This window comes from Ostrinia nubilalis, chromosome 1 (assembly GCF_963855985.1).
Source record: "Ostrinia nubilalis chromosome 1, ilOstNubi1.1, whole genome shotgun sequence".
Taxonomy (NCBI): Eukaryota; Metazoa; Arthropoda; class Insecta; order Lepidoptera; family Crambidae; genus Ostrinia; species Ostrinia nubilalis.
In genome coordinates, this window is record NC_087088.1 from 17,112,998 (window position 1) to 17,689,713 (window position 576,716).

Consider the following 576,716-nt stretch of genomic DNA (forward strand, 5'->3'; position numbering starts at 1 on the left):
AATACGCTACATCGAGTTATCATCGCTTAAGTGATTAATCTGGCTAATTAAGAAATATTGCTTTTGGGATGAGTAACTTTATGACATAGATACGTGTGGAGGTTTACGGTCACATGGATGGAGCAAATGAATTAGTGAATTAAACAATAAATACATTTATACATAAAAAAATGCAAATCTATTACAAGTTATTATAAGGTCTTATCATTTCATATCACGAATACTATTATTTTTTTATACATAACCAGTCAGGTATTTGACCACAATCGCACCTGGTGTTATCTTAATCAAGACTTCTATTGAACTTTGAAATACGCCATAATTATTTTCATTTCATAGAAAACAAAGCATAAAATTATTGACTGTAAGAACTAAAGTTCTGTGAACAGCTCTTATAATACTTTTAGCTACATAAAGAGAGCCAAGTTTCTCGAACCTCAAATTGATTTCTCATTAACTGGCGCACATAATTGTCCCTATAAAGATCTGCACTCCAGTTTATTTCAGTTTCAGTTCAGGAGTCCACCGATTCAAAGCCCAGCTGGCTTGCCAACTTTAGCTTGGCCACGCTTAGCAAGATGAAAGAGATACCTAACAAATGAATGAAACCCTTTTAGTAAATGCGGGCGAAATGCTAATTCGCAGAATTCTTTTGACGATATGCGAGTTGCCGTTGGCACTCGTAGAGATCCGAAAATATGACGTCATTTATACCTAACTGCTTTAAACTATAAAGTTATTATATGGGTTCTTTTGTGAATTAGACCCCCTTCAAAAATATGTACCTACAGTGTGATATTAAAGAAAAGAGATGAGTCCATAAATGACGCAAGTAAGATCTGTGTGCTTATCATGAGTTTACGCTAGGTGTTCTTGCTAGCGACTGCGTAAAAAGTGACATTTAATGTATGACATATTGTGCAGCGCCTCTAACGGATACTTTCAAGAAATAAAATCTTCATAGATTTCTTTGACGTATTCGCTAGCGATCGCGCCTAACGTAAACTCATGGTAAACACACTGATGCGTTCACTGAACCTAAGATTATTACAAACAAACACTCGATGTCATTCAGACGAACTAAGCATTCAACGTTACGTTCCAGCCATTTACTTCTAAGTAGGTACTCGTAATGGCTCTATCCAAAACTAAAAGCTTTGTATCAAGATCGGATCGAGCACAGCTCATTAAAATGTACCGGTCATAAAAGTCGACATAAAGAAGAAAGAACCACGACCGATGTCTGTACAGATTACAGCAGAAGTACATTCTCCTTTCATCCTAAACATACATATATACAGTGTGTCCGGGCATGTAGTGATCAAACTTTAAGGGCGTAATCTATAGACAATTTTATCGATGAAAATACTTCAAATTTGGGTCTTGACCCATTTCTCGCAAAATTACAAGGATTTAAGTTTTTAATTTTTAGTTTTCACCTCTTCCTTCAAAAACAAGTGAAAACGTGGGTAACTTAACATTAATAAGCAAATATTTTATATCATGCGATAGCCAATAAAATTATCTACTAGTAGAAGTAGAAAACAGACACAAGTTTCATACATTTTAGGGAGTAAGAATGTATTTAATTAGAAAAAAACATGACTTTTTTCACTTCATTTTCAGTTATTTTCCAACACAAGAAAAACCAGGTCGTTAAGGTATGTTTTATTTGCATTGTATTATTAGTATTTGAGCTATTCTACAAAACGAATGTAAATTTATTAGTCTACGTCTATTAGTTTCGACGTAATTGTTGAACAATGATACCCATTCTCAGCGGTTTCCATAGTAATCGGAATAGGTTGTGTGATTCTTTCAGGCAGTGCATTTTCGCATGTCGCGTGCGCTATGGAAACCGCTGGGAAGGGGTATCTTTGTTCAACAATTACGTCGAAACTAATAGACGTAGACTAATAAATTTACATTCGTTTTGTATGCGCGACATCGACAGCATGTAAAATGCTACGACAGCAGAAATTTAGGCAATAAAATAATGAATAAATAAATAAAATAAATAATAATAAATAAATCTTTGGACAATTTCACACAGCGCCAGCTAGCCCCAAAGTAAGCAACTTAATTTTTGTGTTATGGGTGCTAGATTAACGGATATACTACTTATATACTTTTTTTTAAATACATAAATATTATACATAGTCACACCCAGACCCGTATAGATATCTCTAAAAATTACAAAACCGATTTTCATCTAGCGGCAATGCCAAATGATCATAATAATGTATCAGCTACTTCAAATATTGTACCCGCCGCTTGACGGAAGATTACATTTAATTTTTATTATGACTGCTTTGTGAAACAAATCTTTGCAAGTATAGGTTTTCCTTCCCACGTTTATTTCCCCCAAAGGCTTGAGCCGTTTCAAACATACTATTCCATTATTACAGTTGTAACACAGACCGGTCTGTTAATCTGGAATCCGAGCACAAAGGCCGCCAACAATGCGAATGTTTGTTCACGCGGCAGCTCGTAAACTTATTCACTTTGTAAGTGAACAAAAAAGCAGCGACTTTGTAAGACGTACCGCGGCTATTACTCAACGGTTTGCAGCGGACGGTTGCGATTTTTCAGAAGCCGGTATGTATTAGTTTCGAAGTAATATAGGACAGGGCGGGCAGAACGGACAAGCTCTCTTCGAGTAGCACATTTTTAACGCAAGTGATAAAGTTTTGTAAAAACATCGTACGTTTGTGAAAAATTTTATCGTATTTTCGTTTTCAATCGATTCGGTTGTATGTAATAAATGAGGTCACAGTTTGGTCAGAGTTTATGAGTCAACATAGACCTGTGACATAACTCAAATGGATCGTGCCCTCAAATTACGGAGCCATGAGTTTTTTGGATAGTCAAGTTAATTCAACTGGGAACAAATACACAAAGTGATTTTGAAATTATCTGTCAATTTATCTTTTTGGAGATTGTATTTGTAAGTAGGTACCTACATTACATTGTGTAATCTTGAGATAGAGAAGAACTGATATTCGCAGTGTAAATGCATTAGAATATTCATAAAGTCGTTTATATCAAAATGAATTACTAGTTTTACGACCACTTTTGTATCATAAATCAATTAGCCTTATCTACCATTACTACTCACCCTGTATATGAGTACTTTATGCGTTGTAGCCGTTCTCTCCGCCCGGGCGCCCTGCGGTAACATATCGACACTCATAAGTTCCAGTAACGAAACTGTTAGATGGAATGCGATGGAAATGGCAGAATAAAACATGATGCCACCGCCACGTTCAATTTTCATCACTCATAGGGATTGGCCGGTGGATAAATGAAGCCAGTTTTTCTATTTCTATGAATGAAATAACGTTTTCGTTCCAGGCGACGAATGCTTCGAAATTCAGCTGGGTTTCGAGGAAGTTTTGGAGTAAAACTACTTTATAGTCAATGCATCTGCAGACGACAAATGGAAAACCTCGAAAAGTAATTTTTGAGGAATTATTCTTATCTTCTTCTTATTTCCTCGATTTTAAAAATAAGTCTTCTTAAGATTTCCGTCATCGTGAACTTTTCAAATTAGGAACTTACCAACTTCCAAATTAAAATGTTCCATAGTCTGAGTTCCTTCCATGTTTGGAGCTTAATTTGGAAGTGATTTAAAAAGTAATAATCTATGATCAGTGTGCTTACCATGAGTTTACGTTAGGTGTGCTCGCTAGCGACTTCGTAAAAAAATGACATTAATTAGTATGACATATTGTGCAGCGCCCCTAGCGGCTACTTTCAAGAAACAAAATCTTCATAGAGATTTTTGACGTAATCGCTAGCGAGTACACCTAACGTAAACTCATGGTAGGTACACTGAGTTGTTTCAATGCAAATTTTAGTTTCAGTGCAGTGTCTAATCAGGATTACTGAAATCCCTACGAGCTCCCATTCCCAGTAATCATTAAAGGCGAATGCTGTTTGTGCATTCTGTATAATTCTGGCACACAACAATTTCAACTACCGCCAGAATGTTTGGTGCGTAAACATTACCGCGAGCGTGTGATGCATGCAGTGTATAGGATTTTAGTTTGGTTTAAATATTGGAATTTCTGTATACAGAGGTAACGGATTATATTTTTGAATAACAATTTCACTTCTGTTTTTGGGTTTAAAGCCCAAAAACAGAAGTGAAATTGTTATTCACAAGGATATGTCCTAGGTTCAAAACAATGCAATGCAAACATCATAGAATTAAAATGAGGATTAACTGTGAAATCCATACAATGCCATAATTTCTACTCGTATTGTTTGATTCGTAGTAATAATCCTGGCTGCCATTTAACTAACTTCTAAAATGGCTTAATTGTAGCGAGCTCTTCAGAATAATTTTCAGAAAACGAGGTTAGTTCAAACATGCTACATGTCTAGATATCACACCGAGTACGTCAGTATAAACCGACTGAAGTCAACACTCTACATTTGTACTCTTTGGTAGTAGATAAAAAGAGTTCCAATAAGTTTTTTTCGAAGAATATCGTCTAGCTAGCGTCGTCAAAATGTAGTACTCGTAGTAGGTAGTATAAACTACAAACATGTCAAAATTTCAAACACACCTACCCTTCCAACACAAAAGATACAAAAACTCGTAGTTATATCTACTTTTAGGGCTGTCTCTACAGTTTCTGCGAATATTATGCATATTTTTTCCAATAATTTTAAATATCCGAATCCCCAGGACCTGGCAACTTAGCAGTACCCAGAAGGCCAGTGGCATTTCCCTTTACTACCAAGGACGAATATTAACCGGCCTTCTAGTTGCCGGTAACCTCAATAATGCGGGTGGATAGCTCAGATATCATCATACTCTTGAAATTACTAATAATTAACCCTTGAAAAAGAGGCTGACAAAAGATGACTGAGTTTCTTGCACTGCTTCTTCCCAACACTTTTATTGTCCCGAGGCAGTGGTAGAGTTAAAGTTAAAAGAGCTTAAAAAAGCATATTGGCTTTTATGACTATTTATAAAGCGCAAAATAATGTTACGGTAATATAAAAACTTCAATGATGCACCCCTACCTTCGCTCGCGCGTCAGATTTGCACGCTACGTTCAGCAAGAAGTGTGTTCGCGGCCAAATTGACAGCCAGATATGCCGGCTGTGTATAACAAGCTTTAGTTAACTCCGTTGTTTTGTGTGCTACGAGCTAGTTCATTGAACTTTCAAACTATTCTTCCACCATTTAGCTTGCAAACATTATAATAATTAGGTCTATTTATTTGTAGATTCTGACTTTTGCAATCTTAGAGCGCTCTCACATTTAGGCGATTTAGCAGCGCGACAAACGTATAAAAACAATATACACTCGGCATCAAATAAATCGCACCTCCCGCAACAAGCACTGCTCAAACGTATGCATCCCCACATCCCACCAACATTGGTTCCATTTGAAAGCCTAGTTCTAAACTTCATTTCATTAAAAGAAAGGTTTTTACCCCAAAAATGTGTTTTTAGAAGGATCCAGAGTCACTTCTTCAAAAAATGGGTAGTTACGCTTGAGCCAACTTTTATGGCTATAAAACTGTTAAATTGGGATTAATCGCTATCCATCTGTTAAAAGGACACGTAAGATCATTATTTGGTTTTATAACCATAAAAATTGGTCTAATTGATCCCACAAGTGAGCCCCAAGTGAGGCCTTTTTTCAAGTCACATTGATGGTACCTGTTAATTGTTTAAAAACAAATTAATGTGTATTTCTTTAAGTTTATTTATTGGGCTTTCAAATAACACCAATATTGTTGGGGCACCATGATTGTGTCAGAAGAAAATCTCTAAAGTTCGCGTCGCGGAAGGTGCGGTTTATTTGATATTGAGTATAGTATAAAACAAAGTCCCTTTCCGCTGTCTGTCCCTATGTATACTTAGATCTTTAAAACTACGCAACGGATTGTGATGCGGTTGTTTTTAATAGATAGACTGATTCAAGAGAAAAGTTTATATGTATACTTAGCACTCGTGTGATGCCGGGACGGTCAATAATATACAATATACGAGTATTGTATGTGTGTGCGTTGTGTTTCTTTACATTGACAACGTTACTACCGACAGTGCCAAAGAGAATACATGAATAAACTCTTTCATCGTTCTTCCAAAACGCGTTAGCTCGACAGTTTCTTTAAAATTAACCCTTAAAGCTTCCAAATTAGCGTGTTAATAATTTAACCGAGTACGGTACGTTGACAAAAGCGGGTCATAATGCTAAATATTTTACAGGTAGGCGTTAGTTCCCACTCGACCCGGTTCGGACGGGTCGCGACCCGAGGCTCAGAACTGCGCTTATGATTTGCTAGTGCCCATTTAGTTATGACTTTCTGCCTAGTCTTTTGCGACGTTTAGAAACCAAAGTTCCAAATATCGTTATTCATTCTTTATCACTGAAGACTATAAAACAAATTGTGCATGTTCCCCACTAAAAAAATAGTAAGTACCTATGTCACAAAAACAAAAACAAAATTGGTTCAGTTGGTGATGGAACGTATTATTGGTATTTGATGCTCCCACTGCATTTAATTTTGTTAGCGCAATTGTCTTGTTTCTATTTTTTCAGTTAATTTATTAAATGACCATTTTTCAATTTTTACGAGGTCGGGTTTTTGTTTTTACCGGTTAAAAAAGAAGGAGATTCTCTATGCGGTTGCTATGTTTTTTACATTATTTCTTTTATTAAAGATACGCCAGCAGTTAACGTACATGTTTGGAATAAGAACTTTGATACACCCTTCAGATAAAACTATCAAAGGCGCCAAGTACACACTGAGTAACAAAAAGATCTCTTTCAAAGAGACTTGCCCTGGGCAATAATATGTCTACTTTACTCGCAAATACCAGCTCCGTGGCTGAAGCCGCTGTGTTATTGAATCCAGTGCATTATCGCGACTACGTGGCCCGACTGCGGATGGCTGGCACGTGCATTTTATAGTTTTGTCAGGCTGCTAATCTGTGGGCTGGCGCCAGATGTGTTCATGCACGGATTACCAACCGTACGAAATACTCGAGAAAGTAATGTAGAAGAAAGATTACATTAGATCTTAGCCAAAGGCCGAGAAGCGACAGAAGAAAGGTTGAGTAAAATGTTAGTTTACTACAAAATAATATGAGCTTAATACTTTCTGGATGCGGGCAGCGCAGGACCGTTCATTGTGGAAAACCTTGGTGGTGGCTTTTTTGCAGCAGTGGACGTCATTTGGCTGAAACGAACGAACAAACGAATACTTTCTATGTCAATCTATTTCATTTAAATATTTTATTCGCATAATAAATCTGACTGCCGTCAGATCTTTAGCACTCACAGCATAGTAGGCAGAATAGATACTTTGATCGGGACAATCTCTCTTAATTAATTAATATTGCTGATTCTTCCTCAGTTAATTGATTCTTCGGCCGCATGGTTTTGTATAAATCTTTGTGTGTAAATTGGCTAACTATACAAAGAACTGACACACAGTACCTACTCGTAATGGCCGCGATCTTCTTTCGTTAACTATCCAAATTCGAAACTAACAATGCAACAAGCGACTTGCAAAACTTCAGCATACTTACAGGAATCCAACTAGGATGTCAGTGGAACTTCACAAAGCCCCTACAGGAATATAAATGCAAGAAAATGCAGTAACGTGAGTGTTAAGGCTCTCCCCACAAGTTTATATTGTTGAGTTCTCTTCGGAATAAGGGTGAAACAACACTACAAGTTCGCAAACTATGAGTTTAACTGCGCTATGAATGAGGTACGATAACTTTCACTTAATCGGTCTCTTAGTGGTATATGAAACAATTTTAGTTACCTATGTTTCCAGTTTTTTACAAGAGCATTGCGTTTCGCAGGTGGGTGTAATACACTGCCGTCCCAAGGAACTAAAAAAAACAAATTACGATATCACACTTTTTTCGTTCAGTCACTGACAGCTATCTTCTAGTAGTCATTAGTCTACAAGGGAGTACCTACACTATGTTTGCTTATGTACCCTAATATTTTTAAACGATTAAGTAACCAACCGGAAAACGCAGCGTGGGACGTCCACCCACGACAACATCATAAAGGTAGCAGGAAGGCGCTGGACGCAGGCCGCTACTAACCGGTTAACATGGAAATCATTGGGGGAGGCCTATGGACGTCCTATGGCTGAAATGATGATGATGATGAAATAACAAACTAGTACTCTTGCTAGTATTTACCACCTACCCTCACAACTTTGTCGCGGACCGGTCTTGACGCACGGGAGGAGACGTGCGGGAGGAATCCCACCACCACGAGCAGCGCGCCGTCCGCCGAGCGCGCCACACACTCGCTTGGGCCCCCAGCCATACATAGCACGTACTACTCGTACGGACCTCCAATTCGCGATCGCAATTTTGTACTACCACGTTGTATAGTCTAGTTATTTCCAAATTGTAAACGGCTATTAAACCAGCCCTATCGAAATACAGTCCACTCTTTTATTTAAGTTCCCAGTAGGACCCTTTTCAACTTTCTTTAAGTAGAAAGTGCGACCTCGCCCTAAAAGTACGTCTGGCCTGCATTCTCGTGCTAGTAAGGACAATGCCAGACATATCTTACATTGGAGTTGCTATATAAAAGTTGCGGGAACATAACACTTCTATGCGGTAGTCGCTTGGGGCAAATGCGACTACGGGAGCATTTTTTAAAAGAAACGCAGCATTACACGCCACAGTGTAATGCTCGTTTCTTTTCGTTATATATAGTTTTTATTTTGTTTTTAGAGATAAAATATAGTTCAAAATAATTTAAATAAATATCTTTGGACATTTTACACTACGCAGTCGCAAACTAAGCAAAGCTTGTACTATGGGTACTAGATATTTTATTTGGTATATTAAATTACTTAATACATAATATTAAGTATGTGATAATATAAACACTGACACTAACTTTAATACTTTATTATTATTTTCTATATCTTGTAAACGTTTTAATTCCTACAAATGTAAAACAGTTTACAATACTGTACCTATGATACTTAATAGTGTAACTGTAAACTTTCTTCATAAAAAAAATCGCGAATCCCTTTGTTATCTATTTTAAAATTTATTAATGAATTTGAAGCTATAAAAATTCAGATACATACAATGTGTACTCGTATAAGTAGGTAAGTAAGGAATAATTACAGAATTGTATTCGTGAAATTGGATTACACAATTCCAATCCCAAATCGAGCCGTTGCTGAACGTTGGAAATATAACGAACAGCTCAATGCGACTGGCGCCCTAAACACCTCTGATAACGACAAATCCGGCTGTAAGCGAATTCGGGAGAAACGCTGTGTCATTTTGGAGCAGTGTTTGCCAAACTTTGTCTCCCCTTCAACATTTTATAGAGTGATATTCTCTAATGATAACGTGATTTAGGATGTTACTCGTAAGTAAATATTCGGTGATCGAGTGTACAACAATTCGGTAAGTATTAAGAAGTTTAAATTAACAGTTAAAAATTTCTGTTTTCATTATCTGAAGAAAATTAAAGTGATTTTGAAGGTGTATCAATTTTGAAAATATGTTAAGGTGTTATAACAGTAAACGGGACTATTTCCACCTCTCGTTCCCAGCACCGCTGCAACTTCTGTGTAACCAGGATCTGCAGCTTGACCGCCAATAAAAACCCTTTCATTTAATAACTTCCACTCTTTTCATTTAATAACTTCCACTACACTCACTATCAAAGTAACACACACCCATTCGACTAATTAAGGTGCCACTGTGGTTACTCTGGGTTAATGTCGTTTGTACAACAATCTCGAGAGTACTAACTTAAGGGTACCATGACCTTCACTTTGACAACCACAGCCCCAAAGGGCCGCGGGATCGATACCCCTCCGGCAGATAAGCAATATCTCCGCACCTGCCGCCCGTCGCATCAAAACTTGGCGTGATAAAATCTAAAGGTGAAGTGGCGGGATGAACACTTTAAAGGGCTACACTCGTATTGTGATACAATGTATGTTTGGGGCATTTGTGAATGTTAGGTTTTGTTTTGTAAAACGATTTTATAGGTTCTCTTTTATTGTACTAAAATAACAAAGTACATACATTTTTGTTGCTAAATAGCGAATACATGCCACAGTATTTAGCTGGACGTATATACCTAATTCATTTATCGATTTCATCAAACCTCGCACTTAAGAAAAGGTATTGGAAATTATTAGCAACTAGCTTTCCGCCCGCGGCTTCACCCGCGTGGAATTTTGTCTGTCACAGAAAAAAATTTATCCCGCGTCCCTGTTTCAAAAACCGGGATAAAAACGTCCTTTCCCGGGATTCAAACTAACTTTATGTCAAATTTCGTCAAAATCGGTTCAGTGGTTTAGGCGTGAAAGCAAGACAGACAGAGTTACTTTCGCATTTTTAATATTAGTATAGATAGTTTCCTCATTTAAGTCCGTATCACCGTTTAGATTTTGGTCTAAATATTGGAAAACCACTAAAAGTATCACCTATGCCTGAGATTTTGCTTTGTTCTGTAATACAGCTTACGGCCCTTACGAATCTTAATGGGATATTTTTATGTCATATCTTAGCTGTGGCCCGGTGAGTCGTGAATTCGTATCCTACCAGAAACATTCAATTTTTTGTTCTTTTTTTTTTTCATTTCTACTCTTTTATACCAACAAACATTTTTATATTAAAAATAAATCAATAAGTATGATGGAAACTTTTATTTTTCCCATTGACAAAAAGAAATCGAGACCATTCTGCTGGAATGACCACATCTCGCGTCGGGGAGGGTGATTTCTCACCATGATAACACATCGCTGGAAAAAATTGCATCTACCCACATAGTATATTTTGTTTGACATTATTTCGAAGAGATGTTAAAACCGTCATTACAAAATACTATAAATGACTGTTTTTAACCCTCGCTGTACGAGGTGGGGTGTGACACACCCCAGTCCTTTAAAAATAGCCACAATTTTAAAAATTTGCAAGTGCTGAATTTGAAATTCTCAGTAGCTGGAATTATGACACTGCTGCTTCGATCAGCGTTGCAAAATCAGTCCAGCGGTGACTACCAACTGAGTGACATGCCTTTAAAGTGCGTGTGGGTGTCACACACCCCACCTGGTACGGGACGTTGTTAAAAAGTTAAAAAAAAAATCTAACAGTTTTGGTGTAATTTATATATTTTTAGCTTTGTCAATTGAATAAAATTCAAAACAAATATTATTTTTCGTGATTTTTACGGTATCTGAAATTTTCAAGCACTTTTAGTCAAATGAAATGACTTTTAGTGCGAATCTGGTAGTTTAGTACTGAGATCCGAAGATGTATGTGAACATACACTTATGGGCTACAATTTATACTTGGTGATACAATTTATGGGCTACTGAAATGGAATAACATATTTTATAAATAAATAAAATTGTTACGCTCCCATTTTATGCATTGAGCATACTCATTTTCTTTCATCAGAATTGTGGTAAATTGAAAACCGATGATCAAAACAAATTTATACCCTTCCAGTTTTTAATTTACTTTTAAATTATAAGTAAATACTTGTACTTTGTTAAATAAAAACGGTTGTCATAATTAAAGGCACTAATTAAAAATTATACATAGGAAACTGATTCCTAAATTACAAGAACAACGGAAATTGTGTCTTTTTGTTTTTTTATGATAAAAATGTTATCTATACTTATAATAAATCTGTAGAGAGGTCAATTCTGTACATGAAATATATTTTCAAAATAACTATCAGGGGGTGATTAGTGATCGATACTGATGCCAAAAATGCAATCAGTAAAATTTTTGTCTGTCTGTCTGTCTGTCTGTCTGTCTGTCTGTCTGTCTGTCTGTATGTTCCTTATAGAAACAAAAACTACTGGACGGATTTTAACGAAACTTGGTACAATTATTTTTCATACTCCTGGGCAGGTTATAGGCTACTTAGGAATTCCCACGGGAATGGGAATTGGCGGGAAAATCCTTTTGTATGAAAAATCTAAACCGCTTAAGTTAGACGCTTGAAATTTGGCATGCAGGTACCTTAGTAAACTTAAAGCTTAGTTACAACAGGATATTGCAAAATTCCCACGGGAATGGGAGTTAGTGGTAAAAAACATTTGTATGAAAAAATCTACACCGCTTAAGTTAGACGCTTGAAATTTGGCATGCAGGTACCTTAGTAAACTTAAAGCTGAGTTACAACAGGATATTGCAAAATTCCCACGGGAACGGGAGTTAGCGGGAAAAAACATTTGTATGAAAAAATCTGAACCGCGTTAGATAGATGAATGGGGGGTAAAACGAGATCCACGCGTACGAAGTCGCGGGCGGCCGCTAGTAATACATATTTTCAGCTCAGAGCATTTCTTAAACCTAATTAGCATACGTAAATAATCAATATTAAATATTAAATTCCACCTAAAAAAATGTTGAATGAAAATTTTATCACTTTGTATATTGGGGTGTGTCATACCCCACCTGGTACGGGACGTAACTTTTAGTCACCTCGTACACGGAGGGTTAATGATATTGAAATGTAGACCATATTGTCTTGTGTCACATTTTTGAGCTGTGTTCAGACTGAAAACTATGCACAACTATGAAAAACTGCGTCAGAAACGCTTGCGAAATTAAACTAACTAAGGCTGAGTTGCACCACCTAACTTTGATCGTAACTATGACGATAACCGGTGTTTTTTGTGTGGAGTTTGAGAGATTTTTGACGTAATGGTGTAATCCAGCTTTCGCTTAGCTCTTGGTTTGTAACCCGCATTAGTCTTTACTAATAATGAGCACAGACCTCTAAAGAAAATTCAAGATGTTACGAACTCGTTTAATAATTCAAACCTGCATTTATTATCAACCGGAGATACGGCGCGATATTGCGAAGATAAATTGGTAGTCGATAGAAATAAAAGGGTCAGAATTCATTTCCCGGCGATTTGAACGGACCGGTCGATTCGACGTCGATTGTCAGAAAAACTTTTTATAATTTCCTTTTTCAGCAAGTTCAGCTCAATATAAATTAGGATAAAAAATAATCTGAACCCGCCCAGTTCGCAAAAGGCTGCCCACGACTTTGTTTTAGAATTTTCCTGGAAGTTATAATCAACTATTCCAGCTGCAAGTTTAATATTGTGATGGTAAACGAGTACATATTTAATGCTTCAAACATTAAGGCCTGATTTGACCAAACTTTTATCCAAGAATAACTCCCGGTAAGTATAACTGGCACATTGACAGTTTCAGTATGGGAAATATGTCAAAATTACATGTTTATTCTGAGATTAATATTTACTCTTGTTTGGTCGAATTCGCCCTAAGTCGGATGATTTTGACTGAAACTTTTTTCTAATTTGAAACTGTTTGTAACCGTAGATAGCAGTGACTGTAATATTATTGTAAATACATACGAGTAGGCACAAAATACACCTGTAACTAAACTAAAACTACAACCTATGCTACAACGGTCAAGGTAGTCCTTTAACTAAAATAATATTTATTTAAACTTTTGCACTTCTTGGTGGAAAGAAAAGTTACTTAATATCATCAGTGTGGGAACCTTAAAAAACCATTTTTATTATGCACCCGTTTAAAACATAAGAAAAGTCCTTACATGAAATGTATGAAACGATAAAATTAATAGTATATCCGTAACGACGCATATTATAATTTATTTGTAGTACCTATACTGAAAACATTTTGTTTCAAACATTTTCTAACATCTTCTAGTACTATAAAGTTTTCCACTTACCTTTGCAAATGTCTGCATAACCTCAGCTGCGAACTGCACCCATCAGCATTCACGATGCACTTAAAAACCACACCACACACTCTTAAACATAATACACTACACTTTATTCAAGTAAAATCTTTGTAAAAACATATTTTCCGAGTCTTTTTTAATTATTTTTGACAGCTGTACCGACAGCCGCCATTGTCGAACACAGACTGACAAAATTATTGTTCATTGGTGCGTGAACGCAGCTCTGAGCTATTTGACCAATCAGAATGCTGGAAAATTCTAAGGTGCCTGGCGGCAGGGGCGTTGAAATTATACATCCTACTTCTTCCGAAGCATATGAAAAGTTATTGTGTAGGTATTATTCTGAGTTTTTTTTTCAGCTGAACTCTAAAATAAAGATTATTTTATACTTACTTCTGAACCTTTATCAATCGTTTGATGTATTCAACAAATTGTCCCGTTTATTTTCATTTATGAATAATAAAATGCTTGTGTAAGGAGGTATTTATCTGCTTCCGAGTTTTTGGAAAAGAAAAGCATATTTAATAAAGGTTTTCCTGCCCAATTTCGCCTTAATGAAATGCGATCAAAGCAAATTCGGCAAACATCTTTATAAGCGAGAATCTGTTACACCACTTCTTTCGGAATTCTAATCATTCGGATTTCTTTACACGTTTCACCAATAGAAGCAATTCTACGGAATCCCTCTTGTTTTTCTTTCGGAAATGTCTTGAATCGTTTTAATTAAAATAAACTTTAGAATATTTCTGAATTGAGTAAGTATTTCTTTAAAAATAAAACCGAAATCTAGTCTGTTCTTGGTAATGTAGTGAAATAGAGATCAAATAGTTTTTAAAGAGGTTAAAGAAAACAACATCGTAGTATAAATCAGATTGCTTTAATTTATTTTAGTTTTATACAAATCGAATACTACTTACGATAGTCAATTTAACGAATAATCATTTTATCCGTTGAGTTTTATTTTTACAAATTTACCTTTGTATTTAAATCGTCATCTATTACAAAAACCTCCATAGGGGCTTTACATTATAAACTTACATTACACACAGTTGTAATTCATTCCATTTTCCCTGTTCCATTATTTTCACCATAAGCAAGAGTATGCCTACAGTGAAATACGTTTCACAGAGTTTCACTGACAGTGGTGAAACGTGCAAGGCCTGTAAAACACTGAAATTCTCCCCCTGTACCACGCAAACAACTCAAAAATTTCACATCACTGACAAAACCACTGGCAGTGAAATGCTAGCAGTGAAACAGGGACAAGGGATATCAACTTACTGCAGTCGTATATTTTTAATTTAATTTTAATTAATTATCTCGACTATGGTTAAGCCACAGGAACACAACGTGGATTATTTTATACGAGATTTAAGAAAATTAGTTGGAAAATGGCGATAAGTGCGTAAAAAATATTGGTCGTTTGTGAGTACACTGAAAATAAAAACAAGATAGTGTCTTCGATATTTGGTGGAAGTTTAAAATAATTTTAAACTATCTTTATGCGATCGAAATGCAATATAAAATAATATAGTCAGTTTTCAAAGAAATTTTAACTTTATCTAACACAATTCAAAGCATAAAATCTTTTTCAGATGCAGTGGAAACTCACATTATGGTAATGAAATAAGGATCATTATTCTCATCTCTTGAAACTCCGTGCATCCTGCATTTCAAATAAGTTTTCATTTCATATCTATTCCGCTTTGAATAACCTACGTATTCCATTCTAGATTCACAAAGGAAATACTAATAAAATTAAACATGATAATATCAAACCTTGAAGAAAAGACAAGAATAAAGTTCCTTCCAAATATCGAAGCACAGAATAATCTAGAATACAATTTCTACTTTATAGATGACAGAAGCGACAAGTAAGCGAGCAACAACAGGTGTAATGTGTTTCTAGTTCTACCCTACTGTCGGTGAAATAGGTGACTACCGATTTTGTCGGACAATACCGACTATGTCGGTAACAGTTGCAAACTACGATTATGTCAATGATGTTGAAAACTTGTCTAAACAACATCACTGTTAAATGAACTTCACTTAACGGAAACTTTTCTTTTCAGGTGACCTTTAGATGGAAAGTGGGAAGGTGGACTCGGTGGACTGATGACCTAGTTAAGTTGTAGAGAACGATAGATGCAAGCGGTCTAGAGCCAGCCTTTGCTATTGATGAGAGAGACTTATGTAAACTTTAAAAGTTAGATGATGATATTAATTTATAAGGTCAAAATTACTTTTATTCATGTGCCTCTCTTTTGTTTTCAGAAATTTGTAATCGTTTTAACACTTTATTACTGAGCTGAGTAAAGTAAATAACAAGTGATGTTGTTAAGGTAATTTATAAAATAGATACATGGAAACCTTCAATTTCAAATCAATAAAAGAAGATGCCTATGACTTAACGTTCGAAACTTTCATATCAAAATAAAATTAATTTAATGAAATGCGTTTTTCAAGTACATTAGTTGTAAAGTAATAAATACTGGACCTTTTATAAAAGTCCCACACGGGCCAATATACCTACAAAAAATAAATGGCTTTAATTGAGTGAGTAGGTATTTCTCAATGTATATTTTTGTGGGTATACAATACAAATATTTTTGTGTTTAAAAAATATGCGTGTCGCTGTAGTGGTCGAGCTTAATATTAGGAGACTGGACACACGATACGTTTGGTATTGACGATTTAATAAATAAACAAGTAATTAAATGATTTATACATTAAAAGAACCGCTGAATGGCGTTTGTTATGAAATGATAACACAGTAACAAAGGAAATTAAAAAACAAATGAACATGGCATTTGATTACTTGATTTTTCTCACTTCCTTCTCTTTTATATTTTTGCCTTTGTCTTAGCTGATCATGTTTACACTTGTTTTGCTTTTTTTGCTATAGACAAAATACAAAGTGACAGATTGACCAAGTTGATTTGAACTTTTTAATATTGCAAATCATCAAAACCAAAGGTATTCAGCATGTACGAGTCTATAAGTTGTAAAATTATAAAAGACTACGATCCGAAAGTGTAATAAAATGGAAATCTTAGACTACAGCGTCCAGAAAAGTGTTAAGATGTACATGGACTTCCAAAATACCTGTTTTACGATTAAAGCATTTTGTTACTGTGTGCAGTATGCAGTGTTGTGTGTATGTGGCGTGGGGTTACTTATCAAAATAAAGAAAACCCCTGTAAATTACAAAAAAACTTAGCAGTTACACTTAGAACGTGAAACTTATCGTGAAATAAGAAGGAAATATAAGTAATTAAGGACAAATAAGTTAACAAGTATTGAATTACATAACTTTGAGCTCAATTTAAATTCTAATTACTAATCAAAGTAAATGGGAAAAGTTATCGTTAAAATCAATAGGTACTTATGGCACCCACTGAGTGTTGCCAATGATGTGTTATTAATTCGTTCCCCGAAACTGACAACAAACATTTTAAAGTCGGATTTTTTTTAACATTAGGTACGCTTTTGAACCTACAGTAAAAATCTTTTATTTTATACTTTTTGCAAAATTATTATTTCCACCAACCTTCACCATTCGTTCTGCAATTAAAAATATAATAGAACAACAAATAATAAAGTTACAAGGAATGTAATGAAAAGCCGTCATGTTCACGATTTGCATTCAGCGACCTTACGCCGGCGCCATCTTGAATTTCAATTACGCGCTAACCCCACGCCGCGTTGACTCACGAAATTATAGATATATTAGTATAGAAATATTCGACAGTGTGTATAAATGGTTCTTTGTGTAGAAAGTGAAATTCGGAAAGAGTTATTTGAAGTTGAGTCTAAGTTAAAGTGAAGAATGCTGATAGTATCAATTTCTGGAATAATTACTTTAAGTTAGTCAAATATGGTCAAGTTATTATCAAAGATAAAATGTCTTTCTTCTATAACACGTTTGAAATATGGTAGGCAATATCCATAGAATTAATAATAATAGCAAACGCAATAATTAATCAGTTATAAAGAAAATTACCCAGAGTAAATTCAGAATGGAAAGAACGCTGTTTCTTGACACAAATTTCGTCACAGCTCTCTGAAATAAAGCAAATTAAATTGAGTTAGAATACAAAATTACTGCCTGCACCTGTTTTAGACTCATTAGCATCTAAATGAGGCTCACTTTCAACTTAGACTCAGACTTCCACGTAAAAAGTTTATCAAAATTAAACCTTTAGTGTAGGAGAAGACGTATAGAAAAAATAATGAGTGATTTCATAATGCGTTGTAAAAACCTGAAGGAGGCAAACTGTTGCGACTGTGCACAAAAATGTATACACGTAGCCCAAACAAACGACTGTATACGAGTACAGTTAAATCAATGGTGATGTCAAAAACATGTAAAATACAAACCGATTATTGTCCATTAAATTAAACAGAAACACTATCAAAAACCAAATAAACGTAAACGAGCATTTAACCAAATGAAATTGCACCAAAACGAGTTGTCCGCTAAAATTAATGCTGTTTAAAGAGCAAAGTTTGACAAATTCCGCAACAGTTTGCCTCCCGGTCGTATGAACAATAAATGCACTAGCGCGAGAAGTGTAGATGCTTCAGTTCATTTGTATGTTTATAACTAACCCGGTCCCATGCAGGCATTCTGTTAACTTCCATTTAAATTGTAGATCATTCTACGCATTTTAAGTGTATATTTTAAACGAGCGCCGGGACCCCGCCGCGGCCGCTACTAACGTGTCACAACCTCTCTTTTATTTTTTTAAAACAAATAAGATTTAAAATTGGCTGATATGGCCGCCGCAGAGCCCCGACACCCCCCTCAACATTATCATTAAATTACAAGTTAACAAACACCCTAGTTCGTTTTAATTTTTTACAATAAAATTCTCAACTTTATCCATTATTTATACCCCTATATTCCAACTTATAATCAATATTTATAAACCCTATTTTTGGCACTAACAAATCTAATTAAATATAATTATTAATTAATTTTACAATTTCCATTTTCACATATCGTTACTCCAGGGTAAATATACATAAATATATGATCAAAACTTTTAATATAATAGTTAAAAGAGGATCCAATGTTAACTTATTAAACACTCTAACACAATAACGGGTATTAAAATTTTTATAGCGAACTAATAATATAATATGTTGAAGAAACATGATATCTCTTAGAGCACCATACGTACAGAATTATTACAAGGTACAATAAACGAACTTCATTTAAATATACAGTAATACAACTTAAGAATACGTGCCGTTATTAGAGAAAACATTATAAATACAAATACATGATCGGAGTCATTCAAAAAGTTCAATCCGAAATTAGATTCACATTTCACGTACAAATCATTTCGATGATGAACAAAACGTCTATTCAAAAATGTTAGAAAGAACACACCGAGACGTAATATTATTATTATTATTCTATTATTAGTGAGCTTTCTTATAATAATTCCATTATAACGTAATCTATCGGGACACGACATTGACTAATCTAGTATACGACATCTACGGTAGCGAAAGACGAACGGACATAGATTTAAGACGTGAAAAAATTGTAAATCTGATTAAATAATACGTCTATATTACAATATTCTAAGTGCTAAGGGGAATTAGAAATATACCACAAACACTTACTGTAAATTTCACAAAGCGAGGAGCCATTATATGGGATTACATTGTCATAATAACCATTCACCAAAGAGTATTCTTGTGTCTGATTAAGTAAACCTTAAGGATGTGACACCATACGAAAACAAAAATACCAGGGCACAAATATTAAAAAAAAATAAAACGTAAAAACCACTAAATAAAATTTACAGTAAGTATCGCAAAGTACTGAACATCTTTTTGAGCATTTTTGAGTAATTACTTTATTAAATGTCATTTTAAAATTCAAATAAGTATACGTTCAAGTGCCATACGCATATCTGACATAGTATCCAGCTCAAAAAATTACTTCTACCGATTGTTTCGGCGATTTTTATCACGCTTAGTCGTAAAACTTTTAGTAAATTACTTTATTTGGATTTTAAAGACACAAATGTTCTTAGCCGTAAGAATTGAGCTCAAAAAGACTTGTCCGCAGTTGTCTAGTCAAGAATTACATTAGTCTTTTTTCCGCATTTTCTAATTTATATACAAATACACATCGCGATAATTCCTGTATATACATTTATTGTAACACTATGTGATGAGTAGTGACATTTGCAAATTCATACAATGTATATGCGCGCTCTAGAATTTAGCGTAAATTAATCATGTTCAAATTATACGTTAAGTCCTATTTCGTGTGACGCTAGAGAAATGTTATTTGAATTACTCGAATACGTACAGTCGCTGGCACATCAGACATTACAACTTTGTTCCAAAATCACACCTGTTACGATTAAATAAGGTGCTACAAGGTAAGCTTGATGTGCCACCGACCTACAATGCCAACTACTTGCTCGTTATCCCAATCTACATCTGATACTTGGAGAACGACTACGTTAACCAATTTGATACATATTTTAGTCATTTAATGTAATTCGTTTAGTCATCGCGTTCTAATTAATAATTCACTTTAATCTCTGACCTTATTCTACCGTTGGTTCTTTTAATTGTTGTTTATCAATTCCAAATCTGTAGGCAATTCCTCACTTCAATTGATTTATTCCGAAACACTTTACTCCGTCGCAAACTTTAGTCATGCTATTTTTCATCTTACGTTACTAAAGTAGTAAGCTATTTGTCTTGACTCTACCAATATTTCATCCTTTATGTTATATACACGATACTTAACGCCCTAGGGTAATGTCAATGTCTGTGATCCCTCATTTTCAAGTAGAAAGGATAGTATTTGGATTATTCTATCTCAGGAGCGATTGCTCCTAGAAGTCGTATTTTAATTATGCACTAGTTAATAGAAAAGTGCTCTCCGGATCAAACACTGTCTTGAACAAAATCTTTCGTCTTGAGACCGTCACGAATCACTTCAAACCAAGCATTGTCCCACTCACGTTAAACCACTCCTTTAACACAATTATTAATAACCTCTTTAACCGTATCAATTAGAAATATAATTATATTTTTAACAAATTATACTCATCAACATTTATCTGTATAACATCCTAGTCAACATCACAATCTTTTTATAATATGTTGGACTTAACTAAGCTATTTAACGTATGTCATTTATATTTACCGTCTTTCGACTTAGTTAAAAGAGACGTGTGCGTTTCAACCGCTTTAGATATAGTTTATACATTTTATAATTACATCGGCGAAGACTAAGATTAGTTCTCTCATGGTAGGGCCTACACGAACCCTGGTACCTAATGCTACTGCACGATGATGTGCGGAGCTGACAGCAGCACCGCGACGGTCGCGATGATCGTGAAGAGAGTGAACACGAACAAGCAAAACCTGCGGGCAAAGTTGTATTTCAGGAGCGACATTGGGGCTGATGTAACAACTAAGAAACAAAGAGACAGACACACATAAGCAGCAAACAGATTAATGATGTTTATCTGTCATTTGTTTACCGTAGTACTCGTACAAGTAGGTACTGCTTAGTTTGAGCTAGGCTATGTATGTATAGTATAGTGTGATTATTTGATGAAAAGAGAATAAAACCTATTGACAATAGAATCGCAATGTAAAAATGCTCTTTAAAAGCCAACTTGCAGAAAACGAATCAATGTTGTTAATTTTAGGACAGCTAAAAAGTGTATTGTTTCAGTCTGATCGTCAACACTGTGTAGCGGAACTTAATATGATATTGAGATATTTGGTAAGGAAAATTTGCTAAAAAGTACGGATGATGATGAGGACATTAAGCGAAACACTATAGTATAAGTAGTGCAATATTTTTGCTTCTGAAATGAAATAGTTTATTCAGTACATAGGCCCTTTCCAGGGCACTTAAACACGTCCCAAATATAGCTTGCCCTACCACCACTTCGGGACACATATGGGCTGGGCTGAGAAGAAGTGGCGGAAGAAACTCAGTCACCTTTGTCAGCCTGTTTTTCATTCATTTCATTTTGTATCAACAATATTTCAACAAAATGTAGAGCCCGATGTGCTAGACTGTACTTCCAGCCACTACAAACAAATATGGCGTCAATTCCCGCAACTGTCACCGCAGCTTTTAAGTAAAGCAATTAATAATCATCAAGGCTCATTAAAGTTGGCAAGGCAGCCACATTGATTGATTGGTTTTAATGAAAAGCTGCTAATTATGAAAGATATTTCGCTTAGTGCGGTTACTTCGGCTGTTTCTTGAGAGTTTTGTATTGAAGTTTAGCTGACGTCAATTAATTATAAGTTACATTGTTTGGGTGACCAAATTGTGAAGTTTTTATTTGAAATTGTTACTAAGAAATAAGAGAATTGTTTCTAAATAAAGGCAGTAACTGAATTAGTTCTGTAGTAATGATTTAATTTATCGGATCGGTTGCTAAAAAGCAAGTCATTTAACGACATTAATTAAGACCTATGCTGATTGAACTGGTATTTAAAAAATATTTTTCTTGAAAGTAGCCAAATCACTCAAACAGAACTCCAACTATCACACCTAGCCTCAAACTCAGCACAGCTTGTAATTTCTCTAAATATCTCATACTTAAATACATGAATAAAAAATGAACATCTAACAAAAAAGACTGTGAACGTACCTATCTTATCGTGTTCGTCTCGCACTATAATTGGCATCAGTCAGGGGTTGAACACTGTAGATGGCGTTATTATAACTCATTGAAATCTCATCAGTCTACTTTTTTTGTTGCATTTAAAACATTTAATGTATTACAGCATTCCTTCGCTTGATGTGCTGTCATCCTTAAAAACCACGATAGCTAACGGTAAAGGGGTCGGAGGTCGACTCGTGATCCGGGGAACGCGGGTTCGAATCCCGCCGCCTCTTGACTATTATGGTGAGTACACCCTACACACACTAATAATCTTTAAAAAAACACCATACCTCGAAAAAACAAACAAATATTAATCCTCTTACCTATCAACAACCATCGCCGCGAACTTCCAGTCGCTGATCAGCTCGGCCTCCTCATCCGCCTTCTTCATCCTGGCCGTGATGAACTGTAGTTCCCTCAGGATGAGGTGAAGCTCGCGGTGATGGCTGCCGAGCCCTCCTCCCACATCCTCCATGGTGGAGGGCCGAACGAACGACCGCCTGAAGTCCGTCCGGAAAATTGAGCACCTGTATTGGGGATAACTATTGTACTGTATAGAAGGCACCGTCAAGGCAGCTTAGGTTAGGTTGAAAAGGTAAAAGCAGAGTAAACACAAATGAGTAAGTTACTGGACCGGACAGATCGCCAAAACTTCAGATGAACTGTTGGTACATCTAAATTAACGAACATAAAAACAATTATTTCTGTATTTTTTTTTATGCATAACAAGGCAGGTATTTGACCACAATCGCACCTGATGTCTAGTGGGATGCAGTCTAAGATGGTACAGTTACATTCAAAACTTTGGATTTACAGTTTTACCAATAAATAACAGATATCGGGCACTCAGGTAGGGTATAATGATAAAAATAATGGGGAGATAAAGCGAAATTGTAGAAGCTATTTTAAGCATAATGACTACTTGGAGAGGTTATGATTTTCAGAAAGTGATTGGACTCTGACGGGGTAAAATTTACATACATTTATTATACGCAGCTCCATGTAGAAGATATCCAATAAACGTCCGCAGAGAATTAACTATCGTGTACCAGTATCTAAATATCTGGGAATTGAAATAATAAAAACATATGCGGACACACCTCTTCTCGCTTAAATAAATGCATCCTCAAAGGACAAAAAGCAGTCGAAGATTCTTCATTATAATGTATTAATTGTCTCTTATGGGTCGTCATCTATTGTAATGTAGATAACATTGCATCGTCATTGATAACATTGCCCAAAAACAGAATGACGATACGCTACGATTCAAATCAAACTACTGAAATGAAAGTCAAATGTTAATAAAGTTCAAAGATTCTCGCAGGTAGATTTTACGAGGCCTTATTACATGTTTTCTCATCTCATCTTTTTGTACAGCACTTGTTGACGGAATGTGTCAAGAACCAAAGTGAGCGGCTGTCATGGGTGAGTCAACGAAATCTTAAAACGCTTGATGTATGAGTATTTCAAAGCATTTTAGCCAACCCTTCATTAGATGCTGCTAAACTTATATCTGCGACATGGTTTCCGTGATTCACCAGTACCAATTACTCGTTATTTTTTTATTATATTTTTAATTTTTTGGTTATTGAGATAATTTACGATCAGGTTATGATGGGACTGACATACTGTATAAAAGTTCCTAAATTAATAAATAGAAAATAAACTCATCTTTTGGACCCTACCAGTTTAAAAACGTCACAATCGAACTGAACTCACCCTGGTCCTAAATTCCCCGTCGACGCGGTGCTATTGGGCGGCGGCGGGGCGTGTCGGAAGTCGTCATCGATGTCCAACACGTTGGCCAGCAGCGACTTGGACGAGCGCTCCTTGAGCTCCAGCTCGCGCATCCGCGTGTTCATCATGATCGTCTTGCGCGTGATCTTCTTGCCTGGCCGCGACATGCGCAGGATCCACGGCAGCCATTGCAGGAACACGGATTTTATCTGGTCAACAAGAACAGCTTAGTAATATACGGATTTTAAAGCCTGGTCCGTGAGCACGTAGAATCCCGTCCAATGACCCCAAGCTGCCCATCCTTGTCGCTTGCACGTAATTATGTTGCTGTCGCGCTCGCACACTCACTGCGGGCGCGCGTCGCACAGTCGCGACAGCAATATAATTACGCGCGAGCGATAAGGATGGGTAGCTTGGGGTCATTGGACGGGATTCTACGTGCTCACGGACCAGGCTTTATATGTTTTTCATGGGACAGGAATAGCACATGGCAAACAACAAGCGGGATCACCTGATGATAAGTACTGCCGCCCACAGACACCCACAGTCCTAGGGGGAGTAGTTATGTAGTATCTGGTATACAATAGTATGAGGAAGAATAGTATGAGGTTTGGATTTTGCCAACGTTTGGAGTGTAGGCCAAATCCTTTATTTGCCTCTGGTAAATTAGTAGGTAAGGGTCATCTAACTAAAATATGATCTGACGATGATAATATGTTGGTTTTGGGTTTTTTTAGTTTAATCAAGTTCGTAAACTACATATGTAATTGACGTCCACAAAATGATTGTTTTATCATATAAGGGCTGATTTTTCAACTGAAGAATAAACTTGTTATTTTCACATATTTCCCATACCGAAAATGTCAATGTGCAAACTTATTCTTCAGTTAAAAGTTATCCGACGATTGAAAAATCAGCCCTAAATCTACACCTAAGATTATAATCAAGAAGATTTTTGTTCTTATTAAGCGGCAATGGTTTAGAGCTTTTTCTACATAAATGTAGGTAGGTACATTAAAATGCAAAAAATATTAACTACTTACCCATTGCGGCATTTCATGTATGTCTGCTGTCCTGTGGTGGTAGTTCAATACTACCACCGTCAGCACCACCGAAGAGGCCACCATGAACATGATGCAATTGAAGTACGTCCCTGTCACCCAGAACACCATGCTTTACTAACGCATTAGAAAATTTAAACATTCGAAAAAAGTATAAAGAAATCTCAAAAAGTTTTATTACGTGCATTCTTTTTTTATTTAAATATTTAATCGTTTAAAAAATCGGGAATCAAAAAGAAGTTTTAAGGAGAAAATTAAGTACAGTATTATTTTTTAATTTAAATTGATATCAAAACGAACCTTTAAGCTTTTAATTTAGAACAATTCATTGCATTGACATCGAAAGCGGTTCATGCATTTTAACAAGCATGCAGTATGAATGGTCTACTTTATTTATTTAATTTAATGATTTTGGGTGAAATTAGGAATAGGTTTAATTGTATTCATTTACTGCGCTTATTATATCATTTTACTGATTTATTTTTATTATGTTAATGCAATAAATAAATACAAATGTTATTTTATGAATGTTATTTGAAATAAAGGATCTTTCTTTCTTTAGTCAGAAAAAAGAACCTTTAAGTATTTTACCTCTCCAAGCATAAGATTCAAGTGCTCGAATCCTCTGCAAAACTGACAAAAGGCTTCGTACGAATTCCGCCGGTATTATCTATTTGTCAGTCTCGCAGCGAGTTTATTAGTAAGTTGATTACAATGACAGAAACAGACCAGACTAAGTTGCATAGACGATTTCCACTTGGAGGGTGGTCCCTCACTACCCGCATCCACTTTGTTGCTTTAATCCGCCATTAACTTTATATCCTGCTTTTAAACTACAAGCAAACCAAACCTACATATTTATAAGCTCATTTACATTTAGTTAATCAGGAGAGTTGTGCGTTAGATTGCTTTTTAGCATAACATGCCAAGTCCGACGACCGCAAACTGGATCTCTACTCGTTCAGGCCAATTATGAAAGAAAGAAGGAAATCAAAATGAGAAAAGTAAAGAATTTCTTTCAACATTATGCAATCGAAGTCAAATTATTTTAATACATTACAAGAAGACAGAGTTCTGGTTTGATTAAAAATGTACATGGTATCATTAGAAAACGTTCTCACGGTTCAGTACAACTACATCTTGAACTAACGCGAACGAAAAGTGCAATAACTCTATTTGAAGTGTCGAGAGCAAGACGCTGTAAAGCATAGACAAGTCTCCAGAGACCTAATGCGAGTCGGAAACAGGGAAGAGTAAGGATGCTATGCTCTCCTTAAAGTTTAGTTTCAAGCAAAAAATCTGCTGTCTATTTAGATCTTTGTTAAGTTGGTGTTCCAAGAATGAGCTGAGGAATATCTTTTACAAAAAATATTAACATATAATTCAAATTTTAAAATTTCAACTAAATATTCCTCTTCGCCCATTCTTTGGTGTTTTAAAAAGGATCTAATCAAGATCAAATTCATGTTTTATTTTATTGTCATTTAGGTTATTTATCAGAGATTTTGATAGCAAACGCGTGGAATTTTCTCACCTATTAGGGGGATCGCCTCTGAGGTTTTTGTGATTACGTGTCCCACCAATAGAGAGAAAACTGTTTGCGACAGAAGAATTGTAACACCTGCAAAGATCAATATAATATTCTATAAAAAACAAAACGTTCTATTTACAAAGTTACGGGTAAAACCTATAGGAATAGTATGTGTCCCATCCAGTTAGGGCTTATCTCTCAGATAAGTCTTCCTGTGTGTGCTGAGTCGGTATCGGGAGCTCAAGTGAAATCATAAACAAAACAAAACAAAGTAGTCATGCAACACTATTTAGAGAGGGTTTAATTTCTTGTGTTATCGTTGTTTTTAAGTCAATTTTAATTATATTTATCAGGGGTTTCTGCGATTTACATTTAAACCAAGGTTGACAGCACCACCCTCCAAGTATCTATGAAGTGGCTAACGGCATACACAGCGTCGATGTTTTTTCATGTAGCAACATACAAACAAAACACCCAAGTTTAACACAACATGGAATCGATTACGCGTAAATCCACACAACAGATTCAAGAATAAAGATGAACGTGAACACTGAAATTTAATTAAACACTGAGTAATCGAAAACGCAACTTACCTTCAAGCTCCAAAACATACGGAAACAATCTCGTTTAAGTTAGGTAGAGTTACATGCCATGCTACTGATATTGAAATCCAATATGAAGTTTACTCAAACAAAGGAAATAATGTAGTTGATAAAGCTGAAGCAGAGAGAATCACGAAATCGATTCCAAGATACGTTACGTAAAATAATACGAAACAAAAATACCGGCGAGAATCTACTTTCAATTTACTTTCGACTGCCAATGAAACGGGTTCACAATTCTCAAAAACAACATAAATATTATTCGAAAAAGTGAAGTATGATTCTTTCTCAATAAATATCCAGATTTGTAGAATCATACAACATTTTGATTACTGATAACAAAACTAAAGCTCGCACAGCACCGAGCAATAAGCTTACAACGATTTAACATAAAATTATTTAACGTACATTAATTTACTCCTTGTAATGTTTTAAAATAACTTTAGTTTAAAAATTGCTTTTAAAAATACAAAATTATAAATAGAGCTTAATAAAATAAACGAGAGAGATAGAGAGAGAAAAGAAACGTGAAATGAAAGATGGAGATTATGGTAGTGAAGAGTAAAGTAAAACGGGAGTAGAGGATGGAATCAAAACTTAGGATAGGTTTGGGCAGTGTACCTAACAGGGGGATTGCATCGGAGACCTGCGGCAGGGTCTCGGCTACCAGGTTGAGAAACACCGTCAGCGAGAGAAGTATAGTCACTCCTGTAATCAAAAACAATGTTAACACCCCCACAGTCTCGCCCGGAGCCCCAATCGAGCGAATCACACTCGAAGTAATAGAACACAACTCTCCAATTCCGTTTTTTCCGTTTTCACAGACCGCAATCAAAGTAATGCCTTCCTGGTCCCATAATACGATAACAATGATGATGGTGCTGAAAACGAATGGCGCTTAATGAGGTCTACACCGAAACATACTTACCGACCGGGTCGCGCTGGGGTACTAACACAAACACAAACAGTCATACCACATTCTAGAGATGATCTAATATTTACGTTAAGCGCACGTTGCTTCCGACCTCCTCTAAAAGTTTTATAGCGCCACGGGCTCGCTCAACAAGCTACGCCGGCTCTTTATTTTATAATATGAGCATGGGGCATGATACTTTGGTTACATTAAACTTCGGAACTACCGTTCATTATAAATTTAGACGCGATAAATGTTTTACAAAAACCTTTTTAACCAATTGGGACTTTATCATTCAGCAGAGGAGGTATTATTTAATTTTGTTTGGAACTTTTAAACACAGGGCCTACAATACATCCTTGGAGGACTCCTTAAGGCGAAGGAAGCATCGTGCGTGGAGTGTGCAGTCCTACAGTGCGGTACCTATGAGGGGCACAGCGTCCGATGTAGAAGGCATCTTTTCAGCCACCAGGTTCAGAAACACGGTCAACGACAACAATATCGTCACACCTGTAGACACCAGCCAATATCTGCTTAAGCTGGTATGTGATTTCAATACATACTAACTTATTGTTGAAAAATAAATCATTTTATTTAATTATCTCTTAACAAAAGAACTTGTCCTTTAGTCACATAGATGATGACAAACTACGTAATTTTGATGGACTGCAATTAGAAGCCGAAGTTTTGTTCAATACTCCCGTCCGTTTTTGTTTATTCTACTATTTCAATTCAAAATGTTCTCAATTCAGTAAAATCACATATTCAAATACCAATTTAAATCGACACCAAATTCTATTATAGGTATTTAAAACTATAAACTTTTGTGGGAACACATTCTAGTAATTGAATTTCGTCCTTTTAAGCATTTACTCGTAAGTACCTTTGCTGAAAATTATATGAAGTCATTGTCCCGTTGAGACATACATGGACTATCATTATCAGGAACAATCCATATCACATAAAGTCGCATTGCCCTATTTAATAGTTTACATCCAATACATTTTAAGTGCTTACAATTAAACTTAAAAACAATAGAATAAAACTGACCGAGTGTCAACTTCTCCCCCGAGTCGGGAGGCAGCGTGAACCCGAGGAGGGCCATAGAAGAGATCAGCACGCACGGCACGATGAGGTTGAAGAAATAGTACAGCGTCCGTCTCCTGATCATGATCGTGAACGTTACGTCCACGTACGGCTCGGGGCAGCACGCGTATGTTATCGTGTTCTTTTTGCCTGGCATTCCTGCAAAATTAACGGGATTTAGTCATCATGTAGGAAAATTTGGTCAAGTGATCTGTCTTTTGGACAAAAAGCACCCTTAGCATAATTCGGGCAAAGGCTATGGGCTAAGGATATTGACGAGTGCTATGTTTTGACGATCTAGTGAAGGTCATATAATGCACCTGGATGCAGGCAATGCATCAATCAATTCATCATCAATTTCAGGACCGGTCTTTGTGGTAATTCTTGAGAAGACCATGGTCCAGTGAACGTCCTTTTGTTTGAACTGTGAGTGAGTGGTGGATGGATTTTACATTATCTTATGAGGATCTAAAGGCTATCAATACTTTGAAAGAAATCCCACTTTATGTGGATTGAAATATAATAAAATTATGCAGATCTTACCTATTAAATACCACTCGCCGTTTGTGATAAAATCTGACAAGTCTCCGCCGGCTTCATCCTTGAGCACCAGATCCAACTGTCAGGGCAAAACACCATGAAACTTCCAAATATTGGATACATACAACTAAATACAGGGAGCAAACCATGCAAGAATCGTCTTTAGTCCATCTTCGTGCGTCAAGGATAGTAAATTACAGTAGAAGAAAATAAATAAGAAGAAGAAGGGTAGTTCATTAAATAATAAGAAGGGAAAATGTGAGAACCTGAAAGAGTGCTACGGCTAAAGGGATGCAAGTGCATGCTAAAGAAGTTTTGAAAGACACCGCCATACGGATTACAGTTACTTATACAAATACATATAAAATTTCAAAAAATCATTATAATTATGGAGATATGCAATTTAAAATATGCAAGTATATTATAAGGCTTATGTTTGCTAACTATGATTATGAATGTAGTAGGTAGATACATCACAATAGAAATCAAATGGCATTCTTAAAATCATCACACTACTTCTGTATATTTTGTGTAGAGTCAGTTAGTATCTTCATTCAAAGCCAACTAACAATATTACAAGGCATCAAGTACATTTTGAATGTGAACCAGTCTATTTTTATAGATAGAGTTCTAAAATTAGTTCTAAAGGTTATCACGAACACCTGTTTATACTCTACCAAGCGAATCTCCCCCCATTAGCAAGGAATAGAAAAACTCATGTGTAAAATAATGTACGAGTAAAACTACATTGTTCTCTTAATAAAGCTACAAACAAATCCCAGGTTTAGTAAGCACTTAGCTCAGCAAGCACTAATGCCAAAATCAAATAACGGTTAAGCAACTGAACACAATTTACTGCTCCACTTTAATCTCACAAAATGCGCCCCAAAACCAAATTGAATCTTACGAACTTTGACGGCGACAACACTTAGACTATACGTGACTAAGGCAGAAGTGGGGCAGAGATTAAGACAAAATAGGGACGCAATAAAGTGGTGGGGATGTTGCGGGATCAAGATTTATCACAACCACAACCAAGGTTTAAAACGAAATAAATTGGTTTGCTAAAAAGAAATAAAGAGCTACACTCAAACTTTTGGAAACAAATCAATAACGTGCAAATTGACATCATAGCATAAAACTCAATTCCTTTAACAGCTTTTTTACCGATTTTTATTGGGCATAATAATTTTGTCACAATCTTTGGATTGATTTTTGTGCTTTGATTGAATTGATTCAGAATTACAAATTAATAATTTATTACGTGCATCATCCGTATGGCAGTGGTAAGAGTGTATTTTTACAAATACTTAATATTCCGGTGCTTCGTGTACAGAAGACGTTTTGTTTGCTCCATGCAAAATAGTACATACAAAACTTTTGGGACTTTCATCCTGTTGGTTCCTCACATGGTTCCCTTGACGTCCCTAACGGTCCCTAACTTTCATTTTGTCAAACAGTAGCTGCTTTTACAGGTAACATCTAAAAATGGAATTTTACCTAAAAGTGCAGTGAAGCATAACCATTATTTACCATGTCTCCATTTTTTATTCGAAATAGTCCCTTAAAAAGAACCCAGAGGTGAATATCTGTGCACCTGAACGTCAGTACTGGCTAACGACCTGTCATTATTATCAGGAAGGATACCACATTTCGGCAGATAGCGCAACCTGGCAAAACTCCAAAAACAAAAGGTTTTGGTATTTTGTGGAGAACTAGGACAAACATTTGAAAGTTGTGGCCAACATTGCGGCCAAGTATAAGATGATTATGGTGCAAAATTGTTTTCTACGCGACTCCAATAAATCCAAGTAAAACACATAAAATTGATATTGACGATCCAAATTTGTATTTACTACATGTAGAAGCAGCCACTTGCCTAATTTAGACATAAAACTTGCGTAATGTGTAGAAACAAATTCATTCTTATTATTAGGGCATCGTAAATAATACATATTTGAGGAAAAAACGATAGGTACGATTTGTAATGGATATAATGAGGATTCACACAAGAGCCTCGCGTTAGAAATTGTATGACAACTAATGTGGATATCGTGAATTAGAGCAACAAAAAATAATAAGGTCATAATTATATTATGGGTATATCAAAAGCGTGAATTTGTTTACCCACGCAAAGTTTACGTCCTAGTGTATACCTGATTGCCATCGTAGGTCCAGCTACCGAACTTCATGTCACAATGCTGATCATCGAAGGGAAACCACGTGATGTCTATCTTGCATGTGCTCTTGAAAATGCCCGGGGGCACGTACAGGCAACTGCCGTTGTTTCTGACCACCACGTTGGTCTGGTATGTCCCGTCAAAACCCTCGTCAGCACTAAGAAATTCCACATTCTATCAGTTGCCATCGATAAAAAAACAAGTGAACGTCAGAATAGAACTATTTTTTAAAATTTGAAAAATAAATGAGCATCACATTCGAACTCGAAAAAAATCAAAATTGAATTAAAACTTTCGTTGCAATAGCACAAGATTACAAATTAGACCTTAAAGTTATCTTAAATGCTATTTATTAGACAACAGACTTCACAGTGGAACAAACGGTCTAGCAAATTCACAGAATTACGCAGAGCCTGTGACCCTCATCAACTGGCTACTTTATCAAACAAATGTTATATAAAAGTAGCTACGACAATAGGCTTCTAAAATTTCATTAAAAAGTTAATCTGAAAGTCGGCAACGATCGGCTTGTGTTTAATCAAAAAACTGATTCAAAAGTATTTCAAAGTAAATTGGCGATCGGTAAAGCATTGTTTCTTTTAATTTAAGAAAAAGCCAGAATAAGTGCCAGTAAACATAAAATACGTGTTCCTTTCTCATTTATAATTTAAACGGAAAAGTATTTTAATGGAAAAGCAATATTAAAAGCTTTAGAGAGTTTAAGGTGGCGTTATGATTTAATTTAATTTATTTTACAAGTTTTATGATCGTTTTATAGTGCTTCGGATTCATCTGGGACTTTTATTACTGTACAGTCGATGATTAAATTAATACGGATTTTATGGATAATTTAATCATTTACGATACAGAGGTCATCCTCTCGCTTTGGCAGACTTCATTTATCAATCAATTTGGTACTAAATTTTTGGACTTAATGAATTTTTGCAAGGAGTTTATAAAGTTTTGTAACTTCTTTTTTCAAAAACTACAACCTCCTTGATATTGTTTTTGTAAACAGTCTGACTAGCGGGACGATGCACGTGGTATATCAAATCAGCGACTAGAGTGCCATGTACTTTTATTCTGTTTTTAGCTGCGGCAGCACTGAGTAGGAGGCTCAATTTTCCACGCGAACGATTGTTACTTTTTATAAAAAAATAAAATGGTTTTGAAATATTGAAGTACCAATCGTCACATTCGGGAGATACCTCCTACTGTGCTGTCACATTTATGAAGAAAAGTTTAGTTAGATGATGATGATTTAAAAATTAATAATGAAATGAAAATGTTAGATAAATGTTTAATGATTTAAAATGTTTAATGGTTATGTTTTATTACGCCAATAGCATTATTTCAGTTTACGCGTTTAATATCAGCGGTTATAAATCAAAAGCGTAAAATAATAATGAAATGAAATGAAATCAATATATAACACATGTATTGCATGAAACCTGACCTAATTATGTTACAAACTCGTAACATATTCAGGTTTGAAATTATATTTTGATAATGTTGTTTTAGTGACATCATTGAACAGTATTTAAGTTGATAATCTGCGCAATAAAATTACTGGAACATAAAAATATAAAAACGTCGGACATAGATCTTAACGTGTCTAATCAAAAATCAAACTTAAGACAATTGGCATTAGAGAGACTCTGTTTATTTAATCTAAACTTCTAATTCCTGCACAGATTTTAAAGCTTAAGTAAAGTTTCTCAATTTCACACAATTGAAATTTTTTAAATTCCAATATTTTCTGTCCATGAAATTAAAATTTACAACATTATTACTGTATTGTTATTAATCAATACCTAGTTTGGTTTTATGAGAAACAACTGAAAAAAAACAGATAAGTTTGTACACTACTGCCCGGTTACTAACAAGTCATATCTTTGTACTCAAGTTAACTTATAAATCTTTGATGAAAAGCAACAAATAAAAAAGTAGTATGATACAACTTATCAGCAACTGGCCGTTACGTTACGTCTACGTTAATATTATTTTACATTTACTTGTAAAATACACCTTTTTATACAACAAAGAATGCTTTCAATACAAAGAACTGGAGGATCCGACTAAACATCTCTTTGAACGCCCCAAACAAAACTTTGGCGCTAGAAACTCGGCTTTTATACGCTTTATATTGTTATGTTAAAATAGCCTCAAAAACGAGAGTCATAAAGTCAATTCCGCCAGTTTTATGATACGTTTGTAATGCCATGGTAACGTCACGGTAATACTATCTATATTAATACCGTGGTAACTTTTAGCATTTAACTGCGCAAATCATCGCTAACTTTACGGAGCTGTAAAATAGTAGCAACTACACATTTGAGTTACTGCTACTTGAAGTCTTCTGTCTGCATATTAGGGCTGCGATCTTAAATTTTAGACCCGTATTATAAAAGCGACACTTGACTACAAATCTACAGTTATGAATAGATTGAGGTGATCTTGAGGTAGTTCAACATCATAAATATTATGTTACTTGAAATATTACAATATTTGAGTTGTGAGCATCTTTTCATAGTACGGGCCTTTGAGTCTCTTATATGTAATTATGTAATTAGTAAAATGTGCATCGATTGGTAGCAGTAAATACAGCTTATACAACAATCTAATCGACGCAAGTTTGTAGAAATAAATTAAGTTAGGTACCTACGTAATAAGATTAATTAAGATATTAAAAACTAAATGAGTCATTTACCAGTAAAATATTAACTTTAAAATTATAACTCAGCTAATTCAATCGATTCACACTATTTTATGGTATTTATCAATAAATTAAAATAATAATATTCTTATCACTATTATGAAATTAATATATTCTTTAATACTATACAGTATATAATATACAGTCGTCAGCCCTGTGCAGTCATAAACTGGAATACAAGAAAGTGCAGTAAACTGCAATTTGTCTGCTGCAGCCGGGACGCGAATCCGGAACTGTGCACCTAAATTACATTGTGAATACACTTTTATTGAGTCACTGGAGAAAATATTTAAAATTAAGTAATACGGTAACTGTTTGAATTCAGATGGAAGAATAGTTTAGACGTTTTGCACTCCGATAATTTCTTGTAACTAATTAAAAAAAACAATTACTACCCGTTCGCGCTAAGTTTGCCGGTCCGTGGAATGCGCGTCCCCTCCCCCAACCGCGATTAAAGGCAATTAGTTAGTGATTAAACGCAATTAATGTGTCTTATTTTACACAAATATACAATTCTTATCAATATTAATAAATAAAAAATATTTTAAATATAGCTTATTATAGTTATAGACGTTTCCCTTTGAGTCACGTCATATCGCCAGCCGCAAACTTGAAGCGAACGGATAGTAGTAATATATAGGTATTTTATCAGTAAGTTTCCGAATAAAATGCACTTGCTACTTAAACTAAGACCTCTAACTTGTTTGCACCCACTTTGCAGTGTGCCTGTTTCTTTCTGTAGATAATTATATTTATGTTGTTTCTTAATTACATTTACGTGGTTGTTATCTTGTTAAATATCTTATTAACAAATTAACAGATAAAGTTACACTGACATTGCTATCCATAGTCTAGCCACGACATAATTTAATAAACTGTTGATATATCGCCCCATATCGTATATACTACGAGGTCGCCGTTGCTACGGCATACTACGAACTTTTTGCTCGTAGCCGTCGTAGCGGCTATGTGCCATAGTATGCTACGAAAGCAAGATTATTATTTTTCTTAACTAGCCACGACATAAACGAGTAATAACTGATAACACACCGCCACATTATTGTAAACTCCGACGTCGCCGTTGCTACGGCATACTACGAACTTTTTGCTCGTAGCCGTCGTAGCGGCGATGTGCCGTAGTATGCTACGAAAACATAATTATTTCATGTTTTCGTAGCTTAGGTACTAAAGCTTTCGCTCAGCAACCGTTTTTTTCTTCGCATAAGCCATGTATTCATTAGGCAACATTTGTTGATAAACACTGTTTATAAACTGTTCATAAACAATGTTTCATAATGTTTCATCATCTCTATAAACAGTTTATAAACAGTCCATAAACATAGGTGATGAAACATTGTTTATGATACATGTTGCCGTGCTCCCCGCTATGAGTGGAGAGCAAGTGTGGACGGCCAAGTTTCAGAAACCTGTGTTTATGGTAAACTTGTTTCACACTAGTCAGTCATAAACAGTTTATCAACAAATGTTGCCTAATGAATACATGGCTTTATAAGAACTGACTCACAACCCTAGTGTAAGATATTTATGAGCCACTTAGGTTCAAAAACCGTGAAATGTATGGAACAATTTGAATATAATGCATCGTAGTAACATCATATCACATTTATGCGCTACGTGTTCAGTGCACGAAGCTCCTGAAAAGTGTGTAACCACGCTGGCTTGGCACGCGGCCAGCGATACGTGTTTCGGTAGGCCGCATTTACACCGAGGCAGGTTATGCCTCGCGAGGCATAACCTGCCTGCTAAAGTATGAAAAGTTTTTGTATTCTACATACTTATTTATTTATTTATTTTTGGGAAACATACAGTTACAATATAACTTAACTTACGTGCAGTAAGACAACACATAAACCAATTAAGTTTCCACAGCTAAATATACACATAAAGTTGGGCAAACCACTCAGAATACAGAACAAACCAGAAGGAGTGTTCGATAACATTTCTACGCGGCAACTTGTGTCCAAAATACTTCCCCTCCCGCGCCCCTCTACCCCCTTTAGTGTTACTAGCGCCGTGTGACACCCCCATTTTTGGGGTAAAATTATGTAATTTTTTAAAGAGATGTTAAACAAGTAAAAAATAAGTAAGTGAAATAAGTACACACGGCCAGTGTTAACTATCCATTTCCGTTTTTGCTCTCGCTCTTATCAAATGGTGATTCTTTGCGATAGAACGAGACGACATGACTGGCCATAGGCATAGATAGTACCTACCTACCTATGAATTTAATTTTTACTCCGAAGTAACTAAGTGTAAGATGATTATTTATTTCTATTAAATAGTGTAATATATGTACTATATTTTATGTAGGTATAATATGTTATTTAAAAGTCAATTACAAAAGTCGAATATAAATTTTAGAATGCCAAGTAAAACAAAAAAGAAACTTAAGGTTCTTTATTATGTAAACATATCGACAACAAAACATTTGTTTACGGCGCAGTAGTGCTTTTAGTTTAACTTTTCTTGGAGTCAAAAACAGAATCCAAATCAAAAACATCACCAATACTTAAATTTGATTGCGAGGCAACTCTGGCTGTGTATCCTGAAAAAAAATCAGAGTAAGTATGTAAGCAATAATTAATTACTTAAAATTATTATTAAATATACAAATATTGCTGCTGCTGATCTGTTGATACCAATGCCTTACTTTTGAATAAATGGGAAAGTATGAAATTCACGATAGTAATTTATTATCTCCTCATTATTAGGGAGTAATATTATAAATTAATTCAATATATTGAAATCAAATCAAAATCAAAAATATTTATTCAGTTTAGACCACAAATGGCACTTATAATTTAATTAATCAGGTTGTCATGTCATGGATGAAATTACACTAAAAACTAATTAAAACAAAAAGGATGGGGAAAATATTCCATTATTCTGTGGTAACGCTAACAAAATTAACGCGTGAATTTTTTATAAGTAGACAAATGTAATTCAATATAAAAAAGTAGGGTAAAATATTCCGTTGACCTGTGGCAACACTTACAAAATACAACCGTGATTTTTTTTGAAAATTATTATTTAATTAAAATGAATTGGAAATGTGCTACTTACGGATAAAACATGATCCCATGCACTTTCTTCGTAATTCCAGTAGCATTCTTACATGTTGGAACGGCACAAGACGGCATAATTTAATTATAAAGTGTCAATCTGACGGATATGTAAACAATGCGCGCGCCGGCCATTGACTGATTGCTCTAAAGTCAAAGTAGTGCGATTTGGAGTACTTTATATGAATACACATTTACGCCCGTTGACGGTTTCTGGTTTGTTCCGTATTCTGAGGCAAACCATTATTTTGTTGCGAAAAATATAAATTTACATAAAAAAAGTAAACAAAGTGACAAAAGAAAAATTATCGACTAATTAATAAAGGAGCGAACTGCAACTGTATATACTTAACTATAAAGTAGCTAACTATGTTGGTATTTTACATACAGCTAGGCTAACCGATTATGGAAAATAAAACTTATTTATAAGAGAATAGATGTAAATTACTATGCTAAACTTCATAATAATATTATGTGATCATTCAGTATATTTAGTTTAATCCAAAATTAACAAGCAATAAAATAATATTAACTGAAAAATATTATTTAAGTATTCAATAGCACTGTTGTCTTGATTCGTGAATTATATTATGATCCTTGTTTCTTAAATTATTCTAATTGAATGCAAATGCACTGACGTTAGGATTTTTGAATTGTGATATGATCCCTATTTCATAAATTGTTTATCAAAAAATATTGCATGCCCACGTAGATTAAATAATTATAAAAAATTGTTAGACATTTTACACAGCTGCTCCCAAACTACATAAAGCTTCGAGTCATCGAGTTTATTTTTTTACGTTAAACCATGTTATTGTAATGTAATAACTTCGGTATGAACTTCTATTTTACGTTGAACCATGATTTTATTCGGGTCCAACGTTAAATCCGTTCTGCTCTATGGATGTGAAACGTGGAAGGTCACCAAGGTTATCTCACACCAGCTGCAGGTCTTCATCAACCGCTGCCTTCGCCGAATTCTCGGCATATACTGGCCCGAGAAAATCTCCAACGTCGAGCTATTGGAACGCTGCCACGAAATTCCGATCGACCAGCAGATCAAGCGCCGCAAGTGAAACTGGATTGGCCACACTCTCCGAAGGGACCCCGATCACATCCCTAAGCAGGCTCTGGATTGGAATCCCCAAGGAAAACGCAAACGTGGTCGACCCAGGCAAATTTGGCGGCGCACTGTAGCGGACGAGGCGAAGAAGATCGGCAAGACCTGGAGCGAGATCAAGCGAGAAGCTCAAGACCGAACGAGATGGAGGACTGTTGTGGACGCCCTCTACCCCATCCAGGGGACATAGGACCATAAGTCAAGTAATTCATGATTTTAATCGCTAGCTTCGGTGTGAGTTTCAACCTGACCCACATACGCGTAATAAATCCAAACATTCACTTCGGTGTCACGTCATCCGAGCCCACCGGCTAAACGCTGCGAATACAGCAAACAACGTACCATTATACAGCCTGTAAGTGATTTAAAAGCTTTCATAATCGAATGTTCGCGGCCCGCGCTGGCGGCGAGCCAACGTTCGGCGGCGAACCCAATATTGGCAGAGATGCCCAATGTTGGCCAAAGATGCAACAGCTTATTAATGTATTGAATACTCCTGATATTATAAAATATGATACTCGTACTTGAATATGCAATAAGATGACCCTGATTATTGCTTTTTTTAATCAATCGCTTTCATTTATTACATGAATATAAAAAGTATTCTTAGTTTCTAAAATAATAACTAACAATAATCTTAAAAACTTATAGACGTAGCGTAGGCAGGCCTTTACTAGGTAGACCGACGATTTGGTGAAGGTCGCGGGAAGAACCTGAATGCGGGCATCGCAGGTCCGGTCGTTATGGAAAGCCTTGGGGGAGGCCTTTGTCCAGCAGTGGACGTCATTTGGCTGAAACGAAAGAATCTTAAAAACTAAATCAGTCTTTTTTCTCTCTCCAGAAGTCCGAATCAATAACGTTTTTATAAGATTACACGCGTGTATAGGTAAGTTTACTGTACCTTCTCCAAAAACATCTCCCATACTTGGCCGTGATAGACAAACATTGGCCCAACCGTCCAATATGACTGGCCATTCATGCCATTTCCCAATTTCCTAAATGGATGTAAACAATTTCGTGGAGGGTTATGCGTTACAAGGGATCGATTGTCCCGGTACCGTAATGGGAAATGGAGGCTAAGGTGACTTGTTTAGACCAGCTGCATACATTAAGGTTGGTGATTTGCCCCGATTAATGGGTAAAGTTGGACGACTCGGTATGGGAAACTACCCGTTGTTTATTGCGAAATCTAACTGGAATGGTAAATGGGAAGCAAAATTTAATTAAAACCATTAACTAAACAATCATGTTAATGGAATATATTAATGAAACGTAAATTGAAATACGTCTGACTGTAACTTATTTATGAAGTTAAAAAAGTTAATAAAATGGGTTGATTTGAGAATAAAGTAAAATTATACTGGAAATGTGCCAAAAAGCGCAGAATGTTTGATAAATATATTCCTATCGATCTATCTTTTTTTGGTTTCGAAGATAGATTTGTATATACAAACCCTTTCTCGAAATATTGTGAATGAAACTTAGACGTACCTACCTACTAGAGAAAATATGTGGTTACTTTTACATCGACGCAACGCCCGTTGACATGTTTTTGCCCCTCACAGTGTGGCTTATGACAATATCACATTATTTGGTCCTTTCTGATAACAAACCCAGCTAAGTGTAAAATCGACGTCCATTGGCCTATTTTCCTAACGTTTGCCCTAATTTTTCACGGGGAAAATCTCAAAATAAAACCCGTTTAATCAATGAAGGGTTATTTTAAGGGCTTTTGAACAGCGAAAATAAAATGCTATGCGAAAATGAAACCTTTTCTACAAGGCTTTAGGATAATATTTTGTTTTCTAAATTGTTTTATACGGAATATTTGCATAACAGTTTAATATAAAAAGTAAGAAGAAGAACAAATAACAACTAATTATTTTAGATTTTTTATTACCACATAATAATATAGGTAATGTCTAAGTGGGTGATTTATAAGCTTTACAGTTGAAATTCAAACAAAATCACAAAAAATATCCCCAGTTTAAATCTAATAAGTCAGCTTTAACCCATTTAGCCCTACCGTACCCTATGTGGTACTGTGTGCTACTGAAATGATAATTTTATTATTGTGCTATATTTTTTAGATCACAAAATCGAAGTAGGTACAGAGACTACACAATCTTCACCTTGACAAAGATCTCATTTCAGATTCTCGAAAATTTACAGAGGCACAATTTTCCGTATCGATCATGGAAGCGATATATGAAACGAAAACAGAACAAAAAATGTTTTACCTTTTCCCATATATTTTATGTGTTTACGTTTAATTTTCTCATATATTCCCGAAGGTACTCTGCCAAATATTCTGAGCACCATTTGCCGATAATATTGTTTTGTGATGAATTTATACCTCCTTTTAACGGTATTGGTTTTTGTTTTTTATGTGACAAGTACCGAAATTTATTATTTTGGGAAATGAGAAATCGATTTAATAGTTTTAGTTTGTTTATTTTTATGTAATTCTAGGCTAATCTTTCTCTATTTATTTTGAGATCAAGCTGAAATCTAGAAAATATTGAGTTGACAGTTTATTTCATAATCTTATTGCCTTTTTAATCTTTTTAAATCATCGTTTATCCTGACCATGAACGTACAACTAAAGCTACATTTTTCATACTCAGATATTTTCAGTTGACTCTCGATTCGACTAGACTATCTAATCGTAATATTTTTTTATGGATTCGATTGTAGGTAATTTAACTGGAAGAAAACTTTGGCAGATATATTTTCTACCCCTTCTCCCACTTATTTATTTAGATGTAATACGAAAGCCTTAATCCGAATAATGTCCGAAAATGTACAGTCATGCCAATAAAACGGGCATTTAAAAACATTTTTCGGAACTTAGCGTTGAAAACAAGCGCACTGGCCGCGAGCCAGTGATCAAGGTGCACCATAAATAAACCTTTTAGCTACGATTTGTAGCACATATAACTTGTTTGCTGCTTAACACGTTGACTGCCAAAGTAAATTTACTAATTCGCCAAAATTGAATTTTTTGCTAATCGATGTGTAATGGCTTGAAATGAATAGTTATTGTTAAAAAATATTTTTTTACTATTTATATTGACATATTATACCCATAAAAAAAACTGTCAGCCACCCGTGCCTGACGCGGCCCGAATGGTATAAATTTCAGTCACAGCGCCATGTCAAGCATTTTGTCAGGCACAACAAAATCACGTTTCTGCGTTTTGGCGGGAACTACCGTGTCGCATCGCTTTCCTCGCTTTAGCCCTCGTGAATACTATCGCTCTGTCCGGTTGCTGTCGGTCAACTGTCAAATTTCGGTCGTGTAAAGTCGAGAAAGACAGCAAGTTATAACTTACTCTCTTCAAAGCCCTAATCAGCCTAATTTTTGTCTGTAATGTTTCAATTTTTTACACAAATAATAATTTTAATAATTATGCTTAATAATTTATTCCGAAATATATCGTAAACTTGTGATTTTATTAAGAATTTCAAATATTTGTCGTGTTTTTACTAAAATTTTCATTCAAACCTGTGTTAATTTTTATTTAGGTACAAGAGTTGCAGGCCATGCTGAACATACTTTGTTGGGGGCCACGTCAGTCATTTAAAATAGGAAGTAACGCATTAAACGTGCCAGGCGGCCTACTGCGGTCGTTTGATTTAGATGCTTCAGTGTCAGGCTCCAGTGACTGACATGGCCCGAATAGGTTGCATGTTTGTCAGTCACCGGTGACTGTCATGGCAGCCTACGTGTTAAATTTAAGTTTTTTGATACAATAAATCCTGAGAAAGATTTATCGAAAGAAATAGTATGTGTTTGTGCCAAATCTTTTTCATTTTATAATAACACTTGTCTTAATTATGAATGTTAAATGGCAACAATGATCATGTTACTTCTTTGCGTCTATCGCCTCATTCACATACAAACGACGGATCACACTTTAATCAAATTGGACATTTATAACCTGTCCAGGCATTTATATTTATAAAATAGCTTTCAGTTTTGTTAATGTGTGGTTAATGGTAAACCTAGTTTAATATTGTAAAATAACCTGAAATTTTCCCGATACACGCCTCAGAATAAACTGCAAGAATTACAATTGAAATCTATACCATAATTTATTATAAATAACTCGAAAGTAACTCTGTGTCTCGATTTTGATGAAATTTGACATATAGATAGTTTGAGTCTCGGGAAAGGACATAGGATAGTTTTTATCCCGGTTTTTGAAACAGGGACGCACGCGATAAGGTTTTTCTGTGACAGACAAAATTCCACGCGGGCGAAGCCGCGGGCGGAAAAGTAACTGAATAAACCACGAGATCACCGAACCTACAATTGATACTGAATCCTATCAATACCCGACAGGGCCCTAAACCTATCAGAACTTCTTCAACCGACTGGCGGTCAGCCAGAAGGTAAAGACCGATAAGGCATTAAACTATTTAAGCTCACCCAATCGTTACCTGCGCGTCCGATGTACAATTTGATGAATAAGAAAGAGCGTTTGGCCCGGAGCCAGAGATATCATTGCTTGGCAGGGATATCAAAGTAGAACAGACAGATCACACACAAGTAAGTGAATTAAATCCAGATAGCCAAAATGCTGTTTAGTTCTACATAATTACGGAAAGATTCTCATTGTGATTTAAAACTAAGGGCTTCAGCGGGATATTTTTAAAAAATGTTTAAGATGTGTTGATTAATGGCTGTGTAGCCATACCTCAATAAGTATTTTGCAGGTTGTGTGGTGATTTACTATAATTTGAATAATTAAAAACCATTTTTGAAAATGAAAATGATAAAATATTCATTCAGTTTTGACTAATATTTTGGCATATAATAACGTCAAAATTTTGAATTCTAATGAAAAGTGTTGAATTTTACAAATCTCGTCTCTACTTTGCACAATATGAACTGGTTTATTTTACATGAGCTGTGCTATTTTCACCCTCAGTTAGCGGGGAAATTTGTTTAGCAACAGAATGAGGTGACAGGCGCTAAACTGCAGCCACATTAAGGTGATGCTGGCAGAATTGGGTGCTTTTTCATGTCATCATTAGCTGAGATAATAAGGGAAATGGAGGTGGAAATGATCGCCCAATTTACCTGTGAAATTGTCGTATTCTTTTGACTTAAAATATTTATGCTAAGAAGCTTTGGAATTGGATTATTTATTTGAACCTTGACTAAGATTTTTTGAGACTTGTGACTTGGTTTGCCGATGATACGAAAAGGGTAACTTTACCCGACTAAGTACGCGACACAAAGAAGTAATGTGTTTATGAACAAAGTTGGCAGACTTCATACATATTACTCTGCGAATAAATAGAGAAATAAAGGGGTTATTGCCCTTATATAAATTACCGCAAACATGTTGTTTATGACCATAACGAGAGGGTTTATGGGGTTCAAACCCCCCTGAGGGCAAATGCAGGTCATATGATTAGTCTCACAAAGAGTTATAACATCTATGACTCTTTGTATGACATAAACATTTATGTAAACTCATATTTTATCTGTTTATGTATCTTACCCATTATCAGTATGCCATAATTCAAGCTATGTTTAGTTTGGCACACAATTGCAGTCACACAGTCGAACAATGTATTACATATTATAATGATTTATCACCACTATCAAATCCTCAGCATGTAAAATAAGAACAGCGGCTCTAAATCTCTCCGAGATTAAACAACCAAAGTATTATTTCAAGACAGTCGGGGTTTTCAAGCCAAAATACATTCTGGAGTAGTTTTATTTTTCTAGCTAAAAGATACTGGACTAATTTGTACCCTAATCCTTTAGCTGTCCATCAGACTGCAGCAGATTTTAATTTATGCTGTACGAGTCAAGGCACATCGAGATAAAACTACAGTACCTTATGCTGTTGTACTAGGTACGACTTTGCTACAAAATGTAGAGTCGGATGAGCGGCTGACTGTACCTCATCCTGCACTTGTTGTTGTTAGCCGGGATTTCTTGGTGTAGCAAAATTTTGAGTTATTTTATACCGGGTTATGTTTTAATAGCAAGAAATTCTCCCAAAATGTCTTAAGTTTTTAGTAGTATATTCTTGCGATGGCTGCTCTAGATTTTATAAACTTTTGATTTTACACATAAATATTTAAGGTCATTTGGTTACACTACTAAATGTTTTTTTACAGTCTCGATATTTTAACAGGATGTTTTTACAGAATATAAACAACTTTTTCACTAGCGGACTAACTCTGAAATCACAAAAAAAACTTTCTGTTTCTTTCATTTTGGTCCCATAGCAAAGAGGTTCTGTAAAGATATCGAGACCGGAAAAAAACGTCCAGTATAAATCAACAAAATCATAATCAAAAATAGTAAAATAAAAACAACGTTCAATACCGACGTCCAATATAACGGACGGTGGAATAAAATCCATAAAAAATATTTCAGAACGCCAATTCCTGGAATGCACTCAATATTTACTACAATTTATTTGCCTTAATAATATTTTAAAATGCAAACATGGCATTCGCAAACCGTTTTACATTGTCAAGTGGATAGTATTGGCAACGTTTCACACATAATTCTTGATAAAAACGTACTCTACATAACTTGAATTGAACTTTATTGTGACTGGTGTGAATATTTATAGCTTATTTTCGTTGTATAACAGAATAAAACTAGTTTTACTTTACAGTACATCTTAGTAAGAGTCTAAGTTCTTATTGCTTTTTTCATTTTAAAACAAATATCAAAATATTTGAAATCAAGTTTTTATAAAGTTTCTTTTTCTTATTTTAGTAACAGAGAAGAGACTCGTATTTGTAAATAACGTCAACACTAAATTTCTTCCATCTGAATTACAAAATGACCAACTTTAACTTAGTATCCTATTTCACACATTACCTACCTACTTTTATGCTAAGATTAGAACACATCAATAAAATCAATATTATTACTAATACATACTTTACACAATTTCGAGCATTTCGATAGATTTAAACTTAAAACAATTATTAGAATTCAATATTGATCACATTGCAAAAAAAAATCAAATCTTATCCTGCAGTTCTGGAATTAATATTACTCGTAAATCATAACCCAATGTGAAAAAATATTAGAAAATATCACGATTTTTTTGCAATGCTGTCTTCAGAATCTTCTCGTTGCTTTATTACGCAGTTTTTTTCTCATTTCTCCTGTAATTGCAAAGATTATTCCCACCGTTCTCCCCTCACTAGTTGCTATTCTCACCTATTATACATGAGTACGTCTGGTTTCCACAGTTTGTTCGGAGTGATTCGGAGGTCCTTGACGCCCCCGTACTCTGTGTCGTTCCACCTCAAGTTGTAGTCATTCCATTCCTGTCGCACATACAAAAATAATTAGCGAGAGAAAGAGAGGTGACGAGTTAATCTGTGCGTATGCGAGACTATTTCCAACTGCAGTAAAATATGGCTCGGGCTCCAAGACTATAAGACCGCCACAGAGATGCGGGTGCGATAAACAGATGCGCGACAATTCGCCAAGTGGATTCAGTTATTGCTATTGCGACTACGCCACAAGTTCTAGACTGCTGCAGCTCCTACTTTAATATTTTGAAGCGAAAAATTTTGTGCGGTTTGTAACTATATCTACGTGTTATTGCGGTTTTTACGTAGTATCTACTTACAGTGAACAAAACACATTTTCTTTTTAAATATTACAAGTCGTGACCATATTAATTCTACCCGTACTTTATACAATACTTATCTTCATTTCTGAACAATCGGTATTAAAGCTGTGAAAGCTGTGCTTCGAATTAAAAAAAAATACTTTCTCATAAATTAATTATTTGTCTGTATAAGTCGCATCTCTGTGGCATTATCTCTTCACTGGCAGTAATATCCCTTGTCATAATTCCATGTAGCCCTAGTCCTTAGGTTAATGGCGGTCGTGAATTAAACCAAGATGGCGGATGCGTCTTGCGTTACTTTAATGGCCATCTGCTTGGGCACGATCATTGTTTATTAAAAGGTAGCATTGTATTTAGTATTTCAATGAGGAAGGGTTTAATGAGTGAATTAAATATTAATCTGATAATGGTTTGAATAAATTAAGATACTTATATTTTGTAGCCGAGGAAGTTGATATAAAGATACTTGAAGAGGACGTAGACAATGGAAAATTCTTAGAAAACAAAACGTGCCCTCCAAATGAAATTAATCTATAAAACCGATAATAACGGGAAACATTAATTTCAAAATGATTGAGTGTTTTGGCTTTGTGTTAAAGCCAACAGAAAAATAATTTATGAATTGTTTAAACAAGTTGGAAATGGGAATGTCTTTGTATATTCTGATTGTTTATTTGGAGCCCTTACCATATTTAAAGTAGCTGATAGTGTGGAAAATAAAAATATCAGTAAAGAAAAAATATTGTGTGTTGACTGAAAATTAAGAAAACAACATTTGTATTTGAGACGTGATATTAAATTATACTCGGATTTTGGGCTAAATGTTGTTTTCCATTAAACATTTTAAGGCATCAAAAGTTTGATAGTAATTCCACACACTGACTTTGGGCTAACTTAGAGTACGTAACCTCTGGGCAACATTAAAAGTTATAAATTATAAAGCTCTATACCCGAACCAATCTGAGGTGGAATTGTGTAAAGCAATCGTAATCATTTGACAGTTCATAACGTACGATAAAGTCAGGTAAACAAAGTGTTTGACAGAATAATCGTGCGTTATGAACTGTCAAATGATTACGATTGCTTTACACAATTCCACCTCTGATGTAGCGAAACGAAATTCATCACTATCATCTACAGACTAAACATAGAGTAATATTCTCATATTTGATTAAGTTGCTAAGCCGTAAGTACCTCAGCAGACGGCACATATCTCTCGTATTATTTAGATAAGAAAGACAAAGGCGAAGCCTCACAGACCAACTTGCTGGGTACTCGCTAATATTGCCCAAGTTTGCCTCAATATCTGTTGGGTGTCTTAAGCCGGGACACAAGTGCGTGTAGACGCATTACGACAAGGGTAAAACTTTGTAAGAACAGAGAGCTGGAGGCAATGTAGACGTCTCTTTTGCAATTTTCTTTTATCACAAACAACTTATATTACTGCTGCAAGAATTTTTGATGTGAGATTTGAGATATTCAGACACGATGTAGATGAAATTGCTATCTAGAATATACCTACGTCAGAACATATTTCGTCTCGGCCATATTTCTTTTATGTGAGGACTTTCACCTGCATCCGCAAGGTACCTACATTTCATGTGAGTTGAGTGGCATACTCGGTGAAAAATGTCTACGCCCTAGGGAACACAATGTCCGCAAAAATATACGTTTCAAAAACGTGAACTTTACTTATGGTTTTTATTCCTTAGCGAACACAAATTACGATATTATACGTGAACTCTACACTCTACATATTATTTTTTTAATCTAAACATTCGACCATATTCTTCCCTTCTTATCGTGTCAGCAACAAACCTACACAGTGTCAGCCCAAAACTCTGCTGCAAGAGTGGACCATATTGTAAAGTTAATTTAAAAAACAATATTCCCTCACTAATAAAAAAAATACACATTTGTTGCTAGCTTTGAATGACATAATATTTATACACGTCATTATAAGCATTTGCTGTACTAACTATTCATTAAATAATGAGGTTTTAATTACTTTTTCTCTCTATTTACAAATTCCCATTGTACAGTAGTGTGTCCCAAGCTTTACCTTCCAGCCGAAATCCCAGAGCCAGTGTGTGCCAAATTACAGGCAAACCCCGCCATGTTCTCCCTTGAAGGAACTTGTCAATCGGACATATTTAATGAGTTTCCAACTAAAACGCGTTCAAAAGGATAAAGGATTTAATGGAATATCATAGAAATCGGACTTTACTTGGAAATCGTCACTAAGATAATCCTGTGAAAGATATTGTCTTCGGTAGTCATAACTTTAGGATTTGGAAATTTCAAACAACAATGAAGACAGGATTATGTGTCGACAAGTTGAAGGAAAAGCATCAATCATTAACGGTTTTGTTACTTATAATACTATTTTTAAATTTCAAATTGGCTATTAAGTGATAGAAAATCACAAAAACTAAAATCTACATGGCTTGTCACTGCCGTTTTCAACGTATATTTTAATCTATTAGTATTACTGTAAATTGTACATGAATGAGCGTATATTCACCGATAATATCACTGAAATCCTTCAAAAGAGAACACAAATTACAAATCGACAAAGCGTGAGTGTTTCAATGAGTTAATTTCCAACATTTCACGCGTTATACAGAACAGGGAATCGAATCCATATCCTTTCAGTTTCAATTGCGTTTCATATGCGCAGTTGATCACGGCTGAATATAGATTATTTCGGTCCAATTCAGTAATTTTAAACAAAACCTCCGTGATTAACCGGCATGGAAATTGAGTGTCAACGAAATTGAAAATTAACAGTCAGTTGCGGAAATATGCACCAATTTTGTATTGAAAACATACATAATTTTGCACCTGACTGAATAGACGCGAAACAAGTTTATAAATACAGCTAGAATACAGACATAGTTAAGCCATAAGTAATAAGACATAGACAATAAAATTAAGCTTAGATATAAAATAGTACAGAATACAGAAGCGGGTTCGCATGCAGAAATGTAAAACTCATGCACATAATACAATATTCCAAGATTTAATCAGACAATCACAGGGGATAAACAAAAGCATCAAATCCAGTATCTGCGAAGGGTACGCTCTTCAAATAGCATTCGGTTTCATCTCACAAGACCAGGACTCTTGGGGTACTACCATTTCGAAACTAAGCTGCCGTATTGGTAAATGCTAAATAATTATCTTTTAAATCGCTTAACAAACATACCTTTGGTGCTGGAAACAAGACACAAATCAAAATATTATACAAGGCACAGATTTACAGCCAACATGAAAAGTATGTGCATTAAGCCGTCTTGTTTATTCTTGTTCCTTTTATCGAAAAACAAAATCAAACGTAACTTTTACTATGATTGTAAATAAACCATAAAACAAAACGAAACAAACGATCGTAACTTTCTAAATGGATTGAGTAACAAAACAATTAAAATTATGTTGTGTACGCTCGCAACCCCAGTACACAAGAACTGATACGAATTATCACAAAAAATCAAAACCTGACCTACTGGCACCACAGAAAAAAATCTAAATAATAGACAAAGGATTTAAATAATACTTTTAGTGTTTTTTGTTTTATTTCAATTACATCCCAATGAGGTTTCAAGTCCGCAGGCAAACTAAGCAAACCATGGTAGCGGGTCCTACACCCGCCCTCGGCGGACCCAAAAAGAGTATTCACATTCCATGGCCATGCAGAGTCAAAAAACTACCTCGTTTGTAGCCAAACAAAACAAAATGTAGCAGGTACCCGGGGTGTGCATAATCAATGTACAGTGTCCATATACACGTTTCGGTAACAACGTCAGTGCATAACAGGTACATACAATATATCCACCAATATGTTACTTTCAATTGACGTCCTAACACTGCGAAACCCACATCGAGAATTAGACCACGCTGTTAATATTTATTACTTATTTGCCGCGATCGGGCAATTTATCATTTATTTATATCTTTGTTTAGCGTTTAGTGTTCATTGTCAACCATTAGTACATATTGTTAAACGCGTTGTGGCGTACACGGCAGTTGAGTCGAGCACTTCGGCAATACTACATATCTCGACACTTGAAAATACGGCTTTTAGAGCTAGGCACTTACCTGAGTCACCGATCAGGCGGACTGAGCCGGTCTCCGAATAAGGACGGCCGTTCTAAAGGTTTGAAGGGCTAATCTAACGGATGACAGGTCGTGGAGGGATGCATGAGGGTCTACCGGCTATCTACAGCTGCGACGAGTCAGCAATATCAGGAAAAACTAATCCAACAGAAATCCAAAACTGCCGCATACTCCACAACGCTATGCAATTTTCAATAATAACAGTCAGAGAAGAAGAACGTAACAAGACAGAAAAAGTAAAAGATGGAAGATCGTACAACTCAAAACGGAAAGTAAACAGTAACGAAATGAAACATCAGAAGTTTTATTATGTGTTAATTTAGTTCGTCATTTTAATCACACTTACCAATGACAGCCATATATTGGTTATAAGTAGCTGATTCTTCTCGTCCTATTGGGTTAGACGATGTCAACAAAAACAGAAAGAAAGGGCGCAGTCAGTATTTGTCTAGACAACTGTCGAGACCTGGACACACAAGACGGGGGCCGGGCGGCGCGTGCGCCCGCATTCCGTGGCGCGCGCGCCGCCTACACACAATCTAAAGATATGCGCTGTGACAACACTTTAACACCGACTCTCCATGCGACACTTGTGCCGCTAGGGCGACGCCCCACGCCGCGCCCGCCTCTGGCTTCACTGCGATATGTACATCCACTTTAGTCTGACTTGCGATCGGCGCGGAGGCGGAACGGCAGGGGCGCCCTGCCCGGCTCCTACCACTTACCAAATTAAGCCAGACGTTCGTAGTCAGGATTTGATTTTTCTCATCCTTATTCGATAAATGAACGCACGGCGTCGCAAGAAAGGAACGGAAAAACATAATGAACATCAGAACGTACTCTGTTAAGTGACACTCGAGGTTCATCGGGCGTTGGCCGTCCATGGCTACTTTAGCCCTCATTAAGGCGCTGGCTAAATTTGCCGTCCATTCGAGGATCTTAAGGGTTTCTGGGGATCGAACCCATCGAACTTTAATTAAGCTTAGGACACATGGAAGCGGTACCAGCTTGCGGGAAGCGAGTGTGTTAGTGTAACTGCAAAAGAAACCTTAAATAATTAAATTAGGTACAGCTTAAAATCTGTTTATCTTAAAAGCTGCATAAATTTCCGGTCTGCAACCTTGTGTGTTGACTACAACAGGCTGTACCTGCGGCTGTTTGTCACAACTTTCAAGCCAGTACAGAGCGATACTATATCTATGTATGCACACAAGCACTGCATCCGTTACAAACCTAGTACCGCTTCTGTGTGGCCCCAGCTTTACCCTCAAGTAAAGATATAAAAACATTATAAAGGCAGAAATGTAATTTGGTTAATGTAGAGCGGCCTCAAAGTAATTTTAATCTTGCTCGATAATTTAAATGACGAAGCAATAGTCGCTTTATGGGCGTCGTTAAGGGGAACAATTAAACAGATATTCGGCGAGTAACAGAGCTTTTGGGATGACTAATGTGTTTTACAGCGAGTCCGAAAAGTTTCGTTTGGTGATTTATAATTGCCTCGCTTCGCGTAGTCATAGTAGTTATGTTCTGATTATTATTTAAACAAATGAATATGTTTTATCACGTGTTTTTTTCTAAAATAACACCTAATTGGGTCGTGTAACGAGAATTTATCATAGCTTTAGTTAGATTTCATTTTCGGCTGGCTTGATTCTAAACATAGAAACCCATATGGATTACGCTATTCATTTGTTTTTAACGGACTTAAAAAAAGGAGGAGGTTCTATATTCGGCTGTATGTATTTTTTTTATTTAGTTTATTTATTAAAAGATCGTTATCACGAAGAAAGATATACATTAATAAATATTTTCCCTCTTCTTTGTGAAGTTCTCGGTTTTTTCTCTTAATAAGTAGTCGCTAATAGCTACCCAATAATAAACTGTTTTTACAAAATGTATCCGCTAAAAGAATACTTCAAAGGCCCAGTTTCTTAGCTCGCAGATAATTAGCGAAGAATGTAATTAAAAGGTGCCCCGAGACAGGCCGCCCTAATCCTGGCTCTGATTAAAAATCAGGTTTTATAAACATCTATAAATAAGAGTAACTTTTAAAGTGAGTATAATCTTATTTTTCACACAATTCTGTATTCCTAATACAAAACGTTTAATACAGCCCCTAATAAGTTCTAATTTTCGTAATGAATACTTTCAAAATCTACTCTACTAATAAAATATTTGATTGTTTGTCTGTATTGAATAGTTTAAGAAAAATATTTTACCTATATTCCTACATTATTTTAAATAGATGGTTCGAAGTTCGCCGGGTCCGCTATGTCTATCTGTATAATACCTTATACAATACATTTATCAGTATGTATTACGAGTAGGAACGACGAGTAAGATGAAGTTTTTCATAACACAAAAATTAATATGGTTTGCCTGAAGGAATGCTGCCTAAAATTATATTAATCATCATTTCAGCCATAGGACGTCCACTGATGAACAAGGCCTCCCCCAATGATTTCCACAAAGGCCGGTTGATAGCAGCCTGCATCCAGCGCCTTCCCGTACCTTTATGAGGTTGACTGACCACCCTGTGAGTGGACGTCCTACGCTGCGATTTCGGCACGTACACACGCCCACACTGTTAACTATTCATTTCCGTTTTTGCTCTCGCTCTAATCAAATGGCGGTTCTTTGCGATAGAACGAGATGACATGACTTTCAATGGGCATTTAACACTGTTGGCGATAGTACCTATATAGCGGTAAAATGATATTGAGACAAGTCAAATTTAGTTCGTTTACGGATTTCCTCATTTCTGATTCGATCTCGCAAAGAAACACCAAGCATAGCCCTCTCCATAGCACGCTGAGCAACTTTGAGCTTCTGTATAAGGCCTATAGTGAGAGGCCACGTTTCGTGAAATTGTTTTGTCAATGCCCGATTCTAAAATACTATATCTTACAAAGTTTGGACATCTGAACAAAACTGTTACGTGGCACATTTATATCACTCCGGTGCCTCGACACGGCCCCAAACGTAAAATGGCTATACATTTTAGCGAACAAAACAGCAATTCATTCGTCTTCTGTCTGCCCGTCTGCGAGATATGTCGCGACGGTTTCAATTTTAGGTGAGAATCGACGGCTGAGATGTAGAAACGGCTATCTACATTGACTTGTTATTTTGTAGTTTAAAAATTAATAAAAAAACAATATGTTGTTTTAAACTTTCACGGTCACTAATATAATAATTATTATTAACGGGATTGCTAAGTACCATGTGTACCTTAATTTTGAGTTTCCGATATTTCGGCACTGTTATTATTATGTAAATAAAACGTTTATTAGTTTTATAATGAGATTTCTTATGTTTATATTTTGTGAGAGATTTTTAAATTTAGATAAAAGATAGTGGTCGTAAAGTAAAAACGGCCATTTGCGTTTTATCGTAAAAAAAGTATAGAAAATAATAAAAAAAACTGCAAAATCTTCGCTTTTCTTAAATATTTCCCTAGAGCCTGAAAAATAAGGTACCAAGATTAATGAGTCAATGAGAATCTCTAGTAGTACTATTTTATCACTCCAAAGAATCACGGCTGTCATAATCAGTCGTTCTAGATTTATTATTTAACTAGCTTTTGCCCAATTTAGTTTGTCACAGATCGTCATAAATTATAGCCTATATGTTATTCCGGGTTACAAACAGTTATACTGTTATACTGTTAAGTTTCATCAAATTCCGTTCAGTAATTTTTGCGTGATAGATTGCGTCTTGCAATGGGTCGCAAAATATAAGAGGTTACCTCCACTGCAACGAAACAACACGTGAAACGAAACACATTTCCCGTGCAAATACCTACTAGCTCAGTGACGTTTCAACCACAGAAATTGCAAACGTACAATATTTAAGTGAGCAACATACATTCGGGCTGACACGTTGTCACGCGGCATTTGCATGTACATCGTTACTCGCACGAAGTGACATCCTCTTTTGTTTTATTTTAACTGTGTGATAAATTCCAGTTTTGCATTAGTTTTTTCCAGAATTGAATATGTATTTACAAATGCAATTTTGGGCTGCATGCGTTGGTTTGGCCGAACCTTTATTTATTTTTGGCAGCACGATCAGTGACGTTACAATTCAGTTATTTAATAAAGTGTTAATTTATTATTGAAGCCCAAATAGGCATTACTAGTAACTAGTAGCATTTAGAGAGTAATCTAATAACAATTATTCCTTGATAAGGCAACGATTTTCACATTTTAGGATCTAAGTATTTCAGCTAATGGCTAGTGATATCATCAGAAAAAATAATTTAAGAGCTTTTTCACAGATTTTCCCTCGTTGAACTATTTTTATTTAACTCACTTAAGTAAGCGACAACAATTTGCCCATTGTTTCATCCTCCAAAGCGTATATTATAATACTATATTTATTCACAACACACGATATAATTTCCTCACACGTTACATTCATCCCTCTCCCGTCTGTCAAGTCGGGTTACATCCCACCCGCGTTTCAATTTCAGCAGGGATGATAATAAACCTGCGATTATGGACCCCTCTGGTGTGCACCTGACGAACTAACACGGGGTTAGGCGAGCTAGACAAGTTATGATTGTGGTTTAAGTTGGAGATAAAGCTGGAAATTGTATGACGATTGTCACTAGGTAGAGATGTTATGAAACATATTACTGGCAGTTAGCAGATCAGTTGATAGTAAAGAAAAACATACAGTCTGCGCTATTATATTATCTATATACTCTATACTAATATTATAAATGCGAAATTACCTACACGTAATACACAATTTCAGAGAATTTCCTACAAAACAGAATTTGAATTGAGGAATTAATAATTCTGCGAACACGCTTTGATTAAGTTCTGCAGGTTTCTAGAATTCTAGGGGCTACGGGATATTCCTAGAATACAGTAGTCTGGCTTGGCAACAGAAATCGCTGGAAATGATGTCAACTTTTTAAAAGATTTCAAGCAGAGTAGTAAAAAATAAGTCCGAAAAATCGTGCCAATTAGATGACACCTCATCTTCAATATTAGGGGTTAACTGAGTCCGTTTTACGCTAACTTTCATTTCAGAAATGTAATAACCATGTTGTAAATCCCGAGCTTTATTGATTAAATTCGAAAATGAAAAAATAACTGAAGTGAGCAGCGGTAGGTGAAATATTCACGTGGGAGGCGCCAGCAAATTCCTCCATTTAGCCATAGGCAAGATGTAACAGCCAACCGGTTTTTGATTGAAAGGAAGAAACTTTTTATTCAGTGAAAGACGTGTCGAGATGCCAAAAAACGCCCTGATGCTGGTCTTCTGTAAGTAGGTGTCTGTATAAGTGGAAGTGCTACTAGAGCTAGCACCAATACAACTATTAATAACACCACTTTAAATACTTTAAGAGTTAATAACCCCAGGTCATAAAACTAGAATCTCTCTTGTCACCCCTAGTATGTACATTAATATGCAAGGTGCATTTAACTTCTGATTGATTTTTTTTTATAACGAAGCTGAATTGGACTACTTTGGAGCTGGTCTGAAGCTAAAAAGTGTTTAATAGACGACTTTGTTTTAAAAATCTTTTTCAATTTCATTCAGTTTCCCGCCAATATGGCCGGCCTGCCTCCACCCAGGCCGGTGGTTCGTCCGTTCAATTACCAAAATGGATAATTTGCAGCGTGCCCGCTATGACGAGCGCGCGCTATCAGATCGGCGTTCACCGAAAAATATTACAGGCGTCGCCATATTTCGGAACATTGCCACCTTTTTGCGAAATGGCAGGCAAAAGTTTGCACCTGGTGAATATTGTGAAGAAAAAATGTAACGTAGAGAGAAGCAAAGCATAAGAGGAATGAGAAAATGTAATAAAATACAGCATTCAGAAAAAGTAGAAGAAATAAATGAGCATAATCACATACAACTTTTTACCGCCTTTCCTTTATTTTAGTTTATTTTAGACTGAGAAAAATATTGCTTCCTTGCGATAAGACAGACTTTTTAGTATAACTTTTGTGTTTCTTGTAATTTTCAGTTTCTTGTGGTGCAATAAAAAATATCTTTTTGAAAAAAAAACACTTGTAAGCTTTCAAATCAGTTTGGTTGGATGTAGGTATTTCAAACACAGAAAAGCCAAATCACTACAAATGTTTCACCATTAATTCTACTCCTATCCATACGTAATGTACGAGTATGATACCATTCCGCGCCCTAATTTTCAGCGGATAGCTCATTTAATGACCATTCAAATATCTCGTATGTCGTATACGTCCATTCAAACAGATACAGCGCTATAAATCCGCGCAGTTGCAATTCGCAAAGTTTAATCATTACCGGTCTCATTCGGCGAACATTCGCAACGCTTGTTTCGTATAGATCGATGGCTCGCTCGCTTTAAATGGTCAAACTTAGCCCGGGTTCGAGTCCGGATTAATGTTACGGGCGCGGAATTCAGGACCCTTGACAAATGTGACAACTTGTTTGCCAACATATTTGTTGGATTGTTGAGACAGGTATTGGGTTCGGTACTCGAGCCATAAATATAGTGCCTTGGATTCGGTTGTGCTGTTGAATAACCATTTATCTTGTATTGTTGGGATAGCAAATAAATGGACAAATAGGTGACCAATATACTATACAGTTTAAATATAAATTTTTGTTGCAAAATTGCGGCTATTTGTAAGTACACAATGCCAAAGTATTTAGCTTAATTAACGTACGTGTACCTACTAAACTACTAAGTCCATTAACCATCTACGAGTATTTGCTATTGTTCTTGCTGAAAGGGTTTCCTTGATTAGCCCTTACTTTCACGACGCTGTTCTCTTAATGACATTATTACATTTTGCCTTTAAAATATAGCAAATATTGCTATTGTCAGTTACTTACGTTACATTCATCAGTTATAAAAAAATATCTGCCTGGATATTTCTGACCTCTATGCATATCGCGATATGCAATCCCGTGGGATTTAGAACATTCAACTACAGATTGTAAAAACCGGTTGTTTTTCGTCACATACAAATAACGAGCAAACATCGAAATAAAAAGTTTATGTCACAAACGGAATTCGGAGTTGGTGGAACATTACGGCACGTGTGCAAAACAAACAACCGCATGTCCGTGTCGAATATTGATATGTACCTAACGTTACCGTTACGTTACGTTACACGTCACGCGCACGTCTCGCTTCGATATTGGGTAACGTGGAATAACGTTTCCCGTTTGCAGAGTAATATACAGGCTGTATTGGACAGGTTGGCAAAGACTCAGGTAATCAATTTTAGATTTGAGCCATTGATTGAATTCCGATCTATTCGTGGGTGGATATAATGGCATGGTTTGGTTTTCATTCACGACATTACTTTCAAAATTTTAAATAATAACCAAATGAATATTCATTCTTATTTTATTTATTTTTTGAAGGGACGCGAGCTGGTAGCTTGTAGTTTTTCCAGCTTCACCGGGCAGAGTGGCGAGTATAGAAGGTACTCTAGCCGTTTGGCGATCGTCGGTGCGCGTGCCGACATTAGTGTGGGCTTCACTAATGCAGCAATTAGAAGTAGGTATATTACATATCAAGTTACGTGACCTGTGCCATTTCACTTTTCCGCAAACCTTATTTCGGATCAAGTATAATTTGACGTACGACATCCAGAATCAATCCCGACACCTCGCGACGTCGCCGCGACGTCGTAACGTGAAATGACGACGTCCCCGCTCAATATATCAATTTGAGGTTATTGTCCTCGAGTGAAGTTGTCGCCGGGAAAATAAAGGAAAATAACGCGTCGCCAAAAAAATTGTGGGAACTTTTTAAACGGAAGGCTTGACCGACGTGGGATAGCGGGTAATGTGGCGGGAAATTACGTATCAATAGTTTTGTAACGTAGAGAAATATTAACGAAATTCGAAAATAAAATACCTCATCGCTATTACGTCGTTTGCATCGTCCAGATTCTAGACTCATGGATATGTTACTATAGAAAACTTGATAAGAAGCCACTTAATAAAAAGACGGTTGTAAAGACCCGAAAAGGTGTAGTCACCCTGAAAAAAAAAGGGAAAGCTAGAAGACTAAAGTTCAAAAATGTTTAAATATTCTTTTCCAGAATACCCTTTTTTCGACAGCAGAAACAAAATGCGTTCAGCTAAATAGTAGTCGACATTTTCCCTTCGGCTGGCAGATAAAACAATTTAAAGTAAAGGTCACAGGTAAATTTTGTTAGTTTCGAACAAAATATCGGGACCAACTCCGTTTTCCGTTCACGCTTCCAAAATTAAATTAAAATGTAGTATCTGTAGGTTCAGCTTTGCACATGGTGGCTGAAATAGTGGGAAATATATTACATACTTAATTGAAATTAACCTGCTCAGTTTGAATGTCATTTGCAACGCTATGTTTTCATTTTTCATTCAAAAAGAGAAACTGACTGTTTTACTTTAATTGATGATTGTGGTTTCCTTAGTTAATATGAAATCATATAACTCGTATGAGGTCATAAGCTTAGAGTCAAAAAATCTACTTTAATAAAAGTTAGGTCGTAGTTCGCTTTTTCTTATAAAATGTTATATTTTATGACGAAGAAAAAGATTGCATGGAAAAGTTAGTTGAGAAAGTATAATGGAAATATTTCAAGCTTGAAATATTGACATGAGGTGTAAATTATACCAAAATACCTACATTTTTTTCTTACAAACTCAAGCCACCCAGTGCCCCAGTATACGTTTCAAAAATAAGCGTTAATATATCGACGGAAATAATTTCCGGGTGGCAACTGAATTTAGCAATTAGGACGAGAACTTTCCCCGGGGAAACTTGTTAAATTGTAGCAAATTGTTATTTTGTTACGTATCAAGTTTTCACGTCCAATTAGCAAGCCAAGAAAAAGGTCTAAACGTTCGTTTTATGATGATTTAAATGTATATGTTACAGGAAATGTATGAAATCCGTCATTGTATACAATTCCTAGGAATTGTGTATAAGTCCTAAAATCACCCGGAAATGTGTGATGTAAATTATATTAGACACATTTCCTAGGAAAATTACACATTTCCTAAACAGCAATCGGAAATGTAATTAAGATTTTTTTTTTTACATAAAATTATTTTTATTACGCCTTTTTTTGTTCTCCGAAACTTAAATGGCGCTACCGCGCCGCGGCAGCTGTGTATGTGTAAGGTCGCAAGTCTAACCTAACCTAACCGAGACTTTGTTATCCAGCTACAGGAGTACTAAAACCTTCATGTCAATAATAGTTTAATAAAAGAGATGTTAAAATTAGGGATTTTCAATACTTCAGCGTAATATGCGTGATGCCGAAAGAAAGGTATAATAGTGCGAAAACAACTGTCAGGCTAAACAATAATAATTGTGAGTTAAAAGTACCTATCGGCCAATGTGGTTTGGCTAAATGAAATTTTAGGCGTACCGAGGGACACCCGATCACGCGACCGCGCTTGTGCCGCTTAGTTTTATACATTTCCTAATACAATATTGGAATTCTATAAAATTCCTAGGAAAAGTATACATTTCCTAGGATATGTGCGTATTAAAAAATCTCTGAAGCAATATTTTATACATTTCCTAAATAGCTTCGGAATTGTATACATTTCCTAGAATTCATACATTTCCTGTAACATATACAACTTGATAAATATACATGTAATTATGTTTTGTATTTTACTTAGTAGGTATGCAATACTTATCCTACTTATCCTACTAGTCCTACTAATAAAATGCGAAAGTTTGTATGGATGTTTGTTACTCTTTCACGCAAAAACTACTGAACGAATTTTGATGAAAATATTATAATTTATCGTTGTCTTCGTCGTAGTGATGGACAGTAGTGTTATCTACCAACATAATTCACAGTAAATTATTAATTAACAAAGATTTAATACCTAGAAAGTCTCTCAGCAGACAAAAGTCCACAAACAAAAGTTTAGCTAAATTGTCCTCACCGGGATTCTAACACAGGACCTCCCTTTTTGCTCCCTTTTGGGTACTTATGACCAGAAAGAACTGTCCATAATTTTTGTCCAAACATTTTTAATTTATTCATTCAATAAAATACTTCTAGAGTAAAAAAACGTCGAGCCAACATGCATATTAATATTTACCCTGGCTTGGCCAAATATAGCAATTCAAATACACCCCACGTATTTTTTTGTTGGTGAAATGACACAGTAACGTTATACGTACAATTAAGCATACCAATGTGAACTTACAGCAAAAGGTACATACGTTAAATTACTCGTGGCAGTTTAATCAACATCGTATGTTGATATGAACATTAAGGAACGTATAGGTTTCATTATTTAAATGGAACATTAATCGTTTAGAACAGTGTTTTTCAACCTGTGGGTCGCGACCCCCTGGGGGGTCGCGAAGCCTCTATAGAGGGATCGCGAGAGGTCGTAAAAACTACTTCAGTAAAGGAAAATTCTTATAAAGACAGATTAATCCGAAATCTAATTATGCAAATGTTGTATGGATTAAAGTATTCGGTCCCTACAAACATCTTTGCAACATTATAAAAGTCATGGAAAAAAAACTGGAACGGTAGGGGGGTCGCCAAAATTTTTTTCATACTAGGGGGGTCGTGTCATGAAAAAGGTTGAAAAACACTGGTTTAGAATATGTACCTATTTGAATATCAGATGTGGCATTATGGACACTACACACTAAACGCGCCGACAGCTGGCAGTTTTGTGTCGGCGGCTTTATTTTAAAAGGAACATGTCGATGACTTGTATTTTATATGATTTTCGACAACATGTCAAAAGTCGACGACTGTATTAAGTTGCAAACTAATAAGATCGAAAATTAGACCATATTATTATTAGGTACGTAGTATCTGTAAATCGTACGCACAAAGAAAAACAGATTGTTCTTACCATAACGGGTTTATCCGCTCACAAAGTCATAGCCATGTCGCAGTCCAAATCATCAAAAACTAGCGAAAATAACTAAAACCCTTACGTGGCAGTGCGTAAGCTTAAAAAATCACTCCAACATGGAGGCTCCAACTATTTTCCGGGAGCTCTGAATACAGCAATTTACGGTATTGTCCAGTCCGTGCTACCACAGTATCTACACGAGCAGTATTTACTTTCTATATAGTACTGTATGTTTTATTTAGTCGGTTGTTTTGGGCTGTGGCAGATATTGTATCAGCGATTTTTATTAGATTAAGGTAAGTAAGTGTTATGTTACGCTCATGTTAATGCTATAAATTATGAAATCTATCAATTAAGCTTCTTCTGTATAGTGTCTATGCAATATTATCTTATTCATTGCTTTTGTTACACATACTCGTAGGTATTTAGTTAAACTTTAAATTAAGTACGACTTAATTATTCTTCTTCTTGTCGTGTCGACAACAAACCTACACAGTGTCAGCCCAAAACTCCGCCACAAGAGTGACTGAAGAATGACTTAATTATTGGTTAAAATGAACTGTAGCCAATTGTTATGATTTTCATTAAAGCTACACAAACTTGGACTACGTCCTCGTTAGAACTTGGAACAGATAGAGCCTTGATTTCCTTTAGAATGTCATACTGTGCACAATTTTACTGTGGTGCGGGCGAGTTGTCGACACGTTGATTGACGAGTGTGGAGGGACAACAACTTGTATTAATACCGCCAAGTTTCGGAGGAGTCTGATGACGTGCCCCAATTCCAAATATCTTCGGAGTCGTGATCGAATTTAACCGGTAAAAATTGGCACATTGTGGTGGAAAAATAACCTAATTCTGTGTGATTTAAAGTTTTTATTGAATCATAGGAGTTTACGCTTGCATATACCGAATGCTTTATAACTGATTTTGCGTGTTAGAACTTTTGTGGCCTAATAAAATATGCTATATTATGACATTATTAAAAGGGGTTTATTCAATATCGCTTGATAGATTTTATGTATATTTTAACTATACAACTTTTTAATTTATGTAAACATTTCTACAGGCGAAATCTTTTCCAAAAAACAGATTTATTCTCTTCTATAAATCTGTAACTATAGAAATTGGTAATTTAAATTGAATCTCGTAAAAGCAATATTCTGCTTTAACGTAGGTCACGTATCACAATGTAGGTCACTTGTCAAAAGTATTATTCAATACGGCACTCAAGCAACGTGTCGAAGTACGACGCGCTTTCCGCCCAAAGCGGTGCGCGCCCCATTTTTGTTCCGTCCGCCCAAACTTTGTTCCGCCCCTATCCCACTTATGTTCCGCTAACTGAATTCAGTGAGACACTGCATTTTCTATTCTGCACGTCTAGACCTTTACTTCCTTTGTGATAAAAAGTATTGTGAAGTTTTCTTCGTAGTTTTTCTCGACCATTTGCGGAGTTTGCTCTTGAAAGTTTAATAAAATCTTGCAAACTTCGTGTTCATTATTGAAGTGGTCTCGTAAATAAAATAACAGGGATCAGTTTGCTACAGTTTGTCGATAAAAGATAAAGAACTTTAAATTTAACTACTAAGTTACCATTATTTATAGCCTAATTTTAGGCTTGAATCAATTCTTAAGAGAACTTGTGTCCTTTTGTAAAACGGTTTTAAAATTCGGTCTCAGGAATCGAACCAATCAGATTTTTTGTTTTTAAGAAATGCTAATGTTTATTGACAAATACCTATAGGTACATAGAATTAGTAGCCAACTAGTTCGTTCCTTGTAACATTGTTACCTGAACAGTAAATTAGACTTAAGCCATCGGAGTCCTAATTTAAATGCCCCCATTTAAATCATAGTGGTTGAACATCTTGGGAAGAGCCCTACAAGCCATTAGGGGGATTTATTGGAATATTTGTCCCGTTGAACCCGGGACAAAGTCGGTAAATTATCTGGAACAAGGTTGCTACTGAAAGAAGATGCATGGCTTTTAATATGGGAATTATATGGTATGTATAAAACGATATTTTTGTATGGTAACTAAATTATAAACTATGTATAATTTTGTCTGAGATATTTAGTGCTTATTCTGGCTATCCACAAGCAGATGAATCAATTAAAAGACTAAGTATCAATTATCTACTGAATATTATCATTTCCTTTAAATACTAAGGATTCGACAACCCAGGACAGAATGTCCTGGTGCCACAGAACGAGGAGAGCTGACCCCAAGTAATGCAAATGGCGGCTAGGGCAAAGAAAAGGAAGAAAATTGCTAAAACCTTTATATGAGTTGCAAAATTATAGTCCAAACTGTCTATACATTTGTATTTGCCGTTCATAGCTCACCCAAATAGTTAAATAATAAATAAAAGGAGGCATTGACATCATTGACATCAAACTTAACCCTCCGTTTACGAGGTCCTTATTACGCGTAAACACAAAAATCATAACAACGAATGAAATCAAACATGGCGGTTTCATAGCTCGTAAATATCCTCGCGATCGAACGCGACCGGAGTGGAACGAACGTGACGTTTATGTTAGATTTTAAAGAAATATACAATGTTTATCGATATTTAACTGCAGAAATAATCGAAAATGATTGCCACATGACTTCAAATAAAGATGTTCTACATACGACGCTACATATTGCAAATTACTCGAGCTAAATCAAATAATTTAAATTACATTTTCAATTAACTAATGGTACGTGTGATCCATTTACCAATATTAAATTTAATTTCAAAACGTTATCTCTTATTTTCGTAATTAACTGTTCAAATTATTTTCATGTAGGTTACGCAATGAGTATTATTTATCACGGTTGGTTTGGTATTTATCAATTTGGTTGTATTTACCAGTTCACATATTTAATTATAAAAATTCATTGGACGCTATATTTAAAACTTAACATGTTTATTACTAGCATCGAAAAATCCTGACAGAACGATTGAAGATTTTAAACTTTTGCGTGCCATTTCACTGGTTTGAGATTGTTTCTTTATTTTAATAAAAGATTTTTTATCACGTTTATTTTAAAAGGCTTGTTATTTTAATCTCCTAAGCTGAGTTGTACCAACTAACGTTGACCGTAACTATAACGATAACCGGTGATTTTTGTATGGAGATTTTTGACGTTTTTCAAAGTTAAAGTGAGATGGTGCATCCCAGCCTAAATGTTCGAGTAGGTACTAAATCTACACTTATCTATGCCAAAACCGTCTTCCAGCTACACCGTACTAACTACAGGAAGGCAGTGGCGTTTTCATTGGCCATAAATATTCAGTCGCGCGCGCACCCGAACGCAGCCGAACGCAGCCGTCCGTGCGGAACCGGCGGAACGTGCCGTGTTTATTTTGAGAAACAGAATCGGGGACTATTTATTTCGAAAAATGAAATGGGATGACAGATTGCCGGGAGAAATTAATAGACGCGCAAATATTGATTGAGGTGACAGATTTTGGTTGGTTGTAATATTTCGAGTACTAGCGAATCGCCCAGCAATGAAAAATATTTTTAGTATAAAAAGTATAGTTTATTCCAAATCCTTTCTTCAGCTAAAGCTTTGAAATATTACCTAATTTATCCGCTACCATGCAACAAGTTTTCAACATGTTGCTTGCATAGTAGATTATCACGAGTCGTATCGAGCATTACAACATTTCCATCATGTTAATCCATGTCATACATTATGGGAAAGTGTTCTATTACCTCTTCACGCCAAAACCGCTAAAACGATTAAGGTGTTTGGTATACCTAAAGACAGTCCCAGGAGATGAGAGGATAGTTTTATACCGGTTTTTCAAACGTCTCTGTGCACATGATAAAGTTTTTCTGTGACAGACGAGGGCGGAGAAAATTGACTCAAGATCTATCACTAGCGTTTGCAATAATTCTGAATATCATACTACTCCTACTACCTACTAATTTTAGTACCACTCAGAATAAAAAACGTTAAAGTCTGCAAATAAAGATGTGACCGAAACCGGTTCGAGCCAGCTCAATCTGGCCGCGTCTCGTTCACTCTGGTCCGTGCCGCTCGCAAATTAAACCGCGGCACGTGCGTTTCAGTGTACACGAAAAATGCCGGCGAATAACGAGTGTTTCAACCTTTAAATTGTTTTCGGCCTCTGCCTAAGTAGAGAGGCTGTGGGGCGAGAAATCGTCTTTGATTTTATTAGCTTTTGAGAAAAGTGACGGGAAGTTTTATGAATTTTTGACTTTATTTCATAACAAGAAGGTAAAAAAGATGATTTTTTATAATGGTTACGTGTTTTTTTCTCTGGCAAGTTCACAATAAGCATTTTTTTAACCACACCGAGGATACTGTTGGCCTTTAATTATTTTAGCATTTAACGTATTTTTATTACAACCAATACAAAAGTAATACATGGTATTTTATAAAACCAGAAACTCTACACTTTGTTATAATGCCACGGTATAAGTAGTAGGTACTCTATGTTTTGAATTGAATTAAAATGCCTAACTGGCCAACCAATAAATTTATAACTAGAGTCAATCAACTTAAAATTAGTCCAGCAAAATTGATTTGATTCCCGCGCGGCATATTAACGAATTTACCTAACAACGAATTAGTGGTGGGCATCATTTTTGATGTCCACTCAAATTCGATGCTTTGGTTTATCATTTAGCTGCCTATTATGTTAAATCACTGGTGAATTCCATTTTCCACATGCCAATTAATTGGACAAATTGTTAAAACAAAACAATTATTCTCTCTGACTTTATTTGTTTATGCAAAACTTTTGATGTTTACAAAAGCTGGAATAATAAATTCACATTTATTAACACACACTTACTACTCAAGTAACTCTCGCAGCAATGTTTAAAATAAATTCTTTATGCAAAGAACTTTTATTTTTCAAAAATACCTATCAAATTTTTAATTAATAAACAAACTGTGATAACATCTACGAAAGATTAAGACGCATTGAACAACACAGAAATTGATGAACGTTTATTTACTTGTACTACATTAGTCATCGTTTGAAGTCTTTAAGTAAATAGCTCTGTTATTCGCCTATAAATATTTTAATAGGGCCAATTATAATTAATTTGTGAAGAAAATACGATACAATAAAAATAAAGTCCCCTCAACGACGATCACAGATACACAGAACCTCAAGAAATACAACCCTGGAGTAAAACAACAATTAGACACAACAACTGGCGTCTAAACTGCCGAGTGCGTCCAAAAACTAAGCAGATTTACTTACATTAGCTCCAGCTGGCAGAGCGCCAAGCCAAGTTGCTCTTTATTAAAGAGAAAGGAATTACAACAACTAAAAGTGCAATTTCCATGACTACACATTGTATTTTTTGAAACTTATAAGTGTACTTCACTCGACAATTTAGAACACATTTCAATACAACTTTGTTACTAATGGTTGGAATATCATTTTAATATTAAAACCAGTAATAACTTCATTTCAGATAACACTTTATTACTTTGTTTTTCGGTATCCGGCAAAACGTTCACATTGTAAAAGTTATTATTATGCTCGGAATTTAATTTTCATAATTTCGTAGTCCGAAGCCAGGTCTAAAGCTCCTCTATTATTAGAAATCATCTTTTGACATGTAGGTCTACATTTCCACGGCTAAAATACATGTCAAAAAAATATTTCCCATAAATCAATAGGCGCTGTGGACCCAGCTTAACGATTTTCTGTCAGAGTTTTGTATCACTGATTGAAAAATTACAAAGCACCAAAACTGTCTTACATATTGCTTAAATAATTATTTTAACGCGTAATCTACAACAAAACACTGACAGACATCGCTATCTTCTCAGTTCAATTCTCGGAACAACTCACAAGGAGATATTATTACTAGAGCAGACATATCAGATGGAATCTGTACGCTGACCTTAATTGATTATGAAATTATTAAAGTAACATTATGTAAAATAAATGTATGAAAACCACGCGAGAAACTTGTCTTATCGCAAAACAGGGTTTTAGTAAATTCTAAAAATAGCTATATGAAACGTTTCATACGAGTACATGATGATGATGTCAGATGTCAAATGTGTGACATAAGGATTGTTAGGAAGTTGCTGAGAGAGGACGACAAAAAACGGTTACACGGTGTAATTTCAAAGATTACTGAAGAAAATAAACCTTTTTCACTGGAAAACTTTGTCCCTTTCTCAGTCCCAAATACAGACATTTTTATGGTTTAGATGCGACTAATCAAGCGCTCACTTGTGCGAGAATTAAACTAACGTTATCAAACATTTCATTTCCCTTTTGTAGTAGTGACAGTACCGCACTTCTTCCTAATGGTAACTTGCGTTTTCGCCACTGTGGGGCCAAGTAGACACTAATCAAATGGGTGAAACAAAATCAATTCCCAGTCAGCGCACAAACCACCTGACATATCCATCCTACCCTCATCTAAAGGTCAATGAACTCACCACGTCGATGATTTGCTGCAGCGTCAAGCCGAACTTGACCTCCAAGGGCTCGCTCTCGTTGGCCACAGGCCGCTCAAGCGTGTTGTACGACGCGAGCAGCGCGTTCAGTAGCCGCTTCTCGTGAGGACCTTGCTCCGATACTGTGACAGAAAAAGATACGTTAGATAGGGCACAGAAGGTCGATATTTGCCTACTTTGCTGGTATCGTTAAAAGTCAGTCATCAAGTTACTGATTAAGGATGGATTCGACCAAACAAGAGTAAATATTAATCTAAGAATATTTTGGTCAGTAATTCGACACTTTAACATATTTCCTATACTGAAACTGTCAATGTGCCAGTTATACCAGGAGTTATTCTCGGATAAAAGTTTGATAGAATTGGGCCTTAGTTATAAAGAGAAAAACAAATAAGAAGGGATCTCTCGACGTGAACAGTTAAATTCGTTAAAATAACAAACAATGCATCAGAAGTTTAAATACAATTGGATAGTTTTACTTTATCATGACATTATTGTAAATCACTGATCATTGCTAGTTTAGTAAATAAGTTTATCTGCTCTGAGAATAATAATAAAAATAAAATAGAATAGCCTTACTGGTAAGTAATGGGGGGTAAATACTAATAAATCAAAGTCTTATAACAATACCAGCACTAGAGAATAAATTGTTCGAATACAATATTTTATTTCTTAGACGTAAGAGCTGAGGTGTTCCATTCCATTCATCATAGCAAACAATCCACGATTTATTTGTATTGTCGCCAACAATTTCTACTTCTAACATTCTTATAGAATTATTCCAGTTTCTTCAGTTATAACACACATATTCCACAAGCATACAAATCTCTCAAATACCCAACAGTCATACATTTCAATCGGAATTCGGAAATATATTAATTTCCCAAGTTCAGTTCGGATTACCCATAGTTCACTACCTCTAAGCACACCTGGAGTTAGCACTGGATAACACTATAACACCTCCATCCCACACCTGGGACCCTTACTCACGTTATAGTTCTTAAACTGAAGTAGTAAAGTCCGTATTTGCGGTACATTATCGGATCCGGCTCGAAGGACCAGCAATAAACACTCATTTCGGGAGCTTATTCAGCTCTCGCGAATGTGATATAGTGGATTTCGGTGACGGATATAATTTACAGTTGCCCGCACATCAGAGTATAGAAATTTTGTTGCAAAATGGACCCTATTACCATTGCCTAAGATTCAACAGTTAAACAACTGTCTGTAAATAAGAAATATATCAAAAAAATTACTTTTTTTGCAGTTTTAGCTTAATAATCTTAATTATATTTAGGTAAGGCATATCAAAAGATTGAATTCCTTTGCAGTTCTTAATAACCTTAATTACTTTAAGGTAAGGGCGTGTTTCTTCTGAAACATCTCGTTTTTTGCAGGACTGTTTTTGCAGGATCCCGTTTAGTAGTATACTATTTTAATAGTAACGTTTACACGAACATCCCGTTAGAAGCGTCCTGCAAAAAACCGATCCACTCGAATTTGTACTTCAAATGTCAAACACACATAAGGCTGAGTTCCACCACGTAACTTTAACGGTAACTATGACGATAACCGGTGCTTTTAGTACGAAGTTTGACAGATTTTTGACGTTTGTTGAAGTTAAAGTAAGATGGTGTGACCCAGCCTATGTGCAAACTAGACAGTTTTGCGGGATACTGCATCACTGGATCCCGCAACTGGATTGCCGTGAGAACAAACCCTAATTTGTACAAGAAGCATTAATATTAATGTTGGCATTGTTAACGACGTTACGTTACTCAGGTGGCGGTTGTTCCGCACATCAAAGGGATTTGCTAATTATTACGTGACTACTTAACAATATTACTAAGATCATTAGTATAGTCATAGCGGATTAAATTGATTGCATAGTTGATGATAATGTCTTAAGTAGAGCGTCCTTTAGTATACTCGTAGTACCAAAGGCCTCAGCAGACAGAAAGCGCATACAAATCTTAAACGTTTGAATGTCATTTTACATGCAATGTTGTAGTAATTCTCACGCAAAGAACACTCTATGTATTACTATGGCACGCCACACCATGCCTTAAAAACATGCATCCAACCAGAATGAAACTGATGCAATACTGCTGTATTTACTATTATTTAGCGAAGCTAAAAATAATCAGCATATACAAATACAGAGGTTCTATTTTCACAATAATATATCAAGAAGAATTTCCCAAGTGGTTCACTTCAGCACTTTTTTTGCCTACACATACATAATTTGCCTCTATTCACCGCATGTTAGAAATTTCTCTATACCAACTGCTTAAATCTGTAGATCCTGGGTTTCTTAATTCATAAATAATGAGCAAGCACCTTCGAGATTTCCGTTTCAAGGCAAGGGAGTGTTTGCAAATAAAGATTTATGAAGTTCACCTGTTGCACGTTTATGTGCCACAAAAAAGTCGTTACGCCAAAGCACCTATTAGAAAGAGGTGCAATATGGGGCCGTCCATATATTACGTCATTCTAAATTAGGGGGGGGGGGGGGGGGGGGGGGTTGGTCTGCGGATGACGGTAAATGATAGATAGGGGGGGGGGGTGTTTCGAAATTGACGTCATTCTTATTTATTTATAGTTTATTGTTCACCTACAAAAAGATTATTTCTAAAAAGAAATTTCTTCCAGCACACCTAGTAAGTGAGACTGCAAATGTGAGAGGCGGCTGAGGCGCGTACAATACTAAAAAAAACTCATAATAAACATACATACCTAATGCAACATAGATGTACACAAATAATAACTACAGATAAAATACTCTAACAATAATATTACATATGGCACCCCCTGGTACCCCCCAGGATTTTTGGGGTTTCCTACCGATTGAAAGACAATCGCACCCCCCACCCCCCCGTATCATGACATAGACCGCAGATTTGCCATGCAGATGTGCCAGGGAGTACTAATCTGCGCGACTTGTGTCACCTCCTGATGCTTGGCACCCGGGGCGGACCGCCCCCACCGCCCCCCCCCCCCCCCTTCCGCCGCTACTGATTACATATAATACTAGCTGCCCGCCCCGGCTTCGCCCGTGGTACTTACGTGTATTATACATATAAACCTTCTTTAAGAATCACTCTATCTATTAAAAAAAAAAAAAAAGGTGATTCTACAAGTGTTTTAATTTTGTCAAACTGGTAATGACGTCAATTTTGGGAGAAGGGGGGGGGGGGGTCATTAAGAAATGACGCTAGGATGATTGTAGGGGGGGGGGGTCTAAAATCGGAAAAAATCGATGACGTAATTTATGGACGGCCCCTATGCTACGTAATTTCAGTTGAGATATTTGGATTGTGATTATGCTGATCCTGCTAGTTTCACTTTAGGTAGCATTTAACTATCTGCCACGTTAAATGTTTAGAAATCTTGGGTTTAAATAACGCTTAATAACTCATTACCATCATAACCATAGGTCCGTAACTTTCATGAGAATTGTATAAAATATGCCTAATGTAATCATCCTAGACTAGGTACATCACACTTAACACCGCACCGGTCAAATACCTGCCTTGTATTACAAAAAATAAAGATTGTTAGAGCTACTTTAAGGGTAACTAGTTAACAAATTTTACTTCATTTCAATTAAGGTCTTCACATCGGTTTCTTTGGTAGAGCCCGCTTCTTTGCTTCCAATCCAATTGTGCAAATCCAACTTTTTTTTAAATTATTTTTGTCCTTTTAGATATATTTATCTTCATAGCTATACGTAAGAAACTTTTCCCAACAGTGGGATATGGCAGCTGGATTAGATTATAAGCCACCCAAGTTAAAATGATTAAGGATACGAGATCAAAAGCCGATAAAGAGGTCAGTAACTAACGCAGTTACGGTCGCTCAAGCCGGCTAACTTAGTTTCAGACTGGAACTACTTATGTGAGCTGAGAGAATTGCAATTCCTTGAAGCTCTTGAACCATATTAGAACTTATAATTAAATAATTATTCGATAGAGAACACATTGTTCAAATAGTTATTACAAAAATTGAACCCTGGCAAATTCTTAGGCCCAGAACAGACGGTGAAACGCAACTGAAACGAACTGCAACTTTCTGATGATTCTGATGAATGAAACTGAAACTGAAAGTTTCAAACTAGTCGCGTCATGTGTGGTCTCTCAACGGACGCTATGGCAGAAACTTAAATGCAACTCAAAAGTAACAAGAAGTTGCACTTTCGTTGCAGTTGCGTTTCACCGTCTGTTTTGGGCCTTAGTCTGTAGATCTAGCGTTTAACTCAGTCTGACAGTCAAAATATATGCGATGGTATAATAATAAAGTTCCTAACTTTATCTCGTACAAGATCAGTCAGACCAAAACACACAATGATGTTTGACTCTCCGGTTTTTACGTCAAGTGAATAAAACGAAACCTGAAGGGTTAATTAGGTCCGTAATTCATTTAACCCGCCAACTGTCGGCCAGCCGTGTGGCCCTTTGATCCGCCCTCGTAATCACATCAGCAGGGTAACCTACGTCCTAGTGTTTTCTTAACTTGATAAATGGAAACTGGAGGGCAAGTAATTAGGAGGACATAAAAGCTTAAAAGATGGCGCTGATTGAGGTCCTTTATGCTGTCAAAATGGTCGAAGTTGAGTAAGATTTTGTACAGACATACAAATCTTTGAAATTAAATCCACGTCCACAGGACAAATATGGGTTTCAAAGAAATGAAAATATACATAAAATTACCTTTTAATTGGAATTAGTAATGTGCGTAAATTACTACATGAACAGCAAATATTTCTAACTCATATTTCCCAGTTTGAGTTTAGATTATTTCATACCGATTTGACCACAATATCTGCTATGTATTCTGTGGTCAATTGGCCTGGCTCTAACGCTAATATCAAGTACGAAACACTGGTAATAGATATGTACCCAATACAATGTACATACGAGTATTTAGTAGGTATTCTGTGTGAGTTGTATAAAGTCGCGAGTTCCAAGTCACATCTACCTATCTCCGGGATAAGTTGTAGATCCTGTATTTTTTATGTGACAGGAGGCAAACGAGCGGACGGATCACCTTATGGTAAGTGGTTGGTTAAGATGGTTGTACAGGTGTTTCAAAAGTGGAAACGAGAGGTGTTAATAGTCCCATTCCTATAACGGAAGTAATAATTTTGCTCGACTTGGAGCGGGCACTGCCGTGCCCCCAGATTACAAAGATTTGCTTCTATTTACAATCTTCTTACAATTACCTAACTAGGTACTTAGGTAGTGTAGATAGGTACCTTATTAAAAAAATCTACTTGATTCGATGAAATCTTTTTTTTTTCTTTATTAGAATAAATAAATAGTAATGGATAAATTTTGTTGCGCATTCGAAACCCGATACATTATCTCCATTGTATGATTGCACGTGATCGAATGAAAAGTCTTTAAAAGCTATATTTCGGAGTGTATTTGTGTGTTTGTTCATCCTCCTGTCTCAGGCCGGCTGCAACGGAACGGATCGGTTTTTTGCAAAGCCGCGGAGTGACGGGTGCCTTTGTGCTCCCAAAAATACTGTTCACTGCGGAAACGTGATAAAGTCTTCGTTTGGCGTTGAATTTCACGTGGACAGTCGTGAGTTTAGTTTGTACCTTTAAATGACATTATAGTTTTTATTTGTTTACGTGACTCGTCGATGATTTTACGCATGTTGATGTTGTGCTTATGGCAGTAGAACAACGCCGTAATGTGGCTTCCTTGAGGGTGTTCTATAGGCTACTCTTCGGGGAATATTTCAAGGATTATATAGCCCTATTCCCTATTAAAAAACTTGATAATCTTAACTTTTGTATCAGCATGAAGACATAATAATGCAGTTTATTCCACAGTAACTACACATGCAACATCTAATCGTCAAAATCCGTTTCTAATCGATCATCCAGTCAACCACGAACTATATATACTCATATCATATGTATAGAAGTCTATAAATAATAGAGGTGAAGCCACATACCAGGAAACCAGGATACTATATTTTAGGTTCGAATTTTGAGTTACGTTATGAGTTGAGTTACGCTATCATGTACAACGTGAATTAAATAAATCCGCTCAAAAGTCCATATTTATAATAACAACAAGTTAAAAAGCACATCGAATTGTAGAGCTAAAGAAATTCAAGTGTGAAATTAATCCTTTGGCACTGGTTCGCAGAAATGATGGCATAATTATGAAATAAAGCACAAGAGCTGTTTAATGGAACAACCAAATTACGTGTTGTTTCCCAGCAACGTGGAGGAAATAATGTGAAATGTTTTCATTATAAATATTCATCACTCACATTGTGCGTTTATTAAAATGGGACGAAACGTACGGGCTGAATACTGATTTGCGGTGAGTTTAACTTGCGGCTACTACTCGTGTAGGCTGTGATATCATATCACGTATCTAATTATGTTTATTTAATTCTCAACTATTATCAAAATCAAAATTATCTTTATTTGTTTAGACTAATTAAATTAGTACTTACAAATCGTCAAATGCTCTTAAGGAGCCTATACCAGTCTCATTCTTTTTTGCCCTACCAGCGCTTCGAGACAAATATTTGGCAAGTGCTGAGAAGAAGCGCCGCAACAAACTCAGTCACCACTGTCTGCCGGTTTAAAAATATAAAAAAGTAGGAAGTTACAGTACATTCAGAAGTATTTACTTACCACGCGTTCCCGTTTATAGAAGGTGGCCTTTAAGATAATGATCTAGTTATTAGAAGACGGGAATCTAGCACGAGACCGCGTGGCAGTTTTGAATATATTTCTTTAGTGCCGTGCTAATTTCTAGGTTAATAGTTGCGTTTTGATACATATATATTTTATGTCATGTATATCTTTCCTTGACCATATATTAAAAACAAAACAAGATTGTTTCATCTTTGATCAATGAACATACTTGCTACAAATTTCATGAATTTAAAACATGCAAGTAAAGTCAAAGTCAAGTAAGTCAAATCATGCAAGTATGAATCAAAAACAATAAGATTTTGAAATAAACTATTTCCAACTTGGTAACTTTCAGTGGGGGAAAATTTGACTATTTAATTGGCAGAAATCATTATGATTAAAATGCAAAGTATAGTTTACGACTAACCTGCAATTATGAAACTTTAAAAAACACCGGACTTTTCTATGAGCATTTAAACATCGCAATACTTTTCAAATTGAAAAGATTTTGCTTACAACTAATTATTTTCCTGCTAGAACACATCTCGTTTGTAATAAGAGGTACTTAGAAGTAGTGAATAAATGACCAAGCAACTTGTAATTATAGTGTGTGAATGGGTACGTTCACGTTTGCTTTGCGGTTAATGGCTGAAACTCTACAGCAGCATTTAACGTGTTAACGTTGTACGAGAACTAGTGTGCAACAAATAACGACATGGCTTCATTAATTAGTTTAAAATCAAATTGAAATAAACCGACGATTGCTGGAATACGAATTGTAAATTGCAGTGCTTGAAAGCTGTATAATTTAATTAAAATTTGTTTTATAATGATAGCAATGGTATTAAAACTTCATCAATTAGAGTTTGGGTTTAATTGTATTACCTGTACCTACAGTAATACATAACTATTTCATGTTATTCATATGTAGGTAGTACTTATACTGTGCTTATACATATAATAATATAATAAGTATAAGTGTTCTGAAAGGGCCTTTTTTATGCAGAAAGTAGTAGAAAGTGTGTTAGAAAGATTTTTGTATCCTATTTATAAACGCAAAGGTGAGAATGAACAAATAAATAAAGACTCTTTCATGTAAATACTATTGCTACAGTAGTACTGAAAATTTTCAGTTAAGTGTGATCCGAGTAGAACCTATGAATCTCTACATATGATCATCATCATCATCAGTTCTACTACTACTTACTATGGGCCTCATAAGAAGGCTCAAGGTCACCCAAAGGGCGATGGAGCGGGCCATGCTTGGAGTTTCCCTGCGTGATCGAATCAGGAATTGGGAGATCCGCAGGAGAACCAAAGTGACCGACATAGCTCGCAGAATTGCTAAAATCAAGTGGCAGTGGGCGGGGCACATAGCTCGTAGAGACGATGGCCGTTGGGGCAGAAAAGTTCTCGAGTGGCGACCACGGGCTGGAAGACGTAGCGTGGGCAAGCCTCCTACTAGGTGGACCGACGATCTGGTAAAGGTCGCGGGAAGAGCCTGGATGCGGGCAGCGCAGGACCCTGCATTGTGGAAAACCTTGGAGGAGGCCTTTGTCCAGCAGTGGACGTCATTTGGCTGAAACGAACGAACATCATCAGTTCATTTAGTCTCCACTGCAGGAGCACGACTCTCTCTAATTTACCAGAGGCAAATGGCGGATTTGGCCTACACTCCCCACGCTGGCTAGACAGTTTGGGGAGGGCCTCTACATGACCATAACATGATAGAGAATAATATAACTTTAAAAAAAAATAAAACCGACTTCAAATGCGTGAACACAAATAATACCTATTCAACAAAAAAATAATCGTTCAAATTGGTTCATAATCGGCGGAGATATTGCGTATAAAAAAGTTCATCCCCAATTTTCCACCCTTGGGGGTGAAATATTTTCTTCAAATTCGCATGAAACCACCCTTTTGATAATACCTATTCAACAAAAAAATAATCGTTCAAATTGGTTTATAATCGGCGGAGATATTACGTATAAAAAAGTTCATCCCCAATTTTCCACCCTTGGGGGTTGTTTTTTTTATTATTAAATTTAAATGGGACCACCCTTGAGGTATTACCTATACGCCGAAAAAAGATTTGTTCAAATCGGTTCATAATTGGCGGAGTTATCGCGTAACAAACATAGAAAAAAAAAACATACGGGTCGAATTGAGAACCTCCTCCTTTTTTTGAAGTCGGTTGAAAAAGTACTTTATTTTTTCTTCTATTTATTTTCCAGCGCCGTAAAAGATTTATTTCTTTTTGTAGTGTATTTAATTCCCTTTTATTCGCTGATCAGGGCAGGACAGTAAACATAATGAGGCGAATGGCTCTAATTAACGCGTGTTCGGCGTGCCAATTACGGCACTCGCTTTGTTTTTCATTACAAGACTAATCTTACGTTTATTATTGCGGATAAACTTCTTAAATGAGAAGGAAAGGACCTGGTCCCAAATATTTTTAATTTATTTGTATAGTCAATGAGTCAACAGCACATCAATCTACACATTTTTGTTGTGACGTAACCCTATTACAACTAAGTACAGTCACGGAATGAAAAGGTTCGTCAGTTTTCAAATTGATTCCTTCAACGAATCGAATCGCGAGCACATATTACCTTTTGAAACTATGTTACAGAATCATCTCAAGTTAGAGAAAATAATCTTTAACTATTCGTCAGTAAAGTTCAAAATTATTCAGATCAAAGTTGCTTGACGATTTAACTTGTCAAGAAGATTATTATGATTGATAAACTAAAACCTTCTTGTTGGTTCAACCTGCCATTATCTATTAAATAAAAAAAAACTACATTTTGTAACATTGCACTGATGGGATAGAAAAATAAACAAGCAAAACCTTATTCGTTAGCAAACGTCATATTTATTTAAATGTTAGCAGCACTGTTTCTTGCACGGTTATGTTGGCAGGTTTGACTCTTACAGTACCTAGTGCAAGCGAAAACCGACACTAAGGTGACGAACCTTTTCATTCCGCGACTGTACATAAAATACCACTGTGTTTAGCTTGCTTGATGCGCTATCGTGTGTATATATTCAATTTGTCTTATTTCATACTACCTAAATTTGGAGGATGATCTAGTAATACCGCTCAGTGGACCGCCTATCTATTGAAGGTCGCGGGAAGCCCCGGGATGCGGGCAGCGCAGGACCGTAGTGAACGCCAGACCTACGTCATTTTATAAAAGCTGAAAGTTTGTCAGCGTATGCTCCTAATATAGGATATAATGATGGTGAATTATGAAGTTTGGGTCATCGTCGCTTTGGGAGCTACCCTAAAAAAACTGTCTGGCAAGGAGTTGGAACTGTCAAAACTGTCTGGCTGTTGGGAAAAATACTTCTAATTATTTCCCAAATATTACACATAAAAATCAGATTTCATGGTATAACGTAAGTCTACTTTTACGGTGGCTTTTTCTGTATATTCAATAGACTGTAATTCTACTAACGTTATACCATTAAATGTGATTTTTACGCTCTTGCTTTAGCTCTTACTCTATTCTTAAAGTCTTTGGGAGCGGGCTTTGTACAGAAATGGACAGCATTTGGTTGAAACGAACGAACTAGGGATCTGAGTCAATTCAAATTTAATATAATTTTATTTCCACAGCCAGACTACGAGCAGTCTCCTGAAAAGACGTTCAGCTATAAATCTCCACTCAAGAATAGATTTAGACGCGTGTTCTGAAACGACGCTCAAATCTCGATTTAAACTCAGGCATTTTGAACTTCAGTGATTGGTATATTTCTATATCTGAACGGACGTAAATCCTATGATTGATCTAGGTACCTCTACATATTGAATTTGACTATCACCAGCTAAAATCTATGCTGGTTTACCAGCCTGTAACAATATTGTGATCAACAACATGTATCTTATCCACATCTGTTGTTGCAATTATGTTTGAATCTCCAAAATTGTATTGCACAAACACATTGCAGCAATTTAGGTGATTTATAACCGTAGGCAATATTAGCATCTTCATTTTTACACAACCCAACAAACGATTTTACAAAGTGAGATATTTTTAAAAAGTGTAGGGTAAAGGTACTTTAAACACCTTTTTAAAATATCTCACTTTGTAAAAGTAAAGGTCCCAAAAATTGCTCTGCACACTTCTTTATTTGATAACTTGCCAGCAATCGACGAGTGAAGTACGAGTATATTTTATGTGTATAGGTGGATAAAACGTCGAACTAAGTTAAGAAGCACCATCAATCACCCAAAACAATGGCATAACAACGAAAGCTCCAGTTTCCAGGGGCCAATAAATAAACAATAACACTAACGTTAATCCCGGCTACGCCTGCTAATATCGCGCCGGATTAGCCGCCTTTATTGCGAGCGGGAGAGCCGTTATTGTGGTTTTTGAAATTCGAACAAAGATGCTGACCCGACGCTCGGCCACGCGGTATTTTGTGTTTTAGTTTTTGGATTTCGAAAGTCGGCTAAATATATGACGTTTTACTTTTTAATAAATTTAGAAACAAATGAGCAAGGAAATTTAATTTCAGTCAGCCTGCCGTTTTCAAATGTTTCGAAAACAATGAGCAAAGGCGAAAACTATGCTGCCTGATTTTTTTATACATTTGCGCAAAGTTTATATCCATACGCTAATGCCAAAAAAACTTTTGTCATAAATATTACTCAAGCGCTTCACTGCCTTTATGACATACAAACTTTGCTCGTCTAGAATTTTGTGTCATGTTGTATCATTTTTGTATACTTTCATACAAATGTTTACACAACAAAATCCTTATACCTACCTTACATTTCATTCCGCACGTGTTAATAAGCCAATACAAATACTACGTAACACTGTTTGCCTCTTATTGGTGGATGGTGGAAACATATTGCAAATACTAGAATGTTCTGCGAGATTAAAAATATGAAACGTCTTTGATTGTAATTGGATTTCAGATTGGTCACAAAGTACTTACAACTCGGATCTTACTTCGAACATAAAGAATATCGACCATGTTGTTTTCTGAGTTCTTTAACGGGTTCAGAAAGTTGAAAGAAAACTTTAGAGTTAGACATGGAAATATGGTTCAAAATATAGTGGAAATTTAGATTGTATTGTACAGTCGCGGAATGAAAAGGTTCGTCAGTTTTCAAATTGATTCCTTCAACGAATCGCGAGCACATATTACCTTTTGAAACTATGTTACAGAATAATCTCGAGTTAGACAAAATAATCTTTAACTGTTAGTCAGTAAAGTTCAAAATTATTCAGAAGTTTTAGTTCAATCATAATAATCTTCTTGTCAAGAACATTATTATGATTGAACTAAAACCTTCTGGTTGGTTCAACATGCCATTATTATTTCTATTAAATAAAAAAAATACATTTTGTAACATTGCACTGATGGGACAGAAAAATAAGCAAAACCTTCTTTGTTAGCAAACGTCACATTTATTTAAATGTTTGCAGCACTGTTTCTTGCACTGTTATGTTGGCAGGTTTGACTCTTACAGTACCTATAGTCTATCCAATATAGCTTGATTAGAATGACGGCTGTCAAACGAATGTGACTAGTGCTGGGTATGTTTCGTACGGTTCACATAGATGTATCGATAAGTTTTCGAAAAAATGATATAAAAAAATGCACCCAATTTTTCTTCATATCTTTATTCATAAAAATTACAATTATGATTTAAATTTACAGACAGTAAAATTTAAAATTCATGTCAAGTTTGTACAACCTAAGTCGTAGTCATTATCATCAGTGTTCTTCAGTGGGTTTTTTCTCTCGCTAGAGGGCGGTGGGCATCTCTTCTAGAGCAACGGTGCTATGAATACCCAAAAAATTACCGGTGATTGATTTCCGATGTTTGATTATTTAAGAATGAAATGTTTTTTGGTTTTTAATAGTGAACATTTAGAAAAACGTATAACTTGACTTAAATATGTTAAAAAATTAGTTAGAAAATTTTTTTGTTAAATATGTAAAAAAAATAGTTTTAATTTAATATGACATTTGTCGATATGTCCCAACACTAACATTTTTGTAACTCGAGATAACCTTGTAGAGAGTCGTTAATACTCTAGCTTGATTTTTATAATTTCGAATTACTACTTATTGGTGTAATTTAACGCTGCATTTACACGAAATTAACATTTTTATTGGAAGCACTGTCGTCGAAAATATTGTTTGTAGGTCAGACGTGAATTATTTCTTGTCCGCCAATATTTAGCTCTCATTGATCGCTACTACAAAGTTATGTCGTTACTTTTGATGGCAGCTGTCATTCTAATCAAGCTATATTGGATAGACTAGTGCAAGCGAAAACCGACACTAAGGTGACGAACCTTTTCATTCCGCGACTGTACATTGTATTCTAAAAGAATAAAAGAAAAAAAATGCATGAAGAATACAATACAGCGAAAACGCATACAAACATTACTATGAACAATACTCGCAACTAACACGAAGCAGTCTCAACATTTGTATTGCAAAAAATAGTGCCTATTACAAACTACTGAAGACTCCAGTGTTTTACTTGATGTTCCGTCGTTTATACCTTTGCTACTAGTACTAATTTTGAGGTCATGTTGGCACTCTTCTATACATAGAGGCATAGCACTAAAAAGTCGAAGAATAAGACTCCTTTTACATTTTCATGGTTATTTTATTCGTTCAATATGGAAATGTGCACTGGATCAACCTTCCCTATCAGCAAAAGAAACCGTACCTTTTTTTCAGCATCACTCGTAATTTCCAAATGGAGTCCCTTTGAGTGCTACCAATATATGAACCCCGTTATCAGTGCCACTGATAGTCTTATATCAATTGAATAGGGTTGAGGATTGTACAAATATTGAAGCACTAAATCATACAGAGTAAGTCGGAGAACTGGAATGTCCTTTGATTCGGTATAAATATTTATGTCGTCTTGACTGAAATTAGGTCGTAATATTTACGCATTTCATTTTATGTCAAAGATTTATCTACTGCGTGCTATTTTAAGGTCCAATAATTTCTTTGAAGAGTCCCAAGTCCCAAGCTCATCGGATGAACATTTTATTGCAGAATAATAATAAATAAATAAAATATCCTTGGACATTTTACACTGCGCTTCTAGTCCCAAACTAAGCAAAGCTTGTACGGTATGGGTACTAGACAACGGATTTTTTTTTATAAATAGCATTTATAACAACAGACGTAATCCGTGCCTATAAATTGTGTTACATAGAAATAAACTAAACGTGCCACATTTGGAACAAAACAGAATTCAAACACGATATTAAACATTTAGGGCTACCGTTCCAGCTTTTAACAAGAATATAGTCCAGTGGTTTATCACAAAACATCGGCCCACTAATATAGTAAACCACTTAATACAAATACTTAACAAAAACCGCGGGCAAACATCGCCTAAACTCGAGGGCTTCGTAGTTAGGGCGCTTGATCCACCCGCATTAGGCGCGGATCCGCAGGGCTACCGCGCGAGCCCTTTTTAGTTTAAACTAAAAGGGCGTAGGTACTATATTCTAACCATAATTATGATCTAGTACCTACTTGGATCAGATCTACAATCGTTTCAGCCGAATGACGTCCACTGCTGGACAAAGGCCTCCCCCAAGGATTTCCACAAAGACCGGTCCTACGCCGTCATCAATACAAAGTTATAAACCTAAACTAGTAGCAGAAAGTATGGGTTTCTGTGTTACAATTACAATGTTATAGAGTAAGTAGGTATTTACGCGAAAGAAATCACGGGAATAAACTGATAATGTTTTTTTTTATTTAATTAAAACGATAAGCGTTGTCAAACACAAAACAAACAGAAAAGAGTTAGTAAAGAAATAGGAGTTATTACATTATTAATATTTACCCTGGCTTGGCCAAATATAGCAATTCAAATACATCCCACTTTTTCTTTCTTCTCCCACTCTTTCACAATTGAAGTCAAGGTTCAAATATACGACAAAATAAATGTGCATTGATATCTAATCAAATCTATAAGATTCTAATATTTAAAAGATTGAAAAGTTTAAAAGCTTCCGATTAATCAATCTATGTATATACAAAAGTGAAAACGGCAGCGGTCCCGGAAAACGGTTTCCAAAGCGCTCCAATGCAGAAAGTCTTACAAAGCCAAACAAGTCTCGTATGCAGTTTTTTCCGGATTAGACTGCAAAAATCAGGATGAAACTGGATTGCGGTAGCCCTGTCCGCCGACGACGCCATTGCGGTTGCCTTTTAGTGTTCATTCGACGAATAGTTTGATAGTAACTAGAAAGTTGTGGTTTTTGCGCCGCCGGATTTTCGTAATACATAGCAATATTAGTAAGTTTGTTGACATCGTAACATAGTGCGTAGCGGGGATTTATCAATAGTCGTAAATAACACTAAGTAAGTAATATTAGACACGGTTCTAATTAATTCTACAGTAGGTAGGATTAATTTGTGATTTGCTAAAAGCTTTTGATTGCGTGTATGCCAACAAAGTTTTTGATGATGGATGTAGTCTCATTACATTGTATGTCTATAATCAGATAGAGTGAATAAAGTAAACATCTGTAATTCCTTTAGGAGTCTCATTACTCATAGGTTGGGTGTGCCCCAGGGCTCTATATTAGGTCCTCTTTTATATTTTGTCCATATAAATGACCTTTTTGTCGTCATTGAAGATGTAAATGATATAGTAGTGTTTGCTGATCATAATTTTTAGTTTTCAAAAATTTATGCGAAGCAATAATTCCGTAACCACATCACAAAAAGTCATTATAACTTGATGTAATGCTGATAAAAACCACAAACACAAGTTCTATCGTCCCAATCACACACACGCAACATGATCAAACGTCCCTAATATAATAGATCAGTACAACGCAATAACTGGCAACCACGGTACCCTTGTCACAACCATCGGACGTTACCTGTCATACACGATTTCCTACGCACGGGCGACGGACGCATCCGCGCGTAACTTAGATCGACTTGGAAGTAACGTTTGATTCGAATAAGCGTATTTTAGTGGAGGCCGTGACATTTGCTATCAGTTGCTCACAGACTTTCCCAGGAGATGGCTACTTTTTCAGAACTAAAAGCTAGTAAGTGAATAACAAAGCAAGCAAAGATATACTCGTAAACACTCAATAATTCAAACTACTAGCTTGGTAAGAAATTATTTTCATTTATTGTTATATCACTGAGAATATTCAAAAGAATCAATACCGTAACACAGATTTCATATACGACATGATACAATAATTTTCAACGAGTACAAAATAATAGCAGCAAAACACCCGTTGGCATAATTGAACCATATGAATACTGAAAACCACAGAAAGTAATTACAATTCATAATCCCCGCTTTCCCATCTTAAACTCGCCTCGAGCACAGAGCTATCGGCACGCTATATTTCTTTTTAATTTCATTTCTCGGCGCTACATATTACGAGCCTCTCGCAGACCCACGTGAAACGGAACGTAGGCGTCGGCGGAGGGGGCGCTCGGATCGCCAGGGGGTTGGCCGGGCGTGCCCCCCTTAAAGGGGGTGGGGGCAACATGAATGGGGCATGGGGCAACACCACGTGCACGCTGTGGTTTCATGTCTGGACGCACCGCTGCGCGCTTATTTTTTAATGGCGTCGTTTTTAATGATCCGATGGACGTTAACACAAATTAGGGGTCTGTGGTATCGCAAGCAAATGGCGGGTTCGAGATTTGGCTGATTGCGTATCTAAATGGGCGGTACTGATTCCAATGTTTTCATTACACAAAGCAAACGGTATGTAGAGATAACTTTGTAAAGGGCAGCGAAACAATTGTCTTTTCAGTCCGCTTGAATGTGAACATTAGGATTATCTAGGTTACTATCTCTCGCTCTCAGTCGGGTGGTTTTAGTTAATGCTTCTTTTATTTTTCAGTAGTTAATACTCGTATAGCTCTCTGTATCTAACTTTGATCAATTAACTGGAGCAGTCATTACTGTCCATCGATTTTAGGTCAGAAGGCTTCACGTGTCTAATTGCTCGCATTGCGAACTCTCGCAACGCTGATTTTGAGGTTAATTAACGAAACAGGGCCAAGCACTGACACAGAAATAAAATTAAATAAGTTGTCCTAATGAAATGGAATCGAAATCAAAGGAAATCAAGTCAATGTTATAATTTTACCTATTTATAAATAAACAGTGGAGAACTTGCAGGGTTTCTTGGCTTTCTACAAATATCAAATTAACAAACAATACGTTTCACAAAATTACATCTGAATATCAAAACGTTCATTAATAATTATTTACCGACATATGCGCACGATTATTTATGCTATATGTTATTTTATTTTGTACTTGCGTCGAATAAATACCTACTTTTTGGTTAGCCTTTTAGCTTTTTGAATAACCTTGGGAACATTAGCCCCTCGTCTTAAAATCTTGGGAACATAAAATACATCACGCGTCCACTGTTCAATCGATCATTATATTGCGTAATTTAAGAATTTGATGGACTCAAACAAAACCAATGATTATGTTTGTTTTCGCAATAATTGCCTGCCAATGGTCCTTTGTAAACAGACGAATGGATAACCATAATGTACGGAACCCAACAACAATCAAAATGGCGCGTCTTAGGCGCTAAATACAGGGTGTTAGACAAAAGATGAATACTTTATTTTATTCATCATTTGTCTAACACCCCGTATTTAGCGCCTAAAACTGTAATATTTCAAATAATGTGCTTTCCAGTAGTTTCTACATGGTATCATACATAGTCTGTACAAAAACATTATTCCAAAAATATAGGACACGTACATGTGCGAGTAACATAAATCGTTAATGTAATTGATATATTTTTTAAAGATTATTAGTATTTGTTATTACACAAATCAAATAGTCCCGTTAGCCCCACGTATTTAGCTATAATATGCTTGTATCACGAGTGAGCTCACCACAATAGTCGAGCGGCGGCGGGGACCGAACCCGCGTTCCCCGGATCACGAGTCGGCCCCTACACCGTTCGGCTATCGTGGCTTAAATTGAATTGAATTGATAAATTCATAAAGTAAAATAACTCTAAAATCACGACACGAAACTACGAAAACAAATCTATATTAAAAACTGTAATTTGAAATATAAGACAATTTTATTACTATCCTAAATTGTATGTTTGAAGGTATTAAGTGTTTTTAAATTATCTCTTACACCCTGTATGGTATGAATTCGAACGAAAACATCTACTGGTATATTCGGTTTGTAGACTAATTGGATGAAGCGAACCGATTGCTTTTTGTGGTTCGTTAATTTGTATTATCATAATTGATTTTTTTGCCCTAGATGGACGTTAATGATATTAAAACCACACGTTAAATATTTTAAGTGATTTTACTTTAAAATTATCATTCGACTTATTCACTGATACTTATGAAACGATTTACATTATCCTACAAAGAAAAGGAATCCTCCTTTAGCCTCCTCCTCTCCTATCATGATTGGGTAGCCTTAAACGGTGACTAAAATGTACTACAGTAGTAGTAGTAGTAGTACTTGACTATTATATAAACACTACTACAATGTACTACTACATGTTTATTTTGCGGTAGTATTTTTATATGATTGTTTTAAATATCAACCAACATTTACTTACAGTAAAACCTATCTAGTTAACAGTCGAGAGCACAAACGATTCTTCAATTGGCTTAAAACTCTAAAACCATTGAAATGTTCTATCATTAAGAAATGTCTTCGACACCCAACGCACCCAGATAATAGGTTAGCTGTAACCTTCGAATATTAAATCAGGCTTTCAATTAATCGAGGTACGTAGAGCGAATCTGTGGAAGCAACAGCGCGAAGGGCGGGCGGCGTTGCCATGCCAACCGCCCGCCCGGGCCAGGGGTGGCGAACTCGGAGAATAAACACTGAAAGGCACTCTTGATACCAAATCGAATGTTTTTCCATTGAACAATAACTCTTCCATTTGTATTTGTTGGGAAACATTTAAATTGTAATCGATTGACGATGCCGAATTTAAACTTTGTTGTTAGGGACTTTCCAAAATATTTCACGTTGATTTCGGCAACGTCGGTCTGTGTGTTCTGTTGTTTTAGTATAATGTGCTTCTAAGTTGCTAATATGTAGAGCAACTTTTTATAAAGAAACAAATTAGCTTAGCTTAGCTTGTGAGATTAACAGGAATATTTTAGCACTTAATAACACCAACAAGTTACTAATTTATAAATATAACAATATTTATAAACTTTTGTAAAACATCTGTCAACCATAAAGTCTAAGGGTGGATTGCACCATCTTACTTTAACTTTGACAATCGTCAAAAATCTGTCAAACTCCATAAAAAAGCACCGGTTATCGTTATAGTTACGGTCAAAATTAGGTGGTGCAACTCAGCCTAAAAAAGCTAAAATTTATACTTTAACCGAGCTGCAAGATGTGTCAACCCTAGCCACCTCGATTTTTGCCCCAGTTAGAAGGGCGATTGGAAGGGCTCGACTCAAATAACTAAGTTGACCCTTTTAGTGTGTGCCGCCATTTGAAGCTGATGTATGCGACTCGATACCTCACCTTTGATTGGAAAATGAAGAATGAATGTGAATGCTCCGGATTACTGGAAATTGGGTTTCGAAGACGAATGTTGGGGTTACTTGATAAAAGCTGGTTGAAGGCGATGGTAAGTAGGCTATTATGGTCCTAGGAAATTAAGCGTCATGTGACCTGCGTACGTGAGCTTGAAACCAAAACGTATCGAGTTAATAGTCTTATGGATATAATTGCACATTTTACACACTGCGCCTCTAGTTCCAAACTAAGCAAAGCATGCTATGGGTACTAGACAAAATTAAACTTTTAGCTCAGTTACTATTACCACTTTCTTGTTCAATAACACGTGCATTCGTTTCATTGATTTACTAAATTGGCTCTGTTAACAAGTGATAATTGGTGAACTGCAAAAAATAATCTTCGAAGACACTAATTATGTTTCCGTCGTGAATGAGGTCTTCCTAATTAGCCGACTTCAAAGATAATACTTTAAGTGGAGGACGGGGCGTTGGTCCCTTTGTTCATTTAAAGAAATACATTTTCGGCTGTTTCCAGTTTAATCATTATACTGAAGACTTGAATGATTCTGAATATCAGTTAAGAAAGTTACGACGGTTCTAAAAGCTATATCAAGAACAAAGTTCGTACTTGAAGCTAGTCTTAAACCGAGAACGGAACTGTTACTTTAGCTCAGTTCACACAGCTTAGGTAATTTTTCACACTAGTATGCAGACCGCAAACTACTCGTTTTAACTTACTAACTTCACTGGCTGTCTTAGTTTACTTTCGGCAAATAGCAAGCTTACGAATAGCTCTTGATATACCGAGTTTAAGGCTGGGTTGCACCATCTTACTTTAACTTTGACAAACGTCAAAAATCTGTCAATCTCCATACAAAAACCACCGGTTATCGTAATAGTTACGGTCAAAGTTAGGTGGTGCAACTCACCCTAAGAGTGTTAAGGAAGCTGTCGGCTTGAATGACTGGATCTGTTAAAAACATAAGCACAACCCAATGAAGAGCCTCCTCTTTGAAGTTGTTCAAAAAGGTGAAATAAAATCAGTCCAAAACCTCATTCAGTTATGGTAAACATGAGTTATTACAGCTGGATTTGTATGTAATCTGGTTGGGCCTATGTCCAAATTTCTTATCTTCCTTTTCTTCGGTGGCTCCAACTCTCAAAATTATCTAGCTGCATGAAATGGTTTCCCACTAATCTGTTTATCGGATTCGGGGCCAGCACCTTCGCAGGAGCCAAGTGGCCAGTGTTAAGTGTCACGCGAAAAACCTCTATAGAAAATTAAGAAGAAAAAATTCGTTGTCTTGGAACGTCAGTTAAATGTGAAAAGTCCGCTGAATATATTGAAATAATAAAACCGCAAGTAAACCGCAAGAAATATCGACGGATCGACCCTCGAAGCCTGGTCTCCGTCTCCTGATCCGCAGGTTGGTGGTTACCGTTTTATGCAGCTGTATTTTTGAGTTGTTTGGAGTCACCAGCCGACCCCCGCATCATCTTTCTTCTCCGCAATTTATTCCTGGTGTGGCTATTTACACGCCACACCATAATCTTTTCATAGGACGAAATTCAAAATTCACAGTACTATGAAAGGTCTCCTTGGGAAACAAAAATGAACTGTCAAAAGTGTGAGCTGGGAATAACGCGCGGTCCGCTGGGGTTGCTAATTGGCTGAACCTGTGGCAATCACAATCTTTCATACACGGGCACAGCATAGAGTACATACAGAGTAAATACAAATGAGTAGGTCATCTTTATAGAAACGCCCGAGCACGGTTTGTATGTGAGCGCGCCAATACGTATGCGGCGCGCACGCACACACTGACAAAATTCGGGGCAACTCACCGCTAATCAACGCTAAATTTTGTCAGTGTGTGCGTGCGCGCCGCATACGTATTGGCGCGCTCACATACAAACCGCGCTCGGGTTTTGTATGAAGATGACCTACTCATTTGTATTTACTCTGGTACATACGACTAGCAGAACTACCTTTAACATGACCTGATTGTCGAGTAATGAAGGAAACTTATGTCGAAAAAAGAAACATATGTATTGAGTATTAAGTAGCAAAAGACAACCTAACGGTGTCGTTGGACTGCCCATTAGAGAGTCATTCCCGTCAACCACTGAATATTGAAAATTTTACTCAAAGAAAACATTCCTTTATATTTGAAAAGAAAGAGAACTGCATTCAAAGATTTTCGAAATTTTTTCAAAAATTACTACCATACCATAATTTTTTCTGTAAATAATAAAAATAATTTAAGATTTCATCGTTTTCCTTTCATTTGATTTATCAAGTTTGTTAGAGAGATTTCATCCTTATACTTAACCCTAACGATCGATGCAATAAAAATACAGGGTGTAATTTTTAACAGATTTTAGTTGGTTCGATTCTCGGGAGTGGCTAGCAAATTTTAGAAATCTTTGAATGCAGTTCTATTTCTTTTCCTAAATTAAGGAATGTTTCCTTTGAGTAAAATTTTCTATGTACAGTATTAAGAGTACTTTCCCTTCAGGTGGCATTACAAAATTCCACCCTGTATATCACGTGCGCAGAAAATGTAGACCCAGTTTAATATATCATTTCCATTTGCCTCGTCAAATCAATGTTCCATTGACTGACCCATCTTTTTTCAGGCTCGTTTGTTCAGCTCATACAGAATGCAATCCACTTGAGCACACAAAGGCGAGGGTTAATGAAATGTCATATCCTTGCCAAAAGTGTCAGCCATACAACGCGCGGGCCGCCCGGGTTGCAAATTGGCTAAACCTGGGCGATCGCTGCAAAGCAATTATACGCGGGCGCAGCGCAGCTCAAACTGGCCCGGTGATGGCTGTAGGGTTGCTATTTATGTGCCATTATAGATCAGGCAAACATTTGTTTAAAAACAGATAAAAAGTCCCGCTAAATAAATAAATACATGTAGGTGCTTCAGAACGGATGATGATTTGAGATATTTTTTATTTCTATTTTGTTTATAAGATCATATTTAGTCAAAAAAAACAGAGGTGGTGCGAGGCCCTATAGCAGGCAAACTAACACAGAAATCGTTTATTAAAACCAATAATGCTTGTTAATTCCACATTTAATATAATATACCTACCTACCTTTATTCCAAAATAAAAAATATTTCATCACAAATGTCGTCAAATCAAGTCAAATCGATACTTGATTTCAGGCATCACTTTTTTGCACATAAGTGACGACCCTACAAGCGGCCATTTTGATTTTGTTTCCATTTTGTCTTTGATCAACGGAGGCAAGAACTAATCGCGATAGCTTTATGAAACTTTTTGGTCGGTCGAGCGGGATAGAGCTGCATTTGTTTTGATTAAAGTGTGCGGCTGACAGCCGATTGAAGGAGGTTTAACTTGCTCTCGTGTGGTATTGATTGGGGAGCCGAGCAGGTCTGAAATACATACAGCATTTTATAGTACAAAAAGTATAAATGAAAAATTGTTTTTTATAGGTAAGTCACTTTTCGGAATCTAGCATTTTAGAAGACTTTGAAGAAAAACTTTTTGATAGGTAATTGTAAATTATCCCATATTTAGGATAACATTATGCGTACAAAGTTTTTACTAGGATAAAATGCATAAACAACAATAAATGTTGCAGTTATAATTAACCCATCAAACCACAAGCGGTCGCATAATATGACCGCGTAATAATTGATTTCTATTGTCTCGATTCGCGGGGCTTGAAGGAATGAAATGAAAGGAGTAAAATTATAAAAAAATATCCAACTCGTTATTTTTATGTTCGTAAACAGTAATTTTAATAGTCAAGTCAACCTATTTTATGTGTGCTATTTTTAGGGCCACTCTGTATAAACAACGATAAATTTGCATCTTTTTATTAAGCTTGCATCGAGTTTTATTAACCGAACCGAAATTCGCACAAACATTAACTTTTAACCAACTTCATGAACCCAACACTATCATACGTACATTCAAGTCGACTTGCTGCAGGAGTAAAAGTCGGAAATAGTTTCTAAACGCTGCGAAATCGCGATATGTATCATGAACGCTTAGCTAAAGTTCGTTTGGGGATTTGCATGCAGGCGTTAAAATGGCAGTAGAAACGCTTCGCTTGAGTTTAATCGGTTGCCCTGGCGCCGCACCTAGGTAGTTTAGTTTAGTTAGGAACGAGGGTAAATAAACTATCTCACAAATTCAGGGATGATGAATATAATTTAATGACATAGATACATACATAATTAAAACGATATAAAACATTAAACTTCTCTCTCTGCTCTCTGATTAACAGCTTTAATAAGATAACAATGCATCGTGGTTATAAATACGCAATTCTTTCTAATAATTTGAATACTTTTATCGACTTAAGGTATCGAGTATTTAAAGTTTTTGTCATTTTAATTATTATAATGAAGAAATAATATCTCATCGCGCATGTAATACCTAAGTAACTGAGAAAATGATTGTAGAAAGTCAAAGATAGATTTGAGTAAGAAAAACATTGCTTATTCAGGTGAAAAAATTGTGTATTTTTTATTTGCAATCTCTTAAACAAAAACTCCTGTATATTTTTATTATTTGCAACCACTTAAATAAAAGTCCGTATTACACTGGGAGCGACAGCACGTTTATTTCCATCTTCAAAACCTCGCACACCTAGCTCTAAAAATTTAGTGCAGGTAAAATAAAACCATTTGGTCAGGTTCGCCGACACCGAGCCACCTGTTGAAAATATTTTTACATCTTTTTGCGCCATCTCCCGACCCCTTAAAGGCCTGATTCTGATAGTTCGACAAAAGTAATTTGACGAGCTGAGGAGCTGGCAGCTTTTTACGAAAGGAAATGGTTTACTTCAAGCGTCATTGTGACTGACGTGGTATTGTAAACGGTTTAATAGCGTTAATTCAGACACTTAACACTTTTATCGTACATGGTTCAAAACGTGTAGAAATCGATAAAATATAATATAACTTGTCTGTAAATAACAAAAATTAATTTCTCTGGCTGACACACGATCTTCTTGCGCCATCTTCGGACGCCTTAAAGGTTCTGATTCTGATAGTTCGACAAAAGTAATTTGAGGAGCTGAGGAGCTGGCAGCTTTTTGCGAAAGGAAATGCTTTACTTTAAGCGTCATTGTGACTGACGTGGTATTGTGAACGGTTTAATAGCGTTACTTCAGACACTTAACACTTTTATCGTACATGGTTCAAAACGTGTAGAAATCGATAAAATATAATACAACTTGTCTGTAAATAACAAAAAATAATTTCTCTGGCTGACACACGATCTTTTTGCGCCATCCTACCACGCCTTAAAGGTTCTGATTCTGATAGTTCGACAAAAGTAATTTGAGAAGCTGGCAGCATTTTGCGAAAGGAAATGCTTTACGGCTGGCGTCATTGTGAGTTACTGACGTGGTATTGTGAACGGTTTAATAACGTTACTTCAGACACAACACTTTTATCGTACATGGTCCAAAACGTGTAGAAATCGACAAAATATAATACAACTTGTCTGTAAATAACAAAAATTAATTTCTCTGGCTGACACACGATCTTTTTGCGCCATCTTCCGAGACCTTAAATGTTCTGATTCTGATAGTTCGACAAAAGTAATTTGAGGAGCTGACAGCTTTTTGCGAAAGGAAATGCTTTACGGCTGACGTCATTGTGACTTACTGACGTATTGTGAACGGTTTAATAGCGTATTTACCACGGACACTTAACAAATCGTGCAGAATGGGTCGAAAATTACCACTCACTATTACCTACAAGACCTACATAAGCACGAGACGACAAAAATGCAGACATTAGTAAATATAATAATAGGCACTAATTTAACAGAATTATGTTTATTGAGGATTTAAACAAAACGTTTATTTCAATCCTTTCCTTCAGCTACAACAACATACAAACAATAACATTTGTACACACACTACAACTACAATAACTACAATAGTGACGAAAATTAATTTTTCGAGCTGGCCTACGTTCTCATCAATAATAATCAAAAGGGCCAATAATCACGCGACATGCTAAAATACACAAAGCAACGCTTTCGAATTAGCGTAGTTAACAAGTGGAATGCTAAATGCGTTGAGCACAACAAACTGTAATTACGGCGAGCGAGCGTGCGAGCTAACGAGCGAAGCCGCGGGCGAGTAATTATATCACCGCACTGGCGACGAGTGGCGAGCTAAAGTCAAATGTTTTCATTATGCCTTTAAGTCCCGCGAATCGAGACAATAGAATCATCGATTGTTACGCGGTCATATAAAGTAAAATAAAAATAGGAGTGATGGGTTACATTCAAAACCTTGAAACTGGGAACGTTTTAACAAAATGGTTAAAATATTTCAGTGTCAAAATTTTTTTGTTTGTTTGTGTTATGAGCTCCCACACCAAACACCTAGTAGCCTCAAAGTTAGCTTAGCTTTATCATAGAGCAATGAAACAACGGATAATCATTTAAATAATTACTTGAAAATATTAATAAAACTGTGTTGTTTTGTTCAATAAAATCATAACATTCACCTCAAACTGATAAGATAACATCCAACTTATCGCACAACATTTAAATAGAGCTTTTAATTTGATGTCATAAAAATATTATAAGATATTATTTTCCTTTATAAAGGAGTTGAATTGTGGCTAATATTACCGAAGAAAAGGAAGGTTCAACGTGTTCCTGCAAAGTGTGGAGTTGACATACTAATTATTTTCCTGCCAGCTAATAACACTCAGCTTTAGCTGATTATGGCACTCGTTAAGTGAGGCAAAAACAAAAAACACAATTAGTGACAGTGAGTAAAGCAAAAATAAATTCAACGAACAAAAAATGCCAAGCAAAAATATTAGACGAGGAATATCAAAGATAACAGAAAAACAAGTTGCCATTTGAACTATGAAAATCAGAAACACTTGCGCATTGAAAAAGCAATCTAGCACTATAATGTAAGCTTTTGAGAGATAAGCTTTTGAGAGATCACGACTGCAATTGAAACGAGGATCAAAAGAAACAACCGTTGAAATGTGGAAAAAAACGTCCCACCCTGGAAATGACAAAAGCCAACTATTGCTAGCTAGCTCGTAGACGCTACGACGCTACGACGCGACGTAGCGGTTAAACCGGGAATAATATTACGTCGTAACACCCACTAGAATGAAATCTAATGTTAGACAGAGATAGTCACATAAAAGACACAGGGATGAAGGGAATGAAAAATCATAAAACGACCACGTACAGTGATACTCGACTTTCGTAGCACTGCTCGTAGTCGTAGCATACGCCGAGGGCTACCGTAGCGCTACGAGAATACTAATAATGTTTTTAACCGCATACACGGCGTCATATTTTTATGCGCGCTTATAATATTTTTGTAGAGGGAAGGTAAACGTGCCAATTACATGAACGTGCCTAATAATGGCCACGTGTAAAGATTCATAGGAAAATACCACGAACTTCAGGGACACGGGAAAAATAACAGGCTGCCATTACGTGCTCGTTATCATTTGACTGCCTATTCCAGCAGTTAATGGTTACATTCATACCATATCAGTGATATTCATACAGTTGGGGATGCGAAGACACTGTTAGGTAGTACTATCCAGATATTATTTTCACATTTTACAAACATTTATTGACTATAAGTAGGTACTAAGAGTTTCACTTCGTTTAGATTCATTACATTAGTTATAACATTAAGTTTGAATGTGCACAATGAACATTGTAGGTAACAGCGTTTATTAATTTGCTATAATGTAGACATACGAGTAAGTTCTCTCGATCCATACCACACATTCCTCTCAAATTGCTACACACCCACACCACGATGGACGGAGGCAGCGAGCCCCGTTGACAGCGCTTGTCATCGCCCCCACCCCCCACCCCGTGTTTTTGTTCCACCTCTTTTTATTTTACACAGACGAGTTACCGTCACGTGGTTGGGCTGGCTGGATAGAATATTTTTAAAAGTAAAAATATTAGCCTGCGATACTGGCCAGATATGGGTTACATGACACATGTAACTTTTTTATTCTTTTTAACGCATTTGATCTTTTAATATTGTTTTTAAATGGCCAGCTTAAGTAATGATAATTTTATGTAAAAAAATCCTTGCAAATTTTACGACTCGTAAAATCCCTTTCTCCGCATTCTTATGCAGATCAAATGTGACTCATACATGACAAATACATACATGGGTCGTGTTTTAATCCAAGCTCCATTAACTGCAAATAATGTAAGATAAACGTCCATTGTAAATCTAAATAAAAGCTTGCTTTACCGAAAATGCTTTCATAAATCCTCCTTTATCGGCATTTGAGGTTGTCATCCGACTGCATCACAATGGCCGCCGCCCACGCGTGTTAACATTCATCGTCCGAACGAAATAAATTCTAATATAATGGTTCCGGACACACAGTATGCAACATTTAAGACAGACACTTCTCCCAATAAGTATTTCTATTTGAAAAAATCATACAATCTTTCAAGAAGAGAGCATATTTACATCTTAAGAGCGTTGTCACATTTTTCATGCTGAAATCGAGAATTTGGCAGATTTCGAAATGATTTTAGTCATATAATTTATTGTTATAGCTTCTTTTGACTTATATCATCGTAATTATCATACGTTTTTACGGAATGTCTATTGACAAAATCTCGTTCAAATTGGATTTTTGCCTACGAAAACAGCGAATTTCGAAAGCCCGATTTCCAGGTAACTCGCGAAGGCACAACTTTGAACTAATATTACAACAAATTTATTTCTAAGTAAGAAGATAGAATGTATTCATTAGAATAAGCATACCCTGAAGAAGAAAGTGTATTGAGAAAATTTTGATGTTTAATTCATTAAAATGCATTTTTATCATGTCTAAGATAGTCAAAATTCGAGAAAATTACTGCAAGAAAACAGGTCACATCTCATAATCTAAAAGTCATTTGGCAACATAAACTACTTTATACTTAAGAAGACACATAGTACTATTATTGTGTGAAAAAGAAAAAATATCTATCTTCAATCTTCAAATGAAAAATTAATTTGAAAATACTATAAAATCGGGTGCATCAAATGGCATAAATCAGTCGTGCTTTGGCACTCGTAGACGCCGGGTCTATGTCAGTTGACTGCCCACTGACGTATATGCGTCACGCGTGATTTTTTCGTAAATTGTAGTATGATTGAGTACTTTTTATCCGCAAGTATTTTTAATTTATTTGTTTAGGTAAATCGGACTTGTAATTTCTTTCTTTTCAAACTTTTTATTATTTTACTTACAGAATATGGGTAGAATAGACAAAAGATATTATTATGATATCTGTTTGGTCAGGAAAAAATAAATGACTAATAAAAATTTTAACAGGGTGTCAAAACCTTAGTCTATGCTATTGTGTTTCTACCAACATAAAATATACTCTTCCTTACTAATAAAAGTTGAATAGCGTCTGTATGGTCACACAATGCTTCGTCATGTTTTTCCGAAAGTTCAATTACTGACGACTGAATGAAAGAAATTGGTGCGTAACTATTCATCTGATATTAAACGTTTATTAATAAAGGGGTAGGTCAGGTAAATGGCAAATCCACCAGCGGTCGCTCGATGACACTTAGACAAATAGTTTTATAAAACGTCAACTAAGTTGGTTAGGTATTTGTATTGTAGATACTTATACAAATGAACGTATAAAATGAGTTTATTTTTAAAAGTATAGGTACAGGGTGGAAACGATAAGTGATTTCACTTGATTTTTAATTATACAAGATATCGAGAAACTGTTTACTGTTCCTGTAAGTGCTTCATGAGCTCTTTAAAACAATAACAATCAATAGGTCAAAGAATAAACTGGATCTATGCGAAAATTCAATGTTTCCGAATTTCATACTAAATGTATGCCGCCAGCCATACCTACCATATTAGAAGTGTTAATTTTTAAAATTTTAATTTTTATTAAGTAATATATAATAATCAACCAACAAACTCGTAAATTGCATTCTTATTTAAATTATTTACGGAAAACATGATTTTAGGTTTAACTTGCTACAATATCATCAAGAGATACTAATTAATAAATACTAAATAAACAGATAAAAGGGACGGCATTAAGGCACTCAGAATTCTCAGAAACCATTGATTTCGTGTTTGTTTGTAACTGTATTAAATGTATGAAAGCTGGAAATATAGGTTTTTTGAATAGATTCAGTTCGTTCTTAAACATATTATTGATGCTGTTTGCTAGGTCTCATGAACTTTCTCACTTTTTCAGTAAGTAACCATTTGTTCGACATCTTGTATACACTATAAGAAATATTCGAGTGAGATCACTTATCAATTATTTTCGTCATCCTAATTTGTATTAAATTAAATTAAAATACACTAAGGCTGAGATGCACCACCTAACTTTGACCCTAACTGACAATAACCGGTGTTTTATGTTAGACAGATTTTTGACATCCAAAATTTTGATGTCAATGTTAAAGTAAGACGGTGCAACACGGCCTAACAAATGTATCGTAGACGGTACTTTTTATTTTCTTCATAAATCTTTATTTTCTTTGTAAAGCTATCTACAAGCTTTTATTTTCTTTGACATCTGGAGTTGTAAAATCTTGCAACTTAAAATTTACTTACTTCCCGTTTTCCCATTTAGCTGAAATTTTGCATGTCTACATAGGCATGCAAAATTTCGTTTCATTTCGCACTAAATAATTTAATTTACACGTGTTTTCATGCGATGGCCAAGTCAATATATTTATGTAAAACGTTAATGATTTCCTGGACTGGACTTGGTATTACATGGATCTCACAACTTTTTTACCGTAGAACAACTGAGTAGTGAGACTTGTTTTTTTGACAAGTATTGTTTTTGATGGGTTTGTATTACGAAACGTATGTGTACCTAATGGGATAACTGTTTAAAAACACGATTAGATAAATTTTGCTCTATGGATAAAAATCTTAAAGTTACCTCTGATTTTTTAGCATTATACGACCGTGGTTTATAATAATAAATTCTATAAAATCACAATGATATCAGTATTTACCTCTTTGATTTCCTGACTTGTTTAGATTTACAAAAACTAAATATTTATTATTAACTTTTAGATAATAATGTGAATGGCGCTTACGATGTTTAGTTACGAGCTCTTTGATGGACACAGATATTATAGATAACGTTTAAAAATGGCATGCTCGTTTTCATACATTTCATTCTATTTATTTAACCTATCCATATTTATGTGCGGAAACGTCACAAAATCAGAATAAATTTTAATTTTTCCATCCCGCATCATAAAAACTAAAAAGTCAAAAGTAAAATTTAAATAGTAAATATTTTTCATAAACAAGCTTTTGATGCTGTAAAAAGAATAAAATAAAACATAAATTCTTTCAAACCCATCAACTTATTACTTTACTCAATTTAAAGATTAAAAACTTGTCGCGGGATTTACCAGTGTAAAAAATACATTAATTACGTAACTTGATTTTGCTAAAAGTCTGATCTGAGAAAAAATCAAATAGGTAAATTATACATTATTTCTTTATTATTATGTATGATGTACTGTCTTAGGTATGTACGATACAACTAAGGATTAAGATCGTTTAGTCGACGCAGCGTTGAAATTGTACAGATAAATGTAGTTTGCGCACTCACTACGCGACGTCAAGCAATAAAAACCTAAAATTCGAACGCCAACTTTTTGCTACAACGCTCTTAAAGGCCGGCAACGCACTAACGTCCCCGGGCTTACGGGCGTCTATGGACCACGGTAATCATTTACCATAAGGTGATCCGTCTACTCGTTTGCCTCCTGTCCCATAAAAAATCAACTGAACAGGCCAACCCGTATCTGATCTCGAGTCTCGTGTTTGAAACCTTTACGAGCTATGTGAGAAAGAAATAGATCTACAATTCCTTACAATTTAGAGTTAACGCAGTTTAGATGAACCATTAAATAACATTAAGCCAAAATTACACCCACGATATTCGATATCGTGGGCATGCACAGTTCATTGATCTGAGATGACTTAACTTATCAGTGACTCAACCCGAGTTAAGTAGAAGAGTCACTTAACGTTTGGATTCTCACACTTTCCTAACATTTGACCAAGCTAAGTTTGAAAACCATTACTAAGCTGTTGTGAAAAATGGAGTTCATATTTTATGTAAGTAGGTACTTACCTAATGTAATTTTGTCATTTTTGTATTATCTTCAAGTCAGTAGGTACTCTTACAAACGTAACCACCTAAAGAGATTAACGCCCGTATTCACAAACGATATGCTTGCTTAAGTGAAGCACCAACTCGAACGCACAGCGTTGAATAAAGCTCTGTGATTGGTTCGTTATGTGACCCTGTGCAGTGCATCCACGCTCACTGTGAGACCACATGGTATTGTTTGTGAATACGGGCGTAAAGTACGTAGGATAGAAAAATACAAAAATACAAATACAAATACAAATCTATTTATTCAAAAGTAAGTACATGCATATAAAAACAAGCAACAAATTTTTAAGTACAGACATTAATGTATCTTACAAAATATTATGATTCTAAAAACATTGAGCTTTGCTTCCTAAGTTAGGGCAGAGCCCTGTATTTTAGGATAAGCAAGCGCTCTTCCCATAGCGAAATTCGCAAAAAGATACATTTTATAGCTAACTAGGTAAATGTAATTTTTGACACTGGTAGGTATCTCGAAACAAAACGTGTTATAACAAATTTAACAACATTAAAATCTATTCACATTACAATGCATTATAAAGCATATTTATTTCCCTTGAGTGTAATGATAAAGGGCATTTGTAATCAGGACTATAAATTACAGAAGTAGAAGAAAATAGTAATGATTTGACTTAAACTTAAAGTTAATATTAATCGTATGCAAAATCGCGAGCAACAGCTAGCAAATTCATGACCCTAAACGGTGTCATTCATATCGTCCGTCCACCGTCCCCATGGCCACCATTCAGCTAACGAAGATTAATGACGCCAATCCGTCTTGCCACGAATGCGTTTATGACTGGTCCGCCTACATTTTTGGGGCTTCTTTGAACACAAAAAGATAGTTTATCTTTTTGGGACCTATAAACGTGAATCGATAAACGATTCGTGTGTCGTGAAATACTCGTAAAAAAATGATTTTGTATGTGGCGAGAGCGAAAACAATCTCAAAGTCGACACACGTCTTGTTGAACTGAAGATGAGTGAGTATATAGCATAGGTACAATACCTACGTGATTGATAAATATCATTTCATATTTAAATTGTCGATTATTTGATTATTACTTAGGCTATAAGAGATGAGAGCATCATGCGTGTTAGGATAGCAAGCTGAGCAGACCTTTCAATACGAAAGAGGTAAATTATGTTGGTTTACTAACACCAACTCTGAATAGGAATGATCCAAATACGCTGATCCAAGTATGACATCAACGACATGTGTACCTACCATGAGTTTACGTTAGGAGAGCTCGCTAGCGAGTACTACAAAAAAATCTATGAAGATTTTATTTCTTGAAAGTAGCCGCTAGGGGCGCTGCGCAATATGTCATACATTTAATGTCATTTTTTTACGCAGTCGCTAGCGAACACACCTAACGTAAACTCATGGTAAGCACAATGAACTCACGATCCCAGCACTAACGAAACAACTGCTACGAAATTGAATCAGTAAAAAAATGATAACAAAATCGATACCAGCTTCTATACACTAAAGTTATCGGAGTTAATAAATACTGAACGTATCCTTCCATCGCATAGCTCGACGCACAAAAGACCCGAACAAAGAATGAGCTGAGCTGAGCGAGCGATACGAGATATGCAAAGCGCCTGAGTTGGCCGATAAGATTTAAAAATGGCCGCCGCCAGCGTGATTGATCGCCCGAAATGGGGTGCGAATCGACTGCTTAAAAAAGTGATACTTAAGATACATAAAGTGTGTGCCGAAGTTTTTATCGGCATAATCGAACTAGGTATATAGCTGTGACATCTACCGAGATTTTTTTTGCATTCGGGGTGAAAATTATATTCACACACATTGGTAGAGATTGGCGATTGAACAGCAATCTATACTTAGAATAAATCTGTAGAGAGGTCAATTCTGTACATGAAATATATTTTCAAAATAACTACCAGGGGATGTGATTAGTGATCGATACTGATGCCAAAAATGCAATCTGTAAAGTTTTTGTCTGTCTGTATGTTCCTTATAGAAACAAAAACTACTCGACGGATTTTAACGAAGCTTGGTACAACTAGGGCAGGTTATAGTCTACATAGGAATTCCCACGGGAATGGGAATTAGCGGGAAAATCCTTTTGTATGAAAAATCTATACCGCTTAAGTTACACGCTTGAAATTTGGCATGCAGGTACCTTAGTAAACTTAAAGCTTAGTTACAACAAGATATTGCAAAATTCCCACGAAAACGGGAATTAATGGGAAAAAACATTTGTATGAAAAAATCTAAACCGCGTAAGAGGCGGCCACGGGCGGCCGCTAGTAGTCAATAAAGAAATCAGTTTACTAAGAAGAAATGGAAAAGCCCTCGACAAAATGGAGTTCTACGTGAGTACCCGAATTAATTCAACCTAAAAGTTTTCAAAGTAAACGGATAAGCATCTTCCTACAAAGCACGGCCACGGCGCTCGTCTGATTCTGCAACCGTCCACCAACTAAGATTACATTTTCCAATTTTTCAGAACACCTAAATATAATGTTAGACGGTTTTTGGCTAATAAGTGATGACTATAAACCGCGATCGAAAAACAAAAGGAACAGACAGAGGGCGTGGTCACAAACAACTCAGCGCCTCATCGGCTTTGTTATAAGGACAGTGGACGACCAATAATAAAATGCATAGAAACAAAACTTTTAGAAGATGGGCCAAGACTTGTTGTAATCATAGCAAATGTTGTGATAGGGATAGAGACGTGCGATTTTTGGTTTTACAAAGATAATACGATAGATAATAATACAAAGTAATAAAAACCACCTGTTATAGGGGCATTTTTTGGAGAAATTTATCAAATAACCAAAAAAACACGAATTTTAAAGCAGATTTTTTTCAAAAAGTATCATTTTTTATTATTTGTTGGCCTTTTTTATGTATTTTATGTATTTTTTTAGTATTGCCTGTTATTTAGCATTATTACTGTTTTTATTTTATCAGGATATACCGTTTAGTTTAAAAGTTATTATGTTTTCTTTACAATAAGTAATTGGAAAAAAAAAATTCTATAAAAAATTAAAAAAAAATCTCAAAAAATTTTTGACCTCTTTTTTGTCGATAAAAATAGGTCTAGTTTCATCTATTTTCATATGTACACTTTAACGTGACTCACACTGTATAAGTTAGACATTCGGCACGAATAAATGCGCCATTTATACCATTGAGAATAAATTTAATAAATCTGATACCTAACAATCTGCCGAATCATGCGAACACCAGATGAAGACCCTTCAACTAATTGGACAAACGAAACGAAGGGTGTGATTCTAGTCCGTTAATAAGGTCCCGAGGCCGACAGTCGTAACGGCGAGCGATAAAACAAAACCCGACGAGGACAGAAAGAAATAGGGCGGGGCTGCAAGTGTAGTTGTCGCTGCAATAAAACGTCTGGGTGCCTTTTGCACCGCTCGCCAGTGGAGGGTTAAATGTATTTAAGACCGTGAACAAATGTCGGTCACATTGAGTGTTTGCGACGACTTTAACGTGCTTTGACGTCAACTTACGTACTCTATACATACACATAAACTGGTTTATAAACCACTAAAATTATTTACACGAAGTAAAGTAAAGTTTGTTAATTATTATTCTGATTGGGCCTTTGTGCGAAAGCATATTTCAAATAATGCCTTCATTTCAGGATGTAGGGGGTAATTATACAAAATGGCATTTTGTCGTAAATATAAACTGACAAATCAACAACAATGTAAAATCTAAGAAGGAAAATGTAAACGACAATCAAATATTTCAACAGAAAAAATAACCATTCTCTACGAAATAATGTATTAAAACAGTCCACATTTCAAACTAGCAAATCCCCCGAATACCGCAGAGATCCACTCCGTCACAAGCAAGAAGTTTCAAGCACTAAGTCCCTTACACGCGCTTAGCATTGCAAATCGAACAGAACTGGCGGACTAATCAAACAGGGACCTGATTATCTGGGACTCATGTTTTACTAAAAAGGTCCCAGATAAAATAACCCTGCCGATGGAAATGGAAATAAGAAATAAAGGACTGAGAATAGGGTTAATCCGTCAGGTATTTCAGCCCTACTTCGGCGTTTTGTGTTAGAAGAAAAAATGTAAATGCTCGCAGATTTCAAGAAGACAAGCCCAGTGCTAGATATATAAGTATCAAGAGATCGTACCTGTTCTCGATCATCTGCCTACAAGTGGCCACAGAGCTTAGTATTTAAATAACCTTCAATACTTACGACTGCCTGTGTCGCCTAAAAAGATCCTACATTTCTGTAGTATAGGGCATTACTTGGTGGTAATAATTACTCTACACTAGAAGTAAGAGAATGACAGCTTTTAGAGAAAACCTATTAAAAAAACATAAACAAGTATCAAAAAGAATGGCTGGCGGAACTGCCAGCACAATAATTCATCTTTAACTAAGTTCTTGTTCTTGAGTACAATTATATTGATTGACAAACCCAATATTCGAATTATATTTTTCTTTTGAGACACGGAGCCCTAAAAACGAGCGTTTGGAGTAATTATTCTGACAAATTCCTTCTGACGTTTCTTAAAATGTTGGGCTCTTTGTCAGAATTTCAAATTTCTAAATGGTAACGCTAGCCGACGAGGGCTGAAAGACATTATTAAATGTAGAGACGCAACGTTTGAGCCTCGAAAATGGCTGTTTTAAATAATAAAAAACTCATAAAACTCATTATTTTTACAAGTAGGCTTTTGAAAATCACTTTTACACGTCCACTGCTTCAGGACAATAAATGGGTCAGTGCTGAGAAGAAGCATCGCAAGAAACTCAGTCACTATTGTCAGCCAATAATATAGAGACAGGGACCGGGGAGCGTAGGTAAACCTATCCAGGCTATAAATGGAACATTTACGTAAGCTCTACGATAACACATCCACAGGTTCCAATCAGATAAGTGAGGAATAAATCTAGTTAAAGTAAGGCAGAATGTAAGTAAATAAGAACTATTGTTTAACATTACTTTTACCAAAAATGTTCATTACATACTTTTAAATTAAGCTCATGACAAAATCTTGTCTCAAGAATTATGTGAAAATGTATATTAAAGGATAAATAACAGTGTTTTAATAATGTTATTTTAACTACGTTACTTGTGATAATAACTACGAAGTTATTAGATACAAGTAACTATATTCTGATATTACTCTGTTCAGCATCTTCTTTAATTAGTTTCACTAACGCTTCAAACTTGCATTATTTTCTTCTTCATAATATTTCCAACAACGGAACAACTTCCGAAGAAACCATACCGTTATTTACCAATAACGTTACGAGCTCAATCTTCGAGCAACTCATTAAAGTCGTGCGTCCGCATATAATTCGGGCTTCGAAGAGCTTTACAACTGGATGTTTAACTGAAGTGTCGATACTTCTCGCCAGGGCGGCGCTTGTGCGCTTCGAGGGATCGCGAGTTTTCAGCAGTATTGGAGATTGTTTGTTCTGATTTATGGATTTAATTGGGGCTCCAATCAGAAACGGCGTTAGGTTCCCTGTTTATGTTATATGTTTGGACATATCGACTAATCAACTCACAATAAAAATGCTTAGAGAAGCTTTCATTCATCTCGGTAATGATCATTTCAAAATGGCCTATTCCCAGTCTACGATACTTATAGGATACTATTAGCTGTGCCCGCGACTTCGTAGGTACCTACGCGTGAAAATACTTAGTTCCCGTTTTTCCAACATTTTTCTTTACAGCTCCGCTCCTATTGGATGTAGGGTAATGTTATATAGCCTAAAGCTTTCCTCTATAACTGGGCTATTCCATAAATTGGCGCATTCAAGCAAACTTTATAATATTAGTATAGATTGCTCTATCACTTTCCTTAAAGAAACGACCTGTCTAACGCTCGACTAACAGCATTTGGCACGTCGTATCGTTTTCCTGTACGCAATCATCCGTGCATAGGGCACATCTTACGACGTGAGATTAAAAATAATGTAAATCAACCCACTGGGAACGACTCGGAGTGGCATGTCAAACGTAGCAAAGATTTGGAGGCTCGGGGGAGAAACTGTATACTTAAAAAGCCTTCCCTTCTCGGTAAATAAACAAACAGCCTACGCGCACATATTTCACGTGTTATTCGACACTTGTGTGCCACTGTTGCCAGTTACTTGGGTTTATACGAGATTCAATTTTAACATATTTTGAAATTTTTTTCGTGACATCATAAATATTTTTGGATGAATAAAACCGTTGCATTTTGCCCTGAATTAAATAAATAAAACCTTAAAGACAAAAATATTTTGTTTTTTAATTTATTTGTATAAGTGATCATCGAAACACTACGGTTAAAAAGCTGCTTGTTTTTAAATTAATCCATTACAATTACCTAAAACAACGCTCAAAACAATCAATGTCGATCTTCAATTTCAATCAAAAGACTCAGACCTATACTTACTCGTAAAACTGCAGTAGGTTGAGCTTCGTTCTATAATATAGACCGAAGTCTCATGTAAAAGCATGTCAGGTTTGATTTCAGCCAGGTTTCCTAGCTAAGTGCACGTTAAGCCGTCCTGCCACGTCCCTTGAAACGAATGCAAATCTAATCGTGCGCTAAACAACGCTTCGTAGAGCCGGGAAAAGTGGTAGCGAAACGGAACTTGGGCTGATTCCTTTGATTTATCGTTGAACCCTCCATTTCCAAAGGTGTAGTAATATTTTATTTAAAATGTATAAAAGATTCAATGGTTTGTGATGAAGTGGCACCGAATCCTATTCAAAGTAGTGAACACAATAATAAAATATATCATTTTGAAATACTAATCTGATATTATTTTCATACCTAGTCAAATTTGATGACCTACTTATGTATATTTTATCTATTCTTAGAAAATACAATATTTTCATTTCAATCCAATATCTTTTTAATGTTTTATCCTTAAGGTTTTAAGATGATTACAAAGAATTTATCCTTATCCAAACAGCAAGACCCTTCTAAATAAATTCACGATTTGTGGAACCCGTACCCTGGAGGTATTTAGCATAAAAATCGGATAGGAATGCGGTTCTGTTCCCGAAGATCCCTAATAAAAGACCCTTGGGCAAACCTTGGCTAAGAATGACCCTTAATCCCTTTGCAAATTAAGCTTCAGTTAGGATTTTAACGTTAACTTGCTTATAACGAGGGTCGTAATTATTCAAGGTATTTTATTACATAATTATTTGGAATCGAAAACGAAACCAATTTTGTGAGAAATCTTAGACAAGAGCTGAAGAGTTAAATAGGTATACGTCCAGAGGTTAATGGCTGAAATAGAGATGAAACTGATGTGAAGAAGGGTTGAATATCTCTTTGAATGTCTTTTAGTTATGCCGTTTGCCTCCTGTCACATAAAAAAAAGGGAGCTTATAGATGAGCCACAATTTTCAACTGTCACCGATTGTCGCTGGTCTGCAATTTCCCTAAAGCGTTCTGACGAATGAAAATAATTTCTTTATCTAGCCCCTGCCAGGCTAGGATGCGCGCCGTGATAAAATTTTATCGATGAATTTAGACGACAAATGTATGGACTTATCGAAAAATGGCGTGATAAATGCTTATCTCAGTGCGCATCCTAGGCCTTCAGCCGTCCGCGCAGACGAAGCGATAAACTTTATTAAACGCGTTCTGTAAACAAATTAAAATAATAATGTCTCTGAAAAATGAGGCAATAGACTATTAATTTTATCTAAGCCATGTGATTGATGAAGTGTCTGGCCCCGCTATTTACCTCCGTTGTACATTGAATTTTATTATAAAATCTACAAAGAAAATGATGATCGATTGACCAATAAATCCTTAGCCGTCTTAGCGATACGAAAATACTTTGAATGCTTTAAGATTCCCGAAGTATATTTTAAATATTTAGTTAAATTAATTAGGTCAACTGATAATTAGCTAGTTGTGAAACCACTAGGTATCTAACTGTGAAGAGCGATTAAAGTTTATGTCCCAGGTTAGTTGAGGCCAAAATGTGGCTAATATTATTCTTGTAGGTTGAAGTGGACCATAAAAGGTGTTGTGAAAAGGGAAATATACTGGGATATGAGTAGATACAAAAGTGATACCTAGTTTAAGTAAAAAAAACTCTTGAAGATTATTTAGTGCATAGAAGTAGTGTCTACTAAAAGTATCGTTAAGTTATAGTTTGGTGACAAAAGGAGACGTGACACCACTTTAATAATAATAAGTCGGGTAAATATAAGATAGGACCTAAACCTAAACTAGAGCTACGTGTTTTATATTCTATAAAAAGCTTCACTGTTCCGAATTTCATTTCATGGCACACACTCCGCCATTTTATGTGCTGTTAAATCAACAAGTACCGTATCTCGCTCCACCCAATACCGAGGTCGTTCCGCCTTATTTCGCGACAAAGTCGAATCAACTCGATTATAGTTAGTGAGCTTAACGGCGAGCTTAATTGAAGTTCATTTCCATCGTAATGAGCGCTGCTAATCGCCCAGTTTGTTGCGGGTTTAATCTTTTTATTATTAGCTTTCATACGGCGTTTGCCTTTGTATGCCTGGCAATTTAGTTTTAGATTGCTTATGAAAATCCTATTGCTTTTATAGATATTTCAGTTTTAACGATGTCGTTGTGGTCCTTGTCGAGGATATGGTAGCTCAAAGAGATGCTTCCGTCTTGGAGCTCATTCCAGCCGAGTCATTAGTTTTCTACTAAGTATCATTATTGATTATATCACTTATCTGGTTTTAAAAATGACAGGATTTTGTTGTAACAGCACATGTTTATAATTATGCAGCTTTATGACCTTGACACACTTTTATTGTTTGGTGTATTTTGTCCTCAGTTCATTAACGTGTGGCGTCCATTAATCATGGGTTAATTGCCGAATTTGTCGACTCCAGACATTCGGGATTCTTCCCGGGATGCGCCCCGTGATGTATGGCCCGGGATATTACATCCCTTGTTTGTTTACGGGATAAAGGATGAGCGTGCGAAAATATCGAATGCTTGGTTTTTACCTGAGCACTTTGTTACTATGTAATTATTAGCTCGATTCATACACAGTCATGAAGTGGACGCGGTTAAATGGTTAAGTGTCGAGTCACGATTCCAGGATTCGATGTCGAGATAGGGACAAATGAGATGCAGTGTGCTTACCATAAGTTAGGTGTGCTCGCTTGCGAGTACGTCAACAAATCTATGAAGATTTTATTTTTTGAAAGTAGCCGCTAGGGGCGCTGCACAATATATCATACATTTAGAGTAGCCGCACACCGGTGATTTTTCGTCGGCCGATAGTTTAGCCGGGCAGTTGATCAGTATGTATGGGCATGTATGGGAGTGCGCACACTACGCCGATTCGATTTGGCCGATTCTTCATACAATTTAAAATCGGGCACAACTATCGGCCAACTAAAAATCAATGGTGTGCGCGCCTACTTAAATGACATTTTTTTACGCTAGCGAGCACTCCTACGTAAACTCATGGTAAGCACACAGATTGCTGATATCACTACGTGTGTTAGGTGATTGAGTGCTTGTGTCCACCCATTTGCCTTTTTCATCAAGATTTTTTTAAAACTGTGTAACATTTACTAATTAATATAATATGAAGACAACATCCTAATAAAATGACATCACGAAACGCATTTTCAGTCCCAAACTAAACTCCTCTGCACAAACAATGTAACATCAAAGCGTCGTGGACCGAGCAGTCGTTAAACTCAATTGTGCGAAAAGCAAAATTCGGGTACCCTTATTAAGATGAATTTATTTCATAGCTCCTAGGCGATACGATCCGATAGTCTAGCAGTCTGAAAACATTTCAAAGATTATTAATGTCCCGTTAAAACAAACGGTTCACGCTTCTATGCCTGACATTGCTGTAATAACGTCGATAGAAAATACCTACTTTATCAACCGAAATTGTATTGAGCCAGTCATCGACGGGCGCGTGGGTGATCCAATCCCGGTTCTAGGTCAAATAAAATTAGAAAAAGCCTCAAATATAAGCTCCATTATGTGTATTGACTGGCCAGACTTATTGTGCCTATATTACGTCGAATAAATCACAAAAGTATTGAGTATTGTTCATTACGCAGAGTGGGTTTTAAAAATTAACTTATTTTGTTTGAACGTATTCGTGTGATGGGTGAATTCACTTTAAAATAATATAGAGCATTGGCACGGTATTAGATATTAGTTATCACACTGTACCGTTTACATCATATCTTTCAATATCATTATGATTTAAGACGCCTTACCCAAATGCAATTTACTACGTAACGGAAATTGATTAACATTTACATGAAGAGCGCACAACATGCGTAGTAGTTCTATTACACCTCGCAGGATCACTTGCAATTATTGTTCGCCACAAACGGCAATAAGGATATCAATGGCAGGATTTATGGCCCATTCGGAGAGCTCTTGTTTACCACACACGTTCCCGGGATTTATCGGACAACGGAACTGCGTCGCCTCCAAACAACGGGCAGACAACTAGACAATATTTCTTGGACGCAGGGGTGCCAGAGAGTTTATTACAACTTGTTAGCTGTCAAACTGGTCCCAGATAATGCTTGTAAAGATAAAATACTGCCCTTTGTTTCCAATCCTGCACTTTTAGCTTTAACCCTATTGGCTCCGTGCACGATTACAGCGCCAACTAGCGTCCACAACTTTGTGGGTTCTGTCACATTGACATTTAGGTCGTATATTTGTGAAAAAATATCGAAATGAAAAAATAACAAATATTTTCAACTAATAAATTGTTGTGATACCACGATTTGGGTGGAAAAAAGGTTTTGAAATCATTTTGGTCATTCAAATCAAATGAGGTAAGTCCAAAAAGTGTGTTTAATTTTGATTGTGTCAGGGTTTGTTTACTTCATTTATAGTTGTAGTTTTACAGTAAAACAAAAAGAAAAAGCTACTTTAACGGTTTCATTATATAACAGTAAATATATTTAAATGTTTCTGTATCGCTAGTAATAAATTAAATATCGTTTTCAGATCGAAATGAGTATCGTTTTGAAGACCGGGTTTGTGAGAGTTACAATATCAAATTCCAACCACAAACCGTATTTAAAGGAAAGTTGTTGGTATTGGCTGGACAAGTCCGAGATGTAGAAGAATTAAGAACAAAACAAGGGCAGAGTTCAATAATTCACGCTCTCATCATAAGGCAAACATCTGTGCACAACAACTACTGTGACTCATTTTTGTACTACCACGTTGTATAGTTTAGTTATTTCCAAATTGTAAACGGCTATTAAAACAGCCCTATCGAAATACAGTCCACTCTTTTATTTAAGTTCCCAGTAGGACCCTTTTCATGCGATTAATTAATGATATTAAAATGTATTATGTAGAATCGCTTTGCCATTGACAGATACATCTGATGACAGAGCTTACATTATTTCTACTTTTGACCACCATGAGCGCTGCGATAGATTATGTCCCCCCCACCTAGTACTTCGCACCCAGCGAATAGTCCAGTAGAATTAGCTTTTAAATCGGAAATAATTCCTACAAAAGATTTTATTGTTTTAATGGCTTCATTGGTTGCCCATTAAGACTCTCTTAAGTTTTCGACTTCGACGGAGTTGTGCTTAAGTGGTGGGGGCCCCCGAAAGGGGCATTTTTTCTGTTTTCCGGTTATACCGCGTAAAGGACTTACACTATAAAAAAGTGGTCTTCATGACGGTTGAAGGGCACTTAATCCTGCATTGAATAAGACCAAATTCATATGTTTTGGACAAACCGTTCTCGCGCTAAAGTTCGGCAAAGTAGAAAATATACGTATAATTAATGACCCTCTCCACGTCCAATGGCTTGTTACCCACATGCTTCCAAGCCTTGTAAAGGGTCGCCTTAACCAGTGTAACCCTAACAAGGCTCACGAGTTTGATTCGCTTATCCTTGTTCGTCCCAGCCGTTCCTTAACTGCGGTTGCTGCACCTCTTCCTGGCACTCACCTGAACGACTCTGTGTTACCTACTGTGGCTGCCCCTCTTCCTTGTATCCTCCTGCATGACTACGTTGCCTAGCCGTATGCCTGGTCTAAGGTTCGACGCTAAAAATCAACAACAACAAGTTGATATTAAAACGCTGAAGAGTTTTTTGTTTGTTTGTTTGAACGCGCTAATCTTAAGAATTACTAGTTTGATTGAAATCATTATTTTTGTGTTGAATAGCTCATACATTGAGGAAGGCTATAGGATATATACAATCACTCTACGACTAATAGAGGCGAAGCAGTAAAGAAAAATGTTGCAAGCACGGGAAATAGTATTTAACCTATTTTCACTCGTACGAAGTTGATTTTGTGGCGTCGAACCTTGGACCAGGCATATGGCTAAGCAATGAAATCGTACAGGAGGGTACAAGGAAGAGGGGCAGCCACATTAGGTAACACAGAGTCGTTCAGGAGAGTGCCAGGAAGAGGTGCAGCAAACGCAGTTAGGAACGGCTGGGACGAACAAGGATAAGCGAATCAAACTCGTGAGCCTTGTTAGGGTTACACTGGTTAAGGCGACCCTTTACAAGGCTTGGAAGCATGTGGGTAACATGCCATTGGACGTGGAGAGGGTCATTAATTATACGTATATTTTCTACTTTGCCGAACTTTAGCGCGAGAACGGTTTGTCCAAAACATATGAATTTGGTCTTATTCAATGCAGGATTAAGTGCCCTTCAACCGTCATGAAGACCACTTTTCGATAGGGTAAGTCCTTTACGCGGTATAACCGGAAATCCGAAAAAACGCCCCTTTCGGGGGCCCCCACCACTTAAGCACAACTCCGTCGAAGTCGAAAACTTAAGAGAGTCTTAATGGGCAACCAATGAAGCCATTAAAGCAAAAAAATCTTTTGTAGGAATTATTTCCGATTTAATCAATTTTTGTGTTTAATGGACATGGCGCACAATTTTTGTTGAAGATGCCAAAAATAAATACAAAAAATTAGAATGAATACTGTATTTTTACTTTTTTGATATCTTTAAAAATGACTGAAATATTCAAGCTCAAAGTGCGCTCTTCCGCTAGGAGCGATTTTCCGCGCGGATTTAGAAAATGTGACGTAGTAACATGAAAAGCTGCATGTAAGATATTATCTGTGTACAATGGTTAGAATGGTTAGTAGGGGAGCCGAAGCGGGGATTTCGGGACTTACTAAAGAGTGGCAGACTAACATACAAGGGAAATACTTTGTACCTGGTTGATTACCTCTAAGTATGAATTTTTGATATAAAACGGCATTAGTTCTTATGCCTCTCACCCAAAAAATACCTCAATTAAGCCCAAATTTGAGACCGCAGCCAAACTTTGAGTGACGATGGAAACTAGCCTAGATGGAGGTCACATGAAATTGAACTTCTGCTTCTTCATTGATAAAGACTTATCATTTACCATACCTTATCATTTTGTATTCCATTTTCAAGTCACTTTTTTTTCGCTTACTGTTTAAACAAAACGTGGGATTTTTTTAAATCTCAGGTCTTTTGAACGCACATCTGAACGATGTCTGGTTTTAATTTCTTTAGTTACGCCGTGACCATGGCGCTTGCAACAGTGCCGAAATATTGGAAACTCAAATCCCGTCAGTAATATAATAGGAAAATGTCTTGAAAAATAAGTAAATCGTATATTACTTTATGTAACTAATTTTATTATGTATCATACTTATGACTAATTACTTCATTCAGAACTAGAAAACTATTCCAAGGATTCCACTTTTCTTCAATAGAATATGATCAAGATAAAGAGTTATTTATTATAAATTGCTCTTCCACCATTTCAATTATTCTATCTTACATCTTACTTGATGAAATCTTTTTCAATTTTATTTACATGGTCATAACATTTTCACCATTCCTCTGCACCAATTTGTGAGGTACACCTGAAACCCCCGATTAAGCAGCTATTATAAGAATAATATTAAAAAACCGTCCTTCTGACGCAGTTAGGTAATAAACTAAATGTATCCAATTTCACTCCAACTTACTGTCAACTCAATGACGCGCTTTAAAATCAAAAATTGACTTTGAATTATGCCTTATTTTACAATACACATTGAAAACAATATGGCTTGCTTGAGCTTTTTCGACTTTTTCACAAAAATAACAAATAGGCATGAAGAGATTACAAAATTTCTGCAGCGACTGACAGTTCACTTGATTTACGTTGACCGGTGACAATAAAGCCATAGACATTTGCCATAATATGAAAGACACACTTTTCCAATATTTTTGTTTGCCTTGAGATTCTAGTACACCTATACCTATCATTTAATGAAAAGATAAACTAAATTTTTTCAGCACAACGAAAATCTGCTTTGGCGCGTAGCAATGCAACGTGACAACTACAGTTCGGACTTCTTTATGCGTCCACTACACATAAAATAAAATTCAAACTATCGCACATTTTTTCTTTTTAATTCTAATTCAGTAAAAAATGTTTTTGAAACTTTCATTCAAAATTCAAAAGTTATTATCATATGACAGAACTTATGACCAGACTATGTACAGTCACGGAATGAAAAGGTTCGTCAGTTTTCAAATTGATTCCTTCAACGAATCGCGAGCTCATATTACCTTTTGAAACTATGTTACAGAATAATCTCGAGTTAGAGAAAATAATCTTTAACTGTTTGTCAGTAAAGTTCAAAATTATCCAGATCAAAGTTGTTTGACGATTTATCTTGTCAAGAAGATTATTATGATTGATAAACTAAAACCTTCTTGTTGGTTCAACCTGCCATTATTATTTCTATTAAATAAAAAAAACTATTGTCAATTGGTCAATGTCATCATTGCATTGCTGCATTGCACTGATGGGATAGAAAAATAAACAAGCAAATCCTTATCTGTTAGCAAACGTCATATTTATTGTTAGCAGCACTGTTTCTTGCACTGTTATGTTGGCAGGTTTGACTCTTACAGTAGGTACCTAGTGCAAGCGAAAACCGACACTAAGGTGACGAACCTTTTCATTCTGCGACTGTACATTGAATAAAATATTTTTCTTTTTATCATCAAGCTTAGCAGTCTAATAAGTTACTATGACACTCGAGTTAATCCACATTCAGCACCATAGCCTCCCCTTCTACAAGGCCCTCTACAAATGTCAAAACGTCACTTAACCCTTTTAGCACCAGTTCTTTTGTTTTTGAGAAGATGTACCCAAATTTTTATATCAATTTAATTATAGTCCAGTCGTTTGGTACAAATTAACGTGGTTACCTGGAAAGTGTTCCGTGAGTTTTGAAAATTGGTGATTAAAATAGATTTCGCTATGCTCTCTGTTAGTCTGTTAGTTAAGTGTGATTGCCGCGCTCGTTGCGAAATTGGAAAAATGCTGCCTTAGAGAAGATTTTTGATAGTTACATTCTTTCCTATTTCGTCGTTCCAAATGACGTTCACTGCTGGACAAAGGCGAGAGGCCTTTGGGTTTTCCATAGGTTTTTCATAATGAACAGTCCTGCGCTGCCCGCATTCAGGTTCTTCCCGCGACCTTTACCAGATCGTCGGTCCACCTAGTAGGAGGCCTGCCCACGCTACGTCTTCCAGCCCGTGGTCGCCACTCAAGAAATTTTCTGCCCCAATGGCCATCGTCTCTACGAGCTATGTGTCCCGCCCACTGCCACTTGATTTTAGCAATTCTGCGTGCTATGTCGGTCACTTTGGTTCTCCTGCGGATCTCCTCATTTCTGATTCGATCACGCAGGGAAACCCCGAGCATAGCCCGCTCAATTACCCTTTGGGTGACCTTGAGCCTTCTTATGAGGCCCATAGCAAGCGACCACGTTTCAGAACCTTAAACTTTCCTATTTATTTCACGACTAGCTTTTGCCTGCGGCTTCACCCGCGTGAAATTTAGTGTCACAGATCGGCATAAATTATAGCCTATAATATGTTAATCTGGGCTACAAACAATAATATTGTACAGTTTCAACAAAATCCGTTGAGTACTTTTTGCGTGAAAGAGTAACAAACCTGAGACACAGGAATCTTCCTAGTTCAGGTATCAACCCACCAACATTCTTACTTTTTGTTTTTCCTGATTATTTGTTATTATAATATTATCTGTTATGTTGGTGAGAAATAAACATTACTTTACTTTATTTTAAACTTCCAGACATCCAAACTTTCGCATTTATAATAATAGTAGGATACAATTATGTAATGTAGAAACAAACAAGACAAAAAAAAATGTATACTTCAGCAACGCGATTTTTTTATACTTCAGCATATTTAGGACACCCGGAAGCGTGTCCTGCCATGATCAAAGAAAAAAGAACTCGCAATTTAGCAGGTACATCAATTTGACTGTTTCACAACTCTAAATCTATTTAACTTACTTTACATGAAATTTATCACATTTATCAAAGCTTGTCTATGTCCCAAAAATTATAAAATGAAAAAAGTAGTTGTCAAAAACCTTTTTTAAGGCGAATTTTTTTCAATAAGGCGGGCGCGCGCGCGGCTATAAACGAGGTCACAAAATTCGGAAAGAACATAGCGAAATCTATTTATTCACCAATTTTCAAAAATTCCGGAAAACTTTCCAAGTAAAATTAACAAATAACTGGACTATTTACTCGTTATTGAGCACAGAGACACAAACTTGGTTATTTTTCCAGAAAATTTATATTTAAGTGCATAAATGTAAAAATGGCTTCATAGTGCACAAAATGGACAACACGCATAAGTTGTAATATTAAGTTAAATTATGACTTAATTTAAAGTTTAGATCACACACATTACACTAGTTTTTATTTCACCTCAATCCATCCAGTATTACCGAAGATAGAGCCTCGAGAAGTTTACGGACTTTTTAAAATTTTCAAAAATTTCCAATATTCGCGCGTGACGTCACAACATGATTTTGCAGCCCCCGCACGTTAACCCATTTACCACTTTTTGTCTTTTTCCAACTAAAATAAAATTTTACCTAACTGACAACTGTTGTTAGTTGTCATCGTTCAATCACATTTCAAACTAGGCGGTAAAAAAGTAACCATTACTATGCCACCTATTGCCAATTTTGTGCACTATGAAGCCATTTTTACATTTATGCACTTAAATATAAATTTTCTGGAAAAATAACCAAGTTTGTGTCTCTGTGCTCAATAACGAGTAAATAGTCCAGTTATTTGTTACTTTTACTTGGAAAGTTTTCCGGAATTTTTGAAAATTGGTGAATAAATAGATTTCGCTATGTTCTTTCCGAATTTTGTGACCTCGTTTATAGACGCGCGCGCGCCCGCCTTATTGAAAAAAATCCGCCTTAAAAAAGGTTTTTGACAACTACTTTTTTCATTTTATAATTTTTGGGACATAGACAAGCTAAGAAGCTTTGATAAATGTGATAAATTTCATGTAATGTAAGTTAAATAGATTTAGAGTTGTGAAACAGTCAAATTAATGTACCTGCTAAATTGCGAGTTCTTTTTTCTTTGATCATGGCAGGACACGCTGCCGGGTGTCCTAAATATGCTGAAGTATAAAAAAAAAAACGTGTTGCTGAAGTATACATTTTTTTTTGTCTTGTTTGTTTCTACATTACATAATTGTATCCTACTAATATTATAAATGCGAAAGTTTGGATGTCTGGATGTCTGGAAGTTTAAAATAAAGTAAAGTAATGTTTATTTCTCACCAACATAACAGATATTATTATGATAACAAACAATCAGGAAAAACAAAAAGTAAGAATGTTGGTTGGTTGATACCTGAACTAGGAAGATTCCTGTGTCTCAGGTTTGTTACTCTTTCACGCAAAAAGTACTCAACGGATTTTGTTGAAACTGTACAATATTATTGTTTGTAACCCAGATTAACATATAGGCTATAATTTATGCCGATCTGTGACACTAAATTTCACGCGGGTGAAGCCGCAGGCAAAAGCTAGTAGTGAAATAAATAGGAAAGTTTAAGGTTCTGAAACGTGGTCGCTTACTATGGGCCTCATAAGAAGGCTCAAGGTCACCCAAAGGGTAATGGAGCGGGCTATGCTCGGGGTTTCCCTGCGTGATCGAATCAGAAATGAGGAGATCCGCAGGAGAACCAAAGTGACCGACATAGCACGCAGAATTGCTAAAATCAAGTGGCAGTGGGCGGGACACATAGCTCGTAGAGACGATGGCCATTGGGGCAGAAAATTTCTTGAGTGGCGACCACGGGCTGGAAGACGTAGCGTGGGCAGGCCTCCTACTAGGTGGACCGACGATCTGGTAAAGGTCGCGGGAAGAACCTGAATGCGGGCAGCGCAGGACTGTTCATTATGAAAAACCTATGGAAAACCCAAAGGCCTCTCGCCTTTGTCCAGCAGTGAACGTCATTTGGAACGACGAAATAGGAAAGAATGTAACTATCAAAAATCTTCTCTAAGGCAGCATTTTTCCAATTTCGCAACGAGCGCGGCAATCACACTTAACTAACAGACTAACAGAGAGCATAGCGAAATCTATTTTAATCACCAATTTTCAAAACTCACGGAACACTTTCCAGGTAATCACGTTAATTTGTACCAAACGACTGGACTATAATTAAATTGATATAAAAATTGGGTAGGTACATCTTCTCAAAAACAAAAGAACTGGTGCTAAAAGGGTTAAGTGACGTTTTGACATTTGTAGAGGGCCTTGTAGAAGGGGAGGCTATGGTGCTGAATGTGGATTAACTCGAGTGTCATAGTAACTTATTAGGCTGCTAAGCTTGATGATAAAAAGAAAAATATTTTATTCAATGTACATATTAGTCTGGTCATAAGTTCTGTCATAATGATAATAACTTTTTAATTTTGAATGAAGGTTTCAAAAACATTTTTTACTGAATTAGAATTAAAAAGAAAAAATGTGCGATAGTTCGAATTTTATTGTATGTGTAGTGGACGCATAAAGAAGTCCGAACTGCAGTTGTCACGTTGCATTGCTACGCGCCAAAGCAGATTTTCGTTGTGCTGAAAAAATTTAGTTTATCTTTTCATTAAATGATAGGTGTAGGTGTACCAGAATCTCATGGCAAATAAAAATATTGGAAAAGTGTGTCTTTCTTATGGCAAATGTCTATTCAATATTATCTATGGCTTTATTGTCACCTGTCAAAGTAAATCAAGTGAACTGTCAGTCGCTGCAGAAATTGTGTAATCTCTTCATGCCTATTGTTATTTTTGTGAAAAAGATGAAAAAGCTCAAGCAAGTCATATTGTTTTTTATTGTAAAATAAAGCTTAATTCAAGGTCAATCTTTGATTTTAAAGCACGTCGTTGAGTTGACAGTAAGTTGGAGTGAAATTTGATACATTTAGTTTATTACCTAACTGCGTCAGAAGGAGGGTTTTTTAAAATATTATTCTTGTAATAGCTGCTTTATCGGGGGTTTCAGGTGTACCTCACAAATTGGTGCAGAGGAATGGTGAAAATGTTATGACCATGTAAATAAAATTGAAAAAGATTTCATTAAGTAAGATAGAATAATTGAAATGCTGGAAGAGCAATTTATAATAAATACCTCTTTATCTTGATCATCTATTGAAGAAAAGTGGAATCCTTGGAATCCTTTTCTAGTTCTGAATGAAGTGATTAGTTATAAGTATGATATGATACATAATAAAATTAGTTACATAAAGTAATATACGATTTATTTATTTTTCAAGACATTTTCCTATTATTATTACTGACGGGATTGCTACCATGTACCTTAGTTTTGAGTTTCCAATATTTCGGCACTGTTGCAAGCGCCATGGTCACGGAGTAACTGAAGAAATTAAAACCAGACATCGTTCAGATGTGCGTTCAAAAGACCTGAGATTTAAAAAAAATCCCACGTTTTGTTTAAACAGTAAGCGAAAAAAAAGTGACTTGAAAATGGAATACAAAATGATAAGGTATGGTAAATGATAAGTCTTTATCAATGAAAGACATTTTCATGTGTCCTCCATCTAGGCTAGTTTCCATCGTCACTCAAAGTTTGGCTGCGGTCTCAAATTTGGGCTTAATTGAGGTATTTTTTGGGTGAGAGGCATAAGAACTAATGCCGTTTTATATCAAAAATTCATACTTAGAGGTACTCAACCAGGTACAAAGTATTTCCTTGTATGTTAGTCTGCCACTCTTTAGTAAGTCTCGAAATCCCCGCTTCGGCTCCCCTACTAACCATTCTAACCATTGTACAAAGATAATATCTTACATGCAGCTTTTCATGTTACTACGTCACATTTTCAAAATCCGCGCGTAAAATCGCTCCTAGCGGAAGAGCGCACTTTGAGCTTGAATATTTCAGTCATTTTTAAAGATATCAAAAAAGTAAAAATACAGTATTCATTCTAATTTTTTGTAGTTTTTTTTGGCATCTTCAACAAAAATTGTGCGCCATGTCCATTGGCAATAAGTGGCATAATAATGGTTACTTTTATAGCGCCTAGTTTGAAATGTGATTGAACGATGACAACTAACAACAGTTGTCAGTTAGGTAAAATTTGATTTTAGTTGGAAAAAAACAAAAAGTGGTATATGGGTTAACGTGCGGGGGCTGCAAAATCATGTTGTGACGTCACGCGCGAATATTGGAAATTTTTGAAAATTTTAAAAAGTCCGTAAACTTCTCGAGGCTCTATCTTCGGTAATACTGGATGGATTGAGGTGAAATAAAAACTAGTGTAATGTGTGTGATCTAAACTTTAAATTAAGTCATAATTTAACTTAATATTACAACTTATGCGTGTTGTCCATTCTACTGGCCTACTAGCCCTGTCGTGACTAAACGCAATTCAAGAGCTTTGAAAACACTTAAATGGAATATGTTTTTCTACACCTTTTTAATCACAGAATAAAACCTCATCAAATAAATTACATGTCAAGACGTTTGGACCTCATCTTCTGTGCTTAAATAAAGTGTGATGGAATGACAAAGTGGCGATTTTAAGGTGTCGGAAGCGCTTTCAAAAAGTCCGCGAAAATTTCAGCCATCCCTAAGTCAGAACCAATAAATTGTGTGCTCTCGAAGTCGCAAATTTCGTCGTCTTCGCCCGCCATATTTGGTTACGCGCCATAAACCGCCGCGTCACTCACGTGGATTGGACGTTGAAACTGGATCGTGTCTGTGGCGCCACACTAAAGGGATGGGACTCCAACGGTACTAATAGTTGTAATTATAGAAGACTATCTTCTGCCTGTGGTTTCATGTAAGCCGATCTATCACAGAAAGACTTAATCGCACTTGCGTCTCTTGTTCAACAATACTCACTTCTTGCAAAAGCGTAACTATAAGTTTATTCCCCATACAAACTTTCATACGCTTTTTCACCTCCTTAATCTTAATTTAGGTAATTCTCTTGGGTCTGTCGAAATCCATCATAATCAAAATTAGTTCAGTGGTTTAGGGTATCGATGGGACCACAATATCCACAAAAAATGTAGATACAATTATGTCATACTTGTCTTTATGTAGACAGAAGGTACATATAACTTTAACTTTCTTTCTCTTTCACTTCCTTAAGTCCCAAGAGACCCAAGAGTGGTACCAAACTTAAATAAGAGGTCACTTAGAAGTTTACTGAAGAAATTCCATCAGGAAAAGTCAATCTATGTCATCTTGTACCTATCCCAGATAATCTGAGCCAGTAAGATAGAGCACAGATTTTTAGAATAAGCAGGTATTCAAAGAACCGTAATAGTGTTTGTGTTTTAGCTGTAGAATCAACCTCTGGAAGGAAGTTAGTAATAAAAAAAGATATTATACATGCACAGAATAGCAACACAATTTTAGAGGTACCATAATTTATTCTATGCTCAACTCTATATTTAGTTACGGCCCATAAACTGTCCTCGTCGCCACTCACGTGGGTGTAGGGTAGTATCGAAACTATAGCGCCATGTTTATGACGTAATAAACATCGTAAAGTTAATTTCACGCGGATTTGGGTCATTTCCGGCACTTTTACCAATATTATATTGCATTCATTCATTCAAACAAGATAACGTTTTATAGCTCGTGAAAATATTAAAAAATGTATTTCAAATTTTTAAAATCTAAAGCTTAAAGCTCAAGCTTATTCATAGAATATTTACCTTTTCACACGAAATTGTATTAGAAGTCAAGTAAATATACTAATCATTACGTTTTTTTTTTTCACAATAAAAAGTATTCCAGATTTAAAAGAAACTAATAAATATTTCCAGACAGAGACGGTCGTGTCATTCATACATATTTTACTGCAAAACAAAATCTAACAAAAGCACATCTGAGTCCTTGCCATGTTACTAGTTATTCCATAAATAATATAATGTACCCGAGAATGTAGGTGCTTAATCCTGAATAAATCAGTGTTTTCCTATCGGGAACGAGAGATTCTTTTCTGATAGGCTCTGTCAATAGCTCATTTTTCTTCCACTTGGGAATAAGCTCTCAATGTCTAAAGCCCGGTCTGTGAGCACGTAAAATTTTGTCCAATGACATGCCAATGACCCAAGCTACCCATCCTTATCGCTCGCGAGTAATTATATTGCTGTCGCGACTGTGCGACGGGCGCCCGCAGTGAGTGTGCGAGCGCGACAGCAACATAATTACGCGCGAGCGATAAGGATGGGTAGCTTGGAGTCATTGGACAAAATTCTACGTGCTCAGAGACCAGACTATAAATCTTCGTCTTGACAATTGCTTAATATTAATCTAATAGATAGCATCAGCCCACGAATTTAAGAGATATTATTCGGAGAACAGACGGTTATAATATAAATTACGAATTTCAGATAAACAAACCTTCTTCGTTGGATCTGTCTTGTTCACTTTTCTAGGAATAACTTCGCTCCTAGAAGACGCCTGACCTTTTATCTTTGCTCGATCGATTCTAGACTATGGATATATTTTCTCAATTCTATTTGTGTTTCAGTAGGGCATCATCTCTATGTTTATTGGCTTACACGTGCCGACCAAATGTCAAATGATATATTAATATAGTTTTCTTTTATAGCAGATGGAAAAAATAACATTGAGCCAGTAACATACATAAGATACAATGACACGAAATAAGTCTACACCTAACAATGTTTTTCGGAAAATACTCAACAGACTCACCTCAATTTATAATCAGGCAGCCTTTACCACAGCTAGAATTAAGCGTAAATATCTAAATACCTCAAGTCAAATGCCTCGAGAGTTGTATAGAACAATTTATATTCAGCAAAATAATTTAGCTGGTAGCTTTTGATTTATATAAAATGCAAATGGCGGATTGTCGTCGATCCCCCAATTTAGGCTTATCAAGTGGCTGACGAGCTCTGAGATCAACAAAGCAATTAAGAAAGGCGGCCTGTCTTAAAACAATAATTAAATGTTTTATCAAGTTTCGTTGCAGGCGCGTTAGAGCTTTAGAACTTTCACTCTTTGAGATACCCCTAGCTAATGATTAATTGTTATTTCGAATCTGAAATTTATGAAAAAAATTGTAGCTTACGAGTAAACTGAGATTTTTTCATCTTTAATTAGGTAGTAGATCGTTTTGTCAATTAGAGCTTACGTTCGTTTCAGCCAAATGACGTCCACTGCTGGACAAAGGCGTCCCTCATAACGACCGGTTGCCCGCATCCAGGTCTTCCCGCGACCTTTATCAATATTAAATGAACAATCACTTTCCTAAATAAGTCTTCATGTTTTCAGTAAGCTGGCTTTCAAAAAGCTTTTTCCCAGTCACCTCAATATACGTCTCAGAATGTGGAAAATGCTAAAATTCCAGCGTAAAAACATTTCCATTAAGATTTCTCACGTAGCATTTTCCATACAAAATAATCATCTAATGGACGGAGATTGAGAAAACATCACTCGAGCAAACTTTGGTCTGAAGGTTGACTTACTGTCGTGTTTGCGTATTCTAGAAAAGTATGAAACAAACTAAATGATACAAGAACCTAAACTATATTATAACTAAAAGAGCACTAATATAGTTACGCGACATACCTACTAACTTATATTGTAAACCACTATTTTTTTATGAAAAGAACAAAGTTTTCTAGTAAGGCTGTTCCTGCACGTTTTATATCAAACTGGGTCTTCTTCTTATTAATATTGTGTGGTAACTTATTGACAGTTAAGTACCTACTCTCAATATTGAAATAACCCGAAAACATCTGTCTCCAGTCTAGCGGTAACAAGTCATCAAGACAAGAACGTTCAAAGTCGAAAATATTGTCGCTCAAATTTCCCAACAGCATAATATAAAGCGGGAAACTCGAAGAACAAAATCGTAATCCCTCGAGAGCGCTTCCTCTGCTGATTAACCCTCAACGAAATGGTGCGTGCAAGCGTCCCGTACTGCCGAACCCTTTCTTTGTTAAGGGACAACTCACGGGACGTCCCCCACTCCACGTCGCCTCAATTACGAGCTACCCGAAATCCACGATGTTTTTCTTATACATATTTGCCGGTCTTATAAGGGATGCGACATTGACGTAATAAAATCGGTTTGGTGGGAAAAACAATCGACAGTCTATTCTGCTTGGCGCCAAAGGGGAGGGACAAGCCCTTTTCTTGGAACATGCAAGAGAATTGATAATATGAAAGAGGGGTCGACAAGTTGACGGGGACTTCTTCATACATTCTGACGTTAAAAGCCGCTAAAAGCGACTGACATGACTGAATTAACATCTCATCGTAGTCCATTTCATCATCTTAATAACACACAATAGCGTTGATTCAAGCTTGCAATGTTCTAACCAAACTACACATGGCTAACGTATCGCGATTTGATGACTGCACAATAGAACAATCACTATAATAGAGCATAAAATATCATATTTACTGGCTCTACTTCTAATGCTGCTATTTTCCGGTAAATGCACTTATTGTTGTCACAAATGCATACTAAGTAAAAAAAGACAATGAAGGGATTAAAATATAAAATAATCATTCTTGATCGTGAATAAGAATTTTTTGGCATAACTTTTTCATTATAAAATAGTTCGCGTGTACTTACATTAGGGTAAAACAGCAAACAAAAACTAACCCATTTAATAGGTACTTATAAAAAAAATATTACTGAAAATTATAAACGATTTCATATCATAGAGACAATAATTAATGACCGATTCATACAGACTTTAATTATGCATCGAGGGATGGTATAAAAATACCATTTTAACAAACAAAGGCCAGTAGTAATGCCCTACCGAGGGTGAGTAGGAGGATGTTACGCTAATTTGCAATTCAAACTGCCTCGACTGTTTACTTTATAAATAAAGATATGCGCACTATTGAACTGAGTTTATTTTACAAACTATCCAATAATGTAACTAACAATAATAATCCATAATTATGATGTTATGAAGTGATGATATTTTTAAACTTTTTACGACTTTTGAACATAAAACATTCTAAATATCTTCCGAGTTAAATAATCACGTTAAATAAAATAAATAGCTTAATAATAGGGTTTCTGATTTCTCGACCTATTTTTTTTCTCGAGTTTCGGGAATTCTCGAGGCCAAAGTCTCGAGTTTTCTCGGGTCTTGAGTCTTTTAATTAAAACTGTTGAAATAGGTCGAAATTTAATAAAAACACGGGTTTTTTATTCTAATATACCTACTTTTATTGCACAACAATCAATATTAGAATTTAGTACCACTTATTTTGGTAAGAAAAGAAACAAAAAATAAAATCTTCTTTCATAATTAACTAAAAATCATAACTTAGTTACTAAAGGAACAAAAGTCATAAAGTCGCGTGTATTTTAAGGATAAATAACAATAAAAATCTGGAGCTACAATTGAATCACTTGTTTTCCAAAGAACACAAGTCCAAATAGCAAAATTACGATAGTTTTTCTTATAATTTTTTTTTTAATAATTTTTAAATTTCTAAGATAACGACTTGAATAAACGTATTTACGAGGAGACACGAGTGCCTAACCTAACAGACAGTTAACAAATTATTCAGTTTTTGTTTTAATTTCAAATTTAAATCAGTCATAGTTAAACATACATAATAAATATAGCATACTCGTAGGTGAACATTATTACTTAGTTTCGATTGAGATCATTACTTGAAAATCAAATCAGTTAAAAAAGGAAAGACTAGGCCAGTCTAAAAGCAACGTTAACCTATTAAATAAGTACGTACTTAATTAAAAACTTACTTTTGTCTAAGAAAATAGGCTTTCAAGAATATTAAAGCTTCAAAATCGAAACTCGAGAATTCTCGAGCTCCGGCAATTTTTTTCTCGTCTCGAATGAAGCCAAATTTCTCGAGTTTTCTCGAGTTCGAGAAAGCTCGAGCAGAAACCCTACTTAATAATAATAACGCTTCTAGCCCCAAACTAAGCAAAACTTGTACTATGGGTGCTAGACAACGGATATAAACATACTTAAATACTTTTTTGTAAATACCTACATATTATAGATAGAAGATTGTTACTATACCTACCTACTTGTTTATAAAGCTTGACACGTAGTGACGTGTTAGTATAATGAAACTATATCTGAATACTTCTAAAAAAAGCCCTCATATCGCTTACGCTCAACAAAGCGCCGCATTATTCCAAATTCCGCAAAAATGGTTCATATCCAACGTTCATCCCGAAAAAGCGATTCCACCAGCGCGCTTATCAGCACACCTCAGATCCGAGATATCACACCCTCCCTGATAACGTCGGGAAAAACTCACCTCACCCTTCTTTTGTTGAGGGTACGTTGATATAAGTCCTTTGTGCTTTTATGACGCCTTCGCGTCGGCCTCATTGAAATTAGCCGAATTTACGCCGAAATTCAGCCGAATTCACCGTTTGTTGATGCCGAGATGAGCACACCCTTTGTTGGGTAACAACCGGAGCCTTAATATGTGTTATGGTTATAATAAAGTCGGTTCTTGTTCATGTAATGATGTTTACAACAAAACAGACATACAAAAGAAAGATGGACTTCCATCTACGAGGATTTGAAATTATTTTCTCGACGCAAAACAATGTTCTTCGCTTACAATTACTTAAGCCGAATAGAGGTGACTCAGCAGAAGTAGATTGAATAGGAGGCACGATCCTTAACTTTGAAGGACTTAAGACTTAAGACTCCTTGCAGACTAGACTTTATATCGACCTATAGTTTAGTTGGGCGGGGGCTGTTGATCAGTTTGAACATGTATGAAAGTGCGCATATTACACCGATTTGGTATCGGCCGATTAGACCAAACTATCGGCCTAAAAGTCTTTAGGACCCCCCTTTAGCCTCGCAATAGACTTTTTGTCGGCCGATAGTTGGGCCGGGCTGTTAATCAGTATGGACATGTAAGAAAGTGCGCACATTGTTAAGGTAGCCTTTCGAACTGAGTGTCACAGACGCAGCGTCTTTAGCTTTGGTCTTAAAGGTAGCCTTTCGAAGCGAGTTAGTGACGCGGCGTTGGTGGCACAAGGCCAAAGCTAAAGACGCTGCGTCTGTGACGCTTAGTTCGAAAGGCTACCTTTAGTCGCTGTGTTCGAATGTCGTTCCCTAGAATTTCATACATTTGCATAGAATCTGTCTCTCTATCGCGGCGTCACAGTCGCGGTGCCACTGACGCTATATATAGACGCTCGCTTTGAAATTCTACCTTTATCGGCTGATACCAACAACATAGGCCAATAAAAAGTCTGTAGTCTGCGGGCTCTTTAATCTTTTGACTGTAATTAATTTCTTCGTATTTCTCATAAAGCAAACGTAAGACAGCAACAAAAACTGGTATCAACTGGGACCGCAAGCACATTAGGCTTACTATGTCGCCCGGACAAAAAGTCCCATTAACACGCACTCCGCTTTATTAAGCGGTCGACTTTAAACCGGGCCCGGGTTTTGTTGAATCGCAATTATTTGGACTTAGGGCTGTCACTCGCAACAATAGAGACTTAGACTTATTATGATATACAGGGTAGATAATTATGTACTAGTACTACCTACCATCCTATAATGTATCTCCCATAACACCAGTGGGCTGATTAAAAAATGTATGAATATTTTAGTTTTTGAACGTTCCCCACTAGGGGCGCTGTACAATCCGTCATACACACTAGGCCCTCAGGTACGATTGCGGTCAAATACCTGCCTTGTTATGCATAAAAAATTGTATGTAAGTATCTAAACTAAGCAATATCTACATAAAGAAGGTAATAAGTCAAACCAAGTTACTGTGTGACCACCGACTAGCTAAACCGATTACGTTATGACTGTATTGAATTTTATCAGCTGAAAATTCCCAAAAAAGACATAAGACAAAAGAGACTTCTACACAATCATGAGCGAGTTAGGAATACCAAATGACTATCCATCGACTTACACTCCTCGTAGATATCATCTAAAGCCCGGTCTGCGAGCACGTAGAATTTTGTCCAATGACCCCAAGCTACCCATCATTATCGCTCGCGCGTAATTATGTTGCTGTTGCGCTCGCACACTCACTGCGGGCGCGCGTCGCACAGTCGCGACAGCAATATAATTACGCGCGAGCGATAAGGATGGGTACCTTAGGGTCATTGGACGAAATTCTACGTGCTGGGCGACCAGACTATACATAAGTTTAACGACGCAAGGTAATCAAGAGTCAAGTGTACAATGAAAGCCTACCTACCTATTAACGCATCAACCCTAATTTAAGGCCAAATTTAGCAAAAACAAGGGTCCCGACCGCCTCAATAAATTGTTTTGCAAACTGTTGCGGGCGCAAGTAACGATGACTCGCGAGGGCTGGCTTCTCATCCACGAGGAGTTGATATCCTCACTGACTCACGAGACAAGCATGGTTAAATTTTTGAGACTATACCCTACTGCAGTGTTTTTCAACCTGTGGGTCGCCTCTATAGGCCTTTATAGGGGGGTCGCGAGAGGTCGTAAAAACTACCTCAGTAAAAAAACCAGTAAAGTTATAAAGATAGACTTATCCGAAATTGAATTATACAAATGCATAAATGTTGTATGGATTGAAGTATTCGGTCCGTACAACATCTTTGTAAAATTAAAAAATGCATGAAAAAAAGCGAACGGTTGGGGGTCTCAAAACATTTTTTCATACTAGGGGGGTCGTGTCATGAAAAAGGTTGAAAAACACTTCCCTACTGAGACTATACCATACTGACCCTACCGATGATCTGGTAAAGGTCGCGGGAAGAACCTGGATGCGGGTAGCGCATGACCGTTCATTATGGAAAGCCTTGGGCCTTTGTCCAGCAGTGGACGTCATTTGGCTGAAACGAACGAACGAACGAATACACTGCTGAATAGTGCCAGCCCTATAGTACAAATTAATGGAATTCAAAACACTCCTTGATAACTAAATTATTTATAAAGGAAACTTTTTAATATAATTGTTTCTTTAACACCGAGCTCAACAATTTATGTAAAGTGATTCATTAATACACATGTAATGTATTCATTTGCAATTAGTAACTACACTGAGGTTGTTCACTAATGAGTCGGCGACATAGAATTGGTGTAACCATAATGGTTTTAATAATAATATAATTCTTTAATTACATACTTCTTTCTCTTTGTTTGCATTCATACAAAAATATACTAACTTGACTAAGTATGGGTTGCACCATCTTACTTTAACTTTGACAAACGTCAAAAATCTGTCAAACTCCATACACAAAACACCGGTTATCCTTAAAGCTACGGTCAAAGTTAGGTGGTGCAACTCAGCCTTATACTCGTAAATAATAGCTATTTAAACTGCTACAATAATAGTAGAAGTTTCTACAGAAACGTACAAAGAATTCCTATGACATCGAATGCTACAAAATCGTATTTTACAAGACGTGATAACAGTACTACGAAATCACACTACGAGTATAGTGCTACAATCAACTCGCTACGACGCTCTATAGAATCACGCCGCTATTGTACTACGAATACGAGACGCTACGGTGCTACGCAGTTGAGTAGCTACGTGCCATGAGTTGCTACAATTAGCACAAATACAATGGTGTATGATTGAATCGTTATGTAAACATTATTATTATCAACGTGATTAAAACAGATTTTAAAGTAATATTTGTTTTTCTGATATTTAAACTATTTATAAATTACATTACTATTGAAAATGGGCTTTAAGGCGACAGCATCTCTTTTAGCCTAGGTGCAGACCACCGATTTTTAGTTGGCCGATAGATATAACCTTTTAAAGATTTTAATTTGTATGAGAAATCAATCGGTGTAATGTGCGCTCTTTCATACATTTCCATACCGATTAACAGCCCGACCCAACTATTGGCCAACTAAAAATCGGTTGTCTGCGCCTAGGCATAAAGTACTCAGTTTTACTGATTTAACTGGGTGACTATCTTACTTCGTACATATATTTTTAGGATAGCTTGAAATACCTGTCTTCGTAACCAAAGTTCTGTCCTCTACAGTTTTAGTATTTCTCTTAAACACAAAGCAGGGATGTTATGGATATCCGTAACCGTAACCGAAACTTTCGGATATCCGAAATAAAAAATATCTGTAACTGTAACCATAACCGATTCAAAGGTTTCGGATAGTTTCGGATGTAGGCAGAGTCAAGCAAGTCCCTACGCTGATTTAATGATTGCATTTTGAAGTACATGAGTTTTTTCCCTTAAGATAAAAGCTTTTTTGTGAGACCAAAAGAGGGTAACAGATACCAAAGAAATCTCTTCTGTACCCATTCGTCGGACAACTATTGGAATTGGCATTCTACACTTAGCACAAATATCCGTAACCGTAACCGAAACTTTCGGATATCCGATATAAAAAAATATCCGTAACCGTAACCGAAACTACATATCCATAACATCCCTAACACAAAGTTGCTTGCTTAATTCATTCCTTGAGTCGTATTCGATTGAAAGCCCCGACCCCCGAGCCAGGCCGCACAGCTATTGTTCCGCGCCCGGCTTGCACTGCACATAGTAGGTTTAAATAAATCTAATGCCTCCCCAGCTGCATACGAATAAATTATTCATTGCGGTAGCGGAAACAGATACGTAGGGTTGGCGAAATTCTTCCCAAAATGCTCCACAAAATAAATGTTTTAAAATTAATTGTACTGTTTTTAAGCTCGTTTATAAAATTAAGGTTTGTGAAAAGGCTATTGCTAGAAATTAAAACATAATAAAGTGTTCTTGATAGACAAAGACGCCTATGTCGAAATATGACAAACAAACCTCATAAGAGCGCTTGTAGACGTCCGTTTTTTCATCGGACGACGGACCGTCAAAAAACGGATATCCTTTGTTTGCTGTCAATTTTCTCGCCGGACCCATGTCCGATGCATGTGCACACGTTCATTATAAATTATACACCACCGCTAAATCCGGTGAAAAAATCGGGCCGTTGTCCGGTCAAAAAAACGGATGTCTACAAGCGGCCTCTAAAACATAGATCATATAAACATATACATAGCTTCTAAAACAATTTGAATAGATCGAAATCTTTCCTTTCTGCCATAGCTCAAATGGCATGCTGAAATCCGTACTGTAAAGATATACGATAGAATAAGAACTAGAGTAAACCCAGTTTGAAACACCGACAGCATGGCAAGAAACAGGTTGAAATAAATCTAAAGTACGTAAACAAGGATGGCGACAGCACACGTATACATAATTCAGGGCACTGCAACGGATGCGCAGTAGGGTTGCCGCGATGGCATTTCAAAATTTAAATCACAGCATTAGTAAAGTATATACGATGTTACTTTCACTACCTTGAAGGTTAATAGGTATGCAATGCAACTATAGAAACCTATAAAATATCTTAATTGAAGTTATTATGAAGGAGTTTACGAAAATATTAGTAATTTCTAATAATTTAAAAAATATATCCAAGTTGTACCAAGGCTAGCAAATTCAATTCAGTATTTTATTTATTATTTGAGTTTTAGAGCCCAATCAACGAACTTGATCACGTTTCGAACGTATATACGTATCAATATACATTTTTACATTACAGTGTATGTTATGTGGTGTTGTGAATCATATCGATATGCATTTAGATGAAATAATAAAATCAAGTTTAGATGTCTGCAGTGTTTGTGTCAACCCTTGCATTGTGGTGCCGTAAGTCGTAACGTAACCTCTGGTTATTTGCTTACACTGGTTCCGGCCAGTACTTATGCCAGTTTCGAGCCCTGAATACATTCATGTACTTAGCAAGATAAGGCGCAAAAAAATATAGTTAAATTAGCTTTATTTATTTTTTATTTTGAAGCCAAAACCTATTTTTATTTCGATATGGAGAAGGTATCGGACTGGCCTACTCGTGATCCGAGGAACGCGGGTTAGATTCCCGCTGCGAAAGTGAGCCCACTCATAAGCATATTTAGATTACCACGAGGGGTTAACGGGATTTACAAATTACTAATATCACTGGTCAACACTGGTTTTGCCACACGAACTTTGATAGCTAATTTTGTTTTATCAATCTACCCTCATTATTAAAACACAGTTGTCATATGTCAATTAGCCTCATCTTTGTTGTGATACGGTAATACTCATAACTAGCACTACGGCAGTAAATTAACAGAAACGCTTACAAGTAAATCGTTATAAAAAAAATTGTCGTTGAATTTGAACACTTTTTTGGATTTATTAACCTTGTGAACATGTCGAGGAAGTGTAATAATGATCCTAACTCTTTTTGTTATGTTTGCGGAGAACTTACATTCAAAAAACAAAGACGAAATTTTACGAATCTTGTCTTGGAGTGTTATCACCAATGTTTTGGTTTTTCTGTAGTTATCAAGACAAATCCTGGGCCCCTCATGTCTGTTGCATAATATCCCCTCATGATGTCTTGAACAAAGGTGCACGATCTATGCCGTTTGCTGACTTATGATATGGACTGAACAGCGAGATCACGTTTCTGATTGCTATTTTTGTCTCACTGACATAAAAGGTATAAATTACAAGAAAAAAAAAACACAGTTATTTACCCTAACTTATTTTCGGCTTTAAGACCAGTCGCTCATTGTAAAAAATTGCCAGAACTAATACCAGTTGCAACTACGTCTCTGTTGAGAACGACAATTCACAACCGTCCACTTCAGGTCAATCTGTTGTCCCTAAAAATTGATGCAAAGATAAAAGAGGGTAATTTTGTTGGCCCTCAAATTAGGGAGTTAATATGAATGATTCAAGATTTGAAGAAAAATTAAGAGATTTAGAAAAATCTGCATAGGGAAGGCTTTTAAAAATGTTGTTGTAAATTTTTTGGGTAACCACAAGAGTGACAGCTACAGAGAGTTGGTTAGCGAGCTAGTATTGTCATATCAAGCATTGGATTGCAACATGTCACTTCAGATCCATTTTTTAGACTCGCACCTGGATATTTTTCTGACAATTTAGGGGCTGTCAGCGACGAGCACGGTGAGAGGTTCATCAGGTCATTTCTAATATGGAAAAGCGGTACCAGGGCATATGGAGCCCAATTATGTTCGCAGATTACTGCTGGACAATTAAAAGGGACCAACCAGAAGCTAAATATATCAAGAAAATCTTAGATTATTAAGTCATTTATAAAAAAATAAGCTTTTGATATACGAGATCTGTGTTTTTTCTTAATATTTTAAATTATTCAATATAATAAAATCCTTGTCTAGCAAATTTTTTTTAACTGTTTATTTTTTCTTACAATCACCAATTAAAGTAAAAAATATCACAAAAGTCCGTGTGGCACGATAAAGTTAAAATTTTGTTGACCAGTGTATTCTTTAAAAAAAACTTAAAATACCGCTCAATTAGCGATAGACATGCAGTCTAGATGCGCGATGATAGTTCTGCACATAAGTTTAAAAGCGCACTTAGAGGTATCCTTTTTCATTAGCTGATGCACAATGGCCAGAATCAATTAGCAAGAAGCGGAATCCACCAGATTGTCGGAACGCCGTCTCAAATGAGCTGAGACAAGACTTCAAAGGAAATTTTCTCATTAAGAGACAGTAATAAATTAATCTATTGAAGCAAAATGCTTTTACTTCTTAACTACTTCTACTTTACCCGAATAATTCGTCCTATTAAAATGAGTTAGATCTATCTTACAATTTTCCGTTTTAAGATAAAATCTAACTTTAAGCCAATCAACCAACCCGTTAGATAGTTATTTATCTATCCTAAGGGATCATCCAAGTTGACACAGCATAGAATATTTATTAAAGCATGCAAATGTATTTCCATGGAACTCATTTGTAGCGGTATGCCCTAGAGACTCTACGTTATTATTCACAAACAGTGTATTTGCCAATTAACGTGACTCTAAACATTGTTTGTCAAACGATACACGATTCACAGCTTTAAAACCTAGAACAGAAATACTCATGCGAGCTTTTTTCACCTTAATTGATGATTTGTTATATGTAATACTCATGAATCACTCTTTGTAATCTAACCCAAAAAGTATCTAAGAACACAAATATTCCTTGGAATATGAGTCAAATCCAAACAAGAATAATGAACAAATAGGTAAACAGAGAGTGAGAGAGTTAGAAATACCTATTCAAATCTTTTCATTAAAATTCTATAACAATCTACATACAGCCAAAGGCTATATTCCACATTGGCACGACAGATTAAATCAGATCCGACCCTTCAATCTAATATGCAAACATTCTGTTGCTCGAGTATTAATGGATTATAACAGATTCAGGAAAGGGTCCCAAAACTATCGGTCAGCTCATACAAAAGGCATGGTATAATACAGGGTGTCCTAAAAACAATGGATAACCCTATAACAATCGATAGGCCTCACCATGGTCTACCTAACAACAAATTTTGACTCCAGTAAAAATATCTCAGTTTTAAAGATTTTTAAGTTTTTGTGCATTTTTAGAAAATTGCCACCTGCAATTACTCTTTCTCATGCCATTTCTACAAGTGAGGATATTTTTCAATCAAGTTTTTTTCTTTATCACAAGGGATAGTTGAGCTATCAAAAGAAAAGATTAAAGTTTAACAAACTGCATACTTTAAAAGTATGAAAAATAAAAGAAATTGCAGAAAGGAAGGAAAAATGAATTCATTGTCTTGCAATTTTGATTTGCACTTGAGATTTTTACTAGGGTCAAAATTTGATCTTATGTAGATCATGGCGAGGCCTATCGATCGTTTCAGGGTTATCCATTGTTTTTGGGACACCCTGTATGTAACTCTGGTAACATGCCGGCAATTAAGTCCTCGGCATGATGACGCCTTTGGCATGGCCATATTAAATTTCACAGACACCTGTCAATACCTCCGAGCCAGATATTCCGATATTAGACCTCGAGAGTTAAAGCCGAACGATATAACGTTTCGCATGGTAGTTTCGCACTAACTACGGAATAGACATAGTTTAGATTTCTGACATGAAGTTTATACGCAAAATATTACACTGTTTTACATAAAAATGTAGCGTGGGCAGGCCTCCTACTAGGTGGACCGACGATCTCGTAAAGGTCGCGGGAAGAGCCTGGATGCGGGCAGCGCAGGACCGTGCATTGTGGAAAACCTTGGAGGAGGCCTTTGTCCAGCAGTGGACGTCATTTGGCTGAAAAGAAGAAGAAGAAGAAGACATAAAAATGATTTACGACATACGAGTAGTTTATTGAACTATTATCAAAATCCGTCATCAACATTACAATACCTACTCAATAAATAAACCAGCTGTTAAGAAATTAATATTGTTACACTGATACTGATATACTGCAAAATCTGTAAACAAGAGACTTAAAAGAAACCTTTCAGATAACGGTAACAATAGTAGCTACTTATCCAAAGAAAAGCAGAAAATATTATATCCTGTAATGTGTCCACATGACCATGTGTGTGTAAGCGTAAGCATGTGTAACGTTGTCAGAAAGGGTGTGTTTCGTTTCACACAAAATAATTTCTTTTGTCTCCCATTTCTAGAGAATGCTGAGTGTCTGTGTTTCTTGTTTACTAAGCTCTTATTGCGATGCAATATTAAGCCTTAACATTCTACTCAGAACATACTTTGACTTCTTTGTCTCGGTCCAAAATGTAGTTTGTGCAACTGATTATTTTTCTTTGTCCAGCGAAACTTTTATTACTCCGACATTTTATGCATGACTGATATCTATATAACCGAGCAAAGTTCAATGAACAAACTAAACGACTCTTGAACTTTGTAACAGGGTGTTGAACTTTTTTGTTTTCTTAACTTAAAAGCAAAACTTAAACTATCGTTCCTGAAACTTTAATAATCCTTTGTGATACAAAAATATACAGATACAGCCGATATTAGAAGCCTAAGGCTGCTTAATAATGTTAATGGCCTCAGTTACTACAACTCACATGATACAAGTATATAATTTAATATATTGGCCTTTTCTAAAGGGAAAATGCTCTTTAGGATACGACAGTCCAATATATTCGACGTTTATAATAGATTATAGACAACTAAATCAATGTACAAGTTGCCCATTGGCTTCTCATTTACTGACCAAGTTAACGTGTGGCGGAGCCTTCATTCAGCCGCCATCTTTGAATGGCCGGTGCTTAAGTTTTATGGCCGCCATCGACGTAAACTGACCATCGGTTCGATCCCCACTTCCCAGGAGATACGCCGTTGTTTACTGAAATAGGTGAATGTTACCTCTCCCTTGACTTGGGTAAAAGTATGGTGTTCTAAATAACCTTTATGTTGCTCGAACCAGGTGTTTTTCTAGAATTTAGAACGTGATACGAATGTAGCGTTCTATATTAAAGATCCAATGTAAAATTTATTCATCAAACTTACAACAACAATTTTAATCATAAGAAGTGCAAACGTGAGATAAACATTAATCACGTGGGTAATATTTTCAGTAAAACCAAGCGAAATGGCTTGGTAGAGGGAATATAACGATACATTTCTAAACTGATAACAATGAATAATCTTCCTTTGCTATGGTGTGGGTTATAACAAACAACGCGTCAGAACAACCACCCTTATAACATACTTTAAGTAACTGTAATCAAATCTATACTAATATTATACGAGTAAATGCAAAAGTAACTCCGTCTGTCTCTGTCTTGCTTTCACGCCTAAACCACTGAATCGATTTTGATGAAATTTGGCATAGAGATAGTTTGAGTCCCGGGAAACGACATAGGATAGTTTTTATCCCGGTTTTTGAAACAGGGACTCGCGCAATAAAGTTTTTCTGTGACAGAAAAAATTCCACGCGGGCGAAGCCGCGGGCGGAAAGTTAGTATATAATAAGTGAAATAAAAATAGTGAGTCAGTTTAAACTATTATCCGATAGTTGAACTTAATAAAACCGATGAAACGAACTTTATTTGAAACTAACTAAGTAGTGCTTGGGAATGGTTTGAAAACGTTGATAGCATTAAAGTTACCAGCTCTTAGAAGATATTAAATATAAGTTTCCCCTTTGTTAAGAGCATTTCTACAAAGTTCTTATTTTCGACTCTATGTATATTATACTCGTATCTACAAAAATTACATAGCACACGAATGAAGAGGCTATAATATCAGAATTCCTGCTTAATGTCTTTGTAAGTGGAAGATTATTACCTTATAAGGATAATAAAAGTTTCTATTGTATACGGAAAACAGATTATACTACTATTATTAATAAAACAGAGTAAAATAGAGTTATTGAACCTGTATATTTTGAAAAAATCAGTTTGACATAACTCTTTTATACTGCTCTACCAACCAAAGCTCACCTAGATCTCTCAGGAGATTTTAATATGTAATGACTCGTTCGCACATTGTATATGTAGGTACTCTTAACAGATTCAAACATGACGTCTTGTCTTGAATAGTCAATAACCACATCCCTTTTATCCTAGTAGTTCATGTCCTTAAAGTCTCAAGAGCTTAAAGTCAGGGCCAGTTTGGAATTATTATAAACTAAATCCAAATAAGTTCGCCTTTCATAGATCGAAAACATGGACGCTATTTACCAAAACTACGAGAAACAAAGACTTCGAAATACACGCAATTACTCGTCCCGAATCCTGTCCAATCACCGCTAGTTCCTGAGGGACTACATCAAAGGCCCCCGCCTTCTAAAGCCAATTAATGGGACACATGGTTGCCCCGTTATATTCCCTTCAATCGAAAATGACATAGAAACAATGGTATTCAATGTCAGAACATAAAATGGGTGTGTTTTAGCCATTAGAACGTTAAATGGGAAGAAAGAAAACCCAAATAATTAACCTTCTGTTACATTTAACATGTTAGTATGTTAGAGTAATACTCGTATAAATTCACGAAACAAATTGTAAGACAAACGTCTAAATTCGCAGACTGCAAATAAGTCTCTTTCCTTCAAACTCTTACAAAAGACAAGATGGCCGCCGTGTCAGCGGCTTAATACACAACGGAGTCAATTTAAACTGATTTTTGCCATCCGACCTAATCCAACAAAGGAGATTTGTAACAAAAATCTGGCGAGTAATCTACGAGGGAAGAAAAAGTCAGCTTCGGACGAGACTGTTCGACAAAGTCATCTTACGTAAGTACCACTGTCCCATTCTAATCCTGGACCCTTACTATGGGGCAAGAACAAGTTTTTAACTCAACGGTATAGCTCTCCGCTGCTTTTCACAGTGTTAAAGTTCATTTGCGTCGCTGTATTTTGTGGAAATTCTTTGACAACTTTGGAATTTTCTTGTTTATAAGATGTAAAGTCATTGACGCTGTACAGCGAGTCAGGGTGACTGGCGAAAATGTGTATAAATATTAAATAGACAGCGTTTTTATGTCATCTAAAGTTTTGGTGAATCACATTTTGGAGGAGCCCCGTTCATGAATCAGCAAAAAACCTAAAAAAAATCTGTGACGAAAATTAGGTCTGGGCTCGGTACCAGCGATTAAATGCTATGGGATAATAATTTAAGCTGTACCACTAAAAAAAATACCACAAGGTTATAAAAAATGTTATAAAAGAACATGAAACAACTCAATAATAAATACAATTACTTAAGGAATGTATAGAACCCATGGTACCGTCTCTACAACGCTTATGAGATGCGCACAATAAACCAAATTGGGCAAGGAAAATTTGCCTTTGACTTTGGCTAATTTAATAAGTACTTTAGAAGGGGAGGACAAAATTACGTTTTTGTTTGACCCAACATCGTGAAGTTGTAAAAATTAACTCAGCTGTTGGACGGATTCTTTTGGCTTATCATTTTCATTTCAACGTCATATTACGTGTCTATGAGGCTCGATTTTTTAAATAAACCTTATTATTTTCAGAGTCATATTTACTTTGGTAGTTTCGCCATTAATATATTTAGTTCGAATATCAGTGCTTAGGTAATGTTTCAGCACTAAATTCTACTAACACTTTAACGTTAACGTTTCGAGTTTGAAAGGCAAATCGCTTGTAACATGAATTGAACACGTAAGTAATTCTGCATAAGTTCGCACAAAAACACATCAGCTATCGGAATATGGCGCCACCGCGCGTAATGGGCCAAGTTCTGGGAACAGTCGTGGCAGATGTAATCACACAACTTGCCCATTACACTGCCCAGTTTTAGTAACTCGTCAGTACGAGTTTTTAGTGTGAAAATTTCATTAGTGAGGACGATTAGTTTGTGTTGTTTTAAGTAAGCAGAATTGGTTCGGCTTTAAATTAAATTGGTTCGGACTAACATAGTTTCACTGTGTTTTTACGGTCTTATTTGCTGCTCCAATTGGCTAGTTTTGATTTAAGGTTTGAAGTTTCGATATTTTAATGAATAAAACTAAGGATTTGGGGTATAAGCTATACATATAGCTTAAGAAGATCATATCAAGAAAAATGTTACAATGAAAAAATTGCGTCTTTATGCAAAATGTAACAAAACATTTTTAAATTATGCTACTATAAAATGGACTTTTAGAGCCATGTAGAAGGACTGGTTGATGTATAAGTTATTAGTTCCGCGAAGGATGCGCATTGCCCAGTTACTCCTGTCATCGTGATACCTTCAAAGGACCTAGTTTATTGCGTGCAGCGAGGCGGAAGTAAAGGGCCCGAGGCAGACATCGGCTCTTCTGGGAAACTGGAAAATTGACTGATGAACGTGTTTGCGAACTAGTCTTTGAGCTTTATTAATATGAAGATTGTATAGTCAGCATCAAATAGAGTGACACCCAGGGTGACCAAAAAGTTGATAATACAATAATTCTCCATTTATAATAAAGACGCGTCGTATTGCGAACTTATTGGCTACTTTAGGTGTCACAAACTATATTATCTGAGCTACAGTAGATATTGCCGATTCGGTGAAATTTATTTTGGGTAATTCTGATTGAAATAACTATTGTCATGGTTTTAAATAATATCACAAAACAATTGATGTTAAACTCTATGACCAGAGAAGAAAAACGGATAAATTTTTGTCAAACACGTATTTTACTCGACTGGCAATCGAAACACTGATTATAACGAAGCATCCAATCTGCTTTTATTGTCCTTTATTCACAAAACTCGCATCGAACTTGCGTATCTCCCATTTATATGAACCAACCATTACAATAATATCCCAACGCTCCCGCGATTCTGTATCTCTCAAATTGCTGTATCGATTTGTTTCACATTGGCATCGGTACATAAAATCGGCCCTAAAGATCTCAACTTAAACGTTCAGCGAAAAAACTCGGGAATCTGTTTTACAAACGTTACCATAAAGCACTCCCGAACGGGAGATACGAGCACGCGAAGTGGAATCGAGTTACAGACCTTCCGATTTTTTCGATACGATCTTTCGATCTGGCGACAAGTACAATTTTTTTTTATGTGACAGCAGGCAAACGAGCAGACGGTGACCTGATGGTAGGTAAGTGATTACCCTTACCCATAGACACCCGCAGTCCCAGGGGCGTGACAGGTGCGTTGCCTGCCAGCCTTTAAGGTGAAGATACGCTCTCTTCTTGAAAGCTTGACAACATCCTGTACAGTTTTGTTCCAAATTAGCTACTACATAAAGATCTTTCAGTTCATCTGAATACAACCCTTCTTCATCCCTTGAAAAAAGGTAAAGTTAAATTTAAACAAAACTATACACTTTTATCATAGGCCTATGTTCAGCAGTGGACGTCCTGTGGCTGAAATGATGATGATGATGATGATGATACACTTTTATCTACTACTTAATTAACACACCGGTCTCAAGAGCGAAGAAAAATGGTTTGTGTCACAATGTCCATCTCCACAAACTCTTCAAGTTTAATTTTTTAAACAAAAACAAGGGTCGACAAAAAAGCAACGGTCCAAAACTTTAAAACCAACCATCGTAAGGTGTAATAAGCCCGCATATTGTGTCTACCAAACGTTACTGTTTCGACTGTTCGCCGTTGTCGTTACGCACAACTTTTATAATTCACTTTTACAGCCTTTTTGGGGTTCCCTAACTCGATAAGGAAAACGCTCGACCCTTAGCTCTCACGCATCCATCTTGTCTATTGTTCTTCCAGAAATTGTTTTAGAGATATAAAAAAGTTGTGTATCGTACCTAAACGCGGAAAGTACCACAATATCAAAAATCTTAAGTTGATTTGAAGTTCAGTAAAAGATTGTTTGTTTATTTAGAGCTTTACATGGGTATTCAGACCCGCATATACCTTATTGATTAATTAATTCTATCATTCATTCGAGCGTTAATAATCGAGTAAAATTGATGAATATTGCCTAAATGTTAATAGAATTCAGACAACTAAATACATTTTGTTACAAAATTGTAAAAATAAATCAACTAAGTACTTAGCTGCCAATTAAGAATAGTCTTTCCATTTGTCCGGTCCACTCACTCGTTAGCAACGCTGCCCAGTCTGCGAAACCCAGTTTCAGTTAATTACGAGAAAGAACTACTTACGAGTACGTCCTGTAATTTTAACACGTAATCGTGTGATTGCGGCCGCCACAAACAAGCGAGCCACAAACAAAATTGCATCACCACAAAGAGGAATAAACATAATTTGTTTTCATACAAAATGTTCGTTTAATTTCGTCAATTCAAAGGCATTGGATCGCAGTATACTCGTGCCATCCCGAAGGATATTATTCGTTTGTTGGCTCAGCGAATCCGAGAACATCTTTGCGGATTATGAGAGGCGATTTTCAAATGTTTGAAGATGGCGGTATGAGATAAGGGGTATTACGCACCGCACGGTTTTTACTTCGGCCTCGGCAGAGCACATTACACGCGTCATGAAGTGGCTCGTTCCCGTGAGCAGCTCTCGAGCTAGCGAGACGGTATAACCGTCTTCATTTGAGTTAGCAATGGGTGGAAGAGCCATTATATCATAAAGACTTCTTTTAACATATTCTTGTTATCATTCCATGTATTTTATGGTGTGAGGTTCTTTCTACCACATAAAAAAAAAACAGACTGGCTTGTTCAAATAACTAAGTTACGTTCCTATGTATATGGGAAAAGTGAATGACTTTGCGAAAAAACTAGTCTACTTACACGTTTTTTTCACGTCTTCAGCGAATAAGATTTTACATGTAAATGATTTACAATCTTGTAATTAATATTAACGTAAACCACTCGAGGCAGTCTCAGAAAGTGATAAAATTGTAACCCGACATAATATTTTATTCTCTGCATATCAGAGGAGTCGGATACAGTTTTATAGCGTCGCCGCCAAGTGTCTCCAAGTTTTAAAGTCCATTATCGAAACGTTATTTTTACGAGCTATAGACGAACCAGCACTTTATAGTCCATTTTCAAGTATTTTAAGTTGGACGTGCGGGGACTTATCTCTCTTAAAGCAGCTGGCCGCAGTTCTTAAGGCGGACCTGCGATGATCGTAAAACGGGAATGCAATAACAATTAGACGAAATGTCTAAATCACGAAGATATCCTGGGATCAGTCCTTTTCAGGGGATTTCAGAAATAGGTCACTTTAGAAATACTTCCCAGATTACAGCGGTATTAGTCTGAGATGAGACTCTTACCTATAACTGAAGTGATGGACAATGGGAACTTACATCTAAAGTCCAAAATCACAGAGATATCCTTTAAACATAGGTGAATCCTTTTCAGGAGCATTACAGAAATCTAGGTCATCATCATTTCAGCCACAATACGTCCAAGCTGAAAATAGGCCTCCTCAATGACTTCCACATCGCCCGGTAGGTAGCGGCCAACAGTGTCACATTATGGACAATGATCATATCTATAAAATTCAAATTATTTATAATTAACAAGCACATATTTATTTCAGTAATTTATCTGTTATCTTTAATAAGAATAGCCACGATAGCCCAACGGTGAAGTGGTCGGACTGGCCGACTCGAGATCCGAGGAACGCGGGTTCGAATCCCACCGCCGCTCGACTATTGTGGTGAGCCCACTCGTAACACAAGCTTATTTAGCTTACCACGAGGGGCTAAGGGGACTACAATTTGTGCAATACAAATTGCTAATAATCTTTAAAAAAAATTGCATGATTACAAAAGTCACAAATTATGTTGCCAATAATTATTAATAATAATCAAGCAAGTCCAAACCGCATTGCTAGCGGCTGCTTCGCAAGATGAAACAGCTATTACACTTCGCGGTGACAGTTGCGCCTTGAGGCCACCAATTAGGACTGTGCTACGTTAACGGGACTGAAGTAAATCAATATCGAAGTAGTAATCTTAGTATCAAAGTTTGTGGGTGACTTCGCACGGGTGGTATGTATTATACATTAAAACCTCCCTCTTTAATAACTCTATCTATTGATAAACACAGCATTAAAATCCGTTGCATAGTTTAAAAGATCTAAGCGCACAGACAGTGGGGGCCTTTGTATTATAATATGTAAAGAAGCGTTAACATGATCTTCAAAAGACAATTTGAAACCTTTTGGTACCACCACTGACTTGTATTTCTATACAGCCATAACAGTTGCCAATAAAACTAATTATACAACACAGTGCCTTTCGACACTAATAATATTCGTTGTCATTCAAATTCCTGATCGTGATGTTATGTATTGTGATATTATATCTTGAAGTGAGGTTCAGTCCATATCAACAATAGATTTACGCAATTTAGTGGTCATTGTGCATATGTCTATAGATCTCTCGAACTGAGAGCCCGTGACATAACATAGCACAGCTCATATTACCGGCACTTAGCGGAATATATCATTACAGGCTGCATAGTTTGCATTAATGATAATAATCAATATTGGGAGTGGTTTGACATGCCTATCTCAAGGGTGCTCTTTACACGGACAATGAAGCGCTATTCATATACATATTAATCATAACTTTCCAGTAATGTAGAGAAATAAGAAGGAAAAGTAGTTATGGGGCAGAGGGCTCGAATGGCAACCACGGGCCAGAAGACGTAGTGTAAACAGGCCCCCATTAGGTGGACCGACGATGTGGTTAGAGTAGGAGGTGCCTAGATGCGGGCAGCGCCGGCTGTCGTGGAAGTCCTTAGGGGAGGACTTTGTCCAGCAGTGGACGTCATTTGGCTGAAAAGAACGAACGAACGAAGAAGGAAAACTGAGTTTTCTTCGCTGTATCCAGCCTCTTTCCTAAAGCGAATGAAACATAGTCTATATTACTATCCAAAAGTTGTTATTCACGAACATACTTAAGTGCATATTTTTCCTGTAACTATCTAATTACCCGAATTGCCTCATATTTCTTTGTACAAGCCAATTACACAAAACGCCCGACATAAGACAGGCCCGACGTCCACTTGACATATTAATAAGAACGAGCCGACGCCAAGTGTGTGTCCAGGCGAACATTCGTCCTGATGAATTAATTATTCTGCCCAGAAATGTATTAAACGGTACGAATAGAAAGCAATATTCTTTGGCTTTTGGGATAAGCCGGGAAGTAAATTCTAGAAGCGTAAAGTACTCACTTTATTAGGTCATTTGTTCAGGAACATACATTGTAAGACGCGTACCTACGTACTATTAAGGAAGACTTTGTGGAGAGTAATTTTAGAGATTGCACTCTACGAAATTTTAATTAGCACACAATTGAATTTTGAAATCGTTTCAATCATTGTAAGTTATAGTATACTATTACTTATTCTGTGGTTATAGCCTAGATTTGACCTCGTAGTAGAAAATAGGTCACATTCCACAATTTCTTGAGTCTAAATAAATAACACAAAGTATCGAAAATAACTCCAAACTAAAATTAAAAACTGGTAAATTAAGATGCACACTTTCGTTTCTATATGAAACACAAGTAAATGTTACCTACAATTTTATCGAAAATTCAACGTGTAAAGTGGACTAATAATATGAAAATGATAAAACTCAACGCCTAGACAATTTTGGACACAATACCACCCGACTTTAAAGTTAACCGCTTAAAAATTTATTTCCAGCAAAGGGCCTTTCTGACCAGAAAGAAGTTTTGCTAATTTTGTAATACTTTCTTGCGCAGCTTTTAAAAGCTGCAATGAAGTATTAAATACTCTCGAAGGAAACGTAAAGTTTCAAGTTTTGGAATTGACATTAAGTAATTAGGTTATTACGTAGAGTTTACGTTCTATAAAATCTTATAACAATGTAGCTTAATATTCAATTGCACCTTCTAAATCTAAACTAATATCATAAATGCTAATAGATCCTGTTGATATTTCTGTCTTGCCTTCAACGCGTTTTTACGCCAACCAAGTTCACTAAATAGTGAACCTGTGAGAACTAGTTTGGGAATTAATGGGCATAGACTACATTTTTTGTTACAATAACATTAACGGAAGAGAAATAGGAGATAAATATTTGTATGGGGAACCCAACATTTCTCTTTGAGCACAATAAGACACGCGATAGAGCTAGTACTAGTAATTACAACAAAATAAACCAATTCTATAAGACTGTAGCCGGTTCTGTAAATGTCCACATTATGTTAAGACTTATACGCCGCCGTTAAGGCCGCCACCAACCGGCCATTGTGGAAATCATTGGGGGAAGCCTATGTTCAGCAGTGGACGTCCTGTGGCTGAAATGATGATGATGATGATGATGTTAAGACTTCACATTAAATGGAAAATTCTATGAAAATAGCAACAAAACAATTGCAAAAGTGCCACTAGGGCTGTTTTGAATAAATCTCTTACAATATCAAATGAATTATGAAAATGAAACAGCGAAATTTTATTTTCCCAAACTATTTGACAATCCGATCATTTTCGATTCAATCCACAGCCGAAGTTGTTGAATAAAACAAGTCGAGAGTAGAATTTCTGCGTCAAATCGCGCCGTAAGAAGTGGTAAGTAAGCATTTCTATGAAAATCCAATTCCAGTGACACGATATTTCTAAACCAAAGACCCTGGACGACTCTATTGAAACGCGTTTCATGAGTTTCAAATCGGCCTAGTCTGATTTCAGCTCAAGAATGATTTTGTGACTGTTATTTTACCAGATTTTAACTGTTTTACTTTAAATAAAACAGTTTATGGCTGAACTTTTTAATTTTCTTTACTTACAACACATTATTTTGCATAGAAGTGCGTATATTGAAGTTATACCCATGTATTTTGGAGGTTACACAAAATGCTCGACAGTCATTTGCTATGTTTTAGTTTTAGTTTTGTGTTGTTATAAATTATATTGATTTTTTTTTTTGGAGAGAGTCGCCTAAACGAGCGCGTATTGGTCCGTCCATTGTTAACTAATTAGGAAATGAACTGAAAACCGGGTCACATTTGCGGTAGAATTTCAACTTCGTTCCTCCTGAGACATTCGCTCAAGTCACGTGGGACCCGTCCATTCACCAACTCTTCAGCTTTGTGAATGGCTAATTTTAATTTCGCGAACGAATGGAATTACTCGAAACCGCGGCTTTGATCAGGCGTCTTGAACGGGGTTATGACTGTAGCATTCCAAATTAAGACTTAGATTGTAAGATTGTTCTCAGGAACAAAGCGAGAATGCCGTAACAGACATTGATTGCTTCAATTAACGTTCTATTCTATAGGTAGCGCTTAACTCACTCAGTGTCTGAGGTAAGGGAGCGGTACGGGTGTTTTTATATCGGTAAACATCAGCAAAACTTCAGATGTGCTTCAGTAGCCTTATTCACTTGCCTACAAACTTGACCTTCATTGGTTGGGTTTTTTGTGGCGGTCAAGTTGTAGATCCTGGCTACACAGGAGTTGCAGTGGTGGGAACGAGAGGTGGGAATAGTCCCGTAGCCTTATTCACGTACTAGCTTTCCGCCCGCGGCTTCGCGCGCGTGGACCCCTGAACCCTATTTTTTTCCAAAAAAAAATTTAGCCTATGTTACTCGTGGATAATGTAGCTTTCGAATGGTGAAAGAATTTTTGAAAACTGTCCAGTAGTTTTTGAGCCTATTCATTACAACCAAACAAACAAAGTTTTCCTCTTTATAATATTAGTGTAGAAAAAACTTCAACGACAACAAAACACTGAGTTGCGGTCCTATCGAGTAATCGTTCTATCAAAATGACCCTTGTGAATACGGATTTAGAACTGTTTTTCAATGGGACGACGCGTAACAAAACTTCAATGACAACAAATCGCTGAGTTGCGATCCTATCGAGTAATCGTTCTATCAAAATGACCCTTGTGAATACGGATTTAGAACTGTTTTTCAATGGGACGACTTCTGAACGTCAGCGAGATCTTGACTGTCAAAATACGCGAATTAGGCCAAACTTGCACTTCAAAAAGGAACAGTTAGCCTGAAGGCTTATGCCATGTATTCATTAGACAACATTTGTTGATAAACTGTTTACAAGTAGTGTGAAACAAGTTTACCATAAACACAGGTTTCTGAAACTTGGCCGTCCACACTTGCTCTCCACTCATAGCGGGGAGCACGGCAACATGTATCATAAACAATGTTTCATCACCTATGTTTATGGACTGTTTATAAAGTGTTTACAGAGATGATGAAACATTATGAAACATTGTTTATGAACAGTTTATAAACAGTGTTTATCAACAAATGTTGCCTAATGAATACATGGCTTTATTAGTGAATTTCAATTAGCGTAAAACATTTTAGGGTTTGTATACGCACATGATCAAACTACTTTACCCAAGAAACTAGTAACGAAACTTAGAGAAAATTAATTTGCTAACATAAACACGGACGGCGCACATGGGCGGCAAAGTTATTGGATGAAATTGAGTTAATCAGTTTCTTGAGCAAAGTTGTTGGTTATCATGGTGCCTACAAGAACCGGTAAATAATTTTTATATTGAAAAAAATACATCAGACAACTTATAGTACCAATCTGATTAAAGTTTAGAGAGTTTATAGTCTATAATAAACTGATAAATGAAAGTTTGCGTATGATGATTGATTTCTGTGACAGATCAAAATCTACTAGGGCAAAAGAAGCTTGTTCTGAAATCATAAAGAAACGCAACATACTCATTACTATCCATATAGTTTTTAGAATATATTTCTATCGGCATTTACCGTCTTACTATTGCGTCTTCTGCTTAAGAAACTCGTTAACATTCTTCGCAACAATACCGTCTCTCCAGTGTGCTCTTAGAAATTCAATATTTAGCCAAAGAACCCTCAAGTTGTCTTCGTGAACCGCGCTAATTTGCGCACAATGAGGGTAGGTATTACCTTCAGCTAATTAGCTTATCTGAGGGTCGTTACGAGTCAACGCGAGATTAGCCCTAGTGTTCAACTACCCTCTAACTCATTTAGGGCCTTGGGGAGGGATACAACCTAAGTGCAATATTAGCATATCAGGCATAATAATCTGGGATTAATGAATCTAAACGACTGTGTACTTTAGAATGAGTGTCCTGTGATATTCCATAGTCATGGAACTCAAAAATTAATTTTAACTCAAGCATGTTTGGTTCAATGTTTAAATACCAATCGCAGGTTTGAATCGGTTCATTACAGTATCGTTTCTTAATAGAATTGGCTGTAATGTTTGTAAATATATATCGTGAAGGTCCTTACAACGTAGTGAGTACCAAAAAGACAATAAGTAATTTAATAGAATAGAGACAAAAAATAAAAATAAGATTCAACAATGAATAGAATCCAAAACGTTTAACTGACCATTTCAGAAAACAATTCTAGAAAATGGGTCTTAAAACAAGCGCACTAGATTAATCAATTGAAATCATTCCTCCTCCGATTAATTATTCTGTAGTGAGCAGAAATGTTGTGAAGAGCCATTCGGGAAGAAACAGATCCCGTTGTTTCGTAATTAAATGCAAAACTCAAGGCGGTTGAGGCAATTCCCCAAAACATAAAACGGGAACGGGAGGCCAGGAATGTTAAGGAGACGACAATTGGGAGTTGGGGCAGCCCCAGCGTGTATCTTTGTGACAGTAAGGCCCGGGTTATGAAATTCAGTGAAGCTTGAATCTGTCAAGCCTGTGATGGGTAGGATTTCAATATTTGAAAGTATTTGAGTTCCAGAAATGAGTAATTTGTAATGTAATGTAAAAAAGGAAAAAAACGATGAAACCTAATATGATCTGCGAAGCCTTTACTTAATTACCTATTTCGATTGAAACTATTACACGTTTATGTGGGTTCTAAGAAAATCTATTGTTTATTTATATGTATAAAAAAAGACATGAAATCAAAATTTTAGATTACAATCTCATCCAAATGAATTTAGATGAGTACCTTCCTACCTACCTTACCTACTTTAAGTAAGGCATTCGTAATACAAACATAAATACATAGGTACACTGTTATTACAACTCTTTCTTTTGTCATAGTAGAGTAAAAAAGTCAAGAACTAATTCAACGTGCGTATAGAAGTACTTATAGAAATGGCAACATTCTGCGATTGTGCGCCACAAAGGAAACTCTACACTAAAACGCGAGTAGGAGTTTACTGTTTTAAAACAATAGACGTAATAGAACTAATCTTGTCGCTCATTGTGCTGAACCGCTCAAAGAAAACTTAGGTTTTAGCTCTGAAGCCTTAAGAGTTAGCGTGATTCTATAGAGGCAACACTCAACGATCAACCGCAATACTGCGATGAAGTTCGTGTTAAAAGTTGTAGTTAACGTAATCTTATAAGTCAAAGTTATGCGAGTGACAGTATGAAGGTTTTTAAAATTAATTGCGTTTAAAAGATACTTAATTACTTAGTTGCCTCCTTCATAAGCTCTATATTAGCAGTCATTTACGTTAAACACGTATATGAGATATTTTACCGTTGATTAAAAAACGCAGTACCTAATAAAATAGCTAATATTGATTTAATTCAATCTAGCAATTAGATATTACAATCTACACATTTTACTAACTATTCTTGCTTTAATAATCTCTCCATATAAAAGTCAAAGAATAAACAATAAACAGACGTGTTACATGATTGTTTTATGACGCACCATCAATCTGCCTACGATCAGTTCATCAATCAACCGTCGGAAGAAATGTATTATTGCACGTTAGCAGTTTATTGCCGTTTGCGCCTTGGATAAAGGTAATTCGCTCCATTTGTTATGGCTGTAATGAATGATGATGATAAAAGATTTGACATTAATACTGGAAGAATTCGCTGGAACACCAGTTTTATCTACAGGCTTGAAAATTGCTCTATCGTAACTATTAATGGATGGAAAAATCTGTTTTGTTTTGATAGAAAATGGAAGTTCTGTTGCGTCATTCCGTGAAACAAGAATTCGCAAAACTTTATTATGACAAGTTAAGAATGTAATAGAAAGATTAAAAGCTCTTAGAGTAATAAATATAGGTATAGTATAGAGAAAGTTCGGCCGATAAAATTTATAAAATGAGGAACATGATAACAAAAAGAACATTACTGAATATGAATCATTTGAATAGCAAGTAGGTAAGTTTTTCTTGTTAATTGCTTGCAAGCTGGTGTGTTTTCGAATTACTGTCCCATTATAACAAAACAAAATATGTAAGAGTAATTTTGGTATTTTCGGCTTATTAGCAGAAAGTATCTAACCCATGACAGTAACATACTAATAAAATTAGGCCCACGACTAACGCAAAAAGGCTGCAAAAATACCTGTTCACGAACTAGATGTAGGTAGATAACTCGGTAATATAATAACAGTCTAGTCTGTGGAGGATGTTTATCGTCGCGAACAATCGTATTACAACTCTTATTCCGAGATAAACAAATAAGTATTGTAGAAGTAAGGACATATTGGATGGGACAACTTTCATAATAAACATGTCACATCGAGGATGTTGCTAAGCAATCAAAATACACATTTAATGTGGATAAATTCCCAATATACAAACGGTTGTCTGTATTTTGGTCGCTTTGTTTTGCAAAATTGATCCTGTCCAAATTCTAAATAATTTGAATTTGGACAGGATCAATTTTTGTATGCGGCCCTTTGCATGGCACCTATAGGTACACGTCCCAAACAGCTATAGCTTGCCCTATTTCAACAGTTTCGAAGCAACATATCGGTTGGTGCTGAGAAAAAGTGGCGGAAGAAAATCAATCCGAATTCTTCATGCACACGTAGCTTTCCCTCTTTTAATTTTACCGGTTTTTTGCAACGAAAAGTGAGTTTGGGAATATTCCCGCCCCTAGTGTCCGCACTGCAACCCCTCTGTAGCCAGGATCTAGAACTTTTGCTACTCAGAAGCATTAAGTAACTTTAAAGAAGTTTAATAGCGCCAGAGTTAACAAAAATAACGAACAACACCGTCGAAGAAAGATCACTTTCTTGCGCGCATCAGCGCGTGTTGGATCCACAATAGGATGGATTACTGCAAAAGCTTTTAAGTATAGAAAGCTGTGCAGAATAAAAATTCTGTATCAGAGCTGATTTCAAATAATACAAGCAATTACATAGGTACGACAATATTTTCTTTCTCATGAGAACCTCGTGGTACATCTGCTCTTCCTCTCCCCATCAGTCGAATAAATAAGGTTTTGATATTTACAACAGCTCAATGATCAAATTTCATATCAGAACAGCTTTTCTGGTTCTGTTAGGTAATATAAAGTTTCGTAATACTTTTTGCAAGTTTTTTTTATCCACCACGAGGAAGCTCTTGGCCTGCATCTAACCTGATGGAAAGTGATGATCAGGCTGAAAGTGGAGGCGAGCTTCACCAGAAATCCTTAATCGCAGAGAAACTGGTTATCTACCTCCTTCTCTTTTACCTTATTTTCTAGAATCTAGTGAATGCAAGCTCATTAAAGAAGGATTACAAGCAGATAACTTATTGCCCGGAGTTAAAAACTATACGATGGTAATGCAATCAATAGGGGCAAACATAAATACTGGCGGGCAGCTCAAATAATAAACAAACAGCGGTAATGAACGCGGCGCAAACACACGGGACCAACTTGTTTCACTTCGCACACATGCCGTGATGGAGTATTTTTTGATGCAGGCTTTTACCAGCACATATCAATGGTGACTAAACAAACATTGATTTTATTGGGAGGACTTTTATTTTGGTGCACTTTGTAAAATAACATAGATACGAGTAGTGTTGTCTGTAATAAAATAAATTATTTGATTTGATTTTGATTTAAATGTTGTATAAGGTACTTTTAAGGAAAGATAGCGTTTTCGAAAACCGGGTAGTTTGGAATACGAGTATAGTAGGTATGCTTCGTCTAAATTTCAACTAACCAAATCATAGTTTCAGTCTTTTTTTCGTTCATAAGGTCCTATATTAAAATCGTAAAAGCTAGAAATAATATCTTACCATACCGTTTTTATTTTTTGCGTTTTGTTAAATAAAACCTACATGAGTGGAACTTACAGTCTGTTTTATACTCAGTGTAGCCAAACTCAAATCGAATCTCAAATGTTTGCTAAGCAACTACGAATAGCATCAAAGGAGTGCAACAGGCTCCGGCTTCATTTCGAGGTAATGTTGCACTGCTTCAACATGTTTGCTGTTAGTTAACGGTGGTATTTACTTATTCCTTGGCAGGAAACACCTAGGCACTTACAGGGCAGATGTACCATCCTAGACTGCATCCCACTTAACATCAGGTGCGGTTCCGGTCAAATACCTGCCTTGTTATGCCTAAAAAACCTTGTTTTTTATCATAGTTATAGCTCTACACACAGGCACAGTACATAAAAATAGAGCTAACCATAACAATTAAAGCTATATACACATATGTAAGCTCTATAAATGTGACTCCGATTTTATAAAGTTCACTTGGTAAATCTACGATTAGACTCGATTAGACTACATGTGTATTACATAATTTAAATACTGATAGCCATACAATCACGTTATAACTACATTCACAAGTGGAGCTCAACAAAAATAAACTACAAAAAATAGTTTCTAAAACATTCATGTCTCAAAATTGAAGCATTGGGTGCAACAAGGGCGTATCTCGTAAAATTGAGTTTCGAGAAAATTGACGATGAAAGTTTCAATGTCTTATATTTTTTTAATGTTTATAATTTGACTTACACTTACTTTATTATTTGTTAGTCCCATGATTTAGCAATAAGATTAAGGTATTATAACTTTTTTAAAGCAATCGGAAACATCTTAAAATGCGATTTTTTTTACTTGTGTTATCCGCCCTTGTTGCACCAAACTGGTAAACAGATAGGGCGTTAGTTAAATTATTATTTTTTATGGAAAATAAATAACAATTTGAATACTTATTTTATTAATTTTAATTAAAATGTAAGTCAAACATGTGTATTTATTACAATCACCGTTAAAATATTAAACTTTCTTAAAAAAAATTCTGACTTTCGTGTTTTAATCAGATTTATCAAAATATTCACTAGACTGAAGGGAATCTTCCGAATCAGCTGCAACTGGCCTGGAAGGTCCAGTCTGATCCTCCAGGCCTGCATGGAAGGTCAGGACCAGTTTCAACAACTCATCTGGCTCACTGTTAGCTAGGTCCACGGACCAAGTCGCCAGATTTAGTTTTTAAATATTTTCTTCTTTTTAAACTGGTTGCCGCAGTTTCCAGAGCTTAAAAGGTGAACCTTCAATATTTTTGTTAATAAATTAAAACAATAAAATCAACACAAATCTACTCTAGAATCTTAGAGTGAGTCCATTTGCCGGAGGAATAAATAATTGAAAATTCAGTCTGGCGACTTGATCCGTGGACCAATCTAAAAGGGGGCCAAGTCACTGGAAGACTCAAAATTAGTCTACAGTCATTTTTTACATTAATAAGTTTTTAAAAACTGCATACACGTCGAATTTAAATGCACTTTTGTTACTGTGTGCAACAAGGGCGTAGCGCCACTTGTGACATAAATTATTCTCACGCCATCAGGGAGCGTCTGATCGAAACCAGTTTTTGGCATGTTAAACTAGATGGTACAGTGCATGTTTTGATATAATAACATCAAAACGGACTTTCGGTACCGAACGCCCTTGTTGCTCCCAATGCTTCAATTACGAATAGTATGGGTGATATTTGGTTCGGTAGAATCACTAAGACAAGAAATACCAAACAATGAGCATTTTTTCGAACGTACAGGCTTCGGTATTCAAGCTTAGCACTGTGAAGTCTTACATAAGTAGGTACATATGTATGTAGTTGCTATTTTACAATAAATATATGGCATAAGTAGGTATAGTGTGCTCTCTTTACTATGATTTTGATTTTGATTTTTGATTTTGACTTTACAAAGACCGACAAAGGGGCTAAGCCGCCGAAGTCTGCACGGTCACCCAGCACTAGCTGTGTACAGACGATAGCATGTCAAGCTAAACCATGTAGGTAGGGACTTAAGTAGTTGTAATAGAATCTATTTTGCATCGAAAATATACAGGCTGATGTACTGTTGTTGATAAAGTAGCTGATATTGCAACTAAATGCGCCTTTTGGCAGCAATCTCAGCGAAAGTGAATCCACTTTAATTAACTCTCGATAGGCTGCCGCTGCCAAAACTGCTAGTTCCTGCTTATAAGGCTCGAGGAAAACGCTTTTGTGTCTTTAGTTTGTGTTAAACGCTGTTAAATGAGCCTCAATTTTATTTGTGACATTAAGATGCAGCGTTTCAAAATAATTAACAACAGTTTAACGGGCCATTGCGGCGTTCAATATATGTATATTTAGATAATAAGGTATTATGCTATCTAACAGTGCTTCATCTGAAGCCAAGATTAGACATAATAAATAATTTACATTGTATGGACAGTGAATGGGTAAACGGTTGTGTGAATTTGTGATATTTAGCAATCTTCAATCACAATATTTATAAACTTGTCAGATATTATTTACACGGTTCGACAGTAAATTTATTTCCAACGCTCCGGTTGAAGATTTAAACGGATCGCGGCGTGTAAACCGGCTTTATTAAGTGAAAACAGCGATTGCCAAACGACCTGCCAGCGGAAGATTAATTCGGCCATTACTCGTGTTTTTTATCCGCCATGTTATTGAAAATGTTGACAAAGGAGCCTTTTATTGCCATTTCTTTTACAAAAATAATTTCGGCTCTGTTCTGTTCTCAGACACTATTAATTTACTCAAAACAGTTAGTCTGCTAGACTAAAAGAAGGAGAATTAAGGAATTTAAAAGGGGTTAGTTTTGCGGTAAATGTCGTTTCATAACATGAAGCTGCAAGAAATTAAATCTAACAAGAGTAAAACAGCGGAAGTCCTTTGACTTGCTTAAAGTATGCCAACCATCTCCGCCAGAAATAAAAAGTTGACACAGCTGTGGTATATGAAACTCACATACTTTAATTAAGGACTTCGTGACCTCATTATAGGAGGTAAGCTACGGAACGAAATTGAAAAGTTACTCCACGGATTTTACTTTGTGCGCGAAAAGTAATTTAACTTTTATTTTTCCCCGTCTCCGTGTGAACGCACCCACTCTGCCTCTAAAATGAATCAAATAATACGATAACTCGGCGAATAGGAACAATTTGCCACACATTTTTGTGTTCGTTGTTATTAAATTCGCGAGATTGCTTTACAAGCGTAATATCAAAAAGATTCTTGATTTAATACACTCTAGACTCTTCATTAATTTTAAACTTTATACAAAGCAGAATTTTGTTAAAATTCTCGGCAAAATGAGGTCTCCAAACTTTGGAAAGGATTTTCTAAAGGTTGACGCTAATGGACAAACTGCATTTTCCATTCCAATAATGGATGTCCTCCTCTCTTCTCATTGGGAAAACAAGGTGGAAATGTGTTGGACGGGAGAGAACTTGGAAAGTGCATCAAGTAAAAACTTACCATCAGGTGACCCACATGCCCGTTTGCCCTCTCTTATATAAAAAGATCAATACTCCACAATGATTTGCTTTAACATTAATTACACTTTCTCTCCATAACCCAAATCTCTAAGCTTCAGTTTGATTAAATGCTACAAAGAGCTACAATTTGCTAGTTCTAGATTATATCTGCCTAATAACACGATACTCTGCTATACTGTGCAAAAGAGCAATAATAAAAGACAATAACTATGCCTATAAAACAATAACAATAAGAATATAGAGCCTCTTTGGCAACTAAAATAACTACTTGTATACACTTTATGTAATTCGTCTAGTCTAGCATGAATAGCAAATTGGAGTATTATCACAAAGATTGATCATAATATTTCAACGAGAATAAAGAGAGGTTTCAGTGACGTGGAATATGACGTGCATAGTGAACTTGGACCTTAGAAAATCAAATACGAAAAAACAAAGATGTAATATCAAAAACACTCTTTTTATTTGAGCTAAAAATTATTTGATCCCGCAAGCACTAGACAATATTTTAATAATTCTTCAAAAAAAAACACTCGGAAAACAGAGCCTGCACAAGAGTCCCGATACAATATGTAGGGTAGGTGTTCAAACACAAATCAATGAACTATAGACAACATGGCCGCGCCGCCCAAAGCGAATTCCCGGTGTTCCCAGAAGCGTTTGCTCCACATGAATCAGAGACATGGAGTTACATCCACAGGAATAGCAGTATCGAACTAATTCTGTACCTACTCGAAAAAACTCATTTATTTTTGCAAATAGGCTTTTAATAAAAAGCACTTTTACACGTCCCAGTATTAACCTTATCACTGCTTCGGGACAATAATTTGGCCAGTGCTGAGAAGAAGCAGCGCAAGAAACTCAGTCACTTTGTCAGAAATACATGCGTAGCTTTGAAATTACTGATAATTTCTTTCTGTTCATAATATTCGTTCTTAACTTTAGGTATACGAGTATTTACAATTTTCTTCCAAGGTTCTTCATGCAAGTCATTGTTATTGTAAAATACCTTAAAAGATTTTGTGAAGCAGTGGTTCTTTATTAGGGGCTGACTGCAATATCAAAAGCTGCCTTAGATAGTTGGGGCTCATAAGAACGTAAACCATAGCACAAAAACATGCCCCATGCATACTGGGATGTCTGATCTAGTATACGTTATTCGAAGACAAGAACAGCATAGTGTTTCTGTGCTCGAATAGTTTGCATGGCCCAGTGGCTGGCATTGGACCACGAATGGTTTCAAATACAAGCTTAAGTTTGAATGGTACCCTGAAGTTTTGTAGCTACAACCAAACTAACTGTAATCTTACTAGATAAACTTAGCTATAAACCAATGTACCGAACATTGTTTTTACAAGAATCATTTCAATATGATAAATTATTGTCAAGGACAGGAATTAAAAAGAAATTGAAACAAAATAAAGACTTTGGAACAAACGCAATACGACTTTTATTTTAGCTCTTTTCGTAACAAATTATGAAGAGAATCAATTATTTTATGACATTTTAATAAATACCTGTTAAAGAATGAAGAAGGAAGAAAGAACATTACAGCCTTATTCACTGGCTTTTTGGTATATTCGTAATTGTCATTTAACAAGATTTGTACTTATAACAAAACATTGGAAAAGATACAGGAAAATCTGTCTTCTAGCTAATATTGAACGGGGCAACTGCAAGTCAACTAAGTAGTAAGCAGATATTGAATTTTTCAGTTGAACATTATAGATTTATGAATGAGAATGTATTTCCAAACATTAGGGCAATGAAATTCTAAGAAAAGTGGAAATTTCCAATGTGGCATGACACCAGCGTCTCTTAAAACTATATTATTACGCGTGGCACAGCTGTTCTGTATTCCTTCCTCCGAGCACATACAATTTTGATAACAATATTGAGAATATCAAATAGGACGTGTGATACAAACGCTCACTTAAATTCAGTTGGAATGGAAACAAGCAATGTATTCCAATTACGCGGCCTCGGGCTTTAACTCTTCAAGATACGTGATCACTTAAGCTAACTTAAAATGCTTAAGTACTCTAAGTGAGGATTAAGTTAGACGTGGTAATGCCTTTATTTATTGTGTTCCAGATTTAAGCTAGTTTTGAAATGAAATTGAATGTTTTTAAACTGATTAAGCTGAACGATGGCTACGTTATTAATTTCTTTTATTAAGTTTGTATCTTTATACACTGAGGAATGTTCTGTGTAGAGCACCTGATATGGTCCACTCTACGAATGAGCTTACAATAAAGGCAGTACTAGGGAATAGCGATGGAATGTAAAGCTTCAAGTCACCAAACCTTTGGAAAAGGAATGAGGAAGGATTTGTTTGTTTGTATTGAATAGGCTCTGAAACTATTCGACTGATTTGAAAAAATATTTCACCATTAGAATCCTAATATTATTTTTGATAAACATAGGCGGTACGGTGTTTGCCGGGTCAACTAGTTATTTAGAAAATATTGTAACATTTTATTTCTCGTTTTCTTTAATGTGAAAAACAATTATAAGTCCCTTCTTTTATTTACGTCATACTTTAACTTTCGTAAATATCAAAAGATACCCGAATGACCTTTGTACAGCCCTCGAAGGGTGTAATTACCCGCATGCCTCCTTTGTCCAGTATCAAACTCGGGGAAAGATTAAACCAACGCATGAAACTCCTACAAAGAGTTCAAAGACATTTTAACGCGATTAAAAGTAATTAAAAGCTCTTTGATGTCCTCTATAATTTGAGCAGACAAACATAATTACGTATATTAATAAAAAAAAATATTTTGATTAAATTGTCGAAGAGCCTAGGTTAATAAACATGTTTGAAACAAAAAAACGGACCAGTAAACGTCTAATATCCATAGAAATGTGGACGACGAATACAGATCTGGATATTTGGGTAAAATTAAAATAAAAACATATACTAAATCACTTGAAATGGTAACTGAAAATGTCTTAACTAACAGCAAAAATATTTGATGGAGATACACTCGATTTTTAACTGTGTTTATATGCCATACTAACACATTATTTATGTATTAAGTATCCTACGTTAATCAATACGAGACAAAGGAGTTTTCGCCGCTTGTCTAACACCGAGCGTTGACCTACATAAGACCCCTAGGATGTCCAGTATTGCCCAGGCCCATATTGTTTATGCCACTGGGCATTCTGGGCCACTCTCGCGAACGGTCCTCGCGAGGGCCCAACATAAATTCGCGTCGATACCAATTAACTTTGGACTGCCCGCAACCGGGAACCGCTAAATAAATCACTCTACTGACCCACGCGTATACTTTTAGGAAGTTTTGGAAGCATTGCCACGGATGCTTTACTTTTCGCAATGCTCAATCATAAGTAGATTTAAAATTATAAATTTTCTACCATTTGAAAAATTAAAAAAACATTTATTCAGTATCTTTGAAGTTTACATATTGTTGCAAGTGACTGGGGTCTCCTTTTAAGTATAATTCCTGTGTTAGGAGGCCCCGCTCTGTCTTAAAGTTACAAAGATACGTTTTAATTATTATTTCACACATAGGTACTCGTATCTGACGGCTGCCTTTGTTTTAAAAACCTTGGTGTTATTGTGTATAAATAACTTTTTATTTACACCCAAATCACAAAAAATGTAGTAAGTTAATATTGAAAAATTAATAAATTACAAAAAAAAATATCGATTAAACTGTCCAAGACTGGTGACTTTATTTCAATCGCTATAACTTGAAAGCTTTAGGTACCTCCTACATAATATTGCAATCACGATGGATGGATCATTACCAGATATTCAAAATCTCTGGTCATCACTATAAAGCTTCACTTGGTAACAAAAGTGGAATCAAGTCTTCCAGCAAATATTCCCGGGATTTTATACGCTTTTTATTATTGCACCAGATTTAGTGCAAAGGCGTCTGCTTTGAATGCCTCGGTCAAAGGGAACTGATAAGAAAACATTCCGCTAAAGCATTTTCTAACGAGAAAGGAATCTTTGTACGCGAACGCTTTTTGCAATATGTAAGTGAAACGCAGCTGTAGATATCTCTTGCTGTTTTATTACAATGTCTGGAACTCTATTGTAAAACCCGGTGTTTATCCGTGGTGGTTAACTTGAACATGTTTTTCTATACTAATATTATAAAGAAGTAAAGTTTGTGTGTTTGTATATTTGTTAAATTGTAAGGGGTAATATCGGGATCTACTAAAACGATTTTAAAAATTATTTCACCAATAGAAAGCCACATTATTGCTGAGTGTCAAAGGTTACCTATATAAAAAACCGAAAAATTCCGCGCTGGCGAAGCCGCGAGCGGAAAGCTAGTTACTAAATAAAGATCTTAGCTAATATCTCTTTGTTAAGACTTTACCTACATAATATTATAACACTTTGAATTGTAGTGTTTTCTAACTAATAGAAAATTTCAAATGGCTAAGTATTTCTACTTCGTGCTATAGAAGCAAGCTCTTTAGATTCTACTATTCCAGCTATTACAGCACAATAGAATATTGAATAAGGTTGTCACTTCGAAATGTAATGCTATAGCCGTGCAAAGAATTCCCTTCTGCGAGAGATATGAGCGTCCCAATACCTCCAATTCACATTCTATTGTCGGCCAATACCTTCGCAGACGTCGTTAACGTGTTTCGGAGCAGTCGTTCGGAAATCGAGGAGCTGTCAAAAGTATTCCTCGCCGATGGGCCGGCTCCGGACCGCGCACGGGTAATGACACGGGAATGATAAATGTTCACACGACCGCCTCGCTATAAATCCCACGCGATTACTTTACCTCGCGACGTTCGAAACAATTTGTTTTCCTTGTCGCTATCTGTGTAGGATATTTTGATCGGCGTTGTTTTGCCGAGCGATTTGCGCGACAGATAAATAATGGATGCTTAGCCGATTCGGGTGCAAAGGCCGGTTTTTGCAACGAAGTCACGCGAATGATCCCCAGAGGGAAGTAAAACATTTAGCAATAAGGTATGTTGAAATGGTTCATGTACCTAGTTACTTGTCAATTAGGTCCTGTACCTAAGTTTTACTAAGAAATCTGCAAATGGAGGGACAATTATGGAATACTTGAAGACTTTTGAAACGTTAAATCAATGAAGACGAGTAATGGTTACTTCACAGTCGCTTAAGTAAAGCATTCAGCCATTCACTAATTCATAAAGTCTAGCAAGCGTTAACTAGGTACTTAAAAGATGGTATCTAAAGTGTTGAAACTTCTTGTCTTAGCGGCTTTAAAACGGATTCTTTTAACCCTACAAGCTCGTAATTTGCAATATATGGGCACTTATACACGTCCCTACACTTTTTACTGTACCTGACGCTTTATCGATTGAAACGATCACAAAGGCATTGCTGATTTTATACAGCCGTGACACAAGCCATAAAATTGCTTTAAGAAAAGTGATTTTGCAAAAAGAATAAGGATGATTGATTCATCTAATAAGTTTCAATAAAGCCTCTGGGAGATTTCGATAAGTAAAATGATATCTTTCTTTTTCTATTCATAAAATTTTGCTTTATGTCTACGATTTAACAATGGAATAACTACCTTGATTTTGTAATATGATATGATGTAGATAGTGTTCTTGATAACGTTATTAAAGTGTAATTTTTGAGTACCTAGGTATTGATAATGTGTAATTTTGTTTGAGCTTGTTCAATAGGTGTGCAGACAAAAAAGCCCGCTGTATAATATGAAGGCGAAAATAGTAAGAAAGCTTTAGTAAAAGCTGATAAGCTGATTTGAAGAAGTAGAAAGAAGTCGATGGGTACGTAATATTTTGTATGAGTTCAACCAAACAAGTCCAGTTGTTGTAAGAATACTGTTCTTAGTTTTCCATTAGCTTCTTCTTCTTGATAGCGACTAAACTCTACTCATTCTCATATTCCTAACTTTAGAGCTGTAGTATTGGCGATATCCAGTTTATAGTCCCCATGACCCGAGAAGCCTTCGTATCCTTCGATCCTTGTGCTATTTTATCGATTCCCCATAAAACTTTAATACTGGAACTGATACACAGTTGATGTCATTGCCTGAGCTTGGAACGCGTTTCAGCAAAATGAACTTTGCTATAAGCGCTTTATATTAGATTGGATGGCTGAGTTGAATGAAATTGGCAAGTACTTGCTCTTATTACATACTTCATATTTGCACGTTTTTATGATTATGTATCTTAGAAACTGTTATGGTTTGTTTTTCGTTCGCATTGGAAGTTTTTCAAGTGAGTATTATGAAAGTTACTTACAATGATGTTTAAGGTACCTAACTTTATAAGCAATATAATTTAAAAGTAGAGTAATAGCAATTAGAGATAATTAAGAAATGGAGGAAAACATTCAGTAGTGTCCTTTCGAAAGTTAATGAGACCTTCAAGGATAACTGAAAGTAATCATCAGTATACAGTAAAAGAAAACCAATCCATTAGATGCAATCTCATTTTAATTAATCACGTAGATTGCGCACCGACCCCATAAAATGTTCGCACCTTAACGGCGCGCGAATCATTGGGATTCCGCCGAGTCCGCTTAGCCGGCGAAACAGGTACAGATTCACTCGTAAAATACGAGTTTTTCCGCTTTTATTGCATCGTATACCTCAAAGACGTGGAAATGGAAAGTCTAGCGCCTTATACGACCCACGTGCCGCGGGCTCGCCCCACAATGTACTACAACGCTCCCCGGGGAAATCTATATTTTATTAGCCGAGAACCTCTATGCACGCCGACGTCTCTTTTACGAGTCGGCTGTTTTTGCGTAAATCATCTCGTTACCTGACCATTGTTCGAGCGAATTATCCGGTCGGGCGAGTCGCCCTTCATACCGCGTTACCTCCGCGCCTCGCGCCTCGCCTGCCGGGGCAGGCTCCGGCTGCGGAGGTCGACATTCACACACAACACCTCAGCTCTCACCATCACGCCAATCGATTCTAGATCGGGTAAACAAACTCGGCGGCGCGAGGCCGCCTGTTGCGTGCGGCCACGCGGCGGTCACTCACCGGGCAGCAGAGTTAGCAGCGCCAAGGCCGCCAGAACGGGGGCCATGGCGGCGACGCGCGGGCATACCACACCCGCGCACGCTGCGCTAGCACGCTGGCGCGCTCATGCGGCCTGAGACAACGTGGCGGCCGGCCCGAGCGGCGCCCGGCGCGGGACTGGGCGCCGCCCGCCGCGCCCGCCCGCTGCGCAGCCGCCAGGTGCGCGCCGCGGCGCTCTCAGCCCTGCCCCTTGGAAAAGCCCGATCTCTTTACCTCAGCTCGTTACTCAATGAACACTAAATACTTTTACATCTCAGCTCGGCCACGGATGCCCGCCCTCAACCGTCACCTGAGAAAACCGTCAAGGGCCCGACGGCAGCGTCCGGGACGAAGTAGGGCAGCGGGCTCAAGGTCGGTGCAGCCCTCGGCCGGGATGCGGTGTCGCTCGACGACTTGTAATCTTTATGCGCCCTTGACGGCCCTTCACGAAAGTTGAGCTGTGTCCCACTGAAATATTAACGAGAGCGCGTGGCCTAACCCACACCCACGTGATAGTCGATTCATTAACAATGCGGAAAGTCTATTAATGTTTAAAATGTACGTTATATTTTAGACGGCGAAAATCTTTTTAAGTACTTTGAAAATGAGAGTCACGCGTGGGTAAGTTGTGTTGAGAACGAGTCTATTTTACGTTGACACTTGAGGGGCGCCGGGCCGAGTTAATTGTGCCAATCAGAGCCCGCGGTGGGCGCCAGCTCGCACGCCGCCCAATCCATTAGTCATCTTATCCCGGGTGAAGTGTGCTCTACAAGTTAATGGCCGAGCATGACTTGCCCGACGACACCACTATATAAGACATGACTGTACAAATCTAAGCTTCATATTAGATGCCAGCGCCGGAGAAGTAATCCTCTTCGAATCAATCCATCTGAGCTCCGCAAAAGGAAAACTCTTTTGTGCGAGTCAATAGTATAACAAACCTTGTTTACGTAATCTTTTGTATTTTATCTTCATACTGGAATTTCAAAGAAATAATCTCATAACTATTTTTGTAGTTTTTCTTTGTATCGTATCGTTTTGAGATGAATATGAGCTCAGAACTTGAGATATCTTATAACTTAATGTATCAGGTGTATAAATGTAATTAAATATACTCAATAAATCATTGCTTTGATAGCAACAAAAATTAAAAGACAAGTCACGATAGTCCGTTGAAATATTACGCTTGCAAATACTGAAAATGATAACCATTATTTAAATTTTAATGATATTCCTTAAAGCAGAAATCGAGAATCACGTAGAGCCCCGCGTTGGGCGCCAATATAAGCGCCGAATAAATTCCGCCGCCAGCAAATTATTACAACTTATCGTGTCCCTCAACATTTAAAGAGAGATAAATTGCTCCAGCCTTTGGAACTGGAAACACGCCGATTGCAAATAAATATCAGAATGCAACACGAATCTACTTTAGTTTAGTGCTGTCGAAAGTAGGTAGTAAGTGGTCTGGGTGTCTTGTTTAAGTAGGCATTTATGAGCGAAGTTGAAGAGTGTAAACTAGTGCATAATGTACTTACGTAAATGTTTACTTATTAGTTACTAGCGCCCCGCCCCGGCTTCGCACAGGTGCTAAGTTATACATAAACCTTCCTCTTGAATCACTCTATCTGTTGAAAAAACCGCATCAAAAATCCGTTGCGTAGTTTATTAAAGATCTAACCATACATAGGGACAGACAGCGGAAAGCGACTTTGTTTTATACTTTGTAGTGATAGACTCACTAGGGAGGACGTTTGATGGAAACTCACACTAAGCCCTCTTAAAAAGACCGTTCATTCGCAATGTGAGTTACTGATGAGTGCCACTAACTTAGTGACCAATATCTCAGTCCAAGATAATCTGTTAATTACATAAAGTTTTTAGTAATGGTGGAAAACACTTACCTTTTACTGTTTGATGACGGCAATTGACAGCATTCTGCAGGTGTCTCTTTTCTTTCGCCGATTCTTGTTGCTCACTGATTTTATTTCAAACTTTTTAATTAAAATAGGTCTTCAATTTAATTTTTCAAGTACCTACATTGAAATTGATGCTGATGCGCGCGGCGGACAAGCTATAGATGAACCACGCTGAACTGTCCCACCAAACTCAATGACAGGGGGGCGCTACCATCGTTTAACTATATGGTTTCCAACATGGCTAAAATCTGAACCAGCGATCCGGTATTGACGGTGGCGCCCCACTGTCAATGTCATCGACAGGACAGTTCAGTATTTTGGAACTATAACCCTACACTAATGTTTTTTTTTTTATTTAGTGCTGGCGTTGAATATAGGGATTGTGCCATTTAAACAACAGAAGAGTATTTATGTGAAACAAATGTTTTTGTCAAATATTTACTAAGGATTATTAATTCTTTTTTTAAATATTGGGCGTTTTGCTTTACTTGTAGCCTTTTGGTAGTTTAATGGTAACCTAGCCACCTAAAAATACTATACTAATTCTATTCTCACTTTAACGATGGAACGCCGACATCGTATGTCCCTCTGAGCGATTTAACAGACAGCATAACCACAAATTCTTTTGTTTTCTAGGAAGCTTTTTGTACAACAGTTTATACAAGTATCTCTGTATATACCCAATGAACAGCAAAGAATGTAAATATGCACTGCAGAAATGGCTTAAGGGTAAAACATATGATGACACAGAAAACCTGTTAATAGTTATTAGTTAAATTACTTACTTTAGGTATGCTAGCTATAAATAAACATTCTGTCAGCAAAATTTTATTTATGTAACAAAATTGTCAACCTTTACCTTTATCAACATTGTTTTGGTGTAATTATTTATAATATCTGTTTAATAAGCACTAACTTACATAATAAGTATGGATACCTAAAACACAGGCAAACATTTTTGCTTAGTTTAGGTATACTACCTTAATTAACATATTGTTACTAACCAAATAATAATTTCATAGTCCCATTTAAGTTTCTTGTATTTAGGCTAAGTTTTTATTCAATAAATTTATCTTATCTTATCTTAATTAAGATTATAATAACCACCGGTGGCTGCATAAAGTCGTAGTGAGCGCTATAAAGCCGCTGGCCGTCACATCTGAATGGGCGATCAAACACCGCAACGACCGCCGCGAATACTCGTAGGACGTGCCTTCATTACACCAGATGCAAACAATACGGTTCTGTTATAGCATATTTTACTGACATTATATTCCTTTGTGGTTAACTCCATACGATACCATTCGCATCTATTTTGTGGAGTCATTGGAAGTAAAAATAGCGCAATTTAGTGTATTATTAAAAAATATTTAATAAAAACCCAACTACGTAAAACATACACATACATTATGTACCTATACACTCGATAAACATAGCCCTCCTTCTGGGTGCAGTCAGGTAAAAAGTTCTTATATTATTTCTCTTACTAAATTTTCTCATAGTTACTTCAGTGGCACCTAACTTTAAAATAGTTCTTTTGTATTTTATTTTGCATGTTTAGAAAAATGTATACCTAATCAACGCATTTCTCTAGACCAATTCGTAACTATTAAGGTAAATGGTTCTAAACTCCTATAATTTAAGTATTTGTAGCATTTGCATGGGAAACTGTAGCAACAAAGTAACACGTTGATAGTTGATAGGAACAAAGTGAAGTGGCCCCACGTTGGGCGCCAATATTCGAGCCATCACGGACGACTCCCTTCGGCGCCTTAAATAACAATAAATTCTTATGTACACATGCTACAAAATTGCGAGTCAAGACAATGTTCCTAAGTGCTCCACTAAAATAAGTCGTCGCCAGTTAAAATATTTAGGATGTTTAATTTGTTTATGAATGTAGAGCTTGAACAAATAACCAGCAATAAAGGAAACCATTTATGTTTTTACATTTTTGTAAATGGTCTGGTCTTAATTCAAAAAACCAAAGATATTACATATACGCATCTAATAAGTGATACTTTGGAGGCAATCCAGAAAAGAAGCATTATAAGTACCATAAATATAATTAATCTTTCAAAAACTCATTAAGAATAAACTTAGAACGAACACCATTTATTTTCCCTCTATTAGTCCAGTGACCTCTTAAAAGCAGTTAAAGTCAATTAGATTTGTGAAAGCATTTACTCTAGTTACTTTATCGAACTACAGCTTAAACACTCTTCAAATCCAATCAAAAGTCGTTCGTGGACGTCACGCAGACACTATAACTGGCGGTTATCAGCAGCGCGGGTTCGAATCTCACCAGCTGGATATTTTTTGAATTTCATTCAATGTTGTTGGAATTTTATTAAGATCTATTAAGTAACTTTAAACATGGAAAACGTAACTGTACGGTATAAACCTCAGAATTCAGATAGTACAGAAGCTAATCTATCTGTATCGAGTAATGATGACAACATAAATACCGGACTCCTTGATGATACTACGATGTTGGATTCGACAATGATGAGTTTAAATAGCACAACACAAAATAACGCAAGCGCTTTAGAAGAACTGAAAAATGAAATAGTAAACCTGAATAATCGAATCAATAATTCAGGCAAAATTATTGAAAATTTGAAATACGAAAATAACATGCTGAAGAAGACAGTTGTGGATCAAGGGAAAAAAATAGATAATCTTAATAAAATAATCTTGAGTAATGAAACATCCGTATCAAACAGAAATGACTCGACCCCTCCTCTGCTCAAGAAAATGCTAAACGTAATTAAGTCAGCACCAAGGGTATCTCCGCTGCACGCCGACAGAAGCGTATGCATGAATTATAATGCAACCCCCCGACGTCTGTCCCAAACATCTCATCAGTATAAAGCATGTAATATCACACCAATGGACAGCAAACAAGCATATGTATTACCGAAACTTTCTACTATTGAAGGAAAATCAACACCGTCAAGTCAAGGCAAGAGTATAACAGAAAGAGAATCCGTTTTAGAACCCATGCAAAGGAAAGTTATTATCATCGGTGATCAGCAGGGAAGAGATGTTAGAAGAATGCTAAAGAAACTAATTGGAGAAAACTATTGTGTGGTTTCTTACTTTATGCCTAATGCAACAATAAGTGACATCATTAGTCAAGCTAAATTTGAAATAAAAAACTTGTCAAAAAATGATATTGTTGTACTGTTGTGTGGTACAAATGATAGGAATCCTGAAATTTTACAAATGAAACTAAATTTGTGGCTTGATTCTGTTACACATACTAATGTTATTGTTAGCGAAATTCCCTATAATATGTATTTAAATGAAAAAAAGTTGAATTATACACTTAAATTTATATGTTGCAAATATGATAATGTACTGTTTATGGACATGAACTATAGTAGATCTATACCTACACGGCAAAATCATGCTGTTAATTTAGCTCGCTCTTTGTTAAAAGAAATAATACATTTTGAATATTGTTACAAGCTTAACAAATATCAATTAACACAATTGTCAAACGCTAGCAAAATATTTGAAAATAAAAGTACACAAACTTGTGATGAACTGAATATAATCTGTAGCAAAAATGTTGTTAAATGTATTAATCTTGATAATGATGAAGTGAATGAAACGACTGAATGTATTGACTTTATTGACGATAATGTAATTGACGAAGCGAGTGAAAAAGCTGAAACTAACCCTAACAATTTATTTCGTGTATAATAGTGTACATATTCTACACCAAAATGTTAATGGCTTAATTAATAAATCGGATATGTTAACTGTGTCTTTAGATGAACTGTCTAGTAAGGGTAAATCTGTAGATATCTTGTGTATAACAGAGCATAATATGACTAATAATGACATTCCCAACTTAAACCAAACCAATTACAAACTTGCTGCATCATTTTGTAGAAAGAACAGACATGGCGGTTCTTGCATATTAATAAGAAATGGTCATAAGTACATTGCACTAGAAGAAATAAATAGGTTATCAATTGCTAACGTAATTGAATGCTCAGCAATCGAACTTTTAGAACATAAAATTTGTGTTGTCTGTATTTACCGACCACCCCATCAAAATATATCAACCGTAAACAATTTTCTTAACCAACTTGACAAAATGCTTACGAAATTTATTCTAAAAAGAAAAAAAGTTATACTATGCGGGGATTTTAATATTGACATTTTGAAAAATACAAGAAACACTAAAGAATTTTTGGAACTTCTTCTTTGCCACAATCTCAAAACTCAATTTAATCAACCTACACGCATAGCAAGTAAAACATGTATTGATAATATAGCACATAATATAAGGAGATGTACAGGAGAGGTGGTTGAACTAGCTATTTCCGACCACACAGCACAATTACTTAAAGTTCCCGTAAAAAAAAGCTGCTTATTGCAATATTGGTATATAGAGAAACGAGATTACTCGATAGAAAATAGAAAATTGTTTATTAAATACTTAAATCAACTTACTTTCCTTGAAGTTTATAACGCTTATGAAGCTAATAGAGCATTTGACAACTTCTATGAAGACTTTAAATTAATATATTATCTGTGTTTTCCTAAAATTAAAATCAAAATGCGTTCACATGTTAGACCAAAATGGTTAAGTAAAGGAATTACACTTTGTAGTAAACGGAAAAGAGAATTATTATGGAAATATAGATCTAATCCTAACAACAAAAATAAAAACCTACTTAAATCGTATGCTAGACGTTATAAATCTGTAATAAAATTGACCCAAAAAGCCCAAAATAACTTTTTTATAAATAATTCTCTAAATAAATGTAAAAGTACTTGGCAAATTATAAATAGAACCAAATCAAGATATCCCAAGGAAAGCATAGATAAAATAAAAATAACAGACAGAGTGATCACTAACCCCAAAGACATTGCTAATGCTTTTAATGACTATTACATTAACGAAGTTAAATCAGAAAATAATCTAAAGTTAAATGATAAATCCACAGGATCTAATCTGAAAACAATTTTTATGGCACCTACTACTCCTGATGATATCCAGGCGGTAATACTTTCTTTGAAAAATACAAATAGCGCCGGTTATGATGAATTAGTGACAATGATAATAAAAGATTCATGTGTTATCATTTCGCCAGTGCTTAATTTCATATTCAACCTATGTATTGAACAGGGTATTTTTCCAGAAATGCTAAAAAAATCTATTGTCAAACCCCTCTTTAAAAAAGAAGATAGGACGAATATGAGTTTCTACAGACCGGTAGCAATGATCCCAATATTTTCAAAAATATTTGAGAAATTAATTTATAAGCAACTGTATTCATTTCTAGAAATTAATTCTATTTTTACGCCCCAACAATATGGTTTTAGGAAGAACAAATCAATTAATATGGCAATTTACAAATTTCTTCAAGAAGTGACCACAAATATGGATCAACGGATACCTACCGTTGCGGTGTACATGGATCTATCGAAAGCATTTGATTATGTGGATCACAGAATTTTGTTGAATAAATTATATAAGTATGGTGTTAGAGGAAATGCACATGATTTGATAAAATCTTATTTGACAGGTAGGGAACAAGCAACACAAATTGATAAAATTAATTATGCAACAAAAACTGAAACTATATATCAATCAGAGTTTAGGGAAGTCAAATATGGAGTCCCACAAGGAAGCGTACTGGGACCATTGTTATTTTTAATATATATTAATGACTTGCCATCAGCAACAAAATTAACCAATATGACATTATTTGCGGACGACAGTACTCTTCTTTTTACTAATGACAATTTTAAAGAATTGGAAACTGACATTAACAATTCCTTGACAACAGTTATAAATTGGCTTGATAATAATAATCTTAAAATAAATTTGGACAAAACTTTACTAATGAATTTTAGACAGCGAACAAAAAATAAAGAAATTAACATTAATATTAAATATTCTAATAAAATAATCAATGAAACAGAAACAACAAAATTTCTAGGACTTTATATTGATAATACATTAAAATGGAAAAATCATATTGAACATGTGTGTAAAAAGTTAAGTCAGTTTTCTTATGCATTATATAATTTGAGAAAAAATGCCAATGAATCCACTCTATTGACTGCCTATCATGGCTATGTAGCGTCGACATTGCGATATGGTGTCATGTTTTGGGGAAATTCAACAGACAAAGATCTTGCGTTTAGAGCTCAGAAACGATGCATACGAGCAATGTACAATCTGAAACAGACTGATTCATGTAAACCATTTTTTGTAAAGCTTAAAATTTTGACCGTACCATGCTTGTATATTTTTGAGTGTGCAATGTTTGTTAAAACTAATTTAGATTTATATTCTTTTAAAACTAGAGAGCGTCATAAGCACAAGTTATGTACAGTGGCCAGCAAGACAGCTTTGCTTCAAGGAAGTGTCTTCTGCAACGCACCGCGTATCTTTAATAAAATTCCCGAGTCCATTCGAAACTCTGAAGATCTGATATCTTTTAAACGAAATCTTAGTGATTTTTTGACAGAAAAATGTTATTATAAGACTAGTGACTTTTTGACGGATCAAATTGTTTATTGATCGATTATTTGAAAAATTCTGAATAATTACTTAATATGTTTGCACCTAACCTTCAGCATAAACTTTAACCCTAGAATTAAGCACTAACTATTGTATGCCTTCAAGGCGGAACGCAGCCGATCTGTATCCATTTATAATTTGACAACCTATGTACCTGTGGTTCACAATAAACGTATTTTGAATTTTTTTGAATTTTTTGAATTTCAATAAAACTAATTTCGTACACGATTACCAACTTTTCTAATTTGGTCTAATGAGTGCGGAGTTGTGAGTACCTGTGTTGGTAGCCACGGTAAATGGCCGATGGGCTAGCTTGGACCATTAAAGTGGGCTTATATGACGCAACAACTAATCCAAATACAATGAACATTTTGGCAACAGGGTGTGTTGACCGGCCGCCCTTTTCTCGTGAACTTAAGGGTAAAGTTTGAAGGACGCCAAGATTGAATAAGCCGAAATGGAAATATTTGGGATAGCGATCTTGTCGACTTATTTGTGTAAATAAATTAAGTGAAATAGGTTCTCTTGCTGGGATTTATTTCAGAAGTATTTCAAGGTCATTTGGCCTTATTGGGTTATCAAATTATTAGTTTGCTTGTAGTTCATCATCATTAGGTCATAGGAATCCGCATAGGCACAACCCTGTCTAATTTGCCAGAGCCAAATGGAAGATTTGGCAAGATACCTATGTTGATTAGACCTTTTTTTGTCATATTTCTGTCCCCCTAGACAAAACGCACTTTTTGATCGAACCCACAGATCATGGGTCTAGACAAAGTGCAAATTATAATCGCAAACCAGTCGAAAAGTGGTCGAAAAGCCCCTTTTTTGTATGGAATTTGACGGATTCGATTTTCGATTCGATCAAAAAGTGCGTTTTGTCTAGGGGGGCTGTTGATTGTAGTTAAAATGCTATATTATTTCGTAAACTATTTGACAAGACAGTATCATAATGAGTTTTTCATTCAGGTTACAATCTAGACGCGCTAATTTGCGAAGATGGTCGGTACAAATTCGGGCATTTGCATACAAATTCACGATAAGGTGGCCATAATAGCGACCGCGGTGGAAAACAGCCGGGCTGTTATAGGAACCGTATTTTATAACGATAAACAAAGCTGTATAATATAGGATTCATTATTCTATTTCTGGACAGATTTAAAAAGCTGTGCTGTCAACTAGATGTTTGACGTTTATCTGTCAAAATAAATCTGTCACGGTTTTTGCTGTTGCTTGCGTTTGTGTATTTTCTTGCAAATAATATGAAAAATCTGTAATTGATCATCATGAATCAAACTATAAATGTTGATCAATTAAACTCAGCACTTACATCACTAAGAACTTTACGATTGAGCGTGAGCCATGTGTTTGAGACGCTATCGAACGGTCTGCGTGCCGAACACGGTGAGGATGGCAAAGACAAGTTCCTTTTGGAGCTTCAAGAGCTTTTAAACAACGTCAACATCAATTTAAGGGATCTAGAACAAACTGTCAATGGTCTGCCAATTCCAACGGCACCTTTCAACCTGGGCAATACGACATTCCTAAGTCAAGAGACGACCCAAGACCGGCAGGCTTTGTATACCCAATTAGTCAACAGCTACAAGTGGACCGATAAGATACACGAGTACAGTTCATTCGCACACACATTGCTCAGCCAAAACTCATTGAAAAGATCCTACATTAACTCGGGCAGCACTAAACGCAGAGGAAAATTACAGAGTAACCACAATGTGGCCCCTCTGCAAGTTGATACTGTCATCAACAACATTGATAGATCTTATAATGATATGAAAATCACTATTTCACGACCATTCGCTAGTAATGCAGTTGTACAGATCAATTTAAGCCATGTGCTAAAAGCTGTTGTGGCATTCAAAGGCCTTCTGATGGAATGGGTCATGGTCAAAGGTTATGGAGAGACTCTAGATCTATGGACGGAATCCAGGCATCATGTTTTCAGGAAAGTGACTGAGAATGCCCATGCGGCTATGTTACACTTCTATTCTCCGACATTACCGGAGTTAGCAGTGCGGTCATTCATGACTTGGTTGCATAGTTATGTGAACCTGTTCAGCGAGCCATGCAAGCGATGTAGCTGCCATCTGCACCACATCTCGCTGCTGCCACCAGCGTGGCGTGATTTCCGAACCTTGGAACCTTTTCATGATGAATGCAAACAATAGTTAATGTGGTATTGAATGAGGAGACACACTAAAAATGTTACTTAGTGGCCTCCTCCTTCAATATTTAAAGTGGGTGACAAAGACAATGTGACTGTGTAGTTGTAGAGTTGGCTAAAACCTTTTATTGTTAAAAGTATAAAAAATAGTAGATAACTTAGCATATAATTTGTGCAGATGCATAAATAAATCATAATTAAGATTTTATAAGTGGAAATTAAATTTAAGGCATTTTGTAAACTGTTTCCTAAAATACAATGTAAATAATGGCATTTTTTCTTGTTTCTTTGTTTCCATAACACCGAGTAATATACTAAATCCAGTCCATAATTTCCTGATCTCAATTTTATTGCTCTTGTTCAGTCCAGTGCCCAGTGCCTTTCTTTCTGTCCAACGTTCCGTTTTACGCTTTCATAAGTGTAGTCTGTGGCTGAAAATGACTTTGACAGCTGATTATGACATTTCTGAGCAAGTCACCTTTTTTCCTTGACTTTTTTTACCAAAACAAATTAGATTTTCTTCGTTCGTTCGTCATCACTGTAAAAATGGTTGGCGATCCGTTGTCCAACCATATTGATCACAATTACAACAAATGTCACCGTAGCTGTGTGGTGCCATTTTGTCCCAGTACAACTGAGAAAACTCCAGAAAAACTGTTCGTTCAAGTTCCTGCTGTTGTAGTCGCCAAAGAAGAATGGTTGAGACTTGCTGGGTGCCTCCCATTACCTCCTGGAGCTCATTACTTTTGTGAGGATCACTTCGACGTAAGTATACCAAGAACTTATAGGATTGCATTACACACACACAAATTTATGGCAATTTTACATACCCATCTCATGTACAAATCTCTACAATAGACATACTCATGTAATTTGACAGTGAAAATCCTATAGTAATTTTGTTTGGTAGTCAAGTAGTAACTTAAACTTCATTATGGTATGTTTACATTTCAGATACAACATGACATGGTAAACTATTCGGAATACAAAATAATGGGACATGTGCAAAGGGTCCGGTTGAAGGCAGGGTGTTTACCGTCGAAGTTCGCCTGTCAACAACACCACGAGATGTTGCCACTCAATGCACAGAAATCCAACAACAGATTCAAAATCAATGTTGTTCACGGACAAAACATACTTGCAATTGAGACAATTCCACAAGTCAATTGTGCTGAGAATAATATGTTAACAAAGAAAGGAAAAAATAAAGCAGTTGTTTTGAGTAACATAAAGAAAAGGATAAAAATAAAACCCACTATCACGAAATCAAAGAATGAAGATGACTCTCTTGGGTCTCATACAAAAAGGGTAATTGTGATCAAACCAAATTCAAAGAAAGTTAAAATTATTAAGGGGAAAGTTTAAATAAGTTTATTTACAACAAGACTTGGTTATAATCATTTATTTTGGAAAAAAAATTTAACTATAATAACAGGTACATACATATTAAATTAAATAATCAGAATATAGTCGCATATTTATGTAAAAGGTTTACATAAGGCTATTGTGTGATCAACGCTACAGACAGCCTTCAGAACGTGAGCTCCAATGGCCACTCTCAAGGGGAAGTATTGATCTTTTGCGTGTCCTAATCCTAAACAGCCATGTCTGTTTCTGCCCCACATGTACAGATCTCCGCTGTTTGTAATGGCTGCCAGATGACCAACACCACAGGCGACTTTCTCCACAGTACATTCAGGATTAAACTCGTTTCGACCAAAGAGGGCTGGAGGTATCAACGTTGGCTTTGCTGTATGTTGAACATTGGGGCCCAGCCCTAATAACCCAAAGCCCCATACAAAAGCATCACCATGTTCTGTAATTTAAATAAGGATGAATTATTATAATGTTATTAAAGTAATGTTAATTTGATCTTGTTGCTAATGTGATTTTTAAAAAATAGTTATTTACATTTATTTTTAAGCAAATTATATTATATTCTTCGTTATTGTGTAAAACAATACTTTAAGTGATACATTTTATCTGAATAGTTTGTAGGTTTATTTGTTTTTTGTACAGTAGAAAATTGTTGATGGATAAAAATTGTTTTATAGTATTATTGTAAATATGTAAATTAAAATATTTATCAATTAATAGCTGTCTTAATAATTTTCCGACACTAACCATTCACAATCAGGCAGAAAGATCCCCCTGATGCAATGTCTTTTATTTTCCCAAGTCCTTTGGTGAAGTTGACTAGAGCATAGGACATGTTTACTTGCTGCTGTTTCTTGGCCATTGGTACTTGACCATACTCAGAATTTCCCCAGCCAAATAATTCACCTTTGTCTGAAAAAAATTACACAATAATCATATTTCCTTTGTTTCTAGAATACTTAACCATTTGAACAAGTAATACTGACCGTTTAGGGCAAGCACACAGTCCACTGTGGATGCAACCTTCACAATTTTCTCACTAGTGATATCACCCTTCACTGGAGCTGGAATCCCTTGATTCTCATAAATTCCTAGTCCAGTCTGACCATCAGCACCCCAGCCACAGGCATACACCTTCCCTGACTCTGTTATAAACAGTCTAAAACAAATCATTATAAATTACATTAGTATTTTAAATTATTTACATACCCCCACCCCTTCTTGAAGGGTAATATTTATTTAGAACTGTGTATGAGGTATCCTGGTGGAGGCTATTGCTACTGAATAAATGGTTTAAATAGTGCTTAAGAGAGAATCTATTACTACACAGGTTGTGTATATTTATTCCATTCAATTCATACTACCATTGATATTAAAATATAGCATTGAATACCTACAGTACCTACTAGGGAATGCAGAATCGGTTCTGGTTTGAGGAACCGGGTTTTTCGGGTCTGGTGGTCATAAGAACCGGGAGCCCCGGTTTTTTCGGTTCTTTCGGTTCCAAAAAAACAATATTTTGATTATGTTTTTTTTATTGAAATAACACTTCTTTGAATAGACTAGGAATAATCAACAAACATGATTTACAATATTTTTATATTTTTACTAAATTGATGTTTTCACATGCATGCATGCAACACCTGAATGTCTCCAACTTCCTCATTGGCCCTAGAGCAATTCCAAGTATACCATCAATAAAAGCCTAATTAGAGTCATCAAACCTCTCAGTCATTCAATTAGAGCCATTAGAACTTCATAACTATGAGTTGTTTTCTATGTGTAAGCTGAGGACACGTGTCTCCAGCTGACACATCTGTATCTTCGTAAATATTTATGCTACGATAATGTATTATACCTCAAAAATTACAGTCGAATCCAAATAGTAGGCTTTCCACTTTTCAAGACTTTAGCTCAAATACTGTTAAAACCACGATCAAAAAACTATGTGCGAGCTGGAGTACCGTGTCTCCAGCTTACACATCTGTATCTTCGTAAATATTTAAGCTACATCAATGTTTTATATCTCATAAATTAAAGTCGAATAAAAAAACCCGACTTCAATTCTTTCAAAGCTTTATTTCGAACCGTTTTCGAACTACGAACCGATACGTATGTGTAAGCTGGTGACACGTAACACACGGTGGATTATTAAAACCGTATAAGTTAGAGTTGCGTTTTAAAGATCAAATAATTCGTTATAATTAAAGTACACACGAGACATAATTTCAAATCTCTAGGCCTCTTAGTTTCAGAATTAAAAGCCAAAAACTATTTTCCCGCCAAATAATTCAAATAATATGGGTCGACTGCGATGTTGCCGTTCCGTGCGTCCACTAGAGCAATCGAATTTGAACCTAAAAACTAGTACTGTTTGAATCATTTTTATTTGTAGTTTAAATCATTTAATTTCGATTATAAGAATTTTAGACTAGGAGCCGGCTGATTTCTGTATTGAGTACTTAATAACCTATATTTTATTAATAAGAAAAAGCTAGGTAAAACAAAATTATATTTTAATATACAAGTATAATAACGAACTTGTTTCCAAAGACTCAAATATTTGTAGCGTTTCTAAACGCAACCACTTTAATTTTTATTTAAATACCGTGAAGTCCCACGATTCTGCCACGTCAAGTGGCAAAAATGGGTAACAACTATACAGGGTGGAAACGTGAAGTGATCTCACTCGATTATTTCTTAACTATACCAGATATTAAAAAACTGGTTACTGATCCTGAAAGTGCTTAATGAGCTCTTTCAAACGGTACCAATAATAAGTTACAGAATAAACTGGATCTATCTGAAAATTCAATGTTTCCAGCTTCCATACTAAATGTATGCCAGACACACAATATTAGAAGTGTATTTTTTTTAATTTAATAATAATTACTTAAAATAAACTCGTAAATTGTATTCTTATTTTAAATTATTAATGAAAAACATTGGTTTTAGGCTTTACTTGCTATAATATTGTCAAGAGATGAGTGTCATGACTGTGGTAGTACTAAATGTATGGAAGAAGGAAACATTGAATTTTTGGTTACATCCAGTTTATTCTGTAACCTATTATTGATACCATTGGATAGAGCTTGTGAAGCACTTTTAGAATCAGTAATCAGTTTTACGATATCATATGTAGTTTTTAAAATAATGTGACTACCAAATGTATGGAAGCTGGAAACATTGAAGTTTCGGATAGATCCAGTTTATTCTGTAACCTATTATTAATACCGTTTGATAGAGCTCATGAAGCACTTTCAGGATCAATAACTAGTTTATTGATATCTTGTATAGTTTAGAAATAATCGAGTGAGATCACTTATCGTTTCCACCCTGTATTTTGCTCTATGGTTACAAACAGATTTTGCATGACATTGACAGATATGTCAAAATCCACCAATCACGCAGCATTTGGACCTCGCGTCTACGTATTGCCATCTAGCGGATTTTCCAATCGCGAAAGCCCTCATTGAATTCTTCTTCTTTTGTTGAAAAAAAAAATTAACAACATTAACATCACAAATCACAATCACTACTAAGACATCACAAAATAGACGAAACACAGCATTTGCACAGAATTGGCCGTAAGGATCTATATCCATAGCCGTAAAACTTGTATTAAAAAAAAAGATGACAGTTGACTGCAATATTGAGAAACAGTCAGTGTTGCCAGAAGGTTACTTTTGTAACCTTTTAGCTGATTTTTGAACTGCTTTGGTTTACTTTTAGGTTACACTAATGAAAAGGTTACTTTTAGGTGATTTAGTTAGTAAAATATGATTTATCTGTGGTAATTAAATAGATTAATTAGATTTACGAATCTCTGATGGATGAGTGATACCCGACCCGAGGTTTCCGCCAACTGGGACCGCAATCAACTAGGACCGCGGTCCCAATCGCCAGATCAGTAAAAAAAATTAAATACTTTTCTGGGACCATTCATAAAGGACAATGACCAAAAATGTATGGAGTGTGGTCCAAATGTCAACCACCACCTATGTAGTAAAATAGTCTACTAAATACTGATTCATTATAACCAAACCGCAATCAAAAATATGCTGTCAGTAAAAAGTTATGACTGAATGAAAAGTCATGTTTTTACCTTTTCATCTGAAAATTAAATGTTCTTGATATCATTCTATCCATCGCACATTTCGGATTAATCTATGCATATTATGTCATGTCGCTTAGTGTGCCGTGTTAGATTCTCGCTAAAAGAAAAAAAAAACTCAGAAGAAAGACAACAATATTGGAATTATGGTCGGGTGGTCGCTGCTCCGCCCCTATTGGTTGTAGGGTGATGTTATATAACCTAAAACCATCGTTGATAAATGGGCTATCCATAACAAAAAGAATTTTTCAAATCGGACCAGTAGTTCCTGAGATTAGCGCGTAAACTACTACAATTTTTCATACAGTCATAACTTTTTACTGACAGTTTATTTATTTTTCGTCCCATACTGAAAGTTAATCTCTATTTAATGGACCATAAGCCAATATAGGTCTCATAAGTGGTGGACATTTGGACCACTTTTGGTCATTGTCCTTTTAGTACGATACCGATTTTGGCTTGAATAATATATTTTTTTAAGTTATTTATGAGTGAACCTAGTCGCTGGAAGAAAAATATTTAATTTTTATCGATCCAGCGACTGGGACCACTGTCCCAGTTAATTGCGGTCCCAGTAGCCGGAATCTACGGCCCGATCGCGAACGTCTTCGCTTTCGCTTCGCGAAGCCCACACTCGGCCTCGTCGGCACGCGCACCGACGATCGCCAAACGGCTAGAGTACCTTCTGTACTCGCCACTCTGCCCGGTGAAGCTGGAAAAGCTCCTCCAGCTACCAGCGCGCGTCCCTTCAAAAAAAAAAAGCCGGAAACCTCCCCGACCCGACCGTGGATCACCAGAGCCCCGATTACGGTAACTTTTAACGTCTACAATCCAGACACGCTTCTCGATTCTGCGATACGATTGGTCGTTCAACAGCGTGCGTCAGCTGTTTTGACCAATCGTATCGCAGAATCAGAAACGCGTCTGGATTGTAGACGTTAATAAAAGTTACCGTAATCGGGGCTCAGTATTCTACTACACAGTAAAGTATAGGGTAAGGTGGGGCACAATGTTACACGGGGTACAATGTTACAATGCATATTTCTCCGTCCCTTTCTATTAGTTGTATGATGTTCAGCGGCTCAGTTCAGCAGCTCTTATGAGCTTGACAAACGTGTATACCAACATCATACAACTAATAGAAAGGGACGGAGAAATATGCATTGTAACATTGTACCCCGTGTAACATTGTGCCCCACCTTACCCTACCTAGGTTATTGAAAGTTGATCGATCTGTGATAAATAATTTACCTGATTAATTAGTTTTATGAAGTAGGAATTTTATTTCATTAGTGATACCCGACAAGAACGTAGATCATCGGATTTCTAGTATAGTGTATCTACCTTAATTATTAAAAATGTTAATTGATCTGTGATAATAATCAAGCTGAATAAAAACGTTTTTGATTGTTATTTTAGTATTTCATTCTAGTGTAATGATTTTAGAATTTATATTGTATTTTATACGATTATTGGTTACTTTTAAATAGTTATTGCAACAATTTTAGTATTTGTATTGTATTTTAGAAGAACCCAAAAACCCATTATTAAATTAAAATACTTTATTTGATTACATCATAGGCATTTTGCAGACATTAGAATGATTTTAGAATTTATTGTGTATTACATCCAATTATTTCATATTTATTATTTAATTTAATTATTTTAGATTTTTATTGTATACATTTTAGTATTTTAAAAATTAAAAAACAGCTAATTATGAAATAAGTATTGCATTTGACTACTTCCGGGGCATGCCGTCGATAAGTCGTTTCGAACCGGTCGACTTTCACTAATGGAAGGGGAAGTTACCTTATCGCTGGCATGCCGCTGGACAGTCAGTTCGATTTGAGCGTTCGAAGCGAGAGGTGCTATTAGGTTGACGTCATAATGTCGGAATTGTGTAAATCAGTGGTGCTGAAATACAAGTTAAACAACCTACAAGAGTGTTTCATTTCAACTCAGAAGTGGTACGTGATCTACAGCTCATAAGGTACGTTTTAATTTATTTGGTTAAAAAGTAATTAAGTAATTGATTTTAAAAGTTCAAGTAAAAAAAAAGTATGAATATTTCGTTTAATGCATGGAAAAGTTATGTTTGAAACGAGGCTAGACGCGCCTCCAGATTATTAGGCTAGATGCGCCTAGACTATGACCATGACCATGACTATGTCCATGACTGTGACCATGACCATGACTATGACTGTGACTTAATATAACGAGGCTAGACGCGCCTCCAGTTTATCAGGCTAGATGCGCCATTGACTATGACTAAGTATGAGACATGTAAAGGTTCCTTAAGAACAAATATTCGACCATTTGTAAGTACTATTAATTAGTCTAAACGAATAAAGATATTTTGACTTTTGACTTTGACTTGCAGCATAGAATTGTGGTCAGGTGTCTATATAAATTTCTTTACTGTTTTTAACTTGATAGTTTAAGCAAAATTAGTTAATTCTGTGGATAACCTTTTTGGCCTAATTAGTTTAAGAAAAATATTTGATTTAAGTCTATTATATGTGTCGGCTGTTCTTATTCCAAATAAATAAATAAATAGACTATGACTATGACTATGACCATGACTATGACTTAGTATAACGAGGCTAGACACTCCTCCAGTTTATCAGGCTAGATGCGCTTTTGAATATGACTAAATATAACGAGGCTAGACGCGCCTCCAGTTTATTAGGGACTATGACTATGACTTAGTATGACGAGGCTAAACGTGCCTCCAGTTTACCAGGCTAGATGCGCCTTAAGGGCCCCATTGTTTAGGATGTCTCTAGAATAAAAAGCCTTCTATTGCTGACATAACAAGGAAGCCGCCCAGTTGTCACATGAGTTGTGTGTGTAGGTCGCACTGAATAAAATACAAATATAAATACAAAATCTTTATTTGTGATGCATAAGCATAATAGAAACGTGTCACAATGGTATTTTACTACACTTTGCTCAGGGAGCATAATATTAATTGTCAAACAAAAGATTTTTTAGAATTAGTTTTTGAGATTTAGATTTTTGGGAAAGAAATGAATCAAACTTTTGCTTAATATAACATGAACATAGCTTCCATATGATGTTGAGTTGATGCTGGTCAGACACAGTTTATTTCGTCGAGTACTTTATTTCACAGTTGAGTACAACGACGACTGAAGATGGAGCTCGTATACCGCCAGGGACACCCGTCAGCTGACGATGAAATAAGCGTGCTAAGCGGACGAAGTTGTCGTCGTCTTAAGAAGGCGCCACCACGATCGTCTTCTATGGGGCCAAGGTTGAAGAAAAATACGCGAAGGAGCTCATCTTCTTCCAGCTCTACTGAAAGAGCAGTGCCACATGTGGTTCGTAAAATTTCTGATACTCTAGTGAAGAAAAGTATTTTTTTCATTGGTAGTTTTTTTATTGCGTACAAATTATTGAATATTATATTACGCATACCTACAATAAAATGGGAATATTAGCTTATGTAGTAAATCTTTAATATCTTAAATTAATCTTTAATTTTCTTTAATGATTAAAGGTAATAATAAATTATTCGATTATAACGTATAAAGGAACGTTAAAGTAAATGTGCTAAAAAAAATATATTTTTTAAAAACATTTTTACACAAGTAAAGTGAATTAATTAAGTAATGATTCATTTATTTTAAAATTGTCATCGGTTCGGACTTTCGGTAGGTTCTTTTTCCAAGTACAATATGTTGTCTATCTATAATTCCACTTCAAAAATATATTTCGAATTATTCTGACCTCTGATTACATTAGTCTGACCTAGATAGGTAGTTTCTAGGTTTAATTCACCTTTTTTTTCTAATTTAGTTTTCTCAAAGAACTACATCAGTTAGCGACCTCAAATAAACACAATATTATATTACTGTAAGAAGTCGTATAAAAACGTCATGCAATTTGTAACTATAAAAAGAACTTAGTACCTGTACCAAGGTTTCATAGATAGGATAATATGTTAGGTTAGGGTCACTTTAATTCATTTTTTGGTAGAGCAAAAGATATAGGGGAAACGTCAAGGTTCCATAAGAGCAGAAGTTTAAAGTTTTTCTTGTAGTAGTCTTTGATTTTTTTATGACAATTTTGTGAGCGCTATTATAATAGCTAATGCAAATAAGATAATTTTGTCTTTAACTTAGACATTGCAAAAGTTAATTGGCTTAGATAAGAACTACGGACGTCTGTTAGAGGAAATTTTGAATCCTACTACTTGAAAGGATGAACAGTTTACGTAATTATTTTAATGACAGAAAAAAGAAATATGAGACTGTTTTGGTAAATGAAAAATCCTTTTAAATGTTGTTAGTGAGTGCACTTGTTGACGCAAAACCGATGCTGAAACTAAGTATAGTTTGGCGGATCATTTCAATATCAATTCCAATTGTAAAAGTTGTGGTCAATCATCAGTCATACCTCTGTGTATAGATCTAATATAAACAAAAATGTTGATGAGATTGACGCTATAGAAGTGTTAGTGGTTGATGATGCATAGCAGACTTCACTGACAATGGACGATTTGACACCATTCCCCATTGATTCGATATTACAATTTATTAAAGACATTCTGATCTTGAAAACTTAATCTGAAATGACCTGTAAATTACCGTTTTTGGTCGCATTGTAATTAAGAAAAGTAGTTTGATTAAATTCACAAAATAGTGACGTCACTTGCTTGTCGTGCCATACAAAATCTATGGGAGTTTGATTTAACAGTTTTTAAAAGTACGTCAATTGACTGGTGGTGTCAACACGTCTATTGGTCAAAACTTCACGCAACTGCAATTTCTCACGGTTTTGAATACTGACATTCTATAAAATTCCTGGTCAGAATATTTTCGAGAGCCACGAAGATGACGGACACGGGTGAATACCAGTTAACATAAATTTCTAGTTTTACAGAGGATAGTTTCTGGCGTTTAGAGTTGCCTTTCGATTTAAATTTTTAAAATAACTTGACACCTGGCGAGCTTAAGGCCGTGGGTTCGATTCCCGCCTTAGGTGGTTCTATATTATCAAGTGATAAAAAAGTATATACAGGGGATGTTTAGATAAACTAATATTTTACAACGCGAATAGCTTTCCGCCGAGGGTTCGCCCGCGTGGAATTTTGTTTGTCACAGTTGTTTGTTTTGTATGTCCTTCCCTGGGACCTACCATGCAAATTGAGGGTTAAAGCAAATGTTTTAATAGCTACGTCAATGCTTTTTAGAGCATGTCCAATATGTCATGTAAATCGAATTTTAAAAGACCCCTCAGCTATGGATACTCTCGATAGAGCTGATATTATGACTAAGCCCGGACTTAGTTCTGATTAGTTAGATAAGCTTTATACTCTTTTGTGAAATTATCGCGATTGTATTGCTATAAATCTGACTGAGATTGGACGTAGGTACACGTGCAGTCTTTGATGTCAGGATGAAAAATAATGTGCAAATACCACCATTACCACTTATCTCATTACAAAAGGGAAAAGGGTTCAGAAATCCATAGATGACTAACTTGATCCATAGCTGTTTATCAATATTATTCAGGACTCTAAATCATATACAAATACAAATACAAATACAAATACAAATTTTTTATTTATGCAAACACACCGTTTACTTAAGTTTACCGTATATTTAAGTCAGGTCTTGATGATAAAGAGAAAAGTCTACAAAGATCTGTAGCAGTCACTTATTTTAGTCGACCCACAGACAGACGACCCCTGATTAAAGACATCTTCAATGAAAGACAACTTCCATGAGTTAGAGACACTAGCTGTGGTGTGTGTGCTAAAAAAAGGTGTATATTTTTTAGGACTTTAAAGTTTCCACTGGATATGCTGCCTTAAGAACCACGTTAAAAAAAAAAAAGAGAAGAAATTTAGTTCCGCGAATAGTCCAAATACCAAAATTTAGTCATAGAATCTGACGACAACCCATCCAAACATCATAATCTCTTCAAATAGCAGATACAGTAAGGTTGATGCCAAATTATTTTTAGTGGTCCCACGTACAGCTAGATGGCAAATATGTTGCGCTAATCGTGATGAAATCTAGCATCACAGACATTCAGAAACACATAATATAAGAACATTGTAATTGTACCTATTGGTTTAAAAAAACTTGGAATATTTGTAGAGGAGAAAATTATGTTAAGGCCTTAGAAATACATAATTCTGATGAAAGTACCTTTAGTGTTAATCATAAATCGTGACCATAATAATTCATTATTTACCAGATTACGGTTACAAATGGATATAATTGGATATAATTGGATAAAATATTAACGTTTTGACATGTTCTTATAAACTTACTATCTTTCACATAGCAATCATGGCAAGATACACTGTGATTAAATTGATTATGTACTAACAGCTAATGGACGTGTATTTATGTGAAATAAAAATTTGGATTTAAAAAGAGAAGTTTCCAATATATTCGATATGAGAAGTTTTGAGAACATTATAAAGTAAAACGATTAATATCTGAATTTCATGCAAATATCCGTTATTATTGGTTATAAAATAAGTCATTACGAATAATATAGATTAGGTGAAAATTTATAGTGTGTATAAGTACCTACAAGATTTTTATCCCTTTCTTAACATTTGTTACTGGTTTAATATGGAGAATATAGTTTCTAAAATGCATTATTAATGTTAAAACACTTGTTAACAAGTTGTCATAGAATTGTTTATCATACTACTAATATGCTCCATATTGTTTTGAAAAGTAATATTAATGATTTTAGAATAAATCCTTATTGGACGTGAATGCCGGGAGGCATCACGGTGTCGGATGGCCGAATGTAATGATTTTAGAATTTATATTGTATTTTATACGATTATTGGTTACTTTTAAATAGTTATTGCAACAATTTTAGTATTTGTATTGTATTTTAGAAGAACCCAAAAACCCATTATTAAATTAAAATACTTTATTTGATTACATCATAGGCATTTTGCAGACATTAGAATGATTTTAGAATTTATTGTGTATTACATCCAATTATTTCATATTTATTATTTAATTTAATTATTTTAGATTTTTATTGTATACATTTTAGTATTTTAAAAATTAAAAAACAGCTAATTATGAAATAAGTATTGCATTTGACTACTTCCGGGGCATGCCGTCGATAAGTCGTTTCGAACCGGTCGACTTTCACTAATGGAAGGGGAAGTTACCTTATCGCTGGCATGCCGCTGGACAGTCAGTTCGATTTGAGCGTTCGAAGCGAGAGGTGCTATTAGGTTGACGTCATAATGTCGGAATTGTGTAAATCAGTGGTGCTGAAATACAAGTTAAACAACCTACAAGAGTGTTTCATTTCACTAGCTATTATATTTCCAAGAATAACCTGGTTTTGCCATGTCTGAATACAGTTTTTTTTTCGGTTTCGGTAAAACCGGTTTTGTGACCCCCTAAATCCCACCCTTACGTTCATATAAAAAGAATGTGCGTAATCTATACGTACATAAGGCACCTAAAATAATAGAGAGGAAAGAATTGATTGTATTGAACAATGAACCGTCTCAGCTATAAAAGACCCACTAAACTGAACTGTCCCACCAAACACATTGATAGGGGGCGCCACCATTGTTCACCTGTACAAGGTTTCCCAAAAAGTACTGTCAAGCCGAAGCCCAGAGGTAGAGTATCACTAGGGCTACCCGAATACTCGATTTTTTCAAGTTATTTATAATTTTCAGATGATATGATAATGATGAAAATCTTTATCATATTTCAAAAACTGGGATAAAATCTATCCTACGTCCTTTCCCGGGACTCAACCATCTCTATGCCAAATTTCATCAAAATCGGTTCAGTGGTTTAGGCGTGAAAGCAAGACAAAGTTACTTTCACATTTATAATATTAGTATAGATGCAATGTTTTTGCCTCGATTAAATAAAACATTGTGATCAAAATAAAAACTTATTATCAAAATATTTTATAGGTTATTAGGTACTCAATACAGAAATCAGCCGGCTCCTAGTCTAAAATTCTTATAATCGAAATTAAATGATTTAAACTACAAATAAAAATGATTCAAACAGTACTAGTTTTTAGGTTCAAATTCGATTGCTCTAGTGGACGCACGGAACGGCAACGTCGCAGTCGACCCATATTATTTGAATTATTTGGCGGGAAAATAGTTTTTGGCTTTTAATTCTGAAACTAAGAGGCCTAGAGATTTGAAATTATGTCTCGTGTGTACTTTAATTATAACGAATTATTTGATCTTTAAAACGCAACTCTAACTTATACGGTTTTAATAATCCACCGTGTGTTACGTGTCACCAGCTTACACATACGTATCGGTTCGTAGTTCGAAAACGGTTCGAAATAAAGCTTTGAAAGAATTGAAGTCGGGTTTTTTTATTCGACTTTAATTTATGAGATATAAAACATTGATGTAGCTTAAATATTTACGAAGATACAGATGTGTAAGCTGGAGACACGGTACTCCAGCTCGCACATAGTTTTTTGATCGTGGTTTTAACAGTATTTGAGCTAAAGTCTTGAAAAGTGGAAAGCCTACTATTTGGATTCGACTGTAATTTTTGAGGTATAATACATTATCGTAGCATAAATATTTACGAAGATACAGATGTGTCAGCTGGAGACACGTGTCCTCAGCTTACACATAGAAAACAACTCATAGTTATGAAGTTCTAATGGCTCTAATTGAATGACTGAGAGGTTTGATGACTCTAATTAGGCTTTTATTGATGGTATACTTGGAATTGCTCTAGGGCCAATGAGGAAGTTGGAGACATTCAGGTCATGCAACGCATGATGTTTTCACCTATAATTAAGTTTGCATTTTTTTTTTTTTTTTTTTTTTTTTTTTTTTTTTTTTCTTGGCTTTCGCGGTTTGCGTTTAGCCACAACGGTGTGGGAGAAAAGGTTAGGAAACGTTTAGGTAAAAAACGAACCGGGGTGGAATACAGAAAAGGATGAGGATCAGGTTGGGAGGTGGAGAAATTAAATATGAAAAATATAAAGGATAAACATTAAAGTGCATTGAATACTTGAGAGATAAATTAAAGTTTAATATTATTTAAAATTAAATATTCAGAAATAGATTTATAAATATCAAAATCATTTAAACTGAGGAGGCAAGATATAGAAGTGGGTAGAGGGACACGGAGGGCTAGGAGAGATGACATAAAGGAGGAACGATCGTGAATTTGGCAAGCAAAGAAAATGTGATTTAAATCACCTGATTCCACACCACAGTCACACACATCATTCTCGACTATATTAAGCCTTGCTAAATGAGCTGGGGAACATACATGCCCCAATCTCATACGGATAATGCTTGAAACAGAAAATTTATCAAGATTTGTTCTGAAAAACCAAGGTTTTCTCGGAATACATGGTTGGATTAGTTTAAAAGCTTTACCTTTACTTTGACTACTGATGTCCCACTCCTCATGCCATTTTTCACGCATATACACTTTTGGTAATGCAATTAAATCATGTGCGTAATTTTTGTAAGGAAAAATGTCACCAACAGTCACAGCATTATTAGCTAAGGAATCAGCTTTTTCATTACCAAAAATTTTACAATGCCCGGGAATCCAAGCAAAATTTACTACTATGTCTAATAATGAACAAGTTAGTAACAGTTTTCTACAGTCAATAATAATAGGGTAACAAGAATTTGATTTGAACGGGAATTTTACTAATGCTTGTAATGCACTTTTAGAATCACTAAATACAACAGCTTTTTGGAGTTTCATAAGTAAGATATACTCTAATGACTTGAAAATGCCAAAACACTCTCCTGTGAAAACAGATGATTCAGGTGGCAGTTTAATCATCTGGTTAATTTTATATTGGGTATGGTACACACCTACACCAACATGTCCATTGTTTGAATGTTTTGAGGCATCACAGTATAAATGATGCCAACCGTCCCAATCATTGTCTAAAATCATATTAAATTTTATATTTGCATGAATATCAGACTTACAAATATTTATATCAAATTTTACATTAGGCGAAAGGATTAGAGCATCATAATTTGCACAGAATACAGGTAAATACATAGATTTGTGAGTAGGAGCTTGTAAAGAAAGGAGTTTTCGGAAACTAATGACTAGACATGGTGGTGTTTTATGAGACCAATATGACGAATTTTGTACTTGTTCAGACAACGCTTCTAATTTTGAAAACAAAGGGTGATTTGATAGCTGAAAAGCTCGAAATAAGAATTTATCACAGAGGAACTGACGGCGAAGTCTTAAAGGCGGGTCAGAACATTCAACTTGCAGAGCGTTATTCGGGCTAGACTTCATGGCCCCGACTACTATTCTGAGTGCTTTTGTTTGAATAACATCAAGCTTTTTCATTCCTACCAAGCTACAGGGTTCTAAAAATTGTGTGCCATAGTCAAGGGAGCTTCTTATTAATGCATTATATACAAGTTTTAAATTAAATGGGTGAGCGCCCCACCATACTCCAGCTAAACATCTTAATATATTAAGCGTACGCTCGCATTTAGCACTAATATTATATAAATGAGACATTCCCGTAAGTTTCGAATCTAAGGTTATACCTAAGAACTTGGCTTCATTATTAACCGGAATAATTAAATTGTGATATTCCACTAATACTGGAGGAGGGCGACGCATTCGGGAAAAAAGAACAACTGAGCTTTTTGCGACAGAAAGACTTAAACCATTTATATCTAGCCATGATTTAAGCATTTGTAAAGAAAGGTTAAGTGAAGCACAGAGCTTTGCAACGCTTTTATCAGAAAAATAAAGGAGAAGGTCATCTGCGTATTGCAAAATACTAACATTATTAGTAATAGAGCATTCTAGGTCCGATGAGTATATATTAAAAAGCAGTGGGCTTAATACTGATCCTTGAGGTAACCCATTCCACAATAATCTAGATTTAGTCGTATCTCCACACACAACATTAATACTACGTCCTACCAAAATATTTATGATAAAATTTATTAAAATACTAGGAACCTTTAAATTTACTAGCTTGTCTCTAAGGATTGATAAAACGACATTGTCATAAGCAGCTGATATGTCTAGAAATGCTGCAAGAAGGTGCTCATTCTTAGAGAAGGCTAATCTAATGTCAGTAATAAAAATGGCAATACTGTCTGCAGTGCTCCTGCCTTTTCTGAAACCAAACTGGAAATTACTTAGTAGACCTTTACTTTCTACAAACCATTCAAGTCTATTTTTAATAAGATGCTCGGCTAATTTTATAAGGACAGAAGATAGTGCTATTGGGCGGTAAGATTCAGCATTGGATGGACATTTATTTGGTTTTAAGATTGGAATTATTTCCTGAACTTTCCAATGAGGAGGAATATTTCCGGAATACATTATATAATTTATGAGAGAAAGATAATAAGTTAAAGCTGCATCATTTAAATTAACTAGAAAAGAATAGGGAATTCCATCCATGCCAGGTGCAGAATCCTTTACATATGAGAGAATACCTTTCAGTTCAGAGAGACTGAAAGGATTAGCTAATCCAGAATGGTCTGAATATGAAGAGAATTGTTCATTTGGAATTAACAGATCTTGTGGGACAAAAGAAGGGGCAAGACTATCTAAGAAATTTTCAACTAGTGGTTCATCAAGGAGCTTGGGTGAAGGAACTTTATATGCTGATCTAAAGCGCCTTATATTAGTCCAAACTGCAGAAGGCGGAGTATCAGGGGAAATAGAATGGCAAAAACCTCTCCAACTTTCCCACTTTTTTTGTTTAAATAATTTTCTGGTACTATTGACTAAGTTTGATAAATTATTAAAATTCTCAGCTGTAGAATGGGATGAATATATTCTTTCAGCTTCCTTTCTTTTTTTGATAGCCTCCGTACACTCTCTATCCCACCAAGGGGGAGGGGGTAATTTATTTCTATTACTACTTTTGGCGGGAAAAATTTCATCTGCTACTTCTAATAAAACAGATGCTAACGTTTCTGCACAAAAGGTGTAATTGTTATTTTGAACTACAGGTAGTGTTTGAATTTTCTGTTCTACTTTTTCTTTGTAAAGATTCCAGTCGGCATGTTGAATTTTATATTTAAACCGTGGAGAGCGACTAGTACTAACTTTATTTATATCCGGAAATGAAAAAACTATAGGAAAATGATCACTCCCATAGGTGGAAGGGAGAGTGGACCAGGCCAAAGTGGAAGCGAACCTCGGGCTACATATAGTTAAATCGGGAACACTTACACCTTCATGCGGTTGAGTACGACGAGTAGCAATTCCAGTATTGAGAATACACAAGTTATTATTGTCCAGAAAATCTACGATTCTACTACCATAGTGGTTGGAATTACTACTGCCCCATGACTGGTGTTGTGCGTTGAAATCACCCATGATTATGATAGGTTTAGGGATGTTGCTAAGAATTAGTTCTACTTCATCATAAACAATAGTTGACGGGTGAGGAATATAAACAGAAACAAAACTGATGTTATTTATAGACACAGCTATTATAGAAAAATCATTATTGTGTGATGGCAGGGGAATATGTGAAAATGGAATAGAATGATGGACTAGCAAAGCTACCCCACCATAATTATCATATCTATCTTCTCTGGCACATGAGAAACCAGAAATTTTAAAGTTAGAATCTGGACGGAGCCAGGTTTCTTGTAAGGCAATTAAAAAAGGATCAAATTCATTAATCAAATGTAGTAAATTTGTTTGGTGTAGTGGTTCAGAACGGACTACTATGCCGAGAGGTCCCGGGTTCGATTCCCGGCCGGGCAGAAATTGAAATGATGAATTTTAATTTCTGTGACGGGTCTGGGTGTTTTCTATGTATAATATGTATGTATTTACAAAAAAAAAAAAAAAAAAAAAAAGTATTTAAGTATGTTTATCCCGTCGTCTAGTACCCATAGTACAAGCTTTGCTTAGTTTGGGACTAGAGGCGCAGTGTAAAATGTCCAAGGATATTTATTTATTTATTTATTTATTTATTTAAATCACTTTTCTTACTGTTAATGCTTCGACAGTTCCACTGAACTGCTAGGGAGAACTTTACCATCAGCAATAGAGCTAAGGTCAGCTACGAGATCATTATTTTGAAAGGCAACGTTGGACGGTACTAAATTAGATTGATTCAAAGAGGTAATTAGTGTAATAATTAGTTCTTTAATAGACATATTTGTTAAGGTGCTAGCATTGTCATTTTTACCTAAAACACTTTGACTTGGACCAAACGGAGTATTGTAATCATTGGTCATATTTTGATGTTGTACTTGGTCATAACTTTTACCTGGTTTAAAAGGTGATTTAGGTTTCATTAATACAGTTTTTTTGTATGAATTCCAGCCTGGGTTATTATTGGGGACATATTTTAATTTGGAGTTTTGAGGATGATTACTAGAAGATTGTGATTGAGTTGTGCTGCCAGATCTTAAAACATCTGCAAAAGATTTGCCAATTGGAGGATGAAGTTTTAATGCTTCAGCATAGGTAATGCAACTTTTGGCCATTGTCTCCTTAATATTTTTTTGTCGTGAGTATTCAGGGCATTTTCTATTAGTAGCCTGATGGGGACCTGAGCACAAGAAACATATTACATTTTCTTCCTCAACATTACAGGTTTCACCGGAGTGGCCAAGACCGCATTTATAACATCTTGGAAGGGACCTACATTGACTCTTTACGTGACCATAACGGCAGCATTGGTAACATTGGATTGTTGGATAGATGTAAAGATCAACAGGTAAGGAGTTGTAACAGACAAAAACTCTTTTAGGGAGAACCTGGCCATCAAAAGTTAATACAACCGTCTCAATGGGGACAAATTCTGACTTTCCATTAACAATATTCTTTTTTTTCAGTCTTCTAATTTTTAAAATTTTACCACATCCCATTGGCACAGTTATATTATTTAAGATGTCCTCATCACTCCACTCTGTAGGAACTCCTCTGACCACTCCCATCCGTGTGATATTGAAAATTGGGATAAAAGTTTTGTAATTGTTTGTTTTAAGCAGGTCATTATTAAGGAATGCATTGGCATCTTCAAAACGAGAGAAAGCAACAGAAATCCGATTTCTACCTATTTTTTTCAGACTACCATCAACAATACCTCTTATAGATTTTCGTTTTAGAAAATGTCCCACAGTCACGGGGTGCAGAGTACAGTTTTCATTTGGCACAGTTTGTTCTTTCTGTATATGAACAACAAAGGGCGCAACATCAGTAGCCTCATAAAAGCATCTACTTACCAAATTGGGTGGAGTAGGGGTCGAATCAGATGTGTGGGACTGAGTAGCAACAGGAGTTGATGGAGTAACAAAAGGAATCACATTTTCAACAACTTTTTTAGCACTATTTAAGTTTTCAGTGTTTGCACAACAACAATCAGAATCATTAGGTACCTGGCTCAATGTAGAAGATTTGCTATGACGATTTTTGCGCTTTTTATTACAATGCTTGCAAACTTTACGAACAACAACTCTCTTTCTTTTAGAAGGGTTAGAAGTACTTTCAGATCCGTCCGTGTCCATTACAGAACCTTCCGTATCCATACCTGACTGACTACATGTTGAAAATGTTGAAATAGTAACAAAATTTGACGCCTGGGGGGTTGTCCCGCCAGGATCGTCCGGCTCGTTCATCACGAGAAAAAACAATTAAAACTCACCCAGAACTGCAGAGGTGAATGCTACACTACAATAAAATGATAAATATAACTTAAAAGGCTACTTATTTATGCACTAAACCACCAATCTGATCCTTTTTCTAATTTAAAAATTTTAAGCAAGAAAAATGACGTCCACCAAGTACGACGTTTCCCGCGCTTTTCAAGTTTGCATTTAACAAGTGTCATTTTTTATAGTTACTTTTGTGAAGCCTCAATGTAACCTTGTTGGTGTTCAAATAAATAAATAAATAAATAAATTCTACTCCCAAAAATAAAAAAAAAAGTAAAATAATTAGTTTTCAATTGAGGTACCACAATCAGTCTTTTTCATCCAACTTATCGATATATTTGACTATTTATATATTGACTGTCAGATGCAAAGCAAATAAAGGAGGAGTGTTGCCAATACTCTCACACAAAAATATCATCATCATCATCATTTAATTTTAAACCATAGGATAGGACGTCCACTGCTGAACATAAACCTCCCCCAATGCTTTCCATGTTGATCGATTGGCCTGCGTCCAGCGCGTCCCTGCTACTTTTATGATGTCGTCGGTCCACCTTGTGGGTGGACGTTCCACGCTGCGTTTTCCGGTACGCGGCCTCCATTCCAGGACCTTCCTGCCCCATCGGCCGTCAGTTCTGCGTCCGCCTCGGGCTATGTCCGCTAAATCCGCTGACATAGAAATGAGGAGATCCGTAAATGAACTAAAGTCGCTACTTTAGTTCATTGACGGATCTCCTCATTTCTGATTCGATCTCGTAAAGAAACACCGAGCATAGCCCTCTCCATAGCACGCTGTGCAACTTTGAGCTTCTGTATAAGGCCTATAGTGAGAGGCCACGTTTCCGAGCCATAAATCATCACTGGTAACACACATTGGTTGTAGACTTTCGTCCTCAGGCACTGAGGTATTTTGGATGAAAAGATGTTGCGTAGTTTCCCGAAGGCTGCCTAGCTGAGTTGGATTCGACGATTGACTCCCTTTTCGAAATTGGACCTACCTAGCTGGATCGTCAACAATCTCGAGGATTGAGCTCCCAACCGAAACTGGGTAGGGCTAGGGCGCAACATGGACATTGGACATAAGCTTTGTTTTGTCCATATTCATCCTCAGGCCTACTTGTTAGGAAACTCAATTAAGGTCTTTGAGCATTGTGCCAAGATCTTACAACGATTCTGCCATGACCACAATCAGTATCGTGGGCAAACGGAAGGTGAGTGATGTACTCGCCATTAATATTTATGCCGAATCCTTTCCATTCAAGGAGTTTGAAAGCGTCTTCCAATGCAGTGGTGAACAGTTTAGGAGATATAACATCTCCCTGCCTAACGCCTCACTGCAGAGGAATCGTCCTCGTGCTCTGCTCCTGTACTCGGACCGACATGGTGGCGTTTTTGTACAAGCACTTCAGCACCTCGATATACCGATAGTCAATACGGCACCGCTGAAGAGACTGTAAGCACTGCCCAAGACCCGAACAAATCGAAGACCTTCTCATAGTCTACGAACGCCAAGCATAGTGGCAAGTTATACTCGTCAATCTTCTGTATAACCTGTCGCAGCGTAAGCGCAAACAAAAATATGCCAGTGATTTAAAAAAATTGTAAGAAAAATACTTAAAATATTTACATATCTCATAAAAAAAAACAAAATACAAAACCAATAAGTAGGTAATCTTTATTAGTAGCTAATCTTTATTAGTAGCTAATCTGATATCTTTAGGTTCTCTATACGTTCGCAATGTTCTTGTTACGACTCATGCCTAATACCTATAACAGATTTTTAGATAACTATGCAAAACCCGAAAGTACCGAAAGAACCGGGTTTTGAATTTTTAAAACCCGGTTCTTAAGCTGTCGAAAAAACCCGGGTTTTCCCGGTTCTTTCGGTTCCGGGATTACCCGGGTACAAACCCTAGTACCTACCTACCTACCTACGGTAGCGGGAAGGCGCTGGATGCAGGCCGCTACCAACCGTGCGATGTGGAAGTCATTGGGGGAGGCCTATGTTCAGCAGTGGACGTCCTGTGGCTGAAATGATGATGATGATTGAATACCTACGTATGATCCTGGCCACAACAAACATCAGTGATGTTCTCTTTGCCTAATCTCTTGATGTTATGTGAGATCATGCTGCCTTTATATTCCTCAGTGGGATTGATCTTTCTCCCGCACTGGCCATATGCATTGTTTCCCAGGGTGTATGCTCCTTCATTGTCTGTTAGAATCACTGTGTGAGCTCTGCCTGCTGATAAACCTACAATCTGGAATAACAAAACTTATAGGTAGGTACTAATTCACTCTAAAAATGGAGATGAATATTAAAACCTCTATAAAGTTTTACAATCTTTACCTTGCTCTCCAAAGATTTGTAAGGCACATAAATAGGTGCTGGGCTTAATACTAGCTCCAGGGGATGACCAATGCGAGGTGCATGGTATCCAATCTGCGAGTCTGTGTTGATGCCAGTGCCAAACACTTTGTGCTGCTCATTTGTTTTGATTGCAGCCACAGTGAAACCGTAACCACTGGCTATTTGTGTCACCTAGAAAGAATTCAAGAGAATATGAGTATTGAAAGTATTGAAACAAAGATTAAAGTGCTATAAAACTAATGTATAACACCTACATCAAATCTCTCCGCAAAACTGGACCTCGTAGGATGCCAAGCCAGCGTGAAGTTATTCTTGTATGCCTTTTTACCGCGCTTGCCCCTTGGCAAGTGGATGCCAAGGGCACCAGTTTCTGCCAGACCCCACACATAGACGCGTCTGTCCGAGCTTTTACTCACGGGGTATTGAAAAACTAAAAGAAAAATATTCAGATGTTTAAAATTGAGCTAAAGTAGACCATCTCAGAAGATTTTACAACATTAGAGAGCACTTACTTGGTAGATCTTCATCAGACTCAGTCGATATTTTCTTCTTAGTAGTGGCATAAGCACGCTGGGTTATTAATCTACAATTTCTACGAAACATTAATGCATTCATAATTGAAATTTAATACTTTATTAATTTATTTTAGCATAATTTTCGCGAATTATTTGAGGTTATGTTGTGACATTTGCTTTTTTTATTTCCGATCCGAAACTGACGTTCCGTTCGACGTCGTTTCCAATAAATAATTTCCAAAAACGACTTGTGATCTACGGTTCAGAATCGAACATCAGATACAGAGGAATCATGAAAATTAAATATGGATTTATTCTAAATAATAGATTTTTTACATTTAAGAGCGTTGTCACATTTTTCATGTAGAAATCGAGAATTTGGCAGATTTCGAAATGATTTTAGTCATATAATTTATTGTTATAGCTTCTTTTGACTTATATCATCGTAATTATCATACGTTTTTACGGAATGTCTATTGACAAAATCTCGTTCAAATTGGATTTTTGCCTACGAAAACAGCGAATTTCGAAAGCCCGATTTCCAGGTAACTCGCGAAGGCACAACTTTGAACTAATATTACAACAAATTTATTTCTAAGTAAGAAGATAGAATGTATTCATTAGAATAAGCATACCCTGAAGAAGAAAGTGTATTGAGAAAATTTTGATGTTTCATTCATTAAAATGCATTTTTATCATGTCTAAGATAGTCAAAATTCGAGAAAATTACTGCAAGAAAACAGGTCACATCTCATAATCTAAAAGTCATTTGGCAACATAAACTACTTTATACTTAAGAAGAAACATAGTACTATTATTGTGTGAAAAAGAAAAAATATCTATCTTCAATCTTCAAATGAAAAATTAATTTGAAAATACTATAAAATCGGGTGCATCAAATGGCATAAATCAGTCGTGCTTTGGCACTCGTAGACGCCGGGTCTATGTCAGTTGACTGCCTACTGACGTATACGCGTCACGCGTGATTTTTTCGTAAATTGTAGTATGATTGAGTACTTTTGATCCGCAAGTATTTTTAATTTATTTGTTTAGGTAAATCGGACTTGTAATTTCTTTCTTTTCAAACTTTTTATTATTTTACTTACAAAATATGGGTAGAATAGATAAAATATATTATTATGGTATCTGTTTGGTCAGGAAAAAATAAATGACTAATAAAAATTTTAACAGGGTGTCAAAACATTAGTCTATGCTATTGTGTATCTACCAACATAAAATACAGTGTGAGTCACGTTAAAGTGTACATATGAAAATAGATGAAACTAGACCTATTTTTATCGACAAAAAAGAGGTCAAAAAATTTTTGAGATTTTTTTAAAAAATTTTATAGAATTTTTTTTCTTCTAATTACTTACTGTAAAGAAAACGTTATAACTTTTAAACTAAGCGATATATCCTAATAAAATAAAAATAGTAATCATGCTAAATAACAGGCGATACTAAAAAAATACATAAAATACACAAAAAAGGCCAACAAATAATAAAAAATGATACTTTTTGAAAAATATCTGCTTTTAAATTCGTGTTTTTTGGTTATTTGATAAATTTCTCCAAAAAATGCCCCTATAACCGGTGGTTTTTATTACTTTGTATTATTTTTTATCGTATTACCTTTGTAAAACCAAAAATCGCATGACTCTATCCCTATCACAACGTTTGCAATGATCGTTTGAACTAAGCCTCTCCGGGCGCACCATTCAACGCTTCGTTAACAACGAAACTGAAAATGGCTCTAGATTTGTAATTTTGATAAAGACAAGTTAGATTTCAAATAAAAACAAAAAATTTCGAAGTAAAATAAGCATTTAAGTTAAAATTAAAATTGTCTCTACCTGTAACGGAGAATAATGTTGTGGCAGGCCTTTGTTCAAACGATCATAGCAAATGTTGTGATAGGGATAGAGACATGCTATTTTTGGTTTTACAAAGGTAATACGATAGAGAATAATACAAAGTAATAAAAACTACCTGTTATAGGGGCATTTTTTGGAGAAATTTATCAAATAACCAAAAAAACACGAATTTAAAAGCAGTTTTTTTTCAAAAAGTATCATTTTTTATTATTTGTTGGAATTTTTAATGTATTTTATGTATTTTTTTAGTATTGCCTATTATTTAGCATTATTACTGTTTTTATTTTATCAGGATATACCGCTTAGTTTAAAAGTTATTACGTTTTCTTTACAATAAGTAATTGGAAGAAAAAAAATTCTATAAAAAATAAAAAAAAAATCTCAAAAATTTTTTGACCTCTTTTTTGTCGATAAAAATAGGTCTAGTTTCATTTATTTTCATATGTACACTTTAACGTGACTCACACTGTATACTCTTCCTTACTAATAAAAGTTGAATAGCGTCTGGATGGTCACACAACGCTTCGTCATGTTTTTCCGAAAGTTCAATTACTGACGACTGAATGAAAGAAATTGGTGCGTAACTATTCATCTGATATTAAACGTTTAGTAATAAAGGGGTAGGTCAGGTAAATGGCAAATCTACCAGCGGTCGCTCGATGCCACTTAGACAAATAGTTTTATAAAACGTCAACTAAGTTGGTTAGGTATTTGTATTGTAGATACTTATACAAATGAACGTATAAAATGAGTTTATTTTTAAAAGTATAGGTACAGGGTGGAAACGATAAGTGATTTCACTTGATTTTTAATTATACAAGATATCGAGAAACTGTTTACTGTTCCTGTAAGTGCTTCATGAGCTCTTTAAAACAATAACAATAAATAGGTCAAAGAATAAACTGGATCTATGCGAAAATTCAATGTTTCCGAATTTCATACTAAATGTATGCCGCCAGCCATACCTACCATATTAGAAGTTTTAATTTTTTAAATTTAAATTTTTAATTGAGTAATATATAATGATCAAACAACAAACTCGTAAATTGCATTCTTATTTAAATTATTTACGGAAAACATGATTTTAGGTTTAACTTGCTACAATATCATCAAGAGATACTAATTAATAAATACTAAATAAACAGATAAAGGGGACGGCATTAAGGCACTCAGAATTCTCAGAAACCATTGATTTCGTGTTTGTTTGTAACTGTATTAAATGTATGAAAGCTGGAAATATAGGTTTTTTGAATAGATTCAGTTCGTTCTTAAACATATTATTGATGCCGTTTGCTAGGTCTCATGAAGCACTTTTTCAGTAAGTAACCATTTGTTCGACATCTTGTATACCTACTATAAGAAATATTCGAGTGAGATCACTTAACGATTATTTTCGTCATCCTTATTTGTATTAAATTTAATTAAAATACACTAAGGCTGAGATGCACCACCTAACTTTGACCCTAACTGACAATAACCGGTGTTTTATGTTAGACAGATTTTTGACATCCAAAATTTTGATGTCAATGTTAAAGTAAGACGGTGCAACACGGTCTAACAAATGTATCGTAGACAGTACTTTTTAATTTCTTCATAAATCTTTCTTTTCTTTGTAAAGCTATCTACAAGCTTTTATTTTCTTTGACATCTGGAGTTGTAAAATCTTGCAACTTAAAATTTACTTACTTCCCGTTTTCCCATTGAGCTGAAATTTTGCATGTCTACACAGGCATGCAAAATTTCGTTTCATTTCGCACTAAATAATTTAATTTACACGTATTTTCATGCGATGGCCAAGTCAATATATTTATGTAAAACGTTAATGATTTCCTGGACTGGACTTGATATTACATGGATCTCACAACTTTTTACCGTAGAACAACTAAGTAGTGAGACTTGGTTTTTTGACAAGTATTGTTTTTGATGGGTTTGTATTACAGAACGCATGTGTACCTAATGGGATAACTGTTTAATAACACGATTAGATAAATTTTGCTCTATGGATAAAAATCTTAAAGTTACCTCTGATTTTGTAGCATTATACGACCGTGGTTTATAATAATAAATTCTATAAAATCACAATGATATCAGTATTTACCTCTTTGATTTCCTGACTTGTTTAGATTTACAAAAACTAAATATTTATTATTTAACTTTTAGATAATAATGTGAATGGCGCTTACGATGTTTAGTTACGAGCTCTTTGATGGACACAGATATTATAGATAACGTTTAAAAAATGGCACGCTTGTTTTCATACATTTCATTCTATTAATTTAACCTATCCATATTTATGTGCGGAAACGTCACAAAATCAGAATAAATTTTAATTTTTCCATCCCGCATCATAAAAACTAAAAAGTCACAAGTAAAATTTAAATAGGTAGTAAATATTTTTCATAAACAAGCTTTCGATGCTGTAAAAAGAATAAAATAAAACATAAATTCTTTCAAACCCATCAACTTATTACTTTACTCAATTTAAAGATTAAAAACTTGTCGCGGGATTTACTAGTGTAAAAAATACATTAATTACGTAACTTGATTTTGCTAAAAGTCTGATGTGAGAAAAAATCAAATAGGTAAATTATACATTATTTCTTTATTATTATGTATGATGTACTGTCTTAGGTACGATACAACTACGGATTAAGATCGTTTAGTCGACGCAGCGTTGAAATTGTACAGATAAATGCAGTTTGCGCACTCACTACGCGACGTCAAGCAATAAAAACCTAAAATTCGAACGCCAACTTTTTGCTACAACGCTCTTAATAAGCTATAGGCATTTTATTATGTTGCCATTCGGTAACAAAATCAGAACGTGAGCACCCGATGGGCTTTGTGCTACATTTTGAACTTGATTATCTACCCTAGTTTCAAAACCACCTATTTCTACATTAAGCAGCAAAACCATCATTTCAAATAAAACTCAAATGACCATATAACACCAATATTTATTAATGGTAATAAATACATAAATGACTGGGGATTACATGTTTACTTAATTTTGGCCAGTAAGTTGGCGCGGAACTGTGTGTTCTGGAACAGGGCTTTGATGAGGCTGCGGAGCTCCTCGGTGCGGAAGTGCACGGACAGCGGGCCGGTGCCGTCGCGCCAGTGCGCCTCGATGTCTTTGAGGGAGCCGCCGAGGACGAAGATCAGGAGGGACAGCTTGGTCCAGGATGCCACGTGGGTTTCCACGTCGGATGGGCTCTGGAAAAAAGAAGTGAGGATATGGTTTGTGTATTGGAGATCTTCACTATTAAAGAGTCCAAGTGTGCATTGTGGAAAACCTTGGAGGAGGCCTTTGTCCAGCAGTGGACGTCATTTGGCTGAAACGAACGAACGAAAGAGTCCAAGTGAGATGCATGGGCGTACCCAGTTTCTGGCCTAGAGGGGGGCAAGTCATACCCAACTTCTGGCCTAGGAGGGCAAGGCAGATTTTCTAGGTCAGATAGATTGACTAATGCCCGCTTTCACCATCACTCCCTAATTTTTAAGTAACCCCTATGGTAACAAATAACAGGAATTTTGTTTACATAGGGTTCACTTAAAAATTAGGGATTGATGGTGAAAACGGGCATTAGTTCCTTCAAAGCATCAGGGGGGGGGGGGGGGGGGGGCTGCATCATCATCAGGCTCTATAATACCATAAACAAGGCAAAGTCTGCAACTACTCTATACTCTATGCTACCTGCAGCAGCTGCGGCGCCTTCTGCACCACGACGGAATACATGTCGGTGAGCTGGCTGGCCATCTCCATAGAGATGTCCTCCACCGTGCACACGCGGTGGATCAGCTCCTCAACGAACATGTTGACTAGAGTTGACATCAGCCTGCAAGTGGAGGCAATGATTGAGTTTGCTGACAGGACAACAGTTTAAGGTTCAGCTAAATCAACGCGTGCAGCCTGGGTGCGCGATGTCGATCAGATGTCGTGTTTGAATTTGTAGCGATGAGTTCACACCAACACGTCCTGCCAATGGTCGCGGCGATCTGTACACGCGCAGTGATCGTTATCACGCGAGCTTCACGCGTTGGTTTGGCCGAAGCTTTACCTCCACATAAGATTGCTAAGCTACTTTAAAAGAGATATAAATAGGATATTGGGTCATGTAAAGATTGGACACAACATAGAAAATTGCTTTTAGGACCTTACAGACAAAGCAAAAACATTCTTGGTAGATTCAATGTCATCATCGCTTAGCATCGCTTATGCGTAGCATACGCAAGTCACTGCTTCAAATGTGATGATGACCGAAGAACATCTTTCAGCACTTAAGAATGATATAGATTAATCAAAATTATCAGCATATTATCGTCAGAATATAAACGATGCGATATAAACATAACTGTGTACATCGCCAAAAAGGCTCCCCAAAATCGCCTTCCATTCACAAAAAGAGTTCAACTTGTAGGTTGAAAATGTTATACAAATATCTCAGTGACCATTTTGAATAACCATTTTTTTAATTTGTGACGAAATGCGAATGTTACTGTCTGTTGTCTGCGTCAAACCCCTTACTTGGTGAAGACGTTGTTGGGCAGGATGCCGACCCAGACGTTCTTGAGCAGGTGCAGCTGGCGCAGGCACTGACGCACGGCCGCCTCCGCGTTGTCGCCGAGGACGTCCTTCACCACGATGCAGTTCAGATCTGCACAGAGTAGTAGTTTTCTCAGTGCCGGACTAAGAGACCCGGGACCCGTAGTCATCATCATCATCATCTCAGCCATAAAACGTCTACTGCTGAACATAGGCCGCCCCCAATGCTTTCCATGTTACCCGGTTGATAGCGGCCTGAGTCCAGCGCCTTCCTGCTACCTTTATGATGTCGTCGGCCCACCGGCCACGGGACCCGTAGGCACTTGGCATTTAGGTGGAGGGGGCTCCTACATCTCTAAAAAAAACTTTAATAAGGTAAGCCAGACTCTTTTCAGCTTATGTGAAGGTTTCGCCACCGAGGGCCCCTAGGCCCGGGCCTTCTAGGTCTAGGCGGAAATTCAGCGCTGAGTTTTCTAGCAAAAATGGTAACAACAGTACAACACATACATCAGACTGTAGTTTAGTCTGTAGTACGTAGTACTTATTATTATTCTGTGTCTGTAGTGACTACACTATAGTCTGATCAGTGCTGTTGATTTTGAAGCAATATCATCTGTTTCAACCGAAAGAGGTCCACAGGATAAAGTTCTTACTGTACCAGTTTTTCAAAGCTTACAGCTTTGGTGGAAGGGTGTAGTAGTAAGGATCAGTACGGCACTCACCCGAGGACCTGATGTTGTCGAGGATCTGATTCTTTTATTGCTGGAATCATGCAAAAATTTCTGCACCAGGTTTTTAAAGCCGAGTGGTGTAAGTACTATCTACACCAGTTATTCAAAGCTCACTCACCCGAGGACCTGATGTTGTCGAGGATCTGCTTCCGCTGCTGCTGCATGTGCGCGGCGAAGAAAGAATTATACTAACTGAAGATCAGGCATAATGTATTCTCATTCATCAGATGACCAAATGTTGTCCAGGATCTGCTTTGTATGCGGCCAAGAATGCTTCCGCACCAGCTAAATGGTGGTAAAATGTTGGAAAGGTAAATGTATCTCATTCACACAAGGATCTCTCTCTGCTACTGCATGTAGCCAGTTTTTAAAGCTTATAGCTTTGGTGGAAGGGTGTACTAAAGTCCGGTCACCGAGCACGTAGAATTCCGTCCAATAACCCCAAGCTACCCATCCTTATCGCTGTCGCGCTCGCACACTCACTGCGGCCGACCGTCGCACATTCGCGATAAGGATGAGTAGCTTGGGGTCATTGGACGAAAATCTACGTGCTTGGTGACCGGACTTTAGTAGTAAAGATCAGTGTGGCACTCACCCGAGGACCTGATGTTGTCGAGGATCTGCTTCCGCTGCTGCTGCATGTGCGCGGCGAGGTGCCGGCAGCCCAGCTCGCGCAGGCGCGGCACCAGGTCCACGAAGCTGATGGGGTAGTCCAGCTCCCGGCCCTCCATCAGGATCAGCCACTTGTCCCCGAACGTTTGCAGGTTTTGAGCGAGATGCAGTTTGTTGTGGAACGAAGCTTTAATGTATCTCACTCACCCTAGGATCTGATGTTTTCCAGGATCAAGGTTGTTTCTTCTGTTGCTGCATACATGCAAGAATTTTCGCACCAGTTTTTTCAAGCTAAAAGCCTATACTAACTAAAGATCAGGCATAATATATCTCATTCATCAGATGACCAAATGTTGTCCAGGATCTGCTTTGTTTGCGGCCAAGAATGCTTCCGCACCAGCTAAATGGTGGTAAAATGTTGGAAAGGTAAATGTATCTCATTCACGCAAGGATCTACTCTCTGCTACTGCATGTAGCTTTGGTGGAAGGCTGTACTAAAGTCCGGTCACCGAGCACGTAGAATTCCGTCCAATAACCCCAAGCTACCCATCCTTATCATATTGCTGTCGCGCTCGCACACTCACTGCGGCCGACCGTCGCACATTCGCGACGCGATAAGGATGGGTAGCTTGGGGTCATTGGTCGAAAATCTACGTGCTTGGTGACCGGACTTTAGTAGTAAAGATCAGTGTGGCACTCACCCGAGGACCTGATGTTGTCGAGGATCTGATTCTTCTTCTTCATGCAACTGCACCAGGCTTTTATAGCTGAGTGGTGTAAGTACTATCTACACCAGCTATTCAAAGCTCACTGACCCGAGGACCTGATGTTGTCGAGGATCTGCTTCCGCTGCTGCTGCATGTGCGCGGCGAGGTGCCGGCAGCCCAGCTCGCGCAGGCGCGGCACCAGGTCCACGAAGCTGATGGGGTAGTCCAGCTCCCGGCCCTCCATCAGGATCAGCCACTTGTCCCCGAACGTTTGCAGGTTGTGCGCGAGATGCAGTTTGTTGTGGAACGAAACTGTAATGTACCTCACTCACCCTAGGATCTGATGTTTTCCAGGATCAAGGTTGTTTCTTCTGCTGCTGCATACATGCAAGAATTTTCGCACCAGTTTTTTAAAGCTAAAAACATATGCTACCAAAGATCAGGCATAATGTATCTCATTCATCAGATGACCAGATGTTGTCCAGGATTTGCTTTGTATGCGGCCAAGAATGCCTTCCGCACCGGCTAAATGGTGGTAAAATGTTGGAAAGGTAAATGTATCTCATTCACGCAAGGATCTACTCTCTGTTACTGCATGTAGCTTTGGTGGAAGGGTGTACTAAAGTCCGGTCGCCGAGCACGTAGAATTCCGTCCAATAACCCCAAGCTACCCATCCTTATCGCTCGCGCGTAATCATATTGCTGTCGCGCTCGCACACTCACTGCGGCCGACCGTCGCACATTCGCAACGCGATAAGGATGGGTAGCTTGGGGTCATTGGACGAAAATCTACGTGCTTGGTGACCGGACTTTAGTAGGAAAGATCAGTGTGGCACTCACCCGAGGACCTGATGTTGTCGAGGATCTGCTTCCGCTGCTGCTGCATGTGCGCGGCGAGGTGCCGGCAGCCCAGCTCGCGCAGGCGCGGCACCAGGTCCACGAAGCTGATGGGGTAGTCCAGCTCCCGGCCCTCCATCAGGATCAGCCACTTGTCCCCGAACGTTTGCAGGTTGTGCGCGAGGTACATGCAGTTGTTGTGGAACAAAGCTGCAATGTTGTTCAATGGTGGTCAAATATGGGTGATATTGGAGTTTCTTAATTATTTGAAAGTGAAATGTTAGTTCGCGTATCCACTAAAGGCAGCCTCGAGCCGAGCGACACAATATGGCTTGACTCTATGCGCGTATACAGGGTGTTAGGTAAATGGGTATATGAGCCGACACTAGCCCATGTTAACATGGCAATATAAATGGTATGGTGAAGTCAGAAATTTAATATCATCATTTTATTTTTTTTATTTTTCATACAAAATAAATTTTATAAAGTCCGATTTGTATGAAAATTAAAATAATTAAAATGAAGATATCAATTTTCTGACTTCACCATACCATTTATATGCCCATGTTAACATAGGCTAGTGTCGGCTCATATACCCATTTACCTAACACCCTGTATAGCGGGGGGGCCGGGATGGCACGGCCCCCCCGTCTATTTACTCCATCAATGGTCTGGTGCAAGGAATGTTGGCTACTGATTTGAATATGATAGGGGGGCCTGGCCCCCCCCGAAAAAGAACTTTAGATACACCAATGCTCGGCTCGCGGCGACGCATTTGCCTTTTTTTCCGCAGATTGAGGCAGCGTCACCACTTGCTTTGCATTCTAGTGGATACGCGGCCAAAGAGAACACCACCTACCTACATACTGGGGTATAGTCTGCAAGTACTTTTCATGGTGATAAGGAACAACTGCATCATACATTTCAAAGACTAGGCGAGTAGTGTTGTACAATTTCTTGGACACCACATCCGAGCATTGAACTGCTTGCTCCATCATCACATACACCAGATCCAGCAGCTCTTGGGCTGTTCTAGATATCATGCACCTTGGGAAGTAGAACAGACTCTTTGGAATCGTCTTATCCAATATCTTTAGTGCTTCTGCCAGACTCTCATCAGGTGCTGAGCTGGACCCTGCATTGTCTTCTGGTATATTTTCAACACCAATTGACATGGTCACACTCAAATCTTTGAGCATTATCTGACGGGCTGACTCCAAGAAGTACTGACTTGACTTGTCAGCAAAGAGAACATCAATATTATTAACATATTCCAATATTGAGAAATTCTCATCAGGGAAAAATTTAAGCATAGCTAAGAAATGCTGGAAATTTTCAATTTCTGATGTAATTACGCCATAGGTCTGAAGCTCGTTAATGTTATTTGGTATTGTGTGAATGAGACAATCCTTCACCAAGAGGTCCCTAAACTCAACACTTAGCTGAGACCCAATCATTTTCATTAGGGTCATGTCCCTTCTGAATTCAAAATTGAGCTTGTTACTGAGGTAATGGAACAGCAGTCTTAAATTGGCAATGACTGCATCATAGGTAGGTTTGAAATCTGGTTTATGATTAATAGTAACATTCATAAACTCATCCGTCTCAGCAAAAACGACGCACTCATTATTAATGATGGGTTGAATTACATCCTTCATTAGAAACTGTGAAAATGCAGTTACCTTTTCAGCCAGTTTCTTGCTCTTTTCTAGAGCATTCAAGATATCAGATACGATCCTTGAATCATCTAAGTTAAGAGTAATGTTAACAATAGTCCTACGATTACCAGTTTTGACATCAGTAACAACTAATCTATCCCACTCGGCATATAAATCATGAAGTAAATTATCTAAAATTAGTTGGCCGGTGTGCCTTGTATTGCTGTATAAATCGAGATCTTTAAAGCCTTCAGCAGGCAATTCAATGTACTGCAGTAAATCATATACTGCTTCGACGGCACGGGTAAAGCTTGATGCCTGCCGACCGTCCTCGAACTCCTTCACATACTTGCCACATTGCAACACATCACTTACAATATTTAATGCAAACTCAACAGACTGTAACTCCTTAGTGATATAGTCATGGCTTTCGATAGATCGAAGTACTTCAGCCATAGTTTCTTGTTCGATTTCTTGTCTACATTGTTCCATGTCATCTACCACAGACTTGCTCTCCTGTGTCAACTCATGACTCTCCTTCAAAATTGCATCTAAATGATGATCACTATTACCCAAAAAGGTTTTTATATCATTTTTAATTGTGTCTATTTCCTTAATTACAAGAAGAATTTTTTCCGATGGTTTCCAGGTATTCAAATCGTCGATATCAAATATATTATTTAACATACTCTGTACGTCGTATTCAGCCATCTTAGTGCTTTTTCTTCGATTTGTCCTTTTTAATGGTGGGTTTAGGGTAAGATTCACGCTTTGGTGATTTGCTAAGAGAACGTTTGTAGGTTTTGGAATGATGGTATTTGTTGGAGCTCACTGCATTCCGCAGCGTGTTGACGAGGAAGCGTTTATTGGTTTTTTGTTGTGGAGCTTTAATCCAGCCGGAGGGACCCACTAATTCGGCTCTGGCGGCGCCTTGGACAGCTTCCCGCATTAACTCTTCAACAGCCAGTCTGAAATGATTTTATCACGTTTATAGTAGATTTATAGCACAAGAACGGTAAACACTTCAATTTTTCTTTCAAATATCAAGCTCTATCTGTTTAAAACATACTTTTCTAATGCTTCGTCATCTAGCACCTTTTTATCAAAATTTTTGGTAGAATCTTCTTTATCTGACATAGTTTGGTTTAGTGCGTTTATTCTCTAATATTTATTCACTAAATTAAAGACTTATTAATTACTAATTAAGGCGAATAATCGCCAAGAAGACCATTTTTCGAATCTTTTCAGAATCGTGAAATTCGTGAAGCACGAAAACAAACACGTATTTTTGACATATACAAACATGCGTTCAATTTAGCTTGATTTTTTGTAAAAATACAGTGTTATTTTATAATGCATATTATCAATTAATATCTCATTTTGTAAAGTTTCTAATTTAATTCATAATCTAGGTATGTGCAAAATTTTTATTTAACTAAAGCGGTGAAACATTTTTTTATGCAATTCTAATAAAAATTACGTGATCGTGCTTGTAACTGTAATTTTTCACGAAATTTGGCAAAACTGGCAATGATTCTGGACGCGTGGAGCGAAACGTCAATAAACGTCAGCCACGTACGAATACCTGTCGTCCTGTCATTTGGTAAAAGTCGATCTTTCTCTTGCAATTTGGTTTTAATTTGTTAAAATAGGCATTCAATAAGGTAATTTTAATATTTATGAATCCTTACATTTTACTTAAACTAATATATCACTTTTGACGACACAAACGCTAGTATTTAATTCATTAAATTCGGTTTAACAACTTGTGAAAAGTCGAATTGGTTTTCAGTGTTTCTTTCCCGTTTTCCAGACAGAATGGCTGCGAAACTGTTGTCGCTGATCCTCATAGTGGCCGCCGCGGCGATGGCCGACGACGAGCCGACCGCAGCGAGGTTGCTGGTGTCGAAACACGTATTGAACAAGTACTTGGTTGAGAATATGGATATTTTGGTGAAGTATACGCTGTACAACGTGGGCACAGCGCCGGCGGTAGACGTGAAGCTGGTGGACAACGGGTTCCATCCGGATGTGTTCTCGGTGGTGGGTGGGCAGCTGACGGCGCAGATCGAGCGCATCGCGCCCCAAGCCAATGTCTCGCACGTCGTCACCGTGCGCTCCAACCGATACGGATACTTCAACTTCACCGCCGCCGAAGTCACATACAAGCCCAGTGAAGATGCCACAGAGGTAAGAACATATTTTGTTGACATTCTTCCACAACAAACTAGCACATATGGTGTGATAACAAACAAATAGTACAATAACTTCTATAAGTAGATGGTTTTTAAAGTTGTGATGACAGTACCTAATAATTGTACACTTCACGGGTCGAATCACAAAATGGCAATATTGATATAATCTTGAAATAAAATTGTTTGAATTATGAATGAGTCCATGTCAAAAAAAAATATCAAAGGCAAATCAAATTGCACAGTTAAATTCAAACCTAATAATCAATGCAAACAAATAAAAATAGGTGCTATCAAAGTACGTGTAAGATAAGTTATTGTGTTATTGCTAATCTACAAAGTGCTTGTCAAATCTCTTGTTGATAATATACAAACAACAACACAAGAGAACTACTTTATTTTTCCTTATATTTTATTTTCAATTTATCCTCCTGCACTTTCAAGAGACACTTATGTCCATTTTCACCATCAATACCTAATTTTTAAGTGACCCCTATGAAAACGAAATTCCTGTTATGTGTCACGTAAAAATTAGGGATTGATGGTGAAAACGGGCATTAATTTAGCAAAAATCTAAGTTTAGATTTTCAACAATTGAAATCTATTTACTTATGAATATTTGTATGCAATTCTGCAGCCTGTAAACTAATTCTATTTTGCAGATCATACAAACAAATTATTAAACATTGCTAATAATGATATTTTTTTCTTTCCAGGTCCAATATGCCATCAGCAGTTCCCCAGGAGAGGGCGCCATCGTCGCTTTCAAAGACTACGACCGCAAGTTCTCATCCCACATCCTGGACTGGGCCGCGTTCGCAGTCATGACCCTGCCCTCTCTCGCCATACCCTTCGGACTCTGGTTCACCTCCAAGAGCAAATACGAAAAGCTCGCGAAACATAAGAAGACTCATTAGTTGAATTACTGTAGTTAGATAGCAAAGCCACTGCCAATGTAATACGCAATTAGTCAATTTTATTATAAGCTTAGGGTCTAATGAGTGATGTTATTAATTATTTTCAAAAACAAGTCCTCATTTATTGTTACAGATACTGTAAGGATAGATTTATATGCAATGCATTTTTGGTATGATTGTGTTGTGGATCAAATACTAGGTAATGCTTGTTACATTTGCAGTGTCAATTTTCACCTTAAACCATTAGTTGTCGTTCATCTACATCTTTGTTAATAATTTATATGAACAATAAAAAGACAATTTTTATTTTTTTGTTTTAATACAAGGACCCGAGTAGTCACTACGTCTATGGCGTCGTCGCTATTGCATTTCTGCACTTTGCACTCTTAATGCTATTGCTAATAATAATTGTTACACTGTCTATCATCGGGTGAAGTAAGAGCATGGAGTCATCTGCGAATGGATTGGCGACGGGGCCCGGGGTGATTGTGGCAGACTTATCTACCTTCCTACAAACCTTCGCAATGGCGGCGCTAGTGTCGATTCCATTGACCCAGGCCAGGAAAAGTTTAAAATTTTGCCGCTCTAGGCTTAGCCTACTCAGCCTGCTGGTAAATCCGCCACTGACTACTAGATATTTAGAACTTAATTTAATATTTATTCGTTAATCTGCATGGTCAAATTATTTTATGAGCACGATCGGGCCGCGCGGTACCCCTAATGAACAAACTTCAAAGAAAAGTTATGATTCTGTCATATTATTATTTCTTTTCGGATATTAGGTAATTTGTTTTAACAAGGCTTGCAAGATGTCCTTTGAATCTTTTGAGTGCCACCACTCTCCCCTGGGAATAGAGCGGGAGATCTGGGAGACAGTCAGTTAGCCACGAGGGTGTAGCGTTTACCACACGGTCGCTAAATAATATTAGTTACGATTGAACTTCATTAATCATTAAATATCTATGAACAATTAAAATCGCCCTACTCAATAATTTATCATTACGAGTCACGTAACCGTTAGGTAACAGTTTACTTACTGTTTGTTTCTGCACCAGAAAACGTGCGAATCGGTCAATGAAACACAGAAAATAGATACAAAACAATTTATTTAAAACATAATAACAGGTGCGATTGCGGTCAAATACCTGCCTTGGCTAGCATAAAAAAAAAAAAAAATTAATAAAAGCTTATTTACCTACACACAACTGGACTACATAACAAAAATTAAAATGTTTGTAAATTGATACAGCATTAGAAGAAAGACAATTTTAGTTGTAGGTATTTTAGGTAAGTTAAGATAAAAAAATACTATGATTTAAAGCATCAATACAAAAAGAAAGCATTGCAATAATAAACATGTGAAAAACAAAAATATGTTGTAGTAAATCGATGAATATCCTTCATCACATCAACGCCTGACGAATTTAGCATTTTCAGACTTCGGATACCGTCATCATTCCGCGAATGTAAAATGTAACGTAGGTATTTTAGTAGTTTTGTAAAGGTTGAAACTAATTTAGAACGGAACATACGAAATGACTGTAAGTTGAAAACATTTCTTTAATTTGCTGTGAGAATCAAAGAATAGTTTCATATAACATAAGAAGTTGATAAATTCACTCTTTTTATCGTTTCACATCATGAATATGAAGTTAGAATGAATTTACTCAGTGACGCAAAGTGTTAAAAGTGCGAATTTATAAGTAATTATTTTATCAATTCTGAAGAATAACAGTGAATGAATCACAGATTGAACTCGCACCCACTGAAAAATTGCACTAAATGGACAGTAAATACAGTTTCAGGCTATTAATTTTATAAAACCCACGATTAAATTACTTTTTTTCTGAATTAAAGCTGCACTGAATAAGCACTGGGTTGAGCTTGAGGTAGAGCAAGGAACGCTCTACTTTATAGAGCTTTTTTGATAAATTAAAATTCTTTATAAAGCTACCTAAGCGATCTCGAAATTGAATTTGTGAACTCCTATCCCCGGTTCCTCGAATCGCAAATCTACAGCGTCTTGAAAAATACTACGATCCTTTCAAGACTCGTCACAATCACTTTCAGTTATCAATAGGTACGTCATTTTTTACGATCCGATAATGAGGTAGTAACACAAATAGGGAAACTCAGGCCGAAATTAATAGTTGTAGGTAACTTGTATTCTAGCTGCCGACAAAAGAAAACTAAAGAGTAAATTATGATTTTCAATTGTTTATAAGTTCGACGAGATAGGATTACTAATGTTTGGCCAAAAAACGTTTCCCAAATTATCACATCGCAAACAACGTTTCGCAAATTTTCATTTGGCAAATTCTTATTTGGCAAAGCAACTTATTGCAAACTTTTAATTCGCAAATGTTGTTTTTGGCATATTATTGTTTAGCAAATTATTGTTTGGCAAAGTATGGTTTGCCAAATGTTTCATTAGGCAAAAATTATTCACGATAAACTATTTACAAAATAATTTGATTGGTGCATAGAATGGATACAAATTAGCTTGTGGTTATTATTTTGTTTAGTGGGTAGTTAATATAATTTTTTTTCTATATTAATTTCCTTATTTCATTCTTTTTATGGAAATTTCCAAACGATTCATTAACAATAGGGGAGATTCTAGCATTAAGGGTCACTGTTCTAACCTAACCTAATCTACTTTTTTCTGTAATACCTACTTTTTGCAACCATACTATTTCCTGCAATGTTTTACATAAAATTCTTGTGAAAACCATGATCATGTGCCTTATACTTTGATTTGTGTTGTGGGTAACGGTGGGTAAGTATGTGAAGTGTCAATTTGACCAAACAAATTATTTGGGATACAATATTTGGCAACATAAAACATTTGCTATATAAACATTTGCCAAGTAAAATTTGGCCAAATGATAATTTGACCAAATGAATTAGTTGCGAAAAGTACAGTTGCTAAAAGTTCATTTGGGAAATGAAACTTTGGCGATAAGTTGTTTGCGAAGTGAAATTTGGCGAAAAGTAATTTGGCCAAACGGAAGGATACCGACGAGATATTATCTCAACGCTAGAGATACTGCGTTTACAGATAGTTTATTATTATCAATCAAAACACAAGTTGAATGAACCTCATTAAATGTTTGTTGTGTCACCTTTACGCACTTGTGGTCCCTAAACTTTGATTTAGATAGTCTACTACTACAAAATCAATTGATAACGTCACATAAAATCCAACAGAAACTAAAGTCGTTGCCAACACATTTTAATTACTAACATAGTTAGTAAAGTTACGGACAACCACACATCAAGGTAAACTCTGTGACAACATCTTAAATAGGTACTTGTATTTGGTATCATTTAGCCACAAAAATGTTTTATACTGATGTGCTGTCGACGTTACATAAATTTAAGAAAACCGGTTTGTTAATACATCAATTACGCTAAAACTAATTTACAGAATACAATTATCCACACATAACACAAAATTAAAATAAATAAGTAAATGGAATGAAATCAACTAATAGAGGTTTATGCCCTCTTCATATTGCACAAAAACAGGTACAAAAGGCGTTACGTACTCTACCAGTCAACGTTCAAGCGATATTGTAGAAATACAGTTGGTATAATTATAAGGGTGATTTAGAAACGAGAAGCAGTGTTCTAGGTATGCACAATAGAACTTATTTATTACAAGTCTGATTGATCTATTTCTATGTAGCTAAATTTTCAAAAATGATATTAAATCGCAGAACTCTAGTGGCTCTATGTAAGTGTTTAGGTATCTCAAACTTGTGTAAATTAGATCCTATTGCACTTTCCTTAACCACAAATTGAAAACAACAAACGTACTTAAATCCGCAGTGTGAACAAGCATATCGTCCACAGAAAATTGCATTAGAAGAATACAAGAATAACGGACTAACTACGTATGTGGCATGTTTGTTATTGTTAAGAGTCACTTGACATTCAATACAAACATGGTCAACCAGTGAGATATTATACATTAATTAATACATTTACATTAAAGGGCAAGCAAAAGACGTGAATCATAAAAACTAGCCTCCTCTTGATGTCACGCACACACAGCCCTTCAGCAATCCACTAACCAGCCTGATGAGAAAATGATGGCAGAGCTTATTTAAGCAGGTGGTTCAATTCAACACGATTTAGTTGTGAACGGAATGATGATGTCACTATATTTGCTAATAAACACGCGTTGATTCACGATACATGTGGCTACTTAAAGCCATAGGTTTGTGATAATGAGATGACAATGGATCTGACAAATGAAACGGATGCGGGAATGCATGAACTTCGACGTCCACTCACTCATAAATAGGGACAAACAACATGTAAAAGGAAGGACGGACTAAAGAAATCTTCGCTAATGACTAACATAATATGGTTTTCCCTATTCGTTCAGATAAAAAGCTGAAAAAAACGTTTCAAACCCACATAAAAGAATTATTTTATCTGGTGATTATAAAGTTATTTGATAAGAGAAGCGTGCAGAATGTTCAGCAAAACTTCTTTTAGTTAGATCGATTAGAAAGTACCTACTTCTTGATCAGATATTACAATAACGAAATTACGTGCTTTTATTAACGGCATGGTGGTCCTATCCTAATAAATTACCCAATTAATTTTAAATCTACATACTAATTCGTTCATTATTTCAGATTGTCGTTTACATTGTTAGTATTTATATTAAAATACATTGTTTCCTTGTTCATTAATTAGGCAAGATAATGAAGGCATTTAATAGTAATTAATTTTAACTAGGTACCTAGGTACTTATGCCCTGCCCGTCCCACATAGCATATTTATTAATTTGTACCTATCATAAGTACTCATAACAAACTGATAGTACGGTGAATTGCGGTCATCAAACATTTGAAAATCAACGTTATTGGAGAATATTGATTTACACTTCGCGGTTAAGTCTTCAATAATAGTCTTCAGTATGTCACACACGTGCGTGTAATGAAGTGCGGTACACCACGTTTTCAGATTATACTTAGGTATTTTACATTATGTAATTTTTCCTTCACTATAAACGTGATCTACAAATACATAATTAATAGGCATTTTACAGTCCATCCTAGTTTGTAGTCAGGTGATAATGTAAGTAGTTGATGACCTACACTAACTACTTCTTGTGTCACTATGTTAAAGGTAATTAAAAGTTTGTATAGAAAATAAGAACATTTATTCATTCATTTACATCACACACGACATGTGCTGTGTGGACTACACATCATATCAATGATATTAATATTAATAATGACTAATCAATTATCACGCGATAAACTAAAAATTAAGGTGCCATTAACATTATGTTATCGTGTATTGTTTTATTTAAAAAAATATATCGAAAAGAACAAAATACACATCGATGTTTGACATAATACATTATTAAATTATTATGATAAATAAATTTTATTACCACGGAATAAAATAAATTAATAAAAAGGCGTTAAAATCGGCAAACACTAAACTAAATCGATACTTAAATGAAATAATATATTAAAATATTTACGAGATAAAAAATATAGAAGAGATCTTTCATATTGCATGCGCGCAGTTATTAATAGCTGTCGTCTTTTGCACATTAAATATGAAGGATTATAGCGACAATAAATCCCTATCATAAATATATAAAAATATTGCAATATTTACACATTTCCATTAACATAATAAAATAACAAACAAAACCTTATCAGTGAATGTCGTTTATCGCTAGATTAGGTATTATAATTCCCGAAATGCAGATTAGTACTAATTTTTTACTAAGCTGCAGACGCGTCAGTGTAGGATCCTAATTCCAAAGGAATCATAGTTTAAATGTTTATCGGGTCCGGACTGTAGGATTGGATGGTTGTAGGAGAGGATGCCCCATAGTCAGGTGTGGTAGGGGTGCTCATTGGGGAGTCAAGGGGTTTTGTTAGCGCCGGGGCGACATATTCGGGGAACCTAACAGTGGACTCCTCCTGCAGCGGCGCGGGAGGAGTGCAACTTGGGAACGGACTCAGAAGCAAGAATGTTCCGAATGCTACAATAGAAGCCATCACCAAAATGATCGTCCTAGCCTCGAAACCTGCCCGCAATCCCGCCCAGGCTGCCATGTTAATTAGCAGCAACAACACAGAGATGCGAATCAGTCTCACGGCCGTCGAATGAATCCTGCCTCCGCCCACCCCGCTCATATCACTAGGCCCATAGGCGAAGTACAAGTTATGTTTGTCACCGATGTGCTTCAATACCATGTAGATCAGGCCGAAAGGCGCAATCAAGGGACAAGCTAGACTGTAAACCATCGAAATCGAGAATATTGCGAGGCTCCATGCGTAGTGGACGCCGAACGGGAACTCGTAGAGTATAGCCTTCTTCACGTAACTCTTTTCGGCCTTCGACTTTGAATGAAGAAGATACCAAACGTACAGAAAGAGCTCCGGAAAGCGTATCAGTTCCAACGCGGTACCAATAAAACCCGAGGTGATGACATAATTTATGAAGAAGGCGCCCTTGTCGGCAAGAAAGACGCAGTCCCACCGCATCGTATCATTTTCATGATGCAAAGTCCACCTAACAAATGCTTCTGCACTAGCCAGACCCAATGAAGGCAGGATCAGGGTCATCAACAATAAGAAAGAAACAGTTTTTGTCATAATAGAGTAATTTTGCTGGGACTTTGTCCAGTGAGACAGAAACTTATCAGAAAAAGCTACTATAGCTGGCATCACAGCAGCCATGGTCCAAAGCAATAGGGTTGGCAGGAATTCAAAGACCACACTGCTCCCTTTTTGTGTGTCCAATTTCACAAATAGAGTGTTGAACAGATTTACTATAATTGCTGGAGTTGTAAGGAAGAATAGTACAAGGAATAAGAACAGATTAACAAAGATAGCCTTGATGTACCAGACACCAGGTTGTACACTTAAATTCTCCCAAATGATATCTGCTGGGTTAGTGGCATGTGATAGAACCCAACCTCGGTGCAAGCTAAAGTTATTGATAACATGTTCAGCTAACTGGTATGATGGCAAGGTTAAAAAGGCAATACCCAGTGGATCATTAAGTACCATGGCGCGGCATCGTTTAGCTTCATCTTTCAGTCTCTTCTCTTCATTTGTATAAAACTCCAGTGCATCTACATGTGGCCCACAGAGGCCAGTCCGGACAGTGATGCGTTTTCCTGTCTTCTTGAAGTATTGGTCACTATACACCAGAGCTTCTGTCACCATATCCTTCTTTTCTTGAACTTCATTCAGTTTGTTGATGTTATAAGCCAGGCGAAGGTCAACTATTTGAATATGTGGGAAATTATGAGCAAAGTAAGCTCTAATTGTCGATTCGTTTCGATCAGCCCTTGCTATGTTGGTGATCATAATAGTGCCCGTCAATGATGTGGGCACAGGTTTTCGCCCGGTGCATCTCCTCATAATCAACACTGACATAGGTAGAAACGCTATGCTTATTAAAGTATGCACCCAAAGCCAATAAGATCTCCCATTCAGGTTACTGAGAGTCGTTTTACTGAAGCCCATGTCTCCTTGGAGATTGCCCGTAAAATTTATAGGCAAGATGATTCCAATGGATATGATGGTGATGATAAACATGAGCGTGATGGCATGCCTCTGGAATGAGAGGTAATGGACTGCATCAGGCCCACACTTGGCGAGCACTTGCTCGCGCGTCAGCCTGAAGACGGCCGGGAGCCATGTGAAGAAGCCCTCGTCTATGCTCGCGGTCTCGTCGGCGCTCCTCCGCCGCACGAGCGCGTCGCCGTCCCCGCCGCGGTAGAACAAGTTGGTCCACCGACTCTTTGTCCGCTGCACAAGCGCCATCCGCCCATAGTTCCAGGCGGTTCGGCGTAAAACGGAGAACAACAATATCAAACATGACCATGAAATCAAGTTGAGAATCAGCGTTTGAGGAATCCCGTTGTAACCGAAGAATAAAATCTTTGATGTCGAATTTATGATCATGCAGCCTTCGTCTGTACCGTTGGATGTATTCGTAGGTGCGAATATATCGTCCGTAAAACTGCTAAAATCCATCTTGATGTCGCAACACAATCAGTCAGCCACAAAAAGAGAAAGTACTCACATAATGGGCATACACGAAATCTTTACAGGCACAAATATGAATATTTTTAGCATTCACTTTTGATAGTGTTCTATAAAATTTTATCGGAAGTAGTCCAAATTCTAGTAATAATTACAAAATAATCTACAACACACAAGCGAAATAGAAATGACGTTTCACTGGCCGTCTGTCTTTGTCAAAGAGCATAAAAGAGTAAGAGACGGCACTCCATAGATATTTTTTGAGCTCACGCACACATATGCATTTTAGAGAACGACCCGCAAATCTTTACCAACCGCACAAACTACAGGCGGAGCTACCAACATAATGCCTTATTTTCTGACAGTATTAGTGACGTTCGTAATAACTTATCGATTATCGATACTTTGCTAGGGTTGTAATTGCATATCGATATCTAGTATAGGAACCTTCAATATTTTAATGATTACTATTTTTATTTTATACTATGTGTAAGTAAAACGAAGTTTTGTAACGTAAATTATTTATTTCGAAATAAAATAGGTATATTACAATAAGTATTGAACATGACATAGCAGTTGTAGGCATGAGGAATTATTGAAAATTATAACAAAGTACAGAAATGATAATTTTGTAAACTTTTATTTTCACAACTTTTTCTAAGAAAAAATAGGATTTTTATTTATAAACATCTTTAATTTTCTTATCAGCTGATCGAACCTCAGCCCTAAGATTACTTTTCAATGCTTTGTTGCTGTGCTTTTTTACTTTTGTCAGCAAAATTGTTTTCACTTTTTATGAAGCTGTCATTAATGATTTTACAACTTTTTCTTAGAAAAAGGTAACTTAATATTTTAAACATCTTATCATAAATTTATTTATTATGTTGTTGACATTTAAACCAACTAAAATTACAATTTGTACTCAACATTAAGAAAATGAATTTTCCAACATTTTCCATATATATCTGGTCGGCAATATGGTCATGATAAAATTGTTTAGCTTCATTTACGGTGGTACATAATTGAATTGTTGGATAAACGAGACTTTTTTTATCATGCCACCATTCGCGAAGAGATATATATGCATACAAATCATTGTCAACAGGAGTTTTCACGCTCAAACACTCTTCACAAATTAAACAAGAACTGTTCTGTAATAGTTTGGCAGCTAAATACCCGCTTACATATACTACTGGTTGGTTTTCAAGGCTACACAAATTTTCAATGGGCTGTTCTAAGTTTTCAGGGTCCGGGATAGACAACACAGGATAAAATTCAGTGTCTGTGGAATCTTGAACATTAATTTTTATTTCTGTTGTTTTTAAATTAGTTTTTAAAATGTCTTTATATTCCAGCATATGTTTATTGTTGTCTGCTTCACAATTAGCACTTCTGCTATGAGGCACTTTCAGCCCAGTAACCATGCTTGTTTTAAGCGCTGCAGTAAAGTGCGTGATAGTGGGATTTCTATTGGTTACACTGTGTTGCCTAATGATTCCAAATAAGTTTTCCAGAGAGTCTTGGTTAAACTGTCTAAGGTTCATATATTTAAACCCTTCATTCTTTAACTTTTCCCAAATATCGTTTAAGGATTTGATAGATATTTGATATCCCTTTACGCATTTAACATTTTTTAGTATCGTGTTTTCTGCTGTTATAAATTTTATGGTTTTTAACTTATCAGTATAAAAGGTCCAAGACTCAATGTGATTACTTGATGTGGAAACATTTTCCCGGATCCCTTTCTTTACGTCATTTAAAGATGATGGACCATTTGTACAATCAAATAGTTTATCTAACTGTTCAATCACAAATGCTGTATCATTGCAATCAGAAACTTCTTTCCATGCCATCATTTTTAAAATAGCTGCCACGGTATTACTCAGAGCATGCGCAGCATACTTCACCCTCATCTTAGTTTTGAATGTTGGATTTACAATGGTACTATTCAGTTTTTTAATATTTAAAAAATTTCTGTTGTGTTCTTCTGCAACTACCTTCGCTATATTCCTTATTGTTTTTTTTGCATTTTGTAACTGTCGCCAAAGCCTCTTCTCTTTAATTGTAAATGTTGATTAAGTGTCTGTAATAAAAACATTTCCATTAGTAAAAAAAACAACATTAAAGCAAATTGAATTGAATATTGGTTAATTAATCAGCAATTTTACTTAGTTTTTTAAATTAGGTATGTTTTATCTTACCTTTCATTTCAATGTTTTTCTTAGGTCTTTTATAACTGTGGACTAATATTTCTGCCTGTGCATCTTGATGGCAAATGTTTTTATCATCTGAAATATTATAAATATGCAAATTAGTTTAAAATTTATTTTGTTGTTTTATGAAACATATTATTTCCAAATCAATCAATCATTATCAAGTTTTAAAAAAATGCAAAGACAGGATAATGATAGCTCTTCTCATAAAATATGAAGCGTGGGCCCACCTTCAATAACAATGACATAATATTAAATTAAAGGCATTTAGAGGTTTTAATGTTCTGCATTCTGGATGCGGTCTGCGGGTATGTCAAGACAATCTGTAAGTGGTCGTGATAAGGCAATCAGTCACGTGTGCTTTGCGTTCTTTGTTCGTATCCGCACGGTCAAATCGCATTAATATAAAATGTACAGAAACCTAGAATGTTGTACATATAAGTTCATTTTGACCTGACTGCAGACTGCAGAACGCATCCAGGGTGGCATTCTTTAGTTTGAGGGAAGGCATATTTTAGAAGGTAAATAATTAGTTTGTACACTTACCATGAGTAATGGGTTTATAGGTCATATGTTCTGGTGCATTGGAAGTAGAAGGAAGAGGTTCAAAAGTTGTTTTCGCAGAAATACCAGAATCTGGTATATCCACAGCTCCCAAACATGTTGAATTTAGTTGTTTGGTTGTAGTTGTAAGGGGAACTGAAAGCAGATAATGAAATGTGAATTGGGTAATAAAATGTCATGTTCTTACCCAACTTTAGGGTACAATCAGTCTAGTACATGTCTTGCTCACATTAAAAATTACTAGCTTATAAATATTATTAAACTAGCTGACCTGGCTAATTAATGTAGATTGCCTAAAATTTTTCAAATTGGTCCGGTACTTTTTTTGAAGAATTTGTATTACACAAATTACTAAAGTCCCTCTAACTCAACACACATTCTAAGCTAAATTGTGTTACGAGTGGGTTTACTACAATATTCAAGCTGTGGGGTTCTAACCCGCACTTTAGGCTATCTTGGCTCGAGTTACGGAGCCGATCAAATACAAACAAACAATTAAATATTTCCTTTTTATATTATTAGTATAATTTTAGATAAACATACCTCGTTCAACTGGATTTGACTTCTTTGGAATGCAAAATGAATGATCATAAAGAACTGTAACAAAGTATAGATATAATTAATAATTGAAATTATATATTATTTATTGATAAGCATACAACACATGTTTGTGGTTACAAAGAAAGAACCTTGTTAAATTGCATTCGGTTGGTTTGTTTTGGAAACCAAAGAAAATTAATTAAGACATCTAAAGAAAAATTGATAGATAGTAAATTAAATTTAAAAAAAATAATTGAAGTCATCATCATACCTGTCTTGAGGTTTTCTTTATTGGAGTCTTTTACATGAAGAGGAAACTCTGTCAAAACTTCATCTGGCAAGATGGGATTGCTCAATTCCAGTGTTGGAATAGCTGAGTTCTTCAGCCGAGTTCCTTTGGCATTGAAGGATTCAGGAGTGAAGTGCCCACCACAAACAAACTTCAGTTGGTGTAACTTTTCAATAGGTACATATGCTAAGTCTTCTAAGCCAGCATTTTTAACCCACATTCGACAACTGAAATAAGAAATACCTATTAGAAAAGAAAAAGAATAACAAACTGAAATTTATTCATCAACTAATTTCTTTTAGTATTGTTATGCAATTCATTTGCAGAGTACGAAACAAAATACTGAAATTAAAAATTGGTTATGGTTATTTACTGTATGATTAAAAATATTAATCCCAGCCTTTAAGTTTACACAATCAGTAAAATTATCTTGTAATAAATGAGTGTTATTAGAAACTCACCGGTCAGAATCCAGAGGAAACCTACTCAAAAGTAAGGGTGATCCACCACGACTTCGCCTCTTATTACAAATAACGCACTTCTTGTTGTTTCTACTCTCCATTATCAGTAGAAGCCTAAAATGAAATAGGTATTAATTAAACAAAGCCTATAATTTCTCTCCAACCAGTGTCAATGCCCTGGTTCATGCATTTACCAGTTTTGAAAGTACATTTACATTTTCATCACATAGGGTTGTTTTTAATGAAAAATAGATTTGTAATAGATGTAATATTTCAAGTAAGTAGATAACATACCCATTAAACAGAAAAGTAAATAAGAGTTTAAACTTCTGTAGAAGTTGAAACACAGCTTATTTAAAAGAGTCTCTATCTCACAAAAAACATAACACTGAACAGCAAACTTTATCACGCCCGATACGGAGGAACTTAATCAACTCAACGTAAACGACAGAAAAGTTTATTTACAGTAATATTGCACCAAATCTGAGAAAATAACTTCACACGAATCAATTCGCCGGTTAAAAACTCAAACTCAATTGACAGACATTTTTTTTCATTTGTCAAACTAACAATACTACCAACATAAGGACACTAACAATTATTTTTAGTATGGTGGTATTGATCCGCGGGTTCCCCTGCTATAGTGAAATCAATCCAAAATGCACTTTATTGCTTAAGGGATAAGGTTGTATATCAATTGCTACATATAGAGACTAGTTTTTGTATGAGAAGTGTCTACCCACTGGTCTTTGTTGTAGTTTTTTTTTGTGTCTCACTAACTCGTATTAACACGCAAGTGACAGCAACTGTCACGATTTCTCCACCAATAGGCTGTGCGAGTTTCTTAGATGGAAGAGACTCTATTGGCTATAATTCACCACAGATTTAGTAAGTTTGCAAATATTATAATAACGATAACGTTATTTCATTTTTAAAAGTAAAAAAGTATTTGTAACAAATCTATATCTGTGCACAGATATGGATAGATGCAGCATGTGAAAAAAATAGTATTCGCTGGGTGCGAAGTACTAGGTGGGGGAGACATAATCTATCGCAGCGCTCATGGTGGTCAAAAGTAGAAATAATGTTAGCTCTGTCATCAGATGTATCTGTCAATGGCAAAGCGATTCTACATAATACATTTTAATATCATTAATTAATCGCATGAAAAGGGTCCTACTGGGAACTTAAATAAAAGAGTGGACTGTATTTCGATAGGGCTGTTTTAATAGCCGTTTACAATTTGGAAATAACTAAACTATACAACGTGGTAGTACAAAAATGAGTCACAGTAGTTGTTGTGCACAGATGTTTGCCTTATGATGAGAGCGTGAATTATTGAACTCTGCCCTTGTTTTGTTCTTAATTCTTCTACATCTCGGACTTGTCCAGCCAATACCAACAACTTTCCTTTAAATACGGTTTGTGGTTGGAATTTGATATTGTAACTCTCACAAACCCGGTCTTCAAAACGATACTCATTTCGATCTGAAAACGATATTTAATTTATTACTAGCGATACAGAAACATTTAAATATATTTACTGTTATATAATGAAACCGTTAAAGTAGCTTTTTCTTTTTGTTTTACTGTAAAACTACAACTATAAATGAAGTAAACAAACCCTGACACAATCAAAATTAAACACACTTTTTGGACTTACCTCATTTGATTTGAATGACCAAAATGATTTCAAAACCTTTTTTCCACCCAAATCGTGGTATCACAACAATTTATTAGTTGAAAATATTTGTTATTTTTTCATTTCGATATTTTTTCACAAATATACGACCTAAATGTCAATGTGACAGAGCCCACAAAGTTGTGGACGCTAGTTGGCGCTGTAATCGTGCACGGAGCCAATAGATGACCCACGCCGAACTGTCCCACCAAACTCAATGACAGGGGGGCGCTACCATCGTTCAACTAAGATATGGTTTCCAACATGGCAAAAATCGGAACCAGCGATCCGGTATAGACGGTGGCGCCCCGCTGTCAATGTCATGGACAGGACAGTTCAGTATTTTGGAACTTTAAATGACCCACGCTGAACTGTCCCACCAAACTCAATGACAGGGGGGCGCTACCATCGTTCAACTTTATGGTTTCCAACATGGCAAAAATCTGAACCAGCGATCCGGTATTGACGGTGGCGCCCCACTGTCAATGTCATCGACAGGACAGTCCGTTTGACGGATTCGATTTTCGATTCGATCAAAAAGTGTGTTTTGTCTATTTTGGAACTATATAATTATGAAGACGAGCGTGCAACTTTTTAAACGTCATTAGTGTCATTTTAGCGAATTTTAGTGATTGCCGCAACGTAAAAATAATCGTATCATCGTAATGCAAACAAAAAGTCATCGAATGACATCGTGTGACTCGATTCGATAATTAATTAATTCCGATGATATTTTGTTAATTTATAGCTAGTCTGAATGTGGATTAAAATATTTTTGTAGCGGTAAACGTCATTCTATATTATTAATTTTCTTATTAATTTGCAATTATAATATTTTTATTGAATGTTTATCAAAGTAATGATCGTTATTCCATTGTATTAAATAGTACTTACTATATAATACAATGGAATAACGATCATATAGAGCAATTTACTAGAAAGAGTGATTTACACAAGTTCAATACAAGAAACAAAAATAAACTTGCCGTTCCAAATTTCAGACTGCACAAGATTGGTAATTCATTTATGGGGAAATGTATTAAACTTTTCAATAAATTACCACAAACTGTTGTAGAATTGCCCATTCATAAATTTAAAGCACATATCAAAAGCACCTTAATGAAAAAGGGCTACTATAAAGTTGATGATTATATAAAGGATAAAAATGTTTGGAATGTTTAACTACCTAGCTCGCATTAATACTTATGACTATAATTTGTATATTTTAAAGACTGTAAAACCTTGAAAAGGAGGCTGACAATAGTGACTGAGTTTCTTGTGCTGCTTCTTCTCAGCACTGGCCCATTTATTGTCCCGAAGCAGTGGTAGGGTTAATATTGGGACGTGTAAAAGCGCTTTTTTAAAGCCTATTTGCAAAAATAAATGAATTTTATGAATTTTATGAATTTTACTACTAGTAATTCATAACTTCCTAATTTCATACTTTTAAATATCCTAGTTAGTACCTGACCTAGCTTCATAAATTAAGACTAACTCAAGCTTTTTATTTTTAATAAATGTAAAAATACGTAGTTTTGCCAATACGTTTTCTTTCATTAAGCTAAGTCAGGTACCTAGTTTTGAAGATATTTCTAAATGACAAAATCCAGTTCCGTCGTATACATAGACGTATATTGCGATCACTGACCTAACTTCTTGATTTATTTGTTACTTGTGCTGTTAATTACAATTCTCAATCCCTAAATAATTTCTTCTTTCTACCGTGTTCGTACTACTGTCCTCGTAAAATCGGATTACATGAACATCACTCGACCATGTATGTCCATTTGGACATATCGGAATGGCACGCTTTGACGAGCAACTTGCTGTATCTACTCTAATCCATATCTGTGGTTACTACTAAACCGAAAAACTTCTTTTACTGAAAGGACTTTAGAAATTGTATATCCGGGGCTGCCCCGAATACTACCTTAGAGAAATAATTATTTAAGCGCTAGACCTTTAATACTCAGTACGAAAACAAGCTGTTTATGGTGCTTTCAACGCAAATTGCATATTTGTAGGCGTTTTTAGTTTTAGTAGGCGGTGAATTGAAATTCTTTAGGATGCTGTTAGTTAGTATGTCAAGCATTATACTATCCGTTCGCGATAAGTTTGCCGCTGGCGATATGTCTATATTATAGCAAACTCTATTGAAAATATTTTTTATTTATTATTACTGATAAAAATTGTTGCGGTTGGAGGAGGGGACGCGCATTCCACGGACCGGAAAACTTAGCGCGAACGGGTAGTACCTTTATTATTTTAATTCAAGGTCTCATTTTGATGTTGTTACCAATCCTTTAACTAAATAAATGAGCCTATTATTACCCACCCACGCCCCACAACTTGATTAACAAGCATGTGATTCTCTTAAGACAATATTTTTCCAAAATAAAAAACAAATTAATTTTCTCTCAAGCCTAGCCTTATGCATTTGATTAAATTCTGTACTTGAGTATTGAATTAGAGTAGGTTCATATTAAATTCATATTTTTAAGAGCCCCACCCTTGTTTTTTGTTTTATTTTTGTAAGTAGGTACAAGTTTTTAAAGTATGATTTGTGGTATATTTCGAAATGGTTAAAATACCATTCGTACCAAAACACAGCGAATGTAAATGCTGCATGAGTACGGGACCCTAACGCTTTTTTTTCGTTATTTTTAACGGTATTCGTTTAGCGAAGACTTAGATTAATAAAACCTAGATGGATAGTCTTCATACAAACGCTTCGTCAAGAGTGAGGCAAAAATCTTATGTCATTAGTGTCAATTTTGTTGGGGAGTGTAGACAGTGAAGGCGATTTTCCCGAAAGTAGGGAAATTTTTAATACGTTTTTAATAATTTTATAATTAACAAAAACAAAACGCATCATGTACTTACTTATTTATTGAATTCAAAGTACCTACCTAATAACAATAAGATAAATCGACTTAAAAGTCTCGATTTCATAAAAAAGGAAGTGTATTTGTACGGCGAACAATTGGGAAATAAATTTTCTTGTTACTGGTATCATTCCCGTATTTAATTTTTGAAAGCCAAATTCAAGCAAAATACGCGTCGAATCGTAGTACTTACTTATGAAATGTAACACTGGTCACTTTCTTTTGTTTTTCTGATGTATTTTAGACACCCTTTCACAGCACAAACCGTTTTAATTAATTAAAATTCGTCAGACGTGTTTACCAATTTTTCACTTTGACAGTTCATGTGACGTTTACGGGTAAGCCGTGCCGGCTCCCTAAAAACTGCCTCACCTTTCGTGCACTGACTATCTATCTAGGTTTTATTAATCTAAGAGCGAAGATAAAATACCACAACATCTCGGCGGGTTAACTGACAGACAGATTGAAAAGAGTGAAATAGCAAGATACAATTTTAGTGCAACTATGTGAGAGAGGTAGATCTTTGAAACTGTGAATGAATTTCTGAATTCAATTCAGTTACTAAGTTCGTCCGTTCGTCGTAGGATCCTACTTGTTTTCTGAAAATTACATTTTAATAAATGCAATTGAGTAAGTTATAACAAAGTTAATAATGGATTTTGATTGGACAAATTATTTAGAAACAAACAAAAGTCAGCCAGTTCCAGAGGAATTATTTTCACACGTAAGTTTGCAAGAATTTATTTTGTCTTGGTTTTTCCTTTTCAGGTAGGTACCTATTACAAAATGCATTTCTTTGGGATTTTACTTTCTTTGTTCTTGGTCTTAAAGGTGTATTTTAAATTTATTAAATCGTTTTCTAGGTAGATATTACATTAGATATTTCAAAATCATAAGTGGTCTATTTTTAGCCCTATTCAATATTTTATTTTAAATCAAAATACTTGCAAATGGTTGGTCATTTTAGTTAAGCGTTAGCAACGTGGTATTAATTAAGTTTTAACAACATTCAGATACTTGTATAATAAAGCATAATTATTTATTAAAGCATCCATATGTTATTGTGAATAAATTATGCAACTTTTAATCTTGTTTTGTTTTAATTTTATAGATATTTATTGATGAGGAACACTATCAATTTATTAATGTAGAAAAGTTATTCATAGAAAAATGAAAATTATTTTCCATAATGATATCATTAATAAAGAGGTTCTATGTGGTTAATTTAAAATAATGATAGGCAAAATCCCAGGTATTTTATGGATATTTTATATCATAATGCTTAAATTTCTTTTTTAGTGCTCAGTCACCATTAATAAATTAATTAATAATTAAATAGAATTGAGGTTTAAAATATTTTTATTTAAGAATTAGGTAAGAATTTTAATGCAAGTATTTATGTATAGATTTTGCATATTTTATTATTCATAAATCAACTTATATTTCTTAACACTTGTCTTCAATAAATATTTATTTTATCAATGAACAGAAAAATCACTAACTTGTACCTTTAACTATTGCAGTTAAGAAAATGTTATTTGTAAAATTTTTGTTTTTAAAGTATTTTTGCATTAAGTTCTACTATCCCACTAATATTGTTTGTAAGGATGAACATGTGGATATTTGCTACTCTTTCATGCCAAAGACCAAAACTACTAAATATATTTTGATGAAACTATAGTACTATTGTATATGCATCAGAATAACTTGGGATAAAATGTATAACACCTGTGATAAACTGAATATCACGCGAACAAAGCACTAGTCTTCTATTAATAAATAATAATTATGATTGTTTTTTAACAGGTGGAGGCTAGTCTCAGCAATGGAATCAAGCAGGGTATGCTCCTTGAAGTGTGCCACAAAAACAACCCAGATATGTACTGGATTGCTGAGATTACCATGGTTTGCGGCCATTTGCTTAGAATCAAGTACTTGGGTGCCAAAGAAGATTTCTGGTGTGATATTTCAAATACCAAGATCCATCCCTTGGGATGGTGTGGGAAATATGATGAGCTAATTGAGCCACCAGAGGATATAAACTCTCAATATGGAGACTCAATCATAGAAGTCATGAAGAAGGCATTATTTGCTGGACAATCAGTGGCTATAGAGGCATTGAATAATAAAGGCCTGTCCCCTATTGATAGAATCAAGGTTGGAATGAAGGTGGAAGTGCAGTATATTATAGACCCATATAGATACTGGATTGCAACTGTAAGTATTTTTTATTACGTAAATAATTTTCTATTATCTACATTTCCTTGCTTCCACAATCAAACTATGTTAGTATTACACCACCAAGTTACTGTATTTAAACTTTTTAAAGGTTCTGGATAAATATTTAATTCACAGTAAATAAAATTAGATCACTGAGACATTTTTTTTAATGTTTTAGGTAACAGAAAATGTTGGTGGAAGACTGCTACTGCGTTATGATGGCAGTGATGATGAGTTACCACAGTTCTGGATATTTTTCTCAAATCAAAGGCTATCTAACTTTGGATTTGTAACTAATAAGGTAAGGCCTGTTAATAATGTAGCTGAAAGGCTAATTGTTTTTTAACTAACTTGATTTATAATAATTAAATAAATGTATTTGTACAGGGTTCACCATGGCAATTCAGATACCCTTCCAAAATAAACAAATTCTCATGTAAAAATAAACTTAGCACTCAACTTCGGCTAAGTAATGAGGAATCTATCAAAGAGCCGACACCTGCAGATTTATTTCAGGTAAGCATATACAGCATTATTTATACAGCAGAATTTTTTATTCCTTAATCTTTATTAAAAAAATTGTGATCATGATGCTTCTAGTCTCAAACTGATTTTGTTTCTTTCTTCAGCCAAACCAATCATTGGAAGCTCATAATTTCATCACTGGCATGAAATTAGAAGCATTGAATCCTCAAGACATGAAGACATTCAGCCCAGCAACTGTTGCAAAAGTGTTTAACAACTTTCATTTCTTGGTTGTTCTTGATGACCACATGGAAGACTATGAGGACTCCAAGGTGGCTTGGTTGTGTGACTCCTTGAATCCGTACATCTATCCCATCGGATGGGCTCAGAAAAACAATTTGAATTTCAAACCACCCAAGATATGGAAAGAAGCCTCTTTCGAATGGGACGAATACCTCGCGATGACATCCTCCGTCCCTGCCCCTGAGTATTGTTTTGGAAACAAAGAGCCTTTAAAAGGAATTGAAGTCAATATGAAGCTCGAAGCTGTCAATCCTCACAGGCATGAAGAAATTTACGTGGCGACAGTTGATTCCATCGTCGATCATATGGTATGCGTGGAACTAGTGCCGATCGGAGAGAAGTTTTGGTATTCACAGAACAGTGACCTCCTATTCCCAGTCGGGTGGTGCGATAGCAACAACTATGAGTTACACATCCCTGATGTGTCAGCTCCTGTCCTCAAAGAACCGCCCAAACCTGTGGAAGAGCCTCGAAATGTCAAAGAAGACATAAAATCCTCTGATGAGTGGTGTGATCGTATTTTCTTCAACTACAAATGTTACGCGGGACCATCGATCAGTAGAAACAAGCTGTCCCAGCTTCCGAAGCATGTTGGGCCGGGACCACTGTCTCTTGTGTTGAAGGAGGTGCTGAATAAAGTTATATCGGCGTCATACAAGCCAGCGAAGTTGCTCAAGGATTGGGAGACTGAGGGACCAGCTGAAGAGGGGATGAGACTTGAAATGTTACGTGCAAAGTAAGTGAAAAAATAATCTACCACGAAAGCGGTGCAGAGCGAAGCGAAGCAGAAAAGTTTCGGGCGAAAAAAAATTGAATTTGAACAATTCTCCGCTCCGCACCGCTCTGCTCCGTCTTGGTGGAAACCGGGCCTTATTCGCTTATAACTTAATAAAAAAAATCAGTAGTGACAGTAGTCACTTTTTTCTTAATTTAAGGCTTGGTATTTCTTCTAAAGTAGGTATTTCGCGCTGTCAAAATCTGCGCGCGCAATTCTTCGCCGAAAACAGCGCGTCAAAGAGCTCCCGCCACAATTTCCAGCTACACAGTATAGAAATACGCAGTTGGTTAGGTTAGGTTGACTTCCTTCCCTTCAAGCGTCACACTCACAACACTTTCTAATAGAAATCATATCCAAGTGATACAAATTAAAACACCTTTCAGACTTTTTGGGAATATATTCTAGAATCGAATAAATATAAAATATAACTGCAGAAGTAAACACTGTTCAAAGTGGCCGTGGCGTCGCCCGACCTTCTGGAAGTTCTGCGCCGGCTTAAAGAATTTCAAGATTACGTCACCCGACCTATCGGTAGGCCCTTGGGAGCTTGAGCGATTGGAATTTTTTTTTATGATAAGTTACTCTTAGTAGCGATTATTTAGAGCTTGGATAATAAATTTAATTATAGTTGTTGCAATTCACGAAGCTTTGCATGTGGTTAATAACATTAATCAGTATAGGTACGCATCAATTTTGTTCAGTCTCTTTGTTTATTAATAAATAAAAATATCATACTAAAATTGCAGAAACATATTTGTTTGTATTGGTCTGGGTGTTTTCTTTCTATAATATGTATGACGTATGTACGGGGTTCTGTACCTATCGAAAATTGCTATAAGCATCACACGCGGTTACCTGCGTACCTCTGTGCACTCATGGGAGTTTAAGCAGAGGTCCCTAGAGTTTGACTTTGAGCTTTGTTTATAGTCATTACGAAGCAGACTGATGGGAAACTGCACTGTCTTGAATTCGAAAGGGTAATTTGACGGTGTTTGGGGAATTCTAGGAATAAATACAGAGTCTCCTCATTGAGATTGAGACATTTCAATTTGAGATTTCACTTGACATTGAAAACAATCTGAAATGGAGTTTTCAAACACTTGTAAAAATAAAAAGTAATTAAATCAAAGGCACTAAGTAGTATTGATATCAACTTCGAAGAAAATGACTGCCAAAATTACTTTCTACCCGTTCCACACGTCTTTCATGAATTATATTAAGGTATTGTTAAACTAAATTTCAAGTAGATTGAACCAAGGAATCACTTTGTCCCATACAAACTTTGCCCCCTTTTTTCACCCCCTTCATTTCATGACCCCATTTCGGAAAATCTTTTCTTATGAGATGCCTACGTCATAAAAAGAACACACCTTCCAACTTTCAGGTCTCTACGATATCCGTCAGTCATTTAGGACAAAGCATTTTTATTAGTTGTTCAAAACTCTATCGTTCCAGGTATGTCATTGACAGGAGGGCGCTACTATCTTAATGGGTTATTCATTAGTCCACTTGACATTTCAGAATCGTTTGACTTTAGATACCTAAGCGATTTGATATTCGGAGTCTTTTAATGAAATCAAGTTCTGAAATAACTTGAGGTGTTGTACACGATCAAGCTTTTCATTGCAGGACAGTTAAATAGTTTTATTATTAGTTTCTTCTCTAAGTCTTAATTTGTCAGAGTAGGTAAAGGCTCCATGAGAGCAAAATTTAGCTTTATAATAGTTTTTAATTTTTTTCTTGAAATATTTGACGCCTTGTAATCTCTTGTAATTTCTCGTTAATATAGGTCCACACAAATAAAGAATGTTTGACTTCGACTTTAATAATTATGCTCTTACAGAATTATAAATAAACTAGCTTTCCGCCCGCCGCTTCGCCCGCGTGGAATTTTTTGGTTTTTATATAACTTATTACACTCAGATATAATGTGGCTTTCTATTGGTGAAAGATTTTTTAAAATCAGTTCAGTAGATCCCGAGATTACCCCTTACAATTTAACAAATATACAAACACACAAACTTTACCTCTTTATAATATTAGATTATAGATAGGTAATTTGAAACCCCATTTTGTTTTATTCTTTTTTTATTTTAAATATTTCACGATCCAAACTAATATTTACTGTAAGTAAATGCTAAATAGTAAATATTAGTTTGGATTGTGAAATATCCTACTAATATTATAAAGGCGAAAGTTTGGATGTCTGGATGTCATGATGTCTGGATGTTTGTTACTCTTTCACGCAAAAACTACTGAACGGATTTTGTTGAAACTTTACAGTATTATTGTTTATAACCCAGATTAACATTATGACGATATGTGGCAAATAAATTTCAATAAATAAATAAGACGTGTCTAAAAGCGCCATCTATCGTCATTGGTTAAAATCTACAGCACTGGACAAACTACGGTATGACGTTCGTAAATATTCATTCGGGGGAAACCGTGAAACGCCATCTATCAACATGGGTAAAATGAGGTAAAACATCATATCTAACGGGGAGGTCCACGCGAACGAAGTCGCGGGCGGCCGCTAGTTTATAATAGGTAGCTTTCCCTCCGCAACCTTATTGGTATTCCATGTATGTGTCTTTTAACTGAGTTCTGTTAAACATTTCATGTAAAATTTGTCCAATTATAACTCTATTTACATCTGCATCTGTAAGCAAGGATTCATGTTCTCCAGCCCAGATGCCGAGTAAACAGAATCGTCTTTCAGTAACGTGCAGCTGCCCCTATATTTGACCCACTGACCAAATTTTTATTTATTTATTTGTGTCAGTGTGCTCTTCTAAAGAGTGAAGACGATTGTATGTAGGTACTATTAAAATGTAATTTTAACTCATTGGTTTTGTCTCATATTTGAGGAATGTATCATGAGTAGTCTTAGTTTAAAAGGATGCCAACGATTTAAATTTCAATAGGTAGACAAAATTCAGAATTCTTAATTATCAAAAATTTTAGCTTTCTCCAGTAACACTGGTATTATTATACTGTGACTCATCAAAGTCATCATTGTCAAAAATATTGACAAATCGAGAACTGTCACGGCCAAAAAACTGGCACGCGTCCGTCCTCCGTAAGCGCCACCGCGCGACTGATTGAGATTGTCCAAGCCGTCATGGGCGATTTTTTCCACATTTTTTAACATAGTAACTAAATAAGACGCAATATAAAAATTTCATCCGTTAAAAGCCCTCAAGTTATTTCTGAACTTTAGTTTAGTAAAAGATTCAGAATCTCAAATCGCTTATTTTAAAAATAAAACCATTATTAGAAAACGAATAGAGGTAACTTTGGGAATTTATTCTATCGAGTCAACTTCATCAAATCGTGTTTCCATCCGTTAATAGCCCTAGAAAATATCCTCAACTATGCCCAAAAAAAATCTTAGCCTTTTATTTTACTGTTTAGTACCTCAAAAATGAAAAATGAAAACCTCATTTTCGCCATTTTCTCTGTTACCCGGCCTTAACCCTTTTCCAATATTCACGCCTATACATTTTGTTAGGTTCGTCAAACATTATCGTTTACGTTATGGTAAATATGATAATAACCAGTAAGCATTTTTGCTATCACATCTTGGGACCAAGTCCAGTGAGAATAGTGACATTATTATGTATGTAGCTAAACAATCTTTCTAAGAGTAGGCGCACACCGTTGATTTGTCCTCGGCCGATAGTTTAGTCGGGCAGTTGATCAGTATGGGCATGTATGGGAGTGCGCACACTACGCCGATTCGATTTGGCCGATTCTTCATACAAATTAAAATCGGGCACAACTATCGGCCAACTAAAAATCAACGGTGTGCGCCTACTCTAAAACATTTTTCTGGTTTCAAAGATCGTTTCTTAACCATACCACCTCGTTCCAGATTGAAGACAAGCACGTACCACGCGTACGTGCCGATCGCGACACAGGCGACTCAGGTGGCGCCGTTCTGCCGCGACGTGTGCGTCAAGATGCAGGCCTGCCCGTGCCTGTTCGGACCCGTCGAGTATACCTCGCAGTGTCCCAACAACTGCCAGAACGTTGACAAGTCCACCTTCCGTAAGTTAAAAGTTTAATAAACTATTTTGCGCCGGTAAAACAGCCTGTCGAATCTTTGCAGTAATATTCACCAGTCCGAAATCTTTTCTCATGTTTTATTTAATAAATTGCAAACGTACAACGACCGAAAGACAAGTGCAGCAGATGCACTTGTTATCTAAGCAATCTTAAAAGAAATCTCACACTTGGTTTTATGTTTTACAGACAACGGAACTGAGCGACGCGGCAGGCCCAAGGGTAGTCAGACTGGAAAAAGAAAGAAGAAAAAGTGTACTCCAGAGAAGAGAGAAAAAGAGCCACAACCATCACAGGAGTCCGAGAGCAACAAGGATGGAGAATCGGTGAGTGAGCACAGCGCGGGCTCCACGCCGCCTTCCGAGCCCGGTACCAGACCCAACTCGCCCGAGACTGGCCCCGACCGCAAACGAAGGCAAAGACGGAAACGAGGCACCAAGAACAATTATCCCAAAATGGAAATGAAGACCCGAGGTGCTAAGTTACCAAACTTCGCTTTGCAAATGAAAGAATCGCACTGGGATAAAAAGGACGTCGAAACAATTTACAGCAACACTTGTGCCAAGAAGCGCAGCTCCCCCGACAGCGACACAGAAAATGAAACGAACGAAAGCAGCTCCAATTCGAGGGATGCCAAAAATATATCAGACGTCTCAGATACTGAGGAACCGGAACTGAAGAAATTGAAGTTCAACACTTACGATCCTCTCCCGTCAGATAACAAAATGTTCGAAAAGAATACGGCCATGAGTTGGATGAAAGGGAAGCTAAAACTCGCTCAGAATCCCTTAGAATGGTCGGTGGATGATGTTTATTCGTACTTGAGGAATACAGATGACTGTAAATTAATAGCAGAGAAAATGAAACAGGAAGAAATAGATGGAGAGGCTCTTATAATGCTAGACTTGGAAACGATACGGGATTTCTTGCATATGAAGAAAGAGTTTGCCATTCAACTGTGCAAGCACATTAGTATGATAAGGTGGTATTACATAGTTAATTTTGAAGAGAATGCAGAAACGTGATACTAAGATAAATCTCAAATGTATTGTTTATCTAGTCTGCAATAAAACTATTTGTTAACTTTCACGCTTCATTTTATTACTCAAATTTCCTAGTCGATCACCATAATTATTAGCATGAATTAATTCTTGCGAAATTTCTTGCAAATGTAACTACAAATCTTAGACATCAGAGACTTGTTGTCGTCCTTATCTCTATCATTAGCGAAGTCTTCATTCAAATGAATGTTCTTCTTGGCGAATGAAATTTTGACGGGTATTTCTCTATCAGGGGCTTGACTTTCTTGCTGCTGCCTCACATACTTCTCTAATTCCAGTTTCTTTGCCGCAAGCTTCTTCAAATTTTCTGCAGATGCAACATGATATTCAGTCTCCTGTCGGCCTACATCTTTGATATTTATTTCCGACAGCAAATGACGTTCATTCATTTTGATTTGGACATAAGGAGCGCCACTCAATAAATAAATGTTAAAGATTTCTTCTTTCTTTGTCGAATTTGTTTGTTTAGATGGATTGTCGTCAAATGTAGAGTCAGTGAGATAATTTTCATTTTTATAAGCTTCAACAACGGAGTGTAGACTTTCTAAAAGTTTTGCCGTTTGCTTTTCTGAGGCAGCACTAGAATGACATGAATCCACTTTATCTTGAATTTCAAGATTGGTCATTTCAACCCACTTTCGACTTTCGCTTGACAGGCAGGAGTCTGAAGACATTATGTGGTGTATCATGTCCTTAATGAAATCTTCCATGTCGGCAATCGAGTCTTCACGATTTTTAGCTAAAATCTCCTCAAATCTCTTTTTGTAAAGTTCGAAGTCTTGCATACTCGTATAGAAATTATCGAAAATCTCTTGAACTGTCGTTTTGAAGAATTTAATGTTTGATTCGAGACTGCTAATAGATGAATCGTCGGTTTGTAGTTCTTGCGATATATTTTTATAAATCTTGTTTTCTAGTTTCTCCAAGTCGGAATTGGTAAGCGACGGCTGGTCGCTGTCTCTACTACTTATTATAACTTTATTGGAATCGTCTTTAACGGGGATTTCATCATGTTCATATCGTTTGTAATACTCCGCAGAATCAACGTTTTTAAAGTCGCTTCTACGGCAGGTGTTCTTCCTACATTTTGGCGCTGATTCTGGCACGTTCACGTCGGACTTCCACGAGCTGCCGGAGTGTAGGGAATCTCTTGGTGTTTCGCCACCGTAGAAGCTATGACGAGTTTTCAGATTGTGATCTTGATGAAAATTACCTGATAGAGAATAGTATAAAAAATAAAGATGAACAGTTTTTATTCAATAATTGGGCCCGTCATGTTTTATTATTTATACATAAAAGGTTGTCACTTACTCATTGCACTGCTACAGGAAGTCATTTTGCAGGAAAAATAGTGTAGCTACCTGATATAACAGAAAAATATAGGTATTAACCATACATAATAGGTCCCTTTCAGGGCACTTCTTAAAAGTCCGAAATACAGTTTGCCACTTCGAAACAACATATCGGATGTGCCCTATAACTACTTCTCACTGAGGAGTGACGGAAGAAACTCGGATAAAGAGGAAAGTTGTTGAAATGCTCAATTTTTTTAGGTACAACAAGTAGTTAGATGCTGCATAAATAGTTTGCTCACCTTCAGTAAATCATAAGGGTAAGGCAAATTCTGGTAACTAACACATTCACTTATTCCATTGATAAATGTATCCAATAATTTTGAAGGCAAGATGTGAATTTGTAAAAAATGTGAACTGTGAAAGAGTTTGACAGAGTGACTTTAGATCATAATTTATGGATGTTCAACCCAGTTGAAAGAAAAAGTTTCAAGTAGATAGAAGTAGGTAGGTATTGTAATTTTTTTGGAGCTGCTCCTGTCGGAACTGGAAAAAATGTATAGGTATAGGTAGGCGAAGATGAAAGAACAAGAATAAACTTAATCAATTTGTATTTTACATTCGCTAAACTACAAAATGTAGGTATTTTATATGATATACCTGACATATATTGTTATGCTCATGTATTGTATGAAGTCAATTTGGCAAAGATTGGGATTCCCGAAGTTTTTCTCCATAGTTCTCCATGCCTTTCGTTTCAAAAATACCCGCCAATCCTTTTCCCCCGCTCCCTGCTTCAACGTCATTTTTTTTTTCGTGGCGTTCGCGGTTTGTGCTTGGGTTTGCGTAAGCTTTTTCATATAATCGAAAGCTCTTGTTTTGAAAGAAGCTGTATAATTTTATATTTCCTAAGCACAAGTTCTAAAGTAAATAGGGCTTTTATTGTCTTTGGTGACGTAAGAAAAGGATAGCAATAGCAAGTTTCTGTTGTTAGAGAGAGAGAGGAACTGACACTGTGGCTGTTTTCAAACTAGTTTAGTTTTATTCTTTCTTGTCTATGTCAGTCATTGAACCGTCAACGCTGAACCACAGATTAGAGAGTATGTCTAAAGACAGATAGGAAACGGCCCTAGTATTGGTTAAACGATAAACAAACTGGTACCGAGCTAGATTGTCCAGTAGGTGGCGCTGAATACAATATGGCGTCTGCCGCCCACAGATTAAATATACCTGTCATACTTTTTTATATTCCGTTCCTTTTCATGTATTGCGGTTAAAAATAAAACTATTGAAGTATCAAATGAAACTTTATTGATGAAATATAACATGAAATATTTTGTTTACGAAAATCAATAAGCATTAAAACTATTGGATTTTAAAAGATTACAGTTACTGTTGTGATTACAGTACATTGTTTTAGTTTTTACATAATGTACTCACGGCTTGACATTTGTATGTAACTCATACAAAATAAGTTGCGTTATGACTTATAGTAAAATAGTTTTTAATGTTCTCCATAAATTCACACGTTCACTCTCACTTTGGTTCTGTCCAATCCAATAGCCACTGTAAGCAGGCCAGATCTACACGTTTCTCACCACCTGTAAAATATATGAAATATTTGTAAATTTAGAGCAAAAAGATGCAAATGTCACCGTAAGACTGTAATCTCCTACATCATCTACATTCTACACTAATATTATGAAGAGTACAGCAGATGAACAAGTGATCTGTCTTATCTACCATACTTACTTACTGTCTGTTTTGTTTCTAGATTTGCACTACTTTGTTAAATAAAATTAATTTACCTTGTCAAATGGTGTACTTGTCAATCAATTACATGTACATTCACAGAATCTGGATTCCACCAATCTGTAATTAAATAATTAACTTTTATTTGATCCTAGTCGAAAAGCGTCAGAAGATAAGGTTAGAATCATTTTGAGGGTGTTTTAAATTTTAAAGGTTCCAAATGTTCTTATCAACAGAAGTTGTTTTAATTGTTATCTGGGTAATTCATCTAATACAAATCTTCCTAATTTAATGCATTTATGTCATGGCATAACTTGCAAATGAAATGAGTTCATCGTTTGTAATCAAGCATTCTTGGTCTGGTTTTATTGCTTATATAGGTTTCTTCTAAACTTATTTGAATAGGAAGTAAAGGTTGGTTCATCTGGATTTTAAGTAACAGTTGACAATAATGATCAGCACCGGTGATTCCATAGCAAGCACTTTTATTGTAATTGCAGCTTAACACCTTATAAGTTCGATATTAACCTGAAACAAATAGGTACTTAGATTCACTGTATAAAACACGTATCATTCACTGTGTCCTGCAATCTATGCCTGCAATGTACCTACGTGTATTGTATTTTGGGTCCAAACTCCAAAGTATGTTGTTACTCCATGAAACGATCCATATTTAGTTTCCATTGATTTAAATGGAGTTATGAATGATATTGTAATGAAGATTTAATCCTTTGTGTGGTTCAATACTTGATAAAACATGATGTTGCTGCAAGCTGCAATAACCTTTCTCGAGTGGATATCTTACTTGAGAGAAATTTCTTCTTAAAACAAACATCAATCCAACTGGCAATCCATGCACATGTAGTTCTTATTAATATTGATTGAGAAATTATTGATTTTAATTAGATAAAATTTGTTAGAAAAACACGTTTTTTCGATGAATATTTTTGACGTTTTTTTTTTAATAATGTCACAGTTGTAGACTTGAGACGGAACTAAATTGATTAAAGTGAAAATTACGACTTTGAATTAATATACTTTTAAATAATCATTTCATTTATAGAATGCAAATAGATTCAATAAAATAATTTATAAATAAAAGTTGAAGTTGTAATTCGAAAATGTTTACTAACTTGATTCCAGACACGCAAAAGACCATTGTCGCATACAAACGACAACTATAAAAAAAGTCACTTCCTCTCGGAACTGTCAAAAAAACTCACTCTCTATGGAGCTGTCAAACTCTATGGCGTTTCCACCCCGTGCGCTGAACGAACGAACGACAGCGAATATTTTTGAGGCCCCGCCTATACGCTCGCGTAATTTATTATTTTAGTTGATTTCCGCGATGATACTGTAAAAGTCTCTTTAGGTAATTATTAAGTTTAAACAAACTGATATGTGTAATTCTTAAGTTATGATTAAGCTATTTGCATTAACGAAATGTGATTATTGATTTGCCGTCTATCCAAAAGAAATTGTGAATTAGTGCGGTTTTCTAATGGTTTAACATAGTGCATTTGTGTAATTACAAGGGCTTTAAAGTTTCCTTGCAGCTTTGTTGAATGTGGAATGTGTATTTATGTCACAAGAGGGTTGTAATTTAGTGAATTCGGTGTACCTATTTTTAGTGGGTGTTGTCATTGTGGCCAAGCTTTATTCGGATTAGGTCATCGAGTGCCTGAACATGTGTGCCGGGGAAATGTGTTTTGCTGTATTTAAAGTGAATTGTTTGGTTTCTTGTTAGATAAACGAGTCAGGAGATTTGGAAACATGAGTACAGTGCGACTGATATGTTTCGTTGCGGCCGTAACGCAAGCCGCGGCGTTGTGTGAGTATTTACTTTCTTTTCACTATGTTACTTACTTCATCTACCTATTCTCGCTAAATTGATCAACTTTTGACAATATCTCGCAAAATAATTAATTAGATGGTGTGATAACCATTTCAAAACAGAAGTTTTGTAGTTCTAAAACACAAAACATTGGGTACATCCATGCTTACAAGATTCCAATTGTCAGAACATTTTTCAGTTCTCATTAGATTGTAATCAAACACCAAGAATAAGCAATGTTTAGACTTTGTATAGATATATTTTAAGCACTAGATAGATTTCATGTTGATCTACTGGCTTAAATCTGTAATTGACAATATTATTTTGTCCTTGGTTAGTGTGATTGAGATTTTGATGTCATGATGACTACATTGGTACAAGTAACATGCATGGACTGTCCCACTATGATTTTATAGATCATGTTTATTTATGTTTCAATAATAGTTTTTAATAATCTGGTATAGTCATAACCTGAGCCCCGATTACGGTAATTTTTAACGTCAACAATCCAGACACGCTTCTCGATTCTGCGATACGATTGGTCGTTCAACAGCGTACATCAGCTGTTTTGACCAATCGTATCGCAGAATCAGAAACGCGTCTGGATTGTAGACGTTATAAAAGTTACCGTAATCGGGGCTCAGAACTGTCTCAATTTCGGCATAAAATAAGTTTTTCACATAAAGAATACATTTGATGAGTAAAAACTAGGTACTTATAACAATGCCAGAAATATAAAATAAACAACTTTAAATGTTGGTGCGACAAGTATGTGTCAGTCAGGTATTTGCTAATAAAACATTCTGAAAAATCTTACAGATTCTTATAAAGAATCAAGTACTGTCCTAAACTTGATATTTGCATGCAATATGTCATTGGCTGAGTAGGATAATGAGCGTTTCCTGTATTCCATCTGTACCTGTACCCTACTTAATGGCAAATAAAATGTTTGGGTTTGAATTTGAAACTACTCTATTATGCTAAAAAATAAGAAATAGTTTATGTGTTAGTAAATTCAAGATATAGATGTAAAGGAATGTAGACGAAACAGAATAATTCTTTAAACTAGTTTATTTAATTCTTGTAATCAGCAGTTTGATGCAAGAACGTCAAGTGAGACTTGTGGTAAAAGCCTTTTTACTGTGAATTTAATAAAAACTTTGTCCCTGAAAACATACATACCCCTCTTTACTTTCTATTTTTTTTTTCTTGGCCTATTTAGAACCTAATACAATGCCTACCTAAACTGCAGAAAGGTTAAAAACAATATCATCCCACAGTAACCTCCCCACCGAAGATGGTGAAGCAACCGACACAAGAAGAGCTGCTGTTCCAAGTGGCGCAGCAAGGAGAGGTGGATAAACCCTTCATCATCGAGTGCGAGGCTGAAGGAGAACCCGCTCCGAAGTAAGTTATTAAACAAATCTATTTCTAAGGCTAGGTTGCACCATTTTACTTTGACTTTAACAAACGTCAAAAACTCAAACTCCATAAAAAAGCATATCGTTAAAGTTGGGTGGTGCAACTCAGCCTAAAACTGTACAAAGCGAAAAGCGTTGCCATTTTCTATATTATTGATCTGTTAGATTGATATGAAATTATATTAAACCATACATAAGCCCACAATTTAATTGTTTGTTGCCTCAAGAGTGATAAAATACTCTGGGTATAAATATTGGAAAATAATTATACCTAATGTATCAGTTTATGAACAAAACAAAACTACATACCTAGAGTTATGTCCTACCACAAAAAGAATAATCTTCCTAAGTGTTTTGAATCTTTTTTTTACTATGCATTATCCTAAAGAGAACTATAGTTATTCATTCCATGAGCAGCACTTAAAAACCTACAAGTACTGAATGGAATATAAATTGCCTTCATTAAGTATTGTTATGAACAACTAATGGTTTAATCATTCTAATTATTATTTTTTAAATTTTGTAAGTACATACCTACACATTATTTATGCATGAATTTTTGCCTGGTCATCTTTCAATCAATCCAAATCTTGAAAGTCTAATAAAAATGGGTAGTGGGGATAGTCCTCTACTGTTTCCGTAATTTCTTTTATATCGTAACTGCACTTCTAAAAATCTCACGCGATTTTGGCCTCATAACAATAAAATTAATTTAATTAAATTAAACGATTTTTTCAAGTTATTTATAATTTTCAAATTAGTTTGAGATGCGACTCTTAACGCTAAAAATTAAATAACTATTTAAAAGAGCTGTTTCATCTTAACTGACAGTTAAATATTTGCAACAATATTTCTGTTAGATGTAGGGTAGGTATACTTAACATTGATGAAACAAACGCTGGCCGTAACAGCGTATTACACTTGAAAATTTCGACAGGTTCATCCAGTGTCTAACGGCCGAATACTGAAACGCCATTTAAATATTTGACGGCTTCTCAAATAGTTAAGCAGCTCCTAAACTTACATTTCGCATACTCAAAACAATATCTGAGCAGTTCTCAATTTTTAAGCACCTCTCAAATTAAGTTGCACTTACACGCCACTCAAATGAATTTTCGCATACTGAAACGCCATTCAACGCTAAGCATTACTCATACAACTGTCAAATCGTCTTAAGCAGCTGTTAAATTTGAGAGTGCTTGCCCGGTATCTTAAATCCTATTCTTATATACCTAAATCGACCTAAATAGTGGTAAATAATGTGTGTCATCGTTATCATTTCTTTCGAGCCTTGAGGAAATACCTAGATCTAATCGCAGGAACGCAATAAGGCTGAACGCTATTGAAAAATATTATTATAATGACATACAATTCCGAGCGAGGTTCCGCGTCTCTAAAGAAACGGTGTTGTTTCTGGAGTCATAATTTGGAAGCTCTTTGAAACCCCTCACCAAACGCCATACAACCAGTGGACCAAATACTTATTATAACCCTACTGTTCTACGCAACGGGAAGTTATGAACGTGTACTAGGTGATATCTTCCACATCTAACAGCCAACTGTGCATCGTATAGTGCACGAAGTAACAACCAAAATAGCTGCTATGAAATCGCAATACATAAACATGCCTATTTCTGAGGAATAAGGGGACATCGCATAGCAGCATTTCCAAGAGTTGTTGATTTGTCAATTTGATGCTCTGTCAACAATGATAAATGTCAATTGTGGTTACGTTTCGGTCCACGATCGCCACATAATAGATTTCAGCAATAAAAAGTATCACCTTTAAAATTATTTTTTCAATTAAATAAAAATGCAAGCATTAATTTTTTTATACGACAAAACGAGATTTATATATACCTAATAGAAACTAAAAATAAACTGTTCTATGTTAAGTTGATTGAGTATATTTCCATAAAAGACAATACATAAACAAACGATGCTGCGTGTAATGGATAAAAAACGCAAAGTTATCATTTGTGTAAATGAAAACATACTTTTTTTGGTAAATGTTGCCATTATGTAAACATTTGAGAGCTGCTTAGCTGATCACGGCTTCAAATCCGTTGAGTGGCGTTTGAGAATACCATTTAAAATTGAAGGATACTTAAATTTAGGAGCCCGTCAGCTGAGTGAAAGATTTGAGTAGCGTTTCAGTATTCGGCCGTAAGTAGCTCAGTTGGAAGAGCAGTCGCCCGGCAAGCGGAAGGTCGTGGGTTCAATTCCCGCCTTAGGCAGTTCGATTTTTTCAAGTTATTTATAACTAGCTTTCCGCCCGCGGCTTCGCCCGCGTGGAATTTTGTCTGTCACAGAAAAACTTTATCGCGCGCGTCCCTGTTTCAAAAACCGGGATAAAAACTATCCTATGTCCATTCCCGGGACTCAAACTATGTCCCTGCCAAATTTCATCGAAATCGGTTGCGAGGTTTAAGCGGGAAAGCGTAACAGACAGACAGACAGACAGAGTTACTTTCGCATTTATAATATTAGTTGGGATTTTCAAATAAAATTAAATTGAATTATCTCGTCTCCAGCACATGTAATGTCGCTCGTAACTCCGAACACACTTATTAGTTCCCCCAATGTGTATTGTGTCGCAAACGTGGGTCGTAGACCACAAGGTGAGCGGGTCATTCTGCTGACTAAATGTTTGTATACAGATCTTATCCTTGAGTTTTATAAATATTGTCTTCAAAATTGACCACACATTACGTACCTACGTAAGTTTAGTAAGAATGTTGGTCAAAATTTAACTGAAATTACATAAATAAAGTGTCCAATAAATAAGACTATTTTCACTATTTTGAGACCATAAAGTAAAAAAAAATAGCTAAAATCATATCACTTACTTACAAATAGTTGAAAAAAACAATTTTAATGATTGCCATTTATCTATTAATTTATTATACCAGTAAGTACTTTTAAACACCCAATGTTTACAACCTATTTATATTAAAATAATTATTTTTAAATCTTAAATACTATAAAATTATGACAAATTAGGAGAAGGGAAGGACCAGGGTTGCATGATTTAAATCAAGTTGATTTAAATCATGATTTAAATCACGATTTTTATTGAATGATTTTTTTAATAAAAATCACTGATTTAAATCAATATACTAAAATGGAATTAATGCAACGCTGGGAGTGCATATTAATCAACTGTAATGTTCAAAACAATGTAAATATTAGGTGTTCAAGTATGAAATAGACGTTCTGTATGGAAAATTAGAAAAAAATATTTTCACTATACAGGGTGTTAGGTAAATGAGTATATGAGCCGACACTAGCCCATGTTAACATGGGCATATAAATGGTATGGTGAAGTCAGAAATTTGATATCATCATTTTATTTTTTTAAATTTTCATACAAAATAAATTTTATAAAATCCGATTTGTATGAAAATTAAAATAATTAAAATGAAGATATCAATTTTCTGACTTCACCATACCATTTATATGCCCATGTTAACATGGGCTAGTGTTGGCTCATATACCCATTTACCTAACACCCTGTATAGATTTTTTTTGCGAAAAAAATAAAATTGATACTTGTAAAAAGATATTCGTGTTTTTGTAATGGAAACAGACACCACTTAGGACGAGCTGTTTTTGAAGAGTTTTTTCTTGTTTCAGTAAAAATATGACATACCATCTTACATAATTTAACTTTTTTGGCTTGTTCCCAGTACTATACCTCAATTGTACCTAAATAAACATGTTTTCCGCATGAAAAACTAAGGCAATGATTGCAAAATCGAATAAAAATCAATATAAATCAAATAAATCACGATTTATTCAAAAAAATCTGATTTTTTTGATTAAAATAAAAAAATCGTGATTTTTTTCCACCCTGGGAAGGACATACATTTTGTCGCGAATGAATCTTAAAGAGATTTTACGTGCTATTAAATAAACGCAGGCGAAACCGCGGGCAGAAGCTAATACGGTATTAATTTGTTAATTCGCCAAATGATGATAACCATCGAGGCGCGATCATTTTATTAGGTTCATCAACGTATCGTAATCAAGTGTTAAACACGTGGGCGAAGTTAGGACAGAAATAATGACTGGAATTAGTGCGTAATAAGTAACTACTAACTACACACATCTATTTTAATTTGCCTATTTCTAACCGACAGAAAACTTGCCATTATCTCCTGCGGACTTTATTGTCCAAAATTTATGAATTATTCTTCTTTATCTAAAAGACTGTGGCTTTCACTTTAAATCACCTTTATGCGGTTTTCTACGACCTAAAACCACAGAATAATAATAAGTACTACGTACAGAAGTTTTACTTCGCGAAGGTATTTAAAAAAATGTATGCTCAATGTCATTAACAATATGGTGTAATTTAGCCTGTCTCAAGAGTCAAGCACCATTTTGTTGACAAACGTCAGTGATCGGCACTGCGCCGAAGCTATAGGGCTGACTTCGGTAAAATGATGTGACGTGAGGTGCCAAACTGCGGAAAATGGCGGAGGAAATACATGATTTAGCATGAATTATCATGAATAATATTAACTACTTATTTACCTCCCAGTGTCTTGAGGCAACTTAATAAAATTTTATAAAAAAAAATAAAACCGACTCCAAAAAACCTACACTAAAACGTAGAAAAATAATTACTAATTACCTACTTATTTATTAGGACGAATTATTAATATTTATGTAGGTATACCATGATTGATACTTCTGGAGTCGGTGCCAAGATTATGAAACATGTAAAGTTTGCCTGCACCGACTCCAAAAGTATCAATCATGGTATACCTACATAAATATTAATAATTCGTCCTAATAAATAAGTAGGTAATTAGTAATTATTTTTCTACGTTTTAGTGTAGGTTTTTTGGAGTCGGTTTTATTTTTTTTTATAAAATTTTACTTATTTCTTGCTTTTTAGTTAACTAATTATTACCTTGATGTTACCACTGAAGGTAGGCAGTACACTGAGACCAAAAAAAATTGGTTCATAATCGGCGGAGATATTGCATATAAAAAAGTTCATCCCCAATTTTCCACCCTTGGGGGTGAAATATTTTCTTCAAATTAGCATGAAACCACCCTTTTGATAATACCTATTCAACAAAAAAATAATCGTTCAAATTGGTTTATAATCGGCGGAGTTATCGCGTAACAAACATAGAAAAAAAAAAAAAAAAAAACATACGGGTCGAATTGAGAACCTCCTCCTTTTTTGAAGTCGGTTGAAAAAGTACATTCTGTGTTTTTATTATTATTTAGGCAGTTAAATACTGCACAGTATTTAGTACACCATTTTCTTTATTTTCTTCCATCATACACAAGAATACGCGTGCGTCAGTCAATGTTCGCTCGTATGTGAGGCCTTGTCGAATAGTGTCCTGTAGGTGGGCCATCGTGCGTGTTTTGTTTTCAATGTAAACTCGCGGAGATGAACAGGCCTGCTAAAACTAATAAAGCTCACCGATGCAGATCCAAAAAATAAAGTTTGTCTGCGAGTTTTGACCTTACCTACCTGAGGATGCATTTAAAAGCTTTAAAATCATTAAACGCTTTTAGTATTTAGCATTTAAGTAGTAAGGTCGACTTCAGTGCTCGAGCAGCTCGCCGTATAACGCTATAAAGGCCATCGACTTTTTGCATCGCTATTGAAATCGAAATGCACGATGATAGCAGCGGCTATTTAAAGGACGCATTGTTCAATATCACGTAATACGTAGGTAAATAAATAGCATATGCACAGCAAAAGTAGTGCCATACGATCTATTTACATCTCTAGATTTTCACCTGGAATAAAGCATTTTTGTTTTCCGAATATAGATCAGAAATTGGGAAAGATAAAACCTAATTGTAGAACATTCGTACCCTCTTTGGTGTAACGTTCGTTCGTTTCAGTTAAATAACGTCCACTGCTGGACAAAGGCCTCCCCCAAGGTTTTCCACAATGAACGGTCCTGCGCTGCCCGCATTCAGGCTCTTCCCGCGACCTTTACCAGATCGTCGGTCCACGTAGTAGTTAGTGTAACGATCTTTACAAAATCGATGTTTGTTTGTGTCTAAATGCTTATGAGATAACACCCAGAAATGCTGCTGATCAGTTAATTTTTTTATTATTAGATTTTAGGAAAAGTTGTACGCTTTGTTTTCCATTTTCAATCTAGGAATTTAGTATAGTTCCCAAGGGATGATAATAAATTGTATTTGACGAACCGCAATCCACTCGATCGGAACCACGCGCAAAGAGAAAATATAAGGAAAAGTACCTATAATAATGGCCACTGTTTCAGCCCGGAGCGGTATTAGAAATGTCTTTCACAAATCCCGCTTCGTCATTGTCTGTCACGTTTATTTACTTTCGCGATCATTTTATACTTATCCCCGTATTTACACAGGGAGGGCGTTTATCGCCGCTCCGTGTTTCAGTAAAATCCTATTCCAATAACGTTAATAAACTTTGATTTACTCCGAAATTGAGTAATGCTTTAGAATTAGCGCTATTATGATATGTAAATGCTAGTGACGAGGACACACAGATCCCATATTTCTATAAATGATGTAATTAATGACAGCTCGCGGTATCACTTATTTATTATTCGTGCCGTGAATCAACCTCGATATTCTCGCACAATGAAGTCATCTCGAGACCTCTACATGCTACTAATAGATAATAACTGTTTGCGAGTAATTTTTTTGCATATTTTTATGTTTTGATATATGATTAATGTAAATTATAACAATAACTAGAGCAAACCGACGCTGATCGATTTGACAAATAGTGCTCTAATTGTTTGCAATCGCATCCAATTTGCTGTTCCATTTATTGTAAACTGGCTTTAGCCCGCGGCTTTGCCCGTATGAAATTCAGTTTGTCACATATCGTTACTAGTCTATTATGTATATGTTATTCTAAAAACAATATTTTTATTGTATGTTTCATAATAATCGGTTCAGTAGTTTTATATTGCGTGTAATTTTCGTATTTTTAATATTAGTAGGATGAGCATAGGTTCGCTTAGACGACTCATTGCGATGACTACTACCACAATTAAAAGTGATTCATGCAGTTCATTAATTTCAGTCATTCAAAAGCTTCACAAAACGAAAAGTTTGTTGCTCTTGAGAAGATTATTCACAAATGACGTAATTTCCCTTTACTGCTTTTAGACTGTGCGTAGCGAATCGAGATAAACTGGTTTTACGTGTGTCATGAACATCGCCAAGCTTTACATCTAGTACAATAGACTAATAATAAAAATCCGAAAGTTCGGCTGCCTGTTTGTTTTAGTTTAACTCCTTCGATGGTTGGTCGATGAAAAATTAAATTACATCTTATCATCATAAATGAGGAATGAAACGTTCAAAATTTGGGATTAATGAAATTTTTTATGCTTATGATATGAATAATGTAAGCCTAATAATAATTATTATAGTTTTTACGACCGTGTTTTTTTATCGTGAAACTAAAACACGCGATAAACGTGTTCCAGACCAAACCCGCGCAGCGTGCAATCCGCAATATTAAACTAGTTTAATTAATTTAACAACGGTTTCTTCTTACTAACATTTTATTTCTCCCGAAACAGGTACAGATGGATCAAGAACGGAAAGCCCTTCGAATACACCAGCTACGACAACCGTATCTCGCAACAGCCGGGGCGGGGTACGCTCGTGGTCAGCCAGCCTAGGGACGAGGACCTCGGCCAGTACCAATGCTTCGCCGAGAACGAATGGGGTACCGCCACCTCGAACTCGGTGTTTGTACGAAGAGCCGAGCTGAACTCCTTCAAGGAAACCGACGGGCCTCAGACCATGATCACGGCTGATGAGGGCAAGCCGTTCAAATTGACGTGCGAGCCCCCAGACGGCCATCCCAGCCCGAAAGTGTACTGGATGTTGCAAGGCGAACAAGGGCAGCTGAAGACGATCAACAACTCCCGTATGACCTTAGACCCTGAAGGAAACTTGTGGTTCTCGAACGTGACTCGATTTGATGCAAGCGAAGACTACGCGTATACATGTGCGGCGAAGTCTCTCTTTAGGAACGAGTATAAATTAGGAAACAAGGTGTATCTTCAAGTGAAGCCTACTGGCATATCTCCAGCGCTAAACAAGCACGAACCAGTTCGCCAGTACACCACCCGTCGAGTTGAGAAGGGTCTCAAAGGCAAGCGGGTGGAGCTCTACTGTATTTACGGTGGAACGTGAGTATTTCCCCTCAGATCGGGTTCGCCCGATCGATGCCGCTTAATGCGATTTATAAAAGCAGAGATAACGGTGTCACGTCCTGTACGAAAGTTCTAATGTTGTGGTCTGATTGTTCAATCAACTCAAATGGCTTGTCGTTTAGTTTTTACGTGACATTTCGTAGTTTATACTCGTACAATGAGTCTTTAACATTTTATGACTGAATATCTTTGATCCATAAAATGTAGTCCAGTGGTAATTAATTATGGTTTAAAATTTAATTTTTTGTAAAGACCAATTTTTTTATATTTAGCTTATTCAAAATAGCTATTAAGAGCAAATTATTTCAACGAATACAATTTTCAGGCCGCTACCTCAGATAGTTTGGAAGAAGAACGGCAAAACGATACTGTCGTCCCAAAGTATCACGCAGGACAACTACGGCAAGACACTGGTGATCAAGTACCCCGGCTACGAGGACCAGGGCACCTACACCTGCGAGGTCTCCAACGGCGTCGGCACCGCGCTCACATACTCCATCCAGCTCAATATCGAGGGTGAGTCCATATTATCGTCCCGCAGTATCACGCAGAATAAGTACAGCAAGATATTGGTTGTGAAATGCATTTCATTGATAGCGGTTTCAATATAATATTCAATCAGGCATTACATTTTAGAAGATAAATCTCGCAAAATTCGCCGTATGGCCACGCTGGCGTCCCTTTGTCCAGTGAACCCGTCACACAAAAAGGTTACATTCACAAAACTACATAATGCAACGAGAATGCTCCGGTGAACGTTTGAAAATGCGCTTGTTGCGTCGAAGCCAGCTCTTTGTTCGCCCGCCAGAAAGCACGCGACAGTAAAAATACATGTACGTTCACACCACTGAAACATCGCACGCTTACGTAATAAACGTTTTGTTGTTCGCGGAAACAATCTATTTACCATTTCAAAGGCAGTAATCAAACTTAAGGTCGGTTTTTCTATTAGAAAGGAAGGATAACTTATTGAAGCCGGCTTCGATGCGTTTTTACTAACATCGCAAAGTTCAAGCACACATAAAAAACGTGTCTGCGCTACGCTACAGATGCAATAAATACATTGCATGCAAAAAACGTTACCCCTATTTCGGATAAATAAGGATGATTACACATTGACATCTCCAGTTACCTCGTAGGCGTAAAGGGCGCTTCCCTTTCAAAGCTCCATGCGAATTTTTACAGACGATCGTTTCACATAGTTTATGGAGGGTGCCATTCAGTACATTCTATGAGCACGTCACCGTCATTTATCACTTTCTACTCGCGTCATTACTGAAAGTGCAATCCAATGACTGTTTATTTCGGTGGGAATGTGTGAATGAATATTATTTTTAGTTCGTTTGCTTTCACAATAACCTTTTAAACTATTAGCGGGCAAAATCGTTAACCTGTTGATTCCAGTGGCAAAATAAAAACGATACTATTGTAAAATGTAGGACTTCGAACGTGCATAGTCTTCTGCTTCTCTTAATTAATGACAATCAAACCTATGGTGGTAGATATATGGATTTATTTGTGCCAATGTCAAGTGGAAAATTGATATAACTAGAACAATAGTACTTCGTAACAATTTCACGTGCATTATTAACGATGTAACTGTCAAAAAGATGGCATCACGCCTACATTAACATTTGTCCTGCGTCAGTGCAACAATGCGCGGTACTTACATTGTGCCATAAAGAGGGTCCCAATAAAGGTCCCTTTGTACGTGGGCGCCTCTTTCGGCGCCTACTTCCTCTCATCAATACTAATTAGCAGTAATACCGAGTTATTACTTCAATACAGTCGTACTCTCGTGTGCGGTGATACTTATCTCTTCAGTACCGTTACAGTTACGGCTATGTAAATTAGCGCTAACGCTGTCAGTTGTCAACGCGTCGTCTGCGACTGCGACTATGTAGAGCGGAATATTTTGCAAACATTTCAATCGTTTCAGGCTTAAAACAGTGGAAATAACACATTTTATCGATTCAAGCCTATTAGAATTGGAAATGCTTTTTTTATTGGATTTCTTAGCAATAACAGTATGTTATCTTGTATCGTCCACGCGGGAGCATTTGGATCGGGCTGAGTGCTAAAGGTGTGTGCACACCGATAACTCAGAGTCAGGGCGGCTCGTGCCGGGCTCGTTATTAGGAATGTTCGTCACGCCCACCGCAGGCCGAGGTTTTACTGCCCCACTTGCCCGGCGCCTGGAATTGGGTGTTTTGTGTCACTTCCCCTCTGTAACGAAAGCGGCATTCTTCGTATAATTGTCAATCTATTCTGTTGGCTTTCCATTCAAGCCGAATGGGTCTAGGGAAATTGCGTGACGACGTTTGCTTCTGTCAAATATTTTGTTTCGAAGTTTAGCTTTTTTGTTTACGAAGAATTCTCGAAATCTGTCTAATTATTATGAATTCTTTGAGTAAAAGTAAGGTACAATTGTAATAGCCCATAAACATTTCTCAGAAACAGGGTTCTCTATCATATTACCATACATGTATGTATAGACATGGACAGAATGCATTATTGAAGTCGTGATGAACTTGCACTTCGTGTCAGTTACCTATGTGATCGTAGTGAAAGTTGTCTTAAGTAAATTCATTTACTATTTACGAAACAACTTTTTTGAACTTACTGCTTGTGTTAAAAATAATCAAAAGTGCATTAATCTCGGGTACACAAGAGATGCATTATCTGGAGACAAGACGAAGTTCATAAAACTGTCCAAGATAACAACACCAATTTCATAAAGTACATGTTTTATAACAGAGTTCGTGACGTGAATTACACGTCTGAATGAGTGAACGATTTGTTTAGTTTTTGTTTTGTTAGGTAAATGCAAACAACTGTAGTTAGTTGTAGTATATTTTATTAATAAAGTTAATTTCATCTGCGCTAAAAATAAAAGAATAGGTTTTTAAAAATATTATTCTCCGCACGCCGTGTTACGCTTTTTAATCCATGTGCAAAAAATACTTTTTGTCGCGACGCCACCAAAAGCATTTGCTTGGATAAAACCCCCGCGACTGCTATGATTGCGTGCAGCGCTTGTGCTTTTAGCTTTACAATGGAAGGACCCAAAATTGTTTCGTTTATTTTTTTCCATCGCTTTGAATTCGTCGTCATCCCGCTTCCAACGCTCGGTTCCTGAGTTTACACCGTAATTGTGGCATTCGACGACAGACCTTTCATTGACGTTTTTCGAGCGTGCACTTTAATCTAGGATTCTTATTTCCTTTATAGCATCTCAACTCAATGCCGCTTGATTGTAAGAAAACTTTTTCATGCACCGCTTATTTCATGAATGTTGTAAAGACAGTTTGTATGTTATTTTTCAACTGCGTTTGCAGATTTTCAGTTTCCTCAACTTTGCGACTTCCATTGGTAAATCTTTGGGATTCTCTTCGTCTAGTTTGTATGGTTATGGAGAGTTTAGTGGCGCCGTCATGCTTACCTATCCCCATATTTCCTCATCGTATTTTTACGTCTGGTTACCAACCAGCACCCGCGTCCAGGATCAATAAACCATTTCCAATATCGCAAATAGTGTTGTTATCGTTCCCGCGGGCGGCGACAGCGTGCATTAAATATGCCGGCTCGGTGACGTAATGCCACGCACGCGAACCACTGTGACCTAGTTCACACATTAATTGAGAAATTCCTATCGGTCAGCCCTGTGCAGGATTCCGTACCTGAACCTGAACGGTGGATGGACTTCCAATTTGTTTTATTGCGAGATAATTCCATTTGTCGTACCTTACTTCGTCCTTCGTCTACGTAGCAAGATTAGAAGCTACATCTCTATTACAGTAATAGTCGGGGAATAAAAACATTGAGGCATATTTGCAAATCCAACAGATGAGCTTTCTAATGAATCTTTTTTTAAACAACTGCAAACTAAGTTGACTAAAAGTCAAACATAAAACTCGGCTCAAGCGCATCCTCCACGATAGGTCATAACCATAGTTGGAGGAGTAATAAACTGCCCGTCTGTCTGCAAACTGCTACATCTAACTGCATAAATGCATCTACAGCCCTGGAAAGGAAGCGGACGTATGTGGCATACAAACATAAATTAACGTCTTCAAGATAAAAAATTGTCGGTCAACTAAATGTCGCACGCTTTGATCGACTTAGAACTAGCTTGATTACGTTTTCTACGGGTAGTATCCGTTTAATGATATTTCTTTTCCGCTTACAGAATACAAAGTTAGTAACTTGTAATAATTTGAGATTTTGACGCATAAAACCATTGAAATTCACAATAGATCGGTCAGAATTTGTGTCATTAAAACAATTCCTCATTATGTTATAGATTGTCCTCAATCAGGGGGTCGTCACGTACGTCCCTTCGTGGAAGCGGGCGCAATTTACCGCGAACGACCGCAAACAACTATGTCACGACTCACGCCCGATATAGAATACACTTTATTGCGTTTGCAATGGACTCTATGCCTAAGCATTTTATTATTGACCATGTAGGTCAGGATAATAAAATCTGTGTCACTTATTACGTAGTAATTTAATGAGTGAATCACAGTTCTATAATTAACATTGGTGACAGAAGGCATAAAGAAGCTTCCTTCCTTGATCCATTGTGTAAACGAAACTATTTCAAGAAACTTTTGGCCTATCGTTTAAAAACTACACTTGGTTGGATTTCCACAAAGATTGCGAGGAAGCGGAGTAGTGTGGGGCTAGGTCTATACGTTATCAGTGAAACGGCGTGAATATTTATATTTTTCCACTAAAGCTCCCTTTAAAACAGGTTGCGGTGCGCCTATTTATCTAGCTCTCTCTACCTCGCATGTTTTCTTACGCTCGAGTCCTTCACTTATATTCCTCATACATATTTACTTTGTGCGAGTAAATACTTCGCTCCCCTTCCCCTAATCTCTTTTGAACTGGAGGCAAGAAAAAGTAAGCATTTCTTTTGCGAAATTTCCACTCACAGCTCAACTTTCTTAACTTTGAAGTCGCTGAAACTGTTAATGGTACGTTTTTCATGGAAAAAATGTGGTTTGAAGTACCAAAGCAGTCCTTGAAGGAAATATTAACAGATTTTTAGTGCTAATGGATACTTAATTAACACCTAAGAATCGTGCGAAATTCGAACCCTTTCTCTTGTTGTCGTTTCATTCAAATGTCTTTTTACTAGCAATAAACTGACTCTTGTTTACATAAATGTCCATTACCGTGTCGTAAATCAGTTTACTAGTGAAATCTATCTCTCTGGAGCCTTCGTTATATCTAATCCGCGTAACTGGAGCCCAGACTGCGTTGTCGGGTTTCGCCCGATACGTTTAAGAATACTTAGCGACGCTGACGAGTCGGGAAATCCTAGGGGTGACTGCCCTCGTTTCTTCAGATTTTATTTACGGGATAAATATGGAATAGTGGGATGGGATCTCTGACATAAATTACATACCTTTTACTATTCATTGCGGTTCAGTAAGATATTTATTTGTGAAAATAGTAGTAGGTGTGAAAATATCAAAATAGTAACATAGTTTACGTCTGAAACCACATAATTTTTGACTTTTTTTGCAATTAAAATGTAATATTATATGGTAACACCTACACACACAATAGTCGCGTCCTACATAAACCTCAAAAGAGAAACTACGCAAATGAGAAAAGCCCTAGCCGATGCAGCTAAAAGAGCATTTGCTCTACCGTCTTTAATTTAGTGTTGCAGTTAGTGCAACTTTAAAATAAACTTGTAAAAGCAGCTCAATTGAACTTGTAAGCGGTGGTAATTGCTTCATTACGATTGATTGCTATGAAGCCGTTAGAACTGTAAACGCGATTTTATCTTCTAAATTGTAACCTCTTGTATCGTAAGACTTCTTTTAAATCTAGAATCTTCGTAAAACGAGTAAGGCATATGAAGTTACTCGTATGTATTTTAGCTTGCTCAAAAGTGCTGATGTATCATGTAAGTCGGAGGAAAGAGACGGATTGAGTAGACCGAAAACTTATTGTGTTTACCCCATGATTTCATTATTTGTATCTTCTTGGAGCTTTCATAGTAAATGAGGCATTCTTATACAGTAAACTGCATTTGTAGGTAGGTATCATATAAAATAATAAAGTACTGTTTTGCCGCGCCAACATCGTATTCTTGGCAATTTAATTTGAATAACTTTAACTGAATGTATGAAGCGGATCCATAATATTCAAAGCTGGCCGTAAAACAACCACTTGCGAGGTAATAAAACAAAGCTAACGTGGATGTTCATAATGCAGTTTCCTACTTATATTTTCTTTATTTCTGTTATTATGTCCTAACTAAAGAGACTTTATTATCGTTTAAACTTCTTTAATTTGTTTATCCGACTTTGACGGTCGTTGGTTTCAATCAAGTAAAATTTAGTGCAACAAGTAAGTGGATAACGAGCAGACAGCTGCCCTCAGTAGTTTGGGACATGGTGGAAGATAGATAGACAGAATCAATCGAAACTGTACAAAATAATGGAGTAGGATCATCATCATCAATGGCCCTTTACTGCTGCTGAACTATGAGCCTCCTCCACTTCAGTGAAGGGTTTTGCCATAACACACCACCACAGGCGGGTTGGAGATCGCAGTTTAAAAGATTAATGTTTATGAGAGAGCGCTGCTGTCCGTTCTCTGTTTAAACGGGACTATTCCCACCTCTCTTTTCCACCGCTGCAAATCCTGTGTTGCCAGGATCTACAGCTTGACCGCCATAAAAAACCCCACCAATGCAGGTCAAGTTTGTCCCGTTCTCTGTTTAATGTGTAGTAGGTATTGTGTAGTCCCTAAGTCGCCTCTTACGGCACCCGCGGGCAGAGTAGGGTTTGGTGATAAATGTATTCTACTCTGTCGTCACCACACGGCGTTGCATATTTGTCTTTAAAATCCAAAAAAGTGACCCACCCTGTGCTAAAACTGTATTTGCACATCACTAATCTCGTAATTCTATTCCAGCCGCCCCATTCTTCACCGAAGAGCCCGAGTTCCAGAATAAGGCAGAAGGCGAAACCGCCGTCATCCGCTGCCAGGCCGGCGGGACCCCTGTCCCCCAGATATCCTGGGTGCACAACGGCAAGCCCATCGAGCAGGCCGAGCCCAACCCCCGGCGGCAGGTCACCGCCGACTCCATCATCATCACCGACCTGGTGAAGAAGGACACTGGAAACTACGGGTGTAACGCCACCAATTCCATCGGCTTCGTGTACAAGGATGTCTACATCAACGTGCAATGTGAGTAATCTTGATGCTTTTATTTTATTCAGATTGTTGCATATGTCTTTTTTTTTTCATTTCAATCGAAGAACGAACACAGCTAAATAAACGTCTCTCCCAAGGGTTTCCACAAAACGGTTTTTTGCTGCCCGCATCCAGGTGCTTCTCGCAAACTTCACTCAATCGTCGGTGTACCGATTGGGAGCACGACCGATCGATGTTGCGTCTTTTTACGTTTTCTAGGTTGTTAGATATACAGTTGGTTAAGATATAAACTTGTAATTGGCGTTGTTTTTAAATCCATATAAATTATGACGAATCAATTACCAACAATAAATTATCTGGCTCTAACTAAAAAAAAAACTTAATGTAAACACTTTTAAATTTTGATTTTAATGACTTTCGGATAATTAAGAAATAGTTGGTAATCAGACAGAAATCAATTTTCGCACATGCGAAGTCGTGAATTCGAATTCTTTAATCCGAGCACTAATTACAGAATTCGAATGCTTTAAAAACACGTCTTCAGAAGATAATTAATAGATCAATTTGTTCAATCAGGCTAAAAAATGGTCTCTATATTTTTTGTCACCCATCTCACAGAGATTCAAAACATCGTGTCTGTAGGTCACTTGAATATGATCGCTGCGCAGGATATTATGTCATTTTTCATTGTCAGGGGCAGCGAGACATTAACGTACACGTAATTGGATTGGTCGAGGACTAAACTCCGATTATTGGGGATTCAAAGTTTAAAGTAGATTCCAATATACATGGAATTGGAATATGTAACTTTTTGGTATTAATTCTCTATTTATCTGTAAAGTTTGGGAGTTGGCAATTTACAAGATAGATTTCTATCATTGAAACGTGAAAGATCGAGGTCGTGGCTGCCTCGCATACGAGCGAAAGGCACGCACGCTCGTATGACAGCAATTTACAAGTTCTTACTCGATAGAGAATACATAGTTTCGAAGCGTTCAAGTTATGTCCCACATGTACTTAGCTTATCTTGAATAAATCAATATAATAAACTTATATGGTAATATTTATGCTGCGAATGACGTAACTACATAAGTGGTACATTGGGTTGGACATTATAACAACTTCGAATCCCGCCTTGAGGGCAGGATTTCTTAGACGAAGGCATAAGTTTGTTGGTCCCAACTTCGATAAATAACACTGGTCAACAAAAAATCAAAATGAAAATGGTGCCGAGATTCTGTTGATAGTTTATTGTTAGGTGTGTATTAGTAATAATAAAAATATTTTTCTTTTTTTTTTTCTACGTGTAGTTTTGGATCTACCCTCAGTTTTAAAATTTAGCTTTAATCGGTACTTTGGTTGCACAGTTTGTAGTGTTATCGGTACATTTTTATAAATGCATTTATTTTAATATCATGTCTACATTGCCAAGAAGTTGTCTCAACAATCAAAATGTATTTTTGTTACATTTGTGGTGTGTACACAGTTAAAAAGTTTAAAAATTCAGACAATATTTTATTAAAAGTGCTTATTTTTCTTACTTTAAGTCGGAAATTGTGGTTGTATTCAAGCCGTGGATACCCAAAATTGTTTGTATAATCTGCTGTGAACGCTTAAGGCAATGTTACAATGGTCAAAGAAGCCGTAACATGAAGTTCAGAGTGGAGAAAGTTCATTACTGAAACATTTATCCATTCTACTCCTTAATGCTCAATGAATTATTGTCTAGCCAGACTAGACTATAATGCTTTATTCGCGTGTTACGTTCCAAATGTTAACGGCCGTGTTGGTAATAATACACTGTATTAGAAATCTATTAACGAAGTTAAGATAATAACTCTAAATTGTTGATTTCTAGTCATTGCCGTTTTTCATTTATTACACTTGTATATTGTGATATTTGTAATACAAGAATGATTGCGTTTATTTTATCTGCCTACGTTTTCCACGAATCCGATTTCTCAATACGAGCTGCAAAAGTGACATTTGATGTTCTCGACTGCTTTATTCGAATACATCACATCCAATCTAACGACATTGCTTTGGACGGTGGGTTGGACTACTAAATAACAACATTGTTAAAAGTCCCTTTATTCACGTTGTCAGTTTTAATATAAAAGTTTTATATCCGAAATGAACTCCGGCACCGCCATAAACGTCAGTTATAATTGATCATGGGATGTCCGACCCACGAGCTGTGGCTCGCTCACCAACTGACGGGTTTTATGATTTTAAGCTGCTTTTATTGGCCTTGCTCCAATTGAGAACGATATTCATTCATCTAGCCAAGTATTTGTTCGCTGTACAAAAAACTTATTGTTAACTTGAATAAGTTTGGTTTTTGTGCGGTTGCTACGTTGAATTTGTCGCCAGCTTACAGATTCTGAATACATGTTATTCATACTGTTTGATACGATTCCTTTAGTTTGCTACTATTTATATCCACGTATGGAAAAATAAATAATAACAAAATATATAAATGTAACATGACGCAACTGACTGATTGTACAACAAAGAGACGATCAGTGGAAGACGTGACTCAAGCTTATCCATGTGGAAATTGATAGCAAAATGTTTTGCCAATGTCAAAGCCCGAGGGTCTTGTAATTTAATATCCGTTTTATTAGTCCGATATTTCATGGTATTGTGGTTTCAAAACACTATTGTGACAGAAAAAATCCTTACAACTAACATACGACAATAGCAATAGATTAGACGTGATCCTGTCCAACCCGCACGTGTGTCACGTGATCTGTCTCGTTGTGATCCTCGTGAATTCTTACCAAAATAGCTCTTACTGTCAAGTCACATTGTAGCTATAACAGCCAATATCGCGCGATGGCCGCAAGCAAAACATCTTGTTAATCCTAAACTGTATCAAATTGGCGGGATTGTGGACTCGGTGTGTTGTTGTATGGGATCATAAAAGTCCAGCTGCACCCACGGCGTAGCATCGCGTGTGCAAACAGCTACCTGCCACCCTCTGACGTGCGGGAAGGAGCGGCGAGCGGCCTTTCAGGGGTGCAGGGTGATGCCTAGGGTTCCCAACCTTTTTTTTAAGAAATCCATTTTACTAATGATTCTTGTAAACTTGTAGGTAGTGCTTTCTAGAGTAAACGAATATTTTTGTCGAAGAAGAAGGCATGTACTTCGTGGTTTTGCAGTAGATTAGGTATTATGTGGGCTTGACTTTTATTATAACACAGCAAATTACAGAAAAAGTTCCTCGTAGCCTGTATTAAAAAAAAATGGTACATTGTCAGTCCCATAAACACAAGCTTAATGGAAATCTGATCCTTATTGAATTTGACAACCCTAACGGAAACCAATTCCCGAATTTTTTCCCTGGTTCGACGACCTCAGTGAGTCATCAGGATAATCCGATGATAGTACGTGTACGTCACACGACCGAAGTTAAATTACCAAAATGTAATTTGGAAGGAGGCCTGTTATTACTATGGTATACTTGCTTGGACGAATAAACCACTGGACGCGTAACGAGTGACGTTTTCGTCTTTACCCCGCTGGCACTTACCAAGGCTAAATTAGCCATGGTAAATGTTGTCAGGTTGTCACTTTGTCAGTATGACGCGAGCTCTCGAAGAGTAAAAATATCACGAAAAATGGGTAAATGCGCCGTACTTTATTGAAAAAATTATTCCGGTCACACAAGAAATGTTTCTTATCACGCGTAAGTACATTTTAAATCTATTATAGTAGCTATTTTTTCGTAAAATAAATAAAATTTGATATGTAAACAAAATATGATTACGTCATTTTAAAAAGTACTCATTGTACATGTAAATGCTTAAAACATGTAGCATATTTAATTTGGTTGGATTATAGGTTTCATTCTTCATTCACATCTCATTTTTTATGACGTAAAGGGCTTGAAAAATGTCGATAAGTTTATCGATATACCAAACAAACTGAAACTGAAATTATTCAAATTAATTTTAGATTTCCAGTGGATCCAAATAGAAGGAGAAGGTGGATAGAGGCAGTCGGAAGACAAAATATGTGAATTCCAACTAAAAACCACTGCATTTGTAGCATTCATTTTGCGGAAGAATGCTACAATGCCAATTCTACGAAACAGAGAAAACTGCACAAAGATTCTATACCTACATTGAATTTGCCTAAATTTGTAAGTACAATCATTATCAAATTTTATTAGATATTTTATCTTAAAAGTCAACTAATTCACCAAAATATCAGTAGACACAAAACATTTATGGTTCAAATTGTGTAACTGGTATGGCTCAAAAGATAAGGAGACACATAAAGTGCCCTAAAGGGCTACCTTTTTTAGGGTTCCGTAGTCTTGACAAGGAACCCTTATAGTTTTGCTATGTCTGTCTGTCCGAAGTTTTGCTTGGAAACTATTGGCACTAGAGAGCTGTAATTTTGTGGAGGTATGTATATTAATCACGCCGATAAAACAGTAAGATAAAATTTTGAAAAAAAAAAAATATTACGGTAGCTAGTTGCTTTACATCTAGGGGTAGGTACATGTAAAGTGGGGGTGAATTTTTTTTATCTTCTACCTCATCGTGTGGGATATCGTTGGACAGGTCTTTTAAAATTGCTTAGGGGTTTCTAAGGCTATTTTTCCATTTAGAGATCTGTTTGCAAATTATTAAAGTTTAAAGTGCCAATTTTTTTTCGAGTCCCCTCTAAAAACTAAACCGTTAGCTTGAAAAATCTGGGAAACATCATAATAATAATTTATTTTATGAACTTTCAAGGAAAACTATAACGGTTAAGATACATCAGTTAGTTTAGGAGTAATAGTCATTTGACTCATGTATTATACTTAACTAATAAAAAATCCTTAGAAGAAAATACAAAAAGTTACTTTAGATGAAGTAATTGCTTGCTTCTAAAATATATTGTGTTAACGACGGACAACAACTACGGAACCCTACATTACGCGTGGCCCCCGCCCGACACGCACTTGGTCGGTTTTTTTTAAATTATCTTTGACATTCATAAGTGCCAAAACACTGGTCAAATTTGAATAAAATATTTATGATTTTGATAGATTTTTTTGTTTTGATAATCTTAGTCACATGAAACAAAAGATGATGAGATCGACATAGATGGAACATACAAAACAAGCACACCAGTAAATGTAAGTAATAATTACACCTTTTTTGAAATATGTTGTACATCAAAACACTGGTCAAAGAATAAAATATTTTTGATGTTGATTGATTTTTTGGCTTTATTTTAGTCACATGAAACAAAAGATGATGAGATCCACACAGATGGAACATACAATTTAAACTTTTCATTGCATCTAAATATTAATAATATCATCACAAAAATACGCCAAATGACTACGATTACATATTATTATTATTATTTATTTTATTAACAGGTTTTATTTTCGGTATGCAATACCGAGGTGGAACCTTTTAGATCTGTGTCATCCCTCACGTTTAGTGAAATACCGGGGTGGTTGGAACTTGATTTGGTCCATCCTGTCATCAACTGTTTTTCAATGGGACGACTTCTGAACATCAGAGAGATCTTAACTGTCAAGATACGTGAATTAGGCCACTGAACTTTTCAAAACAAAACCAACACAGGTGAAATATCTGAGCATCTCCCTTGACAACAAATTGAACTGGGCGAGTCATATCGACAACATGCATAGTGCCTAGCAAACATAGCGGCCACGGGTTGTATGAGAACCACTCTATCGGCATCACTTGACTTCTTTCTGAATCTCAGACATTTAGACCTCATTATTCAGGAGGAAGCACAAGCACCCACTCTAAGACTTAAAGGAAACGATCTATGAAAGCAAAACAAGGAGACATGATATTCCGCGATTCTGCACAAAACCCTAAAAGAAATACCCCTCATCAACAGGATAGGTACCCTGTGTACACATCTTCGACCAAAGAATATAATATCCAGCTTACAGCGGAAACGCGAAATTGCTCTGGAATCAATGAAGTTAGGATATACCGACGTCTTCAAAACCGAAATAAGTACTGGGAGGTCTTCTCGAATGACCTAAACATAAGAATATCAACAACATTAGATAAGAATTAAATAATCTCAGATAGTGCATCCGTACTGCAAGCGCTACAAAGCAATACATTGTCATAATGTTATCAAATTGTGTTTCATGAAATGTATAGAAATAGGCTATTGATGAAACTTTTGTCCGTGACGTGAGACAGATTATAACATTTGTTGAGACCAAAAGCTAGTTAGCAGTCGATCGTAACAGAATATTACTTGTTTATTGCTTTACGAATTTGATAATGATAACACAGCAAAAAAATATTTCACCTAGTTACCTACCTATATGAATAATTTGTAATATTATTTGTACCTATAATAAACACGATACAATAATTAATTATAGTCTTTCAATTAAAGAAACTTTCAATATTAAATCAATCCATAATTCATTTATCTCGTTAGGTTCATTCATTCATTCATTTACATAACTATCGATAAAATACGATCTTTTCCCAGCACTAAATGTCATTATTTGACAATTGTCAAACCTCTCCCCCCGCAAAAAGTGGTTGATCTTGTTTCCTTAGAAATCTTGTAGGTTTCGTGTCCAGTGGTTTATTCGTCCAAGTATACTTGTCATAGTAATAATAGGCTATGTTGCTTCAGTAATTTCTAAAGCATCATTTTGTATTTCAAACCACAAGATTCCATAACTGAAAGAATCCAAATATGAATATTGATAACATTATAAAGTTTAATGTGTGTTTGTAGGAAGGATCATAATATCCTGAATGCTTAAATGCTAAATCTTCTAATCCATTATTCTGAAAGTAACAAGCAAATGGAGAGCAGCGTTGGACTGGAACCACTCCCCAGTTAGAGGAAGTACCAATTTTGAACTCGTATTTTTAGCACAATATGGCTATTGTTGCCTAAACTGTTTGTTTTAGTTGATGCGTTCCAACAGAATACAGTACCGTAGAAAGTATAAATTATGAGTTATTTTCAGTTTATAGATAGGCATTTCATAGATAAAAAAAAATCCCTTTCGTCTGTTGTGAGGTTGTATGAGTATAACTGAGGTCATCGTCCAGATATCAGACTAATATGAGACGCCATAACATCCGAGGAATACCCGAATATGATACTCACATTTGATCCAACCCATTTACTAGGCTATTTTCCAAATTGGCTCATAAATGTAGGGTGCAACCCCTTGCAAGATGTAAAAATACAATTCTTTCCATTATCTTTTGTATTATATCGTCCTCGCGACAATGCGAAGGACGTTATGCAAATAGTGCAAAGAGCGTGCCCTTGGGCAAGGTGATTTGAACCAAGTGTTGGGCCAACACTGTTGGCTATTCGGAATGCGATATACGTGAACCGCACCCTACCTATACATACACATACGTGTATGTTTCATATGTAACAGGCAACGTGTTCGTTCAACTTTGACTTGTAAAGTAACAGCCCATTATTTTTCCGCCCTGAACAAAGGCTTTCAGCAATTCGAGCGCATGTCGTATGCTACCGCTTGCTCTTTGACATGAGTTAGTGATCGCAAATCCGAGACGTGTAAGGGAAAATGGTAATGCTCTAATAGGAATGTAACGGGGTCGTTTGATGTTTGAAAGCTCTTTATCTGCGGTTTAGGCCCGGTTTCCACCAAAGCGGAGAGGAGATGAGGAATCTTCTTTGAATAACCAATTATTTCGGAACCGAACTGACCGGAGAGATGATGTGGAAATAACGAAATCTGATTGGTTATTCAAACACATCTCTCCTTGATGGAAACCGGGCCTTAGGAACATGTTAGCTATTGTTCATGATTTACGAATATAGTCACAATATTTATGGCCGTCTGGCCTAGGTAGTCAGAACAAAAATAATCTAGAACTTAAAGTTGTACGTTATACAAAAACATACTTCAATCTCACGAGGTTAACCTGTTCTTTGGCTTGTATCAAAAGGTCTGGAAAACAGTTCCATTATATCCCCAACAATAACTAAAGGACGTTATGCAACACCAATAAGAGTACTTGCCCTTGGGTGCGCGATTAATCCGGCGTGCACGGCACGTGGCCGGGCCCATGTAAGGAAGTCCCACGGAGTTTGGATGGTCGTCGGGAATTCGCTACTTTTTGTTATGCTAAAGTTTGGCACGCGGAAAAGTCGTGCAGTGAATTCCTAATGGAGTTTCCAAAGAAAATGGGTCGTTTTTCTTAAGTCGGACCATTTTTGATGATGGTGATACTGTAAGTTCGCAATATTAAAGAGTGATTTTCATTATAATAATGTAAATTGAATAATTTCTTCGCAGTTTATCTTGAGGTATGCAATGCAGATAACAAGTCTCTGGGATGCAATGTATCATGGTAAACTATTTCCATGCACAAGCGTGGGTGCTTGCTGCACCGGTGAAACTATGTCGTTGCTCGGAGTGTAACTATGTAAGGCATCGGTATTACTCATCCGCTAGCTAGATGCACTAACTGTTGAGAAAGATTTATGTGCTGGTAGCACAAAGTGCACACCTTCAAATGTAGAAATTTGATTTGATTTGATACTTACAATGTAACAGTCCATAATACTTTTGGTTTAAGAAACTTTGATTTGGATTCAGGTTATTGTCAAATACACACGTTCAACAATTCACTTGTCATGTAGAGATATTTATAACAGTCTCTCATACATAAGCTGCTCTGGCGTCTGTATTAGATCCTGACATCTCATTTTACTGCGCGTAATCTAGTTTTGACGTCTATTGGGCACATCCTCATGAGCCCATCTCTTCGCACGCCCACACCGCAATCCTCACAAAATGTAACGGATATTGTTAGTTTTGTTGTGTACTCTGTAATTTATAAGTTACACTGTGCGTGGATGACGTACCATGCGGGTATGAACAGTATTGAACAGTCTTGGTCTCAGATCATAGAAGGGAATAGATGTGAAACGGGGGCGTGGCGCGTGTCTCCGCGATATGCCCAGAAACGAACATCGGCCGCGTAGCTAGGTTAGTCGCGATTCAGTCGTACTGAGGAAATGTTCTCCGATATTTTGGATAATGCGTCGTTACGTGCAATAAAACAAGTGAAACGAAGAACTACAGGAACAATGGAGTCATTTACTACATGTAAGTATTGCAAATCCATTGGTATTTTGGTTATAAATAAAAAAAACTTAACATTTTTACGAACGAATTCAGTGCCGTAACAGTTACTGCAATATCGAAATCAGTGGTGATAAAAATTCTAACACACTTGTACATTGACGATTTAGTTAGCAACTACTTTATGTCATGCTTAACTACTGCGCAATGTATTTAATTTCTTCCGATATCCACTGTCGTGTGAAAATACACAGTACGGCCGCATGTGCCGGTCGTAACATAGTGCCGTGCTCGTGTTCTAATGCGGTTTCCTATTATCGATAAATAGAAGTAAATTGTAATTTTCTATTTTGTAATTTTAAATAAAAATGATGTGTTACTTGCGATTATAAGATTTTACAAAAAACAAAAAATAACAGTAGAAGTAATTAGTAACTGTCAACTATGTAATTACTGTAAGAGCTAGTTGAAAGCCTAATAATAGGCATTATTTTTGATAAACATAATATGCGGTACGCAGATCGTCATAATTAAAAAGTAAATGCGTGATAGTAGTTAATAATAACGTATAATAATAAAAAGGTTTTCATACATAAGCATTTTGTGAAACCAGTTTCGAGCCTTGCCCCTAGCGATTTAAAGTATCGATATCTTGTCGACTCCATTTTATCTTTGTTCTCTCACTAGTTTTCAAAGTGTGCGTCACGTCACGCGGCCATTGATTGGCCATAAGGCACGCCTTCTGGCCAATCACAGCACTTTTAAGCCGGTCGCACATGTTGTCGTAAACTCTCAGTCGCTTTGTTTTTACACAGTTGAATGTGTGTGTGGGAGCTGTGTTGGGGGAAATGTGGGGACACTGGTTCTCGTTGTAGTTACGCGCGACTTCATATCTATTCTCTTTCTATGATCTGAGGTCTTGGTTGATAAGTCAATACTCTGTTCTGGTACCGACCGACTATCTATAAATCAGGACAAATTAGCAATTGTATTTTAGTAGCAATTAGTTGCGTCTGGATTTTACGACTGTGGGTGTAGATCATTGCGCGCCATGAATGTGGCTGGAAATAACAGCAAAATTACGCTTGTGGTGCCACTACCACTGTATTGTAGCGTAATTCTGCCGTTATTTTCAGATACACGCACATTAACACGTTGTGTACCAACTTTTACGACTCGCGAGGGTCGTTGAAGAGGTTGGCGCCAAAAACGTGTTTGTAAAGTTCATAATGACTTTGACCTGACTGCAAGTTTACCGAAATATAATTGTGTTTGTTAATTGCAGCGATCCCGCCGGAGATCAAGGAAGGCCCCGAGAACCTGACCAAGGTGGACGGCTCTGAAGCCGTGCTGAAGTGCCGGGTGTTTGGTGCCCCCAAGCCTATTGTACGCTGGATGAGAGACGAAGTGGACCTTACTGGCGGAAAGTAAGTTCTATATCTACATATAACACCTATAACATGGGTCTAGCTAGACAACAATACATCAGCCGGACGAGTGTTTGTTCACAGAAGTATTTATTTATAGCAATGTCAAAACAAAGGCACTCGTGGACATAGTACTGATATAAAAGTAGACGAACTATCGTCGTCATGTATAGGAAGATTTGAACCAACAATGTTCATACAAGTTTAACAATAAAATTTTGCTCTTATTTTCACTAGTGCTTGATAGCAAATCAAACATCAGATATCTGTGTGGACATCGATTGAGTTAAATCTTTGTCTGAAAGAAAGAAGAAAGAAAGAAAGAAAAAATGTTTATTTGGTACTAAAATAATGATACACATTGACATTAAAAAGTGAAATAATACAATTGTTGTACCAAATTGGTCTCTGCTCAGTATGAGGCCATAACGTACTCGGGAGCACGTTACGGCCACTGGTATTCTGCAGAAACCATGAGAGAGGGGCACTTGGCCCACAGCGAATGTTACAACTCACAACATATTATTTGTGCTATTTTGCGCTATGGAGCATCTTATAATGAATATAATGTATAGTAATAATAATAAATATTTTATGAGAGAAAAGATATAATTATGTGTGTATAATCATTTAGATATTTATATTATATACGTTTAGGTAGGTACTTTAGATATCCTTTTGTAGAGATAATAGATGTAACTTTAACTTTACCTTGAAGGCTCTGACTGTGTCACTATTACGAATTGGTGGAGGAATGTTGTTCCAACATTTTGTTGCTAAGTAGGTACCTGAAGCTGCCACGAAAAGCAGCAGTCTTGTAAGGAGGACATATCAATCGATCTGTAATACGTGATTGGCGTTGCGTAAATTTCAATTTGTTAAACAAGTAGGGAGGACTTTCATAATTTATTACTCCAAAAAGAAGACTCGCGAAATGCATTACTCGTCGTGACTCCATGTTAAGAAGGTCACTTCTATTTAAATATGGCGGCTATGATTTATTTAACTGCCAGTCAATTGACTTGTTTCATTGATTTTATTGATTCGTTATAATCGAAGTTTATTAGAGCGGGGCGACAACTAATTCAATAATGAACATCAAACGAGATAAATGTCAGCACTTGCCCTTTGATACCTTTCCTTACAGGTGCGATCCTCGAAATAGCCTGGATAGGGCGATCGATACCGCGATTAATTCGGCGACCTTTACTAATGGTCCTGTTGCTAGCGCGGTTTATGTGCTACGTGTTGAGCTTTTACGAGCGAGTTTCTGCATTAATTGAGTTTCGCCTTTATTTGCTTACGATTAGTTTGTTGTATTCGAAAGGATTAACCATGTTACATTTATTTTAAAAATATTAGTGTCACTAAAAATATACGCCCCTATTCAGAAGCGATGCTTGCTTAAGAGAAGCAGCAAATCGAACGCACAGCGTTGAATAAAGCTCTGTGACAGGTTCGTGTGTCACCCTGTGCGTCCACCAATGTTTGTGAATACGGGCGATAATCTCTATACATCAATAAGGTCTTCGTAGTCGAGAGTTCAGATAGTTGGATTATCAGTATGACACAAACACAACAATCCTAGAATGTGTCACTTCCGAAGTAATTGCCCACTCAAATTGAAAACAAGAGGGATAGACTGGTCGGTGCCACAACAAAAAAAGCACACGATTATACGTTTAGTTCCAATCAGTCCCCTGGGATTCTCCAAACGTATTTGATTCATCGTTTAAACTCCAATGTCCCTACAAAAACATTGTATTTTATTCTAGATATAACATCACCCCTGATGGAGATCTGGTGATCCGCGACGTGTCGTTCACGGATGTCGGAACGTACCAGTGTTACGCGAAGAATAAGTTTGGAGAGAAGTCTGCGTTTGGATCTTTGACTGTTAAGAGTAAGTACTTTTCTTGGTCTATTTAAAATCCAGGAAAGGAACAAGCATTGTATAAACATCAGAGCCCGTTAAGCCCGTGGGATCAGTTGACCGCTTTTGGTTTTTTGTGGGTGACTCAGCCACTAACCGAACAGCCCACGGGCTCAGTCTGCTACTTTCTACCCTTTTTGTAGTCAACCCAGTCCACTTCCAGTATGGAGATTTAATCGACCATGTGATATGACTATTTGATTTCACTAGTTTTTCTATGTCTATGTCTATGGTATTGTCTATCGAAGTTCAACATATACAAAACAATTCGCAGAGCACACCGTAATCACCGACAAGCCCGAAAACTACGAGGTAGCAGCAGGCTCAGCGGCGACTTTCCGCTGCAACGCCAACGCCGACGATTCTCTCAAGTTAGAAATCGTCTGGCTCATTGACGGGCAGCCGATCGACTTCGAGAGCCAGCCGCGGTACCGCATGACCAACGACTATTCGCTGCTTATATCCGATACTACGGAGCTGGATTCCGGAGAATATACGTGTATAGCGCGTACCGCGTTTGATGAAGCGAGCGCTCAAGCTACGCTTATTGTGCAAGGTCAGTTTTAAAATTCAGATATTAAATAATTATAGTTTACAGTTTTGCTTCTATTTTAGAGACTTAAATTGCAGTCATTGATATTTCTAGCGAAACTATTGGCCAACAGTGTCTTGTGATTGCATTCCCCAACACTTGATTGATTTTCACGTGGGTGTGATGTGTTCATAAAATTTTTGAGGGCTGCATTCGCGCCTGTGTCAACCCTTATTATATGACGAATGATTATAATTTATAAACCACCACAGAAAAAGATCGATGAAAACAATGGTTTTGAACAATCATAAAATTAAAAAGTGTGTCAATCGATCGGTAGTGACATCATCACCTATCGATTGCCATAGTACACACGTTATCTTGGCTTAACATCACACATTGTGTAGGCAAACACTAGGATTAATAGTTCTCTATAGTGTAAAACATGATGGTGTTTATTGTCCGTAGCGTAGTGCATATCTTTTCATAAAGGTAATCATTGTCACCTGTCATCCGTTTTGCAATGGAGGGAAGTCGAACCTTAACTTCGAACTCCTCCTATGTTCTTCTGATTAATTTCGTTGCGGGTCCAATGAAAATTTAACTTTCCCCCGGGACAAACTTGAACTTCACTGGTTGGGATTTTTATTGACGGTCAAGCTATAGATCCTGGCTACACAGGAGTTGCATCGGTGGGAACGAGAGGTGGAATATAGTGTAAACCATGAATGTTGTTAATGAACAAGTTGTTTCTTCTCCATCAAAATAACAGACAAGCCGAACCCGCCGGCTTTAGAAGGCATCGAGTGCCACGAGAAGGTAGCCAACCTCCGCTGGAAGCCCAAAGGCGACAATCGAGCTCCCATCCTGCGCTACAGCATCCAGTACAACACCAGCTTTACGCCCGACTCGTGGGACGCGGCCAGTGACAACGTGCCTGCCATCGACTCGCTATGGACCGTCGAACTCAGCCCCTGGGCCAACTACACCTTCAGGTATCGTTCGTTCGAGGATTTCTTTGAATCCCTTGAGCTGCCACCAAATGTTTTACGAGGTCTCGAGATTGGAGTTTTAAAAAAACAGTTTGTTAAGTATTTAAAGTTTATTCACTTTTTTAAACATTAATTTTAAAGACAACCCGTTGCAGCAAGCTCTCAAACCGAACTAAACTTTACAGTGGGGTCTCTGGCGCTCCCATAGTTTAGAAACGCTGACTCGGCGCAACAGCGGCGGGTCAGCCTTATTCCATACAAAGACCGGGTGTAACAGTTCGTTTCAGCCGAATGACGTCCACTGCTGGACAAAGGCCTCCTCCAAGGTTTTCCACAATGAACGGTCCTGCGCTGCCCGCATCCAGGCTCTTCCCGCGACTTTCACCAGATCGTCGGTCCACCTAGTTGGAGGCCTGCCCACGCTACGTCTTCCAGCCCGTGGTCGCCACTCGAGAACTTTTCTGCCCCAATGGCCATCGTCTCTACGAGCTATGGGCCCCGCCTTAAGGTAGGCTGCATGGCATTCTAGGATACTGTACAGAGGACCTAGCGTGAGTTTAGATCAACCGCTCTCACACTCAGCCCACTGTACATTATTATCTATTCTTACTCCGTTGGCATAGAGCCCTAAATTGATCCAAAGTGAGGGTTCACTTTGGATCTTTGGATGGTATCCACCACATTACACCAGCGGTATCGAGAGCAACCGTCGACGAGTCGACCTTCTAAGATTATGCTTTGCGGCACTCCGATCTGGGGGCGTAGCGTGAGTTTACATCAAACGTCACTGGCGAGCGCGTTAAAAAAAATATATGAAGATTTTAGTTTTTGAAAGTTTCCGCTAGGGGCGCTGTACTCCGTCATACATTTAATGTCATTTTTTACGCAGTCGACATCGAATGCGTATGACATAGTGTACACCCTTGTACAGAACATCCTACGGCGAGCATCCTAGCCCAGCTGATTATATAAATATTCTCACGTGTACTTTTCCAAATAAAGCCACGATAACCGAACGGTGAAGGGGTCGGACTGGCCGACTCGTGATCCGGGGAACGCGGGTTCTGTCACCGCCGCCGCTCGACTATTGTGTTGAGCTCACTCGTGATACAAGCATATTATAGCTTAGTACGAGGGGCTAACGGGACAATTAGTAATTTGTGTAATAACAAAATTACTAATAATCTTAAAAAAATGTCTACAGCCAGTTTGAAAAACCACTGATGATGACGTATGTAAATACTACCCGTTCGCGCTAAGTTTGCTGGTCCGTGGAATGCGCGTCCCCTCCCCCAACCGCGATTAAACGCAATTAGTTAGTGATTAACGCAATTAATGTGTCTTATTTTACGCAAATACACAATTTTTATCAATATTAATCAATAAAAAATAATTTAAATATATACTCAACATCAAATAAACCGCACCTTCCGCGACGCGAACTTTAAAGATTTTCTTTTGACACAATCATGGTGTCCCATCAATATTGGTGTTATTTGAAAGCCCAATAAATAAACTTAAAGAAAAACACATTTAATTTCTTAATAAACGATTAACATATGCCATAAATGTGACTTAAAAAAAGACCTCACTTGAGGCTCACCTCTGGGATCAATTAGACCAATTTTTATGGTTATAAAACCAAATAATGACCTCACATGTCATCTTTAACAGGTGGATAGCGATTAATCCCAACTTAACAGTTTTGTAGCCATAAAAGTTGGCTCAAGCGTAACTACCTGTTTTTTGAAGAAGTGACTGGATCCTTCTAAAGACACATTTTTGGGGTAAAAACCTTTCCTTTAATGAAACGAAGTTTAGAACTAGGCTTTTAAATGGTGCCAATATTGGATGGAAGTCGGGATGAATACGTTTGAAAGTGCTTGTCGCGGGAGGTGCGATTTATTTGATGTCGAGTGTAGTTTGCTATAGTTATAGACACTTCTCTTCGAGTGACGTCATATCGCCAGCGGCAAACTTATCGCGAACGGATAGTACTAACGTGTCATATCTTCCGCAGAGTGATCGCATGGAACAAGATCGGGCCGTCGGCGCCTTCGCCACACTCGGAGGTGTGCACGACGCAGCCCGACGTGCCCTACAAGAACCCCGACAACGTGGAGGGAAAGGGCACCGACCCCACCAACATGGTCATCTCTTGGTCGGTCAGTATCTATCTATATCTAAAGCCCGGTCTGTGAACACGTAGAATTTTGTCCAATGACCCCAAGCTACCCATCCTTATCGCTCACAGACCAGACTATATAAAAGCGAAAGGTCACTGATTGACTGACTGACTCATCACTAAATCTCAAAAACTAAAAGTGCTAGGAGTCCCAAATTTTGCATGGGGGTTCCTTGTAGAACATAGGTGCTCACTAAGACGGGATTTTTCAAAATTCAACCCCTAAGGGGGTAAAACGGGATCCACGCGTACGACGTCGCCGTCGCTAGTAATAGATAAACTCAAGCGCAGATTAATTTACCTTTACAGGGCTCTGTAAACATATTGCCACCACAATTTGAACCTTACTTCATTCATCATAAGGTCAAAACCCAATGAAATTTCATCATGTGCCTTATAGAGGGTTAATCGCTCCTGGATAAATTTATAAACTCACATGTCGATCAGTGTAACTCAAAGTTATAAAATCATTTATTGAATAACTGTCTCAACAGCCCAAAGAGCTACTCTCTCCAGGCGAGATAAAGTACAATTTAGAAGAAGAATACTCCCAAGCCGCTTTCGGCTACGGTAACTACGACAAAATTCCTTTATAGTCCAGTCAATGAATGCCTTAACGACGGTGTAGAGAGAAATCCGTGGAACACAATTTCTGACCTCGGGACTTTATTTAGCCTAGTTAGGTGGTGAACATAGCAAAAGTCCCCGCCCTTAGCCCTTGAGCCGGCGGGGAGAGGGGGGTTTAAAGGTACCACTTTTCGGTTTTTCGCTTAATCCTCGGAAACTATGCGTCCTAGTGACATGACTACTATGAACCAAAAAAAGCTTATTCAATTTGCTACAGGTGAGACCGTCAAGTTTTTCTATATCTTGTATAGTTTTTGCGGCATCTGCTCTAGAAGGTCTGTAAAATTGGAAATTTTCTTGTTGTCTTACATGTTCCTTTCAGGAGAAAATCGACTAAATCAACATTGAGCAAACACTATAGACATGCGGGAGCATGTTAAGCCTAGTTCCAGGGAGGGGACTGCACCGTGCGTATATTTAGACGAACCAATTAGAGCCACTTTTGACTCCTCATCATTCAAAAACTGCTGTGCATTAACACTTCAAATTTGGCTCATGTATTGAGACTTGCAAGATATACATCAGCTTCAAATTTCATAAATATACCTCAAACGGTTATTTAGGTATTGACGTTCAAAAATCGATATTTAGAGCACTAAAATCTATCTATCACATGTGAAATGTTAAAATTTACTGGTTTTTTATTTGTTCCTATGTATTTACATAACTACCTTTCTGGATGCCAAATTTGAACCTTCGAGGTCATCTGGAAGTGGTTAGAATTTGGTCTATAGGTCAGACATGTAGATTTTTGGACGTCAATATCTAAAGAACCGTTTGAGGCATATTTATGAAATTTGAAACTGATGTATATCTTGCAAGTCTCAACACATGAGCCAAACTTGAAGTGTTAATGCACAGTAGTTTTTGAGTGATGAGGAGTCAAAAGTGGCTCAAAGTGGTTCGTCTAAATATACGCACGGTGCAGTCCCCTCCCTGGAACTAGGCTTAACATGCTCCCGCATGTCTAGAATGATTGCTCAATGTTGATTTAGTCGATTTTCTCCTGATGGAAACATGTAAGACAAAAATAAAATTTCCAATATTACAGACCTTCTAGAGCAGATGCCGCGAAAACTATACAATTTATAGAAAAACTTGTCGATCTCACCTGTAGCAAATTGAATATGCTTTTTTTGGTTCAAAGTAGTCATGTCACTAGGACGCATAGTTTCCGAGGATTAAGCGAAAAACCGAAAAGTGGCACCTTTAAACCCCCCTCTCCCCGCCGGCTCAAGGGCTAAGGGCGGGGACTTTTGCTATGTTCACCTCCTAACTAGTCTAAATAAAGTCCTGAAGTCAGAAATTGTGTTCTACAGTTTTCCATCTATAATGCTTTATTGACTGGACTATTAGTCCGTAATAAGAGTAATAAAGTACAATTTACACATTCAGCAAAGCTGTAAACAAGTGAAGAATGTCATGCGCGTGAGTTATTATCATCGTGCGTATTATTCTGTATTGTATGTTCCAGAAAATGCCTCAAATCGAGCACAATGGTCCTGGATTCTACTACTTAGTGTCATGGCGACGCAACATCACTGGACAGCAATGGGAAGAGCAGCAGGTATTTATTCGAATAAGTATCCTCAGCAGCTTATGAAATGCTGCTTTATACAATGATCAAGAAATCCTGAATGATAATGAAAATCTTTGCAGATTCGTGACTGGCAGCAGACAGAACACATTGTCCACAACACACCCACTTTCCAACCCTACAAGATCAAGGTATGAAAATGATTATGAAAATATATTTTATTTATATAAGCACGGGTTACATTTTGCATAACAAAAGAATAAAAGCAAGATGTATTTTATCTATCAATAACGTATGTCGAACGAATCTCATTAACGTTAAAACTAAAACATAAAACAAAACCGTGTAACGTATTTTTAATTTCCTCCAAAAGGTAATCGCCGTCAACTCGAAAGGAACATCAAACGTCACCCCAGTCGAAGTCATCGGGTGGTCAGGCGAAGATGTCCCTCTTCAGGCACCTTCAAACTTCACCCTCGTCCAAGTGACCACCGGTACCACCGCTCTCCTGAGCTGGAATTCGGTCGCCCCAGAAACCGTCCGAGGACATTTCAAGGGGTACAAGATTCAGACTTGGACCGACGGCGAGGAGGACCGTCAGAAGGAGATCTTGGTCAAAGCTGACGCGACAAACACTCTAGTCACCAAGTTCAAACCGTACAAGAAGAACAACGCGAGGATCCTCGTCTACAACGGCAGGTACAACGGGCCGCCCAGTGACGTCCTCAGCTTCGTGACTCCCGAGGGAAAACCCGGCACCGTCAAGTCCTTCGAGGCCTACCCGATCGGCTCCTCGGCCATGCTGCTCAAGTGGGACAAACCCGTCGACGAGAACGGAGTCCTCACCAGCTACAAAATCTCCTACCAGAAGGTCACCGGCACCGCGCTGGGGCCGCTCCAGGAGAGGAAGAAGGAGATCGACCCGAGCTTCGACCGCGCGAAGTTGGCCGGATTGGAACCGAACACGAAGTATCGGATCGAGATCCGAGCGAAGACCAAAGCGGGGGAAGGGGATAAATACTTCGTCGAGCAGACTACTAAAGGGGTAGTGAACGCGGTGCCCGATGTTCCTCTGTTTACGACTTCGACGTTACCGGCTAAGGAGGGCACGGCTCATATCCTAGTGCGCTGGTTGCCGTCGTTGGACGGGCATGCAGGGACGCACTTCGTGGTGTGGTACCGACTCCAGGGCCGGCCGGAGTGGCTGCGCACCAATGACGTCACGGACGACGACTACGTCATCCTCACGGGGCTGGAGCCCGGCCAGCTGTACGAGGTCAAGATCACGGCGCACGACGGCGAGTACTTCAGCACGAGCGAGATACAGGACGTGGACACTACCATCGGTGAGTCATGTGAGTTAGAAGCGCATGGTTCTTTTATTTTTTTATCTTATTTTGTAAAAAGGTACAGTTACAGTTTATAGAATACCGCTTACTCATAAGATGTACTTTTTAAGTTCACACTCTTTGTTTTTTGGAATAACACAGTGATCGCGACCGGTTTAGTGATTCTGCCTACAGCGTCGGCCGCTGTGACGTCATAAACAGAAACACGGATTTGGGTCTCATCGCCGGGAGTTCGCCGGCGACTGTCGCTGTTCAGTCTGACACCGCTAACGCTATGGCCGGTTTCCCACTATGCCGGACGGGCAGATCTCACGGTCCGGTAAAATCGCCGGAAGGCCTAGCGGCGGTACAAATTGTATGAAGCTGTTCATATTATCCCGGATCCGGCTTTTTCGCCGAGCCTGGCATTTTTACCGAGCGTTTTGTCGCTACAAAATGCCGGCAAAATCACCGGACCGGAGTAATGTGAACGAGTTGCGGCCCACCCCGCCGCGCCCGTGCTTCCCGCCCCGCCCCGCCCGTGCTCCCCGCACTTCATTCGGCTCGGATTTCGGATCCGGTGATCCGGTGTAATGTGAACACCCTTGTCCGGTGTCCGGTTTCCGGCAGAAATGCCGGTCCGGCATAGTGGGAACCCGGCCTATCTTTCCAGTTTCGCAAGTCACGTAGCCATAATATCCATCATTCCATCACCGGGGTACCAGACGCAGGTCAGCGTACCATCCCTACATATTCGACATTCCACAAGCTCGCACTAAGCGTTTCGATAACTCTTATAATGCGAACAGTAAAATTAAATAAAATAAAACAGCTAGGGACTGGAATTCGCTGCCTGCTGCTCTGTCTCCGAACATTATAATTGGGTATTTGACACCATTTCCCAATAATTCTAAAGCACAACTTTTTGAAAAAGTTACTTCTTTCTGGTCTTCAAAACTTAATTAATTTTTAATTACCTGTAAATTACGATTTTTGGTTGGTTGCATTATAATTGAAAAAAGTATTTTCATTGAGTTGGTAAAATTGTGACGTCACATGCTAGTATCGCCGTACAAAATCTATGGGAGAGTGTCGTTTTGACAGTTTTAAAAAGTACGTCAATTGATTGGTGGTGTCAAATACCCTATTCGGGCCTTTTCAAGGGAAGAGTGAATAGGTGCTTACAGGGCAAATATGTCATCCTAGTCTGCATCTCACTTAACACCAGGTGCGATTGTGGTCATATACCTGATTTAATAAAAAAGAAGAATCTGTCGTGATAATATGTTCAACTTCAAACCACAATAATAATTTGCTGCCCACAGCGGCAGCGAATATCGCTCAGGTCGCTCTAGCCGCGCCGCGATACTTGATACTAAATACCTGAGCGAAACCCGCGCGGTATGTACCTCTACCCGCAGCGGCAGCGAATGTCGCTCGGGTTTGAATAGGCCTTTATAGTGAGCACAGAATACGGTAGCCCTCATGGATTTGGTGGTGTATATGTTACGGCTAAAGATAGGTGCGAACATAAACTTAAGATTAGCCGGCTAAACTTAAGTTTATCTTCGACGTGGTGTTAATGTTAGTTTCTTCTATCTTTAGCCGGCTAAACTTAAGTGTAACCGTAGGCCCGTGGCTAAAAATGTAGAAGGAAATGGAAAAGGAAACAATGTAATAATGTTTACTATTTTGACACGAAAACTTTATTAAAAAATAATCACTTTCATTACACGTAGGCACTTGAAATTTGGAAGGGACGTAGCTTAGGTACCGTAGAGGTGCACTAAGAAAGGAATTCCCGAAACTCCCATGGGAACGGGAATTAGCGGGAAAATCCATTTGTATGAAAAATCTAAACCGCTTAAGTTAGCTTGAAATTTGGCATGCAGGTATCTTAGTAAACTTAAAGCTTGGTTACAACAGGATATTGCAAAATTCCCACGGGAACGGGAGTTAGCGGGAAAAAACATTTGCATGAAAAAATCTAAACCGCATAAGATAGATGAAGAGGGTAAAACGGGATCCACGCGTACGAAGTCGCGGGCGGCCCCTAGTCGAAAACATTTTTAGCCGTTTCGTTTTGGCTAATGTGCACATTAGCCGGCTAAAGATGTAATATCACGACGCAAACTAACATGTTATCGAACTTTAGCTGCTTCTCGAAAATAAACTTAAGTTTAGCCGGCTAATCTTAAGTTTATGTTCACAACTATCTTTAGCCGTAACATATATACCTATTGTCCACGCTAATTTGACAAGTATCAATCGAATATGTTTTTTTCATAACTGAAGAAATGTTAGTTTTCCTTATTCAGCGCAAGATTGGCGCGGACAATGTGTGTCTATGAGTGGTATTTTAAGGAAATGTATTAATAAATAAAATAAAGAATAATGAATGTTAATATTGTTAACTTGCAAAATCCTAAAGTTGTGTGGATTGTGTAAGCAAAGTTAGTTAATGCCAATAATGTTTAAGGCGCTACCTCGTAAAAGTTTTCGGCCGACTGAATGCCTCGCACACAGAGGGATAGAAATATGATTTCTCAATGCGAGGAAAGGGACAGCAATAGCGCGCGCGGCGCGGAATAAAATAACGTAAGCGACAAAAATCGGAAATCATGTATTTATTGAAAAACCAAACACTATTTAAAGAAAATAACTCGACCAGTACTTAGAATATGTTACTACCTTACCAATATACACAATTTGGTATTGAAATATTAGCATATCTGCTTATAAAACGAAAAACCGAGTAATAGAAGGGTCATCTTTGGATTTTTTTTCTATCGAGAAAATTGTTTCCATTCATGTTTCGGCTTCGACCAGACACTAGATTTATTAGTCAACTATGACATATTTCAAAATAAGAACATAAGTAATAAGAAAAGTACGATTAAAACTAATTCTGCGCTTCTTTAAAACGCCCAATATTCGCAAGGCATCACCTTAAGATGTATTATATTTTCTTAAATTCTTAAAAAAAATTCTTAAATTTTCCAGACGGCCCGGTGATGGTCCGCGACGACAAGATGGCGACGGCCGGCTGGTTCATCGGCGTGATGCTGGCGTTGGCCTTCTTATTACTGGTGCTTGTGCTGGTGTGCGTGGCACGACGCAATCGTGGCGGCAAGTACGACGTGCACGACCGCGAGCTAGCGCACGGACGACGCGACTACGCCGAAGGCGGCTTCCACGAGTACACGCACCCGTGAGTACAGCTGATGCTACACTAGTGTCGGCGGCAAGTACGACGTGCACGACCGCGAGCTAGCGCACGGACGCCGCGACTACGCCGAAGGCGGCTTCCACGAGTACACGCACCCGTGAGTACAGCTGATGCTACACTAGTGTCGGCGGCAAGTACGACGTGCACGACCGCGAGCTAGCGCACGGACGCCGCGACTACGCCGAAGGCGGCTTCCACGAGTACACGCACCCGTGAGTACAGCTGATGCTACACTAGTGTCGGCGGCAAGTACGACGTGCACGACCGCGAGCTAGCGCACGGACGACGCGACTACGCCGAGGGCGGCTTCCACGAGTACACGCACCCGTGAGTACAGCTGATGCTACACTAGTGTCGGCGGCAAGTACGACGTGCACGACCGCGAGCTAGCGCACGGACGCCGCGACTACGCCGAAGGCGGCTTCCACGAGTACACGCACCCGTGAGTACAGCTGATGCTACACTAGTGTCGGCGGCAAGTACGACGTGCACGACCGCGAGCTAGCGCACGGACGACGCGACTACGCCGAGGGCGGCTTCCACGAGTACACGCACCCGTGAGTACAGTTGATGCTAAAGCCTGGTCCGTGAGCACGTAGAATCCCGTCCAATGACCCCAAGCTACCCATCCTTATCGCTCGCGCGTAATTATATTGCTGTCGCGACTGTGCGACGCGCGCCCGCAGTGAATGTGCGAGCGCGACAGCAACATAATTACGTGCGAGCGACAAGGATGGGCAGCTTGGGGTCATTGGACGGGATTCTACGTGCTCACGGACCAGGCTTTACACATACACACCAAATACAGGGCAAACTTTTCTTAACCTTTGTTTGTAACCTGTCATCCGCTTTGCAATGGAGGGAAGTCGAACCTTAACCAGGCCTGTTCATCTCCGCGAGTTATACATCGAAAACAAAACACGCACGATGGCCCACCTACAGATTACTATTCGACAAGGCCTCACATACGAGCGAACATTGACTCACGCACGCGTATTCTTGTAAGAAAATGGTGTACTAAATACTGTGCAGTATTTAACTGCCTAAATAATAATAAAAACACAGAATGTACTTTTTCAAGTTGCCTCAAGACACTGAGAGGTAAATAAGTAGTTAATATTATTCATGATAATTCATGCTAAATCATGTATTTCCTCCGCCATTTTCCGCAGTTTGGCACCTCACGTCACATCATTTTACCGAAGTCAGCCCTATAGCTTCAGCGCAGTGCCGATCACTGACGTTTGTCAACACGCTTGCGTGATGCTTGACTCTTGAGACAGGCTAAATTACACCATATTGTTAATGACATTGAGCATATATTTTTTTAAATACCTTCGCGAAGTAAAACTTCTGTACGTAGTACTTATTATTATTCTGTGGTACAGCTGATGCTATACTATACATACACACCAAATACAGGGCAAACTTTTCTTAACCTTTGTTTGTAACCTGTCATCCGCTTTGCAATGGAGGGAAGTCGAACCTTAACTTCGAACTCCTCCTATGTTCTTCTGATTAATTTCGTTGCTGGTCCAATGACAGTTTAACTTTCCCCCTGGACAAACTTGACCTTCACTAGTTGGGTTTTTAGTGGCGGTCGAGCTGTAGATCCTGGCTACACAGGAGTTGCAGCGGTGGGAATAGTCCCGGAATCGTGCGCGGGCGCTTTCGTTTTTTAGTGGAGGTCTTAAGAGCCAATTATAACCACAATGGTGCTGGAATTAGACCCCACGTTCTCGTGAATGTTAATGTTTCTTTTTTTGTAAGCTCAGTTTGCCACCTCATACATCGCAACAAATCAAGCTCTGTTTAGAACAGAAACTTGTAATAATTTTATCTTTTTAATATCTAATTTTGAATTTCCGCAAAGTAACGTCCGATACTATTAATTTTAGAAACATCTGTCAATTTACTCATCAAACGCGTTTCGTTTCAGCCTTGACAACAAGTCGCGACACTCCATGAGCAGCGGCACCAAGCCTGGTCCCGAGAGCGATACCGACTCCATGGCTGAGTATGGCGAAGGAGAAACAGGTAAAAGAATGTAGTTTTTATACAATACATTAAAACTACAATTTGAGACGGTGATTTAACATTTACGTTCTTTCTGTAGAAGTTGCCTGAAAGCTGCAATGATATATTGCAAGATTTGAAATAATATTTTCAGTTATGAAATATCAAAACTGGTTCAAATGTTAAATCGTTGTCCAAAAAGTTACTTTCAGTGTTGAATACATTCAAAACGTGCTTGCTCTATTACTCGCATAGCATTCAATAAGGCCAGTATAACTGAGTCCTGAAACATTTTGAATCAAAATCATTTAGATTTTCGTCTTTGTGTCATGCTTTTTAGTACAGTGTTGATTTATTAATTAATTTTGCTATGCTAATAGAAGTAGATGTTTTTAATTTTTCTTTGTTAAAACTTTTCTTTTTGTTTTACACTTCGCACATTGATATGAAGACTGTCACTAACCAAAATCGTACTTTTGAGTTTAGTTCTCTGTGCACACTGTAAGGTGGCGCTATTAACAAAATAAAAATTCCCTATAGTGACAGTCTTCTCATTAGGCCCAGTTTCCACCAAAACAGAGGAGATGTATTTTAAATAACCAATCAGAGTCGCTACACACGGACTTCACACCACAGCCACAAAACGTCGCCACCGGACCGAAAATGTATGTGGTGCGGTGGCACAAAACGTCGCCACCGCACCACATACATTTTCGTGTGGCGACGTTGACATCGGTGACCGATTCATAGTTCCTTTTGTCTCCTCTCAGCTTTGCAAGTAGCAAAACCTTGGCTGGAAACTGGGCCCAGGAGCTCTTTCAAATTAGACGTTTTGAGCCGTACGTTTATTGTGCATTTGCAGGACCACACACAGTAAATTCTATGGCTGGTTTTAGAGTCACGCGGACCGTCCGGTGCGGACCCGCTCCGCACGGCCAGTCTGTATGAACTTCTAGGGAGCGTTTTAGAGTAATGCGGTCCGGAGGAACCGCTCCGCTTCCTAGCAGTTTATACAGACCGGCTGTGCGGAGCGATCCGCACTGACAGTCCGCGTGACACTTAAACCAGCCTAACAACTGCATCGTTAGTGTGCGGTCCTACTAAAACGTCTAATTTGAAAGAACGCTAAACGTGCGATTTGTTTAGCTAAGCTACCGTTTGGCATGTGTTTGACCGCTCGGCATGTTGTGTAGCGGGCATGAACGAAGACGGCTCGTTCATCGGCCAGTACGGGCGCAAGCGGCGGCCGCCGCCCGGACAGCCCGACTCCGCCTCACAGGCCTTCGCCACGCTCGTCTAAACCTTACCTTTACCTTACCTTTTACCTTACCTCATCTCCGCCTGGATGACTGAATCCCTTTGCCGCTAAAGCTGTTTGTTGACGACAAAATTTAATGCTACTTACTGTAATGGGGATGTTGCCTGGGTCAAAAAGCAAGAGTTTTAATTAGTCCGTCAGTTAACTTATCAAAAAATACTCTACACGTATTTTTCACTTTTTCAAACTAATGAAAATTTAAAGAGATAAAGCGCCCCAAAGTTCATAAGAAGAGGCCCGTGACGTCAACGCTTGCTTAAAAATGCCGCACGTTGTGACGTCGTGCGCAACTTCAACGCACCATAACTATGTAATTATTTGTTAGATTGACAAATAAAAATATATGTGTCCAATATTTTTTGATATTAAACATTACGGACTAAAAAAATTTTTTTAGGCAACTAGCCTATTAGATGAACTGAAATAAATACTGTTACGAAAAGTCACATGCATGTTGAACCTTTTAAAATGACATCTCCATCGTCACTTTTAAATACGGTTCAACGTGCGTGTAAGTTTTGTTAGTAAGGTTAGATTCAAACAGTCCTCATTCTTCAATATTTATTTTTTTGTTGTTTATTACGATGAAACTAAATAAAAGGCAATAAAATTCAATAGAACCGTCCTGATTAAAAATTAACTGTTTCCTAATTACTTTTGTCGTCAAGTACACGGCTAAAGACTTCCGATAACATAGTGCCATTGTGTCCTATCAAAAACAACCAATCGCCGTAGGCCTTCACGATCTTCGATTCGATTGGCTCACACAACGGTGAATCCGCCCACAAAATTTCACAATCTCTATAGATCTGATTTCAGAACATATTATTAGACTTAGTTATTGTACTGCCAGTGTTTAGGTATAAACGGGCGCTCAGGGTCTTTATTCTACTATTTAAAAAATAGTTCATATAAAGCCTACTTTCACTCGTCCATAAACAACTTAAAATCTCCACTGCGTAATCTTTTACGAACTTAGGTTAGACGTTAAGTACACAATATCTTAAAATTAGTTGTAAAATAATGTAATTATGAGTGATTTTTGGAGTGAAATTTATTCCTACTTATTTGAGTTTTTTTTATTTACACCATGCTTGTTTATTTTATTGGTTGATTATATTGTTGTGCATTTAGTACGTAGTGTTAGACGGCACGTCCATTCATTCGTCCCCACATTCCTTCCTTGTTTGCCTTTGCACGAGCAACGCTAATGTTAAGTTATTGAGGTATGTTATTTTTTGTTTTATTTCATTATTTTTGCATGTTTTGAATTTTTCATATTTTCATGCCTACTAAAGTTTTGCGTTTTTCTTTTTTTGTTGAAAAAATTTTTGTGGAGTCTTATTTAGATTTTCAACCGTACAAAAGTTAACCCAACCAACATGTCTATTGATAAACAACTATTGGTTGTTTTAGACCTAAGAATCCAATGAAGTACTTGCAGGATTATCAGTTTATTCCTGCCTTAGTTATAAATCATTCAGTCGAGTCGACAAGTTTAATAAATGTTATAAGAAGGCACTGTACAGTGCTGATGTTGAATATTTTTGATAAATAAAACAATGTCTGATTCGTCATTCATGTTATTGAAAACTGCAGCACATTTAACACGTAACTTGTACAGGTCGCTTCACGGAAGACGGTTCGTTCATCGGGCAGTACGTGCCGGGCGCGCGCGTGCTTCCGCCGCCTCCGCCGCCCGCGCCCGCGCCGCCCGGCGCTCAACCACCCACCTACGTGTAAACAGTAGCCACGCCCACATCACGCACAGAACAATGCCAAAATGACGCCTTGGCCGCTCCAACTATACGGACCTCAGCTCCGACGTAAACTATTCCTAAGGTAGGACCGTAAAGTTATTATACCTTCGGAATAGAGCAACCACGAGCTAAACGAAACCGATTTTGGATGACACTGGATGTCATTTGTGTTTAATGCTGGATTTCTATATTCAATCCTAATCCAAATTATAGCCAAAATAACTGCGGTTTTTGGTGTTTTTACATTTTTATATTGTTTATAAGACTATTTAAACAATATTAAAGTGTAAATGCATCGAAAATTTTGGAAATATAATCTAAAACTGAATTCAATTTGACAGTTGTAATCCGGATTTGGACAAGGATTGAATATGGGAATCGGGCGTAAGTTGTCAGGATTATTTCACTGTTTTGTACAATAATTCAATCACGCAGTCACCACGTTTCTGAAGCATTATTTCTCAGAAACATCCACGATTTCAGTCACGTAAAATCTGGAAATATCTCCGCAAATTTTCAGCGTGCCAATAAGTGCTAACGAACGAAACTATTTGACAAATAGTTGCAAAAAACGGTTCCGTTTGACGTGACGGCGACGGCATCACGCATCTCTTTTTATCACACAGTGTTGCTGCTAGTGACATCTCGCTCACTCAGTTCTTTGTTGCTCTATTCCGCTAGGTATATTAACTTTATAGGTAGGACCACCGATACACAGGTCCCGTAGTGTAGATTGTAGATAGAGCGTAATGCGATGTGTGGTAGACAGTTGAAATGCTACTGTATTATAAACGTGTTCAGGGGCTGTCTACATAGTGGTAAACATTTCGTCGATTTCATGTCTAAATTATTTTCAATACTGTAATTGATGTTTAAATTACAATGCTACATAATTTTAGCGATAATATCAGATTGAACCTTTGTGTAATAACAAACATTTAGAAATGACCACATGTATACAATCCCTATCATTAGGCGTGATGTTAACGCGTAACGGGTCCAGGCGACTGCGTCAATCAATGTCAAAAACTTCGTCTCGTCGCGTCGACCGCTCAGTGGCAGCTACGATTATGTTCTTTCGACTAATCGATTGTAACCGACACTCGATTTGCATATCTATGTATCCGTTTTTATTGTCTGCACTGCATTGTTCAGGCCTACTTCTGACATCGAGTGTTTCGGATTGTAAACATCGCTTATCGAATAATTAAAGTTTTGTTTGACATGAATTTAATTCAACTTTATGAGCTAATGTAACAAAATTGCCATCTCCTTTCCTCTATTCCGATTTGTTGTAAGAGTAAAAGAGATGACTAATACTTGGCTCTCCGAAACGACGAGACGAATCACATCATGCAAATTACTGCCACTAGTCTTCATTTCTCTTATGAATACAGCACTGATGTCTGGTATGTAAACGACAGTTTTGGACACTTTATTTAGTTAAATTTATTAGAGTAGGGCCAAGTTAGGATAAGCTGAAATCAGAGCCTACTATTCTGTTAGTTTGGCCCTTGAATGTAGTGTCAGTAGTGAAGGCTATTCAAATACATAGATTTTTATATTGTTCATTATATACGGTTATTGTCAGTCTGTGTATCGACTCATCCAAATGTTGGATCAAATTATAACCAATTTAGTGTCATGTTGGTCCAACATTTGGATAGTCAAGCGACGTGATCACTTTCTAATATTGCGGTTGAATGTGGTCAAGTTTTCATCAGTATCTACAAAAAGGAAAATAGGTTCTTTTCTTTATGAGACTGATTTTAAGTAATGAAGTAAAATAGTCATCATAACCTGACACTGTCTGGTACTGGAAAACCGATTGTTATGATCATATTTTGTTTTAATATTTCACTGTCTGTGAAATAAATATTTTCACGGGTAATTTACTTTTGAACACCTATAAAGACTTGGTTGTTTTATGAAGCAATCGGAGTTTCAGTAGCGGAGCACCCATCTCAGCGGCTTGAATAGGATGTACGTAGGCGATGTTTTGGCTCGATATCAATTACTTGTAAATTAAGGATACGGTAGTTGGTGAAGATTTGAAATTAAGAAAAGCTATTTTTGTCACAGAAAATAGGTAATGGATAAAATTATTAGCTCTGGATGCCGGTGGTCAGACTGAAGTGAGCTATTAGCGGCGGGAGTAACGGTAGAAATGCTTTCAAATCGACAACGGTCACGTTGTATTGTAACTATTTGGTTAAATGTTGCATCTATTTAACATTGTCTGATATATGTATACTATATAGAATTCCTCTATCGCATTATTTTTCTATGCTATTCACATCTATTTACACTTAGATCACAAATTGTCTGTGGACCATCGAGAAAAAGTATTTTGTGAAAATAAAAATATGACTGTTCAGTAGCGTCGTTATAGACAGAATATTTTAAATTTTGAACTATTTAACTTCCAGATATATCTATATTTTTAAACGGACAAAGCTTATTCGATTCCTAATACGAAAACTTGTAATTTTCTGGGAGTAGATGCATATTTTTCCATACATCAAGTGTCAAGACGAGCGAATTGTATTAGGATATATTTTTGTACGGCGCAGTGTGACCACCGGCTGATGTTGGTGCTTCGCGGGGGATAGCGCGGTGATGGAATCGATGTTGTGATCTGGTACGTAAGGATGTCACCACTGCCCGCCACTCGACGCCGGCATAACCTTTGCAGCTACATAATCAGGAATCTCTGAGCATCTCATCGTCTTCTCTAGTTATCTTTATTATATGACAGAAGTTAATCTCAATTTTAAATAAGTCGAATCCCGGTTATGCCGCGCCGTTTGGCAGGTCGATCAGAAATCTCTGGCTGCTAAAATATGATATTAGATTGTAATAATATTAAATCGAATCTCAAGAATTAGAAATACATTTACCAAGGTCGTATAAAGTGTACAACCATTGATAGCTATTTAAACTTTTCTCCAACTGACGAATTGTACGGGTTATTTAACTTCCACCCCCATTCGAACGTGTCGTCAGTGAGGTGTCTCTCATGCGTAGTAGGGTAAGACTTCTAAAGCTTTTTGTATTTAACATTTATGAAGTTTGTTCGCACCACTCACATTAACGTTATCCCAAGTTGATGTTTCTCATTTTGGACGATTACGGAGTGGAGAGGGCTGATGCGATTTTTAAATCAGTTGTTGCCCTTCGCCAAAATTATATTTACTAGTTTTGAAACTTTTTCAAAAATGTATCGACGGTCAGCTCCACCCCGTATGAAGATGATATCTCAAATTGTATCTCGTGTTTAGATTTAAGGCTAGGGTCTCGTGTTAACTAATGTTAGTCGGCTAACGCGTTCGCTTGTCGCATCTATACTGTAACATGTATTCGTTCTTTGCTTTATAACATCGTTGTACCGGTCCGTGAGGTACACTGTGAGACATTTAAGTGCACGACAACATGTTGCGTCGTCGGCCGGGCCACCTCCAGAGAGCACGTGCTTAAATAAGTCGGACGGTGTACTTTATAAATTTTATTTGTGCATATTCTTACTTCGCCTGAAAGGTGTCGGGTCCTAAGTAATACATTCCACGCGGTTTAACCATGTTGATTTGTTTAGAGTTCTCTTTATTTATCGAGTTTCTCATTGTACGCGACGGTCAGATGTAATCTGAACAATGTTTTTAAAACTAAAGACTGCCGTTTACGATAGAAACCACAAAGTAACTTATTTATTTTTTATTTAATAACTCTAATTATCTATTATTGTATTTATTCCCTTCGGATCTAATCTATTGTATAGTTTCTCGATCGTAACGTGTTTATGGCAAGATTTTGATCGTTCTGATTTAGAGCTTACACTGTAACCATTGGTACCTTATACATTGCATTATATTTATATTTGAAGGCACTGTTATCGTAACCCCTTTAAGTTATTTGTTAAGGAATCTTTATCATGTCTATTGTCTAGTAAGAATTTAATATATATTAATATTAATTAATTAATAGTAGGAGAGCCTTGTTCGATTCGCGTCTGTTTTTTGTCGCTTTTTACCCGCTGTTGAAACTCTCTCTCGGACGTTTGTTAGTTCTCGGTGTAACACTTTGATGACGTTAAATTGTTGAATATGTCCTCACCAAAATTACGGTGATGTATGTCACTGCCTTCCCTTTGAAATTCTTAGAATTCACATGTGTTCATTTATTTGTAACATGTAATGACTACAATCGTAACTTGCCTTATGTAAATGTATATTCGTACTGTTTCATTATTTTAACGAGAGTCACATCCTAGACCGAAGTATGTTCTCGCGAGCACAATGTTTGCATTTACGTAGTGTCGCTGTCACAATTATGTATTTATGTATGTAATAATATGTTCATGCAACTGTAATAAACATATTTCGCTCATTTATTACTGAAAGACAAGCGTAGTTAAGCGGATTTGTGCGGTGTGATCATTACAAATATCTGTACGGTTATTTTGTCCCGACGTGATAGAACTACAATTTGTACGTAGCCGTACGAAAAGTTGAACGAACAGAAGGCAATAGATTCAAGTTGTTACGATATAGTATTTCATGAAAGCAAGTAGATAATTGTTGTATGGTACAATCAGTGTTGTTTTTAGATTAATGATGACAAATACAGATGCTTAACTTTTGTAAGTCATATCGAAGTCAGCGTCGAAGTAATCCCGTATCATTGTTTCGTCTTCCTTGCCTTGTTTCCTGTTATATTTGCACTGTATTTTATATTTACATCTGGTCTACACTTATCCCCTTATTTACCACCTATTGATTATGGCTTTAATATGGTTAAGTACTAGAACTACTTCAAACAACATCACAAAATCAAAATGTTAACTCGGATAGTGTGTACCATTGGCGCCCATTGTAAAATTTTCTTTGGTCGATTTAAATCAAGGCACGTACAAAACTTCAGCATCTGTATTCCTGAACGATAAATGCTAAGCAAGCTTTTTAACCCACATTGGAGGTGTTTTGTTAAATTAGATTATAGGTTGCATTTATTAATTAATATAAAAAAGTTGAAACATGACAAATTGCAACACGGTATTCTATTTCTGGACGAAACTATTTCTGAGCTCGTGCGAATATGAAGGATCACGAATTATAATAATTTACATTTTAGTTCGCATTAAGTAACTGTAATTTATTGTGTAACTATGATGGATATTTTTTTATGTTGCATAGAAAATAAATTTTAAGAAATTAATTCATTTGTTTTATTTAAAACAGTACACCCTTAACTTTAGCAGAATATTTCTCAAACTAGGTCATTTCGATGACAAAACTCGTCAGCTTATAGAAATGACATCTACCTAAAGGAAAATACGCTCGCTACTTACTCACTGTATGACAAAATGTATGTACCTATCTCATGATTTATATTTATTTTGTTGTTGTCATTTCTTGAAATGACTAATCGAAGTTCATGATGGTACACAATGAACCAAATGAATAGTTGCTACGAATTTCTGATCAGGCGCAAGTCAAATACCAATTGAGTGCGATCAAATCAATAAATCGATCGTTCAGACAGAAGCAGATGTCATGCTAACGGGGGACGACAATTATTGCCAATGAAGCGTTTGTGCCGGCGATTGGCGCGGGTCAGGCGGGACTGTCTGACCGTATCGCATATGCGTTCTAATTATACATCCTTATTACTGGACCTTACAGCTAATTAAAATCAATCGTTATTATCAAGAGCACTTTAGATGAATGTGCATTATCATTTGCTTAACTTTTAGGTCATTGCTTAAAAGGTTGACTTAGGATAATAAGACTACTCTATCAAGATTTTATCTAAGACAACATGATGCAAAAAATAGTCTCTACATTTAACTCTGCAGCTAAGTTTCTACAAACAGTAAGTACGCATATATCCAAAAGTTAATAAAAGTATACCTACGCAATGAAACTTTATTTTGTTTAAATACAAATAAGTCATTAATCATTATGTTTGTTGATATAATACTCGTATTACTTGAACTTTGTTATCAATAAAAATTATATCAATCATTTCTTATGTTACAGATAGATATGACGAAGACTATCGGATACCTGTGGAGCTGCGGAACACACTAGTAAGTTCAAAAACTATTTCTCTACAGTCGTCAACTTATTAGAGACTTGTTTTAGGTTCTTAATAACTCCGGGCTGTATAATAATGACGTCGACGACATCCTTAAAAAGCTTTATTGGCGAGAGCATCGTCTCACTGTCCTGGCTCAAGAGGCAAGCTAATCCCGTCAGTTTGTGAAGTGTTATCCGTGGTAATATGGTTTAAAGTCGAGTGGCGTGCTCGGGTCGGTCGTCGCTTGTTTGCTGGAGTCCCGAGAGCAGCCAGCAGCCAGTCTGTACCCGGCCGCTGCGCGCTCCGCACTCCGCAGCGCGTTTCACACGTCCCCACAGTTCGCGAGTGCAGTGTTACTAAATAATGACCGTGTTTTGTGGGTTTCCTCCAACTTTTTGACACAAATCAAACGCTAAAACAAGGTAAAGCGGTCCGCTCAGTCATTTGTTTCGTATCGCGAATTTCAGTCACGATTGCTTTAAGATCATCGGTCCCACTTAAAAGTTAATCGTTTGAGCTATATCAAATCGAGTGCATTGAATCATTCTCTCGCATCACCTACACTTTGTTTTTAAAGTAACTTGTTTGTTAACTTTCTTGAAACCTATTGCATCGTACTTTGAGTCAAATCGTTTACGTCAATTTAACTTGCTGAAATTACTTGATAGGTAAATAAACTTCACAGCCAGTGTTGTAAGGGACACATGTGTGCGCCGAAAGATTAAAAGCGTGAAAAAGGTAAACATTGCTATCTAGTAACCGTAAACAAACCGCGCGTTATTAATAGTGCGCCTGCGCCTTGCGCTGCGCACGCGGCTGTTGACCGCCACTTCATAAATATTGCCGATTTATTTGCACCCAACTCGTTGAGGACGGGCTCAATTATAAAACCGGATTTTGTTTCTGTCTGGGAATATGATAGTTTTTGCTTTATGCTTCATTAATTATAAGTTAGCTGCGTCAGGTATTTTCCTTTGCCCGTCAAGGATATTTGCGGTTATCAAACTTTGCAAAATGCGGGTAGTCGTTAAGTTATTGTATGATTGATGGACGATGATTCTTGTTTATTCGACAATGTAACGTGTAAAATAAATGAAAAGCTATACTACATAATTATTAACGTTTTTACAAATTAAATTGAAACATTGATAAAATCGTTGCAAAATCTTTATGAAACAATTTTCCAATTAATAAAATATCCGTTCACGTTTATTGGTAGACAGTCAAAAACGGATTAACTAGTAGCTTGTATTTGATTTGTAACAATTTTAATGATCAAAACAAACCAACGAGCTATCCCGTTTCTTTAATTGCGACCCGTTCATTAATTCCAGTTAGCGGTGACAGGGGGATTTATCGGGCATTGTGGCTAGACACGAAAATAGAGAAAAAACGCTACGCGCGCGGGAGCGAGAGGCTTTTTACTTTTTACGGCAGGGTACCTGTTTGGACGGCTCCCCGGCTGGTTAGGCTAACAAGTGCACGCCAGGGGTGTCGCACCTTTTTATCACCTTCCATTTTAACTGTACTACGTCATATTGTTACCATGTTGGTCACTTTCAATTGTAACCCAAACTTAAATTAAGGAATCAAGGAAATGATTCCTTAATTTAAGTTTTCCTTTGTAAAGTAATACTTTTTTTTTTTTACTATTTATTATTTTCTTCTTCTGCTGTACCTTTCCCCGTTTCATTTCCCAATAGGATCTGACTTAGATTCTCGACTCGTTTACCACTAACTTTATGATGAATCGTTTTCACCTTCACACAATATACTACTACTACTTATCACTAGTAAACGCGAATTAAGTGCGTAGATAAGCAGAAGGGGAGAGGTTAATAGCCAGGATACTCTACGAGTAATACACGATAAAGAAGCATTATTCAATCATGTTACGATTGTTGTTTATATTTTCTCAAGTAGGTAATGATGTCCCAGAAAAACTACTATTTAAGTACTTATTTAGTACTATTTAATTAATTTCAAATGGAATGAGTGGGCATCAAATGACGATGACTAAATACATTGTTATGATGGATACCTAAATGCGAATATTATTTTATTATAAATAATGTGTAACTTCTGTCGGGCCGTAATTAGATACTGTGATAGTTAATGAACAATGTAAGATATTAGGATAAATTAATACTAAAGGGGGCAAGGAATCAATATCGTACAAATTAATTCTTAACCCATGGAAAAATCCACAGCATGTTTTTTTCGTATTTTTAAGCACTAAGTTTCGTGAAATCGCGCAGTAATGACAGGTCATTCGCACAATATCCCGCTATCGCAGGAAGTGCATGGTCGCCAGGCAGAACCAGCGTCCAATAAGGACTTACACGCTCAGTTTGCTAGCGCATTTTTATTTAACCCGGCGTCAATGACGCTGGGTCATATTGACCCGAGGCATTTTCAAACGTTCATAATTTTTTTTTGCGTCCATTTTGTGGTTCGAGCGTTCGTATAGCTGGAGATACAACCTCCCTTAGTCCATTCCGTTAGTTAACTCAGTGTGACTCCGCTTGCGTAGCGAGATACACAGGCTTCAAATTAAAACGGGTCATTATGACCCGGCGTCATCGGTGGCGCGGTGATTTTGTGGCTTACTTTTATTCGCTTATTTTGTGTTTAGTGCTACCTTATGTTGTTCTTTTTCAAGTTTTAGTCAAAATGTCTTTGTTAAATGACCCAGAAAGAATGAAGCGCTGCTAAGAAGAGTCGGATTCCGAGAGTGAAGAATATCAGGCTGTAATAGCTAGAACTTAGAAATAGCAACGAATGTGAAAAAGACGCAAGTAATTTGGACTCAGTCTTCGGATAATCTCGACCTTGCAATAGTACGACGCCGGCAAGTGCGTCATGCCACATTTACATGCCCAGACCATTTGATTACATACTGCACCAGTTGCAGCAATTCGATGGCTCTGAATGACGAAGTAGAAGACTGATCTCATTGTATTTGCATATAAGAAGTTGATTTTATCTCTTTTTCACTATATAACATTGTTGATTTCTATAAATACTAAAAATCTTTACCAAAAACAAAAAATATAGACTCATTGTGTTTTTATACATGATTTTTTCATGTTTTGTTTAAAAATTAATAAAAAATTGATTTATATTATGTATTAGTTTTATTTTTATTTTATTAGCTCAGTAAAGAACCCTATAAACATAGTCAGTTATTAAAATTAAGATTACTTGTTAAATTTCCTGAAAAAATGATCGATGAAGTATGGGTCAATATGACCCGGGGTCGTCGTCTTTGCAATTATTTTCACGTCATTGGCGCCGGGTTAAAAAAATGTGGCAGTGAGATAGTTTAAAGTCACCATTATCTAAAAAAAAAATTACTTAGATCACGAGAACTTATCGGAATCTGTAAATAATGTTAAATTTTCCAGAGGCACTCTTTGAAGTAACCAAGATGCAGTTGTTATGGACAATGTTTGAAGGCCATTAGAGCACAAACATCTGGAATCTTCGGAAACAGTTTGAGAGATGTATGAAATTCCAGATGTTCTTCTCTTGTAATTACATCGTTCCCTCAGAAAGTGTGTTCAAGATATAAAGAATATTGTACATACGCTATAACTACCTACTATTTAATAGTAATTATTATACAAATAATTTACTTTAGGTACCTACTTATTGCTCAAACTAATTTGAGGACAGGAGGTTATCGGTGATGTTTTTATGAAATTATGTGAGCTTAATGTTTTATCTGCAATTAATATTTTATTTATAAATACTCCCGAACGTAGCGAGATAATTGGCAGTGTTTATTGTTTTTCTGCTTCGTTTCTTTGTTTATAATGTTTATGAAAAATATGTAATAATTAAAGATTAGATTACGTGAAACTTTACGTGACTACTTTAGGTACGTGATTATTTTAAGTAGGTTATAAAATTTAATTGAAAATACAACACCACATTTTATTTAAGTACATTAAACGTCAACCCGTTTGGATTAAATGTATAATTCTTATCATCATACATGGTTTGGTTTACAATCTAAGACTACTGTTAGTAATCTTTAAAAAGTTTTTTTTTATAAATATGTAGTCAAAATCGTTGGCTATCCCTGCGCAAAGAACGATTGTCTACTTTTTTTGTTCACACCTTTTGTATGTATAATTTGACATCGGGAGCGAGAAAAAACTAGTAGACATTACATTTTGACAGGGGATATTTAATGAAGTCGTCGGTTTTTTACGACCCCGGCCTTTCTCACGGCGAGTCCTTTGTAGGAGCACGTCTCGAACTGGCCCAATCAATTATGTTAACTGTGATATTTTTGTTTTCTCCTTTTTTGTCCAGTTTGCTTGAGAACCATTTTGTACGGTTGACAAACAAATTATCCGCCGGTTTCACGCCTATTATTAGAGCTTCTTTTTTAATGGCTGTTTTGTGATGTACTAATGATAGGCTTTTGTCTTTATTTATTGACGGTTTGTATCTAAATCATGCGCTTTGGGGGAAAAAATATAAAATGCAATCCATACCTAGCTGTTAAACTTCCAGCAAACATTATAATAACTATACCGGGAGCGGGTGTAGATAAGGAGAGTTTTTGGTCTGTTATAAGTGTTATAACTCTATTAAAACTGTTGATTCAGACAGGTTTTTAACTCGAAGCCTCTGAATTTCTTTTACATTATATCAATGAAGGTTTTCGCGATTGAAAAATCCGCCAGAAAACCCTCATTGGATACATTGATCTGAGTTCACTGTGTACTAAAGTTTTTGTTACCTCATCTCTTACACTTTTACTTGAGAATACCCTTATCATGAAATTAACTTAGATTCTGGTTCAGGATGTGGCGATCGGCATCAATGGGCGCGCGACTGTGCGCAGGAGTGGCGCTGGCGATGTCGCTGACGCTCGGCGCCGGTCGCCGCGAGTACAAGGACGCGGAGGCGCGCCAGACGGACATCTCGCTGTGGATCGACGAGCGGCAGATACGCATGTTCAGCGGTGAGCTCTAGCAACTTAGACTCCTGCTGGATCAGGATCCTGCTGGATCAGGATGGGGGGAGCGGCATCAATGGGCGCGCCATCCGATCCTCAATCGACGAGCAGCAGATAGGTACCTACGCATGTTCAGCGGTGAGCTCTAGCAAGTTTTAGATGTAGTCGTTGCCATCCGATGCTCAATCGACGAGCGGCAGATGGTACCTACGCATGTTCAGCGGTGAGCACTAGTCTAGCAAGTTCTAGATGTAGTCGTTGCCATCCGATCCTCAATCGACGAGCGGCAGATAGGTACCTACGCATGTTCAGCGGTGAGCACTAGTCTAGCAAGTTCTAGATGTAGTCGTTGCCATCCGATCCTCAATCGACTAGCAGCAGATACGCATGTTCAGCGATGAGCTCTAGTAACTTAGACTCCTGCTGGGTCAGGATGGGGCGAGCGGCATCAATGGGCGCGTAGGAGTGGTGCTGGCGATGTCGCTGACTGAGTACAAGGACGCGGAGTAACAAGTTCTAGATGTAATCGTTGCCATCCTATCCTCATTGCATCGCACCAGATGTCGCTAGTTCAACCAGAGCTATCTTACTCACAGACTTAACGATAAACTCCAGGTAATTCAGCTCTAGATTTTGTATTAATGTCTCCGATTCCAACACCGGCTGCCTCTTAGCTACGCTACGACTCTACCTAAGTTCCTAGGGTTGTAGGTAAGAATCGGAAAATGTATGTCATTGCAAATCAATGAATGATACATAATTAAGTACTAGTAGATATACCTACCTAAATGTTTTTTGTACAAAACAACCACTAAGCATTGCGCATGCTTACTCACTGACCTATTTACCTTTCATGTTACAGGGATGTCGATGCGAGTATTTGCGATTATGAACGGCCACATATCGCCGTACATATTGGACCCGAACTTCTCCCACAAGCTACCCATAATCCCGTCTGAAGTGGGGTACGTTAACTTCACGTGGCGATCGCGGAAGAAGTACTACTATAATTTTGATACTTTGACGTCGTCTGACGAAAAAGTGCTCAGTCCGCCAGTGTTGTCTATCAAAACGCAAGGACGGGTGCCTAAGTTGGATAAAGGTATTCATCATTTTTAATTATCTAGGAGTCGGAACATTTTAATATGCTATGTTTTAAAAAGGAACTCCCTTTATGAGGCTCTATGGTTTTACGCACTGTCAACAAAGCAGAGTCATATACTGTTACAACCCTATAACTGCACACCTGGCTGGACTGTCCCTCGCACTCACCCGCACACCTATCCGCTTTCGTCCAGACCAGAGCGTCGATGTGACGTCACGGCAGCCAGATGCGCAGTTAACTCGACCGCGTTGTAATTAGCAATACCACTAATCCATTACATTGTTCACAGAATTCAGTTTGTTTTTACCCTGTGTCGGTAACAGCAGTGGGGTAGCGACATTTGAGATAGGGCTAGTACTTAAAAACGGACGAGGCGTGCCGCTCAAAGGCACGCCCCTAAGGTTTAACCTAAAGAAGGAATGCGCACAGAGAGGTGTGTATATTGAAAGGACAGGTATAGTATCGCCAACGCATTTTTAACACTAAAACGTCTGTGTTTTTGTTGGTTTTTACTGATTTGGTACTTATTAATAAACAAGAATCACTTATTCCAAAAAAGTGCAAAATAAATAATAAAAGAAATTGCTTTAAAATCGTAAACACAGAACAAAACCACAGGCTAATTATGCTTTTTGTCTCCTTTTTTCATTTATTATAAAAACAATATAATAGCGTTCATAAACCTAACTTATTCAGGGTTAACAGCTTGTTAACGTAATCGTCATGCTATTTTTCTAAAATAAATGAAATTGTCCTCGTGAATACCAGACAGACACTTCCAGAAGTACTAAAACATTGCATTTCATCTATTTCGAGCTCAAAACGTTTATGCTTACGCTACTAATAATACATTTGTGGGTAGTTAGAACGAAGTGCTGTACAGTCGCGGTCACTATTCCATACCATAATACATCATAATCTTGTTTGTTTCATTATGTGTTCAGGCAGAACAATACAGTGATTGACATTTAATTGCGGCATTGTTCATAGTTTCGCTAGTAATTTTAGCACTTGCTATTCATGTTGTAGACTAAACAATTTGAGGCATAAATCAGAAAGCTTTCAGTTTTTTGCATTTCACGAGGTGTATTTTTGAATCATACGGCATACTAATTCGCACAGTCATCCTTTTGTGTGCGTTTGCGCAAATATCGAATGGTTTAAGAATACCTAAGGTTGGCCATCTACGTGTATAACGCATGTATTCACAAACATTACTATGAGGTCTCATAGTGCGCGTGGACGCACAAAGTCACACACGAACCAATCACAGAGCTCTATTCAACGCTGTGCGTTCGATTTGCTGCTACACTAAGCAAGTATCGTTTGTGAATACGGGTGTTAAGTAAACTAGTAGATTTTACTGTTCTGACTTCTGTCCTGTGAACCTAAGCTGTCAATCACTAGATTGTTACCCTGCGCACACGCATTCGTCCACTAGTGGTAGGTAGCGTACTAATGCCGGCAGCCTGCCACGAGCACCCAGGCCGTATATTAACACTAAGCCTTATTTTCCGGGTGATATCGCCGAGACGCTGATTGGCTGAACTCACGGTGCCTCTGCTCACAGCATTTGCGTTTTTAGGTTGGTACACTCGCTTGCTAGGCTGGAGCCAGGAGTAAACTAGATGGCTTCCAGCCCCAGCATAAAGGCGCATACAGACATCGAAAATTCAAAACTTCTAAATGAAACCGCGTTATTATCGGTTCGGTTTGAACTTCAAAAGATCGGTTCGGTTTGAACTTCAAAAGCGAAGTTCTGAACTTTTTAATCAACGCGCAACGGTGTCTGTATGCGCCTTTTAAAACATTATTACATTTCATGCTTCTAGTTTTTAAAATTTAACATTAAATAAGTTTATTTTGTCATTAGTTTGTATACCTAATTTCATTTAATTCTACTTATTATGAGCCATGTTGAAAAATAATCCTTTTTATTTACTGTACCTCTTACATCTTACTATGTTGCCTCAAAGAACGCAACTTATGGTCAGTTTACTGAGTAATTTTTCCAATTTTTTTTTAATATGCATGATCAATAAAAATGTTTTAAAATTTCAAGTTCCTATGTTCAATTTCGCCTTCAAATAACCAGGGCCGGATCCAGAGTGCGACAAAAAATGTGCTAACCAAGGGTGGTGCAACCACGAGAAGATCTGCCAGTGTCCCGAGGGCTACATGGGGCAACATTGTCGTACTGCGCTGTGCTACCCGCAGTGCATGAACGGCGGCAACTGCACCGCGCCCGGCGTGTGCTCCTGCCCGCCGGGCTACCAGGGCCGCAACTGCGAGGGAGGTCAGTGACCAGGCTCGGGCTCCACGCTACAGCTGCGAGGCTACATGCCGCACGCTACCCGCAGTGCATGAACGGCGGCAACTGCACCGCGCCCGGCGTGTGCTCCTGCCCGCCGGGCTACCAGGGCCGCAACTGCGAGGGAGGTCAGTGACCAGGCTCGGGCTCCACGCTACAGCTGCGAGGCTACATGCCGCACGCTACCCGCAGTGCATGAACGGCGGCAACTGCACCGCGCCCGGCGTGTGCTCCTGCCCGCCGGGCTACCAGGGCCGCAACTGCGAGGGAGGTCAGTGACCAGGCTCGGGCTCCACGCTACAGCTGCGAGGCTACATGCCGCACGCTACCCGCAGTGCATGAACGGCGGCAACTGCACCGCGCCCGGCGTGTGCTCCTGCCCGCCGGGCTACCAGGGCCGCAACTGCGAGGGAGGTCAGTGACCAGGCTCGGGCTCCACGCTACAGCTGCGAGGCTACATGCCGCACGCTACAGAGGCTACATAATTGGGAAGCTGACCGATATTATTTAACATTTTAATGACACAACTACTTTTCCAAGAGAACACTAGCCACATGTCAAATTAGTAAGTTATTTACTTTCAAATCAATCAATTAGCGAGTCAATTGAGTTAGCAAACATGTGACGTCATGAGTTTATATTACCCTATTGTATGAAAGAATCTAGTTTTGAAAGCACATAAATATCACCATCGGTCAGTCATTTTACTTGTTAGGTATTTGCTCTTTGACTGAGCGAAGCCTTACATCATCGTCAATATTTGTCAGACTGTTTGCACAAATGAAACGCAGTCATAACTAATACTTGTTTATTCTAAAAATAGACTTTAATATTTGTTATACCTAGCTAAATTCTCTTGGATATCTCTATGGCGACTTTGCAGCCTGTTTTAATGACTTCTGTGAGCGCTTTGTAGAAGGGCGCTTGTTCCGCTCCGTGGTCGATGCCCGTGTCGTGGTGCTCCTGTTCTTCGTCTCGGAACTTGGTGATGGTTTCCAGGATCTCCTTGTCTATGGTCGGGTCTTCCATGAGTGTGCGCAATTGGTCGTTGTAATGGTCCACGATGACGGTTTCGACGGCGACGGTACACGCCATCGCCGCTTCTTTGCCGAGGAGTGCGGTACCTGGAGGGAATAAATATTTAATTGTAAAATATTTGAAAGTTCATCATCATAAAATTATCACATTATAATTTGTTGTCTATATCTTCAAACACAAACTACTTTGTTTAGGTTTTTACTAGATCGCGCTACATGAATCTGCCTGTTCCTTACTCGTGCATCTTGTCGATGCAAGGTGCGTAATTAAAACCAAGACTTGTCGTTGGTTCATTTCCATCTAAAGCTGTCCACTGGTGGACAAAGGCTTCCTCAAGGATTTCCCTAACAACCAATCCTACACTACCCGCATCCAAGTGCTTCCCGCAAAACGCGAACTTCACAAAATTGTCGATCCAACGAGTGGGAGGCCTTCACGGTGCTACCCGGTTCGTGTTCGCCACTCGATAATTTTTCTACCCCAACCTATCAGTTCTATTTATCTTTAACTTACCAGCTCCTAAAGCGAATCCAGCCACATTCCATATAGGCGTCAGCACTGTCGGCCGCACGCGATGCTTGTTGATCAGCTCCTCGAACTTCTCTCGATGGTTTTTCTCCTGGTCACACACTCACCAGCTCCTAAAGCGAAATCAGCTACGTTCCATATAGGCGTGAGCACTGTCGGCCGCACGCGATGCTTGTTGATCAGCTCCTCGAACTTCTCTCGATGGTTTTTCTCCTGGTCACACACTCACCAGCTCCTAAAGCGAAATCAGCTACGTTCCATATAGGCGTGAGCACTGTCGGCCGCACGCGGTGCTTGTTGATGAGCTCCTCGAACTTCTGCTTCTCCTGTCCTGATATATCTCAACAGACTCACCAGCTCCTAACGCGAATCCAGCCACGTTCCATATAGGCGTGAGCACAGTCGGCCGGACCCGGTGCTTGTTGATCAACTCCTCGAACTTCTCTCTATGCTTCTTCTCTTGGTCCCACATGTGCTGGATGAGCGGGCCTTCGGCCGTGTTCCCGAGGACCGCCATCTGTCCCGCGTAGATGCGGTCTGCGCCTAGCTCGCCCGCGTGGTCCACGCGGATTATTTTATCTAGCTGTAAAGAGAGGAAAAAACTCATAAAACTAATTTATTTTTGCAAATAGGCTTTTAAAAAGCACTTTTACACGTCCCAATATTAAACCTACCACTGCTTCGGGATAATAAATGGGCCAGTGCTGAGAAGAAGCAGCGGAAGAAACTCAGTCACTATTATTAAAATTATGAGTAAATTGTAAAATAATAGTTTATAATCGACTCTTGTTATTGGGATATACATAAGAATAACATATCTCTTCTTATCGATCTTTCGTGTGGCGTAGAGTACCGCATCTTTAGAAGAATTAAAATCTTATTTGACTTTTTTTTTTCAAATACGACGTCCTCTCACGGTTATCCCGAAATAAATACATTTTTTTTGCTAATAGTTGTATACTTACATTGGGATTCTTCTGCCAGCTAGCCGAGTGGGCCAGCCTGACGTGCTGCAACGTCACTCTCGGACGCATCATGCTCCGCAACTGCAAAGACGGAATGTTAACGTTATCACTGTTGTTTCAGGGATATGCTCGCAGAAATGCCTGAACGGCGGGAAGTGCATTCAGAAGGACACCTGCGAGTGCCCTAAAGGGTACTACGGGTTGAGATGCGAATTTTGTAAGTGCTAGACCTACTCATATGATTTTGAAATTTTGTGAGGATGGGTGTATGCTGGTGGATGAATGTTCGTTACTCTTTCACTTTTAAGCCTAGATGCAGACCGCCGATTTTTAGTTGGCCGATAGTTGGGTCGGGCTGTTAATCAGTATGGAGATGTATGAAAGTGCGCACACTGCACCGATTTGGTTTCATTTATTTATTTTGGTTTCGGCCGATTCTTCATACAAATTAAAAATCGGGTCCAACTATTGGCCAACTAAAAGTCGGTGGTCTGCGCCTAAGCTAAGACAGTTCAATAGACAGTTTAAGACCCAGAAATAAATGTGAGAGTTTGGCGCGGACTCTTTCTGTAGCTGATAGAAATTCACGCAGCTATAACTTATTTAGGCACAATCACTTTTGATTTTTGTTCCTTCAAAGTAAACTGATAAAATTGTTATCTTGCAGCAAAATGCGTGATCCCCTGCCTAAACGGCGGGCGTTGCAAGGGCGTGAACAAGTGCCGCTGCCCCGCCGGGCTGGGCGGCAACCATTGCGAGGTGGGCCGGCGCGCCGGGGACTGCGCGCGCGCCTGCAAGCACGGCGTCTGCTCCTTCGGCGCCTGCGTGTGCGAGCCCGGCTGGCGCGGCCGCCACTGCCACCGCCCCGTCGGCACTGTAGGTGCGTGACTCTAAAGTCCGGTCGCCGAGCACGTAGAATTTCGTCCAATGACCTCAAGCCAGCCATTTTTTTGGCTCGCACGTAATTATATTGCTGTCGCGACTATGCGACGGGCGGCCGCAGTGAGTGTGCGAGAGATATTCAGGATCAGATGCGTGACTAGGAGTACCTAGCTAGCTGATGGGATGGGCGACACTTATTGCACTATTGGTGCGTGAATAGAAGACGCTAACTTAAGTGCTGCGTGAATAGTACACCCTGCTAGTGCACACCTGTGGGTGCGTGACTCTAACTGTATTTAGTTAAGTGGCGGTACTGCCACGGGTCCACCATTGAAAGTACGTGGTGAACTGATGAGCGACACTACCATCACACCACAAGGTGCAGCCATGCACTACTATAGCTCCAACAGCCTAGTTTTTCACTCCCACATCCCTTCAAAGTTCTAATATTAAAAAAAAACTAGATAGAATAGTTCTGATATGCAACCTCAAGAATAGTTTTCAATAAAAATATTTTCAAATTTCAGGTTCCTCTGAAGAGTCCATAGAACACAAGAGGCCTCGGTGAAGAATCTACAGTGAATTGATAAAATTTACTTAATAAATGCTAATGTGATTTTCATAAAATTTAATTTTTACACATAATGTAAATTTAAATATTGATATATGTAAGAATAAATTAGTCATTTAGATTGTAAGTGCTATGCCATTTAGAATATGTTCGGACATTACAAATTATTATGCAATATAAATTAAACTTTATTTTGTGGTTTACTTTTATCCCATCCCTTAAACATATGAAAGGAAAAAAGATATCGAATTAACACTTTACTTAATCTGAAATGTTAAAAAACAAGATTTTTAATAAGTAGGTATTCAAAGAGGATGTTGCATCGACTCTGTGTATTTATTTACCAATTAGTATGGATATTTTGTGCCTCTAGATATGGGGATGGGGCAAAACAAGTAATTAAATTATCACATAAAACATATTATGAAATTTTTTTTTTATGACCAGCTGATAAGAGATTTGAAATTCATAGGTTTAATATTGAGTTTTGTTATCAATTAAGAGTACATTACGTAACTGATTATGTAGGCAACTGAATTCTGATACAAAGCACTAGATTTTTTCACAGGACACATAAATATTAGTGAATAACAATGAGTAAGAATCAAAAACTCAACACAGGGAAAAATGTTAGGTTATGTCATCTGTGAATAAATTATGAACTTACGAAATACAAATCACTTACAAATTTCACGCCACTTTAATTTTGCCGATCGTGAGTTTAAAAACCACGTAGTTTATTAATTTAAAAATAAATAAACACGTAATTTGAACAAAATGAACTTGTTTACTTTTGTTACGTCAAATTTAGTTCGCACAAAACTCACAAGAGGCGCCACTGTTTGACATATTGATCAATGTTTTCGAAAATAAACTTGGAATTTTTCCTGAACGCCCAACTTCTGGGCCATAAAAAATAATTTTAGACAATTTATTAGCCCGGAAAAACGGTAAGTGCTTGCGAAAAACTATTCCCTATTCCCTAGAAAATACTTACAAAAGATTTTATTCCGGTCCCCCCTCGGGTTGAGGGGTGATTTCCCTTTCCATGCGAAAAATCGCACCGCGCAGACTCGTACAAAATGGCGTTTTGTAGATGTGAAGTTTATGCTGTCCATGTACTGAGTTTGGCGATCGATAATAATGGAGGATTCGGATTTTTCGGGCTCTCTAGTGCACTCCGTAAAATTTGTGATTTCAGTGTCTGGTTAAGTGATAACGGCTAGTAAAGTGTGTAAACTGATCGGTTACATCACAGCAAGTTTGGAAGAGTTCTAATTTGACTGCAATATGTGTTTCAAATCACGCAGGTGCGTACGCAGCCGTAGTCTTTCTATTCTGTCTGGGCCTGCTCGAACGCGCGATTCCCCTTCATGATGGCCATTCATTTGGGCTTATCCTTTACGCCGCCGCAAAAGAGTTTGCGTCATTCGTCTTCAAAGTTGACCCGTCGCAGTAAAGCACCATGCATTGGATGCAAACAAAATATCAATTCAAAATGCGTCATTTTCAAAATGGCTTGGGAATGTATTATCCAGCTAAAGTAATAAAGTCCAAGCTGGAGAGCTAACAAAACAGCTTGTTGGTGATGATGTCTTGGCAACTTATTCATATTTTGGTCATCATTCTCATTTTAGCCCCAAATTTGTCTTTGTAAAAGAACATTAGTGTGAGAAGCTCAAGTATTGATTTTCTCTAGCTAGGTCCTTACACAATAGCAATGTTACTAGCCACTTTTTAGGTATTACAATGTATTTGAGCAAATTATTCCTGCCTCAAGGCTTAAAAGATGTTCAAATCCTTTTATTTTCTGTAATTCAATCCAGGTCACATGAAAAATGTCTTCATTTTTTATATCATGAACATGAAGTTTGAAAAGGTCCAAAACTTAATCAATAACTTCTTTGGTAATGATTTTTCATAGCAAGATGCCTTCCAGCTAGCCAAGCTAGCTTTGTATGATAGAGCATAGCATGTAAATTTAGGTTCTTTTAACAATCTCAAGCAATTCCAATAAGAAAATCTTAATTGCCTAAGTAAAACTAATTGTCTTGAATCTTATAAGAATTTCCTAAACACATTTTATACAGTTAGACATTATTTTTTATGAAGCTTAAATATTCTTATTTGTGATTCAGTTCATACAGTATGCAATATTTCCAGTTTAATTCTATAAACTTGAACAATACAATTTTTTAAGAGCAACAGTACCTATTTCATAATAATAATATAATAAAATAATAATAAAATCATTTATTTGCAAGAACATGGTTAGATTGGTGTTAATTTAGTTAATTCCAGCATATTCTGTCGCATGCGACGTGCAAAAGTTTTTGTTCTTAAAGTTATGTTAATTGTTATTGATACATTTGGTCTTAGATTTTACATATTTTTACAACACAAAATACTTATTTTACTCATAGTTGTTTTTCATATACCATGATAGTAACAAGTAACAATACAATAAATACATGTCAGGGAACAAAATTTGAATTGCAAATGTCAAAGAAATTTAAATTAATTGTAGGATGTCAAATTAAGTTACATTACCGATGTCACATCATTCTATCATTTAAAAAGTCATTCACTGTATAATACATTTTAATTAATAAAAAGTCAAAAACTGCACTTTTAAATTTGGTAAAGGTTAACATTTTTACATTGTTTGGTAATTTATTAAATATTCGTATAGCCATACAATAACAGTTTTTGGAATACAGTGTCAATCTTTGAGGTGGGATTGATAAGTTGTCTGCCTTCCTACCTCTATAGCCATAAGTTTTATTTGTCTCAAATAAATGGGTATATCTCTTGACAAACATTGCCATCTCAAAGATGTATAAGCATGGAAGTGGCAATATGTTTAGATCTTTAAACAATGGCTTGCAACTGTCTAAATAATGTGCTCCGCAAATCGCTCTAATGCACTTTTTTTGTGCTCTAAAGGCTACAGGCATATCGACTGAGTTTCCCCACAATATAAGGCCATATCGTAATATTGATGAAACATATCCATGATAAGCCATAAGAGCTGCGCTTTTAGATGCTGCTTGTCTAAGTCTATTAAGAGCATAAACAAATCTGTCAATTTTATTTACTAGTAAGTCAATATGAGCTTTCCAATTACAGAATTTGTCTATAGTTATACCTAAGAATTTTGTCGAAGTCACATTATCTACATTATTATTCATATGATTTATGTCAAGTTGTACATTATTTTCATTGAATTTAGCTTCAAATTTAATATACTTTGTTTTACTAACATTAAGGTTCAAATTGTTACATTCCAACCATTCAACAATTTTTTTTAGATTGGCATTTGCCATGAGGGACAATTCTTCCTTCTTTTTACATTTTATGATGAGAGTAGTATCATCCGCAAAAAGTACACACTGTTGCTCTGTGATATTTGGCAGGTCATTAATGTAGAGCAAAAACAATAATGGTCCTAAAACACTGCCTTGCGGGACACCACAGCGATTATATCTGTAAGATGATGTAAATGTTTTTTTAATGTTTGAAGATAACTTGGATATTTTAACACATTGTTGACGGTTTGATAAATAGCTTTCTATCCATGACAAAGCCGGCCCTCGAATACCGTATCTGTCCAATTTATTAAGAAGCCGTTTATGGCACACAAAATCAAATGCTTTGCTCATATCCAGAAATATGGCTAGTGTATGCATTGCGTTATTTAAGTTTTGTGTCACTTCTTTAATTAATTGAAAGGAGGCAAGTGTTGTTGAGCTATTTTTACGAAAACCAAATTGTTCATCTTTTAATAATTTTTCAAATGAAATAAATGTAGATATTTTCTGATGCATAACCTTTTCAAATACTTTAGATAGTATAGGTATTAATGTAATAGGTCGGTAGTTACCGAGTTCTTCATGGGGCCCATTAAATGGAATAGAATGGAAGTGCTTGTTTAAATGATTACATTCAGGTGATTGCTGTGCTTAAGCATTACATTCAAAAGTAAGTTATCAGTTACTTTATTACAATAATAGTCTCTATGATAATCTTTCATTCAAAGTAGGGTGGGTAAGTGCGCTAGTTTTCGTCCAATTATCGGAGTTGCCAACTTTGTGATGCGAAATGAATATCTTAAAATACCCTTACTCATATGTATCATATGTCATTTTAGTCCTTATATAGTCTACTTTACGTTAATATTATATGACAATAAGTAAATACCACGGATTTTTTTATAAAAAATATTTTATGCAAAAGAGGCGATTTCACTAGTTTTCGTCCAAAAAAATCATTTTTCGTCCTAGTGTACGCTAGTTTTCGACCACTGTGTAGAAAAAAGGGTGCAGTTGAATTATTAACTTAAAACCAATTCTACAATACAGTAACTATGGATTGTGGTATATCATTTGAAAGGTAATTTTGTTAGCTTTCAAATGATATCAAAAAGATTTAAATAAGTTTCTTACCTAAATTTAGGAAAATATTTCAATAGGTCGAAGGACAAATGGACGAAAACTAATCTAAACTATAGCTCATTTTGGTTTTCGTTCACCCCAGTGCTTGCTCATGACGTCATGGACGAAAACACAACAACGTTTAAAGCTGTTTTTTGTTTTCGTCCACATCTTTTTAACGGTTTTTATGGGTTTATCACTGTTAAAAAGTGGACGTAAACTAAAATATTTAATGTAATAGCAATAAAGATCATATTGGAAGAAAAAACATTGTATTTTGTAGGTCCATTGAAGTAAAATTATTATTAAAAATATTAACTAGGTGTCAGGGTTTCCGTCCACGTGGACGAAAACCAAAATCTTGCAAAATTATTATGCTAGTATTAGTCCACTTAATTATCTAAGATTTCTATACAAAAACTTTAATAAACCCTTAAAATAGTGTTTATTATGCTAATAATTAGACATACGTGCCAAAAACATTACGTAAAGTAGCTAAAACAGTAATTAAACATACCATGAAAGTTCCCTACCGGCACGTTTTTTTTCTAACTTGACGACGTTTTCCATTCACCTGTGTGCAGCAGCAGCAGCAACTTCCGTAGATTTTTTTGGAGTTATTACTTGTCAAATTACATTTTCATGCAGGCAGAACTGTTACTTAGATATTATAGATTGTAACAAGTCCAAACTTGCACGGAAAGTTAGATTTGTATTCAAATTTTCCGTATTTGTTTGTGGCAAGTCGGTCAAATGGACGAAAACAGGAGCTGGACGGAAAACCGGCGCAATTACCCTACCTACAATGAAAAAGTGTTATTATAAACAATTATATCTTACTACACAATACCAATGTCAATCATACAAGCCTTTCATTAAATTGATTGATAACTTAGTGCTGTATGATTTACAGCTGCCACTCTTTGTGTGAATCTATTGTACTCCGTTACTAGTTAATGCCAATACCCTGTATTCACAATTTAGGAGTATCAGTTTTATTAAACTCATTAGTACAGCAGTCACTATTATAACCTTGTCTGTAAATATTTTACTGTATAAATGATCTTATACATTTTACATATTCAAATATTTTTTTCAATAATTGATTGTTCGTTAGTCTGATTAAAACTCGAGAACGGCTGGGCCGATTGAGCTGATTTTAAAATGTTTGTCGTAGTCCAGGGTAGGTCTAAACGGTGAGCAAATAAGGAAAAATTGCGATGGCTTATTTATTGCCTTTAAGGCGGAACAGAGTTTGCCGGGTCAGCTAGTAATGAGTAAAATATTTTTGCAGGAGCTAATTTGTAACTTGGTGAGGAGAACACAGCATCAACCACGAGCAAGCTGGAGGAGGGAACGCCAATGGTGCGAGAGGTGCGCGAGCAGGAGGAAGACGGCGAACCAGACTTCATCATGAACTCCGCCGTGAGCACCGAGTCTATGGATATGAACGAGGAGGTACTTTTGTAGTTTTTTATAGTTAACTAGCTTTCCGCCCGCCGCTTCGCACGCGTGGAATTTCGTTTGTTAAATTTTCCTGAATTTTCTTTACTATAAACCTCATGGAGCCCAAGACCTTTCCAACGAATGCAAAACCGTGGAAATCGGTTCGTGCGTTCTGGACTTATAGCGTCAGGAAGGAAAACCCGACTTATTTTTATTTAGTAGATTAGGTCCAGTGACATGATAATAATAATAATAAATCATTTATTTGCCAGAATACGGTTACAAATGGTTATAAAAAGAGAAGTTTCCAACATATTCTATCGTACATACGATGTGCAAATGTTACAAAAAATATGGTTATGTTTTTAATGTATATGTAATAAATTAAGTAGAGTGCTGGAAGGCTGTTAAACTTAAACCCAACAACAATTTTGTTGGTAAACTTAAATCTACCCAAAAATTAGATGAAATGGAACATAGAGCAATGACTGTCACTTAGCTTTCTATTTAACTTGTTTGAATGATTTGATCAGGATCCAACCCAACAAGATAGCTAATAAGCTAACAAACAAGACTTAGACCTCAGGAGGTCTAAGCCTACCCACTTATATTGGAATGATACTTTGCACACTATGTAACTCAGAATATGCAATAAGTAAATAACAGGTCAGTGGATGCATAATTTTTTTTAAGTTTTTATTTTTTCCCAGTTTTGATAACCCCCGACTTTAGCTGTCTCGCACCAATCGTATCTAATAACGCAATGTTCGTCCCCAGGACATGTCGCAAGTAGGCGAGGGCTGCGGGCTTAGCGGCTCCGAGGACGACGACGACTGCGCGTCCTCGCCGGCCGGCTCCAACTACGACGACAGCGACATCATCAAGACCGCCATGAGCGACGAGGTCACCAAGCAGCTGGCCGCCGCAGGTCAGTGCCGGGACATGTCCAGGCGGGCGCAGGCTCCGAGGACGACGACGACTGCGCGTCCTCGCCGGCCGGCTCCAACTACGACGACAGCGACATCATCAAGACCGCCATGAGCGACGAGGTCACCAAGCAGCTGGCCGCCGCAGGTCAGTGCCGGGACATGTCCAGGCGGGCGCAGGCTCCGAGGACGACGACGACTGCGCGTCCTCGCCGGCCGGCTCCAACTACGACGACAGCGACATCATCAAGACCGCCTTGAGCGACGAGGTCACCAAGCAGCTGGCCGCCGCAGGTCAGTGCCGGGACATGTCCAGGCGGGCGCAGGCTCCGAGGACGACGACGACTGCGCGTCCTCGCCGGCCGGCTCCAACTACGACGACAGCGACATCATCAAGACCGCCATGAGCGACGAGGTCACCAAGCAGCTGGCCGCCGCAGGTCAGTGCCGGGACATGTCCAGGCGGGCGCAGGCTCCGAGGACGACGACGACTGCGCGTCCTCGCCGGCCGGCTCCAACTACGACGACAGCGACATCATCAAGACCGCCATGAGCGACGAGGTCACCAAGCAGCTGGCCGCCGCAGGTCAGTGCCGGGACATGTCCAGGCGGGCGCAGGCTCCGAGGACGACGACGACTGCGCGTCCTCGCCGGCCGGCTCCAACTACGACGACAGCGACATCATCAAGACCGCCATGAGCGACGAGGTCACCAAGCAGCTGGCCGCCGCAGGTCAGTGCCGGGACATGTCCAGGCGGGCGCAGGCTCCGAGGACGATGACGACTGATGATTCATCATCATCATTTCAGCCATAGGACATAACATAAATTAAATATTCACATTATTGTGTATTATGTGGTTCATGTAATTCAGTAGATGGGGATTCGAGCCTCGCAACTGTTTGAACCGACAACAATGCTCTCAATTCATAGCAAATATTCGCAATGAAGACTAATCATTATAATAAAGGACGCGTTCGGTGCTACGGCGAGTACGACGCCTACGATACGAATTACGAGGCATCACCAAATTCGATAATTGCGGCGCGTGCGGTTCTGATGGATGTTAAGACAAGTAGATAAATAATATAAATTGATTTTAAAGAATCACGTTGTTCAGTTTCTGATATTCCGTCATATTTGCATGTGCCATCCTAATGTTAATGTTAATTATGATCTTCTACATTCAAGCACCTGATTGTTGTAGTTGTAAGCCAAGGTTAATTAAATGGTACATAATTAGAATTTTCCAGCTAATTCTCTTTAGCCAAAGGTGAAATTTAATCCACTCGTGCACACCTACAGTGTGATCACACTCAAAAGAAGCCCTACATCACACCTACCGTGCTAATACTAATAAGCTGATTCCTCCAGGTCCGGTTGGCATGGCAGCCGCGGCCGCTATAGCGTCGTCAAAGAAGCGCAAGCGGCCGCACTCCTTCGAGACCAACCCGTCCGTCAGGAAGCGCCACCAGAACAGACTGCTTAGGAAGCTCAGGGTGAGTCACCTTAGACCACTTCTGGATATAGACCTCCCCCAACAATGAATTAATCGGCCGATTGGTGTAGTGGTTCAGAACGGACTACTATGCCGAGTAGTCCCGGGTTCGATTCCCGGCCGGGCAGAAATTGAAATGATGAATTTTAATTTCTGTGACGGGTCTGGGTGTGACTATGTATAATATTTATGTATTTAAAAAAAAAGTATATAAGTAGTATATCCGTTATGCTAGCATCCATAACACAAGCATTAAGTTGCTTACTTTGGGGCTAGCTGGCGCTGTGTGAAATTGTCCAAAGATTTATTTATTAATCCTATCTTCGGACTATTCTACCCTCTTCTGACCACAGCCTAACTACCAAATGGCAGCTGTAATAAGACACAGATGATAAGTCAGTTATTTGGAAATTTGTAGCAACAACATGCTGCAGGGTATCAGCTAGAAGACTGTTATCCTGAACTCGCACTATCAATGGATGATCCTCTTTAAGCCATTTGGGTCGAATTTGCACTAAAAAAAAAAGTATGGCAGTCGTCTTTATGCAGGAGGCAAGAGAAGCTTCAACACTTAACAATAGTTTCTCTCACTCTCCTATAATTTTAAAAGCAGTTCACTTTAGCATAATGTATTATCCCAGCAAACCATCGAAGAGTTCGCGACTCGCGTGGGGCAACAGGCCGTGGTGCTGGTAGCGACTCCCGGCAAGCCCAACACGTCGTACCGCGTGTTCGGCGCGAAGCCGCTCGAAGACGTTGTCCGCAACCTGCGCTGCATGATCATGGAGGAGCTCGAGAATGCGCTCGCGCAGCAGGTAACAGCTCTCACGCGCGTTACTTCACTCATTCACTCACACTCGACGTCGCAGACTCACTCATTTGACAGTTGCGGTTCAGTGCTGCCTCAATTTAAGCAGCAGGTAACAGCTCTCACGCGCGTTCCTTCACTCATTCATTCACTCTCACTCGACGTTACACTCACTCATTTGAAAGTTGCGTAATTTACACCACGTAACTTTTCACTAGCTTACTCACTCATTCACTCTCACTCAGTGCCGACTCACTCATTTGACAACTGCATAATTTACACCACTTGTAACTTTTCGCTGGTTCAGTGCTGCCTCAATTCAAGCGCCAAGTAACAGCTCTCATGCGCGTTACTTCACTCATTCATTCACTCTCACTCGACGATGCATTCACTCATTTGACAGTTGCGTAATTTACACCACATGTAACCTTTCGCTGGTTCAGTGCTACCTCAATTCAAACAGCAGGTAACAGCTCTCACGCGCGTTACTTCACTCACTCACTCATTTACTCTCACTCGACGTTGCAAATTCACTCATTTGACATGTGCGTAATTAACACCACATGTAGCTTTTCGCTGGTTCAGTGCTGCCTTAATTCAACGCGCTCGCGCAGCAAGTAACAGCTCTCATGCGCGTTAATTCACTTGCTCATTCACTCACTCAATGTTGCCGACTCACTCATTTAACAACTGCGTAATTTACACTTTTATTATTAAACTTTTCGCTGGTTCAGTGCTGTCTCAATTCAAGCAGCAGGTAGCAGCCCCCACGCGCGTTACTTCACTCACTCACTCACTCGTTCATTCACTCTTGACGTTGCAGATTCACTCATTTGACAACTACGTAATTTACAACACATGTAACTGGCTGGTTCAGTGCTGCCTCAATTCAACGCGCTCGCGTAGCAAGTAACAGCTCTCACGCGCGTTACTTCACTCATTCACTCTAACTCGACGTTGCAGACTCACTCATTTGACAGTTGCGTAATTTACACCACATGTAACTCTTCGCTGGTTCAGTGCTACCTCAATTCAAGCAGCAGGTAGCAGCTCTCACGCGCGTTACTTCACTCATTCACTCTCACTCGACGTCGCACAGTGTGTTATGGGACTGTATAATCGGACATTCTCATTGATTTGATGAAACGTATAGAGCTTAGTTATACAAACATGATAGTAAAACTCCCGTTTGAAAATTCCACGTAGTTTTCGCGGTATAAAAATTCAAAGTTACCTATTTTTTTACTCCAAAATTATGCAAAAATATTCTCACTCGTTAACTAATAACATTTAATTCAGAATTGTTATAATACTTCATAGAGCTCTTAAAACTACACGTAATAAGCGTATTGAGTGCTTCGTGAACGCATTCAGTTAATTAGGAAAAATGATTTTAGTGATTTTTGTTTTTATTTTTTTTCTCAATTATACTTTAATATATGCAAACATTTTTAATTGCAAGATATAGTCTGACATTTAATCTAATTGTATTAATAAAATCAGCTTTAAACTCCGTGATATATTTGAGAAAAAACATAAAACGTCTTAATAAAATTTTTACGCGTCTAGGGTCGACAATTTTGGAAGGAATAATTCATGTTAGTAGGGAATTTAGTGCAATGATTTGTATGGAGACCCCTCCACTTTGGTATAGAAGGCTCATTTTTGCACCAGTTGTTCTTTGGGTGCTCCTGAGTAGATTTCCGTCGGTAGACATCGGGAGCCCCCCCTGTAGTAGCAGGGGGAGGGGGGGCAAGTTTCCTTCTGCCGCGCTTCACTTTAAGGCCCATATCTTCAAAACTATGGGTATTAGGGCAAGTGTGGTGTCATTTTCGGATAATTAAAGGATGGCGAATTCATTTCTAGACCAAACTTTTTGCCTTTTCATACAAAAAAATAGAAAAATGGAGTAAAATTCACAAAAACCAAAGAGTATTTTTTTAAATAAACGTTGTTTACTTTTAAACCACTGGAGATAATCTAATAAAAAAAAAATGTCCTGAAAGCTACATTTATCAGAATTATAAATATGTACCATTGTATGGTACTTTTTTTGAAAAAAGTAGGTGAAAAAAATTTTTCTTCAGGACACAGCGGGCGAATTTTAATGCGCGTCGGAAAAAAATATTTATTTTATCCTTGAATTCATACTATTTGGTTCATAAGCAAGTAAAGATTATTATTTTAGAATTTATTTAGAGTTCCTGGCACATCATGCTACCATGATTTGTATTTTTTCTTCAATTAATTTTGAACTCTATGTGTAAGACATAAGGTTGAAAATAGTTTAATTACATTGTATTAATGAAAATATCATAAGAAGAAAGCACTAAATAAAGAACTTGAATTTGTCTAAACGTCTAATGATTATTATTATTATTATTTTAATTAACATTTTTATTTCTACATACTATTGTACCAGTGATAACGGAAAGGTAAGTGTGAGGAAAGTGAGGATTGATCATTATCATAGTACGGGAGATTATTTTTAACACAAAGGCTACGGCTGTGACCATTATAGTTGTTTTTTCAGACAGCACCAGCATCTGCACTACTTCTTGCACTTAGGTACATCTCACCATTTCCAGGCAAGCTTCGGCAGCTACGGGCAAATCGGTCCATGTAGGCTCCATGTTGCTATCGATTCTGGTCCACCCCCAACCAGTCCGGTAAAGGGAAGACTGAGTCGGTTGCTTGCAACTGACCCTATACGCGAACCCCTTGAACCAACTAAATTTTAAATAATTTGAAAAAATCATAAGGACATAATTACTGCCCTTGATATACTAATACAAAACTGCCTAGGTCGGTGGGCACTTACAGCACTCGTTCATAGTCAAGCATGTAGTAATAAACACAGTGAACGTTTAAGGAGGTTTGCTACAGTATTTCAAGCTGAATTCTACGCTATAATTATGTGTGCATTAAAAACAGGGGTGTAAGAAACGCAATATTTACATCCTTAGCCACAGCCAGGCAGCACTCAAACAAAACCATCGCCTCAGTGAAGGTTGAGTCTAGAATTAGGTATTCTAGATGCAATCTTAAAGATGAACAAACTCTGAAGGCATGACAAAGTGTCCCTAATGTGGGATACCTGGACATACACGGATCGAATGCAATGAGAGAGCCGACAGTCTAGCGAGACAAGGGTCAGAGACGATACCTATTGGGTCAGAACTGATAGTACCTTTATCTAAAAGCTTAGGTACCTCATGGCCATAATATGGCCATATCCAAGAATAACAGGGCTGAATGGGAAAGCTCCAATGATATAAGCCTCTCCAAATCATTCCTAAAGGGAAATACAGGGTCATGAAGAAAACTTTTCAAAGGTATGCCCAAGCAATTACAGGTACGCAAACTGGGCATTATGGAACGAATTACATGTCCCAAAAAATGGGCCTAACAACAGAAGCTCTCGAGCATGTGGAATACAATGTGGAGTCCATGAAACACTTCATACTGTAAGGATGGGTCTGCTGGGGTCAGCATATCCGGCATCAGAAGACTATTAGGTGGCTTTCACTCAAACGCTTAATTCACTTTACTAATGGATAGGATTATTTTGGATAATAGGGAACAAAAAAGGGAGAATAAAGATCCTAATGGGTCGCTGTGGACTACGCTTAGGTGTGACCCTACATAAAATAACCCAGACAGCTTTGTATCAGCATTGGCTACTGGCAGTATATCAAGGGGTTCGCGTATAGGAACAGTTGCAAGCAACCGACTCAGTCTTCCCTTTATCCGACTGGTTGGGTGTGGACCAGAGTCGATAGCAACATGGAGCCTACATGGACCGATTTGCCCGTAGCTGCCGAAGCTTGCCTGGAAATGGTGAGATGTTAGTGCAAGAAGTAGTGCAGAAGCTGGTGCTGTCTGAAAAAACAACTAAGTATAATGGTCACAGCCGTAGCCTTTGTGTTAAAAATAATCTCCCGTACTATGATAATAATCAATCCTCACTTTCCTCACACTTACCTTTCCGTTATCACTGGTACAATAGTATGTAGAAATAAAAATGTTAATTAAAATAATAATAATAATAATCATTAGACGTTTAGACAAATTCAAGTTCTTTATTTAGTGCTTTCTTCTTATGATATTTTCATAAATACAATGTAATTAAACTATTTTCAACCTTATGTCTTACACATAGAGTTCAAAATTAATTGAAGAAAAAATACAAATCATGGTAGCATGGTGTGCCAGGAACTCTAAATAAATTCTAAAATAATAATCTTTACTTGCTTATGAACCAAATAGTATGAATTCAAGGATAAAATAAATATTTTTTTCCGACGCGCATTAAAATTCGCCCGCTGTGTCCTGAAGAAAAATTTTTTTCACCTACTTTTTTCAAAAAAAGTACCATACAATGGTACATATTTATAATCCTGATAAATGTAGCTTTCAGGACATATTTTTTTTATTAGATTATCTCCAGTGGTTTAAAAGTAAACGACGTTTATTTAAAAAAATACTTTTTGGTTTTTGTGAATTTTACTCCATATTTCTATTTTTTTGTATGAAAAGGCAAAAAGTTTGTTCTAGAAATGAATTCGCCATCCTTTAATTATCCGAAAATGACACCACACTTGCCCTAATACCCATAGTTTTGAAGATATGGGCCTTAAAGTGAAGCGCGGAAGAAGGAAACTTGCCCCCCCTCCCCCTGCTACCACAGGGGGGGCTCCCGATGTCTACCGGCGGAAATCTACTCAGGAGCACCCAAAGAACAACTGGTGCAAAAATGACCCTTCTATACCAAAGTGGAGGGGTTCTTGCACTAAATTCCCTACTATGTCTAAAAAGTTTCAAATCCCGCCTGTTATGTGCATAGTGTTGAAGGTTCTAAAAAGTCACATTCACATTGTTTTTAACCGACTTCAAAAAAAGGAGGAGGTTCTCAAGTCGAGTCTTTTTTCTTTTTTAACACTCTTATATTAACTTAAGTTGTATGTAAGTAACTAACTAAAAAAGTATGTAAACAAATCTAGGAAGTCGAATTTAGCCTACCTTTAATAATTATCTCATCGATTTGAAACCTATGTAAATCGAATGTCAATACAATAATTTGGTACAATCGAGCTAATGATATTTAAACATCCAAAAGAAATATTGCTATAAAAAGTGATGGGAAATTTACAATTCTATATTTCGCATATTTTCAATTTGATTTTCCTCAAATATATCACGGAATTTAAGGCTGATTTTTTTTATACAATTAGATTAAATATCAGACTATATCTTGCAATTAAAAATGTTTGCATATATTAAGGTATAATTGAGAAAAAAAATAAAAACAAAAATCACTAAAATCATTTTTCCTAATTAACTGAATGCGTTTACGAAGCACTTAATACGCTTATTACGTGTAGTTTTAAGAGCTCTATGAAGTATTATAACAATTCTGAATTAAATGTTATTAGTTAACGAGTGAGAATATTTTTGCATAATTTTGAAGTAAAAAAATAGGTAACTTTGAATTTTTATACCGCGAAAACTACTTGGAATTTTCAAACGGGAGTTTTACTATCATGTTTGTATAACTGAGCTCTATACAGTTCATCAAATAAATGAGAATGTCCGATTATAGTCTCATAACATACTGTGCGTCGCAGACTCACTCATTTGACAGTTGTGTAATTTACACCACAACTCAGTAACTTTTCGCTGGTTTAGTGCTGCCTCAATTCAAGCGGCAAGTAACAGCTCTCATACGCGTTATTTCACTCACTTACTCATTCATTCACTCACACTCGATGTTGCAGACTCACTCATTTGACAACTGCGTAATTAATTACACCACATGTAACTCTTTGCTGGTTCAGTGCTGCCTCAATTCATGCAGCAGGTAACAGGCACAGCTCTCACACGCGTTACTTCACTCATTCACTCTCACTCAACGTTGCCGACTCTCATTTGCACTCATTTGACAACTACGTAATTTACACCACCAAGATTATTTAACTTTTTGCTGGTTCAGTGCTGACTCAATTTTCACTGATCAAGCAGCAAGTAACAGTTCTCACGCGCGTCACTTCACTTCACTCACTCTGCGTTGCCGACTCACTCATTTGACAATTGGGGTAATGGACACCTCCAACAAGAAGAATTAGTGCAGGGCTAGTTCAACTACAACTTATCGGATTTAAACTTGTGATGCCCCTGATCGACATCCAAATGAGTGAGTCGTTTTAGTAAATGAAATAACGCTTAGCTTTAAATGTTGTTTAAAACTTTTTAACTGTGAACTTTTACTTTAAATACTTAAAATTAAAAATAAAGCTTCATTTCTTTGACAGCAGCAGTAGTTTTTAGCATTGGGGACATTGATAAACATTTAACTTGCATAAGAAATCACTAAATACTGCTATCAGTGGAATCAAGCTTCATTTTGTACAGGGCTGATAATTTAATTACAGTAATTAAAAAATATTTATACCTTAGAGCCCTTGTATTATTGTTATTACTGTCGCCCACCGCACCTTCGCACCCCGCATAAACTCAGCGCCAGTCTCGGAACTCAGTGACAACTATATTGTCTACAGTTTGGCCAAATGTTTATTATTACAATAGCTAAAGGACAATGACCAAAAGTGGTCCAAATGTCCACCACTAATGAGACCTATATTGGCTTATAGTCCATTAAATAGAGATTAACTTTCAGTATGGGACCAAAAAAAAATAAGCTGTCAGTAAAAAGTTATGACTGTTTCAAAAATTGTAAAAATTGTAACGCGCTAATCTCAGGAACTACCGGTTCGATTTGAAAAATTTTTTTTGTTATGGATAGCCCATTTATCAAGGATGGTTTTAGGATAAATAACATCACCCTTTAACCAATAGGGGCGGAGCAGTAAAGACAAATGTTGTAAAAATGGGAAATATTATTCAAACTATATTTACGCGTACAAAGTCGTAGGCACAGCTAGTATAATATTTAATAAAATTCATCTATAACCCCGCGCCACATAAGACATGACATAACATGCGTAGATTAGTCCAAAATGTGCAATGGATACAATGATATCAAGAACATTTTTCGGATGAAAAGGTAAAAAACATGACTTTTCATTCAGTCATAACTTTTTACTGACAGCATATTTTTGATTGCGGTTTGGTTATAATGAATCAGTATTTAGTAGACTATTTTACTACATAGGTCTCGTTAGTGGTGGACATTTGGACCACACTCCATACATTTTTGGTCATTGTCCTTTGGAAAAATCAAACCGTTCAAAAGTGAAAATATTTATATTATTTTGTCCAAACTGTAAGAAATGTCACCTGAATTCGACCCAGTATACCACACAGTTAATACGGTTACGAAACAATTAAGAACGCGTGACCGTCTTGGTCAGCAAACTCGTTATTGGTTTGTAAAATGCCAGCTATGATTGCTTAATACTTTCAAATGAAACGTAAATACTATTACCTCATAAAAATCAATTGGAACTCAAAACTGTGTGGTATTGTTAGTCCTTGTGAACAAGCAACGGTTTTAGCTATATTGCGTCAACATTGTGGCAATCTGCAGCACCACTCAAAACTAGCACCATTGTGCTCAACAAACGATAATCGTGCCAGCACATGGAATGCTTAAACGATCGTGCGATGCGCCGCCTCAAAGTTAAAAATGGTAACTATAGTCTGGTCTGTGAGCACGTAGAATTTTGTCCAATGACCCCAAGCTACCCATCCTTGTCGCTCGCGCGTAATTATGTTGCTATCGCGCTCGCACACTCACTGCGGGTGCCAGTCGCACTGTCGCGACAGCAATATAATTACGCGCGAGCGATAAAGATGGGTAGCTAAAGGTCATTGGACAAAATTCTACGTGCTCACGGACCGGGATTTACATAGACGTGCTTGCCTTAAAACCGTTGCTCGTTAACCCCTGGCTCGAGTCGCGGGGTGCGCCGATGCGTGGCGCGCGGGTGGCGCCAACATAACGTGGTTAGTTCGGGCTGGGCGGGTGCGAGCAGGCGCCGCCGCCGCCGCAGGACGACCCGTCGCTGTTCGAGCTGCCGCCACTCATCATCGACGGCATCCCCACGCCGGTGGAGAAGATGACGCAAGCGCAACTGCGCGCATTCATACCGCTCATGCTCAAGTACTCGATGGGTGAGTGATGTTTTTAACTATTGTTTCAATGAGGGCTATCGTTTTAGCGCTCACCAGTAAGCGCCACTGTAGAGTAAGGTCCTGTCACTTGCTAGTCGCGAAGACAGTGGCACCAACTGGTGAGCGCTAAAGTGGTAGTAGAACTATCGCATTTGCACTCATTAAGATGGCGCCACTGTAGAGTAAGGTCCTGTCAATCACCAGGGGTGCCAACTGTTAAGTATAAAAACGATAGCCCTCATTACTGGCTAGGTCTTGTAGCTCTCATTTCAATCTTTAATAGAAGTAAGCAAATGGCAGTTTGAGTCATCATAAACACGTGAATTTTTTTGGTTAACCAAGTCAGTTAATTAGATTGAAACATAATTTCATTGATAAAATTACAAAAAAATATGCTATGTATGTATAAGGACCGTGTGGTTCCGACAAAATAGAATATGGTCACTCCCATTTTCCGAGGATATCGTAAAAGGCGACTAACATACATCATGTCTCGCCTATAAGTGAAATCCTTCATTTGCATCTGGTAAATTGTAAAGGGTCGTGTTCCTGCATAAAAGACAGGAGACCTGGTGATGATGATTCTATAAATGCGTTCGCCTACCTTAGGCCCAGAACACACGGTGAAACGCAATTGCAACGAAACTGAAACTTCTATGAGTTGCATCTAAGTTGCTGCCATAGGGTCCGTTGAGAGACCACACATGACGCGTTTCACTGTGTGTTCTGGGCCTTATTGAAGCATAGTTATAAAGACTGCAATTTAACAATTATTGACTAGGTTCTTATTGCAATCTTAAATAGAAACAAGAACAATGTATTGCAATATTTTATTTCATAGTGAACTTTTTATCGGTGGCATGCCCATAATATTTTGTCGCGTGCCATCTTTGGCACACTGACGCGTTGGTAAGCCATCCTTCGAATAGAATCTCTCCTTTTTTCCGTGGATATTGTGAAAGGAGATTAAAGGCCGTTTTCACCATCAATCCCTAATTGACCTCTATGGTAACAAATAACAGGAATCCCATCAAAAACAATACTTGTCAAAAAAACCAAGTCTCGCAACTCAGTTGTTCTACGGTAAAAAGTTGTGAGATCCATGTAATACCAAGTCCAGGCCAGGAAATCTTTAACGTTTTACATAAATTATTGACTTGGCCATCGCACTAAATAAAGTCAAAGTCAAAGTCAAAGTCAAAATTTCTTTATTTGTTTAGACTAATAAATAGTTCTTACAAATCGTCATAAAATATGCTCTTAAGGAGCCTCTACATGTCTCATAATCTTTTTACCCTACCAGCGCTTCGAGACCAACATTTGGCAAGTGCTGAGAAGAAGCGCCGCAACAAACTCAGTCACCACTGTCTGCCGGTTAATATAAATAAATAGAAATAGTAGTAGTAGGTACATTCGATTCAGGAGCAGTTCACTGAATTTACCATGCATTCTTGTATGGTGTTTCATAAGAATGGGTAGGTATACAAGATTGCGTGGTATATTAAACAAGGTAGTGACGTGCTAATATCTAGACTTACATATTAAGGTACTAGTAGAAATGACTCGCATACATAAATTTGAATAACTTGGATTGACCAGTCCCCGAAAGCAGCGCCTGTTCACAGACATGACGAGTGAACCAGCCATCGCTTCACTCGACCATATTAGAGGGAATGTAACGACCCGCCTCACTACGCCACCACCCCAGAGACATTTTAGTGAGAATGACAATGCCAAGTTATCTCTTTAAAAAAAAACTAATAATAAAGCTAAGTAACAGTCCAGATTGAGAAGCATGACACTATAACATTTGAGAAATTATTATTAGTTTATACAATATTACTTTTCATTTTAATTCTTTTTAGTGCGAGCATGAGAGGACCATAATCCTACTCCCAGGATGACTTATCATTAAGAAAATCTCGAGTTGTATAATAGGCTTTTTTAAGCATGTGATCTTTAACTATACCTTTAAATTTATTATACGGTAGCTCTTTATATTTATCAGGGACTTTGTTATAAAAATGGATACCTTGTCCCATAAAAGTGGCAAACACTTTATTAAGTCTAAAAGCGGGTATAGCCAATTTATTTTTATTTCTAGTGTTGATTTGGTGAATATCACTTTTCTTTTTGAATTCGTTAATATTTTGTTGAATAAATAGAATACAGTTTAAGATGTATTGTGAAGCGGCCGTGAGAATGCCAATTTCTTTAAACAATTCTCTAAGGGACGCTCTTGCTTTCATTTTATACAAGTATCTTATCGCACGTTTTTGCAAAATAAATATTGTTTCAAAATCTGCAGCTTTGCCCCATAGCATGATTCCATATGACATTAGGCTATGAAAGTAGCTAAAGTAGACTAAGCGAGCTGTTGAAACATCGGTTAATGACCGTATCCTTTTTATTGCAAAAGCCGCTGAGCTGAGCTTTCCCGCCAGAGTTTCTATATGGGGGCCCCACTGGAGTTTTGAATCCAGGGTAATTCCCAGAAATTCAGTAGAGTCTACCAGATCGATTGCATTATTATTAAGTTCTATTTGGGTACTAACTGTTTTTACGTTAGGCAAAGAGAATTTTATACATTTTGTTTTCTTTGCATTGAGTTGTAAATTATTTGTAGTGAACCAACTTAAAACTCTTGTTAGTGCATTATTTACATCGTCAAAGTTATTTTTACTTCTATCAATATTAAAAATCAAAGATGTGTCATCAGCAAATAACACGATTTCGCAAGAGTCCTTAACAAAATATGGTAGATCATTAATGTAAATAAGAAACAAGAATGGACCCAGAATGGACCCCTGCGGAACTCCCATTTTCACAGGTGACCCAGAAGACAAAACACCATTTATGTCAACTTTTTGAACTCTAAAGTTTAAATAGGATTGTATTAAATCCAAAGCCGAGTCCTTCACCCCATAATAGTGCATTTTGCGAATTAGCGTTTGATGTTCTACGCAGTCAAAAGCTTTTGAGAGATCACAGAAGACCCCTAGTGCATTTTGAGAATTCTCCCAAGCCTCGAAGATATGTTTAAGTAGTGCAACCCCGGCATCGGTGGTGGAACGACCCTTGGTAAAACCATATTGTTCACTATGAAATAGTTTATTAGAGCCAAAGTGAATCATAAGTTGCTCCTGTATGATTTTTTCAAAAATCTTGCTTAGAGCGGGCAAGATAGAAATGGGTCTATAATTGCCAGGGTCGGTTTTGCTACCAGACTTAAATAATGGCATTAGTCTACTATGTTTCATGAGGTCGGGGAAGATGCCCTTCTCTATGCAATTATTGAATATTATCGCTAACTGTGGGGAAATTATATCAATAATGTGTTTGACTATCTTGACAGAGATGCCCCAGATATCAGTTGTACTCTTTACATTTAAAAGATTAAAAGTTTTAGTGATATCTAATGGAGTAATATGTTTAAAAGAGAAGTGCGAGTCACAGGGTGTCACGTGGGTTTTCAATATTTCTTCAGCCTCGGAGGGAGATGACTTTAAGTAGGCAGTTGTTGCTGAAGCTATATTACCAAAAAAATTGTCAAAAACTTCCGCTACATCTTTATCTGCAGATATCAAATTATCGTGAACTTTGATAGAAAAGTCATTATCTCTTGGTTTTAGTTTACCAGTCTCTCGGTTGATAACATTCCAAGTTTCTTTTATTTTATTACTGGCGTTCCCTATCTTGTCCCGAATATAAAAAGACTTAGCCATGAAGCAAACTTTCTTAAAAAATTTTGAATACTTTTTTACATGCTCAAGAAAAGATATACTATTATTATACTTTTTCATGCCATAAAGTTCATATAACGTATTTCGACTTTTGTATATTCCCTTAGTAGCCCAGTCACTAAACTTACATTTGGTATTTGGTTTTAATGGCTTTACCGTAAAAACTTTGTCATGTTCGGTTTTAATACATTCGAAAAGGTTATTGTAAAGAGCATCTGGGTCTCCCTGCACATACGGGACTAAATGCAATTTATTTTCAAGATTATTTTTAAAACGTTCTAGACGACTAATGGTTACAGGTCTACATACGGCATTTTTATTACTTTTATTATTCAAATTATTACAAATAAATTCTACTTTAATACCACAGTGATCTGACGTAAGATTGTGTATGACAGCTTTATTGTCAGGGACACAGCTAGAGAAAATATTATCTAGACAAGTAGCTGTGGTTTCCGTAATTCTAGTTGGTTCCTTAAATTGATTAAACAAATTAAATGACTTAAAAAGGGAAAGTAGTCTTACAGAATATGATGATGAGCTATCTAGTAAATTGACGTTAAAATCTCCACAAACTAAGACCTTTTTGTTGCTGTTACAAGTTTTATTAAGAGCATCCTCAATAGCCGCTTCAAAAATACCAAAGTCCCCAGAAGGGGGTCTATACACACATACAATGATGTAACTCTCAAGCTCGACACAGGAAATTTCGACAACACGCTCAACTGATAGCCCTACTACATCTTTGCGTTCTTTATATCTAATATTATTATTCACAAATATTAAGGAGCCTCCGTGAATGGCAGACTTCCTGAAAAACGCGCTACTTAACTGATAATTATCTATATGAAAAGAGCTTTCATATTTCTTTAGCCAGTGTTCAGTAATACACATTACATTAATATCAAAACTTTTTAAGAATAGCTCTATTTCTAAGACTTTGCTGGCCAAGCCTTGAATATTTTGATGAACAATCTTGAATGTTCCGGGCTTGGCCTTTGTCGAGTGCCTCAGTTTAAACAACTAGTAGTAGGTACAGTAATAATATTGTTACTATTTACATACTGAGATATCAAATTATTAGTACCCTGACTATGATCAGTTTTATGAATATAATTACATTTAATATTGTATGCAATCAATGAGGCTAATTTATTCTTCATTTTTTTAGAGAGATACATTGTATCTACAGTCAACTTAAAGCTAGAAATAAATTTATTTATGTCAAAGAGTAAAAGTGCGTCGCTATGACGATAAGTCAAGTTATACATAAGTATATTTAAATCAAATATGTTCTTGTTTAACTTATTTAGATTATACCGTGAATTTACATAGGGTAAAGTACACAAAATTATCTTACATTTTATCCTATTTTGCAAATCCAAGAGTTGGTCAATATTCTGAATTATACTCTTTTTATCTACAGAGTAACTATTACCATACATTATAATAACATTGGAGTTTTCATCTAATTCTTGGTTTTTACCAATTTCGTAAATTATCTCTGTCAGAAACCTGCCTGGATAGCAATAATTCAAGACTTGTGTATTCAAGTGCTCCCTGAGCATAGAACCTACCCCCTGTAATAATTTAATTTACGCGTGTTTTCATGCGATGGCCAAGTCAATATATTTATGTAAAACGTTAAAGATTTCCTGGCCTGGACTTGGTATTACATGGATCTCACAACTTTTTACCGTAGAACAACTGAGTTGCGAGACTTGGTTTTTTTGACAAGTATTGTTTTTGATGGGATCTCATTTCTTTTTGTATTTTGTAGACAGCAGTTATGTATCTAGAAAACTGGACCGAAATTGAAAAATTTTACTCGACTTGGCGGTTGCACTACCGTGCCCCCAAATCTCATTTCTTTTTGTATTTTGTAGACAGCAGTTATGTATCTAAAAAACTGGACCGAAATTGAAAAATTTTACTCGACTTGGCGGTTGCACTACCGTGCCCCCAAATATTTTAGTTTTTCCTTGATTCATACACCAAACACTACTTATATTCCAAATTTGAAGGTTCTAGGTCTGCTAGAAGTTCCTTAGAATTTTGATGATCGGTGAGTGAGTCAGTGAGTGACAAAATTAAGTAACTTTGACCCGTTATAATTCTTAAACTACTGGTTCAAATTGAATGAAATTTTAAATATACTGTGTCTTTACAATGCCTGCATAGCTAATGAAAATTCAGCCTTCTAGTTTTATCCACAACGAAGTTACAGGCGGTCGAAAATGGCCTGAATTGCTTCGAGAAAAGGATGGTACGGCCGTGCCGCTTTTTTGCTCGACTTGGTGGGGGCACTGCCGTGCCCCCAGATTTTGTTGTCATAGGGGTTACTTAAAAATTAGGCATTGGTGGTGAAAACGGGCATAAGATACGTCGTCAAGTCTGACCTACAGTTGAAATCCTTCGTTTTCATCTGGTGATGAATTACCAAAATTAGAAAGGGTCGTACTCCTCCAGCAGAGACGGGAGACCGTGTCGTCCGTTTACCTTAGTGTTATACTTATAAACGCTTTGTTGAATGTTGTCTACACTGTAAATTGTTTGTTAAATGAATGCAAATGCTTCAGTGCGCGGCAAGCCGGGCTGGGGCCGCGAGTCGACGCGGCCGCCGTGGTGGCCCAAGGACCTGCCCTGGGCCAACGTGCGTATGGACGCGCGCTCCGAGGACGAGAAACAGAAGGTTGGTGCCAGGCCCCTCTTTCCCACTGGGCACTTCGGGCACGTGCCCAGGGCCCCGCGACAAAGAGGGCCCCTGTCTACTCAAAAGACCTTTCTCCATGATGCCCTTGATCCTTAAGTGCCCAGGGCCCCTAGTAGGTTAAAGAAAGCCCTGGTTGGTTCCCTTTGACATGACATAATTTATCTTGACCGCATATTTCAATTTGAACAACGGACTTCATCAGTGGCGTAACTAAGGGTGGCTGGCAAAGGGCCCCCGGCCCAATACCCTAATCGCCTCGCGATGGTCCCGGGGCCCCCTGAAAAATGGGGCCCCATGCATAGAATTCTCGGATTCTCGATTTCTCGGATGGTATAACGCCACTGCTCTTCATCATGTCTGTAGACTTGGTGATATTTATACTTGTGATGTGATCTACGCGCCTTCGCATTTTAAATGTACTGGAAGTCTTAAGTAACTAACAGCGTGATGCGGTGTCATAATCGCTTTAAGGTCAATATTGTCGACGTATTCCGCATAAACTAGTGTCTCATACCGTTTTATAGTTTGCGGAAATATTACACCGAGCTTTCCATGTGTCTATTTGCATTTTTTCCACATGTCACCAGCTTGGGACTGACTTTAATTAAACTATTGTTTAAAGATCAACTTACTAACTGTCCGTCGTTTGCAGATGTCGTGGACGCACGCGCTGCGACAGATCGTGATCAACTGCTACAAGTACCACGGCCGCGAGGATCTGCTGCCCGCCTTCAACGAAGACGACGACAAGCCGCAGACGCAGACCGTCAGTACACCATACACATGCATACGATATCACACTACACGCTACCTCTCATGCTATGTTCACACATTGGACTATGTGCTTGTAATTAGTCAAAACTTAGGTCTGAAAAAAACTTCTCTAACCCTGTGTTTACACCATATTACATTAACTATTAACAAATGACCCAAAGTATGTCAAACAGCAGACTCCTTACAAAACACCGGTTAAAGTTATAGTTACGGATAAAGCTAAGGTGATGCAACCTAGCCCAATTAACACATTTGAGAAGGATCGTTAACTATTTATTTTACCTCTGATTAACATTGTTCGTGTTAGCTTTGAAATCATTAAATCAATTTAACTCGAAATCAAACACTTCACGAGTTGGCTTCAACTGAAGCCGTTTCAAGATTACATCCATTGCAATATAGCTATTTGTGAACGTGGTTTAATTACTACAATTAATAGTGATTAATTAAAAGACTTGAGGTCTAGGTTCAAGTCCTCTCTTTTCGATCTAATAGGGATGTTTCCTGGGTAAAAAAGCGAGAGTTTTAATTAGTCCGTCAGTTAGCTTATCAAAAACTATTCGACACCTATTTTTCACTTTTTAAAACTAATGAAAATGTAAACAGATAAAGCGTACCAAAGTTCTAAAGAAAAGGCCCGTGATGTCAGTGAGTGCGTAAAATTGCAGCACTTTGTGACGTCGCGCGGAACTTCAACGCACTATAACTTTGTAATTATTTGTTTGATTGACAATTAAAAATATACGTGTGCAATAGTTTTTTATACTAAAATTGACGGACTAAAAAATTTTTTTAGGAAACTAGCCTATTCCTTGACTAACTCTTTCAAAATTTTACTAATTCATGTTCTTTTCTATATACGCCATCAATTGGAATGCTGCTTGGATTTGGTAACGTTATTATTACAACTATTTTTATTTTGAATGCGTGTGCGTGCGGATCAATTACTCGGTGAATTGGATGACCTAATTTGGGCACGTGAAACATAAACGTGGTTTCGCATTTTGTCACGTTGATCTAATTAACACCCTATTATGTGAAACGTACACTTGGGATGTATCGTTTTGTCGATCTCATTATAACTTGTTATGTACCGTACTCGAAACGTGGATCGAATTTTTTGGGTTGCGTTTGAATATGACTTCGAATCATTTTTGAACCTGTTTTACGCCTTGTGATACACGGTACCTTAATGTGCCAAATGTGGCACTGTTATGTGTGGTATTTATTATGTGTCATATTTGGTCCTTTTGCCATACGCTCAACTTCAACGGTACATTTACGTGTCACACGCGGTCCTTATGGTACACTTATCGCCATACACGGTACTTGGTGCATTTATGTGCCATACGCGGTACTCACGGTGCATTTATGTGCCATACGCGGTACTCACGGTGCATTTATGTGCCATACGCGGTACTCACGGTGCATTTATGTGCCATATGTGGTACTTCCGTGCCACAAACGTTGCGACACTCGATATCGATGCTCATACGTTGACGGTTAGATATCGGCCTGCATGGCGGCAGCGGGCGTGGGTAGCGGGAGCAGCGGCGCGTCGGGCTCGCGCCAGCACCAGCCGGCCGTGATGCAGGAGCCCGTCTGCATCGACCAGATGACGCTCGCTGATGTTGATGTACGACTAATCTACTGCTTTGACTTACGGTTTAATATTGAACTGATACGCTCGTGACAGAAACGTTGCAAAACATACAATACGCATTAATTACGGTGCACCTGTGTGCCATATGGGGTACTTTGGTGCCGCTTGCGTTGTGACTTGCGACATTCGCTTGGTACTCGTCTGCGAGTGGATCCTCGCGCCAGCACCAGCCGGCCGTGATGCAGGAGCCCGTCTGCATCGACCAGATGACGCTCGCTGATGTTGATGTACGACTAATCTACTGCTTTGAAATACGGTTTAATATTGAACTGATACGTGCGTGACAGAAACGTTGCAAAACATACAATACGCATTAATTACGGTGCATCTGTGTGCCATATGGGGTACTTTGGTGCCGCTTGCGACATTCGCTTGGTATTCGTCTGCGAGTGGGTCCTCGCGCCAGCACCAGCCGGCCGTGCTGCAGGAGCCCGTCTGTATCGACCAGATGACGCTCGCTGATGTTGATGTACGACTAATCTACTGCTTTGACTTACGGTTTAATATTGAACTGATACGTGCGTGACAGAAACGTTGCAAAACATACAATACGCATTAATTACGGTGCATCTGTGTGCCATATGGGGTACTTTGGTGCCGCTTGCGACATTCGCTTGGTATTCGTCTGCGAGTGGGTCCTCGCGCCAGCACCAGCCGGCCGTGCTGCAGGAGCCCGTCTGTATCGACCAGATGACGCTCGCTGATGTTGATGTACGACTAATCTACTGCTTTGACTTACGGTTTAATATTGAACTGATACGTGCGTGACAGAAACGTTGCAAAACATACAATACGCATTAATTACGGTGCATCTGTGTGCCATATGGGGTACTTTGGTGCCGCTTGCGACATTCGCTTGGTATTCGTCTGCGAGTGGGTCCTCGCGCCAGCACCAGCCGGCCGTGCTGCAGGAGCCCGTCTGCATCGACCAGATGACGCTCGCTGATGTTGATGTACGACTAATCTACTGCTTTGACTTACGGTTTAATATTGAACTGATACGCTCGTGACAGAAACGTTGCAAAACATACAATACGCATTAATTACGGTGCACCTGTGTGCCATATGGGGTACTTTGGTGCCGCTTGCGTTGTGACTTGCGACATTCGCTTGGTACTCGTCTGCGAGTGGATCCTCTCGCCAGCACCAGCCGGCCGTGATGCAGGAGCCCGTCTGCATCGACCAGATGACGCTCGCTGATGTTGATGTACGACTAATCTACTGCTTTGACTTACGGTTTAATATTGAACTGATACGCTCGTGACAGAAACGTTGCAAAACATACAATACGCATTAATTACGGTGCACCTGTGTGCCATATGGGGTACTTTGGTGCCGCTTGCGTTGTGACTTGCGACATTCGCTTGGTACTCGTCTGCGAGTGGATCCTCTCGCCAGCACCAGCCGGCCGTGATGCAGGAGCCCGTCTGCATCGACCAGATGACGCTCGCTGATGTTGATGTACGACTAATCTACTGCTTTGAAATACGGTTTAATATTGAACTGATACGTGCGTGACAGAAACGTTGCAAAACATACAATACGCATTAATTACGGTGCATCTGTGTGCCATATCACAGAATACATAATAGTAGCAACAGAAATTGCACTCCTTTGTGTAGGATCAGATGCCGACATTTTAACGGTAATAATAATAATGCAAAATATCCAACGCACATGGTGCATTCGAAATCGCACCTTACTACTACGCTCACAAGAGCGCAAATTTTTTGTGTTCAGAATTGATCTACCTCGCAGCTCAAGCGTCAGGGTTGTATAAGCAAAGTAAAATAAATAATAACTTAATTTTAAGAAGCATTTATTTTATTTACGATTGGTAATCTTTAATCTAGTGGTGTTTGTATAATCGTACCATCTCTAAAGTACCTATTAATAAACTTTAGTGTTGCAATAATTCGAAATTGGACAAATAGTTTTAAAAGGTGTAGTGTCGGAAAATAGACACGGTGAAGTAAGTTAATGTTTATATTAGCTAAAATAATTTTTTGGCTACAGTTTTTTGTCATAAGTATTTCAAAATTATTTAAAAAGTGTAGTTTTTTTAATTATTTAAATTAGTACAGTTAATTATTATTTATAAATACTACGATTTTACATTAAAGAAGGATAACAGTGCTGTTGGAACAATAAACCTTGATTGTGACGATGATCGACCGAGCGTGTATAGAAATACGCGTGTGCTCACAGGCGCGTGGCGGTCCTGACTGATTTGCAACTTGAAGTTGTCGCGCGCTGTAGGTAATTATCTCGGCCGGCATAGGCGAGTGACGGAGGCCTGGCCATATGGGGTACTTTGGTGCCGCTTGCGACATTCGCTTGGTATTCGTCTGCGAGTGGGTCCTCGCGCCAGCACCAGCCGGCCGTGCTGCAGGAGCCCGTCTGCATCGACCAGATGACGCTCGCTGACGTTGATGTACGACTGATGTGTTACTTTGACTTACGGTTTAATATTGAACTGATTGCGTGACAAAAACATCGCAAAACTTACTTGAACCGGAGTTACTCTTACGGTACAATACGCGTCACTCACGGTGCATCTACGTGCCATATAGGGTACTTTCGTGTCACTTGCGTTAGATCACTCGCTCGGTACTCGTGTGGCGAGTAGATCGCCAGCACCAGCCGGCCGTGCTGCAGGAGCCCGTCTGCATCGACCAGATGACGCTCGCTGACGTTGATGTACGACTGATGTGTTACTTTGACTTACGGTTTAATATTGAACTGATTGCGTGACAAAAACATCGCAAAATTTACTTGAACCGGAGTTACTCTTACTGTACAATACGCGTTACTTACGGTGCGTCTATGTGCCATATGAGGTACTTTCGTGTCACTTGCGTTGGGTCACTCGCTCGGTACTAGTATGGCGAGTAGATCGCCAGCACCAGCCGGCCGTGCTGTAGGAGCCCGTCTGCATCGACCAGATGACGCTCGCTGATGTTGATGTACGACTACTCTACTGCTTTGAAATACGGTTTAATATTGAACTGATACCTATGTGACAAAAATGTCGACACTCGTTGACGGATGTCCGACGCTGCTCTATTGCTTTGACACGGTTTAATATTGAACTGATTGCGAGACAAAAACATCGCAAAACTTACTTGAACCGGAGTTACTCTTACGGTACAATACGCGTTACTTACGGTGCGTCTATGTGCCATATGTATGTATTTACAAAAAAAAAAGTATTTAAGTATGTTTATATCCGTCGTCTAGTACCCATAGTACAAGCTTTGCTTAGTTTGGGACTAGAGGCGCAGTGTAAAATGTCCAAGGATATTTATTTATTTATTTATTTATTTATATGGGGTACTTTCGTGTCACTTGCGTTGGGTCACTCGCTCGGAACTCGTATGGCAAGTAGATCGCCAGCACCAGCCGGCCGTGATGCAGGAGCCCGTCTGCATCGACCAGATGACGCTCGCTGATGTTGATGTACGACTGATGTGTTACTTTGACTTACGGTTTAATATTAAACTGATACGCGCGTGACAGAAACGTTGCAAAACTTACAATACGGATTAATTACGGTGCATCTGTGTGCCATATGGGGTACTTTGGTGCCGCTTGCGTTGTGACTTGCGACATTCGCTTGGTACTCGTCTGCGAGTGGGTCCTCGCGCCAGCACCAGCCGGCCGTGCTGCAGGAGCCCGTCTGCATCGACCAGATGACGTTCTAAACCCGCGTGTCCCGGCGTAACTCCAACAGAAGTCTCAGTACGCGCCGGCAGTATTCCAGAACATCACGAACCCGGACGGAACTATAATGGATTACGTCTCGCAGATCATTGCCCATATACCCCATAGTTGACATGATTTATTTAAAAGTCGTTGTTTTAGCGTGCGTCAAATGAAATCAGGAGCAATGCATGTCCACTCCACCGTAATTAATTTATCCCGATCTCACGTATTAGCAGCGTTTCTTTTGTTCCGTTTTAAAAGCGCGTTTTCGACGAGTGTCTGTACGAACGTTCGCTTTTTGTTTTTATTTTCCGTTCTAAACCCGCGTGTCCCGGCGTAACCCAACAGATGTCTCAGTACGCGCCGGCGGTCCTCCAGACCATCACGAACCCGGACGGCACGGTGTCGCTCATCCAGGTGGACCCCAACAACCCCATCATCACGCTGCCCGATGGCACCACGGCCCAGGTGGTAAGTGTAAGTTAAAGCCCCTCACTAACTATCTATGTCGTGTGTATGTTTGTTGTCTGTGGACGTGGATTATGTTTTGTTTTGTTTTTGGTTATGTGACGTTTTGGTGTTATGTGCAGGGACCTTGGACGAATAAACCACTGGACGCGAAACCCTTTAAGAATCTTATGGAAACACGTTCAACCAATTTTTGCGGGGGGAAAAGTATGACAATTGTCAAATAATGACATTTAGTGCTGGAAATAATCGTCAATTTTTTTGTCGATAATCTATGTAAATGAACGAGTGAATGAATGAACCTAATGAGATAAAATTGATCATGCGTTTATCATCTTTATAATTTGTAAATAAAGATGATCAATTTAAATAATTAATGAATTGGATTGATTTAGATATAATATGCAACAAAGTCGAGTTGGTTACACCATATAGGTAAAACTAAAGAACGGCAGGACAGATTTTGAAATTGGGATATTGTTAGAAGTTCTATAAGCAGTACCATCCCTCTTATGTGTTGATTGCCGCATTGCAAAATTCTTGCAAACCAATTTTATTTTTGGTGAGTACCTACCTATGTCTGGCTCGATGATGCTTACGAATACGGTAGTGAGTAAAAAACTTTAATATTTGTGTTGTGTAATATACAGGAGGTCCCAAAATTAGCACGTCACGCTGACACCAGAGGTAAATGAGCTTAAGACGCAAATAAAATTGGTCATATCTTAAAACTTATGAAACTTTTCTATGGACATATTTTATGTTTCTACGTCAAAATAAATATTTAGGAGTGAGAGGGGGGGGGGGGATAGGGGGGCGGGGAACCGTTGGTACATTTGACAATTGACATAGACAAGACAAACTATTTACGGTCCGAAACTATGCATAACAAGAAACTAAAACATTTTTGTATGCATATAAATAATTAAAAACTAATAATAATTGTCATTCAATAGTTATATTACAATAATGTCAGTTTCTCATGTTTACTTATTATCATCAAACACATTTTGTTTTTTAACCCTCAGTTTGCATGGTGACTAAAACTTACGTTAAGTGTAAGGTGGAGACCCTGGGACTCCATATTTCAAATGAAGAAAAAATAGACTCACACTTATAAAAGTAATATATTTTTTATTTGGTAACATAATATGGTTAATATACTATTAATTAGAAACAACAGAAATTAAAATATTAATTAACATTAGTTTGAAATTTTTTTTTTCATTTAGTCGTAAAAATCACATAAAAATCGACATAGCCATTTTGTACCTCATATACTTAGAAAAAAAAATTAACCAAAAAAATTAATTTCTCTAAATTATGTGGACATAACAGTCTTCTTCACAAATAATATGTAAATTGTTAGAAAAAAATTAACACGAAAAAACGTGCAATGGCTTAGTAACTAGTACGAGCAGCACATTGACTGCAAAACTTTTTCGAATAATACAAGCATTTTTTTGTCAAATTAATTTCAAAATAAGCCGTCTTCCTTTTAATTCATCAAAACACATCATCAAAATACAATATCATCAAAACAAATATTTCGGGACATAAGATGTAAAGTCCTTTTCTTTTCCTTCATCGTCTGCATTTTTTTCTAGATTTCCTTATATCTGAAGCCTCATTTTCATCTAACGTATTGATAAATTATGTATTGTGACTGTTAAATGCTTTTTGATCCACTTAAACCGTAAATATAACCGTAGGATAAAAAAAAACATAATTTTATAATATAATTTTTTGCTACACAAAGTGTATGGTGGAGTCCACGGGACTCCGCAAGTGTCAATTACTCACCTTTCTGTGATGCGCACGCACACGACCTCTCGCCCCCGAGTTGGCCAAGACACCAAAGGAAGCTACTCAAGCAAACAGCACTGTATTCACGTATTGAAAAAATTTATGGACCAAAACAGTTTCACATGGAGTCCCTGGGACCTACCATGCAAATTGAGGGTTAAATCTTTATTAAACATTTTTCTATTGAACTAGTAAAAGTTGTGATTAAATCGGACCATAAAACTGTGCTGTCTAAATTTGAGTTTCAAACTCATCAACAATCACTCCGATCAATCAATAACACACTGACAAAAGGACTTCTCAGGCTAAACTCTATTCACTATAAAATCACGCCAACCCAAAAGTTTGACATAGTCACTAAATGTTAGCAGTACCTCCAAGCTGTACTTTTTCTCATAACTCCCTCTACCCACTTTCTTCTTCTATTTAGATCTACTGGAAATCTAAAATTAATTTGAATAATATCAGTTTCGATAAGTTTATCGACAATTTTCAAGCCCTATACGTCATAAATAATAAATGTGAACGAATGAATGAAGCATATATACCAACCAAATTAAATATGCCACACGTTTTAAGCATTTACCTGTACAATGAGAACTTTTTAAAATTACGTAATTATATTTTGTTTACATATCAAATTTTATTTATTTTACGAAAAAATAGCTACTATAATAGGTTGAAAATGTAATTACGCGTGAGAAGAAACATTCTTTGAGTGATTGGTATAATTTTTACAAAAAAGTACGGCGCATTTTCCTATTTTTCGTGATAATTTTACTCTTCGAGAGCTCGCGTCATACTGACACCCTGAAAACATTTACCATGGCAAATTAGCCTTGGCAAGTGCTAGCGGGGTAAAGACGAAAACGTCACTCGTTACGCGTCCAGTGGTTTATTCGTCCAAGGCAGGGACTGATAAAAAAAAGTAATAGAATGACGATCGATTAAATAACGGAATCAATTCTTTCGTACATATTCATTTATAGTTGAATTTTGATTCAAAAAAAGCAGTTTGGCGACAACGACGAAATAATCGCAGAACAAATCCCTAGAAAGAGAAACTATTATTTTAATGAGGGTTTTCGCGTATGAAAGATCCGCTAGATGGCGGGACGTGGATGTGGGCCTGACTGCTGCGTGATTGGTGGATTTTGACATATCTGTCAATGTCATGTCAAAAATAACCAATCATGCAGCATTTGGACCTCGCGTCTACGTATTGCCATCTGGCGGATTTTTCAAACGCGAAAACCCTCATTGTATGAATATCATATCACTGCTTGTTGTTGCTCGTATAATTATTGGAAAAAATTTACTCTGTTCAATACGCAAATAAGTTTTGAATGGATAAGGAAAACTTTTGATTTGTTGTATTTTCAGTCCTTGCACATATTTACTAGATTGCATGATATTAATGTTACATGTTGTAGAATTTGTAGAGACTTAGATTAAATATGAGGTTTACGTGGACAAGGTCAAATAGTTAAATTAACAAATTTTATATTGGGGAAAAATTGTAAAAGAAACTCAGTTCCATATCAACTTTACACATAATTATGTACTATAAAGCACGTTTAACCGGCAGAAAAATAGTTTTGGTGTAGTAACTGTTTTTGGGTCAAGATATCAAAAGAATTTATGTGAACAAGGTTTTAATTGAAGGTATTTAAATGAAGATTGAAGAGGGAGTGCCATAATGGCCTCTTGCACCTCATTTTACTAGCAGTAAATTCAATAAATAAACGAATGAGCAAAGAACATGCCTAACCAAGCAACATTAGCTTTGTTCACACAACTTCTTTCGCTATCCTGTCCCACCTCCAGTCACTTGAACGGGCCACCATTGCATCCTCAGATCCACAGCGGCGAGGGCGGCGGCGGCGGCGTGGGAGTAGTCCAGGCCATCGACGGCGACGGCGCCGTGGCCGTGGACCTCAACGCCGTGGCCGAGGCCACGCTCAACCACGACGGACAGATCATACTCACGGGCGAGGACGGACACGGTGAGTGGCTAGTGTTGTGGTGATAGATGTGGCACTCTTAGGCTCAGGCATAGTGCTGGCCATCGACGGCGACGGCGCCGTGGCCGTGGACCTCAACGCCGTGGCCGAGGCCACGCTCAACCACGACGGACAGATTATACTCACGGGCGAGGACGGACACGGTGAGTGGCTAGTGTTGTCTGGACGGGTGTGGCACTCATAGGCAGGGTACTCACCTGCCATGTAGCACGTAACGTAGCATGTAACGTATCCAACCTTCAAGATGCTTTAAGTGAGTACGGCTCGTCCACGGTCATCGCGTATCTAGCTGCGAGCTCCTGGATCCTACTGCGAGCCGCCTTTGGGCTCGCAGTGATACCGCCAGTCGGCGGGTCGCTGCGATCTCCCTGCAAACCACGCGCGAGCAGCGGGCTTGTGACTATATACTCACTTGATACAGTATCTGTTACATTACATGCTACACGACTAGATGAGTACCCTGCTTTAGGCTCAGGCATAGTCCAGGCGATCGACGGCGACGGCGCCGTGGCCGTGGACCTCAATGCCGTGGCCGAGGCCACGCTCAACCACGACGGACAGATCATACTCACGGGCGAGGACGGACACGGTAAGTAGGTGTACCTACCCAAAGATGAGAACAGTATTCCATATTAGGCCGAACTTAAGTAAAGTTGTAGGCGATGGGTGGTTGGTTGCAGGAAGAGCGTAGGTGATAGCACACAGCCTTGAGGGACACCAGCATTCACAGACATAGAGTCTGAGCATTTAGCGTGGAGTATTATGACCTTTATGCTTCTATCTGCAAACGAATTAGCGACCCATCCACATAATCTCTCGGGAAGGGAGCTTCGAAAGAAGCGCTTTGTGTAAAACCCTATCGAAGGTCTTCGTCATGTCCAAACTAACCGCCAATGCTTTCCTCTTACTTTTAATGGCCTGTGCCCAACAAAGTGTCGTAAAAAAATGATAATATTCGCATTGCCATAAGGCGTGCTCCATTTGTACATGTGCACGTCTCAGTCTGCGACTCGCATCTTTGTCGAACAGTACGTAGCATTATACATACATATACACCCACAAGGACCGACGACATCATAAAGGTAGCAGGAAGGCGCTGGACGCAGGCTGCTACCAACCGGGCAACATGGAAAGCATTGGGGAAGGCCTATGTTCAGCAGTGGACGTCCTATGGCTGAGATGATGATGACGTATAGTCTGGTCCGTGAGCACGTAGAATTTTGACCAATGACCCCAAGCTACCCATCCTTATTGCTCGCGCGTAATTATGTTGCTATCGCGCTCGCACACTCACTGCGGGTGCCAGTCGCACAGTCGCGACAGCAATATAATTACGCGCGAGCGATAAGGATGGGTAGCTAGGGGTCATTGGACAAAATTCTACGTGCTCACGGACTGGGCTTTAAGCAATATGTCATTTTAATACTTTATCCTGTATCCTCACAGGCTACCCGGTGTCGGTGTCGGGCGTGATCACGGTGCCGGTGTCGGCGTCGGTGTACCAGTCCATGGTCGCGTCCATGCAGGCGCAGGACGGCGTATGCGTCGCACCGCTCGTGCAGGTGCGCCCCCGGGCCCCCCGTGGCCCCTATGGCCCCCGGTCTGCCCCCCGGATGCCCCGCATCCCGCGCGCTTCCATCGTCAAGCTCGAGCCCCACGAGTACATACTCATGGCTTGAGGAGAAACAGATTGGGTTGATGAAACGTTACATTTTGTTTGGTGATGACGGCACGTCAAACAGGCATTTTATCTAAAGTCTAAGTCATAAGTCATTTATTTCTGTAAATAGGCCAACAGGGGGCACTTTTACACGTCCCAAATTAACTTTACCCTACCACTGCTTCGGGACTATTGTGGGTTACGGCTGATTTACATGTGTTAAGTAGATAAGTAGGTACCTAACCAAATTATTAACCTAACCTTAAGTAATTAATAGCGTGTAAACACATAATTTAGTAGTAAATTGCAAGTTAAAATTTAGGTTATGCTTGTGTTTTAAGTACTGTTTACATGCAATTTAATCGCGTAACACTAAATTAATAATTTAGCTATACCTACTTATCTACATAACATGTGTAACTCAGCCTTTAGTCTGGTCTGGTCGCTGAGCACGTAGAATTTTGTCCAATGACCCCAAGCTACCTATCCTTATCGCTCGCGCGTTATTATATTGCTGTCGCGACTGTGCGACGGGCGGCAGCAGTGAGTGTGCCAGACTATAGTTGTGATAGGTGCTACAAAAATATTACACATTCTGATTTGATGTTGACTGTTCCTAGCATCTAGGACGAACACTAATTATGTGGTCGCGATCCTCATCAGTGAGGGGCCAAGGAAGAAGTTCTAGCATTATGCATCGTCAGATTATTTGATCTCTAGCCCTACTGTTTCTACAGGAGAGAGAGGATCTTTATCAGAAGCTGCAGGAGGATTTGACCTATACTCCACATACTGGCCACACGGTTTTTACTGTGTAAAACAAATAAGCTTTTTATTTCGTTCTATGTTACATGTAGGAACACTAATTAAACTACTGAGAGGTAAAGGGTTCAGATCCATGTCTCAGGACTATACTGCCTAGTCATTAGTTAATAGTAAATAATCATTTTGATTCAAGTCATGTACTGTGCATGACACAATGCTACCGAAGTGCTACCAAAAATGTGTTCCTAAAAGTGCAAATTAACTTAGCACTAATGTATTTGTGCAAAAACGAAGTAATGAATAACTTTGCACTCAACGGTCCATATGTATAGCTGCCAGCCTATGTCAATTTAAAGTCTAGATAACAATAATCTGACAAAATAATGTTAGTTCCTAATAAAATGTAACGTTTCTTCAATTGAAAGTCATCCATTTGCTTGGGCCAGTATAAACTGCCATTTTAATACTACAAACCTTGTACAGGTTGACAAATATTTGCTATTTTTACATAGATGATATATTTATACTGTAGATAGAGCTAGTTCACCATTTTAGTTTTTTACACAAAGAACGATTGTTTTATTTACACTGCATACGAATTATTTATGCTCTCGTGCCATGATGCCTAGTTAGTTTAGCAGGGCAATGGGAACCGAACTTGGCCCCTTGATTGGGCCACTGGGCGCTTACCATGATACCTTTGAAAACTGCCAGTGAGATTATGTGATATTATTGTAAGACACAATCGTGCCTGCAATAAAGTGAGATCTCGTTCTAGTGCTTAAAATATAGTTTTTATTTATTTTAGCTTACTTTAATATTTCACACGTCTTGTGGCTTTGAAAGTGCAATTTTATGTAAGATATAAAACTAGGTCGTAATTACTTTGTATTAAAAATACGTTGTCAGTTCATTTTTGTGATTAGAAATTACATTTTGTTAGATGCAAACGGTACAATTTTAAATAAGTCATAACTAGTTACTAATTTGTTGCCAAAGTATGAATAATGAATACAGCCAAATGCATGATATGCCATAATAATGTGTGTGTAGTTTTATTGTTAAGAGTGCACATAGTGCTTGTTTTATTTACACCTGTGACTCGTTGCTTTCGTTCAGATTTTGTTTATGTTTGTGCCATATACTTTAATAGAATTTATGTTGATTCTGTCAGCAAATATTACAGAAATTTTATTTAACTAACTTTTATTAAAATTTTATTTACAACATTCTAAATTTTCGATATATTTGCTGTCTTTAAGATATTTACTATACTTAAGTTTAGATGAGAAATTACTTGCAAAAGAAACAACCAAAGCTTTTAATTGTTCAGTCACTGGTGACCAGACTGACTGTGTAACAGTGTAACTTTTTTGATAGAAGTACAGTACAGCATTATCCTAAAAAATAGTAACATTGAGTTCATATTTAAAAGCAAACCTTCTGTCCCCGTGCCTGTTCAATTAAGTATAAAATGTAAAGCTGCTTTCAGCTGAAGAAAGAAGAAGTTAATTTCATTTTGTGAAGATATAAAATAACTGATGTGAGCTATTATTCCGATATTTTTGTGCAATCGTGCAATTTTACTAAGCATTTAAATCTTTACTGTGGAATAATATTTGTTGGAAACAGGTTTCTATACTCTACCATTAGGAATGTTGTTCACGATTTATATTGTTTTAAATTTTTATTTTTTTGTTATTGTTTTTAAGGCTTGCAATGCAAGTAATTCTTTAAATAATGTGTGTATTTTATCCAAAGACTTTATTTTTGTTGCTAAAATTATGTACTGTAATTGTGTGGCCAAAGATACTCAATACACATCACAGTATTTGTTTTAGTATGCGTTAAATTCTTGTGTTGCATGAGTTTGTGTAGTCATGTGTATATTCAGTTAGTATGACTCTGATTTCATGTGAGATTTTTTACGTTGAATATGTTACTATGTGTATTTTATAATTTTCCAAGTTTTGTTTATTGGAGTCAAGCCATATTTTAGTTTTGATTACCCAAAATGAGTATTTTTAAGTATTAAATTGTATTTTTGTATGTGAGTCTTGAACTGGATTAGATAGAGGTGACTGGGTGTTCTAAATGAAATATGGCGTGGCTTCCGTCGTTGTAGTGCCAATAAAGCGTGCTCGTACCACGGAGTTGTTTCATTGTTCGCGATTCGTAACGTGAGGATAACTTTTCACGGGTTATCTATCATTAAGGCTGTACATGATCACCATGATTGTTACAATTTGCACCATCATTTTATGGTTTCATGTAAAGCCTGGTCCGTGAGCACGTAGAATCCCGTCCAATGACCCCAAGCTACCCATCCTTATCGCTCGCGCGTAATTATATTGCTGTCGCGACTGTGCGACGCGCGCCCGCAGTGAGTGTGCGAGCGCGACAGCAACATAATTACGTGCGAGCGACAAGGTTGGGCAGCTTGGGGTCATCATTGGACGGGATTCTACGTGCTCACGGACCGGGCTTTAGTGTGAAGGTCTAGCGAAGAGCTTACTATAGAAATGATCTTATAAAGTAAGGTCTTTTACAGCCTGTGCTCATTGGGCTTTTATCTCACGTTTGTTTGTTTTTGCTGTAGTGTGTGCCAGTTGTTTTGTTTGCTGCATGACAAGGTGTGTATTTTTGTTTTTCTATTCTTTTCGCTTATTGTTCCACTCGAATTTATCCATTTCAACATCCCAATAGAAATCGATTACTTTTATTTACTTAGAGAGCAATATTATTTATAGACTAATAAAATCCTACTTTAGAATGCTGACGCTCACTTGAGTAACTTTTTAAGAATTTTAGCTGCATTATTTCGGAAGTCTTCGGCCCGTTTTCACCATCAATCCCTAATTTTTAACTGACCCCTATGGTAACACAACAGGAATTTTGTTTTCACAGGGGTCACTTAAAAACTAGGGTTTGATGGTGAAAACGGGCATGAATCACTTTTAGAGCGCTTTCACATTAGGGCGTTAGAAGCGCGGCAACGGTGTTGAAGGCATGCATTCGCTGTCGCATAGTATGAAATTTTCAGCAGTGCGTCTGTCGCGCGTTTTTCGCGCTGCTAAATCGCCTAAATGTGAAAGCGCTCTAAAGCCTTGATCACACGTACCGAGTAAACGGGCGAGACAGTGCTCTCGACCGAGTACTCGGTGCGTATGAACATTACGCCGAGTGCTCGGCCGAGCGCTCGAGTATGTGACTCTCTCACCCAACTGTCTCGCCCGTTTGCTCGGTACGTGTGATCAAGGCTTTAGGCTTGATTTCCTTTTAGGCTGACATCGGTGACCGACGTCAGCGGCGCGCACGATTACACACTATTTCTATATAATCATCTGCCGCTGGCGACGGCGTTGCAGTGCGGTGCTTCATAGAACATTGTGTTTATTCGTACGCTCGACCGATGTACGCGACCGACGTCAGCGTAGGAGGAAATCAAGCCTTAGGCCTCAGCCTCGAACTTAGCGGGCGGCGGCGCTGGAGCGGGGCGGGCAACGCAGACCCGTTCTCGAAACAAGCGGGCAGCTCGCGCGGCGCTTTAGCGGCGAAGTGTTGTGTTCGGGGTTGTGTTGTCGAGATATTTGTTTTTATTCGCAAACTAAATGTCTGAACAACGGCGACAATTTTATTTCGATTCAAATTTATTCCTAACGCTCGATTTATTGTGGGCAAAAGAAGGAGTGCGCTGCCCGCTCGTTGCCCGCTCCCTCGCCGCTGCCCGCTCGTTGCCCGCTGCCGCTCCCGCGCCGTCGCCGCCGCCGCCCCGCTGCCCGCTAAGTTCGAGGCTGAGGCCTTAGAGCGCTTGCCAGCTTTCTTTTTTTTCTTTTGTCGTTCTAAACTTTTTTGCACCGTTAGCCAGCTACGTACATGTATTTATGCGCGCGTGTTTTAGGTGGAGCAGGGCGGCGAAGCGCTGGAAGCGCTGTCTATGGGCGGCGGCGTGGCACAGGTGGTGCTCCAGGGCGGCGACGCACAGGTGTTACAGGTGCTCAGCCTCAAGGACGCGTCCGCGCTCAAGGCCATGGTCGGACACCTCGACCCGCCCGCCGAGCCCGTCAGTACCACACACGTAATACATCTAAAGCCCGGTCTCTGAGCGCGTAGATGTCCAATGACCCCAAGCTACCCATCCTTATCGCTCGCACGTACATAATTATATTGCTGTCGCGACTGTGCGACGGGCGCCCGCAGTGAGTGTGCGAGCGCGACAGCAACATAATTACGCGCGAGCTATAAGGATGGGTAGCTTGGGGTCATTGGACAAAATTCTACGTGCTCGGCGACCAGACTATAAATATATTCAACGCCTGTATACACAAACAGTAGTATGAGGTCTCGCAGTGCGCGTGGACGCACATGGTGACACTTGAACCGATCAGAAAAAATTAAAATTATTTATTTGCAGAATGTGGTACATTAGATTTTCATACATGTTACATAATAAGAAGAGCAGAACACATTCACCAGATTTTAACTAGCATGCAAATGTTTTAGAGCTCTATTCAACGCTGTGCGTTCGATTTACTGCTTCACTTAAGCAAGCATGTTTGTAAATACGGGCGTAAGATGTTTATATCTGTTGTCTAACACCCATAGTACAAGCTCTGCTTAGTTTGGGACTAGAGGCACAGTGTAAAAAAATGTCCAAGGCTATTTAAAAAAAATATAGCAGACTTCTGCTGGCTTCCCAAAAACTTGAAATTACTTCGACCATATAAAACTTGTTTTTCCAACTCCCAACCATCCTGATATCTTTGTTAAATTCTTCACGTTGGTCGCGCATTCTAAAGTAGCCAAGATATAAAATACATAACTAATGATGATTCCTTTTAGATATAACAATAGTTCGTAAACAAAACATAATGCTCATAAAACAACATGAATTTCAAAGTAAAAATACATTTTTCAGCAAGTGAAGGCCGAACGCGACGCGGTTGTGGCGGATTCCTAGCTGTTGAGCCTCGTGGCGCCCGCGTCGCCCGGCCTGCTGCAGGAGCGCACATAGCGCCTCAAGGAATATGCACCCGCTTCGGGCGGGAGCACCCGGCCCCGCCCACTACCGGATAAGACTACAGAACAGTGAAAACAGAATGTGATATAACAATACAAAGAGAATATTTGAAGCCTACCTCGCAATAAAGTCGGATGTATCCGTCTCTCAGTCAAAGAGGTGCTGGGAGTGAGAGACAAATTGATAGTTGTGAGGCCCGTTAAACCACCGCAAGGTGGCGTCTCCAGACAGGAGTAATCTGCCTAACTAAAAGGCCTCTTAAACTGCCACATTTTTTGTGACCGTGTGGCCGACTACTTGGATCTCGACGTGCATGAGGCGAGATTGCCGTCATATTAATTAAACCTAAAAATTCAAGCTGTAGTCATACAGACTAGTGGTTTGCAAAAAAGATAAGGTCGCAAGCCTATGCTTCCAATTGAAATTTAATTATTTTTCACTTTTTTTAAACTATTATTAGCACCTCTATATTGAAGCAATACATAATGTGTATTTATAAAACTTCCCTGTATTTTTACATAGGATGATGTTTGTAAACGTGCATATTCCTTATTCTTAATCCGACGAGACCAAGACCCCGGCAATGGGTCACGTCCTCATATTTTGACAAGATGTCGATAACTTATGATTAGTATTATGAAATGAGACTTAATTTATTGAATATTTTAGATACAAATCGCCAACGGGAAATAGATTTGTGCAATATTTTTTTACAACGACGATATATTTCTTGCGTCTGTCGCGTCGGCGGTCGTCGGTGACGGCAGCGAGCGCGCGATGATGAGCGTTTATATTTACATTCCTTAATTTATTTACGAGTTTGTTGAGTACGTTGTTGTTCACGTTTAATTTATTTGGTTTTACGTTTGTTGCGCCCACTTATTTATTTATTCTAGTCTTCTTCAAGTCACGGATGAAACTTTCTAGTCTACCATAGGATTATGGATGAGATGCCATGATTTTCAATATAAATATTATATTGACTATTCGAGTAAGTTTTGTAATATATTTAACTAGGTGAATTTTAAAATAAAATGTAATTTAATAGTCGACAGTATTGTATAATATTCTATAACAGAAAGATATAATTCTGGCGCAGGGTGATCAGGTTGAGGTTGGCATCTGGATGTTTAAACTACTATGTGTATAGATGTGACTTCAAAACTAGTAATTGTACTTGTAATATATTTCAATTTGGAGCTATGTAGATAGGTTCCGGATTATTCTCCAGTGTTATAGCCATCGACATTTTTTAAATTGATTATTTACGTTAAACGTTTAGAATAAAATTAAATTATAGTCGGGTCTAGTCAAATAAGTTAGGCGAATAGAAGAGTACAAAAGTGAGTAACTATTTATAATATTTATTTTGTTTACTGTGAGAAAAGATTGTATTATTTTCCTTTGTTGTTTTTTTATTTATTTATTATTTCTCAACAACAATTGACAATATTGTGTTTGACCTGTAAAACCTATAATGATAAAGCACAATTATGTTGTTAAGTGAATGATTTGTGATTGTAAATAAATGAGTATGACTGTGTGAATATTGCAATCATTAAAATATTTACGTAAAAAACTAGTTTTATTTGGTGGTTACTACAAATATCCCTCTGTTCGCACGATTCCAACTTTCCTCATACGTCTGAGTCCACCAACCATACTTACGTGGAGTGACTCACCTAGATCCAAATTAATATTTGGTTTACTAGCTTTTGCCCACGGCATCGCTTGTCACAGATCGTTATAAATTATAGCCTATTTCATGTTAGATAATATTGTCATCATCATCAACAGCCCTTTACAGTCCACTGCTGGACTATGAGCCTCCTCCACTATAGTAGAGGGTTTTGCCATAATCCCCACGCTTGGCAGGCGGGTTGGAGATCGCCGTGTGGTGACGGCAGAGTAGAATACATTTGTCACCAACCCCTACTCTTCCCGCGGGTGTCGTAAGAGGCGACTTAGGGACTACACATCAAACAGATAATATTGTACTTTCATCAAAATCCGTTCAGTAATTTTTTTTTTTTTTTTCATAACAAGGCAGGTATTTGACCACAATCGCACCTGATGTTAAGTGAGATGCAATCTAGGATGGTAGTTTTTGCATGAAAGAGTAACAAATATCTATACAAACTCGCATTTTATTAGTGAGTATATGTAGGATTCCCAGTTACGCCTACCAGATTCGCCCTGAGGGCTGGGGGCAAAGAACCCTATCGTAAACCTTATTCACCCAAGGTAATTCACCTAAACTACACCTGGGTGCATTAAAAGTGGGAGGAATTATGTAAATAAAATTCTTTATTCTCCCCCACTCACACCAATAATTTGGTAGGAGTCAAGTGTAACTGCAGGGAAGTTTCACATTAGTAAACTAATCAGTTTACTAATTGGTTGTACAGTAATGAATCCAGTACTTATTATTCTGTGGTACTACTTTCAAATTCATTAGATTTGCAACAATTGCCTAACTGCAATCCTTTATATGTACCTGCTGCATAGAGTTATAAAAAATGAGCATGTGAATTGAGTGATCCTCTCTTCAATCTTAATAAAAATTGTTAAATTTTTGTTTATTTTAAGCTGGGCTGCAACACCTACATTAACTTTAATGATGAAAATTAAACAATCAAACAGTTATTTAGCCCCTCACTAACCTCATAACCTGATATTAGTTTAAAAATGAGGTGGAACAGATATTAGTTTTCTATGTTGTATGTGTTTATGTAGCCTCATTCAAATATCATCACCCTATTATTTTTTATAGGAAGTGGGCAAGAGGATATTTTAAATTAAACAAATCACATAATTCTCTAACGTTTATACATTAGACCAAAGCACGTCGATTTAAATGGTGGACCAAGAATACTTGAGTTTGAAGACACGTCTTCTCACAATTATGTGTAAAATAAAAGTCGACAACAAAACTATTATACAAATTTTCTACAGCTTATTTTGACAACCTTACATATCATAAACGTTTTCTAAAGCTAATTCTGGTTTGTCATAACCAAGTTCCTCTGGAGTCTCAATGCCGAGTTCAGTTAGTGTGGGTTTGATTTCCTGGATAATGTATGGGTAGATTTCGTTAACTTTGGGCCCGCACTTGTCCTTGCAAGCCTCGATGAACCTGACGGCCAGCGCATAGTCGTTCACCCGCCTGCAGGCGTGCAGAGCAGCTTTGATGATTTTTGGGTCGGGAACCAGATCCATGCCACAGAGGTCATTCATTCCCTTGCGGATCTCCCAGCCATCAATGTCTTTTCTGTTGAAGAATGCTTCATATCTGAAATAGATAAAACATAATAGTAATCAATAATGTGAAGTAAATCTAACTAAATAATTTAATTTACACGTGTTTTCATGCGATGGCCAAGTCAATATATTTATGTAAAACGTTAAAGATTTCCTGGCCTGGACTTGGTATTACATGGATCTCACAACTTTTTACCGTAGAACAACTGAGTTGCGAGACTTGGTTTTTTTGACAAGTATTGTTTTTGATGGGATCTCATTTCTTTTTTTATTTTGTAGACAGCAGTTATGTATCTAGAAAACTGGACCGAAATTGAAAAATTTTACTCGACTTGGCGGTTGCACTACCGTGCCCCCAAATATCATTTCTTTTTGTATTTTGTAGACAGCAGTTATGTATCTAGAAAACTAGACCGAAATTGAAAAATTTTACTCGACTTGGCGGTTGCACTACCGTGCCCCCAAATATTTTAGTTTTTCCTTGATTCATACACCAAACACTACTTATATTCCAAATTTGAAGCTTCTAGGTCTCCTAGAAGTGCCTTAGAGTTTTGATGATCGGTGAGTCAGTGAGTCAGTCAGTGAGTGACAAAATTAAGTAACTTGGACCCGTTATAATTCTTAAACTACTGGTTCAAATTGAATGAAATTTTAAATATACCATGTCTTTACAATGCCTGCATAGCTAATGAAAATTCAGCCTTCTAGTTTTATCCACAACGAAGTTACAGGCGGTCGAAAATGGCCTGAATTGCTTCGAGAAAAGGATGGTACGGCCGTGCCGCTTTTTTGCTCGACTTGGTGGGGGCACTGCCGTGCCCCCAGATAAGTTTAATGTAAAAAAAAATCAATTATTGGAAGATTACATCCTAAGCGCCCCAACAACTTAGTATGTCCTACCTTTTTAAGTATGTTCTTACTATACATACACAGACTGTTAACAAAGATAGGTTAAACCAACCTCTGCAATGTCAAAACAAAGATTCCTATGAAATCAATACCTTTACCTACTGGCTAACACATACACTAACTAACAGCAGGATATAAGTGGCTTTTACGTTAAATTGGATATTATCTGCTAAGAATTAAAAAACATGGCACATGAAAACTATGAAACTGCTGCTTTGGCAAGATAAGAAGAATGTAATGGCTATCAAGTAAGATTTAGATATAAACACCTAGTTACAGGGTGGTGTAACACACTTAAGCCGACGACTAATTAAGCTTTTAGATGACTAGTATTGAAGATATATCCTGCCGAAAGGACTATTTATCTTTTCAAGTTACATAACGTCAAAGGGTTCGGTCTAACCTGCAATCGAATTCTTCATCAGACTCCACTGGGGCACCATGCGCCCTCCTAGCAGGAACCACTGCACTGACCCTCACTGCTGGGACCAAGGACCTTTTCAGGACATTGGCTAATGTGCCAGTAGCTGATTTCAACATTTTGATCAGACGTTTTCACAGGAACTTTGGCAGAGCTCACAAATGGCTGCCCCAAACCATAGACAATAATATTCTATGCCAGTTACCAATTTGACAAATTAGTGTTGTTCTAGTATTCGATTAAGCTTATCAAAAATCTAATAATAAATCGACTGTTGTTATAAATAGTATTCTTTACAAAAAAATATTTCCAAATCCAATAAAGAAAATCTAAGTGGGTTATTTAAAACCTATTCAAGGAAAATTTAATAACTTGTGCCTTTGCTATGCACTTTCACTGATCTCAGTAAACTTCTTGCTGCGCAATTTTATAGTTTGCAACTTCTTAACAAATCAAAATTAAACGCATTTATGTTATTACAATAATACTTTATTGATAAAGAATTATCTTGTCCGTTAACAAACGAAATAATAGTTAGGTTCACTATGTAACAACAAAGAAAAAGTTAAATAATTCATCAAATAAGTCTAATAATACAAAATGGGCAGGCTTACATAATTAATGATTTATAGTTTGCTAATGCAATTTTATTTGTTTTGTGGTATAAATCTTTTCAAAACTTAAGTTGGGTATATTCTAGTTTATTTCGTTATTCAGCTCCAATTTTCCTTCTCTTCTTTTTCTTATGAGCAGAGATGCTCTCCTGGCCGCTGTCGTCCTCACTGGAGCTGCCTGAAGAGCTGCTCTCGCTGTCGCTACTCGAGGAGCTGCTGTTAGATGAGCTGTCAGATGCAACACCAGTGCTTTGGCTTAGGTTAACACTACTGGCTATTTTATATAAGTCAGGTTCTTTGGCCTCAAGAACTTTGATCCACTTCTTGGACAGTTTGGGTCTACCACGTACAGTCTTATGCCATACAATGGGGAAATTGGTACGGCTACAAAAGTTTTGAGTGACAGCAACTGTGTCATCCAAGTTCAGCACCACATGCCACCAACCACCGGGAACAAAAACCGTTTCACCAGGCTTCTGGAGGATTTCCACCTGAAATAGAAATGCAAAAATTTTATCATGTTGAATATAACAAACATCAGAAAACTCAATCAAATAAATTATTTCACAATGTACCGGTTTATACTCTTGTGGCCAAGATTCCAGTTGTGTTTTAGGATAAATTAACTTGAACCAAGTAATAGCTTCATCTCTCTGTTTCCCGCCCATGGCGCCAGTGACTTTGATCAGTTCTTTTGGAGTCTGTGTCGGAAATAGGCACCATCTCTTGTGACCAAACACCAAGGCATTCCAAGCACCAGTACCTAAAGGGTCTATGTGGATCCCGGTGCCCGACCTCTGTGGTCCCATCACAAACCAACGATATGGAGGTCTCCTCTCATTTCCACAATACTTAAATAGGTCATCCCTGAAGTACTTTGGTACTTCGTAATCTTCAAGAAGCTTTTTTCGTCTCATATGCTCTCCAAAACTACTATCAAAAATATAAAGCGGGCTGTCATCAGTCGTTGTCTTCATGTAGGTGACGTAATACTTCATTTTCATCTTAACACTATAACCCTCATTGTCTTCGCCACATTTAAATTTTTGGTTACGGTACTTTTTGGCTAGTCTATCTAAGGTCCACTTGTGGTTTGCTTTCCAGTTAGTCTGTACATTAGTAATAACAACTGGTTTAAACACTTTTTCATATTTTTCTATAAATTCTTCAGGTGATACTTTGTTATTATCTACTCTCTCAACATTATCATTACATTTTAAAAACTCTTCAAAGTTTTCAGCATAGTTTAACATCATCCATTGTTGTTTGTTTGTTAGTTCTGGAAATAAAAAAGCCTCAATGTATTATCAATGTAATGTTAGTCACATGTATTGCATTATTGTATTAATTAAAGTACATAAATGCCTACATTATTCCTGAAGATCATTTTTTATTGGAGGTACGAAGTTCGCCGGGTCAGCTATCCCCAATAAAAAAACTGAACTATTAAATTGAGAATTTAAAAGAATATAAAATATGGTGTCAATTGATTCCATAGTCTCAATGATTGTCCTATCAATATGTGATCTGTTAGGATTATTAAAACTATTTAACATAATACAAGATACAGTAATGAAAAGGTGGTTTGAACGCGACATTATACACAATCATTGCGAAATGAACCTACCAAAGATTTCATAGGCATAGAGGTTAGGCAAATTTCACTTTTAAGCTTACAGAACATTGCAGTATTTTATTCGTTCATGCAATTGATGAAGTAAATAAAGAACTGAAACTAAAACCTAGGTAGCTAATGAAATGAAACTTCGGATGTTATGTCGAGGTCGCCCTAAAGTATGTCACGCTACTTGGGAGTGGAGATTTCTAGAATTTTGTTAACATGTTAACACAATGAAGTAAGGCTTACCAAATAACAGTATTATATTTGTCCGATGCGATTTTACATGTATTTATTGTGAAAAGCTACAGTAAAACACATGCAGTTCCTCGAAATTGTTTGCTGTTGCGGTCTAACAATTTACTTACCTGGTCGGGCTTTCCTTTTAACTTCTTTGATGCGCTTTTTAGCTTTATGTGAAACTGTATATTCACTCATCATTTTGTATATAGGTATAAATGCTTTAGAACTATATTACTACACTGTAAAAACGATGAAAAATTAATTGATTGATTCACAGGTTGGGATTTTTGGTGTAATTTTGACATTAATTTTCTTTTCTTCCTTTAACTTAGTCTATGGCTAAAAGTGATGTGCATGTGAATAGTTTATCGATTATGATTCGTAGATTTGAGCAATTATTTTTTATCTGTACAATGAACACGTAAACGTAAAGGAGGGCGCTTCTTCCACGCAAATATGTCAAATAATGACATTATCTCCTTGTAGATGCGTAGTTCCTTTTTTTACCACTTTCAAACTTAACGTTGTCATTTTGTTATTGAATCAACCATGACAAAACTATCACGATATTTAGTTGAATTTAGTATTAAAGGTTCAAAGGACTACTGATTTCATGTTACAAAATTGATAATTAATTTTTACAAAACATAACAGAAGTTTATTAAAACTTTATTTCAAAATTCCTGGCAACACTATCCATAAATTTTCGACGCAGTGTTCCTGATAATTTTGGAATTTCGGGTTTCTAACCGAAATTATTTAAAACATTCGTGATTTATTAAGTTTTTAGTTTTGTAACTTTTTACAATAATCAAATCAATTACATAATTTAGGGATTAGAAAGTAGTGATTGATTTGACTGTTGTAGTGAAACAAATTTCAAACGTTCCAGTCTGAAGTGTGTAGCTAGCACGGCATAACTGTCAATCTGGGTGTAGAAATTTATTTTGTAATTTTCACCGGTTCATATGTGTAATTTCCGAATGTGTTAGACAAATATTGAATAAACGTTCATTGCGAAATAATGTTCTATAGTGTATGTGGTGCATAAATCAGTGCGAAAATGGATGACGGTAGCGTGAAGATCCAGTCTGGAATTAACATCAACATAAAACGAACAGATGGTGAGTACGATCACGCTGGAGTTCTTGCTGGGGCATGCATTCCACTTGTTATAATTTCCTCAACGAATTTGCTTTTGTTGGTACCTGGTGGAGAATTGTTTGTGACAATGTTAATCACTTGGTTCTTGTGATTCACATCGGTGCGGGCGAGTGTGAATCACCACGACTTTTACCAATAAATTGACAAAATCTCCATTCACAGTGAAGCGCATTGGGTAAAGGAATAATGCCTGCATTTTGACGCATTTTGTGGAGGTTACCAAAGCAGCTGATTGGAATTGAAACCCTATTATATCTGTACCCTATGAACTGATAGCTCTTTTGTGGTTGCTAGCAGGATGATTCCGCTTAAAATTCCTACAAAGTTATTTTTGAAAAAGGAAACTAATGTCTGTATTTCTAACTATAGTCCTTATGTTCACAATAAAATTATCAATACCGCCAAATGTGTAATAGCTCTATCAGTAAAAGTCCTTACTTATTCTGGGTAATGAAAAGAAAGAAAGGTATTTCCCTTCATTAAACAACACTGTTACATCTTATTTTACATAAATTACCTAAAAATCTTATCTACTTCTGTAACAAGTTTTAATTTAATCTATGATTTGTCATTCTGTTGAATTTTCACATAATATTACCAACGAAATCTTTATTTTTCAGTGAATTATTATTTACACTACTGTTCTGCTAAATTGGACATGCTCATCCTTTTTAAAAAACCTTTATTTGCTATTATTACTACATTCATCCTTCTACGAAAGTAACTCCTGGACCTAGCCCTAGTTTCTGAATCTTTAAGTCTGCTTTTCGTTCGTTCGTTCGTTTCAGCCGAAAGACGTCCACTGATGGACAAAGGCCTCCCCCAAGGATCTGCTTTACCTAATGAAAATTATTATTTGTTAATGTTTAATTAGTCTGGAACTATATCAGCTGTATTTTAAAAGAGAATTTATTTTGTATTTAATAAAAATAGATCAATAACAAATTGTTATGTATGTAGGTTTGGCTTGATATTGATCTTACTGGTGGGCATAAGTGTTATTCTAAAGTAGGAAGTAAGAACGAAATAAAATAAACCATTTATGTTCATTGACAAACACAGTTTCTCGGGTTAACAGTAACATTCCACACAAGATGCACAGGATCAGTTACAATTCTTTTGTTTGTGCATTTCTCAATTTATTTTTTTTACTTACTGTGTACCACAAAATTAATAAAAATTAACTTCTAATAATATGATTCTGTTTTTTCTTGTCAAGATTTTTTATAAGTAGTTTTTTATTAGTCGTAATAATTTGGCTAGTGCTGATTATTTGTGTTTAGGCTAATGTGATGGACTACTAGTATCTGTGCCAATCATGATTTTAGAGTTCTTAACCCTTATGTTTGTAATCAGTGGTCATTTTGGCCTTTTCGATTTCTTTCTGATCAGAGGCGGCGTAAGGCGTGGGCGACGTGGGCCACCGCCTACGGCCTCGCGGTGCAAGGGGCCTCGCGCATCAAAAATTTTGAAAAAATGTAACATACAAGGTGGAGATGACAATATCACAATACGACAATAAATGCAAACATTGACTATTATATATAAATTCTTGATAGCTAAACAATGTAGTTAAAAATAAAAATATATTTTTTTCCAAACAAATTCAGCCATAATTAATCAGACACAAAATTAAGCAACAACACGGTTTTAAGTGACGAACATTATTCTTTGGCGCAATATTCCTTTAAAAATAATCACTGAATCAAGAAATCAGAAACTGTCAATGTATAAAACTTTGACCCTTTTTTTTATTATTTCATAAAATCCGTCTTCAGGTCGCCACAGAACAAGGCCTCGCGAAATCTGTCTTGCCCACATCAAATTTAGGTCTTGCCCCGCCTCTGTTTCTGATACATCCAGCTAAATTTTCCCAACTTGTGTTGAGCAATGGTTTTTATTTTTTTAGTTGTTTTAATCTGCATCTTAGATTTTGCCATAAGAAAGAATATTGAAAATGTAGTGGCCATTTTATATCAAAATTTACATCAAAAGAAAGTCAAAAGTAAGTCAAAAGTATGTAAAATAATAATTTGGCATAATCAAACTAAACTGATAAATTGGGAATTAAATAAAGAATGTTTAATAGCTTTCCTTTCTCATGAATGCTCATCACCATAGAAAGCCAGTTTACCACGACTTTGCATTAAAACAAAATAACATCGGTAGCCACGGCCACCGAGGAAGGCACCCGACCTTGCGTCGCTGCGTGCGTCCATATACGGCGAGCCTGCGCGCGCGTCGCGGCTCGCTCCATGAACCTACTCGCAAATTAAACCAATAGTTTTAAGTTTCAATTTTAGCAACACTCAAGAATTATACGGTGTCGTCCCCTGCCATTAGTAGTCGTCACTTCATCATTCGTTTCGTATAATTATTTGAATCTGTATTGTCTTTTTAATTATTCATATTTCAGTGACATTGCCACTTAGGATGTGAAAAGACTATTGATGAATATGAAGACATTAAATAAATGCAATATGTCGTCAGTTGACTGATTTAATGATGAGCTGTGACATGCAGGAAGCTGTCAATATAACCAGCGGCCACGCACGCCAATAAATACGCAAGGTTACGACTCGCGGACTAGTTCAAGGGAATTTAAGGGCTCTTGACTCTATTCTATGTTGATTACATTTGCTTAATGGAAAATAATCTTCATCAGATTTATGGCGTACTTTATTAACTCAAAATTATAATTGAACGTGGACGATATTTAAAGTTTAGCAACAGAATTTGCAGCAGTTCTCCTTGTAATTTTCCGCGCAAGTTTTGCATTACGTTATCTGACATATTCCAGATACAACGATCAATCAATCGATGATTACATTTTCCTGTATCGATTTTTTCCAGCTCAAGGCGATCGCATGTCCGTGCCTAATTTGGGTGTAGTTGAGAAAAGAAAATAGGTCATCAAGTGAAGCTCGATCGGACCTCGGTCAGATCGGTTTACTCTGTTGTCTGTTGTCAACGTTTCGTGCTGAGCACTCGTGCTGTTTTGACTTTTGACTTCCTGGTCGCACGAGCCGCCCACGGCTGGCCAAGGTTGCGTCATCGATCCGCGGGCCCCTCCGGCACCAGCAAGCAGTTTAAATATTGCCTTATCGGTCGCAGAATAAGTGACCCTGATTATCTATGAACAGTTCTTTCGTTCATAAAAAAAACCTACTTTATTCTCTTGAGAAATAATACGTGGCTTTAGCATGTCTAGAAAATCGAAGTTCCTTCTCCTTTGAAAGGTCCCTTCAAATGGCGATCAAGGCGTCTTATAGGTTTTAAATGCGTCTAATATTCAATAACATGAATCTGTTCATAGTACAAAACAGTCATATTTCAATTCACCACTGGGGAAAATAGCCAAGCCATCGTTGGTCATTAGCCTTTCGTCTATAACGCATCATTCCTATCTCCACAGCGTCATTGGCAATACGTTTTCATTAGCGGGGAAGTGGCACGTTGCGTGGCCGGTGAACGTGGCGTGACTCACCGGAGAGCGGGTTCCCTCGGTGTGACGCCGGCAACGTTCGCTTCGCCTCTCTGGCACAAACGCCGGATTGTGTGCCCTCTACCGGTCTCTCCGGTACCCCATTATCGAGATTGTGGATTGCATGATAGATTTATTAATCCAAGTAAATCTTTTTTAACTTTCCATCCAAGGCTTATCTAGAATCGGATAACATCAGAATTCCTGATGGTATTCTCTTCTAATCTCCTTGAAATTTTATTCCTAATGATATTTTCTAATCTCCTTGATATTTTAATTCAATTCCAATTACTGTCAGTTGCTACTGCTGACAAGATTGACTGTTAATACAGTATCAGTCCACTGCATCTGTCCTTACAACACCTTATTTCGTCGCCGCCCGAAACGGTTCGCCCAAATCACATCAAGCAACATTCAAAGCAATTTGCAGCCGAGGCGATTGTTCTGCGTGCAGTTGATTCAATAACAAATAAGCAAGCGCGGTCTAGTTAGGCGAGGTGACCTCGCGCTTGCTTCAGCGCAACCACGTGGGCGATGTCCAGGCTGCCGAATGCTCCGGCTCTCTAATTGCCGAACTGTGCCGAAACATTAATTAATTACATACGCTCATTTGCGGATTCGACGAGCCTCTGATGTAGATTGGGGTCGTTCTGCTGGTAGACCAGTTTAATGCCCGTATCATAAAACGAGAAACGACGCTCAGAATAAAGCCTAAAACTTGTAAACAATTATTGAAATTCAACCAGTCACACAGGCTTGAATTTATGCTCGAGTTTGAATCAAGTTTTGAGCCTCGATTCAGATTCAGAGTAGTTTATCATTGTCACAAAGATGTTAGATGCTGATTAATATCTTCTAAGGCTGGCCAACTTGGATTTATTTGCTTACATATCAAAGTCGATTAACGGATCTTTAACATCATCTTAAATAATAATAAAATCCAAATATGATGCGAACAGTAAAAAACGCATTTTGTGAATAGCAATTAAGTGCGCCGAAAATAGGTGGACTTTCGATTTCGCTGATGTCATCGACTGTCGAGGGTCTGTAGGAGGCTGTTGTTGTTGCGAATCATTAAGGATGCCGTCACAAGTGGCTCATCTTGGATGCTATTACGTAATATCGGCACTACTTCAAAGTCTATTCGATAATAATTGGTAAATAAGCTGAGTATTTAAAATCACCGCAAAGGTTTCAAAGTCTGTACGGTTAATTTTCAGAGGGTCAAGCGGACTGGTTACAACTTCTGCTTTAAATGTTTGTTGAAAATCCTTATTCAATTTGCCCTAAAACAGTTTATTGACGAGTCACTAGACTCTAGCTAGATTATAAAATTTGCCTTTGTTACCTATTTAGTAACATCAATATTGTAATTGCTAGTCGATTGTTACTTTTCAGGTGCATTTGCCTAATCGAAGCCTTTTATCGTTATGAAACCGAGTTTTCAAGTGAAAGTAGTACGCTTTTACAACTATCGATATAATCGATAAGCTAAATTCAGGTCGTCCACGACTTTGTTTCAGGTTGATTTTGTATCTTTGAAAGGTAAACCAACTGGAACTGGAGCAAAAGCTAATATTTTGGGCTTCGGTTACTTTGTCATTGGAAATTAACCTGATTTCTTATTGTTGAGGGATACTGGCCGACACGAACTCATAACCGACATTCTAACGAATAGAATGTAATGCTGTTCACTTATAAAAACCAATTTACGATATCCGTTCAGAATTTCAAAGGTCTTGAGTAATTGTTGTGTTGCTGACAATGTAGGTAAAATTGATTGCAGTTTGTGCTATTTTCGAATATAGGTACGCTAAGAAATAAATATTCTGAAGAGCTGATATAAAACGTAAAAGCTTCAGCGGTATGATAACAAGTTCAACAACTAAATTTTCACTACATCTTATACAAATGAAACCAATAAAATTTAAGTGTCCTTAAATTCGTAATTTTTAAAGCATAAGTAGGCACCTAATTTATAAACATACTACCGCCTACATAGTTTACAATTAACCTTGCGTTAACTTGGCCGCAATGAACACAACACCACAGAACCACAGTCCATTTGAGATCATGATAATCGAAGTTGGCTTTCCGTATCTTCATCAGGTGTCGAAATTCGTAGGCCTTCTTCTGTCAACATGGCTCTGGCTGTTAGGGGGCGTCCATAAATTACGTGAGACTTTTAGGGGGGGGAGGGGGTCAACAAAAACCTCACTAAATCTCACGTGGGGGAGAGGGGGGGTCTCAGGAAATATCACGTATTTTTTTCCGCAAGAAATAGAGAAATAGAGTTTGCCAGAAAACTTGGTTTAAATCTTAAGTAAAAAAATTGGCCAAGTGCGTGTCGTGCCACGCGCAGTGTAGGGTTCCGTAGTTGTCCGTCGTTAACAAAATATATTTCAGAAGCAAGCAATTACTTTATCTAAAGTCGCTTTTAATATTTTCTTCTATGGAATTTTTATTAGATATGAAATTTTACAACACATGAGTTAAATGACTATTACTCTTAAACTAAGTGACCTACCCTAACCGTTATAGTTTTCTTGAAAGTTCATAAAAAGCAGTATTATTATGATTTTTTTTCAGATTTTTCAAGCCAAAAGTCTAGTTTTTAGAGTGGGGGGACGCCCTGCTCGAACAAAAATTGGCACTTTAAACTTTTATAGTTTGCAAACGGACCCCTAAATCGAAAAATAGTCTTTGAAACCCCCAAGTCATCTAACGATATCCTACACGATGGTGTAGAAGATGAAAAAAAATTCATCTCCACTTTACATGTAGGGGAGCTACCCTAAAAAAAGGTTTTTTCAAAATATTATTCTACTGTTTTGTCTAGTGCCAATAGTTTCCAAGCAAAACCTCGGACAGACAGACATATCGAAACTATAATAAGGGTTCCTTGTCAGGACTACGGGTCCCTAAAAAAATATATTTTCTATGATGATCATGACATTTTATTCTATACCGTCTAAACAAATAAAACTAACAATGCTACCGTCTCCATGTGTGAATACTAAAATGCAGAATAAATGACGAAATTAAGAAAATTATAAAACAAGTTTTTTTTTATCAAAGTCGCGTAAAAAATGACATGCATTAAATGTATGATGATTGTACAGCGTCCCTAGCAGATACTTTCAAGAACTAAAATCTTTAACTTTATAGATCTTTTTGATGCACTCGTTAGCGACAACGGTAAATGCAAACTCGCACTAAGCACACAAAAAAAACTTTCTCAGTTAAATTACTCCAAAACTATTAAATTTCGGATTTTTTTAAATATCACGTGAGATTAGGGGGTGGGGGAGGGGGTCAGGCAAAATCTCACCAAATCTCACCAAGGGGCGCGGGGGGGTTGAAAAATAGCCAAAATTGTCTCACGTAATTTATGGACGCCCCCTTAGGTGAGATGACTCTAGCATTTTTTTTGAAAATTATTTTAAAATTAATGTGTTTTGCTTCTCCATTGTTGTCCATTGTGTCATCTGCCGTATTGTCACATTTTCAGGATGATTTTTCACGGATTTTTCTGACGTAAACCACTTGTTTTAATGATAGGATTGGTAAAGCTCTATCAGTGTATTGTGTTGCACACACATAATGGCAGCTATTCGGCTATTGTAGCATAATTGCTTCATTTCCGATTCAACATGGTTTTGGCGTTCCTAAACGCAGTCGAGTCTTGAAGGATTTCCTTGTGGACGTCAGTTCGGTTCGTCGACACAAATCGTTACCCTCAATTGGGCGAAGCTGTTTGCAACGGCAATTATCGCCGTTGTTCAAATTTGTCGTCCAGTTTAGCGTTGAATCATCTCGTCTTGTTAGCTTGTACGCTAACGGACAAAAATCAAATTTTTCTATAGTCGAATATTGTGCCAATGAACGAATGAATGATCCATTCATTTTGTTGCCAATTAAATAAACCTCGTTAGAGGCGATTCTAGTTATTATTTCGTACTAAATGAAATAGATGTTGTTAATATGATGTCACCTGCAATAAAAGTGATTTACTGGTAAGAATTGAAATCGTTTTTAAAGTCGAAAAGTACAATGTTATGTGAATTTTCTAAATCGAATACAGGAATCACACTTAAAAATGTTTTTAGCTTTTCTATCACGTTCAGTAAATGGCATCTTGTAGCATTCTTTGCATTACTGCTAATAGATAGAGGGCAACGAACGAAAAGTTCCAGAAACTTCCAAACTATTGGAAGTTTCTTGCACGCACATCAATTTTCAATTAAAAGTTACAAGGCCAGCTAAATCTAAAGTTCTAGTCCCATTCTAGCTTTTGCAAGGCTGTAAGATTTCCATAGCAAATTCAAATGACGCCGGTTACACAAGCCTACTTCCAAATGTGTCCTATTAGCCAGCTTTCGCAGTCTAGGCGCGCCCTCTGTATGTCTAGAAGAGGCAAGGGTTTTGCAAGGCTCGCGCGAGTGGGTGTCGCGTGGGGGCCGAGTGGTTCCGTCTACTGATGTCATCGCTCTATGGCCCCTAACACCTTTATACGACTTTCAGTTTTATACTTTAGAAAATAAGGATCATGGCATTTGAAGTGCGAGCTGAACTTGGATATCAAAACCCTGTATTTCGACTCGTATGTTGTAAGTAGATGAATGTTGTTCATAAATAGCGTAGCTCGGTCACTTTGTGTAATAAATTATAAATAAGGCGGCCAATAACAATAGTACGAAACCCAATTACTTGGTTTCCATGAATTTTTTCTATGTTTGGAAACTTTGGAAACTAGATTAATAAATCGGCGTATCCACAAACATGGCTGGCATACCTTGACGGCATTTATGTCAGATCGGTATCGTGTTACAGAAGAATGCTAAGAAAGCGTTAATAATGCAATTTGACCAAATGAAATTTGAGATCAGATAAATTGAAATGGATCTATGCCCGTGATGATTCTTGTTTCCTTGTTTTTTTTTATCTTCAATAGCATATCGTTTACGTAATAGTATGATAATTTTATTCGTAGCAACAATGTTCAATTACTTGTTCTTAATTGATTGGTAAAAATAATTTACCTGGAAGCGAACACTCTATTATCGATCGATGACCGACTAGATAAATTGTACATTTCTTTTACTTCTTTGTAATGTATGTGTAAATAACGTGTTATTAACTAACGTTGCAAAAAACGTGTTAAAATGTTTAGTTTTATTTTTACTGTTTCCAGAACCAATTTCTGATAATATCCATTAAATTCTTAATTAATTTCAAGGAGCTATCGGTTACTACATCGGGGACAGACAATGTCAAATCTAGTAACAATGAATTTATTAAAACTTCATCAACAATCGATATATGTAGGTTGTCTGTTCGGCGTTCGATTTCTATTCTTATCAAGATTGACGTCAGAATCTCATGAAATATTGCTATTCCGTGACATGCAGTCTGGTTGGATCGCCCTTGTTATGGCCAAGGTTCTTGCATTTTTGATATTGTGATAGTGATCTCCCACTAAATTTTAACATAGACTATAACACAGCACGGATGTCCTTGAGTTCAGGAAAAATTCGCGCCCTGCGGTTTTTAGGCCAAATCACAATTTTTTTTAGGTCCCTTTGTCGTGTCTTATTGAAATGATTATAAGTTTGCCTTAGAACGTCAACGAAGGTCAAGACGTTAGCCGGTTTATTACTTGCCATATAGAACTGTACTCGCAGCCATTCGAGAGCAGAAACATGTATTCAAAATCTAATTAAATGTGAAACGAAATAGGAATAAATCTATTAATTTCCCGAGTGTCTAATAATAACTGCTTCTTAAATGAGATGAAAGTAAATAATATACCGCAAGGTTTTCTTCAATTTATTTCGCATACATAATTATGTAGGTAGAGAGATTAATATCTTATTGATTCAAGGTGTGATAGTGTATTTAAACACAGTTATCTTGCGTTGCCTTGGGCGAGTTAACCCAAATATTTTTAACTGCATTTGGCACAGAAATGATAGAGTTTAACAAAACAAAACAACATCGGTTGGTATAAAACTGTAAACCTACTTACGGTTTTTTCAGTCACAAATTGAGCTGTCACAAAATAGGCTACGTCAAACAGAGACAAAAAGAGGTTAACTTTCGATATACTTAGCTTATAAACAAAGGGTGGACGAAGAATTTTACCCCGAAAAATAGTGATGTACCCATTCGTTGGCGTAATAAATAATTTTCTTAAATAGGGGTGATGTATTTCTGTAGCAACTATCTTTTACACGTTTAGTAATAATATTTAGTTTATCGTATAAGCTTGTTGTTTCCTCTAAAATCGTGTTTGTACGCCACGTGCAGCGCTCGGTGTGTCAGCGCTGCGCGGGCGCCGCTCGTCTAGCCGGTTGCAACCGGATCGCTGACTCACTCGCGCTGTTTGCTCGTCAACCAAACTTGAGCTTTAAGTTTCAACAACATAGCTTTCAGCTAAATATTCACGAAAGCGTCACACTTATAAAAAACTAGTGTGAAAATTGACCCGTTTTCAATGTCTGCTCTTACACAGATTTTTAGCAAAATGTAGAGTTGGCATGATCATTAAAAATACAGCACAATTGCAGCATCTTTCGCATTTCATTAGCGACAAAAGTAAAATTTTCAATTCTCTGAAATTCAGTATTACATTTGCAATGATTTGTCTCAAGTCTTTTCATCACTGACAGGCGGAATTTAACTCTCTCAAAACATTGGTAGATTACTGCTGAAAAATGTGAAAGTGAAGCGAAACACTAGAAAGATCCATTCTAGGCTGAACCAGGTGGAAACTTAACAATCTCAGTGAAGTCAGCAGAAGTAGAAAGCAACAGTTGATTGTTTGAGTCACCTGAGGCAGGCTTAATGACCATAATGTGTAAAAACGTATACCGTAAAAGGTTAACGACATTAGTGCTCAAAAGAGTTATAGTTACATAACGTTTCAATTACTGACCGGAATTATGAAGGCTTGAAGAGCAGCGATTAAATTGACTCGCTCACCTTGAATGTTGCTTTATTTAATTAAAAAATCTGTTCTATCTTTGCAATTAATCTTTGACGGGATCCTATTTGTATTGTTTAAATTGTCTTCAAAAGTGTACTTTCCAAGGTTAAATATATCTAGAATTTAATTATTTTTAAGGTCATTTAAGGTCGCTTCAGCCAAGTTCAGGAATGGAAAATAAAATAGTTCTAAAGAGGTTTGTTTGAGTGCTGAAATAAGATCCGTTTGTTGGAGATTCTTGGGGATGATTTACTTTCGAATTCGTTCTTGATTTCAGCTGAAAGGTATCAATTTACAAAAGGCTACTCGTCGCTTTATCCAAGAATCCTGTACCTCTTGCCAATAGGAGAACCTTTCTCTACCGCCTTTACCACACAACAATGCGAGCCAAAGATCGCGGAAAATTTATTTCTAAACTATACATGATATCGAAAAACTGATTACTAATCCTGAAAGTGCTTCACAAGCTCTATCCAACGGTACCAATATTAGGTTACAGAACTAACTGGGTCTATCCAAAAATTTAATGTTTTCAGCCTCCATACTAAATGTATGCCAGCCAAACAATAATAGAAGTTTTTTTTTATTAAGTAATAAACACTTAAAATAAACCTGTTAATTGCATTCGTATTTAAAATTATTCTTGGAAAACATTGGTTTTAGGCTTTACTTGCTATAATATTAACAACACATGAGTGCCATGACTGTGGCTGTACTAAATGTATGGAAGCTGGAAACATTGAATTTTCGAATGCATCCAGTTTATTTTGTAACCTATTATTGGTACCGTTGGATAGAGCTCGTGAAGCACTTTCAGGATCAGTAACCAGTTTTTGAATATCTTGTATAGTTTTTAATATTATGTGGTTTAACTAAATGTATGGAAGCTGGAAACATTGAATTTTTTGATATATCCAGTTTATTCTGTAACCTATTATTAGTACCGTTTGAAAGAGCTTGTGAAGCACTTTCAGAATCAGTAATCAGTTTTTCGATATCTTGTATAGTTTAGAAATAATCGAGTGAGATCACTTAACGTTTCCACCCTGTATACTATACACATCTAAACATTTCGAAGTTTCTACAGCGAAAGTCTCAACAGTAGGTGCTATTCCGTGCAGCGGCGGAGTCCGTAAATAATGATTTATTAAACATACAGCAATTGTTGTTTTTATGTGGGCCACGGCCGCGAACGCTTTGCGAAATTACTATGCGGGTAAGTAGCTCATTACTGCCGCGCACCTACGAACCTACTTTTACTTCGCATTATACGATCTCGCAGACAGAGGTGATATGCCTCTGTCCACTCACTCAAACGGATCGCTCTTTTGGGCTTTAGCTACACTTCTTCTTCTTTTCGTGTCGACAACAAACCTAAACAGTGTCAGCCCAAAACTCCGCCACAAGAGTGGCGTTGTCAGTAGCACTCATCAAATCCTCCTGAGTGCAGTTGCTTGGGCACTCAGGGCACGACATCAGGTGCTTCATCGACTGGGGAACAAAACCGCACTGGGGAAAAAAAGCTACACTTTCTGGATTCAAAAAGTTCCTGCTAATGTAGAGGTTGCCTGAAAAGTTAGTTTTCTCATTCAAACTTTGTGGACGGATGGGGATATACGTGGTTTTGTGTGTTTTGTGATTGTGATGAATAGAGATTTTCCTTGTGTGTTATTCGAAGTATAGTTACAGTATGTGTAATATTTAGTATGCTGTCTGTTAGCAACATCTAGCTTGCTTAGGTATCATTATTATATAAATTCTTTAGATAGGGCTTTGTGTGTGCATTTCCGAGAGTTTCTATCGGTTATCTATTCAGCAAGCAAGTTTCCTTCCACGTAAGGCAACATAATAGATTCCCGATCCTATCATACAAATGGTACCTAAAAGGCAAGCCGCCCTCCCTAATGGGAGCCGTTCCTTGTCTGTGTTCCATGATACGTCTCGTTTGGTCGTAATTGGTGGGTTCGTATTGTTAGAGCGCTTTATGGGGAAAGCCGCAGTTGACCTTAGCCGCCATTTCACGAGTTTGACCTTATGCAGTATCGACTTGCGCATGTCAGTGAGATCTTTGACCTGGTGCTGGAACATATCATTGGATTTTGCATTATGTCGAATACTGTTTGCTTGCATCGTGTATTGATGTTTAGAGATTGTATCAGTCGCATCTATGTGAGCTGTAATGGTATGTGATTCTCGTTCTGATTTCAATAGGAATCTGTGAGAATGGCTGTGATTGATTGCTGAAGGATAGGATACGAAGTTCATATAAAACATCTTCATCGGCTTGCTGGCCATCGATCAAGTCGGTGTGCGCCGCTGGAGCACCGATCGTGGAATGACTGCACTCGCAATAGTAATTGCACGCTATACGGAATCTTCTCCCTTGTTGCAAACTTGACCGTGGGAAACTAAAATGGCGTGAGCTAGTTTCATTCCACTTTTACCTGCCATGTATAATTATTTGTCTGTAATTACGTAGACAACATTCTGTCATGATGTTGCTGTTGAATCGTAATGTATTTCAATGTCTACGAAAGAAGAAAGCAGCAATGCGTTCAATATTACTTTGACGGAGTTGTCAATTGATTAATTTCCCACTTGGTATTTCTGAGAAATTGTTATGAGTCTATATTTGTATAAGTTACTCATCATACTCATCAACCACGTAATTGGAAATCAAGCAGAGCGGTAAGCTGTACTGATGATTTATCATTTTCTTATTAAAAACATATTTATGATAATTTCTTGTTGATTCGGTAAGGATTCGTAGATTGCGGATAAGGAAACGCAACTGGATTATAATTAGCGCAAAGCAATGCGTTAACGGGTCAATGACACAGCTGCGACCGAACCAAACTGCTAGGCATCCGAGGCCCAGGGCTCCCAATATACTTTGATCTTCCTGCTTCAAGAACTTGTCCCGAAGAAAGGTCTCCTTACATTGGTGTCAGTGCGACTATTTGGCAGTTGGCCACGTATTCCTTGCGTTCACACGAATTTTATTGACATCTGACTGTACCAAGTAGTAGGAGGCCATGGCTTTTATTTAAATTTTCTCTACTGGGCTACCATTTAGCAAAATGATTAAATTCTTAACGAAAGGAAGGAAGTTCTTATTAATAATCTTAATTATAATTATGCCAATCGTGATATAATAACTGCCTTATCTTGTAAGCCGCTAGTGATATATCAAATCGATTGGTCATGATAAAATCATTTGTGATTTGGTGATAAACAGGGCGACACAGATCTCTGACTAATTTACAGTATAATACTGTAAACCAGGGTTGGCGAACCAATGGCACGCGTGCCAATGATGGCACGCGACATAATATTTTGGGCACGCCACCAATCACAAATTCAGTAATCCAATAGTAAATAATGTGTTTTGATTATGAGCTATCGTATTTGCCGTCATCAGTTAGTGCCACTGTAGAATAAGGTCGTGTCACTCACCAGTGGTGCCACTTGATAGCATTAGGTGTTAATTTAATGGCACGTGTCTATGACTACTTCAAATTTTTTTTAAAATAGTGGCACGTTCAACCATAAAGGTTCGTCATCCCTGCTGTAAACAGTGCAATTCCAAGAATAATATTTTTGTACCTTTCTGTGAAAATTGCTTTGTTAGCGTCATAAAGCGATGGTATACTTTGGTTGATCAAGCTATTCTAACAGAAGGCTGGTGTTTGCAACTTTGGACTACGCCCGACCATCGTACCTGCCCCTAGGCGTATGGGCAGTTTGATGTGTCGCACAGCCTCATAGAGCAGCCAATAGCGGTGCTTTTGGCCTTTTATTTCGGCGCTTCGTTCCACTTTCGTTGCTCGGTCGCGGAGCGTAGCCATAGTAACGGTATGTGTTCGATTCGTTACCTGCATTAGGTTTATCGAATCGAAACGTTTGTTACGTGCTTTATTGAAGCGCTTTCAATTGAACATTATGTTTATGTTTGACTTTAGCTGTCCCAAAATAGAACCTGACTTTTTGCCAATTATCTCAAGAGTTCATTTGTCTCTGTAATCTGAAATCAGATAACTGGGGCGGTACTTTATAAAGGTCTAATGGATTAGACTAAACGTATTGATTTCTGAAAGTTCAGTTTGCTCCAATTCTAAATCTAGATCGAATGTCACTCGGGTCACGCAAAAGATACGCAAGGCAACTTATTGTTCGCTATCTCACATTACACTAAGAAAATTTATTTTATCTCTGTGCAATATACCATTGGCATCCGAACATTTTCTGCAACATAGCCCACCTTGAGAATTATCATGTTGATTTATATTGCAGATATTATACTCATGATACGCAGTTAATTACAGTTCTGTGGTTATAAACTAGACACCCATGCTGATACAACTGCATCTATTAGTGCATTCCGCTCGATTTTATATGATGCTATTGCTCAATGCTAATCGAATCGTTGGGTCTTTTATCGTGTGCTTTCTTTTCTAGGTTTGCCAAGTAAGATTTTTTTCTAACGTATGATTTATTGTATGAAGGTCACAACATGGATTTAACTAAAATATTTACTGGCAGCTTACTCATCAAAGAGTCATTGCATTAGTGGTAAACTGTTTAATATTAAGCAACGTTCAAGGTTTCTATAGACTTCACTGTAATTTAAACAAATATGAAGGAAAATTGCGAGTGATTGGCATGGCACCATTAACGTGCAAATTATTGGCATGACTGTGATTTATTTGGAACGATCCATAGGACAATTTATCACTAGGATCAATATCAGTGACTGGTACAAAACCACAATATGAACTCGTTTCACAATGAGCTCGCATGCAGTGGGTTTTCCTTTGTTGCACTAACTGCTGTAGGAATTTGTGAATTGGTTCTCATTGCTCGCCTGTATTGTTGAATATTATCTTTGAAATTGTGCCTTTATTTACTCTGATAACAGTATATCATATATAACTAAGTACAGTCAGCATCAAATAGTTTCGTGACAGCCGAAGTGGCCAAAAAGTTGACAATACACATCCTTATTCCGACATGTTGCGAACTTTTTGGCTACTTTAGGTGTCACGAACTAATTGACGCTGACTGTATTACCTGCTTGAGATTTTCTTCAAAATCGTGATTCAATTTAGTTCTTGGTCAAGTACCTTATATTGGGCCATTAATATAATATTAAAATAGTTTCAGTAAACTTTAGTATCTCATAAAATACAACAGACGTGGGTTCTGGTTTCGTAACTCTTTATGATTCTCATATAAAAGCTATTTCTATAATTTATTGTCTATAAGAAATAATAGAAGCTAAACTTTGGTAGTAATTTTATTTATAATTCCAGTGATTTCACGGTTATTTGTTTTTAGAGTTGTACTATTGTTTTCATGGAATTCTTTTGAGGATAATTGATAACTTTAGTTTCGCTGTTTTCTTGTAATTTAAATTAATTATTGGTATTTATTGTAAGTTCTAACATAACTACATGAGTTCGAATATTCTTTTGGCGTAATAAATCATTATCAGTGTTTCTGGATTTTATATCGTACGTCAGTGAAAGCTATTTTTTACATCTTTGTTTTTAACATCATCCAATACTTCTATTGTACGTATCTCTCGCTTTTGTTTCTGTTTATGTTGGGGCCGCCGGGTTTTAGCTGGCGGAGATGAAAGGGAACGCTCAACGGGAATAGGGAAGGTCAGTGACCTTGCCCTTTGAATGGGATATTTGTAGCTCTGTACAGTTTTACCGCCTTTCAGAGCTTTTTCAGGCTTGCTATTTCAGATTTAGTGGCATATCATAATAGGCTTGTGTTACAAATCATTTCGTCATTATCATTCAATAATAGTATTCTGTCGTGCTCGTGTCTCAATCGATTGTGGCCAAACAAATTAGTAATAAAACTTACACGTAAAATGTTATATCACGTGCTTGGATCCAATTTACCAATCTTTGGTAAATTGCTACCGCTTCATAATAATATGATAATAGAATTAATATTGCTTTGTCTTTACTCATATGAAAAAAACTCATAGGAAGTGCAGAAGCTTCCTACATTGATTTCCACGTGCGACCTTGCCGTCTGAACACATTAGAGGGCAGTCTAACGAGTCTAGTCTCCCCTTTGGTGCCAGACAACCCCAGGCTCCCCTTCTGGAATAATGTTTATTATCTCAACAGCAGCTTCATCTGCCTGAAATTCAATTTCCCCTCGTGTGCACGGTATAGCAATTTACTTTAAAATAATAGGTAGTTAGGTCCTTGTATTGTGCCCTTTGTGTTATTTTTATATGGTAATGTTAAAATAAGGGCAATAAAAGACAGTTTTCAGTGTATGATAGTGCTCTACAAGGTGTTTGCATAATATGTTGCTAGAACAATGAAATTTAAATGTATTCAGTGGAATTAAACACGATTGTCAGCAGTTGTTCAAATATGTAATGTGAAAATCTGTTGCTACGATAAAAGAAAGCTCAAAGTAATTATAATAATTTTAATTATCTTTAGTACTCTCGCGATAAAAAATGATATAACTTATCCTGTGTATAAGGTAATTTCACGCAGGTAAAGTAAGGTCCAATAATTCGCAAACGAGTTCCTCTACATGGGAATTTGCTATGGGCGGGTCTAGTACCATACCAATCACCTTGTATAAGTTTCTTAAAAAGGATATTGTGATAAAAATATGGGCACTTAGGATTTCATATCCATACGCTATAACAGGGGTGGCCAACTTGATTAGACATTAAGATCTACTGTTTACTAACGAAACCCTGGGTGATCTACCACTTACATACTTCTTGAAATCTTAAATGAAACAGCATTGTTTAGTACACAATCATGTAGTATTTTTTGCCGAATGCCACGATCGACTGCTCGACTGATCGACCGGTCGATCGCGACTATTAGTCCAGTCGATCGTGGCCACCCCTGCGCTATAATATCCATTCTCCAGACAACAAAACCGTCAAATTGACCTCTCCATCTGTCACTTTCCAGGCCGGATCCACTCGGCGATCGTATCCGGGGTCAACCTGGAGACGCGCTCGGTCACCGTGGAGTGGTACGAGCGCGGCGAGACGAAAGGCAAGGAGGTGGAGATCGACGCCATCTTGGCGCTCAATCCCGAGCTGGCCGGCACCCGCCACCACACGCCGCACCTCCAGCCCATGCCCAACAAACTCGCGAGGGTAAGTGTTGTCCATTTGTTTATGATCTCCTGGTACTTCGACACAAATAACATGCAGCTAACTACTCACACTTGACTATTTACAGCGAACACATCATAGAGCGTAGTGTGAGTTTACGTCAAAAACGCATTCGATGTCGACTGCGTAAAAAAGTGACATTAAATGTCTGACGAATTGTAAAGCGCCCCTAGCGGAACCTTTCAAGAACTAAAATCTTCATATATTATTTTTTAACGCGCTCGCTAGTGACCTTTGATGTAAACTCACACTAAGCCCTCAGGCTATTAGTTTCTGTGTATGAAGCGTAAGATTTGTGACGCCGTGATGTTGATGTTCTCCTGGTACTTCAACACAAAGAACAAGTACCAATATCAACTTACATTAGACTATGTATTACAGATACAGAGAACACATCAAGCTACTAGTTTCCATAACATTTTGGGACTACTACCCATCTAAATTTTTTTATCTACCCGCACTTCTCTACCCCGAGATCTTGACAGTGTTTCGGGAATGATGATTATGATGATGACTCTACATTCAAGGTCCAAGGTACACCTGGTACCTTTGATTAAATATTTGTTTGACTAAAAAGTTACATAGAGCGTGTATTAGGTAATTTTAACTTCTGGCTAATCAAAGCCTGTCCAGGAGTCGCACTATCTTGTGACTATTTATAGTCGCCTTAGCATTATAGCATCTAGGCCCATCAACTCTAGTTTATACTTCAATATGCAGTACTTTCATTTCAATACATTACAATTTGTACAAAAACATCAGAAACTTGACATCATGAATTCGAATAACTCCCCCCATAACCGCGACTTATTGTGGTCGATGTCATATTGCAACACTCGACTACAGCCCGCTTGCTTTGTAGTGAGAATTTAGAAATTTTAACTGCAGCTAACAAAGGCATTACCAACACATGACTATGTCGTTGTGACGCTCAAAGTAAAAGATCGTGTAGAGGCAATCAGTAATTAACTAAATAAAGCCGTAATTAAAGTTTTCAGTCCGTAGCCTTGCTTTTGATTCTAATATATGCAAGGTAGCCGCTAACAGCACAAGTGCAATTAATTTCTGCAGCGGGAAAGCGTTTCTTTTATGACTGAGGTCGAAAAAGTGGTGGATCGACCCAATTCGCTCAGAAAGCCTGCCGACGCGGTTTGCTTGCTTTCGCCACGAACAGTTTTTGTGTCTCTAATCGAATGTACTTCACTTTCGCGATATCATCGGCGGAACCTTTAGTTAGGCTTATCGATTAGTAGAGGCGTTCGAACCGCGTACCAAGCCGCGATCACTCTCATTGTTTGGGTTGTGAGACACGTTGCTAACTTGCAACCCAATCGACACCGGGCCACAGTTCGAATAACATATCCGCGATAGGCGAATGTGCCCACGGGGACCTGGTACCGGCTACGTGGCTTCTTAAACTAACAGTAATTTCGAAATGAATTCAAAGTTTATTTAGCAAATACATTCAAAGTTACTTCACTATGAAGAGCACCTGTGAAACGTAAAGTGAAAACACTCGATCTGTCAATGAATGAGCGGAACTCGTCATTGAACCGGTGTCGCGGCTGTCACACAACCGCGGGGGAAAATGTAGAAATGTTCCCATACATCATCAGCTGGCAGGTGATCATTTGCAACTTGCACTCAGTAGCGGTCATCGCTTGTGGAATATTTTGTTAGAAACTGCACCCGTTACCGAGGCAACGCCGTTGTTAGCGCACGCCGCCACAGATGTCACCAAACACAGTAATGAATTCACGTAGAAAAACATAAACAGTGGATGAAATGTCGAGGTAGGCAAAGGTATTGGTAACGTATGGAATGATTGATCGCCGGCGCCGGCTAGATTTAGATGTATGTTTACAAACGCACCGGCCAGTAGTCGCGTGCTGCGGCCGCGGCCCGATCAGACGATGATTGATGGTCGAACGACCTTCCACTTGTATGGGTACGTCTGACGCACGCCGGACACCGGGTCGCATCGATTTTCCACACTCGGCTGTGTTAGCATACCAGTTTCACTTTCCACTCGCTGTAGAACAATAGGGGGTCGCGTCGCTCTCCAGATTGTTTTAAATATGATGACGGGGACGGACGATGAGGCTGCGCGCTCAGTAAGTTACTTGTGTACTGTGGGATGATTGGCACGTGATTGTTTGGCATGGCGCGAAGGACCCCTCGGGCTCCTCGTCGGACGACGGCGGGTTCCTGCAGGGCGCGGAGGGCGAGGGCGCGGGCGACTCCGGCCACACGCTGCCCGTGCGCAACTCACGATCGGTACAGTCCACCACCTTCTCATCATTCGCACGATGGACGGCGCGGCCGCGCTACCTACACCCTATTTATTTCGACTTTCCTCACTTTTCGATTACGTTGCTCCACGATCTATGATTTGCACACGAACAGCTTGTTATGGTGTTTTTTGATGGATTGCGCTTTTGTCACACCTTTGTTACGATTTCAATGAAGGTATTCGATTTGCCAGATTGCTTGGGCGTGACAAAAACTCGATCCAATCAGTTGATGTTGTGTAGTAGTGTGTACTGTATAATATTAGCACAATGGATTTATTATCATTTGAACCTTTTTGTTAGCTACTGAAGCCGTTCCATTTTGGTAAACAATGAAATCTATTTACATTGCCGTTATGTCAGGAAAACTAATAAGTAAATGTGATGTTGACATCATTCGAAGACGTATAATCGGCGCAGGCTGACTTTAATGTGAGTCCCTTATATTAATCTACGTTAAGAATCAGTCAATTTATAAAAGGAAGTGTTTAAAGAAAACTACTTGATATGGATTCTGACATACTCGAAATCCAATTACAGGACATTTGAAACTCCCTATGTCTGCTTCTAAGCTGTTAATACCTACTAAATACGATTTGTTCAACATTGAACTCTAACACGGGAAAATGTATTATTAATAGATTAACAGATGTTTCGTATAGTTTTGTATTAGATAAAGGATGTATATTGTAAACAATTTGGTCGCTGCCCTCCAAGCCTGCTCGTATGTGAAAAGCTATTCAGCATGCTCTGAGCAAACCCCCTTTGTTGGTATAATGACTTGCTTCCGAGCCACACAAAAAACTTAATTTCGCACCTGATTAGGTTTGTATGAGGATATTATAAAGGTGATGGTGATTGGAAACAATCGATTTTGGTTCGAGTGTATGTGCCAAAATAGCTAAACAATACAACATTAGTTTTGGTTTAAATCTTTCTTGCAATTATTTCCTCTTGCATATCTTCCTGGTATCTTTAGCACCCACCTAGACTGTAGTGATTGTAGTGAATGACTAGTAGTCAATCAAGGTGCCACACTCTTTCTATCGAACTCTACCAAGAAGTCGTGTATCATTAAAATTCCCAAATTACCTAAGTGTAAATTGTTTAGGACACATCCCTTTATTTCCCCGGTCGTTAGGGCTCCAACGAAGGATAAATTACTGCGAATGGCGACCAGTGTTCTGGAATAGACGCTTCTGGGCAATTTGATGGGGCCATTTACCGTCGGGCTCCTCATGCAAGATAAATGTCGCACAGTCATTGCAGCTAATGCCACTGCTGTAATGATGCTGTTAATAATGATTTTACGATACCGTGGAACATCATCCTTTTTTCGAAGACGTTTAGAAATAGTACGATCCCGGTAAAACTCCCTTAAAAGGCAACGAAACAGTTAAAAAACTAGATTCTTCAGAAATTTAGTCGTCGAGTCGACCGAATGAAAAACTCAAGCTAGTTTTCCATTTATATATCTATACAATAGCCTCATTATGATATTTTATGGTGACTAAGAACATTTCTTTACAAAAACGTTGCAATCAAAAAACGAACAAACATCATACTTGCGGTGTTGACGCTGGAGTGACAAGTGCACAGTGTGCTTGAAGCGATGCGCTCGCGCGATGCTTGGCTCTGCTCTTAACGTCTTAAGTTATCTAAGAGCCATTCCCGACGCCACGTGCAACAAACAACCTTCTTCCTTATTCCATGAGCCGTTTCCTAATGCTGCATTATTGTTAAAACGCAGTGCAGCAGACATTCTCACGCTCGTGAGTCGTCTTGTACGTATTTTATCTTTATTTATGAGCAAAGAAATGTATCATTATCTCAAAATCACAATGAAAAGAAATATACATTTAATGTAGTAATGAAAATTGTTGAGCATGGGTAGAAGAATTATATTATTTAATTTCAATTGCAAGCTTATTCTGACGCAGCGCTATCTCTTGGCCGTGGATAGAACTGCTAGCATTTGCACACTATACGCTAGTGTTTTAATTAATCGAGGCATTTAATTAGCATATTCTGTGTTTTTACTGCAAATGAAATAACAACAGTATAACTCTAAAAGCAGTAGCAGTAAATGTCACATGCCATCAAACGTAAATAGTAATTCCGCTGAAGGAAACAGAAACGATTGCGAACGAGGAAATTGCAAGTCGCATCGTACGTAACGTAATAGAAATCTATGCGGTAGACTTTACATAGAAAAAACTATATTAAGTAACATGACAACAATAGACAGGCGTATAAACAAAAAAGAAAAACTGTAAGACCAAATCATGTTGCTTTGTAATATGTTTTCACACATGTTTATGTAAATAAATATCTTTATCTTTATCTTTACGAAAACCTCGTATGTGGTAGTAGGATTACCCTGTCCACACTGACCACTGACCAGAGTAAAGGATCCCACCTTGAGTTGAGATTTTTCTACAATCCTACTAATATTATAAATGCGAAAGTTTGGATGTCTGGATGTTTGTTACACTTTCACGCAAAAACTACTGAACGGATTTTGTTGAAACTTTACAGTATTATTGTTTATAACCCAGATTAATATATAGGCTATAATTTATGACGATCTGTGACAAACTCAATTTCACGCGGGTGAAACCGCGGGCAAAGGCTAGTACTTATTTGATAATTATTTGTTTAGATGAGAAACAAATCGTGTACAAAAATTTTCACATTTATGCAAGAAAATCAGTTTTGAAGGTTTTTTAAAGTGGTTCAGGTTTGGACCTACTGAAGAAAAATGTAGGTGAAGATTATGGTAATTCAGATTGCTCTACTTGCATAAGTGAGTTCACGCCGATGCCCATTCAGATTAAATCTTATGTCGCTACTAACTAGGTCGGACTATAAAATCTACTTTCGCCTATTCTGCTGAATTGGCATATTTGAATGCATCTTTTAAATAAGGATTCCGAATCAGTTTCAGGACTTTGAAAAATATAAGAGCTCCCAGTTTATTCGACCCAGCGAGTCCTAAACCACAACGAAAGAGTTTGCAACCTTAGATGATTCGTGATTTTAACCAAGATTAAGCCCATCATGTTTCTAAAAAGTTCCTTTAAAAGACATTTTTGTTACGAAAATGGGGGTTTAATTTTCTGCTTTAGCTAATGGAGAAGTAATGTTTTTCTTTCGGCTAAGTATCCATTGCAACAGTGATGACAATTTTAAAGCCGTTTGGTTATGCAAATATCACGTAAGACACGCGAGTCCTTCCGTTCCCAAGTAATAAGCAGGATTGCGGCAAAATTGCACGTTCCGTCGAAGACTGACGTTTGCCCTTCAAACGACTGGTATTGTGACCTAATTAACTATTTGCATTTCGTATGCATTTAGCCAAACTTCGATGCCTCTTCATAGTACAACAACGATCTTGGGATTAAAGAACATATTCCTACGTAAAGAATTAGAATAAAGATTAAGTTAAGAATGTCAAGTTACTAAGTAATTGGAAACTCAGTTCCCATTTCCCATGGCTTCAGGATCAGAATGGTGAACTTTATTAAATTGCAACTAAATTATTTGGTCTAGCCGTACCGATATTTAAATCTCTAATAACATTAATGAACTGTTGAGAATCGGCCCGCATAATTTCATTTCGATAGTGAAATTTTTGAAAGTAACCATCCGTTGCGGAATCACTGTATCAAATGCGGGGCGTATCTATTACGTTACGACAAACAACTCGTTATTTTGGGTTAAACACTTCGAGGATTTCATGATAGTCACTTGTATCCCATGATACCTTTTATGCTCTTGAAATACTTGAAAAAAGTGAGTTCTTGTACAGTGACTTACGCACATCTATCGGCATATACTTTGAAATCTTTCCTCTCTTTGTAAATACAGTACTTGAGTAGTTTGGTTTGATATCCTCTGCTTTTTATCTGTATTATTTTGCTCATGCTATAAATATTTTGTGTGTGATAACAAGGCAGATAACTAATTGGTTGTTTCCGTTTTAGGACATGACGCGACAATCCATCCCTGTGGCGACTAAAGGTGAGTAAACACACTTATTTATCGATTTTACTATCAGTTCCGCCGTCATCAATCTCTTTGGAGAGTGTGCCTTATAGAGCGTTTTAATCAATTGCAATTCCATTAAAACAGAACCGCTTGATATTAATGATAGCACCCAAGGGTATAACGTGGCAATAGCTTTAAGTGCTGCTATTAATTGTAGCTTAACTGACATGAAAACAGTTTCCACAGAACGATAGTGTAATGTTAGGTTTTATGCAGTCCATTATACGTTTTTGGACATAATAACGTGTAGCCTAGCCAGTGAAAGAGGTCTAATTTCAACATTTATTTAAGTTCGTGAATCATACAAACAGTGAATATTGTCCTATGTCTCATCACGTGTGTTAAATATAGAAATGTTCCACAAAGAGTCAAGCCACCGAGCTCCTAATGATCTCACATACATGCCCTAACGGTCCAGGCGCAATCTAAACGATGATCTTAGCTGTATGCATTCGGTCTTTGTTCTCTGCTTTTATTGTGCCCAATTTGTATTACATATTTGTCTTTATTTCCATTATGATTATTGTCACCAGTTTCTTATGTCCTAGTTTTCGTGTATTGATCTCCAAAGGTATCGAGTTCCACCAACCAATATCGAACACCGGCTTATAAAATATAAGTGTCCAAATATTGATAATCGCTTAAAAAGGAGGCCAGTCCGTCGGCTTAATTCACATCACGCGATGATTCACCGTTGAGCGGTCGCACTCCGTGAACCCGACCGTTGCAATTGAAACTATTATCTGTCTCTGTCGAGTCCACATTGTTAGAAGAGAAGGTGTGTATTCGCGATTGGACGTAATCTCGTTCGCGGTAACGTGGTAGCTCCATTGACGGTTAGAGGTTAACGGTCGCGGGTCAGTTGTTGGCAAACAGGTGGACTTGCACGCAAAAATGGGCGCTCTATGATTGATGCAAGAGTACTATTCAAATTTTTATTTATTATTATAACAAATCATAATCAGCGAAAGTTTTGGATGGTTTGAATCTAGAAACGAATCGGATCTCGATTTGTTCTGGGGACATTGATCCGAATCAAGATACAAAGTTGTTAATGAGATGTTTACAGAATAATTTACATGTGACATTTTTCGGCCAATGACTCTAGAAGACCTTGTAGTTATCTACATAACTACGAAACTATAAAAATATTGATATAACTTATTTATTTAAATCTGTATCTTCTAGTATCATTTCTTATCTGCAATCATTCACCAACATTTACGACGGTTAATTGCATTTCCCACTGTTAACACTACATTGCGCATTACTATTTCCTTAAAGGCGTCAAATACAGCATATTAAAATACCGTTACACCTTATCCAATAAGCAAGTAAGTGTGGGTCCCGCACATAAATAGTGTTGTCGCGTGCCGGGGCGCATTCCCGGGACTGTTGCGTCAATCGTGGCCGCTTGCGTAACGTTAATTTGGCAGCTTGCGTGTGCGCCCGCGCTGCGCCCTACATCTCGGAACTTGTTGATGGTGGTTAGGGTTCGGCTTGATTGGTTGATGATTGATGACCCATTTCACGGTAGAGAAAAGCACCATATTTAGTACAGTGGTCATCAGATTCACAGTAGAGCCTACAGAACGTCGTAGCAGAACAGAAGATGCAAAAGCATAATATACGAGCTCCTGATGAATTTTCTGTAGAAGATGTCAGTACGTGGAGATGCATTATACTCTTCGATACTGCCAATACCATTGATTCAAATTTTTGATGTCAAAAGTCAAAACCCTTAACCAACGTGGTTCCTCCTCACCGAATGACAGTTATCATGGTTGGGTAACTCTTCGCTATCATTCAGGAACTTGTAAATTGTGGTTTGAGGCACCACGAATATAGGTAGCTTTCCTCCCGCGGCTTCGCCCGCGTGGATTTTTGTGTCACAGAAAAACTTTATCGCGCGCGTCCCTGACTCCCTGTTTCAAAAACCGGGATAAAAACTATCCTATGTCCTTTCCCGGGACTCAAACTATCTCTATGCCAAATTTTATCAAAATCGCTTCAGTGTTTAGGCGTGAAAGCGAGACAGACAGACAGACAGACAGAGTTACTTTCGCATTTATAATATTAGTATAGATTAGAATTATTACCCTCTAGCCTCTAGGGAACGGTAAGGTGCTTTCTTTTGAATTATTTAAGAAATCTAAGACTGCACTAACCATATATTTCAGAAGGTCTACTCATTACTATAATTACAGTCAGATACTTCTCTAATCGCTGTAATTTTTTCTTATGTTTTATTAATGTAGAGCGCTGCTTTCTTTCTGAATAACGTTCCGGGGTTTTCATTTTAACTTCTTTGAGCGAATTTAAAGAGATCATTGGAAAGAGAGATTCTGAAATCATCATAGACAAATCATTGAAGTGGTCGGAATCGTCGGTATCATATAAACTACATGTTAGTTCGCAGCCTCGTTTACACGCTCGTTGGATCTGGACCGCGGTGTGGATAATGAGCGCTTGTAGCCGACTACTGAGCCGCATTGTTTATCAACTTCGCGCTTAATCGATAACTGCGTATGCGCACGATAGTAATATTTACACATCTCTTGCTTGTTATAGTTGAGAGATGGTAGGTTCATGTATTGATTTACCCCCTTTATCATGCCTGCTAGTCTTAGGCATCTAATGAATGACTTGTACGTTTCTGGTGAGGGTTAAAGCAACTCTGAAAAAAAAAACAACAAAGTAGAGTTTTGATAAAATGGCATTCAAAAGATTGATTTTTGTGAAAACGGTGTAAGTCTTTTGCAGCACGAACCTTCTTCTCTAGCTTCGTACGTTCATGTTTAACGTGGTCATATCACTATTGTTGTGTCATATTATACACAAAGAAACGTTTTAGTCGTATTTTTAGATGTTACGCATAAACCTGTCTCTTTGGAACCATTTATCTTACAGCTTATGTAGAGATAAATGTCAAACAACTATAATATTGTCTCTTATTTAAACAATCTTATCAATTTGAATGTGCTGTCCCTTTTGTGTACCTATTTCTTTCTTTCCTTGTTTTGTATGATACACAGTATAGTGTCGATCTATCTAATGCAAGAAATAGATGTCTCTATCTAATTATCAAAAATTCATTCCATTCTGTCTGAAGAACCAGATTTACATGTTGAACTTTGAAGTGGCCGGGTCACACCACTATGCTAAATAAACTTGACATTGTGCTCCGAAGGCCGAATAGTAGAGCAGCGTGCCACCAAGTGACCCTTGACAAATGGCGCGAATTTGATTACCATCAGCCATTTCTTTTTTTAGCTTATGAAGAACTGTATTTTAATGTGCTTACTTTTGCACTTTCTTTACTATTATTTGTTCCTTTCATTGTGTTTGCTTTTCTTTTGAAAGGGATGTGGGTGGACATGCCATCATAGTTTATTTATTTGACATTTGAAGCCCTCTTGAGGTTTTTTTTAAAAGAAGACATGTACAGTTAAAACTTGTCGCGAGTATGCAATGAGATACCGTTTGTGTGTTCACACAATTAGAGGCCGGCTGATAATAAATTTATAATTCCCACTCAGCTGGGAACGCCGCCCATCGCATCGCCCGTACATTGCACTTGAGTGTTTATTATCATCATAGATAATAATTTTATTAATTCAATCTTGCGATGCACGCAATGCTTTTACAATGTTTGTTTGAACACCTGTTTTAATTGTCTTTACCAGACTTTTTCTTATTCTCTTGGGATGTTATTTGTGTTGTTAGTATATTTATTTTATGAGCTTCTATAAATCATAACCATGCGGTATTTTGTCTGAACATTTTTAAATACCCACTTTTTGTTGCTTTCAGGTTTGTAAGTTGTTAATTAATATAGAGCTCAATTGATTATTTTGTTATCTTTGTTGTTTTTAATAATGAGGCATTTTAGAAACTTCGTTATATCCGTTTTACTAACTGTCGAAAAAAAACTTGTTAAAAGGAATGAGGTTTTTCATTACAAATATTTGCTAAATGTTTGCACCAATTTCACTTGTACAATTTGTATTTGTACAATTTAAATAGCATTACAGTTGCCCTATTTTACAAATATAAATCAGAGCTCTAGAATTCTAGATTAGACGGTGACGTGCTAAATAAAGTTAGTTGCCAATGTCTTGTTTATTTTGCAGCTTGTAATTAATCTCTGCTACTGAAGTTAAATTGCTGAATTAATCATTATTCTGAAGTCAAACACCAACAACATTCTCGAAGATAAAGAGGATTATCCCAAGAACAGAGCAATGTAGAGATCTTAGATAGTGATCCCCGAACCGCAGTGTCAAAGGTCGCCGCGATCCTAAAGCCACGGGCGGTCTATTCCTGGCCTGACCTTTGTTATCTCCATGACTATTTCCATCACATCCTCCACTACAGGAAAGCGGATACACGAGGCTTCCTTTTCACTCACGTAGCCTCCTAAGGTCTTCCACGTGCGGCCATATTTTTCAGGTTATCATAATTAAAACATGCGATGGCATTTGATGTATTTTGGGGTTGTTTGAATTTTACATGGGGCGGTCAGCTCCGTTAGTTAGACGCCCGCTATAAGTGTAGGCTGGCGGGGGCGCGCGGACAGTGTGCCGCCGGCCGTGTAGCGTGTACCACAACACCGGCTGGCACGGGTGTTCCAAATTCAAATTAACCATTTACACAAATGGATTACACACAATAGTGCGGTGAACCTGACCTTCGATTGTAGAGTTCCCATCTATTCGAATTTTTTGATTTTTTTTTTCGCCAACGGATTTTCAGTATGCCAGTGTTGTACGAGAGATGCGCTCAGCCGCATTTGCAGCCGCGGCGGGCTACGAAAAACGTAGGCCGTAAGTTTATACCCCATTGACTGTCTTATGCCCAAGATCACACTAGTTTTAACCTTATTCCCAAGTGGTGAGAGTTGGTTCCTATGAGCCTGTTGTTGGTCGGGATTGTTATTTTGCGTACTCACTATGGCTCGGGTGAAGTTCCTTTTTCGGAAAGTTGGTCTCAAGGTATTAAGTGCGGAAGTTATGTGGCCCTTACCAAGTTTGCGACCCGACAACCTTCGAGGGCGAACTTCAGAAATTAATTTTGCAGCATCCATTGGCTGGTGTGTCAATACTGACAATTAGTGTTCCCTCGTCAATTATTTATGAAGGCTTCTGCTTGCTAATTGTTTCTGAAGTGGTGTTTAATATTTAAACACTTCTTGATTGAGATTGAGCTTTCCTGCTGCTTTTGTTGGCAAAATTGGCTTTAATTGGAGACGTTGATACGTAGTTCCTGGATTTCGAGTTCAATGCTCATCTGCTACCCACATAAACGATGTCGACAAAATAGTTTTTTGTTTATGATGCCGCGAACCGGCGGCTGAATCAGACGCGGCGTGGGCGCCGGTTAAACGAACCCTCCCATCGCGACCCCTAAACACTTGAGTGTTATTATGTTTCAATCATTCACTTGTATTTGATGAAGTGATGGCTTAAGTGATTGAAAATGTTTATTGCTCTTTCGTTGCAGTCATTCAATTGTCAGACTTCACTGTCGTGATGACCCTATTATTAACTTTTGAAGAGACGTTCCCTCTATCGTTATCAGAATTATAGTCTGGATTTAGAATCTTTCCGCCATAGAGCTAATCTTTGGGAATGTTGGAGGCTCGGGCATTATCATTTTAAATCCCTTTATCACCAGTAGTATCACTATCAATGTTTTGTTGATCACCGTTTAATTGAAGCCCTCTGATTTGTTTGGACAAGCTACGAGTTACTTAACCTAATTAAGCAGTTAAATGCGTACTGAGCGGACACAATAACTAAAATGTCAATTCTCACTGTTTTATTTATTTATTTAGGAAAACCAGGGTTTTGTTGGCCACTTGTTAGTTTAGGATGACCCATTTCGGGGCAGGTATAGTCAGTTGTGTTTATTACAGGTTGCTGACCTCTAGCGACCGTTTATTTATTCTTTTAATTATTAATAAACATTGTAACCTAACTTTTTGGGTCATCCTCCCTAAAGTTAACGCTTTCGATTAGTGCTTTTTATTTTTAAACTTTGAAACTAACTGAAGGTGTCTATAAAAGGATTGCATATTTATTTCTTTGTGCATTTATCTGGGTCAAAATGATACAATCGTAATTTACTGTCGTCCTCCACAAAACGTGCGAAACTTGCAGACTGAAATAACGGAGTTTTTGAAAAGTGATGCTGTTTTTAATAAGCCTTTGTAAATGCTAGAGTTTTATAAATATACCGTTTTAGAATTTATGTAAAACGTAAACCATTCCGTCAAGTCTTGCCAATTTGTCACCGACTCTATGAGGTCAAAAAGTTTAAATAACCGTGTTCAGTTTTTATAACCGTGTCGTATTCCATATGTGGTGAGATCGTGATTCGTGAGGCTGGTGTAATGAGATTTTCATGCCTAATTCTTTGGGCCTTTGTTGTAATTTGCCGCGCATACATCTCTTTATGTGTCATAGCGTCTGTAAGCTTCATTGTGGGAAGTTTTTTTCTGACGAGAATTAAACTTGTAAAGCTTGTTGGCACGCATGTTCTGACAAGTGAAGATTAGGGAAATTAGCTTGTCTAGTTATTAATCATATTTTATTCGCTGCTCTTTTTTGACGATCTAACGACTATTGGAATATCAAAAGTTGAGACTGAGTTGCCCCACCTTATTCTTACCGAGACTGAAATGATAACAGGTGTTTTTGTATGGAGTTTGACAGACTTGTGACGTTTGTTAAAGTTATAGTAAGATGGTGCAACCCAGCCTAAAGGTAGCCTTTCGAACTAAGCGTCACAGACGCAGCGTCTTTAGCTTTGTTCTTAAAGGTAGCCTTTCGAAGCGAGTTAGTGACGCGGCGTTGGTGGCACAAGACCAAAGCTAAAGACGCTGCGTCTGTGACGCTTAGTTCGAAAGGCTACCTTTAGCAGCTTTCAGTTACCAGTAATATATTTTTTTCGAGTGGCGACCACGAGCTGGAAGACGTAGCGTGGGCAGGCCTCCTACTAGGTGGACCGACGATCTGGTAAAGGTCGCGGGAAGAGCCTGGATGCGGGCAGCGCAGGACCGTGCATTGTGGAAAACCTTGGAGGAGGCCTTTGTCCAGCAGTGGACGTCATTTGGCTGAAACGAACGAACGAACGAACGAATATTTTTTTTTATAACTCAGCCTAATTTATACTACGTTGATTCCCGCAAACGTCGCGTAGATCAGATAGCGTACGAGCGAGGAAGTCCCCACTTACGTGGCTTTCGTGTGTGGGAAGTGGATGGGTTCGTGCTGCTGCAAGTTTAGGTGTTCTAGGTCATGCGAATAAATCTTTTATGCACACGGCACAATCTTACTCTTTAGTTTAAAAAAAATCCATACGTGTTGTAGGTAGACCAAGTGATCAAGCAGAGCAAGTTCCTAATAAAGTGTCTCCAGTTGTGCTTTGAGCAATGGATAATGATAAACATACTCTTAAAATGGTTGGTTATTTCACTAATTTTGCTTGTGTAAAATCTTTCTTACATATCCGGTATCATGTAAAACTTGAAATGTTGTGTTTCCAGTTACATAATTAACGTATGTAGGAAATGGTTTACAAGTCAATCGCCATATATTTCGTCAAATATTCTTATACATAAAACTACAACCTTTAGCATGGCCGATTAGCTATTTTGCACCTTTTTGGAAACTTATGCAGCGATCAAATGCTCATCACTGCGCTCATAAAAGTTCCATTCGCAAAAATCGAGGCGAGACTTTTAGTCGTCAGGTGTCGATATCGATAGTCACTTAAACGTGCGATTTCGATACCTCAATCGAACACAAACAGAGATAACACAATGCAAAATCGATTGCGGCCTAATCTGCTGAGGCCCAAAATTACTGCCTGAATTTCCAGTACTGTCTGAAAAAATCCCGTAACTATCTCGAATATCAGTCTGCGAGCAAGGAAGCACTCACTTAGAGCATAACGTTATGTGGGAACGTTTTAACGAGTTCTTGGTGCTGTAAACGTTCTGGCGCCGCATCAGCGCCTTGCAGGTCAAGCGAATAAATCTTTTAAGCATTGTGAGTTCTGTAATGCAAGATACTTTTGACGTAGCGTACATGGTCCTAAACCTAACAACGTATTATGCTAACCGCCATCACCGCGGTGTTTATTTCAAGTAAAATTTGAACTCTAACAACTACTATTGATGGTCATTTTGCGATAAACGTCAAATCTTTGTCTCTATTTCTATAACTGACTAAAAAGGTAGATCCTCGCGTCCACGGCATCTTATCTCGCACACATAAATTAAACGCTTGATGACTTTTCAACTAGTTTTACGCGTACTTTTAATTACTTAATGAAGTGAATAAGCCTCTGTAATTAATAACTAATAAGGGAAACAACATGATTTGTTGCAACTGTTAGCCTCGTGATCCTACTCTCCGATTTCCATTGCATAACCTAATGGCAATGTTTAATAGAAACCGCGAACAGTTTTGAAGTTTCTTCCGCGAATCTCCTGTAATTTCCAACACGAAACAACGCCAGGTGTTGTGAAAGCCATTTCAGTCGCTGAAATTCAGCGGAATCATTTCGCCATTCGGATAATTCGTTAAACTTTGACAGTTTGAGTCGAATCAGCAAAGTTTTATGAATCACTTCCACGAATGGAAGAATCATTTAGATGGAGATAGCTTAATAGCAGGAAGAACTTACTTTTATCGTTTTAACTATTTATTTACTAATCAAAAAGCTATATTTGTAGTCTAACTGCGATTCAATAAAATAACAGATAACAAATCGAGTTATTCACTGCTGTCATTAACTGAGACCATGGTAGGAGGTCGTCGAGTCTAGTTGGTATTGTTACGCCCATAAATTATTCTGTAGTTCGTAATAATCGGAATACTATTTTAGGACACGTCTATTATACCGCCATTTGTAATAAAATAGGGGTGTAAGGATTTTTGTTCATGATAAGGATCAGCTCGGTTTTTTAATCAATACCATCACGTTGGTACATGCTCGGAGGGCGTCGAACCACGCTTTATTTATCTGCATGCCAACCGTTGTCAAGGCGCGCGGCACCATGCGCCAATTCCGATGAAAAACAAATTGCAACTTGCAAAGAACTCCCTATCCCAACATGCCACCGATAGCTCCCTGTTCTTCAGTTCAATTCGAGACTCCTTCGTTTAGCAATCGAATCAATCGTTTGGATATCCATTTTGTTTCTGCTTGTACTCCCATTATCACATGGAATTGTTTTTCATGTTAAATTATTCTTATCATGTCAATTAAAACCTATCTAGTCCAATAGCCAATTATTTTGTTCTAGTTTGATAGGTTCAACGACCGTCAGGTGTGTGGCAAGTGTGATCTATGTTTGTGTGCTGTCAAGTTCAAGTCAACACTGCCTATGTATTGATCGGGGCTCACCTTGCACGTCACACATACATTTTTCATCAATGTGACGGACAAAAGACATTAATGAAAGCGAATGGCTGACTATTATTTCCAATTTCGTTCGCTTACAGGGCGATTCCAGTAATTGATCAATGATATTGCCTGAACGGTTAGCCGTTTAGCCAGTCGCACAGTCAGTCAGTGTCTGCCTCGCGAGCAGTTTTCTTCTTCCTTTTATGTGTTACTATTTTTAGTTCATTTAACATTGAAGTATAAATAACTTTTTTTCGATTAACTTTTAAGGAACGGTGGTGTTGACCTAATATAATTTATTCTCGTAGGTCAGTGAGGTCGGTCTTGACATGTTAAATTGTGCGTTAAGCGAGTTTTTCAGTAATGAGCGCAGTTGATATGCAATTTCACCTTCGCGCACGACCGTACCCGGCGCGCGTGCGTCACGGTTCATTGCCTTGACTACGGAAAGAGATCCTAATATGGCGCTTGCGCAGGATTGCCTTGCGCCAACGCAGACCGCAGCCATTACAGATAATTCGTCTGTCAGGAGAGTACATATCATGTTACACTTTGATACAGTTCCTAAATATTTGAAGGAATAATGGCCAAAGAGCTGACCAGACATTAAAAAAGCCAAATAGAGAACTGAGATTGAAGATCCACAAATATGTGTTGTTCATGGTTACGATGCAGGAGGAGAGTGGCGGATTCGAGCGAAGTCAGCTCTGCCAAAGAGGCATTTGAACAAACAGAATTACCCTCTAAAGAGAATACAGATGCCAAGGAGGAGGAGGCAATCGAGAAAAAGTCACGTAAGAGAAAAAAAACAGCTGTTTGTTGCACTCGAGTTTTCGCAGGGCTTTCTCTAGAATTTTATCGCTTTATGCACTATTAGATACGCATTTGGCTTGATCGTATTTAGGTTTTTTATTTCTGTTGCGGTTTTGCAAAGGTCTCGGTTCAATATAAAAATTACGTCACTGTTCTGTCACATGATTCACTGACTTGAAAATTGAAAGAGCCGCTTTTTGGTTCTGCGGTAAACTTGGCGATTGTAGAAATTAAAAATGACGTTATAAATGCTTTCACTGGCTACCTTATTTCATTGGTAGGTATATTGTATAATAAAGTATGTAAAATTTGGATATAAATATGAGGATCTGTTTGCTGCGTGTTTTTTGTGAATTGGATACATAATATGAATAAACATGGGATATGTAAACTTTAGGATCTAGTCTCCAGTCAATGGAATAAACTAAAAGCTACATAATATCATTTCACATCCCTTTGGCAGAAGTGATCAACTTGGCGTAGAACTTGTCTGCGCCTGGACATGGAAGCCATTTCATTTCTTGCTTTGAGTCCCGCTCTCTGCCTGTGTAATCTGACTCAACTACATTGATAGACTCCCTGTTCCGTCTTATGATGACGGTGAAGTTAAATATTTCAATTATACCTTTGACAGAAGTGACCAATATGGCGTAGAATTCACCTGCGCCTGGACATGGAAGCCATTTTGTTTCATGTCTTGCTTTGAGTCCCACTATTTGCCTGTGTAATCTTACTCAATTCAATTACAAGAATAGACCTATTCCGTCTTATGACGACGGTGAAGTTATACATTTAAATTTACCCTCGTCTTCTTTGGTGTCTCCAGCGCCATCTCGAGTCACCCGCAACAACCAGATGCGGTTGTCGAACGCAGGCGGCGCATACACCAACGGCCACGGGGGCGACACGACGGGGCGGCGCGGCGCCGAGAACGTGCCGCCGCCGCAGCCGCAGCCGCAGCAGCCGCCGCCCAACTCTAGGGTCACGCAGCAGGTAACTCACCCATCCGAGCAGGTTAACTTGGAGCTAGTTGTGGAGATTCGCAGTATTTGCGGCCGTTGGTATAAATATTTAGCCTTCCCACTTAGGTTTGCCGCTGTACTTAACTCTAAATTAATAGCCCTGGACGTAGTATTCCAGAACCTTTTAATTACCAGCCGGACTAGGATGCGCGCCGTTATATACTTTATCGACGTCATAATTTATAGGCAAAATCGATAAAATGGCGTGATAACCGCTTATCGTGGCGCGCATCTTGGGCCTACTGGTGTCTAAACAACTACACGCGTAAAGTTTTTCTACACAGTATTAGTCCCCTGTTTGTGACAGAATTATGGAAATTATTGCGGGAAACGGAACATAAGGCCAACTGAAATAGAGTGTGTGAGTGAAAGACAGAATATGGGAAAAATTGCGGATGGATGCAAGAAGCGAGCGTGTGTGATCCAAGAGAAGAGAATGTGTAATACACTCTACAAAATTTACGGTTTTATTTCTTGCCCTGCCCCACATAAGTAATCATGGGTAATCCTGATCCTTAAACCTTTCTTCTTCCCAACTCCAACCATCCTAACATATCCCTACCTCCGCTAGCCGCCAGCCTCCGGGGGCCGCTCCCGCTCCGGCAGCACGCCGAGCGCGGCGTCGGTGGTGACGGGGCTGCAGCAGTCGCCCTACATGCCGCACCTGCAGCGCCGCCTGCACAGCAACCAGAAGGAGGTGGCTATCCTGTCCTGCTATCCTTTGTCCTCTCCCTAGAAAGATGCGAGCTGTGACTAAGAGGATAACGGTTCCACGCTACTGTTGAAGAAAAACATTGAAGGAGGTGGCTATCCTCTCCTATACTCTCCCGACCCCGCTAGCCGCCAGCCTCCGGCCCGCTATCGCTCCGGCAGCACGCCGAGCACGGCGTCGGTGGTGACGGGCCAGCAACCAGGAGGAGGTGGCTATCCTGTCCTGCTATCCTTTGTCCTCTCCCTAGAAAAATGTGAACTGCGAGTATGACCGTTCCACGCTACTGTTGAAGAAAAACATTGAAGGAGGTGGCTATCCTGTCCTGCTATCCTTTGTCCTCTCCCTAGCAAGATGTGAACTGCGAGTATGACCGTTCCACGCTACTGTTGAAGAAAAACACTGAAGGAGGTGGCTATCCTCTCCTATCCTCTCCTGACCCCGCTAGCCGCCAGCCTCCGGGGGCCGCTCTCGCTCCGGCAGCACGCCCAGCGCGGCGTCGGTGGTGACGGGCCTGCAGCAGTCGCCCTACATGCCGCACCTGCAGCGCCGGCTGCACAGCAACCAGAAGGAGGTGGCTATCCTGTCCTGCTATCCTTTGTCCTCTCCCTAGCAAGATGTGAACTGCGAGTATAACCGTTCCACGCTACTGTTGAAGAAAAACACTGAAGGAGGTGGCTATCCTCTCCTATACTCTCCTGACCCCGCTAGCCGCCAGCCTCCGGGCCCGCTATCGCTCCGGCAGCACGCCGAGCGCGGCGTCGGTGGTGACGGAGCAGCAACCAGAAGGAGGTGACTATCCTTTCCTGCTATCCTTTGTCCTCTCCCTAGAAAAATGTGAACTGCGAGTATGACCGTTCCACGCTACTGTTGAAGAAAGTCGCCCTACATGCCGCACCTGCAGCGCCGCCTGCACAGCAACCAGAAGGAGGTGGCTATCCTGTCCTGCTATCCTTTATCCTCTCCCCAGAAAGATGTGAACTGCGAGTATAACCGTTCCACGCTACTGTTGAAGAAAAACATTGAAGGAGGTGGCTATCCTGTCCCTATTCTTTGTCCTCTCCCTAGAAAGATGTGCACTGCGAGTATGACCGTTCCACGCTACTGTTGAAGAAAAACATTGAAGGAGGTGGCTATCATCTCCTGCTATTCTTTGTCCTCTCCCCAGAAAGATGCGAGCTGTCATTACGACGATGATAACCTTTCCACGTTACTGTTGAAGAAAAACATTTATGAAAAATTCCATGGTTTGTGAGCCTCCAATTTGCAGCCCCTTCATATTAGAGACGCGAGAAAGCGCTGCAGTGGCGCTACTGTGGGGCGACCACTAGTTTTAATATAATTTTTAGAAGTGCAACGCACGTCGCGTTTGTTACGGTCAACTATCGTGACAAATGCTACTACGCTGCCGCCACTAAGCTGCGACTGCGCTTCTAGAAAACTTCTGTAAAACTTTTCCCATTCGTTAACCAGACTGTTTCACCCCAGTTCAAAGCACCAAGCGTGTCCAGCGCAGTGTTAGTGCCATACGCCGACATCTTTAGCTCGTCAACCTCCCCCAATAAAACTGACAAACTCAATTGATTTTGAACCTGGCATTCTACAGTCAAGACATAATCTTCAAAAGCAGAAAACTTAACCAGGCTGTCTCTCCAGTTCACAGCACCAAGCACGGGCGTACCAGGTGCGCGGGCAGCCGGTGTATCAAGCACAGTATCGGTACCCCATGCGGTGGCGTCGGGCGCGGTGCGGCGCTCCAACGTCGTGAAAGAAGTGGAGCGGCTCAAAGAGAACCGGGAGAAGCGCCGCCAGAGGCAGGCCGAGCTCAAGGAGGAGAAGGTATGTCTTGTTGATCTAGAAACTTCTATCTCTTAGCCAGGATCAGCGCCAAGCTGAGTTCAAGAAGAAGAAAGTGCACCATGTCATTCCTGGCACTTCTATTCTTTAGCCAGGATGAACGCCAGGAAGAGCTCAAGGAGGAGAAAGTACGTCTTGTCATTCTAGAAACTTTTACCCCTTAGCCAAGATCAGCGCCAAGCTGAAGAGGAGAAGGTATGTCTCATCAATCCAGGCACGTCTATCTCTTGGCCAGGTTTTACCTATTTTTGCAACTCGAGAAGCGCCGCCAGTGCCAGGCCAAGCTTAGGAGGAGAAGGTATTGTAACGTTGCAGCTCAGCTGTCTCCCATTAGTTCATAGCGTGGACGCCGCGGGTGTGACGTCACGGTGTCAGTCCCACATGCGGTGGCGTCGGGCGCGGTGCGGCGCTCCAACGTCGTGAAAGAAATGGAGCGGCTCAAAGAGAACCTTGAGAAGCGCCGCCAGAGGCAGGCAGAGCTCAAGGAGGAGAAGGTATGTCTTGTAGTTGTAGAAACTTCTATCCATCAGCTGGTATTGGATCTAAGGAGAAGAATATGCGCCTTATCATTCCAGGAACTTCTATTCTTTAGCCAGGATGAACGCCAGGAAGAGCTCAAGGAGGAGAAAGTACGCCTTGTCATTCTGGAAACTTTTATCCCTTAGCCAAAATCAGCGCCAAAGTGAAGAGGAGAAGGTATCTCATTAATCCAGCCACGTCTAACCCTTGGCCAGGTTTTACCTATTTTTGCAACTCATGAAGCGCCGCCAGTGGCCAGGCCAAGCTTAGGAGGAGAAGGTAATGTAACGTTGCAGCTCAGCTGTCTCCCATTAGTTCATAGCGTGGACGCCGCGGGTGTGACGTCACGGTGTCGGTACCCCATGCGGTGGCGTCGGGCGCGGTGCGGCGATCCAACGTCGTGAAAGAAGTGGAGCGGCTCAAAGAGAACCTTGAGAAGCGCCGCCAGAGGCAGGCCGAGCTCAAGGAGGAGAAGGTATGCCCACTAGTTGTAGAAACTTCTATCCATCAGCTGGTATTGGATCTAAGGAGAAGAATATGCGCCTTATCATTCCAGGAACTTCTATTCTTTAGCCAGGATGAACGCCAGGAAGAGCTCAAGGAGGAGAAAGTACGCCTTGCCATTCTAGAAACTTTTATCCCTTAGCCAAGATCAGCGCCAAGCTGAAGAGGAGAAGGTATCTCATTAATCCAGACACGTCTAACCCTTGGCCAGGTTTTACCTATTTTTGCAACTCGAGAAGCGCCGCCAGTGCCAGGCCAAGCTTAGGAGGAGAAGGTATTGTAACGTTGCAGCTCAGCTGTCTCCCATTAGTTCATAGCGTGGACGCCGCGGGTGTGACGTCACGGTGTCGGTACCCCATGCGGTGGCGTCGGGCGCGGTGCGGCGCTCCAACGTCGTGAAAGAAGTGGAGCGGCTCAAGGAGAACCTTGAGAAGCGCCGACAGAGGCAGGCAGAGCTCAAGGAGGAGAAGGTATGCCCTGTAGTTGTAGAAACTTCTATGCATTAGCCAGGATCAGCGCCAAGCTAAGTTCAAGGAGAAGAAAGTGGGCCTTGTCATTCCAGGAACTTCTATTCTTTAGCCAGGATCAACGCCAGGCTGAGATCAAGGAGGAGAAAGTACGCCTTGTCATTCTGGAAACTTTTATCCCTTAGCCAAAATCAGCGCCAAGCTGAAGAGGAGAAGGTATCTCATTAATCCAGGCACGTCTAACCCTTGGCCAGGTTTTACCTATTTTTGCAACTCGAGAAGCGCCGCCAGTGCCAGGCCAAGCTTAGGAGGAGAAGGTATTGTAACGTTGCAGCTCAGCTGTCTCCCATTAGTTCATAGCGTGGACGCCGCGGGTGTGACGTCACGGTGTCGGTACCCCATGCGGTGGCGTCGGGCGCGGTGCGGCGCTCCAACGTCGTGAAAGAAGTGGAGCGGCTCAAAGAGAACCGGGAGAAGCGCCGCCAGAGGCAGGCCGAGCTCAAGGAGGAGAAGGTATGCCTTGTTGTTCTAGAAACTTCTATCTCTTAGCTAGGATCAGCGCCAAGCTGAGTTCAAGGAGAAGAAAGTGGGCCTTGTCATTCCAGGAACTTCTATTCTTTAGCCAGGATGAACGCTAGGAAGAGCTCAAGGAGGAGAAAGTACGCCTTGACATTCTAGAAACTTTTATCCCTTAGCCAAAATCAGCGCCTAGCTGAAGAGGAGAAGGTATCTCATTAATCCAGGCACGTCTAACCCTTGGCCAGGTTTTACCTATTCTTGCAACTCGAGAAGCGCCGCCAGTGGCCAGGCCAAGCTTAGGAGGAGAAGGTATTGTAACGTTGCAGCTCAGCTGTCTCCCATTAGTTCATAGCGTGGACGTCGTGAAAGAAGTGGAGCGGCTCAAGGAGAACCGGGAGAAGCGCCGCCAGAGGCAGGCAGAGCTCAAAGAGGAGAAGGTATGCCTTGTTGTACTAGAAACTTCTATTTCTTAGCTAGGATCAGCGCCAAGCTGAGTTCAAGGAAAAGAAAGTGCGCCTTGTCATTCCTGGAACTTCTATTCTTTAGCCAGGATGAACGCCAGGAAGAGCTCAAGGAGGAGAAAGTACGCCTTGCCATTCTAGAAACTTTTATCCCTTAGCCAAAATCAGCGCCAAGCTGAAGAAGGTATCTCATTAATCCAGGCACGTCTAACCCTTGGCCAGGTTTTACCTATTCTTGCAACTCGAGAAGCGCCGCCAGTGCCAGGCCAAGCTTAGGAGGAGAAGGTATTGTAACGTTGCAGCTCAGCTGTCTCCCATTAGTTCATAGCGTGGACGCCGCGGGTGTGACGTCACGGTGTCGGTACCCCATGCGGTGGCGTCGGGCGCGGTGCGGCGCTCCAACGTCGTGAAAGAAGTGGAGCGGCTCAAGGAGAACCTTGAGAAGCGCCGACAGAGGCAGGCAGAGCTCAAGGAGGAGAAGGTATGCCCTGTAGTTGTAGAAACTTCTATGCATTAGCCAGGATCAGCGCCAAGCTGAGTTCAAGGAGAAGAAAGTGGGCCTTGTCATTCCAAGAACTTCTATTCTTTAGCCAGGATGAACGCCAGGAAGAGCTCAAGGAGGAGAAAGTACGCCTTGCCATTCTAGAAACTTTTATCCCTTAGCCAAGATCAACGCCAAGCTGAAGAGGAGAAGGTATGACTCATCAATCCAGCCACGTCTATCCCTTGGCCAGGTTTGACCTATTCTTGCAACTCGAGAAGCGCCGCCAGTGCCAGGCCAAGCTTAGGAGGAGAAGGTAATGTAACGTTGCAGCTCAGCTGTCTCCCATTAGTTCATAGCGTGGACGCCGCGGGTGTGACGTCACGGTGTCGGTACCCCATGCGGTGGCGTCGGGCGCGGTGCGGCGCTCCAACGTCGTGAAAGAAGTGGAGCGGCTCAAGGAAAACCGAGAGAAGCGCCGACAGAGGCAGGCAGAGCTCAAGGAGGAGAAGGTATGCCCTGTAGTTGTAGAAACTTCTATGCATTAGCCAGGATCAGCGCCAAGCTAAGTTCAAGGAGAAGAAAGTGGGCCTTGTCATTCCAGGAACTTCTATTCTTTAGCCAGGATCAACGCCAGGCTGAGATCAAGGAGGAGAAAGTACGCCTTGTCATTCTGGAAACTTTTATCCAACAGCCAGAATCAGCGTCAAACTGAGTTCAAGAAGTAGACGGTATAAAATTATCACTTCACGGGATTTATTGCAACAATATCTATTTTAACGGTAAATAATATTTACCCTCCCGACGTTTCGGCTCGGTTGCACGAGTCATGGTCGCGGGCAGTCTGCCCGCGACCATGACTCGTGCAACAACAATAAATCCCGTGAAGTGATAATTTTATAGTAAAAAATGCAACATAATAGTTTAAAATATTAAGTAGACGGTATGTCTTAGTTATTTAATTTTTAGCGTTAAGAGTCGCATCTCAAACTAATTTGAAAATTATAAACGGTATTACGGTATGTCTTGTCAATCAAGTCACGTTTATCCCTTGGCCGTCTTCTGTCCATTTTTATTACTCGAGAAGCGCCGCCAGCGCCAGGCTGAAATCAAGAAGCCTTGCCATTCCAGCCTTTCATATCTATACAACATTCAGTATTTTTACAGAGAGAACTAGGCTTTGATTAAGACAGTCCTGCACTGTATTTCCCGCTTACATACTTTATTACTCCCATTATAATTCCTATAACATGGTCTACCTCTGTTTACAGGAAGCACTAATGAACATGGACCCCGGCAACCCCAACTGGGAGTTTCTGGCCATGATTCGCGAGTACCAGAACAGCATCGAGTTCCGGCCGCTGACCGGCAACGAGCCCGTCGAGGACCACCAGATCACCGTCTGCGTCCGCAAGAGGCCGCTCAACAAGAAGGAGGTGGCCAAAAAGGAGGTGAGAACTGCTATAGTCTGGTCCGTGAGCACGTAGAATTTTGTCCAGTGACCCCTAGCTACCCATCCTTATCGCTCGCGCGTAATTATATTGCTGTCGCGACTGTGCGACTGGCACCCGCAGTGAGTGTGCGAGCGCGATAGCAACATAATTACGCGCGAGCGATAAGGATGGGTAGCTAGGGGTCATTGGACAAAATTCTACGTGCTCACGGACCGGGCTTTACAACTCTAGAGACTGGCCATGACCAGTACCAACAGCATCAGTTCCGGCCGCTGACCGGCAACGAGCCCGTCGAGGACCACCAGATCACCGTCTGCGTCCGCAAGAGGCCGCTCAACAAGAAGGAGGTGGCCAAGAAGGAGGTGAGAACTGCTAGAGCTCTCTAGAGACTGGCCATGACCATGACCAGTACCAACAGCATCATTTCGGGCCGCTAGCAACGAGCCCAAGGACCACCAAATCACCGTCTGCGTGCGCAAGAGGCCGCTCAACAAGAAGGAGGTGGCCAAGAAGGAGGTGAGAACTGCTATAGTCTGGTCCGTGAGCACGTAGAATTTTGTCCAATGACCCCTAGCTACCCATCCTTATCGCTCGCGCGTAATTATGTTGCTATCGCGCTCGCACACTCACTGCGGGTGCCCGTCGCACAGTCGCGACAGCAATATAATTACGCGCGAGCTATAAGGATGGGTAGCTTGGGGTCATTGGACAAAATTCTACGTGCTCACGGACCGGGCTTTAGAACTCTAGAGACTGGCGATGACCAGTACCAACAGCATCAGTTCCGGCCGCTAGCAACGAGCCCGAGGACCACCAGATCACCGTCTGCGTCCGCAAGAGGCCGCTCAACAAGAAGGAGGTGGCCAAGAAAGAGGTGAGAACTGCTAGAACTTTAGAGACTGGCCATCACCATGACCAGTACCAACAGCATCGAGTTCCGGCCGCTGACCGGCAACGAGCCCGTCGAGGACCACCAGATAACCGTCTGCGTCCGCAAGAGGCCGCTCAACAAGAAGGAGGTGGCCAAGAAGGAGGTGAGAACTGCTATAGTCTGGTCCGTGAGCACGTAGAGTTTTGTCCAATGACCCCTAGCTACCCATCCTTATCGCTCGCGCGTAATTATGTTGCTATCGCGCTCGCACACTCACTGCGGGCGCCCGTCGCACAGTCGCGACAGCAATATAATTACGCGGGAGCGATAAGGATGGGTAGCTAGGGGTCATTGGACAAAATTCTACGTGCTCACGGACCGGGCTTTAGAACTCTAGAGACTGGCCATGACCAGTACCAACTGCATCAGTTCCGGCCGCTAGCAACGAGCCCGAGGACCACCAGATCACCGTCTGCGTGCGCAAGAGGCCGCTCAACAAGAAGGAGGTGGCCAAGAAGGAGGTGAGAACTGCTAGAACTCTCTAGAGACTGGCCATGACCATGACCAGTACCAACAGCATCAGTTCCGACCGCTGGCAACGAGCCCGTCGAGGACCACAGTAGTGGCCAGAAACTCTTTCTTGGCCACTTTTGTGGTCCTCAGTGTGAGACTTAATTACTGTGTTACATAGATCCTCCAAGGGCCTTGACGATGCGTTGCGACGTCACAGCGCAATAATTTCAATACATTAATTGAGTGCCACACGAGCGGTGCGATATCGCAACGCAACGCAGCTTAGATCCAAACCAAGGTGGAGCAGAGATGTGTTTTGAATAACCAATCAGATTTTATTATTTCACATCTCTCCGTTTCGCATAACTCCTCTCCGCACCGCCGTCGCTGTAAAATATTGAAAAAATTGACGGCCTCTGCTCCTCTTCGTTCTGCCTTGGTGGAAATCTGGCCTTACTCCGAGTGGTTGCCGCTGGTGAATGGAATATTAGTCTTTGAACTGACAGCTGTCACCTTCGATTTAAAAAAAAACCCGTCATCGCAAGGCAGCATTCCTATCTCGTTTCCCTGTCTCTTTGAGTGATAAACACCTGTTTTTTTGCAGGTGGACGTGATAAGCGTGCCCACCAAAGACCAGATGATAGTCCACGAGCCGAAGAACAAAGTGGACCTCACGAAGTACCTTGAAAACCAGAAGTTTCGCTTCGACTACGCCTTCGACGACTCCTGCACCAATGAAGTTGTTTACAAGTGAGTTTAACATTCTTGTGTTTTTGTTAAACAGGTTGGGCCAAAAATGATTGCAAATGGCAACGCTTCATTTCTCAAAAACGGTTCGAGGTAGGGACACGTGGATGATAAGAAACTGTGCATAATTTCATTAATTTCAAGTCACATTGGAGGCGGAGCACTTCATGAAACATCGTCGTACTTTTTGTGTAATTTTTTGGCCTGTATTTATTTTAGTTAAGGGCATTTGCTCCCGACAGGATACGAATCTTTGTCCGTGACTTGTTGTAATGCTCTTTACGCCCTTTTAAATGGTCAAAGAAAGGGTTCAAGTTTAGATGAAAGAACACTTTTCGTAGTACCTCGCGGTTGTACTGGTCGAATCGCGGGAGGTATGCTCGGAATTGCGGCTACCTAGGGCAGATTTCACTCCACCGCACCACACTTCTTGACTCCCTACCAGTTTTCGTAGTAACAGTCGACAGCACACCAGACTATTATATTGCAAGATAGCTCCTATTACAAGTACATACGATACATTTCCAGATACACGGCCAAGCCGCTGGTGCAGACGATCTTCGAAGGTGGCATGGCCACGTGCTTCGCCTACGGGCAGACCGGCTCCGGCAAGACGCACACTATGGGCGGCGACTTCCAGGTAAACTAGCACTTTGAACCTTACCCACTTGGAATAAGATTCAACAGGTATACAGGATGAAATTTTGTAATGCTACCTGGAGGGAAAGTACTCTTACTCAAAGAAAACATTCCTTTATTTTTGAATAGAAATAGAACTGCATTCAAATATTTCCAAAAATTTGCAAGCCACACCCGAGAATCGAACCAGCTAGTTAAAAATTACACCCTGTATTTTTATTGCATCGATCGTTAGGGTTAAGTTTATGGATGAAATCTCTCTAACAAACTTGATAAATTAAATGAAAGGAAAACCATGAAATCTTAAATTATTTTAATTATTCACAGAAAATTTTATGGTATGGTAGTGAATTTTCGAAAAATTTTCAAAAATCTTTGAATGCAGTTCTCTTTGTTTTCAAAAATAAAGGAATGTTTTCTTTGAGTAAAATTTTCTATTTACAGTATTAATAGTACTTTCCCTCCAGGTGGCATTACAAAATTCCACCCTGTATACCATCGGCGGTAGATACTCGTTGGGGCTACCCAATCTGAACCATTAAACTTAGAATTAGATTCAACAATGGGATATTAAATTTACTGACCATTCCAGGTCTAACTCCTAGGACCTTTCCAATCTGAACCTCAAAAACTTAGAATAAGTTTCTACAATCATGCATATTATTTACACACCAACACAAACACCAAAGACCAACTTGATCTTCACTGGTTGGGTTTTTTTTTGGCGGTCAAGCTGTAGATCCTGGCTACACAGGAGTTTCAGCGGTGGGAACAGTCCCGTATTAACGCACCATGGACGGTGACTTTCGTACTTGCCGGGCCCACCCTCTGAGCCTTAAAAACTGGGGATATGGTTCAACTATGACAAAATAATGATTCGATAAACTAATAAAATATCGACCGTCTCCTTCCGTCGTAAGGTCAATCTTTACTTTTTTGTGTACTGAGAAGTACCTGTCAATGAGGGCTATCGTTTTTATACTTAACTAGCTGACCCGGCGAACTTTGTTCCGCCTTAATGGCAATAAATAAGCAGACTTTTTTTTAAATTTCGAACGGGATAAAAAGTATCCTATGTCCTTCTCCTGGCTCTAAACTACCTCCCTGACAATTTTCAGCTAAATCGGTTCAGCCGTTCTTGAGTTATAAGTGGTGTAACTAACACGAGTTGGCACCCCTGGCGATTGACAGGACCTTACTCTACAGTGGCGCCATCTTGATGAGTGCAAATGCGATAGTCCTACCACTTTAGCGCTCACCAGTTGGTGCCACTGTCTTCGCTACTAGCAAGTGACAGGACCTTACTCTACAGTGGCGCTAACTGGTGAGCGCTTAAACGATAGCCCTCATTGAATGGTTTGTTGTCCGCAGGGCAAGACGCAAGACTGCAAGAAGGGCATCTACGCGATGGCGGCTCGCGACGTGTTCGCGTACCTGAAGTCGCCCAAGTACAAGCCGCTCAACCTCATCGTCTCCGCCTCCTTCTTCGAGATCTACTCCGGGAAGGTATTGTCTATGACTCTGGTCTGTGAGCACGTAGAATTTTGTCCAATGACCCCTAGCTACCCATCCTTATCACTCGCGCGTAATAGCGCGTGTCGCGCTCGCACACTCACTGCGGGCGCCCGTCGCACAGTCGCGACAGCAATATAATTGCGCGCGAGCGATAAGGATGGGTAGCTTGGGGTCTTTGGACGAAATTCTATGTGCTCACGGACCAGACTATAAAGATAATCTTTACGTTTCTAAGACGTTTGTAGTTAGATACACATCAATTGTGCGTCGAACACATCGTTGTATTGTACTGACATTGATAACATTAAAAAAAAATGCAAGGATGATCTATTTTGAAAACATGTCCATTATTTGCCAAACAACTCATTTGTAAATCTCGAAAATGCGTTAATTTGAGCCTGACATTCAACGGTTAAATTTATAATGGCGTCATTTGTCCTAAACGTGCTTTGAATAAATCGTAATATTTCTGTTATTATGTTCTTGCTCTCATCTAAATCGGTTTTGTTTTAGTGTATCTTACACCATTTAATACAGTCATGGCACAATGATGCGTCATCTTTTCAGGCTGCACCAGAGCGCCATAAGGTGTCATAATATTCCTTTAAACATTTTGTATGGCGTGTGGCACATTAGGGCGCCACTTAAGTGATTCGCGCGCTGCTTAAAAGAGCAACCTTTATTGTCATCATCATCATTTCAGCCACAGGACGTCCGCTGCTGAACATAGGCCTCCCCCAATGATTTCCGCAATGCGTTATGACCGGTTGGTAGCGGCCTGCATCCAGCGCCTTCCTGCTATTTTTATTAGTTCGTTGATACTATCATCTTCATAGAAACGCACCGAGCGCGATTTGTATGTGAGCGCGCCAATACGTATGCGGCGCGCACGCACTCACTGACAAAATTCGGTGCAACTCCCCGCTAATCGGCCGTTTGGTGTAGTGGTTCAGAACGGACTACTATGCCGAGAGGTCCCGGGTTCGATTCCCGGCTGGGCAGAAATTGAAATGATGAATTTTAATTTCTGTGACGGGTCTGGGTGTTACTATGTATAATATGTATGTATTTAAAAAAAAGTATATAAGTAGTATATCCGTTAAGCTAGCACCCATAACACAAGCATTAAGTTGCTTACTTTGGGGCTAGCTGGCGCTGTGTGAAATTGTCCAAAGATTTATTATTATTTGTCCAAAGATTTATTATGATTTTAGACGTCAGAATATATGGGCTTATTGCGTAAAATCGATAGAAAGGCGCAATAAACGATCTCGGCTCCTATCCTAAGCTTGATAATGAAGATGGCGATGATATCGTGGTGGTATCCTTCCCCAGGTGTTCGACCTGCTAGCGGACAAGGCGAAGCTGCGCGTGTTAGAGGACGGCAAGCAGCAGGTGCAGATCGTGGGGCTGACGGAGAAGGTGGTGGACAACGTCGACGAGGTGCTCAAGCTCATCCACCACGGCAACGCCGCGCGCACCTCCGGACAGGTGAGAAATTAAATAGTTTATTCAGTACATACAGGGTGGAAACGTTAAGTGATCTCACTCTATTATTTCCAAACTATACAAGATATTGAAAAACTGGTTACTGATCCTGAAAGTGCTTCATGAGCTCTTTCAAACGGTACCAATAATAGGTTACAGAATAAACTGGATCTATCTGAAAATTCAATGTTTCCAGCTTCACTGAAAATTCAGTGATCACTTATCGTTTCCACCCTGTATACCCTTTCCAGGGCGTACACGTCCCAAATATAGCTTGCCGAACGCAGAAAGGGGTCGGACTAGCCGACTCGAGATTCGAGGAACGCGGGTTCGAATCCCACCGCCTCTTGACTATTGTGGTGAGCCCACACAAGCATAATTTAGTTTACCACGAGGGGCTAACGGGACTATTAGTAATTTGTGCAATACTAATGAGGGTTTTCGCGATTGAAAAATCCGCCAGATGGCAATACGTAGACGCGAGGTCCAATGCTGCGTGATTGATTATTTTTGACATGACATTGACGGATATATCAAAATCTACCAATCACGCAGCATTTGGACCTCGCGTCTACGTATTGCCATCTGGTGGATATTTCAATCGCGAAAACCCTCATTACTAATATTCTTGAAAAAAAAAACACTGGTTCATTCCGTGCTATTAGGATGTGGTCAATAGCTTTTGTTCACATTTGACTGTGTTGTTGCCCCATCAAAAAGAAAACATACATTTATTGGATTGATACTATGATAGTGAAATTTTTCTTATACGTGATTCTTAAACTTGCCAAACTTGCGGTTGCGAAGCGGTGGGGACTAGGGAGATGTGTGACGTAACAACTGTTAGGCGACTTTAGCAGCGCGATTCGTAATTTTATGCTATATGACAGCCACGGCAGCGGCATTTTTAATGTGAATCCGCTGCAGTTGCGCGGCTGTCGCGCTGCTGTCGCACAACTTCACATCTCATGTTTCGCTGATATTGGTCGAAAAAAACACCCACACCACTCCATTTCACAGGACCTATTTAGTTAAGCGCTATGCCTATACTCGTTAATCATGTAGTCTAAAGTCCGTTAGCCAGGCAGATAGAATTTCGTACAATGACCCCAAGCTACCCATCCTAATCGCTAGCGTGTAATTTTATTGCTGTCACGCGTAATGATATTGCTGTCGCGCGTAATTATATTGCTGTCGCGCTCGCTCACTCACTGCGGCCGCCCGTCGAACAGTCGCGACAGCAATATAATTACGCGCGAGCGATAAGGATGGGTAGCCAATCGAGTTAAGAATCGTGTCGTTATCGATCTGATAGTGACTGCTTATTTTATGTGTTTGCAGACGTCAGCAAACTCGAATTCGTCGCGGTCGCACGCGGTGTTCCAAATAGTGGTCCGCTCGCCCGGCATGCACCGCGTGCACGGCAAGTTCTCGCTCATCGACCTCGCCGGCAACGAGCGCGGCGCCGACACCTCCAGCGCCAACCGCCAGACACGTGAGTACCTTCCCTTTTGTACCCTTTGCACCACCGGCCTGCACCACTGGTGGTGCAAAGGGTATTTTTAAATCCCTCTTGCACCACCAACAAATAGTGCTGTGCTACCATCGACTGTAAAACTAATAGTAGACTGTAAAATACTTGATAATTTAATTCTTATAAATAAATCAAAACCTACCTAAAAGTTTTAATTTGAGTGTGTGTAAGTGCCTATAAACATTTCACTTCAGACCCACGATACCCCGGGCCTACATCCTACATACAACGAATAAAGTACCAGGGCAACATAACCATAAAGGAGCTATTTTATGATACATGTTTATTTCTCGGGTCAACCAAGAAGAATTTGATATAGCTCCTTTATGATTATGTTGCCCTGGTACTTTAGGAATTATTCGTTGTATGTAGGTATGAATGGTTGTTATTAATTTTTATGTTATGTTGTCAAATCTGTCCAGTAGTTTCGGAGCCTATTCAGTACAAACAAACAATCAAATCTTTCCTCTTTATAATATTAATATTATATGATTATAGATAATCGTTTTACAGTTAATGGTAGGGCGGCACTATTGGTGGTGTAAAAGGGATTAAAAAATACCCTTTGCACCACCAGTGGTGCAGGCCGGTGGTGCAAAGGGTACAAAAGGAGTACCTTCCTACCCTCACTTCCATTAGTCCAGCCAGCCTAGTCCTACCCTACCCTCTTCTGATTAATTTCCTTGCGGGTCCAATGACAGTTTAACTTTCCCCCCGGGACAAACTTGACCTTCACTGGTTGGATTTTTACTGGCGATCAAGCTGTAGATCCTGGCTACACAGCAGTTGCAGCGGTGGGAACGAGAGGTGGGCTATTCCCGTCCTACCTTCAGGGACGCCAAAGAAAGAAGTCAAATACTAGACAGAGATTCCGCATCCAGGTGCTTCGTTGCGATCTTTACCAAATAGTCGATCTACCATGTGGGAGGCCTGCCTAAACTACGTGTTTCGGTCCGTGAACGCTTTTCTAAATCTTTTTGCTCGACGTTAACATAATATTATTGTGTTCATGATTTTTTTCTTCCCCTTTGTGACCTCCACAATCCTTCTGGCTAGTCTGGGGAGTGTAGGTCAAATTCTTAATTTGCCTCTGATAAACAGGAAAGAATCTTGCCACTGCAGTGGAGACCAAATAAGAAAAAATTTTTTTCTGCTTCCAGGCATGGAGAGCGCAGAAATCAACAAATCCCTGCTAGCCCTCAAGGAGTGTATTCGCGCGTTAGGCATGAAGGGCAACAACCACCTGCCCTTCCGAGTGTCCAAACTAACGCAAGTGCTTCGCGACAGCTTCATCGGCGACAAGTCGCGCACCTGCATGATCGCCATGATTTCGCCCGCCATGTCCTCGTGCGAGCATTCGCTGAACACGCTGCGATACGCAGACAGGTGCGTCACACTCTTCGGTATCATCGTCATTAAAGCCTGGTCCGTGAGCACGTAGAATCCCGTCCAATGACCCCAAGCTACCCATCCTTATCGCTCGCGCGTAATTATATTGCGCTCGCACACTCACTGCGGGCGCGCGTCGCACAGTCGCGACAGCAATATAATTACGCGCGAGCGATAAGGATGGGTAGCTTGGGGTCATTGGACGGGATTCTACGTGCTCACGGACCAGGCTTTATACTCATCATCATTAGTTCTTGAGTGGCGACGATCCGGAAGACGTAGCGTGGGTAGGCCCGTCACTAGGTGGACCGACGAGCTGGTGAAGGTCGCGGGAGGTGCCTGGATGCGAGCGCCGCAGGATCGGTCTTCGTGGAAATCCTTGGGGGAGGCCTTTGTCCAGCAGTGGACCTCTTTCGTCTGAAACGAACATCAGTTCAGCCGTAGGACGTCCATGTGAACTTAGGCCTTCCCCCAACGATTTCCACAAATGCCGGTTGGTAGCGGCCTGCATCCAGCGCCTTTCTGCGATGAGGCCACGATACGACCATGAGGTCGTCGCGTCGGTCCACCTTGTGGATGGACGTCCTACGCTGCGCTTTCCAGGACGTAACCTCCACTCTAGAACCTTGCTGCCTCATGCAGCCTTGCAGCCATGCCTGTTATATTGTTAGTGCATGTAATTGAAAACTTACTTGTGCAGAAATTAATAAAGATTTATTTATTTATTTATCATCGGCAGTCATGGACTAGTTCGTAGAACAAACTCATTATACTCCGTCAGTTTTTTTTTTTTAAATATTGTTATAATAATAAATATCTTTAGACAATCTCACACAGCGCCATCTAGCCTTGGGGCTACTTTGGAGTAATCAATTAATATGCTTGTGTTATAGGTGCTAGCTTAACGGATATGCTACTTATATACTTTTTTTTTAAATACATACATATTATACATAGTAACCCGTTTTATTATTTACTTTTTAAATGCCGATTACTTGTATTACGGCAGTTCATTAATTATTGTGTGTACATTTATGTCCGAGCGTTAATATATCGCGTTAAAACTGTTCAGAGTGAAAGAGCTGGGCACGAACGACGCGCGGCGCGCCGAGTCGCCGCTGGCCGACGTCGACATGGAGCCCGCGCACGACGACCTGGCGCATCTACGCTCGCTCAACGTGAGTATACGCACAGAATAATAATAAGTACTACCAGGCCTGTTCATCTCCACGAGCTTACTTCGAAAACAAAACACGCACGATGGCCCACCTACAGGATACTATTCGACAAGGCCTCACATACGAGCGAACATTGACTCACGCACGCGTATTCTTGTGTATGATGGAAGAAAATAAAGAAAATGGTGTACTAAATACTGTGCAGTATTTAACTGCCTAAATAATAATAAAAACACAGAATGTACTTTTTTAAGTTGCCTCAAGACACTGAGAGGTAAATAAGTACATAGTTAATATTAATATGTATGCTCAATGTCATTAACAATATGGTGTAATTTAGCCTGTCTCTAAGAGTCAAGCACCATTTTGTTGACAAACGTCAGTGATCGGCACTGCGCCGAAGCTATAGGGCTGACTTCGGTAAAATGATGTGACGTGAGGTGCCAAACTGCGGAAAATGGCGGAGGAAATACATGATTTAGCATGAATTATGATGAATAATATTAACTACTTATTTACCTCTCAGTGTCTTGAGGCAACTTAAAAAAGTACATTCTGTGCTTTTATTATTATTTAGGCAGTTAAATATTGCACAGTATTTAGTACACCATTTTCTTTATTTTCTTCCATCATACACAAGAATACGCGTGCGTGAGTCAATGTTCGCTCGTATGTGAGGCCTTGTCGAATAGTATCCTGTAGGTGGGCCATCGTGCGTGTTTTGTTTTCGATGTAAACTCGCGGAGATGAACAGGCCTGGTATACGTACAAAAGGGAGTTCTTAGAGACCCACGCTAGCGTCTTTTGAGCATCGTCGTTTTGTCAGCGCAACGGTTTTTTTCGGTCAAGTAACGCAACCCTGTCACTTCGCTGTGTGTTCAGTGTTGTCGTCGCGGTGCCACTGCGTTAGCGCCGCGTTGACGCTGCGTTGGCGCTAGCGAGCCGACGACGTTTGGAAGACGCTAGTGTGGAGGAGGCTTTATTATTTAGCTCGTAGCGTGAACATGACGTTCGGTGGATTCAACCCCTCATTAATTTTGTGGAATAAAGATGCAAAATAAATAATCCAAAAAATGGAGTTCAATACGCAAAGTTTTTCACATACTGGCGCTTGCCGAGCGGCTTTTTTTCCGAACATTTGTCTTCGATTTTACCTCCCAGCTGTGCCGATGAATGCCAGCTTCAATACGTGTACAATAGCCGGCAATAAATATTGCACATCGACCTTTGGAACGAGACAATCGGTTAATTTCGGCTTGTAGAGCGTTATCTCTGTCGCACACTACCTATACGATTGACAAAACGTCATTGACAAAACATTATTCAATGAAAATATTGTCCGATCCCTTAGTATTTCTCTTCGACAAATACTTTAACATATTGTGAACCACTTTTCTTTCACGACTAAAAGTTTTTAGCAATTTAATTCACAAAATCAATTGCACACATTTAAAATAAAGTTTGTTTACACTTTGACAAAACGTCATTATGTCAGTCGTTGTTCAAGTGCGACAGTGGTAACGCTCTACGAAACCGAAATTAAAGCCCGGTCTCCGAGCACGTAGAATTTCGTTCAATGACCCCAAACTACCCATCCTTATCGCTCGCGCTTAATTATGTTGCTGTCGCGCTCGCACACTCACTGCGACCGCCCGTCGCACAATCGCGACAGCAATAGAATTACACGCGAGCGATAAGGGTGGGTAGCTTGGGGTCATTGGACGAAATTCTACGTGCTCGGCGACCGGACTATAGCCGATTTCTCTTTCCTAAGGTCGATGTGCAATATTTATCGCCGGGTATTGTATACTGTAACCTTCTCTCCGGCCACAGGAAGGCGACATGTCAGCAGAGATGTACACGTTCCACGAGGCCATCGACGAGCTGCAGCGCGCCGAGGAGGAGGTGCTCGACAACCACAAGGCCATCTCCGACTACCTGCAGCACGCGCTGCAACGCTGCTCCCAGCTGCTGGCGCTCACGCGGGACGTGGACTACGACCAGGACGGTGGGTGCTGTACTACCACAAGGCCATCTCCGACTACCTGCAGCACGCGCTGCAACGCTGCTCCCAGCTGCTGGCGCTCACGCGGGACGTGGACTACGACCAGGACGGTGGGTGCTGTACTACCACAAGGCCATCTCCGACTACCTGCAGCACGCGCTGCAACGCTGCTCCCAGCTGCTGGCGCTCACGCGGGACGTGGACTACGACCAGGACGGTGGGTGCTGTACTACCACAAGGCCATCTCCGACTACCTGCAGCACGCGCTGCAACGCTGCTCCCAGCTGCTGGCGCTCACGCGGGACGTGGACTACGACCAGGACGGTGGGTGCTGTACTACCACAAGGCCATCTCCGACTACCTGCAGCACGCGCTGCAACGCTGCTCCCAGCTGCTGGCGCTCACGCGGGACGTGGACTACGACCAGGACGGTGGGTGCTGTACTACCACAAGGCCATCTCCGACTACCTGCAGCACGCGCTGCAACGCTGCTCCCAGCTGCTGGCGCTCACGCGGGACGTGGACTACGACCAGGACGGTGGGTGCTGTACTACCACAAGGCCATCTCCGACTACCTGCAGCACGCGCTGCAACGCTGCTCCCAGCTGCTGGCGCTCACGCGGGACGTGGACTACGACCAGGACGGTGGGTGCTGTACTACCACAAGGCCATCTCCGACTACCTGCAGCACGCGCTGCAACGCTGCTCCCAGCTGCTGGCGCTCACGCGGGACGTGGACTACGACCAGGACGGTGGGTGCTGTACTACCACAAGGCCATCTCCGACTACCTGCAGCACGCGCTGCAACGCTGCTCCCAGCTGCTGGCGCTCACGCGGGACGTGGACTACGACCAGGACGGTGGGTGCTGTACTACCACAAGGCCATCTCCGACTACCTGCAGCACGCGCTGCAACGCTGCTCCCAGCTGCTGGCGCTCACGCGGGACGTGGACTACGACCAGGACGGTGGGTGCTGTACTACCACAAGGCCATCTCCGACTACCTGCAGCACGCGCTGCAACGCTGCTCCCAGCTGCTGGCGCTCACGCGGGACGTGGACTACGACCAGGACGGTGGGTGCTGTACTACCACAAGGCCATCTCCGACTACCTGCAGCACGCGCTGCAACGCTGCTCCCAGCTGCTGGCGCTCACGCGGGACGTGGACTACGACCAGGACGGTGGGTGCTGTACTACCACAAGGCCATCTCCGACTACCTGCAGCACGCGCTGCAACGCTGCTCCCAGCTGCTGGCGCTCACGCGGGACGTGGACTACGACCAGGACGGTGGGTGCTGTACTACCACAAGGACATCTCCGACTACCTGCAGCACGCGCTGCAACGCTGCTCCCAGCTGCTGGCGCTCACGCGGGACGTGGACTACGACCAGGACGGTGGGTGCTGTACTACCACAAGGCCATCTCCGACTACCTGCAGCACGCGCTGCAACGCTGCTCCCAGCTGCTGGCGCTCACGCGGGACGTGGACTACGACCAGGACGGTGGGTGCTGTACTACCACAAGGCCATCTCCGACTACCTGCAGCACGCGCTGCAACGCTGCTCCCAGCTGCTGGCGCTCACGCGGGACGTGGACTACGACCAGGACGGTGGGTGCTGTACTACCACAAGGCCATCTCCGACTACCTGCAGCACGCGCTGCAACGCTGCTCCCAGCTGCTGGCGCTCACGCGGGACGTGGACTACGACCAGGACGGTGGGTGCTGTACTACCACAAGGCCATCTCCGACTACCTGCAGCACGCGCTGCAACGCTGCTCCCAGCTGCTGGCGCTCACGCGGGACGTGGACTACGACCAGGACGGTGGGTGCTGTACTACCACAAGGCCATCTCCGACTACCTGCAGCACGCGCTGCAACGCTGCTCCCAGCTGCTGGCGCTCACGCGGGACGTGGACTACGACCAGGACGGTGGGTGCTGTACTACCACAAGGCCATCTCCGACTACCTGCAGCACGCGCTGCAACGCTGCTCCCAGCTGCTGGCGCTCACGCGGGACGTGGACTACGACCAGGACGGTGGGTGCTGTACTACCACAAGGCCATCTCCGACTACCTGCAGCACGCGCTGCAACGCTGCTCCCAGCTGCTGGCGCTCACGCGGGACGTGGACTACGACCAGGACGGTGGGTGCTGTACTACCACAAGGCCATCTCCGACTACCTGCAGCACGCGCTGCAACGCTGCTCCCAGCTGCTGGCGCTCACGCGGGACGTGGACTACGACCAGGACGGTGGGTGCTGTACTACCACAAGGCCATCTCCGACTACCTGCAGCACGCGCTGCAACGCTGCTCCCAGCTGCTGGCGCTCACGCGGGACGTGGACTACGACCAGGACGGTGGGTGCTGTACTACCACAAGGCCATCTCCGACTACCTGCAGCACGCGCTGCAACGCTGCTCCCAGCTGCTGGCGCTCACGCGGGACGTGGACTACGACCAGGACGGTGGGTGCTGTACTACCACAAGGCCATCTCCGACTACCTGCAGCACGCGCTGCAACGCTGCTCCCAGCTGCTGGCGCTCACGCGGGACGTGGACTACGACCAGGACGGTGGGTGCTGTACTACCACAAGGCCATCTCCGACTACCTGCAGCACGCGCTGCAACGCTGCTCCCAGCTGCTGGCGCTCACGCGGGACGTGGACTACGACCAGGACGGTGGGTGCTGTACTACCACAAGGCCATCTCCGACTACCTGCAGCACGCGCTGCAACGCTGCTCCCAGCTGCTGGCGCTCACGCGGGACGTGGACTACGACCAGGACGGTGGGTGCTGTACTACCACAAGGCCATCTCCGACTACCAGATCCAGTGAATTAACCAGATGTAGTAGTAGCTGTTTCTTCCATCATCCTCAGGTTATCTAGTATCTACTGCAAGTCTGCAGGGGCACGGCCCTGTCTAATTTACCAGAAGCAAAATGAGGATTTGGCCAAATACTAACCAGACGAGTATGGAGGCCTGATGTTCTCATATTTGTCCCTGAACCGGTCGTATGCTTAGGCATATGAAAGGTTAATCACTTTTTGCGACATTCACAGAAGACTGGGGTGATCCTATTTTACTCTGCCGGAACCACTTTTCTTTGTTTCATAAATAAAGGCCTAATGCCCGTTTTCACCATCAATCCCTAATTTTTAAGTGACCCTATGAAAACAAAAAATCCTGTTATGTGTTTGTAACACATTTTTAGGGAGTCACTTAAAAAATAGGGATTGATGGTGAAAACGGGCATAAGCCTGCCGACTTTTAGTTGGCCGATAGTTGGGTCGGGCTGTTAATCAGTATGGGGATATATGAAAGTGCGCACATTACACGGATTTGGTATCGGCCGATTCTTCATACAAATTAAATTCAGGTCCAACTATTGGCCAACTAAAGCCTTGATCACACATACCGAGCAAACGCGCGAGACAGTGCTCTCGGCCGAGTACACGGTGTGTATGAACATTACGCCGAGTGCTCGGCCGAGCGCTCGAGTATGTGACTCGCTCACCCAACTGTCTCGACCGAGTAAACATTTTACTGTCTCGCTCGTTTACTCGGTGGACGGGCGAGACAGTAAAATGATACTAGGCCGAGAGAGATGGATTAGTCGTCGAGTATCAGTCTCGCCAAAATACTCGGCCGAGCGCACTCGGCGTAATGTTCATACACACCGAGTACTTGGCCGAGAGCACTGTCTCGCCCGTTTGCTTGGTACTTGTGATCAAGGCATAAAATCGGTAGTCTGCGCCTAGGCTAATAATGTTGTGGTTGCGTGATGCAGTGTTGCCAAAAGGTTACTTTTGTAACCTTTTAGGTGATTTTTTAACTGCATTGGTTACTTTTAGGTTACACTAATGAAAAGGTTACTTTAAGGTGATTTTTCGGAATTTGTAGAATAACTTTCAAAATGTTGATGATTTCCAATTAATTTTCATTAATAATAACACTTTGTATGAATTTTGGCTGAATGGTAAGATGAGAGTCGAAGATGAAAGATGTTAGTAGTGTTCTAGTACGAAGCTTTATGATATCAATCGCACCCCCCAAATTTAGAGGGTCACTTTTTTATATTTCTGGTAATTTCTGACAAGACTCTACTGGCAACACTGGTGTGATGTGTGTGTGATTGACATCTGTGTTTGTGCGAAGTGTTCGGTGCGGCGGCGCGCAAGCGGTGGCGCGGCGGGCGCGGCTTCGCGATGCGACGGCGCGCGCGCACCATGATCGGTTTGACTCAATTCAGGCGCAATGCTTTGGGAGCTGGCGGTATCTACAGAAAGAGCAGAGATCTTGAGGGTTTTGTAATTTGTGTCGCGTTGTTTCTGCATTTTCTTGGTATAGGTAGGCTTTGGTATATTTTTGTTAAACATTATGCTATTTTCAAGATGAACTAGCTTTTTCCCGCGGCTTCATCCGCGTGCAATTTAGTTTGTCACAGATTGTCATAAACCCTATATTGACTTACTGTTATTCTGTGTTATAAACAAAAATACTGTAAAGTTTTATCAAAATCCGTTCTGTAGTAAAAAAAAAAAAGAAAAAAAATATTTGTGATGATAGACAGCATACATTTTCTTCCGTAAACAGTCAATTGCAAATAAAATATATGAACGTATACCTTCCACCAAGCTCTTTGACAATTGCCAATGCAAACGTATAACTTGACAATTATTCTTACACTAGCTTTTGCCTGCGGCTTCACCCGCATGAAATTAGTTTGTCACAGATCGTCATATATTATAGTGTAGTGTATGTAAAAAGTGAGGTTATGTTGATTGACAGATGTCATTCTTTTCCCCGCCTTTTTGTTACTTGTTCACTTGATGGCTACCAAGCCTACACAATAAACTTATTACCAAATAAGTGTGGTTTCAATCATAATAGTGGCGACGACTAGGAAAAATGGACCGCAAAGCTGTGAAATTCCGTGAATTCAATCCACAAACAGACAATTGGGACAATTACATTGATAGGTTGAACTTTTGTTTTGAGGCGAATGGCATCCTCATGGACCAAATTAAACGAGCAAATTTCTTTACAATATGTGGTGCGCAAGTATTTGAGACTGTGTTAGCTCTGATTACTCCAAAAAAGTGCAGTGAAGTGACTTATGAAGACATAGTGCAAATTCTAACCAAACATTATAGTCCTAAACCAAACGAAATATCGACATCGTTTAAGTTCTACAATCGCAATCAAAAATCTGGTGAATCGGCATCCGATTTCATAGCGCAATTGAGGACAATTAGTGTTGGATGTAAATTTACAGACTTGGAACGTATGTTACGTGATCGACTTGTGTGCGGCATGAACAACAAACAGTTACAATATGAATTGTTAAAGCGCGATACGTTAACCTACAAGGACGTAGTGGATGCAATGTTGACATCTGAAAGTGCGGGAAGGGATGTGCGTATAATCCAAGGGGATGCAGCGTCCGGCCCGCCGCCGGCGGAACCAATGGACATCAACGCCGTACAACAGCGGACACCTGGCCCCGCCACAACATCCAACGTGCGACTTTGCTACCGGTGTGGGGATCGCCATGCAGGAACGTGTCGATTCATAAATGCGATATGTCGATACTGCAAGAAAAAAGGACATATTGAGAAGGCATGCATTAGCAAAAAGAAGAGTTTGAAACCAGATATACACTTCACTGAAAAGGAAGAGGAGGAACAACTCAACGGGATCTATGTGATGAAGGGTGATGATCGAGTACCACCTTATGAAGTACAAGTACAAATAGACAAAGTTACAACAAGAATGCAAGTGGATACTGGTGCCAGTTTCTCACTCATCAATGAGAGGACTTGGCAGGCAGTGTGCTCTCGTCAACCCATGGCATTGCAGCCCACTTCACTCAGGCTACGCACATGGACTGAAGCACCTGTCATATTATTGGGCCGTATCTCACTACCAGTTACATACAAAAATCGAACACGACAACTTACTGTAATTGTTGCTAAAGGTGATGGACCAAACCTTTTAGGAAGAAACTGGTTAGAGCCATTGGAAATTTCTCTGAAAATTAACTTCATTTCCAATAATCAAAGCTCTTATCTGGAAAAGATACTGACTAAACACAATGAAGTATTTAAAGAAGGGCTTGGTACTTACCGTGGGAAACCTGTCACAGTCCATTTGAAGCCAGAAGCGAGACCAAAATTTCTCAAAGCAAGACCAGTGCCATTTGCAATCAAAGACCGAGTGGAGAAAGAAATTGATAGACTTGTAGAAGAAGGAGTGTTGCGGTCAGAATCATACTCTGATTGGGCAACACCAGTGGTACCAATTGTAAAGAAAAATGGTGAAATCCGACTCTGCGGCGATTATCGTAGTACAGTGAACTTGGCTACTGAGCCAGACACATATCCAATGCCGACAGCTAGTGAGGTATTTGCGACAGTAGCTGGTGCTAAATATTTCACGACCCTTGACCTGGACAGAGCGTACACGCAAGTGATCGTAGATAATGACACAGCTAAACTACTTACCTTGAATACTTGCAAGGGTTTATTCTCGGTGCATCGATTGGCATTTGGTGTGAAAGCTTGTCCAGGTATGTTCCAACGCTTGATGACATCATTGTTGGGAGGAATCGCAGGCGTGGCTGTACTAATTGACGACATAATAATTGGTGGTACAACAATTGAAGAGATGTTCAATCGGTTAGATGCAGTGCTCGAACGCATAAAGAATGCAGGACTTCGTTTGAACAAAAGCAAATGCAAATTTGCACAAACACGTGTTGAATTCCTGGGATTCATCATAGATGCAGAAGGTATACACCCGGCAAGAAGCAAAGTGGAATGCATTTGGAACACACCCGCACCTCAGAATGTCCAGCAACTTCAAGCATTTCTGGGTCTGTACAACTTCTATGAGAGGTTCATTCCTCAGAAAGCAACATTGTTGGAACCACTACACAGACTGTTGGACAAATCATCACCATGGAAATGGACAGAAATAGAACAATCAGCATTTGAAGCAGCCAAACATCTGTTGACATGTGACTTGACATTAGTACATTATGATTTACAAAAGCCCTTAGTACTTACATGTGATAGTTCAGAATATGGCATTGGTGCAGTATTATCACATATTATGGAAGATGGACAAGAACGTCCAATTGCTATGGGATCCAGAACTCTTCATACTCATGAAAGAAGATATTCCCAGTTAGACAAAGAGGCTGCAGCAATAAATTTCGGTATTTACAAATTTCATCATTATTTAACGGGAAGACACTTTACAATTATAACAGACCACAAACCATTGTTGGGTATTTTTAGCCCCAATAAACCATTGCCTGCCATGCTGTCACCTCGGCTTATGAGAATTGCTTTGGTTTTAACATCTCATAGTTATGAGATTATTTACAAACCAGGAGTACAGATAGGAAATGCTGATGGACTGAGCAGATGGCCACAACCAGTGCAGAGTCAGGCGGAGGAGGTGCCTCGAGAGATATTACTGTTGGCAGAAACACCAGAAGAGTTTCCATTTGATGCACAGAAATTGGCAATTGAGACCCGAAAAGATAAAACCTTGGCAAAAGTGATGCATTATCTAAGTGTAGGATGGCCAAATAAATGCATTGAAAACGAAATCCGACCCTTTTGGGTGCATAGATCGGAACTATCACAATCACAAGACTGTATATTATTGGGCTGCAGAGTGGTAGTACCACCACAATTGCAGGGGCACATTTTAGAAGCCTTACACAAAACGCACAGTGGTATCGTACAGACAAAAGCACTTGCTCGCAGCTATGTGTGGTGGCCCCAGATGAATAATGACATAGAGCACATGGTACAGGGTTGTGTTCGGTGCCTAGAAAACAGAAACATGCCAGCTAAAACAAATCAGAGATGGATAACACCTACCCGGCCATGGTCTAGAATACATGTAGATTTTGCTGGACCATTTCAAAATAAGTACTTTCTGATTGTTGTTGATGCCTACTCTAGATGGCCAGAGGTATTCATTGTTAATAATATGACCTCTGAAACAGTTATCAAGCACCTGCGCATGTTATTCTGTGCTCATGGGTTATGTGAAACAATAGTCTCAGACAATGGTACATCATTTGTGTCGCAAGAAACGCGAAATTTTTTAAAAGCCAACAACATCCGACAAGTAACAACTGCACCATACCACCCGGCCACAAACGGATTGGCGGAACGTATGGTCCAAACCGTAAAAAATAAGTTGCGTAAATTGGAGGAAAATACACCGTGGGACTTAAAAATGGCCAATATGTTGTTAAGTCTTCGAGTCACACCATGTACAGCAACCAATAAAAGTCCAGCAGAATTGTTACTGAAAAGGAAATTACGTACACTTTTGGACACCGTGCAACCTGACAACATAAGCAGAGCACAAACTGAAAACCAAATTGCACGGAATCAAGGTCTAGCTAACCGGAAAACAGAGATTGGTGACAAAGTCATGTATAGAAACTATTCTACTGGCCCTAAGTGGCTGCCTGGGAATGTTGTCAGTGTGAATGGCCCAGTCAGTTACGATATCAAAACAAAAGATGGTAATATTGTCAATAGACATATGGATCAGCTGTTAAAAACCAAAGATCAGGGACAAAATATAGAAGAGTTGCCAGATGAAGCAAATAATGAAAGCAACCAGACAGAAATTGACGATCAAATAGAAGAGAGAGGAGAGGAGGAAGAGATAATAGAGATACCTAACACAGATCAGTGGTTAGAAATGTTAGGCATCCCTGACACCGCTGTAACAACATTCTGTGGTGGTAAAATTAAACATAAACTTAGGAGTCATAATGATACTCCTTATACAAGACCTGTTAATTGTATTTCTGAACCATTGTATATTAATTAATTAATGCTAGTATGCAACAATTTATTATTTGTCGATAAATAATATAATATGTTTGTTTATTTGGTTAAATGATAATTGTCTTGGTTTGGACATTATATTTCTATTACTAGATTACAGTAGTAAACATTGTTTTGCCTGTCCAGTCTATTTGGGATTGTGACTTAACTTTTAAATAGTTTAAAACTGTTATTTAATATAGCATTTTGTATTTACTTAGGGGGAAGGTATGTAGTGTATGTAAAAAGTGAGGTTATGTTGATTGACAGATGTCATTCTTTTCCCCGCCTTTTTGTTACTTGTTCACTTGATGGCTACCAAGCCTACACAATAAACTTATTACCAAATAAGTGTGGTTTCAATCATAATATATAGCCTATATGTTATTCGTCAAAATCCGTTCAGTAGTTTTTGCGTGAAAGAGTAACATAAAAATCCAAACTTTCGCATTTGTAATATTTATTATTTAGAGAATAATGAACAATCATATAATTTCCAAATGATTGATCCAAGTAATAAAGGACAATGACCAAAAGTGGTCCAAATGTCCACCACCAATGAGACCTATATTGGCTTATAGTCCATTAAATAGAGATTAACTTTCAGTATGGGACGAAAAAAAAATAAGCTGTCAGTAAAAAGTTAGGCTGGACACCTAGCAAGGTACAAAGATAGAAGATGGACTATAACATCAACAGAATGGAAGGGACCGAAGGGGAAGAGGAATGTTGGGAGACCCAAAGAAAGGTGGGCTGATGATATAATGAGAGTAGCGGGAGAAAATTGGCTCGACCTAGCCCAGGACAGGAAGAAATGGAGCGGAATGGAGGAGGCTTTTGCCCATACAGGGGTGCCACAAGAGTGAAGACAAATGCTTCTAACTTAATTTATAAAATTGTAAACTTGTGGAAATAAAAGCTTTTTATTTATTTATTTTATAAAAAGTTATGACTGTTTGAAAAATTGTAGTAGTTTATGCGCTAATCTCAGGAACTACTGGTCCGATTTGAATAATTATTTTTGTTATGGATAACCCATTTATCAAAGATGGTTTTAGGATAAATAACATTACCCTACAACCAATAGGGGCGGAGCAGTAAAGACAAATGTTGTAAAAATGGGAAATATTATTCAAACAATTTTCACGCGTACAAAGTCGTAGGTACAGCTAGTATAATATTTAATAAAATTCATCTATAACCCCGCGCCACATGCGACATGACATAACATGCGTAGATTAGTCCAAAATGTGCAATGTATAGAATGATATCAAGAACATTTTTCGGTTGAAAAGGTAAAAAACAGACTTTTCAATCAGTCATAACTTTTTACTGACAGCATATTTTTGATTGCGGTTTGGTTATAATGAATCAGTATTTAGTAGACTATTTTACCACATTGGTCTCGTTAGTGGTGGACATTTGGACCACACTCCATATATTTTTGGTCATTGTCCTTTGAAGTTTATTTATTGACTAAGTGCATAAACGGACAACAAGTTTTACATCCACAAGATCTGGCTTTGTCTGTGATCCGCAGTTGGGAAATCGATTCAGTTCGTCAATAACACGTGATTATCATACTAAAATGGTTCATCGCTTCGTCATAACGCCAACGCTGCCGCTCGCGCGCCTGGTATTATTGGTCTAATTATTCCAAATTTAACAACCAACCGAACATTATTAACTAGATGGGGATTCGAACTATAAAAAAACTAAAAACTTTAAAAAATCATGACTGAATAAGAAGTGGAAGTTTTCTCCGCAAACGAACGTTCTCAGTGCATTGAATCGAATGTGCATTGCGGAGTATTTTATCACGAGCAATTAACATCATGTATCATCTCAAATTGGGAATTTCCAAATTATTGGCATTTTATAAAAAAAATGCTTATACAGGGTGTTAGGTAAATGGGTATTATGAGTCGACACTAGCCCATGTTAACATGGTCATATAAATGGTATGGTGAAGTCAGAAATTTGATATCACCATTTAATTTTTTTTAATTTTCATACAAAATAAATTTTATAAAACCCGATTTGTATGAAAATTAAAATAATTAAAGTGAAGATATCAATTTTTTGACTTCACCGTACCAATTATATGACCATGTTAACATGGGCTAGTGTCGGCTCATATACCCATTTACCTAACACCCTGTATAAAAAAATATTCTATCTTAAATGCCAATAATTTGGGGAAAACCAATACAACCACCAATTTCGACGGCATTTTAATAAATTGTGTCCTTTTTTAGCGTACGCGACGCAATGGGAGGAGCTTCTAAACGAACAGTTAGCCGTACTGGCGCAGTCTCGCGACCTGGTGGCCGAGTTCCGCGCCAAGATGCAGCAGGAGGAGCACATCTCACGTCGCATCCAACCGCGCCATCACTAGCGCCGCCTACCAGGCAGCGAGAGATTTGTAAGCGGAAGGTGAACGCTGTGTATTCAAAGCTGGCAACACCAGCGGACTTAACGCCATTATATTTTTGTTCAACAAGTCGTGATGACAATCCGACCGTTCCTAGTTTCCGGTGAAAGTTAGTAACCCGCTAAAAGTGAATTAAACAAGGCTGTTTCGAGTTAGTCGACCTGATGACAGTTGAATTCGATGTGAGTAGTTTTTTTGTTAGAAGTTTCGCGTTATCGTTTACAAATCTCACTCTCAACCGTGATGGACTGTCGAACCGTCTGCGTTTCGTTGCCGCGTACTCGTTTGATGTATCGGGGGATAGATAGGAGACGCGTTTGTGATGTTTCGAGAATAGAATCTCTACGGAATCGTTTGTATCGCTGATCTCTGTGTACATGACGGTAGATGTGTTGTGACGTCACTGCGCCCGCTCGCAGTGACCCGGAATTTTAACGAGATCAAATCACCAGAAGTATTCAATCGAAACCGAAGAATATTCCGTAGCTGGCCTACTATTGTTTCGCTTTTTTTCTCGTAAAAATTTCCTGTACGCATGTTTTGATTTTCATCTTTAATTTTTTTTCATGAAACTTAATTACAATGACGTCGTCGACGCAATTAGTGCCGTCGTGTTATGGAAACGATAGACTGTTTATTGTAGGGAGTGTTAAAAGCACAAACGCGCTGATTGTGTTTATTTTGCCTGAAGCGGTGGTGTCGTCATCGACGTCACTTTTCGTCTCGAAATCGATTCGTGTGTAAGTCAACGCTATTTGGTGCGATTATTGTTTAATTTATATAGAAACGTTATTACGTTGATTCCTTAGCCCCTAACATAAGTGACCTATTAATTTCTGAATGCATTTAACTCCGCTAAGGCCTACTTCTAAAATTGTAGATATTTGTATGGATTGGAAGTACAAAGTGGCGTCGCGAGAGCCAGTGATGTGTGTTGCATGACATTAGTAGTGCGTCTAGTTCGGTGCGTCAGAGTATTACATGTAATGTTGTGAAACAAATTGTTTGTCGGTTACATTTGAAATTTAGCTAGCTCTGTTTTGCGCGAATTTGGTATTCACTAAACATTCTTTTTCTGAATCGAACGTTAACATTGTATAGGCTTTTTCTTAGTTATATGTGGCTCATATTCTAAAAATTTTGACAATTTGTATAAGTGCTCAATCCTCAGTCAATACCAGCCTCGCGCAAACAACTTGAGCATTTATACATAAGAGTTTAAGGTTTGTTGTAATTCGGTAACATATCTTTTGCCTTACAAAGTCGCTTGTTATTACTATCGTTATACGACTCGATGTGAGATATGTAAACTCGTCCTTATTTCTATGGAGATAGGTTTGTTTTACAGCGACAACGAAATGATATCTGCCAGTGTTGAAGTTTAAAAAATTGTAATTGGAATGTTGACTGTTCAGCAAAATACAAAAAAGGTAAAATGGTATTGCAGACATCCTAGCAGATATGTAATTTTGTTGTTGGCTGTATTTTGAAAGAATATATGTATTTTTCGCACCTGGAAATGGATGGGACTGTAAGATTAAAATCGATTCCTTCCAGTATCGAGATTATGCTTGGACTCAGCTCAAACGGATCCGAGTCTCAACTGATTTTCTCGCGCTGTGCAAGCGGGAGGTGCATCTTAGCTCGTTATCGATATTTCAGTTTGAGTGCGGCGGCCATATTTTATTTACATAGTGATTTCGGACATTGGCGTACTCTGATAATGGCACTCAAACGACCATCGACGTAGACACGGTTGTATTATAATTTTATTGTTAGTCTAACACCCTGTTAATGTAACATGTAATGTAACAAATAAATAATGCTTAGGCTTACCAGGACATCGTCAACTTTGTGTTTTGATTGTACCCCGGGCTCGAGCGAGCCGATGAGGTGTTGTGTATAGTAGCCTCTTTCCAGCGATGAAATAAATAAGACATTAAGAACATCGACGCCGCGAGCGTGCCCCGTGGCCGCGCAGGCGTCTCGGTGTAACGTAGATCAAGATTTATTTACTAGAGTAATTAATGAACATGACTGACATGAGCCGGTGAGATAAATTTCTATACACAGATTTTACTCTTACCTTTGTACTGTAATTATAATTTATTTTTACTATTATCGTCTAATAAAAATACATTCATCTCATAAAAATCGCAAAACGTGTAACGTGTTTGTTTAATTATAAAAAACGTAAAACTACTGAAAAGACTCGTGTAACTGTAAGTTTTTTTTTCAAGTCAGTACATTTAATATTTTTTCATTTATTTATTATGTTGTGATAAATCATTATATTGGAGTGTTCCGTGACGGGCGTTCGCGCTTTCTTATTTTTCGGAGTCGTGCTAAATTTGTAATTAATTGTAATTCATTTTGTCAAGCAATAAGCGTTGTGTAAGTTGTTATGTGGTCGCCCGGTGCTAGACGGAGGCCGTCGCTTCGACCCGCGTCTGAAGGCTCGAAGCCGTCGAGAGGCGACGTTGGGCCACTCAACATACAAACCGGTTGATGCGATCGACTCGTGGCTTTCGTAAATTCCTAAACTGTCCTGTACTCCGCCGGGGAAGCCATCTCCGGCCGGTTCTACGTATACTGTAGCTTACAAAAGAAGTTATTAGATAGTGCTTTATTAATAAATGAATAAAGAAATCGGCGCTCTGTATCAGAGTCGCTGCTTACGCCGATGTTTGATTGTACTGAACGAAATCTCTCTTTACTATATTTTTTTAATTGTATTATTGAGATGTGTCGTTTGCCGCGAGGTCGTAGGGAGCGCGGGCGAGCGAGCCCGCGCGTTACGTCTAGTTGAAATGCTTTATTATAATAAACATATTTTAACATCGCACATTATAATAAATTAATCGAAATTGATTCCTTTGTTTTATTTCACTAACATTATCTATAAAGAGTTAGAGGGAAAATTAAAAAAAACGTGTATACAAGGATGGTAAATAAATTTATTATATACAAAGTTTGTACATTGGTACCTTGGAGGAGCTTATAGGCAAAAATAAAATAGGACAACAAAAATGGAAGACAAGACTACAATACATACATATGATCGACAAGGTGGGCTTTTGAATCACAAACATACCACCATAACGAAGACTACAACATTGTGCATTTTTATTTGTGCCAATCGTCTAAAAGTAGGCGAATGTTTGTCGACTTTGAACGAAAATAAAAATGATAGCATAATATATATTTATCGGCTGTTATCAATATGCGACTTATTTCACATGTGAATGATATTACGTCATTTACATAGAATCATATGACCGAGAATAAGTACTAAAAATAATTTCAATATCACAGTAAACTTCTCATGACGTCACAAAATAAATAAAGTTAGGTAGTTACTCAATAACTTTACAAATCAATTAACTAACTAACATATTAATGAAACGCAGTGTCTTTGGTACTTAATTTAAAAGGACACATTGAATGAAAATACCAAGTTCGTATGATACAAAATTTTGCGGTAAATGCATCTAAATTATTACATAGTTAATACCTTAGTAGGGCAAGCAAATTTTATATAAAAAATACACTTTTTGAATAAATTAATTTGATTTTTTAATAAATTATCCCATGTAGGAATTAAATAACTTATAGCCCATATAATAAAACAATTATTTAGTTAGCTAACAAACAAATAGTGTCATATTGTGATGCTTTTTATGAATTTATGTTACACCAAATACAAGCTAAGTTCTTTCAATAATTTATAAGTACACACATAACATAGGCCTGCCTGCAAACCTATTGTATAATTTAAACCACTGGAAGTATTTACAAATAGATCTAAGAGAGACTAATGAAATCACACGACAATGTGACAATAAAACATAACTTCAATATAAAATTAGGCAAGGAGCATGATTCGCGTCCCAACGCAATGTCTTTACTTTCAACTGCTTTTGGGGGTATGTTCCTCACTAAGCAGCATCATCATGAGGTGAGATAGAGAACAGTTAAAATGTGGATGAAAGTGTAAAATGTTACAGTTCTCATGTAAAGACAGTAGTTTTTTAAAGTTTGTATGGATGAAGAGTAACTTCAAAGACAGTTTAAAATGAGGTGTCTCTTTTTAATCTAGGAAAAGTAATTGACGTTTCATTGTAGGAATGATTTTTGTAAAATTCAATAGTCGTTTTTGTTTAAAGAAGATGTAATAACGGACGGTGGTATTTATGTACGAAGTACTACTACAATGTCATTAATTATTCTAGAAGTAATCTCAAAAGCAGAGTTCGGTATTTTGTTGTCATTTAATTAGGAAAGTCTAAGCCCGTATTCACAAACGTAGCTTGCTTAAGTGAAGCAGCAAATCTAAATCAAACGCACAGCGTTTAATAGCTCTGTGATTGGTTCGTGCGTGTGTCACCCAATGCGTCCACACGCACTGTGAGACCTCATAGCAATGTTTGTGAATACGGGCGTTATTATGTTTTTGACTACCTAAAATTAATGAATAGGTAAATAATAATTAATGAACCGAGCTCTTTACACTCAAGTAAACATTGAAAAGCAACCATAGGAAGTTCAATATAATACTAAAACCTCACTACTGAAAAGTGAGCGTTGCTTAAACCTTTAAACTAGGAACTCAGTCAGCTGGTCATAGTACATCCTCCTCAAAGTCCTCTCCAGTGAGGATGTGAGGCTCCCCAATGGCTGGCACCATGTGAGAGAACTCGCTCGTTGCCCACAGGTATAGGTTCAGAGTGCGCTCTGTACATTGAGCTATGAACCTGGAAAGAATAAACCAAGGTTAGGTTTAGACTAGCAGTAAAACTTGTAGAAACTAACTAGCGGCCGCCCGCGACTTCGTACGCGTGGATCCTGTTTTACCCCCTTTTCCCGAATTTTCTTTGCTATAAACCTCACGGAGCCCGAGACCTTTCCAACGAATGCAAAACCGTGGAAATTGGTTCGTGCGTTCTGGAGTTATAGCGTCAGGGAGGAAAACCCGACTTATTTTTATATAGTAGATGTAAATAGGTAGCTCTGGAAAGCCAACTTCTGGAAGATTTACGTAATGGTGACAGCTGGCGGAAGTGAACTTCTGCAAGTTGTATTGCTAGTTACCTAATTCAGTTGGCAGAATGGCTTTATTTCACAATTTTTTTTACTCAAGGATGTTTTCTCAGTAGTTGTATGTGTATTCAAGTGAATTGATACTTTAATAATTACATATTTTAAAGGCCACACATGGCTTCTTCGAAAATATGTTAGGTACGTTTTTTGTAGGTAACGTCAATGTTCTGTGACACCTTACTTTTGTATTACTGTATTTACACTTTAGCAAATAAGCTCGTGCGTCATTCATGATGTCGTTTCACAACGACATAATTTTTGTATGTATTTACCAAGTAATAAATAAATATTGCAAAGTGCAAAAAGTCAGCATAAGTAAATGAAAGCATATTTCTTGACTTTATGTATCTGCATATCAAATCAAAATCAATTTGCAATTAGTCTTAGCAGCACATGGTAACTACCAACAACATAGATAAGGGATATATTAACACTAACCGCCGGAATATTCATAATTATTATCAATCATACTAAAATCACGGACTGAGTACGTGAACGGCTGTTAAAGGGTTAAATGGGGGTAATATGAGCCACTAGGTGGACCGACGATCTGGTGAAGGTCGCGGGAAGAACCTGGATGCGGGCAGCGCAAGACCGGTCGTTATGAAAATCCTTGGGGAGGCCTTTGTCCAGCAGACGTCATTTGTCTGAAACGAACGAACTGCCTATTAAGGGAGATGTGACAAGGGGGCGGGGCCGGTGTCGCAGGAATATGCCCAAAAACAGAACACATTGCTGCAGACGTCATATTGTAAACAGTTTACAAGGATATTTATTGCTTGCGTAGTACTAAAGATTATTCTAACGTTGAGTACTGATACCGCAGTGGATAATGAGTACATAATATTTTGATTACCTACTTTGTGTCAATTTCTAATGCGACACTGAGTTTCGAACTCGGCACAATGGTTGGTATCTCTCTGTATCTCTATGAGCTTACCTCACAAACGGCCTGACATCTCCCTCGTTAGCGGTCTGCAGATGCTGGTAGTACAGATGGCGGTGCTGTTTGGCGATGATGACGGGCGGGAATCCGGCCTGCATGAGTAGCAAGTTCATGAGAAGCCGCGACGTGCGCCCGTTGCCGTCCACGAACGGGTGGATATGGACTAACTTGTAGTGCGCTAGCGCTGCGTATCTGTAAAGGGAAATGGATTAAAATCTATATAAAAGCGAAAGGTCACTGACTGACTAACTCACTCACTCATCACGAAATCTCAGAAACTACAAGTGCTAGGAGTCTTAAATTTTGCATTCCTTTTAGAACGTAGGTGCTCACTAAGACGGGATTTTACGAAACTCCCCCCCTAAGGGAGTAAAACGGGATCCACGCGTACGAAGTCGCTTAGTGTAAGTGTAGTTATACTTAGAGCTGTTTTATCAATCGACACAACTTAAATCTTGGGTTTTGCATTTGTGTGGAAAAATTCACTATTGTCGTAAATAAATTCGTTCAGAGTCGTTGCAGTTTATTATTATTCTTGGATAGCAACAGCAGCTTTACTTTATTCTTATTCTTGGATAGCAATATTTGTCGAAAGTGGCAACACTCACTGTCAGATGGTTAGAACAGAACTCGCGGCCAATGGCCGTGATTCCAAACTAGAATAAAAAATATGCGAAACTTTTCTACTACCCCACAGCACACATAGTCACTGTCTACCCTCAATAGTTGCGTGGTTGTGTCGTTCGCGAAAGCACGGTTATCGTGAAAGTTTTTAAACAAAAAAGCGTGTAAAAAGCAATAAATTTTAATTGAACATTGACTGTGTGAGAAGCGGGAGTTGTTTGGCGTGGTTATTACTGCTAGAACTGTACGTGAGACTGAGCGGCATCTCCGGAAGACCAGGTGAGTCCGATAGCAATCATAAACCTACAGTATATTTGTTCAATACTCTTTCTACAAAATCATGAAAACGGAAAAATCGCTTTCGTAAAAATATCGTCTACCTACCTACAGTATCGAACTTTTTCGCCCTTGTTGTTGTTTCAACAGTTTTATTCTTCATTTAAACTTGTTTGACAGTTGAAAAATTAAGAGGTTTTTCTAAAAGTACCCACTACCCTCATGTTGGGCACATGACAAATTGAAACTAAATTGCATTTGAATTATACAGCTTTTGATGGCTAGTTGAAAGATTGAACTTATTAATTAATTGATAGAGATATTAATTTTGTATGTATTTTCAAGACAGCAGTCGGAGTAGGAACAACTTATAGACATGAACTAAAGCCGGTCTCTGAGCAAGTAGAATTTTGTCCAATGACCCCAAGCTACCCATCCTTATCGCTCGCGCGTAATTATGTTGCTGTTGCGCTCGCACACTCACTGCGGGTGCCCGTCGCACAGTCGCAACAAAATTCATTTGGACAAAATTCTACGTGCTCAGAGACCAGACTATACATATTCTATCACTCAGTGGAGAAGTAGTTTTTTCTTATTATTGATTGACTAAAATAGTTTGGTTAGTTTTCACTAAACTAAAAGAAAGAACCATAAGTCATTAACACCTACCTTACGGGATGCAGTTCCATTGCATCTTCAGAGTTCAGCCATTCTAAAAACTGTGTCATTAGCCTCTGTATTTCCGAGGGCCCTGGTGGTATGTGACCACCTACATACACCTGAGTTCTCCTAAAATGACCACCTTCGATTGGGTCTACATGACCCAACACCCTTTTGTGGATTTCTAAAATGTCTCCCATAGTGATGTCTCTCAAACGATACAGCAATGTTTGATTGATGTACTTCATTGCTGCGTCTAAGCCTAAAATTTCATTATGCTCATCGATGCTCTTCCCTGCAACTGCTATCCTAGTCTCCAATATACTTCTTGTCTGTGATAAAGACATGGTATTCCCTTCTATACCAACTGTATGGTATATGTGTTGGAAATAAGCCTCTTTCTTTGCTCTTCTTAGAGCAGCATTGTTCTCTGGTATTGATGAAAGTGCGTCTCGTTTTTCATCAATCTTTTTCAACATTTCTCTATCTAAATTCTCAACTATACTAGCTGTACGCTGTCGATTCATCAATGCACCTGTGTGGTCTGGGAAATTTGTTAGTGCTAGGGTATAAAGTTGGTCAGCTTTGACAACATCTTTCTTGGTGTCTTCCAAAAACTCTCCATAGTGGTTCAATATGTCAGCATGTTTCGGAGATAGGGCAAAGGCATGTTGGAATAGTTTTAAAGCTTTATCTGCTTTGCCATTCTTCTTCATTTCTAGAGCAGCATTTAACGAAACAACCGCCTCGGCATCGCGAGCCGTGTCTTGCCTCTTAGGGCTGGCAGGAAGCTGGTTTTGATCTTCAAATGGTTCCAAATGATTGCCATACAGACCAGCTGGTATGGGCGCGAAAGGTTTTGTGAATTTGACATCATAACTCAACAATTTGTGCAACGATATCACAACAGACAAAGTACACACAACACTCGATAAAATTAACACGGTTTTACATTTGTCCAAGATCATTTTCGTGTGCAATTTCGTTTTTATTTCACACTTCATCGTTTCAGATTCACTAGTCCTACCTATGATCAACATGGTCACAGCAATTTATGATACATCTGTTTCGCGATAAAATCTCGGAAGTAATCACTGTAAACGATTTAGATTGCATTATTTATTGCAATAATATTTCTAAACACTAATACCAAAAAACCACGTAAGGCCATGATTTGAATGACAGTTAACTGACACTGACATTGACAGTGACAACTATAACATTTGTAACGTTTCGTTCGAAGCTAATCAATAGTTTTTATTATTTTGATGTAACGTTTAACGTTATTTATTATTCAAAATGAAATGACGAGGACTAGTGTAATATGCGTTCACTAGTTGGCGCCACTAGCCACTAGCTAGTCCTGCCCCCCTAGACAAAATGCACTTTTTAATCGAATCGAAAATCGAATCCGTCAAAACTCCATACAAAAAAGGGGCTTTTCGACCACTTTTCGACTGGTTTGCGATTATAATTTGCACTTTGTCTAGACCCACAGGAGCAAGAGCTGCTCTACCTACAGTGGGCACAGTGGGTCTGCTGGTTCTTGTAGTGGTCTCCTACCACTACAGCGCTCACAGGTTGACGCCAACGTCTTAGCGAAACTAAACCAACTACTTAGGGAGCGTAAAATACGATTTTTTTAGGTGTATGCTTTCGAATTCAATTTTACGTTTCTCAAACTTTACATTTCCAAACACGCAGGCTTTTGAGAACAAAAGCACACACCTACCTATCAATCTAACTTGCTGAGAAATAAATGTGTAGTGTAAAGGAAACTGTGCATAGATAGGAACAGCACATAAGACTAGGTATTTATTTGCCATTTATATGTATATAAGTACTCGTATAACCGTAGATGAATATGAATATCCTACTAATATTATAAATGCGAGAGTTTGTGTGGATGTTTGTTACTCTTTCACGCAAAAACTACTGAACGGATTTTGATGAAATTTTATAGTATTATTATTTATAACCCAGAATAACTAATTAATGACGATATGTGACGAACTGAATTTCACGCGGGTGAAGCCGCGGGCAAAAGCTAGTACTTAATAAGTAAACTCAGAGGGTAAAATGAATAACGCAGTAGTAATGTGGTTGGTAGTTATGTATTTTTCTAACAGTAACCTTCCGTTCCATTCACGAATAAATAAATTCTTGCTCAAAATATCATTCAGATCATTGTGGATAATACAAAAAATACTAATATTTAACTAGAACTAATTTATTAATCACATAAATATTTGCTGTAATCATTAAAATTATTTCTTAATACTAATTATTCAATAATATTTGCCAATAGCGCCCGTTTTCAATGAAGGGTAAGCTGCTTGACAAGGCTTAAGCCTCGATTCCGTTATAACTTCGATGCGCGACAAAATGCGTGCGATTAGTCGTCGCCTGGCGGCAGGTCGAGACATTAACATTATTTGCTACGCATTAACTAAAATCGACAAAGAAATTAACAACGCAAAATTATAATTTCTCTGAAGATAATCATTCACATTCAGAGTAGAGACGCGTTGGCCGCACGTGCAATGCACGCGTGCGTACGTTGCTAGCCTCGTAACTTCCTGCGATTAAGGAGTTTTACGATAATTGCTGAAAAAAGCGCTCACAAGAATCTATCTACAACTACTTAATACTACACTATATCTATCATATGGCAGTATTGCAGGAAATTAGAGAGCAGACAACATGAGTTTCTTCGCAATCAAGCAGCTTAAAGATGGGCTGGCTGCGGTCGCTCGTTAGAATTAATTGCGTATTACAAGCGACTCTTATTAATTAAATACTACTTACTAACTAGTTGGACTGGCAAGATCCGTAAATGCCAAAGTTACATAAGTAAATAATTTAGGTATTTATAATGCAATTGATTTATTTTTATGCTTAGTGACCTTAGCGGGAATGCGTATTCGAATAGTTTAAAAATGTCTAAACCTATTGCATTATAAACACATATCTAATGTGGTTATTACAATTTTAATCTATCTAATTGGCCAAAACGTCAAGATGATTCAGAGGTAGTACTGGGGTAAGGTAGCTTGGAATTTAACGAAGCCCTAGTTGCTGATCAAGGCTAGGAATGATCAGAGAAGACACACGTGTCTCTTGCGTTGAAGTCGACGCCAGTAACCACCACTGACTTGACAATAATACAATTTGAAGGCCAATAAAGCTACAGATTATTATACATCAATGTAGCCTATCCTATATATTCTTTAGACATTAGTCTTTACGACCAAGTTTCCTATCAACTAATTCTTAAATAAAAAATTGATATATTTTTCTATAATTTCTTGTCTAATAAAGTGTGCGTCCAGCGCAATGCGTATAACCAATGTTCACAAATTATCACTTCTTTTATACTTAAACTATTTATTATACTAAATAAATACAATTTATTATTGCCTGAAAACATTCTCGGGGGTAATATAACTTTTACTTGCGGAATGCTCCCAGGCAAACAGACCTCACAGCCTGAAAAATCTTCCGAAATCATATAATTCTCACACAGATATAGGGGAGAGTTCGGTATATTGTACCGCCGGGTAAATTGTACCACCCTCATATTTCGTAAAGTATTTATTGAATGTCTGTAATTGCAACACTCAGCGATACACAACTAAATTCAATTAATATCGGCCATGTGGTTTTTGCCGTGACAACGAACACGTGTGTTTTATTTTGAAAAGTATTTTTTTCATTGTTTTCAAGTAACTTTTGACAATGCATGTTTAGTTTGTAATTTTGTTAAATTTAATCACAGGGTGTTTCTAATATATTTTTTAGAAGCGTAAATTAGTGTGGATTACAATTATTTGAAACATTTTTCGGTATTTATAAGCTATATTTTTTACCGATTTTTTAAAAGCACTATCACCTAGTCGGCTAAATTGTACCACATCAAGTTGTATGGAACTTTACCAAAGGATTTTGAATTTTTTTTTTAGTAAATCATATTTTGAAGTTATAATAGCGTAGTTATGTTTGACTAACAATAAATGAAAGCAAAAGAATGGCAAAGTAGATTAGGTACAAGTGTGCGTTACGATAATTGGAATTGCAAAAATTTTACTCAAAATCGTGATAACGTGTAAAACAATATCGATTGTCTATGTTATTAACTACTGTTCCTTTTCGTTACCTAATTTGTTAAGAATGTATCGTATAATATTTTGCCATAGTTTTTTTATAGGCTTGAAATTTATTGAAATCCAATTTAGTAACTCTGTGGTACAAATTATCGAACCGGTTGGCTAAATTGGACCGATGCTCTGAGCTCGTATATTGTTGATTTGTGCTAAATATACAACAATTGTGTTGAATAATACCTATGAAATAGTAAGTTGAATAATTTCTCTTTTTTTATATACCATGGACATTAGCAAAAACAAAAGAAAACTATGTGTAAAATGGGGTTGAAAAAAACTGGTCCAAATTACCGGACTCTCCCTTAAATTGATACATACAAATACTGTTAATTAGAATAATCACTAATTATTCTACAAGTTATTGCATGTGAACAAGTCTGACAGACGTTGGTGGTTTAATGTAAATTTTTATGCAGTTTAAAATTTAAAGTCGTAACAATGAAACGCACGCTTAACTGCATACCAAGGGAAGGCCGTCCAAAACCCTTATTTTCATCTTCGGGAATTTGCATCAATGAAGTTATTCAAAAAGCTGCATTTACATCTCTGTAGGACTGCTGCCCACAATGTGATTTACTCTTGAATCTTGTATCAACAAGGTATTCAATGGCACTTGAATACGGCGTAGAGCCAGTGCCTAATGGCACATGGAGTCCACGATGATCATGGTGGAGTAGACGGAGCATCCGAGAGCGATCATGGTGCCCATGGCGATGGAGGAGTGGTACATTCTGAAGGTCCTGAGAACGCGCAGGTAGCGGGGACAGTGTGCGAGCTCGCCTAAGATTAGGCGACCGACCTGGAACAAGAAACGCTTTAATTAATAAAAGATTATTAGCACTGGAATGTAATAAGAGAGAAATTTATAGAGGTAGCAGGAAGGCGCTGGATGCAGGCCGCTACCAACTGGAAATCATTGGGGGAGGATGTTTAGCAGTGGAAGTCTTGTGGCTGAAATAAATGATGATGTTTAAGAGAGAAAAGTCTGTCGTTATCTCTACATACGAATGTGCCTTATTGTGACTCAACGTGTATCTCTGCCAGAGAAAAAGTAATCGAACATTCGACGGCGCGTCTTTCCATTCTATACATAGCCAGAACGCAAGGGTGTGAAACTAATCGAGTATAGTTTGGATATGACTTTTTTTACTAAGCTCCTCCAAACTATACACGACCAGTACGCATACGCTGCGTACTGCTCGCGTATACTTTGTAGTGACTTAGGTCAATTATCTTCCTCCAAAATATACATCGCCAGTACGCATACGGACTAATCATGTATGTATTGTAATAAGTGCGTGATTACAATTTATACGCGAGTAGTTGCATGCTAGTCATTTTGACTTATTGACCTCTCTTTCTATTACATACTAGCTTTCCGCCCGCGGCTTCGCTCGCGTGGAATTTTGTCTGTTACAGAAAAACAATATCGCGCGCGTATTTGCTCACCGTTTAGACCTACCCTGGACTACGACAAACATTTTAAAACCAAAATCAGCTCAATCGGCCCAGCCGTTCTCGAGTTTTAATCAGACTAACGAACATCAATTCATTTTTATTTATATAGATAGATTAATTCATATCTGCGTGTCTACTTTAAACATTGAATCATCTTACGACACGTGTCATTGTTTTGATAAAGGATTTTTTGGTGTTTCTTATTCTGCCATAGAAAAGATATTTGTTTTGGGGCTGATATTTCACCAATTTTAGGTATGGAAATATGTCAAAATGATTTTGTTCTTGAGATAAAAGTTAATAAATAAAATAAATAATAAATAAATATCCTTAGACATTTTACACTGCGCTTCTAGTCCCAAACTAAGCAAAGCTTGTACTATGGGTACTAGACAACGGATATAAACATAATTAAATACTTTTTTTTGTAAATACATACTTATTATACATAGAAAACACCCAGTCCAATACAAACAAATATGTTCATGCACACAAATGTTTGTACTGTGCGGGAATCGAACCCGCTACCACTTCGAACCACTACACCAAACGGCCGACAATACAAACCTAGCATTTAAAGTCTCGCATAATATTGTATTTAATGCGCGTTGAACTTTCTTCTCTCACTCTCTCTCATATTAATTAAATTGTTGTTTAATTTGAAATCTACCTAATCAATTTAATTTCAAAAACCACTTACAACAGTTTTAAAAATCTAGATTTATTATAGATTCAGTAAAATAATAATATTTTATGTAATAATATCAAATAAATGTAATTTTAAATATAGTTCCATATTTTACTGAATTTTACTAAATCAATATCAACTAAACACACTCTAGTCAAGTGTAAGTGGTGTAGTAGAAACTAATCGAGTATAGTTTGGAGATGACTTTTTTTACTAAGCTCCTCCAAACTATACACGATCAGTACGCAAAATTCGTGTATAGTTTGGAGTCACAGATTTACAAACAGGCACTCCGAAATATACACGAGCAGTTTCCTATGGGTGCGTTCTGGCCATGTATAGAACGGAAAGACGCTTCGACGGCTGCCTTGCCTTGTAAGTAGGGCATGCATTATTCGTTCGATATTGGTATTCGAATATTTCGAATACTAAAATTTATGGTATTCGAATACTTCGAATAAAACGATTTTTTCGAATACTGCTATTTTCAATATAATGTAAATTAAAAGAAATACTTTTTTGATAATCATTTTAATAAGGACCAATTTGCTTAATACAATCATCTAACTTCAATAACTACACTCGCGAGCAAAACTATGGAATCACTTACATGAAGTTGTTTCCACGCGATCTTGTGTACTAACGAATTTGTCAGTAACAAAAAAAGTGGCACCATTTTAAAGATTAAACTTTTACCTTTTAATTGATACCAAATTCATTTAAATCACACCGGTATTTAAAAAGATATCCCGGCTGATGTGAATAAGTTAGGAAAAAGACATGTATCAACTGTTTGATACGTCGCGAGTTGCGGCCTACTTACCCCCTATGAAAACACGAGTTTTCGGATTTTTGCTTTCACACGTTGATCCATACACATCTCCGCTTTTTTTGACACTTTGCCTGGGATTCTACACCTACAGAAGCAGCACAAATCGTTGCACTATTGCAAGAAGGGCTCAGCCAGCGGGCTGTCGCACGTCAGTTCCACATAAGCCAGTCCTGGGTTTCGAAAGTTTTAAGACGCTTTCGGGAGACTGGTGGCTTTATCCAGAGACCAAGTTCTGAACAGCGCCGGTGCATATCGCAGAGGGATGACCGTTTTTTCATGTCAACCTCTCTATGAAATCATCATTTGAGTGGTATCGACGTCCAGCAAGAGCTCAGAAATGTTCGTAGGATAGCTGTTAGCGTGTGGACAGATCGTCTAAGATATAAGCAATAGAATTTGACTCCAAAAAGGCCTGCCACAGGCTCGAAACTGACGGCAGGTCACCGACAAGCACGCTTTCAATTAACTCGCACTTATTTTGATGGGTAGGCGAGTAATGGAGGCGAGTTTTGTTCTCCGATGAATGCAGACTGTGTTTGCAGTGCAGCAGTTGAAGAGTTCGGGTCTATAGGCAGCCTGGGGAGCGATTTGTGCAGTGCTGGTTCGCTGAAACAGTGGCTTATGGGGGTGGCTTGCTCGACTTCCCATCGAGATGTTTACGAGCAAATTGAAAGCGTGCTTATCGGTGACCTGCCGTCAGTTTCGAGCCTGTGGCAGGCCTTTTTGGAGTCAAATTCTATTGCTTATATCTTAGACGAACTGTCCACACGCTAACAGCTATCCTACGAACATTTCTGAGCTCTTGCTGGACGTCGATACCACTCAAATGACGATTTCATAGAGAGGTTGACATGAAAAAACGGTCATCCTTCTGCGATGTGCACTGGCGCTGTTCAGAACTTGGTCTCGGGATAAAGCCACTAGTCTCCCGAAAGCGTCTTAAAACTTTCGAAACCCAGGACTGGCTTATGTGGAGCTGACATGCGACAGCCCGCTGGCTGAGCCCTGCTTGCAATGGTGCAAGGATTTGTGCTGCTTCTGAAGGTGTAGAATCCCAGGTAAAGTGTCAAAAGAAGCTGAGATGTGTATGGATCAACGTGTGAAAGCAAAAATCCGAAAACACGTGCTTTTATAGGGGGTAAATGGGCCGCAACTCGTGACGTATCAAACAGTTGATACATGTCTTTTTCCTTACTTCTTCACATCAGCCGCGATATCTTTTTAAATACTGGTGTGATTTAAATTAATTTGGTATCAATTTAAAGGTAAAAGTTTAATCTTTAAAATGGTGCCACTTTTTTTGTTACTAACAAATTCGTTAGTACACAAGATCGCGTGGAAACAACTTCATGTAAGTGATTCCATAGTTTTGCTCGCGAGTGTACTTGAAAAAAAAAACGCTGCTATCGAAGGTATTCGAAAAAATACTGTTCAAACGAATGAAGCCCCACATAGGTGATCTGATACCTGAACACCAATTTGGTTTCCGGGAAAGACACTCCACAACTGAACAGGTCCACAGAACCATAAACATCATCTCAGAAGCACTAGAAAAGAAACGATACTGCTCAGCTGCGTTCTTGGACATAAGTCAAGCCTTCGACAAGGTCTGGCATAAAGGGCTCTTGTACAATCAAACAGAACCTCCCATGTCCGTTCTACGAAATACTTAGGTCGTATTTGAAAGACAGATGCTTTGAAGTCAGATCTGGAGACTCTTGTTCTGCCCTATGCAACATAACGTCCGGTATACCCCAGGGTAGTGTCTTGGGGCCCGTGCTATACCTATTGTTTACCGAAGAGCTACTGCCAACAACTGCAAATACATTCACAGGAACCTTTGCTGACGACAATGTAACAATGGCAACACACGACGATCCAGTCACGACCTCACTCTATCTCCAGGAAAGCCTGAAGGAAATGGAGAAATGGTACCATTCATGGCGTATTAAAGAGAACGGAGAAAAATCTGTGCATGTTCATGTAACCTTCACTCTCAGAAGAAACTCCTGCCCACCGGTTAAACTTAATGGTATCCAAATACCTCAGGCTGAGCCGCTGAGGACTTTAGGTATCTCTGCTTGCACTTGGACCGCAGGCTAACCTGGAGAAAGCATATAATGGACAAAGAGGAAACACCTAGATGCCAAACTAAGAAACATGATGTGACTTGTCGGAGTCCAGTCACAGCTGAACACCAGTAGCAAAATGATGGTCTACAAAACTATCCTTAAACCTATCTAGACCTACGGGATACAGCTGTGGGGAACAACTGCCAACTCCAATCTCGACATAATCAAGCGCTTCCAGATAAAAGCCATGCGTTTGATTTACCAAATCCCGTGGTATATCAGCAACAGGCTCATCTATCAGGACTTGCCATTGCCCACAGTCAGAGAGGAAATAAAGAGCCACACACTCCGCTACAAGGATAAACTTTCAAATCATCCAAACTCATCAGTCCAACAATGACCATTGAAGGCTTCCTATTCAGCAGACTGCAGAGCTAGTGTCATAAGTCTCCTTAGTAGATTCCAGGACAGTTGAGAGACCATGACCACTGAGAGCACCTGAGTCACTGGACTCCTGCTGATTTACTACAAACAAAAAATCTCATTACAACAGGAGATAACTACACCATAACACTAGCACCATCGGAAATCATATGCCTGGCACTTTAATCTTTTTCGCGAATATTGGTTGGAACTTGAATGGATATCTGCGATTGCGCGCACTTGTCCATTCATCTAACCTTACCGCTAACTTCTTGCCTGCAGTTTTAATAGTTTTATTAAGTAGTTTGCGGTCAGATATTTTTACAAGTTTTTAATAGGAAAGGCGTATTCGTATTGTTCGAAAAGACCGAATAATTATATAGATGCTATTCGAATAATAAATGTGGCGAATATCCGAATATTACGGATATCCGGATATCCGAATTGCATGCCCTACTTGTAAGTTGTAACTCGCTTTACGGATTGACAGCGCTAGTCGCAGATTCGAATCGCGTTTGAGGCAAAATATGATGAACTTCAAGTATTTAATATACCCGATGTCATGGATGCATTGGATAGGTACTTGTAGTAGAAATATAACATCTATAGTCATACCGTAAAATATCTGAAATAAAACGGTGCGAGATGTACCTACCTACCTAGTAAGGTGCCTACTAAAGAGATAGAAACTGTACGGAAACTAATAAAATACGGAAAGAGAATATTTCATCTAACTATATCTGTCGTCAGATAGTAAAAATATTCCGCGACTTAAGCTATCTTCTTGGACGAACAAACCACGCTATCTTGTAGGAAGTATCTTTAAATTTCCAGCTGATAGTAATATTGGTTAGTAACTCGTGCGGATGACTCATATGCGACACGAAGGTTGCACTTTGTGCAATTGTGTTTCAAAGAATGCACTTGCAAGGTGAAATGTGATACGCGGGGACTTCGAGTTCATTAATGGTGTCAAGCTTGTATAATTGCTGTTATGTAATACCTACTTATGCAGGTTGGCGTATATGTAGTGATTCATCAAACGAAAACCTGTTGCTAATCGAGACAAACTGCAATAGTTTACTTTGAAATATGGACTTTATAATTTTTTCATATTAGTTTCTGTCTCAGTATGTGGGTGTATGCTTAGAATTTATTTTGTATTAGGTAGGAACTGTGTTAGTTTTATTTGCAATGACATTTGTCTAAAGAGACCGTTAGACACTGATTACGAGTATTACAGTCATCCGCAAAATTTTATACGTTTCTTTGTTTATAAAAGCTATACCAACGAGATTGTCACGTTCCTCTACTTCCGATGTATGAACACGTCCTCACCCAGTGTAATGAGGATCATGTGAAACATTTTGCGAAAGTAGAATGTGGTTGTTGCCAAATAGCACGTATTATTGGCACTCGTCCACAGCAACAGCACTTGATATTTTTAACAGGTTTAAAAAAATAGAAGTACTCGCACCGAAATATTATTTGTTTACATAAATACTTGTATCCAGTCACGTGAAAGTTCAGTGAATCACCAGAATAATCTGAAGTACCAGATCTCAAAACAATAAGTAAGTACCTAATTAAATGCTTTATTTTCCTGCATATCATCTTTTAGCCAAAGGACGTTCAGTCACTGCTGGAAAAGGCCTCTTCAAAAGCTTTATTACCCACTACTTTTGATCCTACTCAATTGTTAGTCTTTTGAAAAAACGTCGGTTATTAAAAAAGTTCATTGCATTACTGTTAATTTGTCTTTAAGAGAGCAGGTCAGTGAAAAAAGGTATCATTCAACCAATGGACGTCCGACAGCTGGACAAAGTCAGGGTTTTGACACAGCCACCGGTCCTGTGCTTCCGCGCTTCCAGGTGGTAGAGAAAAGTGTATGAAGTCTTTAACCTGTCCCTCTTTATGAAAGTAGATTTGAAAGAAAAGTAGAAGAAGAAGCTTACCTCTTGTCCACCACCAGCGACTTCTTCCATCTGTGTTTTGATGTGCTTGGCGCGCAGCATGGGGCTGACGAGGCGCAGGCGCACGTACGCTTCAATACTGAATACGGCTAGCAACAGCGCGAACTGGAGACAAAGACAACTTTGTTAGTATGGAGGTTACTTTACTGAGCATCTTAATCTTAACTATTTTGCTACATAGGTAGAGCTTGATGAGTACAACCTAGGCTCCTCCTTTTGCTGAAGTCGGTTAAAAATGGGATCCGTTTTCAAAGCCATGTATTGATGCATAGATAAGTATTAATGTCAACAGTCTTGGATAATCCATGGACACGTTATTTCCGAATCCATATTTCCGTTTGCTGGACAATAAAGTAGGTACCTAATTTACCAACGAAAAAAGTTTGATAGAGTCAATTCAGGGTAGAGACCAATCAATATAACAGTTTCAGTTATAATAGGTAGATAAATGGCACCTATGATTAACTGTAGTGAATGTCGAGACCACACCGAAATCTTATTCTTTAATTGGCTACTTTCAATCTGATATGTAGGCATTAAAACTGTACACAATGTATTTGGCTGCCTACTTTCTGTAATTGCTCGCTAATGACTGTTAAATCAAGGTTCTACTAAAGTACTCTTCATCGAGATTAATTAGTTTATATTCAGTTTATTCAAAAATAATTCGTGTCACTTGTAACCAATTCCATAAATTAAAATAATAATAATGTAGGTTCATAAGAATGGTTCGTATATTTTTGCCTTTTGCATTAACGATATTATCTATCCCTTTTATTTCCGTCGTTCCGTTTCCTTGCTGTCAGAAAGTAATTAACTTTAATATCAACAATCAATAAATTGAACAGTTTATAATATGGTTCTTTGACCTTCGACTTACTCTTAAGCGCGTGTTAAAACGGGATAATCTTTATTGCATTAACTATGACCTCTTAACTCGTTCATTTAAGAAAATATTACGCATGTACGTTGTAGGTAATCATTTGGCAATTATAACAAAATGATGGACGGATCATTAATCAAGTTATTACATTTAAATCTTGTTCTGTTTCGGAAGCAAAGATAGCCCTAAGCAAGTGGTTACTCTCGCTGGATTATTTAAGTACAGAAAACCTGATAAATTGATGTTTTTAGGCTACTCATGATGTTTCTTTTGCACCAGAAATTGCATTGTTGTACTGGTTTTCCTTTTCTCTGCAAGTTACACACTTAATTTTATTGGTTTTCCAAGATACAGGCTTGGCCTAGTTTGGAAACCTCTGTATATTTACTCTGTGTCTCCTTCAGCAATGCACTATTTATATTTATATTTAAATTGTGTTACTACCATTGTAAAAGTTTTGTGCAATAAAGAAATATTATTATATTATTATTATATTATTATTAAATAAGGTCTTGATTAAAGCGTTTCTAATGGGTTTGGTAAGCAACCTTGCTTCTTTTGTTTGTCCAGCAACCTTGGCGAATTCTGTCTGAGTATTGACATGCACAATAGGCTAGATTCCTAAAAAAATTTTTTTAGTCCGTCAATTTAAATATAAATAAATATTGGACACATCTTATTTGCTTTCAGTGATATTTCAATTCAATATATCCAGCATATGCTAAATGTAAAAAAACACGGAGTCTTTGACGAAAAAATGACTGAAGAAAGTTCGTAGCCTCAAAAACTAAAACTTACACGAGTAACTGATTATTATAATTCCATTCATTTAACAGTGCACCAACTGTAAATACATTTAAAAAGCATTCACCGATAAGACCTGTCGATTAAGGTCAATGACATCGGATTAAAAAGTAAGTTTTAAAACCGTTGGCGCCATATTTTGTTGCCATTACAGTAGATTTTATTCGGGTTCGTTTTAACTTTTAACTACGGCCATGACATTTTAAAATAAAGAACTGTGATTTATCTTGTATTGTACTCGGTTATTGACGGTTTGCTAATAACTCAATTTGTTGATGTTTTTTGTTAGTTTTAGCAGAACTAGTCATTTTGATTCTTTCTCAATACCATCATGCTGTGATTAATGAAGAGAAATAAATGCTAACTAAGAATACCGCAATTATCAGTAACGAATTACCAAATCATGCACTTTCATGAGACAAGTTACTTTGTATGTATCAAATAATTCTACAAAACTAATTAATTAAAAATTGTATTATCACGTCTAAACATTAAAGTAGGTTGGGCTTTCACAGCACGAATGTATGTTCAACAAAAGTAAGGCAGCAGTTAAATACCTTAAGTTTTGTTAATATCGAAAGGAAAAAAAATCATCCGTCGTAGCACACTGTAGCATGATGATTGCTACAGTGAACTGTAGTATGTGCAATACTACGGTTTATTGTAGCGTTTTGAAAGTTACAGCTAAAGTAGCGCTCGACGCTCATACTAACTATTTCACTAACTTCACGCCAGACGTTGATAAACATTAAAGTATGCCTTTCTATAATACATCTCGTTACAGTCATAGGCCTCACCATAACTGTGGTAACCCTACGTGTGAGGCCTATTCAGGCCATACTACGTACGTATGTATACCTACCTCTATCACGCGTGTAGGAAAATAATAGCTTGGTTTAATGTTCAAATTCTATTTGTAAAGACATCTAGACAGTATCAATATGACATTGAACTAATATCATTAATACTGACAGTGTGGTGGTTGAGATGAAAGAAAGACGATGATAGTGCGACAAAAGAGAGATTTCGAATATCATCACCAAAGGAAGGAATGACAATAATTGATGTCATGATTACTGATAGTGTCGAAAGGCCTTATAATTCCTGAATACTGAAGATAAAGCCAGACTCACCTGTGCATACGAAGTATACGCGAATTTCGTCAGGCACTGCATGCGGAAGTACGAGAGAAGAGCCAGCATGGAGATGCCCGCGTTAAAGGCGTAGTACGTCGGGAACAGAACCGTCTGCACTCGTCCGAACTCATGACGGGGCAGCGAAAAGTACAGCACTATGCCTGTGAAAGAAAAAGAAAAGATTATATTAAAGAATTAATTTTTATGAGTACTAAAACGTAAATTAATCGAACCACCGACCAAATGAGAAACAGTTAAGACACGATACCGCGATCTATTTTCGAAACAACGCCATCTAGTATTTAACAAAGAAAACTTCATCTTTGAACGTCTTATGATTTAAATGATTTATGTAGAGGTCATAGAATGGCAGTACGATTTCCCGCGGATATCATTGTCATCCTCATTAATGAGAAAAAAATATTCATTCAATTGCAATCAAGAATGAACTGAATAATGATAGGTGCTAATTCAGTTCCCAGAGTGAAATTAAAAATAAAACAGTTAAACATAATGAGAAAGTTGTTTTTGTTAGAGATTCAATAGGCAGACACAAAAAGTTTGAGCTCGCCTCTAACGTTCACTAATTGGTAAAAAACCAATGGTACTTTTGGCTTATTATACTGCTTAAATTATTTCGTGATATTTCTATTTAATTCTTCATAACCAATCAACTATAATATTTAAACATTAAAATCATTGTCTCAACCAACAAAAACCATCGCAAAAAAGTCGCATGTATGTCGATTGTCGGTGACTTAAATCATCGTTACAGTTTTTTTGCCATTTGACCTTGGTCTTGCTGACCTCACTCCGGCATTGACCCTCGGTGAGGAAGCTGGATCCTCAACCGGTTGGCGTAACTGACGCGTAATGACGGTATCAATGAGCGATGGTGCCCCTAAGGTCATATCAATAATCGCGTGACGACCGTGTTAGGGGCAAACGCGTCATATACATTATAATGTCGTAGTATAGGTAGGTGGCGAATTTTAGTTTGATTTTCTAATGATTGACAATCTATATATAGATATTTGAGCGCCAAGGTGAATGAACAAATAGTAAAAGTATATATTCATCGTTAACTGGGACGATATGATATACTTACGTTAGTTTTTAACCTTTACAAGTACTATGTATCTTAATTAAATTTCATTTTAATTAAATAACATCAAAATTACTGACTCAAATCCAATTGAACATTGAATACTTACTAGTAAATACTAGATCTTAGTAAGGCGATGAATGAATAGTGCGCAAAACTGCTGATAGAGCTGCTAGAAATAGCTGAAGATCGTACTCCAGAGCGACTTAGGGGGAGCCTATGATCAAAGGTGATGATGACAAAGTGAGTAAGAATCACTAGCATCAACAGGACATGCGCTGTGTCTCTGATTACAAACAAATGCATGACGTAGAGTCATAGAGATGAGGTACCGAGTTTTACGTGTTTTTTCTTCGAACAAACATGTGTATTTTCGCGTCAGTCCCGTGACTTCGATAATGTATGGGTTCCGCGTGATTTTTTACGTAAATCATTAGAGTTAACGACCGATAGTTATAGTCATAGCCAAATGAATCAAATTGTGAAAATCAATGTCTGGTTTTCGAAGTTTATCGCATAATCGACCTGCTGCTTATCCTGTAGTTGTGTTTTGTTTCTATGTGTTGTTTTATTAAGTTACTGATGATCGAAACATATGAAGTTCATATGAATTATGCTGATGCATAATTGCATTATCGATGCATATGTCACATTAACACGCTGCTAACTTTTCAGCAGCATTTGTCGTCAAAGGTTTATGTGCAAAATAAGTCGTTAAACGACCCGTACGTTGTCTAGCCGAGTCCAATATTTTATAAATACATACCTACCTAATACACGACATTGTACTTGACACGTGTTTGTTACATAATGGGCCATAACAATGCAATGAGCCGTTGGTGACAACTTTATCGCAGCTGCCTCAGTTATAATATCGGTCTAATTTTTAATAAGGCAGTACACTGGTAGATAAACCATAGACGTATAGGTTTCCTTGAAGTTACATAAATATTGGCTAAGGGGAATCACGTGAACTGAAATCTACTGTGATCGATTTCTATGAGATTTCTGCTGACCGGACTATTGGTTCTTAAAATTCTGTGATTGAATTAAAAAGAAGTGAAGAAAGATATTTAAAATCATTTTCTTTTTCAGAAAATGTCACGCATTTTCCTTGCCATAGTCGATAATAGGTACTGTTTTAGAAACTGCATTCGCCAATAAATTTTACTATGTGAAGTTTATTATTTAAAAAATGTGGTATCCACAATTACACGCTTTTTACGATTGCCATAATTTGCCAATTCATTATCTTGACCTATTTAACTGTACAGCGAGTTGTTTTAACCTTGAAGACTGCAGATTCGGTCAAATGAATTATACTTACTTATTTTAATGATATATCAAAGGCAAAGTTATTTAAAATCATGCTATATACTGTGTACGTTCCATTAGAAAATTACATGTAAGTGGGACCGTGAGCGGACGTTCGGACAATTAGAGGTTTTTGAAATATTCAAAGTTAATATCATACCTGAAAATAAATGTAACAAAGCAATAGTTCGGTATTTAACTAACAATCGTGTGGAAATACTGATAAGAGCTATTAAACGAAATTGCAACGCCAAGAAATATAAACCACATATTTTAATGACTAAAATTCCAACCGCGAAATATTATTTGGAATTCTGTAGTCGTACTTATTGCTTTGCAAGAGCTAGAGCTAACTTGTGGATCTGAAATCGGCTTATGTCCTAACCTAAAACGTTGAAAATATGGTGTTATCAAGGTAAATCCTGACGTAGAGTCGGGGCCGTAATCCCCATATGGCCTTAATAAAAGTCAGCTGTCCACTGGATCTAATCTCAAGATGGAAAATATCATAACCACGTAACAATCGGTGTTATTACAAACAAGCTCAAAACAAACCCACCACGTCAAGATATTTTGCTAGTTCAGATAGCGGCATAGAATCTATACAGTGTAGCTTATGTGGTCTTAATACGGGCGATATTACAACAGAAAAGTGTAGTCTGAACTGCTGGCGTCTGTATTTCATTCTTACTAGTTTAGATCGATTGATCAGGCGCTTCTAGTAGGTATAATACATAGCAAGATAACTATTTTATCAAACTGTTTATTTCCTCACATATCTTAGTCCATTTTTTTGTAAAGATTTCCTTAAACCAATCAATGATGTTATGGTGGATTCAAAATCGTGATTTGGTAGTAAACTTTTTTCATAATTGGAGAACCTAAAAGAATAATTCGTTTTGTGGGAATTATATTTTGATTGTTTCCAATAAAAATTTGGTTAAATCTTAATGCCTCAAAAAATATTCTCCAAAAACTCATAAAAACTTAATGACTTAATGACAGTCTACATATGAGTCCCTCATTTTGGAACTGATAGGCACGAACAAGAATAACAAGTCTCGTAAACTCAAAAAAATCCTTTAGAAGCGGATAGCTGAAGATTTTGAACTGTAAGATAACTTATCTTTTGACAAGTAAAGACGGTAGTCTCTTTAAACCAGATCCGGGTTATGACAAAAAATGAGAAACAAAAGGTATCCATTAGCTCCGTGATATTTGTATTTACATACTTTTTAAGTGCAGTTCGTCGGTCTTTGCAAATTTGTTTTGAAATGAGCCGTCTGTAATTTTCTTTTTGGCTTGGATATTCGGTTATCAGACAAAGAGATTACAAGGAGTTGTTTTGAAGATTTTGATGTTGGCTACTTATTTTGTAAAGTGTATTTTAGAATCGTATACACCATAAATTGAAGTTAACCATTAGAACCTGCTCAAACACAACGGCCACACCATGATGGAGACTGAGTTTTAATTCTAAAGGGTTGAGAGAGACTCTCAGTACGAGGCTACTGGCACTAGCACGATGATGGCTAAACCACGTGGAGGGTTGAGTCTATTGTACTTATACGACCTAATTCCACCAGCCCCCTTCCATCACCGGGGAACCAGACGCAGGTTAGCGTACCATCCCTACATTGTCGACATTCCACCAGCTCGCACTAAGCGTTTCGACGACTCGTTTATAATGCGAACAGCTAACGGCTGGAATTCGCTGCCTGCTGCTGAACACTATAATCCGGGCGTTTTAAAGGTGAGAGTGAATAGGCACTTACAGGGCAGATATTGGTACATATCCTAGACTGCATCTCACTTAACACCAGGTGCGATTGCGGTCAAATACCTGCCTTGTCTAGCATAAAAAAAAACTGTACTGACCTGACACGAGTGTCATCCACACTTGCGCGCCGAGGTGCGTAGCGACGGCGCCCACGTAGAGCGCGCGCCAGCCACGAAGGCTCGCGTCCGACCCGGGACTGCTCAGCCAGAACACCAGTACTGCGATGGCCAGGGCCACGTGGAAGGGTTGAGACGTTTTCGTCGCGATGCTGGAACAATAGAAAAAGAAATCAGTTCGCTGTATAAAATGTGTAGACTGGCTGTTGTTATTGGCCTACGTATACACGAGCTCAACTAAAGACGACCATTATAATAGAAGGGTAAAATATAAAGAAAGATAATTATAATCCTGAGTGAAATCGGTTCATGGATTTATTGGAAGCCAACCTGATTGACCAACCAAAACCTTATCATGGAGTAAGTAATGTAACTATACTGAACGAACGAACAAAATACTGAAAATAATTCGCATTTCTGCAGTTCCCTCATATCTAATCTGCATCTTCATGTAATTGGACAATTAATGCTGTTGCCAAAACGCTATCTCAGATCTCAGTAATTTAATTAACTACCTACTCAGTGACGCCCGCGCAAGCCTATGCGCCGACCAACCGCGCAGGTTTTTGCTCATGTCAACATATGACGACAGAGTGACGTTCCGGTGTAAGTACACTCTGAGAATTAGCGGTTCATGTTTTATTTATGTCGTAATTACAATATTTTGAGACAACGATGTCATGGTTTTAATTTTGGAAATACTCGTAACTATACGACTCTAGAATTAACCCACATGTGTCAGCGACGTCAGCGTGTCTTTAAAGTTTTTTAGTGGCAATCGCAATACAATTTCTTTGCCATAAACTGTAGTTAGAGTCTTCTAATAAGATTTTAGTGCATTATCTAGATGTTCAATACAGTCAGTACTATGTCCTGCAAACACGATCCAATCAGCATTTTATGTCTTACTGTTCACGATATGATTGCCTTTGTGTGGTATTATGTTGAACAATCAAAACTTAGTATTTCATTATGTACTGCCTGCGGTAGGGAGGTAATGAGGTATTGAGGTGGCCAACGTTGGTATTACGAAAATGATTGGGGCTCTCCACTGATTATGTGTGTGGATTGTTTGATATAGGAGCTTCATGCGAAATAACGAAATCTAATGTAGCGTGCTTTGATGAAAGTACGTATGGAGGTCGATATAAAGTTATGATTTGACTAATATATTTTTTCAAGCAAAATGAATATGAAAATTACTTCAATCTCCATTGGGCCATAGTCGAAGAGCAGTTTACTGTGTAACTGAACACTGATTGATTACTATCTCATCACTGGCGCCAATACTAGTTAGACATTATTAATAAGTACACTAGTTGTGCTCTGCATATTTGCACTTAAATTCAAATATTATTAGTGGCTAATTTCTTCCATCAACAACAGAAGCGTCAGAATAAGTGCTAATGTCCCAAGTACACCTTCTTCTTGTTGTCTACCAAACAGGACGCGCACGCGCAGCTGAATCGTGCTGTCAATATTTGATACTTCTTGAGAAAGTTGCAAAGTGAAGGAACAATTACAGACTTTAAGGGGCTCACGTAGTACGAGGCAGGGAGATCTTGAGAAGTTAATGTATCTCTTATAAAACCATTGTAGAGATACTTAAAAATGCTATTTTAGTATTTTCATGCTGTTTTTTCATGCATGTAGGGACGAATAGATTCAAAGGTACGGAAACGATTTTAGATCTACTGCTCCTTTGAGATTATACGAGTAAATAGGCCTTTCTCTACAAACCTGCCAGTGAGCTAGAACCTAAGTTTTTTCAACTTTGCGTAATATTATGAAATCTATCTGGATGAAATCTGTTTCATATCATGATGTTACAATAAATACTTTTATCTAAATTTTAAGTATCATTTTAGTCGCATCGTTCTGCTGAAAGACATTTAGGCTCCTGTTATACCTACATAATTATCTTGGAATGTATCTTTTTATTGTATCTATTTATGTTCGTATCGTGCTGTTCGTGAGACTTTTAAGTGTGGATAATGCGTGAAGACCTAATGATAAAGTACGTTTATCAGGCTGGCACGAGCGCAGCACAACTTTATTGAATGTGCTAATGCCATTTTACACGTGGTCGTCCGTTTTGAGTTCTAATTAGAACTAACAATGCTTATTAGTTATAACTATTTAAGTAGTCTCTTGTTTATAGAGAGTTAACTGGATTATATCGGTTAAGCTTCTAATTCTAAGATACATTGTCTTGTGGCTTAAGGAAGCGTGATTCTAATACATAGTAATTATCTTGGATAATAATGTTATCTACCGAGTGAAATCTATTGAAGATTAATTTTCTATACATATTTGAGCTGTTCTGACATTGTATTTACTTAACATGTTCGGAACTACAGCTACAGTAGTTTGTTAATTTTCTACGAGAAAATTTATTTGCTTTCAAAATTTCATGCTTGACATTTCTACCCAAGAAGCTTATTTAATCACTCTGATCAAATCTAAGCTAATAAGGATTATAAAATTATTTTTAAACTTTTGACTTCAGCCTATAAAATCTCATAGATTCTGCCTACACAAAACTCTTTATCAATATGACCGCGAGGTGGAAATAGTCTCTTTTTCTAGGCTATACTTTTTTGCCAGTTTGTTATACACACAGAGGGTTTTATAATTCGCGGATTAGTGCCAAAATCGTAAGAATTACATTACAGTCTTTAATTACAAATCTTAAGTTACGCAACCGAACATGGACAGTTTTCTCCCTATACCCAATTACCTACTATCAAACTCACAATTCGCAACCTTATCACATCGGCAAAGTTTCCGCGGTGATTTCTCTTATCGAACGCGAATTTATGAGTGATCCTTGTGTGTGTGTTGATTTGTATATGTGGGTGGGGCCGACGTGCGCAGGCGCACGTGGACTTTGGAGAAAGGTGATTAGGTGGCTTTCCTAATGTGGCATGAGAAGACGAGTGGAATATATAAAAATATAAAATAATTAGTAGTACTTAGAATAATAGGAAATGATAAGCTTGTAGGAGTTAAATAGTATGGTCAGCTGATGAAACACCTGATATGCATACGTCTTACTTTTATTATCATTGGTGTACGTAATAGGTACTTAGTTTGCGTCATTTGCGTGCAAGCAATTGAAGTCGGTTCTAATCTCAGGAAGAATCGATGATCCAGTGTATGTTGGACAAAAAATATGAGTCCAAAAACTTTGGAAATATTTAGGTCCTTGAGTTTATTTGCAAGTGTTACTAAGTTATGAACATCTAACGAGATTCAAAATACGATGTGTAGGTGTATGAGCTTGCCACAGGCTGACCAAAGACCGGAGAAAATGGAAAATCTTTGCAACCTTTGGATTACTTGTCTTTGGATTATCTTGTTATCAATCAGTAATAAGTAATAGTTCATGATGATACTACATTTTCTTAGAACGACAAATGTAAACAACTACCTGCAATCTTTTAAAAACAATGACAAAGTTCAAGAAAACAAAAATATTTGTCAGATTATCGTAGTACGTTTTTGGGTGATGATTAACCAAATAAATGATTTTGAAAAAGATTAAATACACAAATACCTAACAGTCATAACTCTAGGTTACTTGATAAGGTATCAAATCAACCCGAACGACCTTCTGATCGTCTGAGGGTCATTCCACCGGCCAAGAAAATCACGTGTCCGAGGCCAAAAAGTACCCGAATATCATAATATTTTAGTAACAAATATTTTTATCTAATAGTATAACTTTGGTTCTTGTTGTTAAACCACAGAGATAGTTAATAATAGTTAATTACGGAATTTAAAAAAAATCGTAATTCGTCAAAAATTGATTACCACGACGTGTCCGCGCTCCCGATTTCAGAATAAATTTGCTCGTATAAATTAATCCGTTATTATTAACGCTTTCAATGCTTATGTAATCGATTACTGATTAAATAAACATTGATAAATTAAATACGATATAACTATATCACTAAAAGGTTTTGTAAAATAACGATTTGAAGTTGTGTCCGGGCGTTAACCGTGATTACCCCGACACGTCGCTAATGTGCGCCTACATCCCTAGCTACGTAATTTAGAAACGAGCTCTATCCTCCCCGGTGAACCTTTAGTGGTGGCCTCCGTGCCGAGGTGTCCGGTAATGCGACTCGTCGCAAGATTTCGGAGTTATCGAGATGAGAATATGATTACCCAGACCTTGGTTCAGTGCACGGTTGATTTACTCTATCCTGTTTTTTTAGGTTTCTTTACATGGAAAGTTTAATAAGCAAAAATAACCATTTACTAATATGAAATCCTGTTAATACATATTATTAATGTTAATAATATCTTATCCTATCTTCCGCCCTACCGGTGTAACAGTCGCCACCACCACGCCTGAGACACTGTGGGACCTGAGACACTCTACTCCACCTAGGGTGCTCGACGTCAACGTTAACCCACCAACCCGTGACGAAGAGAGCAAGGCTATCCTGTTTCTCGAAATTGGCAAGACCCCTTGACTCGACTTTATCACCGCAGAAATGCTGAAAGCCGATGTAAACTCCGCCGTCGACGTCCTGACACCTGTCGCTGAAAACATCTGGATGGAAGAGGAACTCCCAGATGACTGGCAACCTAAAAAAAACCTTAGAAAATAAAATATTTTGTTTTATTTTTGATTACTCTGACTCCCAACTTTGATTACCCCGACCATGAAAATTTTGATGTCACATAACTTTTTATTCCTGCTTGCTACAGATGGGCCAATATAAAAAATATGCACGTAACAATGTCTATTTTGAAATGTTTTACCTAAACTTACTCTAAATTCAAAAATAAAAAAGGTCGGGGTAATCAACTAAATAATCCAGATCCGGAGAAATACCCCTGACCAAACTCCAAAGTTCTGGTTCACACTAGATTTGATATTAACCATTATTAGTATCGGTTTTGATAAGGCCATGGAACTATTATGTAAAGACGTTGTAAACTCAGATAATTTGTTTCTATTTTTTAAGAAAATAATTATTTTTTCTTTTACGATCGCCAGTTAATATTAGTTCTACTTTCTTGCAATAAAAATCTAATAAAGTCAGTTACGATTGTAAATTGATTACTAATTTTGATCGATGGCGTCGTAAATCATATTCAATCAAGTTTTTGATTAAACACTGAAAATAGAGAAGTTATTAAAAGCCATTTTTAATGCGGGTAGATAAACAGTGAATTTCATGATTTCAAAAATTTCAAAAAAATTAATAAGAATGCGAAACAAAATAATGTTTTTAAAAAGTTGTCGTGAAGTCTACAAGGGCTTCAACTTTAAATGAACTGCAGAACAAATACCGTAATGTTGTGCATTCCAATTTATTAACAAAGAACGAAACGCACCGTGAGAAAGTAATACAACGTCATTCTTTGCGTTTATTTACAAATATCAACTTTTAAAACAATGCGTCAGCATCCGTTCACAACAATATAGCATCCGAGTGTCCATTTTATTCATGAAAACAAAAATGTGGACCCGCCGAGGCGAAAATACTAATAGGAACTTGTTAAAAATTCAAGCTGCCATTTTGAAAAAACAAATCAGGTTTGTATGGGGCCGATTCTGGGAAGCAATTCGCAATGGACTGCGATTCCACACTGGACTTGAATGGCAGGTGTCCCACATAATATTAAATGCAGTAAAAGTTTCTTCCTTTTGCTTGATTTTTTTAGTTAAAAAGTAAAAGTGTTATCTGGTAAGTATTTTGAATAATGTCTGAAAATAGGTTGATATAACTAATATAATTTTCTGTTTAGTCTGTAGTTGACCTTAAAACTAACTTCTTATCCCGTCTAGAGTCCGACTAGGTAATGAAAATGTAGATTTATCAACAAGAGTCCAAACGAGGTGAACATCTTAGTTGTTCAATTCCAGCTTTGCATTTTGATTGGATCGGTTTCATTTGGTTAATATTCATGAAAACTGGACATTATCAGCAAATGAATGATCTTAGATTCCTTTAACTAGTCTTTAAAGTTCGAACTACGGAAAATGTGTATAACACTTATTTATTACGACTGGACTAGTTAGTTACACTAATTGTAACTTTCCATATCAGCAAATTATAGGCCTGGGTTGGTAATACACGTTGGAAATTAAAAAAAATAATTCTTAAGTGTCTTTAATTAAACCTTTCTCAAGAGTTTTAAGCGTCGGCTGGAAAAAACTAATAACTAACTAGTAGATCCCTAAAATATTAAGTGAGTTTCTTTCAAATGCAGTCTTTTAAACTTTGATTTTTGCGGACGAAATAAGTATTACCTACCCTTTTTCACTATCCAGTAAATATGAAAAAGCTCGACAAATTTTAGAGATATTCCCATAATCACTGCGATTTACTTTAGGAGCAAAAAACAAATGCCTGTATCTCGATATCTCGAGTGGTCATTACCTTTGGCAAAGGCGGCATCTTAACTCAAAGTTTTTATTGCCATAATTTTAAGGTGCACATTTGAACGACAAGATTTTTCTTCAGTACCTCTAGTACGAAAAACTTTCGAGTTCGTTTCGTTGCGTATTCAAAGTGTCATCGAAAAATTTTGTATGAAAAATTAAACAGCGCCCCCTAGGGCGGCTATAATATAGGGGGCGCTGTTTAATTTTTCATACAAAATTTTTCGATGACACTTTGAATACGCAACGAAACGAACTCGAAAGTTTTTCGTACTAGAGGTACAGGACAATGACACCAGACCAATTCCATTCATGTAGAGTTTCGGACGGAACGGCATTTTTCTCTTGAAACATTATGTAACACGCCTAATTGTTTTTGGACGCTTTGGCTTCCATTTTAACGAGTTCCTCATTCTTTCTTTTTTTGGAAGGTAACAAATGTTAATGTTTTTTCATCTTGGCAATACTTTTTGACTGAAAATTTCTCTGATCTGACTAAACCTTTGGTTAATTTTACTGGAACGTCTCAAAAGTCCTTCAAAGATGATTAAAAATCCTGCTACATCACATAATTAACAATATTTTACAGCGACACAGATTTTATATGCACATTAGAATTTAAAACAGCTAATACTAATTTCAATTAGCATGTAGAATACAAATGCTGACATTAATACCGATAAGTAGCTTTTAAAATTTACATCCAGCCGGTTTACCTGTACTTGAGAAGCTTATTGATAAAATTATTACTGAAGGTAAACTTTACATCTGCATTTTCCAAAGCAAGATTAAATTAAATATATAGGTATTTTACATATTTACTCGTAAATGCGTTTCAATCGTTTTAACAAGGAGGTCAATATTACTATAAAATCGATATTATTGTGTAATCTATTTAAAAAAGTACCTAAACTCTATATTCTGATTCACATAGTCGATCAATTGTTATGAATGATCAATTTATCTGCCAATAGCATCGATAGCAAGGGATTTTTATCATTCACTATTACAATATAGAATAGGAAATCTTGGTCCAAACTAATGCAATAAGCGGTTTTGCTTAGGAAAATAATTTCCACTTGACGAAGTCACGGGCATAGGTAGTTAGTGTTAAATATTTGTCATCCATCCACTAACTCGTTTTATACTTTATTTCCTGAATGATTATCCTCACGTCGACCTCTTTAAACAGTAGTACTACTGAGTAAACAGTTAGTAGTAAATCTATTTATAGGAATAACAGTTATTAAGGAAAACGTAAAATAATCATTGTTGAAACTTGCTCAGTTACAAGGAAGTATTTTAGGTAGTAACTATTAAGTAATAAGAGGTTAGGGTTACAATTTGACTTAAACATAAATTACAATATGCTTTTATTATAGTCAAAAGCATGTTTGCATGAAAACATGAAAAATGACACATTTTATGGGCTACGATTTACCATTTACATTTTAAAAGATACGGATATACAAAACAAGGAAGTTGTCTATACGATTGAGTACAGTAGGTATTTCATAGATAAGAAATTGTTTTGTACTTACTTATTAGTTACGCAATTGTTTGTTCTAAGTATTTTTTGTTTACTCCATATTTTAAAACATTGCGCAGTATCCAATTCCTATCAATCTTATTTTATCGGTTTCGTGACAATTAATATCTTTGCCGGGAAAATCCGAGATGGAAAAAATTAGGGAAAATATCGTTTATTATCTATATCTTTCTCTATTATGTTTTAGTAACGGACTGAAAGTTAACTAAAAAAAAATTGAATAAAATTGTATAGTCTTAAGTTTGTCTTTGTGAATACGTATGAAAGTTGTTTTTGGCAAACAACTGACGTCAATTTGTCGTTCGATAAATGTACATAATGCTCGTAGTAAGTAAACAATCTTTGAACAGTTACTTTGTTTTTCAGGAGATTGCACAAATGTACATGCAAATGTACATGTAGGTAATTCACTTTTATACTAGTGCTACTGTTTACTGGCATTAAGGTAAACTTTTAAGCTTTTTGACTTCTGAAATAATCTACCAAAAGAGTCTGGGCTTTTCGTTAAAAAAAAGTTTTACCAAACGTAGTAAAACTCTACATTACACATCCACGGTTTCATGAAAAATCGCGGACAATCAGTTCCAGTTTCAGTTCTTCACGATTTCCCATATTTCATGTAGTCCGCGCCTTATTCTACGGTCCCCAGACAACAATAGCTGTCGTCAACCACTATCATGTCGCATGGAGACAGCGCTGCATCTGTGTGCGCGTGCGTCGAGTCTACGTCACTCCCGCAAGGTTACGTGACGTAGAGCTGTCAGTTATCTGACCCGCGAGATGAATCGATTCACGATCGAGCTATAATCGAGTTTAGAGAAAATAATGGTTTAATAAAAGTAAATTGTTTTAGTTATATGGTAGTTTCAGGATTTGTTTCAGCGAGATTTAGTTATAAGGTTTCAGGAAGGTATTTTCAGACTAGATTTAGAACTTTGTGTTTAATGATTTATGGCAATGAACCGCAAACTTGGATATTTTACGTCAGAAAACTGAAGTGAAGTAAGTAAATTATTATTTTAAATATTATGAAGTGTGTCTTTAAAATTGGCGAAACTATTTTCAGAACAAGGATTCCTTCAGCACAATTAGAATGAATTGCATCGGCCATCAGAATTAAAATAGGGAAAGGTTGTTTAAAAATACGACGACGTTTGTAAATTGGCTTGCGCAACATCTCTTTTTGAGAAAGGTCGATTGAAAGAGTTATTTTTAAACTGTTAAAATTGTATTAACATGTTTAATACGCGGTACATAAATAGAGTTATCTATTGCCTCTCAAAATCCACTTTATAATCCTACTAATATTATAAATGCGAAAGTTTTGATGTCTGGATGTATGTTTGTTACTCTTTCACGCAAAAACTACTGAACGGATTTTGTTGAAACTTTACAGTATTATTGTTTATAACCGAGAACAACATATAGGCTATAATTTATGACGATCTGTGATAAACTGAATTTCACGCGGGTGAAGCCGCGGGAAAAAGCTAGTAATCACATAAAATATCTTTCACGGTTACAATTAAATCATCCTTTGCGTCAATACAAATCACAGATATTAGGGGGTTTGTGGGCCATTAAAGTAATGGATTCAGTACACAAATTGTCGTATTGAAAACATCGTGATAATTTATGGGTTGATCAAATAGTTGTCTACAATCCATTGTGTGCTTGGTAATGGTCTACGGTTAAATATGAAAACTCACTCTGTAGGTATAGCAATAAAATTGCGTGTGTGAATGTGTGCACAGCTGTTTTATAGTGCAGTAAATTTGTTGGCCTGACAGACAACAGTGAGACAAAGGAGGCCAACAGAGTAAAGTTAAGAATTAATGTATTCAAGTACATATTAATAAAACTGTTGGAAGCTTTCACCAATTTGCCCTTTACTCTTACATACAATGTTTAAATGCCACGAAGTATATTATGTACTATACGCTTAAGTAACATCTATTACCGAGCTATGCAAGTAGGCAATGTTAAAAAACTATACAAAATACTCGTATGTCAATTTTAGTTAATCAGCATCCGGTACATAGTACCACGATTGCTTACGACAGAAACTAAGTAGGTACCTTGAAAATTTTCGAATGTATCAGAAAGTCTAAAGTGACACAACTGCTAGGTTTTACTTGATGGCCAGAGCTTTGTTAGGAAATTGGTTGTGATGAGATTAAGATACAGGTCTAAAGCTCCATAATTAGCTATTTTGAAAGCTTTGATTTTGAAATATTTCGAGTAAAATTGATGACGATCGTAAAATATTTGAATTACGAGTATTATGTCTTCATTATTAACATATAAATTAATATGCGTAAATTGATTTTATTAATAACTCCAGTACTATAAACAATAGGCCGTATTCAACACACGATTAGATTTTATTAGGCTTTGTATTCCAATATCTTATTTTGTTGTTTCACCTTGTCTGAAAGATTTACGGATGGTACCCGAGATATTTACATAACATAATGTGTTGTTCTAAGGCTCTGTCTTTGAAATAACCTATAATGTCTGAAGTTTCTAGATGCCACAAAATATACCTAACAAACATTATTATATTATATTAATTTCCCAAATTTTATCTTTGACGTTGTTCTTCAAAATGTTCTCAGATAATTTGTTCAAAATATTCATGTGCAAAGTGCAGTTTAACAATAACTTTACACTAAGGTCTTTCATAATGTGCATGCGAAGTGCTTATGTAAAACATTGACGTTGAGGTTTTGCCAGAACTACCTACTTACTAGTACGAGTTTCAACCGAGATAAGACTTGATGATTATCACCAGCCCACGCTAGTAAAATACATGCATGCAAAATGCATGCACATTCTAAATGCAGTAGGGGAAGCCCGGGCAAGAAGCATAATGTGGGTAAGAAGAATAATCGATTTTACTAAAAACCTACAACACATGGCGCTACTGGACGTTTGCGGGTCTGTAAAACAGCAACACAGCTACGCCATGATAGTTCCACCAAAACAATACATGCGTGAACTTTTTGTCAATTCGAAATCAAAAGTTTTTGGCTGTTTTCTTACGATTTTTGGCAAAGTATGTGTGTTGAGTTCTTGTATTAGGTATTAAGTGTTGACTTATAGACTCTGTTTAGTTGACTACATGTTAAATTAAGTTTAATTTGTGTGTGTTGCTTTTTTTCACCGGTAGAAATTTAACGGCTAACACACAACTATTAAAAATATTGGTGCTTTGGGCAAGACGGATATGGGCAAAACGGATAGGTAAAGACAGCCATAACTGAATAGCAGGCCCTAACAAAACCACACATCTGAAAACAAGAACTTCCAAACAAGACTTGTCAAGAGGAAAAATGTCATAAAACAAAAATCAGATGGAGAAAACAAAATATTTATGTTGTGTGCTCAGAAGAATACACTGAACCACCTACCGAGGATTGGATAGAGTGCAATCAATGCAAGAAGTGGGCACACGAGGATTGTACCTTATACTCAGGCATAAGCAGTTATTATTGTGATGATTGCAATGATTAAAGCAGTTATTACTGTACATATCCGTCTTGCCCAGGGGGGTCGGGCAAAATGGATAATTGGAACTTTTTTTTTAATGACATTTTTATTGTAGAATTTGTTTAAGTATCTAAGTTTATTCTTTACAATTCCAAAGATGATTACCTAAGATACAAATTATTAATTAAGAGACTGTTGTTGATAGCATATTTATGTGGTTTTTTTGCCACTTTTCTTAAGTTATCCGTGCTGCCCGGGCTTCCCCTAAGTTTATTTAAGAGTGACCTTTCTTTTGCCAGCTTTTCGCATTTCTTTGCTATTTCCGTAAATGATACATCTGAATTTAAAAGAATCCATATATTTTCAGATATTTTTGTTTAAACTCCCTACGGAATTTTATATCCTTAGTTATTTCAAAGATTATAAAGTATGTCGCCATTATTGTTTACTACCACAGTAACGATTGGGCTTTTAAAAAAAAAAGCCTGTTTCATAGAGTAATTTTAAGTAAATGTAAATTACTTAAATCAGCTTTTATTGAAACTAGTTATCTGACATTCAATCATGCCAATTTAATTCAATAATTATTCAATTATAGTAACTGATAATTTGAAATCGTTGGCGCAGAAAAATACTCTTATTCATCCAGTTGGTTGCTTATTTAGTTTTCTGAATAGTGGTTTTGCAATAAAAGTTTCCGCATCGTAAAAAGTTTAGTTTAAAATGTGTATATTTTAACAGCATCTGCAAAGTTTATGACTCGAGTTTGACGACTTCGAATGAGGTTAGACAGTTCGAAGTACAAGGATATAATAGATGGATCGAAATAGGATGGTAGACGTTCGTCAATTGACAGCTTCCGATAATGCTGCGATCTACGCAGCTGGTATTACATGATGATCCATCCGACCGATTTCGGCCATGGCGACCACTCCGACTCCTAGCTGTCTTGGCGGCGCTGGTGTGCCCGAAGATGGCTTACGTAGCCTATTTTCGCGGTAAAATCCCTCGCGCATTGAGGGCATCTGAGCACGCCGCCAACATAGTTATAGTGAATGGCGGCAGATGGACGGGCCTTCAAGTCTGCAGTAGCTGGATATACCTACTATTGGATAGCTGGAATGTGATGTCTATGTACACAAAACAATGTCAAAAATACAATAGTGTATGCGAACTTAAAGCGAAAAGCAAATCCAGGAAGCTTTACCTACTCGTATGTTATGAAAGTTGAAAAATGTTTGTTGCTTCATTTCATATTAAAATTTAATCTAGTAACTAAATGGTTTTGTAAAGGCAGTTCATATCTCTCATTTTATCAACCAGAAGTGATATAAAGTATCATTCAGAAACGTGAAATGCCACTAGAACAGTCGATTGCGATTATTTGTATTAATATCTCTTTATTGTTCTGTCACGAAGAAAAAATATTTTCCTGCGAATATGAATTAAAAGTACGAAGTGAAATATGTATTCAAGTTTGTATAAATGGAGTTAAAATTAAACGTGTTTAATAAATCGAGGAACTGTCAAAACAGAATTTCATTAAATGACTGAGTTCAGTAGGTATTCGTCTCAAAAAACTTGTCACCATTTTGTTTTAATTTAAATGGACATGATTAGTTACGTATTTTTAATTGTTATAGTTATGTTTGATTGTTATTAGGTACCTACTTTGCTTTTTAGACTTGTAAAGATGACTCTACTTAAAGTTTTAATTTCAAATTATTAATCTTACTTATGTTTTCGACTCTACATATTATTACAAGTTCTTTTTTTCTTGTTAAGTACTTACCTAAATTCTACTGATCAAAAAGGTTTTTTCAGGTGGCAAAAGGAACCCCAATCAATACGAAAGTAGGCCACTGCAAGTGCGATTGCATTGATCTTATCACCGATGCGTCGCCGGCGGCGCTCGCGCATACTCCCTTATAAGGACGCGTACTGAACATGGCTTCCTGATGAGCCGATATTTAGCATATTTATTGCACAGGAAATCATTTTTGTGTAGATTCCAATATATGATTTGTTCGTAATGATTGTCCGGATATTGAAAATTCTCTCATCTTATTATCTTTCGTAATAATGAGTCCTGTTGCTAGGACATCATCATCATTTTGTTTCAAAATCGCGTTTATTAGAACTAGTTAAGATACCGCATTGTACAGTAGGCGCGCGAGTTCATGTCCATCCTGAGGAATGCGGTAGTGCTGTTACCTAACTAATTATGCTAATGTCGATATCGATAATTATTACCAATTAAGTAGGTCAACCTTATCTACTTATTCCATATTTTTTGCAACTTACAAGTAAGTATAAGTATAAGTAAATAAGTAAGTAAGTAAGGCCCCGATGGACATGAACTCGCGCGCCTACAGTAGATAGTAGGTATGCTAGATTACTTCGAATTAACCGGTAATTTATATGAGTGAGCAAAAATCTCTATTCCCTCTCTATGTAGTATCATAAAAGGAATATGTGCATTTATCCAGGTTCTTATTATAGCAACCAATCTTGGAACGGTTTGCCGAAGAATATCCCATGGTCCCTTGACGATATATTTGCTTAAGCCATCCCATAAAGTAAGCAAATACTGTAATTACATGTGTAAAACTTGCGATGATAGCTTCTTGGCTGAAGTACCGGTTTGCTGACCTTTGCGATACTCATAATAAGCTCGTATTAATTTATTTACTCTTTAATACGCTATAAACGCGTACTACGGACGGATTTAATACTGAAGGAATTTTGCAAGAGCTATTTTTAGTGCACTTTCCGATGATCAACAAGGGTTAATGCCATTGATTGACTTTAATAGTAAGAGTAAGATCAGTTAGTTAAGTTGTTGCTAGATTCATTAATTTTAGATATAAATAACTATGGATTGAATACGTTTGAACTTGATGCAAAACTGTTTACAGTACCTACTCAAACGAAATTAATGATGGATGGATAACAGGGCGATGAGTTGTTGCAAATGAATGATTCGGTTGCAGAAATGTGTCGAAATTACAAACAAAGGAATCTTAGATATCTTCGATGATGTACGTAAATGTTTATCTGGCAATCAGAGCTAAAGCATTCCTATCTTTTTTAGATACAGCTGCAGAGTTTGGTCCAAAAAGTTTGCATTTTTGGTCACTTTGGGTGTCACGAACTATGTATTTAACACGAGTGTACAATTTAACTACTTTTTAATATTTTTCGCAAGAAATGTTTCTATTAACATAGCGGTTTCCTATAAAAATAGATCCGATAAAACAAGAAAAAATTGGTGAACCTCGACAACTAGTTGCTAAACGAGTGATGAAAATAAAATCGTAATGAATCACGATGACGAGTGCTTTCATTGATAAGATAACAATTATTACCTAAAAATCACGTAGGTACCTACGTAAGACACATGTTTAGTGATATTATAGTGAATTGATTTTATTTTCTTATCAAAGTGTAATCACCCACTTAATGACCTATTTAAAATCTGTGTTACGATTACGATTCAATCGATACAGGCAATCGATTCATGGTAATGATTTTCAGATTAAAATTACAATCAATGTGATAAAACTTAATTTCAATGAGATTTAAATCATTGAGTATCTTTTTAATCACGTGCTTCTGCTATTTCATGAGTTCTCTATGACGGTACTTGAAGTATAGTACAGTCAGTGTCAAACAGTTCGTGACACGTCTTTGTTTGCCCACTTTGGGTGACATGAACTATTGCTGACTGTACCTAACTTAGTAAATAAAACCAGAAATAGAGCAACCCTCCTTTTATACTTTTATTTCAGTAACACTTTCGTTACCTTTAACACTAATGTTCACAAAACCACTACTCTTTCGAACTTTTTACAATAAAGTTGTTAAACGCTATTTGTTACGAACAGTCTCAAGCTTTTTAAGCTGTTTTCACACTGAGTATTTTTTATTTGTCTTTTTGCTGTTCTGTCGTGTTTATTCATTGTATTTCTGTAGTACCGCTGCACGTGGAGGACATGTTTATTTTTGTGTGTTACAGTTTAGGAGCAGGAAAACTAAGATATTTCTAGCAGTTTACTTTTGCTCTACATGATTATGATGTCCTAGTTCAATGACATTACGAGTACAATGTCTCCCACGTCTTTTTACAAGATTGTGAAATAAGATTGAAAAATTTATTTCGAATGTTTAGTATAAGGATGAAAGAGGAAAATGTAAAATTTACAGTTTGTTTAATTTATTACAGTTTGTTACATTGCTAAGATATCACTGAAACAATGCAGTACATGGTTTTGTCACAGAAAATTTGTATTACTGGACTGTGCCAATAGAGTAGGTGTAGTAAATTTAATGTAGCATTCACTCATAACATGCTACTGCTAGTATTTTTACTGAATTTTTGATTCAATTGGATAACCTTAATACTCAGTCACAACATGTACAATGCAAGTTCTAAAATTGGCGATGATTTTAGCGTAGGCTTATCTTGGATATGGACATTATCTTACATCTCATTGTTTAGTAAATCATGACAAAAGAGCTGATAGCCAACACTTCGAGAGTAATCTTCCTTTCAAAAACCCAAACGTAAAAACCTAAAGTAATATCTTACTCCTTGCATGTAAATCTGTTACTATGTCCAGGCTCATCTTACAAAGTTAAGTGTAATTTTGTAGAGTCGACTAATCTCAACTATACGAATCTTTAAACTCTTCTCTGGGAATATTTTTCAATATATAATTGAATTTGAAATTCATACCGAAATCAACATATGGGCAAGAGAAAGAGTTTCAGAATATTTATGATTTTATGATCATTTGACAGACAGAAAACCAAACGGTTGAAGCCACTGGCAGATACTAGTGTACTAAATAGAAGCCTACAGAGTTTAGGTCCCTTAAAAACAAAGCTTAAAACTTTCGTAAAACAAAGACGAAGATGCTGAGGCCTTGAAAGGTGATTTCCAGAAGTACATAACTCTATTATTGGTGTCTTCCACTGATAGCGGTGACAGTGACAGATCGCGTGCGCAAGTCGACGCCCGATATACAACTTCTAGAGTTTTCTGAACTAATTGTAAGTTTCGAAAGTAGGCAATGAGTGTAATCACTTCACTAACAAACAGTTGTTTGTTTGGATACTAGTTAGTATAGAATTTGTAAATACTCGTAGATAAGCTGATAATAACTAGGTATGATTTTGGATTAATTGTTGATTTTCAAAAACAAAATACTATCGTTGTTTTACATCTATAATCTCTATTTAAAACGTTCTTGGGTGGCACTTTTTGTTCTATGAATGATATTATTAAAGGAAAAATATAGTATAGTCCAGTCAATAAAGCATTATAGATGGAAATCCGTGGAACACAATTTCTGACTTCGGGACTTTATTTAGGCTAGTTAGGAGATGAACATAGTAAAATTCCCCGCCCTTAGCCCTTGAGCCGGCGGGGTGAGGGGGGTTTAAAGGTACCACTTTTCGGTTTTTCGCTTAATCCTCGGAAACTATGCGTCCTAGTGACATGACTACTATGAACCAAAAAAAGCTTATTCAATTTGCTACAGGTGAGATAGTCAAGTTTTTCTATATCTTATATAGTTTTTGCGGCATCTGCTCTAGAAGGTCTGTAAGACTGTATGTGTAAAGCATGTTCACTGGAAACTAAACTAGCTCACTGGAACTAGGCTTAACATGCTCCCGCATGTCTAAAATGTTTGTTTAATGTTGATTTAGTCGATTTTCTCCTGATAGGAACATGTAAGACAAAAATAAAATTTCCAATATTACAGACCTTCTTGAGCAGATGCCGTGAAAACTATAAAAGAAATAGAAAAACTTGACTGTCTCACCTGTAGCAAATTGAATAAGCTTTTTTTGGTTCATAGCAGTTATGTCACTAGGACGCATAGTTTCCGAGGATTAAGCGAAAAACCGAAAAGTAGTACCTTTAAACCCCCCTCTCTCCGCCGGCTCAAGGGCTAAGGGCGGGGACTTTTGCTATGTTCACCTCCTAACTAGTCTAAATAAAGTCCCGAGGTCAGAAATTGTGTTCTACGGATTTCTCTCTACACCGTCGTTAAAGCATTCATTGACTGGACTAGTAGTGTTTTTACCACGAACGAAATGATAATGTACCTAATTAATTTGTTTTTGATTCAGAAAGCAATAATCTTATCTTATGTTACTTAAGTAGTTTCATCACAATTCAAATCCTGTATTACATCTCTATCTAATTTCAGTTTACATTGTATGTGTAATTCTGCATAAAACCGGCTAGATGCAATGCTCAATAGTGACTTTCGAATTAATTTATGATTGGGCTCGTGTAATTACAGGGTCCACGCGTCGTGCCGAGTTAGCTATAAGCTGTTTAAAATGTTGTCATGATCCAAGTATAGATCGGATAAAGTCCCTGGGTTGTATTTCCACTTTTCCAGTTGGAACACACAGGTTGAAAAATCAACTTAAGTATTTGTATTTGTTCACATAGAAACAGCCTGAAAGTCTGAAAATAATTAATTTTGTGCTGTAGTTTGGAGAACACATTGAGCCTTGTTGACGAGTATAAGAGAATAGGCTGAACTAAGTGTTCAATCCAAAGAAAAATCTAGCTGTAAGTTTTAATTGAAGATTCGCGTTAAAAGCTGTTATGCAAGCGGCTTAATATGGATGGGTGTTGTTATCATATGCAAGATTATTTAAGTAGGTAGTCTTTGAGTGCAACAGGTGTAGTGACGTCATTGATCGATTATTATGAATGAGAAAAGATACTTGAAAGGTATATACGACATTTTCAGGACATTGAAAAGGAGAGAAAGCAAATAAATAAGCTTACTTTGAGTTCATTTTTCAGGGAATTGGTTATTATTTTGAGGGCTCCAAATAGGTAACCTATTTAACGTCATGTGCCAAGAAATCAATGGAGCTGTCATCGGAAACGTTTCTAGATTGAAGATGATTTTAGTATTTAATGTTTTTCTTGACGCGTTTGTTATTTTCATTTAGTATTCAAAGGGCCGCCGGTAAATGGCGCATCAACGTCAGCTTCTAAATGGAAATGAACTTCAAAAGACGTTTATTTTTGTTACAATAAGATTAATACGATTCAAGCGGGTTCTATAGAGTGAAACCTTATGAGGTTTTCTTTATTTGTGAAAGACGAATATTAAATTATGTATTAGTTAGAAGGCCTCAAGTCAAAGGTTCTAACTAAAGTGTTAATACACTAGTGATCTAACTGCACATTAAATGCTTTTAAACTAAGTTTGAAGGCTAATAAGATATTAGCTCTCCTTTTGAGGCGGCAACATGTTAAAAGCCTGAAGAATTTTTTAATTTCTTCTTGATGGATATAATCTGGTCGTGCCTTTTAAATTAATGCACATAATTATGATCGTGAGAGTGAATTACATCATAACATATCTTTATTATAAGAGCGTTTTAAATTCCCGCTTTAGTCTTCTTTAAAATGTTTGTAACTAATATTAGTGTGTAATGTAAAAATATGAGCTTGCGCGATGCCCTTTATTTAACAAATTCTACTGTAGTGTAAACAACCAAAGAAAAACGCGATATTTTTTGAGTGAACACCGTAACCTTGGAAAATATAATTTTATTTTTCAACAACACTGTCAATGTAGGAAGCGGCAGATCGGGACTGTGAACAAATAGTAATTATTTGTTGACAGTTGTCAACAACACCTTTTCGCGCTGATCGCTGATTCACTTGCGCGCGTCAAAACACCCTAATTGTTTGAGAAAATGATATTATTATTATTATACTTACAATGTAAGTATGAGGGGCAGTCATATTTCCGATGGTAATTGATTCGATGGTAGAGTTGCAAAAGTAACGGTGTAGGCAGTCTTAGCATCTACTAATCCAACTTTTAGAATTAAGATTAAACGAAGAAGTAATGAAATATTTTTTCTACTAATTATTTTTCAGGAGGACACTCATATGATTTTGCATGTAAATGAATAAAATTAGTTTAGTGTGTAATAGGCAACACTATCAAACACGTCTATTTCAAAATGTCCGCAGGCGGACGAAGCCACTTTGCATTGATTAAAAATATGGAAATACTCGTAGTTTGAGACAAAAATATATTTAATACATCGCTTCATAAATGTATAATGGTCTTAGGAACCTGGGACAAGAAGATGGGACATACTATTATTTTCAAATTATAATCACGAATTGAGGAATGCTAAGTGAAAATTTTCACCTTTAACTGAAACCACCTTAGCGTACCGTATTTCTATTTACCCGACTGCGCCAGAAGGAGGGTTATGTTTTTAAATAGAGAATTGTGCTGTTTAGAATTGATTGAACACAAATGAGTAGGTACATGAACAAACTCCTCAAATGTCATAGTTCTTGGTTTAAACTTAGTTTAACTGATTAGACCTCGTATTATAATACCTTATCTATACTAATATTATAAATGCGAAAGTAACTCTGTCTGTCTGTCTCGCTTTTACGCCTAAACCACTGAAACAATTTTTATGAAATTTAGCATAGAGATAGTTTGAGTCCCGGGAAAGGACATAGGATAGTTTTTATCCCGGTTTTTGAAACAGGGACGCGCGCGATATAGTTTTTCTGTGACAGACAAAATTCCACGCGGGCGAAGTCGCGGGCGGAAAGCTAGTCTATGTATAAAGGCCAAATGCAGGAGTTATTTTGCAATGTATTCCTTGTGCCTCGTGTGTCACGTATTACCAGCCCCACACGGCCATTTTTCTGCGTCCCACTCGCGAATCAGTTATCATAACATGATGAGTGAGGTATAAACATTTCGTTGAAAGTCAGCGTAGACGTGAGTGGAGACAGGTTGTCTTCTAACCTTAGATTGAGGGAAAATTGTCCAAAAAAAGCTCTACTTTTTATTTGGATTCACTTGCCAGTCAATATACAATACGGCAGCGTAGGATTTTCTGAAAAAGCGTATTGAAATAACATGATACAATCGTCTCGATTGGTCAGTTATCAAAAAAGTCTAATAAAATATTGGATAAATGTGATACTCTTAGCTTTGCTTAGCTGAAATGTAACATATTTGTGTAAAAGTATGATTGCTTTACAATTTCCTTCTTTTTGGATTCCGTTTTAGCTGTTATGCTCGTACTCGTAAAGTTCATGTATTTTCATTGAACATCGGCCTTGTCACAATCACTGATGTGATAGAGAGATGTGATAACGCTTTGACGATTGCGACGATAGCACGTGACCCCTGAAGTCCATGGTTCGAAGTCGTCTGGACAAAGTTGATTGCTTATGAAGTGAAACCGAGACAAAAAGTAGTTCAATAGGTATTTAATTAATCACGAGTATTTTAGTTTACAACTATTTTGAGGGGCAAAGAAAATGCGTTGCTAATTGCAAGGCTATTTTTTCAAGTTTTAATTAAAATATAGAAAACTATGCTTATGATTGACCTTAAAGGGTATCTTGGGTGATGTCTAAACAAGTCGACGTTTTAGAGTAGGCGCACACCCTTGATTTTTCGTCGGCCGATAGTTTAGTCGGGCAGTTGATCAGTATGGGGCAGCGTGTATTGGAGTGCGCACACTACGCCGATTCGATTTGGCCGATTCTTCATACAATTTGAAATCGGGCACAACTATCGGCCAACTAAAAATCAACGATGTGCGCCTACTCTTAGGAAATAAAACAAGGAAGCAACGGATATAGATTACGTGGTTTGCTATTTCTGGTTTTATTATAGTTATTTATGTCTGTTTTGTCAATGTCAAGTGGATTTACATGGCAACAGTCCATTTACTTTTACATTATTTGTATTTTAAGTACGCTTGTAATGTGTATTAAATAATCCCACCAAAAACATAAATGTAAAAAAGGAAAGCCAAGTTCAATACAAAAATATATGCTTGGCTGTGGGCTTCGCCGCAATAAGAATGGAGATCTAAATGAGTGCCAAGTTTTGTGAAAAATCCAAATATGTATTTAAAGGAGGTTAGATTTGACTTGACCAGTTTTTATTACATCAGTCATTTTATAAAGTTATTCAACATAATATACTATTTCTTAACTCTGCTCTGATGAAAACTGGCCTCAATTTAAGGTTGGATTGTCATTGACTCTACCTAAAATAATAATTTATCAATGACTTCTGATATCAATACGATGATCTACATAACGATCTCGTATTGGCTCTACCTAACTCTTTCACTCTACTTAATCTTGAGAGAGACCTATAGTAACATATCAATCTTTAGTAAAGTAGCTCTTATCACAAACATATCTCTGCCTCAGATCAGTAACTTATCAAACTTTGTCTTGGAACAAAACTAATACATGTCGGGCATTGTCGAGGCAACGGTCGTTATTCTTATGTAAGTGCCGATAACGCGTGACGTTACTTTCCTTTGTTTTAGATAAAAAGTACCTAATGCGTAGGAAAGTTTCAGTTACTGAGGATTTATATCAATGGTGCAATGATCGTTGAAATGAAAGATGGTTTTTTGCTTTGGAAAGTACGTTTAAGTATGATTGGATCATGTACAAAGCTTTTAGCAGCTCATGTGATCTGACACTAAGGTTGTGACCTTAGTTTAGTTTACGTTGATACATTATAAAAAGTGTTTTCGTTTATAATTCAAAGCTCTTATTATATTTTGTTGTAAAAGGTTTTGTTTTTTCCGCGTTAAGTCCCTTGACCTAGAGTTAAGGAAATGCCTACATATGGGAATTTTCTACTCTTATAAAACCCACATTAGTTTTTCAAAGTCCGTACAAGGACCAGCTAAAACATTGGTTTATTACAAGATTGGCTTTTCAATGGATGATGAATAGAGTGCCTTCATTTTCGGCTCATTTTTATACTTCTTTAAAAAGCAGAGCCATGTTCAAAAGCCCTGCCCACGTAGATATTTACTACTTCACCGATAAAGCTTTTTTAGTACTGTAATTAAAAAGCTTTCAATAAAGTCCGGAGGGATTTATACGTTAAACATTGTTTTCAGAGTTATTTATAGCTCTAGCTGTATTTGGCAGTGCTGTCCTTTACAAACTTTCGGTTGCTAATGGATCGATCGAATCGGTTAGAGGTGAAACTAAATGCGTGACAAACCGCCTGTCTAATGAGATCTAGATCATGTCTAGATTCAACGCTAACTGACTCACGGCTATTCTGATTGAAAATATAAATAAAAACAACCGATGGCACAGTGTAAACAAGTTCAGTAGTTGAATGATATTGTTTTAGTTTTCTGTAACTGTTTACTCTGTGTGCAAACAATATGTGCGTACAAAATGCAATTGATCATAGTCTGTATTGTGTTTCGTTCATAATTTTGCTTTGAGAACGTTGAAGAGGAACTAATAAGATAAATTTTATTGGTATAAATATTAAATAATGCTGTAGTTACTTTTAATTATAATTAGGGAAATCCTTAAATTAGGAATTAAAGACATGCTGTAAAATTCGTCATGAGACTTTTTTGAATCTTAAAAGCTCATTTAGGTACATAATATTATATTTCTCTTTTAAACTCGTTTTAAAAAAATTACCGGTATCTATGCGGATAAGATGGATAATTTCTATGGGTAGAAGCAGTGGCACGTTCTTACACGTGCATTTCATTCGAGTTATCTAAATGTTTCCGACTTTCTAATCGTGGAAATTAAAGGTAAGGTTTTGTTATGATTAGGCACACACTCAAGTCACGTGGCTAAACAATGCCTCGCTAGATTCATTGGGAAAGAAGTGGCTGCATTGAGGCTATAGAAACTGCTGGCGTTATGGAAACAGCTGATGAAATAATATTACACACGTCATTAAAATCGCTGTAAAAGTTGTTTGTGAAAGAAAACTTACACGTATGCCTTTGTCTCCTGCAGATGTTCCATGGTAGCCTTGAACAGGTCATATCCTATCTTGGTGTACTGGGTCGAGATGGCTAGCAGGTCAGGCTGGTACGCTACTTCTTTCTGCTTCTCGGCGTTGTTGGGGTCGGTGACAATATTATGTTTGTGCTTCAGTCTCTCCAGGTGTTTATGATGCTTAGGGGGAGGCGGCGGGGCCTCAACGACCGGTGTCACATCACGGGTACACATGTTGCACATTTTTTGTTTGTTATTAAAATCTCGAAGTGTTCACTCGCGCGGTTCGGTGCGGATTGGAGTCGGCGCGCGCGATCGTGAGTATAAGGCTGGCAAATCGTATCCCCACCACTGTGATGCAAGCCGTGCGCCGGCGCCGCTGATAACGCATGCGTGTGACTTTTCTTGATTGCGGTGGGAGGGTACGTTTTCCTGTGACGTCTTTGCGGATGGCTTACGATGTTTTGATGGTCGCGTGAATTTTACTGCGAATTCTTTGACATTATAGACACGTGACTTATGTCAGTCAGTTTTCTATGCAGCCACACCCTCGGTATCTCAATTGAGATTTTTAACGTGCTCGTCATCTACTTACCTAAGTATGAACTTTTCAAATAGGTAGTATAAGTTAGAGTAGTTATGGTTACAAGTTCAAAAATCGGGCTAGAGGCTCTTTACAAGGCCTTGTTAATACTTCCGAGAAATATTACCAATAGAAAGTAGGTATTTTCAGACTTTTACCGATTTTGAATAGTTTAACTATCGTAAAGGTCGAGTGCATTAGTATTTGAATTGGATGTCATGTTTGTATATTTTTCTCTACCGTATTCGTATCTAAGTTATTTATTAACGAGCCAAAGAGAAATGACCATTTCTCTCCACGTCCTCATAAGGGTTTGGTCATACTGAACTCGTTATACAAAAGTGGTAAGAGCTATTTTATAATGGTTTTCTGGATTCTCGATTTCACATCTACTAATTAACTTTAACTCATCCTTGTACTTTTTTATATCTACGTACATGTAATGGATTCTAAGAAGTATACGGAGCTTTTCATTTTGTCTTTAAGGGCAGACTTTTCTTGAACTGAATTTCACTTTCCGTTTATTTTAGAATATAGAACAAAAAAATTGTGGAAGGAGTGTTTCGCTTCAGTAGCCTTTCGCTCCAGCGTACGTACCACCATGAGTGTTTTTCGCTAAAAAGTAATTCGCTAAATCGACCTTCGCCACTACGTACGGGACCCCGAGTACCATCACTTCGGGACTACATATCGGTGAGTGCTAAGAAGCAGCGGAAATACTCGGTCACGTTTGACAGCCCCTTATTCAATTTTACAAGTATTTTGCACTTATAAATGATTTAAAGATAAATAAATACAGCGCATAAATCTCAGTCACCATTATCGGCTACTTTTGCAAATTTCTAGAAATAATCGTGAATTTGCAAACTAAATACTTTGGTAAGTCATTATGATAGTCCAAAATTTAGCCATGTCAACATTATAAATCATATTTTTAGGCTTTCAAAATTTTGTTTCGGGCCAGATTACAAGTATGTTAAAATATTTAGGCTGAGTTACATCATCTTATTTTAACTTTGACAAACGTCAAAAATCTGTCAATGTCCATACAAAAAGCACCGGTTATTGTTATTTTTACGGTTAAAATAAGGATGTGCAACTGAACATTAGAAAAGAAGAAATACCTATAGGTAATATTTGAAGACCCATACGTATCATGTTACCGAAGATTCAAGCCAAAAGCCAATTTTAATTAAATGATCTATTATACATATATGTATAATGCTAATAAAAACCACGTGTTGCTAAAACGTGATAGTCGCTATTTTTTGTGAGTTTTCCATCAATATTAAAAGAGATAATTCTATAAAGTCGTACTATTGAGTGCTGAAATTGCAGAACCTCCTTTGCCTTTTCGAAATAATCATTTGAAGTTAAAGATACTTATCTTAAAAAAATGTTACGGTTCAATATTCTCGCTTTGTGACAGTCTTGATCAATTCTTGACTGCAATCGAACTTCGATTATCGAACCCAAATAAAATTTTAGTTTTTAATTGGAGTTTTTGCATTATTAATAATGCTAAATAAATCTCTGATGTACTCGTAAGCTCTTCCCTTACACTGGAGCAATTCTATGTAGAGTCGAAATCATATCAAACTTAAAAGGACATTGTCAGAAACCGCCTTAGATTCCTGGGCACAGCAGTAAAGTATCAAAATTAATCTCTTACTTTTTGAATACTTAAATATTAATTAGATTGTAACGGACACTTGAGGATTAGAAAATGAAATAATAAAAGTATTTTATATGTATTCCATAATACTATGACGACATCCGGACATTTTAGGGCGTGGCCTGCTCCATATCCTATGAAGTTCCATAATTTGTGTCGATAAAATCTATGTAAAATCGGCACAAGGCAATGCCGTACTTCATTGTTAGGAATCCATGTAATAGTGATGTTGACTGCGGTCATCATAGACAATAAGATACCGATCTTGTAAATAAAATAAATCGTCCAAATTGCTACAGTATGACTAGATTTTAATTAAAAGTTAAAAATATATTGCACGATACTACAAGAAGCTATCTAATGTGTCCAACTGGTCGAAGGTCATGAATAAAATAAAAAGAATTGTGATCATAACACTGATATAGACAATGACAACAATATGGGATCATCGTTAATTTATATCTGTTACAGTTTCAAAATCCGATGAAAAATCCAATGCCGCTTAAAGTGAGAGAAATGTCTAAAGTTCTAATAGAATTGAAAGTTTTATTCGCTCAAAATGCTTATAACAATAATTGGTAATACATTTCAAATATTAAGTACCTTTATAATGTATCGATAGAACCAAAATGATATCCTCTCAGCTTGGAAAGGGAAAACCCAGGATTGGGGGAGCGCTCCAGGCAATTTTTAGAACATTTCATAGGTGGTAGTAAATAATATTTATTTTATTATTAAAATTGAATATTTTGATACTGATAAAATTGAATATGTCGGCGCCGGACACAGATGCTGCAATTATTATTGATGATTAATAGTACCAATCTTAATATTATGTTATCTGTATAAATCTGTAGAGCGGAAGGTTTGTGATTCCTAAACGTAACACCCGACTAATGCGCAGAAAAAGAAAACTGTCAATCAGTTGTGTCATGTCAAGTGTGAGCAGGCGGCTGCGAGGTTATCTTTGAGAGCGTGTTGAGTTTGGTGGAACGTTAAATTGTAGGAAAAGTGATTGTCAACCGTCCAAGATATTATCTCCTTGCCCGTTAACCCACGCCTATGGAGATTCCACCCCTAGAGTTCCTTCTGATAGAGACCCAGTGCCTTTAAATATATCTTTCGATTCAAATACCGAATATTTTTCAATCGATAATAATTATCGAGAATTGTTAATAATATTCAATTAAAAGTTGTTCAATCCCTGGTCATGCATAGACTAAGACGGTAACCATGGAGATAGTTAATTTGGTAAGTCACGTGTTAAATGTCAAGAGTGGAAAGTAAACATAGGATTCATTTTATTTATTTACGTGCAAAATGTAAGTAAGTAAATCATAAAAGTGGAACGCCGAGCTATTTCCAAAACCCGTCCAATATTATAATACAATTTGACAAATCGATGTGCATAAAATAATATAATACAATACTAGTAAGTAAGAGGTTATGATAACAATATTGCTATCAATAAGTTTATAGAATTGGTCCGCCAGGAATAATTGTTCTTACATAAAGATTTGTGTCATTTAGAACCTAGAAAGTATTATTTCGGCACTGTTGATCTAACGGCGAACAATGTATGGAGAACGAACATTGTCCTTTTCTTCGCGAAATCACCCTTTATTACAACTGCATAAAGTACTGTAGTGTTTATTTTGATGTGCTGCCATAGTATAGTCGATATTCTAGAAATAGGCTAGACCATTGGTTCCCAAACATATTTGAGACGCGCCCCCTTTCGACCATACAAAAAATTTCGCGCCCCCCCTCCTCCAGTCAAGATTATTTATTGGTCGTATCGAGCAGTCTGGAATGCATTCTCTCAAGCAGGGTACTCATGTAGCCGTGTTGTATGTAATGTATCAGATTCTGTATCAAGTGAGTACATAGGCACGAGCCCGCTGCAAGCTGCTCGCGCGTGGTTCGCAGGGAGATCGTAGCGACCCGCCGAGTGGCGGTATCACTGCGAGCACAAAGGCGGCGCTCAGTGGGATCCAGGAGCTCGCAGCCAGATACGCGATGACCGTGGATGAGCCGTACTCACTAGGTGGTTACGTTACATGCTATGTTACGAGCTACATGGCAGGTGAGTACCCTGCCTCAGCGGTCGCAGGTTTTTTATACTTAAGTACACAGATGGATCCCCTTTAAAGGTCTTTGCGCCTCCTCCCCACTTTGGGAACCAATGAGCTAGACCATTCTCTAGCAGTAGCCTCGTTAAAAGCACTATGTGTAATTGACAACGATTTCCACATTTTAGCTGGAGCTTGACCAGTTTGTTAAAATAACTTGTCATGTCAAAGCGTTTTTTACTCGCATACATGAATTTTCATTCGAAATTATTTAAGTTAATTCGTTACGTTTTTGTAGATTATTTATTTATTTCTTAGTGTTTTTGTTTAGGCTTATTTTTTGTTGTGTGAAGAATGCATATCTTTTTTAGTACCTACAGATAATATATGTTTTATGAAAAATAAAATTGATTGCATGTGCACGAAACGTGACAAAGTATTATACTGATAGCTGCTATAGAGAATCTTTGATAACAATTCTTATTTTAGTCTCGTAAGTTAACACATGTTATTTTTAAAACTTGGATCTGAGTGCATTTGACCTCAAATTGACCTGGCGTCAAGTGATAAATGAGGTCTAAGATAAAGCGTGATTACTGAGTAAATACCTATTCGCTCGTGTCAAGACCCCAAGAGTTTACTAAGCCAATAGTGCAATAACCTTGGCACAGAGTAGAGCCTTTCAAAGCCTTCTGAACTTTCCATTGACGTCTGGAAGGGGTTTGGGAATTACCAATGAAACAAGATGCGGATTAGGATTAGTCATCTAGACCACAGTCAATAAAATTTTTGAGAAGTTCTAGGAAGAGTGTTCGAGATAATTATACAATCATAATACTTAGGGGAGAGGGGGGCAGCTTTGGACAGGGGCAGCTTAGAACAAATGAATTTAAAAATCACTGGTTTAGGCTACAATGGTATAAATCATAATTTATATTGCCAGCACTGATGCGCATAGCTGTCACATCTCATTTTTAATATTTAACTGTAGGTTAACCGGTAAAAGTGCTTTTTTGTATTTGACTGCCAGTTTCGCACTTTTTTATTTTGGTTCTAAGGTTTTTGTGGACGTAGTTTTATAAAATAGTGAGTGGTTTGTTTACTATATGGAAGTTTAAATAGTTTCAATGAAGATTTGATAAGAAATTGCAACATAAAAGTATGTTCCGTTATGAAATTTATGTTTTTTTCTGGAAATATACCCATGGGGCAGCTTTGAACGAAATGGTTGGGGCACCTTTGAACTTTATCAATTTTCTTTTTTCAGTGGTATTATGAAACTTTAAGTTTTCTAATACTTCGTAGAAGGTTCTTACATAAAAAATAAGCAGATTGCTTTACTGTAACAGATAAAATTTCAAGCTGGGTGAAGTCCGGGCAAAAGCTAGTTTTAGTAGTTGATTGATATTTTTAAAATTATGCAGTTTTGTCTTTGATGTGTCATTAAACAGAAAGTTTATTAGTATTTAGTCATTGATATATCTTATATTTACTTTTTTTTAATAATATCCCTAAGTTTTGTGTTACTTTGTACAGAGTGATTTAAAATAAAATAAACATGTTAAATTGATCCCAAATGACACTGATCATTTAGAATTTTATTTATTAATTATTTAAAAAATACATATTCATAAATATTCCGTTTTATTTCATTGAAAAAAATACTAATTCAAAACTGCCCCAGGCGTGTTCAAGGCTGCCCCGACTACGGGGCAGTTTTGAACATTTACAGGTCTGTGCAAAAATGTAAATATCTTAATAAGTGTTCATGAACAATTAAGAAGAACATCATTATTTTGTTGTGTGATAACCATGACCTCTATCTAGGAAGAAAAACTTAATGAAATCAGGCAAATTTAGAAGATATTTAATAAACTATGAAAATTGTTCAAAGCTGCCCCCCTCTCCCTAAGACCTATTAGCCTAGGCGCAGACCACCGACTTTTATTATTGGCAGATAGTTGGGCCCGATTCTAATTTGTATGAAGAATCGGCTGATACCAAATCGGTATAACACTTTCATACATCTCCATACTGATTAACAGCCCGACCCAACCGAACAACTAGTGGTCTGCGGATAGGCTTAAGTAAAATATATTTTTAAATCGAAATAATAATAATCAAAAGGGCATATGAGTAAGTTTGGCCATCATTACTGCGATTGTACACAGTAAAGGATCGGCAAATTGAAGTGGGCTAGACATGTTTACCGTACAACAGATAAGGCAAACTTGTTTTGCTACTTGTCAAACGTATTGTATTTATTAGTAATTGGGCTCCGTCCATGATTTAAGTGGACTCTATTTAACTTATGAAGATGTCCTTTTTAACCGACTTCAAAAAAGGAGTAGGTTCTATGTTCGTTCAAAAATCACTGATTCCGCTAATCACTGAGAAGACACTATGGAATATTTATCTACTTAAGCGGCATCCATGAGCATCTTACGATGCAAAAGAATTTGCAAACTTCTTCCGATGAGCATCTTACGATGAAAATGATATCGCAAACTTCTGGCGAACTGAATAATAAATTATTAAAAGGCATGGAAATAAAAGGTATACCTACCAATCGATCAACATGGAAAGCATTGGGGGAGGCCTATGTTCAGCAGAGCACGTCCTATGGCTGAAATGATGATGATGATGATGGAAATAGGCATAAAAGAGCTGAAGGATTTTTACCTTTTTGCTTGAGTCAGCCTGACAAGCAGGTATTGAGAAAATCAAGATACGAGTAGTGTTAAAAATCTACGCAGTTCAGAATTAGCACAATCGCCGAGGACAATATTGATTGTCATGATGACTCAATACCTAATTACTGTCCATATTATAATATTACTTATTAATGATTATCTAAACTAAAATTCACCAATGGAAAGCTACATAATTTCTAATTATCATGCTTAAGCTGCTTTTTAATTACTTTACAAATTGCTCTACGCGAGTAAAGTCGTCGGCAAAAGGTTAGTGAGTTACTCAATGATTGACATTTAATGTCACAGGTGACGTGCCCGCAATCAGCTTTGACACCAAATTCCAAAAATAGATGTAACTCATGGCACTAACTTGCCGTCGACTCCAAGACTGCTTTATCTAATGAGCATGATTAAGTAATCGTGAAAACATACGGCAATTGGTTTTGGACGTGGACGAAAAATAAACGAGACTAATGCCCGTTTTCACCATCAATCCCTAATTTTTAAGTGACCCCTATGAAAACGAAATTCCTGTTATGTGTTACCATAGGAGTCACTTAAAAATTAGGGATTGATTATGAATACGGGTAAAATGTATGTCAAAAGCCTTCTTTCTGCATTAACAGGATTAGTTAGTTTAGTTTAGTTAGTTCGAGTCGCACGTAGCCTCTTGATTGAGCCGTTGCACGGTGGTCCCGCGTCTATGTAACAGCGGTCAAAAGTGGAAAACTTCCTAACATAATAAAATACTTTGTGAAACATTGTATAATATTATATTATTCTACTGAAATTAAAGTAATACACTCTTTGGGTAAAGAAGACTTCCTTTTTTTAGGCAAATTTCGCAAACCAGTGATATAAGGATCGCTTAACCAGTCAGAATGTCTATTTTTGAAAACTTTTGTAGACTGAGATGCTTTTTTAAAATACACACAATTTTTTTACACTCTTATTTTCTAAATTCTTCATGTCAATATTTTTCTCATCACTAGCTAAATGATAACTTTAGATACTAGTACACAAGACGAGACTTTTCAGCATTCGTGACTTTTGTAACATTCCATTGCTCAAATACAAACAATCTTGAAAACGAGCAATGAATTTCTTAGCCTAGAACAGAAAAATAAATTGTTTTGGATTTCAAAACTAAGTTAATAATGCAACTTTGGACCTCTACTGTCAAGACCTTTGGTACTCTTGGGTGAAATTGCATACAAAATATAATAAAGCGTATTGTCAGCTAACAAATGACGTATAAATTGTTACGGGGCACGACGGGGAACTAAACTAAAAGTCTAAAAATATTCAATGAATTATCAATTATTTTCATCATATTTGACATGTTAATACCTGCCATATAACTTTAAAATTTTGACAACAAGTTACACATTACCTTTTTCCAGGTTTTCATTGTTAAATGCACTAGTTTTAAATACAATTTATAAACAAAACTTTATATAAACAAAGCAATAAACTTAGGACGCGCTGATAGCAACCGTTCTTAGGCTTGCAATCAATGACTTCTGACGCGTAAAAGTATACCAATTTGTTAAGAAACATGTTGGTACTTCTATATTTTCTTAAACTAGAGGTTTTAAACTACCTATCTGCGTGAATAAAAAAAGATTAATAGACAACTGATTTTTTCGACTTTTGACCTCTGCCGGGCCCTCTGTGCGTTGTACGCGATTTGTGGTTTATCTTCCTACTCCAACCATCCCAGATCCCCCCAGAAATCAAGCAGCCTATCTAGATAGGCCTATATAGCTGGCCTAGGCCAGCCGGGCTAGGATGCGCCGTGATATACTTTATCGACGTCAAAATGGACAAAATCCATAAAACGGCGTGATAGCCGCTTAGCGCATCCTAGGCCTACTGGACTAATCTCTCCTCTATATCCTATCACTGTATCCTTTATAACCAGGATCTACAGCATGGCCTCCAATAATACCTAACATTTTTTGTGGATACTGGGTTTCGGTTCTTTTTCATGTTAGTTTCAGGTTGATGAGATAAATAGGGATATTAGATGCCTCCATATTAACAACACCTCTCATTTTAGTTTCTAATTCTGTATATTTATTCTGCATCATTAAATAATTTCGTTTGACATTGCAAAATTGATTAGAATCTGAAAAAATACTGTGGTGAACAAAGCACGGAACCCTAAATACCGTAAAATGCTGCTATAATAAACGCAAATACCTACTTACATACGAGTTCAATACAATAACAATAATATGTTTGTACCGCAACAATAACAAAAATCGATTCATACCACCTACCTTGATTCCCGGGAATGGTGTGGTCAATTTTATCGCTAAAGATATGAATTTCAAATGAAATTGCTTTGACAAGAAGCAGAATATTATTTTTATATACAAAAAGATCATGTGCTCAAACATTCTTTTAAGTAAGTAAAAATACCTATGTTGTTGTGTCGTGCCGTTACATATAGGGTGGTTTTAAAAATCTAATAAATATGGTGTAATGTAATGTTATTTTTATCCGACTACGTCAAAAGGAGGGATAAACTAAAGATTACATAGGTAAACCTTTTGGTTTTAATGTGCGTAGTTGCTTATTTTTGTTATCACAGGCGAAATCGCATGACACAACAGCAGTGTCATATTGTTTTTATCAAAAGCCGTCCAAATATAGATTTTGATATAATCTAAGACTGAGATGCATCATGCAAAAATGATTTGTCATTTATTTTGTATTTGGACTTTGTTTACTTAAGAAAGTTTCTTCTTCTTCTTCTTTTATTTAGGCTGGGTTGCACCATCTTACTTTAACTTTGACAAACGTCAAAAATCTTTCGAACTCCATACAAAATACACTGGTTATCATTATAGTTACGGTCAAAGTTAGGTGGTGCAACTCAGCCTTAGTTTATTTATGAATATTTTTGATGGTAACTTTAATTTTCAACCAATATCCACTCGTTAAGTGATTAGGTAACGATTTACATTTGAAAAAATCATCCATTGTTAAAAAATAAAATGAAATAAAATTAGAAAATACTCCTGCTGATACCGAACGGCTTTGCAACAGTTCACTGCCTTCTAATCTGTCCACATTGTGCAGCCTATGAAAGCATGTAATAAATACAGAGTTTAAACTCCTTTATTAGATGCTAGGGAGTACTGACACACATTCATCGTAATTTGCTATTTGGAAGGACACTTTATGAATTTAGTTGCATATTCAACTGAGAAAGTGAAATCGCTCAGTTGATATAGGAACTATTTAGAAAACTATACCCTTATGTAATTTTAGTTCACTTTACATTTATCAATAAGTATCACGTACCTACAAGTAAATTAAAGGGATGATCATGTCAAAAAACCTACAGTTCTGTATATTCAAAGGTATTTACAAAAAAAGATGTTTAAAAAACATGGGCATAGTAACAAAACATTTGCTAAAGATATTTTCTATTAGACACTTAATTTTCCAACTGGTGTTTGAGACAAAATAAATTTATAGAAAACTATTTCTACGTTCTAATAATCGCCTCTCAACGTCATTGATATAATTTAACGGATTAAGATTGTCTAACATCTACACAGAATAGCATAGCAACAGAAACATTATCATAGGGAAGTAGTAAATATCTTTATTTAATAGGTAAATCATTTGCATAATGTTTTGGGTGTAGATAGACGCCAACGTAGAGGTATAAGGTTTCAATATAATAAGCGACTTAGGTCAAATCATGTCATGTCAAAATACAAGTTTAACATAATTTTGAATGTAATTTATTTGAAAGCAACGCCATAAATAGTATGACTAATATTACTTAAGTCTTAAGCCCAAATGTAGATTTCCAAAAACTTTGTAGGCACTAACGAGGTCTCACAATGCGCGTGAAAGGGTGACACACGAACCAGTCACATAGTTCTATTCAACTCTGTTCGTTCGATTTGCTGCTTCACTTAAGCAAGTATCGTTTGTGAATACGGGTGTAAGTAAATTATCACCAAGTAGAGTCGACTCTTTGTAAGAGAGACTGTTTACAAAGACGATATCAGTTCGATAGCGCCAAACCGTTTACGTACGTTTACGTTTCAGCTAAATTGTACAGTTCACCACATTGACCTGCCTGAATTATTGTCACGCGTCACCACCATAGATTCCCAAGAAAGTTTTATGATAACCCTGTATACCTACTGCTTGAATATAATAATAATAATAATTCTTTATTTCTCACCGTAGAACACAAATATTAACAATTATAAAATTGTAGGTATATACAAAATGCAACTATAGCTATGGTGGGTTGACATCTGAACTACACTCGCGAGCAAAACTATGGAATCACTTACATGAAGTTGTTTCCACGCGATCTTGTGTACTAACGAATTTGTTAGTAACAAAAAAAGTGGCACCATTTTAAAGATTAAACTAATTGAAAGCGTGCTTATCGGTGACCTGCCGTCAGTTTCGAGCCTATGGCAGGCCTTTTTGGAGTCAAATTCTATTGCTTATATCTTAGACGATCTGTCCACACGCTAACAGCTATCCTACGAACATTTCTGAGCTCTTGCTGGACGTCGATACCACTCAAATGATGATTTCATAGAGAGGCTGACATGAAAAAACGGTCATCCCTCTGCGATATGCACTGGCGCTGTTCAGAACTTGGTCTCGGGATAAAGCCACCAGTCTCCCGAAAGCGTCTTAAAACTTTCGAAACCCAGGACTGGCTTATGTGGAGCTGACATGCGACAGCCCGCTGGCTGAGCCCTGCTTGCAATAGTGCAAGGATTTGTGCTGCTTCTGAATGTAGAATCCCAGGTAAAGTGTCAAAAGAAGCTGAGATGTGTATGGATCAACGTGTGAAAGCAAAAATCCGAAAACACGTGCTTTTATAGGGGGTAAATGGGCCGCAACTCGCGACGTATCAAACAGTTGATACATGTCTTTTTCCTTACTTCTTCACATCAGCCGCGATATCTTTTTAAAAACTGGTGTGATTTAAATGAATTTGGTATCAATTTAAAGGTAAAAGTTTAATCTTTAAAATGGTGCCACTTTTTTTGTTACTAACAAATTCGTTAGTACACAAGATCACGTGGAAACCACTTCATGTAAGTGATTCCATAGTTTTGCTCGCGAGTGTAGGATGAATCCTGTATCTCAGGATAATCCTCGAACACTCCCCTTACTTACTTTCTAGACAGAATGACATTGTTAGGCTGTAATAGATTCCAATAGCCGGCGCTACGTGTTCAGCTTATAAATCTAGACCCAGATAGCCAGAGCCTTGCGTGTCTAGGCAGATACTCGCGTCTGCCTCGCGAGTACCCCCCTTGAGGCACGTAGCCACGGCAATTTATAGCCGGGACTTTTCGACAAATTGCTCTCCTGAGTTTGATGACGCTATATAAATTAATCTGAGGATGTCGCGCCCAGTCAACAAGGAAAATTGGCTCGACGCTCGAATCGAATCATAAAATATTTGCGCATACTTCAGGGCTGAATTGATAAGCTATATTTTGAAAGGCAGCTCTTGGCTGCATCTCATCTAATAGAAAGTGATTATAAATAAAACCAAAGATGAAAAGGAGTTTCAGTCGGGAACTCGGGATTTTCAAACAAAGGTATCTTGCAACTGCCAAAAATAGTAAGCAGAAGCCTGCAAGGTAAACTAAGAAGAAGTCTTATTTACCTATTCTTGTTATATCATTAAAAAACTGCTGAGGGAAAGTCCAATATAAGATGTATAAGACATATTATCACCTGAAAAATATGCCGTTTAAGAAAATTCCTATTGCTCTATGACAACATTTTCCACAATTAACTCATGCATTCATTTATTACAGCAACCTAGCATTTTAACTAAGTGTTAATATATTAATTACTATTAATCGAAACGTTTTCCAGGCTTAATCTTAGGAAAACAAAATCTATTTTACGAAGTACCTGAGCCGAATACATTATCATTCTAGCCCATAAATCTAGTGCTAGTTAGTTGCGTGCCTAGACAGAGAATCGAATCGTGAGTACATCGGTCTGGCACCGTGCTAACTGCACGTAGGCTCGGAACCTTAATGAGCTAATTAGTTATGGGCATTAAGATTTTAGGCCTGTTTTAGACCATATTTACTCCTTCTAATTATGTTACGTTATTGCACTAGTTACTTTGAATCAATGTTATAAATCAATATTTATGTTTTTGTTGTGAAGAGATTGTAACTAATGTGGATTTGTTTATAGGGAAAATTATTTTTTTAAATATCACTCATTTATATTTATTATATTTTCTCAAAATCTTATTATGGTTGGGTTCTAAAAAAGCAAACTATTATTTGAGGAAAATAATTAATACTCGCATAGCAACTACTAATTAGGTTGAAAATATTAATACCTAATTATCAAATTATTAAGTTAGTATTTCCGTGTCTTGTCTATTAATAATTAAGGTTAAAGTTAGATAATATTATGTGTTCTTATTATTTTCCTAACAGGATATTATGATTCGTAGACTTAGAAAATACATACTCATACCTACCTACTGCTCTACTAATTCGAATTCCCATTGCTACGAAATTTTTGTTATTCGCATCCAGGATGCAAGTTTCCTCGTTTTGTTTTCCTTCAGTTGAATAACTGATAACTTTCGCATAGAAACGAAAAGAATTTCATTTCGGCTAAATTCCCGTCGTATTTGTTGTTACCAAAGGCAACGAATGCAAGTTTGAACCCTGATGGCAGATAATAATTTTGTCATGGCATTCGGTATCTTTGGAAAAATAACAAAGAATGGTTTTCCATTCATACGAGTATAGAGGAGACCGAGGAGAGTTGTGACTACTTGTGACATTGTCGATTTTTTTGAACTTATTAAGTACTAGCGAGCTCGTAACAGTGCGCATTTTTAGTTCAAGACTCGAGCTAACAAATACGCGCTTAGTTAAAATCGATAATGTCTCAACTCTTCTCTGTGTCAATCTACCTCGGTCTCCCCTACTCGTATACTTATAGTAAAACTTATTTTGTTTAATATACTGAAATGATGTTAATAAAATTTATGGACCTATGTAATAAATCTTTACATAGTAAACAAAATAGCTTCCACTGCTTTTAAACGCACAGCTTAGATCTTTTATATACTACGCAACGGAATTCAATGCAGTTTTCAGCAAAAGATAGAGTGATTCAAGAGGAAGGGTCATATTACGTATGTATAATGTACGAATCCGGGGCGGATCTTCTTGACTCCAATTCAAATGAGGAAAACTACCGAATCGGACACCTTCATGAAGGGGGTTCGATTCCCAGCAGGTGTCCCGTGCAGGCGGTCACGTCGCGTTCTTGTTATGCCGTTGTTGAACATTTATTTTCATTGTCGGTGACGTCCGACACCTCACATGACCGCGAGCCGCGCTAATTATAAACTAACTGTATGACACGCGGGAAAGAATAAAGATTCGAAGGTGATTGTTTGGTGCAATTGTTGGTGGATGGCAAAAACAGTAAGATGACCGATTGGCGATTGATGACAGTTCTACACACGTGGTCTAGGTGACACATCAGATCACATGTGTAAGTACACATTTATGTTATAAAATCGCGCACACAATTACATAAAATGTCACTTGACTGCCCTGAGTTTAAATTTGAAGATCGACTCTTGTAGAGTTGAACTTAATAATTGTTTCTACGAGTATTATCACTCACAACAACTAAGTTCTGACCTTTCCCCATACAAAGTAGGAATGAGATATGGATATGAATAGCTAATCTTAGTTAAACGGAAGGTAGGACGTATACTCTCCACTGAATCTACTACAGTAACTTCTTGTCATACAATTCAAGTGGAATGTGGAGGTCAGAGAGGGATGACGCCGTAGGATATTGCACTCAGAGATTCATGAAACCGCTTCTACACCCCAAGGTAATAAAACTGGATAGCAAAATAAAAGTATAAATCTCCCATGCAATTCGGTATTCGTTTTATGCGTCCTCGCATGGCAACTAGTAATTTGTCAAAAAACAAAAGTACCTACCTACCTACACGCACGTTTACGAGCCAATAAACTGGAAAAGTTTAAGTGGATTATGAAATTAATTATGAAAAAGGATCCTTAACGATTACGTAACGTCGATCTCGTGCCAAAACCGGTTATTATTTTGCCTTGGTACCGGCAAAAGAAACATTCTGCTTAACAACCAGTGGCGATGGCGCGGAAGACCAAATTACGTACTTAGCTGCCCGCAAACTTGAAAATGACAGCGAAAATTGGAACGCATGAAAGCAACCTTGTTTTTGGGTTGTTTTTATTTTCGGAACATAAGGCTCTGTCTAGACAAACACCACCGTAGAGTACCTAACTAAGCACTAGTAGCCCTAAAGCTAAATCACTGATATAATAATAGAAAAAATATGAAAAACTTTCGGTATACTTGTGGCACATGATGCCCCGTATCTCTTAGGTATAAGAAGAAGTTACATCAGGCATTTGTAATGATTAGTCTCATTTACTTTTAATGTTTCCCTATTTATCATGTTTTTTAATCGGACAATCAGGGTTTATTCAACCTTGTTAATGTCCCAACCATACTTCTTAATACATTATGATGATTTCATGTTTTTCATTATTGTGACACGAGATATTTTTTCATAATAAGGAAAGTATGTATATGTATGTATAATCTTACAGCAATAACGTGTTATTTGGGTTATGGTAAATATGGTAAGATTGGTTTCGACGTCAGACGTATTAGTGTACAGTGTAGAGTGAGCCTTAAAAACAACCCACGATTTTATTTTCATCGTACTTGGCGCATTTGTATTAAAATCCTACTTACTCGTAATAGTCGTAATATTATAAATACGAAAGTTTGGATGTCTGGATGTTTGTTACTCTTTCACGAAAAAACTACTGAACGGATTTTGATGAAACTTTTCAGTATATTATTGTTTATAACCCAGAATAACTTATAGGCTATAATTTGAAAAAGCCGCCGGCAAAAGCTAGTGAATCTATAAATTGGTGTGCTTTGGATTACTTCATGAAAATTTATGAAAAGTCGTCAAAGTTTTTCCTGTGGGGAGTTTTTCTATAAGAAATAATTGTCACAAATACATTTTATTTCCTATTTCATAACCCTGTTTTAATTGGTGGTGCAAATTGTTATTTATAATAACTTAAAGTCGTCTTACTTAACAATCTTGAACCATTTTAAGAGTTCTCTATCCAGTGGGTTGTCAGTAATAAATCGATGCAAATTTATATATTGCTATACAATTAACACGCCGCGGTCAGTTGATTCATAGCGATTTGTTTCAATTACCTATCGATCTGCATATTTTATGACTTACTTGACTTATGGTCCTATGTCCCCTAGATGGGGCAGAGGGCGTCCACAACAGTCCTCCATCTCGTTCGGTCTTGAGCTTCTCGCTTGATCTCGCTCCAGGTTTTGCCGATCTTCTTCGCCTCGTCCGCTACAGTGCGCCGCCAAGTTTGCCTGGTTTGATCCCCAAGGAAAACGCAAACGTGGTCGACACCACGTTTGCGTTTTCCTTGGGGATTCCAATCCAGAGCCTGCTTAGGGATGTGATCGGGGTCCCTTCGGAGAGTGTGGCCAATCCAGTTCCACTTGCGGCGCTTGATCTGCTGGTCGATCGGAATTTCGTGGCAGCGTTCCAATAGCTCGACGTTGGAGATTTTCTCGGGCCAGTATATGCCGAGAATTCGGCGAAGGCAGCGGTTGATGAAGACCTGCAGCTGGTGCGAGATAACCTTGGTGACCTTCCACGTTTCACATCCATAAAGCATATTTTATACATATTTATAAACCGTTTAGAAATTACTCGGTCCACCTACTGGTGGATACTTGTCAGTTGACAACGTTGAGAAAATGGCTTTTTCGGAATAAGTAAAAAAGGACTTGCTACATCAGACTTGATCAGACTCTACATAGAGTTAGTTCCTCATTCCTTAGAGTTAATAGCATCTGTATTGATCAGACTTAAACCATACAGGTAAATTTTTCGACTATGCATCGAATTGGCCTTAATTTGAACAGTATTTTGCATGTGCACGTGTGCTGACCACTTATGAAATGAAGACAATCGATCGATCCTATAGGATATCTATCATCTATAGTGGTACTCGATTCAATAACTAAATAATAGGCCTACCTACGGGACTATTCCCACCTCTCGTTCCCACCGCTGCAACTCCTGTGTTGCCAGGATCTACAGCTTGACCGCCAATATAAACCCAACCAGTGGAGGTAATATAGGCCTACCTACTTGCATAATATGCAATGCACTATTTTAAACCATTCAAATCCAAAATACAAAATCCCACTTCTCTGTACTCGATCAAAATCGATTGCATTGATTTTTTCCTGTTGACACGGCGAATTTCGGGCACAAAATTCATAGAACGATTTCGTCGCGGAGTTCAAACAATGAGTCAATGTCGTCGATTTCTCTAAACAAATCAATTCGCAAGAATTGTTTGTTAATTTTACATTCATACGATGCGATAAGTTGTGCGACAAGACCACTACCTTATGCATTATCCTGGTACCTACACTCTCTGTGAACTCTCGGAATTTGATAAATGTAGCGACATTGTTGACGGATGTATTAATTTACTATAGGCACAGATAATATGTATAACTATAGGTTTAAATAGTTTAATCAATCATCTACCGATCGATACAGTTTTCCGAAAATGGTCTTCCTCAAAGCTGGAAGCCTGGAAGTCGCTGTCGCTAGAAGACTGAAGAATGAAGTCTATTTCATCAATGAAATGTGCACATAATTTATTAAAAACACAAAGGATGTAATCATCGTACATACGAGTACCTAATGGTAACCGTTGTAAAATGCAATGCAGAATGTACTGAGTACAAATACTTTAAATGTTAAGGAATTTTACTTATGAAAGCATTATGAATGCTCGTAACTTCACACGAGTTTTGCAAATTAATTTCAAGTAAGTATTTACTTTAAAGTTTTTTTACCTCTTATCGCAAATTATCGTAAATTACTTAAAACAATTTCGAGCCATTTACAAGTCGTTAGCGAGGCCTGTTATAAAAGACTTTTTCAATTTACGCCTTTGCGCGTTTATTTTTAGAACAAATTAAAAAACAAACTTTACGAAGTGCTTCAGTTTTATTATCATGGGCGGACTTAAACTCGTTAAATTAATTGGAGTTCGTACTTCGTGCATTTTATAAATAAAATTATTGTGATATCATTATTGACTTTAATAAAGACATTGTGTGTATAATTTTAGAGCAGTTTATATTGAAACGGTTGACTAAGCGTGGAATTGTTTTTAATATTAAATCTACGAAGGCTAATTAATATTTTTGTACCTGTATTGTGCGTATGATATAAGTATGTAAATATACCTGTTCGAAGTGTTTTTTTGGGCAACGAAACAATCTTAAAAAATCACTTCTCTTATGTCTTTTAGTTGTGCACAGTAGCAGATTTATTACAGTATTTCTTGACCAATATAACTGCGTGGATTCCCATTTTCCTCTTCCCTAAACCAGATTCCCCATCAGCAGCAGTACCAGAAATGCGTACGTGATCATCGCAAGCGCAGGTCACCGCACCCACTGCGAATATCGAATCGGCACACACACCTCTCCACCATATCTCCACTGTAAAACCTAACCTAATCCCTAACATATAGAGCTGGGTTTTAAAAGTTTAAATACTAAACTTGGGTGGTAATTGAAGTGTGGTTTCGCATTCCTTGTAATGGGCTCTTCCCGCCGCTCCTGCTCGTACTCGTATGTCATACGATCTACGTGTCGAGCGCATTGTAATGACCAAGTGCACATCATTGGGTAATGATTGCAGTCTTTACGAGTAGGATGCACGCGGTTGTTACGGTCGCGATGTCTCGATTTGTAATCGGGTAAAAAATGGGCTGGCTGAAATTGTCTGACATAGTCGTACGTACGTAACTGGTTACGTAGTTAGAGCATTTTTATAAATGCTCTAACTAATACATTAGCCCTTCAAGTAACCGCGATCCGAGACACTATAGAAATCACCAATCATTCGACCGCTTAAGTAAGGGTTTAATGGGTTATGTATCATAGATTTACAAGTAATCAGATTATTCCCTTTGTCAGTAAAATGTCGTGAAATTATCGTGAACTCTGGTTATTTTCTATATTGCGACTCTATCTCAGTAGATGTTTGTTTTTAATTTTGAAGGGCCAAGAAAATGTTAAGACTTTCCATCGACCTATCCTTACTCGGCATTTTTGATCCAAATTATTTAGCTAAATGATGATACGACAACGGGTCATGGGATTTTGTATAAGCTAACATTAACATTTTAAGATGGGAAGACCCGGCGCTTGAAATCTTCTTTTTATGTCTGGTATCCGTTCTACCTGATTTGGGACAAAAATAGGTATTATGAATTTTTGCACTAAAACAAGCACACATAGAAAAGGCGATGATGTCTGTTAAGTATTATTTTTAACTGACTTCAAAAAAGGAGGAGGTTCTATGTTCGGCTGTATGTATTTTTTTACATACGAGAAGATCAATGAATCAGAATTATGGATTTACGATTATTGTATATAGGTAGTTAGTCATTGCAAATCCCACTGTACTCTAGACCTGAGATAGGATTGTTGTTTGTTCGATTCAATTTGTCACAGATATTTTCTTTGCAATAAGAGCGATAGACGGTTATCACACTGCGCCGCGCTCCGCCGCGGAGCGCATGATTTCATATAAAAGATCCCGCGCGCAGACGCGTTGTCAGTGTGAAGTGCCGCGCGTGTTTTCTATACAAACTGAGGTACTTACTTGCATACAATGATTAAATCTGTCGTCCGTCCCGCGTACCGCGGCGGAGCGCGGCGCAGTGTGATAACCGCCATACTCGTATACCTACCTACTCTTATCCACAATTTCGCAATGCGATAACGTAGTTTTTCATTTTACTTCTGAATCATGCTGTTTATGATATTATAGCTGCTAACCACTTGTCACACTAAAAAAAATTATCGATGACTTACTTTGAACCAGTAACTTATCTACTGTTTACACAAACAGTGGTAAATATTGCAATAGCATCGACATACTAAATCGTCATATTCTATTCATGTAGAGCAGCGCTCTTTGAAATACATCAAATTATAAACTGCGATCTCCAACCCGCCTGCCAAGCGTGGGGGTTATGGCAAAACCCTCCACTATAGTGGAGGAGGCCCATAGTCCAGCAGTGGACTGTAAAGGGCTGTTGATGATGATGATGATGATGATTCATGTGCTTATTGCATCTTCATTTCATTTCAGGTAATCGACTTGTAATCAATCATGATTATCAGCTGATATAGCATGACTGTCCACGCGAGTCAAACGGGGATCTTCTTCTTCTATGTGAGTTGTAGTAACCCTGGCAACCGCTTTAAAGAGCCACCATACGCGTCTCAAATTAAATTTATTACATCATTTCAGCCACAGGACGTCCACTGCTAAACATAAGCCTCCCCCAATGACTTTCACATCGCACGGTTTGGTAGCGGCCTGCATTAAATTATAGCATGTCAATGAGTAGGTTTGACTGAAAACATTGGTAGATTGGTACATGCTAGATTTTTACTTAGATCATTTGGTTTCACGTGCATTCCGTAGGACAGTTAGACAGTTCGTGTACCAGACTGCAACGGCATATGCAGTTGTGGTTTCAAGTCCGAATCTTGATGGGGACAAATATTGGTATCATGTAGGTACTGTTTGATTATTCATGTCTGAAGTTATTGCCGTGTAGGGGTAGTAAAGTATCTTATTAATTATTATCCGTTATCTAGACTTATGCCCCTTTTCACCATCAATCCCTAATTTTTAAGTGACCCTTACGGTAACAAATAACAGGAATTATGTTAACGTAGGGATCACATAAAAATTAGGGATTGATGGTGAAAACGGGCATTAGTCACCATAGCAATACTTTTCAGTCTGATGATGATGACATAAGTAGTACCTATTGGGGCCATCTCATCAGAAAAATTCACATGCTCTACATACATAATATCTTTGAGGTACAGTTAATTTGACGAATTGAATATTGCTCCCCTGGTAAAAGTTGATTGTATTTTAATGATGCCTGTCGCCTCCGTAAACATGATCCCCATTGAAGTCAACATCCTTTGCAGCGATGTCATTTGTCAGTCAGTCTGCCATAAGTTCAAATGTAAAGCTTTAGAAAATATACGCTTTGGCAGAACCAAGTGTTGTTCTCTACATTTCATAAGTGCGTTACACGCCTGTCACACCTCTCTATTATTAAGACAGTAGTACTAAACTACTGTTTTAAGGTACACAGCAGTGAAGTAAATACAAAAGCAACGTCAGCTATGCGGACAGGGATATGTATGTCAAAATGCTAGTGTCTGTCTATACCAAAATGGGTTTATGGTTTGTTCTATATATATATATAGTTTTGTTTGTTAAAGGTAGTGCTTTCGTCATCATCGTACCTACTTATCAGTTTATCAGACGTGTTTTTCAAAACATTGTGTTTTTCGATCAATTTTCACTAAAGATGTCTGAGATAAAGAAAATGTTCCAAGTGGGATGACAATCATAAATAGATGAACCATCTAAAATGTTTTAGGAGTTATTACAACTAGTGGGTAGGAAAATCAAGCTGCTAAGCGAGAAGGAAAAGAGAGTATTTTTTAAAATATTGTGCGGATTTCATCACGGACGCAGGGTTGCCCCGCATGTAAACTAGCGGCCGCCCGCGACTTCGTACGCGTGGACCCCGTTTTACCCTCCTAGGGGTTAAATTTTACAAAATCTCGTCTTAGTGAGCACCTACGTCCTAAAAGGAACAAAATTTGAATCTCCTAGCACTTATAGTTTCTAAGATTTTATAGATATAGAATTTATTATTGTAAGTGCGTGTAATACGCAAGCTCGTACGATAAATACCCTAATCATACTTTTTTAGTTCACAAGTGAAGCCGCGTGCTCTACCTAGCTTACGTTCAACAAAAGATACACTCCCTGTCAATCTGCGGGCTTTCCCACTTGTTCGCTTGCAAATGTGACCTCCGGGACAAAACGTCAAGTAGAGGAGCTGTCAATGTCAACCGTGAAAGGTCCACTTTGAATACTAATTGTAATTGTAGCACCAAGAAGAGCTTCTTACTGTCTCTACACAAGTATCCACTTAGTGACGTACTAGGTATTAGTTGATTACTACTATGAATACTATCTAATTAATTATTAGGTATATAGGACACACTATTGAAAAATACTCGTAAATCGCTTCAAACAGGAAGGGTTTTAAAAGATCTTAAGAGTATTCTGCTTAAAAGTTACCTACCCAGTTTACAACACAAATAGTTTACTGCTTTACAAATTCCTGAAAAAAGGAATAGTTCTTTTTTCAGGCCCATGAGAGGTTGAAGCTTTTTTGACCTGGGGATTGATAGAATTACTACTACTAAATTTAAGGCTACCGCCTCTGTGGTCTAGTGGTAAGACCACCAGCTTCAGACGCAGAGGTCCCGGGATTCGAACCCAGTACAGCAGTGGGGGCAAATTTTTCTGTTCGGTTTGGTTGGTGGTAGGGCTTGTTCTAAGTCCGCCTGGCTAGCTACCACCATCTTACCTAAGTCTGTCGCCATATCAACAGTGTTAACAGCATTGTTGTGTTCCGGCAGTTAGAGGTAAGATAGCCAGTTCCTCTGTGGTTGAGGATTCCGGGTGAAGCTCGCTTCCACCTTCGGCCTGATCATCACTTACCATCAGGTGAGATACAGGCCAAGAGCTTCCGGAACTGCAAGATAAAAAACAATGTAAACGAATTATAGGCTCCCATTTCCATAGTTCTTTAATTCTTATCAATATGTACTATATACATACAAACTATAAAATCATGCCGATATAGGAGTATAATCAGCAATATTTTACAGCTATAGCACGTTTCTCGACACGCCCCACTATCACTCTGTTTGCAGATGATGCTAACATAGCACGCGGTCGTGCACCAGCCGTTTTATCATTATCTCGACGTCAAAGTTGGCGGGAAAGACATAGCAAAAGCATAAATAAATAAAGTTGTGTATTGTATATTGTATACAGCAACATTTCTCTTGCAAAAGAGCGCCTATTCCAAAAGCCATTATAAGCGGACCAGACTACGGGACCATTCCACCGCTGCAACTTCTATGTAGCCAGGATCGACAGCTTGACAGCCAATAAAAGCGGACTAGACTCTTAAGTCTTACACTCGTATTCATAAACATTACTATGAGGTCTCACAGTGCGCGTGAACGCACAGGGTGACATACGAACTAATCACAAAGCTCTATTCAACGCTGTGAGTTCGCTTTGCTGCTTCACTTAAGCAAGCATCGTTTGTGAATACGGGCGTTAATGACATAAGTGTTACTGTTTACTGTCATTCCATCTTACGGTAATGATATTCTAAGCCTAGGCGCAGACCATCGATTTTTAGTTGGCCGATAGTTGTGCCCTATTTTAAATTGTACGAAGAATCGGCCAAATCAAATCGGTGTAATGTGCGCACTTCCATACATGCCCATACTGATCAACTGCCCGACTAAACTATCGGCCGACGGAAAATTGATGGTCTGCGCCTAGGCGAAATCTCTCTACATACAAGGCAATTTCTTGTCGTAATACGGCCGTCATTCCTTCATTCCAACCACACACTGTCACTAGTAATGATTACTGGTGTGTACTTTATGCGCTTATATGCATCATTCACCCTTATATGCATCCCAGTTTGACTAAGCAAGACAGTGGATACACGAGTGCATTGACGTTATTATCTCTTCACCTTAATAAATGTATTTATAGCTATAGGTATTATAATAATACACATGGTGGTGTGATAAACGAAGAGATAGCAATACTACACGTTGCCTTCCACGCGACTATGACTCTGACAAAGGCTCAAATTTTAATCAGTTGTCATCAAATTGATAATTTTGACCGATAAACAAGTACGTGATGGTCCTCCAGAAATCCCTAAATTGTTTTTGAAAAAAGATATAGGTAAGTACCTGGTATTGATCGAGTGTCATAGCGAGTAATCCTATCTTCAATAGATAAAGCCTCCATAGCATGACAGGCCAGCTAATCCTCCTTAACTTAGTGTGTGTATTCGTGGAATACATTTTCAGGTGAAGCTTACTAACTTGAGCAAAGAGCTGTACAATAGCAGCTTTTTGCTTCGGTACCTAAGGGTTAAGAAATTAAATACAGAAAAAATCTAATGTGACTATAAATAATGACTAAAGCAAAGCTTAAAAGCTATTAATAGGTTTGTATCACTGTTTATGTACAGACTTTTTATTATGTTAACCTTTCAAGAAAGTACAATATGCAAAGTTAACAAATCATGGATTCCTTAACATCTAAATAAATAAATATAAATCTATAATAATTTATTAAACATAAAGCTCACTACAGACATGATCATGGATTTTTACATACGCAGCTTGTTTGTACGCAACCGCATCTGAATTATATTTAACTACGAGTAAATGTCGTTACTCGTTATTCGCCTCATTTACAGTAATGAAATGATGTTTCAAATCTAACTGTCCATCAAAGTCTGGTTTGCGAGACATTGTGAAATAATAAACACCTTACGTTACAATAATGGGACAAACGGTAGTACTTTAATGATTGACAGAATAATAACCGTAGTAGGCGAGTTTAACCCCATAAATACTTTAGTGAGCTATATTAATTAGATCCTTTTCGCCACCATATAGCTATGTTTGTCGATCAGTTGTGGTGTGATACGGAAGTGTGTCTACTGCCGCATCACACCACCATCTCAGTAAAAAAAGGCACTTTTCATTTCTTTTACTGGTCAATTAACTACATTAAACACAATAAAAGGATGAGTTGCTTTTAAGGAACATCAGTAAATGATACTATAGTTTTTTGTTACAGAATCATACCTATAAGAATTAGGAAATGTCACTAAGTTTAGCTCAACATATCAGATTGATGGACTGTCTTTTAAATTAAGATTGTATTTTATTAGTTACTAACTGATTGCGCCATACGAGGTCATCGCTTAGCTTTTTCGGAAATCTAAAAAACGTCTTGTATATCTTTATTACTCAACTTTAATAGAAATGTATGTGAAACTGTGTTTCAGTGAAACTCATTTATTCGTATGTTCACTCTTATCGTATAAATCAACCAGCGAGCATAAGTTTATGTAATTTGCATAATTGAAAATTATATGCACTTAGTATTTACAAGCGTTTAATTGGCGGCAATTTAAGTAAACACACATACATGGTGATTATAAAACTATGTTATTATGACACTCGGAAAAGTATTTAGGTCTGACAGAAATATTGCAAAAGGGCATTATTATAATAATAAATATTATTAGGTTTATTAGTAGTAAAACGGTAAACAAGCAAGCGGTATTGAATGGAGTGAAAAATATTTGCAAATAAATAATAAAGGAAAATTATTTCCTTGGTAACCAATAAACTTCTAGACTTTTTTACTCGTCCAGTTATGATTTATAATTACAATTCATATCTAATAAGAAAACAGACAGTTCTCTTCGAACCTATTGTAGTCTACCTAGATTCAGCAGGGTTATCCCCCTTTTCAAAGCCATCAGTTCATTGTGCGATTTACATCTCTATAGTTACTAAATTTATCACCATGTAGTGTGCGATAAAATGGCGTAAGTATTCTTAAATTAATTCCTGCTTCTACAACCTGCCGCTAATGTGTGGATAGGTTATTAAAGCTATATTAATCTTTTACTGATTTAAATCCCTTGCATACTGGTTTCTAAACAAAATATAACTTTTAAAAATAAACAGATGGACGATTAGGTATGGGTCAATTTTAAATTCGTGCGAATATAAAATCGTATTTCCTGGATGACATGTAACTTTTCTCTTTCTTATTTAAATGTTCTTTGGAGGGTATTTTAAACCGTGTCGATATCGATGGTTCGTGGTCACACACAATATGTCATGTCAGGTGTAATAGAACCTCACACGATAGGAGATAAAGCAGAAGACAGACAGTGATTCAAACCATATCAAGCATACCTCTATTACAGTGACTCTAAGTGTATTTTCTCCTTTAAAGGTTGTAAAGTTAACTTTACAACCCGACTACACGCGACTACAGCTTCCAGGCTTAAGCCTGGAAGCTGTAGTCGCGCCTATTAGACGAGCTATTACCGCCTTATAATGACGGCATCAAAAGTACCGGTTTCTTTGAACCTAGCTATGTGAACTCTAACTAAATGTAACATGGTTCGTTTTTCCTGAACGTTTACATGAGATGTGTTTCTATTTTCGACAAGTAGTGTATACGGTGTTTACAGATAACACAGAAAAATCTGGGATTAGTCAGTCTTAGGTTTTATGTCTAGACTGTTACTAATGGTACTTGTTTAAGCACTACTTTACGACTGCAACTGGTCCTGCGTATGAGATATTATCTTTATTAATTAAGATAAGCGAAATTAATGTTAGCACATAAAATAATATCTTAAATCTTGAGTTTTTTTATTTATGTTGAAACTGAGCTGTTCCTGGAGTAAATTGTGAAAATATTTGCATAAGATTCAAACGTCTACTAAAACTTCTTCGTGTCACCTCTTGGCTTTTGGCTTAGGATGTTCTGGTGTTGATGAGGAATTCTATTCACACTCATACGCTTTCCCTAACTCCATTAAAGAACTATAAAGAACACTACAGGTGTGCTCACTAATCTTTAAAGATATTTTTTAAGCTGTGCCACATTAATTTGTTATTCTGACCAGCGTCTCGTATACTAATTAGAAGCCGTTGCCTTGCTCCAACCTTCTGCATAAGCATCCTCCTCGTCAAACTGAGTTCACACTACGCCCATCTATCTAAATAATATATAACTCAAAGGTGACTGACTGACTGACATAGTGATCTATCAACGCACAGCCCAAACCACTGGACGGATCGGGCTGAAAGGACATTGTCAGAAACCGCCTTAGATTCCTGGGCACAGCAGTAAAGTATCAAAATTAATCTCTTACTTTTTGAATACTTAAATATTAATTAGATTGTAACGGACACTTGAGGATTAGAAAATGAAATAATAAAAGTATTTTATATGTATTCCATAATACTATGACGACATCCGGACATTTTAGGGCGTGGCCTGCTCCATATCCTATGAAGTTCCATAATTTGTGTCGATAAAATCTATGTAAAATCGGCACAAGGCAATGCCGTACTTCATTGTTAGGAATCCATGTAATAGTGATGTTGACTGCGGTCATCATAGACAATAAGATACCGATCTTGTAAATAAAATAAATCGTCCAAATTGCTACAGTATGACTAGATTTTAATTAAAAGTTAAAAATATATTGCACGATACTACAAGAAGCTATCTAACGTGTCCAACTGGTCGAAGGTCATGAATAAAATAAAAAGAATTGTGATCATAACACTGATATAGACAATGACAACAATATGGGATCATCGTTAATATATCTGTTACAGTTTCAAAATCCGATGAAAAATCCAATGCCGCTTAAAGTGAGAGAAATGTCTAAAGTTCTAATAGAATTGAAAGTTTTATTCGCTCAAAATGCTTATAACAATAATTGGTAATACATTTCAAATATTAAGTACCTTTGTAATGTATCGATAGAACCAAAATGATATCCTCTCAGCTTGGAAAGGGAAAACCCAGGATTGGGGGAGCGCTCCAGGCAATTTTTAGAACATTTCATAGGTGGTAGTAAATAATATTTATTTTATTATTAAAATTGAATATTTTGATATTGATAAAATTGAATATATATATCTTTCGATTCAAATACCGAATATTTTTCAATCGATAATAATTATCGAGAATTGTTAATAATATTCAATTAAAAGTTGTTCAATCCCTGGTCATGCATAGACTAAGACGGTAACCATGGAGATAGTTAATTTGGTAAGTCACGTGTTAAATGTCAAGAGTGGAAAGTAAACATAGGATTCATGTTATTTATTTACGTGCAAAATGTAAGTAAGTAAATCATAAAAGTGGAACGCCGAGCTATTTCCAAAACCCGTCCAATATTATAATACAATTTGGCTGAGACAACTACAATACAGAACATCTCCCAAATCGATGTGCATAAAATAATATAATACAATACTAGTAAGTAAGAGGTTATGATAACAATATTGCTATCAATAAGTTTATAGAATTGGTCCGCCAGGAATAATTGTTCTTACATAAAGATTTGTGTCATTTAGAACCTAGAAAGTATTATTTCGGCACTGTTGATCTAACGGCGAACAATGTATGGAGAACGAACATTGTCCTTTGGCATGCAGGTAGATGTTATGACGTAGGCATCCGCTAAGAAAGGATTTTACGAAACTCCACCCCTAAGGGGGTAAAATGAGATCCACGCGTACGAAGTCTTGCGGCCACTAGTTATGTAATATTCCTCAGTGTGGATGGATCTTTACATTCTTTACTATGCAGTTAGGGAGTCAACAATGTGATCCCCTTAGGTTCGTCACATAGCTATCGAAGCCCTGATACTTCTATGTATCACTTGAGCAGGCTGTAAGAAGAACTCACCAAGTTGTTTAAAAGGCTGTGGAAAATCTTTATTCTGACCAGCTTGTCTAAAATGATACCAATTAGCATTCTGTATCCATCTAATGATACTCGTCACCAAACTGTCATGTCCATGTTATATTTTTTATTGACATTGCGGTCGACCTTCGTTTTTCTATAGATCCCGGACTTATTATGATGTAGAACAGGTTGTTTTAATGAAACAAAGTAACGCAAAAACTCCACCTTTTAATCCTTAATTAAATGGCTTGAGAAGACAACAGTGGATATAACATCGCGTGGTTTATTTGCGAAATCAGACGTTAAGGCATGTTTACTTTTAAGGATTTATACCTATTTATGTATCACTCCTTGAATGCTAAAGTAACTCGCCTGTCTGTCTTGCTTTCACGCCTAAACCACTGAACCGATTTTGATGAAATTTGGCATAGAGATAGTTTGAGTTCGGGGAAAGGACATAGAATAGTTTTTATCCCAGTTTCTGAAACAGGGACGCGCGCGATATAGTTTTTCTGTAACAGACAAAATTCCACGCGGGCGAAGCCGCGGGCGGGAAGCTAGTAATCCAATATAACAAATGAAAGAAAAAGACATTATCCATAATTGAAATTAAAGGCTAAACTGATAGTATTGTCGAAACACTTAGTATTGATTTAAAGAAGTTAATGCCTCTTCTTGTCCCTCTGACGAAGTGAAGAAAGTGAGTATATTTTAGTTATTCAATAAATATTAGTAAAATTAAAGCTCACGGACGAACTCATAAGCTACAGCATGAATAAGGCCTTACAACAATTACATGGCGCCTTATGAGAGGTAATTATAAACATTGACAGTTGAAGACTCGTTTTGGATTGTTAATAATTTACGCCACGACAAGTAATTAACAAATAACTTGGGAATCAATATTTTAAGTTAATTAATGAAGAGATTAAAATGAAGAGGATTTTTGAATTAAAAGGCTATCTTACAGAGTTGCGACAATTTCTCTTCTGTTACTGAGTTCCTATGTGGTTTAGAGGGTCTACTCGTTTAATAGACGAGCTACATAAATTCTAATCCTTTTCACGTGTACTGGGACATTTCTGAAAGTTAAGAAATCGCTTATTACGAGCTTGACTCTATCTAGTAGTAAGCATTAACTAAAACTTGTGTAACGATTCGCTTATCTTTAATTAGCAACCAAAAAAATATCCAATATTTACTTTTTTATTTGCTAACTTAGTGCAAACACTTTCGTCACACGTTTGCGACGTCTGTGTTGCATAATAAAAGCAAAATATCTAATATAAGTGTCTTTAATACCTTATTTACGTCCTATATCTGTGTAGAAAAACATGTTATTTATTTTTCGCGTTAGCAAATAATGTAATCTCCACTTGGGCGCAATAATGACGCAAATATAGATAAAAGTATAGCTCCGATAACATCATAGTAATCGTTATTTGATTTGACAATAAATAAGGATAATGTCATGTTTTGGGTCTATGTTCCACATCATGTATAGAAGATTATATTATTAGTTAATATTAGATAACAATGTAAAATATATAAGTCACACCTCTCATTCGTATTGTTGTGAATATTGCCTATGTTGTTGAAGTATTCTGTATTTTATACTATAATTTCAAACAGTAGTTTTGAACTGGAAGATTTTTACCTCAGAAAAAGTATGGTGTAGCTTTTAGTTTGATAATAATTATTAATCTTTAGATTTAGCGAATTTTATTAAAATATTTAATGACTAATATTCCCGTTAACCTCACGTGGTAAGCCAAAAATGCTTTTGTTAAAACTTGAAGTCAGTATGCATCTAACATACATTTTATTTTCCTATTAAAACAACTTTTATCATATTAAAATATTGACTAACAACTAATTATTTTCAAAGGTAAATCAACTCTACTACCGTAGTCTCTAAGATCAAATTGTTACTAACCAAAATATGGACTGCTTTAAATTGTCTGAAAATAAATGATTTTTATTTTATTTTATTTATTTTTTAAAGGAGTTTAATAGGGATATTTCCTGGGTAAAAAAGCGAGAGTTTTTTTTTTAATTTGTCCCTCAGTTAGCTTATCAAAAACTACTCGACACCTATTTTTCACTTTTTAATACTAATGAAAATGTAAAAAGATAAAGCGTGCCAAAGTTCTAAAGAAAAGGCCCGTGACGTCAGTGAGTGCGTAAAAGTGCAGCACTTTGTGACGTCGCGCGGAACTTCAAGTCACTATAACTTTATAATTATTTATTTGATTGACAATTAAAAATATATGTGTTCAATATTTTTTATATTAAAATTGACGGACTAAAAAAATTTTTTTAGGAAACTAGCCTATTGCAAACGCCTTGACGCGTTGAAGTCTTTTCCTCAAAGGTCGGTAAGTTCATTCCGGTCCGACCTCCGCCAGGTGGCGTGGCGCTAACGGCAGAGTAAATACAAATGAGTAGGTCATCTTCATAGAAACGCCCGAGCGCGGTTTGTATGTGAGCGCGCCAATACGTATGCGGCGCGCACGCACACACTGACAAAATTTAGCTTGGATTAGCGGGGTGTTGCGCCGAATTTTGTCAGTGTGTGCGTGCGCGCCGCATACGTATTGGCGCCCGCTCACATACGAACCGCGCTCGGTGCGTTTCTATGAAGATGACCTACTCATTTGTATTTACTCTGCTAGCGGCGCCCGCGCATTGCAGATCGCGCTAATCGACTCGTCCGGAACGCCTTAAATGGGGACAGGCTCGTTTCGCGTTGCGAACCAGATAGAGGGCGCGTTTCCATTGGGGTACGATAAATTAGAAGGTGGAATTAGGACGAATAATAATCGGAAGTTTGAGTAGTGTTTCCATGAATGCGTTTCGCCAATACAACCAATAGAGGCTCTACTTGGTCAGCGTGGAAGAGGTATAAAAGACGTCATTGTCTTTCTATTGGGTAGGTGATTATCACTTGCTGCGCCTGTCAGATTCCAATCGTAGGTTTAAAGGGTGAAGGTGGATGGTGAAAATAGGATGGCTGCGAGCCGATTTGATTACGCGCTTAACGCATGGAATTGCAAAGCTCATGTTCGAGCTTATTCTTAAACTGTAGGCCTACGATGCGCACCGCGATTCATCGCTTTTTTATCGATTTTACGCGATAATGTAATAAACGTTTGTCACCTAAAACTATCGTTGAAATTTTATCACAGCGTGCATGCTAGCCCGGCTTAACGATATTTTAGACTCTACGCCATAGTTTTCAACTTTATGCACTAAGTCTATCGAAAGGAACCCTGATCACCTACATCTGTATATTGTAATAAGGAACCTTCGGTGCGCGACTCCAACTCGCACTTGACCGGTTCTTTAAGAATCTCGTGCCGTATCGTCCAACAACGGAGCTGCGCACACCGACTGGCGTACGTGCGCGGGCGCACGTCTCTCCTCGCTCGATCCAGGCGGGAATTAAACGGCTATCTGTCGTAATTAGCGCGAAATGATTTGTTTGAACGCGATAGCTAGATTGAGCCACAATTGGACTGACCTCTCTGCGAGTGATTGTGGACTAATGGAGTTAAGGGTCGAGTGTTGTCTTACGCTTGGATTTTCTGGGAGCTTGTTGCTATGCGGAATATTAATTTACTTTTAGACATAAGAGTAGCATATTTTAAAAGTAAATATGTACCTACACACGAGACAACAACTCAGGAGGAGAAGGAAGAGGAGAATTCAAAATTGTCTTATCAGCATACCTAAATAAGTATGTTACCCTTGTGGGAATTCTAGGGGAAATACAATATTTTAATATTAGCTAAAGAGTACTATTGTGCAAACTACTAGCCATAGAAGAAGCTTCTTCTAGGTAACTTACCCAATTTTTTTATCATATGATCCAAGTAAATAAATAAATACTACTACAAAATCCCCGACAAATCGCGTACAATCTTACCTCACGCGGCAGTAGGTATGTCTACAAAGAAGTGTGACGTACGCGCAGTTATTTCACTCAGCATTTATGTAGTATACGAGTATCTTCAATGAGAGCATCTCGTAATATGACGAGTCATATTACGTCGTATGTGTACCAATAATACGCAGAAAGTACCTACAACGGTACTGTATTTATTTATTTGGTTCACCAATACATTGTTACACTAATACATTTTAGTTTATCAAATACAATTATTAGGACTAAGTGTACAACTATAAGTAGGTAAACACCACATGCATAAGTGAGTTGTTAAAGAGTGTAGGTATCTATGTATATTAATAGTAGTCATTTGAAAGGTACCTATTTGGAACCTTCTAACTTATTTGAATCTACGGGATTGCTACCATGTACCCTTTTATTTACGAGCCTCCGATATTTCGGTACTGTTGCAAGATGATCACGGAGTAACTGAAATAAAAAGGTACATGGTAGCAACCCCGTATTAACTATCAAAATTTTAGTGACCATGAATGTTTAAAATATCATACTCTAACTTATTAGCAATCTGTGCTTCCACTATAATTACCTGTGTCTACGAATACGTACGTACGTACGTTTAATAAAACGTAGGCTAATAAATTGATAGGTACGTTTTAATGGACTGTGAAGGGGTTAAATCGTAATTTGCAAAACTAGGACTTTGGAATGCTGCCCGCCTGCGCAGCGTCTTTGTATTCATACAACTCAACGCCCTAGTCACGGCTCTCCAGTCCAAACAGGCTCCATCAGCATATTCTTGGAGCAGATTATGATCAGGAAAAAGTAAAAAGACTAGCAGACTAGCAGTGCTTTTTCGACTGATATCAGTTTTCCAGTGTACAACCTCAGTTGGTATTCACAATTAGATTACTTTGCAGAGAACGAAGGCCGCTTATTTATATGAACTGCGTGGAGTAGAGGCACAGGTAGAGGGGACAAACGACCCAATCACTATTTAACAACTCCTAATTATGTTGTACATAAGTCTGTGGATTGTGGATTGAGTAACAGAATACAGTGGTCATTTCTATTACTCTTAATTATTGGTACACTTTTTACTACAATTTCAATGATGATAAAATAAATGTTTCGAATGAGAAATGGTTTCGCTCATCTCGTGCCAACGTCAAGTTTCTTCTGATTTTTAATTTATACCATGACAGCTACATGTATAGGTGTACCAGAATCTCATGGCAAACAAAAATATTGGAAAAGTGTGTTTTTCATATGGCCATTGTCTATGGCTTTATTGTCACCTGTCAAAGTAAATCAAGAGATCTGTCAGCCGCTGCAGAAATTTTGTAATCTCTTCATGCCTATTTGTTATTTTTGTGAAAAAGACGAAAAAACTCAAGCAAGTCATATTATTTTCAAAGTGTATTGTAAAATAAGGCATAATTCAAAGTCAATCTTTGATATTAAAGCGCGTCTTTGAGTTGACAGTAAGTTGCAGTGAAATGTTTTGATACTTACCTACATTTAGTTTATTACCTAACTGCGTCAGAAGGAGGGTTATGTTTATTTTTATATTATTCTTACCTAATAGCTGCTTTATCGGGGTTTTCAGGTGTATTTCATGCATTGGTGCAGAGGAATGGTGAAAATGTTATGACCATGTAAAGAAAATTGAAAAAGATTTCATCAAGCAAGTTTGAGTAATTGAAATGCTGAAAAAGCGATTTATATTATATTAATACCTCTTTAACTTGATCATCTATTTGAAGAACAAGAAATGCAAGTGGAGTTCTTAGAATCGTTTTCTAGTTCTGAATGAAGTGATAAGTTATAAGTATGATACTTAATAAAATTATTTACAGCAATATACGGTTTACTTATTTTTCAAGACATGTTCCTATGTTAAAAACCCGATGTATAACAACATTCTTCATACACATACTATTACATAAAATGTATAGGTAGGCATTCGTACTTCATGTTCATTAATATTAGTCATAAATAAAAATTAAACAGTATCAAGATCGTTTAATGCAATTTCCCCAGTATTGCACTCAACAAAGTTTATTTTCCCCATTTGCCATGAGATTCTGGTACACCTATACAAGATAAACTGGTGCGGAATACGACATATTTATTCATGAAAACTGCGTACAGAAATAACTTTTATTTCCATAACACCGAAGACAACACGTCGAGTGTTCATATTATCGAACCAATCATGAAATAATCGAAGGATGTGTATTTCTGTGTGATGGAGAGGGTCGATGGAATCGGTTTAGTAACAGTATGATGTCCGGTAGGATAATATTTAGATAAATGAGTTGATAGAACACCCTTTATTTTACACAATATTATTATATTCTTATAAGAAAAGAAAGAATAAGAAAGAAAAGAAAATATACAAATGATACGGCACCAATTTGGCGGTCTTCCTACTAATAGGTATTATAAATGCGAAAGTTTGGATGTCTGGATGTCTGTTACTCTTTCACGCAAAAACTACTTGTCGGATTTTGATGAAACTTTACAGTATTATTGTTTATAACCCAGATTAACATATAGGCTATAATTTATGACGATCTGTGACAAACTAAATTTCAAAGCGATAGACATTAGCTTAGTTTGAGAACGCCGATATTGGTCCCATGGAAAAAATAGTTGATACTGTTGAAAATCAGATGAAAATCCGTGAGGTGTTTGTTTCATCATAGAGTGCTAAATTTCGTCGAAATTATACACTCTAGTAGAGTTTCAAGCATAAGATCCTATGTTGTTAAAATTATGGTTTTAATAATTTAAAGTCTCAATAACCAATCCTGTTTATGAATATGATCAAGGCAATGAATAAAATTAAAATAGATTGAATAACGATGTCAAATGATCAGTTACTAATTGTTTTGTAGAATATAACTCGTAGATAACGATTGTTTATGTGCTTCGCGGTATTTATAAATTGATTTATGAACTCATGTCAATGTAGGTGACAGACAGACAACTGCAAATTAATTTTATAATGATGTTTACTACTATAATATGATAAGCATATTATATTACAACAATGTTGAAGCGTGTCAGCTCTGATACACAAATAGCTTTCGACGAAGAGCTTTCTAATTAATTACTACTACTGCGTTATTAATTTGTCGTTATTAAATAGTGATAAAACTTTATCTTTGTAACAATCTGACAAAAGAAAATCTTGCTGCATGTATGACGTGAAATCACATGGCTGATTATTTTTTATTGTGTTTTAAGAAGCAATAGGACAAGGTTTTTATGTTTTTTCACAGGAAAAATCAAGGAATGGTAACATGTTAAAGATAGATGGAATAATAGTATAGCCTGACCAGGAACATAAAAACCCTGGCATAGAGGCGCGTCAATTGCATCTGAGTACAGTCGTACCTGTGTTAAATGAATAGGCTAACTTTATGTATCAGGATTCAGGATTACGGGCTAATTTGATATTTTCATAAATTAACGAAAAAATATTATTATAGGTAACCTGGTTTAAATAAATTAAATGAAACCGTCAATCGAGTTAGTAGGATTTATTTTATTATTCATCAATAATCAAATTCAGAACTTGAATATTCAACTGCAATGTCTGCTCATGAACGCTTCAAACTCGGTACTTCTTTCCCAATTCCATAAAATTCAACACTTAGAAATTGATAAAAAACTTTAAAATAGGTAGTTGAAACAAACCACAGCTAATTTTCATAGTGGACTGTACTATACGATAAATATGTCAGTCAATTTGACAACCTTTGTCGAAAACGTTATTCAATGAAAATATTGTCCGAACCCTTAGTATTTCTCTTCGACAAATACTTTAACACATTGTGAACCACTTTTCTTTCACGACTATAAAAAGATTTTAGCAATTTAATTCACAAAATCAATTGCGCACATTTAAAATAAAGTTTGTTTATACTTTGACAGCAATAGACTGACATGCAAGGTGACATGTCAATGAAGTTTTCAGTTACTGTTGCCATTAAAAGAAATTAGTACCATTAGTTTTCCGCAACATGGCGAGGGTTTTTATGTTCCTGTGGGTCTAGACAAAGTGCAAATTATAATCGCAAACCAGTCGAAAAGTGGTCGAAAAGCCCCTTTTTTGTATGGAGTTTTGACGGATTCGATTTTCGATTCGATCAAAAAGTGCGTTTTGTCTAAGGGGGCTGGTCAGGCATAGTAAACCAACACAGCAAAGTGGCAGATACGTGAATCTGTGTCTTTATTGCTTGGTGAATATGATAAGGCGCATTTTAGCTGGTTAAAGATAAATTATTTTCGAATAGTATCAAAGTGTTTGAGTTAGTACATACCTAGCTACTAAAAGTAATTTGAAATACGAGTAAAATTACAAAATGTAATAGGAATTATGAAATGGTGTAATCCACAGCGACAAAACTAGATAGAAAAGTCTAGGAAGGTACCTAAGCTAAGCAATGCACGTCTTGTTTGCTTTTTTTATGACTGTCATGTGTGTGTACCCTACACACCATAGACGTGCCATAGAGCCTGTTTTCAATAAATAATTTTCACACATTAAATACTTTTTAATACTGACTATTTCCAACTATTCCATTAATCTTTTCAGTAAAATGACAACGACAGCTGTTAGTCGTCGGTCAATTTAACAGTCGTCCACAATTTTGATGGAACAATAAAAAATTCACCTATGGTTAAAAAATTAGAAAAACCGTTCAGAAAAGGTAGAGGACAGTCGAACCATATCCAAGCGGACGTCATCATACTGGGATGTAGCCTCCCGGGCATCGTCACCGCCCACAAGCTCAAGAGGAAGTTTGGCAACACCATGGACATTGTGGTTCTTGACATGGCGGAAACCTCCAGGCTGGTTTCCAAGTGCAACGTTGCTTTCTTCACAGACCACGACGATGACGCCGAATCTGACAACCCCGAAACTGGCATCGACGACGACGAGGACGACGACGAGGCTAAGGTAACAGACAACGTCGCACGACATTACATTACAAAATACGCTAGAGACCTAAACATCCCTATTCCCGAGGCGATCATCGAACCAGTCCGAATGAAGTCACCACTCAACAAACTTTTCCAACACACCAACGGTAGCACTGTGGAGTTTTCCAAGGACTTTCACAACTTCGACTATTTAGGATTCATAGAGAAGTTCGAACTGAATCAGTATCAATCATTACTAGACCACAGTATGAGAGACATGTTTCACACAAGAGAAGCCACTGATGCCGACAGAAAAAAACTTTTGTATTATGACCAGACCACAATGGAACAGCATCTATGCAGCGCTCTTATCTTTTCTACTTCGCGCGACATCATGAGGACAACTGTGAGAGTTGTATGCGGGGCGCCGGCTGACAGTATCTCGGTTTTATTCTATTTGCATCAATGTTATCGAACCAACAGCTGCAGGAATCATCTCGATGGCGATAATACGAGATTCCGCGAAAAACTTTTAGGATACTGCAGAAAGCGTTTGACAAATCAACTTCAAAGGAGTATCGCGGACATCATTCTATCATCCAATCCTATCAAAGAAATCAGTACTTATTCTGATGAACTAGTTATACTGAAAACAATGAAAGGTGGGACCAATTACGTCTGTAACCTCCTCGCTATGGCATTGCGGCCTGATGAGCTTCACAAAATTAGAGTCGAAGATCAATTGCTGGCGAGGAAAGATGCTGATATCACCAGTGCTATGAGACCTGGGCGAGCTAAAAAGTTTGTTGTGCAATACGAAAATAACTTTTGGGAAGCCCAAGGATACAGCGGCGACATTTTGAGCATACGCGGGCCCATAATCTGGGCTATGGAAAGACCCAAGTTTTCTACGACAGGTAGCTTATCGCGGTATGCGACTTTGACAGGATACATAATGGTCAGGGATAAGGCTGACGCTGATGATTCTAGGGTAGCTGTTCTGGAACAACTCGTGAAGCTGTTTGGTGAGGAAGCAGCGTCTCCGGTTAGTTATACGGAGACAGACATCGCTGATATCTTTGTGCCTCGGTGTGGTGATTACGTGGCGTTGCGCAAGCTGACCGGGCAGGTCACTAGGAGGTACTTGGAGTGGGGTGCTCTAGATGTGTTTGCCGAAGGAGATGTAGCCGCAGCGTTGGAGGCAGGTCACACAACGTACCTGCATTTGCTGAGCTGCCTCCGTCCTCAGGCTCAGACTTATGAAGATCTGAGCTCTTCTGAATGGCCTATCACTCTGAGCGCCAGTCCCTTGGAACGTTGGTTCTCTCAAATTAATTATAAATCGAGTATGCGCTTTGCTTTTTACACGACCGTTATTTATCTTGGTGTGAAACTGGTGCAATCTTATATGCGAAAATCAGGATGACGTAATATTTTTAGTGTATTTTTGTTTTGTTAGATGTATTTTTTCGAGTTATTTTAATTATTAAATCACTGTGAACTATTACGTGTTTATCTGGGAACGGGTAAATAGTTAATATTATTATCACGCCTCGTCTAGCCCAATAGGGTCGTGTCGTCCCGATATAGGGCTACATTATGCATGGGGTCATTTGGCCTTCGCTCCGGTCAGTGGGAGGTCAGGCGCATCAACTATGTCAAGTTCACTCTGAACGTGAGAAACTACTAAGTATCCGTATCATAGATACGAGTATGCCACGGCTGTTTAATAGAAAATGTGATTAGAGGCTTGGTTAATATTCATTCACTTAACTAAGAACTTGGGAAACTATTTTGGGGAAAAATAGCTTTGTGGCAAAAACAGTCAATAAAACTTTGAAAAATCTGTAATCTCTGATAAATAAATACTACTCCTATAAAAATATCACAAATGAAATTCCTGACGTGCAAGATATTGCCTTCACACTTTTAGTAGGCGTTAAGCTGTAGATGAACTGGAGTAGTCTCAAGGTGAAAAATAAACTGAATAAAAGATGATATTTCGGAGTAAAATTTTGCTTCTGAACAGGCAAAAAAGTAGATGCTCAATGACTTTGTATTGGCAAAACGATGTTTCTGAAATTTTAGGAGCGGAGTTTACATACTTAAACAGCTTAAGAATACCTACTTCTTTTAGTTCTTTAAAAAGATCATTGGTTTCTTTTAATAACTAGGTGCTAACTAAGTTAGGTATGTTTTAGTAAAAAAATAGTTTTTTTTGCGACCTTCAGGCCATTCGTGATAGTAGTAACATTGTAGTTTCCCTTATCATATCTCTAAGTGGATGGCCATCCACTTGAAGTGGAGTGCATTATGCATTGTTGTTTTACGCTATTATTTTTAAATTAGCAATTTACTTATGCGATAATAAAGATTAGGTAAGTTATTGTTGTATAATTGGAATTGCAATTCTTGACTAAATACTTAATCGTATTACTGCGATAGCGAAATAAAAGTTTGTTATTAGTATTATTCTGTGTGTGAGTAATTTAAATTTTATTAGTACCTACCTACCTAATAGGTATTCATCACTGTGCCTAAATAACAACTAATTCAAAAAGTTTAAGTAACCTTGCAGTCCAGTAACAAAACAAAATCATACATAAATTATGTAATCTGTGGGCTGAGTGTGAGTTTTTTTAAACGCACTCACTAGTGAGCGCGTTTAACAAAATGTATGAAAATTATAGTTTTTGAAAGTTTCCCGCTAGGGGCGCTGTGCAATCCGTCATACATTTAATGTCATTTTTTGACGCGCTCACTAGAGCGCTTATAAAAACTCACACTAGGCCCTCTGTTGGCCTAGAAGTTGTCGTAATGTCACAAGATCATCTTTTGAGATCGGACTATCGGAACTTCTACTAAATAATTAACTTTTAAAAAAAATAAAACCGACTTCAAATGCGTGATCACAAAAAAAAACTAAAAATTAAAAATATTGCGTATAAAAAAGTTCATCCCCAATTTTCCACCCTTGGGGGTGAAATATTTTCTTCAAATTCGCATGAAACCACCCTTTTGATAATACCTATTCAACAAAAAAATAACCGTTCAAATTGATTAATAACACTGCGGAACAAAAAAAACAAAAAAATCTGCGGCATCTATTTTGTTAATGGATTTTGTAAATACTTGTATTAGACATAAATGGTGTGCATTTACTTTCTTTGGATTGACTCTGGTTCTTGAGATAAACGAGACACAAGAAATCAATGAAAAAAATTAAACGACCCTCCCTATACTTATATTAATTTGATTATACCCACTAAGTTTTATTTTCTACTCATGTATTAGTGTAGTTGTAGTTACAACAATTTAGTAATCAGCTACTAGACCTTGAAATTAACAGTTTGTGTCTTTTAAATTAATTTTTAAAGAGCTTTTTTGTCTCAAATATATGAGTTCATTATGAAAACCTTGCTTTTACAATCCCAACAGTTTTTGTTAATATTTGGCTTCTAAACTTACAAAAACAAAGAAATAAGATCACGGAGGTAGTGATAAAAACCTATCAAGCATACTTTCTTATAAAACTTCCATAAAATAATAAATATTGGGGGTCCAATATCGTCTGCAAGACTCGTGAAGACTCTTTGCCATACTGGAGTCAAGCTGGACGTAAAGGACTTCAATTTGGAAAACCAAAGATATGAACTGAGCTTTCTAATCACTAAAATGATCAAAAGTCAGCCAAATTAAAGTCCTTTACGTCCTGAAACGTCCTTTTGAATACGGAAAAAATAAATTCGTTTGACCGCAAATCCGTACTCTTATTAAGAAACTGTATTTGTAAACCACATAACACAAATTGAATCTGAAGCATGGCTAAGCTTTGTTTTAGTAGTCAAACAATATTTGGGGAGTCATAGAGCACCAGACTTTTCAGAATTGGTTGCTAAATTGTTTTAAAAATTTAACACATAAGGATCTAATTTGAGTATTAATTTTTTTAACAATAGCCGTTTTGACAGGTTCTCCCATAATCTGGATGATTACAGTGAGGAATAAGCAGAACGGTTCTACCAGAATATCAGGATAGTGGAAGAATGATGTCTACGGTCAATGGGACCGCCAGATGATGGCTGATTACTGTTGCCATAATTATGGAATTTTCCTGACCAAAACCATAACATAAAAGCTTACAGAAAAAGCTTTTTGTAGTTTTTTTTTTCTATTATTTGATAAAAAGCAAATATATTTTTAATTTTTATATCGTTCTTAAATAGGATCTTAGTGTAAATATTTTTTTTTATACAGATTGGTGTTTTTATTTTGGTTTTTTTCATATAAATAGTTAATAGTATTTATCTCAAGATCTAGAGTCAATTTGACAAATCTAATATTTTTCTAGTATTCAGCACACTAGTCGCATACAGAATTAACTCTAAACTACCATGCCGCAAAATGACTGTTCCCCAGTGTAATCGGCGGAGATATTGCGTATAAAAAAGTTCATCCCCAATTTTCCACCCTTGGGGGTTGTTTTTTCTATTATCAAATTTAAATGGGACCACCCTTGAGGTATTACCTATACGCCGAAAAAAGATTTGTTCAAATCGGTTCATAATTGGCCGAGTTATCGCGTAACAAACATAGAAAAAAAAAAAACATACGGGTCGAATTGAGAACCTCCTCCTTTTTTGAAGTCGGTTGAAAAGATAATATCGAAGAAAAACCCAAAGAATTTTAAATACCTATTTAATTATTTTTAATACGTAAAGACGAATGCCAATAAGTACTTACTTAATTAAAAACGTTTTATTACCTAAATAAATACATTTTCATCTGTTTACTTCAACTGACAGACTTATCATCGCCGTGAAGCATAACAGAATATCAATTAGCGAATCTCTGGCTATTGTCTGTCTCCTCTCGATCAAAACATCTCTCTAAAGAGAGATCTAGGAAATCATTGTTTTTACGAAGATCGCCTAACGAACCGCGACGGACGCTTCCTCTTCCTCGAACACTTGTTAGGTACTTACTCTAACTTTTTATTGGGAAATATTTCCGCCTTAGCTTTGTAGAAGTAGAGTCCGTTGACAAAGTATTTATAAAAATCTTTCGCACTTCCTATAAGTCGAAAGTCAAAAGACAGTACCTAAAAAATCCGTATCCTGCCTGTTTTAATAGAAATCACAATACAAGTAGCTATCTGTCCTGTATTAAGCTTTTGCTTACTGACTCAAGAAGGTACCTACGTGAGAGATGGGATGTTGAGGTGCACCTACAGGGTGTCCTTAGCTTGGACACTGTGACTTGGATCTGTGGTTGTACTAGTACCGAGTACCGGATTGATCCTAGACTCAGTTTACAGTTGATTCATGACACAACTGAATGAAGAAGGTTCTAGGAGACTATGATAGAACTTGTTCAAACAGCAAGCGTCTTGGCCAATTTGTATCGAAAGCTGGAGAGGATGTTTAGACCAAAAAGTCAGAAAATTCTAGAGTTTCGGCACTTAAGAGATCACACCATAAAAGAAAGTTTGAGTTTACATAATCTCGATAGATAAAGCATCCATGACCTGTCACCGTGGCCGCACGTACGAGACATGTTGTTTATTTGTAAACCCATCACAAGGAGTGCAATACTGATAAGCTACAATGTCCTCAGATGTCAGTGGCCAATGTTACCTACATTCTGACAGCATCAATGGAAAACTTGGACGAATTAACTAATTCGTTTAAGATGGAAAATTTTTCAAAAACTGGAAATAAGTGAACAAAGTCGCACATGGTTAAAATAGGGATTAATAATACCACAGAATAATAATAAGTACTGCTAATTAATACCTAATACAACCATCGATGATGATTAGACTCTATCCATCCTTTTCTTAACCCTTGATATGCAATACATTCTTTAAAACTCAAATCAAAGATTTCACCTGAAAATATGAAAAAAACATTGAAATTTTTCATTGTAGTCATCGTCAAAGACAAAATTTCGACTGATTGTGGGTCACTACCGACACACGCAACGCGCGTCATGATCGAGCATAACAATGAGGAGTGCCTCAAGAGGTCGATGCTTGAGTCCACAGAATAGATGAGAGTAGAGCGAGAAGATTCTTCTCAAAAACTATACTTAGAAGAAAATTATGTACCTACCCAGAACTCTAAGAAAGTAGTGAAAGTTTCTAAATGCTGAGATTTTAATGTCAGATCAGGAGGTGTTGTAGGTTTTTAGTAGAGTCCTCTTAGTACAGAATAACATTTTACGGAATTAACTTCTTTATGGTATTATCATCATTATGATCATACCTACTATTATAATTTTCGAACAGTGTCAGAATTGACCGCTGCTGTAATTGGTTGAACCATTCATTAATTGTGTAATTCACTTTCGTTTCCACGCGATCCATACGCACCATGTTGCATAAAAATGTAACGTTCTTGGTTCTTGGCCAACACGCCATGGGGTAATGGAACCATCGGCCCCATGAAATGTGTGGGTTAAGATTTTCCTCATTTGGATTTCATTTTACTCATAATCTTACATTTCTTTAATAGGTATAAATTATTAGTTCTGAAAAAAAAAAATACTTTTTTGAAACTTCTCCCGCGCTTTTTGAAACTTTTAATAACACAGGGCCGTACTAAGATCTTATTTATTACTTTTATAGAAATATTATGTACTTAGTTATGTATTTATAAAAATGTTCTAATGTTTAATTAAACAAATTGGTTTAAAATGTTGTGTAATAACATATTTTGCATATTTAATAATTTTATCGTTCTCTTGGAAAAAGACGATGTATTGTTACAAATTATCATGCCTTACTATTTGATATTACCAAGTAAAAGTTAATGTATAAAACAATACATAGTATTTTATACCAGCAGCAAACACAATATTACAAATTCGTAGTAAAATTAAATACAGTGTTTAGCTCGATGTCTAACGTAGGTACGTGCCTGTAATCATAACCTGGTAACATGATTCCATTATAATACTTTGTTATGTCAGTAACTTTATAACGATTTAAACAAACACGATTAACGTCGGATTAGCAGTCTCTGTTGTCATTCCTCTTTGTATTGGCTGCGACGCGTGCGCAGATCCGCGAGCGCGACGCATCACCATTGTTGTATCCTCGCTCGGATTTCACGCAGAATAAACAAATTATGTACTGCGAATGTTCTCAGAAATATGAACTCAGCGCTGTTGTGTGAGTTGTGTGTGGCTGCAATTGCATGCTACCAGAAATTATACGTTAAACAGAGTTATCTTAAGCGTCTCTTGATCTTGTTTTTGGACGTGCTCCGATAAGGACTGAATACGAATGACACAAATATGCAAAGTACTTCCTTGGGTCATGTTAAGAAAAATCTGGTCAGAATGTCTGTCTGCAAACGCACATTTCAATATTATTGTAAAAAGTCTGAGACTTAAATGATTAATTTCTTTTAGATTACCCATCCTTATGAAAAAAGGATACTATAAAGTAAACGCTTATTTAAATGACAAGAGTGCGTGGACTTTACCTGCCAAGCTCGCACACTTGTTACGTGTCATGAAGTTATAAATTAAGTTTAGTTAGAAAAAGGCTGACGAAAGTGACTGAATTTTTTCCACCACTTCATCTCAGCACCAGGTCATAACATGTATGTTGTCCCGAAGTGGTGGTAGGGCAAGGTAATATACCTTGGGACGTTCATTTGTTGTATAAGTGCCCTGGAAAAGCTTATATGTACTTACTGAATAAACTATTTGAATTTGACTAAGGTATGAAAAGCATTATAATCTTTCCTGTTTTTCTTTTATGAGTCAGTAAGTAAATGAGTAGGCTAGTGTTTACGCTGAATCTTTAAATGAGTGGAAATTAAGATAAGAAGTACCATAAAAAGCAATCTGCAATGACCATGGTTTTTTGGCTTCTTTGTGGGTCAGCATTCAATCATCCGTGATCTTAATTGCTACGATTATCTGATGAGTAATGTGACAAAAACAATTTTTTGTTGTACGTAGAATTTTAAGTATGTTTTTAATCTCTTTTTGATTAAAATAATTACAGTTCTTTATTATTAATAAAAATAATAATGGCACTATGCGCGTCCTCCACTTGCGTAGCGTAGATTAAGCTATGGTTCAATCAAGTTTTTTTCGGGTTGTCATTTTCAAGTTAAAAAAATATTCGTGTCAGCAAAATATTGTTGTAAATAGGGTAGTCATAAAAATGGTATATAACAGCGCATAAAAAGTACCCGTCTGTATTCAAAAAGTGTTGCTATAATACCGTCATCTTCAGGTTGGATGAAATAGTAGCAAAACACATGGTTTATTATGATACAAAACTGATAACGTTTACATTCATATACTTTTAAACACCTGTGCCGGGTAGTCGTTAATCATTGTGCTCTCTCATTTGGACTGTGAAAGTGTGATAAAATGGAGGATGTCAAGAAAACCATCATGATCGTCAGGAATCTGGAGAACAGTGCAAGGTCAGATCACTAGTAACATCATGTAGTTATGCTTAGCAAAACAATATAAGAAAGTTATTAGGAATCTAGCTGATATTATTTATTTGGATTAGTCCCTTAAAGTACAATGTAAGTACAAGAACATATTTTTAACAATGTAATTTTATGTGTTACACGTGTATCATGTCTAGGTATTCGTGTTTTGTTATTATATTATCAAATTCTACGTCGATTTGTGGCAAGTGACGCGGTGTCATATCAAAGTTTACATTTCTCACACTCCCAATAAATGCATGTTTGCGGTGTCCGGTCAACCGATATGGAGATAGGAGGTTATTTTTGAATCGCCTAGGTTATAATGTAACTAGTGGCTGTGTTAGTGGCAAGTAAACTAGAAGACATAGGTATATTTTGGAAATAACATTGCCATAAAAAATGCTGTCGGTCTAATAACATTCCGAGCGCTATTTTAGCTTTCTTTAGATTTCACTTTCAGACCTGCCCTTCTATGAAAAAAGAAAAAAATAAATATACTTTGGCAATAAGACTTTAATTAATTTTAAAATAAGTATGGAAAATTTGCAGGCGTACCTACCTATAATATTGATACTGATTACGCTACGCACAAGACTATGAACTGACAGGTCCTTCGGTAAATTATTTTAGTCAAACAATACATACAGATAATATTAATTTTCAAGTGGAATAGGTAAACAAAATGATAAACATGCTATGACTATACACGCATGTACCCCAGATCCTTTAGTACGTCGAGAAAATTTAACAAAACAGGTTATACCTACGGTCGTACCATTTTAGTTCAGTGTGAAATTTAAACAATTGTGGTAATCCACTAGCAATTTTAGCCATGTTTATGTAATTAGTTTGCACGTACGTCTGACAAATTCACAATGAAGTCACAACTCGGCGTGTACAAACAGATTGAAATATCATCTGTCGGAAAAATCATGAGTTGACTTTAAGGCAGTTGTCGAACTCATTTGTGTGTTCATTACGTGACGGTCTCACAGTTGTGCATTACTAATTTTGTGACGATATTTTTTAATAACATATGAAATACCCATTGTGCTCATTTTACGCTTGGTCTTCGCAATTAACATAATAATTAATCGCAGTGAAGCCTCTCTCAAACTATTCGATAGAAGTATCAGTTGGCTCGTTGTATAAACTATTTTTGTTCTTTTTAAAACCTTTATCAAGAAAAGAACAATAAAAACACATTGTCGCGTTGGTGATCGATGTGAATTTATGAAATATAATTTACTTTCTTTGGTGAGTTTTGAGAATTCGTTAAAATTTTGAGTGCGCCATGATCACGGAAGAATTGATGCAGTCTATTTCTTATTAGGGTCTTGGTATGTTTTACGTTATGACCGGATGACCAACTACAAGTGACATCACATGTGGTGATGTGGGTATCTTATAATACACTAATTATGATTAATTACTTTGAATAAATCTCCAAAATATCGCAGAAGACAACAGTTTTATCTTTTTTTTATTGTAGGTACGACATACAAACTTTTCATGTATCATTAGTTTTGAATTCTTAAAATTAACTAATGACGTACTTACTCAAAAGCATCATTCATAAATCGTAAATGCATTCATCTGTCGAACATGTAAGTTTAAATCTTTGATAAGCAGAAAACGCAGTAAATAAAGACCGAGCATTTGAGTTATTCTAGTAAGTAGTTCGATTGAAGTATTTGTAACGATTTGTCACGCTGTCAAATACTTAGGCAGAATAGTAAAATTATTCACGTTTTTAAACAGCTTACGTCAATGCAGATCACGTATAACTTGAGGTCAAGTGGCCAGCCTCGGAAACAGCGTGTTACCTGTAGCATTATAATTCCCACGACAGACGCTTGTCACTGTTATCAAATCGGAATATTGCGTGATTATTGCAAAACTCACCAATTGTAGATACAGGCTGTTCGGAAAACCGAATGCGTCGGGCTGATGGACGAAAGTTGATTTGGGTTGGTACCTTTTCCATTCTGTACCTGTGGATTAGAGTATATATTATAATAAGTATATCGCACAACATTATTATGCGATACTTATTACCATTAACATTACCTACTATTCTATTTATTATGACTATACATTTTTACTTAAATATGTTCTCTATTATAGTCTTAGAAAATTGATTAGCCTAATTAAATCGCTAATAAAAAGAAAATAATGCATACTTACTTTAGTACCAGAGAAAATAGATTACTAAATAAATAAACGTTAACCACTTAAAAAAAATATTGTAATCAATCATATAATCAATCATCATTAAATACTTACATACAGTACAGTGTTACATACCTCAATACGGCCCTGTATTTTGAAATCATTTCCGACTTCCGGTTCATGTAAAATTTTCGGGACCAAGTTTCTTTGAGTTCCGTTTTCATTCTTATCTTTTTCCTCCGTTGTTTTTAATCTAATACAAAAGAAGAATCGCCGCTGAATACAAAAGGTTTTTTTCATGCCTTTTCAGCGTTTCTGTAATCCAACTTCACAAAAACTGACCAACTTTTTCAAATAGCTAAGCAACGCGCGATCCTTGCCAGTTATAACTCGGCCGTTTAAAATATCACCAGTTAAGTTGTTGGTACAAAAGCGAACAGCGGTGTTGCGAATTGGGTCGCATTTTATTGTTTTGTTCGATGCTGGCATAACGCAAAGATTCTGTATCAAAACGTTAGTTCGGAACGCGGCGCAGCTGAGATTGACAGCTCGCATTGACGTACGCGCGAATTTGTTTAGTGCGAAATGTCATCCATTAAAATTAACGAAAAATGCCAAAACGATACAAAATTGAACGGTTTGAGTGCATTTTCAGATAAAAGTTTAGCTCCAATCAATGGTAGATATAGGTCGAAGAGTTTGTCTAGTGATAAGTTGAACCAGACGAATGCTGATAGGGCAGCGATCCTGGAGGATGTTGAGGCCCACCACATAGCAGAACAGTCGGAAACTCCTGGGTGTTTAGTGCAAAATAGGATAATGGAGCAAGGATCGCAGACTAAGATGAATGGGTAAGTTATTTCTTGCATTTTTGGATCACTTTACAGGTCGTTTTCACCTGGTTGACCTTTGACAGGTCTCAATAGATTGCATTCATTGAAAATAAACAGGTGTGTTGCGTTCAAGGAATTTGCGAATTTTGTAAGTTCTAACAAATTATAAAATGTAGCTAATTTGATTTTAAAATAATTTAATGCATTATTAATTTTAAAAAGTCTATACTGTCATCATAATGCAACAATTTTTGGTATGTATCTCAACAGTTACCTCTTGAATACATAGTTCAAAAAATACAAGGCAATAATTTCTGCTTTTAATTTGTCTACAACATACAACGCCACCAACTACTTTTTCTTAATTTTGCTCTCTGATGAGTCCGTAAATATTTTTACTTATCATAGTAATAAAATGTATCTATGTATGGTTTAATTAAGCAGCTACACTTAGACATGATCCAACTAGGCAGCACCAGATGTAGGATTTTCCATTCGACAAAATATTTATTTAAAATATCCTAATTTGTAAAATAACAGGCAGATATTTATCTAAGAAAAAGGTTTTCCTTTTATTAAAATGCCATGTAGTTCAAGGCTGTTGTTTAAATTTTGTATGTTTTATTTTTTATTATTTAAAATTATAAATGACATCAGATTCTTTTTTGGATTTTACAATAAACAACATTAGCATAGGTAGGTATTTGGTTTTTATTATTTACCTTATCCACTATAATAATATTTTTTTCACTTTTTTACACTTGGCTGGGTTGCACCATCTTACTTTAACTGAGACAAACATCAAATATCTGTCAAACTCCATACAAAAAACACCGGTTATCGTCATAGTTACGGTCATATTTGGGTGGTGCAACTCAGCCTAAGTATATATTTTTTATCAATTGATTTCAATTATGGACATCGTTGTTTATGATTAGAACTTATTGAGTTTATTACCTTCAACTCTTTTAGATGGTAAATTAATTTTTTTTATCCTTTTTGATTGTTTTAATTTTATTGCACTGAGCTTTATCAGTATTGGCATCATTAGTATTTTGATGTAAAATAATATTTCATTATCAATGCTTGAAAATTCTTTGATAACAATCCGTGATGGTAATTATTCAACGGATTGATTTTCAATGGATATTTAGTGTAGGTACTCTTCTACTACAGGTTTATATTATGCTTCTTTTATTTTTAAACTTAATTTAATAATGTTCTTATTTCTTATTTGAGAAACAGTGTGACAATATTAATGAACTGCCTGAAAAATATTTTTTGGTATTGTTTATTAATAATTGATAAAATCTATAAAATCTATATCGTCAAGCAGACTTTATTTTTTTTCTAATACACATTAAAATTCATTCATTCCTTCACCTTGAGCAATAAATAAACTTTGCTGCTGACGGATCATGAATACCAAATCGTACACTCTTTGCATCGATGGATCATCAACCATCACTGCTGATACATGACGATAAACATAAATAAGCTGTATGTTAACTATTTCCTTGACAAATAAAGCTTGAATAAAAAACAAAAAGAATCTAAGATTTTCTGCACTTAAAATTCATATCAGCTGGGTTTCTTCTTCATTTCTTCATATTTATATTATGAACTAGCTGACCCCGCGAACTCTGTTCCGCCTTAAAGGCAATATATAATAATAATAATAATATATCCTTGGACATTTTACACTTCGCTTCTAGTCCCAAACTAAGCAAAGCTTGTACTATAAATAAGCCATCGCAATTTTTCCTTATTTGCTTACCGTTTAGACCTACCCTGGACTACGACAAACATTTTAAAATCAAAATCAGCTCAATCGGCCCAGCCGTTCTCGAGTTGTAATCAGACTAACGAACAGCAATTCATTTTTATTTATATAGATAGATAGATTAGATTATATGAATTCACCCAAGGTAGAATTAGATTTCAATAAAAATAAGATTTTATAATTTGACCTGAATACTCATTAAAGATTAGCACATATTGCTATTACATATTCTTTTTTAAGATACTGCTTTCAGTACTAATTCACAATTATTAATCTGCAGAGCCTTACATTTTATCAACACTGTTCCAATTACACACAAAAATTAAATATTGTAATTTTAATATTCAATCAATTAAAATTAATCAATTAATTTTACACTGATAAGCCGTAAAGTACGTATCAATAGTCTATTGCCTACATACAATCGAGGTCAATAGCAGCCAGTGCGGATTGGATGAGGTGATAAGTATGTATGAATATCTTATCATTATACCTAGTAGTTATTATGTCCATAATTGCATACTAGTCATGGCCTGTTTCGGCTACTATGTAGCTGAATAAAGGTCATAGCACACCTATCAACCCGGAAAGGGGTCGCGAGGCGATAAGTGTGCTTTGCAGTACGGAGTTTCATACGAAGAACACTCCGACTCCGACATTCACCGCCTCAAGTTGGTTTTCCTAAATAAATACGGCTACGATCCGTTTTCGGGACGAATGTGCTTCGTCCTTAATTTGAATAGTTGGGACATTTAAGCTTGGTTCAGACAGCGACAGTCGCGCGGTTGTTGGATAGTTCTCGTACATTTGCTTCAAACCATAACCGCATGGTTATCACATCTGTACCTCGCCAATGAGAATCATCCAGAAACCGCTCGTTTGTATAAGGCCTTAAATATTTCCATGTGAAGAACTATAATAATAAATTGTTCCAACTGTCCCACCTTTTATTGTTTAGATTCAGAACATATGAAATTAGGCTCAAACTTAGGTAAAATTACCCATTTACTTTCTCGACGCTGAGCGCTGCCTCTTACATAGTTGTAACGGATTGACTGTACTATGACTAAACGTTCATGAGTCCAGTTAAATGCTCGTACTTATCATACTTACTCTTGTCCATGCTGGACTCGAACCCGCAACAAACTGTTAAAGTCCCGAAAGCAAAACACCGATAGGAAACGAGGGATTTCATTCTTTTCACATCCATTCTTTACAGATTTCCTATAAGAATATAGAAGCATACCTACTAATTTTACTTGAAATATTTTTATTACATCACAATCCTCACACACGTCTTCAACCTTATTTAGTCTGTTTATTTGTATTATGCCCCAATGCTGATAAGTTATGTAAACGTTTGCTTATGATATTTAAGTTCCGGTAGACGACTTTATAGTACGAGTTATGATTTCATATTTTACTTACTGTGTCTACTTTTTATTAAGTATTGCTTGTTAGCCCTTTGAGTATGAGATTAAAAATTTTTCATCAAACCATACTCGGAGACTGCTATTTCATAATATAGGTACAACGTCTCCTGGCTACAATGGATAACCCTGTAACATCATGGCCGTCCCTAATCTCAAATTTTGGCCGTTAAATCACGGTTTTCAAGATTTTGGAATTTAGTCTGTGATTAGAAGAAACTGAAGTTCAGTTTCATACACCAACGGTGACCAATCACAGGTTTGTTTTCGTGAAAAATATTGTGAAAGAAAGAACTCGATCAAGCAACAACGCATTGCAACCTTCAAATAAAGTAAACAAACTGCCAACTAATGCGAACGCAAACATTCTCTTGGTAAACGTTGTATTTTAATAAGCGTTATCATCAAATAACAGGACGAATCAGCATTACCTGAGTAGAAGTTCAGTTGTGACTTACCCTGCCACAGACGTACAATGATTAGCTTAGTAATGTTAGTGATTTATCGGCGGTAGTATTTGCACAGTAGTCGTTATCTATTAATGTAATAGCAAGGAGCGCCAGTGCACGATAAATAGTGATAAACTCGCCGATACGTTTCGAATTAGTACGTTCCATGTCGCCCTACTGACATCATATGCACCCTGTGGTTCTGACGAGGGTGACACTTTGACCTGTGATTGTGATCTAGTATTTGTATTCTGTGACACAGTGGACTTTGGAAAATGACTGAAGATACCAAACCCTTGTTGCTGTGAGTATCTCTTTTGCATCTGAGAAAATGACTCAATTTTTCTTTCAGTAGGTACCTTGTTAATGAAACGACGTTGATGCATCATTCATTATATTGGCACACATTTTACGTTAATTAAGAAAACACGTGCTTAAAGACTCGACTCAACCACTCGAGTGGTAAGTGATTGTAAATTATATCATCGGCGATACATAAGAGCCACGTGTTAGCACAATAATTGGAATATAATGCAATGCATAAAGTTGGTAAATGATGTAAGCATAAGATTATATTGCATCAATGATTCTAATTAGATCTTTCTAGAATCAGAATAACGAATATTTTTCAATAACTTAGGTGCTAGAATAAGTGCAGACGACAGCACATCAACCTAAACACTGCATGTGTACTGGTGTCTTAATAAAGTTGTAATAGATGCGATATTGCAACAAAAATGTATAACCTGATGTGCTGTCGACTGTACTTAAAACCTCCCCATCGTCAGGATGATTTCCGTATTCCGTTATTTCTCTGAGCTATTTAAATTGAAGCGTTGCCGCCCCTGCACGTGTTTGTATCGAGGTTTTTCCGTATCTTTTTGTTAGCTTATAACTTTAGACCCTGGACATGGTACTGTTGTGTTGGTATTGGTTTCCGTGGTGAAAATCCATAGGCTATTTAACACTCTCGGATGGACCATGGATAGGCAAGAACCAGGTGGGAAAGAGCACTCAAATTCCATCTCTATAGGGATTCGTATACGATTTCGTATGTGAATCAAAATTCTGCTTGTACATAAAGTCTACTCTCCATCCAGTAAAGTTCACCACGTGGATATGTCCTCCACCTTCTTCTAGCATATTCATAACGATGATATCCAGTTCCATCAAAACCCTACTTTTCTAAATTGACTAAAATATTGACTATCATGTAAAACATGACTGTTTACACATCCTAGCTCAATACAGCGGACGGTATTTCGTAAACATCCAAACACGTCATGTTGTTTTACATTATGTCACTTATGTATGACATAATGGACGTCATAACATCGATATAGTTTTATGGGGGCCGGGCCATTGACGAAAGTAGTTTATTGTGCATTGTTAGCATATCAACAATGACATAATTGGAAAATGACCGAGTAACCTGCCTAAATAGTGCGGTTAAACGAATGATCTTTTGAGATAATAATATGATTATGTTTGATTGGTTATTGTATAAAAATAATTCTAAATTTCATGACGATGACTGCATTGTTGTGGTGAACCAGTTCCTAACACAAGTATAATTTAGCTTATAGCTTTTGGAATTTGAAGGAATTTTACATAGGTAGTTTGTATGCCAATAATCACATAACAAAGCATATTGGCATACCAATTACCATCCAATCATCTCAAAAGAGGTTGAGAGCACTCGCTCAACTATTTCTATTTCAAAAGTTTCCCAGGAAATTATTCCAATGTGAGAAAACTAAAATTAGGTGGTTATTGCCAGGATTTCGTCTTGGTATCTCTACATCTAGCTAGGTATTTTAAAATAGTCTGTTCATGTTAAACTTATGTCATCAAGTTTTAGTCAAGTGCCGGACACGTTTAGCTGATAAGAGACCCCAATGAAGGTCGAAAATAGGTCAATAAACTTGCTCGGTGTAAGCAAACAATTTGATGTTTTCGACATAAGGTATCGGTAGCACCTCGAGCTATAACCGTGGTATTAAGCACTTGAAATAAGTGCTATTTTATAACATAAATATTTTTTTAGCCTGATCTCGATCACACACACGATATCGTCTACCGATAGGCTTGTTGATAACGCGGCGATATATCAAACGGAATCATTTTTGAAGAGAATTTTAATTTGATTTTTATCTGATAATTTTCATTTTCCTGTAACAGGTAAATGCATGTGTAGAAATGGTGCAACCTAGTAACTTTCATTACATAAGTAATATCAATAAAAAATTATTCCAAAGTATACATACATTTTGATTGAATATAGTCACATACTTAAATCTCACGTAACTTTAGCGGATTAACGTAATTTTTAGTGCCGGGGTCAGAGTTCCAAGTTAAGTCTGTTATACAAAGAATCTTCATCGAAGAATACAAAGTCTAAATTCTAAAAAGTTGTTTTAATACAGGTTACTACAATACTTTACATGCGCGTACAAAGTCCAAAGTGCAAAATAAACAGCTTCCATATTGGCATGTAAAATTATAAGTATGCATTTACTTCAAATTACTGCAAATCCCAAAAGTAATCTGTGACCATACTTATGCTTGCGAGATACAGCATCTAAACAAGTGAACAGTACTCTTGTAAAGATCGAAAAATATTAGATCAAGTTGTTACTTCGTTCGTTCGTTTCAGCCAAATGACGTCCACTGCTGGACAAAGGCCTCCCCCAAGGTTTTCCACAATGAACGGTCCTGCGCTGCCCGCATCCAGGTTCTTCCCGCGACCTTTACCAGATCATCGGTCCACCTAGTAAGAGGCCTGCCAACGCTACGTCTTCCAGCCCGTTGGAAGTTGTTACTAACTGGATAAATTAATGAAGGAAGTAATTAATGAATACAGGGTGTTCACGTTAGCAATTTGCTAAACGAATTTCGATTGTTTAATTGGCAATCAGGTAGAAAACACTAAACAATTGACGACGAATTGCACAAAAAGAGGTGTGCCGTCATCGACCAGTAACTACTACGGTTACTTATACGTAAACCATTTACGGTTAGTTCTAGATAACTATTGACAGAAAACAACTAAAACAAAGGCCAAAGTTAAAATAAATAAACAATGGAAAAGCCACGCTAGATTTTACCTAACAGTAATGATATTTCTCGTAATATTATTACTTTGCCCTCGTTATGCCTGGTTATGGATATGGATAACTACACCTAGGTATGTGTCCTAGAAACATTAACACCTCAGATTAGTGTTATACTTGAATATACTGCGACTGAAGAGCGAGTCGTGAAAAACTGAAAAATAGACCAACACTCGTATGAATTCCGCTAGTGTTGGGAAAGACTTGAATCTTTCAGCTTCGTTTCAACAGTTTCAAGTCCTTTCAATAATTTTTAAAGCCTTATCCGATTTCTCTGAAAATACTGAACTTTTTAAATAACTTACTTTAATAAAGTTTTAATCTAATAATAAAAAATCTCTAAGTAGTATGTTGAATAAGAAGAAAGAATTTAAGTACATTCTTTAATCATGAATTAACTAATTAGCTAAAATAATTATGACTGATTTACCTTGACGAATATTGCATTTTTTTAACTATACAAGAAAACTAGAACATTCTTTACAGTTATACTCACACATTTAAGTATTATGACAACTTTTCAGTTTGAAAGGGCCTTGGGCGTTCGAAAAAAACTTCTAAGTCTTAGAATCGGCTTAGAATAGACTTTGAAAACTTAGTTCTTTCCCATCACTAACTTTAGCCTGTCTAAAATGAATGGCTGAGGTCATCCAACAGACAGAACAACAATTCGCTTCGCGTCGAAGCGATTGTTCGCGTTAGAGCGGTATTTAGGAGCGAACACACGTGGATAATCCACAAAACAATGTGACAAACGTGATTCTAGTTGCTTCTAGATTATGTTAGTAACTTGTATTCGAATATGAGAAAAAAGGCTTCACACAAATCGATACGTACGAATTTTTCAAGTAGTTTTTAGCCGCAGACCACCAACTTTTATTGTTGTTTGAGTTTTTTGTGAAGTTAGTTGTTTGAGAAGAGTTGGACGATAGTTGGGTGGGGTTGTTAATCAGTATGGACTATGGACATGTATGAAAGTGCTCACATTACACCGATTTGGTATCGGCCGATTCTTCATACAAATTAGAATCGGGCCCAAATATCGGCCAACTAAATGTCGGTGGTCTGCGCCTAGGCTAAGGCAACAACATGTAGCAAAGCATTTTCTTTCATAAATAGAAGTTAGAGAAGAAGCAGGCCGCTACCAACCGGGCAACATGGAAAGCAATGTTCAGCAGTGGACGTCCTATGGCTGAGATGATGATGAAGTAGAAGTTCTAGAAACTCGTTCTGTACAGTTATTATAAAACAGAAAACATTTCGAGGTGTTGTTTGATCTATAGGAGCAGGAGAGTCCATTAAAATATTTTATTATATGTATTTTATTACAATGTACTATTGAGAACACGACAGTTTCGAGACTCGTGTTTCGGTACTCCATTGTATTTTGTTATCACTGATTGACAACATAATAAAACCTAACTTTCTTTGTTTATTAAAGGTCTATCTCTTACCTAAGTCAGTGCCTGATGTATGGAAGTGGGACATGAGTGTTTTTGAGACTTCAAACGTCAGCGAGACTTCAGATTTCTTTCAGATTTTTTAATTCTGTCGTGTCATAAATAACATGTCAACGTCACCCCTCTCGTGCCACTCCCATATAGATGACCCACGCTGAACTGTCCCACCAAACTCAATGACAGGGGGGCGCTACCATCGTTCAACTATATGGTTTCCAACATGGCAAAAATCGGAACCAGCGATCCGGTATTGACGGTGGCGCCCCACTGTCAATGTCATGCATAGGACAGTTCAGTATTTTGGAACTATATCTCAGGCACTGACGGCCCGTATTCACCAATGATGCTTACTTAAGTGAAGCAGCAAATCGAATGCACAGCGTTGAATAGAGCTCTGTGATTGGTTCTTGTGTGACCCTGTGCGTCCACGCGCACTGTGAGACCTCATAGTAATGTTTGTGAATACGGGCGATAGTGATCTAGCAACGCACAGCCCAAATCACTGGACGGATCGGGCTGAAATTTGGCATGCAGGTAAATGTTATGACGTAGGCATCCGCTAAGAAAGGATTTTACGCAACTCCACCCCTAAGGGGGTAAAACGGGATCCACGCGTACGAAGTCGCGGGCGGCCGCTAGTTTAATCATAAAAGCTGAATTTATATTAACCTACAGCCAATCTTAACATATTCGTACTCGTGCCACATATGTACCATATTCACATAATAAAACTAAGTCGTAATAAAATTGCATAATAATAATAATATAATGGCGTGTAAAATGGATTTATGGTCCGATTCAAAGGCACTGCGAGGTATTTTAATATCGAATTAATTATTGTGACTAATAGTAATTGACACAGATTGTTATGCGACGAAGCGTACCCTTGAGTTAGGTTTTGATAAGTAATCTAGAAATTGTTTACCTTTACTAATTTATTTTACGGTTTTATTGTTCTTGAATAACGTTCGTCGGTATAGAATTCTGAAAATGTTATCTGCGATAAAGAATTACTACCGGGTAATTATAAAAGTTGTTTCCATTTGGCGTTTTTTCCAATAAATAACTTAGTTTACCCCATTTTCAGTACAAAATAGTTTTGGAGGCATCTCTGTAAAATTGTGCCTTAGTTACTTTTCCCAATTTCAGTGGGAATTAATTTGGAGGCAGTGCTATAACTGTAAATTCTGCCTAGTCTAGGATAAATAATTTTATGACATCTCTTACTATGATGTAATTAACCTTGTGTTATCACCTCCAACTAACTATTGTACTATGTCAAGATGTCGTCTTTGATTTTGTATTTAACTTAGTTCCCGATGCTTACGCCCGTATTCACAAACATTACTATGAGGTCTCACAGTGCGCGTGGACGCAAAGGGTCACACACGAACCAATCACAGAGCTCTATTCAACGCTGTGCGTTCGATTTGCTGCTTCACTTAAACAAGCATCGTTTGTAAATACTGTTGTAGATCAATATCATTTATGTGTTTTTCAAATATTTTCCTCACAATCATCTCGATGGTGCCTTATCTATGCGACATAGTATTATAATGTATCACATAAAGTGTACAAGATAATGTTTGATTGTTGACATCACCTTGGGCGTATCAGTAGCACGTAAATAATTGGTAATTCTATGTCCAATTAGATGATTGATGTAATCATCGCGCGTCTTAGTTATTTACTATTAACTAACATGAATATTCATATAATTGATTTAAATAATATGTCTACTTATATTCTTCGTCGCCTGTGAACGGTAAAATTGCGTCAGTCTATCAAAATAAGTACAATGTATTTGCGGATAGAAACTTAACTATTGTTGCCTATTAAAGAAAGATAATATTTTTACTATCATACTAGTAATTTTGAGATGCAGGTTACTTACAGGCCAAAAGCGTTGGCGTCGTTGTGAATAAAACAACTTTTATTTTATCAAAATGTTAAGTTTCTTCCTGCCTGTCAAATTGAAACAAAAAAATATAACCCTTCTTACGACATTACTAATGTTGCGGTTTTGCCGATTTTAGAATCACAAACCACTACTTAGGTAGTGGTTTGTGATTTTAGAGTTTTGGGTTTCTCAAAAAGGTCGCTTTCGAAATTTCGCAATTGTATGGGGTTTGCATTCCACACTATCTTGTTCTCTCCGTTCTAAAGTTTTACAGGTATATTTTGTTAGCGGTTTCTTTCTAGTCATAGAAATAAGTTGAAAATGTACCTTAGCTGTACTTCTAAATCAGTTTATGGAAAACTAGGAATCGTCCACCATAAAAACACCGTTGACAATCATGGTGATTGGCTCGCATTATGTATTTTACGCATCTATTACTGCAGCGCAAACAGATCTGCACAAATTGCTTTGTTGTTCGCAAGAAATGAATATGCACGCATTCACTGAACGGGCATCATTTGAAATTACTAAGGCTGTTGACAGACTTAGCGGTTTTTCCACGATCCTGCTGCAATTTGCGGACATCTGTATTTCATTTTCCCTACTCATGGACTCATATAATAATATGATCAAGCGATCATATTATATGAGTAAATATTATTGGCAGGTAGCTAATTGCTCATAAGATAGGCCCCCTTAATTGATATTTATTGTCCGTGGTGCATATCTTTAAGGTTATTAAACCTTTTTTTGCACCTGTCATTCGCTTTGTAATGGAGGAAAGTCGAACCTTAATTTCGAACTCCTATGTTCTTCTGATTAATTTCGTTGCGGGTCCAATGACAGTTTAACTTTCCCTCGGGACAAACTTGACCTTAATTTTTGGGTTTTTATGGCGGTCAAGCAGTAGGTCCTGGCTACACAGGAGGTGCAGTGGTGGGAACGAGAGGTGGGAATATTAAAAAATATGATCAAGCTAGCCTCTACCTAGTTATTTTGTGCTGAATCTGAATAGCATTTAAACTGCGGAAAATATTGGTATAGTGAGTCATTGCTTGAAGTATGGGAGCGGCATGGCAGGGGTGATATTGACATTATTATGACGTCTCGCTGATCTTCGACTATCACAACAAAATACCTCAGCCACGGACTCAGATAAGCGCTAGCTCTGATCCATCTGTACTTCTGAGGATTTTGGACTAAATAAACAATTTTTATTTCTATAGTCTAAAGTGAGGCATCAATCCTTTTGCGATGGCACGGTAATACTTGATTTAGAAAATCTTATAGCCAATCGTTCGTTTCAGCCAAATGATGTCCACTGCTGGACAAAGGCCTCCCCCAAGGTTTTCCACAATGAACGGTCCTGCGCTGCCCGCGTCCAGGCTCTTCCCGCGTCATTTACCAGATCGTCGGTCCACCTAGTAGGAGGCCTGCCCACGCTACGTCTTCCAGCCCGTGGTCGCCACTCGAGAACTTTCCTGCCCCAACGGCCATCGTCTTTACGAGCTATGTGTCCCGCCCACTGCCACTGGATTTTAGCAATTCTGCGAGCTATATCAGCCAATATTTTTATTTAATCCTTATGGGAAACACCTGAGCCTTTAGAAAGACACGCTTCTGATTACAATAGAGACGACGAGCAGAATTTGTGAATAGTTGTTATGTACAGATTCTCTCTATCATGCCAAAAGCTTTTAACGTTAACAACACTTGCAGGCATTCGCCACTAATCGTGGCCGTAATCTGTCTCGTGTGTTTTAAACTTTATTATACTCGTCTCATCATCAATCTATCAAGCAAGGTCTTATTCGTAAGTCAAATACCTTTATATGGATGTCAGACGTGCGATCCTTTCAAGAAATGCAAATTGATCGCCCAAAAAAGTACAGCATGTATTATTAATGACCGTGGAATGTTACAGCATTCTGAATATTTATAATTTAGAGGTAAATGACAATTAAATGGCACTTCACTGATCCGTACTTGGTGTTCGTGTAGTTTTCATTTATTCTGGTGTAAAGTTGAATAAATTATATGACGACTGAAGCATTATGATTGACTGTACAATATAATTTAGGAATACAAAAAAGGTTGCGAAATGTGCTTCCATTGTGCTTGTGTCTGGAAAGTAATTTGTCTTGACAATTGCGACCTAAGTTATGCTTAGTGCAAAGGCCATACAAATTGATTTTAATCATACTTGTTACTTTATACTTGGAAAGAATAACAAGCTTGCGTAAAATCAATTTTAAAATAAAACTACTTCCGAGGTAGCATTATTATTCTTCTTCTGCCTTGCCTGATCCTGTAAAGCGGGGTTGGCTTTTTCAATCATGCGCCTGCGCTGCCATTTGATTCTATCCGAGGAAGCATTATTTTGAATTGAATCCGATAGGAACCCAATCGAAATGCGTCTAAAACCGGTTTTATAATTTTTAAAACCCACTGATTGCCGGATGTTTCCAAACAATGTATGCCAAGAGGCTATAAAATGAGACATTTATCTATGTAATAAAATGATTTAAAATCCGTTATCGCATTTTATTAAACATGTGATGTCAATTAAACTTTAGAGAAAAAGAAACCACACACTCTGTTTTTACAACATAAAATACAGCCTATTGATTTATTTACCAACTTTCTATGTTTATCATAGTTCTATTTAAAGCCTATAGACGCTCATATTGAAATAAGATGCCCCATTGACACAGCGTGAAAATGACCCATGGCGTATCTCAAATCACATGATTCTAAGGTACCTTACCTAATATCTAAAGCGGCCTGGTATGGATCCTATTCTAGAACTGGGCCTTCCCATCGGCCTGCAGTTCCTCACAAGTTCATTCTATTTTTTTCCTCAAAAACTAACGGAACCTCTCCTTCTTTCCAGTTTCAAAGATGGCAAAGCGACATACGGCACAGACAGCCCGGCGAAAGGCAGGCGGGTCATCTTCTGCGTCCACGGAAACCCCTCGACCGGGTGTTGCGCCGTCATCGAGACCAGCGCGGATGGAGACGACCCTGACAGACAGAATGGCAGCATCTCGGAAGTCGAAAGTATGTACAATTTTATTATGACAACATTTTTATTTGCGAGAGTCACCACCTTTTTTCCCACTTCTACAACTCCTGTGTAGCCAGCATCGAATAGAAACATGTGAAACGTTTATGTTGGACTATGGATTCTATGATCAGAGTTGAGACAAACCCACACCAGAAAAGCTTCTCTGTTCTGAATTGAACTTCAATGATAGTTTGTCAATAAATCCAATTCGGAATGCTTCTTCTGCCAGTTAATTTCTTCACTGAATGAAATATTCTAACCCCGAGGTCGCTTGCTATCTGCCTTGTCAGTTAACACTTGCTAAATATAATCTCGGCAGTAGATATTTTATATTTAATTTCATATTCAATTTCTCAGGGGTACGGGGCATAATCTTCTTAATACACTCTAATAAACTTTGTCATTGTACGAATTGTCTCAAAACCTATCTAGGATGTTAAAATGCGAAATGTATTAAATAAAATTTAGCGATACACAACCACATACAGCTATCTAATTCGCAGTTTACCTGCATTATCTGCTACATTCCAGCAGGATGTCAATAGGATGCACACCGTGTGCCAACATTAAACAATGCATCAGTAATTATAAACTATTGACCTATAACGATGCATACAGCATAATTTCAGAGACCTGTCGACGCTCGACGGTCTATTGTGCTGATAACATACGTGGGAATTAGTCGATGGATTCGTAAACAAGTTTGAGTCTATGAGATCGCGGTTATTATTTGCTAAAAACAGTTTGATTTTAAAAAGATTTACTCATTAATTTACTTGTATTTAAGGATTCAGTAGATAGTCCCCTGTTGCATAACTACATTAGTTGTGCCGCAAGGAACACAGGAACATTATAAAACGGCGTGCTTAAATGTTATCAAATGAGTTTTCATCATGAAACCGTTCCATTTAACGCGTTTTTCTCATTGTCATGCTAGAATAGAGCATGAGCGTCACTCATGTCTGACGTTGTCAAAGTTTGTCAACAATTTGGATGTGAACAATGCGATCAAGATCAAAAACGCAATGTACGAAAATTTTATTTTAATAACGTAATATAAAAAAGCCATTATGCACCTACGATTTGGATTGGATACAAAAAATGCGATGAATGTTGTTTAATAGTATGTTGTGTTGTGGTGCGTACCTACGTGCCGATGCGAACTGAAAACATGACTATGTGGTCCCTGAAAGATACGCTATAGATCGTTTCATCCACGAAGACGCGCCCCATCATTCTTCCACTAATGTTTGAGTGTTATCGGTACACGCTAAATCATCCATGAGTTCACACGCACACAACAATAATGAAGCTTGGATTGCTCGGATCAAACTTCAAACTTCCCTCGACCAAAAATTGGTGGGCATCTTCGTGGATGAAACGATCTATAGTGTTCTGGCGAACCTAAAAACATTTCAAATTGGCTTAGATAGGCGTGGGTGAAATAGCGTCTCTCCAACACCGCCTCATTTTCATATCCGCAAGCTGACCCCAGGCCATACCTTATAAAATCAACATTTCTTTACCTAGTTCTTATAGTTTTGGCAACAGCTATTTCTAAATGACTCCATGTTGCGCCGCCATATTTATGTTTTTATACCTAACTAGCGGCCACCCGCGACTTCGTACGCGTGGACCCCGTTTTACCCCCTTAGGGGTGGAATTTCGTAAAATCCTTTCTTAGCGGATGCCTACGTCATAACATCTACCTTCATGCAAAATTTCAGCCCAATCCGTCCAGTGGTTTGTTTGGGCTGTGCGTTAATAGATCACTAAGTCAGTCAGTCAGTCACCCTTGAGTTATATGTATAATTTAGATTGGATTCATAGTTCAATACTTGGATAAATCTTTATCTCTATTGGTGATACACTAACACTTTATTGAGATCACCTCGGAGGTGAAAACCCTTGAGTTATATGTATAATTTAGATTGGATTCATAGTTCAATACTTGGATAAATCTTTATCTCTATTGGTGATACACTAACACTTTATTGAGATCACCTCGGAGGTGAAAAACATAGGCCGTTTTTTATCACTCTGGGTCATTTGTTCTGCATAGTTTTTATACTAACAAAAACCTTACAATACCTTTGTTTTTGTTTCCAGGGCATTGTCACAGATCGAGAAATGAAGAAATAGACAAGAGAGCGCGTAGAAAATTAATCATAGCCAGTGTATTATGTGTAATATTTATGATAGGAGAAATTGTAGGTGAGTAATTTATTTTTATATTAACATTAGAACATAAAATTTTTCCTAAATCAAGGTGAGGTCAAGCATAGAACGAAACTTCGACCTTCCCTCGAGTATGAAACATTGCAAACGATGTGATCGTCGCCATTTGTATTTATTTATTTCATCATCATCATCCTTTATATGATTCCATGAAGGACGTCCTTCTTAAAACGCAGAACTTCAGTCTCGTGTCATCCATCGATACTCAGTTCTTTTTTCGCAATTTTTTTTTAAATGTATAATTCACTTAGATTAGATAACTGAGGACTGCTTTTTTCTCAGAAATTATTCTCCTTGCTATTCGGAAAGCATGCGGTATAACTGTATAAAGGCATATCTACGATGTATTTGATGTGTATGCCTTACAAATTACAATATTGGCATATTGCCTATGCGCATGGAATGTAACTATACAATTTTTATTGGGTTACTATTTCAAGGCGGTTCATTTGTCCAGTTGCACTTGCGGCCTTCTGACCCACTTAACTCATTTCTCATTATACACATAGTTAAATGTTACGCGCAGTGTCATGCATGGTCTTCAGATAGTAAAATAAGATTTCAAAATCTGTAGTTTTGATCCTGAATCATGTAACACTTCCAAGTGATGACCATGATTTTTTTATCAAAAGGTTTTCAATTCGTTCGATTTATGTAAATGTTGAGTTTCTGATGTCATATCAGCAGCTTTCTCCATGTAACTCAGTTTCTACCGCAATGTTCTTCAGTTTGATATTACATCGTAAATATCTAGCAGCAGCAATACAAATTCTTGTGAAGACTTTATGAGATGGAATATAATATGAGTATGGAAAGTACACATTACATACATCCGTACTTCCGTAGCCAAATGTTAAGTAAATGTATTAAGCCACAGATCTATGCATAAAAATCGATCATTCATATCTGTCGAGGTTCTTCATCATAAATTACATGTCATCACTAAATCTTAAGTTCTTGACACTTGTTTTCCACGTGAATGTCTCGGTGTAACCATAATATTAACGACTGATTGTAACCAATTCCAGGTGGTTACATATCGAACAGTCTTGCGATAGCTACAGACGCCGCGCATCTACTCACAGACTTCGCTAGCTTTATGATCTCGCTGTTCTCACTATGGGTGGCTAGCAGGCCTGCCACTAGAAGGTAAGGGTTCTAGTAACCACTGGTCTCTTAACGAAAATTTTCATTTATTTGGATTTATTAAAATTATACACTTCCGTAAATGTACTTTTAGCCTTGGTAACCAAACCCTGTGATATTTCTTGCAAAATTTCTAAAAATGTGTAAAATACAGATATTCAAATATCTTGAAGTCACTACACTCATGTAGTCACGCAGGTGTTAAGTGACGACACCCTCAGATACTTCCATTCCAATTTTAAATACTTGTATCTTCATTATAGGCTCTACTAAACTACGCAACAAAAGCTTATGATCACTTTGTTCCAGGATGTCCTTCGGCTGGTACCGAGCGGAGGTGATCGGCGCTCTGACGTCAGTGCTTCTTATCTGGGTCGTGACGGGTGTGCTGGTTTACATGGCGGTGCAGCGCGTCATCTACAAGCAGTTCGAGATCGACGCCACCGTCATGCTCATCACGTCCGCTGTGGGCGTAGCTGTGAACCTCGTGTGAGTGGCTTCATTACTACCATTCGCGTCATTCGTTGACATTCGCTGTCATACGCTGTCATTCTCCGACGTTCGCCGTCATTCGCCGACGCTCACCGTCATTCACCCACATTCGCCGTCACGCACTGACGTTCGCCGCTACCTCGAGTCTCTACAAGCAATTCGAGATCGACGCCACCGTCATGCTCATCACGTCCGCTGTGGGAGTGGCTGTGAACCTCGTGTGAGTGGCTTCGTTCACTGCTACCATTCATTGACGTTCGCCGTTATTTGCCGACGCTCGCCGTCATTCACCCACGTTCGCCGTCACGCACTGACGTTCGCCGTCATTCGCTGGCGTTCGCCGCTACCTCGAGTATCAGCGCGTCATCTACAAGCAGTTCGAGATCCACGCCACCGTCATGCTGTAGGCGTAGCTGTGAACCTCATGTGAGTGGCTATTTACTACTACCGCGACGTTCACTGCCATTCGCTGACGTTTGCCGTCATTCGCCGACGTTCGCCGGTACCTCGTTCTTCACGTCTGACTCATTAGGTTAGAATCTTGGAGTCTCTCTCTGTCTAGCTGTGGTTTATGATGATACCGGCTCTCACATAATCTTTTAACATAAACCCACCACAGTTTCCTTGCTTCTCAACTAAATTGTTAATGTTATCCACAGCATGGGGCTGACGCTGCACCAGCACGGGCACAGCCACGGCGGCGGCCACGGGCACTCGCACGGCGGCAGCAACCCCGTGCTCAACAATAAGGTACGCTATTCAATTACTGTCATTATTAATAATAATAATATAATAATAAATCATTTATTTGCTCAGAAACATGGTAACAAAATGGTCGATAGAAAATGTCAAGTCCAACATGTTTTGTCCAGGGTAGGCATGCAAATTTTACAAAATTAGAATCTACATATTAATTATTATTATCAGTTTTATTTCTCATGTTTATAGGATATTAGCTTTCCGCCCGCGGCTTTGCCCGCGTGAAAAAAGGGCTGTTTTTATGGTTTTCCCGGAAATAAAAACCATCCTTGGACTTCAACGAACATTAAAAAAAATTGGTAAAATTGGTCCATGCGTTGTTGAGTTATGCGCTTACCAACACATTTTGCGATTCATTAGGCCAGATGACAAAATTTCAATTATTTGTCCGTCAGACAGATAATTAGAAAATATTAGATTCTTATTTTTTATTTTCTTTCATAATTAAGTATTAACAGTGCTACCACAGAATAATAACAAGTACTACCACAGAATAATAATAAGTACTACGTACAGAAGTTTTACTTCGCGAAGGTATTTTAAAAAATGTATGCTCAATGTCAATAACAATATGGTGTAATTTAGGCTGTCTCAAGAGTCAAGCACCATTTTGTTGACAAACGTCAGTGATCGGCACTGCGCCGAAGCTATAGGGCTGACTTCGGTAAAATGATGTGACGTGAGGTGCCAAACTGCGGAAAATGGCGGAGGAAATACATGGTTTAGCATGAATTATCATGAATAATATTAACTACTTATTTACCTCTCAGTGTCTTGAGGCAACTTAAAAAAGTACATTCTGTGTTTTTATTATTTATTAGGCAGTTAAATACTGCACAGTATTTAGTACACCATTTTTTTATTTTCTTCCATCATACACAAGAATACGCGTGCGTGAGTCAATGTTCGCTCATATGTGAGGCCTTGTTGAATAGTATCCTGTAGGTGGGCCATCGTGCGTGTTTTGTTTTCGATGTAAACTCGCGGAGATGAACAGGCCTGGTGCTACATCGAGCTGAAATGGCGCGATACGTCACGATTGAGTAGAATTTTTACTCAAAAGTGACGTCACGCGACATTTCAACTCAATATAATCCTGTAATTATTCGATTATGGAAAAAAATAAAAAATATGAGTCTAATATTTTCTAATTATCTGTCTGACGGACTAAATAGAATTTCGATTTCATTATACCCAGTCATCATCCCTAAAGCACCCAATAGTTGGCGCCACTAGAGAATAGTGAGTTGACAGAACCTTATTTGGCAGTGTACAAGTAACTCTGCTGGTCTATTGTGGTCAATGCAGTAGCGGCGTAAGGGGGGGGCGGTGGGGGCGGTCCGCCCCGGGTGCCAAGCATCAGGGGGTGACAAAAGTCGCGCAGATTAGTACTCACTGACGCATCTGCATGGCAAGGACGGTCGTGATGTCATGACAGGGGGGTGCCATTCTGGGGTGCCTTAGGCTATAATTTATATTATGACGGGGGGGGGGGGGGGGTGCCGCCCCGGGTGCCAACCTATGCTACGCCGCCACTGGGTCAATGCATGCCTAACACAAGCTTATCAGTAACTTCGCTGATCTATTGGGATGAACCCATCTTAGGCGTGGACAAGCATATACATATACATATTTTAGCTTAGCTCGAGGCTAAAAACGAGACGGGATTAGTAATTAATGACTGGTGAGCTCAAATACGGTAGCCCTAATAGACGTGTTGACACCAGCAATAGGCTAGTTTCCTAAAAAAATTTTTTTAGTCCGTCATGTTTAATATCAAAAAAATATTGGACACATATATTTTTATTTGTCAATCTAACAAATAATTACATAGTTATGGTGCGTTGAAGTTCCGCACGACGTCACAACGTGCGGCACTTTTATGCACGCATTGACGTCACGGGCCTCTTCTTATGAACTTTGGCGCGCTTTAGCTCTTTAAATATTCATTAGTTTGAAAAAGTGAAAAATACGTGTAGAGTATTTTTTGATAAGTTAACTGACGGACTAATTAAAACTCTTGCTTTTTGACCCAGGAAACATCCCTATTAACGTTTTTTTTTAAACTGTCAAAAGCGAAACTCTCCCATATATTTTGTATGGCACTATAATAATACAAAAAATACAAAAAATAGTGACGTCACGTGCTTATGCACGTGACGTCACTATTTTTTGTATTAAATAAACCACTTTTTTCATATCAATGCGACCAAAAATCGTAATTTACAGGTAATTTAAAATTAATTAATATTTTAAGACCAGAATGAAGTGTCCATTTAGAAAAGTTGTGATTTCGAATTATTGGGGAATGGTGTCATATTGTCTATTTATTTGTTGTATCCACAGAAGGACCGTTCGGGCGACTCGGACGCGGAGAGTTCCACGTCGCATGCGCACGAACACGGAGAGAACATCAACGTGCGCGCCGCCTTCATACACGTGCTCGGGGACTTCTTGCAGAGCTTCGGCGTGCTTATCGCCGCCATTGTTATTTACTTCAAGGTAAAAATAGTGCCTAAGAGCTCTTACACACGAGCAGCACATTGACGACAGCAAAAGCGACCGCAGTCGCCGTCACTTGTCGGCAGCTAGCCGTCGACGTGCCCGCAGCAAGCTGTCGACATGTCGACAGCTGGCTGCGACGACCGTGTCGGCGTACGTCTTTGTACAGGTGCCAGTTGAAAATTTTGTGTTTCTTCAATGAAATTACTCCGTCATTATGCTCCGTCGTCGTCGACGAAAGAGAAAGAACCGGTCATTGTGGGTTGAAGAAATGTTATTGAATAGAGAACGAGACGGCCTTTTTTTCACTCTTTATCCAATATTACGAAAAAGTGAACAAAAGTTTTATAACCATTTTCGAATGTCAATAGCTTCTTTTGACGAGCTTACGACTATTTTAAAAAGCTTGCTCCTGGACTACTGACAGTTGACCTTCAAAATGGCGGAGGCGGTTAGCTGTCGCCACCTGTCGGCGGCAGCCGCGAACGCGTCGACAGCACGGCGGCGGCATGTCGACAGCTAGCCGTCGCCTTCTGACGTCAACTGCAGTTACATGCGTCGATAGTAAATTGGTGTTCGTGTGTAAGAACTCTAACACAACCAGATAAGGCTGATATTGCGAGGACATCAACGTGCGCGCCGCCTTCATACACGTGCTCGGGGACTTCTTGCAAAGCTTCGGCGTGCTTATTGCCGCCATTGTTATTTACTTCAAGGTAAAAATAGCGCCTAATGCCCAGTTTTTTTATTCATAGTTAAAAACCAATAGTCAAATTTTGCTACTAATGGTTAAATATTAACAAAATGTAAAGTAATAGTTAAAAAATGTACCAAAAGTCAAGCTAACCATTGTTCGAAAAACAATTTTTTTCTGATATTTAACCACTTGTCATTTGACATCTGTCAAATTTGACTATTGGTTATTTTAACTATGAATCAAAAAACTGGGCCTAACACAACCAGATAAGGCTCACATTGCGAGAACATCAACGTGCGCGCCGCCTTCATACACGTGCTCGGGGACTTCTTGCAGAGCTTCGGCGTGCTCATTGCCGCCATTGTTATCTACTTCAAGGTAAAAATAGCGCCTAACACAACCACATAAGGCTCATATTGCGAGAACATCAACGTGCGCGCCGCCTTCATACACGTGCTCGGGGACTTCTTGCAGAGCTTCGGCGTGCTCATTGCCGCCATTGTTATTTACTTCAAGGTAAAAATACCGTGTCTGAAGAATAAGATTCTGTGCAATAGGAAAAGACATTGTAGGCGAATTGCACTTTATTGCGTGATAGTGAGATTCGTTATCTATAAATGGTTTTTGTAGAATGTTTCTTCTGTTGTTACTATTAAGCTTCAACCACACCAACGCGTGCAAATCGCCATCCGGCGCGATCATAGGGAAATGACAGGTCGCGTGAACTGTCATGGTTCGCGCCTTTGAACGCGCCGGCGATGTTACCGCCTCAGTGCTTTACCGTCGTCACAATTCCTCCTAAGAAGTTCTTCGTAGACCGTAGAGCTAAATTACTCTACTTAAATTGCAAAGCCGTGTGGTGACGGCAGAGTAGAATACATTTGTCACCAACCCCTACTCTTCCCGCGGGTGTCGTAAGAGGCGACTTAGGGACTACACATCAAACAGCGAATGGGCAGCAGCGCTCTCTGAAAAACATCAATCTTTTAAACTGCGATCTCCAACCCGCCTGCCAAGCGTGGGGATTATGGCAAAACCCTCCACTATAGTGGAGGAGGCTCATAGTCCAGCAGTGGACTGTAAAGGGCTGTTGATGATGTTGATGAAATTGCAAAGTAGCACCTATCCCAACTCCATAAGAACCATACATCTTACCCTTACGTATTTGCAGCCGGAGTGGAACCTGGTGGACCCGATCTGCACGTTCCTATTCTCTGTGCTGGTGCTCATCACCACTTTCAACATCATCAAGGACACGCTGCTCGTGCTCATGGAGGGATCGCCGAGGGGCATCGACTTCCAGGTCAGTAGTAATAATGAATGGGTGATGAGACGGTCAGGATGGTGATTGGAGAAAATTGGGGGTGCCCTATTGGTGACGAAAGGATCGGAAGGGCTGTGATCTATGGGCAATGAGGATCAGGGCGGTGATATATTATTATGAGCGATGAGGGTCAGGAATGTGATATAATGGAACTATGATGGTGATATAATGATGAGAGGGTTAGGATGATGATGAATGGGTGATGAGAGCATCAGACGGGGGGCTTATTCTTAGGCATGGGATGATGATGAAGGTGGTTTGTACGCTGCTTGTGATCATGGAGGGCTCGCTGAAGGGCATCGACTTCCAGGTCAGTGGAGATGATGAATGGGTGATGAGAGGGCCTGACCCTGAGGGTGATGAGAGGATCGGGGGGTTGATTTATGGGTTATGAGAAGTTCAGGGTGGTGAAATATGGGTGATGAGACGATCAGGGGAATGACCTATGGGTGATAAGCGGTTCAGATTCCCTTTTCTAAAGGCCGACTACATTTAAGAACGTAAAAACTATAAATAATCTGTATGGTATGTGTCGCATTAAGGCGGCGCTACAGCAAGCATCTTTACATGACGAAGCGCTCAACCAAATACGGTCCGACCTTTCAGCTGTCATTATAACTCACTGATAGAACACTTTTCATTACTATCTAGCTCACTAATATTATACAGATAGTCCCACTAGCTAGGTGGACGTCCAGTGGACGTCTTTCGGCTGAAACGAACGAACGAACAGATTGTTTACTAATAATGTTTCGTTTCCAGGACGTAGCCAACACTTTCCTTTCTCTGCCGGGAGTCGTCCGCATCCACAATCTACGTATGTGGGCGCTATCGCTGGACAAAACCGCGCTTTCCGCCCACCTCGCCATACGTAAGTACAACTCCTCATTATCATCATCAGGACATATGATATCTATTGCAGGATCACAACGACTTCGTACGCGTGGACCTCGTTTTACCCCCTTAGTTCACAGCTTCCCCGCATGAATATTTACGAACGTCAAAACAGTAGTTTGTCCAGCGCTGTAGATTTTAACCAATGACGATAGATGGCGCTTTTTAGTCACGTCTTATTTAATTATTGAAATTTATTTGTCACATATCGTCATAAATTACAGCCTATTATGTTAATATGGGTGATAAACAATAATACTGTAAAGTTTCAACAAAATCCGTTCTGTAGTTTTTGCGTGCCAGACATCCAGACATCATGACATCCAGACATCCAAACTTTCGCCTTTATAATATTAGTAGGATAGTAGTACTAACGCCCGTATTCACAAACGTTACTATGAGGTCTCACAGTGCGCGTGGGCGCACAGGGTGACACACGAACCAATCACAGAGCTCTATTCAACGCTGTGCGTTCGATTTGCTGCTTCAATTAAGCAAGCATCATTTGTGAATACGGAAGATAGCTCGTAGAACTGATAGCCGTTGGGGCAGAAAAGTGCTCGAGTGGCAACCACTTAGTGTAAGTAGGCTTCCCACTAGGTGGACCGATGATCTGGAGAAGGCCACGAAAGCACCTGGATGCGGGTAACGCAGTATCAGGACGTTGTGGAAATCCTTGGAACAAGCTTTAATTTGTCCAGAGGTGGACGGCATTTGGTTGAAACGAATTAACAATAGAGGATTTATGTCGATATTAATTACAAATTCAACATGTGTATTCAATTATTCATACAAAAGTGGCCATTTTTCAAAACAATATAATAACATAACCATCACTCGACTTCCAGGCAACGGCGTGAGCCCTCAGAAGGTTCTAGAACAAGCCACGAGACTGGTTCACGAGAAGTACAACTTCTTCGAGATGACGCTCCAAATCGAAGAGTTCAGCGACGGTATGGAGGCATGCAGCCAGTGCAAGATGCCTCAGGCGTGAGGCACTCCTCAACTTTGCCGGATTATACCACCTCATGTTAAGGTAAAATCAACTTTACACTTTAAGCATACGGTCCATTCTCTATTACAGTCGAAATGATAGACGAAATGGTTTTACACAAATGTGCGGATTTTGCGGAATAGCTGAATTTGATGTTTAAGATTTATTGTTATAAATATTATGATGATATACACAGGAATGTTAGGGAAGTTATTATTATGCTGTTGTCTGTATAAACATGGATTTTACAGAGTATTTAAATAATTCGATATTAAGGGATTATTATAACTATAATTATTATAATAATGTTTACAGCCGTGTTCGGGGAGTTCTTACTATTTTTATATATGTAATATTTAAAATATTATGTATTTTTGTCTACTTTATGTAATCGTATTGTAAAATACTACTATTGGTATACAGAGTGTTAAGTAAATGGGTATATGAGCCGACACTAGCCCATGTTAACATGGTCATATAAATGGTATTTTTTTAATTTTCATACAAAATAAATTTTATAAAATCCGATTTGTATGAAAATTAAAATAATTAAAATAAAGATATAAATTTTCTGACTTCACCATACCATTTATATGACCATGTTAACATGGGTTAGTGTCGGCTCATATACCCATTTACCTAACACCCTGTATAAATCCCTCACAATCCATTACCAGCACCGGATATTTCCATTTTGTTATTAGTCGTAGAAAGTTTATGTTGGTAATATTTTATTTATTTATTTATGCTTTGCCTACTACAACCAGTTATATGAATAATAATATGAAAATACATAGATACAAGCTGAAATACTATGTATGAATATACTGAAGCTTATAAATGTTTCTCTCTAAAATTGACGTTTTGTCTATCATATTTCACATAAAATAAAATTTAAAATACACCGTCTAAATAAAAAAGGTCAGTTCACAATTACTAATTTAAATTAAAAAATACTTGTGATATTAAAATATCATAATCGAATTTATTAAAAGGCCCGTATCTACAATAAATAACACTATAAAATCGATGCAAAAAGTAAAGATTCAGGCCTTTTTTGTGTCTTTTATAGTACGGGTCTTTGTATCTATGTAGATATATTACGTAGCCTAATATTTCTTACGGTAACTAAAGGCATTACTAAAAAGGTAACCCAACCGTAACTTATGTACTTAGTTGATAGTAAACGTAGTATTTATGATTGAGTATTCTAATTACTAGCTATTTAGTAAATAGTAAAGATATACAATTTACTATATTGTTTTCATTCCATTAAAAAAGACAATACTTTTAAATGGATTTTATAATCGAGAGATTATTCAAGAATAATATCGATGCGTACTCACATGCAGTATAAATTTCGATAAATCGTATTATTAATAATATTAATAAGAACGCAATATACAAAAGTGCAATTCAATTATTATCTTTCATATTTTTGGAGAATATGTACAAAATTATACATACCTTGTTTTTCCTCTTTAACTGTTAAACTGGCATTGCCAGAAAGTTTCTATATTGCTTTTAGACCATAAGACAGCGCAATATAGTTGAAAATAAAATAATTGCCGTCTAAAATTATACAAATTCAATGAATAACTAAAGCAATACCTATTATGTGTCACTATGTGCCTTATTTTAATGTTAGATTTCAATTATTTTACTCGTATTTTTTAAATAAATAGAAAATTTTCGATAGCTGAAACGGCTATTTAGCAAAATAAATAGAAATTTAAGTCTTTATTTTCAATGCACTTTCACTTCTATTCTATAACAAATATGATGTTCCTAAAAACATAAAACGAAAGCAAACATTTTCATGTTAACTAAGTATTAATTTTATTGGTCTAGAAAATGATTTTGCTATCAAAAATAATGATTAGAAACTGCATGTATTTATATAAATAATTTAAGTATTCTTGAATATTTTGTAGATATTAGTGGAAATAGTTCACTTTGGTTCAGCCAAAGCATCGCGCACGCGGGCAGTACGCGTTGGTTTGGCTGAACCTTTAGTGATGAAATGGAAGAATTTCGCCGTTTTCCTTTTGAAATGATATCAAATGTATGATATTATTAATAAGTGTCCTTATTGTTAGTGGTCTTCCAAATATTGATAGACGTAAGTGATGATCGTGTCAATGTATTTTGAAATGAAATTATATATTTTGGAATTATTCACTTTGTGTTTTTATTTATTTATTTATATTATTTTTAAATAACATTATTTAGTGGCAGGGAGAGTAGTTGGTGTATGTTGCATAAAGTATTTATTGAGGAATGTCGAGTACAAAATCAGGTAAAGAGCAATGGGAAAATAAAATCATCATTAGGTCAATAATGAGGGCTATCGTTTTAGCGCTCACCAGTTAGCGCCACTGTAGAGTAAGGTCCTGTCACTTGCTAGTAGCGAAGACAGTGGCGCCAACTGGTGAGCGCTAAAGTGGTAGGAGGACTATCGCATTTGCACTCATCAAGATGGCGCCACTGTAGAGTAAGGTCCTGTCAATCGCCAGAGGTGCCAACTGTTAAGTATAAAAACGATAGCCCTCATTCTCCACTGCAGGAGGACGGCCCTCTCTAATTTACAAGAGACAATGGAGGATTAGGCTATGGCGATTATCACACTGCACCGCGCTCCGCCGCGGTACGCGGGACGACAGATTTAATCATTGTATGCAAGTACATACCTCAGTTTGTATAGAAAACACGCGCGGCACAACACACTGCGGTGCAGTGTGATATCATCTATGACTAGGGAGAAGTGAGAAATATGCCAATATAAGTACCCATATCGAAGATAATAATGACCTGACACATTTTGTCTTTTATCCGACTGCGTCAGAAGGAGGGTTATGTTTTTCTTTTTAACTTACATACGTCATAGACTTTTATACCCTTAGGCCTGGTTTCCACCAAAGCGGAGCGGAGCGGAAAAGTTTCGAGCTGTCAAATTTTTCTATAGAATTTGACAGCGGCCTCGGCGCGGAGAAGTGGACATAATGAGGGTTTTCGCGATTGAAAAATCCGCCAGATGGTAATACGTAGATGCGAGGTCCAAATGCTGCATGATTGGTTATTTTTGACATGACATTGACAGATATATCAAAATCCACAAATCACGCAGCAGTCAGACCCTACATCCACGTCCCGCCATCTGGCGGATTTTACAATCGCGAAAACCCTCATTGGTTATTCAAAACACTTCTCCGCTCCGCCTTGATGGAATCCGGGCCTTAACTATAGTCTGGTCCGGGAGCACATAGAATTTTGTCCAATAACCCCAAACAACCCATCCTTATCGCTCGCGCGTGATTATATTGCTGTCGCGACTGTGCGACGCGCGCCCGCAGTGAGTGTGCGAGCGCGATAGCAACATAATTACGCGCGAGCAATAAGGATGGGTAGCTTGGGGTCATTGGACAAAATTCTACGTGCTCACGGACCAGACTATAGTCAGTGGTTAAATAGGTCATGTCTGGCATCAACGAAAACAAAACACTGTCGGCACTCGGCAGTATCTTTTTAATCAAATAAAGGCGCATAGTAGAAGTAATACGGCAGGTAGTCGCCTACCAGGAAGTTTGGCAGGCAGCGGGAGGAGGCCACCTCACTGAAGTATGCCGCCGATTTTCGTGCGCGCCTCTCACGTTGCGGCGATGTGTAATCCACCTCGTATAGGCCGAAGCGTTCGCTGGAATGGAATGGGTTATCAAGACAGTGTTTAGCTAGACTGTTGGGCGACTAAAGTCCGGCCGCCGGGCAGATAAAGTTTCCAACATGAACCAGCGACCCGGTATTGACAGTGGCGCCCCCCTTTCAATGTCACTGATGGGACGGTTCGTTGAAGTTGGACAATAAATCTGAAGATCTGAAATCTAACTGACGTTTGACGTTACAAAACCTCAGGCATTGAGTGAGTTAAGCGCTAGTGTGTGTTTCTAAGAAAGCAAACAGTTTCTAAAGTCTGGTCCGTGAGCACGTAGAATCCCGTCCAATGACCCTAAGCTACCCATATCCAAGGAAGGATAGAAGGAATATAATTATATTGCTGTCGCGACTGTGCGAAGCGCGCCCGCAGTGAGTGTGCGAGCGCAACATAATTACGTGCGAGCGACAAGGATGGGCAGCTTGGGGTCATTGGACGGGATTCTACGTGCTCACGGACCAAACTTTAGAAACTGTTTGCTTTCTTAGAAACACACACTAGCGCTTAACTCACTCAATGCCTGAGGTTTTGTAACGTCAAACGTCAGTGAGATTTCAGATCTTCAGATTTATTGTCCAACTTCAACGAACCGTCCCATCAGTGACATTGAAAGGGGGGCGCCACTGTCAATACCGGATCGCTAGTTCATGTTGGAAACTTTTAAAGTTGAACGATGGTGGCGTCCCCTGTCAATGAGTTTGGTGGGACAGTTTAGTGTAGTTCATATTATCTATTATTTTTTTTAGTTTTTTAGTGGCAACCAAACTTCTCTGGGAGGTTTATTTCTGCCAATGTCGAGTGAAAAATAATTGACATAGTTATCAATAGAACGTGGGTGTTTCAGTTCTATTGATTTTTCATGGATTCCGTGGAGTTAAGTATGCCCGTAAGCAGGTTTCGAGACGCCACCGGATCCAAAGCGGGTTGTTCATACGACAACCCACTCGACACTCGATGCGCGCTCAAATTCGAAGTATTTCAATGTTTTTATAATTTATCACTTCACTGCACTTTAGAACACAAAATAACACCAAATTTGTACACTAAAGTCCATTAAATAATAAATTGAAACCATTAAAACAGATCGACCATGCTTCCCGTTCAACTACCCTCCACGGAATCCCCTCATATTATCTAATTAGTATGCTCTGTCACGTCATATAAATGTCAATGTCGTCTCTCCCGTGCCGCTCCTATACCTCTGGCACTGATTAAGTTAAACGCTAGAGTTGTAGAAAATACTTGATGATCCCCACTGGTGAGGTTCGGGGAATCTTTATCGTTTATAAACATACCTGAATAAACCTATGCTATGGGATGAGATAATAAGGCATAGTGTAATTTAGAATAGTATAAGAATGCTTACGAATAACCACGCATCCACTCGAAGTTGTCTATGAGGCTCCAGTAAGTATACGCGAACACGCTGCATTTGTCTCTGGTTATCGCTGCGTGGACGGCACGGAGGTATCTGGAAATTTAAGACAATTTATGAATCAAATCTCTCTACCGTAAACTACTTATAGGTATCATTTTACCCTTATCGCATTTAGGTTCTCAAAACAAAAATAACTTTTAGTTGTCTACCTACAAGTACTGGAAAGATAAAAATAGGTGAGCAGCGATCATGCAAAGATTCAGCCTTTCGGCGATTGCAACTTACCCGTCTAAAGCCTGGTCCGTGAGCACGTAGAATTTTGTCCAATGACCCCAAGCTACCCATCCTTATCGCTCGCGCGTATATTGCTGTCGCGACTGTGCGACGCGCGCCCGCAGTGAGTGTGCGAGCGCGACAGCAACATAATTACGCGCGAGCGATAAGTATGGGTATCTTGGGGTCATTGGACAAAATTCTACGTGCTCACGGACCAGGCTTTAGCCAGTAGAGTATAGAGTATAGGCCAAATTCTCCATTTGCCTCTGGTAAATGGAGCGTCTTGCTCTTGCAGTAGAGACTTAACTAACACCCGTATTTACAAACGATGCTTGCTTAAGTGAAGCAGCAACACTATGCGAAGTCGAACGCACAACGTTGAATATAGCTCTTTGATTGGTTCGTGTGTGTCAAGCCAGGCGTGTTCATCTCCGCGAGTTTACATCGAAAACAAAACACGCACGATGGCCTCCTACAGGATTACTATTCGACAAGGCCTCACATACGAGCGAACATTGACTCACGCACGCGTATTCTTGTGTATGATGGAAGAAAATAAAGAAAATGGTGTACTAAATACTGTGCAGTATTTAACTGCCTAAATAATAATAAAAACACAGAATGTACTTTTTTAAGTTGCCTGAAGACACTGAAAGGTAAATAAGTAGTTAATATTTTTCATGATAATTCGTGCTAAATCATGTATTTTCTCCGCCATTTTCTGCAGTTTGGTACCTCACGTCACCGAAGTCAGCCCTATAGCTTCGGCGCAGTACCGATCACTGACGTTTGTCAACAAAATGGTGCTTGACTCTTGAGACAAGCTAAATTACACCATATTGTTAATGACATTGAGCATACATTTTTTTAAATACCTTCGCGAAGTAAAACTTCTGTACGTACTTATTATTATTCTGTGGTCAAGCCGCCACTCAAGTATTGTCTATGAATATGTTTTTAGGACTCTGTACGCGTCCACGCACACTGTGAGACCTCGTTATAATGTTTGTAAATACGGGTGTAAATGACCTAATATTGATGATAAACTTACCCGTCAATATAGTTGATGCGTTTGATATCGGTAAGACCTGGCTCTGATGATATCCCATTCTCGGTGATCAATACTGGTGGGTTGTTATACGTGTTCTTCACCCAGTTGAGAACCTTACGCAGACCCCATGGCACCACCTGGAAAAGTATACGTATTCTGCCAATTTGTGCCTTATTACGTTAAATATTAACGTTTATCAAAATTAACTACCGGAAGACCCAAGAGATGCGATATGGAGTGAGGAATTGCACACCATTACGGATTGGTGCAGAGGATGTGGAACGTGTCCACAATTTTACCTACCTCGGGAGCGTCGTGTCAGAGACTGGAGGTACCGAAGAGGACATCACTTCGCGCATTGCCAAGGCTAGAGCCACCTTCGCACAACTTCGCCCCGTATGGCAGTCACGGAAACTGACCCGAAGGGTCAAGATCAAAATTTTCGGGTCCAACGTTAAATCCGTGCTGCTCTATGGGTGTGAAACGTGGAAGGTCACCAAGGTCATCTCGCACCAGCTGCAGGTCTTCGTCAACCGCTGCCTTCGCCGAATTCTCGGCATATACTGGCCTGAGAAAATCTCCAACGTCGAGCTATTGGAACGCTGCCACGAAATTCCGATCGACCAGCAGATCAAGCGCCGCAAGTGGAACTGGATTGGCCACACTCTCCGAAGGGATCCCGATCACATCCCCAAGCAGGCTCTGGATTGGAACCCCCAAGGAAAACGCAAACGTGGTCGCCCCCAGGCAAACTTGGCGGCGCACTGTGGCAGACGAGGCGAAGAAGATCGGCAAGACTTGGAGCGAGATCAAACACATAGCTCAAGACCGAACGCGATGGAGGACTGTTGTGGACGCCCTCTGCCCCATCTAGGGGACATAGGACAATAAGTCACGTTAAATATAAGAGCGCTTTCACATTAGGGCGTTAGTAGCGCGGCAGCGGCGTTTTTGTAATGTGAAGGGAGGCATCAGCTGTCACATAGTATGAAATTTTCGGCAGCGCGTATGTCGCGCGTTTGTCGCGCTGCTTAATCGCCTAAATGTGAAAGTGGCCTAAGTGACATCTCCAAATCGTCTGGCATAGCATGGGAATTGGCGAATATAGGCGAAATCCTCCATTTACCTCTGGTGATTTAGGGTCGTGCTCTACTGGAGATTAATGACCTGATGCGATTTTAATTGGAACATTATTTTACTCGTGCTGAAATTACAGATAAGAGAAATAACGTGCAAGCATTTTCATACAATGATGTCATAATACAATATTGTTGCATCATGTTGGTAAAATGATAACAAAAAGAGAGCTGAAAGGGCATTGTAATAATTACTCGTACAATAATTGTAAACAAGCGTATTCTCGACTATAATAAGAACAAAAAACAAAATTACTATGTTAAAAAGAATCTAGACTTCAGTATGCTTGTACGCAAGTACAATATTTAACATTCAAAAACTTACCCTCAACCAAGTCGAATTAGTCTTAGGCCACTCCTTCTTCTGCGTCAGAACGGACCCCATATCGTCATCAAACGACGGCACCGCCCCTAACTTAGTCTGTCTCATTCTCGCCAAGTACGTCGTATAATGGTTGAGACCGAGGAAGTCTGACGCTCCTTGTATGGTGTTGACCTCTTCGGAAGTGAAGTGGGGTAAACGGGAACGCGCGAAGTTTTGACGCCGGGAGTTGGCGTCGACACGCGCTCGCATCACTGGCGGGTAGTCGCCTTGGGACGAGAATATTGGGTGCGCGAACCAGCCGAACTGAAATAATTGAAGAACGAATAAAGTGGACAAGTTATATTAACACTAGCTGTGCCCGCGACTTCGTACACGTGAAAACCCGTTTTTTATTGATCTGCTCCTATTAATCGTCGTGATGTTGTATAGCCTATAGCCTTCTTCGATAAATGGGCTATCTAACACTGAAAGAATTTTTCAAATCGGACCAGTAGTTCCGGAGATTAGCGCGTTCAAGTAAACAAACAAACAAACTCTTCAGCTTTATAATATTAGTATAGATCAGTTGGTGAGCGTTGATTTATGAAGTTTTTAAAACCGGAAAGTATAAACCCAGAATTGTGTCGGCATTTTATATGATGTGACATTTTATACAATCACAATTTTTCCATTTCTTCGCGCATCGATCTGCCCTTATTGGTCTTGACTCTTGACCCTAAGTGTAAGTGTTCCTCTAGGTAAGTATAGAGTCCGAAGGCTCAGTAAAGGTTTTTATACTTGATATTGCTTGAATGATAATTATAATAATGATGACTCAACTTACAAAGAACTGTCTTGTTGTCTCCGCAGCTATCTGGTCTTCCTTAGCCGTGGTGGCAGGTTCAATCCAGGCCAAATCCAGCGTGATGCCCATGAAACCTGCAGCAAAACAAATGTACCTTTATACGTTAAGTTATAAAGTTGAAAATCGATCGCAAACTGGCAATAACGTTAAACAAACCAAGCAAGGTTCTGGAGTGGAGGCCTCGTACCGGAAAGCGCAACGTAAGACGTCCACCCATAAAGTGGACCGACGACCTCATAAAGGTAGCGGGAAGGCACTGGATGCAGGCAGCCACCAACCGGCCATTATGGAAATCATTGGGGGAGGCCTATGTTCAGCAGTGGACGTCCTATGGCTGAAAATGATGATGATGATGATTCTATCCAAATGCTTTCAAATACATACTCTTGTGTTTCCTCTTAAATTCTTTCTCGAACATTCTATAGGTTTTCCCATGTGCCCTCAGGACAGTATGGGCGCACATGTAATCTTCAAACCCACTGGATCGGCCGCCTGGGGCGTCGTTGCCTCCATACCCGTCGTGGCAGAAGGTGAGAGGTTCGTTGAAGGTTATCCAGAAACGGACTGAGTCTCCAAAGTAGTCTAGGAGCACCTGATAAAAGACTTTATTGTGTTAGTTAACGGACTATATTAGCGTAGCAGCGGGTTACTCCTAATAACGTTATCGGAATTTTCGAATGTTGCCATCCCTCTCACGTAAAGCGAAATGCCAGCATGAGCGACGGTGACAGATAGATCCGGAACTATGTAAACAGCGTTTCGGAGTAGTCCTGCATCTCATCAGTGATTTTTTCGTTTTGTTTGAAGAATTTGCAGAGGACTTATGAGTCCAGCCAGCCAGAACGAACGATTTTTTGGCAGCAAAAATACTGAAGAAATAGACGACACTTAGGACCTCAGATCATAGAAAGAGAATAGATATGAAGTCGCGCGTAACTACAACGAGAACCAGTGTCCCTACATTTCCCCCACCACAGCTCCCACACACACATTCAACTGTGTAAAAACAAAGCGACTGAGAGTCTACGACAACATGTGCAACCGGCTTAAAAGTGCTGTGATTGGCCAGAAGGCGTGCCTTATGGCCAATCAATGGCCGCGTGACGTGACGCACACTTAGAAAACGCTAGTGAGAGAACAAAGATAAAATGTAGTCGACAAGATATCGATATAGTTATTAAATTTTTAGCGTTTAGAGTCGCATCTCAAACTAATTTGAAAATTATAAATAACTTGAAAAAATCCTTATTATTCCCGCCTTAGACAGTTCGATTTTTTCAAGTTATTTATAATTTTCAAAAAAAAAAAAAAGATATCGATACTTTAAATCGCTAGGGGCAAGGCTCGAAACTGGTTTCACAAAATGCTTATGTATGAAAACCTTTTTATTATTATACGTTATTATTAACTACTATCACGCATTTATTTTCTAATTATGGCGATCTGCTTACCGCATATGTTTATCAAAAATAATGCCTACATTAGGCTTTCAACTAGCTCTTATAGTAATTACATAGTTGACAGTTACTAATTACTTCTACTGTTATTATTTTTTTTGTAAAATCTTATAATCGCAAGTAACACATCATTTTTTTATTTAAAATTACAAAATAGAAAATTATAATTTACTTCTATTTATCGATAATAGGAAACCGCATTAGAACACGAGCACGGCACTATGTTACGACCGGCACATGCGGCCGTACTGTGTATTTTCACACGACAGTGGATATCGGAATAAATTAAATACATTGCGCAGTAGTTGAGCATGACATAAAGTGGTTGCTAACTAAATCGTCAATGTACAAGCGTGTTAGAATTTTTATCACCACTGATTTCGATATCGCAGTAACTGAATTCGTTCGTAAAAATAAATAATAAATAAATATCCTTGGACATTTTACACTGCGCCTCTAGTCCCAAACTAAGCAAAGCTTGTACTATGGGTACTAGACGACGGGATAAACATACTTAAATACTTTTTTTTTTGTAAATACATACATATTATACATAGAAAACACCCAGACCCGTCACAGAAATTAAAATTTATCATTTCAATTTCTGCCCGGCCGGGAATCGAACCCGGGACCTCTCGGCATAGTAGTCCGTTCTGAACCACTACACCAAACGGCCGCCAAATGTTTAGTTTTTTTTATTTATAAGCAAAATACCAATGGATTTGCAATACTTACATGTAGTAAATGACTCCATTGTTCTTGTAGTTCTTCGTTTCACTTGTTTTATTGCACGTAACGACGCATTATCAAAAATATCGGAGAACATTTCCTTAGTACGACTGAATCGCGACTAACCTAGCTACGCGGCCGATATTCGTTTCTGGGCATATCGCGGAGACACGCGCCACGCCCCCGTTTCACATCTATTCCCTTCTATGATCTGAGCTTAGGACGAATATGTAAGTAAGTAACTAGTAGGTTTTTAAAGGGAATGTCGAAGGCCAATGACCACAATCCAATGATAGTTATCATTTTTAGGATTGACTGTTGTTTAGGAATATTAGCAAAATGGAGATAAGTAAGTTTATAGGGATTCTAGGAAGAGTTTTAAGCCAATGACTACAAAATCCAACTATGGCAACATCACAATGGGTTTTAGAAGTGAAAAATAGCTGGTGGCGATCAAATACTGTTCTTAGAAGTAAAGAAGATTACCCTGGCATAATCCACAAAGTAGTCAGCAGTAATAGGGTTGGTCCAGCCGCCCAGGTCTTGCAGCACTTGCGGCAGATCCCAGTGGTACATGGTGACCAGGGGCTCGATAAATACTGTTCTTAGAAGTAAACAAGATTACCCTGGCATAATCCACAAAGTAGTCAGCAGTAATAGGGTTGGTCCACCCGCCCAAGTAATGCAGCACTTGCGGCAAGTCCCAGTGGTACATGATGACCAGGGGCTCGATAAATACTGTGCTTAGAAGTAAACAAGATTACCCTGGCATAATCCACAAAGTAGTAGGCTGTAATAGGGTTGGTCCACCCGCCCAGGTCTTGCAGCACTTGCGGCAGATCCCAGTGGTACATGGTGACTAGGGGCTCAATAAATACTGTGCTTAGAAGTAAAGAAGATTACCCTGGCATAATCCACAAAGTAGTCAGCAGTAATAGGGTTGGTCCACCCGCCCAGGTCTTGCAGCACTTGCGGCAGATCCCAGTGGTACATGGTGACCAGGGGCTCGATAAATACTGTTCTTAGAAGTAAAGAAGATTACCCTGGCATAATCCACAAAGTAGTCAGCAGTAATAGGGTTGGTCCACCCGCCCAGGTCTTGCAGCACTTGCGGCAGATCCCAGTGGTACATAGTGACCAGGGGCTCGATCCCGTTGCTGTGGAGCTCCGCAATCAGTTCCTTGTAGTATCTGATGCCGTCCTCGTTGATTTCACTGTAAGGGGGCGTCCATAAATTACGTGAGGCTTTTAGGGGGGGGAGGGGGTCAACAAAAACCTCACCAAATCTCACGTGGGGGAGAGGGGGGGTCTCGGGAAATATCACGTATTTTTTTCCATAAGAAATAGAGAAATAGAGTTTGCCAGAAAACTGGGTTAAATCTTAAGTAAAAAAATTGGCCAAGTGCGTGTCGTGCCACGCGCAGTGTAGGTTTCCGTAGTTGTCCGTCGTTATCACAATATATTTCAGAAGTAAGCAATTACTTCATCTAAAGTCACTTTTAATATTTTCTTCTAAGGAATTTTTATTAGGTATGAAATTTTATAATACATGAGTAAAACGACTATTAGTCTTGAACTAACTGATCTATCTTAACCGCTATAGTTTTCCTTGAAAGTTCATAAAAAGCACTATAATCTTGAATTTTTCCAGATTTATCAAGCCAACAGTTTAGTTTTTAGCGGGGGGGACGCCTACTCGGACAAAAATTTGCACTTTAAACTTTAATATTTTGCAAACGGATCCCTAAATCGAAAAATGGTCTGAGAAAACCCTAAGCCATTTTAAAAGACCTATCCAACGATACCCCACACGATGGGGTAGAAGACGAAAAAAAAATCATCCCCACTTTACATCTAGGGGAGCTAGCAACCCTAAAAAATTTTTTTTTTTCAAAATTTTATTCTACCGTTTTGTCGGCGTGATTAATATACATACCTCTACAAAATTACAGCTCCCTAGTGCCAATAGTTTCCAAGCAAAAACTCGGACAGACAGACAGCCAGACATATCGAAACTATATTAAGGGTTCCTTGTCAGGAGTAAAAAATGATATTTGTATGATGATAATGTCATTTTATTCTATACAGTCTAAACAAATAAAACTAAAAATGCTTCCGTCTGCATGTGTGAATACTAAAATGCAGAATAAATGACGAAATTAAGAAAATTATAAAACAAGTTCTTTTTTATCAAAATCTATTTTGCTACATTATTAGTGATTTTGTAGGAAGGAACAATTAGACTAGGTACTTCTGTAAAAAAACAATGTGACCCTAGTACTAACACTACACGTGTTTTTCTGGATCTATTCGTAATCAGTGGGCTTAGTGCGACTTTACACAATCGTCATCCGCTAGCGACTGCGTAAAAAATTACATACATTAAATGTATGATGATTACAGCGTCCCTAGCAAATACTTTCAAGAACTAAAATCTTTAACTTTATAGATCTTTTTGATGCACTCGTTAGCGACAACGTTAAAGCACACAAAAAAAATGTTTCTCAGTTATATTACTCCAAAATTATTAAATTTCGGATTTTTTTTAATATCACGTGAGATTTGGGGGTGGGGGAGGGGGTCAGGCAAAATCTCACCAAATCTCACCAAGGGGGGCGGGGGGGTTGAAAAATAGCCAAAATTGTCTCACGTAATTTATGGACGCCCCCTAAGGTTATCCCAACTAATATTATAAATGCGAAAGTAACTCTGTCTGTCTGTCTGTCTGTTACGCTTTCCCGCTTAAACCTCGCAACCGATTTTGATGAAATTTGGCATAGAGATAGTTTGAGTCCCGGGAAAGAACATAGGATAGTTTTTATCCCGGTTTTTGAAACAGGGACGCGCGCGATAAAGTTTTTCTGTGACAGACAAAATTCCACGCGGGCGAAGCCGCGGGCGGAAAGCTAGTTGGTTATAAAGATCGGTTTTAACCAAATGCTTCATCATCATTATTTCAGCCATAGGACGTCCACTGCTGAGCATAGGCCTCCCCCAATGTTTTCCATGTTGATCGATTGGTAGCTGCCTGCGTCCAGCGCTTCCCTGCTACCTTTATGATGTCGTCGGTCCAAACTACCTATGGATATTAACAATGATAGTTACTTGCTAAGCCCCGAAGGCAGTATCCTCGGCCAGGACATGGAGAAGCGGTAGAAGGCCACGTTCAGGTCCTTCAGCAGAGCCACGTCGGTCTTGTACTGGTGGTAGGAGTCTGCAGCGACGTCGCCGTTGTTGTGGTCAAACACCCTCTCTGGGTGCTCATGGGTGTAGCGGTCCCAGATGCTCTCGCCTTTACCTGGTGAGAGAATCAGGTATTTTATTTGCTTCTAATAAACTACCACGAGGAAGGTCTTGGCGTGTATCATACCCACAGATCACAGAAACTAAAGGGAGATGTGAAAAGGGGGCGGAGCCGGTGTCGCAGCAATATGCCCAAAAATAGAACATAGCTCGTGACAGCAATGATGACAGCAGCGACGTCACTATGTAAACAGTTTACATTGCTTACGTAGCACTAAAGATTATTCGAACGTTGAGTACTGATACCGCAGTGGATAATGATCACATTTTTTGATTACTTTGTGTGTGTGAATTTCTAATGCGACACTGAGTTTCGGACTCAGCACATTATCTGGCATCTCTCTATATCTCTATGATAATACCTAATGGAAAGTCGTGACTAGGCTCAATCCTCAACTCCCGACCACAATGCTGTTATCATTGTTGTTATGGCGACAGATTAAGGTAACAAGGTGGTAGCTAGCCAGGCGGGATTAGATCAAGCTCTACTACAACCAACCAATCCGTGCAGATTTTTTTGCCTCCACTGGGAATCGAACCCAGGACCTCTAGATCCGAAGCAGGTGACCACTAGACCACATAAGCGCTTAAATGAAGAAGGCTTAAGAAATACTGAAATACCTGAAACGTTCCACGCTCCCTCAATCTGGTAAGAGGCAGTTGCCACCCCAAACATAAAGTTCTTCGGGAAACATATCTTGTCCGCAGGCTCGCACGATACTCTGGAAAAGAAACGTATAGTTAAACACTTACACTTAACTACTTACTATACATTGAAGTAGAGTAGGTAAGGTTACGTTAGGCAACTTTATTTCGTTATTTGATTGATTGCTCAGATAGCTCTACAAATAAAAAATGGTGAGTAAAATAAAAATTATGTAAGCACCTAAAACATATCTGAAAATTCTTCCCAATAGATATCAGTTAATTCCCTGGGTCAATTTGAGCATTAATTGTCGGTGTGATATACTGATAAAAAAACTATTGTTCTTATATTATATCAAACACTTAAATTTTATTTACTTAAGTTATACGAGTATGACACAAGGGCCTTGTGATTATGTGTACTTACAAAGTAACAACGGCCTTGTTACTTTGTTAGTACATCTGCAAATAACAAATAATTAGAGTAATTAGAACTATTTACACAAATAATATTTACCGAATCAACAGCAGCGCGAAAGCTGCGCACACGCATCGCCAGCGGTCCATGATAACACTCTGACCGCGACAAACAACCAGTCAATAGTCCGCTGATACGGTATTTAATTATAAACATTATCTACGGGATGCTGTCCTAGTAAGATGTATCCCATCAAAAACAATACTTGTCAAAAAAACCAAGTCTCGCAACTCAGTTGTTCTACGGTAAAAAGTTGTGAGATCTATCCTAATACCAAGTCCAGGCCAGGAAATCTTTAACGTTTTACATAAATTATTGACTTGGTCATCGCACTAAATAATTTAATTTACACGTGTTTTCATGCGATGGCCAAGTCAATATCATTTCTTTTTGTGTTTTGTAGACAGCAGTTATGTATCTAGAAAACTGGACCGAAATTGAACAATTTTACTCGACTTGGCCGTTGCACTACCGTGCCCCCAAATATTTTAGTTTTTCCTTGATTCATACACCAAACACTACTTATATTCCAAATTTGAAGCTTCTAGGTCTGCTAGAAGTGCCTTAGAATTTTGATGATCGGTGAGTCAGTCAGTGAGTGACAAAATTAAGAAACTTTGACCCGTTATAATTCTTAAACTGCTGGTTCATATTGAATAAAATTTGAAATATACCGTGTCTTTACAATGCCTGCATAGCTAATGAAAATTCAGCCTTCTAGTTTTATCCACAACGAAAGTTACAGGCGGTCGAAAATGGCCTGAATTGCTTCGAGAAAAGGATGGTACAGCCGTGCCGCTTTTTTGCTCGACTTGGTAATGGTGGGGGCACTGCCGTGTCCCCAGATAGATGTCTAGTTGCCATGGGTACGTTGCAAATAGCAGTTTTATCAGACTGGACTCGCACACAACAACACGCTGGTTTAGAGACAGACTTAGTTCAAATTCGCTTGGTGAATCATTTGATATTTTGATGTCAGCAGATTAGAAGATAAATTGGTTGATGATACGTAGGGGCCAATCTTAGTAGGTACACTAATAGGACCACATAACATAGTAGGACATATTTCAGAACTGGAAAACTTGTTGCTTACGATTAGGCCGCTTTGGTTCAGAACAAAACCCAGGAATAGTACGAAACTACGAAGAAAAAGTCATATCGATATAAAATTATCAACATCCTGTATATTTATTTGTTTGCTTTGAAACCATAAAAGTCAATGAACTTTAATAATGTACCTTTTAATATAAATCATTATGATATAACAGGTGTGTACTTATGAAGACATTGACTGTTATTCAGAATATTAATATGATACATTGTAATCGTAAGATAATAATAAATAATAATAATAAAATTTTATCTGAATTGGTGAAATTCAAATAAAAACAAATCGATTCGAAGAAGTACCTCTCGAAGAATTACAAAAAACACTAGATGAATTAATTACCTATTTTGTGTAAAATCACCATATAAAACAAATATAATAATTTTCATGAAGATAGTAATACCACGGTAAGACATTACAAAGTTTTTAAAATTACGCGCCATAATGTACATTTTCAATGTTTCTACTCGGCGCTAGATGGCTCTTTCTTACTAGATTCATACAACCGCTACCGCTACCCACCGCTAGATGGCTCATTATCAGAAGAATCTAGGCATTTCTCGAAACATTGTCTCGAATATTCCGACAGGGGGAGCTGTAAGCCACTCGGTGTATAAAAGCAGATTGGAACCGCTGTCACGCCAGTCAAATACGGATAAACATTCAGCGCAATTGAAGAAAAACGAAAAGTGGTGAAAATGTCTTTGCTACCGTTGTTCGACGAGAGACTTTTCATGAGTCCCATGATGAGGGATCCCTGGTCTGCTGACTTCCGCAACTTTTCCCCGATCCTGGCTCAGCGCGACGCACTCTTCAAGCCTTGGCACCGGATGATGAGGTCTTGGGAAAAAATAATGGAACCTATTGACCAATTAATGGCCCAAATGAACGAGTGCAGGCTAAGTGACAGTGTTGGTAGCGACGATGAAACGTTCCAGGTGAATGTGGATGTTCAGCATTTTTTGCCGGAAGAAATCAGTGTCAAAGTATTGAACAAACAAGTAATAGTGGAGGGGAAACACGAGGATAAACTAGATGACCACGGATACGTCTCGAGGCAGTTCATGCGGCGGTATGCTCTTCCTGATGGGTGTTTACCAGATACTGTGCAGTCCAAACTCTCGTCTGATGGTGTGCTAACGATCACCGCTCCCAAAGTGATCGCCATGCCCTCAACTGGTGAACGAATCATACCAATCACTCACACAGGACCGGTGCAAAAGCAACTAGGATCTCCAGATTTCGAGGAGTAAAGTGTGCGGTTGTAAATATTGATTCTTTTTTTCTTAAGACTGATTTGTATCTTCGCTATTTCTGGTATTACCGCCTAATTTAAGTTACAGTTGAATAAACCTTTATTTTAAGATTATCTGGTGTCTCCTTGTTTTAATTACCTCCCCTATTAAATAAATTGCAAAGCTGATAAGATTTATGAATGTACTACGTAGCCCTTCTAATGCGAAGATTCACTTAATATCGATGTACATATTATACTGTACTAACTTACATTTCTTCTATTTAAAGACTTCAATCTTTAGACCGATATAGGTAGGTAAGTTAATTATTTACTATTTAAAGTCTGACTATAGGTTGGTTGGTAGGGACTTAGACTAGGTATATTTCAATAAAGAACACATTCTTAAATTAAGACTTTAATATGCATTTCACGAAAAAGCACACAGACACACGCACAGCTTAAATTAAAACATCGCAATATGGAATGTATAACTTTGGCATAGAAAAAATAAGTTAAAACATTATCAAAATATCAAGATAGTATAGTAGAGCCAAAGGGGCTAAAAATAACGAAAATAGTGCATTCGCTATAAATAGCTTGGCAGACGTCCCGATGCAACGCCCTTACTGGCCGTACTCGACGAGGTGCTCGACGGGCTGATCGCCCACGGGCTGCTCGGCTGCCTCACCATCGCCGACCAACTTCAGCTTCTCAGGCTGGGTCTTCAGCGGCCCCGAGCGTTTGATCGGCACCACCCGCTCGTTGGCCGCGGAGCAAGTCAATGGAGCAGACACAATCAGGACCCCGTCTGAAGACAGCTCCGACTCCACCGCATCGAGGTCACAACCCTCAGGCGGTAGGTAGCGGCGAATGAATTGACGAGCCACGATCCCGTGCGAGTCCTTCTTTTCTCCGTGACACCCCTCAATCACGAGATACTCGCCTACCACCTTCACCGATAACTCTTCTGGAGCAAAGTGCTGCACGTCGAGATAAATCTGGAATTTGCCGCTATCGGTCTCTAACGTGGAGGTAAGTTCGCGCGCGGGCATTACCGGCATCCGCTTCCACCACTTGTTTCTAGCGGCGAGCTGGTTTAAGGGTGCGAAGATGTCTTCTTCCATGAAATTTGGTGGCAAATCACCATCAGGAATGCGAACAGGGCGTGCGCCACTATCAATTAAAAACTGGATCAATTTTTTTGTCATATTAATGCTTCCGACCATGCTGTAGATGTGCAACTTGGTTTTCATCGTTGTTAGAACTGCGCATGACGATCCGGGCGGGCAACGGCGCTCCGTCTGTTCAGCTATTGCAAACTGTTGTAAGCTAAAATTAATTTATTAAGATCATAATTTTCCTAAATTTCAACATAACAGTAAATTTTTAAATAAACTTATTTATTTATTTATACTTTTGCACATAAAACTGTACAGTGGGGGACTTAATGCCAGGTCACCTAAGTAAAATAATATACCTAATTATTATAATAACTTCCTAGTAACTTTTCAGTAAATTCGTGAGAACATGAAGTAGGTAGATGGTCGATTCCGAATCATAAAATTATTTCACGTATTTTATTACATAGGACTTACTCGTAGTTTATATTAGTTCATTATTGTCTTAGATAAGTTAGAAAAATTACTCGTATAAGTAGCTAATTTACCTACATAATTATCAAATTGTCAACTTACATTTCTCTATTAATACTGTACTATATTAAACTAGCTTTTCGCCCGCGGCTTTGACCGCGTGAAATTTTTGTCTGTCACAGAAAAACTTATCGCGCGCGTCCCTGTTTCAAAAACCGGGATAAAAACTATCCCATGTCCTTTCCCGGGACTCAAACTATCTCTATGCCAAATTTCATCAAAATCGGTTCAGTGGTTTAGGCGTGAAAGCAAGACAGACAGACAGACAGAGTTACTTTCGCATTTATAATATTAGTATGGATTAATTTCCTTTAGGGACATCATCGGCAATAGAGACGGACAATAAAATTGCTTCCATTCCCTGACAAGCTATGGTAAAGAGATGCACACAGCACACTCACTCGCAGTTACACGAGATCAAACATACCTATTAGGTACCTACAAATACATGGAGCCCGTAAAACAGGACTTGAGATACCTAATAATGCCGATTTGTACTTTCTACCTTTATGCCTAACTAGCATAGTCCACAAAACTGACATCTTTGGTTGACGTCTTATCACTTTATTCATTATTATTGTCCTGCTGAGGGTTCATAATTTTCATTTACTTGTCTCAATTACTTTTGGCCGCATCATCATCATCATCATAGATTTTGTCCAGCTTTTGTTAAAAAAAAAACTTAAATCTCGCGCTATTATTCAACAGTATTAAAATATCAGAATAGCGTATCCACAGCTTCATCGTGCTTAATTCATGGTTGTACAGTGCGGATGTGTGCATACCCTACCTGTAGCTAGCGCAATAAATCATACATACATCTCCTTTGCCAGTGTGAAGGTGAAATGCATCAAATCGATAAGTCCTACAGGACACTCGGCCATTGCACTTGCGCGAACCCGACGCTATCTGTCACTGGTACATCTTGAATCATTCGTGATGCTTTATATTGAATGATGAAAATTTAAGGCCAAATCAAACCCATGGTAAAGTTGCTTCCAATTGGAGAAAACGTCATGAAAATTTTCCGGCACAAAAGCCATTATTTGCCTTATTCCACTAAAAAGTTCATTAATCCCCATTACTTTAAAAATAAAATCCTTATCTAACGAGAATTAATTCATTATTTCCCAATAAAAGCTCCAATTTAGCGTTAACGGGGAATAGTGGAATAAGCCAAGTTACTGCTGGAACCGTATCTAAGTAGAAATGAAAGACGTGATGGCCGATTACCATTGACAATGAATATCATAATAAGGCTCTAGCGCTCTCTAATAGGAAGTAAATATTTTTTCCTATGATATTTTGACAGTCGATTTCTTTGTGATGCACAACACAAGGGTACACAATACCAAAGTCTCTAAACCCCAACATAGCCAAACTATTACCAATACTCACTCGATAACTAAATCTAAAAAATATAACAATAACTCAAAGGTGACTGCCTGATTGACTGACATAGTGATCTATCAACGCACAGCCCAAACCACTGGACGGATCGGGCTGAAATTTGGCATGCAGGTAGATGTTATGACGTAGGCATCCCTAAGAAACATACTAAGAAAGGATTTTACGAAACTCCACCCCTAAGGGGGTAAAACGTGATCCACGCGTACGAAGTCGCGGGCAGCCGCTAGTTATCTATACCTCAGATAATTTAATACTAGTCCTATACTATGCTAGTACTTATCTAGATACAATATTGATTTACATGACTATTAATAGTTAATTAGGTAGGCAGTAAGGGATGAAGGAGGAGAGACGCTCGAGGTACCGAATTCTAACTGGAATAACGTGTATAAGTAAGTATAGAAAGTAAACATAGATAATTCTTATGATGTTCGCACGACCTTCAGGACTTTCGTGACTGGTTGTGTGATGTAACAAGTTTGTTGTCTTTATTGATTATGTTACTCGTATTTTCAACAGCGTCACAAGTCCAAAAAATACTTTTTTTACGATAAGTAGGTATAATAACTCAAAAGTTACATTAGCCCAGTAATAAGATAAATCAACAAATTAAGACGTAGCGATTTATCGAATGAAAAATACAAAGTTGGATGATTGAAATTGTAAGTCATGTAACTGTTTTTTTTTTAATTTAAATTTTATTAAACATTCAGTGATTTTTAACATTGAAGCGAATAAAAAAATTAAGTCAAAAATAAAGAGCGATAAAAAATAAGCGCATGGAAATTAAACTTTAAGCATTGTAGCGCCATCTGTTGAGGAGTAGTTGAACGTAGTAAAGCAGCTACGTCGCTCCAGAAACTTTTTGTTTCAGGTTTTATTTAGTTTCTTGTAAGTAAAGTCCTCAAAATAATATCAATTCATTTATTATGATAAATACATTGAAGGTATTTCATCATAATAATATCAATGATTAACACAATAGAATGTTCGAGACCTGCTTCAATAGCGCCATCTGCAGATGCGTGTAGGGAATAGTTATTGATTAAATGCTACCAAAGAAATATAGTCAGATGTTGTAAACATTTTATATTTTTTTGTTAACTAAAGAAAATTATGTAGGTATTTAAATAATTTAATTTACATAAAATTGACAGGATGTTGAAAGTTTTTTCATAATAAAAAAATCTCATTTCGTATGTAGGTAATTATGTCCAAATGTTTTATCAGATTGACTTGACATGGCTGCATGGGCAGCAAGGGCTGAATTGACCTAATGGATAGGTAATAATTTTCTATGAAATACTATTTTTGAACTTAAATATCAAAAACTAAAAAAAATATATTAAAGAATAAGATTTTGTGAATCAATGTGTTAAAGGTTGGAAAGAAGGATATTATTGGCAAAATACTACAATTATTATTAATTAATAATGAAATAAAAAATAATTAATGAAATAGGTCTATTCATAGCTGGGCATTAACTCGTTAATCCGTTAATCGTTAATTAACGAAGTTAACATTTCTATTAACGGATTAACTTTTAAGTTAACTTTAAAAAATGTTAACGGACTCGTTAACTTCCGTTAAATTATCCTAAGTCCGTTAATCGTTAATCCAGTACCTACTATTTACCAAAAAGATACAGCAGGCACGCTAAAAAACGCGTTCTGACAAGTACGTTCGGGCTTCCAGAACTTTCAGAACCTAAAACAACAGTTTTTGTAACCAGATCACTAACGACACTTGTTAGTATGTGTGGGACATCTCTTGCAACTGAATTTGCAACTTGCAACCAGTTGTCCTCAACCGCTGAAATTTGGTATACTTATGTGGGTACGATGACAATGCAATGTTATGGTACCATTGAGCTGGTTTGATGATTGAGTCATGAGGTGGCCATAGGAACTTCTAAATGAAACGGCGGCATCGCATCGAATTTGGGTTCGTTGGATTTGTCTTTTCGAGCACTTTAGTACTAGATGATGTCCAGGGTCCTGATGATGGAGTCAGGAGGTGGCCATAGGAATTTCTAAACGAAACGGTGGAAACTTATCCAGTTTGGGTTTGCTGGATTTGTCTTTTCGAGCACTTTGGTGCTAAATTGTATTGTAATTGAACCAAGGCTCTGAGATTGAGATACTGCTAAAAAGTGTATAATAAAATTATAATAGTCAAAAAACTTTTTTAAAAACAAGCTTTTATTCTGAAATGCAGTTGTAATAAAACGAAAAAAATAATTGTACCTACTTATGCAAGGTTCAAATAATTTCAAAAGCTTGTAGCGCAAACATAAAAGAGGAATAAATTCCAGGCGCGATACAAGCTTTCGAAAATTTGAATCTTGCATACAATTATTTTTTTCGTTTTATCATCTTGTGTTAACGGATTAACGATTAACGTTAACTTACGTTAAATCTTGCGAAATGTAACGTTTTAACGTTTAACGAAGTTAATTTTTTTTATTAACGGTTTAACGATTAACGAAGTTAACTATTTGATTAACGGTGCCCAGCTATGGGTCTATTCCACTTTGATTATTTGGAATTGATCACTCAGGTGATCAAAGTGGACTCACGGTCGACACTTTGGTGTCCTTTTATCATCTACGAATAAGAAGTCAACGACCATAAAATCAGTAAAAAGCGATATTACTTTAAAAAGCCACTGTTACGGGGTGGGTCTAGAAGGTCTTTTTAAAAAAAAAACTAAAGTTACTACACTTGAAAAATTTAATTAACTAAGAAAGTAAATGACAAAAATTCCCCGAATAAATGTTGCGCGCGCGACGGTCCAAACCCAACTAATTATCAAGTAAATTTTATTGGCAAGGAAACGTAGGGCTTCTATTGTATTGACTGAATCCCAAACTAATGAAACTGCCTTGTCTAAAAAAATTAGTGATACCGGTAATGGAGGGAAAACCTATATTTATTCTGATCAGCTTGGTCAGGGGGTAGGTTCTATGCTCAGGGAGCACTTGAATACACAAGTCTTGAATTATTGCTATCCAGGCAGGTTTCTGACAGAGATAATTTACGAAATTGGTAAAAACCAAGAATTAGATGAGAACTCCAATGTTATTATAATGTATGGTAATAGTTACTCTGTAGATAAAAAGAGTATAATTCAGAATATTGACCAACTCTTGGATTTGCAAAATAGGATAAAATGTAAGATAATTTTGTGTACTTTACCCTATGTAAATTCAGGGTATAATCTAAATAAGTTAAACAAGAACATATTTGATTTAAATATACTTATGTATAACTTGACTTATCATCATAGCGACGCACTTTTACTCTTTGACATAAATAAATTTATTTCTAGCTTTAAGTTGACTGTAGATACAATGTATCTCTCTAAAAAAATGAAGAATAAATTAGCCTCATTGATTGCATACAATATTAAATGTAATTATATTCATAAAACTGATCATAGTCAGGGTACTAATAATTTGATATCTCAGTATGTAAATAGTAACAATATTATGACTGTACCTACTACTAGTTGTTTAAACTGAGGCACTCGACAAAGGCCAAGCCCGGAACATTCAAGATTGTTCATCAAAATATTCAAGGCTTGGCCAGCAAAGTCTTAGAAATAGAGCTATTCTTAAAAAGTTTTGATATTAATGTAATGTGTATTACTGAACACTGGCTAAAGAAATATGAAAGCTCTTTTCATATAGATAATTATCAGTTAAGTAGCGCGTTTTTCAGGAAGTCTGCCATTCACGGAGGCTCCTTAATATTTGTGAATAATAATATTAGATATAAAGAACGCAAAGATGTAGTAGGGCTATCAGTTGAGCGTGTTGTCGAAATTTCCTGTGTCGAGCTTGAGAGTTACATCATTGTATGTGTGTATAGACCCCCTTCTGGGGACTTTGGTATTTTTGAAGCGGCTATTGAGGATGCTCTTAATAAAACTTGTAACAGCAACAAAAAGGTCTTAGTTTGTGGAGATTTTAACGTCAATTTACTAGATAGCTCATCATCATATTCTGTAAGACTACTTTCCCTTTTTAAGTCATTTAATTTGTTTAGTCAATTTAAGGAACCAACTAGAATTACGGAAACCACAGCTACTTGTCTAGATAATATTTTCTCTAGCTGTGTCCCTGACAATAAAGCTGTCATACACAATCTTACGTCAGATCACTGTGGTATTAAAGTAGAATTTATTTGTAATAATTTGAATAATAAAAGTAATAAAAATGCCGTATGTAGACCTGTAACCATTAGTCGTCTAGAACGTTTTAAAAATAATCTTGAAAATAAATTGCATTTAGTCCCGTATGTGCAGGGAGACCCAGATGCTCTTTACAATAACCTTTTCGAATGTATTAAAACCGAACATGACAAAGTTTTTACGGTAAAGCCATTAAAACCAAATACCAAATGTAAGTTTAGTGACTGGGCTACTAAGGGAATATACAAAAGTCGAAATACGTTATATGAACTTTATGGCATGAAAAAGTATAATAATAGTATATCTTTTCTTGAGCATGTAAAAAAGTATTCAAAATTTTTTAAGAAAGTTTGCTTCATGGCTAAGTCTTTTTATATTCGGGACAAGATAGGGAACGCCAGTAATAAAATAAAAGAAACTTGGAATGTTATCAACCGAGAGACTGGTAAACTAAAACCAAGAGATAATGACTTTTCTCTCAAAGTTCACGATAATTTGATATCTGCAGATAAAGATGTAGCGGAAGCTTTTGACAAATTTTTTGGTAATATAGCTTCAGCAACAACTGCCAACTTAAAGTCATCTCCCTCCGAGGCTGAAGAAATATTGAAAACCCACGTGACACCCTGTGACTCGCACTTCTCTTTTAAACATATTACTCCATTAGATATCACTAAAACTTTTAATCTTTTAAATGTAAAGAGTACAACTGATATCTGGGGCATCTCTGTCAAGATAGTCAAACACATTATTGATATAATTTCCCCACAGTTAGCGATAATATTCAATAATTACATAGAGAAGGGCATATTCCCCGACCTCATGAAACATAGTAGACTAATGCCATTATTTAAGTCTGGTAGCAAAACCGACCCTGGCAATTATAGACCCATTTCTATCTTGCCCGCTCTAAGCAAGATTTTTGAAAAAATCATACAGGAGCAACTTATGATTCACTTTGGCTCTAATAAACTATTTCATAGTGAACAATATGGTTTTACCAAGGGTCGTTCCACCACCGATGCCGGGGTTGCACTACTTAAACATATCTTCGAGGCTTGGGAGAATTCTCAAAATGCACTAGGGGTCTTCTGTGATCTCTCAAAAGCTTTTGACTGCGTAGAACATCAAACGCTAATTCGCAAACTGCACTATTATGGGGTGAAGGACTCAGCTTTGGATTTAATACAATCCTATTTAAACTTTAGAGTTCAAAAAGTTGACATAAATGGTGTTTTGTCTTCTGGGTCACCTGTGAAAATGGGAGTTCCGCAGGGGTCCATTCTGGGTCCATTCTTGTTTCTTATATACATTAATGATCTACCATATTTTGTTAAGGACTCTTGCGAAATCGTGTTATTTGCTGATGACACATCTTTGATTTTTAATATTGATAGAAGTAAAAATAACTTTGACGATGTAAATAATGCACTAACAAGAGTTTTAAGTTGGTTCACTACAAATAATTTACAACTCAATGCAAAGAAAACAAAATGTATAAAATTCTCTTTGCCTAACGTAAAAACAGTTAGTACTAGGGCATGTAATATCGGAAGGTTTTCAATTCCGATATTGGATTCCGATATTAGATCTCAATATCGGAATTCCGATATTAATATCGGAATTGAGTTCATGTGCTATAAAATTAATATTTGGTTATAATTGTAAGAATTCTGGATTGTTTACAATAAAACAGTGTTTTTCAACCTGTGGGTCGCGACCCCCTGGGGGGTCGCGAAGCCTCTATATGGGGGTCGTGAGATGTCGTAAAAACTACCTCAGTAAAAAAAACATATCCGAAATCTAATTATTATGCAAATGCATAAAAAATGTTGTATGGATTGAAGTATTCGGTCCCTAGAAACATCTTTGTAACACATTATAAAATGCATGAAAAAAAAGCGAACAGTCGGGGGGTCGCCAAATATTTTTTCATACTAGGGGGGTCGCGTCATGAAAAAGGTTGAAAAACACTGCTGGAATGATTTTAATCAAAATCTTTAATTTGGTACAAAACAGCACTTCATAAAATTGAAGTATTTTAAAACCTTTATGGGTATCCATTGCATTTGGTTTTTTATGTGACAAGAGGCGACGGATCACCTGATAATGAATGGTTACTGATAATGAGCCTATATGGACTAGCAAATAATAATTAAAGTGTTTTTGTAAAATCACAGGTATCAAATAAACTTTTACTCCTTCATTATATTACCCTGTTTTATGTTGGCGGAACGAATTTTAGAGTCATTCAAACCACGTGTTACAAAAATTGTAGAGAGTGGTAAAAACTTGAATATGCTTGTAATTTGTTCCTTTGATTATCGATGTTCAACTCACAAAACCACTAGCCAGCCATATGTCAGCCATAAGACGTCCACTGCTGAACACAGGCTCCGATGCTGCTTTTCACAATGGCCGGTTGGTGGAGGCCTGTATCCAGCGCCTTCCTGCTACCTTTATGAGTTCGGTTCACCTTGTGTTTATGAGTCCTACGCTGCGCTTTCCGGTACGTGGCCTCCACTTCAGAACCTTGCTGCCTCATCGTCTGTCTGTTTTGCGTACTAAGGCAGAACCGTTGGAAGACCTTATCACAATGCTCGAAGACCTTAATCGAGTTTCTAAACAGGTAGGCCTTCGGATGAATATGGAAAAAACGAAGCTTATGTCGAATGTCCATGTTGCTCCTTACCCAGTTTCGGTTAGGACCTCGATTCTCGAGAGTTTTGACAAGTAAGTATGTCTATCTCGAACAAACGATCAGCCAGGTAGTTAGATGCAATTTCGAGAAAGAGGTAAATCGTCGAATACGAAGACGAAAGATGATATACGGCTCGAAAACGTGGCCTTTGAATATAGGGCACAACGTGCTATGGAGAGGGATAAGCTTGGTGTTTCTTTACGAGATCTAATCAGAAATGAGGAGCTCCGTAAACTAAGGTCGCTGACATAGCTCGACGGATTAGCAAGCTGAAGTGGCAATGGGCAGGACACATAGTACGCAGAACTGACGGTCCATAGTCCAGTAAAATTAATGTTTGAAAGGGAGTTGAGATGTCGTTCTTTGTTGACCAAGTACCTATGGCAAATGGTAAAATTGATTTAGAACAAGTTAAATTAACCATAAATAGTAAAGATATTAAAATATTTGCAGTGGAACAAAAAGTGATGGTGAGAGACATGAGAAAATCATTGGTCTTTGCCAATCATGTACTTTGGGCTTTGTGGCAGGTTGTGGCGAGTTTAAACGCTTTGTTTAAAACTTTTATCTGATTCCGATATTACGATATTGGGTCGCTCAATATCGGAATTGAAATATCGGATCTCGCAGTCCGAGATTCCGATATTACGAGATTCCGAGATTCCGATATTCATGCCCTAGTTAGTACCCAAATAGAACTTAATAATAATGCAATCGATCTGGTAGACTCTACTGTATTTCTGGGAATTACCCTGGATTCAAAACTCCAGTGGGGCCCCCATATAGAAACTCTGGCGGGAAAGCTCAGCTCAGCGGCTTTTGCAATAAAAAGGATACGGTCATTAACCGATGTTTCAACAGCTCGCTTAGTCTACTTTAGCTACTTTCATAGCCTAATGTCATATGGAATCATGCTATGGGGCAAAGCTGCAGATTTTGAAACAATATTTATTTTGCAAAAACGTGCGATAAGATACTTGTATAAAATGAAAGCAAGAGCGTCCCTTAGAGAATTGTTTAAAGAAATTGGCATTCTCACGGCCGCTTCACAATACATCTTAAACTGTATTCTATTTATTCAACAAAATATTAACGAATTCAAAAAGAAAAGTGATATTCACCAAATTAACATTAGAAATAAAAATAAATTGGCTATACCCGCTTTTAGACTTAATAAAGTGTTTGCCACTTTTATGGGACAAGGTTAGGGTTGCCAACTATACTGTTTTGAACAGTATTATACTGTTTTTCACTAAATTATACTTTTTACTGTTGAACAAAAATAAAGTATACAAAATACTGTTTTCAGCTAGCATCACTAGTATCCATAGATATTTTTAAAAGTAAATGCCCAACACCACATTTAAGTACGCGTTGTAGAGCTATACTGTTTGTTTTTTTTTTAATACTGTCTGTTTTCCTTCTCCGACCTCTGATATACTTTATATTTTGAAAGAAAAGTTGGCAACCCTAGACAAGGTATCCATTTTTATAACAAAGTCCCTGATAAATATAAAGAGCTACCGTATAATAAATTTAAAGGTATAGTTAAAGATCACATGCTTAAAAAAGCCTATTATACAACTCGAGATTTTCTTAATGATAAGTCATCCTGGGAGTAGGATTATGGTCCTCTCATGCTCGCACTAAAAAGAATTAAAATGAAAAGTAATATTGTATAAACTAATAATAATTTCTCAAATGTAATAGTGTCATGCTTCTCAATCTAGACTGTTACTTAGTTTTATTATTCGTTTTTTTTGGCATTGTCATTATCACTAAAATGTCTCTGGGGTGGTGGCGTAGTGAGGCGGGTCGTTACATTCACTCTAATATGGTCGAGTGAAGCGATGGCTGGTTCACTCGTCATGTCTGTGAACAGGCGCTGCTTTCGGTGACTGGTCAATCCAAGTTATTCAAATTTATGTATGCGAGTCATTTCTACTAGTACCTTAATATGTAAGTCTAGATATTAGCACGTCACTACCTTGTTTAATATACCACGCAATCTTGTATACCTACCCATTCTTATGAAACACCATACAAGAATGCATGGTAAATTCAGTGAACTGCTCCTGAATCGAATGTACTACTACTACTATTTCTATTTATCTGGGGGCACGGCAGTGCCCCCACCAAGTCGAGCAAAAAAGCGGCACGGCCGTACCATCCTTTTCTCGAAGCAATTCAGGCCATTTTCGACCGCCTGTAACTTCGTTGTGGATAAAACTAGAAGGCTGAATTTTCATTAGCTATGCAGGCATTGTAAAGACACGGTATATTTAAAATTTCATTCAATTTGAACCAGTAGTTTAAGAATTATAACGGGTCAAAGTTACTTAATTTTGTCACTCACTGACTGACTCACTGACTCACTGACTCACTGACTCACCGATCATCAAAACTCTAAGGCACTTCTAGCAGACCTAGAAGCTTCAAATTTGGAATATAAGTAGTGTTTGGTGTATGAATCAAGGAAAAACTAAAATATTTGGGGGCACGGTAGTGCAACCGCCAAGTCGAGTAAAATTTTTCAATTTCGGTCCAGTTTTCTAGATACATAACTGCTGTCTACAAAATACAAAAAGAAATGAGATTTGGGGGCACGGTAGTGCAACCGCCAAGTCGAGTAAAATTTTTCAATTTCGGTCCAGTTTTCTAGATACATAACTGCTGTCTACGAAATACAAAAAGAAATGAGATCCCATCAAAAACAATACTTGTCAAAAAAACCAAGTCTCGCAACTCAGTTGTTCTACGGTAAAAAGTTGTGAGATCCATGTAATACCAAGTCCAGGCCAGGAAATCTTTAACGTTTTACATAAATATATTGACTTGGCCATCGCATGAAAACACGTGTAAATTAAATTATTTAGTGCGATGGCCAAGTCAATAATTTATGTAAAACGTTCAAGATTTCCTGGCCTGGACTTGGTATTACATGGATCTCACAACTTTTTACCGTAGAACAACTGAGTTGCGAGACTTGGTTTTTTTGACAAGTATTGTTTTTGATGGGATTTATATTAACCGGCAGACAGTGGTGACTGAGTTTGTTGCGGCGCTTCTTCTCAGCACTTGCCAAATGTTGGTCTCGAAGCGCTGGTAGGGTAAAAAGATTATGAGACATGTAGAGGCTCCTTAAGAGCATATTTTATTTTATGACGATTTGTAAGAACTATTTATTAGTCTAAACAAATAAAGAAATTTTGACTTTGACTTTGACTTTGAAAGTAATACTGCATTTGAAATCAATGGTTATATTAATAGCGTCTAATGCACAGTGTTACATTTCACGGTAGAATATCGTTTAGAATAATTTTATTTCATGCATTATGAAAAATGTTTACGAGCCCTGATTATTGCTTTTAGTTTACATCATCGCCGTCTCGTCATTTCTAGGCGCAGGTTCTAGAGCGTTCCAGACACTGCCAGATGGCGCTGTAGGCCGACTTGCTTTAAATAGCCGGCGTTTTGACAGCTAACGTCATTCATTCTTTGTAAACAAGTGAAGCGAGATCGAGTTTGTTGTCAGTTTTCTCAGCGATAATTTGGCGATTTTGGAAGAAATCCAAGTCACAAGTAGGCAGCAAATTGAAGTAATTTTCGTTAATTAACCAGGAAATCAATTCAAGATGTCCATGTACCCGTTTTTTGTGGAATACGAGCGTCCTCGTCCTCGACCGATCCGTCTCCCGGAACACCTCTTCAACTTGGGCCTGACTCCGCAGGGGGACCAACTGGCCGTCTTATCCATTCCTCAGTGCCACTGGAGAGATGTTGCAGCTGCAGCCAAGGACATGGCGTCAACAATAAAGGAAGACAAAGAGAAATTCCAAGTCAATGTAGACGTTCAGCACTTTTCTCCTGAAGAGATATCAGTGAAAACTGTGGATCGTTTCTTGGTTGTGGAAGCAAAGCACGAAGAAAGGCAAGACGAGCACGGATTTGTTTCGAGGAGTTTCACAAGGAAGTATGCTTTGCCAGATGGGGTGGAGGCAGATGTTTTAACTTCGAAATTGTCTTCTGATGGTGTTCTGACCATTTCGGCGCCATTGAGAGTACCCCCGAAGGCAAGTAATGAACGAGTTGTCCCTATCATCCAAACTGGACCAGTGAAGAAACAAATTGAAGGGCAGCAAGAAGGATAATTGGCTAGTTTTTGGACTTTATTCTGATCTCAGTTACACTGCATTTGAGTTTTGGTTGTGAGAGTGTACATGTGTTGTTATTTTTTTATGTTGTTTGAATAAAATGACGTTTTAGTCATTCATTACTTATTTCGTTTTTTTATTTATTCACCTATTAAAATTGTAAATGCAAACTATAATAAAATTTTCAATTTCACACCATTCTAAAACTTTATTTTTACCATTACATTAAAATTTTAAGATCTTATTACAATGTATGTTAAATAGTAAGTCTTGTAATAGTAAAATTAAATAATGTTTACTAGCCATTGTATAAATTCCAGTTCCTTACCCAAAAGAAATCTTTTTTTCAAGTCAATACAAATAAATACTGCAACTGCAACTGCACTACTTTTGATAAAAAAATCCTACAGACCCATAAAAAAAATTAAACTATTTAGCGCCATCTGTTAGGTGGTTTTAGAACTGAATTACGAGATACAGTGCTATCTAGCGCGCTATTAAAAGCTGTAATGTTTTATAATGGAGTACACTTTGCCATCGGTAGATGGCGCAGTATAGCATCTTTAATGTGATGTTAATGATGTGTGACCAAAGCATTTCTAAGTAACAACTAAGACAGTAATGTCCTAATGTATGCAGTATGCGTTTTTAACATTGCTGGACCTTTTTTTAAATATCCTTCGATCTTCTTGACCTAGATCTTCAATGTAAACGACCATCTTTAGCAACCTACCCTACCTAATGCAAAACTTATTAGAACTTCCGATATAACGCTGTCGACTCGAATGATGGATTGTAAATTGAAAATCGAACATTCATAAGGCGTTTGCTTTGAGTTAGCAGCATAATCGGTTTCAGTAGGTCCGTTATTAGATGTCATGTACAGCAGAGCAGTTCAGTTTCGAAAACTGACATAAATTTTAATTGGCACACAGTGGCGCCATCTATAAATAGCTTTGCATGTGAAACCCTATTATTATCGATTATACATATAAATCCGTTTTCAGAAAAATAATCAAATAATATTCCATTAGATTTTGTGAATCAGAAATGAGGAGATCCGTAAACGAACGCTGACATCGCTCGCTGAGCTGAAATGGCAATGGGCAGGGCACATTATACCAGAACTGACGGCCGATGGGGCAGCAAGGTTCTGGAGTGGAGGCCTCGTAAAACGCAGCGTGGGACGTCCACCCACAAGGTAGACCGACGACATCATAAGGGTAGCAGGAAGGCGCTGGACACTGGCCGCTACCAACCGGGCAATAACATGGAAAGCATTGGGGGAGGCCAAGATTGGAGATGATGAGGTTAAGTGATCATATTCTAAAGCTATAAATCGTTGCAAAGTGGATCTTCTGCGCTTAATTCTATTGCTTACCTTACTCAGCTGGGGATAGCTTCTATGAATCTGTAACAAAGTAATAAGAGGATAAGTTAAAGTGCCTTCTTTCTTCTTTATTTTCTAGTTTGTCTAGCTAGTGTTTAAGGTTTTTAAAGCCCTCTAATCTTTAATAATAAGTATGCCCGTTTTCACCAACAATCCCTAATTTTTAAATAACCCCTATATGGTAACACAACAGGAATTTTGTTTTCATAGGGGTCACTTAAAAATTAGGGATTGATGGTGAAAACTGGCAGTGGTCGATTTATGAGTTAGTTAACCACCTCTTTATAGACCACCTGCTTCAAATCCAGTGGTCCTGGGTTCGATTCAAAATGGGGGCAGATATTTCTGTTCGGTTTGGATGGTGGTAGAGATTGCCAATTCCGCCTGGCTAACTTCAACATCTTACCTAAGTCTGTCTGTCGCTGTAACAACAATACAGCATCATTTTCTTTCGGAAGTTAGAGGTAAGAAGATAACCAGTTCTTCTGTGGTTGAGGATTCCGGGTGCCTTCCCCGTTGTGGATAAAAATTAAATAGGTAAAACTATTATTCAGGTAAAGAAATCTTATCTTGACTTAGATATAAAGTTTTTTAATAGGTATTATTTACAAAGATAAGGAGACATGTAAAGTGCCCCATAAGGGCTACCTTATTTTTTATTTACTATAGGTATTTTGACGTTCATAAGTGCCACCAGCAGTGGTCTAAATTGAATTTGGTTGGGTTTTTAGGGCGGTCAAGCTGTAGATCCTAGCTACACAGGAGTTGCAGTGGTGGGAATGAGAGGTGGGAATGAGAGGTGGGAATAGTCCCGAAATAGAGCATGTTAATCACGAAAATGGTCGTTGGTAGTTCGCCCAGTACAAAACCAACATAATAGGTAGGTATACCTAACCTATAAGAACCAAATAATTAATGTTTTGGGTTAATAAACTGCGTAGTTATTACCCGAAAGTAAGACAACAACTCTTTGTCATTTATCTGTATAACGAAACATGGTTCAAGGGTTACCTACAGCTTCCGTACTCTCTCAGCTGTATTATTTTAAATAAATAAAATAAAATAAATAAAAAAAAACCTATGTAATCGGCATCGACACAATGTTAAAGACGAAAAGATAATTATTTATTAGGTATAAAATAGGTAGGTTTCATATGTATTTAACAATTATTCGACATCTTAATCTCAAAGGGTAAACAAATAAATCAAATATTTACTTAGTAACTAGTCTTTTCCACAGTGTTTAAATCTTCAGGAGGGTTGTCGTGTCCTAATCCTAATAGACAAAAGCCTCCAAATAAATAAAGAAAATAAAAAAAAATGTTCAGGATTCCAGATTAAGACCTAAATACCCAAAGAATATAAACAATAATTACCTAATTTAAGAAATGTTTTTATTAACGGCTCTTACGTCAGTCTTTACCCTTTTTACTGCAGTTATAGACCAGTAGAATTAAACACAAAAATTGATTAAATCGGAAATAATTCCTAC

General features: G+C 37.7%; 26 protein-coding genes and 4 long non-coding RNA genes across 38 annotated transcripts; 13 read left to right on the forward strand and 17 right to left on the reverse strand.

Annotated features, from left to right (window-relative positions):
* Positions 1-19,797: 19,797 nt before the first annotated feature.
* Positions 19,798-162,574, reverse strand: LOC135074342 (neuronal acetylcholine receptor subunit alpha-7-like). The gene is made up of 13 exons (XM_063968602.1): positions 162,528-162,574; positions 68,035-68,174; positions 51,461-51,505; positions 51,082-51,126; positions 46,199-46,308; positions 32,043-32,223; positions 29,890-29,965; positions 29,311-29,505; positions 27,969-28,055; positions 25,197-25,306; positions 24,136-24,362; positions 22,740-22,943; positions 19,798-21,148 (listed from the first exon to the last, which is right to left on the reverse strand). Exons 1-13 carry the CDS (start codon positions 162,571-162,573, stop codon positions 21,064-21,066), a joined length of 1,551 nt encoding a protein of 516 aa, XP_063824672.1. The 5' UTR covers position 162,574; the 3' UTR covers positions 19,798-21,063.
* LOC135074444 (uncharacterized) lies at positions 37,186-38,105 on the reverse strand. Its single transcript, XR_010257843.1, has 2 exons — positions 37,867-38,105; positions 37,186-37,348 (listed from the first exon to the last, which is right to left on the reverse strand). It is a non-coding gene; the product is annotated as an uncharacterized LOC135074444 (long non-coding RNA).
* Positions 162,575-172,227: 9,653 nt separating the features above from the next.
* On the forward strand, positions 172,228-173,308 carry LOC135076443 (mediator of RNA polymerase II transcription subunit 27). The gene has a single exon (XM_063970913.1). The coding sequence runs from the start codon at positions 172,301-172,303 to the stop codon at positions 173,198-173,200; it is 900 nt and encodes a 299-aa protein (XP_063826983.1). The 5' UTR covers positions 172,228-172,300; the 3' UTR covers positions 173,201-173,308.
* Positions 173,309-174,661: 1,353 nt separating this feature from the next.
* LOC135074278 (RCC1-like G exchanging factor-like protein) lies at positions 174,662-196,419 on the reverse strand. The gene is made up of 7 exons (XM_063968562.1): positions 196,230-196,419; positions 195,972-196,147; positions 195,697-195,888; positions 195,405-195,607; positions 175,560-175,732; positions 175,321-175,485; positions 174,662-175,012 (listed from the first exon to the last, which is right to left on the reverse strand). Exons 1-7 carry the CDS (start codon positions 196,330-196,332, stop codon positions 174,675-174,677), a joined length of 1,350 nt encoding a protein of 449 aa, XP_063824632.1. The 5' UTR covers positions 196,333-196,419; the 3' UTR covers positions 174,662-174,674.
* Positions 196,420-201,043: 4,624 nt separating this feature from the next.
* On the reverse strand, positions 201,044-203,695 carry LOC135076454 (centromere/kinetochore protein zw10-like). Its single transcript, XM_063970922.1, has 4 exons — positions 203,502-203,695; positions 202,635-202,764; positions 201,804-201,945; positions 201,044-201,322 (listed from the first exon to the last, which is right to left on the reverse strand). Exons 1-4 carry the CDS (start codon positions 203,545-203,547, stop codon positions 201,107-201,109), a joined length of 534 nt encoding a protein of 177 aa, XP_063826992.1. The 5' UTR covers positions 203,548-203,695; the 3' UTR covers positions 201,044-201,106.
* A 1,803-nt stretch (positions 203,696-205,498) lies between these two features.
* LOC135074287 (centromere/kinetochore protein zw10 homolog) lies at positions 205,499-207,908 on the reverse strand. Its single transcript, XM_063968570.1, has 2 exons — positions 206,399-207,908; positions 205,499-205,749 (listed from the first exon to the last, which is right to left on the reverse strand). The coding sequence occupies exons 1-2, from the start codon at positions 207,906-207,908 to the stop codon at positions 205,514-205,516; spliced, it is 1,746 nt and encodes a 581-aa protein (XP_063824640.1). The 3' UTR covers positions 205,499-205,513.
* Position 207,909: 1 nt separating this feature from the next.
* Positions 207,910-208,512, reverse strand: LOC135074297 (protein POLR1D-like). The gene is made up of 2 exons (XM_063968578.1): positions 208,267-208,512; positions 207,910-208,165 (listed from the first exon to the last, which is right to left on the reverse strand). The coding sequence occupies exons 1-2, from the start codon at positions 208,332-208,334 to the stop codon at positions 207,910-207,912; spliced, it is 324 nt and encodes a 107-aa protein (XP_063824648.1). The 5' UTR covers positions 208,335-208,512.
* Positions 208,513-208,785: 273 nt separating this feature from the next.
* LOC135076464 (translocon-associated protein subunit beta) lies at positions 208,786-210,612 on the forward strand. Of its 2 annotated transcripts, none has more exons than XM_063970932.1 (3): positions 208,786-208,861; positions 209,011-209,387; positions 210,106-210,612. In XM_063970932.1, exons 2-3 carry the CDS (start codon positions 209,016-209,018, stop codon positions 210,304-210,306), a joined length of 573 nt encoding a protein of 190 aa, XP_063827002.1. In that variant the 5' UTR covers positions 208,786-208,861; positions 209,011-209,015; the 3' UTR covers positions 210,307-210,612. The 2 variants fall into 2 exon arrangements, with proteins under 2 accessions (XP_063827002.1, XP_063827008.1); XM_063970938.1 differs by having other exon boundaries at positions 208,798-208,861; positions 208,990-209,387.
* Positions 210,613-211,395: 783 nt separating this feature from the next.
* Positions 211,396-218,558, reverse strand: LOC135074333 (calcium permeable stress-gated cation channel 1). The gene has a single exon (XM_063968593.1). It carries the CDS (start codon positions 218,337-218,339, stop codon positions 216,120-216,122), a length of 2,220 nt encoding a protein of 739 aa, XP_063824663.1. The 5' UTR covers positions 218,340-218,558; the 3' UTR covers positions 211,396-216,119.
* A 5,066-nt stretch (positions 218,559-223,624) lies between these two features.
* On the reverse strand, positions 223,625-224,275 carry LOC135076481 (uncharacterized). Its single transcript, XR_010258269.1, has 2 exons — positions 224,079-224,275; positions 223,625-223,903 (listed from the first exon to the last, which is right to left on the reverse strand). It is a non-coding gene; the product is annotated as an uncharacterized LOC135076481 (long non-coding RNA).
* Positions 224,276-227,529: 3,254 nt separating this feature from the next.
* LOC135074308 (scm-like with four MBT domains protein 1) lies at positions 227,530-235,904 on the forward strand. The gene is made up of 7 exons (XM_063968586.1): positions 227,530-227,705; positions 228,788-229,198; positions 229,380-229,502; positions 229,589-229,717; positions 229,831-230,705; positions 234,625-234,800; positions 235,005-235,904. Exons 1-7 carry the CDS (start codon positions 227,634-227,636, stop codon positions 235,838-235,840), a joined length of 2,622 nt encoding a protein of 873 aa, XP_063824656.1. The 5' UTR covers positions 227,530-227,633; the 3' UTR covers positions 235,841-235,904.
* Positions 235,897-237,761, reverse strand: LOC135074320 (uncharacterized). Its single transcript, XM_063968587.1, has 3 exons — positions 237,471-237,761; positions 237,188-237,237; positions 235,897-237,089 (listed from the first exon to the last, which is right to left on the reverse strand). The coding sequence occupies exons 2-3, from the start codon at positions 237,210-237,212 to the stop codon at positions 235,960-235,962; spliced, it is 1,155 nt and encodes a 384-aa protein (XP_063824657.1). The 5' UTR covers positions 237,213-237,237; positions 237,471-237,761; the 3' UTR covers positions 235,897-235,959.
* A 701-nt stretch (positions 237,762-238,462) lies between these two features.
* LOC135076489 (uncharacterized) lies at positions 238,463-239,082 on the reverse strand. Its single transcript, XR_010258273.1, has 2 exons — positions 238,977-239,082; positions 238,463-238,769 (listed from the first exon to the last, which is right to left on the reverse strand). It is a non-coding gene; the product is annotated as an uncharacterized LOC135076489 (long non-coding RNA).
* Positions 239,083-240,350: 1,268 nt separating this feature from the next.
* LOC135074409 (neuroglian) lies at positions 240,351-285,757 on the forward strand. 2 transcript variants are annotated; one of them, XM_063968703.1, is made up of 17 exons: positions 240,351-240,751; positions 242,035-242,161; positions 249,744-250,361; positions 250,711-250,901; positions 257,328-257,603; positions 267,953-268,094; positions 269,870-269,997; positions 270,302-270,583; positions 271,332-271,554; positions 273,572-273,716; positions 275,838-275,930; positions 276,023-276,091; positions 276,274-277,246; positions 280,232-280,439; positions 282,397-282,494; positions 283,667-283,726; positions 285,413-285,757. In XM_063968703.1, exons 1-17 carry the CDS (start codon positions 240,694-240,696, stop codon positions 285,532-285,534), a joined length of 3,813 nt encoding a protein of 1,270 aa, XP_063824773.1. In that variant the 5' UTR covers positions 240,351-240,693; the 3' UTR covers positions 285,535-285,757. The 2 variants fall into 2 exon arrangements, with proteins under 2 accessions (XP_063824773.1, XP_063824764.1); XM_063968694.1 differs by lacking the exon at positions 283,667-283,726 and having other exon boundaries at positions 240,352-240,751; positions 285,416-285,757.
* On the forward strand, positions 261,069-263,929 carry LOC135076497 (uncharacterized). The gene is made up of 3 exons (XR_010258276.1): positions 261,069-261,717; positions 262,639-262,704; positions 262,954-263,929. It is a non-coding gene; the product is annotated as an uncharacterized LOC135076497 (long non-coding RNA).
* Positions 285,758-291,892: 6,135 nt separating the features above from the next.
* On the forward strand, positions 291,893-304,192 carry LOC135074510 (protein shifted-like). Its single transcript, XM_063968822.1, has 8 exons — positions 291,893-292,048; positions 296,447-296,607; positions 297,464-297,703; positions 297,996-298,160; positions 299,802-300,002; positions 302,670-302,765; positions 303,216-303,428; positions 303,958-304,192. Exons 2-8 carry the CDS (start codon positions 296,448-296,450, stop codon positions 303,996-303,998), a joined length of 1,116 nt encoding a protein of 371 aa, XP_063824892.1. The 5' UTR covers positions 291,893-292,048; position 296,447; the 3' UTR covers positions 303,999-304,192.
* On the reverse strand, positions 300,812-305,079 carry LOC135074475 (5-demethoxyubiquinone hydroxylase, mitochondrial). 3 transcript variants are annotated; one of them, XM_063968786.1, is made up of 4 exons: positions 304,999-305,079; positions 302,549-302,629; positions 301,938-302,166; positions 300,812-301,141 (listed from the first exon to the last, which is right to left on the reverse strand). In XM_063968786.1, exons 2-4 carry the CDS (start codon positions 302,618-302,620, stop codon positions 300,864-300,866), a joined length of 579 nt encoding a protein of 192 aa, XP_063824856.1. In that variant the 5' UTR covers positions 302,621-302,629; positions 304,999-305,079; the 3' UTR covers positions 300,812-300,863. The 3 variants fall into 3 exon arrangements, with proteins under 3 accessions (XP_063824856.1, XP_063824838.1, XP_063824846.1); XM_063968768.1 differs by lacking the exon at positions 304,999-305,079 and adding an exon at positions 304,687-304,829; XM_063968776.1 differs by lacking the exon at positions 304,999-305,079 and adding an exon at positions 304,669-304,829.
* A 141-nt stretch (positions 305,080-305,220) lies between these two features.
* LOC135074502 (DNA-binding protein P3A2) lies at positions 305,221-345,901 on the forward strand. Its single transcript, XM_063968809.1, has 13 exons — positions 305,221-305,311; positions 309,729-309,892; positions 310,658-310,808; positions 312,180-312,304; positions 312,945-313,118; positions 321,106-321,244; positions 327,567-327,679; positions 328,353-328,466; positions 334,191-334,313; positions 337,975-338,122; positions 339,587-339,702; positions 344,467-344,643; positions 345,484-345,901. Exons 2-13 carry the CDS (start codon positions 309,797-309,799, stop codon positions 345,523-345,525), a joined length of 1,518 nt encoding a protein of 505 aa, XP_063824879.1. The 5' UTR covers positions 305,221-305,311; positions 309,729-309,796; the 3' UTR covers positions 345,526-345,901.
* Positions 345,902-348,397: 2,496 nt separating this feature from the next.
* LOC135074491 (cytochrome c oxidase subunit 5A, mitochondrial) lies at positions 348,398-350,369 on the reverse strand. Its single transcript, XM_063968798.1, has 2 exons — positions 350,162-350,369; positions 348,398-348,877 (listed from the first exon to the last, which is right to left on the reverse strand). Exons 1-2 carry the CDS (start codon positions 350,296-350,298, stop codon positions 348,556-348,558), a joined length of 459 nt encoding a protein of 152 aa, XP_063824868.1. The 5' UTR covers positions 350,299-350,369; the 3' UTR covers positions 348,398-348,555.
* A 277-nt stretch (positions 350,370-350,646) lies between these two features.
* LOC135074464 (bifunctional arginine demethylase and lysyl-hydroxylase PSR) lies at positions 350,647-352,961 on the reverse strand. The gene is made up of 3 exons (XM_063968757.1): positions 352,780-352,961; positions 351,369-352,072; positions 350,647-351,284 (listed from the first exon to the last, which is right to left on the reverse strand). The coding sequence occupies exons 1-3, from the start codon at positions 352,850-352,852 to the stop codon at positions 350,889-350,891; spliced, it is 1,173 nt and encodes a 390-aa protein (XP_063824827.1). The 5' UTR covers positions 352,853-352,961; the 3' UTR covers positions 350,647-350,888.
* Positions 352,962-353,350: 389 nt separating this feature from the next.
* LOC135072235 (kinesin-like protein Klp10A) lies at positions 353,351-391,790 on the forward strand. The gene is made up of 6 exons (XM_063966206.1): positions 353,351-353,778; positions 371,259-371,449; positions 377,745-377,781; positions 388,865-389,031; positions 391,426-391,608; positions 391,722-391,790. Exons 1-6 carry the CDS (start codon positions 353,718-353,720, stop codon positions 391,788-391,790), a joined length of 708 nt encoding a protein of 235 aa, XP_063822276.1. The 5' UTR covers positions 353,351-353,717.
* Positions 391,791-396,942: 5,152 nt separating this feature from the next.
* On the forward strand, positions 396,943-422,080 carry LOC135072350 (uncharacterized). Its single transcript, XM_063966282.1, has 10 exons — positions 396,943-397,065; positions 398,020-398,165; positions 398,691-398,802; positions 400,173-400,307; positions 401,652-401,807; positions 403,146-403,299; positions 404,499-404,724; positions 405,800-405,905; positions 407,739-410,695; positions 419,034-422,080. The coding sequence occupies exons 1-10, from the start codon at positions 396,943-396,945 to the stop codon at positions 419,314-419,316; spliced, it is 4,398 nt and encodes a 1,465-aa protein (XP_063822352.1). The 3' UTR covers positions 419,317-422,080.
* Positions 422,081-422,146: 66 nt separating this feature from the next.
* On the reverse strand, positions 422,147-427,994 carry LOC135074517 (protein adenylyltransferase Fic). The gene is made up of 3 exons (XM_063968835.1): positions 426,825-427,994; positions 425,250-425,447; positions 422,147-423,963 (listed from the first exon to the last, which is right to left on the reverse strand). The coding sequence occupies exons 1-3, from the start codon at positions 427,853-427,855 to the stop codon at positions 423,831-423,833; spliced, it is 1,362 nt and encodes a 453-aa protein (XP_063824905.1). The 5' UTR covers positions 427,856-427,994; the 3' UTR covers positions 422,147-423,830.
* A 3,399-nt stretch (positions 427,995-431,393) lies between these two features.
* Positions 431,394-469,156, reverse strand: LOC135074617 (transmembrane protein 205). Its single transcript, XM_063968977.1, has 5 exons — positions 468,835-469,156; positions 445,545-445,714; positions 441,245-441,408; positions 438,407-438,529; positions 431,394-431,777 (listed from the first exon to the last, which is right to left on the reverse strand). The coding sequence occupies exons 1-5, from the start codon at positions 469,080-469,082 to the stop codon at positions 431,616-431,618; spliced, it is 867 nt and encodes a 288-aa protein (XP_063825047.1). The 5' UTR covers positions 469,083-469,156; the 3' UTR covers positions 431,394-431,615.
* A 36,876-nt stretch (positions 469,157-506,032) lies between these two features.
* On the forward strand, positions 506,033-507,822 carry LOC135074565 (uncharacterized). Its single transcript, XM_063968903.1, has one exon. It carries the CDS (start codon positions 506,082-506,084, stop codon positions 507,753-507,755), a length of 1,674 nt encoding a protein of 557 aa, XP_063824973.1. The 5' UTR covers positions 506,033-506,081; the 3' UTR covers positions 507,756-507,822.
* Positions 507,823-514,671: 6,849 nt separating this feature from the next.
* On the forward strand, positions 514,672-542,488 carry LOC135074574 (proton-coupled zinc antiporter SLC30A2-like). 5 transcript variants are annotated; one of them, XM_063968936.1, is made up of 11 exons: positions 515,538-515,550; positions 517,622-517,817; positions 530,828-530,994; positions 533,111-533,215; positions 534,268-534,388; positions 534,695-534,874; positions 535,537-535,627; positions 537,983-538,138; positions 540,007-540,138; positions 540,922-541,030; positions 541,902-542,488. In XM_063968936.1, the coding sequence occupies exons 2-11, from the start codon at positions 517,786-517,788 to the stop codon at positions 542,045-542,047; spliced, it is 1,239 nt and encodes a 412-aa protein (XP_063825006.1). In that variant the 5' UTR covers positions 515,538-515,550; positions 517,622-517,785; the 3' UTR covers positions 542,048-542,488. The 5 variants fall into 5 exon arrangements, with proteins under 5 accessions (XP_063824992.1, XP_063825006.1, XP_063824998.1 ...); XM_063968928.1 differs by having other exon boundaries at positions 515,545-515,603; positions 541,902-542,487; XM_063968922.1 differs by lacking the exons at positions 515,538-515,550; positions 517,622-517,817 and adding an exon at positions 514,672-514,779 and having other exon boundaries at positions 541,902-542,487.
* Positions 542,489-545,554: 3,066 nt separating this feature from the next.
* Positions 545,555-557,527, reverse strand: LOC135074635 (myrosinase 1-like). The gene is made up of 10 exons (XM_063969001.1): positions 557,418-557,527; positions 556,877-556,977; positions 556,058-556,250; positions 553,995-554,166; positions 551,151-551,358; positions 550,746-550,840; positions 549,923-550,225; positions 548,462-548,598; positions 547,123-547,227; positions 545,555-545,741 (listed from the first exon to the last, which is right to left on the reverse strand). Exons 1-10 carry the CDS (start codon positions 557,465-557,467, stop codon positions 545,573-545,575), a joined length of 1,533 nt encoding a protein of 510 aa, XP_063825071.1. The 5' UTR covers positions 557,468-557,527; the 3' UTR covers positions 545,555-545,572.
* Positions 557,528-559,184: 1,657 nt separating this feature from the next.
* On the forward strand, positions 559,185-559,739 carry LOC135072442 (protein lethal(2)essential for life-like). Its single transcript, XM_063966384.1, has one exon. The coding sequence runs from the start codon at positions 559,185-559,187 to the stop codon at positions 559,737-559,739; it is 555 nt and encodes a 184-aa protein (XP_063822454.1).
* A 383-nt stretch (positions 559,740-560,122) lies between these two features.
* LOC135076504 (alpha-crystallin B chain-like) lies at positions 560,123-561,048 on the reverse strand. The gene has a single exon (XM_063970961.1). The coding sequence runs from the start codon at positions 560,974-560,976 to the stop codon at positions 560,347-560,349; it is 630 nt and encodes a 209-aa protein (XP_063827031.1). The 5' UTR covers positions 560,977-561,048; the 3' UTR covers positions 560,123-560,346.
* Positions 561,049-573,158: 12,110 nt separating this feature from the next.
* Positions 573,159-573,957, forward strand: LOC135074526 (protein lethal(2)essential for life-like). The gene has a single exon (XM_063968846.1). It carries the CDS (start codon positions 573,316-573,318, stop codon positions 573,829-573,831), a length of 516 nt encoding a protein of 171 aa, XP_063824916.1. The 5' UTR covers positions 573,159-573,315; the 3' UTR covers positions 573,832-573,957.
* Positions 573,958-576,716: the final 2,759 nt, after the last annotated feature.

What these genes read in the sequence shown, in the direction of transcription:
- LOC135072442 (XM_063966384.1), top strand. Translation starts at nt 559,185, where the DNA reads ATGTCTTTGCTACCGTTGTTCGACGAGAGACTTTTCATGAGTCCCATG.
- LOC135074510 (XM_063968822.1), top strand. Translation starts at nt 296,448, where the DNA reads ATGTGGCGATCGGCATCAATGGGCGCGCGACTGTGCGCAGGAGTGGCG. An exon ending in TGTGTATATTGAAAGGACAG is followed by an intron (nt 298,161 to 299,801) that starts GTATAGTATCGC and finishes TCAAATAACCAG; the next exon opens with GGCCGGATCCAGAGTGCGAC. An exon ending in GGGCCGCAACTGCGAGGGAG is followed by an intron (nt 300,003 to 302,669) that starts GTCAGTGACCAG and finishes CTGTTGTTTCAG; the next exon opens with GGATATGCTCGCAGAAATGC.
- LOC135074333 (XM_063968593.1), bottom strand. Translation starts at nt 218,339, where the DNA reads ATGGATTTTAGCAGTTTTACGGACGATATATTCGCACCTACGAATACA.
- LOC135074565 (XM_063968903.1), top strand. Translation starts at nt 506,082, where the DNA reads ATGGTTAAAAAATTAGAAAAACCGTTCAGAAAAGGTAGAGGACAGTCG.
- LOC135074342 (XM_063968602.1), bottom strand. Translation starts at nt 162,573, where the DNA reads ATGGCCCCCGTTCTGGCGGCCTTGGCGCTGCTAACTCTGCTGCCCG. An exon ending in CGATGCAATCCCCCTGTTAG is followed by an intron (nt 25,307 to 27,968) that starts GTACACTGCCCA and finishes TCTGGGTGACAG; the next exon opens with GGACGTACTTCAATTGCATC. An exon ending in ACGGGGAATTTAGGACCAGG is followed by an intron (nt 22,944 to 24,135) that starts GTGAGTTCAGTT and finishes TCCCCAATACAG; the next exon opens with GTGCTCAATTTTCCGGACGG.
- LOC135076454 (XM_063970922.1), bottom strand. Translation starts at nt 203,547, where the DNA reads ATGCAGCAGCAGCGGAAGCAGATCCTCGACAACATCAGGTCCTCGG. An exon ending in CGACAACATCAGGTCCTCGG is followed by an intron (nt 202,765 to 203,501) that starts GTGAGTGAGCTT and finishes TACTCTGTGCAG; the next exon opens with ATCTGAACTGCATCGTGGTG. An exon ending in CCCAACAACGTCTTCACCAA is followed by an intron (nt 201,946 to 202,634) that starts GTAAGGGGTTTG and finishes CTCCACTTGCAG; the next exon opens with GCTGATGTCAACTCTAGTCA.
- LOC135076443 (XM_063970913.1), top strand. Translation starts at nt 172,301, where the DNA reads ATGAATCAAACTATAAATGTTGATCAATTAAACTCAGCACTTACATCA.
- LOC135076504 (XM_063970961.1), bottom strand. Translation starts at nt 560,976, where the DNA reads ATGAAAACCAAGTTGCACATCTACAGCATGGTCGGAAGCATTAATATG.
- LOC135074464 (XM_063968757.1), bottom strand. Translation starts at nt 352,852, where the DNA reads ATGATGAGTGAATATACAGTTTCACATAAAGCTAAAAAGCGCATCAAA. An exon ending in TAAAAGGAAAGCCCGACCAG is followed by an intron (nt 352,073 to 352,779) that starts GTAAGTAAATTG and finishes TTTTATTTCCAG; the next exon opens with AACTAACAAACAAACAACAA. An exon ending in GGCCACAAGAGTATAAACCG is followed by an intron (nt 351,285 to 351,368) that starts GTACATTGTGAA and finishes TTTCTATTTCAG; the next exon opens with GTGGAAATCCTCCAGAAGCC.
- LOC135074491 (XM_063968798.1), bottom strand. Translation starts at nt 350,298, where the DNA reads ATGTTGAAATCAGCTACTGGCACATTAGCCAATGTCCTGAAAAGGTCC. An exon ending in GATGAAGAATTCGATTGCAG is followed by an intron (nt 348,878 to 350,161) that starts GTTAGACCGAAC and finishes TATCTATTTCAG; the next exon opens with ATATGAAGCATTCTTCAACA.
- LOC135074320 (XM_063968587.1), bottom strand. Translation starts at nt 237,212, where the DNA reads ATGACTTCCTGTAGCAGTGCAATGA. An exon ending in TTCCTGTAGCAGTGCAATGA is followed by an intron (nt 237,090 to 237,187) that starts GTAAGTGACAAC and finishes ATTCTCTATCAG; the next exon opens with GTAATTTTCATCAAGATCAC.
- LOC135074278 (XM_063968562.1), bottom strand. Translation starts at nt 196,332, where the DNA reads ATGAATGCATTAATGTTTCGTAGAAATTGTAGATTAATAACCCAGCGT. An exon ending in GTTTTGCGGAGAGATTTGAT is followed by an intron (nt 195,889 to 195,971) that starts GTAGGTGTTATA and finishes AATTCTTTCTAG; the next exon opens with GTGACACAAATAGCCAGTGG. An exon ending in CTGTGTGCTTGCCCTAAACG is followed by an intron (nt 175,486 to 175,559) that starts GTCAGTATTACT and finishes AATTTTTTTCAG; the next exon opens with ACAAAGGTGAATTATTTGGC.
- LOC135074297 (XM_063968578.1), bottom strand. Translation starts at nt 208,334, where the DNA reads ATGTCAGATAAAGAAGATTCTACCAAAAATTTTGATAAAAAGGTGCTA. An exon ending in GATGACGAAGCATTAGAAAA is followed by an intron (nt 208,166 to 208,266) that starts GTATGTTTTAAA and finishes AAATCATTTCAG; the next exon opens with ACTGGCTGTTGAAGAGTTAA.
- LOC135074287 (XM_063968570.1), bottom strand. Translation starts at nt 207,908, where the DNA reads ATGGCTGAATACGACGTACAGAGTATGTTAAATAATATATTTGATATC. An exon ending in GACTATACCCCAGTATGTAG is followed by an intron (nt 205,750 to 206,398) that starts GTAGGTGGTGTT and finishes ACAACATTGCAG; the next exon opens with CTTTGTTCCACAACAACTGC.
- LOC135074574 (XM_063968915.1), top strand. Translation starts at nt 517,552, where the DNA reads ATGTCATCCATTAAAATTAACGAAAAATGCCAAAACGATACAAAATTG. An exon ending in ACCCCGTGCTCAACAATAAG is followed by an intron (nt 535,628 to 537,982) that starts GTACGCTATTCA and finishes TTGTATCCACAG; the next exon opens with AAGGACCGTTCGGGCGACTC. An exon ending in TTCCGCCCACCTCGCCATAC is followed by an intron (nt 541,031 to 541,901) that starts GTAAGTACAACT and finishes CTCGACTTCCAG; the next exon opens with GCAACGGCGTGAGCCCTCAG.
- LOC135074502 (XM_063968809.1), top strand. Translation starts at nt 309,797, where the DNA reads ATGGTGCGAGAGGTGCGCGAGCAGGAGGAAGACGGCGAACCAGACTTC. An exon ending in CTATGGATATGAACGAGGAG is followed by an intron (nt 309,893 to 310,657) that starts GTACTTTTGTAG and finishes GTTCGTCCCCAG; the next exon opens with GACATGTCGCAAGTAGGCGA. An exon ending in AGCCCGTCAGTACCACACAC is followed by an intron (nt 344,644 to 345,483) that starts GTAATACATCTA and finishes TACATTTTTCAG; the next exon opens with CAAGTGAAGGCCGAACGCGA.
- LOC135074308 (XM_063968586.1), top strand. Translation starts at nt 227,634, where the DNA reads ATGGATTTTGATTGGACAAATTATTTAGAAACAAACAAAAGTCAGCCA. An exon ending in TTGGATTTGTAACTAATAAG is followed by an intron (nt 229,503 to 229,588) that starts GTAAGGCCTGTT and finishes GTATTTGTACAG; the next exon opens with GGTTCACCATGGCAATTCAG. An exon ending in CACCTGCAGATTTATTTCAG is followed by an intron (nt 229,718 to 229,830) that starts GTAAGCATATAC and finishes TTCTTTCTTCAG; the next exon opens with CCAAACCAATCATTGGAAGC.
- LOC135074635 (XM_063969001.1), bottom strand. Translation starts at nt 557,467, where the DNA reads ATGGACCGCTGGCGATGCGTGTGCGCAGCTTTCGCGCTGCTGTTGATT. An exon ending in CTAATTCGACTTGGTTGAGG is followed by an intron (nt 548,599 to 549,922) that starts GTAAGTTTTTGA and finishes ATACTTTTCCAG; the next exon opens with GTGGTGCCATGGGGTCTGCG. An exon ending in CGCATCAACTATATTGACGG is followed by an intron (nt 547,228 to 548,461) that starts GTAAGTTTATCA and finishes TTAAATTTCCAG; the next exon opens with ATACCTCCGTGCCGTCCACG.
- LOC135074475 (XM_063968786.1), bottom strand. Translation starts at nt 302,620, where the DNA reads ATGATGCGTCCGAGAGTGACGTTGCAGCACGTCAGGCTGGCCCACTCG. An exon ending in GCTGGCAGAAGAATCCCAAT is followed by an intron (nt 302,167 to 302,548) that starts GTAAGTATACAA and finishes CTCTCTTTACAG; the next exon opens with CTAGATAAAATAATCCGCGT. An exon ending in TGGATTCGCGTTAGGAGCTG is followed by an intron (nt 301,142 to 301,937) that starts GTGAGTCTGTTG and finishes TATTCCCTCCAG; the next exon opens with GTACCGCACTCCTCGGCAAA.
- LOC135074409 (XM_063968703.1), top strand. Translation starts at nt 240,694, where the DNA reads ATGAGTACAGTGCGACTGATATGTTTCGTTGCGGCCGTAACGCAAGCC. An exon ending in AGCTACGCTTATTGTGCAAG is followed by an intron (nt 270,584 to 271,331) that starts GTCAGTTTTAAA and finishes TCAAAATAACAG; the next exon opens with ACAAGCCGAACCCGCCGGCT. An exon ending in GTATGGCGAAGGAGAAACAG is followed by an intron (nt 282,495 to 283,666) that starts GTAAAAGAATGT and finishes CATGTTGTGTAG; the next exon opens with CGGGCATGAACGAAGACGGC.
- LOC135072350 (XM_063966282.1), top strand. Translation starts at nt 396,943, where the DNA reads ATGACCAGTACCAACAGCATCGAGTTCCGGCCGCTGACCGGCAACGAG. An exon ending in CCGCGCGCACCTCCGGACAG is followed by an intron (nt 401,808 to 403,145) that starts GTGAGAAATTAA and finishes ATGTGTTTGCAG; the next exon opens with ACGTCAGCAAACTCGAATTC. An exon ending in CGTGGACTACGACCAGGACG is followed by an intron (nt 410,696 to 419,033) that starts GTGGGTGCTGTA and finishes GTCCTTTTTTAG; the next exon opens with CGTACGCGACGCAATGGGAG.
- LOC135074517 (XM_063968835.1), bottom strand. Translation starts at nt 427,855, where the DNA reads ATGTTGATCATAGGTAGGACTAGTGAATCTGAAACGATGAAGTGTGAA. An exon ending in ATGGAACTGCATCCCGTAAG is followed by an intron (nt 425,448 to 426,824) that starts GTAGGTGTTAAT and finishes TTCCCTTTACAG; the next exon opens with ATACGCAGCGCTAGCGCACT. An exon ending in GATGTCAGGCCGTTTGTGAG is followed by an intron (nt 423,964 to 425,249) that starts GTAAGCTCATAG and finishes TATTCTTTCCAG; the next exon opens with GTTCATAGCTCAATGTACAG.
- LOC135076464 (XM_063970932.1), top strand. Translation starts at nt 209,016, where the DNA reads ATGGCTGCGAAACTGTTGTCGCTGATCCTCATAGTGGCCGCCGCGGCG. An exon ending in CCAGTGAAGATGCCACAGAG is followed by an intron (nt 209,388 to 210,105) that starts GTAAGAACATAT and finishes TTTTCTTTCCAG; the next exon opens with GTCCAATATGCCATCAGCAG.
- LOC135074617 (XM_063968977.1), bottom strand. Translation starts at nt 469,082, where the DNA reads ATGTGCAACATGTGTACCCGTGATGTGACACCGGTCGTTGAGGCCCCG. An exon ending in CAGGAGACAAAGGCATACGT is followed by an intron (nt 445,715 to 468,834) that starts GTAAGTTTTCTT and finishes CTATTGTTCCAG; the next exon opens with CATCGCGACGAAAACGTCTC. An exon ending in GTGGATGACACTCGTGTCAG is followed by an intron (nt 441,409 to 445,544) that starts GTCAGTACAGTT and finishes TTTCTTTCACAG; the next exon opens with GCATAGTGCTGTACTTTTCG.
- LOC135072235 (XM_063966206.1), top strand. Translation starts at nt 353,718, where the DNA reads ATGGATGACGGTAGCGTGAAGATCCAGTCTGGAATTAACATCAACATA. An exon ending in CAACATAAAACGAACAGATG is followed by an intron (nt 353,779 to 371,258) that starts GTGAGTACGATC and finishes GTCACTTTCCAG; the next exon opens with GCCGGATCCACTCGGCGATC. An exon ending in CATCCCTGTGGCGACTAAAG is followed by an intron (nt 377,782 to 388,864) that starts GTGAGTAAACAC and finishes TGGTGTCTCCAG; the next exon opens with CGCCATCTCGAGTCACCCGC.
- LOC135074526 (XM_063968846.1), top strand. Translation starts at nt 573,316, where the DNA reads ATGTCCATGTACCCGTTTTTTGTGGAATACGAGCGTCCTCGTCCTCGA.